Source organism: Hyperolius riggenbachi, chromosome 1 (genome assembly GCF_040937935.1).
Source record: "Hyperolius riggenbachi isolate aHypRig1 chromosome 1, aHypRig1.pri, whole genome shotgun sequence".
Lineage (NCBI taxonomy): Eukaryota > Metazoa > Chordata > Amphibia > Anura > Hyperoliidae > Hyperolius > Hyperolius riggenbachi.
This window is the reverse complement of record NC_090646.1, coordinates 222,266,336-222,843,051: the sequence shown is the minus strand read 5'-3', so window position 1 is coordinate 222,843,051 and position 576,716 is coordinate 222,266,336. Positions and strand designations below refer to the sequence as shown.

The window sequence follows — 576,716 nt, the reverse complement described above, 5'->3', positions numbered from 1 at the left end:
TCATGGATCCTCCCCTTCCTTCCTTACTTGGGTAGTTCACCTCCATTGGCCATGCAGTTGATGCTCTTCTACCTTTCTCTCTTTTAGTTTTTATATATTTTATAAGTTGATATAGTGGTGACACCTTTCCTCATCACTTTACACATAATAATGGTCAAAGGTCAATAACAGAGGAAAGCCAGCTTGTCAATAGTGATGGTCATGTCTAGGAGAACTCATGGAGAAGCATGTGATTTGTTTAATCACCTGATGTATTTGCAAACTCTGATTACCTGATAGATTTGATGTGATCACATCCTGATTTAGCACATAGTCATGACTAGCAAGTCAGAGACTTACATACCTATCACCTGACCAAACCGATCATTTGCTTTTCTATGAGTTCTCTAAGACATGGCCATCACTACTTATCAACCAGTCCATTTAAAACTCACAAACATATGGAAAACCTTCAGAGTTGGAATGCAAACTTGGGCCTCAAATGCTGCCACCCTGCTACCTGCCTAGTTAGTTGTTAAGATCTCTTCCACTCCCCCAATCGGTGGTGATATATTTCCGCACTGCAATTAGGAAAATAACCATAGTAAGCAAGCACTGTTTTAGTATGTTTCTTCATGTACTGCTTTTGCTAGTGCTTTATCATAATGTCTATTATTTTTATATAACTTATTTAATCCTTATTGCTTTTCTATATTTCAGGGAACCCTAATTTCAGAGAAAAGTAAGTAATCTTTTATTATTGTCATATGTAAATTTGCTTTTGTTGATTATCTAATACTAAGCATGCAATATTAATGCAGGCTAATTCTCACTAAACTAATACTAATTCTGCTTAGATAAAGATATTAACAGCTTATATTAGCATTGCACTAGTAGCATTTTGCAGGGATGTATACTAAAATGTTACTGATTAAACTGCAATAAACCTCTTTCCTGTTACTGACCTTTCCTGTGACCTTCCCTGTTATTCCTGCTATATGCCCATTCCATTTTATGTTCTGCCGTGCATTTGTTGACATGACATTGTCATTTCATTAACCAGCTAATTGACTGTATCAGTTTTTCTGGCATCACCTGCTGTTCATATAACAAGCTTTCTGTAACATTAACACTAAATCTGGCTCAACTCTCCAGCTGATTATAGTATGAACTCTGTGATGCTTGGCCAAAACAGATACTGTCTTCTTGCATTAAGATGGCAGTCAACATTACTGTGGTGAATGTAACTCTAGGCAACAGTTAACATCAAACACTTCAGATAATACCTGAGAAACATGCTAGCTAGTTTAAAGATAGTAAAATCAATGTCCTGTAAATTATGTTTGGTATGCTTTTGGCACTTCCTCTGGGTAAGTTTGCAGCCTCTAGAAACCACATTTTGAGATCTGCGGAGAGAAGTGCTTGAATCAGGGATCAAACTATTAGTATTCTTTACCTGTACAAAGTTAAGCACCTTCAGTCAATATGGAAGCCAGATTCAGCAGGTTTATGCAAGAATAATAAGAAAGCTACTTATTATGTAGTCTTTAACCAAGAATAGGCTAGGGTTAAAACCGCTTTTAGAGTTTTATGGCATATATCCTCTGTCTAAAGATGTGATTTAAGGTGCACATACACCTGTGGATGTGCACCAGATCTGGCCAAAAGATGGATCCCTCTCAGCAGGGGCGTTCCTAGGGTCCTTGAAGATTGGGGGCACCTGTGGGCACAAGGCGAGGGGGGTATGCGGCGCGCACAGCGCGCCGCGGAAAAAATGGGCGTGGTCATATCGTGAGTGGGCGTGGCCATGGGTGGGGCCAAATTTACATGAACTTAGCAGCGGTGTAAGCTACAGATAGCCGGCCTGCCCATCAAAATATTAGATGGAGCCCCATGTCCTTTATTTAAATAATTGACAATCAGTATAGGCATAAGATGTATACACACATACAATTTTGAATGGTCAATCACTGACCAATTTTACCAACCCCATGCAGTAAGTGGGTCAACAAACAATGAATTTGATGAACAGAACTAAAATTGGCTAATCAAAATTGTATGTGTGTACCAGGCTTTACAGCTAATACTGTACATAATGAAAGTAGCAGGGATAAGCACACACTGCAGCTAGTTTACTATCAGTACAGGCACAGAGTAACGGCTTATACTGTACATACTGGAGGTAGCAGAGATCAGCACACACTGCAGCTAGTTTACTTATCAGTACAGGCACAGAGTAACAGCTTATACAGTACATACTGGAGGTAGCAGAGATCAGCACACAATGCAGCTAGTTTACTATCAGTACAGGTACAGAGTAACGGCTTAAACTGTACATACTGGAGGCAGCAGAGATCAGCACACACTGCAGCTAGTTTACTATCAGTACAGGCACAGAGTAACGGCTTATACTGTACATACTGGAGGTAGCAGAGATCAGCACACACTGCAGCTAGTTAACGATCAGTACAGGTACAGAGTAACGGCTTAAACTGTACATACTGGAGGCAGCAGAGATCAGCACACACTGCAGCTAGTTTACTATCAGTACAGGCACAGAGTAACGGCTTATACTGTACATACTGGAGGCAGCAGAGATCAGCACACACTGCAGCTAGTTTACTATCAGTACAGGTACAGAGTAACAGCTTATACTGTACATACTGGGGGTAGCAGAGATCAGCACACAATGCAGCTAGTTTACTATCAGTACAGGTACAGAGTAACAGCTTATACTGTACATACTGGGGGTAGCAGAGATCAGCACACAATGCAGCTAGTTTACTATCAGTACAGGCACAGAGTAACGGCTTATACTGTACATACTGGAGGTAGCAGAGATCAGCACACACTGCAGCTAGTTTACTATCAGTACATGCACAGAGTAACAGCTTATACAGTACATACTGGAGGTAGCAGAGATCAGCACACAATGCAGCTAGTTTACTATCAGTACAGGTACAGAGTAACAGCTTAAACTGTACATACTGGAGGCAGCAGAGATCAGCACACACTGCAGCTAGTTTACTATCAGTACAGGCACAGAGTAAGGGCTTATACTGTACATACTGGAGGTAGCAGAGATCAGCACACACTGCAGCTAGTTTAGTATCAGTACAGGTACAGAGTAACGGCTTATACTGTACATACTGGAGGTAGCAGAGATCAGCACACACTGCAGCTAGTTTAGTATCAGTACAGGTACAAGAGTAACAGCTTATACTGTACATACTGGGGGTAGCAGAGATCAGCACACACTGCAGCTATCAGTACAGGCACAGAGTAACGGCTTACACTGTACATACTGGAGGCAGCAAAGATCAGCACACACTGCAGCTAGTTTAGTATCAGTACAGGTACAGAGTAACGGCTTATACTGTACATACTGGAGGTAGCAGAGATCAGCACACACTGCAGCTAGTTTAGTATCAGTACAGGCACAGAGTAACAGCTTATACTGTACATACTGGGGGTAGCAGAGATCAGCACACAATGCAGCTAGTTTAGTATCAGTACTACAGGTACAGAGTAACGGCTTATACTGTACATACTGGAGGCAGCAGAGATCAGCACACAATGCAGCTAGGTTACTATCAGTACAGGCACAGAGTAACGGCTTATACTGTACATACTGGAGGCAGCAGAGATCAGCACACACTGCAGCTATCAGTACAGGCACATAGTAACAGCCTAGACTGTAATGGGACATGGAGGATGGGGCTCAGGCACAGACACACACAATGGGGCACAGACATACACACATACATACATAAATAATGGGGCACAGAGGCTGGGGCGCGCACACACACACACACACACACACACACACACACACACACACACACACACACACACACACACACCAAGCCTGGCAGAGTAAACAGTACATTACTACCTCCTCCCTGGTCTGGAGTCTGCAGTCTGCCACGCACCGGGTTATCTAGCTGCCGCCTCCGCGTCTGCATCCTGCCTGTGTCCGGTGGCTCTGGCAGTTCTCCCCCTAACTCTCTGCAGCAGAGGCTTCTTCTTAGACTTAGTCCCTCTTGGTGGCATGGCATGCGGAGGATCAGCGAGGGTCAGCGGGCACCGGGTGGGCAATTCAAAACTGGCTCCTCCGAGATGGCTCCACTACACGTGCAGGGGGCGGAGCTACTCACGCTCTCTCCAGCCCCCTGCCTATTCATTCAATCTCGCGCCCCCTGCCTGGTGCTTCTGATTGAGCAGGGGGCGGATGGACATGGGGACCAGCAGTGCTTCTAAGCAGCGAGCACCGCCCACAACATGGCGGCCGCCGTATTGTGTAAACGGCGGCCGCGCAAAGTAAAAACATTCGTGGCACTCCCGTTGGGCACCCCAGAGCAGTCATTAGGGGCACCCCAAAGCCATATCCGTGGCACGTGCCACCGATATGTGACGCTAGCGACGCGCCTGCCTCTCAGACCAAATCTGATCAGAAAGGGATCAAATTCTTCCTCACACACTAGGCATAGATTTTGAATAGATTTCATAATGGACCATCGATCTGCTGCCACTACTGATCCACAACCAATTGATTGATATCTTCCATCTGGTGCAAGCAAACGATTTGATTGATTTTAGACTGAAATCAAGCAAATTATCCCTTCCACATTGAGGCATTGATTTCTAGCAGATTCGATCAGAGTGATAATAATTGATGGGAAAAATTGATAAATGTGGTCACCTTTAACATCTCCACTTCTATCATGACACTGGTGGCTGAACTTAAGGGAATCTCCTTATAGAACCACAGTCTCTTTTTTTTCCAGGGCTATGTAGAGGGAGGAAGCACATATTTAATTCCTAGTCTTTGTATTTTGGGTGGAGACCTTGGCCCATATGCAATTCACTTTTTCACCTGAGTTTTCTCCTAGGTGATATTTTTAAATTTGTCAATAAAATGCCTGTTAAGCCACCAGCAAGCAAGAACATACTCAAAATAATTTTGATAGCACTTCTGCACTTACTTCTCAGCACTTTTTCAGTTGAAAAGTGCTGGGAAGTTATTTTAAATAGAAGATGAAAATTATCTCCTAGGAGAAAACGCAGGAGAAAAGTAGAATTGCATATAGGCCATTGTGGGGGAATCTTCTCATGTCACCAGTGATATGACATTATGTTATCTCCTACTGGGTCATACAGTATCCTAGTGTATCCTGAACTAAATACATTTTTTTATTTGAGTTCCACATACCCAAATAACTTTAAAACATTGTCAAAGCAACCTGCCCAATCCTCAGTGCTGTTGCTTTTATGACTGAAGCAAAAAGCTAAATGCACAGATGGAATATAATATACTTGAAACATTAGTATTTCTGGCAAGCCAGTCTTGAGAATTTAAGAGCTCTAGACAGCACAGTCTGCATGCTGGTCTGACTTTTCTCCTCCGCTCTCAGTAAATTCCAATAGGTCAGGGCATTCTGTTCAGACTGTGTAGATCATCAGCCCATTGTCTGCTCATCGCTGTGGTCTCTCTTTCTGTCAGGACGATCACTTAAAAAGAAACTCTGTGCAAACACAGGGGTATTGTTGCTTGTACTGACCATTAGGAGTCTGATCATGTGGTTGTATGAGCCTTGCTCACCAGATGAGGAAGACCCCGCAGGAGGCTCATTCAATGATCATGTGGTTGTATGAGCCTTGCCCAACAGATGAGGAAGACCCTGCTGGGGGGAAAAGCAATCCACTGAGTTGGATTTATACATTAGATTTGGCTAATGTCTTTCCCTGCTGCTGGAGATCTCTTGCCTTTTTTTCCTGTGAAGAGGGGAGCTAAACACCTCTGGTGGTAAAGAAACTCATTAGTGCTTGGCTGGAAAACATGCATATTCCAGGCAATTTCTATTTCACCAAGTGTTTTCTTCCTCCAATGACAAGTGAATAAATGTCAACACTATAGAAAGTATTCCAAACAAAAGCGCTTAGAGAATATTGTTGCATTCTATGAAGAATTGTCAGTTTCAGATAGAAAGAACAGTTACTGTAATACTTTCAGCACAGTTCAGTCAGCTGCTGCCTTCCTAAAGAGCTCTGGTCTTGGTGTGTATTGATGGGCTAGACAAAGACATTTAATTTCCTTCAGCCTTTCATAAAAATTAGACATATAGTTATAAAAGAAGCTTTTTTATTTCTAAAACTTACTGTAAAAATACAGAAGTGGGTTACCTTATTCATCTTGTAATATAATAAGGAATCAAAGATGCCTGATTTGGGAAACAAGCTGGGCTCTGTACACTACAGCCCTGTCTAAAATGTCACATATGTCATATTGCAAAACAGGAGAATAGGAACCCTCAAACCTGCAGCAGCATATTGACATATGTATAGAGAATTCACTACAAACGTGCCAAAGAGGTCAGAAAACAAATAATTTCAATGCTCTGAATTTCAATACATTGCTGTGTATGAAACTAGGAAGGTGTAATTCCTAGATTTCATACAGCAGAGTTCACATTGGGCTGTGAAAATAATATGTGAAATTATTAATTTCATTATATCTATGTTATGTATGCCTTTGGGGCAATATTTTTAATATACTGCCATGATAGAATTGTGTACAGTATAGATTGCAATGAAGTCCATCACCTATAAAAACTGGGCAATTTTAGATTAAGCTGCCCACTGCATTTCATAGATCTATTCTTAGACTAACCAGCTCCACAGGTCAATGCCAGAGCTGCCAGACATTCATTCAGGAACTGGTGGTAACTGTGCGATGGCATTGCTGTCCTCTGAAACAAAGACTTGTGTGCAGTACTGTAGTTACAGAGCCATTGGCGCCAAGCATTGTATTCATAACAATAATACAGACCACCAAAACCTACTTTACAAGGACAGCTGTAGTATATGACAGGTATAAGCAAGGGGGAGGAAAAGTTTTTTTTAATGATTAACATGCAGAGGAGGTGATCATTATCTTTATAGCACAAATTAAGGGCTTATGCAACAACTAAAAGAGGTACCTATATGAGCCTTTGGCCCAGGGTCTCAATTGCTGTTGCTACTTTTCCATGCTCTGTTACTACATAACTGATCTTGTGTTATGTTGCTTCTGGGAGGTATAGACTAAAGTGCTGGCCTGACAATCACTTAACCACTTAAGGACCAGGGGAATTTCTAATGATCGGTGCTGCATGGGCTCTACAGCCCGCAGCACCAATCAGGATTGTGGCCGGGCGATCAGACTTCCCCCCTTTTCTCCCCACTAGGGGGATGTCCTGCTGGGGAGGTCTGATCGCCGCCGGCCAGTAGTGAGTAGCGGGGGGGGGGCGCCTCAAAGCCCCCTCGGCAGCGTTTTCCGTCCTCCCTCCGCTTACCTCCCTCCCCTCCTTTCCCTAGGTGGCGCAGGACAGATATCCGTCCTGCGCCGGATAGGATAGGCTTCAGCCTATCACATGCCGGCGATCCCCGGCCTATCAGAGGCCAGGGATCGCCGATCTGCGCAGCAGCGCCGTATGATGTAAACAGCAGGTATTTCTTCCCCGTGTGTTTACAATACGTGTGCGAGCCGCGATCGGCGCCTCGCACACTGTTCACGGAGGCACCCAATGTGAACTGGCATGGAAAGGTTTCCATGCTATACCACTAACGACCAGGCGCCGCCTATCGGCGTTAGCTGGTCGTTAAGTGGACCAGAGACGAAGCACCCTCATGTATTTTAATATATATATTAGTGGGAACATTAGAGAAAACACCTACCATGTTTTCTGTTTCATTCTGCACTGCACAGCTTTTTAGCAGCCCTGATAGAACACAAACTCAGCTATAAAGATTCCTGAGCAAAGCCAGACTGAATGCTCCTTTAGGGATTTTATCAGGGCTGATAAAAAACAAGATGTGCAGTGCAGAATAAGACAGGAAGCATGGTAGGTGTTTTCTCTAATGTTCCCACTGATATATATGCTAAAATACATGAGGGTGCTTTGTCTCTGGTTCCCTTTCAGCTCCATGAATTATAGGGGCAGCCTCAGGTAATTCTCCTCCCACACCCTTTCAGTGGCTTCATGAGTACCATAATATACCTCAGTTTTACTCTTCTAAATAGAACGTACTACACCAGATCAGGCTCCTTTTCTCCGAACCTCAATATACTTTTTAGAGTATAACGTAAAGAGCTTTCTGTTTCTATTTTAACTTAAAGTATGAAGCAGACCATCTGACCTGAAATGAAGTAGACCATATGACCTGAAATGAAGTAGACCAAATGACCTGAAATGAAGTAGATCATCTGACCTAAAATGAAGCAGACTATATGACCTGAAATGAAGTAGACCATATGACCTGAAATGAAGCAGACCATATGACCTGAAATGAAGTAGACCATATGACCTGAAATGAAGCAGACCATATGACCTGAAATGAAGTAGACCATATGACCTGAAATGAAGTAGATCATCTGACCTGAAATAAAGCAGACCATATGACCTGAAATGAAGTAGACCATCTGACCTGAAATGAAGCAGACCATTTGACCTGAAATGAAGCAGACCGTATGACCTGAAATGAATCAGATCATATGACCTGAAATCAAGCAGACCATATGACCTGAAAAACAACACTCACACTGTTAGGCACGCAGACCTTTAGAACAGTTGCCCTGTTGTCCACAGATATTGGCAAACTAGAATTTTCAATCTAGCTCAAAAGAAAAGAGGAATTAGTGCAAAAACATGGGAGTGTACTTCACCACAGTATGTTGCATATTTATTTTCATGTCATTATATTTGCAGGTTATGACTAGAATCATAACCTGAACATGTAGCCCCTTTGCTTTGCATGGAAATAACTTGACTTACATATACAGTGTGTGTGGGCGTGTGTGTTCTATGTGGGTGTTTCTGAATTTTTGTTTGCTGTGCATAACATCTTGTATTTCAAATCATTTTCTGTTGAGCCATAAATACTCCTTTTTTTACCTTTGATTTTCTATTCAAATCACACCTTATGTGTTCACAATACCTGAGGATTTTCCCGAAAGGATCATTCCTCTACCTTATTAACATAAAACTGCAAAATCAAACTATCATTCCTCCCAAGATTCCTTCCTAGATGAAATGCCGGTTTGCTGCTGGTTCTGATGATTTTGTCACTAGCTCTTTGCTGCAAGAGAGGATATCATATCTCTGTCTACATGCGTAACTAAGTCAATGTGTTGGACATGTTTTTTCGTATTATGAGAGACATACCACAGGTGACATCTTTTCAGCACTTCTAAGGTTACATGACTGCCAAGATGAGGTTGGATAATCGGAGAGAGCTAAATTAATATTTAATTATATAGTCATAAAATACAAGAAAAAAAAAAGTATCAGCACTGCAGTATATATCAATTACCAGTAATGCTTAAGCAGAATTCCTACCTGGTGAAGATAATACCTATCAGCCAAGATATCCTTAACTATAAGAATAAACTTCTCCATCTCCATGGTGCATATACTTGCGTGTATTTATCACTGAAAAGCTGTCATGTTTCAGTAAACACAGTTGTGTTTAATGCAGCATGGTGATGGCTGTCAATCTGAGGAACAGATAGTGTGTAGACATAACTGAAACCTGCACGTGACATGGATACTTCTGATTCCTTGAGCTTAGAAAAAGTGATGTAACCTCACTCTGCAAAGACTGATATTGGAATTGTATCAATACTATCTCACCAAATTGTACAAGAAAAAAAATCCCTAACATTGATGCCAATAGTTTGGTATAAACTGATATTCTTTGAGACCTCTCTGGCAGCAAGAGCTTAATGATCGTAGATTGGCACACTGAAATATTTATTTCCTATATGTTATGTCACTTTAATAAATACTATATTTTCTACCAGTCCTTTTAACCTGTTTTTCTGGCAGTTTGCTACCACTGGCTTTCTCTTAGAGGCAATCGACAATCAACAATTATAGCTCCTGTTTCTTTTCCTTTTCCTTTTTTTTTTTTTTTTTACTTTCTATTGATTGTATGGCATCTAAACAATCTTGAGATGCATTTTTGTTCAAGAATCACATTTTTGTTTGTTTATATATTACTTTATTTCATTTGTTGTACAGTCATAAAATTGTTATTGTTGTGTTTGTATGTGTGAATGTGGCATAGTGTGCATTCTAAGCAAGTTATTTCCTAGCCGTTTTCCTTCCCAGTTTCCTTTTCCTTTAGCATGATGCTCAAGACTGGATCCACCAACCACACCAGCCCATCGCATTCACTTTCCCCCCAACCTCAACCAAAGCTGATTTTTTTTCCTTCATGATTACATTATTCAGTTTCTATTTATTTATTGCCATTTTATGTTAATATTTCTCGTTCATCTCCAAGATGATGAAGAGACAGAATCTACCGAAACCTCCATTCTGAAAAGCCATTTGGTCAATGATGAACCAGTGTTAGCAAGTCCAGATTTGCTATCTGAAGTGTGCGAAATGAAGCAAGAACTAATTAAAATGAGTGCTATACTAACTACGGATTCCACTTCGAAGCCAGGCACTCTGAAAGCTAAAGACTATGGAAAGTCAGAAGAAGATCCAGGAGAACCTTTTGAAATTGTTGAAAAAGTCAAAGAAGATTTAGAAAAAGTGAATGCAATTCTTAGAACTGGCACTTATACCAGAGGTGAAGTAATGCATGATGGAGCCCAGTCATCAAAATCGTACAGGAAAGAGGAAGAGTGGGTTATTTTAGGGGATGATGAAATTGAAGAAGCCAAATTAAATACTCTTCTTGGACTTTCAGAGACACCATGCATAGAAATAATAATAGACAAAGGTCAAAAGCCAAAAGTAAAGTCTAATACGAATGAAATGGTAAACTACCTTTCTAATGACCTTAGCTCTTATTCAGATGATTCAGCATCTACTCATAGAACTGAGACAGAGAGAAAGGAACCCCGAAAACTAGAAATCAAAAAACCAATCCGCAGGAAACTGAGGGAGAGACAAAGAGAAAGTGAACTCCATGGAACAGGTGACCGTCCAGAGCTAACAAAGTTTAGTTCTGAAGAATCATTAGATGATGAAGTAGGCCTTACTCCACCTGCAGTTCCAAGTGCGAAAGAGGTATCACCTGTTATTGAAGAGACACCTATAGGATCAATAAAAGAAAAAGTAAAGGCTCTTCAAAAGCGAGTTGAGGAAGAGCAAAAGGGTTTGCCAAGCACATCAAGTAGGGCCCAACCAAAGGATGTTTTTAGTGAGTCGACAAAACAGCAAACTATAATGCATGTAATTCAACCACCTGTTTCTCCATCATCTAAAACAGAGAAGGTGGAAGAAACTATGTCAGTGCGTGAATTGATGAAAGCCTTCCAATCAGGCCATGACCCATCTAAGGAGAAGTCTGGACTGTTTGAACACAAAACTGTGAAGCCATCAGTACAGAAACAGACCTCAATAGAAAGAAAATTATCAGCTAAAAGTGTAATAGATGGCACAGATCGTGCCATGCAGCAGATTGAGTTCCCCAAAAAAGAACAAAGTTTAAGACATGGAGAAAGAGAGCAGCCAGCAGAACAAGATTCAGATACACTTAAATCTGTTTCTGAACACATTAAACATTATCAGGAACATAAAGTATCTCTTCCTATTGTTAGTACAGAGGAAGAGATGCAGAAACATTTAGCAGAAGAATCTGTTAGTAAGTCTATAGGTAGTGAATCTTTTAAAGAAAAATCCACTATAAGGCTAAAAGTGAGCATTGGTGACCAAGAGCTAGACCCACAAATAAGTCCTGATAGAAAAACATCCACAGACTTTTCTGATGTCATTAAAGAGGAGCTTGAGGATAACGACAAATATTTACAACTCAAGCATCTATCAGAAACTGAACATGCTCAGTTAAATTTAGATCAGGTTTTAATCAGTCCATTTAATGTAACATTTCCATCTGAGTATGAGTCAGGGGAATTCATACCTGCTTTACATATGCAAAGTGGTACATATGATGACAGCTCAGATAGCATTAAACATGAAGGAGTTGCAGATTCTCCAGGTGGTAGTTTATTAGAAGGTACACCGCAGATGAGTTCAGAAGATAGCTTTAAACATGAAGGTCTTGCAGAGACCCCAGGAACAAGCCCTGACAGCCTCTCATTTTCACCAAAGAAATCAGATCAGCAAGTGACTCATAACCTAAAGGTCTCAGAATCCACTACATATAAGGAAAAATATAATGAAAAAGTTACACAGTCTGCTACACAATCTGAATTAGACAGTAGAGAAAGTGTGCAGGAAAGCAGTCAGGCTTTAAATAGTGAGTCTATCAAAATGTCAGAAGTTACTGAAAAATCAATAGAATCTAAAGATAGTACACAGACAGCAACAAAGGACAATATTCATGTTACAATGAAAAGTCCTCAGACTCTAGAACTTAATCTGGGATCAACAATTATGCAAGATGATGACATGAGTAGTCCCATGGCTGATGAGTCAGTTGCTGTCAGTCACAAAGATTCATTAGAAGCAAGTCCTGTATTAGAGGACAACTCCTCACACAAAACACCTGACTCATTAGAACCAAGTCCATCAAGAGAATCACCATGCCGTGATTCCCTTGAAAGTAGCCCAGTAGAACAGAAAATTAAATCTAGTATTTTTATAGGTTCAGCCCTTCATTCAAATCTAAAAGCAGACCTGGCAGCAGAATTGGTTCACCGGTCCAGACTTCTGAGAGACCCAGATGGTAGTAATGAGGATGACAGTCTGGATCAGACATCACTTATGGAAAGCTCAGGGAAAAGTCCACTTTCTCCAGACACTCCTAGTTCAGAAGAGATAAGTTATGAGGTTACACCCAAAACTCAAGATTTACGAGAATTTTCAGCAATTCCAAAACCAGGCATGATCCCCGAGGTTTCAGAGGAACAAGAATCTGATAATGAAAATGAGCCAAAGAAAAGATTTACTCCAGAAGAGGAAATGTTCAAGATGGTGACAAAGATTAAAATGTTTGATGAACTTGAACAAGAAGCGAAGCAAAAAAGGGGATCCAAAAAGGACCCAAAACAAGAGCTGGAGTCAAACTTTTCACAGGAAGATGACACTGAAGAGCAAGGCATAAAGTTGGTGCAAGATGAAGATGTGCAAATTATAGTGATGTCTGTTGAAAGCAGAAAAAGCTCTTCCTCTTCAGAAAGCGAGCCTGAATTAACTCAACTGAAAAAAGAAGCAGATTCTGGTCTCTTGATGGATCCTGTTATCAGGGTTCAGCCCGCATCCCCACTTCCACCAAGCATAGATTCAAGCTCAAGCCCTGAAGAAACAGCTTTTCAGCCAATTAAACCTTCACAAGATGCATTCCCTATAGAAGAGCAATCTCCTATTGAAGCCGATGAGCAAAAGGACTGTAAAGAACATTGTAAGCGTGAAAGCACTACTTCTTCAGAAGTTGAAATAATTCAGTCTGAAAAGATAGGCATTAGTGATCACACTGTAATGACAAGCAGATATGCAACTGAACCAGTAGCTCAAAGCCATGAAGATGTTACCCATGCAACTGAGGATCTGAAAGACGATACAACAATTGAAACAGACTCCTGCCATAAAATTAGATTTGTTGAGCAAAAATATCCCAAATTTGTAGAGAATGATAATTCATCTTTTGCTGGAGAAACTACTCAGGAATTTCACACAATTCAGCACACGGACAAATCATCCTTTTTTGACAATGCTGCAAATCCTGAAAAGGATACTACGTTTGCTACAATGGATATTTTACTTCAGCATGATCATCATTCAACAAAAGTTTCTACCTACTCAAGTACAGAGACACCTGAACTCCAAAGTAGTGATTATGTGCCTGAAATAACCAGTCCATATGAGAATGTCCCAGTGGAACATTTCTTTACTGGTCATGAAATTGCTTCAGAACATCCAGATGAACAAACAATTTTATCTCCATTACATAGAGTTGAAACTGGATCAGAATGTATGAAATATGACGGTAACTTGCAGCAGGAAAAAGGGGTAGCAAGTTGCTCTTCTGCTATTGAGGATTGTTATAGAAGAGATGCTGTGTTGAGCGATATGCCAGAGAGCCATAGTGAAAAAATTATTATTACGAAATCTGATGCTGAGTCTGACTCATGGAGTTCCATCAGAGAGGATGATGATGCATTTGAAGCGAGAGTGAAAGAGGAGGAACAAAAAATATTTGGTTTAATGGTAGACAAACAATCACAGGGCACAACTCCTGATACGACTCCTGCACGGACACCCACTGAAGAAGGTACACCAACCAGTGAGCAAAATCCGTTTATGTTTCAGGAGGGGAAGCTCTTTGAAATGACCCGCAGTGGAGCCATTGATATGACAAAAAGAAACTATGCAGATGAAAGCTTCCACTTTTTCCAGATAGGGCAGCAATGTGGGGAGAGCTTGCCAGAAGAAATTAAAGAAGAAAGTGGAGAAGAAGAATCTCCAATTCCTGAAAATTTATCAGATCCCTTTTCCATTGAAGACACTGATACGGCAAGTGAACTGCCAGATTCTGCAGAGCTGTCATTCGATACACAATTAATTACTGACCCTGATTTTGATACTTCAGATGATTTTGCATCTGAATTCACAAAAGCAGAACAAAAATCAAGAATCCCAATAAAAATGGGTATTTCTGCAGCTTCAAAAACATCTAAAAAAGAAAGTTTTGAAGTAACTGCTGGTGAAGTGCAGTGTACGGATGTTTCAGAAACACAAGAAGGCTTTGAGAGTTCAGTAGCTTTTTCCTCATCCTCCCCAGATGAGACTGTGGTGGATATGAAAATAGATTTTTCTACCTGTCCAAAATTTGGGACATCTGAACGTGATTCTCCAGACTCTTCACCAGAAGAACAGAGCTCAGTAATTGAAATAACAACTTCAGCCAAAGAGTCTACTCACTCACATGTATCAAAGTCTAAAATACCTGTAAGATCTTCTTCTTCATTGTCTGATGAGCATTCACCACCAATACATACTGTGGCTGAAGACAAATTTACAGATAGCTCTACTGTAGAAGATCAAAAGCCAAAGTCCAAAATTCCTGTGAAATCAACAGTAGCAAAAACGGAGCACTGCTTTACTTTTACTGATGTGAAATCTGAATCTAGCTGCAAATCCTCTGTGAAACAAGACAGCCGAAGCAAATCTGAGTCAGATGCTAGGGGGTCCGATCCTAAAACTAGAGCTATGAAAACAAGAAGCTTTACAGATTCTCACTGTGAAGTTTCTGAAAAGACAAGTCAGATCATTGAAGAAGAAGGTGCAGCGGTAACTAAGCCAAAGTCATATCCTTCAAAACTACCAGTAAAATCAAAGAATTTATCGTCTTCTCAAACAGTGACAACGACCGAAGAAAGCTTCTTTGAGATGTACAAGAACTCTATAGATTTCTTTGAAGAAATTAGTGATGAAGCCTCAAAACTGGTAGACAGACTCACCCAGGCTGAAAGGGAACAAGAGTCAGTATCTGACGATGAGAGTAGTGCCTTTGATGTTTCAGTTATTGAAAATGTTCCAGTGACTGAAGCTCAACCTCCTGTTCACGAAGATATCTTTGATACAAGACCAATATGGGATGAGTCAATTGAAACTCAAATTGAACGTATTCCAGATGACCATAGCCATTACAGTGTACAAGGTATTTGCCACAAATAGTAGGATTCCCTCTACTATGCATGTAGTAGATTTTATTTTTATTCAATATTTGTGATACATTTCTTGTCATGATTGGTTCTGTTTGTGCATGTTGTCTCCGTTTTGTGTTCAGAACATCATAGTTGTTAAAAAAAATAAATCTCAAGATTGGAAATTTTGTAATTTTTTTTCTCTTTGTATAACTGGATATTTTGTTCATCAGCTGCAGTGTGAAGGCCTGCATAGAATGTCCTTTGTGCATCAGCTGCATATTTCCTTATAGTTAGTGGGCATGTTACGATTTGGAAAAGGGTGCAAAAGGTTTTATCTTTGGTTTGTAATATATTTCTCAGTGAGAGACTATTAATACTTTGTCTAAATGGGGAAGCCACATTTCATGATTTCAAACAGATGACCAATATACTGTACTTTTGTGTACAGAAAACATTGTATACTGCAAGGCCTAGGGTATGAATGGGTACTGCACTTATCCCAGGAGGCAACTTGCCAAAGTCAGTCCATTATAGTAAGTACGGTAAGTGTTGAGATGAGCAGGTAGATCATGTAAAAACAAGTCTAAATAACTATTTAATTAGCTAAAAGCATGAAGAAGGGTTTGAAAAGCATTAGTCCATTATGGAATACGATACATGTGTCAATGAATGCTTGAGATTATGTAACCCACAACGGGGGGTCTTGGCAAAGCCACTGGTTAATAAAGGGAAACATGCTGTAATAATGTTAGGAAACACTGATGTAGAGTGTCCCACATATTCTTGCTGTATATTAGGAGTCTAGATACCAGGTGCTTAAGTCATGCATGTGTGTATGTTCCTTACATGCTGATAGTTGTCCTTTGTATGAGTAAAAACAGCTTTATGTAATAACTTTATACTTTTATAATTGGCATTACAAACTAATTGCACTGTACGGTGGGTCCTTGGTTTGAAGCCCGGCCAGGATGGAGTTTATGTATTCTCCTCATATCAGGGTGGGTTTCTTCCCACATCCTAAAACATGTAGATAATTTCATTGGCTTCACCCTAAAATTGACTCTAGAAAATGATGGACATAAAGGTGGCCATTCATGGTACAATCCTGATCACTCATTTTCAAACACTGTGGTAACAGATAACACAAACAAGTCTCGTCTCTGTAAAACAGTTTGTTAAAATATTTTTAGTACAACATGAAGTTATACCCTAAAGTGACCCTTAACCACTTGAGGACCGCAGTCTTTTCGCCCCTTAAGGACCAGAGCCTTTTTTCCATTCAGACCACTGCAGCTTTCACGGTTTATTGCTCGCTCATACAACCTACCACCTAAATGAATTTTACCTCCTTTTCTTGTCACTAATACAGCTTTCTTTTGGTGCTATTTGATTGCTGCTGCGAGTTTTAGTTTTTATTATATTCATCAAAAAAGACATGAATTTTGTCAAAAAATGACTTTTTTAACTTTCTGTGCTGACATTTTTCAAATAAAGTAAAATTTCCTATACATTTGAGCGCGAAAGTTATTCTGCTACATGTCTTTGATAAAAAAAAAAACATTCAGTGTATATTTATTGGATTGGGTAAAAGTTATAGCGTTTACAAACTATGGTGCCAAAAGTGAATTTTCCCATTTTATAGCATCTCTGACTTTTCTGACCATCTGTCATGTTTCATGAGGGGCTAAAATTCCAGGATAGTATAAATACCCCCCAATTGACCCCATTTTGGAAAGAAGACATCCCAAAGTATTCAGTGAGAGGCATGGTGAGTTCATAGAAGATTTTATTTTCTGTCACAAGTTAGCGGAAAATGACACTTTGTGACAAAAAAAAAAAAAGTTTCAATTTCTTCTAACTTGCAACAAAAAAAAAAATTAAATCTGCCACGGACTTACTATGCTCCTCTCTGAATACCTTGAAGTGTCTACTTTCCAAAATGGGGTCATTTGTGGGGTGTGTTCACTGTCCTAGCATTTTGGGGGGTGCCTAATTGTAAGCACCCCTGTAAAGCCTAAAGATGCTCATTGGACTTTGGGCCCCTTAGCGCAGTTAGGCTGCAAAAAAGACATGTGGTATTGCCGTACTCAGGAGACGTAGTATAATGTGTTTTGGGGTGTATTTTTACACATACCCATGCTAGGTGGGAGAAATATCTCCGTAAATGACAATTTTTAGATTTTCTTTACACACAATTGTCTATTTACAGAGATATTTCTCCCACTCAGCATGGGTATGTGTATAAATACACCGCAAAACACATTATACTATAGTATAGGAACCCCACAAATGACCCCATTTTAGAAAGAAGACACCCCAAGGTATTCCGTTAGGAGTATGGTGAGTTCATAGAAGATTTTTTTTTTGTCACAAGTTAGCGGAAATTGATTTTAATTGTTTTTTTTCACAAAGTGCCATTTTCCGCTAACTTGTGATAAAAAATAAAATCTTCTATGAACTCACCATACTCCTAACGGAATACCTTTGGGTGTCTTCTTTCTAAAATGGGGTCATTTGTGGGGTTCCTGTACTGCCCTGGCATTTTAGGGGCCCTAAACCGTGAGGAGTAGTCTTGAAACCAAATGTCGCAAAATGACCTGTGAAATCCTAAAGCTACTTATTGGACTTTGGGCCCCTTAGCGCACTTAGGGTGCAAAAAAGTGCCACACATGTGGTACCGCCGTACTCAGGAGAAGTAGTATAATGTATTTTGGGGTGTATTTTTACACATACAGATGCTGGGTGGGAGAAATATCTCTGTAAATTGCAATTTTTTTTTTTTTTTTTTTTTTTACACACAATTGTCCATTTACAGAGAGATTTCTCCCACCCAACATGGGTGTGTATAAAAGTACACCCCAAAACACATTATACTACTTCTTCTGAGTACAGCGATACCACATGTGTGACACTTTTTTGCAACCTTGGTGCGCTAAGGGGCCTAACGTCCTATTCACAGGTCATTTTGAGGCATTTGGATTCTAGACTACTCATCACGGTTTAGGGCCCCTAAAATGCCAGGGCAGTATAGGAACCCTACAAGTGACCCCATTTTAGAAAGAAGACACCCCAAGGTATTCTGTTAAGAGTATGGTGAGTTCATAGAAGATTTTTTTTAGTCACAAGTTAGCTGAAAATGACACTTTGTGAAAAAAAAAAATACAAATCAATTTCCGCTAACTTGTGACAAAAAAAAAAAATCTTCTATGAACTCGTCATACACCTAACAGAATACCTTGGGGTGTCTTTTTTCTAAAATGGGGTCACTTGTGGGGTTCCTATACTGCCCTAGCATTTTACGGGCCCAAAACCGTGAGTAGTCTGGAAACCAAATGTCTCAAAATGACTGTTCAGGGGTATAAGCATCTGAAAATTTTGATGACAGGTGGTCTATGAGGGGGCAAATTTTGTGGAACCGGTCATAAGCAGGGTGGCCTCTTAGATGACCGGTTGTATTGGGCCTGATCTGATGGATAGGAGTGCTAGGGGTGATTGATGAGTGTCTCAGGGGGTGGTTAGAGGGGAAAATAGATGCAATCAATGCACTGGGGAGGTGATCGGAAGGGGGTCTGAGGGTTTGGCCGAGTGATCAAGAGCCCACACGGGGCAAATTAGGGCCTGATCTGATGGGTAGGTGTGCTAGGGGGTGACAGATGGTGACAGGAGGTGATTGATGGGTGTCTCAAGGTGTGATTAGAGGGGGGAAATAGATGCAAGCAATGCACTGGCGAGGTGATCAGGGCTGGGGTCTGAGGGCATTCTGAGGGTGTGGGCGGGTGATTGGGTGCCCTAGGGGCAGATAGGGGTCTAATCTGATGGGTATCAGTGACAGGGGCTGATTGATGGGTGATCAGTGGGTGATTAGATGGCAGAACAGATGTAAACAATGCACTTTGGAGTTGATCTGAGGGTAGGTCTGGGGCAATCTGATGGTGGGGGTGAATCATCAGATTGCTCGCAAGGGGCAGGTTAGGGGCTGATTGATGGGTGGCAGTGACAGGGGGTGATTGATGGGTGGCAGTGACAGAGGGTGATTGAAGGGTGATTGATAGGTGATTGACAGGTGATTGACAGGTGACCAGTGGGTTATTACAGGGAAGAACAGATGTAAATAATGCACTGGCGAATTGATAAGGGGGGGGGTCTGAGGGCAATCTGAGCGTGTGGGGCGGGTGATTGGGTGCCCGCAAGGGGCAGATTAGGTTCTATTCTGATGGGTAACAGTGACAGGTGGTGATAGGGGGTGATTGATGGGTAATTAGCGGGTGTTTAGAGGAGAGAACAGATGTAAACACTGCACTTGGGAGGTGATCTGATGTCGGATCTGCGGGCGATCTATTGGTGTGGGTGGGTGATCAGATTGCCCACAAGGGGCAGGTTAAGGGCTGATTGATGGGTGGCAGTGACAGGGGGTGATTGATGGGTGGCAGTGACAGGGGGTGATTGATGGGTGATTGATAGGTGATTGACAGGTGATTGACAGGTGATCAGTGAGTTATTACAGGGAAGAACAGATGTAAATAATGCACTGGCGAATTGATAAGGGGGGGGGGGGGGTTGAGGGCAATCTGAGCGTGTGGGCGGGTGATTGGGTGCCTGCAAGGGGCAGATTAGGGTCTAATCTGATGGGTAACAGTGACAGGTGGTGATAGGGGGTGATTGATGGGTAATTAGTGGGTGTTTAAGGTAGAGAACAGATGTAAACATATAATATATAATATGCTATAAATAATCTATTAGAGCAAGGAAGGAATGCTGGGTTTCATTCCATTTTAACACATCAGAAGGTCTAAAGATGTCTTGTTGAATTCAACGCACAATGTTTGTGTAGCAGAAAAGCTATATTGAGCAAATTTTAAAAACAGATAAATGTTTTTCTAGCACAAATTGCTCCACTTTATATAACCAAAAGGAAGAGGTATTAGCAACGGACAGCTGTAGTGTGACACCACTCCCCCCCCCCCCACCCCACATTGTGTCACAAAACACTTATTTTCATTTAGCCATATATGCTTTGATCACTATCTAGAAAAGAACTTACCCTACATTTGCTAATTACATATGTAAAATTATTCAGGATGAGTACACTCTAAAAATATACTCCTAAATCAAAAAGGCGTTCTTTGAAGCGTAACTTCTTTATTGACAATTCAGCTAACGCTTGGGCATCTGATATATTTCTATTGATTAGTGCATGAGAACTTTCCAGTAATAGCCTGTAGTTTATTATACAAGGCAAGTTATAATAAAAGGCAGTCTCTGCAGGCCTCACATTCATCTGATTCCTGTTTTCTACTTTTATTACTTTCCTTTCTACAAATGGTGGTAGCACTTGATTGAAATTATTTAAGGCCTTGTTGAAGACACCTTTTGTGCTGTGCAAAAATAAAGAAAATCAGCTGTATTAATCTTAGTCATAACTTTTGGCATTTCAAACAAAGCACTTTCCTCTTTCAGTGTTGATGCTATTGGTAAGTTACATGATAATGTCCATCTTCTACTTTTCTGTTTGTATTTCTAAGATTTTTCTTTTTCTGTTGTAATTCATTGGAATACTGATTTGTTTGTTTTAGATGCTGAGGAAGACCAAGAACGAACAGAGAGAAGATTAGCTTATGTTGCTGACCACCTGGGCTTTAGCTGGACCGGTAAATATTAAAGATGTTAAAAGCAAATTACTTTGGCCTCTATCCAATTAACTTTTCTCCTGAATTTTGTCACTGGAGATGTTTTCACACCTTATTAATTAGATGTTCTTTAACTACTTAAGGACCTGACTGAGTGAAATCTATGCCCTGTTTTGATGGCTACCTGGCTGCCAGGGCGTAGATTTCAATCCACCGACGCCGCGCGTTCTCGATGCTTTCGTCGCTCCTGACAATCTCGACACTGTCTCTCCGCCGCAGCTCACTCGCTCTGCCGTCTCTGTGACGGCAGAGCCCTGTGAGCAGGTCAGGAGCCGATTTCATTGGCTCCTGACCCTGTCTATTAACATATTATACTCATCAGATCATACGTATTATACTCATCAGATTATCAGTGAAAGTATTTAGAAAAAACTCTGGTATACAACAGTTAATGTAACAAAAACAGATGCAGTCCAACAATAAGGTTGGCAATGGTTCAGATGCGCAAGGTCCAGAGTAACTTCAGGACCTCAAATAGTCCCTCATTTCCACCTTCTTGGTTCTCCAGTAACTATAGGTTCTCTGGAAACAAATGCTTAGGCCTTAGATTTTCATCAGAGCTACTCCTCTGTATGCCTGGTTTCATTTAGCCAGGTTCTAGTATGTCACAAAGAAATAAATCAAATTCAACTGGACTTATACATCATTGTAGGATAGGTTTCACTAAGACACAATTTCAGATGGGGTGGGAAAATATTATCTGCATTTATATTCATGTAGCTAATTCATCACTTTAGATAGGTAGGTAGGTAAGTTGATATTTTCAAACCTTGTCAGTAAAATACCTTTAAAGCTTCCACCAAGCAAAAAATTACTAAAAGTAAGTTTGATATTAGTTTTTTGACCTACATTTTATTACTTTTTCAATCGCTAAGTGCTGAAACTTATTTTTTTTAGATAAGATGAAAATTATCTCCTGGGAAAAAGCTCAGTAGAAAAAGTCAATTGGAAATGACCCAATCCAATTTACTTGTACTCCCAAGTTTTCTAGAAGATAACGCTCATCTTCTCTTTAAAATAACTTTCCTGTACTCTGAAATTGAGTATTTTCTTGCTCACTGGTGGCTTAAAAGGCATTTTAATCGATGAGATGTGAAATATCACTTAGGAGAAAACTTAAGAGAAAACGTGAATGGGATCTGGCCCATAGTGTTTAGGCCTGAAATGAGGCAGATGAGATGCTGTCAAACTTTCAGTTATGTATTTGGACATCTCAGTTGCTCCAGATATGGTACCTGGAGTAACGTGATTGAATTATGCATATAAATATGAAAATAAAAGATATTTCTTTTACCTTGTTTGAACTGATGGAAGACTTGGATTATTAGCAAAGCGTGCTCCATGTAGAATTCATGCTTTTGGTGTATATGCAGAGCTTCTGTTTGGGTTCAAGGTGCGTTTGTAGTTCCTGGGGGGGCTCAGCGCATCTCTGATGGAGGCCATTCAGAGGCGGCCTGGTGTTGCGCTGATCCACCTTTTTGCGCAATTTTAAATTTTCGATTTTATTTGATTAGCCGCACCCAGGCTATGCATATACATAGGTTAGGATTTAGTTAGTGTTAGGCCCCTCCCATGGAGGATTGACTTCTTCGCAGTGGGAGGGACGAGTACTTAATAGGTTGCATGCAAGCTGTTAATGGAAACCAGCATCCTCCTCTAGTGGTAGACAGGTCATGTGTATGCTCGGTGTGTATTCGACCCCACAAGTGGGGCTTGCACTCTTTTGCAGGTAGGCACTAGTCTGTTTTTAAGTAGCGCTGCTCACTTCCTTGCTATGCTCCATGTAGAATGCAAAAAAAAAACAAAAAACAACTTTCTACAAAGCTCTGTGCAAGTGATTTTCATCAGAAGTGCATATAGCTGTGCCACTGCATCTTTTTAACACACTAGTATTTCCTTTTTGTAAATGTTTACTTTGCTCAAACGTTCATAAAGGGCTTGTCTATAATAGTCCAGTCTCTTTTTCCCATATTTTAAATGCTGATTTTTCACCATTTTACAAGTGAATTGATTTGTTGAGATCATTTGATGCTACGGTTCATTTCTAAGGATCAGTTCACACTGGGAAATTGTGTAAAAACAGGTTTGCAATGGAGGGGAAAAGTTGCATTGCACATTACGCACACAATGCGATGCATACAGTGAAGGCTCCAGGCAGTGAAATGCTTCACTGGAACCATAAATGCATAGGCTGTCCCATACCACACAGTGGCCTCACATTATGTTGTTAGTAATACTTTGCAGAAAAAGAGAGGATTTTTTTCCTCTTTCCTTTTCTAATTTCCTCTTTGAGAGAGGATTCCCATTGGTATAGTGCAATCCAATACAGAGTTCTTATCCTCTGCTGGGTCCCCGATATTTATAGCAGTGAATGTCCCCTGCAGTGGACCCGAGCAGCTGTGGCAGCGGTGGCGCCAGACCTAAAAGAAAAAAAGTGACATGAGACAAAGATAAAGTGCAGAGACGTATGTGGGAAAAAGCCTAGTGAGAAAGGATACTGTATGTTCTCATTGCTTCCATTGATTCCACAGCCGATCCATATATATAATTATTGTGTACCACACAAAGTGGCATAGCAATAGGGGTTGTGGAGGTCTAGACCGCACTGGGGCCCTTGGGTCAGTGGGGCCCCATATGGCCCTCCCTCAACCGCAGTATTAGCTCTTTATTGGTCCTGTGCTTCTTTAAAAAAAACTTCCCCATCCCCTTCTTGCACCTCTGACACTGTGGTTGTCCTTGGAAGGTTTTGGTGTGCTGTATCAGTTTATTATGTATAGAGTGCTTGGAGGGGCCCCATGTGAAACTCGCACCGGGGACCATAGCTCCTTAGCTATGCCACTGACCACAGAGTCTTCCATTCCACTTATTGGAACTGAACAAACTGATCTGTTAACTAGCACTCTGGAAGATGTCCTCATCTCTATACAATTTGTCCATAAGCCACTAGGTGGCATGATGGTGATATTCAGAAGCTCATCTAAACATTCTGTTTTCTTCATTTACAGAGCTAGCCAGGGAGCTGGATTTCTCAGAGGAGCAGATTCACCAAATACGAGTGGAAAATCCCAATTCTTTGCAGGATCAGAGCCATGCACTACTAAAATACTGGCTTGACAGGGATGGAAAGCATGCGACAGGTAAACTGTGAGGAAATATAGATAGAAAATGGTAATATTGTTTAATTCCCTTTAATATGCAATGAAAATGTCAGTGAAGAGTTACAAGCACTGCTGCTGCATACACAATAAAAATAAGTGCACTGCTTATCAATCCAATTGGACCTGCTTCATCAGGACAGTGAAATTAGATATTTCACGCACAAAAAAAATTGATAATAATAATAATAAAATAGTCAAGGCTCAGTTTGAATTGATACTATTTTGTACATATTGTTGTGGTGCTCCCACACTTTCAGTTGTGTCACCAGCAGCAGTGTAATATAATCACAGGTGCCCAAATAGCATTGGGCAGCAGAGCCATGACCTTAAATTGACATTATCGTGCTGTTTTAAAAGTGAGGTTTTAATAATTGTTATTACAATGACAATATTTAAAGAGACACTGAAGCGAAAAAAAATGATGATATTATGATTTGTATGTGTAGTACAGCTAAGAAAAAAAACATTAAGATCAGATACATCAGTCTAATTGTTTCCAGTACAGGAAGAGTTGAGAAACTCCAGTTGTTATCTCTATGCAAAAAAGCTATTAAGCTCTCCGACTAACTTAGTCGTGGAGAGGGCTGTTATCTGACTTTTATTATCTCAACTGTAATTAAACTGTTTACTTTTCCTCTGCTAGAGGAGAGTTCATTACTTCACAGACTGCTCTGAAAGACTCATTTTGAATGCTGAGTGTTGTGTAATCTGCACATATTATAGAATAATGCAATGTTAGAAAAAACACTATATACCTGAAAATAAAAATATGAGAATATTTTCTTTGCTGCTAATCTTCTAGTAATTATTCATAGTACACAACCAATTCATTATATCATATATTTTTTTTCGCTTCAGTGTCTCTTTAAGCTGAGCTGTGTGCTTTATATAATGTTAGTTATGCTTCATACAATCATGTATCCTTAGCATTATCAGACCACCAACACCCAAACAGCTCAGCTTTACTCCTTCGATGGTTTCTTTGTATTTTGGGTCTTTGTTCTGTGTAAAGCAAGCCTGTGAAACAGGGCTCCTTGTTCAGCAATCCCATAAAAGAAATCTATTTTGTATAATTTTTTTGTGTAAAAGAGCAGCTAGAATAGAAGAATAGTCTGCAGGGAAATGTTGCAGAAATGATGAAGGTATCTTTCTCTGTGTAGGTTTGGCTACTTTTATATCCAAACGTGTAAATGTTATTTCTCGTATCTAGCACTGAGATTAGCCATGGAAGACTTTCAGTTTTCATACAGAGCTTGCAGTGCTATGCAAGCTGAAGTGGATGATATCATGCAGATGGTTTATTTACCATTCAAAATACTTTTTGTGGCTTTTCAAAGAACTATACTTTTGTTGTTTGATATTCTGTTTAGTTTTGTTTTAAAGGACAACTGAAGTGAGAGGGATATGAAGGCTGCAATGTGTATTTCCTTTTAATTAATGCACATTACCTGGCTGTCCTGCTGATCATCTGCCTCTAATACTTTTACCCATAGACCCTGAACAAGCATGCAGATTAGAAGTTCGTGATTGAGGTCTACAAACAATGATTAACCCTCTGCACTCAGATACTCACAAGCTGAGACTCTATTCATGTTTAAAACAACTTGAATGCAAGTTGTATTTAATTGCACTAAATGGAGGGTATTGCCTTCTAAAAGACATTCCATACTAGACTCTTTCACCAGCATTGAGGTTTCTTCACGTTGAAAGGGTCCCTACTCTACCCATACTAGTCAGTAAGCAAGAAGGTAGACAATCGTGAGCCCCCAATCGTGTATTATTGACAATACAATGTATATATGCGCAAAAGGTGGATCAGCGCATCACCAGGTCGCCTCCAAATGGCCTACAATCAGAGGTGCGCTGAGCCCCCCCAGAAACTGCAAACGCACCTTGAACCCAAACAGAAGCTCTGCATATACACCAAAAGCAAGGCTGCTAAGTGGGAGCAGCTGACCAAAATGAATTAAATTAGTACATAGCAAAGAAATGAACAGTGTTACTTAAAGAGAATTTGTATTGTTAAAATCGCACAAAAGTAAACATACCAGTGTGTTAGGGGACATCTCCTATTACCCTCTGTCACAATTTCGCCGCTCCCCGCCGCATTAAAAGTAGTCAAAAACAGTTTTAAAAAGTTTGTTTATAAACAAACAAAATGTCCACACATAGAAAATACATCCATACACAAGCAGGCTGTATACAGCCTTTCTCCTTTTGAATCTCAAGAGATCATTTGTGTGTTTACCTTCTGTCCCCTGCAGCTCTCACCCACTGAATACTAGTGACAGGCTGTGAGGCTGGTCATTTCTTCCTGTCTGTAATTCCTCAGTATGTGTCAGCCCAGCTCCTTTCACAGCCTAACAGAGGAGGATTTTTATCCAGCTCTCTTCTATCACTGATAAGAGAGCAGAGACGCTGCTGGCTTATGTAAATAACACACACACTGGAGTGTGCATAGAGGGGCCTGGAAAGGGGTGTGCATAAACAAGCCAGCACGGAAGAGTTGGCAGCCTTCCAGACACAGGGTGTCAAGTCTGACAGGGGAAAGATACATTGATTTATTACATTGATAGTAGAAAGTGCTGCAGTAAGCCAGAGCACATTAGAACAGGTTCAGGAACTTGTAGGATGGTAGAAAAAAACGTAATATTTGTTACAGAGTCTCTTTTAAAACAGATAAGTGCCTACCTGCAAGAGAGTGCAAGTGTTAGGTCCCCTCCCAAAGGGGGATGACTTCTCCGCAGTGGGAGGGACGAGTACTTAACAAGTTGCATGCAAGCTGTTACAGGAAACCAACATCCTCCAGTGGTAGACAGGTTATGTGTATGCTAGGTGTGTATTTTATCCCACAAGTGGGGCTTGCACTCTCTTGCAGGTAGGCACTTATCTGTTTTTAAGTAGCGCTGTTCATTTCTTTGCTATGTACAATGTATATATGGTATGTAGTGAATAATACTCACAAGTATGTGTTGCCAAGACCAGGCAACCACTCAAAAAGCAAGAGGGGAGATTAGGCCTGTCCCCACTCAGGCTAAGAAGTCGCTCTCCATAGAACAAGAAAGAAGGGTGGTCACACCCATCCACCAGGTGGATAATTATCACTTAGACAATACAATACAGAGGCACCAACAGAGTAAAAGTATCAAGTTAAAAAGGTATAAAGTGAGGGGCAAGGGTGAGCTTACCTCCCCGACAAAAACACAACTATTGTATAAGATCAAGAAAAACAGTATTTATTCTTACACCAAAAACAGTTTGCAATGCGTTTCAGGGGTCTCAAGCCCGCTTCCTCAGGCAAAATGCGCAAGGAGCAACTTTCAAGTTGCAACGACAAAAACACTAGCGCTTCACTAGCGTGTACAACTTGAAAGTTGCTCCTTGTGTATTTTTGCCTGAGGAAGCTGGCTTGAGATCTGTGAAACACATTGCAAACTGTTTTTGGAGTAAGAATAAATACCGTTTTTCTTGATCTTATACAATAGTTGTGTTTTTGTTGGGGAGGTAAGTCCACCCTTGCCCCTCATTTTATACCTTTTTAACTTGACACTTTTACTCTGTTGGCGCCTCTGTATTGTGTTGTCTTAAAGCGGAATATAACCCTGCATTTCAACTGTGCTCTAAAACATTATTTACAGTATATTATATGCAACCAGCATTTTTTTTTTTTACTAGACCAGCATTGGAAGGGTTACACAGGGCTTTAAAGTCCCTGGAGATTTCTGCAACCGAATCCGAACTTGAGTTAGATACTTTTTGTTTACAAATATGTGTTTATTATGACTCATCTCTCTCACTGAGAAGGAGCTTGGAGGACAGCCAAAGAGATGTATCTATTGATAAACAGTTACACACTAACTAAATAGAATGTAACCATCTGAATGTCTGCACGAACTTAAAACCTCTGTGTTTAACCCTTCCAATGCTGGTCTAGTAAAAAAAAAATGCTTTTTGCATATAATATGCTGTAAATAATGTTTTAGAGCAAAGTTGAAATGCAGGGTTATATTCCGCTTTAAGTAGTCAGTAAGAAAGCAAACATTCATGCTCATGAACCTGGAATTCACACTAAGGCCTGTCTGGTTCTACCATTCTAGGAAACACATGCATGCACACAAATCAGTCCCAAGATCTCCAGTGAGTGACAAACTGTGCTACTTAAACAGCAGGAGAGCAACAGCCTACAGCCAGTCAAAAATGCTTGGGTGACTGAGGTCTGACTGGATTTGCCATATGCTTGTTTCAGGTGTGTTATTTAGACACTACTGATGCATAAAAGATCAGGATCAGCAGGATGCCAGGCAACTGGTATTGTTTAAAAGACCTTCATATTCCTCTCACTTCAGTTGTCCTTTAAATTGAATAGCTGCTTTAAAGTCTAGTTACAATCATCAGCCATTTTAGCTTTGTTGGGGAAGGCTCCTGTCAAGTAGTCCTCCATTTGGGAGAATTTGCTCACATCCTGTCTTGGAAATACTCAGGTCTCTAACATATACCCAAGGGATCACCTGGAAAAGTAGTGATTTAAAGGGATATTTAAGCCTTAAAAAAAAAAAACATTTTTACTCACCTGGGGCTTCTACCAGCCCCCTGCAGCCATCCCGTGCCTGTGCAGTCACTTGCAGATCCTCCTGTCCCACACCACCACCAGCTAGTTTTGTTTTCGGCCGATAGGCTCACTGCGCCCGCACAGGCCTGGCCGTGTGTGTCCTTCTTCGTGTTCCCATCTGCAATAGCATCCTGCGTGGACGGAAACGCGAAGAAGACTGTGCGTCGCCAGGCTTGTCAGCAAAACGAAACTAGCTGGTGGCATGGGACAGGAGGATCCGGAAGTGACTGCGAGGGCATGGGATGGCTGCAGGGGCTGGTAGAAACCCCAGGTGAGGAAAACTGTTGTTTTTTTTAAGGCTTAAGTATCTCTTTAAGGTGATTAAAAAAAGACAGCTTCTTACGTTTCCTTAGTTTCTAGAAATATTTTGTAATTGTTCCATAAGAAACATTTTATCCATTTCCTGGACTACAAACAGAGATTCAAACCCAAAAGAGGTCCTATCATTTTTTTTTACTACTATCAAAATATAGAACTAAGGTTGCAGGCTGAGTTGCACTTTAACCTATCTTGTATAAATCATGTTTGGTTGTTTTTACTAAAAACACAGATGCCAGTCTAAACCAGTGCCTCACTAAGATTAACAGAATGGACATAGTTCACCTTATGGAGACGTGTATGAATGAACCTATGCTACATCACGCCAATCGCACATATGCTGACATGGAGCAGACAATCATACTGGACCACAGTGAAGGCAAGTAGCAACTCCAGTTCATCATTTGTAAGCATTTTCTAATATATAAGCATCAAGAATGTGTAAGTTCTTCCTGTTTTTGCAATCATTTGTTTACCTCTTCTATAAAAATGACCCAGAGCTTTTGCTCATCTACACCGCTGCAGCCAAGTGAATTTCCACTACGCTGGCGCAGCCAAGCTGGCTATACACCATTGCCTGCTGAACTGTGAACTGCAGCACCCAAATGACCAGCTGAACGCCCAAATTCCTTGCTTCGGAGCTAAATGTATAAGAAAATCTAGTTTATTAAATTACTACTAGCTTGTAACATTAATGGGGTTATGAGATATTTACATATATAAGTACTTGCAATATGTAAAAGTATTGTATGCAACTTTTTCATCGATATCACCCATAGCAACCAATCAGAATGATCCTTCATTGATTTGGTTTCAGCATGTTGAATTGTGATTGGGGTTTTCTGAGCTTCATGTTTGTTAAACTTTACATTTAGTATCAGGCTATAATTTGTTCAATAAGCTTGTTTTCATTACACACCTTCTACTTTTTACTATATTGTGGAAATGCTGGATGGTATCTCCACAGCTTATTCCCAAATTTCTGCTGAAAGCTGCAGTCAGCTTTAAATTGGGGATGTTTTGGAGTAGTTATAATGAGTCACTGGAGGAGGGTTTCTCTGCAGCATATACAAACTGCCTGGGGCAGTATAGGCGTGCACGTATGAATTGCCCTCTGTTCAAGTGTGAACCCCTATAAAAAAAAACTATCACTACCTCTTAAATGTAATGAAGGCCTGGAAACTAAAGGTGTCTGCAAATATTCTGAGGGCGCTTCAGCTGCTATTTGTCAGTTACACATTAAAGAGGAACTATCAAAGAAACTGTAAGGGCTCTTTTCCACTATGAAATGCGATCGCGATTACGATCGCGATTACGATCGCGATCGCAATCGCGTTTCAATTTCCACCATGCGATTGCAATTGCGATTGAGCTACTATACTCATTATAGTACAGCTCAATCGCATACAAAACGCAGCAGAACGACGATTGCGATTTGACCAAAATCGCATCGCAATCGGATCGCACTAATGGAAATTGCTGCTGCAGTTTCCATTAGTTTAATGTACCTTGCGATTTGCGATCAGAATCAAATCACAAATCGCAGGCTAGTGGAAAAAGGCCCTAATTCTGTAAACCCCACGTACCTATAGAGCTTTTAGCCAGTAGCAATAGAAAGCTTTTCAGAAGTCTCTAATCACAGCCTGGGTGAAAGGAATACCTTGTGCATCATGTTTTTGTAACAAAACTCGGCATCGGGGCCCAAGTTGTACTATGTAGATAGGTCCCACTATCTGTCACTATTCACAGAGGAACGATGTACTGTTTGTTTCTGCCCTGTCCACACACTGCTTTCTCACAGATCATATGAGAACAGTTGAGAGATTTCTCAGCTACAGGACATTAAGAGCCCAATAGTGCAATATTGTCTGGTAAGCTCAATATATAATGTAATGTCAAAGGTTCTTATACTCACAAAGGTGGGTTACCATCAGGCAACCACTTGACAGGCAGGTGGGGAGTATTAGTACCTGACCCCACTCAGGTATAAAAGTCACTCTCTGTAGATAGGAAAATGGGGAAAGAACCCCTCCACCAGGGGTGGACTTAATTGTGCTGTAATATGTACGAACAGAGGCGCCAAGCAGAGTAAAACAATGTTCTAAAAATGATAAAAAGAGGGAAGTCGAGGTGGACTTACCTCCCTCTGGTAGTGGACATATTTTAAATGCAGAGTAAAAAATATACAATTGATTCACAGCTCCATAAAATCGCAACGCGTTTTGCGGTCAACAGTCCCGCTTCATCAGGCAGTACAGGAGCATATAAAACTGTTTCAAGTCCATAAAGCATGTGAGCGCCTCTGTGACAGAGGCGCACACATGCTTTATGGACCTGAACCAGTTTTATATGCTCCTGTACTGCCTGATGAAGCAGGACTGTTGACCGCGAAACACGTTGCGATTTTATGGAGCTGTGAATAAATTGTATATTTTTTACTCTGCATTTGAGTATATGTCCACTACCAGAGGGAGGTAAGTCCACCTCAACTTCCCTCTTTTTATCATTTTTAGAACATTGTTTTACTCTGCTTGGCGCCTCTGTTCGTACATATTACAGTATTATTCCTGTACTTGCATGCTTACACCCACCATTCAGAATTAGCTCTTCCTGGCTGCAGTTTCTGTTTACGTTATAACTGTGTGAGGCAGACAGAGACACAGGAACAGCTGATGGGTTATTTACACATTATTTGATGCTGTAGTTCTTCTTTCTATCATTCTGAAGACATTTTATTCACATGATTACAGCCAGTGAAGACTGTTTGTGGCATTTAGAATTGTATAGTTGTCCTTTAAGCTCATTGTTTGAATTCAGTAATCCACAGGATATGCAAGAGTAGTTTTCATTCATATGTACTGACTTCTCCAGATTCCCACAATTCACAAATTATTATGCATAAACAATTTATGCACAGAACCTCTGTTGTACTGATCCCCTCATTTCTTCCAGTGCCAATGTTAGCAGAAAGGGATTCCCAATAGTGATAACATATGCTGGGATGGGGCGGGGGTGTCAAGGGTTAAACCCCTTCTTAATGCTATCTAAAACTAAAAATACATATTTTAACTGCATTTCTACTTTAAAACCCCAAATGAGGTTGCTACATAGGCACCATGTAAATTTTTTTCCCAGAGCCCCATGTGGATAGAACTGGCCTGGCCTATCCTAGCCCTAAACTATCCAAATGGTCAGCCCTGACCTCCCATAACTTTCTTAATGTTGGATTCTTGTACCTAACTTTAACCCCTTCCCTTAGGAATGTTTAACTGTCATCTATGTCAAATCCTACCGAAAAACAGTTACTCAATGTTTCACTCTCTCCTCATCAGTGTCCCAACCCTCCACTATCCACTAACCAATAACACTATCCCAGCCATAAAGTGTGTGTATGTGCATGTGTGTGCGTGTGTGTGTTAGTGTGCGGGTGGGGGGAGGGGTGACACAGGCTGACCTGCCTGGGGCACCAAACATGCAAAAAGGCCCTGAGCACAGTTATTGTTTAGTGTAAATATTCTCTAAATGTTTAGAATTAGAATTCTGTTTTATAGCTATGCTTGCCTGCAGCTATACATCTAGCCGTATAGATGCAAGACCTGTATTAGCTGGCTTCCTTTTCAGAAAATGAGGCCTTGCAGTGCCACCTACTGTGACCTACAAGTTTGCAGCAGACTGTGCCAGCATAGTGGCTGACACAAGGTTCAGTCCATCTCCTATGAGAAGAACTGAATATGGATGAGGTGGATGGTGAACTGTGCGGCTAAAGAAGCAAGTATGGAAACCATTTCTATACCCTGAAACTTCTACTATCACCGCTCTTTTCCATCACTTTCACCTACATGTTTTCAGCTGTAATGCTGGGAAATAAAGTCTGGCCACTGAAGTTCCTCCTATATTGGGTGTCATGTGGTCATGCCCGATTCATGAAAAAGGAATTTTGTCCACTGCTTTGCTTCTATACCTTGTTTATTTTCACATATTAACCCGGTTGCTATTAGAACTTGCTTTGTTTAATTTGGGGTTTCATTGGGCTTTGATATATTTGGCTGGTTCAGATGAATGTATGTGGAGCCATGTTCTTTATTTTATTCTTGGTCAAGATCACTTTGGGAAAAAATGGCCTGTGTTTATGCTGATGTCCCCTCTTCTCCTTTCCCAGGACAGTTTGGTATCAAGGACAACCCATCAAGACTATTAACCATGTTATGGTAGATTGTATTTGGTAATTACTTATCTGTATGCTTAATTGTGTTTCTCTGAGTAAATCATTTCTTCTTTACCTTCCCAGGTTTTTCTGCTCTTCAGGATGAATTCTGTAGCCCACAGAAAAAGAATGTTATTGATGGCTCTGGAGGCAGAGAGAGAGGTGAACACCCTCCTCTTGTGTCTGAGGAGGATGTTTCAATCAGTTATTCACCCTTGCATGAAAGCTCAGCCAGGGCTGAAGACGACAAGTCTGTTGCAGAGATGATTCGACAGCTGCAGAAGGAGAAAGTGGAATCTGAATTCTCCAGGGAGTCTGAGAAATTATCAAGAGCCTTATCTTCTGAGCAGGAATACCTGTAAGATTTTGTTTGCAGGAACTGGCTTCTTTTTTTTTGTTCTGAACAATAAGTCAATATAATAAACTTTAAGTCATTAAAGGTTTTTCTAATTATAAGACAGGGAGTTGTTCTCATGACAAGAAAGTGTGCAGAGAGTAGTGTTGGTGTTAGAATTTGGCATAGTGAATTTGCAACTCCCAATTACCGCTGTTCAGCACTGAAGGGAGTTTGGCAGAGTCAGTTCACTAATGTGTGAGTTACGTTTTATGTGGCTCTGATGCTTCCTCATTCCAAATATATTGGTTACTGTGTATTGCCAGATGATGCAGTTCTTGTTCCATATTGGGAAGCCACTGGTTCATGGAAGATAAAGCATATTATACAGATACAGTATATGTGAAAAATAGAAAGTGGGGTATTAAGTCTTATGGCATAAAACTGAAATAGTCAGCTCTAGCTTAGTGCAGGCATTTTTAATGTTTGTGTTGATCTGTTCACATATCTGAAACGCTATATGGCTGAACTGCTAACTTTATTCTGTGCTAGACAGCATTGGGGAGCACATAGAGTGGATTTAAAAAAATGTCTGTCACCTGACTGAGCCATACCAGAATATAGTGGGGATTATAGGGTTAGTAAGCTAGGGACAATGCAAGTATTGTATTATTACTAAAAACGTTTATTTTTTTAATTCATCCAGTACAACCTGCTATTATTGCAAAAACTTAACATTGTAACTCTGTCTACACAATTGCAATCAAATTACTGCTATTTTTACTATCTTTCAGTGTTTCTCTCTGGACTCTTTTGCCACTACTAGAAGGCAATTTATATTAAGTCACTGGCTCACATTTTTCACTGTTCTGCACTGTACTCCAGCCATGGACAGCTTAAGTGAATCAAGGACTATAGTTCTGCTTTATAAGACTATATACTGTATAAGAAGTCACTGAATATTCCTTACTTTAAAGCAGAGGTGTCAAACTCAAATAATGAGTGGGTTGAAATTAAACACTGGGACAAGGTTGTGGGCCAACCTCAATGTCTAGTGGCCAACTCCCTCCCTTATAAAGATCCATGGTATTGAGTGGCCCTATCCCTCCCCTATACAATTCCCCAGTGTCAAGTGACCCTCCCTCCCTGCCTATGCAGTTTCCCTCCCCTATACAGTTCCTCGGTGTCTAGTGGCCCCCTCCCTCCTTTATATAGTTCCCTGGTGTCTAGTTCTTCTCCCTTCCCTACCCATATGGTGTCCCTGGTGATCTAGGGCATCACCTCTAATATACTATAGCTTCCCTGGTCTAGAGTAGGCCAATCATAATGCAAAGGGGGAAGGGGGAATCACTTGCGGGCTACAATTGATGGCTCTGCGGGCCAGAGTTTGACATGTATGTATTAGAGGCAGGGGATCAGCAGGGTAGCCAGGGAACTGATATTGCTTAAAAGGAAATACATATGGCAGCCTCCATAGCTCTCTTGCTACAGTTGTCCTTTAAAGGGAACCTGAGGTGAGTGTTATATGGAGGCTGCCATATTTATTTCCTTTAAACAATGCATGTTGCCTGGCTGTCCTCCTGATCTTCTGCCTCTAACACTTTTAGCCATTGACCTTAAAGGGAAGGTCCAAGCAAAAAAAAAAAATGAGTTTCACTTACCTGGGGCTTCTACCAGCCCCATGTAGCCATCCTGTGCTGTCGTAGTCACTCACTGCTGCTCCAGTCCCCCGCTGGCAGCTTTCTGACCTCGGAGGTCAGGGCCACATTGCATACATTTTTACGCATTCCAGCTAGTGCAGGAACAAAAATTTACGTGTTGCACCACTAACGCGTAAAAATGTATGTGTTAATGTTCCTGCACTAGCGGGAATGTGTAAAAATGTACGCAATCCGGCTCTGACCTCCGAGGTCAGAAAGCTGCCAGCGGGGGACTGGAGCAGCAGTGAGTGACTACGAGGGCACAGGATGGCTGCATGGGGCTGGTAGAAGCCCCAGGTAAGTGAAACTCATTTTTTTTTTTTGCTTGGACCTTCCCTTTAAACAAGCCAGATCAGGTGCTCTAAATCAAGTATGACTGGATTAGTCACATGCTTGTTTCAAGGTTGCCACTACTGCTGGCAGAAGATCAACAGGACTGCCAGGTAACTGGTATTGTTTAGAAGGAAGTAAATATGGCAGCCACCATTTTACTCTCACCCCTGTTTCATTTTAATGGTGTGTGCTTCTTTTCTTCATTTTTTTGACTCATTATTAAAATGCATAATGTAGTAAGTAGATTACGTGACATAATGATAAGAGAACCTGAAATTTGTATGTAATTGCCATACCTCTCTTTCCAGTGTTACCTCACCTGACGTAGATAAAAAATTAGCAGAAGCAAAAGAGGACTCACCGTATTGCAAAGAAGTGCCCCATTCCCCTAATGGCACATCAGAAGAGTTTGCTAAGCTCCGCTTGGATCAGGATTGTGATTCCCCCATTGTGCAAGAACCAGATGACATCCCTGGGCAGGAGGCCACAAATAGAAATGACCTATTCATAGCGGAATCATCAGATGAACAACCTCAGAAGCTGGAAAAAGTTTCAGAATACAAATCGTTAGATTCATTTGAAAAGGTAAAACTGTACTAAGAGTCAGCTTTGGGGATATTTAATAATAATGCTTAATTTGGGTAAACACAAAGCATTTCTTTTACCTGCACTTACAACATTTTGTGAGATATTGGTGGAGTTCACTAAGGCTCGTTACACACCAAAAGCGTGCAGGAGAACGGCTCCTGCACGCGTTGTGGCGTGTCGTCGGGAAACTCCGGTGCGACGCTGAGTAGCGGCGGTGGTAGTTAATTACCCTGAAGGGGAAACGGCGATTCCCGACGATAAAATGCGCCGGGACGCGTCGTACCGCAACGTATCGAAACGCAGCGTCGGGTGTGAAAGGTAAAAGGAAAGTCTATGGACTTTCCTTTTACCTTGGTTAACGCAAAGTATAGACTTTGCGTTAAAACGCCAGAGGTGGGCTCTGGTGTGAAAGAGCCCTAAAAGCCCCTTTGGTCTGGGTTGTCAAACTGGGTTGTCAAACTCAACTTCCTTTATAGATTATTCAGCTGAAACATTTCTTAAATGTAAAGTATGTTGATGTTCATCATACAAAAAAGTGAGAAATAAAAGCATATCTCCAGTGTAACATTTCTTTAAGTGTAGTGCCAGTTTTACAGGTCAGAACATTTTGCAATGTATCTGTTTAGACAGTCATTGCCATGTTACATGTGCTCAGGGCCGGCCCTAGACTTTTTGCCGCCTGAGGGGGGGGGGGGGGCGCTCTGGGGGGCCGCCGAGCTGGAGGGGTAGCTGGCAGGACGGGGGTATTGGGCCTAGCGGCGGGGAGGGGGTCGTACCCCCCCTCCCTCGCCTGGGTCCCCCGAACTGCGCTCCCCTCCAGCCTTACATAGAAGAAGCAGCCGCTATTTGTAAGACGCACGGGCGGGGAGGACTCACCTCTTCCCAGCGTGCCCCCCCCTCCCCGCCGCTAGGCCCAATACCCCTGTCCTGCCAGCTACCCCTCCAGCTCGGCGGCCGGCTCCCCGCACGGACGGGCGGATGCCGACCCTGGAAATTTGCCGCCTGAGGCAAAAGTTTCACCCCGCCTCATGTGCGGGCCGGCCCTGCATGTGCTAATAGCAAATGAATGGCACCCCTGAACTTCTCCATATTGAGAGTCCATTCATCTACATCTTGCCCCTTCCTTTATGCTTCATGATGGGCAGAGCTATGGTTGGAGAAACCTCACTCCACTCCTGCCCACCTAAGGCAAATAGTTTTTTGATTAACCTCTAAATAGCTCAAAAAGCCAACAAAGTTCATATAAAAATGCAGGATAGCATATCTCCCTGAAAGAGTTGGGTCCCAATCCCCCTGGCAGTGTCACAGTTTGGGGCCGAAGCCTCAAAGGACCGCTGTCATGAAAATCTTAACATTTAAAATATATGTAAACATATACAATTAAAAAGTACATTTCTTCCAGAGTAAAATGAGCCATAAATCACTTTTCTCCTATGTTGCTGTCACTTACAGTAGGTAGCGGATAGCCGGCGCACTGACGTCATTGGACGTCCTCCGGGCTGTACTGCGCAGGCTCAGTAGTTCAGAGCCTCCGCAGTACAGCCCGGAGGACGTCCGATGACGTCAGCTCGCCGGCGTGACACGCATAATGGAGCGCAGAAGAAGCCCGACCTGGCCGTCGGCCTGGCCAGGTCGGGTCGGCCACCGGAGACCACCGGGAGCCTGTGGAGCGGCGCCGAGGGCACCTCCTGCCTGCCACGGGCTGGAGGAAGCCCCAGGTAAGTGGATTTCGATTTTTTATTTTTTTATTTTAGTATCCCTGAACCTTCCCTTTAAGTGGTTATAGGTTATTCTCAGTGTTTTCTTTATTTTCAAAAGCGGTAAGTGAATGGCAGTTGCTCTGTCCACCTGTCAAAAAGTGTACGGTGATCAGGGAGGCTGGTCAGCATGTTTGTATAAATCTTTTTCAGGGAGTGTTTTTATCAAGTATAAAGATGAGATGCTGAGAATCCCCTATGGAGATATGGACTAGCCCAAAACCTGTCGGTAATGTCATATTTCTACTACTTACTGTAAATGCCAGCAACATAGGAGAGAAGTAATTTATGGCTCATCTTACTCAGGAAGAAATGTACTTCTTATTTGAATGTGTTTTAAATTTTAAGATTTTCGCGACGGTTCCTGTTTAAAGACATCTGGCTAACATTCTGTCACTATGCAGGGAGAGGTGGGCCAACATAACACAGCAGAGTAGGCACGAGCACAGTGCCCTTGGCCTGCACTCAGCTGAGTCAATCCACCAGGGGGCCACTGTACATGCCCTAAATTCTCAGCCTTCGATCAGCCGCTTTGGCTGAGAACTACCTAGCTTGTATAGAAGGTTTTAGCATTTGTCTAACATAACGGTATATAGTTCAGTGCTATCTCCTGAAGGATTTTACTTTTTACCTGGAGATACTTTTGCATGAGACATTAAAAGCCCAGCAAGACTGCAGATTCTGGTCTAACACAAGCGCTGCTGAATCTGTTTTACTCAACCACAGCAATTCAGTGATTAATATAGCTGTCATCCATGTTTGAAAAAAAGTAAAGGAAAATTTTGCCTGGAGTTAAAATACATGATTTATTTCAACTTTTTTATACCCTTTTATTGAAAGCCTGCAAATCTATCTTGCTTTTTTCCTTGGGAAACATCATTAGAAACTTCCACACATTTCACAATCAGACATTTCATAGTAACAATAATGATACATACAGGTACTTAACACAAGAAAAAAGAATATTTGGTGATTTTTCAAGAAGCTGATAAACTTTGCTAAATACTGTGCATTTCACACTAGACAAGACAAATAACATTTATATAGTGCTTTTCTCCTGGTGGACTCAAAGCACTTGAGTGTTAGGGAGTCTAGCCCAAGTACTCCTTACTGAATAGGTGTTGGCTTACTGAACAGGAAAGGCCGAGATTCGAACAAAGGTCTTCTGAGTCCTGTGTCAGAGGCAGAGTCCTTAACCTTTACACTTTCTGGCCATTGAAAAAGGTTTATATACAGCATGAATTGAACTGTTTTTGAACAGTCGTATACTTTGCAGAAAACGACATACTCTGCAAATATGCAGAATAAAATATGTTCCAGATAAGATAAATGTACTTTCATGAGACTGTACATTTTCATGAGACTGCAATAGTTCATAGAAGCCAAGGAGTTCTGTTCATGAACGGACTTCCTAATTTCCAGGAATAGATACAAGACAAGTAGAGTACTGAAGCAACATACAACTTAAGCAGTGTGATGGAGCTGTATTTGGACAGTTTTAGCATGGGCATCCATCCTCAATAAAAATAAAACCCACAATTGTATCTGAAATATCCTGAAAATGCCCAAAAAAATTGCCACGCATTGTTTGCTTATTCTGTGTTTTACAAGATTAGATTTTGCTTTAGATATTTGATTCAGAAGAACTTTCTGTAGCTCACAAAGTTTGCACCTGTCATCGGGTTGTTTGGCCCATACTTCGTGGGCAAACTGCTTTAGCTGTGTCAGGTTTGAAGGGCACCTTCAGGAAACCAGATTTTTCAGCTCCCTCAAAAATGTTCAGGCGGATTCAAATAAGACCTCATAGAAGTGGTCCAATCCAATAGCCCAGTGTTTCGTTCTTAGCTATTCTTTAAATGCTTTAAGTTGTGGGGTTTAGATCAGTATCCTGTAGGATCCATGACCTGTGATTGAGACAGAGCTTTCTGAAATTTGGGTAGTTTGATTTGTTCCTGAATGTCTTGAAATATCATTGTTCCATGCACGGAATTAAGACATACCCAAATCATAACCACACCTCATCCATGTCTCACAGCAGATATGTTCTTCTGTTCTCTGAAAGCTAAATTTGTCTTATCTGTGGATACAGAGCTGACTTGTCAAAAAGCTCCACTGCTGTCTCATATGTCCTCAACAGTCTCCCAGAAGCATTGTGTTTTGCCAACACACATTTTAGCAAAATCCATTTTGGCTTTTTAATGCTTTTCTTTCAGCAGTGGAGTCCTCCTGGGTCTTTTTCTATTGAGCCCACTGTCACTCAAAAAGCAACAGATGGTGCAGTCCGACACTAATAGACTTTGAAGTTCAGTTTGTATATCTTTGGAACTCGTACTTAGGTTTTTATTTACTATTCTCACTGCTATTCTACCCATTCTGGAGGCTGATTTTACTCTTGCGACTGTATCCAGGGAGGTTGGCTACAGTCCCATGGACCTTAAATTATTTAATAATATTTCAAACAACTGTCACAGAAATATCAAGCTACTTGAAGATGGTCTTACAGCTTTTTTCTTTAGCATACCCTCTGATTTCCTGTGGCAACTCTCTGCTTTGTTTTCGCTAAACTAGTTAAATAGGCTGACTGATCGCATGAATGGAGATATATATGATCCCATTTATAGAGGAACTGTAATAAAAAAGAGCTTTGCACATAATGCACCCACAGTATTATAAATAAAAAAATACAATACTACCTAGCAAAACTGTTGCTGAATCAAATTCAGGTTACCACCATCTTGAAAAATACAAACACAGTTTTTAGGTGATTTTTTTGGCAATTGCATTTGTGATTCTGGAAGCCTGTGTAGTCGTCTCAACATGCAACACAGTTCTTTTGCTTCCCTTACTTTGGCAGGATGTCTGGAATTGTGGAGGTTTCAACTTGCCAATTGTCAAATTATTGTTTGTCTGATATCTGAATTTCATTTTTAAAATGTAATGTTACTTATTGTGGAAAGCATGGTCAGTTTTTAATTGAGGTCAGCATTACAGTGTTAAAAAAACATCTAGTTTGAAACATCAGACTATTCTTAAACACCTTAACAGTTAGGCTGAAGTCTCTTTTTCAAAAGAGATACAACTTATCTGTCAACTAAGAATTTGGGTCCACTACTGACTTGTAGTTACTCTATGAAATATTATATGAATGACTTAAAGTGTACCCCAGGCGGCGCGGGGGGATGGAGGGGTAGATCGGACTCAGACGCATGTTCTCTGCTCTATGACATGCCTCTGGGTCCCCTCCGAGCTGCTCTCAGCCCCCCCGCTCCGCGCGGTGACCCCCAAAAAAGGCAACAAGCTACTTGTTGGCAATTTACAATGGGAAAAAGGGTCATTTTATGACAATTGCTGGATGTAGGAGCAGTGGGGAGTGGCGGTAATTGACGCTGCCTGATATGGGTAGCCCCCCCCCCCCCAAAACATGTAGTATGCGTGTTTGTTTGTTTTTAAACAAAACTTCCCACTCGGGTTCTCTTTTAAGCAAACCTGAAGTGAACATAAATCTATGATATAATGAATTGTATGTGTAGTACAGCTAAGAAATAGAACATTGGTAGCAAAGAAAAAAGTCTCATATTGTTTTCCAGTACAGGAAACGTTTAGAAACTTCAGTTGTTTTCTGTGCAAAAGATCTTCTCTGAGCTCTTCCACTCAACTAGGGTCTAAGACAGTCCTGGTTTCTGAAGCGCTTATATATCAAAGAAACAGTGAGAGACAGCTTCAGATAAGCTTTTACTGCAGGGTAGAGCTCTGCTCTGTTTTATAGTTTAAAATACAGAGCAGGGGCGGACTGACCATTAGGGCACTCGGGCACGGACCGAGGGCCCGTGGTCAGGGGGGGCCCGCCACCCGCCATAGAACCCTGAGCAGCCAGGAGGGGAGACAGCCAGTGAAGGAGGGCGATGGGCATAGCAGCGGAGAAGAGGGGAAGTTTCCCCCCCTCCTCTCACCTTGGGGCCCCCCTTCCTGGCTCTCCCCTCCGTAATCTGTAATGTGTCGGACAGCTGGAAGCGGCTGACAGCGGGCGGAGACGCTGTTCAGCCACCGGAGGGATCGCTGATCTGTGTGCAGCTAGTCTGGGTTTGAGAAGCCCAGACTAGCTGCACACAGATCAGCGATGCCTCCGGTGGCTGAACAGCGGTAAGTCTCCGCCTGCTGTCAGCCGCTTCCAGCTGTCCGACACATTACAGATTACGGAGGGGAGAGCCAGGAAGGGGGGCCCCAAGATGAGAGGAGGGGGGGGGGAACTTCCCCCCTTCTCCGCTGCTATGCCCATCGCCCTCCTTCACTGGCTGTCTCCCCTCCTGGAGACACCTACAAGCCTGGCTGCATATACTGGGGAGACCTATACACCTGGCTGCATATACTGGGGGCACCTATAGACCTGGCTATACTGGGGAGACCTATACATCTGGCTGCATATACTGGGGGCACCTATACACCTGACTACATATACTGGGGGCACTTATACACCTGACTACATATACTGGGGGCACTTATAGACCTAGCTACATATACTGGGGGCACTTACAGACCTGGCTATACTGGGGAGACCTATACACCTGGCTGCATATACTGGGGGCACCTATACACCTGGCTACATATACTGGGGGCACTTATAGACCTAGCTACATATACTGGGGGCACCTATAAACCTGGCTATACTGGGGACACCTATACATTTGGCTGCATATACTGGGGGCACCTATACACCTGACTACATATACTGGGGGCACTTATACACCTGACTACATATACTGGGGGCACTTATAGCCCTAGCTACATATACTGGGGGCACCTATAAACCTGGCTATACTGGGGACACCTATACACCTGGCTGCATATACTGGGGGCACTTATACACCTGGCTATACTGGGGAGACCTATACACCTGGCTATACTGGGGAGACCTATACATCTGACTGCATATACTGGGGGCACCTATACACCTGACTACATATACTGGGGGCACCTATAGACCTGGCTATACTGGGGACACCTATACACCTGGCTACATATACTGGGGACACCTAAAGACCTGGCTATCTATACAGGAAACACCTATAGACCTGGCTATCTGTACTGGGGACACCTATAGGCCTGGCTACCTATTCTGGAGACACCTGTAGACCTGGCTACCTATACTGGGGACAGGTATAGACCTGGCTATCTTAACTGGGGACATCTATAGACCTGGCTATCTTAAATGGGGACATCTATAGACCTGGTTATCTATTCTGGGGACACCTGTAGATTAGGCTACTTATACTGGGGACACCTATAGACCTGGATACCTGCACTGGGAAAACCTATAGACCTGTATACTTCCACTGGGGATACCCTTTGACCTGGTTACCTATACTGGGGACACCTATTTTGGGGGAACTGCTGCCAGATTAACTATTTTTGGGGAACTGCTGCTGCCAGATTAAGTGTATTTTGAGAAACAGCTGCCAGATTATGTGTATTTTTGGGGAACCGCTGCCAGATTGTGTATAATGGGGGGACTGCTGCTTCCAGATTCTGTGTATTTTGGGGGAACCACTGCTGCTACATGTATTTTTGGTGATCCGCTGCCAAATTATGTATATTTGGGGGAACCGCTGCTGCCAGATAACGTCTATTTTGGGGGAACGACTGCCATATTATCTGTATTTTGGAGGAACCTCTGCCAAATTGCATGGATTTTTGGTGAAATGCTGTCAGATTACATGTATTTTGGGGGGAAGCACTATGGCAGAGTTCAAACTTCCCCAGCAGACCTTTTACACCACTGCTAAGGTCATGTATATTTTGCCCCACCCATGACCACGCCCACATTCTGTTGCGTGACCACACCCATTTTTTGGCGCGCCGCGGTTTTTGTCACTGTGTAATATCTCAATATAACATATTTACTGTTGTGAATAAATGATTATATCTTAGTCTGTAAAAATATAACGTGAAAGGTGGGAAACACTGGTATGGGGGCCCCATAATGTCCTATTGCCTGGGGGCCCCATGAGTTGTCAGTCCGCCCCTGATACAGAGTGTGTTTTGTAAACTGCAAATATGACAGTATGATGCAATGTTATAAAAAAAAAAAAGCTATATAACTGAAAATAAAAATGAGACTTTTCTTTGCTACTAATGTTCTATTAACTATCCATACTACTCCCGGGTGATTTTATTCACATGGTCTGGTCTTGCTCTCATATCCAGAGGTACTGGGATCAAGTGAATAAGATACTTATAAAAATCTTTGAGAAACCTGTTATGTTTGACCCTAAACTGCATTTACTGGGAATCGTTGGGGACACAGTGTCTTCTCAGAGGTTAGAGCTATTATGGAGCATGCTGTGTTTTTATGCTAGGAAAACCATTATTGTGCATTGCATTAAGCAACAGGCCCCATCGGCAGGACACTGGATCAAAATGGTGAATGCTGTGCTCCCTATGTATAAATCAACCTACTTACAGAGGAATTGCCCTCTCAAGTTAGACAGAATATGGACTCCTTGGGTAGAGTATGTAAAGGATCAGGGTATTGATTATGAACAATCTGACACGTAATTATATTCATTGCTGTTGGGTCTTGTTGCTGGTGGACGGGACTGTGAAGGGACAAGTGGTCGGGGGAGGGAGGGGGCTGTACTTTGTTATACCTTTTTGTACTGATTCTGAAATCTAATAAAACTTATCTGTTAAAAAAATGATCCGTACTACTCATACAATTCATTATATCATACCTTTTGTTTCACTTTAGTGAGGTTGTATTTATTTTGTCACTTTAGTATAGTTATTTCTTTTGGGTATATGCTATTGTGGAGCACTTGCATTATATTTTGAAGAATTTTGATTATGGTTGGTGTCTCTCTGTTTTTCTTGTGTGTAACAAAACTGGCACTTGGCTTCAGAAATACAGTCTTGAAATATATAAATAGAGGAAAACAACAGAAGTGCAGATGCTCAGAACTACTCACTCAAAATACAAAGGAATAAAAACAGCAACAAAAATAAGACCTTTATAAAGTATTCCAATTGAAATCTTTCTTTGATGAACACACCCTGTTCCCATAATGATAACAGCCAGCTTATATTATAGTTCTGCTATATACAGCAAAATAACTTATGTCCTTGTGTATAAAGGTAGATAAAGAAATGCAGAGATGTTGTTCGTAGTCAGTCAGCTAATTGTGTTCATTTTCTAATGTCGCCAATAGAAGTTTACAGCTACATTATGATTGCTGGGTGCTGTTATTTCCTTTGCTAGGCAAAGCACTTCCATTTTACCTTTCAGGTTTTTTTTTACATAAATACGATTTCAAAAAGTTAAAAGTTTAGAATGGTAAAAAAAAGTATACCACTTCCATACCTCCACCAGGATCTAGCAGAGGAGTTAGGTGAGCTAGAGACCAACTCAGATGAGGACGAGATGGTAACTACCAGAGTCGTTCGCCGACGTGTCATTATTCAGGTACTAAGTGTTTAACTCCTGCACGTCCCTGTGCCAGGCACTTCAGAGTCCTGGCTACACTTGCAGGGAGCTTTGTAAAGCAGTTATCTACTAAGTAACATGGCTGTTTGCATGTTTTCCTGACTAATGCATGTCCAATCTGTTTGAGTACTCAGCACCAACCTTCAGCACAAATAGAAAAATTAGATTATCAGCTTCTGCACCTCACCATACAAAGTGCACGTGGTAGACCAACATATAAGTAGCTTATTCTGCCCTGCGGGGCTCACTGCGGCACTTTGTTCCAAGGCCCCATGCATGCACCTAACACTTTTTTTGCAGACTTCTCAAAGATTTTTGTTGTTAGTATGTGTTCTATTTCATTTTGATGCCACACCCTCTACTAAATCTGAAGTGATTTACCTGCAAGAGATTTCGATGAAGTCTTTGTTTTCTGTATTAGGCGGATAATATGCCTGACATCCTCCCAGAGACAGTGACTGAAGAGCAGTACACAGATGAGCATGGACACATCATAGTAAAAAAGGTAGCGTATTAACTGATATTTGTATGCACATGAAACACTGTAGCCCTGATTTATTAATCGTACCTAGAAATGATTGGGAAACCTTACTGGTTCTGCATCCTGCACTGGTCACATTTAAACTTCTTTGTTATTAGTGGATAAGGCTTGCAGCTCTCAAATAGGGGATATTATCTAGTGCAACGGCAACCTAGATTTACTGAAAAATATTGCTGTGGGTGCAGAGCCATAACTACATGTTATGGGCCCCCCTGCAAAAACGTTCATTGGGCCCCTTTCTATGCTATCCCCCGCCGCCCCCCAACCTACAAGAATTGATCATCTGATTCCCTACAGGTCAGTGGTCTGGACATTACTCCAACAGGACCCCAATCTCCTCCCCCCCTGGCTGTCGCTTCCCTTTAATAGACCCACAGATAAGTGCAGCTGTATAGTATGAGTCCCTGATTCACTCCCACTGCACCTACTAGTGGGTGATAGTGGTGCAAATAGTGGATGATGGCAGTGCAGAAAGTGGGTAACAGCAATACAGAAAGTGGGTGATGGTAGTGCAGAAAGTGGTTGACGGTGGTTCAAATAGTGGGTGACTGTAGTGCATATAGAGGGTAACTGAGTGCATATAATGGATAAGATGATCACTTACATATTCCCTGGTGACAATGAATGCCTGGATCCTCTTTATACAATACAATAACATTTCTATAGCGCTTTTCTCTCATAGGACTCAAAGCGCTTAGGCTCTCTCAGATTCAGTAGTTGGTAATAGGATGAAGTCTTCACACAGCAAAAGTTATCTTTCTGCAAATGCCAAACTGAACAGGTGGGGTTTCAGTCTGGATTTAAACACGTCCAGAGATGGAGCTGTCCTGATCTGTTGAGGTAAGGAGTTCCAAAACATAGGAGCAACATGACAGAAAGCTCTGGGACCAAAAGTTTCCAAGTGGACTCTGGGTATGACTAGATTATTAGAACCTGTGGATCTGAGATTGCGGGGATTGCTACACAGCTGCAACATTTCTTTCATGTATCCAGGGCCCAGATTATTTAGTGATTTAAATGTCAGTAGGCCAATCTTGAATAGGAACCTCCATTCTATAGGTATCCACTGAGGGGAGTGCAGGACTGGTGTTATGTAGCAGTGACGGGGTTGGTTGGTTAATAGTCTGGCAGCAGTATTCTGTATCAGCTATAGGTGGTACAAGTCCTTTTTTGGAAGGCCAGTGTAAAGAGCATTGCAGTAGTCCAGTCGGGAGGTAATGAAGGAATGAACTAAGGTTGGTAGATCTTCTGGGGGGATGAGGTGCTTGATTTTTGCGATGTTCTTCAGGTGGGGATAGGATGATTTCACCACAGCAGAGATGTGAGTTCTGAAGTTTAAATCCCCATCAATTAGAACTCCCAGGCTACGCACATGATCAGAGCTGCGTAGATCCGTGCCTCCTATTCCCAGGGGTGAAGACTGCAGGTTAAGTTGTTTTGTTATCATGCTCTGCCCTCCGATCAGAAGGACTTCAGTTTTGTCTGCATTTAGTTTCAACCAGTTGTCACTCATCCATTGCTGTAGTTCGCGTAAGCAGGCGCCGCGTTTATAGTTGGAGTTGGGTCTGTCACACCAGGCTTGAAGGAAATATATAGTTGGGTGTCGTCCGCATAGCAGTGGTATGTCAGGCCATGTTTTTGGATTACTTTTCCAAGCGGTAAAATGTAAATTGTGAAAAGCAGGGGAGAAAGGATTGAGCCCTGGGGCAGACCCATACTAAAGTGGTACAGAGGTGGACAGGAAGGGCCCCATAGACCCTTTTTGGGTTCTGCCACTCAAGAAGGATTGGAACCACTGAAGAACTATGCCATCAATGCCGCAGCATTCCTGTAGCCTGTTTATCAAGATGTCATGGTTAACTGTATCAAAGGCTGCAGAAAGGTCTAGAAGTATTCTGTCTCTTGCCTTGAGCAGGTGGTTGCATATTTGGATGAGGGCAGTTTCAGTGCTGTGATGTTTCCTAAAGCCAGACTGGAATGGGTCATAACTGTTATTTTGTAGGATTAGGGCTTCTAGCTGGGGATAAACGGCTTTTTCAATTAGCTTACCCAGAAAGGGAAGGTTTGAGACAGGTCTGTAGCTGGTCATTGCATCTGGGTCCCGGGAGGGTTTTTTTGAGGAGAGGCCTGATGATTGCTTCCTTCAGTTAAGCAGGAAATATCCCTGATTGTAAGGAACAATTTACAAGTTTGAGCAATACCAGTACAAACAGGTCAGGGCAGTTCAACATGAACTGTGTTTGGCCAGGATCCAGGTCGCAGGTAGTTTGGCGGAGGTGAAGGGGGATGCTTGATCTTTGATGTTTAACTCCCTGAAGATCAATGGGCTGGCTATTGGATCAGGAGGCTACAGTTTGGGAGACAGAACAGAAGCAGCAAACGCTCTGAGCATATGCTGTGCCTCCCTCTGCCCTTATTATATCTTGGCTGCTTAACATCGCTACTAGGGGACCCTGTCCAGGATTATGTATGTATCACCATATATACCAGTATTGCCTAGTTCACACTAGTTTTCCCTTTTTTATGCACTTTACAATTTACTCATATGTTCATGAGCATATGTTTCTTTATATTGGGCACCTATTTCTATATTTCTGACACAAGCTTGATCTAATAAGCACTTTATTGCATGGCAGCTTCTTCATTTTTATTCACATTAGGACGCGGGTCCCGCCATCCATTCTGGGTTCACAAGAACCGAGATAGCTGTTTATAGCAGAATTTAGGGCTTATCTATGAACTTTGGAGGTGAGGCATTTGAGAAGTGTTGTTTTCCACAATTGTGTTGTGGACTTTTTGGGTTTTAAATGATTTTATATATGTGTTAAGCATTCAATAAAATCTTTTTGTACGATTAAAGGTGGTGCAATTGATTTATACCAGGGTTCCTTTCCCTCTTTGTGCAATCAATTAGCCAACTACTGGTGATGTTGGCAAAGGAAGACCCGTGGCTCCAGTGCCAAGTAACACAATATATATTACAGGCACAGGCAGAGGGGATCTTCATAATCTCCCACTATCCTCTGCATGCTCAGAAATGAGAGAAAGTGAGGCCCTTTACTTCAGGAAGTGAGACAATGACCAGGCAGAATTAACAACTTAACCCTCCTGGCGGTCTATTAAAAACCGCCAGGGGGCAGTGCTGCCGGTTTTTTGATTTTTTTTTAAATCATGTAGCCAGCCTAGGGCTCGCTACATGATAGCCGCTGCTCAGCGGCATCCCCCCAGCCCCTCCGATCGCCTCCAGCGATAGGCGATCAGGAAATCCCGTTCAAAGCACGGGATTTACTGGAGGACTTCCACCGTCGCCATGGTGATGGGGCGGGATGACGTCTAAGGGAGACCCAATCCACCCCTTAGCGCTGCCTGGCGCTAATAGGCCAGGCAGCGCAGGGGTCTGGGGGGGGGGGGGCCTCTGCGGCGGTGCGGATAGCTGCGAATCGGCGCGGGGCGGCGGCGATCGGTGTGCTGACGCAGCTAGCAAAGTGCTAGCTGCGTTTCAGCAAAAAAAATTACGCAGATCGGCCCAGCAGGGCCTGAGAAAACCTCCTGCTCGGCTTACCCCGAACTATGTTTGGGGTTACCGCCAGGAAGGTTAAGGACCACGGGCTTAAACCCCCCCTAAACACCAGGCCATTTTTTACAAAATAGGCCACTGTAGCTTTAAGGCCTCACTGCAGGGCCACACAACTCAGCACACAAGTGATTCCTACCTTTTTCTGCCCACCAACAGAGCTCTCTGTTGGTGGGCTGTGATCAGTCCCCCAATGTTTGTTTATTTTTCCACAAATATTTTTCTGTTTACTTTTCTAATACATTTTTTTCTATTTCCCAATCCCTCCCTCCCCTAGCCAGCCTATGACAGTGATCAGATGTCATAGTTTTCAGCCAATGAGAGCTGATTGCTCTCCTGCCTCCCAGGGGAATAGCCGTGTTATACGGCTGTCCCCAGTACAGTGCTGCCATAGATCGCATCGCTTTACAGACTAAATAAACAGCGGTTTCGCCGTCTAACAATCTCCTAGTGACGATCGCTGCTGGGAGACTAATGACCCCATAATCCAAGCAGCGCACGCAGACTTGGTTTATTTGTATGGATCGGATTTCAGCTGAGTTCCTTTCTCAGCTTCTCAGCACAAGAAATATTGGCCAATCAAAGAGGAAAAGGTTAGGGGGGGGGAAAATGGGAGTGAAAGAAACTTCAGCCAATTAGGCTGCATTGGTTATGCACTGCAACTTTTCTTTTGCGGCAGATGTACCAACTAAGAGTCAGGGGACCTGGTAAATTATAGTCTATTGAGAAGAAAAGTTAGAGTGATTTTTAACTTTTGGATTGCCCGGTTAGCATCCTTATTACTTGTTTATCAGATACAAATAGAGAATTGATTTCTGATTTTATGCCGAACAGTTACTCTTTAAAATCAAGAAAGAAGTATGTAAAAAAAAAATAAAAAAAAAAAAATGCTGCAACATCAGTATAACTTTTCTTTCCCTCCGGGACTATAATTTGTTTTGGTACACCACAGATTCGCTTTAAGAGCATGACCCGGATAAGCCCCATAGGTTCCCCTTCCCCTGTAAACACCAGGCTGTGACAATTATCTGGAATACCAAGGCCACAGCTTTTATTAAACCTTGTTGTGATTATGCCTCCAAGTCGGCCTTACAGAGGACCCGCCCTGCTGTGACAGAATAGCTACCTCCCCTGCCCCATTCCCCCTACCCCTGCTGTTTCTGACGGGTGGGAGGGTGGGTGCTGCTCTGCTGATCCCTTGGATTGAAAGGAAGTCCCTTTGTCTGCCCTGACCATATCAAAGGCTAGCAGATTCCTGCCCGCCTTTGTTTGACACCTTTGACCTAAGTTGACCTATCGGGATGTCTGGGGTCACCTTTCGCCCATCCAGGTCATGTGCTCTGGTCGCTTAGCCCTGCCCAGCTCTGCAGCTCTCTTGACCCGGATAAGCCCTATAGGTTCCCCTTCCCCTGTAAACACCAGGCTGTGACAATTATCTGGAATACCAAGGCCACAGCTTTTATTAACATTATTTGCTGGTTACATTCCAATCCTAAAAAAGTCTTAGTATACAATAATCAATTTCTCTACAAACAATCACTATTTCACATAACCAGCTTTCCTTTTCTTCTTATTTCGGCAACATCAATCATCTCGTTGCAGAGTCCCCTGACAAGGCCGCCATCACCAAAGTAGCCGCAAGTCATGTTCCATCTCAGCTCTGCGGGTAACTGTATTCCGTCCTTGTTGTGATTATGCCTCCAAGTCGGCCTTACAGAGGACCCGCCACCGCATTCTGGGAGTTGAGCCTCAACCCCGAATGCCCCGCCACACGCTGAGGGCAGCTTCCGCAGCCTCCCTCAGCCCAAACAGGAACGCCTCGTTCCCGACATCGTTAAGATGGACGCCATTGTGCCTGAAGAAAGAAGAGTCCTTTTCCAGTAGCTTGTGTCGAACTGACAATCCCCCTCTTTTGCATACAAATTTGGCAATGGCTTTGTTTACCTTCCAACGGGCTCGGTTGATTTTTGCGTATGGGACCGGGGGGGCGCCACCGCATTCTGGGTATCATTTCTGACCAGACCACCACCACCCCGGGGCAGAGATCCCAAACTCTCACCATGAAGTATTTTAGATCCGTCATTAGGTCGTAAGTTGAAAACCAGCCCAGGTCATTCCCTCCTATATGCAGCATTAGCACATCAGGAGGTCCCCAAAGCCGTGTCAGCCGGCCAAATTTCAATTTAAGTCTTTCTAGCGTAAGGCCCGGGTACCCAAACCAGTGCACCTCTGCGTCTTCTGTACTCATGCTCAAATTCCTTCCCCCGTTGCGCTGAGTTGCCCGCCGTTCCGCCCATACCATGTAGGAGTGCCCCACTATCTATACCTTGCATCTGGGCTTGGGTGTATCTGTGAAGGCAACAATTGGATACATTTAGATTTTTTTTTTTTTTTAGTATCAATATATCTTGTATGTCGACCTTCCTTCCCTTAAGCCCCCCCCCCCCCCTATTACCCTAGTATTGTTCTACTAAGTGCGGGCGGATGTATAACTTGAACCTCCCTGATTTCCATCTGCCCAATTTGCAAAGCCTCTGATCACTCAGGCCCCTTGCCACCCCTCTGTGGCGGCCCCAATGCGGAACGAATGAGATCCGTAGTCCTCTGATCTGCAACCAACATAAGTCAAGCAGCGCTTAAGTACTGCAACAAATTGATAGCGGGAAAGGGCTGACCCATCTTTGTGCTGTAGCAGTGGTCCTCCCCCTGTTGGGTGTTCCCCCCTAAATTGCGTAAAGAGACCGAGAGGGCACGTGGGGCATCCAGGCCTTACCCTCAACGTCAATGTCGCCCCTTTTCCCCTCTGATCTGTCTTGGATTTTGGTATGTGGATGAACAGGGCCTCTCTTCCCATGGAAACGTCCGTGACCTGTAACCCCCCCCCCCCCGGTCCTTTGTACGCTGGCTAACCAACTCCCCCAGGCGTAGGGCCCCGTGGAAGGCTATTGAGAAGGCTAGGCTGAACAACTTCTTTTCGTGTTCATCCCGACACACATTACCCATGCAGACCATGATATCCCTGAGTAGCGGGAGAGTAATGGGACGTCTTTTGTCCGCGGCTTTTGGGCCCCTGCGAAAACCTTTTGTTGCATGTCGCAAAAGGAAGTCTTTTGTTATATCACCACCCCCTTTGAGCTTGAACATGAAGGCTAGCGCCGCCATGCTCATGTCTACCGTTGCCGGCGAACAGCCTCTCTGGAACATTTCACCTAAAAATGCGAGGAGGAGCCCCCTGTCTGTTCCCCAGCCTGCGTGAGTTGGTCCTGACCTAGCCTGAAACTCCGCCCACTGTATCCATACCCGGGAATACACCCTCCATGTACTCTCTGCTAGTGATTGCCTAACCCAGCCCGCCATTATGGCGAAATGATGTCCCAGAGGTGTTGTGGTACCTGTACCGGTAGGGCATGCGATTGAGGAGCCAGTTCCCGGAAACGTTCCAGCTGAAAACGAGATAAGGCATCTGCTATACCGTTAGATATTCCCGGTAGATGGACGGCTCTGAATTTGATGTTGTGCCTTAGGCATTGCAATACAAAGTGCCTGACTAGGTTGACCACCGGCCCCGAGCTGGATGTCAGTTTGTTCACCACCGATACCACCGCCATATTGTCGGTATTAAAAACCACGTCTTTATTTGCCAGCGCTGGGCCCCATACTTCTGCCGCGACTACCAGCGGAAAGAATTCTAGTAGGGCCAAGTTCCTTATCAGTGGGGACCTGCGCCAAGCCGGTGGCCACCGGCCGTGGCTCCATTGTCCCTGAAAATATGCCCCAAACCCGATACTACCGGACGCATCAGTGAACAGCTCCAACTGCTCGCTGCCCATCTGCTTCTCCAACCACAGCGTTCTCCCATTGTAATCATCTAGGAAGTGTTTCCACACCCTCAGATCCTCCTTACCCTCCGCCTTTATCCTAACACGGTGCTGCGGGTTTGTGACCCCCGCTGTCATAAAGGCCAGTCTCCTACAGAAAATCCTGCCCATCGGCATAACGTTGCATGCAAAGTTCAGCTTCCCCAACAACGACTGCAGTGCCCTTAGTGTTATTTTCTTAGCTGTTATTGCCCTTGTTACCTCTCCTCGTAAGTCTGCCAATTTGTCCTGTGGGAGTCTGTATTCCATTGCCCTTGAGTCGATCTCGATTCCCAGGAACCTGATCACCTCAGTGGGGCCCTCAGTCTTTTCTGGCGCTAGGGGCACCCCAAACTCCTGAAAGGAATCCTCTAATGTTGCCAACATTATTGCACAGTCCTCTGACTTAGCTGGGCCCACACACAGGAAATCATCCAGGTAGTGCCCCTTAGGCTGGATCTTTTCCGCACTACCCACTCCAAAAACGAGCTAAAAGCCTCAAAATAAGCGCAAGATATAGCGCACCCCATAGGGAGGCAGCAGTCTATGTAGTACCCCCCGCCCCATTGGCAGCCCAACAAGTGAAGACTATCTTGGTGAACCGTCAGTAACCGGAAGGCCAATTCGATATCTACCTTTGCCATGAGTGCCCCTCTTCCCATGTCCTTGACTAAGGCTGTAGCCTGGTCGAATCTCGTGTATGTCACTGCCGACAGTTCAGCGCTTATCCCATCATTCACCGACTCCCCCTTTGGGTGGGAGAGGTGGTGGATCATGCGAAATTTGCCCGGTTCCCTCTTTGGCATGACCCCTAGGGGAGAAATGTGAAGGTTGGGGATGGGGGGAGTTTTGAAAGGTCCAACCATTCTTCCCAATTCTACCTCCTTGTCTATTTTCTGCTGTACTATGTGCGGAAACTGGAGGGCTGATTTTAGGTTTTTGCAATGCGTTGTTGGTGAAGTGGTCCGTGAAGGTATTCGAAAGCCGTTAGTGAAACCGTGTTTCAGCAGGTCTGCATTCTCTCTATTGGGGTATTTATCTAGCCATGGCTGCATCTCTGCGATGCTCACCGGTGACCTCCCCTTTTCCACCCTGTTCGTGAGGTTTTTGCCCTGTTCGGAACCTTTCGTAGCACTTCTCCCAAGTATGGTTGAGCCCGCCGCAGGCGGAGCATTCGTGCTTGTAGCGGCAGCTAGTGCCCCATTTGCATGCGCCATTGTTGTAAAGCCAGCAAGCCCCGCTCTTACGCAATGCCGACGACCCTGACTGGGGACCGCCGGCTGCCCCTGAAAAGGGGGGTTGGTTACCTCGCAGTACACTGTACCCGCATCCCCCCTGTGCTCCAGTCGATCCCGACGAGGTTGCTTTAGGATCTGTGAAAAGACGAGTCCATAGGGGAAGGTCTTTTTGGTCCCACCCCAATGAGGGCCAGACAGCCATACGCTGGCGATATTGTTCATCGTACTTCAGCCACGCTGTCCCCCCATAAGCGCGATATGCATCTATTATGCTGTCTAAGTAGCAGAAGAGGGAGGAGCATAATTCCGGTGTCTTTTCCCCGATTATGCTCCCCATTGTGACAAATGCCTGTAACCAGTTCATAAAGGTTCTAGGGATTAGTCTGACCCTCCTCCTAAACTCGTCCTTGCTCCTACGATGCTCCTTGCCCCTTTCCCATTTCTCTAGTGGGAAACGGTCCAGGGAAAGGAGTGAGAATATGTCAAAGTATTCCCGTTTCCACACTTTCTTCTTTTGTTTCTTTTTTAAATGAGTACCTAGGGGGCCTTCGTATACCACATAGGTGTTTCTTTTTGCTGCGTCTGACACCTTACCTCTACGTGGCCGTTTTCTGTCGCTTGCGCGCGAGGTCCTGTCTGCGCTGGTGCTGCTGGCGCTTGAGCAACTGCGGCTCCTGTCCGAGAGCTTCTGCTCCCGCGAGCGTTTTTTACCGCTTGTGCATGAGGCCGCGTCGGCGCTTGTGCTAGCGGGGCTTGAGCCGCTGCGGCTCCTGAGATTCCTGTCCGATACCCCGCTAGTGGCTTCCCCCTGCGACCTGTTCTGCATCCCTGCTATCATTTCCCTCATGTTTTGCAACAGACTCATCTGAGCTGACCATAGTGGGTTGGATAGTGTATCATTAGTCGGAAAGGCCGGTTAGGGATTATTTGGTAAATACCCCTGCTGGCCCCCCTCATGCAATACTCATCGAATAAACATTCTTCCTCAGTCTCGACTCCTGTGGTGATCTCCTCACCTGAGTCTGTCGCCATAGGCGCCACTGATCCTGTTCCCGGTGACCCTCTACCCCGAGCATCTTGCTCCAGGGGGTGTCCGATGCCTTGCTCCATAGCCTGGTGCACCTGCGGTAGTAGGAGTGCCGCTACCCCTTCCACACATCCGAGAGCCTGCGGTCTCCCCTGTGCGTTGCTCCTGCGATGCGCCCGGAGCCTCCACCGCGTCATCTTGACCTCGCTGTTTTCGAGCACCGCTCCCCCGGGAGCCTGCCATCTGCGACCTGCTTGTAGTTCTGTTACTCGTGCGTGTCTCCTTGTGAGCACGGCCCCGGCCGGAGCCTGCCTTAGCTGTTCTGTCTCCTCTGCCACTCCGGGAACGTTCTGCCCCTCCCCTTTGGGTTTTTTCCATCCGACTTCTCCTTGTCTGTCGGCCCGTGTCCCCCTTGCCTCTCCCCTTGGAGTGGTATTTTGTGGGCCGGCTGTGGGCTGGGATACTGCCGGGGACAGGGGCCCCGGCATGAGTGGGCCGGGGGGGGAGGGGCAGGAGGGGGACCAGGGGGGGCTGGGGGCATCCAGCCGCTGCTTGGCATTGTTGTGGGGGTGGATGCAGGGGGCCGGCTGCTTGGCGTTGTTGTGGGGGCGGGAGCCGCGCTGGGGAGGCGCGGGCATCCACTGGCATGACCCCCCGGGGGCCTCCCGGGTGATCGCTGGCTTGCTCATGCAGTGTAGAGGAGGGGAGAGGCGGTTCTGGGGTGTCCCCAGCAGGGGGCGCGCTGGCGGAGGGTGGATGCGGACGGAAATCCGCGTCCCCGGGGCAATTAACGCATGCGCTGATGGAGGGTGGACGCGGATGAATCTCCGCATCCACCGGGTAATGTACGAGTGTGCAGTTGGGTGATGGCTGCGGGAAAAAGGTCGCGTCCGCAGGGAGGTGCGGTGGCGTGGGGCAGGTAACTTCTGGGTCGACCCCGTGGACTTCCGGGTCGACGCCATTTTGCTGAAGCCCGCTTTGGAGATGGGCGGAAGGCGCGGATGCGCCATGCTTCTTAGCCCTGCCCGCTCTGGTGTTTTTCGGCGGGGAAAGCCGGCTGTCGGCGCCGGAGGCTTCCGGGGCACCTGCACTGCGCCCCGACTTGCCCCGGGGCCTGGAGGAAGTGTTGGCGGCGGCCTTTTTCTGAGGCTTGGCTTTTCTTTTCTGGCCTCTTGTGGTAGGGCCAGGGGGGTTGGACCTGGAGGAGGACTTGCCTCGGGCCTGGCCAGGGATGGAGCAGTTAGGCTCCGGGCTGCTGCGGGAGGGGGGTTTTGAGGGGGGGTGGCTGTGTGGGCCCTCGTGAATGCCTGGACTGTGCGTTATTCCGGACCCTGGAGCACCCTGCCTGGCTGGGGACCCTGACGGGCTGAATCTGGAGGGGGCCCTGCGCCTTCTAGACTGAGGTAAGACGGGGGCACGGCCCTCCTGCACATCCAAGTACCCCATCTGTCCCTCAATCCACCCCATGCCTCCTGCTGCGGCCTGCCTCTTGATTCTGTCCAAAAGTTCTGCCAATGCTGCTGCCTCCATGGCTGCCCACGTCCAGGCCCCCCAATCTATAGAAAAAGTCCTTACTGTGTCCTTAGTAGGGGGGAAGCGTGTGTGTCTGCCTGTCCGAGAACCTTGCAGTTGCTGCTGTGTGAGGGTGGGTGCTGCTCTGCTGATCCCTTGGATTGAAAGGAAGTCCCTTTGTCTGCCCTGACCATATCAAAGGCTAGCAGATTCCAGCCCGCCTTTTTTTGACACCTTTGACCTAAGTTGACCTATCGGGATGTCTGGGGTCACCTTTCGCCCATCCAGGTCATGTGCTCTGGTCGCTTAGCCCTGCCTAGCTCTGGAGCTCTCTTTTCTAGCTGTTGAAACTGTATAATTGCCAATGATTGCAGACTATCTTTTTTTATGGTAGCAAGATGAAGAGATAAGAAAACATGCATGTCTTTTTTCTCTCCTTCTTGAAAAAAAGGGCAATCTGTAAAGTGCAACTTACTGTAAACTGAAAACTTTGAACCTTAAAAGGGTTTTCTGTACTCTCTCTAGAGGTTGGGTAAGTGCCTCTGAGTGAGGTTTCTGGGCTGATTGAGCTGCGTTTCACAACCAATGTCTAAAAGAAGCCTTCTGTCACTTTGTGGTAGAGGCTTTGAACAGAATTCAACTTCAAAGATAAGTCTGTATTATACATGCAATATACATAAGTGGGTGGATTGTAAAACCCATAAGGGTCTTAAAGACCCCTCAAGAGAGTGACATAATTTGCCTTTTTACAAAAGTATTTTTTTCTGTGATGTGTAAAAGAAGACTTAAAGAGAACCAGAGACCAAGATAAAAAGATGTTATACATACCTGGGGCTTCCTCCAGCCCCATAAGCCTGGATCGCTCCCACACCGCCTTTCTCCGCTGCCTCTGTCTGCCAGTACCGGGTCCCATCATTTCGGCCAGTCAAGCCAGTCGACGCAAGCGCAGTGCGCTCCCTCGGTACTGCGCAGGTGCATGCGTACAGAGCTGGAGGGAGCCCCTGGGCATGCGGAAGACTGTCAGCATCTGGCGGAATTGACGGGACCCGGTACCAGCGATAGAAGCAGTGGAGGATGGTGGCGTGGGAGCAATCCAGGCTTATGAGGCTGGAGGAAGCCCCAGGTATGTATGACATCTCTTTTCATTTTTTAGAGAACGTTCTCGCTGGTTCCCTTTAAGTTCTATATTTCACACTGGTTTCCAACCCAAGGGCAGTATATACAAATGTTCTGCTTTACATACACAGGTGACCAGGAAAATTATTAGAAGATTTGTTTTACCTGATGGGACAGAGAAGGAAGAAGTTGTGGCACAGGGAGCAGCACAGGAGCCTCTGACCATAGAAGAGGGAGACTCTGTTTCAAAGGTGGTTAAACGTACCATTCTCAAGAGTGACAGTGAGCAATCTGAGGTAACTCCAAATATATCAAGATTCTACAAGATTCATGTATGGAATTCAGAGCTGTCTGACATTCATGACTGACTGATAGTGGGAGATCGTATGACCGCTTTATTATGAGTGGGTGTGGATTAAAAATCACATGATCCTGGCGGTTCCTTAGTCTTCTGTCTATTAAATATGATCAGCTGACAGGGAAAGTACATAGACCCAACAACAGTGCCATTTCTTAGCACTACCTTGTGATCCTTACATTCTCTGACACACTCCTAAATCTGTACATGTAAATAACAGGCATATGCATTAGATCTCACAATATTCAGTACACCACAAAAATGAATCCTACATGTAAATAATTTCAAACTTTTTTTTATTAAACAATCATACTTACAGGTAGGAAGCATCATGATAAATTATACAGGAGACAGGGGCATCTAAAATGCCAACCAGATTCCATTATGAATTAAAATGGTCATACATAATAGATGCTTATTAATCTGGTTAAAACATAATCCTTCCTTGGGCGTTTAATAAAAACACAATTATTAATCATTATCTTATAATGAATGCATAATTGAATGAAACATTGTGAATGTATTCATGTGGCAGAGGTCCTAATTATTGGAGACTGTGTCATTTAAATAAATATGACCTGAAATATTGTGGAGGCATTTCACATTCTCTGTGTTTTAATTTAGCACACAATCTCCTACTGTATCATGCAGCATTGGTTTCATTAAGCAGGTTAATTTCTGCATTTTGATAATGGATTACATAAACCATTTACTAAGCCATTTGCTGTATATAACCTGTTAGTGTGAATTCCACACTAAAAGCTGGTCAGTTTCTATTCAAGTATACAATCAGAGAATTAAAATACTGCTGAAACATAATGACAAATTGGTTTATTCAGACTGCACATTTATTTTTGAAATGTAGATTTAGTGATATGCACACCTTGGTTGGATTTGCTTAAAGGACAACTGACGTGAGAAGAATATGGAGGTTGCCATATGTATTTCCTTTAAAAATTGCCAGTTGCCTGGCCACTCTGCTTATCTATTTGGCTGCAATAGTGTCTGAATCACCCCAGAAACAAGCTACTCTTGTCTGTAAAAAAATGTCAGACACACCTCATTTGCTGCATGCTTGTTCAGGGTCTATTACTAAAAGTATTAGAGGTAGAGGATCAGCAGGACAGCCGGGCAACAGGTATTGCTTAAAAGGAAATAAATATGGCAATTGCTTAAAAGGAAATACATATGGCAGTCTCCATACCCCTCTCAGTTCAGGTGTCCTTTAAAGCAGGGCTTTTCAACCCTGTCCTCAAGTACCACCAACAGTGCATGTTTAGTGGAAATCCACAGAGGCAGTTAATCAGCTCTGCTGAGACACTAATTACCTCACCTGTGCATGTTTGTGGTTTTCTGCAAAACATGCACTGTTGGTGGTACTTGAGGACAGAGTTGAAAAGCCCTGAGTATACAACACTTTCAAGCAATTCCAACCAAGGTTTCCACATCCCTCATTCTACATTCCATGTCTCTTCATAGATATAGCACCAAGTCCTCTTGTTGATAGTTTTTCTTTAATTTATAGCAGGTGTGCAATACCAACATTTATTCTTTGCACATTTATTTTTAGTCATAGTTTTGTATTATAAGTTTGGATTGGTGCTTATGCATTGTTTTATGTGTATTTGTCAGTTATTTTTTGATAGTTATGTCAAATTATGTCATGAGACAGAAGAGACTCATGGGACTGAACTGTCTGCAACACAATATCACAGCTTTTAACATTCTCAACTTGTACTGCACTTCCTTACTGAAGTGTATTAACCTTATGGAGGGCAGGGTGGGCCTATTCACAGGAGACAAATCCTTGGTTGCAGTGTAGCTCCAGACCACTTCTCTGTTGAAAGTGTACACCTCATTGTTCCCAAATGCTCATACTGGTAAATCATTGGCTACTGTCTACACGAAGGTAAAGCATAGCCTACTTGTATCCAAGTTTTTATTTCTGTTTTGATCATTCAGGGACTAAAGAATTGAATAGGCCCATGTTCACAACTATCTACATTTCTGTTGTCCTCTGTAAATATCAGTGTAAAGAGCAGTTTGTGATGGAATGTGTTATTGAGCTATAGCGCATTTATGTAGCACGTATCTGTAAATACAAAGTGCTGCAAGGTTTGGGCCCATCGGTAGAAATAATGTTATCCCTGTGAGCATGTACAGGCAGCTAATGTCCATTGTTGCTGTGTCTGCCAACTTCAGTAACTCAAGTCCCACCTTAGGAGGAGGTCTAGAGACATGGAAACTGATGCTTCTACTTTTAACACGGTAGATTTAACGGCTGAAGCACAATTCAGTGCTGTGGCAAATAAAAAGAGTTAAAAAGTAAAATTGTGTCACCAGATTTCATTTTCTGAGCCCCGAGTTTCGTCATCAGTATTCGAAGTTGAACCTGTGGAAGGACGTAAGGTCAGCAAAGTTGTGAAGACCACCATGGTTCATGGAGAAAGGACAGAAAAGTGTCTTGGAGACCCTAGTTTAGCATCTGATCTGCCTTCAGCCAAGGATGATTTTGAACAGGTAACATGGTAGCAACCTCTAGTTTATTGGTAGAAAAAGGCTTATAAATAGAGCATAGTCTTCTTTTTCACTTTCCAGCAATCTTATTGCTCACCTTATCTCTAATAAGATAGGCATATCTAAATTCTTGTTATGTTCTTTCCAGCAGAAAATAGATTACCAGTAGTTTTCTTTTCTAGCTGTCATAATGCATTTCTTCTCTTAGTATGGAAAACAAAAGTTTGCTTTCTTAAAACAGAAAGAATTTGCGATAATTCAGGTTGGAGTGAGCTTGAGATGTCTCCCAGTGCATCACTGCTGAATATATGCAAATTAACCATTGTTGCCCTTATAAGCTAAACACACCTCCAGAACCGCTGGAATGCAATGATGTGTCAGCTTGTTAATTTGTACAGAGCCATAATAATCCAACATGCATACAGACTGTTTCGGATTGGTTGATCCTCATCAGTGCATGGCATGGATTAATTTGGCTCTATGAAGTATAGTAGCAATTTGTGCTCCACTGGTATAAAATGTCCTCTTAGTAGAGCCATAACTTCCTTTTGACCTATTTTAGCTACTAAATTGCTTCATAAACAATGTGAGGCTATTATGGATAATAAAGTTAGACATAACTAATATGGAACAGTACTCTGGAGTATTTAATTCACAAGTTTTCCCCAGATAAGAATTGATATTTACATAATAAATTCCATCTAAATTAAACATAAAGAAGACCAGTCTAAGACAATTGCAATATTTGAAAACCATTACAAAGCCGTATGTGCAATCTGTTATTTAATCTGACAACATCCAGGGGGATAAACTATTTGTAAATATATTGCTATATGCAAATATCCTTCAATCTGAATACACAGGTAAAATGTAATATGAAAGAACAGTGCAAGACTAATATAAAAGATAGGTGTGAGGAAACTGCCACAAATGAGATATTCAAAATATACTACATAACATCAGGGGAAGTCAGTGAGAACCTGTGGAGAACAGCTGATTTTTAACTGGCCAGGATACAAACCTTAGACTGTTACTCTGCAAGGCCAAAGAACTAGCCAACTACCCATTGTGCTGGCAGCATAGTCACCATGTTGCAGATGTATATGAAACATTGAACTGGTCTCAGGCTTGTATATTCATTTTTTAAATTATTAGAACAGAGCTGGATTGCTTATAAACATATTTGCTGTTGATTTAGTGTTCCCTGTTTTTCATGAGGATATCTCTGAAACTCAATTCTGATCTAGCTAGGCCAGTACCACTCCATCAAATGCTGGTATTCATGCTCTTAAAGAGGAACTCCAGTGAGAATAATGTAATAAAAAAAGTGCTTCATGTTTACAATAATTATGTATAAATGATATAGTCAGTGTTGTAAAATCTTTGAAATCTCTGATTTACATTCTGACATTTATTACATGGTGACATTTTTACTGTTAGCAGGTGATGTAGCTGGTGCATGCTTTTTTGGCAGTTGGAAACAGCTGTAAACAGCTATTTCCCACAATGCAGTAAGGTTCAAAGACAGGAAACTGCCAGGAGTACCACGGTCCTCAGAGTTTCTTGTGGGAGGGGTTTCACCACAATATCAGTCATACAAGCGCCCCTTGATGGTCTGTTTGTGAAAAGGAATAGGTTTCTCATGTAAAAGGGGGTATCAGTTACTGATTGAGATAAAGTTCAATTCTTAGTCGGAGTCTCTTTTTAAGTAACTGTCTTTAGCCTCTTGAGAGTCAATCTATAACACAACCTCTGTTTACAAGAGATTACATTTTTTTTGGAGGAAGGAAAAAAGATTCTACAAAGGGAATCGAGGCATGAGCAAAATAAACAAAAAATGGGCAAACAGCCCATAAATCAATAAAATGATAATGTATAAACAATCTTCACATGCACCATGTCAGCATAGATAATGAATGAAGTATAAAAAAGTACTTTACTTTTTTATATTACATTTTTTTTTATTGCCGTATGTGTATGTTTTTGATATGTGCCTTCAAGAGTTGGGTAACCGTACCAGCATGATCTCAATCACTTAGCAGGATGACTTTTTTTAGACCTCCAAGAGCCTTTTAGCTTTGGCTTTCAGATTTAAAGTCATTCTCACAGTAACATTGACGAATAGTTAACTTAGAATCTTTCATAAGTAAAGGTATCACCCTCAATTTGACTATTCCATGTAGGGAAATGTAAAGTTATAGTTTAAAAGTTTTAAAATCAAATTATAAAATACAGTATTTTATATGCCTACTCAGTTGTTGTGCTTTAATTACATAACCACTGCAGGCAGTAGAAAGGCTGCAATGGCAGTGGAATTGCCATGCAGTTGTATCACAGTTAAAAAAAACAAATAACTGGTAAAAATATTCCAACATGATTTAAAGTAAAGTATAGCACTGTCTTATAAAGCCAGAAAACATTCATGTTATCACTTTCTCAACCATTAAAACAAATAAACATAAAAGGCTTAAATCCATGACTTCTACTTTGTAAATTGAATCTGCAAAGCCTGAAGCTTTATTGGTCTGAATGAAAAAAGCTGCAGCCTGGCAGAATAGGTCACTGTTGCCTAATTCCATTTGATTCCGGCAGTAACTTAAAGAGAACCCGAGGCGGTTCTTGGGAGGGGCGGGGGGAGATGGGTCACAGAGGCATGTTCTCTTCCTCGTGACATGCCCCTGTGTCCCCACACCACCGCTCTCTGCTCCCCCACCACCCCGCTATGGCCCCCTGGAATTTGCCACGTTATTTGTCGCTATCTCGGAGGTAGACATGTGGGAGAGGGATTACCTGTCCAAAACATCCACTAAAGGGGTTCCTGCAGGGGTTCCAGAGCTGCCATTGGGCAGCTCTTTCTCCCTGTCCGTGCCCCCTGCCCCTCCCCCACCTCCCTGCAAGCTGTGAATGAGAGACACAATCTCTCCTTACAGCGTGGTGGCCCAGAGGTCACGAAAGTGAAAGTGGGCCAGTGCGGACCACAGGAGCAATGGAGAGCGGCTGTTTTGGCAGCTACCTAAACCGCCCAGCCCCCCAGATCAACTAGCATAGTTTTCTTTTTAATTTTATGTGCCCACTTAAATGGAAGCTTTTGCAGCAGGATGCTATTTGAGCAGTCAGCCACCCATCTTTCCTCTCCATGATGCAAAGTATGCTGCTTGTCCAGGAGCTAAACAGTGTGTTTCTACAAGGCTCATGCAAAAACTGCCATAGAAAAAAATACTTCTTAAGTATTTCAGTAGATTAATACTTGCACAAATGTTTAAGCAGAAATGATAAAAAAAATAAAGCAGTTTGCGAGAATATAGCAAACTGTATTATTCATAGTCTGAGAGATACAAATAGATACAAAAGACACAAAATGAGTGATGAAATCCCTTCCTGTCTTCTTATGGTGCTGTTCATTTTTTCCAGGCTCTAAACTATGCAGGTGGAGATTTAAGAGTTCACCTGCCCAATTTAGTGGAAACACAGATTACCAAAGAGGATGGATCTGTTATTAAAAGGTTTGGACTGGCATGACACCAATATTAATAGATGATGGAGTGAAACTAACAAAGCTGGCCAGTTCCCGCATATAGCAAGAAGTGTTGCAAACCTTTAAGAGCAGCCATTGTAACCAAGGCCTTATTCAATTAACTTTTTAGCCTACGTTATTTTATAAGTAGCAAAAAGTATATGAAAAAGTGCTGTCAAAAATATGTTCTTGCTTGCTGGTGGCTTAAAAGGCATTTTATTGACAAGGTGTGATAATATCACCTAGGAGAAAACTCAAGAGAAAAAGTGAATTGCATATGGGCCTGAAGATCCAATAACAATCACTGACCCTACAGATCTGACAGATATGAGTCCCATTAATGTGTGTTGAGGTGTCAGAATGTCTCCACTTTTTGCAGCAAGATAATGACATCTTTTTTCCAGACATAATCTACATAATTGTATGTACTAACCTATACATTACCTTGAAAAATGCCAGTAGAAATGTGTAGTGGTTCTAATACCATACTAAAATGAATAACATAATGAAGCCTGCTTTCAACAGATTTTTTGCCAATTCTTCCATATTCAAATAAATATTAGAGTGTTAGCCTTGGGCCTTAAAGATGAACTCTAGGTAACCGCAAGGTTACATTCAGTACATAACATACCGTATATATTATGTTAACCTTTATTGAAACTACCCTAAATATTCATTAAATCCATTGAATAACTTTATTTAAAGAGGTTTACTAAAAATAAAACTTTAAAAAGATTATTTAAGCTACGAGAAGGATGGTATATTGCACTTAAGGGTGCAGGTGTGTGTGTGTGTGTGTGTGTGTGTGTGTGTGTGTGTGTGTGTGTGTGTGTGTGTGTGTGTGTGTGTGTGTGTGTGTGTGTGTGTGTGTCTGTGTGTGTGTGTGTGTGTGTCCGTGTGTCCGTGTGTCCGTGTGTGTGTGTGTGTGTGTGTGTGTGTGTGTGTGTGTGTGTGTGTGTGTGTGTGTGTGTGTGTGTGTGTGTAAATGTTAGCCCATTCCTTCACACAAAGCAGCCTCAGCTCTTGGAAGTTGTGGATGTTGATGGGCTTCCTCACATGAACCACTCACTTTTCAGTTTTTCACAACATTTCAATTTGATTAAGGTCAGGACTTTGACTTGGCTATTCAAGAACATTTACAAGTCATTCAACAAAAGAATGAATAAAGAAGAAAATGTTTAAACATTTTCTGGCAGAGGGACTTGTGTATTTAGGTTTGTTATCTTGCTGCATGACCCACTGTCTCTTGAGATTTCTGTGTCTAATGTCTAAGGTTAAGCACAAGGGGCTCATTCACAGCTCTTGCTTGTGTAGGTGGGGTAACCAGGGCCGGATCTACACTTTTTGCCACCTAAAGCAATACATTGTGAGGAAGGCCCCCATTTGTGTGCAAAGCTGGCCCTCAGCACCCCAGTATGCCGGGTTTGTACTGCACTGACGCCGCATTACTCACCCACTCTCAGCAGATTAGCGATGGGATCACCAGCCACATGTGAAGTCCTGCTTCCTCTCTAACTACAGCGGTGCCTTATGTGACCCGACAACATGTAACAGGTCACATGAGGCACCACTGTAGCAATGGATACAGGATGCTGGATGGGCGGATGGAGATCCCATCACTGGAATGCCTAGAGCAGGTGATTGAAGCATCTATTGATGGGGAGATGGGGAGGGGGCGAGGAGAAAAACATTTAAGGAGGGGAGCTGTCTCTTGCCTCCCTCTTATTGTTGCTGCCCTGAACAACGTGATTCACTTTGCTTCATGGAAGAACTGCCCCTGGGGGTAACTAATACACATAAAAAAGAAGGTATCACATCACATGATATAAGTATACAGAAGAAGAAGGAAGGATACAGCACAGAAGAAATAGGTATATTGAAGCAGTTGAAAGGATGTACATGAAAACAAAGTATGAGCTGGGGATGACCCCTCTGTCCTTGGACGAGGGCAACCTGCAAGAGGAGGCAGTCACTTTTGGTGTTATGGACTATATGGGTTGTTATTGCTCAATTGCTCGTACCAGTCTGTATGAGGGACAAGGGGTTAAAGGGGCTGGGTGAGGGATTCTGGTGTGAAATTACAAATGTCATTTTGTGAAACAGATATTATCCACTCATGCCATAGCTTAACATGTGAACAGATTTATAACCTCATTATAATGTGTAAATCATGTCAGTAAAAGCCTGCCCTGGATGTAATGGAACATGTCTTGTTTTGTAGCATTAGTAAATCTTATTTCATTTGTTGATATGAAATCTTCAGAGACAGCAGGGAGCAGTAATCTCAACCGCGATCAGTATTGTAAAGCAGAGCAACCGTAAACCCATCATAAAGCAGATGAGTCTCTGTTGTCTATGCAAAGTAATGATACAGACACTTATGCAATCCCTAAAGCAATAAGTCTTTCCAAAGGGTGTAATTGTCAATAACTGCCATGTAATGCAACCTGGTTGGAAAGATTTATATGAAAGCAAATAGCTAAAATGAAAATCCTACTTAAAATCCATCTCCAACCTCTACTTAATAGGAGCCATCTGGAACGCCACTCAAGCCTGCACAGTAAACACTAGAAATGACAAGCCATTGGATGATTAATTAACCAGCCGGGCGGTATGGACGAGCTCAGCTCGTCCATCACCGCCGGAGGCTGCCGCTCAGGCCCTGCTGGGCCGATTTACATCAAATAAAAAGCAGCACACGCAGCCGGCACTTTGCCAGCCGCGTGTGCTGCCTGATCGCCGCCGCTCTGCGGCGATCCGCCGCGTGCAGCGGCGATCCACCGCGCGCAGCGGCGAAAGAGGGTCCCCCCAGCCGCCTGAGCCCAGCGTAGCCGGAACAAAAAGTTCCGGCCAGCGCTAAGGGCTGGATCGGAGGCGGCTGACGTCAGGACGTCGGCTGACGTCCATGATGTCACTCCGCTCGTCGCCATGGCGACGAGGTAAGCGAAACACGGAAGGCCGCTCATTGCGGCCTTCCGTGTTACTTCTGGCCGCCGGAGGCGATCAGAAGAACGCCTCCGGAGCGCCCTCTAGTGGGCTTTCATGCAGCCAACTTTCAGTTGGCTGCATGAAATAGTTTTTTTTTTATTAAAAAAAAACCCTCCCGCAGCCGCCCTGGCGATCTTAATAGAACGCCAGGGTGGTTAACAGAGTAGATAGGCATTTATTAGTTATGCTTCTAAGGTTCCCAAACTAGTGATTGGGAAATTCTGGAGATAATGGAAATGATAAATGCTTCATTGGCAAGGTACATGTGCAGTAGTACATTGCAGGGCTATTCGCTTTCACTACCACAATGTAAACATTGTCTCTTATATAATTCAGTAAATAACAAATAATGAAGTTGATACTGTAAAATTTCAAAAAGATTCAACACCAAGTTAATTAGAGCCTAATATTGTTCCTTACTTTCAGTATTTGAATGCAAGACCTTTCTCACTTGCACACACTTACTTATCCTTGTCTGACGCAACAGCCAAATGCTAGGTACACACGTTACAATTTTCTGGCAGATTTACCTGCCAGATTGATTATTTCCAACTGGTCCGATCAATTTTCTGATCGAATTTCCATAGAAGTGAACGGAAAATCGATGGGAAATCGGATCAGACCTGTTGGAGATAGTCGATCTGGCAAGTAAATCTGCCAGAAAATTGTATTGTGTGTACCTAGCATAAGATAATAAGCTTAACAAACACTAGAGAAGGACTCCACCTGTTGTGCTGAAAAAACTAGTCTGGCTTCCGGAGTCTGTGATCAGTAGAAATAAAGCATGAGGCCCTTCCACTGCTGCTCCACCAGTCCACATGCTCTTCAACATTGGAAAAGTATCTCCTAAAAAGGGGTGAGGAGAGGGTACCATATCCCAATATTGATGGAGCAGTAGGCTTTTTGGACATCTCTCTTTTCCAGTGGGCATGTAGAAGGGTTTATAGTCTACCTGCTGCTCATGTGACCGATCAAGCAAATAGATTCTACCTAAATAAGGAATGAGTATTGGGTCTCTTTCTAAACCTCAAACTCAGTCACTGTGAATGGAAATGTTAAAAAAGTAATACATACACCACCATTGATTGTTAGTAATTCAAATGTTTTAATCAGGAAAACTTACAAAATGTATTTCCGATAAATACTGATTAGGCTCAGCAGTGTCTTCCTCTTTTGAGTTAATGCCTTGCTTGATGATATCAGAGGGCTTGAAGCGAAAACACTCTGGCCCATATTCAATTAACCCTTTTCTCCTGAGTTTTCTCCTAAGAGTTTTCATCTTCCGTTTATAATAACTTTTTTAGCAATTGAAGAAGTACCAAAAAATAGGTGTAAAAGTAGGTGTCAAAATTATTTTCAGTATTTTCTAGCTTATTGGTGTCTTAAAAGTCATTTTATTGATAAGGTATGAAAAATCACCTAGGAGACAATTCAGGAGAAAAAGTGAATTGAATAAGGCCCTTTAACTTAATTTCTTTCTTGCTGTATCTTCAGTGCTTGATTGATATCTTCTTTTGGCAGTTGCTGGTCCATCGGTCTTCTTTCTTCAAATGCCTAGACCTACTGTTATGCCTAGAATTTGTCTTTAAGTTTATAGAAATAATGTCATGGATGGCAAGAGTATGACAACTTTTTTGCATGACAGTAGCATGTTTAAAAGAGGGTAGTTAAGTCAAATAAGCCTAATGAAGGTTTGCCCTACTACCCTGCACCCATAGTAAACAAATGCACAACATTCTGTTTACCATTTTGTTTACCTGCTCTTGAAAACAGAATTCTGTTGAAGAGTATTATTATATATAAATACTATATTATAATAAAGATTTTCTGTTGTGCTCTTGCGAACAGTGCTTATACCTGTTAGCATGGGTGAGAACATTCTGTATGTCACATTTGTCAGTAAGCTGCTTATCAATTACTGGGTATCTTTGAATGGTGGATATATTAGCATTAACAATCTATCAGATTCTTGCCAATTTTTTTCTAAAAAAAAACACGTTACATACAGCAGCTTAACTTTTCTTTTTATTCCATGTTTATATACTTTTTTTTTCTTTTACAAAGTCTTCCTCTCTTAGAATAATACAATATGAGAATATCTGGATAATGTGCTATTTGTTTCTCTTTTCAGAACAACGATGAATAAAACCAGCACACAGAAGAGGACTGTGGTAAAGGACCAGCATGGGAAACATGTTTTCGTTGAGCATTTGGAGGATGTTCCTGAAGTATTCCACAAGGATTCCCTCCAGACTGACCTTCAGCAACTTCTCAACCGCTTCTGTGGAGAGGACTGTGAGAAAGAGGCCAAATGAGAGGCTGCTGCACCACACTAACAACACATATCTATTGTCAGTATGCAAACGATACATTCTCCTCACGCACAAGGGCCACGAGTGATGTCCACTTGGTGACACTGGCACTCCTGTTCTGCAAATGTCGTAAACACAATGATCAGTTTTCTGTGTCTGTTAGTAAATGCAAAGATAATTTGTGACCAAAGATAGCATCCTATTGGATGGTATACACATTCTATTCTTTTCCTTTCCATTTTAAATGAGTTCAGGTTGTTCCTTCTTTCCTACATGTTAGCTTCGTCCACAGGCCTCTTCGTAGTGTCTGCCAAGGCAACCTTAAAAAGGATGGACCCGACTATTTCACTGATATGAAATGAATGTGCTTGGATTGAAGATTTTAGACTCTCCTGCAAGCCTTGACTAAACTTTGCTTAGCAGAAAGCAAAGTATTGAATGAAAGTGACTGTTCAGAGACCTGATAATGCCTAGGGCATCTAGAACAAGTTTTAAATCTTCATCTGGCAAACTATACAGCTCCGGGTTACTCTAATGTCTATCAGTGGTACCCGATGGCTTCCTGAAAGTGGAAAAAAAATCAAAGAAGTCACGAACCTGCTAGCTGCTTCTATAAAAGCATCCATAACATATTCAAGCTGTTCCAAACTGGACTTCTAGTAGAGTCACAGCTATTCTACAACAAGTATACTTGCTCCAGTCAATGCTTTAGCAGACCATATTGTCTTATAACTAGTGGAAAATGTCTGCTGGTCATAGCACTGTAAATAATGTAATGGGAAAGATGTTTCCCCAGTTAAGTAAAATAATAATAAATTAAGAAGTCACCGTGTTTATCAGGATTTCCTATGGCACATGCATGTGGCATTAAACAAAATGAAATAAACCTCCTGTAATCATGTGTGGACCTTGTTATCCCTCCTAGCACTGAGCAAGCAGTTTTCACAAAACGTGTCCTCTTCTATTTCTCTATTTTATTTTTATGTCAAAAAGTTGAAGACACAAAGCAGGTTTCCGTTCTATTTTTTATGTTTTTACATCAGAACTAATCCTTGCAAATGATTATAGCATTTATGCACTTTTTTTTTCTAAGAAGGGATTATAAAAAAAAGGAAATATTTTTTGTCTTATGTACCTTATTCTTGTGGTTTAAACTCTGTAGCCTTTTAACGTACAAATATATATATATATATAAATAAAGAAAGACATATAAGCACTATACATTTTAAACCCGTTTATTTAATGTAAGTAGAAATTGGGGATCAAACAAAAGAACAAAACGCAGCATTAAACCTGCAACTTGCTAATTTATAAAGAATTGAACATTAAAAAAAAAAAATTGATAGCAAATCTGGCCTTTGCGCTAAGGAATTAGGGGGAAAACTACCTACTGAGATAGATGAATGTTGATTGTAAATTAATAGGATTTCTTTAAGTCCCTAGTAAACGTAACAGTACTAAAGAATGGTTTGCTTTATATAATCAAGATGGCCTACTGTGTAGCTTTATTTTATTTGTGGCACAAAAACATTGCTAAATTACTTTCTCAGTAGCCAAAGTGAGGTCATATACCATGAATAATGACGGCTGGAGTCGTGCGGGTGTTCTGTTGTAAGGCGTGGAAATTAAAAAAAAAATCCTTTTGTGCTACTTGCAGTGCAGATAATGTCTGTGTAATGGCATAAATTGTTCATCACTTTTATGGGTTCTGATTTCTTTTTTTTATTTCTGCTCAGTTATATAAAAAACAAACTTTACTACTGTGAGAAGTGGCATTTAAGTTGATGACTCAGCATCTTGTTCCCATGGTGATAACACTAGATTACTATATCTATGAGGGCATGTCTTAGTTAAAATGGCAAAAATGAAACACACTAACAATACATAGCTGCAATGTGTACAATGGCTGATTTAATTAAATAAAGTGTTCAATGTAAAAAAAATAATTACTGGTGTCTTTGTCTGGTACGTGGTCATAATAAGTATTTTCTTGCTTCCTGTTGGCTTAACCACTTTACCTCCCTTGATACTCTTATCTACTCCCCACAAAACTTTACTTGAAGCTCAGGGGAGTAGATAGGCGTACTTGTGGTAAACAGTGTGCTGTATGCCCAATAAGCTATCTGATTATGTATATAGGGTATCATTTTAACCGTGACAAGTGAGAGAATAGATTTTGTGTTGTTTGACAACTGAGGGCTAAGTCATGTAATTTTTTTTTACCGGAAAAAAAGTTTGGGCTCACAAAACGCGTTGCCTTGTGCTTAATAAATTCCTTTGTCCTGCACCGTAAGTGGTGTCATCTGTGAGGTAAACTACCTCAATCATTGATTTTAGATTTTAATTATATTATCTTCTTGGGCGCTTCCCCTCCTGTGAGTTTTACACACACACCCCTTCCGAGGGGTGACCTCCTCGAGTCTCCTGGCCCCTTTTCGCAGAGTTATTCTCCACAAGCGTAACTTGGATGGTTGCCCAGACTTCTAACCCACCTGTGTGAGTACGACAGTCTTCAATTATATTTTTCCACTATACTTCGAAACATACTACACTATCTGGGCTCCCGTTGTCTCTGTGTGCTTTTTCCATAAGGTTATCCATATAGTTTCAATTTTATTGACAAGGTGTTAACCACTTAAGGACCAGGGCTTTTTTCAGTGATCGGTGCTGCGTGGGCTCTCCTTTTTTCCCCACTAGGGGGATGTCCTGCTGGGGGGGGTCTGATCGCCGCCGGCTACCCGCGCTTTCCGGGGGGGGCTCTTCAAAGCCCCCTCCGCAGCGCTTTCCGCCCTCCCCGGCTTTCCCTACCTCTCCCTTAGAATCTGAGCGGCGCAGGACGGATATCCATCCTGCGCCTGATAGGATAGGCTTCAGCCTAGCATATGCTGGCGATCCCCGGCCAATCAGAGGCCGGGGATCGCCGATCTACGTCACGGCGCAGCTGCGCAGCAGCGCCGTGTGATGTAAACAGCAGGGATTTCTTCCCCGCGTGTTTACATTTCGCTGGCTGTTCACGGAGACACACTCCGTGAACTGGCATGGCCGTTTCCATGCTATACCACTAACGACCCGCCGACGCCTATCGGCGTTAGGCGGTCGTTAAGTGGTTAAATATAACCTAGGAGAAAAAGTGAATGGAATAAGGGCCAGAATATCTTTGAAAATGCTTTGTGTATTATCAGGGGGAAGATACCAGCCTTGTACCTAAGCAAATAGCATTTCTGCTCTAGCAAAGCCATACAATAATGTTCTTGTATTGCCAACTTTGTTGTAAGGTTAGTTTAATTCATTTTCAAGGGTACTACTGCCAAGTACAGAGAAAACAAAAAGGATATTTGGTGAATACAAAACTTGACTGATTATTGTAGTGTTTTCTGTCAGGAATTTATGATTTTAAATTCCAAGTTTTAGAAGTAAATATGTTGACGTGGACATGTAACACTATGCACTCTAGCTTTCTTCTTTTTTTTTTCTTTCTGCCACGGTTACCCCACCTTATTGTCTGAAGATGTCGCACTTACTGACTCTGTCAGTCTAGCCCTGACGGCTCAGTCTTGTCATGTCAGCCCTACTAGTCAAGTCCTGTCACATCAGTCTTGTCACGTCAGCACTGTCACACCAGTCCTGTCGAATTCGTTCTGTAAGTCAAGTCCTGTCACACCAGTCTTGTCACGTTAGTCCTGTCACATCAGCCTTGTAAGTTCAGTCCTGTCACGTAAGCCCTCTCACTTCAGTCCTGTCCCTTCAGCCCTGTCATTCAGGTCCTGTTATGGCAGTCCTCTCACGCCAGTTCTGTATCACCAGTCCTGTAACATCAGCCCTGTCAGTTCAGTCCAGTCATGCCAGTCATGTCACAATCCTGTGTCCCAGCCTTCTAAAGTAGCTTAGAAAAGGGCAAAGAAAGAAACTAAAAGGATACACACACACAGAGACAGAGGGAGAGAGACGAGTGGTGCAGAATGATAACTCAGTGGTACAAAGATACAGAAGAATAGTGCAGAGAGATAGACTATATAGTTGCACAAAGCAGAGAGCAAAAGACTCAAGACAGAAAAAAATTGAAACAAAGAAAAAAAGGTTCCCAATTTTGCTCATTTCACTCCTCAGTTATTGTGCCTCTCTTGTATTCTTCTTCTGCAATGTAATTCCTTTCCTGTTCCATACTGTTTTCTGCACCACCTTCCCTTCAAAAACATTGTGCCTTACATCCTGCCTGCACTATACCCAGTACCTTCCATACTGCTCTTACACTTCCCACCCCTCTGATAGCTCTTAGTATGCCCTTCCTCTCAATTTATTATTGGCTCTGTGCTCTTATTTCTTTAGTACTAATGTTGCTGATATTGGTCAGCACAGCTGTACAGAGTGCCATCTGGTGCTGTCTGAAGTGGCACTGGAAGCATATCTGACAAGGTTCTAAAAGAGAACCTCCAGAATGATTAACAAAAGCCTACAGTCTTGTAAAAAAAAAAAGGTTATATTTATCTGCGGTGTGATGTCCCACGAAGCTACCTCGAAGACCCCGCATCACTCCACTTCCGGCGCGGGGTCTTCAAGACGGCTTTGTGGGACATCACACCACAGGTAAATATAACTTTTTTTACTGCAAGACTACAGGGTTTTATTAATCAGTCTAGAGGTCCTCTTTAAGCACTTCAGCAGTGCCTGAATTGAATGTATGTGGCTCACTGTGTCCTTGTCAGCAATTAGAAGCAGCTCAGAGTCTTGTATGAGCCAGAATCACCAATCACTTAAGAAGTGGAGAATGAAGGCAAACATTGAGAAACTAATACTAAATTAAGCAGTAGTACTAACTCGCTGCTGTGCTGATAGCTCAAAAACAAAGTAAGTCCCTGACCCCTAACTGCAGCTAAATGTAGGAAAACACTCTGCAAAGTTAATCACGAAGTGCTACGCTAGCCACTTGTACACTAAGCTAACTCTCTAACTGATTCAGAAAAAAATGAATATATCTATAGAAACTGTAATAGTCATACAAGTAGCTCAGAAATTACTATGCTGAATGACACACACTAGTGAGTAGTAAGTGACTGTGACTACTGCTGCAACTACTAGTACTAACTGTGTAAAGCAATAGTAAAACAATAGCACATCTATTGTAGCTGTAATTACAGCCGTAATTACGACCTGTCATCTTAATCGTAACATAATTTGAATTTCTATTTGTAATTCCATTTAGTATCGTAATCATAATTATGGAAATTACGACCTAGTGACCGATAATCGTAAATGCAGAGTACGTCATCACTAAAGTGGTAAAGGTTTGGTAAGACCTGCAATAGTGATAATCACAAAGGTATTAATACATTTTTGGGGGCTTTACTAGGTAAACAAATACTTGCTAATTAGTAGAGAATACCTCAAAACAAATTCACTATGTTAGCAGCCTAAAACTGACTAAGCATGAAATACAAAATGTGCAAGGTAATTGATTCAAATGGGTACTGCATAAGAATATGTAATTTTCTGGTATCAGGTGGCAATTTGAAATGGTTGTCATGGTGAAAAGCTATGCTCATGCCAGGAGATGCAATCTGGGTCATGTATATCTTGCCATTCTTGCAGAAAAGATATTTCATATACTTATTTTATATGTTTGATGCTACTTACATTGTGGGGTTGATTAGCAGTTGCCAAGAGCGACCAAGATGCTCACTGAATCAAAAATACAATTTGTTAATAAATGCTGCAATTTTACACCAGTTTTTTTAGCCTTGATAAATTAGTTACTGTAGGGACAAGTGGGCAAGCTTTACACTTACAATACATACACAAGATATGCATGTCGTCAAAAATATTTTTTCATGATCACTTTGGGTGAAAGTTTTCTAGTGACTGGGGTGCAGATGTACTGCTGATATCTCTGCAGACCAACCCATTCTATTCTACAGTGAGGAGAAATCCTGCCACGTGCAGTTAGCGGGAGTGGGATCTCATCAAGCTGGAGTCCCGACAGTTAGGAACAGAAACGGCAAAATTGGACTGCTGAAGAGGAGGCCGCTGACATCAGACTACCTGTACTCATGCTCGCAAAGAAACACCTCAGGTGGTAAATACATAGTGGATGTATACAGCTTTATCTTTACAAACGTCCAAAGATGCAGCCTGCATTACAACCCAGCAATACAATGTTTTGCTAGTCGTGTGGGTCTTATCAGTACAGTTTAGCCTGTGTCCAAGCTGGCTGAGGTCAAATAAATTACTTTTAATAAGACTGGCCTGGAGCCACTTCACCAGTCTCTTCTTGCAACACAGACATCTACAGCTACTGATTGGACATTCTATTTACTAATCTGTAATGACAGTATGGATTAAATTCAGGTGTTGAACTCCAGAGACTGGGAAGAAAAAAGCAACAGAGAACACCAGGAGCATCAATATAGACTGGTATTCGGAGGCAATTGGAGAACAGATTTGAGATCAATATTACTTGTAAAGCTGGGTTGCTATTAGGCAACCACAATATCAAGCATGTGGAGAATTACATCTCCACGTGGGTAAGATGTCTTCATCTTTTTCTTCTTATATACAAAAGATTGGAAATATGTAATAAAACAGTCTTACCTCAGTACGGAGATTAAGGACATTTATTGGACACATTTTGTCCAATAAATGATGAATGATGCATTTTGCGGGACCTGGCCATTTCCTCGGGTCAATAGTACAGTATCTTTTTTAGTTGCACGCGCACCTAGTCGAGTACATTTAAAATCGGCGCCGGAAGACTTGGGCGCAGGATACAGCGGTATATGGCTGATCCTGCTTCTGCACAAGTCCGGGCCGATTTAATTACTATTCCCCCTCCAGGCCGCCATGGATAGTGGGGGAATGAAATAATTCGGCTTCCAGTGATTGCTGGAGGCCGAATTATTATGTTTTTAAGCAACCTCGGCTCCGTCTTCTGACGGAGCCGATGTTACTCACTGAGCGCTGCAATAGGAATGATTCCTATTGTAGTCTATGGAGGCGCCGGCTGCACCCAAATCTGGCAGCACTGAAAAGCACTGCTCCGACCTAGTCTGTGTGTGCAACTACAAAAGACACTGTTCTATTGACCAGATGAAGCAGGTTTTGTGAAACACATCTTTTTTGGTGTCTGTCCAATATAATATCTTAACCCCATTTCTTAGTTAAGTCTGTTTCATTATATACTTCCTATCTGACCTTTGTATATATATATATATATATATATATATATATATATATATATATATATATATATATATATATATATATATATACTAGCTGGTCGCCCGGCGTTGCCCGGGTATGTCATTGGCTAGTGTTAGCTCTGTCCACTTTTTCTAATCCTAACACACAATTACTCAATGATGACCTAGTTTGTGAGCTTTGCGGTCTTTGGCATCAATAATTGGCTGTGGCTCCACTCCTTTGAAAATCAATAGGTGAACTTTGATTAGCTTTTGTAGGCTCCACCTACTTTTCTGAATATTAATCCCAGTCACCCACTGTGCAAAGTTTAAGAACCCTGCCATTGACAGACAGTGTAAGAATGGCTGCAGTTTACATTCTGGCAGTTAAATTTGTATTTTTCTCCACCCACTGATGTCCTGATGTTTCCCGGGTATGTATTTGGCTGCTGTTGGCTGTGGCCACTTTTTCTAACCCTAACACACAATTGTCAATAGTCAATGACCAAGTTTGTGGTCTTTGGCATGAATAATTTTAATTGAAATGAAACACATCTGATTCGCTGTTTGTGGCCCCACCCCTTTTCTAAATATTTAACCCCAGTCACCCAATAATCAACTGTACCAAGTTTGAGGCGTGTGCCATTAACAGTGCAAAAATGGCAGCAATTAAATATTTGCCTTGAAAATCAATAGGTGAATTGTGATTGGTTTTTGTAGGCTCCACCCACTTTTCTGAATATTAATCCCAGTCACCCAGTGACCAACTGTGCAAAGTTTTAGAACCCTACAATTAGTAGTGTAAGAATGGCTGCAGTTTACATTTTCCCAGTGAAACTTGTGTTTGTCTCCGCCCACTGAAGACTCGGCATTGCCCAGGTATGTATTTGGCTGGTGCTAGCTCCGCCCACTTTTTCTAACCCAAACACAAAATTACTTAATGACCAAGTTTGTGAGCTTTGCGGTCTTTGGCATCAATAATTTGCATTGAAATAAAATAAATCTGATTGGCTGTGGCTCCACCCCTTTTCTGAATTTGAACCCCAATCACCCAATGGCCAACTGTACCAGGTACAGGTGATTAACAGTGCAAGAATGGCATCAATTAAATATTCCCCTTAAAGATTAATAGGTGGATTTTGATTGGCTTTTGTAGGCTCCACCCACTTTTCTGAATATTAATCTCAGTCACCCAGTGACCAACTGTGCAAAGTTTAAGAATCCTACCATTAATAGTGTAAGAATTGCTGCAGTTTACATTTTCTCAGTGAAATTTGCATTTGTCTCTGCCTGCTGATGACCCAGCATTGCCCGATTATGTATTTGGCTGGTGTTGGCTGCGCCCACTTTTCCTAACCCTAACACACAATTACTCAATGACCAAGTTTGCGAGCTTTGCAGTCTTTGGCATCTGCATTAAAATGAAACAAATCAGATTGGCTGTTTGGGGCTCCACCCCCTTATATAAATTTAAACCCCAGTCACGCAATGATCAACTGTACCAGGTTTGAGGCTTGTGCCATTAACAGTGCAAGAATGGCAGCAATGAAATATTCCCCTGAAAAATCAATAGGTAATTTTTGATTATTTTTTGTAGGCTCCACCCACTTTTCTGAATATTAACCCCAGTCACCCAGTAACCAACTTTGCAAAGTTTGAGAACCCTACCATTAACAGTGTAAGAATGGCTGCTGTTTACATTTTCCCAGTAAAATTTGTATTTGTCTCCGCCCACTTATGACCCTGCGTTGCCCGCTTATGTATTTGGCTGGTGTTGGCTGTGCCCACTTTCCTAACCCTAACACACAATTTATCAATTACTCAATTACCAAGTGTGTGAGCTTTGCGGTGTTTGGCAACAATAATTTGCATTGGAATGAAACAAATCTGATTGGCTATTTGTGGCTCCACCCCCTTTCTGAAATTGAACCCCAGTCACCCAGTGATCAACTATACCAGTTTGAGGCTTGTGCCATTAACAGTGCAAGAATGGCAGAAATGTAAATATTTCCCTTGAAAATCATTAGGTGAATTGTGATTGGCTTTTATAGGCTCCAACCACTTTTCTGAATAATAATCCTAGTCACCCAACGACCAACTGTGCAAAGTTTGAGAACCCTGCCATTAACAGTGTAAGGAAACAAAAGTTTGCTTTCTTAAAACAGAAAGAATTTGCAATAATTCAGGTTGGAGTGAGCTTGAGATGTCTCCCAGTGCACCACTGCTGAAAATATGCTTATTAACTATTGTTACCCTTAGAAGCGAAACACACCTCCAGAACCGCTGGAATGCAATGATGTGTCAGCTTGTTAAATTGTACAGAGCCAATATAATCCAACATGCATACAGCCTGTTTTGGATTGTTCAATTCTTATCAGTGCATGGCATAGATTAATTTGGCTCTATGCAGTAGGGCTTGTAACACCGAGAGGTACAGACTAACCAGCAAGCTCATGGTGACCCAGAACTCATTGGAGTGTGTAAGTGACTACAATGGTCCTAAAAGCCCTCTTACTAAGATGTTAAGAAAAACAAACGTTTGCTTTCTTAAAACAGAAAGAATTTGCGATAATTCAGGTTGGAGTGAGCTTGAGATGTCTCCCAGTGCATCACTGCTGAATATATGCAAATTAACCATTCTACCCTTAGAAGCTAAACACACCTCCAGTGTAACAGTGTATGGCTGCAGTTTACATTTTCCAGTGAAATTTGTATTTGTCTCTTTTTGGTTATAGGAATAAAAAGTATCCTATACTTTATTCCAGGTAATGTACTATGTGTGTGCCAAATTTCATTCAAATCCGTTCAGCCGTTTTTGCGTGATCGAGTAACAAACATCCAAACATCCGAACTTTCCCATTTATTATATTAGTAGGATGTATGTATGTATGAATGGCCTCGATTCATAAAAGTTCTGTCGGTAAGGTAAAGTCGAGCGGGGAAACACCGCTGCCGGTATTTCAGCCTTCAGGGTGGTGATTCATAAAAATGTTGCCAGTTGTGATAGGCGTGCGGAGATATTCCGCTGTAGGCAGGCGTTAGGCTGTTGTACGCATGCGGAAACAGGAGAAGCAGGCGGAGTCTCTCCGTGCGGTGTTCTCTGTTGCAGCTGCTTGGGAGGTCTGTCCCATTCACTGCAATGTATTCCGCACGCTTCTCGCCACATCAGAGGTAGCGGTAATCCCCGTCTGCATACCGCTACCTCTAACTTTTATGAATTGACATTTGTTACTTTTGTTATGATAATCACAGCGCAAGGCGGTGATTTATCACTCTGCTCGCAAATGTCGGCTTTTCATGCGGAAAAAGCCTTTATGAATACACATTTTGGCTGTGTGGTCAGTAAAGTGAGGCGTTTTCAGCATTTCCGCATGCGGGAATGCTTTATGAATCGAGGTGTATGTGTGTGTGTTTTGGGGGCGCCTCTTCCCACCTCCTCATGACAGTGTTAGTATGCCTGAAGTTAATGCTTAAATGTTCATGTGTAAATATTTTTTTTTTTTTTTTACAGAAAACATGTTTCAAGGGCAACAAAGCTGATAATATGAATCTGGCACAGTCTAGTGATGCCTGCGAGTATTTAATGCATTTTAGCTACAAAACCCACTGTGAATATCTCTACTTTTCTTGGGAAAGCAGAGTAAGTGCCTATCAGTGATACAAATCTCTGTAGTTGAAGGGTAAACCTAGGGCTGGTTTCCACTAGGGCTGATGCACAGCAACTCCCTGAGGAATTTGGATATGGAAACTACTACTCCAAATATGTGTGGCGAAAAAAAAAAAAGCTGCAGCCTGCAGCAGATTCTCAGACAACGCATCCGAGCCCCCATAGCTGTGTGTGCGGATGCGTAATTGCATCATCTGAGACAGATGCTGGCACAAGTGGAAACCTGCCCTAAGTGATTATACTTTGAATGGATACTTTAGGTAGTCCCTAATATAATGCCTGGTAGACACCATGCAATTTCCCATCAGAAAAACAAATCAAAACGATTATTTCCTTCAGGTCCGATTGTTTTTCTGATTGAATCTCTGATCACTTCCTTACAAAGTCGATCAAGGATTGGAAATCAGGTCGGACCTGTCAGAAATAATTGATTCGACTCATCTATCTGATGGGTATGTACCATGCATTACACAGAATTGGTAAGATTGTACAAACAATCAAGATCGTATCACTAATGGACACCTTAAAGGAAATGTCAATCAAAATAACCTCCCCTCTCCGCTCTACATACCCAGGGCTTCTTCCAGCCCCTTGCAGCCGACATGTCCCACGCTGCAGCTGCAGAGGCCGACCTCGAGGTCGTCTTCTACTGCACCTACGCCGCTGTCAATCAAGTCCACGTTGTCCGGAGTGTACTGCGCAGAGGATCGGAACTTGAACCTCTTGGCCCATCAGAGTGATGACCATTGACTTATCATGAAGAACTTATTTCATTCTTATTACATTGTTCCTGGACTCATAGGTTCTAGGACAATCTGTGAGAACAACTGCATACAAGCACTTGTATGCCTCTGCTAATGTCACATTAGCAGTTTACAAAGGTTAACATAAAGAAAACGGGTATTTCAGTGACTGACTGCAGGGTATTTCACTGCAGTTGCATTAAAGTGAACCTAAAGTGAACAAAAAAAATGAGATTAACTCACCTGGGGCTTCCCTCAGCCCCCTGCAGACGATCGGTGCCCTCGCAGCCCCGCTCAGATGCTTCTGCACCTGCCGGCGAACACTTACGGTTTTAATAGCAGCATAGGGGCGATATACAGGCTGGGAACGCGAAGAATCACTCGCGTTCCCATGCCTATCGGACCGGTGACGGCCAAACCGGAAGTGTTCGCCGGCGGGTGCAGAAGCATCTGAGCGGGGCTGCGAGGGCACCGATCGTCTGCAGGGGGCTGAGGGAAGCCCCAGGTGAGTTAATCTCATTTTTTTTGTTCACTTTAGGTTCACTTTAAGTATGATATTCACTGATCTTGGCTGACCTCCATCCTCTCAGGACATGACTTAGTGCTGGCAAGCTCCTGTCATGCTCCATTGTATAAATTAGTTTCTAGAAGGCAGCATGGGTTTCATAGAACACAAAGTCAATCTGTTTAGTGGAGCTTCATTCAGAGCACTCCAGTACAATGAGCATTGATTATCACGGAGTTCACACAGGCCATCTTTATTCCATGGGTGACAGTTTGCCGTAACCTAAACTCCAGCCTTGCTACATGCATTCCAAGTCACAAATCCCTGCTACTGTTTCTTCTATGGCTCTAATGTTTATATGTGTCTTTAGTATGACGCATGAAGCAACTCAAAACATCAGTGATATCAAGAGTATGAGAACAAAAATGTTCTTTTCCCAAGATAATTATATATTTTTTTAATTAATATTTGTACTTCTAGAAGTTTTGAATCCGAATGATACCATGTGTTTGCTAACTTAAAAGAATAAGAGTAAGCAGTGGCGTAGGAATCACCATAGCAGATACAGTGGCTGCTTTGAGACCTGTAGCCACGGGGGGCCCAGTGGCACTGGCCGGCAGTGATAATGGAGTCCTTAGTAGGCCTACTTAGATGCAGAATAATGCAAGCAGAGCAAAGGAAAAAGGTTATCTATACTGGGGCTACCTAATACTGGGGCCCCTCTGGCTACCTATACCGGGGGATTATTACTGGAAGACCCTCTGACTATCCTCACTGTGAAGCTACCTAATACTGGGTGTATCTCTGGCTACCTAAAACTGGTATGTGTGGGAGGGCGCAAAGGTGTCTTATCATTTTGTGTGGGAGGCCCCAACCAATCCAATATTTTGCTATGGGGCCCCATGGTTTCTAGCCACGCCCATGAGAGCAAGTAAGCTTTCAGTTGTGCAGCCTTCATCAGACTTCAGTCCTGCTTGCTCTCTACTGCTATTTGTATTGCTGTGTCAACGAAGCCATCCTTATGCTCTGTTTAAATATATTTCTGTTACCTGTTAGCAAAGCCCTGTAGAATATTACACACATCCGATCCCTTTGCCACTTGGACGACATTTTACATTCTGGTGAGGTATTTTCTTCCACATAGATGTCATTAGAGATGAGAGCATGACTGGTAATACCATCTCTATTTACTCCCACACATAATAGTGTCACAGCTTGCCTGAGCAGCAGTAAGATCACTGGAGATAAATCTCTGATGCCTGCCAGCAAAAAATAACTTTATTATACAGCAAACAATGCTGAGTCTTACAACTTACTTGTTTTTAAAGGGAGTTTGGGTCTCCCCGAGCTGCTTGGTTACTCTGTTGTTTTTAAAGGGAAACCTCAACCTTGTTCACATGGAGTCAGTGCACAGCTTGTCAATGTAGCAAAATACAAATTTTGTTATTTAAGTGCTGAAAAAAGGTATGTTTTTTTTCCCTAAATATTGAAAGTATATTTGAACCCCTAGAGGACCATGCCAATGGGCGTGGCCGCGGTGACAGCCCCAGGACTGCCTAACGCCGAACGGCGTAAAGTCCTGGGGCTGGCTGTTGCAGTAGATCGTGCGCACGCTGGGCGCGCATCTCATGCTTGATGGGCGGAGCTCTGCTACGCCTTCAGTCTCCCAGCGGCGATCGCCACTAGGAGACTGTTAGACGGCGAAAGTGCCGTCTATTTAGTGCATACAGCGCTGCAATCTAAGGCAGCACTGTACAGGGGACAGCCGTGTCACTCGGCTGTCCCCTCCAGAGGGACAATAGCGATCCGCTGTGATAGGCTGAATTCTATCACAGCCGATTGCGTTAATCGGCTGGCGGGGGGAGGGAGGGGAAATAGGAAATATAAAATTTTTTTTTACAAATATTTAAAAAATAATGTAATAAATATATTCAAACAAAACAAACACCTGGGGTACAATCAGACAGAGAGTTCTGTTGGTGGGGAGAAAAGAGGGGGGGGGGGGAATCACTTGTGTGCTGAGCCCTTAAAGCTACTGCAGCTACCAGGACATTTTTTGTGAAAAATAGCTTGGTCTTTAGGGGGGTAAAGCCTGAAGAGGTTAATTTGTTACTAAAGAAATCTGTGATGCATCAGATAAAACTGTCCAACTAATTATCATATTTTTTTACAAATAAAATATTTTAACCACTTAAAGCGGACCCAAACCAAACATTTTTTTAAATCAAAAATATTTAGCTGCACCACTCTGACACATGCAAAGATAAATAAACACTCCTTCAAGCCTATAAGCATTTCTGTGCCTGCTTTTCACCCTTCTCTTTTCATAGCGAGGGTTATACTGGGGGCAGCCATTAGCAATCCCTCCTTTGCCGGACACCTCCTACTCCACCAGTCTGCTGGATTCTGTCCCAGCAATATGAAAGGAAGGGAGAGGTTCCTCCAATAAACGTAAAATATTTTATATTTGTCATCATGCAGCTGAAAAAGGGCTGCTATTTATTATTATAATTTAGAAAATAGATTTTATTTCTGAAATCTTGTATTTTTAATTTGGGTCCACTTTAAGGACCACTGACTTAAACACCCCAGTGACAGGCCATTTTTTTACTAATTAGGCCACTGCAGCTTTAAGGCTTCACTGCAGGGCCGTACAACTCAGCACACAAGTGATTCCCCCCCCCCCATTTTCTGCCCACCAACAGAGCTCTCTGTTGTATATTTTGACCCCTACAGGACCACGCCAATGGGTGTGGCTGCGGTGACAGCCCCAGGACCGCCTAACGTGCTGTATACAGTAAATAGACGGCGTTTTTGCCGTCTAACAGTCCCCTAGCAGTGATCATTGACGGGAAACTGATGACGGAGCCCCTGCAAAACCCCTCCCCGGTACTTCACGCCAATTGGCGTGGAGTGGTCCTGGGGTTGACGCCAATCAGGGTGGAGCGGTCGGCAAGGGGTTAAATAAATTTTCCTTGCTTGAAGTCTCAACACAAATAGTGCTTTATGCCCTTGAAAAGTCTATAGGACTGTTTGAATAAGGCATCTCTTACTAGGCCTGAATATCACTAGAGGGAACATACAGATCCTGAACACCATGCTTGGCTTTAGTATAATGTTTGTTAGGAGTAAATCTCACCTGGCTCCACCAGACCTCAGCATTTGCAGTAATGAGCACACTCATGTGCTTGCATATGATGTCAGAGGTTCACTATCTATCATTCTGACAATCTGTTTTTCCCTATAACTCATTTTCAAGACATGAGTGTGTAAGCTAGCTAGAGAGATGACTGCATCATATACATGTAATATTAATACAGGGGGGTTCTTTGGTGATTCTTGTAGAGACCCAGAATACCTAGGCGAGAATATAATAATATTTTGAACATTTGTTGCCTTTCTCCTGTTATACTAAAAGTGCTTGAAAGCTGCATCCACTAAGGGCATGCTCTGTAGGCCACTCTGCAGTTGACTCCTTACTGAATAGGTACTGTCCCCAGCCAGGATTCAAACTCTGGTCTCCTATGTCAAAGGCAGTGTCCTTAACGAGTAGACTACCCAGCCACTTTTGCAGTTGAAGGTTGCAACTTTTAAAGGGAAATTTTTTAAAGGTGTAAATTAATAATGTTGAGCTTGTTTATACTAGAAGCGTTGCCCTACAGTTAGCTACAATTTCTATTGCAGATAGAATGCAGCAGCAGAATAAAAATCAATTTATTAGTATTCATTTACTCCAATGAGCTGCATTGCAGTGAAAAAGTCTTGCATGATGCATTTCAGGGAGCTGCCATGCCTTTTCATAAAATTGGGAGAAAAGGTCCCTGCGTCTTATACGGCAAACGCGGGGAATCCCCGACTTCTGAATGGCAGCCGATATGAACCAACGACCCGCCACCACATTGGGAATTCCCTGCATAGTACCCTCATTCTATCCTCAGTGTGTGTCCGCATGCCTCCACCCCCTCCCCGTATCTCCTGCTCCCCCTGTGTATGTAGTGGAATGTAGCTGCATGTCTTACCTAATCCATGGTGTCTGTGGGGATCACAGATCTCTTCCGCACTTCTCCCCCTAGTGACCGACTTGTGCTGATCGCGTCATCAGAAGAAGTCTGCTATCCCCGCGGGCGCCATGGATTAGGTAAGACATCATGGAATAGGTAAGACATCCCTCTACACTGCACTACATATACAGGGGGTGGGAGCAGGGGCACGCAGACACACAGGGGACAGAAGGGGGACACATGGAGACAGAAGGGGACAGCTGGGAACAAAAAGGGGCACCTGAGGATGCGCAGGGGACAGAAGGGGGACAGAAGGGGACACCTTGGGACACAGAGGATGGAAGGGAGGACAAAAGGGGACACCTTACGACACACAGAGGATGGAATGGAGGACAGAAGGGAGGACACCTGGGGACACACATGAGACAGAAGGGGACACACGGGACAGAAGGTGACACAGGAGGACACCATTTGGGGGACAACATTATAAGACGCTCCTGGAATATGGGCGCACCAGGAGTAGTATATATTTTCCCCCCTGGTTTTTGCCCTCTAAACCCAGGTGCGTCTTGTATTCCAGAGCGTCTTATGCGGCGGACTATACGGTATCCGGGAATATTTACAACCATGCGTTGTAAGGAACCACATTGTCCTAACACGCTTCTAACATGTGGTAGAATGCACACAATACAGAGCAATTCTTCATGCTAAGAAAATAACATGCACGTTTAACACGCAGAGTTATCTTCATTATGCCCATGTTGTAGCACGCGTGTTATGCAATGCAACGCACGCAATGTGAACTTAACTGACACATACCAAATGATCATCAGCTGGTAAATACAATAGTTTTCCCTAAGAGCCCTTATTTTCACGGAAAATCGCAATCCTAATTGAGATTTACAGCTGTTTGAAAGTACGATTTTCTGTGCATGCCATAGTAGGATATGATCATCATTATCGGTACTTATCCGTTAGCCGGGCGCATCCGGCAGGTGGCGCTAATTACTATTCCCCCTCCAGGCCAACATGGATAGTAGGGAAAGATGTAACTCTGGTGGAGTTTTGTCGCCACCTAGAGGATGCGCCCGGCTAACGGATAAGTACCTCATTATCTGCAGTATGATTGCAATTATTGAGAGATGAGGAACATTCTCTTAGAGAATGAAGTTCGGCACAAAAATCTGTAGCAGGCAGTGCAATGCAGTGCTTTGGTAAAATCCCAAAATGATTACTATGCATACCATTCAATGGTACATTAGTAAAAAACTTACCATTGGGAAGCTATATCATTTGCAAATTGGTATACCTGTTTAATGAACATTTCTGGTTTAAATGCCAAGGTCAGACAGAAATAAGACTGAAAATATGAAATAGGACTGTCAACATTGTCCAGGCATTGTTTTGACCCACAATGCCTCCAGACGCCTGACACTAGTAATTAACGTGTGCTGAATTTACTACAGGTGTGTTTGTTAGAATTGCTGCTGTTACATTGCAAAGTATGATGGGAGATGAGCAGAATTATAGTTTTTTTTTACGATTCAGAGATCAGTGATTTCGCTCAGATACCAGTGTTGTGTGTGACAGTATGCAGCACCCCTTCCCAGTCTGAAACCCATCTCATGATACAATCACTCTTGACTCAGAACTGTGATATTGAATGTTCAAGAATATCCTCTTAATATTTAGTTATGCTGGGCAGACCATCCTGGCATGACGCTCATTTCATCCGGGTGTATATGAAAATAAATATATTTATTTAGCCACTTTCAAAATACCTAAGAAACAGGTTTATAAGCCTTGTAGGCCTCACAGAGGTTCAGGTTTTTAAGTTTGGATAGGAGAATTAGTAGTGTTTCATACATTATTGATTGAGGTATTTTTGAGTGGATGTATAACTGTAAAGTTTGGCAAGTCCAGGGGTCTACTTTTTAAGTACTACTGTACTCCATCTGAGCCTGGGGCTTTAACTTTTATAAATACATTTAAAATGAACCTTAGTTGAAAATAAACTGCTGAGTTAAACAATCGTACAGTATGTACCCCGGCGAATCACCGCGCATACCCGCCGCAACCACTGTCACCGCCGCACGCCGGGATCCTCCTGACATAGACTCTGCCGTCTCTATGATGGCAGAGTCATGTGAGCCAGTCAGGAGCCGCTTTTATTGGCTTCTGACCGTGTCTATCAATTTAAGCCAATGGAAGCGGTTTACATTGATAGACACGGCTGAGAGCCAATGAAATCGGCTCTAGACCGGCTCACATGGCTCTACCGTCATAGAGACAGGCAGAGCCAGTGAGCTGCAGCGAGAGACGTCGGATTTGAGCGGCGCAATCAGCGGGGAGCGACGGAAACGGCGGATGCGCGCTCCGGCAGTGATTGAAATCTATGTCCTGACAGCCAGGAGCCCACCAAAAAAGGGCGTAGATTTCAATCACCTCAGTCCTAAAGTAGTTAAAGGAGACTAAATAAAATAACATTTTATACATACCTGGGGCTTCCTCCAGCCCCATGCGCATGGATCGCTCCCATGCCGCCGTCCTCAGCCTTCCCAATCACCGGTACCGGGTCCAGTAACTTCTGCCAGTTGCGGCCAGTCTTTGTGCAAACTGGCTGTGACTGGTGGAAGTTACTGGACCCAGTACCGGCAATACAGACGACTGAGGATGGCGGCATGTGAGCGATCCATGCTCATGGGGCTGGAGGAAGCCCCAGGTATGTATAAAGCTGTTGTTTTATTTAGTCTCTGGTACACTTTCATGAAATCTACAAGGAATAATCTTTGTGGATATTGGACAGTTGTTTCAGTAAAGTGAAAGCATGTATTCTTTTCCAGCACTTTTCAAGGTATTGCTCAGTCCTGTTTTAACCACTTCACATTCAGACCTTGTTTCCCACTTATGGACCAGAGCAGTTTTGACAGTTAAGCTATGTCCCTATTTAATCAGAAATAACTGTATCCCTACTTATGACACAAAAATGAAATATATATTGTTTTTTTTCAAGACAAACTAGGCTTTCATTGTATGCCATTTTTTCCCTGAAACAATTTTGTTTTCTATGAATTTTAATGGGAACACAAAGAAAAAAATAGAAAAAACATGTATTTCTCAGTTTTACCAATTCCAGTTTCAAAATTAAAAGTGCTACTGTAGATAAAAAATACAAATTTTGTTTGGCTATCCTTACTGCTTATCACAAAACTTAGATTATGTTCCGGTCACAATTTATGGTGAAGATATTTGATTCTGCAATAATGCTACAGAGTGTGTTTTTCACTATGAAATGAGAACATAAAAGTATTTTTAATAGTAAAAATCAATCTCATTAGCTCAGGAAACTTATATTCCCATTCACCAATTAGTGCTGCATCAGATAGTGCCAGAAATGTGCACAGGAGCAAGCCCAATCCTGCACAGCACTGATTCTGGACAGGTCAGTAAATCTACTGACCTGTGGCTTAGGTGAAGTCCCAGAGGACGTATATCTACTGACCTGTGGACGAAGTGGTTAGGTGGACCTGAACTCTTGCACAAGACAGAAGAAAAACAGAGAGAAAAGCACTCTGTATCTATTTAAAGTGCTTAGCCTGTCTAATTCCTGCTCATCTGTGACTTATCACAACTGTAATTGGATCTCTCAGCTGTGTCAGCTGGCTGCCTCGGCAGAGCAGCTAATTTGTAAACACAGGATGTTAACTCTATGTCAGCTTCCATGAAATCAGGAAGTAGACACACTGCAGATTTATTGTAGGACTTGTATCAGCTGTAACAAAGAAATGTTTTTCTTTAAAGGTTATTATGCTGTTGTATATCTTAGAGCGTAGAGGAAGTTCTGAGTTCAGGTCTACTTTCAAGCAAAACCTGAACTAAAAATCAACTGATGAGATAAACTATTGTACTTATAATCCTACTTCTAAACAAGACTACCCTGGAACATCAAGTAACACGCGCGTTGTTAGGGTGACGCACGCTACCGCAGTTTAGTGCATCACACCCTTCAACTCTTTTTCTCATGATTTATGTCTCCTTAGGCCCGGTTCACATTAGCGTTCCCTGTCCGGATTCACCGGGCCGGATCCAGACCGTATACTGTATAAACGGAATGTACGTTCCACATAGCAATGCAAAGGCTATGCGGACATTCACACGCGTCCGTTCCGTACAGTACGGAGCCGGACCGGAGCCGGACTCCGGACGCTTTTCCAACATGCGCTATTTTTCGGTCCGGATCATCCGGCCCACGCACCCGGACCGGATCCTGACTGCACCATCCGGAAATATGAAAGCAATGGGAAACGGAAGCACAGAACACACTGGAGACTAACACCGGACGTTCTACACCACTTCCTATGCGTATTTATAGCGGCCATTTCGGATGGGAACACATGGGCCAAGCATGTCTGGAGTGGAGCAGCAGTAACACACGTGCTGGAGCTGTTTTGGCAGTATGTTGGGGGTGGAGGTGAGGCCTACAGCGGAGGACCTGATTCTACAGGTGCACCAGGTGCACCCTCTGCAGACCCCAACAAATGTTAAGGTATTTTGTAATTTTTTTTCCCCACGGATCCGGATGGCAGCCTGAAGCAGTCCTGATGCAAACGGACCGGTTTGGAACTGTACGGTTCCAATCCGGATCAAGTCCTGATACGATCCGGATCCGGTCCGTTTGCATGCCAAAACGCAAGTGTGAACGGGGCCTTACAGCTGAGGTTAAAAACAAGTAATGTGACATTCAGTAATTCAAGAGGTAAGCTTTGTGAATTACACCCAAAATCTTAATGACATGTTTATAGTTGTATTCCCTGTGGTTATGGCTGATATTGGTTTGCATTGCTTTGCCTTCAATGTGCACGATTTATCATTCTAAAAATAAGAACAATTCAATCATTTTGTTATGCTGTCAGTTTACGTAAAACTCTGATCTATGACTTTCTGCAGGTATTTTGTTACAGCGCAACAATAATTATTTTATTGAGCCTCTCGTGGTACTAATCAGGAGGCATCCATACTTATCTCTGGGTGCCGTGCTCATTGTACTTCTGTTTTCCAAAGTTTAAGGCCACCATTAATACAGCAAATTGAAATACAACAGCTCTCATATATGAAAGGCGGAATCAAATCTAAAGGTCATTCATGACAGTGACATAAATGCCAAAAGGCAAAGACTAATAATCTCAGTGTAAATTATTTAGCCCCATGCTCCTCTGACTGCTTCATTTAATGAAAATATAAATATAAACGTCACTGATGATGGCTGGCGTTGCTATACTGCAGACCAATAATATCTAAGGAAACAGAATGATACATGTCTGGCTGAAACATAACATAAACACATGTTTAGTAATATCCACATCCAGCTTGGTCTCAGACTTATGAAATCCTGAGGGAAACACCTGCTATGCCAGTGCATAAATCCTTTACAGCAGTGGTCCTCAAATTAAGGCCCGCGTGCCGAATGTGGCCCCCTGAGGCTTTTTTACCGGCCCCACCACATACAAAATGTATTAGAGATGTGATCAGCTACATCTTTAAATATTAGTGGTCTCTATATAGAATGAAGCCAGAAAGCAGTAATTCGTTGATTTCCAATCAAATTCCACATCACGTGACACTGTCATCCAATTACGTAGTTATTTGGGTTGAAATTGGACTATTAAAATGTCACCTAGGTATGCTTCACTGTCTGGTGCACAAAGACTTCTACATCATTTTATGTATACTCCGGCCCCCAGCAGTCTGAAGTATGTTGACCCAGCCCTCGACCCAAAACGTATGGGGACCCCTGCTTTACAGCAACTCACAAATGCTAGTGTAGCACACAGTCAGCCTACAACACCCCCCTGTTCCTCTTGTGGGCAAACTGGGGGGAAACTGGATTGTATTTAACCCTGGCCACATGGAAAACAATACTGTCCTATTTCTGTAAAATATTTTACATTGAGGCTGTGATCAACAATGCAACACATCTGTACTATTGATTAGTTCTGATATAAAAAATACTGATAATGTACTGGCAATGACTCACACTGTTCACATTAACAAATGACTCATCAGTGGTCTTTACCACATATTCATTGCTGCTCACAAACTTTTCATAGAGAATATGTGCAGTAAAGTAAATAGAAATAGAAATAAATAAATACATAATTAAAAAAAAAAGATGTAGAAAGGAAAACTTTATATGCAGTTGTGTAGAGGTGCTTATAATGTTTTTCAAGAGCAGAGCAATTTACAACTTTAGCATTCAGAGCAATTTAAAACTAATTTATCAAGACTAGTACAATTAAAACTGGCCAAAGCAGAGTTACTTCCCAGAGCAGGGGCACAGCTAAGGTTTTTGTGGCCCACAATTTGTGTCTCCTGAGCGGCGAAAAATGGGCATGGCCATGATATGATGTAGGTGGAGTCAACTGCATGATGCCATCATGTCATGTAATTCACATACAGTGGACATCAACAGCACTATATAGCTAGATTTAGACTACCCTGCTCCAGTATAGGTAGCCTGGTATAGGTGCCCCCAGTATAGGTAGCCTGGTATAGGTGCCCACAGTATAGGTAGCTAGGTATAGGTGCCTCCAGTATAGGTAGCCTGGTGTAGGTGCCCCAGTATAGGAAGCCAGGTATAGGGTCCCCCAGTATAGGTAGCCTGGTATAGGGTCCCCCAGTATAGGTAGCCTGGTATAGGTGCCGCCAGTATAGGTAGACTGATATAGGTGCCCACAGAATAGGTAGCCAGGTATAGCTGCCCCCAGTATAAGTAGCCAGCAATAGGTAGCCTGATATAAGTGGCACCCAGTATAGGTAGCCTGGTATAGGTGCCCCCAGTATAGGTAGCCAGGAATAGCCCTCCCCCCCAATATAGGAAACCAGGTATAGGTACCCCCAGAATAGGTAGCCAGATATAGGTGCGCCTGGTTTAGGTAGTTTGGTATAAGTGCCCCCACTATAGGTACCAAGTATAGGTGCCCCCAGCATAGGTAGCTAGGTATAGGTGCCTCCAGTATAGGTAGCCTGGTATAGGTGCCCCAGTATAGGAAGCCAGGTATAGGGTCCCCCAGTATAGGTAGCCTGGTATAGGTGCCCCCAGTATAGGTAGACTGATATAGGTGCCCACAGAATAGGTAGCCAGGTATAGCTGCCCCCAGTATAAGTAGCCAGCAATAGGTAGCCTGGTATAAGTGGCACCCAGTATAGGTAGCCTGGTATAGGTGCCCCCAGTATAGGTAGCCTGGTATAGGTGTCCGCAGTATAGGTAGCCAGGAATAGCCCTCCCCCCCAGTATAGGAAGCCAGGTATAGGTGCCCCAGAATAGGTAGCCAGATATAGGTGCTCCTGGTTTAGGTAGTTTGGTAAAAGTGCCCCCAGTATAGGTACCAAGTATAGGTGCCCACAGTATAGGTAGCCTGGTATAGGTGGTTTAAAGTGGGACAAGGATCAGGTTGTGAAGATAATTGCTTTGAGTTCAGTGGTAGTGCAAGATTTTGGTTTCAAGCTATGCACACACAGAGCAATAAACTTGGCCAATTAATATTAAGAATCACTGTTTCTAAATATTTAATTACTAGGCTTATTACATGAGCTGTGAAATTACCGTATATTTCCAACTAAATATATGTAGTCCTGCACCGCCCTCTTTGTTATGGAGTTCCGAGATTTCCAAACATCTTCCTGTCTGCTTAGAAGGCCTAAAGACTTTATGAAATGGCATAACTGGGAATAGCTTATTACAGGTAAGAAAACCTAATACTAAGCATTTATACAGTACACTAATAGAAGTAAATGGATGAATAAAACCATGATAAAGTTAAATGTAGAACCTATGTAGCAACTGGGCTTGTATACAGCTGACTTGAATAATTTAATTGCAGCAGCAGCAACACAGATCTTACTTTTAAAGCCTATTAAACCTAGTTAACCTCCTTGCCGGTTATCCCAAGCTCAGCTCGGGGTAACCTGCGCAAGAGGATTTCTCAGGCCCCGCTGGGCCGATTTGCATAATTTTTTTTTCCCACACGCAGCTAGCACTTTGCTAGCTGCGTGTAGTACGCGATCGCCGCTGCTCACCGCCGATTCGCCGCTACCCGCTGCACCGAGCCGAACCCCCCCCCCCGCCCCAGACCCCTGCGCAGCCTGGCCAATCAGTGCCAGGCAGCACTGAGGGGCGATTCGGTATTCCCTGTGACGTCCCGACGTCCATGACGTCGGTGACGTCATCCCGCCCAGTCGCAATGGCGACCGGGGAAGCCCTGCAGGAAATCCCGTTCTCAACAGGATTTCCTGCATACTCTGATCACCGAAGGCGATCGGAGTGGGTGGGGGGATGCCGCCGCTCAGCGGCTATCATGTAGCGAGCCCTGGGCTTAAAAAAAAAAAAAATAAATAAAAAGTGCGGCGCTGCCTCCTTGCCGGATTTTTTAGACCGGCAAGGAGGTTAAAGAGAACCCGAGGTGGCATATTATAATCCTAATAGGACCTAGAGGTATGTCGTTTGCACATCTCGTGGCATCTCCGCCTTGATTCCAGGCTCCCCCTCGCCGCTCCCCGCCTCTGTTAGCTGGCTTGGCTTCCTATTGGTGGAAGCTAACAGAGGCGGGGAGTGGCGCGGGGGAGCTTGGAATCAAAGCGGAGATGCTATGAGGCTGACTGACAGCCTCACATAAATAAAGCCAGCTAGCGACAAGCAGATTGTCACTAGCTTGGCGATCTTTTAAGGGGGTGCAGCGCGGGGCACACGGGGGGTGGGGGGGGCGTTGGGGACTGGCAGCATCGGTACAATGACCCACAGGCATGTCATTGTGCACACGGCATGCCTCTGGGTCCTATTAGGATTATAATATGCCACCTCGGGTTCTCTTTAAACCTATTGTCTATATATTACAGACTGTAAATTCTTATTGGAATTGCTATCTTTGTGCTGTATATGTTTAACTTCTAATTTATTTATGAGTCTCCCCAAAGACATTAGAGGGTGGTTGATAATACACATGCAAAAAGGTTTGGCTCAGTCCTCTTTTTGTAGTTAGGCTGTAAATCCATGAATCTGCAGATCATTGACTGGTATAAGCTCAGACAGCCAAGTTTCTGTGAAGCAAAGAGCAGCAGAGTCATGAAAGTCCTACTTTGTCCTGGTCAGTAGTTGAAGCTCATTTAGTTTGTTACATATCGTTTGTTAAATTTCTGTAAGCACTTGTTTTCACTTACACTTCAGTTAATATTATACTTTATATGCTAGTTTTTAATATTATACGTTTCTTTGATCACAATTCAACTGTTATTGCAACTTGACAAAGAAGGGTTACTTCCAAACAGCAGGGCGTGTGCCTACCTCTCACATGTGATTGTTATTGCATGTCATCACAATAAAAGAGCCATAATTTTATGCAGTGCTGCTGATTTTTTGTGACTTTAAAGACTAGACCCTGGAGGGCAACAGGTTCATATTCAGCATAGTACAAATCCACAGTGGTGTACCTAGGGAATGTGACACCCAGTGCTGATTATTTACAGACACCCCCTTCCTTTTCTCAAAAACTACCAATTTTTTTATGGAAGGGTTGACAGTTGGGGCGTTGAGCGTGTCGCTGCAAATTTTTGAGGAAAAGGAGATGTCAGAATGTGAACAGAGCTAACCATTATGAAGCTCTGTACTCTATACAGTGCTGCAGAAGATGTCAGTGCTATATAAATGCACAATAATAATATGGTAGGACAGTAGACTATGACTATGGTAGGATTAGATTGTGAGCTCCACTGAGGACAGTCAGAAAAGAGGGACATACGAAAGAGGGGGGTGCATGGGGGGGGGGGCATAAAGAGGTAGAGGCACAAGACAGAGAGCCTGGTGGGAGAGGGGAAATGGCAGGAAGACCTCTCACCAGGATTGCAGATATCACCAGTGCTGTTGGGCAGGGACATGCTGTTAAAAGAAGCCACTAAAATCTGAGAAGAAGAAAGGGTTATGGGGGAAGATAACAGGGTGGGAGGGGGAGCTGGGAAAAGAGATAAGATTACCTGCAATCAAGCTGAAATGCCCGGAGCTTGCTTCTCTGCTCAGAAGTCGGCTGTCAGCACCTGTATCACTGGCTACTGCAACAGCAGACTGCCCTGCATTATTGATTAATTACTCTGAACAGAATAAATAATCAATATTGTAGGGCACTTTGGTATTACAGCAGCCAGTGCACATGGCTACTAATGACAGGCAACTTCTGAAGCACCAGTCACATCCTGCCACCTCTCACTGCTAATGTCCCCGCTGCAACACAGTTATAATTCTCTCTACTCACCCTACTGCTCTGCACATTCACTCACTTCAGGCTGTGCATAGAGAGCGAGGATACACATTGCCCAGGGGACAGGAAGGGGGAGGGGTGCTACATTTAGTGCACTGCCTGCTGCTATTTTTCCAGAATGTTGCCCAAACTATGAAAAAAGGTCCCAGGTGGAAGAACACAGTGACTAAGCACCATAGTGGCACCCCACTGTGAGCCCCTGAAGCCTTGAACTCTTGAAATTCCGGAAGTCAGACTTGTGAGCGGAAAATTTATCAGGTACGGGCATACGTATGTCGTCACTAGGAGGGGATCGCACCAAATCAACTGACGTCTGAAGGGTTTGCACAGAGCCTGATAGGGCATCAATTAAGGCTTTGTGCTGGCCCAGTGCTTGATGGATGTTATCCACCGAAGTGGCAAGCACAGTCAGAGGGTCAGCGCGTGCGTCCATCTGTTTATTGGTCTGGCGTTCTGTAACGATCGGTGAAGCACAGAGAGAATCTGATTACCGGTGATCTGCAGTATCACTGGGAATACAGATGTATACCAGATTATAAGTGATCTGCAGTATCACCGATAATCCGATATACCAGCTAACCTCTGTTCACCTGAGTAGAGTGTAGTGTTTGGTGTAACAGTAACACTTAGAGGACTAGGACTCAGTGCAGCAAGGAGTACTGCACGGATTCCTTCCGCAGACCTGAACTCTCCAAGACGGGAGGAGTCAGGCTGACAGTAGGAAGGATTGTCTGAAAATGACACTCTGGAGGAAGTGTCACTGACAGGACAGGGAACCGCCTCCAATAGTAAGGTCGGTTCTCGAGGTCGGACAAGCCAGGTCGTACACACACGGACAGATAAGGTACAAGATCAGGAGGCAAAGGCGGAGTCTAAGTACAGGCGGGGTTCGGCAACAGAGTATCAGATATATCGAGGTACAAGATCAGGAGGCAGAGGTGGAGTCTAAGTACAGGCGGGGTTCGGCAACAGAGTATCAGATATATCGAGGTACAAGATCAGAATTCAGGAGGATAGTCAGGCAGGCAAAGAGTCATAACAGATAAACACGATCAAACTAGTACTTTAAGCTAAGTGTAGGATAACAGCTCCAGCTGGTCCCGGCACACTTGCGGATCTGACTACGGATCTGGGTGCTTCCACATATGTGATCGCAACGCCAGACACCAGAGAAATGACCAACTAGCAGTATATATACACAGGCACCTTCTCCAGCACCTCCCTAAGTGCTGGACCAATGAGGAGTGGAGCCAGAGTCAGCTGACCCGCCTGGTCAGCTGACTCCCTTCTGGCTGCTATATCCTCCCTGCCTGAGTGCGCGCGCGCGTCACTCTAAACCTTAAGGGACCTCTGCCCGGAGGACCTGCGCGCTAACCGACGCGTCCAACGCGGTGGTTTTTCCGCGCTCCGCCATGCCTCGCACGGGGACAGCCGCCTCAGACTGAGTGGAGGCGGCTGCCTTCCCGTGCCTTGACATACTGTGCGCGGAAAGAGCCGCCTCCGCCTGACACATGGCGGCGGCTCCTCCGCGCTTTCTCACAATACCCCCCCCCCCCCGAGGAGTGGACTCCGGACAGCTCCTTCCAGGTTTTTCTGGGTGCAAAGTGTGAAACTCTCTCTTTAACTCATCAGCATGCATGCGAGTCCCTGGTACCCATTGTCTCTCCTCAATGCCATACCCTTTTCAATGCACTAAATATTGTACCGAGTTCTGAACAATGCGTGAGTCTAATATTTTTTCCACCTCGTACTCAGGTTGGTCCTCCACCATCACCGGAGGAGGAGGAGTAGGACCCACATGAACCGCAGGTTTAAGTAGGGACACGTGAAACGACCTTACGCCCCGCATGCTGGCAGGAAGATCAATGGCGTAAGTGACGTTGTTAATTCTTCTGGTCACGGAAAATGGACCCACAAACCTGGGGCCCAGTTTGGCAGATGGCTGCTTCAAGGTCAAGTGACGTGTGGACACCCACACTAAATCCCCTGGCTGAAACTTCCATTCCACGGACCGTCTCTTGTCCGCTTGACCCTTCTGACTCTGAAACGCCTTCTGCAAGTTCCCCTTAACAATTCCCCAATTGTCCCTGAGTGATCTCTGCCAAATCTCCAGTGCTGGAAATGGAGAAGAGACAACTGGAAAAGGGGAGAATTTGGGTGACCTTCCTGTCATAATCTGGAATGGAGAGAAACCAGACGAAGAATTCTTCAAATTATTTTGTGCTAATTCCGCGAAGGGCAAACATTTTGCCCAATCACTCTGTGCCTCCGCAAAGTAACATCTTAGGAATTGCTCCAAAGACTGGTTAATTCGTTCAGTCTGCCCATTTGTCTGTGGGTGGTAGCCTGACGAGAAAGACAATTTCATGCCCATTTGGTGGCAAAATGCCCTCCAGAATCCAGACACAAATTGGACTCCCCTATCTGACACAATGTCTTCCGGAATGCCATGCAGCCGGAAGACGTGAACGATGAACAATTCAGCCAGTTCTTGAGCCGTGGGGAGTCCTTTCAGGGGCACAAAATGGGCCATTTTGCTAAAACGGTCGACTACCACCCAAATGACCGACATGCCTTCAGACTTGGGTAATTCCCCCACAAAATCCATGGACAAGTGGGTCCATGGCTCACTCGGGGTGGGCAAAGGCTGCAACTTTCCTACAGATGCCAGCCGGGAGGGTTTACTCTTGGCATATACCGCACACTCCCTGACATACTCCTTGCAATCTGTTGCCAAGGAAGGCCACCAAGCACACCTGGCAATCAGATCCTGCGTTCTGGCAGCTCCAGGGTGACCAGCATTCTTATGGGCCTGAAAGAGTTGCAGGACTTGTAAACGAAATGGCAGTGGGATAAACATGACCCCTTCAGGTTTTCCCTCAGAAACATCCTGCTGAAAGGGACCCAAAACCTCTGTCCAATCCTCCCAAGTCTCCGTGGCGGCTAACACTAGTCTCTGTGGGATAATGAACTCAGGAGCAGGGGGCCGTGCTGTCTCTGGTTCAAAACACCTAGAGAGGGCATCTGCCTTGACGTTTTTGCTGCCTGGAGTGTACGTGATTATGAACCTGAACCGCGTAAAAAATAAAGACCACCGGGCCTGACGGGGACTTAGTCTCTTAGCCCCCTCGATGTATTCCAAGTTCTTGTGGTCGGTGTAAACTGTGATCGTGTGTTCTGCCCCCTCTAACCAATGGTGCCATTCCTCAAACGCCAATTTAATGGCCAGAAGTTCCCGGTTGCCTATATCGTAATTTTTTTCTGCAGGTGAAAACCTACGGGAAAAATAAGCGCACGGGTGTAATCTGCCCTGCAACACAGATCGTTGAGACAGCACCGCCCCCACCCCAACCTCCGAGGCATCAACCTCCACGATAAAGGGAAAGGATGTGTCCACATGCCTCAAAATTGGTGCTGAGCAAAATAATTTCTTCAAATGAGAAAATGCTGCCACGGCCTTAGGGGACCAGTGGTTGGTATCTGCCCCCCTTTTCGTGAGACTGGTAAGGGGGGCAACTATCGTGGAGTACCCCTTAATGAACCTCCTGTAATAGTTCGCAAAACCTAAAAATCTCTGTAGGGCCTTCAACCCCACTGGCTGAGGCCACTCCAACATAGCTGTGACCTTGGCAGGATCCATTGACAGGCCCGAGGTGGAAATTACGTACCCTAGGAACGTGACAGTGGTCACCTCGAAAATACACTTCTCCACTTTGGCATAGAGCATATTTTGTCTTAATTTGTTCAAGACAAACTTCACATGGACCCTGTGCTCGGAGAGGTTATTGGAATAGATTAGTATATCATCAAGGTATACCAACACGAATCTACCCAATACCTCCCGAAATACCTCATTGATTAATTCTTGGAAGATGGCTGGCACATTGCACAACCCGAAGGGCATCACTAAGTACTCGTAATGCCCGTCGGGTGTGTTGAAGGCCGTCTTCCATTCATCGCCCTTTCTAATGCGGATTAGGTTGTATGCCCCCCTCAGATCCAACTTAGAGAAGATCTTTGCGGTAGTGACCTGCGCGAATAAATCGTCTATCAATGGTAACGGATAGCGATTTTTCACCGTGATTTTATTGAGGCCCCAGCAATCGATACAAGGTCGAAGACCTCCGTCTTTCTGCTTAACAACAAAGAAACCGGCCCCAGCAGGCGACCGGGAGGGCCGGATGAACCCCTTGGCCAAGTTGTCACGAATGTACTCTTGCATCGCCATCTTCTCTGGACCGGACAAGTTATACAGGTGACCCCTAGGGGGCATACAACCAGCACGGAGATCAATGGGGCAATCGAACGGGCGATGAGGAGGTAATTGATCAGCGGCCTTGGGACAAAATACATCTGAAAACTCAGAATATTCCTCGGGAACACCCTCCACGCAAATCTTGGTCTGACCTAATGTCACTTTCCCTAGACACTGCTGGGAACAAAAGTCCGACCAACTGGTTAATTGTCCTGTAGCCCAATTAATCTGTGGTGAATGGAGCTGCAGCCAGGGCATACCTAGGACAATGGTGGAGGTAGACATGTGCAACACAAAAAAACTTAAATCCTCCTTGTGCAGGACCCCAATAATGACTTCCACCTCTGGTGTATGAGACAGTGGACGGTCCCCTTGTAGTGGGGAGTCGTCCACAGCAGTAACTTGAATAGGTGGTTTTACTGGGGTAAGTGGAATGCCCAACTTCTCTGCAAACTCTGAACTCATAAAGTTAGCCACGGAGCCTGAGTCAACAAAGGCTTCCGTGGCTTCAAATTTGTCCTCCCACGTAATCATACAAGGAAGGAGAAAACGTTTTTCTTTTAGGGGTGTGAGTTGGGCGCCCAGGGTGTCACCCCTTACAACTCCTAGGCGGTAGCGTTTCCCGGTTTATTCTTATCCGGCTTAATGGGACAGTCTCGTACCCTATGCCCCCCTTCACCACAGTACAAACATAACTGTTCCGTCATTCTCCGTCTTCTCTCCACTTGGGTCAGCTTAGACCGACTGATCTGCATCGGTTCAGGTGGAGGCATGATTGGAGGTGATGAGACGGAGGGAGACGGAGATACCAGGGGTGCTGCATAAGATGTCACCCTGACCCGATGACTGCCCCTAGTCTGTTTCTGATGACGTAGCCTGTGGTCAATACGAATGGCTGATGAGATGGCCTCATCGACTGTTTTGGGCTCGGGTTGACTTAACATTAGGTCAGACATTTCATCCGACAGCCCAGACAGAAAATAATCCAACAAAGCATATGTATCAAACCTGGCCGTAACCGACCACCGACGGAATTCTGCCGTGTAATCTTCGACCGAGCCTCTGCCTTGCCGCAAAAGTTTGAGCTTCCGCTCAGAGGTTGCAGCAAGGTCAGGGTCGTCGTATATTACTGCCATGGCTTTAAAAAATTCCTCTACCGAGGTCAGAGCTGTATCTGTGGGGGGCAGGTTGTATGCCCAGGACTGGGAATCACCAGTTAACAGAGTTTTAATAAAAATGACCCGTTGGGTCTCATTTCCCGAGGATCGGGGTCTCAACTCGAAATATGACAACACTCTACTCTTGAAATTCCGGAAGTCAGACTTGTGGGTGGAAAATTTATCAGGTACGGGCATACGTATGTCGTCACTAGGTGGGGATCGCACCGAATCAACTGACGTCTGAAGGGTTTGCACAGAGCCTGATAGGGAATCAATTAAGGCTTTGTGCTGGCCCAGTGCTTGATGGATGTTATCCACCGAAGTGGCAAGCACAGTCAGAGGGTCAGCGCGTGCGTCCATCTGTTTATTGGTCTGGCGTTCTGTAACGATCGGTGAAGCACAGAGAGAATCTCATTACCGGTGATCTGCAGTATCACTGGGAATACAGATGTATACCAGATTATAAGTGATCTGCAGTATCACCGATAATCCGATATACCAGCTAACCTCTGTTCACCTGAGTAGAGTGTAGTGTTTAGTGTAACAGTAACACTTAGAGGACTAGGCCTCAGTGCAGCAAGGAGTACTGCACGGATTCCTTCCGCAGACCTGAACTCTCCAAGACGGGAGGAGTCAGGCTGACAGTAGGAAGGATTGTCTGAAAATGACACTCTGGAGGAAGTGTCACTGACAGGACAGGGAACCGCCTCCAATAGTAAGGTCGGTTCTCGAGGTCGGACAAGCCAGGTCGTACACACACGGACAGATAAAGTACAAGATCAGGAGGCAAAGGCGGAGTCTAAGTACAGGCGGGGTTCGGCAACAGAGTATCAGATATATCGAGGTACAAGATCAGGAGGCAGAGGCGGAGTCTAAGTACAGGCGGGGTTCGGCAACAGAGTATCAGATATATCGAGGTACAAGATCAGAATTCAGGAGGATAGTCAGGCAGGCAAAGAGTCATAACAGATAAACACGATCAAACTAGTACTTTAAGCTATCAACAGAATCTAGCTAAGTGTAGGATAACAGCTCCAGCTGGTCCCGGCACACTTGCGGATCTGACTACGGATCTGGGTGCTTCCACATATGTGATCGCAACGCCAGACACCAGAGAAATGACCAACTAGCAGTATATATACACAGGCACCTTCTCCAGCACCTCCCTAAGTGCTGGACCAATGAGGAGTGGAGCCAGAGTCAGCTGACCCGCCTGGTCAGCTGACTCCCTTTCTGGCTGCTATATCTTCCCTGCCTGAGTGCGCGCGCGCGCGTCACTCTAAACCTGAAGGGACTATGCGTCCCAGCCACCCCAGCACCGCTCTGCGGTACCTCTGCCCGGAGGACCTGCGCGCTAACCGTTTTTTCCGCGCTCCGCCATGCCTCGCACGGGGACAGCCGCCTCAGACTGAGTGGAGGCGGCTGCCTCCCCGTGTCTTGACATACTGTGCGCGGAAAGAGCCGCCTCCGCCTGACACATAGCGGCGGCTCCTCCGCGCTTTCTCACACATAGCTACTGTAGTGGCTTGGAGCTCACAAAGTCCCCATCATACTTCACCACAACAGGTGATTCCTTACTTAACGTTACCAAAGTTCCACCCCAAGGAGGTAGCGTATAGTACCAATTAACTATGTTCTTCTTTACAACTCACATACCAAATGTTATTCCTGCAATGCAAACACACTACAATCTACTGTACACTTTGTGTCAAAGTAATGAGCCAAAATGTCACTTTTTAGTATCTGAAAATTCCACATCTTTCTGGAGAGCTGCTAAGGACTGTGGTCCCCCTCTATACTTAGTCATTTCCACCCAACAAGACAGCAGCTATTACTTCGCTGCAATCACTAACACATCAGAAGGCATTTGCAGAAGAAATGGCAGGTATCTCGTCTTATGGAAAAGACCAAATGAAGAGGGAGGACACATGATGAGTTGACAGATATTGAAAAGTTAAAGTTTTTTATTTTTTATAACCCAAAATACATTGAGCATTTTATTCAACTGCCATTAAATGAATGACTTTAAGAGCTGAATGTCAACATATTTGGTATAGTGGTGCTGTAACCGATAAGAACATTAAGACGCTTTTACTATTGTTTCAGACTGGAACTAGCACGGGTTACTTTGACATTTAGGTTTTTCATGAAATCAGTTTCTATTAGCCAGGATTGTGACAGGTGTACTTTAACAAGCTAACAAATATTCTGTTATCTGATAGAAGAGAGGTGCTGTCAGATAAATGAGTGACATATAACTATAATGCCACATTTAACAAATAAATAACAATAGCGCACCTGGCGACAGTTTCAGCTTGACAAATATGACTGCAGAAGCTGTTCAATCAGCAGAAATTATGATCATTATGAGGAACGTGGGCAGCTCCAGAATTTCTTTAACCCCCTTAGCGGTATGCCCGGCACTGTGTCGGACATACCGCTTTCTGGCCTCAGGAGTCCCCCATGCATAATAAATATGATCCAATGGCTTTAAAACCTTTAGCTAGCACTAGGCTAGCTAGTACAAGTGTCCAGCTACCCCTAATTTCCTGCGATCCCCCCCAATCCCCCGTTAATACATTTCTCAGCCTGGACCAAGCGATCGCGCAGCCTCGCTGCCCAGCTTAGGTCTCTCTATGGGGAGGACCAGGTTTGCGCATGATGCCATGACGTCGGCGATGTCATGACATCATGTGCGATCCTACCCATAGTGAAGACCGGAGCTGTGCGGGGAACCCGCGCGATCGCTGGATCCAGGCTGGGTAATGTATAAATGGGGGAGCGGCATTGATCGGTGGGTGCCAGACACTCATACTATCTAGCTTAGTGCTAGCTAAAAGTTTTAAAGCCATTTGATCACAATAATTATGCATGGGGACAAACTGGCAAAACCTCCTGAACGGCATAACACTCAGGAGGTTAATAAGGGTGCTATGCAGGTGCTGGATCCACTGGTGTGTCAGCTGATGACAAAAAAGGGGCATGTCATGCTCCAGAAAGTGGGTGTGGTCATGATTGGTCATAAGCAGGGCCAAATGTACGTGAACCTAGCAATGGTGTATTTCAGACAGTGGATATCCCCAGCAAATTTGTGATTAAATCCCCCTCTCCTTAACCATGCATGGTTCCTGGAAAGGAGTCTCATGTCCAAACTATGTAAAAAGAAAGAACCGAGAGCCCAGTATAGTGTAGTATGTTAAGGTAATTGATATAATTGAAACGAGTAAATTAATACTCACAAACCAGGGTTACCTCCAGGCAACCACTGTATAGGTAGGTGAGGATATTATCCCGTCCTCTAGGCCCGGTTCACATTAGCGGTGGCTATCCGGAATAGCCGTGCCGCAGCCGCACCGGAGCCGCACCGCATGCTGGCCGGACGAAACGGACGCACGGCATAGCAATGTAAGGCTATGCCAGGGTTCACATGCGTCCGTTTCGTCCGGACCGGAGCCGGACCGGATCCGGACTCCGGTGTCCGTTCCAACATGCGCTATTTTTGGGTCCGGCTCCTCCGGCAGCCGTATCCGGGGCGGAGCCGGACTGCACCATCCGGCCAATGGAAACCAATGAGAACCGGAGAGCGCACAACACACTGGCAAAAAATCCGGATGTTCTACCCCACTTCCTATGAGGATTGTTGCGGCGATATTTGCTGGGGACACATGGGCAACCATTTTGGAGTGGAGCAGCACGAGCTGGAGATGTTGGCAGCATGTTGGAGGTGGAGGTGAGTGCTAAACAGCGGAGGGCCTGATTCCACAGGCCCCCCTTCTGCTGACCTCCCAGACCCCAACATTTTTTTTTGTTTCTAAACAGGTTGTTACTATCCGGATCCGGACCGCAACCGTGTTCATACCGCACGGAAACCGTATGCAACCGGACCGGATCCGGACAGGAACCGTACGGTTCAGGTCCGATCCGGCTCCGGTGCGGTCCGGACATCCGGTGCGGTTTTTGCAAAACCGCAAGTGTGAACCGGCCCTAAGAAGTCGCTCTCTGTAGACTCAAAGGAAAAAGGGGTATCCCCCTCCACCAAGGTTGGATATTAGACGTATTGTAAGAAGGAACAGAGGCGCCAAAAGGATAAAATAGTCATTAAAATGTTTAAAAGTGCTTGGGAGGCAGTGGTGGGCTTACCTCCTATAAGCAGACACAACAAACTGTGTATTCAAAACGAAGAAATATTTATTGGTACACTCCAAAGGGTATTGCAATGCGTTTCACGGGTTCATACCCGCTTCATCAGGCAAAATATGACAGGAGTACACAACAGCAGTACGTCCGGATTACACCTGGCGCCTCAGCAAGGATGTTAAACCGGTGCTTTGAGGGCAGAGGTCCTCACACAATTTTGACAGAGCTCAAATTAATTGATGGATCTGAATCAGGAAAGGTGTGGTCCATCAGGTAGAACACATTCCTCTCTTCCTCAGTCCATTATAAACATTGGCATGGATCTGGCCCTCTAGGCCTGGAGCTTGACACCTGTGCTCTAGAGGTTCGATTGTGTACTCCTTCAATAGTGAATGATGAAAAAAACAACACATGTATCACTCTGATGGTGTAGGTAATAAAAAGTTATTGCTGTATCAAATGCGATACAGCTGATATGCCAAAATTATTAGGAACCTTACAGGGCAAAAACCCTGAAACATGAAGTAGAAGTTTAATTTAAAAAAAAAGCCCTAATTATTATACATATGGCAGGGATTAGGTGCCCCTCTGAGGACAGTCTGTGACATGACTGTGTACTCTGAAAAGTACACAATAATAATAATATGGTAGGACATTAGACTATGACTATAATAGGGATTAGATTGTGAGCCTTTCTGAGGACACTCAGTGACATGACTATGTACTCTGTAAAGTGTTGAAGATGTCAGTGCCATATAAATATACAATATTTAATTCTCTGTGGAACCACTGCTCCCAACACCTCCAGTCTGCACCACAGACTTATGAATCACATCTTCACCACTTTCACTTAGACTTTAGCAGAGGCACTTGAGCCAAAGGGTGGGAGGGAGGAGGAAAGAGTATTGACTCACAGCTGTGCGAGAGTCATGGGGCCAGACATGTATTTTGTGGGGCTGCTTTGCTGGTGCTATGGAGTGGCGGGTGCACCAGCAAGCCCGTCTTATACCTCCCCAACGAGGAATGATAATGTTCAATGACAACCTAAACATTAAAAGTCAGCCTTTATGCAGTTCTCTATTCTTAAAGGATACATGAGCCCAAATAAATCCAGGAGCTTCCTCCAGGCCCTAGAAGCCACTGTGTCCCTTGCCACAGCTCCCCTGTCAGCCACTCTTCTGGGGTCCCTTTGTAGTGGCCAGGTCGGTGGCTTCTGTGCATGCATGAGGCATATGTGAGTGTGTGCTTGCGCTGCCCACGGTCACGTTCCTGTGGCCGGGAGTGGTATGTGCAGGCGCAATGCCACTCCAGTGATACTGCAGCTGCGCAGAACGCCCCGGCAATGGGAGCACAACCATTTCCGGGAGCGTCAATCTATTATCCTAGTTAAAATGATTACAAACATATTTTAGTACTATACTTTCTTTGAAAAGTCCCAGAAGTCTGGTCAGCGGAAAAAGGCCACAAATTATCCCCAATATGAAAAGGAAACATCCAGGGGTATTTAAATATGGGTAGTTTGAAAAGTTCTTATTCATGTAGTTTTACTGAAATATTTGTCCCTACTTATGTAACATGGGTGAAATACACATCAAAATTTACCCTACAACGCACTTCAATTAAAATGTGGTTACATATACCTCATTTGATAACAAAGTGGATGCGCAGCAATCCATTGTTCTCAAGGAGCGCCTATAGCTTTTTTTGGCAGTCCATTTTTTTGCACTAATTGCTACAGCGCCATTCTTTGTTTTCAGACCCAGAAGACACTGGGCACCAGAAAAAAATGCAACAAATGGCACTATAATGAAAATAATTGGCTTGGGGGCCCTGATGGGTGAATTTGCTGTGGGGGGAATCCCCCCCTTGGGGCCGTTTCCACTAGCATGGAAACCGGGCCGAATTCGCAGAGTTTCCCCGCAGGCAAACCACACGGGGAAACTCTGCCATAGGAAATAATGGTGCCACCGGCCGAATCGCTTGCCCTAGTGATTCGGCCGACATTGCCATCTGTTTCCATGCAAGAGGCAGCAAATCTCATAGCCGTGCATGGCACAGCTTCTGGGATTCATCTGCGCACCCACAGACCAGGAAGTGCCGCCGTGCGTCTTGCAGGCACATGCGGCGGCTAGTGGAAATGTAGCCTTACTTTTGCAGCCTGTCGAGGCATGAACCAACCCTGACTGTAGGAAAAAAGCACCCCATTTAAATACTTACCTCAGTTATTTAGAGGCTTCCCTTATCCATTTCCACCTCGCTGTTCCAGCACTGAGACCCCTCAAACCTCCTCCATAAGGCTTTCTCGAAGAATGCCTGCAGCCTCTCTCCCATCCTGCGCGGGCACAGAGCCACTCAGGCTTGACTTTTTGTGTCTACTGTGCAGGGTGTCTTGCACCTGCACAGTGTGGTTGAGCTTTTTCATGGACAGGAGTGTGACAGCAACCTTCCAGAAGGTTCCTGCATCCAGCAGTGGTTAGGAGGAAGACGTGGGAAGCCTCTGGAGACTGGAAGAGGTTAACTATGCTGCATGTAGACTGCTGAATGAATCTATAATTTGTATCTGTTATATTTAATATTTTCCTGGTAAATCAAGAAAAACAAAACAAAAAAATATAAAAATGAAAAAGTTTAATTTTTTAGTACTAAAGGTAACAATGATAGAACAAGAACAGTAAAAACAATACATTCCCTTCACAGGCCAGATGTAATGCTATGTTAGCAGCTGTCAGCCGGTATGAGAGGCTGCACTGCTGTGAGCCCGCTGTCAGGGATGAAGTTGCATCGTGAGGCTGCTGAGCCAGCTGGTTCTTGGTGGCATGATTACTGTGATTAGTAAGCACAGTAATCATTGGTTACAATGTCCCAAGGATCATACATGTGCTGTAGAGTGGGAATACTTTCAGAATGCCACAGATAGTTTATTAATTAAGAAACTTCTTAGCAAGTGTAGAAAGCAGGGGAAAAAAAAAAAACATAAACATATTTTGTGTCCTCACCCTTGCCTTTATAGGACAATTATCAAAGAACCTCTAGTTTTCAAACAAATGTTTTACAGCATTCATTACTACACAGCCACAATCACGCATGCAAACACATGTACTGATGCATACTACATATTCTTTACATGTGCTGAAACTATGGTCAGGGTTTTTGAAATTATTTTTTTTTTTTATAAAAGTGGTCCTTTAAGTGTGTGCTCACTATTACGTAGAGGGAGGTGCTAAATGGCACCCTTTGTGTACTCAAACTCACACGCATAGTTACTGTCACATACAGAAATATATGTACTGCTAGCATTGTTTAAAATTGAAAATATAAATTCACAAAGGACTGCGTAAAGTTATTTATGTTCATGATTCTTACCAAGTGTCTGCTATGAGTTGCGAACTAATACTTTTCCAACATAAGATGAGCTTTTTTTCTGTCTTTGAAAATTCTATGTGTATAAGAAGTAAAAATACAGTGGAAATTGTTCATAAACTTAAAAAAACAAACATGTAGTTTGTGCATCAGCCCCAATGGGCCATATGAGCATAAACCGAAGCTGTGTGGGGTGATATGCAAGAGCAACCAGAGCCTTATACAAACCCTAATGCATGAAAATTTTCCCTTGTACCCTAATGCATGAAAAAATTGTACCCTGGGGGTACATAGGCACCTGTTGGGGTTCCTCCAGGGGCCACAGATAAAATGGCATAGCTGCTGGAGTCTTGGGTGCAGTACAGCAGAAGGGCTATGGGAAAATGGCATCCGAAGCACAGCACTGGAGTCTATTTGTGTCTCCATATGCTGGGCTCTGGCCACCATTTTCCTGTAGCCCTAAACTGCCTGCCAGTATGGGAGATTTGCCGCTGGCGCTGCTGTAATGACAACCAGGGAGCAACACTGGAGCCCACATGCAATTAATTTTATCGTCTGAGTTTTCTCTTAGGTGATAATTATTCATATTAGGGTATATTTAAAATAATTTTCAGCTCTTTGCAATTGAAAAAGTACCAAAAAATAGGTGAAAAAGTACTAGCAAAATTATTTAGAGTATTTCTTGCTTGCTGCAAGTGTAAAAGACATTTTATTGACAAGTTGTAAAATATAACCTGGGAGAAAACATTAACTGCATATGGACCTGGAAGAGAATCATCTTTAAGGTAAGTAAACTGTTTTTATTTTCAGGTGCCATTGCCACCACTGACACCAGGGATATTAGGGGGCACTAACTGCCTCACTATGTGTATTTTGCGGGAACCAATGGCATATCATGCCTATTTTGGCGGAGCTGCCTCATTATGTGTATTCTGTGGGAAACATTTCCTAATTACATGTATTTTGGGGGAAACGCTGCCACGTTGTGCTTTTTTTTTTGGGGGGGGGGGGGGGGTTGCCATTATGTGTATTCTGGGAGAAAGGCTGACACATTATGTGTATTTTTGTGTATTTTGTGGGGAAACACTGCATATTATGTGTATTTTGTGGGAAAACACTGCACATTATGTGTATTTTTGGGGGGAATGTTGCCACATTATGTTTATTTTCTGGAATATGCTGCTGCATTATGTGAATTTTTGTGGGGGAAATTCTGCCACATTATTATATGTGTATTTTTAGTGCACTGCCAAATTACGTGTATTGTGAGAGAAACCACGGCCTAATTATGAGTATTTTTGGGGTGAAATGCTGACAATTATGTGTATTTCTGGGTTAACTGCTGTTTAATTATGTGTATTTTTGTAGTGTTTTTTTTTTTTTTTTTTTTTTTGCAAACATAAAGGGTAAATTGACTCTGGGATCACCCGCAAAGGAATATATTCCCTGAAAAGGTTGAGAACCACTGTCTTAAGGGATAAATATTAACCCTGGAAGGAGTGGATCTAGCAATGTTGTTACATCTGATGTCTATGCGGTAGGGTTACTTGCTGTTTTCTTGTTTTGTTTTCTATTTTTGCCTTGTTCTTAAAGTGAACCTTAACTCATGCCTCATGGCGTGGGCACAGGGCGGCTGCAGGGGGCTGGTAGAAGCACTAGGCAAATTATACTTTTTTTTTCTTGAGTTGAGGTTCCCTTTAAATTTTTTTATGAAAAAAAGCTGTTAATACACAATTTTGATACAATCTTAATAAAGTGAGTTATATGTTTGTTGCAAACCTTGTGCCATCTACTTTATGATTTGTGTACTTTAGCATTGGTGTTGGAATAAATTGGGTTTGTCCTTTTGTTCTATGTAATACTATTGGTCGAATAGCACATTGCTGGGTTGTACAGCATCTATATTATGTTGCAGTTGTGTGCACAGCCGCACACCTACGCTTCTACAAATCCTAGAGAGGGATAAAGAATACATTACCTTTAGTGATGCACTATTTTCTCATCTCTTACTCCTCTCTGATCCTCCCGTTGATGCATGTTGAAGCTAATTGGAATATAAAAGGACAACACGAGAAGCAATAACTAGGATGTTAATAAAAACCTGAAGCCCTAGAGAAATGCATTCCTATGTTGTTAATACTGTGTGGTTTAGTTCTGCATAATTACTATGGCATTTCAGCAAATACGCGATTGTTACTACTTTAATTTCATAATATTAAGAAGCAGTGATCATCTCTTTTGGGAGAAAACATGATTTATTTAGAGCTGTATGCAAACATCGTTATCAGTAAAGCATGTGTAGTAAGTCACTAGTCTGCAGTTGAAAAACAGCTTATAAACCTTTAGTTTCCGTGAACACTCTTGAGTTTTCTTAAGTCCATTTTTGTTCACAATTGTCCACCTGTTTTCTCCAGTACATCATATGTGATTTGAGTGTGCATTTTTGAAAACACAATGCAGGCATGCTCGTGTCTATTTTCTGCCCTGTAGTGAATGCACTCTGAAAATGGATATGAAAAAAAGACACAAAAATGGACACTGCTATACATTTTTCTATTTATTTTTTTTCAAATGTTTTTGAATGTGTCTAGTGAGCACAGTATTAGGGTACAAGCATAATCAAAACATAATAATGGTGCATCACGTCTTTCATAAAGCTAAGAGTATCCATTTATTCTATCAATTTGAATCAAAGGGAAACTGCAGCCACAACAGAGTAAACTCAAAGTGCAGGTGAAAACAAACAACAAAACACCAGGCAGGTCCAAGACAAGGGAGGTGTTGAGGAGATCGAGTGTCACCCTCCTCTGCACCTGTTTAAGTCTATGCTATAGCTTGTTGTCACCTGCACTGTTTGTTCTGTTGGGACTGCAGTTCTTCTTTTAAGTGGATTCAATAAATTGATATTTTAGCTTTATAAAACATGTGATGGGCCTGGATTATCTTTTGAATATGCTTATGCGACCTGTTTTCCAATATCATCCAGACACTGCTCCATCAGAAAGCAATACTTGAGTACTGTTGAGTATACTATACATAGAAAAGAGTGTGTGCTGTGATTATTTTTCTTTTGGTCTAATGAATGGTATTAGGCCTGAGACCCACTGGCGACACTTTGCGAAACATCACAAAGCACCTGCGACTTCCAAAATTGCGGAAGTCTGTGACTTTACCATGATTCCTAGAGCGATTGCTATTAGAGCCTACATACTGCCAATGAGATTGATCCAAAAATGCTGCAGCCCAATCGTAAAATGTAATTGCCGAGCCCAAGCGCTGCAGTGGGACCACCCACATAGTGTTCCACTGCCTTACTGATCGCTGCCAAACTGCAAACATTCCTAAATCAATGCTAGTGGGTCGCAGGCCTTAAACCAAAACAATAGTTTGTTTCCGTAAATAGTTGCACGTTCATAACAGAACCATAGTCAAAGACTAATAAAGTTGCAGCATCTTCAGCTAGATAATTCATGAACTTTTGCACCATGTGCATTACATAACAACTGCAACACACATTATTCATGGAAAAGTGCACACTTTTCATAGCACTGATGCATTCCAACACCTCGATCCCCATTTTCTGTATCGTCCACTCCAGCTGCGGCTCTGCAGTGTATGGAATGTAATATCTGTTGGGTATATTTTTTTCTACCATGTGCTCTAATGGGTCCCACCAGCTAGCCAATTGTGCCCTTTTCTATTGGCTGGATAGTGTACTAGTTTCAGGGCTCCACCTCTGGCACAGGAAACCAAGGTTTGAATCTTGGCTATTTCTGTTCAGTAAGCCAGATCTTATTCAGTAGGAGACCTTGGGCAAGACCCCCTACACACTGCTACTGCCTATAGAACTTGACCTAGGGATTGCAGCTCTGGTGCTTTGAGTCCACCGTGGGTTCTGTGTGTTGTCTTTGGGCCCTGCCACAAATCTGAAGCCACCACTAGTAAACTCCAATATATTAGTCTAGTAAAAAAAGTTTTGCTTACATCTTCACTTAAATAAATCTTCAATTCACTATGTGCAACCTCTTTACTTGCAGAATATGGCAAATGATTGCCCTGAATTACCTTTTTCATTAGCGCACACCTCACACAAACTTGCACATATGAAGGAAACTCATTAAGTTGGCTTTTATATTAGTGACCGAGTAATAATATAATCAGAGATCAGAATATTTGTTGTACTGGACTTCCATATCGCTCTTTAATCTGATTAGTCTTTTATCTTCATTTTTCTTTCATCTTGGGCAAAATTACAACTGTCCAGGACACAAAGTACAGCTTTCAGAGTGCATCTGCCAATTCATTTGAACTACAGTATTTCCTTATTATTCTGTATATCTTCAGTTGCCAGACACTGTTTGTGATATAATTGAAGGACTCATAAGACTATGCTCTGTGCTTCTATTGTGTGTCAGAGCATCCTACAGTTCCATTTATGTGTAATAGGATGGTAATAATAGCTACCTAAAATCACAAAAGTAAAAAAGGCTAAACACCATCTTACGAGCCTTAAGTGCATCATTAAATACATTTGCCATGTACTATGTACTTCTTATTGTTATTGTCTCCTCTTCAAACACACACTGTTCGCATAAAACACCATAATGCCGTTTTCTTCCTTACATGGAATATATGAGACCTAAACAAAATATGATGTTACCGGTGATCATCATCTTTGCTTCACTTATTCATTTATTAGCAGTCGTCACGGTAATTGCAATTACCGTATTTTTAAGACCATAAGATGCACTGGACCATAAGACACACCTAGATTTTGAGGCTAAAAATCAGGGGAAAAAATACACTAACCCCCCCCCCCCCCCAATTATTATGTACCCTTGTACTTCATGTCCCCCTAGTACCTCTTATGTTCCCCCTGTGTCCTCCTCTGTCCCCTTGTCCCCTCCTGTGTAGTCTTATTTCCCTGTTTCCTTCTCTGTCCCCGTTTGTTCTTCTCCGTCCCTCTGTGTCCCCTTCTGTCCGTGTCCCCTTCTGTACCTTGTCGGTCCCTCTGTGTCCCCTTCTTACCTTGTCTGTCCCTCTGTGTTCCCTTTTTTGGCTCTATGTGCCCTCAGACAGTACAAGCCACATACATGCAGTGGTCTTCTGCCACTTGTCACTGCTATTGTGACTGCTGAGCAGGCTGAGGGCAGCATTGGGCAGGTGATGGCTTGAACAAGAATGGATCCCACAGTAAGCCGGAGGAGAGAGGCTCCTGACATATGCAGCCCTGTCAGTCACGGCTTCTGCTAAGTAACTGGTGCCGACAGCCTATCGGACTGGACCACGGCGCCATCATTGGGCCAATAACTGAACTCACTTAATAACTAAATACGTCAATACACTCACAAGACTGCTCCCAATGACCTCTCCTTTTTTCTACCTACACAATAACCTCTAGTTGATTAAGTCTTACAAAAAGTCACAGGAGAGTGTGTGGACAATCTGCTCCCCAGCCCTCCTCTGGGTCTTATAGAAACCACTGGAGTCTCCTCTCACCTCACTACGGCTAAGGAGTCCTAACTCTTTCAAACTCCAAAAAGTCTATAGTTGTAGTTTGAACTGTTTTATCTGTGAATGGGCCACACTGTATAGTATTCTGATATTTTATAAATAATAATAACAACAGCAATAAATACCAACTGGGAAGGAATATGTAGCTAGTGCTATATTCCCCTTTTCTTTCCATTTATCAATACAAAGGTGTCAGGATCTGTTGGCTGCATGAGTATGTTGTAAATGCACATAGAGGTCTCTATGGAACACCAAGGATGCAGAGGAAAAAGCTTGTTGTGTGTCCTCATTATTTCAGAGTTATATAAAGATGCTGGTGACGTGAATTTGCTCTGTGAGTTCCTTGAGGATAAACAAAGGCACAGCAAGGAATGAAAACTGCCAGCCTGCATTCGTTCTTAATTATAATGAAATTCCACTTACATTAAAAAAATGTTATAGCATATTATCTCTGATATAGAAGTCAGTTTGTAATGTACTAAAATAGCTTTCCATTTAAGATTGCAGCCAAAAAGCCAGCTAATGTGTCACACTGCTGCAGAACCTGCATTTTTTGTAGTCATGAAATCAGTACCCTTTGGTGCACTCAATAAAGCAGTGTTCCCCAACCCTGTCCTCAAGGCCCACCAACAGTGCATGTTTTGAATATACAGTATCCACAGAGGTAGTTAATCAGCTCTGCTGAGACACTAATTACCCCACCTGTGATTGTGTGTAGTTTCCTGCTGTTGGTGGGCCTTGAATGATGACAGGGTTGGGGAGTTATGCAAGTACCAGTAATGCTCCAGTAACTACCATGCTTTCAGACTAGGATAAAGCATTCCAACTTTATCCAAACACCTGACATAGCCATCAGGCTTTTGACTATTAGGAAGCCTTTGTTGTTTCTGTGCTTGCCTCTGCACATAAAATTGAGGTGAAAAAAGATGTAATCTTATTTGCCTAAATCCTTGTAAGATATGGAGCTAAACTAAGTAGCCCATTTTTTTCTTTTTTTGTGAAATGTCATACTATGATGATCAGTAATTTTCACAGGGACTATAAATATAAGGCCCCTTTTACACATTTGCTTTGCAGTAAATTTGTGTTAAGCAATTTTACCACAACAGGCCGCTAAGTAAGCAAAAGTCTATGGAGACTTTCATATTTAATGTGAAGTGATGCGGTGCGATGGAAGTACTGACATTGCCACAATGCCGATGCAAACAGTGTGTTACCACATGATCTGTGCCTACTGCAAGGATTATGCAGTAATGCAAGTCTATGGTGACTCAGTGAGGGTAATAGACGAGCGTGGTGCAACATGGCGCGCATATGCAGAACAACAGTAATCCTGCCGATATATTTTCTGTCCAGCAGGGGGTACCTCACTGAGTGGGGGGCAGGCCTATGCACATTAGCATGTGGACGCTGTCTGCTGCAGGGTATTGTGAAGGGTATTGTGAAGTGTAAAACCAGCCTTAATTGCTTCTTCATTTACACTTGACATAATATTTCTCATGGCTTTACAGGATATAATAAACCATGAAACTATCCCCAATATGCTCTTCCCTCCCACCTAATAAACCTACTGTAAAGCGTGCCACACAAGGTTGTACATTGACACGCTCTGGTTATATCTCTTGGTGGAAGGCAGTTAGCCTTTTAGGATGCTTATGGACTGGAGATGGAACACCAGAGTGACCTTACACAATCCTGGGGAGATCATGCATGGGAACTCTAGCTTACTGCAATCTCCAGATGACCATATCTACATTACATTCTGGGATGCTTTATACACAATATATTGAAATCATCCTAAAACACCTTGTGAACTATAAGGGTATTTCTTCACCTCGGTAAAATAATTAATCAGAATCAGAGTCAGTTTTTGCCAAGCACGACTGGGTCATGCCCAGAATTTGTTTTGGCAACAGCAGGGCAGAGGGCACCAGTAGGAGGTAAGAGTATTCCTTAAAGAGTATTCCTTACATATATTTGCAATACCCTTTTCCACAAATATCACCCATGCCCCCCAAACATTGATACAGTCATAAGGATACTGTGTTATGGTGGAGCTGCTAAATTTCTCCCTATAAGGTGACGGATAGCCCATGTGCCTTTTGATGAAGATGGTAATACCAAATAGAGGAATGTACTGTATTTTTCTAGAATGTATTTTATGTAATGTGTACTTCTTTCATTTAGAGAATAACATTTCCTACAGGACAACAATATACAAAGCAAGACTTTTATATTATTAATTTGGATATATATAGTGCCATTATCTTATATGGCACTCTACAATAGAGAACACACAGTACAGTTACAAAGTAATGGGTTACAGATAAACGACAATTGGACAGGTCAGTGATGCATCAAACATGAAGGTGGAAATATATAACAGGTTACACAGCAGTAATAACACAAAAGGGGAAAGAGCCCTGCTCAAGTGGGCTTACAATCTAAGGGGAAGAATGTCAGGTAGGGGGAGTTGCATACATGGCAGTGGTTGGTGGCTAGGTAAGATTGTATACTTGCTTGACGAGGTGAGTTTTAACCACTTGCCGACCAGGGCTTTCTGCACTGATCAGTGCTGCGTGGGCTCTCCAGCCCGCAGCACCGATCAGGAGTGAGCCTTGGCGATCAGACTACCCCTCTTTTTTCCCCACTAGGGGGATGTCCTGCTGGGGGGGTCTGATCGCCGCCGGCTTGCTGCGTTTTGTGGGGGGGCTCTTCAAAGCCCCCCTCCGCAGCGTTTTCGGCGCTGTCCCTCCCACTCCCTCCCCCTGTGAGCTGCGCAGGACGGATTTCCGTCCTGCGCATTGAAGGATAGGCTTCAGCCTATCATATGCCAGCGATCCCCGGCCAATCAGAGGCCGGGGATCGCCGATCTGCCTTACGGCGCTGCTGCGCAGCAGCGCCGTATGATGTAAACAGCGGGGATTTTTTCCCCGCCTGTTTACATTTTGCCGGCGAGCCGCGATCGGCGGCTCTCCGGCTGTTCACGGAGACACCCTCCGTGAACTGACATGGAAAGGCCGCTCGATCAAGCGGCCGTTTCCATGGTAACCCGCAGACGACCAGTTTACGCCAATCGGCGTTAGCTGGTCGTCAAGAGGTTAAGGTTCTAAAGATAGTGTGTGAGAGTGGTGAACACATTTTGGAAGGGAGTTTCAAAGAAGAGGGAGGATTCAAGAGAAATATTTTATGCAACAATGAGAAGAGGTCACTAGAGAGGAGGAGAGGAGAATGTTTGTTAGTAGAGCGGACGTTTTTGTGCAGTGCGGTATCTGGAGACAAATGTAGTTCCAGATAGGGGGTTCTGTGGCTGTTTTAAAAAACAAAAAGTGTCATTTACCTGGGGCTTCTACCGGCCCCCTGCAGATATCAAGTCCCGCATCGTCACTGAAGAATCTTCTGTTCCTCGGGTCACCTGCCAACTATTCGTCTAACTAGACTAATGTCGCTGCGCGGCACTGGCCATGCACGTCCTTGTTCCCGCTCGCGTCTCCGGAAGCTTACTGCACAGGCGCAGTACAAGAACTTGTACTGCGCGTGGCAGGAACTGGGATACTAGTCAGGATAAAGGGAAAGATGACTGCAGCAATGTACAAAAACATCCTGGAAGAAAATGTGCTCCAGAGTGCTCTTGAACTCAGACAGGGGTGATGGTTCATCTTTCAACAGGACAAGGACCCTAAGTACACAGCCAAGATATCAAAGGAGTGGCTTCAGGAAACTGTGAATGTCCTCGAGTGGCCCAGCTAGAGCCGAGACTTGAATGCAATGGCTGTGTACCAATGCTTCCCATCCAGCCTAATGGTGCTCAAGAGGTGCTGCAAAAAGGAATGAGTGAAACTGGCCAAGGATAGGTGTGCTAAGCTTGTAGCATTATATTCAAAAAGACTTCAGGCTGGAATAGCTGTCAAAGGTGCACTGACAAGGTATGGAGCAAAGGCTGTGAATTCTTATGTGCATGTGATTTATCAGTGTTTTTTATTTTTAATAAATGTGCCAAAAACTCAAGTAAACTTTTTTCACGTTGTCATTAGGGGTTAATGTACGTAGAATTCTGAGGAGAAAAATGAATCTAATCCATTTTGGAATATGGCTGTCACAATAAAATGTGGAAAAAGTGATGCGCTGTTAATACTTTCCGGAATATATATATATATATATATATATATATATATATATATATATATATATATATATATATGTGTGTGTGTGTGTATATATATATACATTAGGCACCCTCATAATAAATGTGCTGTGCCTGTAACACTTTTTCTTGTGTCCAAAGCCATGGTAATTACTATTTTTTATTTGTTTTCGTCCTTGGTAAGCATCCATCTTGAGCTCCAAAATCGCATAAAAAATACAATCCTGGCAAAATCACAACCACATCAAAATTGCAATTCAGGAAAAACGCAGAAAATTGCAATAGCTGAAAAATCTGTTCCTCCTCCTCTGCTTTGGAAATAACAGAGCTGGCGGATAAACCAGGTGAGTTGTAAGTTTATGAAGACTTTTCAAAATGCTTGACATTTTGAATAATACATTTTTAGGTGTACATTATGTTTTCAATAGTTTATTAATTGAGTTTCACCCTGTTTTAATTATCTGTATAAGTATTTGACATGTTTGAGCCTTAAGTAACTAGGAATACAAAAATACTGCATGATTCTTGTGTTGCCTTTAGCCAAAACAATAAGAAAGTAATTAACTAATAAAAAAGTGAAATATTTTAAAGGGCAGTGGCAATGTAAAAAGAGTAATAGTGAAATTCTATCAACTGTAATATGATGGCTGTCAAAAGAAATTCTTTACAAGGCACAAACTCTCATTATTCACCACATTGTCAAACCGGGACAGGATCCAAATGACATTGCTTCTGTGTAGATCGCAGTTTGATGATGTGCCTTAGGAGAAGTAAAAGAATAGCTTACCAACTTTTCTTTTTTTTTTTGAAGTGCATGATGTTTTTTCACAATGCCTGATAGGTTATTGCTTCCAGCCATGTACACAAAATAAATGATAATGTGTTTACATCTGCATAATATATCAAGCCAGGATTGTTGAGAATGAGATATATACAGTTCAATAAAACAGCAAGCTGTGGAGCCTCGAGGAATATGGAGATTACATATTTAATCAAAACAGATCTTCCGTAACTCTTTGCATTGCATTTTCTATACTTATTTCCAAAGACTATTGCTCTAAAAATTGTGAATTGCAGCAGGTGTGTTTGATGACACATTGAGAGTTTTTGTTGTTGTTGTTACATGACTAAAAGCTTCTTTATATTGTTTTTAATTTTCCCTGTCCCTGTCTAATTTCAGATTAAAGATATTAAAGTAGAACTGTAGTGAGAGGTATATGGAGGTTGCCATATTGATTTCCATTTAAGTAATACCAGTTACCTGGCAGCCCCGCTGAGCTATCTGCCTGCAGAATCACACCAGAAACATGCATGCAGCTAACCTTGTCAGATCTGACAAAAATGTCAGAAACACCTGAGCTGCTGCATGCTTGTTCAGGGTCTATGGCAAAAAGTATTAGAGCCACCACACAAAGAATTGAATGTGTGCATTAAACACCAAGTGAACACCTGACATATCTGGCTAAGCAAATTTGGCCTAATTGGCTATTCATGAGGCAATGCTCATGCAAATATGCATTCGCTTTCGCATGCCAACGTATGCAGGGTCAAAAACCAATGCCGCAAAGCGGTCGCCCTGTGGGAATTAGTTCATGCTGCAATAGCACTATCCAAGAGAGCCACAGGGAGGCTTCCCAATGCCCCCATAAAACCAGGGGGACCGCGGGGTCCCAGGCGCTCTCACTGCCTGGGAACCACAGCGGCACCCCGGAGGGGGAGGCTAGGTGGCGCAAGCGGCCCACCCCCCCCAAGTGCTATTGCAGCATGAACTAATTCCCGCAGGGCGGCCGCTTTGCGGCATTGGTTTTTGACCCTGCATAAGTTGGCATGCGAAAGCGAATGCATATTTGCATGAGCATTGCCTCATGAATAGCCAATTAGGCCAAATTTGTTTAGCCAGATATGTCAGGTGTTCACTTGGTGTTTAACCACTTGAGGACCCAGCTTTTACCCCCCCTTAAGGACCAGCGCTGATTTCACTGATCTGTGCTGGGTGGGCTCTACAGCCCCCAGCACAGATCAAATAGCAGGCAGAGCGACCAGATCGCCCCCCTTTTTTCCCCACTAGGGGGATGATGTGCTGGGGGGGTCTGATATGCCTGCCTGCGTGTGGCTGGCGGGGGGAGGGCACCTCAAAGCCCCCTCCACCGCAGGATTCCCCCTCTCCCTCTCCTCCCTCCCTGCCCCGGAGATCGGAGGCTGCACAGGAACGGATCTGTCCTATGCAGCCTCTAACAGGCTCCTGCCTGTCATGTGACAGCGATCCCCGGCCGCTGATTGGCCGGGATCGCTGATCTAGTACAATGCTGCTGCTATAGCAGCGTTGTAAAAATGTAAACAAAGCGGATTATTTCCGCTTGTGTTTACATTTAGTCTGCGAGCCGCGATCGGCGGCCCGCAGGCTCTTCATGGAGCCCCCCGCCGTGAATTGACAGGAAGCAGCCGCTCGCGCGAGCGGCTGTTTCCTGATTAATTAGCCTGCAGCTGGGGACGCAGATATGCGTCGCTGGTCCTGCAGCTACCACTTTGCCGACACGCGTTATGAGTGCACGGTCGGCAAGTGGTTAATGCACACATTCAATTCTTTGTGTAGTGGTTCAAAAAGTATTAGAGGCAGAGGATCAGCAGGGCTGTCAGGCAACTGGTATTGCTTAACCACTTCCCGACCGCCGTATTGACAAATGGCGGCCGGGAAGTGGACCCCGGAAGGACCGCCGTATTGACAAATGGCGGCGGTCCTTGTAGGGGCATGGGCGGAGCGATCGCGTCATCTGTGACGCGATCCTCCGCCGGGGGTCGGAAGCCAGGCATTTTGCCTCTGCTCGCCGGCCACTTAGCAGCGCCGGCGAGCGGAGGAATCCGCGCATGGAGCCAATCAGAGAGTATAAGGCACTTTGTTAGGTAAACAAAGTGCCTTATACGTGCTTCCTCCTCGCCTCGTCGTCTCATTGTTGCAGAGACCACCAGCGAGGAGGAACCACTTGTGAGTATTCAATATACACTTCTTTTTTTGCCCTCAGCCTCCCTGATCACCCACCCCAGCCTTCTTACCCCCCCTGATCACCCCAGCAGACCCCTGCCCAGCACCCTTGCACCTCTGCAAAACCCCCACCCCCCCACCTGCCACTAACTAGCGACGCTGCCCCTTAGTTTAGGTCCCTAACTGCCTCCTAGTCACCCCTGATCCCCCCTCCTACCTTTAGATCACCCCCAGAAGCCATTCCAGACTACCCCCCTGTATACTGTATACATCTGTAATACAGCTACCTTACCCCCTGATCCCCTCTCTGATCACCTAGAAAAAAGGGGGGTTCCGAAGGGCACACCATCACTGTTGTAGTCGGGTGCTTGACACAAAGACATAGGCAAATGTCACAAGTAGAACTGTAGAAGAATGTGTCAGCACACCGCTTTTCTTATTAAATCAAGCTCTTTTTTAATGAGCCATGCATAATATAAAGTGCAAAACCGACAATTGTTTCGGGGGCCTCGCAGGGTCCCCCTTCTTCAAGGCGTAGTTACAACAACATGCATATACAAACCACCATAAATACTAATGTAATCCCCCAACACCCCACCCATAATGATGCTAAACAGTGATGTCATCTCCATTGTTTACAATATAATCTGACCACATAATCCATTATAACCTGTAATCAGAACGTTTCATTGAGAGATAATGTATATCAGTATGCGCTGCATTACTGTACGTTGTTATTCATACCTCTTGGGGATTCCTCCGATCACACCCTGTAAAAAAATAGTGGATAATTGCTGCAGCGTTTAAAAGTACAAGCAGATGCCAGCCGTTACTAACCAGACTGATAGGCTGGTAGTCTTCGTGCACGGCTGCTGGAAGCTCCACCCCTCGCCTGCAATAGGTAGAGGGATCCATGGTGAATGGTATGCGCCGCTCGCTCCGTCAATCTACTTCCGCCAGGCCGTGGCGGAGCTACATGCTCCGCCAATGGTGGGCATATGCGTCATGAGTACATGACGAGGCCAGTCGCGTCCCAATGACGTGCGGCCATCGTCATGCCAACACCGTTCGTGGCCGTCCGGCCCGCCTCCAACGGGTGTGCCATCCCCCGGGGCGTATACTGAGCGGCTTTCAACGCGCATCCTTGTGGCAGACCGCCGTTGCTATGCCAATCACAAGCATGGCCATCAGTGACGTCCCCGGTGGGTGTGTCATCCCACGGGACGTCTCCTGACTGGTCTATGGCATACGGGGGAGACAACAGCATATCGAGGTATGCCAAATGGTATACAGCCGTTGTCATACCCACTATGTAATGGCTATCGGCGACGCCCCCAGTGGGTCATGAATGGCATATGGAAAACGGGAGAGAATATCAATGGCACTCCGCAGTGGGGGTTGCATTGAACATCTCTAAGCGTGCGTGCATGCGTGCATTTGCATATGTCAATAAGAACAAAAACGAAAACAACCACGTCATACTGACATGGGCACATGCCCACATCCCTGGCCAGTGAAGAAAATGTAGTGCTTACCAGTTAACCGTTGTACAAACGCCGCAGCACACTTACCCACCAGGGCGTAATCATGAGAATGATGGACAGTGGAATTATCCCCATAGGCTGAAACAACAATAAAGAGAAAGTATATATTACTGTACATAATTATACAAACATCTCATAATATATTGTTATTAAACATATACGGCAAGACATCAAAGTCAGAGTGTTCACGTGATGAATAAAATCCTATGAATAAAAAAGGGGACAACCACTAAGACAATGGACTCCTAAGGATATGACAATTCGATAATCGTTATTGCTTTCTTACTATCTTTCCTGAATGAAACAAGTCAATGGATTATTCTTGTTGAGGCCTCCAGGCTGCACTGTACCCAATTCATAGATCCAAAAGGCTTCTCTTTGAAGTAATTTAATGTTCCTGTCACCCCCCCTCAATGGTGCCTTTACCTGTTCAATCACCTGTCCCCTGAGTTGGTATGCTCCATGTTTATGTTCAATAAAATGAACGGCCACTGGTTTAGTGTAATCAAGACTCTCTTTTCTCTCATACGCTCTCCATGTGACGTTTATGTCACTTCGGTGTTTTTGGAACCTCACCTTAAAAGGAGAGGTTGTTTTGCCCACATAGGCCAGTCCACATGGACACTTCAACATGTACACACAGAATTCTGTGTTACAGTTGTAATATTCCTTTATTTGGTATTTCTTGCCACTTCTGGGGTGGTAAAATGTGGATCCTGTTGTTATGGAATTGCACACATTGCAATTCGCACACCTATAACACCCTTTCTTGTTGGAAAAAATAAAGTCCTTGTTGTATTTGCTCACAGGATCAGCTTGTACAAGAGAGTTCCTCAAACTGGGGCTCGATCTATATGCAAACAGGGGTTTACTTTTAACTGAAGTCGCAAGGGTATTATCAGCTTGCAAAATATCCAGGTTTTTGATGACTGCTTGTTTAATGCACCCCGAGGCCGCATTATGGGTGTGGACAAAAGGGATGCCCATTTCGGATCTCCTAGTAATTGCTCCACTATGGAGATCTAGTGCTCTTTTCTTGGCTTTTGTCAAAACATGCTTGGGGTAACCCCTCTCTAGGAACCTTCTCTCCATTTCTTCTAGGTGGGTTTCTCTAATGGAGGTGTTACTGCATATTCTGAGTGCCCTCAGAAACTGTGATACAGGTAATCCTTCTTTAAGATGACATGGGTGCGAACTGCTGAAATGCAATATGGTATTCCTATCTGTGGGTTTTCTATATAACGAGGTTTCAAATCTCCCCTTGGTTGATATAACCATGACGTCCAGAAAAGGTATATGTGTAGTGGATATTTCTGGGTTGAAAACAATTCCAGGATGAATGCCATTAAGATATGTAATAAACTCCATGAGTTCATCTGTGGGGCCCTGCCACAGCAGGAAGATGTCATCAATGAATCTTGACCACCAGATGACGTACTTTTTATACAAATCAGAAGTATACACATATCTTTCTTCTATTAGTCCCATAAAGAGATTCGCCAGAGATGGCGCAGCTGAACTTCCCATGGCGGTCCCTTTATGCTGTTGGTACCATTGTCTTTCAAATTTAAAAAAATTTGATGTAAGAATGAGCTCTAGGCCATTCAAAACAAACTCTGACGGTACTTTTCCAATCTCCGATCTTTCAATGAAGAATCTAACGGCATTCAGACCTGCTTCGTTGGGTATTGACGTATAAAGAGCGCTGATGTCCATTGTGCATAATATTGTACTTTCCTTTACCGGGTTTACCACCTGTAGTTTTTTCAAAAAATCGGTGGTATCCTTTAGGTAAGCTGGTAATTGTTGTACCAAAGGCTGTAACAGGCAGTCGATATATTGTGCCAACGGTTGGGTCACTGATTCAGTTCCAGAGACTATGGGTCTAAACTTTAATGGAGAGGTACCCTTATGTATTTTCGGGAGTCCATACATCACGGGCCTTCTTGGATGTTGTATATCCATAAAATCGTACTCGTTCTCGTTGATCCATTCATTATCCAATGCGATCTTTAACAAGACGCTCAACTGGTTTTTTATTCTGGTCGTAGGATCATATGAGATCTTTTTGTATGTGGTCTCATCTTCAAGCATCATAAGCATCCCATCTCGGTATTTAGAGTAGTCCATGACCACAATTGCACCCCCCTTATCTGCGGGCTTAATTATAATGGTGTCGTCATCCTTCAGGGTGGTTATTGCCTCTCTTTCGGCTTTAGTCAAATTTATCGGATTCTTCTGCTTGATTGCCATTTTCTGGCTATCATGTTTCACCATCTTGGTAAAGCTTTCTATACTGTTATACTCACCCGGGGGTACAAATTAGCTTTTAAGTCTAAAGGGACTACTGACTGGTGGAGTTGGAATGATTTTGATTGGTTGTTTGTCAAAGAATTGTTTGATCTTCAACGATCTCTCATACATAAAGGTATCAACCTCTAATTGGAAGTCATTAAATTTTGCTGTGGGACAAAAAGAGAGTCCTTTGGATAATAGGCTTGTCTCATTCGGATGTAATATTCTTTGCGATAGGTTGATTATCGGGCACGGTGTCTCGTTTCCATTGGATGTTTCTTGTTGTCTTTTCCGCTGGCTTCTCCTGGGTCGTCGCTTCCTTCTACCTCGTGAAAAGGGCGGGACGGCCCTGCTCCTGAGTCACTGTCGGTACTCGGATTCTCTGTGAGTACATCACTGTCGGGATTCTTCGGTGTATATTTAGGTCTTGGTCTGGGGCCCCTAGGGCCTCTTGGTCTCGGTTGTTTCGGTCTTTGTGGTCTTGGATAATTGTAACCCCCTTGCTGCGGTGCACCATGCACCCACGGATACACTCTCCTCTCCTTATAGTCAAGACACACTTGTTTATACTTGTCCCTCTTCCTTTGTTGGATAAAGGATCTGTAGTCACAGACTTCCTTGTCCAATTTTGACAGTTCTTTATTAAATCCTTCATCGATTTCCGAAATGATTGTGACCTTAGTTTGTATAGTAGACAACTCCTTCTCAACATCAACGAGGAGTACTCGAATTTCTTGAATGATCATTATCATATAATTGAGGGAATGTTGGGTGGATAGTGCACACCATCTTTCACAAAACTCCGTCTTGTTTCTACTGATGGTAGGCTGAATCGGTATACGAAATCCCTTCGGTATCTTCTTCTCTCGATAGTACTCGGACAGAGTTTCTCCGTGTAACTCTAGATCCACCTTCCTTTTACGGAGCCTCTTAAGTTCCTTGGTTAAATCTTTATTATTTTCATTGCCAAAGCCACCTCCAGGTTGACTCGGAAACAGGATGTCCTGAATGTCATCTGTCGTGTAGTTACATGTTGAAGTGTACATGTTGAAGTGTCCATGTGGACTGGCCTATGTGGGCAAAACAACCTCTCCTTTTAAGGTGAGGTTCCAAAAACACCGAAGTGACATAAACGTCACATGGAGAGCGTATGAGAGAAAAGAGAGTCTTGATTACACTAAACCAGTGGCCGTTCATTTTATTGAACATAAACATGGAGCATACCAACTCAGGGGACAGGTGATTGAACAGGTAAAGGCACCATTGAGGGGGGGTGACAGGAACATTAAATTACTTCAAAGAGAAGCCTTTTGGATCTATGAATTGGGTACAGTGCAGCCTGGAGGCCTCAACAAGAATAATCCATTGACTTGTTTCATTCAGGAAAGATAGTAAGAAAGCAATAACGATTATCGAATTGTCATATCCTTAGGAGTCCATTGTCTTAGTGGTTGTCCCCTTTTTTATTCATAGGATTTTATTCATCACGTGAACACTCTGACTTTGATGTCTTGCCGTATATGTTTAATAACAATATATTATGAGATGTTTGTATAATTATGTACAGTAATATATACTTTCTCTTTATTGTTGTTTCAGCCTATGGGGATAATTCCACTGTCCATCATTCTCATGATTACGCCCTGGTGGGTAAGTGTGCTGCGGCGTTTGTACAACGGTTAACTGGTAAGCACTACATTTTCTTCACTGGCCAGGGATGTGGGCATGTGCCCATGTCAGTATGACGTGGTTGTTTTCGTTTTTGTTCTTATTGACATATGCAAATGCACGCATGCACGCACGCTTAGAGATGTTCAATGCAACCCCCACTGCGGAGTGCCATTGATATTCTCTCCCGTTTTCCATATGCCATTCATGACCCACTGGGGGCGTCGCCGATAGCCATTACATAGTGGGTATGACAACGGCTGTATACCATTTGGCATACCTCGATATGCTGTTGTCTCCCCCGTATGCCATAGACCAGTCAGGAGACGTCCCGTGGGATGACACACCCACCGGGGACGTCACTGATGGCCATGCTTGTGATTGGCATAGCAACGGCGGTCTGCCACAAGGATGCGCGTTGAAAGCCGCTCAGTATACGCCCCGGGGGATGGCACACCCGTTGGAGGCGGGCCGGACGGCCACGAACGGTGTTGGCATGACGATGGCCGCACGTCATTGGGACGCGACTGGCCTCGTCATGTACTCATGACGCATATGCCCACCATTGGCGGAGCATGTAGCTCCGCCACGGCCTGGCGGAAGTAGATTGACGGAGCGAGCGGCGCATACCATTCACCATGGATCCCTCTACCTATTGCAGGCGAGGGGTGGAGCTTCCAGCAGCCGTGCACGAAGACTACCAGCCTATCAGTCTGGTTAGTAACGGCTGGCATCTGCTTGTACTTTTAAACGCTGCAGCAATTATCCACTATTTTTTTACAGGGTGTGATCGGAGGAATCCCCAAGAGGTATGAATAACAACGTACAGTAATGCAGCGCATACTGATATACATTATCTCTCAATGAAACGTTCTGATTACAGGTTATAATGGATTATGTGGTCAGATTATATTGTAAACAATGGAGATGACATCACTGTTTAGCATCATTATGGGTGGGGTGTTGGGGGATTACATTAGTATTTATGGTGGTTTGTATATGCATGTTGTTGTAACTACGCCTTGAAGAAGGGGGACCCTGCGAGGCCCCCGAAACAATTGTCGGTTTTGCACTTTATATTATGCATGGCTCATTAAAAAAGAGCTTGATTTAATAAGAAAAGCGGTGTGCTGACACATTCTTCTACAGTTCTACTTGTGACATTTGCCTATGTCTTTGTGTCAAGCACCCGACTACAACAGTGATGGTGTGCCCTTCGGAACCCCCCTTTTTTCTACAAGATTTATAGGCAATCCTGAAGGAGCACCCTTATTTCAACCCGACAGCACCCTATGAATACGGTGAACCAGATTTCACCTAGCGGACTGCGACTGAGTCTGCTATTCCGGCGGAGTGTTTTTATCATCTAGTTGCTTCACCAAGTGAGGTCGAGCAAGAGGATTCCTGTGAATAAGGTGACAGCTGCCTGACAATGGAACCTGAGGAGTTACCGTGTAACTACACGACAGATGACATTCAGGACATCCTGTTTCCGAGTCAACCTGGAGGTGGCTTTGGCAATGAAAATAATAAAGATTTAACCAAGGAACTTAAGAGGCTCCGTAAAAGGAAGGTGGATCTAGAGTTACACGGAGAAACTCTGTCCGAGTACTATCGAGAGAAGAAGATACCGAAGGGATTTCGTATACCGATTCAGCCTACCATCAGTAGAAACAAGACGGAGTTTTGTGAAAGATGGTGTGCACTATCCACCCAACATTCCCTCAATTATATGATAATGATCATTCAAGAAATTCGAGTACTCCTCGTTGATGTTGAGAAGGAGTTGTCTACTATACAAACTAAGGTCACAATCATTTCGGAAATCGATGAAGGATTTAATAAAGAACTGTCAAAATTGGACAAGGAAGTCTGTGACTACAGATCCTTTATCCAACAAAGGAAGAGGGACAAGTATAAACAAGTGTGTCTTGACTATAAGGAGAGGAGAGTGTATCCGTGGGTGCATGGTGCACCGCAGCAAGGGGGTTACAATTATCCAAGACCACAAAGACCGAAACAACCGAGACCAAGAGGCCCTAGGGGCCCCAGACCAAGACCTAAATATACACCGAAGAATCCCGACAGTGATGTACTCACAGAGAATCCGAGTACCGACAGTGACTCAGGAGCAGGGCCGTCCCGCCCTTTTCACGAGGTAGAAGGAAGCGACGACCCAGGAGGAGCCAGCGGAAAAGACAACAAGAAACATCCAATGGAAACGAGACACCGTGCCCGATAATCAACCTATCGCAAAGAATATTACATCCGAATGAGACAAGCCTATTATCCAAAGGACTCTCTTTTTGTCCCACAGCAAAATTTAATGACTTCCAATTAGAGGTTGATACCTTTATGTATGAGAGATCGTTGAAGATCAAACAATTCTTTGACAAACAACCAATCAAAATCATTCCAACTCCACCAGTCAGTAGTCCCTTTAGACTTAAAAGCAAATTTGTACCCCCGGGTGAGTATAACAGTATAGAAAGCTTTACCAAGATGGTGAAACATGATAGCCAGAAAATGGCAATCAAGCAGAAGAATCCGATAAATTTGACTAAAGCCGAAAGAGAGGCAATAACCACCCTGAAGGATGACGACACCATTATAATTAAGCCCGCAGATAAGGGGGGTGCAATTGTGGTCATGGACTACTCTAAATACCGAGATGGGATGCTTATGATGCTTGAAGATGAGACCACATACAAAAAGATCTCATATGATCCTACGACCAGAATAAAAAACCAGTTGAGCGTCTTGTTAAAGATCGCATTGGATAATGAATGGATCAACGAGAACGAGTACGATTTTATGGATATACAACATCCAAGAAGGCCCGTGATGTATGGACTCCCGAAAATACATAAGGGTACCTCTCCATTAAAGTTTAGACCCATAGTCTCTGGAACTGAATCAGTGACCCAACCGTTGGCACAATATATCGACTGCCTGTTACAGCCTTTGGTACAACAATTACCAGCTTACCTAAAGGATACCACCGATTTTTTGAAAAAACTACAGGTGGTAAACCCGGTAAAGGAAAGTACAATATTATGCACAATGGACATCAGCGCTCTTTATACGTCAATACCCAACGAAGCAGGTCTGAATGCCGTTAGATTCTTCATTGAAAGATCGGAGATTGGAAAAGTACCGTCAGAGTTTGTTTTGAATGGCCTAGAGCTCATTCTTACATCAAATTTTTTTAAATTTGAAAGACAATGGTACCAACAGCATAAAGGGACCGCCATGGGAAGTTCAGCTGCGCCATCTCTGGCGAATCTCTTTATGGGACTAATAGAAGAAAGATATGTGTATACTTCTGATTTGTATAAAAAGTACGTCATCTGGTGGTCAAGATTCATTGATGACATCTTCCTGCTGTGGCAGGGCCCCACAGATGAACTCATGGAGTTTATTACATATCTTAATGGCATTCATCCTGGAATTGTTTTCAACCCAGAAATATCCACTACACATATACCTTTTCTGGACGTCATGGTTATATCAACCAAGGGGAGATTTGAAACCTCGTTATATAGAAAACCCACAGATAGGAATACCATATTGCATTTCAGCAGTTCGCACCCATGTCATCTTAAAGAAGGATTACCTGTATCACAGTTTCTGAGGGCACTCAGAATATGCAGTAACACCTCCATTAGAGAAACCCACCTAGAAGAAATGGAGAGAAGGTTCCTAGAGAGGGGTTACCCCAAGCATGTTTTGACAAAAGCCAAGAAAAGAGCACTAGATCTCCATAGTGGAGCAATTACTAGGAGATCCGAAATGGGCATCCCTTTTGTCCACACCCATAATGCGGCCTCGGGGTGCATTAAACAAGCAGTCATCAAAAACCTGGATATTTTGCAAGCTGATAATACCCTTGCGACTTCAGTTAAAAGTAAACCCCTGTTTGCATATAGATCGAGCCCCAGTTTGAGGAACTCTCTTGTACAAGCTGATCCTGTGAGCAAATACAACAAGGACTTTATTTTTTCCAACAAGAAAGGGTGTTATAGGTGTGCGAATTGCAATGTGTGCAATTCCATAACAACAGGATCCACATTTTACCACCCCAGAAGTGGCAAGAAATACCAAATAAAGGAATATTACAACTGTAACACAGAATTCTGTGTGTACATGTTGAAGTGTCCATGTGGACTGGCCTATGTGGGCAAAACAACCTCTCCTTTTAAGGTGAGGTTCCAAAAACACCGAAGTGACATAAACGTCACATGGAGAGCGTATGAGAGAAAAGAGAGTCTTGATTACACTAAACCAGTGGCCGTTCATTTTATTGAACATAAACATGGAGCATACCAACTCAGGGGACAGGTGATTGAACAGGTAAAGGCACCATTGAGGGGGGGTGACAGGAACATTAAATTACTTCAAAGAGAAGCCTTTTGGATCTATGAATTGGGTACAGTGCAGCCTGGAGGCCTCAACAAGAATAATCCATTGACTTGTTTCATTCAGGAAAGATAGTAAGAAAGCAATAACGATTATCGAATTGTCATATCCTTAGGAGTCCATTGTCTTAGTGGTTGTCCCCTTTTTTATTCATAGGATTTTATTCATCACGTGAACACTCTGACTTTGATGTCTTGCCGTATATGTTTAATAACAATATATTATGAGATGTTTGTATAATTATGTACAGTAATATATACTTTCTCTTTATTGTTGTTTCAGCCTATGGGGATAATTCCACTGTCCATCATTCTCATGATTACGCCCTGGTGGGTAAGTGTGCTGCGGCGTTTGTACAACGGTTAACTGGTAAGCACTACATTTTCTTCACTGGCCAGGGATGTGGGCATGTGCCCATGTCAGTATGACGTGGTTGTTTTCGTTTTTGTTCTTATTGACATATGCAAATGCACGCATGCACGCACGCTTAGAGATGTTCAATGCAACCCCCACTGCGGAGTGCCATTGATATTCTCTCCCGTTTTCCATATGCCATTCATGACCCACTGGGGGCGTCGCCGATAGCCATTACATAGTGGGTATGACAACGGCTGTATACCATTTGGCATACCTCGATATGCTGTTGTCTCCCCCGTATGCCATAGACCAGTCAGGAGACGTCCCGTGGGATGACACACCCACCGGGGACGTCACTGATGGCCATGCTTGTGATTGGCATAGCAACGGCGGTCTGCCACAAGGATGCGCGTTGAAAGCCGCTCAGTATACGCCCCGGGGGATGGCACACCCGTTGGAGGCGGGCCGGACGGCCACGAACGGTGTTGGCATGACGATGGCCGCACGTCATTGGGACGCGACTGGCCTCGTCATGTACTCATGACGCATATGCCCACCATTGGCGGAGCATGTAGCTCCGCCACGGCCTGGCGGAAGTAGATTGACGGAGCGAGCGGCGCATACCATTCACCATGGATCCCTCTACCTATTGCAGGCGAGGGGTGGAGCTTCCAGCAGCCGTGCACGAAGACTACCAGCCTATCAGTCTGGTTAGTAACGGCTGGCATCTGCTTGTACTTTTAAACGCTGCAGCAATTATCCACTATTTTTTTACAGGGTGTGATCGGAGGAATCCCCAAGAGGTATGAATAACAACGTACAGTAATGCAGCGCATACTGATATACATTATCTCTCAATGAAACGTTCTGATTACAGGTTATAATGGATTATGTGGTCAGATTATATTGTAAACAATGGAGATGACATCACTGTTTAGCATCATTATGGGTGGGGTGTTGGGGGATTACATTAGTATTTATGGTGGTTTGTATATGCATGTTGTTGTAACTACGCCTTGAAGAAGGGGGACCCTGCGAGGCCCCCGAAACAATTGTCGGTTTTGCACTTTATATTATGCATGGCTCATTAAAAAAGAGCTTGATTTAATAAGAAAAGCGGTGTGCTGACACATTCTTCTACAGTTCTCTCTGATCACCTGTCTATCACCTGTCCATCACCCCTCAGCACCCCCACCCATCAGAGCAGACCCTAACTGCCCCGCAGGGGCTAACCGATCACCTGCCCAGGCCCTCGATTGCCCTCATACCCCCCTCCTGATTACATCCCCTGCTCTTTGTTTACATCTGTCCTCCCCAGCAATCACTAACTGATCTGCGATCAGTAAACCCCCTGTGTCTGCCTCTCATCAGATCAGGACTCAGTCTGCCCCGTGCGGGCTCCTGATCAACCCCCCACCCCCTCAAATAGCCCTCAGCCCCCCCCCCCCCCCTAATCACCATCCAAGTGCATTGTATTTGTGCTGTGATTGTATCGATTGTGCTGCGATTGTATTTGATTGTCCCGTGATCTGCTTCAATTGTCCCGTGATTGTTTGATTGCCTCTGAGACCCCACTTCCCACCAACCCCCACCACCACCCCCATCACCTTCCGAGTGCATCAGATTTGATTGTGCTGCGCTTGTATTCGATTGTGCTGCGATTGTATTTGATTGTCCCGTGATCTGCTTCGATTGTCCCGTGATTGTTTGATTGCCTCTGAGACCCCACTTCCCACCAACCCCCACCCCACCACCACCCCCACCCCCCATCACCTTCCGAGTTCATCAGATTTGATTGTGCTGCGCTTGTATTCGATTGTGCTGCGATTGTATTTGATTGTCCCGTGATCGGCTTTGATTGTCCCGTGATTGTTTGATTGCCTCTGAGACCCCACTTCCCGCCAGACCCAACCCCACCCTCCCCCCCACCACACCCAACCCCCCCTCCCCCACCACCACACCCAACCCCACCCTCCCCCCCACCACCTCCAACCACCACCTCCAACCACCACCTTCCGAGTGCATCAGATTTGCTTGTGCTGTTATTGGAGTCGATTGTGCTGTAATTGTATTTGATTGTCCCATGATTGTTTGATTGCCTCTGAGACCCCACTTCCCACCAACCCCAATACCTCTCAAATACTCCCTTTTTGCTAGGTAGGTGCTCTTTTTTTCTGGGTAGTCTCGGAGGAAAACCCCATAAATTTAGCAATCCACAATGGCAAGAAGGGGGCTTTCCGATGAGGAGGTATACAGGTACATGGACCAGTCGAATGAGTTCTTTTGGGAAGAATCATCCGTCGAATCTTCCGGGTCCGAATTTGAACCTGTAGAAAGCAGTGGTTCCCTGACCGAAAGTGATGACGAGGCTTTGGTCCCGGCTAGAGCCAGGCGTACCAGACCCCATGTCGTTAGACCGCAGGTGGCGCAGGATCCGCCTCAAGGGCAGCAGGGTGGTGCTAGCGCTGATGATAGTTTTCTTGGTGAGGCAGGCACCAGCAGCGCAGCATCTCCTGGGCTTGGTACCAGTACTTCTGTAGACCCTGGCGAAGTGGTGAGCGTCAGCATGGAAGTTGAAACTGGTACAGTGGCAAGTGCAGTAGTACCCCCGTCGCAGCCACCAAGAAGAAGACGGGCCCGTAGTACCCATAGACTCCCAGAGGTGCTGGCACAACCAGATTGGCAATCCCCTGATTCCGCCGCAACCGTAGTGCCCCCTTTCACCGCCCAGTCTGGAGTCCAGGTGGCGACAGCTCATCTAGTAACGGCCCTAGACTTTTTGCAGCTGTTCATCACCCAGGTTCTCTTGGACTTAATTGTGGTTGAGAACAACCGTAAAGCCACACAATTCATCACCGAGCACCCGGAGAGCATGTATGCCCAGCCTTTCGGGTGGAAACCAGTCCAAGTCTCCGACATTAAAATCTTTTTGGCCCTTATCCTTCACTTGGGACTAATGAAACAGAATGTATTGCGGTCGTATTGGTCTACGAACCTAGTACATCATGTTCCCTTGTACCCTGCTGCCATGTCCAGGACACGATTTGAGTCCATCCTGCGCTTCCTGCACTTCAACGACGACGAAACCTGTCATGAAAAGGGCCACCCTGCTTATGACCGGCTCCACAAAATTCGGCCCCTCATAGACCACCTGTCATCAACGTTTGCAGATGCTTATATCCCTGAACAGAACATCTGCGTAGACGAGTCCCTCTTACGCTTTACCGGGCGCCTTGGCATCAAACAGTACATCCCAAGCAAGCGCGCCCGGTATGGGGTGAAACTGTATAAGCTCTGTGAAAGGGCCACAGGCTATACATGTCGTTTTAGGGTCTATGAGGGAAAAGACTCAAAATTGGAGCCGGTCGGATGCCCTGACTACCTGGGGAGCAGTGGAAAGTTTGTGTGGGACTTGGTGTCACCCTTGTTCCAGAAGGGGTACCATCTTTTTGTGGACAATTATTACACAAGTGTGGCCCTCTTTCAGCACTTAAAGTTAGAAGGAATCCGATGCTGTGGCACTGCGCGGCCTAGTCGCCAGGGCTTCCCCCAACGGCTTGTTACCACCAGACTTGAACGGGGGCAGAGGGCTGCCTTGCGTACTGAAGACCTGCTCGCGGTGAAATGGAGGGACAAGAGGGACGATTACTTTCTGTCCACCATTCACACAGACACGACAGTCCAAATTCAACGGGCAACTAAGGTCATTGAAAAGCCCCTTGTCGTCCACGAATATAATGTCAACATGGGAGGGGTGGACTTCAATGACCAGAGGTTAGCGCCCTATTTAATTACCCGGAAAACAAGACGCTGATATAAGAAAGTGTCTTTTTATCTGATTCAATTGGCAGTTTATAACAGCTTTGTTCTCTACAGTAAGGCTGGGAGAACTGGATCTTTCCTTCAATTTCAGGAACAGATCATTCTGGACATCCTGTATCCAGGAGGTGCCAGGGCCCCCTCCCCCCCAGATGCAACTAGCCGACTGCATGGTAGGCATTACGCCTATCAGATTCCGTGTGCCCCAGGTCAACGCATCCGAAGAAAACGTCGTGTCTGCAGCAGGACTGGAAGAAGGAATGACACCAGTTTTTATTGTCCCAAATGTCCTGACCAGCTTGGCCTATGCGTAGGGGAGTGCTTTGAGAGGTACCACGAGCTGGTACACTATTAGAACCTAGGGAACTCCAGACATAGGAGTAGGCACACACTCAGTGGTCTTTCGCACATTGTCCCAGGTGGAGGAGAGGTGAGCTTGAAAACCAAAAAAACGGGTAAGCATAAAAGTCGGAAGAAGGATCGGTTTCCATGCTTGATATTGCTGATCTGTCCTGGGTTGGCGATATAAGACGGCATGTTTGAATTTCCCTTGAGTGTGGACACCCCCGGTTTATATGTGATTTGGACCTATGATGATGCTTTAATGCCACACACAGTCATCTCTATTGGCAGGCATATTGCTGTATCCTACAGGCATATGGCTGTATACTAAAGTTCTGAGGCCCAGTCACATAAGTTGGTGGCTCACCCTGAGTGCAGGGTGGCACGGGGTGTCTCTCTCCTGAGGTTATCACTGCCATTGATGTGGAGGAAGATCTGCCATTGATGTGGAGCAAGGTATGTTTGCCGTTCATTTTTCCTTTCAGCCCAGAGTGCATTACTTGTATACCCAATATAAGGAGTATAGCAGAAACTCCTAATACTGGCCATACATGTAATGATTGCAGAGACCCTAAAATGCCAGGACAGACTCCACAAATGATCCCATTTTGGAAAGAGGACACCCTAAAGTATTATGTGAGGTGCACGGTGAGTTCATAAAATATTTTAGTTTTTGTCACAAGTTAGCAGAATTTTTTTTTTTTTTTTAACAAAGTGTCATTTTCCGTTAACTTGTGACAAAAAATAAATTTTTTAATGACCTCACCATTCCCCTCATGGAATAACTTGTTGTGTATTCTTTCCAAAATGGGGTCATTTGTGGGGGTTTTTAACTGTCCTGGCAAGTGGGCGGGGTGCTAAATTTTGAGCACCCCTGTAAAACCTAAAGGTACTCATTGGACTCTGGGCCCCTTAGCGCAGTTAGGGTGCAAAAAAGTGCCACACATGTGGTATCGCCGTACTCGGGAGAAGTAGTACAATGTGTTTTGGGGTGTATTTTTACACATACCCATGCTGGGTGGGAGAAATACCTCTGTAAATGACAATCTTTTGATTTTTTTACACACAATTGTCCATTTACAGAGTTATTTCTCCCACCCAGCATGGGTATGTGTACAAATACACCCCAAAACACATTGTACTACTTCTCCCGAGTACGGCGATTCCACATGTGTGGCACTTTTTTGCACCCTAACTGCGCTAAAGGGCCCAAAGTCCAAAGAGTACCTTTAGGATTTCACAGGTCATTTTGAGAAATTTTGTTTCAAGACTACTCCTCACGGTTTAGGGCCCCTAAAATGCCAGGACAGTATAGGAACCCCACAAATGACTCCATTTTACAAAGAAGACACCCCAAGGTATTCCGTTAGTAGTACGGGGAGTTCATAGAAGATTTTATTTTTTGTCACAAGTTAGCGGAAATATATTTTTATTGTTTTTTTTTCACAAAGTGTCATTTTCCGCTAACTTGTGACAAAAAATTAAATCTTCTATGAACTCACCATACTCCTAACGGAATACCTTTGGGAGTCTTCTTTCTAAAATGGGGTCATTTGTGGGGTTCCTATACTGCCCTGGCATTTTAGGGGCCCTAAACCGTGAGGAGTAGTCTTGAAACAAAATTTCTCAAAATGACCTGTGAAATCCTAAAGGTACTCATTGGACTTTGGGCCCCTTAGTGCAGTTAGGGTGCAAAAAAGTGCCACACATGTGGTATTGCCGTACTCGGGAGAAGTAGTATAATGTGTTTTGGGGTGTATTTGTACACATACCCATGCTGGGTGGGAGAAATACCTCTGTAAATGACAATCTTTTGATTTTTCTACACACAATTGTCCATTTACAGAGTTATTTCTCCCACCCAGCATGGGTATGTGTAAAAATACACCCCAAAACACATTGTACTACTTCTCCCGAGTACGGCGATACCACATGTGTGGCACTTTTTTGCACCCTAACTGCGCTAAAGGGCCCAAAGTCCAATGAGTACCTTTAGGATTTCACAGGTCATTTTGAGAAATTTTATTTCAAGACTACTCCTCGCGGTTTAGGGCCCCTAAAATGCCAGGACAGTATAGGAACCCCACAAATGACTCCATTTTAGAAAGAAGACACCCCAAGGTATTCTGTTAGTAGTATGGCGAGTTCATAGAAGATTTTATTTTTTGTCACAAGTTAGCGGAAATTGATTTTTATTGTTTTTTTTTCACAAAGTGTCATTTTCCACTAACTTGTGACAAAAAATAAAATCTTCTATGAACTCACCATACTCCTAACGGAATACCTTGGGGTGTCTTCTTTCTAAAATGGGGTCATTTGTGGGGTTCCTATACTGCCCTGGCATTTTAGGGGCCCTAAACCATGAGGAGTAGTCTTGAAACCAAATGTCGCAAAATGACCTGTGAAATCCTAAAGGTACTCATTGGACTTTGGGCCCCTTAGCGCAGTTAGGGTGCAAAAAAGTGCCACACATGTGGTATCGCCGTACTCAGGAGATGTAGTACAATGTGTTTTGGGGTGTATTTTTACATATACCCATGCTGAGTGGGAGAAATCTCTCTGTAAATGGACAATTGTGTGTAAAAAAAATTAAAAAATTGTCATTTACAGAGATATTTCTCCCACCCAGCATCGGTATGTGTAAAAATACACCCCAAAACACATTATACTACTTCTCCTGAGTACGGCAATACCACATGTGTGGCACTTTTTTTCAGCCTAACTGCGCTAGGGGGCCCAAAGTCCAATGAGCACCTTTAGGCTTTAGAGGGGTGCTTACAAATTAGCACCCCCCAAAATTCGAGGACAGTAAACACACCCCACAAATGACCCCATTTTGGAAAGTAGACACTTCAAGGTATTCAGAGAGGGGCATGGTGAGTCCGTGGCAGATTTCATTTTTTTTTGTCGCAAGTTAGAAGAAATGGAAACTTTTTTTTTTTGTCACAAAGTGTCATTTTCCGCTTACTGGTGACAAAAATTAATATCTTCTATGAACTCACTATGCCTCTCAGTGAATACTTTGGGATGTCTTCTTTCCAAAATGGGGTCATTTGGGCGGTATTTATACTATCCTGGAATTCTAGCCCCTCATGAAACATGTCAGGTGGTCAGAAAAGTCATAGATGCTTGAAAATGGGAAAATTCACTTTTTGCACCATAGTTTGTAAACGCTATAACTTTTACCCAAACCAATAAATATACACTGAATGGTTTTTTTTTTTATCAAAAACATGTTTGTCCACATTTTTCGCGCTGCATGTATACAGAAATTTTACTTTATTTGAAAAATGTCAGCACAGAAAGTTAAAAAAAATCATTTTTTTGCCAAAATTCATGTCTTTTTTGATGAATATAATAAAAAGTAAAAATCGCAGGAGCAATCAAATAGCACCAAAAGAAAGCTTTATTAGTGACAAGAAAAGGAGCCAAAATTCATTTAGGTGGTAGGTTGTATGAGCGAGCAATAAACCGTGAAAGCTGCAGTGGTCTGAATGGAAAAAAAGTGGCACGGTCCTCAAGTGGTTAAAAGGAAATCAATATGGCAGCCTCTAAATACCTTTCACTACAGTATTCCTATAAGTCCTTTATTACAGTACTTAACCTCTTGAGGACTGCAGGGCTAAACCCCCCAAGTGACCAGGCCATTTTTAGTAAAATTGGCCACTGCAGCTTTAAGGCCAAGCTGCAGGGCTGCACAACACAGCATACAAGTGACCCCCCCCCCCTCTTTTCTACCCACCAACAGAGCTCTCTGTTGGTGGGGTCTGATCGCCCCCCCCCATGTTTATTTTTTTTTAATATTATTGTTCGTGTTTTTTGGTTTTTTTTAATCTGTCCCTTTAGAACCCTTCCCTGCCTCCCTCCCTTCCCACAGCCGGCCAATTACGATGATCGGCTGTCATAGGCTTCTGCCTATGAGAGCCGATCGCTCTCTTGTCCTCCAGGGGGACAGCCGTGTCACACAGCTGTCCCCAGTGCAGCGCTGCTGCTGATCGCAGCGCTGCACAGTGTAAATAGACGGCGTGATCGTCTTCTAACAGTCTCCCGAGCGACAACAGCCGATCGGAGACTGAAGAGGGGGCGGAGCTCCACCCTCCGAGCATGAGATGCGCGCGCAGCGTGCGCGTGATCTCATGCAAATTACAGCCCCATGACTTCACGCCAATTGGCGTTAGACGGCGTGACGCGGTCGGAAACAGGTTAAAGTGAAGTTGCAATCTCATTATACGAGACACCCTAACTACTATATTACATTCATTTTAAAGGTAGCCATACACCTGACGATTATGGGCAGAATCGACAAAGAGATAGTTCCGGAAATCGCCGCTGTACCGCCGCGCACCCGACCAACCAAATTCAGCCCGACATCTTGCATCATGCGCGATAGACAAAGCGACCTATTTCTCCCCTGAATGAGGGCATGCACTTGGCGGCAACGATTTTCATCCAATTTGATAATACATCAATGGCTTAAGTACCGGTAAAACCTAGCTGCTCACAATTTTACCATCATTTCAATATGCCACATAGTGCCAAACTATGCTAATAAAGTGAAGATAGCATAAGCAAGGCAATCACAATTATTAATATTGATTTATATAGCGCCAGCATCTGGCACTGTACAACAGCACACAGGGTATAACAATACAAAATAAACAATACAACAGTTAACACAACAAGTTAATACAAGAAAATACAACAATACAACAGTTAATACAAGATAAGAATGTAGAATAACAACTAATGCAGTGAACTAATTAACTAAATATTTTGCCTCAGGGGTGGGAGGTATGTACACCCATTACACAGCATTGTGAGACAAAAGGAAAAGAGAGCCCTGGCCAAAAGGCCTTACAGTCTAAAGGTTTAAGGTATAGAACAATAGGTAAAGGGAAACTGTGTATGGGTGGTAGAAATGGTGGTCAGTGGGCAAAGTGTCCTAGGTAGGAGAGTATGCATACCTGAAGAAGTCAGTTTTCAGATTGCCCCTAAATAGAAAAAGGGTGGGTGAGTGGCGGAATTGTTGAGGGAGAGTGTTCCAGAGCAGGGTAGAGGATCAAGAGAAGTCTTGTAAGCGGGAGTGAAAAGAGGTGATCAGGGAAGAAGACAGGAGGATATTGTTAGTAGAACGGAGATTGCGTGTAGGATGGTATCTGGAAATAAGTTGATTTAGATAGGAAGTAGCTAGGTTGTGGAGAGCTTTGTAGGGGAGAGTAAGGATTTTAAATTGTATCCTTTAGCAGCCAGTGAAGGGACTGACAGAGGGGATTGGGCTGGAGAAGCGGGAGGAGAGGTGGATGAGTCTGCAGCAGAGTTCATGATGGATTGTATGTAACGGGGCTAAACAGTTGGAAGGGATGCCGCAGAGCAGAGAGTTACACCTAGGCAGTGAGCCTGAGGGGCAGGTGTTATGGAAGTCCTATCAAATAGTGATGTCAGACAGGGGCATTGAATTGTGAGGTGGGAATATTACCATTTCATTCTTGTCCATATTGAGTTTTAGAAAACTGGAGAACATGAAGGAGGCGATTGCATTTCGACAGCCAGGGTCACAAGTTGTTAAAGAGAACCCGAGGTGGGTTTGAAGAATATTATCTGCATACAGAGGCTGGATCTGCCTATACAGCCCAGCCTCTGTTGCTATCCCAAACCCCCCTAAGGTCCCCCTGCACTCTGCAATCCCTCATAAATCACAGCCACGCTGCTGACAAACAGCTTGTCAGAGCTGGCTGTGTTTATCTCTATAGTGTCAGTCTGCTGCTCTCCCCGCCTCCTGCAGAACTCCAGTCCCCGCCTGCATCCCTTCCCTCCCTGCTGATTGGAGGGAAGGGACGGGGGCAGGGACCGGAGCTATGCAGGAGGCGGGGGAGCAGCTGAGACTGACACTACAGATGTAAACACAGCCTCACAGCATGACTGTGATTTATGTGGGATTGCAGAGTGCAGGGGGACCTTAGTGGGGTTTGGGATAGCAACAGAGGCTGGGCTGTATAGGCAGATCCAGCCTCTGTATGCAGATAACATTCTTTAAACACACCTCGGGTTCTCTTTAAGGTATCCAAGTCAGGTGCTGAAATGTAGATCTAGGTATCGTCAGTGTATAGGTAATATTGGAAGCCAAAGGAACTGATGAGCTAACCAAGACCATGGCCCATATGCAATTAACTTTTTCTCCTGATTTTTCTCCTAGGTGATATTTTCAGACTTCTCAATAAAATGTCTTTTAAACCACCAATGAGCAAAAAAAAAAAAAAAAACTACTCAGAATAATTGTGATAGTACTTTTCACCTACTTTTGGTACTTTTTACATAGCAAAGTGCAGAAAAGTTATTCTAAATTGAAACTGAAAAATTATCTCCTAGGAGAAAACTCAGGTGAAAAAGTTAATTGCATATGGGCCCATATGTGCAGATAGAGAAAAGGAGAGGTCTAAGGACTGAGCCTTGGGGAACTCCAACAGTGAGGGGACTTGGAGAGGAGGTGATGCCGGAGTGGGCGACTCTGAAGGTCCTATCTGAGAGGTCGGAGGAAAGTCAGAAGGGAGCAAGACCCTGAATGCCCATGGATGAGTGGATTTGGAGAAGCAGAGGGTGGTCCACTGTGTTAAAAGCCTAGGAGGATAAGAATAGAGTGGAGGCCTTTATATTTAGCAGTTGCCATGTCATTGATTACTTTAAGTAGGGCAGTTTCGGTTGAGTGGCTGGGGCGGAATCCAGGTTGGAGGTCATCAAACGGAAAATTAGCAGTGAGGTGTTATACTAAGTCAGTATAGATGTGGCGCTGAAGTAATTTGGAAGGGGAGGAGAGAAATGGGTCGGTAGTTGGGTAGGGGAGAGGGTTCCATAAGGGTAGCTGAGAGTTAAAAGAGCCAACCAGTGTCAGACTGATAGAAGGAAAGGTTGGTGTGGATCAGGATAGTTTCAATTTTCAGGTTAGAATAGTGAGTATTAATGTTGACAGGGAAGACCAGGATAGGGGATGATTTATATGTCAGCCAAGGTATGAAGAGTAGATGGCTAACAGATACCTGGCAGGATACATCTAGTAGAGAGTTTATGTTGCAGCCACATGCTATACTTACAAAGAAGGAAGTAATTTTGATTGTAAGTTCCTTCCCACCCCCAAGAATCTCTCATAGCACCTCTGTAAAATGTGATATCTCTACTGTGCGCTTTGTATGAAATGGTACAGCTAAAATGGCATTGCATGTCTCAAACCCCCACCCTACCACTGCCACTGTAAGAATCTGTGAGGTTCTTGCAATGTAAAATCCTCATTCATTTAGAACCAATATTTCAGAGAGAAGGCTATACATATACTTACTGGTAGTTCTCCTTTAGAGATATTCCAGGGAAATTCAGTCTAACGATCAAGTGTTTTAAGAAGTGAGTTGAGCTCTCACTCAAGGTTATCGAACTGCAACCAATTCCAGTCTGGCTCCACCCAGTCAGATTAGAACCAACTTTCCACCGAAAATGAGTACAATTAATCTGATGCCACGGTAGTAAACGTCAAAATGACCAAAAGCCAATTAACTGGAGGTTGGAATGTTTCTGGTATGATTTAAAGATCTTGTGTCAATCGTATGATACAATGATCAGTGTGTCATTCTCCCGCAACCCACCTACAATGGAATGTGACTAATTATTGCTGTTTGTGAAAGATTGTTAGTCTATTAGAAAGCTTATGCCAGTATGTATTCTGAGCTTCGCTTCGCTTCATTTATGCAACCAAGATGTACTCCATGCTGAATTGATTTTGAACAACCACCACCACCTTTCCCAGACCCATCACTGGTTTCTTTACAAATATCTGCAAGCTGCAGGGAGAGAGTACGGGTGGAATTAAAAACATGCTTGCAACATAAGAAAATAACTGGTACCAATGGCAGGAAGACAGCACGAGTCAACTTATTAGAGCAACAGGCAGTGCTGAGGTTATGTGCGCTTTACTACGGTAATTTTACCTCAGTTCAGTGCATCGGGCCCTATGCATCGTTCTCCATGGCATAGTGGGGTTCAGTAAATGGCTGTCGACATGTGAAGAGGTTTTGAGATTGCATTTGAAGATGAGTGCAGAACAGATTGAGGAAGGGAGTTCACAATAAGGGAGAGGAAAGTGAGAAGTCCTATATACAGGAATAGGAAAAGGTGACTTGAGTGGATAAAAAAGAGCATTAGGAAGCACGTTATGATATGCATAGGATGGTACAGTGTCTGGATTATGTATGGAGGAGGAAGATTGATAGGCATCAATGCTGTTAAAGGGAAACTCCGACCAAGAATTGAACTTTTTCCCAATCAGTAGCTGATACCCCCTTTTACATGAGAAATCTATTCCTTTTCACAAACAGACCATCAGGGGGCGCTGTATGGCTGATATTGTGGTGAAACCCCTCCCACAAAGAAATTCTGAGTACGTACTCTTGGCAGTTTTCTGTCTGTGAACCTTGCTGCATTGTGGGAAATAGCTGTTTACAACTGCCAAAAAAAAACATGCAGCAGCTACATCACCTTCCAACAGTAAAACGACCCCATGTACTAAATGTCAGAATGTAAATCAGGGATTTAAAAGATTTTACAATAAACAAACACTGACTAAATCATTTATACATAATTATTTTAAAAATTAAGCACTTTTTTTATTTCATTATTTTCACTGGAGTTCCTCTTTAAGGTCACTACACTGGTTTTAGCAAAATCCATGTCAGAGAAAACCCCTCAGTGACCACAGCCTGAACGTAAGAAAGGCATAGCAGACTGTTCTCTGCTACACACAAAGGAAGCAACTGTAGCCTGCTCCTGATTGAAGCTGGCTAATACATAGGAATCCTTAATTACTTTTATTGGGCTAAAAATAGCATCTCCAGTCTAGTGGAGCTGCTCTTGTATGCTGTCACGGTGACATTCTCAGCATAGGCCCTATCTCTGCAGAACACTGCTATATATTAATATTTCATTATGTCACAAAAATGGTTTTCACCTAATAGATTTTAGCTTTAAAAGAAAAATCTTCTAATCCTTGGAAAATGACTCCATTATACCTAATTGTAATATTTGTAAGAAAACTGAAAAAAAAGAAAAAAAAAGGATTTTTATGGCAGCAAGTATCATCATCACAGAACATAAGATTATTATTCCTCCATCTTACAGGCGGGTTAAAGACATACTAACCTTACTGTACATCTGTAATGAGAGAAATGTGGAGGCTGCTATGGCTATTTTCTAACACACATGGAGCAAGTATGCAGCTGAGGTATTCTGAGGGTTTCTACTTACTCCTTATTACTTATTAGAGGAACTTCGAAGAAAAGGGGGACAAAATACATTAATATAATCAATACATTGCAAAATGAGAAGTTAAAAATAGAAAAGAGATCAAGAAATAATAGACAATCACCATTGAAATTGTTTATATTGTTTGAACCACAATCAGCCTGCACGTAATCATCTTTACTACCGGCAGACATGAGAAATTCCAGAGAGATATACATACATATGCACAGAGGGAGATACTGGTTGCTTGGCAGTTGGAAGCAGCTGTTATTTCCCACAATGCAACAATCCTCACAGGCAGAAAACTATCAGGGCCTAGGTTCTGACATCACTCTGTGGGAGGGGTTTCACCACAATATCAGCCATACCGGTCCTCCTGATGATTTATTCAAGAAAAGGTAAAGATTTCTCATGGGAAATGGGGTATCAGCTACTGATTGGGATGAAGTTCAATCATTGGATACAGTTTCTCTTTAATTTCATGTATATTCATTTAATGTGTAGCATTTTCTTGACATTTGACCCAAGCATTTCATGGCATTTTTTTAAATTTCTTACGACTGTCAAGCTCCAGGGGAATGAATGGTTTATTTTTATATTAATGCCTGACAAACGCTGAAAAAAATCTAACATGTTCTCACAAGCGTTTTGTCACACAGTCCCATAGACTTCCATTATTTTTTATCATTTTGTATGTAAAGAGCACTGCCATCTTCCAAAATGCTTCACAACATAGATAAAGTGTTGTCATTAACTGTGCCTCTGAGGGACTCACAATCTAGTCTTTACCATGCACATGAGAGAAAACCAGAAAGCCCAGAGGAAACCTACAGAGAAAACTCTTTAGTGTCTGACAGTGTTTTGATAGCACTGCATATTCTCTACATTACATTTTGAGATATTTTCATGTGTAACATCTCAGTCGGTAAACAGGACCCTCCCATATCCAAGGCATGAGCTTCACTGCAATGATTCAGTGTCTTGTTATTAGAGGCAACTCTGAAAGGTGCTGCAACTTTTTTGGCTCTAATATTAACCACTTGCCGACTGCGCACTCATACCGCGCGTCGGCAAAGTGGCAGCTGCAGGACCAGCGACGCAGTTCTGCGTCGCCGGCTGCAGGCTAATTAACCACTTCCCAACTGAGGGGTTTTACCCCCTGACCACCAGAGCAATTTTCACCTTTCAGCGCTCCTTCCATTCATTCGTCTATAATTTTATCATTACTTATCGCAATGAAATGAACTATATCTTGTTTTTTTCGCCACCAATTAGGCTTTCTTTAGGTGGGACATTATGCCAAGAATAATTTTATTCTAAATTTGTTTTAATGGGAAAATAGGAAAAAATGTGGGAAAAATTTATTATTTTTCAGTTTTCGGCCTTTATAGTTTTTAAATAATGCATGCTACTGTAATTAAAACCCATTAAATGTATATGCCTATTTATCCCCGTTATAAAACCGTTTAAATTATGTCCCTATCACAATGTTTGCCGCCAATATTTTAGTTGGAAATAAAGGTGCATTTTTTTCAGTTTTGCGTCCATCCCTAATTACAAGCCCATAGTTTATAAAGTAACAGTGTTATACCCTCTTGACATAAATATTTAAAAAGTTCAGTCCCTAAGGTAACTATATGTATTTTTTTTAAATTGTACATTTTTTATTTTTTTATTAATTACAAAAAAAAAAAAAATTGGGGAGTGTGGGAGGTAAGGAGTTAATTTTTTGTGTAAAACAAGTTTATTTGTGTGTAAAAAATGGTTAGGGTGTAGTTTTACTATTTGGCCACAAGATGGCAACATTACCAATTTGTTTCATGCGACCTGCAAGCCTCCTTCCGGACGCTTGCAGGAAGTAGAAAGAGGCTGGGACTTTGTTATTTTTTCACAATGATCGCGCTGCTCAGCCGAGCGGCAGCAGATCATTGCGGGGCTTAGATCAACGAACGGGAATGGATTTTCCCGTTCGTTGATCTCTGGGCGAGCGGGCGGCGGCGTGTTTACTAGCGGCGGGCGGCGTGTTTACGAGCCGGAGCGCGGACAGCGGCGGGAGTGCGCAAAGTACGGATTTCTCTGTCCCTGGGGGTGAAAGGATGGAAAAAGGGCCAGAGAAATCCGTCCGCGCGGGGGTAAAGTGGTTAATCAGGAAGCAGCCGCTCGCGCGAGCGGCTGCTTCCTGTCAATTCACGGCGGGGGGCTCCATGAATAGCCTGCGGGCCGCCGATCGCGGCTCGCAGGCTAAATGTAAACACAAGCGGAAATAACAGTAGCAGCGTTGTATTGGATCAGCGATCCCCGGCCAATCAGCGTCCGGGGATCGCTGTCACATGACAGGCAGGAGCCTGTTAGAGGCTGCACAGGACAGATCCGTTCCTGTGCAGCCTCGGACCTCCGGGGAAGGGAGGGAGGAGAGGGGGGAATCCTGCGGTGGAGGGGGCTTTGAGGTGCCCCCCCCCCCTGCACGCCGGCAGGAGCGATCAGACCCCCCAAGCACATCCCTAGTGGGGAAAAAAGGGGGGAGATCTAGTCGCTCTGCCTGGTGTTTGATCTGTGCTGGGGGCTGTAGAGCCCACCCGGCGCAGATCAGCAAATACAGCGCTGGTCCTTAAGGGGGAGGGGGGGTAAAGGCTGGGTCATCAAGTGGTTAAAAGATGGATTTGAAACTGTATTCAGCAATCCCTCTTTGGAGCCTCAGCTACACAGAGTGGATAAGCAGTGCAGCGCTTAAGTCCTGACAGACAGTGCTACATGTAAACAGCCAGAAGCAGTGTTTCTGCATTACAGCCGGCATCTGCTTCTCTGGGCACCATGGGAAATGGTATGTGAAAAGATCTAACCAGTCTATAAAAGGTGAGCTAATCATAGAGTGTTCTATGGGAATAGAGCCTTCCAGAGTGAGCACAGGATCTCAGCAAGCAATGAGTACAGTAATGTCAAAGCACACCTGAAATGAGAAGAAGATGGATGCTGACATATTTATTTCCTTTTAACCACTTGAGGACACACCCTTTACCCCCCCTTAAGGACCAGCGCTGTTTTAGCTGATCTGTGCTGGGTGGGCTGTGCAGCCCCCAGCACAGATCAGGGTGCAGGCAGAGTGACCAGATCGCCCCCCTTTTTTCCCCACTAGGGGGATGATGTGCTGGGGGGGTCTGATCGCTCCTGCCTGTCTGGGTGTTGCGGGGGGGGGGGGGGGGGGGCACCTCAAAGCCCCCCTCCGCGGCAAAATTCCCCCCCTCCCTCTCATCCCTGTCCCCCCTGTCAATCTGGGCTGCACAGGACGCTATCCGTCCTGTGCAGCCAGTGACAGGCTGTCCCCTGTAACATGGCGGCGATCCCCGCTGATTGGCCGGGGATCGCCGATCTGCCTTACGGCGCTGCTGCGCAGCAGCGGCGTACAATGTAAACAAAGCGGATTATTTCCGCTTGTGTTTACATTTAGCCTGCGAGCCGCGATCGGCGGCCCGCAGGCTATTCACGGAGCCCCCCGCCGTGAATTGACAGGAAGCAGCCGCTCACGCGAGCGGCTGCTTCCTGATTAATTAGCCTGCAGCCGGCGACGCAAAACTGCGTTGCTGGTTCTGCAGCTGCCACTTTGCCGACGCGCGGTATGAGTGAGCGGTCGGCAAGTGGTTAAACAGATTTAATGGCTCTCATGCCTGGCCTCTGTTCAGTGGCGGCGCTACACTGGGGCTTGCCCAGGCTTCAGCCCCAGCTGGCAACTTGTTAGCCCCTCTTAAAGCCCCCCCGTTGGCTGTGGCCACCGCAAGTCTGTACTTGCGTATTTTCAGAAGAAGAGAAGGAGGATTGGATGGGGGCTGGCCTGCTGGCTGTCAGATAAGACGTAACACCGCCCCAGATAATAAAGACGCACGCAGCCAGGCACAGTGTAGAGCGGCCCGCAAGGGAACGTTCCTAGCGGTTACATTTGTGTGTCACGTGACGGTGAAGACGTCCGTCACGTTACACGTACACAGTGTGCAATGCGCTTGCCTCGCCTCAGTCGCCTGCCTGACCCGCCCGCCTGCCCGCCCAGCTTCAGAGAGGCTTGCTGTCGCTTTTCGTATGACGGCTAGCAGTTAAACAGCAGCAGGCAGCACCGGGGGACTTTGCAGCCGCCAGCCACACCAGACCAGACTGCGTCACTCACTACTAGTGAGTGACTCACTCACGGACAGCACGCGGCACACTATGTCCGAGGACGAGGACAGCCAGCCATTGACAGCCGCTCAGCAGCAGCAGGAGGAGGACTCAAGGTGGGTGGGCAGCCAAGCCAGCCAACTTTAATGATGTTTTTTACATGTGATGTTGGCACCAGCCAGGCCTGAGCTGCCATGGGGCCCCCAGCCCACCACCACCAGCCAGGCCTAAGCTGCCCTGGGGGGGGCCCCAGCCTACCACCACCAGCCAGGCCTGAGCCCTTCCACCCAGCCCACCACCACCAGCCAGGCCTGAGCTGCCCTGGGGCCCCCAGCCCACCACCACCAGCCAGGCCTGAGCTGCCCTGGGGCCCCCAGCCCACCACCACCAGCCAGGCCTGAGCCCTTCCACCCATCCCACCACCACCAGCCAGGCCTGAGCTGCCCTGGAGCCCCCAGCCCACCACCACCAGCCAGGACTGAGCTGCCCTGGGGCCCCCAGTCCACCACCATTAGCCAGGCCTGAGCTGCCCTGGGACCCCAGCCCACCAGCCACGCAGGCATGAGGCCTCCAGCCCACCACCAGTCAGGCTTGAGGTGCCCTGGGGCCCCCAGCCCACCACTACTAGCCTGACTACATATACTGGGGACAGCTATACGCCTGGCTACATATACTGGGGACATCTATACACCTGGCTACCTATGCTGGGGACACTGTCTGTCTGTCATTATGTGCATTTACTAGTGAAAAGTTGTCTCTTATGTGCATTTACTGGGGAAATGCAGTCTGTCATTATGTGCATGAACTGGTGAAAAGTTGTCCCTTATGTGCATTTACTGCGGAAACGCAGGCTAGCATAATATTGCCCCTGTTTAACTCTCTAGTAAGGCCACATCTGGAATATGGAATTCAGTTCTGGGCACCACATTACAAAAAAGATATTGCAGTTTTAGAGCAGGTGCAGAGACGAGCTACAAAGTTGATACGTGGGATGGAAGGTCTCGCTTACCAAGAAAGGTTAGATAAACTGGGTTTATTTAGTCTAGAGAAAAGACGCCTTAGAGGGGATCTAATTAACATGTATAAATACATCAGAGGGCAATATAATAGCTTGGCGGATGAGCTTTTTGTCCCTAGGCCTTCTCAAAGGACTAGAGGACATGATCTGCGCATGGAGGAAAAACGTTTTAGCCATTTATTTAGGAAAGGGTTCTTTACAGTAAGAGTGATTAAGATGTGGAATGCATTGCCACAGGAAGTCATTATGGCAAACTCTATACCTGCATTTAAAGAGGGCTTAGATGCTTTCCTTGCGTTGAAAGACATCCATGGCTACAATTACTAGGTTATGCCTAATGATGTTGATCCAGGGATTTTATCTGATTGCCATCTGGAGTCAGGAAGGAATTTTTCCCTTTTGGGGCTAATTGGACCATGCCTTGTGGGGTTTTTTTTCGCCTTCCTCTGGATCAACAGGGGTCTGTGGGGGACGGGCTGGAGTTTTACTTTGTACTGGTTGAACTCGATGGACGTATGTCTTTTTTCAACCAAAATAACTATGTAACTATGTCATTATGTGCATTAACTGGTGAAAAGCTGTCCCTTATGTGCATTTACTGCGGAAACGCAGTCTGTCATTATGTGAATTAACTGGGGAAAAGCTGTCTCTTATGTGCATTTAATGGGGAAACTGTCTGTCATTACATGCATTAACTGGTGAAAAGCAGGCTCTTATGTGCATTTACTGCGGAAACGCAGTCTGTCATTACGTGCATTAACTGGTGAAAAGCTGTCCCTTTATGTGCATTTACTGCAGAAACGCAGTCTGTCATTATGTGCATTAACTGGTGAAAAGCTGTCTCTTATGTGCATTTAATGGGGAAACGCTGTCTGTCATTACGTGCATTAACTGCTGAAAAGCTTATTCTTATGTGCATTTACTGGTGAAAGGCTACCTGTCATTATGTGCGTTTACTTCATTTTTTTTTCATGTAACTACGTTAGCTGGTACAACTACATTACAGTTAGCCCCGCCCACATGACATAATGACCACGCCCAATTTTTCGCCGCGGCAAATTCCCCCCCCCAAGCCCGGCCTGCCAGCCCTCGTGCCCCCTTTGAGCCCCCCCAAAAATCTGAAGCTGGAGCCGCCACTGCCTCTGTTTCTAATACTCTTAGCCATAGACTCTGAACAAGCATGCAGATGAGATGTTTCTGACTGCAGTCTGACTTGCATGTGTGTTTAAAGTGTGTGATTCAGACAATTCTGAAGCCAGAAAAATCAGCAGGACTGCAAGGCAACTGGTATTGTTTAAAGGAAAAAATATGGCAGACACCATATGCCTATCACTTTAGAGGTGTTTTAATTCAGTGGCTGGATTTAGAGCAAATCACTGCATACACTGGATTTAAGAATACTTTGTTCAGTCTGCCGGCAGCCACATAAGATATGAAAAAATAATCTTCTATTGCCTGTATAACGCTCTGCTGATTGGACTATACCCACCATTTACCTGTGTAATATCAGAGTTCATTTTTCTACAAGGCCATATATTGTCACCATAAACATATATCTACTCCACTCTAATAGGAGATGGTCAGAGTGGGACCATATAAACTGTCTGAGTGAACATCCAGTTGTCATTTCTAGATCAATTAAATGATACTTTAGAAATGACCCTGGCTGCTTTTATTCAATGGTAATTGAATAAGAGTCCAAAATCTATCAGCTTCTGATACAAATAAGTTACATAGACACAAATATCCCTTCCCTGTTACCAAGCCCACATTACAGTATTGCCTGTCTCTGCCTGGGTGACAGTGAGAGCATGAGGTAAACCTGACTTCTTTCTCTCATTATAATATTGTATTCTGGTGATGTACACATAATAATGATAAGGAATTGTGGTTCAGTTGGAGTTTAGGATAAGGAAAAGCAAAATCATTAAGTAACCACAAGGTGTCAGCTCAAAGGATAAAAGTGTGTACTAAAATCTACGGCATAAGATGTATGCGGCAGCTCAGCAGTCATGGTGCTATATAAGGGCTGGTTCACACAGAAGATGGCCTCAGCACTCAGCATTGTTTAAATGCTGTCCATTCAGATGAATGGACAGCTGCCCGTATGAATGCTAACCGTCGTTTGTGCAAACGCAGTGTTTTGATCCCAATTTACACCATCGTTTGTCCAGAGTTTAACCTATCCTGAAAGCAATGTGTTACTTCCAGTATCGTTTACTGCCACACTTCTGTGTCTCCCTACGGGGATGAAAAAAAAAACGCACACCAGGAAGCACCACCGAAAGCTGACAAATGCTTTTCTGCAAGTTTGCAGAAAGGCATTAGGAACGAGATGCCGGATGTCCGTCTGAACCAGCCCGTAGTAGGTAAATCATTAATTGTTGCTGTACAGTTTTGAGGGAATTTAAGGTGATTAATGTTGGTTAGAGGGACTAGGGAGCCAAAACTGGAGTCATATTGTTTAGCAAGTAAATCTAATATTACGATGGAATATACAGTAACTCACAGGATTTGTAATTTGAATAGGCCGTATCTCTGGAGTACCTCTTTAAGACAGCCTTGATCATCAACAGGTTCACACGAGCTTCATAGTAATCATCAGAAATAAAAGGTGTACACATAGCAATCAACACCTGTGTTATATGATAATACGAGCTCACTTTGCTAATGCTTATTGTTGAATCTTGCACCATTCATAGTTTTCATACAGTTAATAGCTGTCATTGAAAGTTGAGATGTAAACAGCTGCCATAGTGGAAGTACACAGGCTACAGGGTCTCTTTTAGTCCCCGATACTTTCCTAGTGGCTCTGGTCAACATAAGCTACTTTGGTACTCTGTTGTACTGGCTTAAGCCATATCCTATAGAGCCATATCAATTCCTGCCATGCACTGATGAGACCCAAAAGTCAGAAACAGGCACGTCGGGTTGATGTGGCTCTACAGAATTTTATAAGCTATAGGCTTGCTATACACCAGCGGTTTTGGATGTGAGCCTGGCTTCAGGGGCAAAAAAAGATAATTTGCATGTTCAGGAGTGATGCCTCATGGGAAACCTCAGTTGCAGACTTAAAGCTGAGTCATATCAAATACCTTCGGTTTTAAAGAGAACTCGAGGCAGTGTGGCAGATGGGACACAGAGGCATGTTCCCTGCTTCGTGACATACCGCTGTGCCCCGCCCCCCATCTCTTCCTCCCACCGCCTCGCTATAACCCCCTGAAATTGGCAACAATAATTGTCTCTAATCTTAAGGGGAAAGGAGGCAAGATTTACACTGAGCTTTTGTATCCAGATGATTCTTCCTACGTGTGCCCTGCTGGCTTGACATGCTGCTGGCTTGTCTTGTACCAGGAGGTTTGATAAATAAATTCTGGAGACCATGCATGTCCGGATGTCTGAACTGTTCCAGATGAAGCAGAGAATTCAGCTAATATGCACACCTCCGCATTAATGTACTAATACTATAGAAGGGATGCTACAGTACAACCATTCAGTGCTGCTATCTGTGCTCTCACACATCTACTCTGTACTAAACTAAAATGGCCACACTGCAAACAGACAAAATAAAGAGAGAACAATTGCAACATAAAACACAAATTTATTTTTATTTTTTATGTATATATAGCAATTATTTTATGGCAAGAAATATGTACATGGTGTATATATTGATATATTGCGAGATCTCAAATGATGACAAAAATGAAACCACCATGGTGCAGTTGATGCTTTTATCTTCACATGGTTGCGTGGAAGACAGGTTTGGTCTACAGTACTATGTCAGCTTTCCATGCTATATTTAAATGAAAACAATAAAAATATGAAGCAAATCAAGACTTTACATTAATACATAATAACTAGATACTAAGGACGGAATCACTTCTAGAATAAAGATATATAGGAGACAAAAATAAATTCATTTTATTTTCACAGGATATAATTGGCAGGTTTAAATGGCTCAACACATTCCATTTGCTTATATATTGTAGAAAATGAACTTCTTATTCACATACTAGCATTACTCAGTTAACATCCACTACGCAATAACATTTAGTTGTAAAGAATTGTTTTGATATTTCACAAAAGTGGGGTAAGAGGAATTCTGAGAGACTTGTCAGGGCAATGGATTCATTCTGTCATGCACACTTAGTATTGAAGCCAACAGCCCACAGAGAAGGCAGACCGAACAATGAAAGCTACTGCATATGTGGCTCTATGAATATACTTATACTGCTATAGAATATACTCCATGGAAATAAAGATCACAATGATTTCATTCAAGACCTTTAAAGGACCAATATGCCTAAATACAGCTGATCTTACTTAAAGAACCATGAATGACATTTACAGAAAACATTTCCTGATGGCACTATATAACAAAATATAGTTATAAAATGGTGTATGGGGGCAGCTATTATGATACACAAAGCCTGAATAATCCAGAGTAAGGACATTGCAGCCCACCTGCCCCTAGCCCGAAAAAGAGAGCAACAGGAAATGGCTTCTGTCAGATGTACAAATTATAGTACAACGCAAGGTGTCCTTAGCACTGTTGAAGTAAGCACTTTCTGTTGAAGTAAGCACTCACTGGCCCATCCCACAGTAGCTAAGTTATGTACCGAGGTTGTGATGCTGCATCCAATATCTACAAATGCTATAGTTTTCTATATCCTTCACTGACAGTGAGAAGAAAAAAAATCAGAAACAGCTCTGTAGAAGGTGGTCTTATCTTTGCTATAATCTGGTAGTTGTGGTTGCATGGCCGACTGTGGTGAAAGAAGAGGGACAAAGGAGAAATGTGTCTGTCATCCACACTACTCTAAAAACAGAAATAAATTCCTTCTTTGAATTCATGTTGTAAGCACTACCTCATAAATATTGTATGTTTTAAAAGGGCTTTGCTGTATTTTCCAGTGTTTTATCACAGAGCTTTATGGTTCTTTGTGGTTTTACCTTAGGTTTCTTGGTTATCATGTTGTGGTGCTTCCTGGGCCCTGCACCACAGATGGCATAATCTGCATACATGGCTTCGACAGTGTGCAAAAAGCTTAAAACAACAGTATGCAGGAGTGGAATGAATGGCTATGTTTGGAAAAGTAACCCATTCCGTTTCTAGATCTGGCGGTGATACCATTGGTTTCATGAAAACGAAACTATAGAGATAACAACTTGTGAAAGTGATGACTGGTATCTTTGTGTTAAACAACTCAGGTTAAGCTTTGGTGGCCCTTTAATCAGGCAGGATGGTGTATACAAGCCTTTCTACTCATGCTAACGCTTCTTTCCTACAGGATGCCGCACAATGGAACTGGAAATGTCTTGTGATAAAAAAGTTACGTCAGTATAAAGACACTGTTTCTGTAGAGCTAAAGCAAGAAAGAGATTTCTTAGCATTCCAACACACCTTGGTATTCAAAATGTCACCGGACCGTTAAACGTTCATACACATACAATACACGATATCTAGATTTCAATTCAGGACTAAAACACAAAAATACAGAGTTTGTGAAAATAACTAAATTACCCTGATTTAAAACGTATCTGAGTTTTCTTTTTCTATTATCAAAACCACCTATCACCCATTCATAATGAACCATAATAATTAGATATTCTTTGCAAATATAAAATGCCTACAACCTAACATAATACAGCAGTTACACATTATTATCTATAGTCAGCATACTGCATATTGAAATGGAATTACTCATCTGCACTCCAAATACAGTGATGGTGAGGTAAAACCTCTGTAAAGTCTCTGTTGATGTCTGAGAGCCAGTGGGGAGGAGTTTCCCGCCTGAGTAATAACAAGACCTTCAGTGTGAGTTCCTGGTACCTCCCTATGGAGAATCCACAAGAGTGTTGTGCAACCATTACTGGCATCTTGGGAGTTTCTCATAAGAATATATAAAGGTCCTACTTTAGAGAACTGGACATCTGGCTAGCAGAAGAGGAGAAGAACATCTCCCTAATGGACACAGACAACAAGAAGAACCTGTCAAAGGCTTTAACTCTTCCAAACTCTATCCAAAACTGAAAAAGGGGTTAGATGCTTCAGTTGGGATAGGCCTAAGTTAGTAACCTATATTCTAAATATATCTCATCAATGAATCCTTTGTACCTGGGTAATCTATCACCAATAACAAACTCAACTAGTAAAACATAAAAATATAAAAGTTTACATCTGAATGAATATAGATTGAACTTGGCAAAATTAGACATATCAAAATAGTAGACTTAGAAAGGAAATGTCATATTGTCTTCTGTGTAATGGGAAATTGTCTTTTATCAGATCTTAACATGTGGCTGAGATGAGAGTATGAAATAAAGACTGCATAAAAGCATTACACATAAAGACATTCTGTGCTCGAATAAACATCTGTGAAGAGAACACAAAGGAAGGACGCAGCTTGTCTTAGAGATACCATCCAGTTGTCTTGAGTGTTCAGAGTAAAAGGCTTGCAAGGCTTATGGTCAGCTGTGAAGAAAAAAAAAAGAGATAATTGACAGACTAAATAACCAAGTTAATGCAGAACATTTGACATGAAGACATCAGATAAAGAATCGGTGCCTGCTGTTCCTGCATGCCCTGCAAGGGAATGAAATGGAATGCCAGATATCAAATGGATGGAATTTACAGCAGCTCCTGAAATAAAGGAATGCAGACAGGAGCTGGGATTGGTTTACACAGCTGTAAAAGTGCTCATACACTTGTCGATTTTCCTGGCAGATTAAATCATTATGATTAATCAATCAATTTGCCAGGTGGCTAGCCAGATCTGGTAGAGTCCTTTCCACCGCTCCGTCACTCCTATCTCTAGATATCCTCCACTTTCTGTTAGGAACTCACCTGGAGGTTCCTGCGATGTGGCCGTTCCAGGCGAAAATCGAGCCGCATCCTCCACTCCCAGGTGTCGGCAGCCATCGTCTGCTGGTGACGCCCACGTGGAGGATCAGCGTGCGCATAGTGGTGGGCGGGTGTTTTGCTCCTCTCGGCCGCAGTATGGTTTTAGGCGGCGACAGAGGTAGTGTCAGCTGATGGGGTAGTCAGCTGACACTTAGGCTGGATGTTTTTGATATGTCAGCTGATAGCGGACACGCAGCCAGGATGTTTTGTTCGTCAGCTGACAAGTAGTCTGGGCCCCCCTGCGGCTGCATCCCTTGCAGGGTCTATTGTTACGCCCCTGATTATCTATGCAATACTTTTGCTGTTACCTGATTGCCCATGCAGTATGTTTGCTGTGATCTGATTGTCCGTGCAGTATGTTTGCTGTAATTTGATTGTCCAGGCAATATTTTTGCTGTTACCTGATTGTCCATGCAATATGTTTGATGGGATCTGACTGTCCATGCAATAGGTTTGCTGTGATTTAGCTGTCCAAAATTGTTGCTGTTACCAGATTGTCCATGCAATTTGTAAGCTGTGATCTGATTGTCCATGTAGTATGTTTTCTGTGAACTAGTTGTTCATGCAGTATGATTGTTGTGATCTGATTGTCCATACAATATTTTCTAGAGAACAGAGAAAAATTGGCAGCACTCCCAATTAGGCAGCAACTGAAATGACTATCAACAGAGGTGTGCAGCGCCACCCCAGAGACTTAAATACACATCTTGAATTAAAAACAGATACAAACTATGCACTAAACCCTAAGGTAGATGAATTGAATGCAAACTGATACACGTGAATGCAGCTAGCCATGAGAAGACTTAAATTTTTGTACAACAGGAGGAGATGGCAGAGCTTCCAAGTGCAGGCTGCACCCGAATTGACCAACTGCAAAGATGTTCACAGCCTAACACAGGGCCAGAGTACACAACTTGCATTAAAACAGATGCAGTGAATGGAGGTCATTAGCTTCCAAAAACAGTTTGCACACAGATTGTTCAGTTTTAGACTCTTCCACCTCATTGAGGCACTACACACCTCTTTTGGTAGTCATTTCAGTTGCAACTTGATTAGGAGAACTGCCAATTTTTTGCTGTTCTTTAGAAAATATGCATTTTATGGCTAGCTGCCCCAGGTTTACTCTGTTTTAATGTTAGCGGTTAGGTCTCCCTCCCCCCCCCCCCATTTCCCATCACACCCCTTCCCATCCCCTTTTTTCTGGTTGGGGGTCTAAGAGATTGAGAAGCATTGACTGCCAGTGAGGTGGAGTGTATGGGTGGGCACAGTCCGATGAATGAGTACAGTTGCCTGCACCAAATTGTATTGGTAGCAGGGGTTCCTCCATCCGGCCGTGTCAGTCATGGATATAACATCCATGTCAGTTTATGCAAACAGTAATGATACAGGATCTCATTTTTCACAGCCAGGTTCCTTTAGGATAGATCTTTCTCTTTTCAGAATTAGAATCAATTTAAAAGTTACATAAAATGTTTGTAAATGGATCTCAGCCTCTTGGAGCATTCTCGGGTGTCAGTATGCATCAAGTAGAAGTAGCTGCTGATTTACAGAGAAAGGGTACAGCAAATCAACATGCGATTATATTGCTTAAAGAGAATCTGTACTCTAAAATTCTTACAATAAAAAGCATACCATTCTCTTCCTTATGTTATCCTGGACCCCTCTGTGCTGTTTCTGCCACTCCCTGCTGCAATCTTGGCTTGTAATTAACAGTTTTAGGCAGTGTTTACAAACAGAAGACTGGCTTCTAACCAGAGTATGATAGGCTGAGAACTAGCTTACTGTGTGACTCATGCAGAGCTTGGAGAGGGTGTGTAAGCTTCTGCCAATGACAAGCAGTGCTGCACATTCCACACATTCCAGCATCAGCCTGACAAACATGACAGAGGAAAGGAGATAAGATTTATTACAGAGACAGTGCAACTAGAAAATGCTGCAGTAAGACAGACCACATTAGAACAGGCATAGGAACTTATAGAAGAAATAAGGCTCACAATTTTGTTACAGAGTCTCTTTAAGTTATAAACTGAGTTATTGCTGTAAAGTTATAAGGGTTAAAATTGTGCCTTAAATCAGTCACATTGAATATTATATATGGTGTTGAGAAAGAGATACAAATGATGAATAGCAAAATTGCCAGTAAGCGAGATGACGCCGGTGCGCTTCCTTATACACTCTGCATGAATGACCATGTGACCAGCCCAGATCAGCATACATGAGAATTGCTTTAAACACTTGGCCACACCTTGATGAAGCCCTGATTGGGTGAAATGCGTAGGTGGGCAGAGCTTGAGCGTGATGGTGTGTCTGACCTCCATAGTCCAGTTGATACCCGCTGGGTGCCTATTGTGAGATGCGGGCTAATCACGGGTGTCTCTTAACAGCTCATTGCTAATGACTAACTTTGACAAAGGGCAGATTGTAGGCCCGATACGTGTCAGTTGATCCTGTGATTTTATTGCACTGTTTGTGGAATTTTTCAATAAATATACCAGCCTTTTTTCATCGATTTGGTCTGGCTTGCGGATCCTTTCCAGTTTACTAATCAATATGGCTTACTTGTTTTGAGGAGGTTAATACTCTGGACGAAGCTGGACAGAAACGTGTGTGATACCTGCAATACTGGAGCATCATCCGGGCAGTGGTGAGATAAAAGCCAATTACGGCTTACCCGCTGTGTTTAACTGGAATCCAGAGATTTGCTCAGTTCTGTTCACACTGAATGTTTGGAACTGCCTCATATTGAATGCCCCCCTTGATAGCTCCCACAACTTGCTATTCTAAGAATGTATGTGCTGTCATGCTAGCTGGAACTTTGAACTGATGCTATGCTTACGTGGGGAAGGGGGTAGGGGAAGGGGATAGCTTTAGGCATTGGGCAGGTAGTGTATGCAGTGGATTGGGGGGAGTTTAGGTATTGGGCAGGTCCGGGGGCGGGGGAGGGAATTTATGTTTAGGCATTAGGTAGGTAGTGTGCGTAGATGTGTGTGAGAGAGATGGGGGTTTAAGGGTTAGGCGATGGGGGGAGGGTTCTGTCTGAGAGTAGGGTTAGGTTTGGCCATAGTAAGATGTCAGTATTTAATACTGATGTTCTACTATCGGCCTTTAGTGGGCCACCCAAATTTTCAGGTGATTTCAATTGCCAAGCTGCTAACTGCTTACTATTACTTACTTGGGTATTGTTGGAGACCCAGAGCGATGAAAATGTACGTTCTGCCACTTTCCATCCCGGCGGTGCCACACCCGGGTCTCTTCTGACTGCATTGTCTTTGGCAATCCTATGGAATCCATATACTGTGTCAGGCGGATATAGGCTATGCAGGCAGCATCTTCCCCGATCAAGTGGACATGAGGATTCAGAAGAATAGTATGGATTGGCTTGTTGCTCTTGGATAAAGCTAAAAGAAGAAACAGAATATAGTAAAATGAAGAAAAAAAGACACTAATACAAGTATGCAGACTTTTTTTGTTGTCTGTAGTAAAAGATTTCAGTTACAAATGGCTTAACGTTTACTAGAGATGCCTGACCCAGTGTGCAGTGAAAGGAAGAATTTTGAAGGTTAGGTCATCCATGAATGCTGCGTATGATATATGAGCATCTAGACAGGTGTAACAAGGTCAAGTGTTTTTGTCCTTTGACAGCTGACAGCATGCATCTTAGAATGGTATAAAGCTGTATGGCGCTTAATGTTTTCTATATAAAATACACCGTTACAATTTCAAAGCTAGCACAGTGAAGGAAAAAGAAAGTTCCGTAGCAATCTCACTAATATTATAAATGCAAAAGTGTGGATGTTTGTTACTCAATCACGCAACAGAGGCTGAACAGATTTGAATTAAATTTGGCACACACGTAGTACATTACCTGGAATAACATACAGGATACTTTTTATCTCCATAACCAAAAAGGGGGTGGAGACAAATACAAATTTCACTGGGAAAATGTAAACTGCAGCCATTCTTACACTGTTTATGGAAGAGTTTTCAAATTTTGCTCAGTTGGTTACTGGGTGACTGGGATTAATATTCAGAAAAGTGGGTGGAGCCTACAAAAGCTAATCAAAAATAACCTATTGATTTTCAAGGGAAATATTTAATTGCTGCCATTCTTGCACTGTTAATGGCACAAGCCTCAAACCTGGTACAGTTGGTCATTGGGTGACTTGGGTTCAAATTCAGAAAAGGGGGTGGAGCCACAAACAGCAAATCAGATTTGTTTCATTTCAATGCAAATTATTGATTCCAAAGGCCACAAAGCTCACAAACTTGTTCATTGAGTAACTGTGTGCTAGAGTTAGAAAAAGTGGGTGCAGCCAACACCAACCAAATACATACCCGGGCAACGCCGGGTCATCAGGGTGTGGGGACAAATACAAATTTCACTGGGAAAATGTAAACTGCAGCCATTCTTACACTGTTTATGGCAGGGTTCTCAAACTTTGCAAAGTTGGTCACTGGGTGACTGGGATTAATATTCTGAAATGTGGGTGGAGAGTCGGAGACTACAAAAGCCAATCAAAATTCACCTATCGATTTTCAAGGGTAATATTTAATTGCGGTCATTCTTGCACTGTTAACGGCACAAGCCTCAACCCTGGTAAAGTTGGTCATAGCTTGACTGGGGTTCAAATTCAGAAAAGGGGGTTGAGCCACAGCCAATCAGATTTGTTTCATTTTAATGCAAATTATTAATGCCAAAGACCGCAAACTCACACACTAGGTCATTGAATAACTGAGTAATTGTGTGTTAGGGTCAGAAAAAGCGGGCGGATCCAACACCAGCCAAGTACATACCCGGGTAACGCTGGGTCATCAGCTAATTACATCAGTGGGTACCTGACAATATAGCCATTCTCCTTGTAAGCCCGCAAGGGCAAGGGCTCTCTCACCCTTTTGTGTCTTGGAATGTTACTCATCTTTTGCTTGCACTCTGTTATACATTTTATTCATTATGTTTCATTTGTCATTGTAATCCCCATTTCTGTATTTTGTACCAGGGTCCATATTTGATGTCTATCATTGTCTGTATCATTATGTACTCATGTTAGTTATCTTACTTTGTACAGCGCCACAGAATATGTTAGCACTTTATAAATCAATAATAATTCTGTCAGCTTGAACTGGTATGGCCATTCTTCTCACAACTTGATTATTATTAAGTCATTTCTTTCCTCAGAACTGCTGTTTACTGCATGTTTTTGTACCATTTTGAGTGAACTCTACAGACTGTGGTGTATGATAGATGATGAAGATTAACAGTTACAGAAGTACCTGGTGACTCTCAGCCACAATCATGACAGAGATAACACCTTTTTAATACTGTTGCTTGCGGTATTTACGCAAGTTATGTAGCATGCGCTGCACACAAGGCGCAACTCGCGTTATGTACACAACACTAGTTGCTAGTATAAAATGCATTATGCAAACAGTCTTAGTTTAGTTTCAGGGTTTAGTGAGTGAACTCCAACCTGTAATTAGGCATTGGTGACCAAGTCATAAAAAGCATATTTGCTGGACTTTTCTCCTCCACAGTGCAAGGCCGAGGGGCACCATTTTGCTCTGGATTTCTTTTCTTCTGCAATCTTTCACCAGTGTCTCTAAATGCTAACTGCCAGCATACTTTTACCCACATGGAAGTAACATACACACCGAGAAAGTATCCTCCCTCCAGACCATTATTTTCAAGCAGAATACTATCTTGACGATTTTTGAAGGACTACTTTAGTATCAGTTACATGAAAAAATGTTATTTGTGTGTTTCAGTCATAATCCAAGATGGGGCCAGAACAAGAGAGTGTATTGTACAACAGAATCTACTGACATTGTACTTTAAAGGATAACTGAGCTGTGAGGGATAGAGAGGCTGGCATATTTATTTCCTTTAAAACAATACAAGTTGCCTGGCATCCTGCTGATCTTTCACACATCTGTAGTGTCTGAATCACACACTTGAAACAAGTATGCAGCACATGTGATCAACCTTAAGTCAAACATCTGATCTGCATGCTTGTTCAGGGTCTATGAATAAAAGTATTAGCGATAGAGGATGAGCAGAACAGCCAGGCAATGTGCACAGTTTAAAAAATAATAAATATGGCAGCCTCCATATCTCTCTCAGGTAAGTTGACCTTTAAAGTGACACTGAAGCGAAAAAACAAATGATATAATGAATTCTATGTGTAGTACAGATAATTAATAGAACATTAGTAGCAAAGAAAATAGTCTCATATTTTTCATTTTCAGTTATATACCTTTTTTTTATAGCTTTGCATCATTCTCTAATATGGGCAGTTTACAAGTTACTGGCTGGTTCACATTTGGCGGTTCCCCGCCGATTCTGCAGGTTAAATCTTGCGATTTGCGCTTGTGATCTCAGTTCAATAAAACAAAAATCACAGCGCAATCGCCCCCCGAAGCTTTCAATGGATCGTTATGGCAAACGCTGCAGTGTGAATGTATCCATAGGGATACATTAGCAGCAGTGCTATTCTGATCGCCGGCAACCACCAAAGCGCTAAAAAAAGCCCAGCATTCTAAATTATTTTACAGAGCAAAGCTTATGAACTTTTCAACTTTACTCTGCAGGAAAACCATAAACAAACAAGAAACAATGAGAGACAGTTGAGATAAGAGCTTCAAAAGACAGTGCTGCCCATGGCTTGTTTGGTCGCAGAGCTCAGTAAAGCTCTTTTGCATAGATAACAACTGAAGTTTCTTAACTCTTCCTGCACTGGAAACAATATCAGACTCATATCTGTGCTTCTAATATTTTTTTTTCTTACCTGTACTACACATACAATTCATTATATCATACGTTTATTGTCCACACCATGCCTATATGCTTAAATTATTTGTCATAGATGGCTGAAAAAAATCTGCTTGTTACATTTTATTTCCAGTATTTATCTTATTTTAAATATACTTTTTAAACATGAGAAACATTTTAAATGAAGTGCCAATTAAAGAACACATCCGTTTCCAACCAGCATGCTGCCATTATGTAAAACGAGGGTTCCGTTTAGCAGCTTTTTGTTACACAAAGTACAGTATGTATAGAAAAGCAGTGATTATTAAATCCTACCATTCTCAAAATAAAACCGATGGAAATCCATGCCTTCCACAAGGTTTCCTAAAGCTTCTGGTTCAAATGATGTAAGGCCTGGATCACAGATCTTCCTGAAAATAAACCATTGATTGGACAAATTAAAAATCTCAAATTGAAGTCTTTAAATAGATTAAGTTTAATTCTTATGGTAAAGCTACATCTTTAACAAAATATAAGTTTTCACAACAGAAACTGTACTTACTGCATACTATAGATGAGATTCTTATAGTCATGCCAAAACAGAAGTTATGAATAAGTAATCAGTCAGTAATGTTTTTGAAAATGATTAACTATTAAGCTTCAGCTTTGCTTTTATGTAGGCTGGAGGGTTCCAGTGGCACTCAGATCAAAAATGAAAATAACACCTAAGAAGAGGAAAGCCTCTGGATCTTGTAGAGCCTTCCCAAGCTGTCCTCTGGTCTCCTTTTGGCACTTGTAGACCCCCCCAAAGATTTCCAACAAGGGCTTATTGGAAATCTGATTGGGGCTGCGCTCCAGAAGAGTGAGGGACGGATCTTCTAAAGGGTCTCGGCAAGTGGTGGCAGGAGTGAATAAAAAATCCCAGGAAGCCTCTACAGGATCAAAAAGCTTCCCTTTTCTCCTGCAAATATTTCCTCTTTGGTCCGAGCTTTGGCTCAGGTTCACTTTAAAATAGTACAGTGCAAGGATGATGGTTGTGGGTCTAAAACAAGTTAATAAAACATGAAAAAAATTGTACTGGTACAAGTATATGATAAAAGAATACTCAAAGGGATAAAAGCCAATAAAGACATACTGGTGCTATCAATGTATAGTAAGTAATATAGAAAAGGGAAGACTGATGTGTTTCATGGTTACAGACTTTCTTCATCAGATGTTGTCAGTAACTGTTCATAAACAACCATCTCAGACGGTACAGATTAGGCAGTGGAAACAGAAGGATAGAACTGAAAATACCAGCAAAGATAAAAACACTAAAAAGGATAAGGAATATTTCTATCTTTAGCAGTATAGTCTTAAAATTTGTTTGTTAGTTGGGCTTATGCTAATTTGCTTAATTACATCAACTATTCATTAGATAGTAGCATGTGCCCAAACCATTCACTTATTTTTTTCTGGTATGTTAATTATTTATATAATAATTCCCCCACTATTGAAATGACATCCAGAGTTAATACAGTGTATCAGGGAGATTTCATGCATTATATCACTTACGTATAGGCCTCAAAATCTCCATTATTAATAGCTTCAATGAGCTGCTCTGTAACTTTAATGATTTCCTGCTTCCGAGCTGAAAAATAACAAAGGTTATGTAACTGGATGGCAAAAATAAGTGATCTCAGCAAAGTGTACAATGCTTACCTCTACTGGATTAGTCATGCACTGTATACTGTATACTGCATGTACACAATGCACTGCACCACGACCACTGGGTATTTTCTATCTGATCTACCTTTGTAAACATGTTAATTAGCCTATCACAGTTATGCTCTAGCTGCCCTGCAATGGCTGCAAATGTAAAAAAGAATATCACCAATATAGAGATAGAATTGCTCAGGGAACATATCTATGTACTAATATCAGAGAGTGATATAGAGGCAGTGATAGCACTAGTCACCCAAGGAGTAGAGAATAATCAGATGCTGTTGTATTACATAGAAAGGATGACAAATGTGTTTATGTGTACAACGTCGTTTCATATGACTTATATGCAGTGGCGTAGCTAAGGAGCTGTGGGCCCCGATGCAAGTTTTACAATGGGGCCCCCCAAGCACTCTATACATAACAATTGATACGGCGTACCAAAACCTGCCAATGGCAACTACAGTGTCAGAGGAGCAAGAAGGGGATGGGGAGCTGTCTGTTAATGATTACAACTATTCAAAGTATCTATAGAAGTGATTATCATAAGCACAGGACCAATAGAGAGCTAATACTGTAGTTGAGGGAGGGCCCTTCTGGGCCCCTTTGGTCCAAGGGCCCCGATGCGGTGGCTACCTCTGCACCCCCTATTGCTACGCCCCTGCTTATATGCATATACTTAGGAAACACATACTTCTAGACTTCTAGGCTGCTAACACTATAGGTCTAGAAATAAACGTTTTAGGATTCCGCTGTATGCCCAAGAGAAGTGAATATTACATATTATGTGCTGCTTGCCATAGACATTATGTAGATATAGCAGGAATAGTGCAAATGCCCCATCTGGAAGCATATTTATGAAAGAGACACCAAAGGACAATGTATGCCGCTAGTGACAGTAGTTCAAATGGAAAAAGTAAGTAAAGAAATCAAAAAATAGTTTATAAAAGAAATAAAAGCCCCCATAATCAGAACATATATCACAAATACACCACATGTAAGCCCCTCACAGTGTGGCGCTGCAGTGTGATGTAACGGATGCACTAATGTGGAACCTCCCATTGTAATATAAAACATATGCAAGGTTCACCATATGTCCGGTGCTGAGCGATCTAATGGCATGCGGCATCCCAATGCACTGCATGCAACGGCCCATCTTAGCAGGAACAGTGAAGCATAATTTACACTGACTCTATGCTTCACTGTATGTGACACAACACACGCCAATACGCACAGTGTAATTTTTCCATTCCGTTGCCTTCCTGTTTTCACAGGGAAAGCAACGCCCACTGTGAACGTAGCCATCCACACATTATTCAGTAGAAAAAGTTCAAACTGCTGTCTAATCCCCTACGGGTCGTAAATATAGACTTCAGTTAGCAGTGAAGTTTATCAGTTGAGGAACTGAATATGAATATTAAAGAGAACCCGAGGTGGGTTTGAAGAATATTATCTGCATACAGAGGCTGGATCTGCCTATACAGCCCAGCCTCTGTTGCTATCCCAAACCCCACTAAGGTCCCCCTGCACTCTGCAATCCCTCCATAAATCACAGCCATGCTGCTGACAAACAGCTTGTCAGAGCTGGCTGTGTTTATCTCTATAGTGTCAGTCTGCTGCTCTCCCCGCCTCCTGCAGAACTCCAGTCCCCGCCTGCATCCCTTCCCTCCCTGCTGATTGTAGGGAAGGGACGGGGCAGGGACCGGAGCTATGCAGGAGGCGGGGGAGCAGCTGAGACTGACACTACAGATGTAAACACAGCCTCACAACACAGCTGTGATTTATGAGGGATTGTAGAGTGCAGGGGGACCTTAGGGGGGTTTGGGATAGCAACAGAGGCTGGGCTGTATAGGCAGATCCAGCCTCTGTATGCAGATAACATTCTTTAAACACACCTCGGGTTCTATTTAAGCTGTAATTATTTAAGTATTTATTTAATTAAGGGCTGGTTCAGACGGGCGTTTTTGTGGCGTTTAACGCGGCGTTTCAGACGCGTTTTTTTGGGATCTACTGCCATCCCATGCAAGTGAATGGGAGCATTTAGAGCTGGCTTTTGCAGGCTTTCATGAAAGCCTGGTGGTAGATCCTGAATAGCAGAGACCAGAACTGCTAGCCTTGAACACTTCCCAAAAGCCTTCAAAAGCTAGCTTTTAAACACTGGCGTTTAAACGCTGGCGTTTGAACGCAATGTCAAGCGAAAGCTCAGCAGACGCCCGTGTGAACCAGCCCTAAGTTCTGAACTATGTCATAAAAATATTGCCACATTCAAGGAGAAAACAAGTGTGCCTGTTGCATGGAAATATGCACCCCTAATAAATAGTTAAGTGTGATGTAGGATGATGAAAAACACTCTGCTGACAGGAAAAGATACATAAACTGTGCATAGCATAATGAATGCTGTGAGCATTGCAGAGCGATAAGTACAATCTATTACAGTTCTCTACTGCTGCTGTCTAAATTAATGTTTTTACTATTGATTACATATCCAAAGCATAATAGATCTTGCTGCTACTACCCTATTCTTTAACATGAATTATTATTTTATTTGAAAATGGCTTATTTACTAAGTGTCAGTGGAAAGAAAATGGATGCTAAAATCACAATCTGGCAAAAAGAATATTTATCTCATGCTCACGCATGGTAAAATAGAGGAAATGTCCAGTTAATGAAATAAAACCCAAAGTAAACAAGGTAAACTCTAATGATGCCCATACACGGTACAATAAAAAAAATCTGATCGGACATGCTGGAAAAAATTTGATGATTGTGTGTTTAATTGTATCGTGTATGTTAAATTGTCTGAAAAGATCTTTTAGATTTAAAGAGACTCTGTAACAAAAAAAAGTTCCCCTGGGAGGTACACACCTCAGGAGGGGGAAGCCTCAGGGTCCCAATGATGCTTCCCCCTCCCCTGCAGCTGCAGGCAGTCCAGCGCTGGCTCCCCCGAAGTGTCCTCCCTCGACAAGCCTGATAAGCGCTAATAAGCACTGATTTACCTTTCCTGGCTCTAGCGGGGATGCTCTTGCATCAATCCACAAAATAGCCGATCTCTGTCGGGTCCGCTCTACTGTGCAGGCGCAGGAGACTTGCACCTGTGCAGTAGTGAGGCCCTACAGCAATCGGCTATTTCCGCCTATCTCCGAGCGGAAAGCCGATACTGCGCCTGTGCTGGAGCCAGGAAGGTAAATATTTACATCCCCGCTGTTCGGGGAGCTTTATCGCCGCAGCCGTGGGACGAGGAGGACAGGGGAAGCCTCAGTAGTATCCGGAGGCTCCCCCCACCCCAGGTGAGTATTCCCCAGGGGAGGTTTTTCTCATTACAGGTTTTCTTTACATTGTTAAAAATGTTTCAAAGTTTTTTTTATCTTTATTTTTATTGTTAAAAATAACATGATTGAAGATTTAATGTTTATTTTTTTGTTCTAATCATTGTTGTGTTGTAAAAAGTTGCATTATCCATCGGTAGATAATTATGGAAATCCTCTGGATTATTCTCCCTTAATTCTCTTAACATTGTCACATTGGAATATTTCTCTTTATTTAATAGGCAATGTTTGCACCATTTCCTTTTCGGTTTGTCCTCATCAAGGAAAGTCCATAGATACAATGCAATTTTGGCCTTCTTCCTGATAGTTAATAGAGCCATTTGTAATTGCTCTGTGGTAAAAACTCCCTAAGCACAAAAACAAACAAAAAAAAACAAACAAAAAAAACACTGTGAGGTAAAACACACCTATATATTTATCTGAGGTAATATTAACTTCACAATGAATACATTGAACCACTCACAGGAAAAACACAGCTCAATAGATGCTTTGATCAACAACTGCCGTCTGTGTTAACTGAGGTAAAATAGAGCTCGAGCTGAAAAAAAGAGAATCCAGTTGAAAAAAGTCACTTCCTATCGAATAAACCATTGGATGGAATACTTTATTTTTTGTCTCAATCTCATTTCTCAATTTGATTTTTCGGCATATTTGATCTTTGTCCCTGGATTTTCAGCCTAATCGAACGTTCGTGTATGGAACCTCGAAAACAACTATGCAATTTTTTTGATCTAACAGGATAATCGATAATTTATCTAACAGGATAATTTAATCTAACAGGATAATCGATAATTTATCTAATAGGAAAAAAAATGAAAAAATTGTACTATGTATGGGCACCATAAAAGCAATCATGTTGGTTAGCGCAAATAATAAATGTTATTGAAACATAACTTTTATTTTAATAATGTTATGTTGCTTTGCTTACCTATGGTTCCCCTCCTACCCATACAGGCTTAAAGGACAACTGTAGTGAGAAGAATATGGAAGTTGTCATATTTAGTTCATTTTAAACAATACCAGTTGCCCTGCTGATCTATTTGGAGCAATATGCAGCTAATCTTGTCAGATCTGACAATTATCTCAGAAATGCCTGATCTGCATATGCTTGTTCAGGGTCTATGGCTAAAAGTATTAGAGGTAGGATTAGCAGGATAGCCAGGAAACTGGTATTGCTTAAGGCTTCTTGCACACCAAGACGTTGCATTAGGTGCCACGTTAAGGTCGCATAACGTGCACCTAACACAACGTATGGTGCTGCAAGAGCCGACGGTAGAGTGAGCCGCGTTAGGCGGCTCGAGTCCTATAATGTCTCCCAGAGTGGCGCTGATTGGCCAGCGGGACCACGTGATGCAGAGCGAGACACTCCGCATCACGTGGTCCCGCCGGCCAATCAGCGCCCGCCAGTGCAGTGAATATTAAGTAGCCATGTGCGCGGCTACTGTAGCTGGCTCTCCCCGCCTCCTCTCCGCCTCCCACTGCGCATGTGCAAACAGTCTAACGCGGCTATAGCCGCTCCAACGCCGTAGCATGCTGCACTTTGCACAGAACGTGCAGCGTTACATGTAACGCAACGTGGGCTGTGTGAACAGCCCACTTGTGTTACATTGCTGTGCGTTGGGGGAGCGTTACAGGCGCACTAACGTGCGCCTGTAACGTCTTGGTGTGTAAGCAGCCTAAAAGTAAATAAATATGGCAATATATGGCAGCCTCCATATCCCTCTTGCTCCAGTTGTCCTGTAGGAAATCTGAGTTGAGAATGATGGGTGTATTTATAAACACCTGGGGCTTCCTCCAGCACCATAAGGTGCGTATGCTCCCTCTTCATTCTTTTGCTATCCCCCAGTATCTGGGCGGCCGTGCTCTTCTGCACATGCGTGGCTCAGCCGAACCACCGTTGTGCCCTTGCGGCTGGGAGCATTCTGCACCTGTGCAACAAAACGCTCCCAAGAATGGCAAAGCAGCGGGGCAGGGCCACGCATGCGTAAAGGTGCACACGACTGGCTAGATAAATGGGGGATAACAAGTGAATGGAGAGGCCAGCTAGGGAGCCCTCACAGTTCATGGGGCTGGAGGAAGCCCCAGGTAAGTATAACACATCGCAGATACACTTTAAGGCCCCATTCAAACTCCGCAAGTGTAATGTTGACCAAAAGCCCTGTGCTGAAAAAGTACAGCTCCTGCCAGTGATAAATTCCTTATGAATATTATATTTTACTCTTCATAATTCTTCTCCATTAACCTTAAAATTGCCATATTGTCCAAATAGTGTTCCCGTTTTCTGCTGTGTAACCCTGATTTCTGCTTGCACAGCTTCTGAAAGGATAAAATCAAAGCAACAACCTCCAATATCCACATCTAAAGTACAGTGTTCTCAACTGAGACAGCCAGCCTGGGCTGTCTCACCTGAGGCTCTAGTATTAGTACAGGTATTTGGCAAAGTTGTTTTAATGAATTGGCATGCCAGATCTTTAACCACTTTACCCCTGCCCGTACGGATTTCTCCGTCCCTTTTTCCATCCTTTAACCCCCAGGGACGGAGAAATCCGTACTTTCCGCGTTCCCGACGCTGTCCGCGCCCCAGCTCGTAAACACGCCGCCCGCCGCTAGTAAACACGCCGCCGCCCGCTCGCCCGGAGATCAATGAACGGGAAAATCCATTCCCGTTCGTTGATCTAAGCCCCACAATGAACCGCTGCTCTCCTATGGGCAGCGCGATCATTGTGAGAAAAAACTCACGTGTCCAGCCTCCTTATACTTCCTCCAAGCTTCCGGAAGGACGCTTGGAGGTCGCATTAAAACAAAAAGTTACTGTGGCCATCTTGTGGCCAAATAGTAAACTACACCCTACACATTTTTCACATACAAATAAATGACTTTTACACAAAAAATTAACTCATTACCTCCCACACTCCCCATTTTTTTTTTTTTTGTAATTAAAAAAAAATTCAAAAATTTACAATTAAAAAAATACATAAATAGTTACCTTAGGGACTGAACTTTTTAAATATTTATGTCAAGAGGGTATAACACTGTTACTTTATAAACGATGGGCTTGTAATTAGGGATGGACGCAAAACTGAAAAAAATGCACCTTTATTTCCAAATAAAATATTGGCGCCAAACATTGTGATAGGGACATAATTTAAATGGTTTTATAACCGGGACAAAAGGGCAAATAAATTTCATGGGTTTTAATTACAGTAGCATGCATTATTTAAAAACTATAATGGCCGAAAACTGAAAAATAATTATTTTTTTCCCCACATTTTTCCTATTTTCCCATTAAAACACATTTAGAAAAAAATTATTCTTGGCATAATGTCCCACCTAAAGAAAGCCTAATTGGTGGCGGAAAAAACAAGATATAGTTCATTTCATTGCGATAAGTAATGATAAAGTTATAGACGAATGAATGGAAGGAGCGCTGAAAGGTGAAAATTGCTCTGGTGCTCAGGGGGTAAAACCCCTCAGTGGTGAAGTGGTTAAGCAACAGTGTGCGTCTGAGTCCATTGTTCCCATTTTTACCTCACAAGCAGAAGTCACTGCATTGCTCAGCTGCTGCTTATTAACGGGAACCCCACAGTGTCAGTCAAGTTTGATCCTGGCAAGTGACACAAGCTGAATCATAATTGGCTGTGTGTACACACATCAAGTGCACTTGTTTTTTAAGAGTGGGCTATCTCCTGATGGGTGTGTAATTAGGTAACTTATTATGTCCTGGGCTTGGTGGAACAGACAAAAGCAAATTGGAAGTTGTTTAAGGGGTCCAGACACACTATATATATCTGGGAAAGAACGTAGACAGAAGCATAGCAGTGGTCACATAACAGTGATTAGGGGACGCAGATAGCTTTTAGGAATGTTTGTTTTTTTCACCTTGAATATGCCATGTTTACCTTATGCCAACAAGTGTAAGAAAATGGAGAACACTTTGAAAAACCATACATATATTTTAAAGAGGAACTCCAGTGAAAATAATGTAATAAAAAAGTGCTTCATTTTTACAATAATTATGTATAAATGATTAAGTCAGTGTTTGCCCATTGTAAAATCCTTTAAATCCCTGATTTACATTCTGACATTTATCACATGCTGGAATTTTTACTGTTGGCAGGTGATGTAGCTGCTGCATGCTTTTTTGCCAGTTGGAAACAGCTGTAAACAGCTATTTCCCACAATGCAACAAGGTTCACAGACCGGAAATTGCCAGGAGTAGCATGGTCCTCAGAGTTTCTTGTGGGAGGGGTTACACCACAACATCAGTCATACAGCGCCCCCTGATGGTCTGTTTGTGAAAGGAATAGATTTCTCATGTAAAAGGGGGTGTCAGCTACTGATTGGGATAAAATGCAATTCTTGGTCGGAGTTTCTCTTTAAGTCAGAGGGACAGCAAGATACATTTTAGGAGAAGGTTAGCAATATCAATATAATTTCCCAAATAGATGTCTCCTTTGAAGTATTTACAGGCAAAAAACAGTAATGAACAGAACTCAAATGTGATTCACAAGAGAGGATTATATCTGTAAACCAAAATCACAGGCATTTTTATGATGCCTTAGGGACACAGGTGGAATATGAAAAGGATGATTCAGAGGTTTATGATGTGCAGCAAGAGAAGGAGGAAAGAAGACAACACAGTACAGACGGGAAGGGGAAGAGGAAGATGACAGAAAAATACGGGTGAAAATAAGACAATTACAGAGGTGGCTTGAAGAGAAAGAGAGAGGGAGAAGCTAGGGAGAATAGACAGATGAACTGAAGCAGGAGACAGAGACAAAGGTGGCAGAGAATGAAAAACAGAGGTAAGAGATGTGGGAGGAAGAGAGAGGCAGAGGAGAAAATAAAGCAGCGTGTCTAAAATGTTGCTAACTAATCTGTTTGAATAAGGCCTCTTTCACAGTAGGACATTGCGGTTTGATGCAACATTAAAGTCGCAATGCAAATTAATATGGAATGCCCCCAAAAAAGTCGCAACGCAACTTACTGCCCCATTACGGCCGCATACATTAGAGCATAAAGGCAATGAAAAGTATGTTTCCAAGTCATTACTGAGCATGTGCAAACAGTCCAACACAGCTAATAATGTGTATAACGCACAGCATGCAGCACTTTCACTTAACGTGCAACGTTAGTAACCAACGCAACGTGTGCACTGTGAATGGGGCATTGATTTTTCATTAACAGTGAGTTATTCTGCATTAAATGTTGTTGTAACGTGCGACTTTAACGTCACACTGTGAAAGAGGCCTAAAGCTTCAAATGTAAAAAAAAAAAACGAACAAAAAAGAAAGTGCGCGGTCCCCAGTCTGCTACACATACAGTAGGAGTTTGCTTTAGCACTGAACCCTGATCTGTGAGCAAATCTTTTAACAGTAGTCAGAAAGTCATGCTTTAGCACATATGTGTATAGCAGCAGGTTCAGCAATATTTTTCAAAGAAAAATATCTGAATATAAATGATTTGCAGACACATTTTCAATAACACAATTTACTGATTTTGAGCTTTTTCCCATCCAGGGAACCTACTTTACATTCAATGACTGCATGCATTTGCATCAAAGCTGCCTAGATGATTCAAACATGACTTTTCTATAACTGCTCTCCACGCACTGGAGCTATTGCTGGAGCTATAGTGTATGTGACATCAGAAAATAAGTGCCCATAATGAAACATTCCTGAAGATTAACCCTGCACAATGATTCTGAGCTGAATGGTGGCAGTTTTAACCTCCCTTGGAAAGCACATGTGGCACCAGCTCACTCTGCCATAGAGCGTGTGTTAGAAGCCTTTGTTGTTCTGCTCCAGTGGGACAAAATTATGACATCTACTCTGCACAGTAAAGCTGAAAATACAGGACATTCGGATATGCGTGTTGTCACAGAGCAAACACTGGACTGGCTCTTCGCCCCTTTATCCAGCAACACTGAAACACCTGAAGTGGAGTGTCTACTAAGCTTGACTACTTATTCAATTCTATTTGTACTTATTAGTGCATTAAATAATCTCCAAATTGCTCCCAGATCATTAACACAGCTATAATGCATTATTGATTTTGCCCATCTGAATAGGTTAAAAACAGATAACCACTAGAGTAGCATTGTTTATAAACTGTTGTGTGGACTTTGTCAGCCAGTTCTTCCCAGCAGCCAAGATCGACCCCCCACCCAATTGTCACAGACATCCATCTATATTGAAGGTAATATCATTCATGGTGAGTGAACAGGCTGTAACCTGGGATATGTCACCCACTGTGTGGGAATTATTTTCAACTGAGGAGATTATGCTCGGGTCTAATGACATAGCTGGTTTGATTATGGTGGTTAATATGTACTATTTTATTTTTCAGGTTATTTTAAAGTTACTTTATTGTTATTTAACCAAAACAATAAAATGTATCAGACTATTTTTACCACTCACCACTCTTATAAATAGATATAGTGTATATTACTTATTATTTGGTTTGTGGTGGGTGGCCATATGCAGTCCCATGTGACCATGACTTTTACTTTGCCAGACTACCCGCCTTTTTGTCATAGGGCTGCAGGATGGGCACTGCGCTGTACAGGATAGAGAGGCTGCTGTAAACAGGAAGTGTTTTTAAGCAAGAGACCGCCATTAGATATCCATATTGTATACTACCCCTCCTCTTGCCCTCCGTTCCTTTAGATTGTGAGCTCACAAGGGAAGGGTTCTCTCACACTTTTGTGTCTTTGAATTTGTTATCCATTTTGTGTCTTTCAATTTGTTATACATTATATTTATCATGTTATATTTGTCACTGTAATTACCAATTCTGTATTTTGTACCAGTATCTTTATTTGGTGTTATTATGTACCCCGTGTTTCATGCTTACTTTGTACAGCGCCACATAATAGGTTAGCGCTTTATAAATTAATAATAATAATAGTAATAATGATAATCTCAGAATTCCTCTGGGTAGAAAACCAGTAATGCATTATATTACCATTATTAAGAAGGAGGCAGTTTGTGTGTGATTTAAGGGGTACATGAATAAAATAAAAAAAATGAAATCTTCTTGACCTTGCAGTTTCAGTGCTGGGACCCTCTGATCATATTTGATAAGCTTTGTCGAATATGTTCTTGTATGAGCACGGTTGCACTGCACGGGCACAAGTAAGGTCCGTGCCTGCGCAGTTGCATGGAACTGCTTGTGCATGGCTTTTTCCTCCGTGCACAAGTGGCATTGTGCTGCTGTGCAGGCCATACTTGTGCCTGCCTGGGGCAGCTGTGCTCATATAGGGACAGGAGCGCAGCTGCGAAGAAGAGGAAGAAGAGGGGGGGCCCTCCCTTAGGTAAGTATCTAAGTTTTCTTTTGGGGGGGGGGGGGGGGTCACAGATTTGCTTTAAATCAAAAGTGCATTTACCTTTTGAATATTTTTTTTTAAGTTTTAGGCCTAAACTGATCTCCAGTGAAGTTACCACATGAGCCTGCATTATTACAATATGGGACATATGTCATCATACATCCCACAGTGCAACCTGGAAGCCTGTCTTCTTAACTTACACTGCACAGTTGAAAAGGTGGACTGAAAAGGCTCAGATTCATTCGAATGACTCTTTAAGTTTGAGTTTTCTGTGCACTTTGCTGCTGAATTGATGGAAAGAAATACAACATATGAACAAACAAAAATAAAGATGTACAGAGAAACCAGAATCTTCAGCAGGTACTGGCAGCAGGTGCGGCCACTGGGGCAGTCTAATGATGGCGACCAGCAAGATGATGAAGAGGAAGGAACAGAAGACAGAGAAGAGGAGGAGCAACAGTGGGAATGCTGATGAGCTGAATAGGAGCTCCTCCTGCTACCCTCCACTGTGTAGGCTGTACTTGGGGCATGCAAGAATGAGAAAGAAAATAAAGAACAAATGATATGAAATACAAAATAAAGACATGAAACAAAGCACAAGGTGCAAGATAATGCAAACAAGCAAGCTGAGTGAATGTTCTGTTCAGATGCCCTTGCTTTTCCCTTTAACACATTACACAATTGTATACAGTATATTACTGTACAGTATGTTAGTATGTATTATACAAAATATTTAGTGTTAAACCAGGGCCGGATTTATAGCTTAGGAGCCTATAAGCAAATAAGTTGCCCAGATGCCTACGCTGCACGCTACTGAAGTGCAGTCCTGCGTGCAGCATGAATGAGCACAGTGGCCTCCGTGGACACTCTGTGTGGCTGCTGACTGCAGGGGTGACCGGCATTGCGCTGAGAGCGAGGGTGAGAAATATTGCGTTCTGACTTCTGCACAGGGGACATTCAGCGAGCCGCCTCTCTCCCATAAAGCGCCTGTAAGAATGAGCCTACAGTGCCTTATGGAAATCTGGCCCTGTGTTAAACTAATTTCCAGGTGCAAAGGTTTGACAAAAAAAAAAGTTTAACTAGTTGAGTTATCCTCTCATAAGCATTTAAAGGGGAATGGAATATGTTCACAAAATATCGGTAAAATTAACATGCACAAAACTAAAAACAAACATTTTACTGGGCATTATGCAAACTATGGGCCTGATTCACAAAGCGGTGCTAACAGTTAGCACGCTGGTGAAAAGCCCTTTATCATGCCTAAACTCAGTTTAGGCATGATAAGTTTAGGTGTGATAAGTTTAGGCATGATAAGGTTAGGCGTGATAAGTTTAGGCGTGATAAGTTTAAGCGCCAACTGGGTTAGCACCGCAGTGCACAGCTGATCAAAAGTTTTGCGCTAGCAAACTCTGGTGTACTTTGCATAAAGTTTAATGGTGCTGCTTTGCGTGCGGGACTTTGCAAGCAATCTAAACTTATCTAAACTTATCATGCCTAAACTTATCACACCTAAACTTATCACACCTAAACTGGCTTTTCACCAGCGTGGTGCAATGGTTATCATGCCTAAAGTCTCTAACTGGGTTAGCACCGCTTTGTGAATCGAGCCCAATGTGTGTAAAATCTGGATTTTAGACACAATGCAAACACTGCTTGTGCAAGGCACTTAGGTCAAAACATTCCAAAATAACAGTAATGCCATATCTCATATAATTACTATAGAGCAATAGTAGGACCTGTAAAGCCAGGAAAGTTCAAATATTTCAGTAGTGCAGTCCACAAATGTTAAAGCTTCATTTATATTGATTCATATGTACATACCCTGTACCATTCTTTTGCAGTAGAAAGAAGCTCATTCTAGCTTAGCAGATGAGAATAAAACCATACAGCATAGTGGCAGCACAAAGCTGTGCTGTGATGAGAAGATAAATGAGGAATGATTTATCCCCATCACATTAATGGCCTCAATTCACTAAGTTTTATCAAACACTTTATCAAACGTTTGATAATTTACCTCATGGGTAAAATTTTATTTTGAATTCACTAAGGTGCTATAAATTTATCGAATGTTTTATCGATAAAACGTTCAATAAATCTATAACACCTTAGTGAATTCAAAATTAGATTTTACCCATGAAGTAAATTATCAAACATTTGATAAAGTGTTTGATGATGCTTAGTGAATTGAGGCCAATGGTGTCTGACAGCCAGTGAGAGAGGAGTGAGCCTTAATTTTCCCTCATTGGCTGCCTGGCCCCATGTGATGTCTGCTGTCGAGCAGTGTAATGTATCTGTAGATCTGTCCCCTGCATGCCTGTCTTATGCTCGCTTCCACCCCCTGCACGCCTGTCTTATGCACGCTCCCACCCCCTGCACGCTGGGTAATGATTACTGTGCACTATGCGCTACCAGCCAGGCCAGCAAGCCCAGCATGCCAGCCAGCCAAGCATGACCACTACCAGCCAGCCCAGCATCATCACCAGCAAGGCCAGCCACTATCACATCCGACCAGAACAGCATTACCCCCAACCAGTCAGGCCAGCATCAATATTAGCCAGCCCAGTATCACCACCAGCCAGCCCATTTATCAGCTATCATTGAACAAACACTTTAGTACAATATATGCCATCCAAAAAAAATCCCATTCTTGGATTTCTATTACTCTACAATGTATTTCTTATCTACTTGTTATTAAGGGGGTGGGGGTCCTCTATTTATTTCTGTATTTACCTTTTCTTTTACCACCAGCCAGCCCAGCCAAATCAACATCAACACCAACAAGCCCAGCATCCCCCAAAGCCTAGCTAGCCCAGCATCACCACCAACCAGGCTTGCCAGCCCATCATCACCACCAGCCAACAAGCCCAGCATCACCACACTACCAGGCCAGCATCACCATCAGCCAGCCCAGCATCAATACCAGCCAAACCAGCATCACCAAAAGCCAGGCCAGCCAGCTCAGCATTACCACCAGCCAGCCCAGAATCATCACCAGCCAGACTATCAACACCACCAGCCAGGCCATCATCACCACCAGCCAGCCCAGCATAACTGCCAGCCAGCCCGGCATCACAGCCAGCCAACATCACTGCTAGCCAGCCCAGCATCACTGTCTGCCAGCCCAGCATCACTGCCTGCCAGCCCATCATCACTGCCTGCCAGCCCAGCTTCAATGCCAGTCAGCCCAGCTTCACCACCAGTCAACTCAGCACACATGACTGCCAGACCAGACAGCACAGTATCACCACCAGGTCAGCCGAATACAGCATCCAGGCCAACACATAAGCCAGGTAAAATGCTGCTTATTTATAATATTTCTATGTGGGAACACACCTGCCACACTGAGAGTGTCGCTATACGTGGTCATTGCAAAACCAGCCGTTATGCCACAACGCACCTCTGTGAACGCAGACTAGGTTACATGGCTGCTAAGTTCATGAACATTTGGTCCCACCCGTGACCACAACCACTTTACTGCACACGGCACCCATTTTTTTACATGGCACGTGCCCAGGGGCAAATCCCCTGCTTTTAGGGTATGCTTTTACAACTTGATACCTACATAACAGTGATTTTGAAACCTGTTATTTTAAATATTTTATTTGCACTACATTGTTAACATTATTAAAACAGGAATGATGTTTCTTATTAGAATATTGGTACTTTTTTGTAATGTAGTTTATGTAAATTCCAGCCATCATTGTACAAACACTTGTAATACACTACAATACATTCCATCCAAAAAATCCCATTCTTAGTTTACTATAACTCTACAATTATTCATTTTTTTTCTTATGTATTTGTTATTTAGGGGGTGGGGTCCTCTATTTATTTTTGTATTTGACCTTTTTTTTGTTACCTTTTATCTTTTCGATTTTGATCTCTTATGGTACATAATTGTATTTTGTGAATTTTAATCCACTTTCATTTGATGCTGTTTCCCACTACTAATGGATTGAAAACAATAAATAATTGGTATTAATAAGCAGTTGAAGCGATCCTGCACTCATTCCCTCCAGAAATAATACAAATGTCACATTAAAAAGACAGTCCAATAATGAAACAGAGATAATGGTAAAATAATGGTGATAACATAGCAATGTCACATAATAATAATAATAATCCAAACATTTATATAGCGCTTTTCTCCTGGCGGACTCAAAGCGCTCAAGAGCTGCAGCCACTACTAATCACTCAAGAGGCCACCTTGCAGTGTTAAGAAGTCTTGCCTTAAAGTCCTTAATGAATAGGTACTGACCCTTAACCAGTACGCTATCCAGCCACGACATCTATAGTCACTCAAGACAAGCAAACTACACATACTAAATTAGACCATCAGTCAAAACCTTTTGTTTATTGTTCAACAAATTCGGGGAATGGTTAGAATTTTAAAATTAGTAGTGCTATTTATATGCTTTATTTTGGTGACAGCATTTGGCAATTACATAGCCACAATGCTGGGTATTAAATATGACAGAAGGTGAGTACCTGAACACTTAGTATTTCTTGGGTTACGCACAGATCAGGTGGATTAGGAATGAGAAAGGGGGTTAATGTTTGGGGGACTGGGGGCATAGTTTCTTCTATGCAGGATGTATTAGGAAGTCCTATCATAAGAAAGCCACAGCATTAATAAATAAAAAAATAATAAAAGTTACCCAACCCCTTATCTTTCTATTCCATTTTTAAACTTAGAGCTGGGAATTTGATCTAGCAGATTTATTTACAGTAAGTTTTCTATTTTGTACACAAGACGTATACAACAAAATAAACTACCGGTGCTTAGGGGTAATATTTGATTCTTCTCTCTCATTTATTTCTCACATTAACTCCCTAATCAGCTCCTGTCACCTCCAACTCAAAAACATAGCACGTATCCGTCCTTTTCTCTCTCATGACACAACCAAAATGTTAGTACATGCGCTTATTATATCTTGTTTGGACTATTGCAATATACTTTCATCCTACCTCTCCAAACGCTCCTTCACGACCTCCTTCAATGAGTCCTCGTCCACCCCCAACCGCCTCTCGGTGGGAGTCCCCCAAGGCTCGGTCCTTGGCCCCCTACTGTTCTCCCTATACAAATCCTCTATTGGCAAGGTTATCTCCTCCATGGGTTTTAACTATCATCTGTATGCAAATGACACCCAGATCTACCTCCACACCCCTGACATATCCACCACTACCATGGACAAGGTCTCCTCCTGCCTATCAGCCATCTCCTCCTGGATGTCTGCTAGGTTCCTGAAACTAAATCTAGACAAAACAGAATTTATGATCTTCCCACCCCGGCCATCCATGAACCTCTCAGATGTGCATGTCACTGTTAACCACACTACCATTCACCCTACCTCTCATGCCCGCTGTCTGGGTGTCACCCTGGACTCCGCACTCTCCTTCACTCCCCACATCCAAATGTCACAAAGTCCAGCAACTTCCACCTTCGTAACATCTGTAAGATTCGCCCTTTCCTGATCTCTGCCACCACCAAACTCCTCATCCATGCCCTCATAATTTCCTGCCTTGACTACTGCAATGCCCTTCTGTCTGGTCTTACTGTGTATGACCTACAAATCTGTCCACAAAACCTGTCCAACCTACATTTCTGATCTTACTCAGAGGTACACACCTAGCCTCTCGCTCCTCTCTTCCAATGAACTTCGCCTGACCGCCCCCTGCATCACCCAGTCCCATGCACGCCTCCAGGACTTCTCAAGAGCTGCTCCAACACTATGGAACTCCCTACCTCCACCCATTAGGGCAGCCCCCCCTTCAACAACTTCAAGAAGGCCCTCAAAACTCACCTTTTCACTCTGGCCTACTATCCCTCACAAGTGCTCTAAACCCACAGCTGAACTCTGGTCCCCTACCTTTCGTGTCCTTACCTCTCCCTCTAGATTGTAAGCATTTGGGCAGGGTCCTCCTCCTTTTGTGTCCTACCTGATCATGCACCTCCATTACTGTGAACCCATGCTATGTATTTTAGTGAACCTAACTTGTCTAATCTCCCATGCTCCATCCAGTGACTAAGCATTACCTTGTACTCATATTGTGCTGCGTGATCTGGTTTTCTTGAATTCCTGTATTGTCATTTTGCTGTATGTCACCCCTAAATATTGTCTGTAACAAACTAATGTCCAGCGCTGCATAATTTTGTTGGCTTCTATAAATACAATAAATAAATATCCTGCTTTGTGGACTTCCAACTAACCGAATAGCACCACTGTAATCTGTACTGAACTCTGCTGCTCGAATCATTCATCTCTGCTCTCACTCTTCCTTTGCTGCTCCTCTCTGTCGAGCTCTTCACTGGCTACCAATCAACCAAAGGATCCAGTTCAAACTCTTAACCCTAACCTACAAAGCTCTCCACAATCTCTCTCCCCTGTACATCTCCTCACTAGTTTCCAGATATCAACCCAACCGCAATCTCAGATCTGCTCACGAGCTTCTTTTATCCTCTTCTACAATTACCTCCTCACATTCACGTGTACAAGACTTCTGACGTGCCTCACCCCTCCTCTGGAATGCCCTTCCACAGCACATCTGCCACTCTGCCACCTTTGAAATCTTTAAACGCTCCTTCAAAACCCACCTTTTCCGACAAGCATATTCTCTAGCTTAGGCCATGCACCCTTCAACTTTGCATGTACTTTTACTCCTCACTAAATAACCTAATCACGCACTGCCTGTACATATACTGTATACTTCCCCCACCTCTCGTTTCCACCCCATTCCTTTAGATTGTAAGCTCGCAAGGGCAGGGCTCTCACCCTTTTGTGTCATGGAATGTTATTTTAATTGCTTGCACTCTGTTATACATTTATACATTTTAGTCATGTTAAATTTGCTACTGTAATCACCTGTGCTGTATTTTGTACCAGTGTTCATATTTGATGTATATCACTGTCTGTATCATTATGTATCCCTTGTTTGTTTTCTTATATTGTACAGCGCCATGGAATATGTTGGCGCTTTATAAATAAATAATAATATATACTGGCATATAAGTTGAGGTACCCACTTTTCCCTCAGAAACCAGGAAAAAAAATGATTGACTCACATAGAAGTCCCCTCCACAGTATAAATAGCCAGATGGGAGCTCAGTACTAGGCAGACCCCCTCCCCATAGCTAGCCAGATGTTCCCCAAGTTAAAGGCAGCCCTATCCCCATAGGCAGATGTGCCCCTAGTACAAGGGAACCCCCTTAACCATAACCAGATGTTCTCCCAATTCAAAGCAGCACTCCTCCCCATAGGTAAATGTGCCCCCAGTTAAAGGCAGCCCCCATCCCCATAGTTAGATGTGCCGTCAGTTCAAGGCAGCCCCCTCCCCATTGCAAGATGTGTGATCAGTTCAAGGAAGCCCCCCTCCCCCATAGCTAGATGTGCTCCCTGTAGGCAGCCTCCCCCCACATGATGGGCAGAACAATCATGGAGCCGAAAGTGGAGTGTATGGATAGTGCAGTAGTGATCCTAAACTTACCAGCTGCCTTCACGCTGTGTCTGTGCCCCTCACATGGTGAGCACTGTTCAAAACTACCTATGCACTCGCCGGCTTGTGAAGTGGGAGAGGTGTGTCAGCAGTGTTGGTACAATGTTTGGAGATGCTTCCAGTGTCAAGTGGTCCTTTACTTTACCGGTTACAGATTATTGAAGGCACAGGCTATTGAATTTGGGCATGTCGCTTTGATTACATTAACTTTACTGATAACTTTACTAATAGTGGCGGTATTGGTGTTAGGTGCACGCAACAGGTGGTTAGTGTTAGGTCTAGGTAGGAGGGAGGGTAGTGTTAAGAGTAGGTATGGGGAAGGTAAGTGTTAGTGTAAGCAGGGGGTAGGTTATGTCTTAGGAGTAGGTGGGGGGTAGGTTTGTGTTAGGCATAGATGCAGGGAAGGTTAGTGTGGGAAGGGGATATCAGAACGATAATAGAATATGAGTAACAATACTGATATTCTACTACACATAGTAGAAGATAATAGAATATTGTTAAAAAGACAGATGTTCTACTATCGTTAATGCCTTGCACCTATTTTTTTTTTATTGCAGTGGTTTTATAAGTATGCAGCTTACAGTTTTACTTTAAAAATATATAGTTTCAAAGTAATTGCCTCTGTAGCTTGGTAATTTCAACAGACTCTTTTCCACTTCACAGTAAGTATAATAAAATAATGTAGTGTACCTAAATGTTTTAAAATACATACAGGTCAAATGCTTTTAACATGTGTTTTTCTGTCTTAACACATTTCCACAAATAGCTTTAAATTGCATAGCTCTGTAGAGGAAAAAGCTGTTGGTTATAATGTCTTCAGAGGCGCAGAGAGAGAACAGCAGGCTTGCTATGTAAATTAAAACAATGTGAAAATGAACTCATTGGTCTGCACTACTTAGCTGTATTAAAAAATTGTCTCATAGAAGTCAAAAGGAAAACTCTATCAGCAAGCCATAATGTGCTCATAGCAGGAATGTTTCGATTTGTAAATGTCTTGGGAGCTTTCTAAAGCTGGCTGTGCTTAGCAGAGGGCAATAAGATCAGCAAGGCATAATCCGACAGTTCTTGGCCAGCTCCATAAACTGGAAAATTCAGCTTTGAGTTCCTGTTGTGAAAAGGACTAAGTATAGGCAGTAGGGCCCATTAGGGCTGGCTTATTAAAGCCCTAGATTGTAGTAAAGGTAAATAGTAGATTATGTCATCACTCAATATTTGACAAAGGCCATCTAAAAACATTCCCTTTGGAAAAGTTGGCCTTCTGATTACTTCTGCAACAGGAAACTGCCAGGAGAGTGGGCGTTACTTCCCCAGTGCACATCACTTGATTGTGCCCATTTCCTTCCTTTGCTGCCAAGAGTTTTTGTGGCCAGCCCTGCATCTCTATTTTTACCCTTTTATCACAGGTACTTTTTATTAGATAATGTCACAATAACTACAAGAGATTAACATCAACTCAACCTTTAAGCCCAAACCTTTCCTCGCACCTGGTGACCATATTCATCAACAAAACAGTTAACATTTTTCATAAAAAAAGCCAATCTGGCCACCATTTTGCTATCCGTTAAGGTAAATCTTAAAAAAAAGAAAGAAAATTAGATACTCACCACTATAGAGGGAAGTCTCTAGTTGATCCAGAGGCTGCCCAAATCCATCTCTACCACTCTTCTGCTCACTGGGACCCTGGTATTCTTCACGGTCTCTCTCCCCTCCATGTACATGTGGGGACGAACTACGCACTTGTCAGTATAGTCCACACCCGTGCAGCTGCACAAAGCTGCTCATGCACGGAGGAAAAAGCCACACACAAGCAGCTCCATGCTACTGCACAGGCCTGAGCCATTCTTTGCACCTGTGCAGTGCAGCCAAGCTCGTCCATGGGGGGAACAGAGGGGCCTAAGAAGATCGGGGAAGCCTCTGGAATATACATTGGCTTCCCTCTGATAGGTAAGCATCTAACTTTTTTTTTTCATTTCAGGTACGCTTTAAGCATCGAGAGCCTAAGTTATTTCTAAAGTTATTGCTTATAAAGTCTTGTGCTGCTCAAGGTATCATCCATCTGCCACATCTTACTAAAATGCAGTTTGTCCAGGACTGATGAGACTATTTAGCTGTCTTCCTAGTGACTAGTTAATCATGTATTACTAATTTGAAAGTGATCCAACCATGAAGACCAAAGTTTTAGGAATTTCTGCGAGCTATTTCTTTTCATAAAGGCAAGTATGAAATGGAAGAAAATTAGTCACACTGAGGTCCAGTTCAGCCTGGATGGTGTAAGATAATGTAGCAGGCTGCATCCATTTTAAAGCCATCTCTTTTGTGTGAAATGTGTCAATATTTGCAGTATTTACTGCATCCGAGAAGATATTCACCAAATCCCACAATCGATAACCAATAAAATAAAAGATTTGGGATTTAAGCAAACATCAATCCTGATGACTTTTGATGTGCTCTGTAATTCAGTCCAAAACAGCTGTAATTTTGAAAATAACCAAATCACTTCATGGGATCATACAATCAAAGGATCCCAACCCCATAGTTAAGGCAGTTATCTGGTTTATCCGATGACTTTTGATGTAAATGAAGGAAAGAAAAGTAGTAGATTTTATGAAGTTTAAAATTCAATGTGTTGGTCAATAGAAGAGATCAGGGCCTGGGTAAAATCACCAAAGCAAGTCTCCATTCTTTCTCCACAGGTCAGGTATGTCTAATGCCCATTTATGATATAAATTATTTAGGCCCAGGTGGAGGCAACATCAGAAACCAGATTAAATTAATCATTGAACTGGATCTGAAAGGCATGTCTCATCTGCAATTAACGAGAAAGCATAAGATTAGGAAATGTTCAGTGCTTCTTTAGTTCATTAAAGGGTAATATCTCACCTTCAAGTGCTATGTCTCTAAGTTGCTTGATAAAAAGTTGTGGCCAGCCTCCAGGGTCAGGTTAGCCAAAAAAAATCACATAAGTGAGGATTCCCCCAAAGAGATGTAAAGGGACAACCCATCTCTAGATTGCAGCCATTCAACACTGCACTGTAGTTCTCATTGGGCCTGTGATAAAGTGCATAGATGGGTAAGGTTACCCAGGAAGAAGCTAGAAGCTTACCAGGGTATCGTGGAGGAAGGCAAAGGATCGGTGTGCCCCACACTAGCCCAGGCACACCGATCCTTTGCCTTCCTCCTTCTAGCTTCTTCCTGGGTAACCTTACACATCTATGCACTTTATCTTGCTCCATGTAGTTCACTGCTTGTACTTCACATTGTGGATGGTCTTTATAATTTTCTGATCCATCCTCTATGCACTTATGTATGCACTTTTTACCTTTGTGCACATGTAGCTGGTTATCTACACAGGGGTTTCCAACTGTTATTTATTATTTTTTTATGTACAGTCTTCATATATTTTTGCATATGGTATCTACAGTGTATCCTGTTTTGTAGGCATTGTGTCAAGATTTATATATATTATATCAGCATTTTATCATAGAGTGCCTCCGCACTAATGGTTTTAAGTGTTTTTACTTCTAGTTGTGCTCAATAAAGATGATATATATTTGTGAATATGTACTGAGTGGTGCGTTTTTTTAGGGAACTTCTTGTTCTCTTTTGTGTTGTCTGTATAATAACTCCGGAGCCCAATATCAGCCAGGTTTTAGTGTGTAGCCCTCCACCTTGCAGAAAAAGGCCTCTACCTTTTCTATATCTGATACAGAGAAGGCCAGGGCCATTTTGTCAAGGGGGCAGACCTATGCACCAAAACACAGCTGATATGGGGTTCCAGTGTTGGGACATTATAACTTTTAAGCACTAGAGTACCTCTGTGTTTTTTACTTATACCAGTGTTGCAGTTTAACTAAACTTAGGATATGATGGTAGAGTAGCTGTTAACTAGAAATCAAAACTAGTAAGAGTACATGCAAAGGGTGCAGACAGGAACCAAGATTGGGCCCAGGGCAATCTAACTGTGGGTACATCTAAGAGTGATGTGTAATCTGCAGGAGAATGAGGGGATTCTTCCTCTATTACACATTTATAATGTACAATATAAACCAAGTTTACGAGTGAAAGACAACACTGCGTTCAATGTACACAACATTCTCAGTGGATTCACGACAGTTCTTTGGGGAGTGCATATGTAGAGTATTAGTCCTACTGTGTAACTTACCGTAATTTATGGTCACCAACCGCACATTTAACCACATATCAAATTAATTGATTTCATAAGCAAAGTGAATGAATATATTTTCATACACAATTTGCATAAACTTGCATCAATGCAGAATTATTTGCATCTCATTGACTATCCCTACTAGTGACACAACTGGCTTTATTCTTACAGCAGAGATGTTATTTATTATATATAAAAGAATCCCGTGTACAAATCAGATGTACAGTCACTATCAGTTCTGTATATCTGACTTAAAAAATACAGTGACTACTTTATTGCAGCAGCACAAATAACTTGTTTTTTGATTGGTTTAGTTCATGTTTGTGGACTAAGCACGGCTATTACTGTATATATGTTATTTATGATGACTATCATCTCATCATGACTCCACAGCCCTGTATGTTGTTATGCCATTCCCGGGTCCTAAAGCATGCACATACCCAATTACGCATAGACATGGCCCTAGGTGATACTGTGCAATAATGCCACAAAGCATGCCCTGGATAGACTCTGCCACTGAATCATGATGCAGACAAGTGCCTTTATCTAGGCACCTTAGATTACAGGGAAGGCAGCATGGATAGTTGTTTTCTTATGTAATATACATGGTGATATATCGGAGGGCAGGGGTGATTAGAAGGCGATACTTCCACTCATGAGTAGAATATCGTTTTGAGTATTAAAAAGTAAAAATGGACTCAGAAAAGCTGGAAAAAGACACAGACATCTGATCAGAACAGCAGACTATGAAATGAGCAATGAGATTACTCCACAGTATTTCTGTGCTCAGAAATACACATACTAGCAAAGGAACAGTGAGTTAATGTTAGTTTGCTGAGTCAAAGTGCTCTACTCACTAAAGAGCACCAACAATATCACAGAAACAAGACAAAAACTACCTTCATTTGCAAAATCATAGTTAAAAGATAAAGGCCATTTAAGAATATTAAATTATAATTAAACATTAAATTACATTAGTACAACAGAGCTGGTGTGTTATTAGAACTGCAATGCAAATATAACTTCGTAGAATTACAATCACTCACAGCAGGCCTGGAGTCATTTTGCTTATTTACATAAATAAGCAGATTAATCAATTCGAAATTGAATCAGAACTATAGATTATCCCTGATAAAGGGATTCATTCACACATGCTTTTTAGTAATTCTGAAGGTAATGCATTTAAGATCGTGAGAAAAGGTTTGCAAGACTTTTCTCCTTAATATTAACTTTAGCTGTAAGCTCCAAGAGCACAAGGGTGCTGCGGGCGGCAACCAGTCACATCCTTACTAATGCATTTCTGGCTTCAGATTACCTTTACCATAATACAAAAGCCACTCTTTTCTATGGTAGCTTTCATAACATCTATTTATAGCTTACCTTTTACATCTTCATCCTCAATGGTGGTATTTGAGCTCTCTGTTGACTCCTGCAGAGAAGCAAACAAGCGATGAAGTCAAGAAAGTTCACTGAACTGGAAACAGTGTTACCGCCAAGCCTAATACTAAAGACACACCATGGGAAGACAGAGTCTCTAGGAAGGGCCAGACTGTCAAGACTACAGCAAGATGCTAATGACCAGCCTCTAGTGTGTGCCTGCTGTCACTATGCCTGCACTGGAATACAGAAACCTAACAATGATACAGGAAACAACCAATCATAAGCTGAAACAGACAATCCAGACCTGGACATGTGACTGAAACAACATTTACCTGTAAAGCTGCAAAATGAAAATGTTTAAATAGATCATCGACATCAACTGACACAGCTTCACGAACACTGAAGTGTATGTGTTTGACTACAGACATGGAATAGTTTCAGAGATGCAGTATCCATCACAATTGGGCATGTAATAAAGGAGGGTAGAGGAAACGTCTCTCACAGATGATTTGCCATTTTCCAATCCACATTTGTCTGCTCTGATCTTTGTTAGAAGGGAAATGTGCAGTAACACTGCTTAAAGCAATCATGTTTGTAGTTTGAAACCTGAGCAATAATGCAATGAACCTCAAATTCACAGGATGCTGCCTTGGGTGTCAGCCAATGGACTAGCCAAGCCGATGCACATAACCTAAAACATCCACTTACAGATGTATAATTTACAGAAAGATGAGCAGACATTCTGTGTGGATATTTATTAACATTATTGTGCTGTAAACTTCACTGGAAATCATTTTGTTTAATGAACTAAACATACTCCTCATTGAGAACAGTTAATTCAGCAGAAATGCGGCAGACAATGACCAATCAATAGAAGACCTCTGCAACTTTTGGTCTCATTTAACTGTCTTTGCCATTGATACAGATCTGCTACAGCCAGGCATCATGCTGCTGCAGTGTCCTTTTCAGAGTTTCTTGTGACCCTGCATTACAATGCAACATTTCAAGCTGTTTTTAACTGCAGTCCCTTCTCCTATTTACATTACATACTATACACCAAGCTCATTTGCATAATGTATACAAGTTTCTGACATCACCGGTTCCAGACACACCCCTTCTTACAACATGGGGGGCCCAATTTAGACCTCTTTTCCTGCATGTTTGTTGGGAAGGTAAGCCTCCCAGCTGCCAGCCACAGGCGCATTCCGCTGAAATTGCATGCAGCCGAATGGTAGCCTTTGGTAATGCGGTGTGTGTCTTGTTTGACAGGTGGTGGCGTTACCCGGCAACCACCTGGCCGGTGAACATGAGCAGCTGACAGGCTGTGAATTCACTGTAGAATCTTCCAGCAAATCATGTTTTCTTAATCCACGATAAAATAATATTAGGAATTCATCCTGTCCCTCCTACTATCTATGAAAGATTATGCATGTTTGTCAAACCTTATGTGTACAAGAACACCAAAGAAGAGACTTGAAATATTGCTTGGAGAGATACAAAACCTCAACCCAACTTATCTTCCTGAGCTGTAAGCCAGCAATGATTACATACAGAGTAACAGGTTGATTGGTAGAGTATTTTGTTTTTTACTTTTCTAAAAAAAAGACACCGAAATAAAAGTGATATGTTCTCAGCTACACTGTTTCCATGAATATATTACACTTTATGTCCTTATGGGTTGGAATATGATTGGGCTGAACACTAATTGAGATGCCAGAGTTACATCATTGTCGTCCCCAAAGAGAGATGTACGCTACATAAAATAAACCTCAAGTATATGTTTCCTTAATGGTCTATTGGAAATAAAAGTGATGTGGCAAAGAAACTGCTCCTGCACACACTGTATAAAGGTAGTGAAGAGTACAGCCCAAATAAGAAACTAAGCTCAGTTTCAAGGGTGGGAAATGAGTTTATCTCAGGTTCACAGAGAGTAGTCGGTACCCAGCAGAGATCATGTTCCACACCGCTGGCCATTCACTGGCAGATGTCCTATATGTTTTCACAAAGAATCAGAGAGCTGCCCGTCATCCCTAACACAGTGTAATGTATCCTCATTGCATCAGACTGTATACACAGTGACAGGATTCCTCCATTCTTGCTGCTCATTTCTTAAATCCTACATAGCCTGAATATTGCTCAGACATGCCTCTTTCTATCAAATAGTGTTAGAACAGCATTCATTCTTCAATAGCTCTTGTTATACATATTCCTTTGTTTCATGTTTCTTTCATTTCTAAGACATTTCGGCAAAGCAGCCTTTCTTTACTGTAAACTAGACAAGACAAGACAAATAACATTTATATTGCGCTTTTCTCCTTGCGGACTCAAAGCGCCAGAGCAGAGCAGCAGCCACTAGGGTGCGCTCTATTGGCAGTAGCAGTGTAAGGGAGACTTGCCAAAGGTCTCCTACTGAATTAGTGCTGGCTTACTGAACAGGCAGAGCCGAGATTCGAACCCTGGTCTCCTGTGTCAGAGGCAGAGCCCTTAACCATTACACCATCAGCCAACTGCTGATGGTGTATGGCAAAAAGAAAGGACAATATAAATAAATACTACCCAAAACAGCAATTGTTGAACTCAATACAGCAACATGTTATACCTTCAATATTCGTTTTTTTTACAGTTAAAAATAATAATAATAATAAAAAAAAACACTTTATGGGCGGGGATGAAAGATGAAAAACAAATTGTAAGCTTTAGTTTAAAGCAATACAATACGATGAAAGAAAACAACAAGACCAAAAACTAAACAACTCTTTTCATTATTCACATGGCAACAAAAAGCACTCATGACATATACTGCATTATATCACGGTTTATCATATTATATCGCATGCAGTAAATGTATGATATACTGTACAGCCCCCATACACTGTAGTATCACATCACTGATACAGCCATGAAACAAACTTTACATGTTATGGAAATGTTGACAATATGATCATCAGGAATTTAGTAACATGCACGTGAATACTAATTGTGCACCAAAGCACAAATCATAAAAAATAGTACCCTTTTCAAAGCAGATCTTTAAAATACTTGTAGACAGACACAATGCTGACACCAAAAATCTAATTCAAGAAAGTGTGGTGAAACGTACGTGTGCTCTCAGCTCAGGTAAATTGTACCAGCGTTTATGCAAGTAACACAATGTGCGTTGGTCAAATAGCACAGCTTGTGTTACAGACACAACATGCATGTTGCTAGTATAAGGGGCATTACTTGCATAAATGGCAGAAAAATGTATGTGAACTGTCTGAGCAGTTAATGATAGCATTGTCAAAAATGGGCGCCCGCTAAATAGTGGGCACCGGTGCCGTCCACTATGGCAACTGCGGCCGCTACTTGTACCTGCAGTTCACAAAGGGGGCTGCCCCGGCACCCGCTATTTAGCAGGCGCCATTCTTGGCCACAGGGGGGTTATTAGTCATTGGGGATAGGGCGGATTATTTGTTGTGGGGGGAAGGAGTTACTAGTTACTGGGGGCAAGGGTTATTAGTTGCTTGGTGGGGAGGTTATTAGTTGATCAGGATGGAGAATTGTTAAAGGGGAACCTAAAGTGAAGGGAGTAGCGGGGCTGCCATTTTCATTCTGTAATAAACAATGCCAGATGCCAAACTTCTGTGCTGATGCTCTACTTCTAATTCACTAGCCCAGAATAATGAGCATGCAAATCAGATGATTTGAGTCTGGTCTGACTCCACTGGCTGCATGCTTGTTGCAGATATGTGACTCAAAAACATCTAAAGAGAAATACTCAGCATGACAGCCAAGCAAGTAGCATTGTTTATATTGGAATGAAAATGGCAGCCTCCATATTCCCTTCACTTCAGGTTCCATTTAAGAGAAAGGTGAAATTCTTTTAGAACTACAAATTTCACTAAAATAGGAAAAGTTAAAAAGACACTATTTACTACAAACCTAATGTTCTGCAACAATGTAGTTTATCTCTAGTGAAGAAGACCAAAGGAGCTAAAAAGCCTTATACTAAAGTTACTTTATAGCAGTTCCTTAGTTACATGACACCAATCCAGTCACAAATCCAAAACACAACAGTTAAAACCATATCAAGAGTGAACAGTATGCAAAACAACACACAAAAACACCGTACGTTACTGGACATAGTAATATAAGACAGATGTATGCAGCCCTCCTCCTCCACTGCCTCCATTTGTTAATAACAATAATACGGTAAACGGACTGCCCATTTTACAATGATACAAATACTGTTCTATTTCAATCCGTGGACTGCTATACCCAGAAAACAGACAAAAATATATAAAATATTCTGTCTTGCTAAGATCAGGTGGACAGGACTTTCCATAATCCTTATGAATCTATTGATGTCATTGGCTCAATGCTATCCCAGGAGACAGCTACACAAGCAGGAGGTACAATTTCAGACATACCTTCCTAGGTTTTTAATTTACAGCAAGGAGTATGCTCAATGAGATGCAAATAATTCAGTTCTATGGAAATGTATGCAAATCAAATCAAACTGCATAGATGTCCATACAAATTTGGCATAAACCAGCAGAAACATTATTAGCATTGCATTGACCACTATCCCCAGTGTATAATAGTGCAAAAGTCCATTTATTTCAGTAATTAAAATTAAAAGGTGAAACTAATACACAAAATAGGAACCCTTTGCAGGTGTTTTGGATTAATTAGCTGATTAGAGTCTGACACTTCGAGCCTAGAATATTGAACATTGATCACAATAGTCTAATGATCTGAGATTTTAGGGTTCTCATAGGCTGTAAGCCATAATCATCCAAATGATAACAAATAAAGGCTGGGCATATCTAACTTTGCATTTATTGAGAGTATTTCATATATTAGTTTCATCTTTTAAGCTGAATTAATGAAATAAATTGGCTTTTGCACAATATTCTAATGTTTGAGTTTGCATTTGTCAATGTGTTCTGAAGATGCATATCCAAGTCTGAGACTAATATATATTCAGTAAGCCAAAAATAAAACGTATCATACATTTCCTTTAATATTTACATTCAGTATCAGTAAGGGATGGAAGATTATTACACTAAAGCAGCATTATCACACAATTTTGCTTACTTCCGTGAGCAGTTAGCCATTTCTTATAACTGTTGGTAGAGGGTTTCCTCCCCATGCTGCTATAGATTCATTATCTGTCATTTGAATAGGATACATCCTATATAATAAAACCCCTGTATCTCTGTGTCCTCCTGTGTCCATGCTTCCAGACCTGACAGTTTGCTGTCTGTAAACCTCATTGCATTGTGGGAAATAACAGCTTTTCCAACTGCCAAGCAAGCAACATCTCCCTGTGTGCAAATACTTCGGACAGTGGTGGGGGACGGGCAAGCAGGACGAGTCTGTGCGCGCGTTACAGGGGGCTAGCGGCTGTGGCCTAGCGCTCGTTTTGGAGCTAGTCTACTTTAGGGGACCCACCGTAAATCACTATAGAGAATTGGAGCTGTGCTGAAAACGGAACAAATTTCCGCTTTCAGCTCTTTTAAACCCCCACAAGTTATACATGTATGGAAAGCTCAGAATCTGCTCTAACGAATGATGCCACTTTCGGTGAGAAGAAACTGAAACTCACCGTGAACGAGGCGCCGAAAGGCCGCAATCGCAGCTCCGTCGGCCATCTTACATCTGTGCTGGCTCATATTGTTCTCCCTCCTCATTGGAGGGATTGTTAGCTGGGGGCGTGCCAGAGAAAAAAACAAACAAAACAAAAACGTCAGTAGCTAGTTCTGCGTTGGTCTTGTCCGGGGAGAAGGGAGAGCAGTTTCTGGCACGCCCCCAGCTAACAATCCCTCCAATGAGGAGGGAGAAAAATATGAGCAGCACAGAAGTAAGATGGCCGACGGAGCCGCGATCGCGGCCGTTCCGGCGCTTCCTACATGGTGAGTTGCACCTTTTGCTCACCGAAAGTAGCATAATTCGTTAGAGCAGATTCTAACCTTTCCAAAGATATATAGCTTGTGGGGGTTTAAAAGAGCTGAAAGCGGAAATTTGTTCCGTTTTCAGCACAGCTCCAATTCTCTATGGGGATTTACGGTGGGTCCCCTAAAGTAGACTAGCTCCCCCGTTTTTTAATGGGCAGGCCTTTTTACTGGTATTTTATAATTATTTTCTTTACTGATACAGTTAGCAAAACCTGCTCTATATTTGATGATTAGAAAGCTGGCTTTGCTGAAGCAGCTCCAGACAACCAGTCCATCATGAGATTACACTGTGAGATATTTGTCAAGTGACGACTTGCACTTGCTTCATGCAGCAAATTAGTTATGATTAGAAAAAAATATCTGCCTACAGTAAAGCATTGATGAACAGTATGATTAAGTGCTGGCTTCTTTAGAGAGACGATATCATTGAGCACTGGTATTCTGACACATTAGTAGAAAGAACATGTGATTTGTTGTAATTGATATGATGTTTACTGCACCTCCCTACTATATCCGTACCTGCATTTCAGGTACTCGCACCATCTTTGATGCTGTTGATAATTGTCTTGCCAGAGACGTTGCAGTATTGCATTGCTAACTCACATTTGTCAGCAACTTCCTCACAAAATATTCATATAAGCTGTCAAAAAAACCTCCGCTCTGTTCACCACAGCAGTTCTGATGTTTGCTTCTATTCCCAGGGGGCAGCCTTATATTTTGTCTATTTAAAATTTCAGCCAGACTTCATCTGATCACTGTAACAGAAGGATTTTGTGATCTGCAGTTAAATCAGGAACACCGTGACATTTTTAACTTTATGTATAAGAATTCAGAAATACATGTTTAAAGGGAGTCCGAGATGAGAAGGGTAGTGGAGGCTTCCATATTTAATAATGCCATAATGCAGTGCAAATGCATAGCTGCACTGCACAGGTGAAAAGCCTCTATCGTCTATGTCCTGCTGGCTTCATTAGGCAAGAAGAACCCAGATGCCTGTATTTTAAATAGCTATAGTCATTTCCGACTTCCTACTTATTTTTTGTAGTCCGCTGCCGCCGGAAGAAATTGCAGCACGCTGCTCCTTCTTCTGCCACCTCTCCAGCTACACTGCAAAAGCGCCTCTGAAGCGCCTCCCTCCAGGGCTGCCCACTGGTCTTGAGTATTAGCCAATAGGAATCCTCCCTGAGGAGGACTTCCATTGGTCAGTTTAGAATCAGTTTAGAAAACCAATGAAAAACCTTCTCAGGTAGGATTCTCATTGGTGACATGTTAGCTTGTTTGCAGTCTTCTATGAAAGCTGAAGAGGCACTGCCATCCTCCTTGAAGTCTTGCACTTTAGGCCTTGTTCACATTAGGCAACGTGTATAGCCATGCGTTCGGGATGCAAGCGCACCTGATTGTATGCCATCCGCGCCATGCCATCCACTTTGCCGTGCGCTGCTGATCCCATTCATTACAGTAAATGGGATCAGCAATGCGCTTTTGCAGAAATGCGTGCAACAGTGAGATAGTGCATTGCACTGCTGCACAGCGTGCATAGTCTGAATGTCAGAAGTGCTCTCTATGCACTTCTGATGTTCTTGCTGATCGCACACAATATGCGCTGCCTAAATGCGCACAGCATATCTAATGTAATCCAGCTGGGTCCACCTATATTTATACACATGGATAAAATACATGGCAGGTTGATGCAGCTGACTTATGTCAGTGATTACATACATTTCAAATGAACCCAGTACATGTTTTTTACTACTTCTTGCCCATGACATAACCATTTATCATCCTACCATGTATGTAAATATACAGTAAACAGGGCAGGCAGCAGCATCAATTGAGGACTGGAGTTCAAAAAGATTGGATACTGCGAGTGGGATCTCTAGCATTACTCAAAATGATCTAAATTGTCCCAAAAAATTGCCACATGTGGGAACCATGGCCCATATTTAGAGAACTTTTGCTGAGTTTTCTCACATAGAAATTTGCACAGTTTATCAATAAATACATTTTCAACCCCCCAGCAAGCAAAACAATTCTCAAAATAAGTTTGACAGTACTTTTTATCTACTTATCTTAAAATGCTAAAGGCTGAAAAGTTATTTTTAGACAAGCTGAAAAAGTATCTGCTGGGTGAAAAAAAAACAGGAAAATAATTGCATAAGGGTCCATGGCCCATATGCAATTAACTTTTTCTCCTGAGTTTTCTCCTAGGAGATTATTAAAAAAATAATAAAATAACTTTTCAGCCCTTTATAATTGAAAAAGTACCAAAGAACTAGGTGAAAAAGTACTATAAATGAATTTTGATTGCTTTCTTGCTTGCTGGTGGTTTAAAAGACATTTTATTGATATGTTGTACAAATATCACCTAGGAGAAACCTCAGGTGAAAAAGTGACTTGCATATGGGCCCATGAGTCTAATCAGCTGACATTTATCCTATCATAACATTCTCTAGAGATAATCAAATCTACAATAATTCATGTTTGTTCGAACTTGTCCACTGAACCCCAAAGCTCAACAAAAATTTAAACGAGATTAAATATTGGCAGTCTTGTTTTCTGTACTGTGTCGAACACAGAGTCCCAGAACAATCTATAATCACCAAATTGCAATGAACTTTAGGGGTATCCGCAGGAGTATGTTGCAAGTGATTACCCTGAGAAGTGGTGGATATCTGGAGGTCCCTTTTTCATCCCTATTCTATTATTACCATCTCTTCTTATGGAAGAGTCTCATGTCTTTTATTATTTGGACAAAGGTGTTTCCAAGATAAAAAGGAAAGGGGTGGTGGTGGTGAGGTCTTACACCCTACTTTAGCAAAGTAACCCATAATGTTTTGAACCTTGTGGGACACTAATGCTCTTAAGACCAGTAGGGGTTCAGAATAGTCCTTTTGTGCTGTTGATATGTGAAAGACGAAGACTTTGCAAAGATCCTAGACAATTACAATGATTGGGAGCGGATTACAACAACTGGATTATAATGAGAGACCTTCATTGAAACGTTAGGTCTTTATTGTGTTTTTTTAGTTAAAATATTTTTTTAGCATTTTTTTTTTAAGCTTTTCACTGGTTGTGAATAGGTAAAAGGTCTGCATTGCCCCTGCCATACTATTACCCAAACTCCAAGCCTTATAGGTGGGGAAGATCCCCATGCCCTTAACATTAGCACATGATTGGGAGGATTTTCCACCATCCTTTTTGCAAAGCACCTCCTAATGACCATACGGACTGTAATTGTTCAGGGGCTAGAGGCCAACATTTGTGAACTCCTAATTCTCTGGGGAATACCAGAATAGAGGGCTAAAATGTGTGAGAGAATGTACCTCACTCACTTTTATTTTCTAAGATTCGCAACTAACTTGGAAACTATTGTAGACCGAAGCATGGAGAAGCGACCAGGAGTTAAGCCCTCAACCAGGATTTAAACAGCGGCATCACCCTGTGCCATAATGTTGCTGCGCTATATTTGAATGTACGTGCTTTGAGCTGAGGAGATTTTGGCTTTAACATGTAGACCTGTAACTGTAATCCTAGGAACAGGAAAAGAAGCACAACAGTACAAACGAGTAAGAGATACTAACTACTCTATAAACATTGTTTTAATTTGTTCTTGTCTATGTCACAGCTGTCTACACTGGATACAATGTAAATTATAGCAAATGGGGGCACATAAAGACAATAAAAATACAAAAAACAGATAATAGCTCCTTTACATACTATCCAAAACGACAAAAACATTTATTCTCTGGAATTCAATGTTAATTGTTTTTACCACTGGGAAGAAGTTCAACAAATAATTTCCCACTAGACAGCACGACAATGGGACATAAATGAGTAATAATGCTAAATTACGACATCGACAATTGGATCCGTACGTAGATTAATTGAGGCCGATTTTACACCTACATTAGCAGTGCAATGACCACATCTCACCCCAGAATTTCAGCCTTCATATTAGTAACAGGGTCATATGCATCGTGCCGTCCCCGGCTAGTGACGTACTCCCTGCAGAGCAGGAAGTATGTCATTGACATTCCCATCAGTCCCCATATGTACTCCACATCACACTGCACTTCCGTTTTCACACTTGCTGCGTCGCCCATTGATTGCATTGCTGCATGATCTGTGTGGTAGGCACAGATACTGCGGCAACGTAAAGCAGACTATGCTTCTGTAATGCGGCAGTTTTGATACTTTCAATGCACTGCGTCACATAACGGTACGTGTGCAAGCCTCTATAGTCTTGCACAACCTTTTCAGCAGGGATGTGGTGGGGAAGCGTAACATGGGGCAATGTAGTGGGCAAGTGTAAAAGGGGCCTAAAGACCCCACCTGACTCCACCTCCTGTAATACATTGGACAGCAGCTCTCAGGATAGACAGGAAAAGGAGCAACACTGTGTAGTCAGTCTAACATTGTGAGCTACCGTACAGTATAGGAGACCACAATTATGACTCACCATTATGCTGCTGATCTTCACAGCTCACTCAGCATGTCCTCTGACATGCCTGTGTTTGCTGGAATGCCCAAGGGAAGTCAAGTCATGCTGTTGGCTGGGTTCTCTAGAGCTGTTAGAATCACAATATTGGCTGGACACAACAACAAATCTCATGGCAAGTGAGATATTTCATGTGCTGTACTTCATTTGTTTATTCAGCTGTTTTTACTGAGTTTCGTTTTATCACCATTATCCTTATCCAAAGGTTTTGGTTTTTTTTCATATAAAAGAAAATATGCTTACTTTGTATGTAAAAGTAAAAATTGAACAAAACGATTGATGTTCATGCAAAATACACTGAACGAAGTTTAGAAAAGATACAATGTAGAAACAGGTGAAATGGCAGCTAAAACAATGTTTCTGAACTATGGGTAAAATTAGTTTCTCCAATGTGTAGTTCGTCTTATTTACAGGAGAAAGAGCACACTGAATGATCTGAGTGCATCCTTCTCCATGATGTTCAAGAGATACATAGGTATGTATGTATGGGAGGCATTCACTAAATATGCATCTAAGCAAAAGATCCATGTTTAGGGAATTTCTTTCGTGGACAATGAGTAAAAGACTTGTTCACAGTGTTTTCGGATGAAGAATGCAAGTTGGAAAGCAAGATGGAGTTGATTCTATCCGAATACCTTATTTCCATCCGCTGGATTGTGGATAACAGTAGATTGGGGCTCCTGAGTGAGAACAGAGAGAAAAACAGCACCTGTGGGTAAGTACAGTAGCACAGAAAGATAGAAATCCTATGCTGGAATGCTGATGGCAGCAATAGATAAAGGTGAAGTGCTGTCAATGAATGACCTGGTAAATTGTCCCTGGGTAGAAACAACATAAGCCCTGTTACCTACCAGAGCAGCATGCAAAGACCTTATTCAGGATTAGTGTAAGAAAGCAGAAAGGCCTACTCTAGATAGGCTTGATAGAAAGCTATCAAGTCAGTGCAAGGCGAATTGACCCAGAAGGTAACCACAGAAACAACAAGACCATCTAAATCAACTTCCTTCTGTACATCTAAAGTGAGCTTTACGGCTTATAGTAATGTGCAATAAAATTGTGGCAAGTAGACATGTGTACTTAATAAAATTGATAAAAAAAAATATTTGTGTAACCTGTACCACCATAAGGATAGGTTCACAGTGGGCATCTCCTGTAACAGTAGGAATGCAATGTAACAGGTAATTGGTGCTGCACGTTATCTGCATGTTGAGTCGCATACAGTCAATGAAAATTATGCTTCACTGTCACTGTTAACATGTACGTTTTGCAGTAAAGCCCTGAAAATCAGTGCATTGGGATTCCACACACCATTACACCGCAATGCACTTGCCGCACTGTGAACAACGCATAGGTGGTGCATTGCAGTGCAGCAAGCCTGTTAGAAACCAGCTGTTATGCTGCACCACAATGCACTACTGTAAACACAGCCTAAGACGTTACTTTTTCCATATTATAGGAGTTATTCATGTTCACGTCAATGTTGTAACATCCCATTGCATATCCGAAAGCAAAAATACAAAATCTGAATAAGGTCATTTTGTAGTTGCCTAGCAATACTTTTGTCAGCCCCACTTGATGCAAAAGTTTCTGTTATGTGCATCCTTAAAGAATAAATGTACTTGCAAATAAGCTAATTCAACTCCAAAACTGTCCCTGATCAATAATGCAGTTATAATGTGTTACTGATTTTTTTCACCGTGTAGAGATGTGAGAACCTCATGGTTGACTACCTCTTGCAAACCCAAATTAAATTAAAACAGATTAAAAAGTAAGTGTTGGCTTACTTTTAAAGATTGAAGGTTCAAAATGTTCATTCAAAAAGGCACTTAAGACTCAAAGTGTACCTGGGGCAAACCATGGGTACAAAAAGAAATACGTACCTAAGCCTCTAGATCTTTTAAAGGTTTCCCATGCTATCCTCTGGTCACCCATTGCACAGCGTGGACCCCCCCCCCGAAGATTACTGACAAGGGTAGGAACCTCGGGCAGCGGGAGTAGGGCTGCACCTCAGTAAACTGGAGCCACTTGTGCATGGGCAGCTCCATGCTACTGCGCAAGGATGGTCATGCTTTTGCCAGAAGAAGAGTACAGCCCTGATGTTAAGGAGAGTCCCGGACAGCAGCAGAGGACAGCGTGGGAAGCCTCTGGAGCATCTATGGAGGATACATACTTTTTATGTGCTTTTTTGAATAGACTTTTTGGCTCATATGCAATTACATTTTTCTCCTCAGTTTTCTCCTAGGACATCATTTTTCATCTTCTATTTAAAGTAAATTTTCAGCAATTTGCAATTGAAAAAAAAACTGCAAAAAGAAGGTGAAAAGGTACTGTCAAAATTATTTTGAGTATTTTCTTGCTTGCTGGTGGTTTAAAGAACATTTTATTGAACAGTGTGAAAATATCACCTAGCAGAAAACTCAGGAGAAGAAGTTAATTGCATATGGGCCTTTGTGTCTTTACTCATGTATCTTTGAAGGTAAGCCAACACTTTGTTTTTAAACAGCTTTTAATTGTATTATTTTCATTCAGTACCTCCTACCTTCCTACCTGCTCCAGTTATCAGCCCTATTGAGGGGGGGGGCTTGATTGGTAAGAGGGATTGGTTGAGGTCATTTGTGTTATGTTTTCTGCTTAGACATATTTTCAATGTCCTGGGGTGCAACCACAGGATCAAAAGCCAAGTGTGGACGGTATTTCCGAGCCCAATTGTTGGATGCACATCTGGACAACCTGTTGTGTGAGTACTCAATTTTCTGATGACAAATTGTACCAAATTACTTAAATACTACATTAAATTGGGCTCCTGGAGTCCCTGTACACCAGTAATTCCCACCAACCTCTCACAAGCAAATCAAAGCAGATCTACAAATGCCAGATCAATTAACTAGGAGCTGATCAGTGATCAATTTACACAGCAGCTGGTTGACTCAATGGCAGCTGATAGCTTTGATTAACTCATGCCCACTTTATTTAATTTTCTACTCAACACTACACACTCTAAATAACAGTATAGTGACCCTGCTACCTTCTTGTGTCAATAGATTCCTCTGCCTCTCCTTGTGCCTTTAAAGCACCCACCAGGGAACCGATTACAGAGAGCATTTATTAGGGTATTGTGAAGGTAACAGATGCATGTATGTGAGTACAACTGAGCAGAGCTGGGACAAGGTCCTCCAGCACCCAAGGCTGAGACACCAAAGTACTCCCCTCCATCCCTGCCACCCCAGCCATCACACACTGATTGCTATTAGACTAAGAAGCGCCACAGGGCCCACAACCTCCCCAACACCTTAATCTCTAGTTATATGGCTTGCAGTCACTGCCATGTATCCCCTTTTCTTATTTCTTTCTGCTTCAAACACAATTAGGAATGACAGGTGAATGAATTGTGTGTCCCCTCCTACACTGCGCCCTGAGGCTGGAGCCTCTCCAGCCTATGCCTCGGCCCGGCCCTGCAACTGAGAAACATGGTGGTGGACAACTTGGCAGGTAAAAGGAGCAGGGAAATTCACAAATACCGTTATTTATAGCAACTGCATTATTAATCATAGTACACATTGGGGATATAACATATTTATAAGTTTACATATTCTTTTAATACATCAAGATGTGTCCAGCAAAAGGAGAGCTAGTGGCAACACAAAAGCACAATCTAGTCACGCTGAAACCATGCATGCATGTATGTTTGCTTGACTAGTTCTAATGCTCATCAGAAGTTAGTTACTGGAAGAACAGACAGCTACACAAGGCACTTTCCCACAAAATCACAACAGAAATGCAACAGTTTAATGCTTCAAAAGCGAACCAAATGTAGAATTTACAAAAACAAAAAATGTAAAATATGTGGGGGGAGGGGGAAGGAAAAAAGCCAGCTGTACCAGAGGTGGATTGGGATCTTTAGGGCTTGTTATTACGTTGGTTTTGTTGTTTATCTGTGGATATTCAGAAAATAGAAATAAAAAACATCCTTAAGTATACACAAGAAAGACCAAGCAGTTGTAGGATCACACAAAAGCACTTATTTTCTAACATGGAAAAGTACCAAAGTCCAAAGCAAGAAAAAGAGGTGGTGTTGTCCAAAGCAACCAGTCATCTTCTAGATTCATCACGATTGTTAAAGCACCAGTGAAAGTGAAAGCAAACATTTCCTTTAGGGAGCAACACCCCCCCCCCCTTTTCCTCCCATCACCCTTAACAGGGGCATTTAAGTGAAAACAGCAATGTACACACTCTTTACTGCACAATATCAATATAAGAGATGCAAGGAACAGTCAGTATTATATTTAAGAGTAAAACATACAGCAAACTAACACTTTCCAAAAAGTGCCTAAACATTCCACTTCAAGTTAAATTGTGTTACTGTCAGAATTTGGTTGTAATACAAGAACATGGAGTTAGACTGTGGTAAGTTTTTGTATCAGTCTAAGAGGAACTGTGGTTATAACGTATGTATCGAGGAAATATTTTGCACATGTAGTGAGCATTCTGGTTTTGCATTTTTTCCTCATTTAATTGAATGATTAGAGACATATTTGCATGTACCACACAGACACAATAGTTGCAATAGTTCCCAGCATCTGAGATACTGGTAAAATAACTGAAAATGCCAGGAAGATGTCAGCAGCCACACAATAATTTAAAGTCCTACAAGAATGCGCTGTGAAAATTGACTGCAGATGTGCCAGTAACGCTCTGTTCCTTATCTTACATGTGTGCCAGTTCTACATTGCGGCAAATATGACGTTGTACTCAGGAGGATAAGTAAGTGAGAGAGGGGGATGAGGATAGAGGCAAGGGCTCTTGTGCTCATTATTTCTTCCTCCCCCCAAAAAATAACAAGATGCATGTTGTCTTTCATGGAAGGACAAAGGTTGCAATTTCACTTTAAAGTATTAATAAACTTATAGTTAAAGCAAACTTAAACTGAAAATAAACTTGTGAGATAATAATATACAGTATATATGCAGCACTACTGTTCAATAGAACATTTTAGGAGTCTCATATTTTTATTTTCAGTTAAAGGGTTGAATATGCTTCATCAAGCTGCAAAACAAAACAAAAAAAATGCAACTTTTCTGCCTTGTCCTATTATCTGCAGTATTTTCTCAGCCAAACAGAAGTGTCTGGGCTTCAGGGCTGAATTAGACACGTTTTCCAATTCCTGCTGCATAATTTTGTGTTTTTTGTATTTTATCCATAGGACCAGTTAGACCAGTAGAAGCTGTGGGGAGAATGTTCATAGCATACAGTGTAGCTAGTTTACAAATAGTATAGGAAAAGATTACAGTATCGATTTATTTTGAGTATACTGCAGGTAAGAGACCGATAGTAAAAACCAAGTAAGTACTGTATTTCACATTGCACAGCTACTATTTTACTTACATTTTCCAATCCTCAGTATTATTTAAAATGACACTGGCAGGGGTTGCAAATACTTGCAGCATACTTTTATTTTTTTTTACTATTATTTATAACTTGTTATTGGTAGAAATGTATAATAGCCACAGCTGCAATAGCAACTATGCAGCTAGCTACATTTCACTCATGAAAGAGAGCTGTAGCAAATTTCTTCTATATCTCCCATGTAGGTAGACTTTAGGACTATGGCCTCAATTCACTAAGCTTAACTTCTGTCTTTAATAACTCTTCTGGGCTGTTTTACAGTTATCACAATTATATCACCATGGTGATAACTGTAAAAAAGCTCAGAAGAGTTATTAAAGAAAGGAGTTAAGCTTAGTGAATTGAGGCCAAAGAGATTTGTAACTGTAACTATTCTCCAGCTGTAGTTACTTCCAGTCTTATTCAGTGCACTTGCTCACAACTATATCACACCTACTGCAATGTGTGCCTTTTTTGACTCACCGTGTATGAAAATCTCTCAGTGTGACATAACCTTTAGGCTGTGTAGACACACTATGAGCGCTGCCTGGGGGCTTTTCTGACCATCAGAGCTTTCTGAGCATTTTTAAAAAAACTCTCCCACTGACTTGCATTAAAATCACAATAAATTGCGATCGCTGCAATTTTACTGCAAGTAAAACTGCAAGACTGGAGCTTAATCCCACATGTATTTTGCTTACTGACAACGTCCCATTAACCATCCTAATGTTGGCCAAATTTGGAACATCATAATGAACAAAAAATTGAAGCAACACAAATTCAATAAACATCAGCCATGTCCATTGACTACACCAATTGCATTACACTTTTCTGGCAGATGATCAATAAAAAAAAAAAAAAAAAAAACGTAATATTTAAGAGCCATATTTTTAAGGGGAAATTCATTTTGCTCCTGTTCATTCTTTTTCATGTTTGTATTGATCATTAATGTTAAACACTTTGTGCATGTCCAGCTATAGATATAACATTGACCCTTTCTAAAACATTAAAGTTGTCTAGTGGTGTAGTGGCTCTTACTATTAGCAATCTTGGCAGTTGTATGACAAATGTATCAGGTCACACAGCAAATTAAGTTTCTACTACTACCAGAAATCTCTCAAGGAGGTAAAAAGCTCACAGATTGGTGTACCAAAGGGTCTTGTATACAGGCGAAACTCGAGAAATTAGAATATTGTGCAAAAGTCCATTTGTTTCAGTAATTCAATTTAAAATATGAAACAAATATATAGAATAGGAATCCTTTGCAGGTGTTTTGGATTAATTAGCTGATTAGAGTCTGACACTCTAAGCTTAGAATATTTAACATTTTTATAATATTCCAATGGTTCTGAGACTTTGATTTTGGGGTTTTCATAAGCTGTAAGCCATAATCATCAAAATAAAATAACTAATACAGGTTTAACCACTCAGAGTGGCTCTGTTGTTCCGTCTCACTGCCATATGGCCCCATCTCGCGAGAGGCGCGATTTGACGGGAGCTTGTGCTTGCACAAGCGCAAGCTCCCATCATAAAACATTGCGGGGCACAGCGCAAGCTCCCATCAGTAAACACTGTGGGGCACAGCGAGCAGCCTGCCAGTGGTTGACCAGGGCTGGCAGGCTGTTTTTTTTTCAAAAAAAATTGTATGTAAATGTTTATATACAAGCCTATACTCTGTATAGCGCTGCATAAGATGGCAGCGCTGTACAGAGTTTAGGCTTGTCGCTTAACTGTCCCTCAGAGGGGGCTTTAGGTGAAATGTGATCATATTAAGGTCTATGTACAGCACCATGCACGTTTTTTTAGTTCATCTTATCATTGCCTCTCACATTTTTGGAGTCGTGTGGGATCTCATTTCTTTCTGCAGTTAGAATTTGATATATGACTTTGGACAGTCACACTCTGGTCCCATACGTCCCTTTAAGTGAATTGAGCAACCTATCTATGGGATAGCTACACCCCACTTTGTTATCAGTTACAAGTGGAGGGGGATCAGCCAGGACCCCCATGGTTGATGGTTGCAGCTCCCTATATAGGGTATTCACTTAAGGCACACCAATACATTGCGGTGTCTACTCTTTTTTTTAACTAGAAACCTTTATAATAAAGTGTATACTACTTTTTTTGTACCTATAGGGCATGTCTTTGAGACAATAGTGTTTGGGTAAACCCTAACATAAGCATATGCCTATGTATGTATCATGTAGTGTATGCATCTTAGTATAGGGCCAATTAAGGGGGACGCCAATTAACTTATCTGTATGTATGTATTTTTTTATTTTATAAAAATTAGGTCTTTTTTGATTAATTTAATAAAAACTAAAAAAAAAAAAAAAAAGCTCTATTTGTGAGACGAAGAGGAGGTAAAATTCATTTGGGTGCTAAGTTGTATGACTGAGCAATAAACCATTAAAGTTGTGAAGAGGCGAATTGTAAAAAATGGCCTGGTTACTAGGGGGGGTATAAACCTCTGGTCCTCAAGTGGTTAAAATATCTTGCTTTGCATGTAATGAGTTTATTTCATATACAGTATTAGTTTCACCTTTTAAGTTGAATTATTGAATTAAATGGACTTATGCACGGTATTCTAATTTTTTGAGTTTCACTTGCATTTTTGTTTTGGTTTACTCCCATTCTGCAGAGTAACTTAGCATGCTCAGCTGGGTCTATCAAACTCCGGAGACATGCTCAATTTTAAAATAATTGCTTAAAATGAAAAAGGTTTAAGTAAACTAAAAGTTAATGAGAATAATTAATCTCTGAACCTGATTTATAAGCCTAGAATTTTGCCTTCTGGTAAAATCTATTAATGTTAAATACAGGAGGAAAATATTAATCTTTCATTATTACAGTCAGGGCTGTATTAAGAGGAAGGCCACAAAGGTCTGGGCTTCGGACAGCTGCTGCCTAAGGGAGTGGCTGGAAAATAAAGGGGGGTTGCTAGAAATGGAAGAGGACACTGCAAATGGAAAAGAAAAACTGCAAATGGGGAGCACCACTTAGAAGAGGACTTAGAGAGGGCTTGCTGTACATATTGCACATGGAAGATGTGGAATAGGAGGGGGCTGTTGCATCTAGAAGGTGAGCCACAGAAAAGGCAGACTAGAGATCAAAAAAGTTTAAATCCAACCTTGATAACAGTTAATTGATTGCTACTTGCATAAAATATGAAACTACTTAACAGATAACACTATATTATTCAGAAAAGTAGAGCTATACCAGATTAACAGCTCAAGCACAATAGTTCTACTTTAGAGTTCTAACAGTAAGCATTCAGCAAGTGTCCTCACCATCACCTGAACACTTGAGCTTGACGTCTTTCTCTACAGTCAACAGTCAAGAAAGGGGCAAAAAATATAAAAAATACAAAAGGAGAAAAAAAAGATTGGGATTTGGAATTTTAAGTAGAGCATATTACTGGCGAAAAGTCACATATGTAGGCACAATAACAGGCTTTGTAATAGTTGGGTACCTCAAACAAGGGCAGGAACCAAGTTAGCTGATGTTCCACAAATCCAGTCAAGTGTGAACATTCTCTGATATCCATGCACAAGCACACGGGTATGAATGTCCATCACATGCAGTCTCACAATTAAGCAAGGATAAAAATGGAGCAAAACATTGGATAGCATCTTTGCTTTAGCCTACTAAGGCTCAAATGCTGTCTTCAAACCACACAAGATTTATTTTGCATACTACCAATATTTTTAATCATTGGTAGGTAACAAAACAAAGAATGCAGAACTTCATCACATCAATATAATGTAAATCCTCTTTCACACTAGAAGCAGTGCTGAGCAATGTACTCATCTATCCTCTTGGTCAGGCTGTGATACTGTTTGCTGCAGCCTCATTGATTGTAAGGTTAAGTTTCCACTTGTGCGTTTTGTGTCAGATTCTTCTCTCAGAAAATTTGCATTGATTTGGCAATTAATGTTAGTGAATGGGGCTGTTTCCATTCAATGTGAATTTTTGTATGCATTCGTAGGCATGAAAAATCTGAGGTCCTGCATTTTTCGGAAATCGCGTACGATTCGCGTACAATGCTTTGGATAGGCAACGCATAGCAATATGAATTTTCGCATTAATTGCGTGGAAATTCGCATTAAATCCATAGTTACAGGATGTTGTCAGCAGTCATGACTAAGCTGTTACTAGTCAGATTATGTTTATTTAACTAATTTGAATAAAAACGCGTAAAGATTTCCATGCAAATTTTCACCAAGCAGAAAAATCTTACACGATTTTTTGCAGGCAAAAATGTCACGCTACAGTGGAAACGTAGCCTTACTGAACATGGCAATATCCATTGTGTCAAAATGCTGTCAGCTGGTCTTTGTGCACTGCATTGTGTTGGTGTGAACAGGCACTATTTAAACTGAGAACTCCACCCAGTGGTAGTTTGGGGCTGGTGCAGTGAATAATAGCTCGACAAAACTTCCAGTGTGAGCTGGTCCTACCTAAACAAGCCATTTAATTATAATCAGTTCATTTCAACTTTATACTGCATTGCTAGAGATTTTATTATGAGATTGCCATGTCTTTATTTAGCATAAGGAAATCGTATTCTCACCTGTGATCCTGTGCAGAAAACTGAAGCAAATGCACTGTTACTATGCTGTAAGGATCAATTAATCCACTACTTACCGATTATATTACAAATACCCAATAACCAGATGTATTAATATATATACTGTATATATATATATATATATATATATATATATATATATATATACACACTGTATATACACTGTATATGCCAAAGTCATAAATTCACATTCTTATTTGATGGCCAAACATTCTTGAAAGATACACCTCCTCACACTGCTCTTAACCATTTGATTTTATAACCAACATTAAGCATTGACGGTTTGTCAAAGTTAGCTGACAGTTGTGATTGGCTAGCAGTAGTTAGCTGCATAATTATACCTTCTAAACACAGGAAATCTTGAAAGCGAGGAAAATATATATTAAAAGAAAAGCTGCAGCATAAAAGTTACACCCCTTTCTTTCTTTAGTTTAACCTTTGTCTGGCTTATATTTCAGTATCCCACTGGGGAGATTTCTCCTCACTTATTGTTCCCTAGACAGTGAAATTGCTGAACCAAGACTAAGCATATTTCTGTGTGCAATGAGACTGCATGTGAACTCACTACCCATAGAACTGTATAGACAAATTCACATCTCTGTGTGGTAAAACAGTGTTCCCCAACCCTGTCCTCAAGGCCCACCAAGAGTGCATGTTTTGTATAAAGCCACAGAGGTAGTTAACCTCCCTGCCGGTGCATTTCTGACTGGAATTATGAGTCAAAAGTGGTACATTTTTTCAAGAATTTTGGGCCTCCAATTCTTAAGTCATAACTCACCAAAATATGCCAGAATATCGCCACTCCTCTGCCGGGGACATGGGGATCCAGGCGGCTGAAGAGGAGGCTGATAAACACGGGGCGGGGGGGGACCATTGGGGGGATATGGCGATCCCAGAAGGGGGATGATTTCTGCAGGGAGAAGCCTGGCTGCCGGGTCCTCAGAATCAGAGCGGGGACATTGGGACCCCGGCAGCCAAAGAGGAGGCGGATCACAGGTACAATCATAGGGGGGCATGGTGATCACCAAGATGGGGCTAATAGCCGCGAGGAGAAGCCTGGCCGCCAGGTCCCCAGAATCGGGAAAACGGGTAGAGCGTACTGTCTGAACCCAGCCTCTTTATTCATTATTCCTCCTACCTCCCATTTAGTGAATGGAAAGAGAAAAAAAAAACACCACTTATAAGAGCCAGTCACTTTATATCTCCCCATACTCTCCCTCCCAGGGACCTGAAATATCAAGATACAGACATGTCAGAAATCTCAGAAGGCATGCTGCATGAATGGCATACATGGCATACTGTGCCTGTACTGGAGTACTGGGAAACTTGAGGCCTTCACACTGCTGGAGGATGTGAGAGCTGTGCTGGAGATTGGAGAAATGCCTCACAAATCATTAGAGTATATTCAGCTTTCTAAACGTACCTTTACTCCATCAGGCTTCTTCAGTAAACTTCTTGCTGCTGTAAAGGGATTAATAAATTACATTAGTCATATCATTATGGATGGTCACCTGCGTGAAAAAAGACTTCTCTTTTAAGCAACTTTTTGAAGTTCTCATTAGCACATAACACTGTCAAACTGTACATAAATTGAGAAGATTATCATAATTACTGCTGGAAATTAATCAGCAAAATTGTGTATTTAAGAGACAGATAAAAATCATGCAGTAGTCCAAGCAGTGCCAAAAAGTGACCAACTTGCAAGTAATGTTTTCATTGTTGTGCAAGGTTCTCATTGGACTGGCATTACATCATTCTGCTACAGCAGTCTTCATAGGCAGCCTCAGTATCTTAATCCAAACTTCACTGTTGATTGGTGCTATTGACTGACGGTTGCTCTTCTTTCTGCACATAGGGCTGGTACTAAACTGACTTATTATTCAATGTTTCTAAACACTAAGAAGCTAATAGATTTATCCTAATATACCGTGTAGTTGAGGGAGGGTTAAGGGTTTAAGGACAAGACCAAAAGTACTACATAGTTTGAGCTTCTGAACACCTAAAAACTGATGACTGTAGGTATTTAAGCAGTGTTTAAGATGGGCTGGCCACCCCTATGTAGCTGCTTGCAATGATTTCCTACCTCCTAGCTTGTTATGCGTGATTAAAACAGTTGTGAAGTCTTGGAGATTGCAATAGAATGGAATGGGGCAATCTTTTTTTATGATGGCAAGAGATAGGTTGTAAATGGTACATCCATCAGAACAAAAAACACTCAGTTGCTTATGTGAAAGGGACCTGACACTGCATGCAGGTAGAAGAGTAGAGGGTAACCAAGTCCTGCTTGCGTCAGGTTTCTAAAGGAAAGCACAACGCTGCCTTCAGGGGCCCTGGAACCCCATGAAGAATTCCATTTGGTAGCTTTCGTAGAAACAAAGTTGGTAAAACAGATTAATTTCTGGTACTAGCACTGCACTGGGATTAGAAGAGAAATAACATATTGGAAGACTGATATCTTTACTTCACTTCTAAGCTCTTTAGCTTTCTAACTCTCTGTTTATCTGGACCATAAAGGTGACTCAAACTTTTGACTGGCAAAAAAACTGTCTTTGATTATCTCAGCCATCAGTTTAATGTCTGTACAGATATCACCTGTTTTCTACATCTGACTAATAGACATGCCAAGCAATCAGCATGACTAGCCATTTGCTTCGTTCTTGTGTACTGTGGGAAGCCTCCGTGTCTCCTTCCCCTTCTCTCTTCATAGGACACTGCATGCTGATCAGGCAAGCAAAAAGTATGCAAACTGTCATAAACTGCAGGCGGTGTGTCAGCCAAAATCATCACTGTCTGTTCATGGATTTGTTTTCTTTCTGTCACAGGTAAACACTTGAGCTGCTGGTGGTTTGTGTTGATGAAAACATGATTTTCAAAATGTGGTTGTATATTCAATTCTATTAACCTGGTTTGTTTATCATGTGTTTTTAAAACAGTATTATTTATAAATTAATGGGAAATGATTTTACTGTTTAAAACATGGATAAACATTTGGGAAGGAACATTTTCTCATTGGCTAAAGTTTTACGTTTATTAGTGTAAGAACTGAGATAACTATAGAGGTAAAATCTTCGGGACCTGTAGCACAAATCTTAATTAAATAAGTGTGAGAAAATGTGAGTGGACAAATTGAACATGTTGTTTGTAGGGTACTATGTGATCCTTATAAGGATGAAAACATCTTGAATCTTGGCGGGTGTAGCACTGAAAGGCTGCCATAACAATTTGTAATCAATCATTAAAGTCTTATGATTAGTTTGGATCTGTTCTTTCACTGGAATATTGGCAGTACTGATAACAAAGAAATAGCATGCAGAATGAAAAAGCTCTGGAATTTCAGCAAGAGTCCATATTTAGAAGTATAACTATCTTCATACAAAGGTGATACGCCATGCACACACGACCTGGCCTTTATTTCACACTCTCACAGGTCTTCTGCTGATTGCCAGACTTTTGGATATGTTTGTTGTTGTGATTGTGCATGCCTAATGCCACCAAAATATAAACCCATATGGCATCTGATCAATGTAACCATTTGTGTAATAAATCCTTTGTCTTAAATGGAGAATTGCTGTAAATAATTCAGCAGCTATGCGGAGAATACATAATTTCAATATTCTAATAAAATACATCTCACTTATGATAGCTGAAAATGTGCTTATTAAAACATAAGCATAAAATGACAACAAAAAGTGTATGAATTTAAGCCATCTAAACTCCCATCATTATCAGCAGGTCAGGGAGACTATCCGTGCCAGAATTTCAAGCCCCTGCATTAAGCAATTGTGTAGTATTCTACAGAGTAACTGCTGAAAAAGTATGAGCAACTAGAATTTTAATTAACTGCATTTTAAAATGACAATACTTGAAAGACAACCTAAACTCAGAGGAATATGGAAACTGCCATATTGTTGGCACCTTTTAAAAATGCTATTTTCCTGGCAGTTGGTCTTAACTGTTTTCATCAGAGTCACACAAACACAACCAGCACGCATCCACTCCATTCAATGTGAGTAAAAATGTGTGATTTGTGTATATATATTCTGGGTCAGCGATTTAGAAGTTATTAGAGACAGGTAGTCATTACAACAGCCAAGCAAAAAGCATTTTCAAAGCAAAATACCCTGAGCATCACAGTGGCTCAAGGTGTAATAATATATTACAGGAATGGGATGCCTGCTCGACAAAATGATGAGGGATGTGAGTGTATTCCCAATACTGTGCCTTGATTGACATGTTGGGCAGACTTGTAAGTGGATAAACCTCCCCCCCACTCCTGACAAAGTCAAGTTTACAGCTTTTTTAAATGACATCTATGAATAATTGTTTCAGGGGACTTATGTGGAAAGTATATATGCATGAGTCACTTTTAGTTATAAACTCCAGCACACCAATTGCTTTAGTCATAATTACTCTCTGCTGAAAGAGTTATGTTTTTGCCTGGACATCATGTTTAAAAAGAAGCAGGCAATGGCTTTTATTTAAATTTGCTATTAAAGAATATCATGTGGTGACTTAACTGTTTTTACTAAAAAGGGCAGAATTCTGCTGTTCAGGAAGTTTGTGGATATAACTTTACAGTGTCTCAGTTTCACTTATGTTTTATCTTCATTGTTCACTGGTATGTGAAAAGTGCTCAATGTCATTGCATTTTCTATGCTATGAGTAAAGTGCTAATCTGTGATTTATGAATGTGAACTTATTGCATGCATTAATTGTGAATAAAACCCATGTGGCCCTTTAGCTGACTCTTAGTAGGGATAAGCATGGTGTCCCTGTAAGTATCATGTCATAAATATTTTCTTAGTGCCTGTTCATTCTGGTTCTGATACCAGAAAGCTTTATAGAGTTGTGGGAAGCAACCTTCAAACATCAATCTCTACCATGCCCGGGTTTGTCTGTTGCGTTTCTGCAGCACAAAACCCCCACCTGCGTGGCTTTTTTCAGAGTTGCCACTCCTGCCACAGAATGGCACTAATCTAATCTTGAGTGGAGCGGACACTGCCATGGACCTCTGGAGAGGTACAACATACCTACCAGGGGCGTAGCAATAGGGGGTGCAGAGGTTGCGACCGCATCGGGGCCCTTGGGCCAGAGGGGCCCCAAAGGCCCTCCCTCAACTTCAGTATTAGCTCTCTATTGGTCCTGTGCTCATAATAATCACTTCTATAGATACTTTGAATAGTGGTAATCATTAACAAACTGCTCCCCATTCCCTTCTTGCACCTCTGACACTGTAGTTGCCACTGGCAGGTTTTAGAGCGCTGTATCAATTGTTACATATAGAGTGTTTGGGGGGCCCCATTGTCAAACTTGCATCGGGGCCCACAGCTCCTTAGCTACGCCACTGATACCTACACTCAGTCATGCATGCTTGGCTGAGCACCATGTATTTAGCCTGTGTAGACAGAAGGAAGGAGGAGGAGCAAGAGGCAACTGCTGTGGGTGTGATCAACACAATCATTTAAGAAAAATCTGACCTGGCAGACAGATATTCACTTGAGATATAACAAATGTAGAGTGCTTGAGATGCCTGTACAAAACATGTACAAACATTGTACAGTTGGTCCAATGAATTATGAACATTTGTTTGATATATCAAAAATCGAATCTCTGTATGATGCTTTACGGCCATGGAACATGAGATTAATTCTCTAGTGACAAGACCACCACCAGGAAATCACCTGCATGTATTTACATTGCAGTGAACTTCCCTGCCAGTGAATGGAATTATGTTGGAATTGGGAATAAGCTCGCATTATTATTGGCTGAAACGCAGCTGACAGTGAATCAGCTTTTGATGAAGAAATATTGACCCGTTTGCTGTTGAGATTCGCTGTAATCTAAGCACATTCGGGTGATTCTATTCCAGCAATTGTGTTGCTAGCAAGGCAATCACCTCTGTGCCTTTGCCTTTATTGTGCTGTAATAATAGATAGGATTTACTCTACATCATAGTGGGAACTTTATAACCTTTACATCTCTGAGGCCAGAATGGAAATACTATAAGAACACTTTGGCAATGTCCAGAATGTAATATAGAAAATAAGACTTTCTGCTCTATTCTGGTTCTCACAAGATACAGTTATATTTTCTGCATACATGTAAAAAAGTCACCCGGTAAAAACATCCGCTAGCAGAATATTGGTAAATATGTCGGTATGGATATTCTACTACTTAATTCCAATAGTAAAATATCAGTAATCTGTACTGATATTTTAATGTGACCTAACCTCTCCCTACTCTCACACAGAACTTTCCCTCTACCGATGGCTAACCCTAAGACCCCCCTGGTGGTGCCTAACAGCCCTCTTTCCCCCACAGTGTTGCCTAACCTTAACATCCCCAGTACCTAACCCTAACACCCCCCTGTTCCTAACCTAAAGCCCCCTGGTTCTTAACTATATGCCACCTGTGGTGCCTAACCTTAACCCCTACAGTTCCCACCTTACACACACACACACACACACACACACACACACACACACACACACACACACACACACACACACACACACACACACACACACACACACACACACACACACACACACACACACACACACACACCTAACACTAAGGACCCCCACCTCCTAACCCTAACCCCCAATGCTAAAAGCTGCAATTAGCAATTATAAATACTAAATAGCAGCTATAAATGGCTAAATAGCAGTTATAAGTGGCTATAAATGGTAAATAGTGGCTAATGCCTGCTACTACCATTTATAGCTGCTTAACGCAGCTTTTAACACTGCCACAATGTTTTTAACAGGGCACCTTAGGCCAGATTTATATCTTTGGTATCTTCCTATGCAGCTCCCTGGATCACACATTCCTGCTGCCAGTCCTTTCCACTAGATGTCTTCAGTTATCCCACTACACTATTCCAATCTGGCACCTATAGCAGCCTATGGTCCTTCAATTAAAACTAGATGAGTTATGTATTTTAAGGTCATCAGGGACACTATATGCATGGAATAAGTGTGTTCTCATGATTGTGTGCCCCCCCTCCCCAAATAAAAACCGAAGCCAAACCAAACTACACTAACTGTAAACTAATTTGGAGATAAGGATTGATAGAAAATGTGATGTGCATTTTCTGTAAAACATGATGTTTGTGTGCTGCATAATTATGCTTTAAAATGAAATATTTGTACACATAGCTTGCATTTTCACAATATATCTAAATTTGAAGGCCATATTTGTAACCTGTAATTATAATAATTCCTCAGGGCATCTCTGATAGATGAAGATACTCTTCCCTCTAGTTCTTACATTTAATTACAAATTATATTTAGGACACCAAGCTGACCCATTAGAAAGCATAAGTTGACAGGAGGTGAAGGCAGTAATTGCAGCAATAAAAATATATTAGTACTGGAGTAGAAGGCAAGGGAAAGCCACAGTGCTTATTAGGAGGAGAGGCTTGCAGAATAAACGGATTTATCAAGTGCAGAATAAAATGGAGAACGATGAGGAAAATCAGCATTTTCTTTGACTCTTACCTCACATGAAACACATTCCACATAAAAGGAAAATTTTCGAAAAAAAGGAAAATTAAAAAAAAAACACAATTATAACCACATAGTATGAGCTAATGTAAATGTCATGCATTGCAAACACGTCATATTGAATAGAAAGTCAGGTCTCACGAGAACAAATCCATATAGGCATTAACTCCCAAATAGAATTAGAAAAGTCAAAACTTTACTTATTTCTGCACATCTAGGCAGGAAGAATTGTTATCTGTGGCTCACACAGTGACCTCCCCTTTCTCTAATAAGCCAACCTACAAACTATATGTATAAGCATTAGTTATCTATAACCTGTCCTCAGCTACCTCTATGACAGCTGCACATTCTCACATACACATAGCACACTTTTTTCGTACATACCATTACTACTTACTATTTTTTCCCCCTTTATGACTGACAAAGTTGCCTAACGTTCACCTCTTACCATCCCCTGCCCAGTCGCCCTGCAGTGAATGCATGCTGTGTCTGAACAGCACTTAAAGGGAACCTTAACTGAGAGGGATATGGATGTTTCTTTTCAAACAATACCAGTTGCTTGGCAGTCTGCTGATCTCTTTGACTGCAGTAGTGGCTGAATCACACACCTGAAACAAGCATGCAGCTAATCCAGTCTGACTTCAGTCAGAGCACCTGATCTGCATGTTTGTTGAGGGACTGTGGCTAAATGTATTAGAGGCACTGGTTCAGCAGGAGGGTCAGGCAACTGGTATTATTTTAAAAGGAAAAATACACATCCTTTTCAGTTAAAGGTTCCTGTTAACTCATTCTCGGCCAGAACAGCAACTTAAGGGAACCCGAGGTGAGAGGGCTGTGGAGTCTGCCATTTTTATTTCCTTTTAAGCAATACCAGTTGCCTGGCAGCCCTCCTGATTCTGAGTCTCTAATGATTTTAGCCACAGACTCTGAACAAACATGCAACAGATCAGGTACTCTGACCCTGACCAGTTTTACTGGATTAAGGTGACCATACACTTATAGATTTGCAGCAGATTCGACTATAAGATAGGTTTCTGTCAGATGCCTGTCAAGTCAAATCTGACAGGATTCTATCTGATGTGTGCCACACACTTGGATTTTCATTCTGAAATCTATTGGAAATCGATCTAAATACATTATTGGACTATTAGATCCAATTCAACTCTATGGGCTATCGATCTGCTGCCAGCACCAGATGGACCTAGTTTTTAAATCCTGTCAGATAGATCAAATCGATTGAAATAGGCTGCAAATGGGTCGATCGATAGATTTGATAGAATTGATTTACGATCAATCAATTCCATAGAATCGATCAATGGCTGAAATCGACCAGGGTATGGGCCCCTTTAGCTATATGCTTGTTCCACAGTTTTGACTCACGACACTACTTATGCCAAAAGATCAATAGGGCTGCCAAGCAATTTGCATTGTTTACAAGGAAGAAATAGGACAGCCTCCATATCCTTTTCACCTCAGGTTCCCTTTAGCATGTTATTCATTCCCTCAAAGGAATACTGTAGGGGGGTCGGGGGAAAATGAGTTGAACTTACCCGGGGCTTCTATAGGTCCCCCGCAGACATCCTGTGCCCATGCAGCCACTCACCGATGCTCTGGCCCCGCCTTCAGTTCACTTCTGGAATTTCAGGCTTTAAAGTCTGAAAACCACTGCGCCGGCGTAGCCGTGTCCTCGCTCCCGCTGATGGCACCAGGAGCGTACTGCACAGGCACAGACCATACTGGGCCTGCGCAGTAGGCTCCTAGTGACATCAGCGGGAGCAAGGACACGGGAACACAGGTGCAGTGGTTTTCAGACTTTAAAGCCTGAAATTCCAGAAGTGAACCGGAGGCGGGGCCGGAGCATTAGGGAGTGGCTGTGCGGGCACAGGATGTCTGCGGGGGACCATTAGAAGCCCCGGGTAACTTCAACTCATTTTCCCCCGACCCCCCTGCAGTATCTCTTTTTCTTCTGTTTTAAGAAGGCAACTACACCAAGCTTTGCTTTTTTAGTAGGAGGGCTTTTTGGTCCCTTTTATCCCCCTATACATTCCTAGTAGTTTGGGTCACCCTGAGCTGCTTGGTTACTCTGTAGTATCCCTTTAATATCCCATGCCCAGCCACCCTGCATTTAATGCATGCTCTCTTATGCTAGGTACACAGCATACACTTTTCTGGCAGATTTACCTGCCAGATCAATTATTACCGACATGTCTGATCTGAATTGCTATAGATTTTTAGATTTTCTGATCGTCTTTTGATCATTTTTTCGAACGATTTTTGTTCAGTTCTATAAAAATTGATTAAAAAAATCTAAAAAAAGGATTGGAAAAATCGATTGAAATTCAGTTGGAACATGTTGGAAATAATCGATCTGGCAGGTAAATCTGCCAGAAAATTGTATGGTGTGTACCTAGCATAAGAACGGCACTTAACTCATTATCTGTGAGAGCAGAAACCTAGCATGTCAGCCATTCCCTTACTACTGCCTGCCCAGCTGCCCTGCAGTGAATCCATGCACTCTCTTTGCACAGCACTTAACTCATTTTCTGTGAGAATAGCAGCTTAGCATGTAACCCATTTCCCTTACTACCCCGCATGAATGCCCTGCCAGAGAATAAACCTACCATGTAACCCATTCCCTGCCTGCACATTGTACTTGTGCTTTACTCATTCTGTGTCTGTACAGCTATCAAGCACTTATCTCAGCTTGCATAAGGATGTATGCAATAAACTTCGTTAAGCAAAATTACACGTGTAAATTTTTATAGTATGACGAGTAAAGTAGAATTCAATACATTACATTGTTGTTTATTGGATTTACATGCAATGCATTAGTCTCTACTCATCCTGTGTTAAGACTTTACACAGGTAATTTTGCTTAAAGGGATACTTAAGTCTAGTAAAAAAAAAAAAGGCCAGTTTTACTTACCTTGGGCTTCTACCGGCCCCCTGCAGACATCCTATGCCCACACCGTTACTCTACGATCCACCGGCCCCACGCCACGGTTTCATTTTCGCTACTGCATCCTTGTTCGCACTCCTGTTGCTGGGAGTGTCCTGCGCAGGCGTGGTAGAGGTTTTCTCGTACTGCACCTGTGCAGGACGCTCCTGGCGACGGGAGCGCAAACGAGGACGTGTGCGGCCAGGGCTGGGAAGGCGCAGTGGATGGCGACAGGCTCAGTTGTTCAAAATGAAACTGAGCCGTGGCAGGTGACCGAAGGATCATAGATTACCAGCGCAGGCACAGGGCTTCTGCAGGGGGCTGGTAGAAGTGCCAGGTAAGTAAAACTGGCTTTTTTTATTTTTTACTATACTTAAGTATCCCTTTAACGCAGGTTATTGAATACTCCCCATAGTCACTTAGCTCCATTTCTGCCTGCACAGCAACTATACATTTATCCTTCACACTTTGACTCATAATTACTGCAATTGCATTGCAAAGTCTGTCTATTCTCTCTAATTTCAAAGAATGAAAGTTGCTAATGACCTAAAGGTACAGACTAACCAGCAAGCTCATGGTGACCCAGAACTCATTGGAGAGTGTAAGGGACTACAATGGTCCTAAAAGCCCCCATACTAAGATGTTAAGAAAAACAAAAGTTTGCAACCTTTTGTTTTTCTTAACATCTTATTATGGGTTTTTTTTTAGGACCATTGTAGTCCCTTACACACTCCAATGAGTTCTGGGTCACCATGAGCTTGCTGGTTAGTCTGTACCTCTCGGTGTTACAAGCCCTACTGCATAGAGCCAAATTAATCCATGCCATGCACTGATGAGAATCAAACAACCCAAAACAGTATGTATGCATGTTGGATTATTATGGCTCTGTACTTATTAACAAGATGACACATCATTGCATTCCAGCGGTTCTGGAGGTGTGTTTAGCTGCTAAGGGTACAATGGTTAATTTTCATATATTCTGCAGTGATGCCCTGGGAGACATCTCAAGCTCACTCCAACCTGAATTATCGCTAATGACCTAAGTTACAGCTCCAGACTAAAGGTCAAAGGAATGACCCTCAACTCTAGCCTTGACTTAGCAAAAACCATCTGCTTTTGGGTAGTAAAGTCTTGCCACCTATTGCCTTTTTATGTCAGACTACAATGAGGGTTACTTAGTAATTTTTTAGTAGTGCAAGTGCAAACACACAACCGCAACAAACTACAGCAGTGTTTTATCCAGACTGACAGGCATGTGACTGCAGTCACGCAACCGACACAAGCACTAATCTACTAACAACCTACACTACAGACATAACTCAGGAGAGCGTTGCAAGCTTTATTACTCGATCACAGATGGTTGTTACTAAATCTAGTCCTATTAGTTAGTCGTAATCGTATTCTCCACTAATCTCTAACCTGGAGAGGTCTTATAAACCATGCCCTAAGTATTTTATAATTCATATCCTTTTAAAGAAGCCCTACAAAATGTGGTGAGACCAGTGCGCTTTCCATTTAACATGCTCAAGAACAACATATACCACAAATAAAAATATATACTGAATATAAGCTACTTGTTGGCAACATATTCCATACTACAGTAGTCTTACATTGCTACTTATCCTTTATAATATTAATGAAAGCTGTTATAGTTGCATGAAATCTGATGATACCAAGAGGGCAGATTTACTAAAGGGCTCTTGCCATAGCTATAAAACTCATGTAAACGTTATAATTTCCCCCATTTCTTGAAAAGAGTCGGAAATTTAAAGCATATTTAATGCAATGTACTAATTACATTACCCCTAGTAATGTCTACATTTTATAAAGAAGTAGAATACTGCTCACTGTAAAGCACAGAAAGTATATTTGAAAATAATGGCAGTATACCCATTAGTAAATCTTTTTTAAACACAAGTTGATGTAAAGGTAATGATGCTTAAACGTGTGTAGACAGGGTTTATTATCAACCATTTTAACAGGTAACTAATAACGATAGTAGTTTACAAGGCTGTTTTAGTGTGTTGAAGTGCAGTTATAGAAAATGTTTAAAAATGCCATAAATTAAAAATGACACTTTAAAAAGGAACTGTAGTGAAAGTAACATAGTGAATAAAATTGCTTATTTTTACAATATTCATGTATAGATCATTTAGTCAGTGTTTGCCCATTGTAAAATATTTCCTCTCCCTGATTTGCATTCTGAAATGTATCACTGGTGGTGACATCTTTAGTTCTGCCAGATGATCTGTCCGGCATGTTCATTACTGAGCGTTTTATGCACAGAAGAAGATATAGCAGATGGAATAAGCTGTTATTTTCCACAATGCAATGAGGTTCACAGACAGCAAACTGTCAGGACCATGGTCATGACATCACACTGTGGAAGGGGTTTCACCACAATATTAGCCATACAGACTCCCCAATGATCTATTCGAGAAAAGGTAAAGATTTCTCGTGTGAAAGGGGGTATCAGCTACTGATTGGAATGAATTTTAAGCCTTGGTTAGATTTTCCATTTACATTAGATAACTATTTGCTGTGTATTCATATTTTGTCTATAAAGCTTGACTGATGGTCATTGGATATCATGCTTTCTAATTAAGAGGCCAAGTGGCATGTCCTAACTGCTGCATTTAAGAGGAAAAGAAGACCTACTACATACGTTAATAGGGAATATCATATATCTCTACAAATGTATCACTTTTGCCCCACCATAAATTGCTTTAGCCACTGAAAGTGGCTATATGTTAAGATAATTAAGCAATCAGTTGAAATTATTGTACAAATACACAATTCAATATAACCTTTAATACAATAAATGGTAATCTTTGAAATGCAAACAGGAAACACAACTTGCTAGCAAAGTTAGTGTTATGTTAACAATATTACTCTGTCCCTGATCCTATTAGATTTATATTTACCTCTAACACATTTAGACAAGTCATTTTCCAAGCCTCCTACCAACCTCAACCTCTGTATTCCCCTCAAAGCATTAACCATGAGCTAGATAGGCTAACGAGCCTTACACCAATTTCCCTTTTCCATTGTTCCTATGTACTGTATTGATTTAATATTAAGAACCTTGAGAATATCCCAAGCACATACATGCGGCTTTTGGGTTTTCATAGCCTTGTCATTCTTATTTTCTTTCCTAACCATACTAGAGACTTGTTTTATCTAGTTTCTACTGTCTCCACATGACTTTCTCAGTAGTGTGTAGTACTCAAATCTCTCATATCCATATTACGCTGGGAATTCACGATGAGTTTTTACGGTCGATTTTCTGTCCGATCGATTTTCGATTTGTTTTTCCATTCGATTTCCCACTCTATTCTCTTATCTTTTCTTATCAATTTTCATTCACTACTATGAGAAATCAAGCAGTAAAATGATTGAAAGTAAGATGGGACATGTCTGAAATTATTTAACGAACCATCTATCTGCCGAAAAAACGCACGGTGTATTCCCAGCATTATAATCAAATCTCCATCTATTGCTGCCAGCCTTGCTCCTCATGACCATTGTGGTGCAGAATCACTGCTTTAGAAGAGATAAACATCTAGGCTTTATAAAACAGAATAATCAATTATTCATAGTCCACACATCACAGGTAGAAGTAATTATGTGTCCACTATTTACCTTGGATGAGACAGAATTGTTGGGTTGCACAGTTTTTGAATTTCTCTATAGCTCTAGTAGGATTTCATTTTGGAACACCTCAATATCATTTTCACTTCACATCACAAAATGCATTACAAATTGTTCTAGCTTTTATTTATACTTCAACTGAAGAACCACAATCCCATAATCCACAGATTTAGGCATCTCAGCTAATATTTATGAAAAGACATATCCACATCTAATAGATGTCAACCTAATGTGCAGTTACAGTGAAGTGGACTGAAGGAGAGAAGATATTATTTGCCATTCAAGTAAACAGAACAAGTCAATATAATAAAGCATTGGCAAATTACATCTTTTTAATAGAAGCACATAAACGGATTTACTGTGTAATAAATGATCAAAGCAATGGTGTTAAGGGAATAGTTACTAAACACAGGTTCTCCAGATTCAGGAACGCCATAAATGAGAACAAATTGATCTGTGCTAAGCTTATTGCAGAGCCTTCAAGATGTAAAACCCCTAAAGACTAGTTGGAATGCTAATCATTTAAATACCCACCCAGTTAGCCAAGATTATTCTCACAATTTCATTACATCTTAACTCAGTTCTATGTAATTAGGCAGAATTTCCCTTCCAGGACATAACCCCCCTGCTTAGTGGCCACAACACAAGTGATATTATGGCCTCAATTCACTAACCTTAACTCCGTCTTTAATAACTCTTCTGAGCTGTTTTACAGTTATCACAATTATATCACCATGGTGATAACTGTAAAACAGCTCGAGTTATTAAAGACAGGAGTTAAGGTTAGTGAATTGAGGCCATTTTTTGTCAGTTACCAACCCAGGCTATCAGTTTAACATCTTCACTTGACACTTTACTTACTATGAAGGAAAAAGTAAGAAAACGAAAATAAAAAGGATTCCAGGCATCAATAGAGTAATAAAACCCAGCTAATGTGATGTTGCTTGCTAATTAATTGTTTTGTATGTACATATTTATGTTAAATATTAAGTATACATTTTTAGAAAAACAATTCTTTAATGAAATACAGCCACATAATATTTCAGCTGTGCTGTGAAATATTTATCTGGATAATAATGATCTATATTTGAACACATTTAAACAACATACCTGAAAAGTTTCTGGTGGCCAGCATAGTGGTCAAAATAGCTCCCTTAAAAAGAATTACACTTAGCATTAATACAGTACAAATAAACATGTTTTATTACTAGCAAGAGTATAATCTAACATAGCAGTGCCATTGTATAAAAATGCAGTGTGGTTAGTTGAGTGAAGCAGAAATCCTCTTAAAGGAGTCATACGAGCTGATTAAAAAAAAAAGATTTACTTACCCGTGCCTTGCTCCAGCCCCTAGCAGCCACTATGTCCCTCGTCATAGCTCTGCTCCCAACTGGTGGCCCGGGGTCCCCTCCGGTGTAGATGCTGATGTGCATCTACTGCGCCTGTGCAACAGCCGCTCTTGGTCTCGATGATGTAGTCTGGAGTGTTCTGCGCTGGTGCACAACTACTGCGCCTGCCCAGTACACTCCAGAAGACAGCAGAGCGACTCAGAGGTGCTCTCATGAAGGGGCAGTAGATACCGACCTGGCAAAGTCGGCATCTGCACCGGAGGGGACCACGAGCCACCAGAGCTGCAGCGAGGGCACAGGACGGCTGCTAGGGGCTGGAGGAAAACTTGGGTAAGTAAATCTTTGGGGATGCAGATTAGCTGCTGCAGCATGACACATGGATACTGTTGCCCTGCTCTAGACATAGCGATAGTGAGCGTCAGTGTACAGAGCTGGAAGTTTGATTTCTCATGGGGGTAATGTCACAGGGTGCTGTCTGTTACTTGGGTCTGTTTTGGGAGTTGTCTGTTGCTGGGGTCTGCAATGTTATGCTTCATTCCAAAGATTTGATTTCTGTTTCCAGTTATGAAATCAAGTCTGAAAGTCCACAGTACAAACTCAGTACAAAATGTTCCTACACTGAAAGTATCATTGGCCCATATGCAATTCACTTTTTCTCCTGTGTTCTCTCCTAGGAGATAATTTTTTTAACTTCTTTTTAAAAGAACTTTTCAGCACTTTGAAAATTAAAAAAAAGTATGAAAAAGTAGGTGAAAAGGACAACCACATTTATTTAGAATATTTTCTCACTAACTGGGGTGGGGGTTTAAAGGGCATTTTATTGACAAGGTGTGAAAATATCCACTAGGAAAAAACTCGGGAGAAAAAGTTTATTCATATGGACCCTTGTGTTTCTTACTAAATATTGCTAAAAAAATACTGTTTATTAGTGATAAGTAAGTCATTTTATAATTTGATGTTATTAACCACCCTGGCGTTCTATTAAGATCGCCAGGGCGGCTGCGGGAGGGTTTTTTTTAAATAAAAAAAAAACTATTTCATGCAGCCAACTAAAAGTTGGCTGCATGAAAGCCCACTAGAGGGCGCTCCAGAGGCGTTCTTCTGATCGCCTCCGGCGGCCAAAAGTAACACGGAAGGCCGCAATGAGCAGCCTTCCGTGTTTTGCTTACTTCGTCGCCATGGCGACGAGCGGAGTGACGTCATGGACGTCAGCCGACGTCCTGACGTCAGCCGCCTCCGATCCAGCCCTTAGCCCTGGCCGGAACTATTTGTTCCGGCTGCGCAGGGCTCAGGCGGCTGGGGGGACCCTCACTCTCAGGCAGCACACGCGGCTGGCAAAGTGCCGGCTGCGTGTGCTGTACTTTATTTCATCAAAATCGGCCCAGCAGGGCCTGAGCGGCACCCTCTGGCGGTAATGGACGAGCTGAGCTCGTCCATACCGCTAAGGTGGTTAAAGTGATTTTTTTTTATTTTACAGCTAACTATGAAACTCAAAAATTTCCAGTCAGTTCAAATTTGACATCTTTGCAACAATGACAACAGTACAGTGTTTTGCGCATTCGGCTACAAACTGTACACAAACTCTCATCTTCCATAATGAGCTGCAAAGAGCAGAACTCGTTACTTTATTTGCACTAAAAAAATAATTGCTACAGGTTAACACAAACAGATTTTTCTGTTAAGGTGCCCAATAACAGTACAATTATAATTGTAATGGTGATCAGTCAACAACAAGTTAGATGATCGAAAAAAAAAACATTTTATTAGATTAGGTTGTGATGGATAGGAAGTACAGATTGGTCCATTGATGGTGAAATAATCAATGTATTATGAAATATTATTTCTAATCACAGTTATCTGATCATGGGCACCTATAGTAAATCTTTTTTAAGAATACGTTTGTATACACAGATATAAAACAAAAACAAAGCTGAAATAATATTCTCCAAAATCATTACATTCAGGGGTGTAACTACAGGGGAGCAGTCCTCATGGCTGGAGGGGGGAGGGGGAGCTAGAGCTGTAAGGGGGCCCCAACTACTACTCCCTCCACGCCCTCCAATAAAGGGATCCATCCTTTAGATCAGGTGTTTTTGTGGCTATACTTGTTATGGGTGAGAGAAGAATATGTAAGTGGAGAATACTCTTCAAGATTGGACTTTTGACATTCAAATCCCTGAACAATTTAGGCCCTGGATACATGAAGGACTTGCTGAAAACGCACCACACCTCTCACAACCTCAGATCAGCAGGTTTCATAAACTTGGTCACTCCCAGAGTGCACCTCAAAAACTTTGGAGCCAGAGCTTTCTGTCATGCTGCCTTTACCCTTTGGAACTCCCTACCACACACAGTAAAGACATATCCTTCCCTGGAGTTATTCAAATCCAGATTGAAAAGCCACCTGTTTAGCCTGGCATTTCTGGACTTATAGAGTTCTTCTTCTGTACCACAATGTACCAATCAACCAAGTATTGGTCTGAGCCTTGCTAATGCACTTTGAGTCCTACGGGAGAAAGGCGCTTTACAAATGTTATTTGTTGTTTGTTGATGATGTACACACTTATTTTAGGTTTTGCTGGGGGGGAGGGGGGACCATGATTTGTAGTTACACCCCCGATTACAATGTACACAGATAACTTAGAGAAGTCTCACCAAGATTAACTAGTTTAAAACTATTCTAATTACCTTCAATTTCCTTCGGGCGTTAAACTTCTTCAAACAATCTACAGTTTCTTGTCTGTGCATCATGGAGGCAACAGTGGAACGTTGCTAGAAAACAAAATAGAGATCACGTGACCACCACAAAGCAGCGAGTAATAATATCATAACATGCATATAACAAACATAAATTAAGACAGCCCAGACCTATGGAGATGATTTAATCCTCCACCTCTAAACAGGAACTTAGTACATAGTTTCTCACTGTGACGACCTGATTAACAAAAAGTGAAGATGAATGGAGAGCCTAAATGATCCAGCACACAGGGGCTGTTGCCTAACAAGTTTAGCTGTGTGCACTTCACTTTTCTTTACGGTCCTGTTTTGCAGCAAACCTTGTACATATTTTTTAAAGTCTGTTATTAGGGCGCAAACTGAGTCACATTAGATCACTCTAAACTTTGCCTAAGTGTAAATGAAATTGTGGATGTGCAACTGTAGTAGCGTATATGCACCAGCAGTGAAAAGGGGTTGTAATAAATCCAGGATTACCTGTATATTGTACGTAATTTTCCACAAAAGGAGCATGCACATTGCTGCAGCACTATTATTTTACTAATCTTTCAGCAATCCTCACTACAATCTGATATGACACAAATGAGGGTTGCAAACATTTGCCGTCTAAAAGAAACACAATTTTTTAAAGATTTGCATGCAGGTTTGCTGAATCACACAGAATCTCCATTGCACTGTCACTAGTCTCTTTCAGTAAATCTGGGCCTAAGTATTAATCATCCATAGCTATTTAACTAATACATTTCTTCTCCATTTTCCTCAAAAATAGTCTGTCAAGATGTAAGATTAAAAAGCAAAAAATATATACAAAATTCATGTTTTACCTATGCGAGTTAGCAACGCAAATACATTATCTACACTTTCAAATTGATCCAAAAATAGCTGTCCTTGCTGCCTATCAGCTGGATATCTTTTCATTGCTGAAGATAAACATAATAATAATATTGTATCATCATTATTTTTGTTTATCTTACACAGATCCATGGATGTTTGAGGGCTTCTGATGCAGTGATTCGTTTGGCTGGATTGATGGTAAGCATTTTATTTATCAGGTCTTTGGCTTCAGGAGTCACCGTATCCCACTCTGGTGAAGGAAACTGGAACACACATTAAAAAAAGAATGAAAATTATAAACACAATGTATGTCATCTTTTTGTTTATTAAAAAAAAATGTTTTTTTTAGTGTTATTTATCTTATTGCACTTTGGATAAAGGAAAATTATCCAACTTATAGGATACAAACAGGAAAATAGCTGGAAAAACTATAGTAAAAATTGATAATTATACCATAATAAATTATAGAAAAAAAACTATTTTGCAAGATGATCTCATTTGCCAGGACCAAACCAGACTTTATTAAGCTCCTTACACACAACAGCATATGTACAGCAGCCCCTGACCTCTCTTGGTCAGAGATCCATCCTGGTGGATCACTTCGGCCATCAGCATTGTTCTCCCTGCTTAGCCGGCTCCCATGCTACATCACTCCTGTGCCACTCCATCATCCCTTTCCCCCTCCCTCAAAACAACAGAATGAGTTGCTAGCCTGCAGGCTAGTGATGCACCTGTCAGCCTTGGCTCTGCAAGGTTGCCAGCTCGAGGGTTTGGGTACTTATCCCCGCTGGGTGACATTGATATTGCATGTGTACAGGACATCTGCCATCTGGAACATCACTGATTGGAGATGTACAATAGCATATAAAAACATAGATCCTGTCCTACCAGCTATATGTAGAGGACACTTTGAATCAGGATTATCTGCAATTTCAGTCACAGTTCCGTGAGTAAATTATTACTCTACTAGGTGACCTAAGCCCGTTTAAAAACGGGCTCTAGGTCTGTGTGGAATCCCCATCTCCTCTCCTCCATTCCCCTCCCACTCTCCACCGCAGTGTCACCGCGCATGCGCGCACCCGTTGCACGCGCACTCTGCACGCAAACCTGGCCGTCCGCTGACACGCCGCCCGCTCGGCTCCCTGGTCCCAAACTATCCCTGTGTAGCGTTGTCCGTGCTGCGCACATGCTCACAATGGTTCAGCATGGACAACGCTACACAGGGACAGCGCACGGACACAGGGGTTTTATTATAGAGGATTTTCCTTGTTTTTCTCAAGGATAAAGACCTGGTGGCAGTAAATATCTACTCAGCATTGATTTCTTTTCTTTCCAGACAGTTTATTGTTTCTACAGCGCCATAACCTTATTTACACTAATTCTGAAAGCCTGATAGTATGCCATGATGATCTTTATTACTAACCACCGGTACTAACATGGATCCAATAAAATCCTATTTTCTTTCTCATGGCGTGCATGGAAAGGCAACACATTTGTATGTCTTACAGCTATATCCCACTTTCTTTCATCCATATGGCATTAGTCCATAGGTTTTTTTATGAGAATTGCATGGCGTGTTTATGGTATTGATGTGAATTTTAACTATTTTATGATTTCTGGCACTTTGATGAACATCTGGTATTGCTGATCAGGAGCATGTGAAAACTTTTTGAACTTTCATTGTGTCACAGCAGAAATGTGATCTGCCAATCTCTTGTATCAGAAATGTCATGAAATAGTGATGTGTACTATGGACCGATATGTGAAAGCAGTTGGGCCTGTCCCTTGCTGTACTCACAGGACTGCTTAATCTCAATCTTTCACATGGCCCTTAGAGCGTCTCTTCAGGTCCTTCTCTGTGTCCTAAGGTGGCAAACTGGGTATGGTACCTAAATCAGTAATAATGTCTGACCCCTTGGATGGTCAAAAGGGCTATGGGTAATGGATCCATAGGCTTTTAAGTCTTGCTATCCTAAGCGTCATACCGTATTGAGTGCTGTGAGAGGCTAGTTAGTTGTTTTTTCATCAACCCTTAGCCTGTCAATGTTTTTCTTCTACAACTTTACAGGAGTTAGCAATCTAATCCTAACCATAGTCATAGTATAATATCCCTATCATAGTCTAAGGACAGTTTTTTAAAGAGTCAGGGGTGGGGGGGAAATCATTAACTTAGCAGTATGTTTTTGGAGGAAACCAGAGAGCCAGGATGATAACCACGCAGACATAGTAGAACATATGAACTATATGCAAACAGTGGGACAAGGGAAGCCTCCCCGAAAAGCTTAGTGGAGATGAAGATTTCATTTTTCAGCATGACCTGGCACCTGCTCATAGTGCCAAAACCACTGGTAAATGGTTTACTGACCATTGTATTACTGTGCTCAATTGGCCTGCCAACTCTCCTGACCTGAACCCCATAGAGAATCTGTGGGATATTGTGAAGAGAAAGTTGAGAGACGCAAGACCCAACACTCTGGATGAGCTTAAGGCCGCTATCGAAGCATCCTGGGCCTCTATAACACCTGAGCAGTGCCACAGGCTGATTGCCTCCATGCCACGCCGCATTGAAGCAGTCATTTCTGCAAAAGGATTCCCGACCAAGTATTGAGTGCATAACTGAACATAATTATTTGAAGGTTGACTTTTTTTGTTTTAAAAACACTTTTCTTTTATTGGTCGGATGAAATATGCTAATTTTTTGAGATAGGAATTTTGGGTTTTCATGAGCTGTATGCCAAAATCATCAATATTAAAACAATAAAAGGCTTGAACTACTTCAGTTGTGTGTATTTGAATCTAAAATATATGAAAGTCTAATGTTTATCAGTACATTACAGAAAATAATGAACTTTATCACAATATGCAAATTTTTTGAGAAGATCCTGTATATAGGCTTTTCCCTGTGCCCACATTTCCCGGGGGCTATGTAATAAGTACGCTGCACATCTGTCCAGTGCTAGTTCCTGTAATGTCACCCTACGATCTGGCAATGATCCTTTAGGGGGACAGTCTAATGTTTATCAGTACATTACAGAAAATAATGAACTTTATCACAATATGCTAATTTTTTTGAAGGTCCTGTATATATATATATATATATATATATATATATATATATATATATATATATATATATATATATATATATAATTATAATGTATACCAGACCTCTGATTAACACATTTTGGTAAGTTGCAGGAAAATATTTCAATAAAATTAATGGTACCACTTGTTGCACAGAAATCCCTGGGAAATTGAACGCCAGGGAGGTAAATAACCAAAAGCCAGTGGTGTCCTGCCTCTTCACTTGTTCTGAAGTTCCTTAAAGAGACTCTGTAACAAATTGTTTATCTTTATTTCTTCTATGCTATAAATTCCTATGCCTTTTCTAATGTGGTCTGGCTTACTGCAGCTTTTCCTAATTGCACAGTAGCTGTGTTATCTCTGTTATATGATCTAATCTTCTCTCTATAGTCGGCACAGTCAGGCTGAGGCAGTCAGACTGGAATGTGCAGGGCTGCTTGTGATTAGCTAGAAGCTGTACACACCCCCTGCAGGCTCTGTGTGACTAACACACTCTGCTTAGCTGAGCCTATTAGAAGCTGGTTAGTTTGTTTGTAAACACTGCCTAAAACTGGCAATTACAAGCCAGGTTTGCAGCAGAGAATGGCAGAAACAGCACAGAGGGGACCAGGAGCACATAATGAATAGAATGGTATGCTTTTTATTGTAAGAATTTCAGAGTACAGATTCTCTTTAAACTCAGGGGGATGACCTGAGCAAGGTTTGGCACCGGCAATCCAGGGATATCTATTCCTGTGGAGGTTCCAGCACTGTGGTTTCTTCACAGTGGATTAGATGCAAACAGTGTCCTGGTTCAGATCTGACCCAGGGAATCTCACCCTGCAAAGCAAGAGTGCCATCCACTACGCCAACATGCCACCAGGAGAAGGAGTTCAAAAGGAAGCTGTCTGTGTAATCTTTTCAGTGCAAATTAAGTATATGCAAAAACATCAGAAAAATACAATAAACCGTATGGCACTCTAAACTACTACCTGGATCATATAACTATCAATACCATATAAATATGGTAACTAAAATAGATACACATCACTTTTCACTCTTGGTACACAGTTTAATGGTGCTGAAGTTACAACAGCTTGGTACATTTAGATTTGATTTAACATATACTTACATCATAAGCACCCGCTTTAATTTGCTGGTACAGTCTGTGCTGGTCCTCATCCCAAAAAGGAGGATAACCCACCAGAAGAATGTAAAGGATCACACCTGATTAAGAATAAATACATTTGTAAGAAAAGAAAATTATATAAAATGTATATTGTGGTCCTTTTTTAAACAGGTATGTGCAGTTTAGAATTTTTATGCAGTTTTATTTTTGTGCTTTAAACAGAATTATTCACATCACAACTGTCATTCTAAAGGACATAAGAAGTCCCCACCATAGACTACTGCAAATTGTTTGATGAAGCCAGTTAACCTACCACTATAGTTTTAAGCTGTGGGATGAAGCTGAAGTAAACATCGAGAGAACATACAAATTATATGCAGAAGGTGTCCTGGTTGGGACTTCAACCAGTGTTGTTGGACATCAATGCTATCATGCCAGCTCTTGAGCAGACAGTCATTTTTCAAGTACTGATTTTGGATTGGTGAAACGAGGAAAGGAACAGACTACAGATCCAGCATGGACATACGTCTGTGCTTATAGAAAAACTAATAGATTTTGAGTTGCACTACTCTTGAACTATACAGTGAACAAAAAAGAATGCATGCCTTTGCAAGTACATTTGGTGCATGTGTTTTGAATGCAAGAGGTGTATTTTTCTATAATTAACTCTGCACACCTATGCTGTTCAGTCATTCAGATGCAGCCTGTCTTAGGAAGCGCTGCCATCTCTCCCTGCTGTCCAAAAAAAGTTTACTTTATGGCTAGCTGCTCTCATTTGATACGTTTACATATTTTATGTTTGCATTCAGTTTTTATTCAGAGATTATGGCTCTAGTGCATAGTTAAGCATCTGTTTTGAATACAAGGTGTGTATTTGCCTCTAGGGGGCTCTGCACTCCTCTGTTGGTAGTCATTTCAGATGTGGCCTGGTTGTAGGATGTTCTGCCAATTCTTCCCTGTTATGAAAGTAATTTGACTTCCTTTTCTGCTGTTGACCCTAGGCATGATGGATTTCACTATATATATGCAAAATAATAATAATAATTTCTACTGAGATTCACAAGTACCTGCTCAGGGAATACCAAAGTGTACAATTAGTTGCTCATGCCAACTGCAAAGATCATGAAGAGTCATTATACAGATGTAATACTGCTTTGACTATCACATGCTTGGGTTTCAAAGAAAGAAATCTTGCAACATGCAATGAAAGATGGCTTACCACATGCCCACATATCCACAGGCTTGCCATAAGGATCCTTTCGTAAGACTTCTGGAGAGAGGTACCCAGGTGTTCCAGCAAAGCCTGTTACAAATAACAGAAACAGAGAAAACAGGAATTTGTATTAAACATACCTCAAAATCTGTCATAAACCATCTGGAATAAACATTCTAGAGATAATAAAGAAGGTCTGGTCTCAGGTGTTTATGTGTACACATGAATTTTGAGAAATTGGGAACCTTCTTCAATTCCCTATCAAGTAGAAAAAAAGTATAACCTTCCCATTTGCAGAGCTTCCTCCAATGTTATGAAATTTGTGGAACGGTATTGCTCATGGTTAGGCTTGAAAATCCTTGGATCATACCAACCTGTATAAGGGACTTGGGGTTAAAACTTGGGAAAGGGCATGCTCTTTTTAAAAAAATAATTTATTTATTTTTTTGTAACATACATCTCTGCCTTGTGTAAATGCATCAGTGCAACAGTTGAGTACTGCATCATTCCTAATGGCCAGGGTTCAGTAAATTAGTACCTCTTACAGCTAACATGGACTGTTTTGCTTTGTAAAGTTGTAAAATACTCTATTTAACATTCACACTCTCTTTTTTAGAGAATCATCTTCCTATTCTGTAAACAGCTGTGCCATAGAACTCATGAGATAAATAAACAACCACTGTCCATGTGAAAGTTTAACAGGTGCACTTTAAGTAAGGATGCCATGGCATGTGCTACACCAGTGGCTTGATTTTCCAAGTTATCATCAGGCAGGCAATCAACAACAAACCTAAGTGATTCTGCAAAACTGGACTAAATTTACTAAAGTTGGTCACCCCTTAATAGTGAAGGCTTTGCATGCTTCGCCTGAGTCATTTCAGACTGCAGCAAGTGTTTTTGTAAATTTAGTTACTAAACAGTTGCACTACAACAGTCATTAGCACTAACTCTGCTTTTAAAAGTAAAACATTTTCTTGCAAGTGAACAACCATTTATTCACTAAACTTTTAGAAAAAGCTTACATAATCAAATTTAAACCAGGCAAGGATTGCAAATTCTTGGCACTTAAAGGGATACTGTAGGGAGGTCGGGGGAAATGAGTTGAACTTACCCGGGGCTTCTAATGGTCCCCCGCAGACATCCTGTGTTGGCGCAGCCACTCACCGATGCTCCGGCCCCACCTCCAGTTCACTTCTGGAATTTCTGACTTTAAAGTCAGAAAACCACTGCGCCTGCGTTGCCATGTCCTCACTCCCGCTGGTGATGTCACCAGGAGTGTACTGCGCAGACACAGACCATACTGGGCTTGCGCTTTCCGCTCTTGGTGACATCAGCGGGATCGAGGACACAGCAACGCAGGCGAAGTGGTTTTCAGACTTTAAAGTCTGAAATTCCAGAAGTGAACCGGAGATGGGGCCGGAGCATCGGTGAGTGGCTGCGCCAACACAGGATGTCTGCGGGGGACCGTTAGAAGCCCCGGGTAAGTTCAACTCATTTTCCCCTGACCCCCCCTACAGCATCCCTTTAAGAACAGACATTTCTTAGGTAAAGTACCAATGTGTGTGCATGTGTGTGAGTAGAATGAAGTCTGAGTATTGGAAGAATACTTCTACTATGGACATTAAATAAATGCTACCTTTAATGTTTGGCATGGCCAACACACTTGGGTACTATATGACAGGGCTTCCCAACCCTGTCCTCAAGTACTACCAACAGTGCATGTTTTGTGGAAATCCACAGAGGTAGCTAGTCAGCTTTGCTAAGCCGAGCTCACCATTAAAAAAATCAAAGTTAAGATAAGGCTGTCTTCTAGGCAATCTTACTTATGAGTCTTAAAACAAACCCATTTAAGCTCCAGTAGATTCCATTTTTGTAACACAGTTGAAAGTTTATCCCTGCCCCCTCCCGCCATAATACTATGGTTCTGCTTCTGCATTGAGAGTCTCTGGACATCAGTTATCTAGGAGTACAAAACTGACCCGCCCAAACTGAACAGCAGTTCATTTTCAAAAACTGTCAGCAGGAAAAGGAAATTGAAACCTAGAAAACAGCTTTTCTTTACTTTGATTTTTTATTTGTTAGTTCAGGTTACACTGCATGAAAATAGCAAAAATGCACACAACATCTTTCTTCTGCTCTGTCCTACTAGCCATTTATGCTTATTGAAACAGCAAATCAAAACTAATAGGTCTATAATAGTTTTTTTGCCGTTTTAAATCATACTATTCATCATTAAAGAGTACAGGGAATGGTGATAAATTGATATAACTATTCCAAATAAAAATGTAACTCCGAAAGTAATGCGGGGATTAGTCAGTACAAATTCCAACCAAATGTAAAGTGCTGGCCTTCACTGCCTGCCAAATGAGCCTGCCTATTTGTAAATATGCACACAAAATGACTAATATGCTTCTGGCTTATTACCAGTGTGCGAGGAACAGAGCATAGGGAGTTTGTGAGGACTGCCTATCTCAGCTAGCAAGGAATATTCAGCTATGTTATTATCACACAGCTGCATAAATCACTAGCTAGCATAAATGAATATGTGAAAGGCACTGTAATGCCATTATAAAGAATTCAATTATTCAAACAGAATAAAAAAACTCTCAAGTGACACCCACCCACAAATTTAGACCCGTAAAGTAGGACAGTTACTTTGTAAATAGCATTAAATATCTTCCTACTCTCCAGCTATGTGTCTCATGAACTGTCCATCTTAAAACTTAGGCCTTCACCTCATAGGGCCCTGAGGGTCTTTTGACTATACTTTATTGGATTTGAATCTGCTAGAAGTCCTCATTGCAGCATAATACACCAGATTAGGACAGCTAACAGTTATTATTATTTAGTATTTATAAAGTACTGACATTTTCCACAGCACTTTACACAGTAACTAGTATTTAACTGCTTCCAGACTAAAGCAGTATGAATCTACGTCCTGCAGATGGCGCTGCTGCTCTGACTGGACATAGATTCTACTGCTTCGGTATTAAGCATCCTTGCCACTACGCCTATCTCGCTGCTCTTTCCACCTCGCAATTCGCTCGCTCTGCTGTCTATAAGATGGCAGAGCTCTGTAAGCAGGTCAAGAGCCGCTTTCATTGGCATCCTGACCGTGTGATCACGGAGAGACAATCACATTGGCTCACATCAATACACGCCGTCAGGAGCCAATGAAAGGGGCTCCTGGCTGGCTGACAACACTCTGCCATTATAGAGATGGCAGAGAGAAGGGCTTACGGCGATGGGACAGCGGTTATGTGTGGCCATTCGTTGGTATGCTGCGGTTTTTGGTACCAGCAGTCTCTGGTCCTTAAGGGGCCAAAGACTGCTGGTACAAAAGTGATTTAATACTTTTGGGGATTTTCACTCTCACCAAATGCCCTTCTTGAGTAAATGCAATATCTGCAGTGACTTCTGGGTACTATCACTCTAAAGGTCCACATATCCTCTGAGGATTTACATGTAAAAAGGGCTTGGAAAATTTGAGTGCAGAGTAAAGCTGCTAGTAGAATACCGGCGGTATTGCTTCTACTGCCTCCAAACACCAATTCTGTCCCTTGGTACTACTACAACTAGCCCTCTTGTGAGCCCTACACCTAACCCTACCTGTCCCATCTTTAAGGTAGTTTGGGCTTATGCTATGTCGATTTCAAAATTATACTCCAGGCACAGTGAAGCTGCAATTAATTTTGCAGTCTATGGCGGTGCCCAAGTTACCTTCCTCCATTTGAGGAACTAGGTCATGAAATGCATGAGGATAATGTTTCTATAACATAACATCCTTTTTACATCTGTGTACGAGTATACCAGCTCTAGGAGATAACTTTTATTTGTTGTATGAGATTAAATGGTGGGGAATCTATATTCATCATATACTGTATTTTAGATCGTACTGCTCTCAGGCCCTTTTTAAGTCCTGCTTAAAAAATTTCCAACAAATATAGTGCTTTTAATCTAATTCCACTGCTGTTTTTATTTGATGATTTACGTGTGATAAGTGTTTATATGTTACCATTTACTAATGATCACTATGTTCGCTTTACATTTGCTTTGTAGTACTTTACATTTCACTGGTTATAAAAAAATAAATTAATCAATAAATAAAATTGACACATTGTTAAAAATAATAGCAGATTGGCATATTATTTATATATGAACTCAGTCCGTCAGGTAAGGTGTCAGTAGTGATTTTACAGCAGAGTCCATATTACAGCAAGAATGCTCATCTGTGTAAAGTGAATAATCGATTGGCTGAACAAGCAGTTCTTTAGTAAAAGAATGTGGTCACAATCTATATACCGCTTTCCCTTTCAAAATATCATATGTCGCTGTGGGCAGGGTGAGTCATGTTACAACGCATGAATGTTTCATAAGAATGACCACATAAGCATGCCTTCTTCTCATACCCAAATTTGTGGTATCATTACCCTGCAGTTTAGCTGTGAGAAACTCAGCAGACAAAAATATTGACGGTAATCATATGAGTAAGGCTTCAGTCTAATTTCTTACCGAACCATGCTTGCTGGTCTCCTTGAACTTCTATAGCTAGGCCAAAATCTGCAAGTTTCACCGCTGCACCTTTTGATTTGCTAGCTAAGAGCAAATTTTCTGGCTTTATTTTATGGAGAGAAGAAGAGAAACATATTCTAATTAGAAACAAAGCATCCTTGCATGTTGATAAATCTGAAACTGTAAATTCCTGCAAAGGTTTGGAGTTTGAGAAGAATAGGATGACCTCTACAGGATCATTAAACGGTACCTTGATTTACCAAATTCATTATCTTCACCATGTGATTTACTAGATATAAACTACTCCACTACTTAAGGAATAAAGCAGTTTGAAAAAAACACACCCTTATACATCCCTAGAGAGCACCAAAATCTTTAAGTTTATATTCCCACCTTGCATCTTAACCACTTGAGGACCTAGGGCTTTCTACCCCTTAAGGACCGGCCACTTTTTTTCCATTCAGACCACTGCAGCTTTCACGGTTTATTGCTCGCTCATACAACCTACCACCTAAATGAATTTTGGCTCCTTTTCTTGTCACTAATAAAGCTTTCTTTTGGTGCTATTTGATTGCTCCTGCGATTTTTACTTTTTATTATATTCATCAAAAAAGACATGAATTTTGGCAAAAAAATGATTTTTTTTAACTTTCTGTGCTGACATTTTTCAAATAAAGTAAAATTTCTGTATACATGCAGCGCGAAAAATGTGGACAAACATGTTTTTGATAAAAAAAAAACCCATTCAGTGTATATTTATTGGTTTGGGTAAAAGTTATAGCGTTTACAAACTATGGTGCAAAAAGTGAATTTTCCCATTTTCAAGCATCTCTGACTTTTCTGACCCCCTGTCATGTTTCATGAGGGGCTAGAATTCCAGGATAGTATAAATACCCCCCAAATGACCCCATTTTGGAAAGAAGACATCCCAAAGTATTCACTGAGAGGCATAGTGAGTTCATAGAAGATATTATTTTTTGTCACAAGTAAGCGGAAAATGACACTTTGTGAGAAAAAAAAAAAAAAAAAAGTTTCCATTTCTTCTAACTTGCGACAAAAAAAAAAATGAAATCTGCCACGGACTCACCATGCCCCTCTCTGAATACCTTGAAGGGTCTACTTTCCAAAATGGGGTCATTTGTGGGGTGTGTTTACTGTCCTGACATTTTGGGGGGTGCTAAATTGTAAGCACCCCTGTAAAGCCTAAAGGTGCTCATTGGACTTTGGACCCCTTAACGCAGTTAGGCTGCAAAAAAGTGCCACACATGTGGTATTGCCGTACTCAGGAGAAGTAGTATAATGTGTTTTGGGGTGTATTTTTACACATACCCATGCTGGGTGGGAGAAATATCTCTGTAAATGACAATTTGTTAATTTTTTTTACACACAATTGTCCATTTACAGAGATCTTTCTCCCACTCAGCATGGGTATGTGTAAAAATACACCACAAAACACATTATACTACTTCTCCTGAGTACGGCGATACCACATGTGTGGCACTTTTTTGCACCTAACTGCGCTAAAGGGCCCAAAGTCCAATGAGTACCTTTAGGATTTCACAGGTCATTTTGAGAAATTTCGTTTCAAGACTACTCCTCACGGTTTAGGGCCCCTAAAATGCCAGGGCAGTATAGGAACCCCACAAATGACCCCATTTTAGAAAGAAGACACCCCAAGGTATTCCGTTAGGAGTATGGTGAGTTCATAGAAGATTTTATTTTTTGTCAAAAGTTAGCGGAAAATGACACTTTGTGAAAAAACACAATTAAAATCAATTTCCGCTAACTTGTGACAAAAAATAAAATCTTGTATGAACTCGCCATACTACTAACGGAATACCTTGGGGTGTCTTCTTTCTAAAATGGGGTCATTTGTGGGGTTCCTATACTGCCCTGGCATTTTAGGGCCCCTAAACCGTGAGGAGTAGTCTTGAAACGAAATTTCTCAAAATGACCTGTGAAATCCTAAAGGTACTCATTGGACTTTGGGCCCTTTAGCGCAGTTAGGGTGCAAAAAAGTGCCACATGTGGTATCGCCATACTCGGGAGAAGTAGTACAATGTGTTTTGGGGTGTATTTTTACACATACCCATGCTGGGTGGGAGAAATACCTCTGTAAATGGACAATTGTGTGTAAAAAAATCAAAAGATTGTCATTTACAGAGGTATTTCTCCCACCCAGCATGGGTATGTGTAAAAATACACCCCAAAACACATTATACTACTTCTCCCGAGTACGGCGATACCACATGTGTGGCACTTTTTTGCACCCTAACTGCACTAAGGGGCCCAAAGTCCAATGAGTACCTTTAGGATTTCACAGGTCATTTTTGTTTCAAGACTACTCCTCGCGGTTTAGGGCCCCTAAAATGCCAGGGCAGTATAGGAACCCCACTAATGACCCCATTTTAGAAAGAAGACACCCCAAGGTATTCCGTTAGGAGTATGGTGAGTTCATAGAAGTTTTTATTTTTTTGTCACAAGTTAGCGGAAATTGATTTTAATAGTTTTTTTTCACAGTGTGAAAGTGTCATTTTCCGCTAACTTGTGACAAAAAATAAAATCTTCTATGAACTCACCATACTCCGTACGGAATACCTTTGGGTGTCTTCTTTCTAGAATGGGGTCATTTGTGGGGTTCCTATACTGCCCTGGCATTTTAGGGGCCCTAAACCGTGAGGAGTAGTCTTGAAACCAAATGTCGCAAAATGACCTGTGAAATCCTAAAGGTACTCATTGGACTTTGGGCCCCTTAGCGTACTTAGGGTGTAAAAAAGTGCCACACATGTGGTACCGCCGTACTCAGGAGAAGTAGTATAATGCGTTTTGGGGTGTATTTTTACACAAACCCATGCTGGGTGGGAGAAATACCTCTGTAAATGACAATCTTTTGATTTTTTTACACACAATTGTCCATTTACAGAGGTATTTCTCCCACCCAGCATGGGTATGTGTAAAAATACACCCCAAAACACATTATACTACTTTTCCTGAGTACGGCGGTACCACATGTGTGACACTTTTTTGCAGCCTAGGTGCGCTAAGGGGCCCAACGTCCTATTCACAGATCATTTTGAAGCATTTGTTTTCTAGACTACTCCTCGCGGTTTAGGGCCCCTAAAATGCCAGGGCAGTATAGGAACCCCACAAGTGACCCCATTTTAGAAAGAAGACACCCCAAGGTATTCCGTTAGGTGTATGGCGAGTTCATAGAAGATTTTATTTTTTGTCACAAGTTAGTGAAAAATGACACTTTGTGAAAAAAAACCAATAAAAATTAATTTCCGCTAACTTTTGACAAAAAATAAAATCTTCTATGAACTCGTCATACACTTAACAGAATACCTTGGGGTGTCTTTTTTTTCTAAAATGGGGTCACTTGTGGGGTTCCTATACCGCCCTGGCATTTTACAGGCCCAAAACCGTGAGTAGTCTGGAAACCAAATGTCTCAAAATGACTGTTCAGGGGTATAAGCATCTGCAAATTTTGACTGTTCAGGGGTATAAGCATCTGCAAATTTTGATGACAGGTGGTCTATGAGGGGGCGAATTTTGTGGAACCGGTCATAAGCAGGGTGGCCTTTTAGATGACAGGTTGTATTGGGCCTGATCTGATGGATAGGAGTGCTAGGGGGGTGACAGGAGGTTATTGATGGGTGTCTCAGGGGGTGGTTAGAGGGGAAAATAGATGCAATCAATGCACTGGGGAGGTGATCGGAAGGGGGTCTGAGGGGGATCTGAGGGTTTGGCCGAGTGATCAGGAGCCCACACGGGGCAAATTGGGGCCTGATCTGATGGGTAGGTGTGCTAGGGGGTGACAGGAGGTGATTGATGGGTGTCTCAAGGTGTGATTAGAGGGGGGAATAGATGAAAGCAATGCACTGGCGAGGTGATCAGGGCTGGGGTCTGAGGGCATTCTGAGGGTGTGGGCGGGTGATTGAGTGCCCTAGGGGCAGATAAAAGTCTAATCTGATAGGTAGCAGTGACAGGGGGTGATTGATGGGTAATTAGTGGGTGTTTAGGGTAGAGAATAGATGGAAACACTGCGCTTGGGTGGTGATCTGATGTCGGATCTGCGGGCGATCTATTGGTGTGGGTGGGTGATCAGTTTGCCCGCAAGGGGCAGGTTAGGGGCTGATTGATGGGTGGCAGTGACAGCGGGTGATTGATGTGTGGCAGTGACAGGGGGTGATTGATGGGTGGCAGTGACAGGGGGTGATTGATGGGTGATAGGTGATTGGCAGGTGATTGACAGGTGATCAGTGGGTTATTACAGGGAAGGACAGATGTAAATATTGCACTGGCGAATTGATAAGGGGGGGGTCTGAGGGCAATCTGAGCGTGTAGGCGGGTGATTGGGTGCCGGCAAGGGGCAGATTAGGGTCTGATCTGTTGGGTAACAGTGACAGGTGGTGATAGGGGGTGATTGATGGGTAATTAGTGGGTGTTTAGAGGAGAGAATAGATGTAAACGCTGCGCTTGGGTGGTGATCTGATGTCGGATCTGCGGGCGATCTATTGGTGTGGGTGGGTGATCAGATTGCCCGCAAGGGGCAGGTTAGGGGCTGATTGTTGGGTGGCAGTGACAGGGGGTGACAGGGGGTGATTGATGGGTGATAAGTGATTGGCAGGTGATTGACAGGTGATCAGTGGGTTATTACAGGGAAGAACAGATGTAATTAATGCACTGGTGAATTGATAAGGGGGGGTCAGAGGGCAATCTGAGCGTGTGGGCGGGTGATTGGGTGCCCGCAAGGGGCAGATTAGGGTCTGATCTGATAGGTAAAAGTGACAGGTGGTGATAGGGGGTGATTGATGGGTAATTAGTGGGTGTTTAGAGAAGATAACAGATGTAAACGATACATTTGGGAGGTAATCTGACGGCGGGTTTGCGGGCGATCTAATGGTGTGGGTGGGTGATCAGATTGCCCGCAAGGGGCAGGTTAGGGGCTGATTGATGGGTGGCAGTGACAGGGGGTGACAGGGGGTGATTGATGGGTGATAGGTGATTGGCAGGTGATTGACAGGTGATCAGTGGGTTATTACAGGGAAGAACAGATGTAATTAATGCACTGGTGAATTGATAAGGGGGGGTCAGAGGGCAATCTGAGCGTGTGGGCGGGTGATTGGGTGCCCGCAAGGGGCAGATTAGGGTCTGATCTGATAGGTAAAAGTGACAGGTGGTGATAGGGGGTGATTGATGGGTGATTGATGGGTAATTAGTGGGTGTTTAGAGGAGAGAATAGATGTAAACAATGGATTTGGGAGGTGATCTGATGTCGGATCTGTGGGCGATCTATTGGTGTGGGTGGGTGATCAGATTGCCCGCAAGGGGCAGGTTAGGGGCTGATTGATGGGTGGCAGTGACAGGGGGTGATTGACGGGTGATTGACGGGTGATTGACAGGTGATCAGGGGGATAGATGCATACAGTAAACAGGGGGGGTGGTCTGGGGGGGGGGGGTCTGGGGAGAATCTGAGGGGTGGGAGGTGATCAGGAGGGGGCAGGGAGCAGGGGGGGGGATAAAAAAAAATAGCGTTGACAGATAGTGACAGGGAGTGATTGATGGGTGATTAGGGGGGTGATTGGGTGCAAACAGGGGTCTGGGGGGTGGGCAGGGGGGGGTCTGATGGGTGCTGTGGGCGATCTGGGGTAGGGGGGGGGAGAAATCAGTGTGCTTGGGTGCAGACTAGGGTGGCTGCAGCCTGCCCTGGTGGTCCCTCGGACACTGGGACCACCAGGGCAGGAGGCAGCCTGTATAATACACTTTGTAAACATTACAAAGTGTATTATACACTTTGTATGCGGCGATCGCGGGGTTAACATCCCGCCGGCGCTTCCGTATAGCCGGCGGGATGTTGCGGCGGGCGAGCGGTGACAGGCGCCAGCGGAGGATCGCGTCACGGATGACGCGATCGCTCCGCACATGCCCTTAGAAGGTCCGCCGCCTCTGTGGGTGAGCCGGTCCTTCAGGGCTCCACTTCCCGGCCGCCGCTGTGCGTTAGGCGGTCGGGAAGTGGTTAACAACTGCACTATCCTCTTGTGTAGTGTTCCACCAGGGCCGGCCTTAGGTTTCACAGCGCCCTGAGCGAAACCTTATTTTGGTGCCCCCCCCCCCATTCATCCTCTTCACGCGCGCACACATACGTAGGCAGATCCCCCCTTTATTATATAAAGGCAGATTCCCCCCTTTAGTGTATGTATAGGCTAGGCTTGCAGATCCTCTTTTAGTGTATATAGGCAGATCCAAGACTATGACTATGGTAGGATTAGCTTGTGAGTTTCACTGAGGACAGCCAGTGACATGACTATGTACTATGTAAAGTGCTGCAGGAGAGGTCAGTGCTATAGAAATAAATAATAATAATATGGTAGGACATTAGGCTATGACTATGGTAGGATTAGATTGTGAGCTCCTCTGAGGACAGTGACATGACTATGTACTCTGTAAAGTGCTGCAGAAGATGCCAGTGCTGTGTAAATAAATGATAAATGGTAGCACAATGGGCTATGACTATGTTAGAACAGCACAGCCGCGTAGTGGTTAGCACTCTCGGCTTGCAGCGCTGAGTCCCTGATTTAAATACCAGTCAGGCCAACATATGCATGGAGTTTGTATGCCCCCCCCCTGTCTGCGTGGGTTTCCTCTGGGCACTCTGGATTCCTCCTGCATCCCAAAAACATACAGATAATTTAATTAGCTTTCCCCTAAATTGGCCCTAGACAGGAATACATCTACTACACTGATACATACATAGACATAGTAGGAGTATGGTAGGGATTAGATTGTGAGCTCCTCTGAGGGAGTTAGTGACAAGACTATGTACTCTGTACAGTGCTGCCGAAGATATCAGCACTAAATAAAATTTATAATAAAAAAAATGGTAGGATTAGACTGTGGGCTCCTCTGAAGACAGTCCGTGACATGACTATGTACTCTGTAAAGTGCTGCAGAAGATGTCAGTGCTATATAAATACATCATAATAATATGGGAGGACATTAGACTATGACTATGGTAGGATTAGACTGTGAGCTCCTCAGAGGAAAGTCAGTGACATGACTATGTACTCTGTAAAGTGCTGCAGAAGATCATGTCAGTGTTATATAAATGAATGATAATAATAATAATATGGTAGGACATTATAGGGATGCACATAGACTTAGGCAAAGAAGGTGGACGGGGGGGGGGGGGGGAGCATGGAAGGTGGGCGGGGGCGGGGGGGAAGCATGGAAGGTGGGCACAGGGGGACGCATGGAAGGTGGGCACAGGGGGGACGCATGGAAGGTGGGCACAGGGGGGACGCATGGAAGGTGGGCACAGGGGGAATACATGGAAGGTGGGCACAGGGGGAATACATGGAAGGTGGGCACAGGGGATGCATGGAGAAGGTGGGCACAGGGGACGCATGGAGAAGGTGGGCACAGGGGACGCATGGAGAAGGTGGGCACAGGGGACGCATGGAAGGTGGGCACAGGGGGCTGCATGGAAGGTGGGCACAGGGGGGATGCATGGAAGGTGGGCACAGGGGGGCTGCATGGAAGGTGGGCACAGGGGGGCTGCATGGAAGGTGGGCACAGGGGACGCATGGAGAAGGTGGGCACAGGGGGGCTGCATGAGAAGGTGGGCACAGCACAGCATGCAAGGAAGGTGGGCACAGTAGGAAGCCAGGAGAGTAGTCACACAGAGAGATGCACAGGGAGAGAGGGTGAACACAGGATAGAGACAGAGATGGACACAAGACTAGAGATCAAATGACAGAAATAGGAAGCCAGAATATATCACCTTCTCCCTCTCTGGCCCTCAGTTTGGCTGTGTCTCTGCTCCCACCTCCATGTACGGCTTGCAGGCTAGTATCTAGTTGTTATCTGTCTCCGATCTCCCCCTCCGTGTACAGCTGCTGGCTGGGTCTGCCTGCGTCTCTGATCTTCCTCTCTCCTCCTGGTACACCTCCCAGTCCTCGTCTCCCTCCACTGCTCCTCACTCCTCTTAGTACAAATTTTGCGCCACAGTAGCTGCTGAACGCTGACACGCATCACGCAGCTGAAGAGACATCAAGAAGGGAGGAAGCAGGAGGAGGGGTAGGCGGGGCACTGGTCCTTCTACTGCTAATCAGCAGCTCAGTATTGACGAACACTGAGTACGAACTTGGGCGGAGCTACCATGAAAGATGGACCTGCCAGAGCCCGCAGCCAATATTCGCCAGAACGGCAGGAGCGCCCCTGGAAGCTGGCGCCCTGAGCGACCGCTCTGGTCGCTCAGGTCAAAGGCCGGCCGTGTGTTCCATTAACAAGGCTCTCACCTCTGCAGTTCCCCATAAATGCCATAGGTAGACTCGCCTATCCTTCTCTCTATTTATCATTTGTTGCTCTCCTCAGCAAATCTCTACATTGGATTTCAGTTCACCCGAGAATCAAATTCAAGCTGATTTGCCTTCAAATAACTTCACTGCTCCTGTTTCACTTACATTTAACCCTCTGGGCGATACAATTAGATCGCCCAGGAGGGGGCGCAGCACTTTTTTTCTTAAAATTTTTTAATTTTTTAAATCATGTAGCGAGCCCTGGGCTCGCTACATGATAGCTGCTTCGCAGCGGCATCCCCCCACCCACTCCGATCGCCTTCGGCGATCAGAGTAAGCAGGAAATCCCGTTCAGAACGGGATTTCCTGCTGGGCTTCCCCGGTCGCCATGGCGACCGGGCAGGATGACGTCACCGACGTCATGGACGTCGTGACATCAGAGGGAGTCCCGATCCACCCCTCAGCACTGCCTGGCACTGATTGGCCAGGCTGCGCAAGGGGTCGGGGAGGGGGGGGGCTGCGCGGCACGGCGGCGGATCGGCGGCGATCGGAAGTTATACGCAGCTAGCAAAGTGCTAGCTGCGTGTAACATAAAAAAAAAATATGCAAATCGACCCACCAGGGCCTGAGAACTCCTCCTGCGCGACATACCCCGAGCTCAGCTCGGGATTATCGCCCAGGAGGTTAAAGAACAATTGTAACAAGGACAACGGAAGCAGCCATATTTATTTTAAGCAATACCAGTTGCCTGGCTGTCTTGCTGATCCACTGCCTCTAATATATTTAGCCATAGACCCTGAACAAGCATGCAGCAGATCAGGTGTTTCTGACATTATTGTCAGATCTGACTAGATTAGCTGCATGCTTGTTTCTAGTACTATTTAGACACTACTGAAGCCAAACAGACCAGCAGGGCTGCCAGGCAACTGGTATTGTTTAAAAGAAAATAAATATGGCAGCCTCCATATACCTCTCGCTACAGTTATCCTTTAAGCATGAATACATCCTTATCTGCCCATTCTGCTCTTCCAATAACCAACTAATGACTTTCTCTTTCACATTTTTCCCCCAACTTTGAATAGCTCCCATCTATAACACATTAAGCTCCCCTCTTCAAATGTGGTTATTCACCTTTGCTTACACTTCTGTTCATACCCTTCATTACTTTGATTACTTACCACAGTATTATTTCCTTAACTTTCTATTTTAGTGTTTTTAAAGGCTTTGCTAATTTTTCAGGATGTTTAAAAAAAAATGGACATAGAACTGACTGATATTTAGCCAGCCCTGTAAAGTTTGCTGTTGATCATTGTCATGTTATGCAAATCTTTACGCTTTAAAACAAAAAGACAACCTACTGTACTGTAAAAGTAAAGCAACAAAATAACACACTTCAGACAGTAATAGGGAATAGTAGATCAATTTCTGCAACTTTATTTCTGTGGGCAAAATCAGGAAGTATAAAACAGGAGGGAAAAGTGACACATGATCACAACCAGTCAACTAGAGACAATGCAACTAATCATATGCAATGCTCTGCAGTCAAGTGTCCCTTCTGTTTCCTGTTTTACATGTCACAATTTTGCCTGTACTACAAATTGATTATCATTTAGGTCTGGTCCACACTAGCATAGAGTTCCTGAATAGCAGTGGCGTACCTAGGGCATTTGGCACCCGGTGCTGGGTATTAAAAGACACCCCCCCTAAAAAAATGGGCATGGCCACAACCTGCGGCGTGCTTTGCGGCAAAAATGGGCGTGGTCGTGACCGGATGAGGGCGGAGCTAACTGTAATTTAAAGTATTAGCTAGTATAGTTGCTCCAGTATAGCTAGTAGTTTCCCCCAGTATAGCTGCCCCCAGTGAAGCTAGTTGCCCCAAATGAAGTTAGTATAGTTGCCCCCAGTATAGTTGCCCCAGTATAGTTGCCCCCAGTATAGCTAGTATAGTTGCCTCCAGTATAGCTGGTATAGTTGCCCCCAGTATAGCTGCCCCCCAGTATAGCAAGTTTAGTTGCCCCAGTATAGCTAGTTTAGTTGCCCCCAGTATAGCTAGTATAGCTGCCCCCAGTATAGCTAGTTCAGTTGCCCCCAGCGTAGGTAGTTTAGTTGCCCCCAGTGTAGGTAGTTTAGTTGCCGCCAGTATAGCTAGTATAGTTGCCCCCAGTATAGCTAGTATAGTTGCCCCCAGTATAGTTGCCCCAGTATAGCTAGTTTAGTTGCTCCCAGTATAGCTAGTACAGTTGCCCCCAGTATAGATGTCCCAGGAGGGGGGAAGCAGCGCTAGAAGGAGGGGCAATGGGGGCAGCAGTGGGGAGGGGGGAAATATCCCCCCCCCTCCCTCACCTGGGACCCCTCCTTCTGCCTCTCTCCCCCTCCATTTAGCGGTGGCAAGTGTGGGCTCGGCGGCGGGGAGACATGCGGAGAATTACTCACCACTTCCGCGTTCCAAGCGATGGCAGCGTCATGTCATCACAGATCTCCGCCTTCAATGCCGCCGACTGTGCTTCCGCTTATCAGGAAGCACAGTGGCCGGCTTTGAAGGCGGAGATCTGTGACGACATGACGCTGCCAGCGCTTGGAACGCAGAAGTAGTGAGTAATTCTCCGCATGTCTCCCTGCTGCCGAGCCCACACTTGCCACCGCTAAATGGAGGGGAGAGAGGCAGAAGGAGGGGTCCCAGGTGATGGGGGGGGGATATTTCCCCCCTCCCCACTGCTCCTCCTTCTAGCGCTGCTTCCCCTCCTGCTCTGCTGCTGTGGGGGGTCGTGGCGACACCCCCTGGCTGTCTGTTACCCGGTGCGCCACGCCCCCCTGCGCACTACAGTAGGAACGCCACTGCTGAATAGCATACACATTACACTATTGTTTTAGATAGCATGATTGTGGTTTTGCTCCTACTTTATTTGGATGAATAATAAGGGCTCTTTCACATTACAGAACGCGTGCAGGAGCCGATTTCCTGCACGCGCTGATGTCCTGTGGCGTGACGTCGGGAAATTGCAGTGGAGTGGCGGTAGCTCTAATTTACTTGATGGGAAAGCGCCGCTGGCTGGACGTTACAAAGCTCCTAGATGCGTTGTAACATAACGCTCTGGAACGCTTCGTCTAATGTGAACGTTAACATGAAAGTCAAATAGACTTTCAGGTTTCCTTTCTAAACGCAAACTAGGACCGATCCGTCAAAACGCTCGGATCAGTTCCTAGTGTGAAAGAGCGCTAACTACTTAAAGGTCAACTGAAGTGAGAGAGATATAGAGGCTGCCATATTGATGTCATTTTAAGCAATACCAGTTGCCCGGCCATCCTGCTGATCCTTTGCCTCTTATACTTGTAGTCATCGACCTTAAATAAGAATTTAGCAGATATTTCTGACATTGTCAAATCTGACAAGTTGCTGTATGATGGTTACTGGTGTTCAGACATTACTGTAGCCAAATAGATCAGTAGGGCTGCCAGAGATCTGGTATTATTTAAAAGGAAATAAATATGGCAAATTCTTCTCCCTACAGTTGTCCAGAAGTTTTGAATCAGGGTGATATCATTTATTGGCTAACCTAAAATAAAAACAGTAAGCATTAAGCCTCCTTCAGACTTTATTCCTGTATGTTCATGATAACTTACGTATGAAGCCTTATTGTGAACTGAGTTTCTACACTGAATATCCTCCATTCACTATACGCTGGCATCATTCATTTCACTAGAAGGTCTTTCATTACAATGACAAACACAGCGATGTCAACAGCAAACAAGGCAACTGACATAAGGAATCTGTGAAGCACCACGCGTAAACCTAGTAGACATTCGAAGGCACTTTTTTGTATTGAATTAACGTTTTATTTTAAATATGGGTCTTTAGAAAAAAGCTGAAATAGACTATTCCTCAGCACCACTATTGTATGAGGGCAGGAACAATGTTTTTCTGTCTAAAGGTGCACACTAACGGTACCATTCTTTCATCAGATGCGATCTTTCTCGACGCACTTTTTATGATCAAATTGTACTGACAACTGAGCAGATTGTGGCGAAGTTAAATGATGCTATGGTCGTTTAGAACACAAAATGTAATCGATCAGAAGGTTGGATTTTACGATCGTATCTGAAGAGAGATAAGACCCTAACTGAGCCTATTATAGGAACAATCGAAAATTACCTTCTGATTACTTATGATTGTAAAAAGTGCATCGAAAAATTACATCTGATGAAAAAAATGTACTATTAATGGGCACCTTAAGATGTAGTGTTCTTCTATAGGCTTTTATCTGTGTAAAAATAAAATCTGCTGCGGATAATACATACGCTGCACTTGAAAATGTAAGTATAACTCAACTTTTGAAAAACTGCTATAAATATTAGTGGTACAAAAGCCATTTTATAATTTGATATTATTAACTAAAATTATGAGGAGGTATGTGTGAGACTTTATGCAACCATGGCAACAGCACACTATTTGCTGCATGTTATGGTGGAAGACTTCGAATGAATTCCCATCCCATCTCCCTGCATGAATAATCACTGGTAGGAAGGCTTGTTTCACTTTTCACAAACCTGAGCTTGATTAAGTGATTACAGCAGGCTCAGACTCACATTGATATCTTACTCTAGAAACCCGCTTTAATAGCAAATGTTTGCATCTGCACATAAAAGCAAGTTAAGAACTGGAAATAATGTTCACTAAAATCCTTTCAATGTGTAGAACAGGCATTGAGGGATTTTTGGTTTCTGAGGAAAAACTAAAATTACCTCTATGGTGCCTTAGTGGCTATCCCTCCCCGCCTACACTTCTGGGTTGTGAGGCTGCAGAAACGCCTCTCTCTGATGTCAGCTATACAAGCAGGGGTTCAGGAATGCTGAAATCCCCTGCTTAGCTGGTACGGCAACGTTCACATCATGATGCGCAGATGGCTGTGCGATCGGAACGCAATGCGTACAATCGCACGCCATCTGCGCCACTACACACTGGGCATTCCATTCCAGTGAATGGGTCAGTGCTGCGCTTGCAGGCAGAACGCATGCAGCAGTATGCAAGCGCATCATATCGCATCGTACTGCTGCTCAGCGCGTATGATGTGAACGGCAGAAAGGCTGTCTATACCCTTCTGACGTTCTTGCGTGTCGCACATCATACACGCTTCCAAATATGCACGGAAGCATGTCATGATGTGAATGAGGCCTACCTGAAAGGGCTGAACTGGTGATCATTTTGGCAAACTATCCCAATGGATAAAAGTAAGATGCATGTAGTCTGTGTCTATTTCATCCAATATAGCTGGCCATACACTGGCCCGATTTGCCGCCGTTTCGACAGCAGATTCGATCACTGGGATCGAATCTGCTGCCAATCGTTCCCGCTACACGGTGAATTTCGATCCATTTCGTCTGATCCCGTCGATCGCTCCGTGCGGAAAATTACAGTCGATCACCCGCTAGCGGCGTTCGAGTGCCCGACGACCAACGCAATAGAGAGGCAATACATTACCTGCTCCGCCGGCGCGACTGCCCCCGCTGTCAATGCTGCTTCTTTTCCGCTCTGGTCTCCGGCATGCTTCAGTTTCTCCTGCCCGGCAGGAAGTTAAAACAGTAGAGGGCGCTCTACTATTTAAACTTCCTGCCGGGCAGGAAGAAGTAAAGCATGCCGGACCTGGAGACCAGAGCGGAGAAGACAGCGGAGACCTGGGGACTGGAGTCGCGCCGGCGGAGCAGGTAATGTATGCGGGCATGCGGGCGGGGGGAGCGGCAGCAGCACCACCACCACAACAGATTGTGAACGGTTTCAGGCTGAAATCGGTTCACAATCTGTTTGCAGTAAAGGTAGCCATACGATCCCTCTCTGATCAGATTCGATCAGAGAGTGATCTATCTGTTGGTCGAATCTGATGGCAAATCGACCAGTGTATGGCTACCTTAAGTTCAGACTTGCTTTAGCAAACTACAGCAAAGAAAACAGTACATCTTATTTTGAAAGCCATAGGGAAGCAAGACGCACAATCTGGGTTTTCTGCAGCCTGTGTCCCTGACAGGGGAAGTTTTCTCCGCCTTTAAATATAGTAATAAGTGACCACAGGGACTTAAAGTAGGATAAATGTCTGAGACAAGCAAACAATGATAACAAAGAACTGCAGAGGGAGGAATATTTAGAATCAGCTGGGATTTTATTGCGGTTATTTGCTTTTTGTCAAAGTAGTAGCCAGCCCAGTCAGCGCTCACAGAGCCAGTAAATAAGGAGAATTAGTAACAATGGAACACAGACAGCAACAAAAACCTACCTATCCAGTCCATAATTAAAAAATGTTTTGTTAGGTTTTTGCTTTCAAACAACACTGTTTATTGGTGGTACAGTGCCTGCACTGTGAACATAAGATAATCTGCAGTTGCATGCCAAAACGTGGCATTCAGTTGTGCTAAATAGTTGTCGATTATCCTATCAATATTTCCACATCTGCGAAAGTCAGAAATGCATTAACTCGGTACTGTGTTTACTGCATTTAACCTCTGATGGAGATAATTAGAACTGAATGGAAATGAGCAATTTGCTGTCTTACTAATTGACCGGGGGCTTTGAGTAGATGGATTTAGAGACTAATACAAACTGCATTTTTTAAAACAAGGTATGTGAATTCTCGCAACAGAAGAGTGAGTCAATTAATTCAAGCAGTATCTAAAATGAGGCATAAATCCAGGGGCCATCTAAGCTCAATGAGCAGAGAAAATGTTCTCTCTCCTTTTTTTCCTCTCCACACGGCTATTTTAGTATGAGTTGGTATTCTATTTTTACTCTCAGGAAACGTATTTGCTGTATGAGGAACACTTCTGTGAAACAAATACTCGTTATCTCTCCATAATAGAACAAACTACACATTTTTAATCTCTTTCACGCTACATTATACTTCACTAAAACTTTAAACATCTTTTAAAATCTATTAGCTTAATGGATGGGGCAAATAAAAGACTACAGGGGAGTTGTACATATAATAATATTATGTTATGACTGTGTTTAGAGAACTGGAGACTCAGGGCCCTTTTCCACCAGCGCGTTTGCGCTGGCTGAATCGCAAAGTCGCAAACCGCTAGCAATTTTACAATCGCTACGGTTTGCTTTTTAACATAGGAATCGCGGTAGGTCATTTCCACTACCGCGATTCGTTTTTTACCCGAATGCGAGGCGGAGCGATATTTGCCGCGATTTTGCTATGCAGTGCATAGCATAGCAAAATCGTGGCCGCAAAACGTCGGGGAATCGCCGGTTTTGCGATTCAGCAATCGCTAGCGTTCAGCGTGAACGCTAGCGACTGCAGGTGGAAAAGGGCCCTGAGGGATACAGCAGATACGTACTACATTCTTTTATATATTGGCTGCTATGAGAAGACAAATGTTAGCAACTCTTGCCTGTGTCATATCAGATCAGAGGATTGCTAAATGGTTGGTGAAATAACTGCCATTCAGTTGTAGTAGGGTGCCGCAGCTGCAGCGAATACTTTTAGGAAAAAGTCAGGACTACTTGGAGAAAAAAATCCAGACTACGGCCTGGTGCACACCAAAACCCGCTAGCAGATCCGCAAAATGCTAGCAGATTTTGAAACGCTTTTTCTTCTTTTTCTGCAGCGTTTCAGCTAGCGTTTTGCGGTTTTGTCTAGCGGTTTTGGTGTAGTAGATTTCATGTATTGTTACAGTAAAGCTGTTACTGAACAGCTACTGTAACAAAAAACGCCTGGCAAACCGCTCTGAAGTGCCGTTTTTCAGAGCGGTTTGCGGTTTTCCTATACTTAACATTGAGGCAGAAACGCATCCGCAATCCAAAATCTGCAGCAGCCCGGGAGTATGCGTTTCTGCAAAACGCCTCCCGCTCTGGTGTGCACCAGCCCATTGAAATACATTACCCAAGCAGATCCGCACCCGCAAGCAGATCGCAAACCGCAGCGGAAACGCTCCGGTGTGCACTAGGCCTACAAGTACAAAACAGCAATCTGGAGACCTCACAGAGGAGGAAAAACAGCATTCACATGCTACTGATACAGCTCCTACTATACCTGATGAAGATAGTCAAGGCTTTGAAATGCATTATTTTATGCAACCAAGAAATATCTACTAATTACTGGTAGTGCTGTCTCTAAGTTTTATAATATATTATTATATAGCACTGCCATATTTTGCATCACTTTCCAGCGTACACAGTTAGGCCACTAATTATTTCTTAAATAAGTTTACTATCTAATCCTTACCACAGTGCATGGGAGACTTTAGATTCAGAGCAGGTCTGCAGCTATAGCTAGTGAGTGAAATTTGTGAAGAAACAGGAACAAGGGTTGCTGGGCGTCCATACCAGGAAGCCACTCTGACTTCAGAAATCATATTGGGGCTCAGGAGAGAGCAAGAATGTAGAATAGCATGCACATTACCTCCAGTTTGTACTGCAGCAATCCGCTACAATGGTTAAATGCAGTGGTGCTCAGCAAGATTTCGGATATCCAAACTACCCAGATAATCCAAATTTTTTCCACTATCCGAACTTTGAATAACAATCCGGATATTTTTTAAAATCCGAATAGACTATTCGAGCAAACTAATAATAATGATCATTTGCCTGGATTAGTACTATGTAGTACCAGTTATTCAATGAAATTTGAGGAGAAATCTGCCTGAAAATCACTACGATCACTGCTGAGGTGCCTCCTAAAGTGTTAAGAAGATGACTTACCCAGTTATATATTGTACATCAGGCATATCTCACACCCTCCTGCATCTCTACATTTGATCCAAATGCCTCTGTAGATTATCCTAAATGCTCAGCTCACACCCCATCCTTTTACCCCCTACACTGAGAGTGACCCCCAGTCGCAGCGTTTTGGAAGCAGATAGTGCAATTTCTTTCTTTGTGATAACATGGGATGTCCTGTAACACTAGACCAAGTATTTTGTATTCTAGGATTAATAACTGATGAAAAACACCAAGACTTTTACATATCAAGCTTTATTTCATGTCAAACAGGAAATTGCACTAAAGTGGTCATCTGCAGAAACTCCTACATGCCAGGGATGGATGGCAAGAGTTGACCATATGCTTTCCTATAGAAATCTGATCTAGTATAAATTGGCCACTAATGATCCAATCTTTTTCATCCAAACTTACCTAATCTATGTAATAGAAGAGTAAACTGGGTGAATATATTGAATGGATACTATAGGCGGTCCCTTATATTACATAGAAATAGTAAGACTGGATGAAAAAGATTGAATCATTAGCGGCCACCTATATGCGGATTAAAAGATAGACACTCAGTATAATGACCCAAACAGTGGTAATACCTTTCATTATATATAAGACATCTGATTGCTCTTATCGCCCTTTTATTCCCTGCTCATTGTATATGGTCCTGCATCCTTTTAACTAAATGGATGACTGTTGGATGTTCTCCCTTCTTTTTTATTATTTACATAATAATCACAACATTTGTATAGCGCTTTTCTCCTATTGGATTCAAAGCGCTCAAGAGGCCACCCTGCAGTGTTAGGAAGTCTTGCCTTGGACTTCTTACTGAATAGGTACTGAACCTAGCCAGGATTGGAACCCCGGTCTCCCATGTCAAAGGCGGTGCCCTTAACCAGTACACTATCCAGCCACTACTACTTCTTGACGAATGTGTCCTGCCACATCAGTTTCCGCAATGTGCCCTCAATGTTCCTACTCCATGCTTTTATGGATTTTACGGTATATACTGTGCATCTTGTCTCTGAGATATTTTTTTTATATGATTTGGTAATATCAGCAGTATTTTCCTTTTCTCAAATAAACATTTTCTTGGTTAAAAAAAAAAAAAATTTGTATTAACTATTACAATAAATTTATGAGGCTTAAAGATCGTTAATATCCAGAAATGTACAAGGACTCCTGAATGATCACATGATGATTTATCTGGGATATTCTCCTAAATTGGACATAATGCACCAGGTATAGGGCTAGGTAATAGTGCCCAACAGGCTAGGATGGGAGATGGGTAAACATTAGGATCACTGACATACAAAATGAAATGTATTTCACTAATTATAATCATAGCTGTAATACAAGCTAAGCATTTATATATAAGTCTGCATGTCAAGCCAAAGCATTCACAACACTCTTTAAAGCACTTTATCACTCTCTTCCAGCTGCTTTATCAGTGCTGCATTATGTTACTAAGCAAAACATTCTGCAAACATTACCAGTCACACATCATAAGTCTGAGGATTAAGTGTGCAGCACTACGCTGGGCATCATCCTCATTACATTCCAAATTAGGGTAAAGGAAGCATCTGTAATTTTGTTTAATGTAGTTTATTCAGTTTTCGTGCCTGTAAGAAGCAATATTTATTTTTGACAATTAAATTGCACTGTAAGCCCCCCTCTGAATCACAAGAGTATCAGGAACACAGTTTTTTTCATATATGAATTATTTAATCAGCATCAGAAAATGTCACAAAGCAGCTGATGTTTGCTTGTAATTAGCAGAGATGAAAAAGCCAGCATTATGGTACAGACTAAACTAGCAATACAGAACTGAACAGCACACAAGCATTGCCATTCCATCATAAGAAATTGTTGTAAAGGCATCACTTACCTTGAGGTCTCGATGGACTACGCCCATCTGATGGCAGTGTAGCACAGCTTCCAAGATCTGCTGAATGCAATGACTGCATGCAAACACCAGGGGGTGTGTGTTAGTTCCAAGCTTACACCCACTGTCTGTACACCGACAGGAAGACTGGGTTTAAAAGTACAACAATAAAACAACTGGCAGTGTTGCCAGCTGTGTCATGCTTAAATTATATATCATTTTCCGGCAAAATATATTTACAGTCTGCAAAGTATTAGACTCAAGCAGGCCATGGCTACAAAAGGAATAGTATTTATCGCAGGTGGAATTGAAGTTTGTTATTCACTTCAGAATGACAATTTTATATAGAGAAATTAACCAGCAGAAAAGCAAATGACCAGTTCTGGTTAAACTCGATGGACGAATGTCTTTTTTCAACCCAAATAACTATGTAACTAAGTTGTTGTACAAATATAACCCAAGGTCTGAGGGCAGAAGTGGGAGGTGAAGTCTGCAGGCTGCATAAGGAATCATGGCCACACCCTTTTATGTCATGCAGAGTAAACACATACTATACATTCACAGTACCGCCTGGCTTATTAACCTACAGGCCATGATAAATATGGAGCCTGCAGACATCATGCACATAACTTTATTCAACTTTTCAATAAAGGGCACGTGAGAACAGGCAAAAAACAAAAAGATACGCTTCAGCCATTTCAATCCTAGGTGCAGCATTAAGCAACTTACTAGTACCAGATACTGACCTTAAGGTCTCTGTGAACTATGCCATTAAGATGACAATGATTTACACTTTCTAGAATCTGCTGTATACAATGACTGTGAAGACACAAGGGCAGAACGAAAGGGGAAACATTTTAAAGGCAAATCATTAACAATACACAATAAACAAACATACACAAAATACACAAAGACCTTTGCACAAACGTCAGACATGTAACGTTGCTGTCATTTATGACATAACACATAAAAGGGCATGAAAATGTACTTATTTGCACATGGAATTGCATGAGGGAAAAGATCACACTTCGATTCCATGTTTAGCAAGAGGTGGCCCATGAAGAATACTGTACATTTTCAACACAGTAGTGCTTTTCCATTTAAAATAGAATTTCCACAGTCAATAAAGAGTTGAACACAGCAGGATCACGGAAATATGAAAAAGTGGGAAACATAAGACAAAAAGGGGTGGATCTATATAAATAAATACAAAAAAAGAAGGAAATAAAAAAAAAAAAACTGAAGAAACTGTGTTATGGCAAAGCTTAAAAGGTCACTATGGCGAAAAATGGTAAAAATTTAAATATATGCAAACACAAACAAATAAGAAGTACTGTATGTTTTTTCCAGAGTAATATAGGCCATAAATTACTTTTCTCCTATGTTGCTGTCACTTTCAGTAGGTAGTAGAAATCTGACAGGTTTTGGACTAGTCCCTCTCTTAATGGGGGATTCTCAGGGATTTATTTATTTTTAAAAAACACTTAGTGAATGGCAGTTGCTCTGTCCAACTGCCAAAAGACTGTGTAGTGAGCAGGGAAGCTGGCCACCATCATTGTTTAAATCCTTTTTAGGGAATAGCTTTATAACGAATAAAAGCCTTGCTTAGAATCCCCTATGAAGAGATGGACTAGTCCAAAACCTGTCGCTTCTGTCACATTGTTACTACCTGCTGTAAGTGACAGCAACATGGGAGAAAAGTAATTCATGGCTTATTTTATTCTGGAAGAAACATACTTCTTATTCTGGAAGAAACTCCTTTTGTGTCACCAGCCCCTCCCTCTAGATTGTAAGCCTTTGGCAGGGCCCTCTCCCCTTGTGTATCATACTTGACTGTGTGCACTTTACCAAGAATTTGGAACTAGTAATTTTTTACCACTACCATTCCAGTTTATGATCTGGCATTGTACTATTATCTGCATTGTGTTATGTATCTTATTGCTATTACCTGTATTGTTGTATCTATGGTCTGTTACCTGTATTGTTCTGTCAACCCTGTTATCATTGTCTGTAATCCTATTTATTGTACAGCGCTGCGTAATATGTTGGCGCTATATAAATCTAATAAATAATAATAATAATAATTTGTCTCTATTTGCACTTACTGTATTTTAAATTTTGCATTTTTTCGCCATAGCGCCCCTTTAATGAGCAGGTTTTAATCGACAGAGACTTTTCTTCATGGCAGATATTAAATACTCTAGTTCACACGTGTAGTTATTAAACTTTCTTGTGCAGTCAAGATGGACAGTTTAAGTAAACATATAGAATGCTGAGAGCTATATTATGAACAAATGCTACATGCTTAACCTAGTAGTTACCACTTGAAGCCTCCCACATAAAAATCGATTTTATTTCAGCTCATCCATTTAAATGTAATGGTGTTCTCTGGTGCCCTGAAGGGATCCTAATTCATTCTGCTTAGCGGTGTAACATGCTGTTTATGAACAAGTCAGAAGCACATGAAAAACTGTGAAGAACCCATGTAATCACTGCCATGTCATAAAGGACAGCATAATGTTATTCCATTATTTCTACTACTGGTAGACATACCAGTCTGTCAGCAATCAGTACAGCCAGAGCCAGAATACAACCCCCAACTTACAGTATTATGTTCAGGCAATAACTAACTAAAGTTACTATACAATAGTGTAACTTTTAAACCAGTGTTACCAGCCCTGGAAAACCTGCCTATTACTGCAGTCTTCTATTTGTGTTCCTAAGTGTACTAGGCTGACTATAGCTATGAAACTAGGTGGCTCGGATAAGTGAGTTCTTAAAGGAATACTATCGATTCACATATTTTTTTCAATTGACACAGGAATTGTTTGGGAAGTGCTGGTAAGTACTGGTGTATACATTTTAGTAGCAACTTCTTTGTTTACTGTTAGCAAAATACATTCAAAGTTTACTGACGCCAAAACTGACGGCTGACTGAGCCATGAGGAGAGGGGAAATTCCCCTCACACTTGATCAGTTAACTCTATGTGCCGCTCTATGTGTGACAGAGAGAGACAGGACACAGGAGCTGCAGCTGTTGGGAGCTCTGTTTTTGACTGAAGTGTCTGAAGAGAGCAGCGGAAATGTAACGAATTGTCACAGCTTTTTCATATTGTTTTTGCTTTCAGAGTTTGATATGTTTGATATTTTCTTTCTGTAGTCTGATATGCAACACTGGCTGTGCATTGAAGCAGACACCCCTTCTGCAATTGATTTGTCCCAATATAGCTAAATCCTACCCTCAATAAATTACAGCTTTTTCCTCTGATATTTAACATGAAAAGTAGGAAAATGTTTACACAGCTACTTAGACATTATTTGTACATTGTCATTTTAGAACACTTGGGTATCGATAGTATTCCTTTAACAAAACACATGAACAAACAGTAGAAGTAATAGAATAGGTGTAATTGGTAAAAATAAATGAACCTAACAAAATATATATTATTAGTAAAGCAATGTAACCATTTAACTGTTGTTCATTTTATTAGTTAAATACAATTGAAGCCTATATTATAGTTCTTGTTCAACTGGAGGAGGACAACACTAACACTGATGGATTTGTTAATAAATAGCATTGCTTTATTTGTTGGAAAAAAAAAACTAAAGATCTAATAGTCAATATATGTAATGAAGTATCCATGCTCGGGTTACCTCAGAATGTTGGGTCAGCCTCTAGTTTCCCAGAACCATATTAAAATCTGTATTGTATCAAAATGTACTAAGTCAATAATACTAATGAAAACCTTTTCTTTCAGGCTTTTCCTCTCAAGGCTGTAATTAGAGGTGCCGCTTGGGTGAGCAATCCAAATGCTACAATACTAAAGGAAATCTTGGGAAATCCAATACACAATAGGCTGAAGGGCCATCAAATTCACCGAGCACTTTTTCTGACATTACACCTTAATGATTTTTTGAGCCTATTAAACTGCTCGTGTTATATTTGTAGTATGCAGCTGGCTAGAGAGTTTTTGCTTATCTCCTATTGTAAAATGCTTCATTAGGAAAGGGTTGTACGTGTATTGCTAAAACACTTTTTTTTGCATTTTACTGGATATTAAAATCACAGCTTTTTCTACATAGTGATAGCAAAAGCAATTGGTTGTAGAAAATGGAACAGCCCCTAGGAGCAAGGCACCACGCAAAAAGAAATATGGATGATAGAACATAGGTGACTAATATGTTGGATTGTATACATTTAGGCTACATCACTTTCTAAATGTAGCATCTATTTTTATTGGAGTCCAGATTGGTAAGCTTTAGACTGTCAGAAAATGTAAACAGTCATGTTAATTGGAGTACCCATGGCCAGATGGATCAGGGATCTCCACCGAAAAGCGATCGTTCCCCGATCCATCTGGCCGAATCTGCATGGGTCGTTGGCGACGTCAGAAACGCACAATCATTCAAAGGATCATTTGCACAATAGCAGCAAAACCCACAAAATGATCAGAACGATACTCCACGATTTAATCCAACATGACAGTTGTTTAAAAACAAAAGATCGCTGTGGGTGGCGTGCATCGTAAAATATTGTTTCACAAATTATCTTCTGTGCTGAAAAATCATTCACAAAAATCGTGTTGTGGGTATGGGCCTTAAGAGAAAGCCAATACAGTTAAAAACACACTATATGTAGCTTTTGTGTAGCAAATATTGTACAAAAAAAAAGAGCCAACCCACCAATGAATGCATGATAAACTCCTCACATTCATAAAAAATGTAAGCCAGCATAGGTACCTTAATAAACAGAGCTATATTGAGGAAGGGTGCACTGTCAATGGAGAGGGGAGGAGAAAAGACTGGTTTGCAGCAGTGGGTTAGTGTGAGCAGTGAGCTCTGTCCTGTTGGATTACTAAATGAGGATGGGAGCAGCTGATTCTTGGCCGAAGATTATCTAGTGTGTGGCTCGACTCTGCAAACCAAGTATCTCTGGTATAGCTACATCTCCAGAGGAAACCTCACCATTTTGAGAATGACGAGGGGCAAATATTAAACAAAGAGAACATTGGTTTGCAAAATGGGTGAATGAGGTCATCATTGTCACAAGTGGATGCAAAAAAATAAAAGCAGTGGGCACTGCTGCTTGACTAACTGTCAAAAATGGAACAAACAGTGGCAGAGGTATTTTCAACACCACTTGTCACTAACATATAACTGTGAATGCCTAAGAATTTCCTCAGTTCTGTTAGAACTGTAGAAGTTTCTCTGTTGTAGTGATGAAGCATCAACCAAAGCCACAAAATATTGACAATTTTCAACCGTCTTATTTTTCTTTAGCTATGACCTTGATGAATGAGAACTTTCACAAAAATACCTGTGGGACATCATCACTCCCCAGCAAGCCTCTGTTGAGCACTGAAATGTCATAGTTCTCAAGAACTTCAGAGCCATTCGAGTATGAGAAAGCATTAATCAGTGCCACGGAATATGTTGGTTGCTTTATAAATCAATAATAAATATCATAATAAGAATTACATTTTTAGGCTTATATGCAATTCACTTTTCTCATAACTTTCTTCCCAGGTGATTTTTTGACACCTCATAAATATAATGCCTTTTTGACCACAAGCAAGCGAGAAAATACTGAAAATAATTTAGGTAGTATTTTTTCACCTACTTTTTAATACTTTTTCAGTTGTAAAATGCTGAAAATGTATTTTAAAGAGAAGATAAAAAATCATCTCTAAGTAGAAAACTCAAGAGAAAAAGTTATTTGCCTAAGAACCATAGGCCCTAAATCATTTACTTTACTTATCCTAAGTTTTCTTCCAGGAGATAATTTTTCATCTTCTGTTTAAAGCGGAATATAACCCTGCATTTCAACTTTGCTCTAAAACATTATTTACAGCATATTATATGCAACCAGCATTTTTTTTACTAGACCAGCATTGGAAGGGTTAAACACAGAGGTTTAAAGTTCCGTGGAGAGATATGCAGAAGTTCAGATAAATACATTTAACTACATAGAATGTAACAAGTGATAAATGTTACACACTCTTTGGCTGTCCTCCAGCTCCTTCTCAGTCAGAGAGAGTGAGTCACATGCCACACTTAGATACATTTATGTAAACAAAATGTATCTATGTCAGCTTCGGATGCGTCTGCAGTTCTGTCCAGGAACTTTAAAGTTCTGTGTAACCCTTCCAATGCTGGTCTAGTAAAAAAAAATGCTGGTTGCATATAATATACTGTAAATAATGTTTTAGAGCAAAGTTGAAATGCAGGGTTATATTCCGCTTTAAAATGACTTTTCAGCAGTCTGGTATTTAAAAATTACCAAAAAGTAGATGAAAAAGTACTGTCAAAATGATGCTGGGTCCTTGCTTGCTGGTGGTTTAATCGGCATTCTATTGATGAGGTGTGAAAATATCACCAAGGAGAAAACTTAGGAGAGAAAAAGAATTAAAAAAAGGACCACAATATTCTTATTAATCACAAGATATGATGGGCTGGAGTTTTTAAACAGATAGTTTTACAACTACTCTCAACTGTTCCACCTCTTTCATCTGTTCTGTATGCATTCCTTAAATCAATCGTATTAATCCTAACATCTTCATGTTAAGAAGTAAAATGTATTCTTACAACTTTTTACATTGCTGAAATGCAATTCAATTAGGTTGTGGATCTAATATAGGAAGAGTACACTTCTAAAAGCTAAAAATTGCTGTTGCTGCAAATATCTCATATTCCTACATTACGCAAGTGTCAATATATATATATATAAAATTCAGGGCTGGAAAAATCCCAGTTGCCAGCTGGTGACTGAAATTAGGCTGTTCATGGAATTGTTGTTTGTTAATCTCCCCATTTGCTGCCAGAGATGCTGTGGCCAACGTGAAACCTAGCAGCTACTGTGAAGTCTCTAGATACTGTTATGTTTACTTGCTCCTACCTGCTACTTGCAGCTCCAAATCACTCATGTGCAGTGTTCTGGGCAACTTATGTGCAGTGTTCTTGGCAACTCATGTGCAGTGTACTAGTCAGTGGTGCTGCCCGGACTACATGGCATAGTTAGAGCTAAGGTGGGAAGAGGGGCACCAAAATTATAAAACAATAAAGAACAGTTAAAAAGGTAAGAAATATTTACCTCAACAGTAAAACAAAATAACAGGAAAATGATTTTACTGGAAAAAAAACAACACACTGCACAACGTGTTTCACAGGTTACAACTAACTCCTCAGGTCAATATCAGTGTCTTGAGGGAAGTGCAATTTGGCTCAAACTGTTCTTGTTTTATAAATTTTAGGGCACCTCCTCCCACCTTAGAGAAGTCCAGAAGGTCCGCACACTGAAATGTAACCAAATCCTTGTTTATTAAAAAATCATGGCACAGATCCATTCCATGACCAACAAATTGAATAGTGCATTCTGTGCTTTTACCTTGACAAAGGGGACCCTACGGGGCGATTTGTTGGTTATGGAATGGATCTGTGTCAAGATTTTTGAATAAATTAGGATTTGGTTACTTTTGAGTATGACCTTCTGAATTTCTCTGATTGCATTTCTGGTCACCGCAGGAGCAATGTGCAACTCTTCTTCTGCTGCTTGTTCCTCCCACCTTAGTTCTGCCTTGACCTTCCTTGGGTGTCAGGAGTCAGGCCAGTTGCTCTTTTACCCAAGAGATTCTCCTGGTCCTCACTATATTCTTTTTTCAGGGTGACCCACAATTTTCAGAGGGTGGTTGGACCCACCGCACTCAAAGATATGAGCATAGAAAGGGCAGCCTGTGTGTGAATGAGGACAGCACAGAAGTCCTCGCAAGTAAGGTGAAGCTTGCAGTGTTGTGCTGTGTATGTGTAATTGTGTGTGTGTGAATGTGCATCTACTGGTATTGAGTATGTGTGCATTGGTCTTGGTATATGTGTGTTCTGATCCTGTGTGTTTGTGTGTGTGTGTATATGTATGTATGGAAATTAGGATAATACCCATGGCATGTGTGCTCACATAACTGGTACCACATATGGACTAAAGAATCATCGTCACATCAATGACTGTTACATTTTAATGTACTTGGCATATAGTAATTGAAGTTACATGTAGGAAACTCAGTGGCTGAGAGAAGAAATTGCATGGTCACACTTAGCTAATGTCATAGACATAAAAGTGCATATAAACTCAATAAACTCTAATAGAAAATAAGTCAACTATGAAAAAAACTTTAATATAAAGCCTCCTTCTTAACTGCACATATCTTCCTATATTAAGATGATCATCACCCAACTTACTGCTTTGTGACAGAAAGCAGTAGAGGTTTAGCGACTGTAATACTATTGCCTGGGCCTCAGTAGAGACAACTACATTGAACACCAGCATGGACACATTACAAGCTGGAATTATTCAGCCAAGCATCCTTTTCTGTGTACAATCCTTTTTTGATGTATATTGCTAAGGCATTTGCTCTATTCTGCGTAGAAATATCGGCAGAACATCTGTGGGATGATTATGATACCATAGTGCAATCTATCACTGTTGTGCTGTGGGAGGTGGAGGAGAAGATCGCATCACTTTGAAGATCAAGACCTCTTCCACTTCAATATTCTCCAAATACTGATAAGCAGAAAATGATCAGCTACTTAGGATTATTTCTAACATTTTATTAATGGCTTATAAAACTAGTCTGAAGAGGAAAGCAGCTGACTGTAAAATGAGAAAAAATACATAAACCTTGCCTAAAGAGGGGCTTAACAAAAGAAACAAAAACAGTCTGGATGGAGAGCGTATATAGAGCAGTTACAGTTGCCAGTGAAGTGTTCCTCAATTATGATCCAGTTTAAGTGTTATTATGTTTTTGTGCATATAACTGAAAACACTGCTCAGTGCCAAAATGTCTACTTTGCCAATAATTAGTTAGCGTATTATAATAGAAAAACGAGGTATAAACTACACAGTGTGCCTGAGAAATTGTCACTGGTTGTGTTTCCAAATTGTTGACATGCTGTGTGTGTTTACATATGTATTTACATGAGTGTTTTTTAACTGTTAATGAATGGAAGATAAAAATCTTCGAGACAGGTGACAATTAAAAGGTCATGTTCACAGGTAGAGGCCATTCTCTTTCATGTGGGGCAATGCCATTAATGAGGATAAGATCATACCAATAAAATGCTCAGAAAAAACATATTTTTAATATGCACTTATTGGGGGTTCTGTCAACAGTAAGATTTCTGAAGGTACACATACGATAACCATCGGCAGAAGCGACCAATTATGGCCACTTCAACCGAAGATCACTATGTTTGTACGGTGGCCACTAATGAACCATACTGTCGAATCCTTAGTGAACCCCTAATGCCCATACAAGACTCGTCACAATGCTATAGAATCTACTCTGCATTGTGACAAACATCGTCCCTCCGCCCCTCTCCATAGCAACAGAACACAGATGTGTGTGTACAACATTGTTTCCTGACTTGTAGCCCGAGGGATTGTTACCTGATCACCGATGGATTGGATGTGTGTACCTAGCTTTAGAACACATCTGCATGTAAAAGGAGGCAATGTATGAATGTAGAGCTATGCATTGTGAATAAAATACAGTGCATATTTTGTTTATGCTTCTGCAGCAGTTCTGGCCATTTCTTTTACAGTCTTGAGTCGAATATACTTTAATGGCTGAGGAGATAAAATGCCCTTTATCTTACCTGGCATCTGCTTCACTATAGTATTCTCTTGCCACTATATCTTCAAATAATTCTCCCCCAGTAACTCTGCAAAGACAAAAAACAGAGGCTGGTAAATAAGTGTACTTTTCCCATGCAAGTAATACAGTAAAGCAGAATATAAAGAAGAAAGGAGTAATGCTATTATAAGGAACCATCTACTTATCTGCAACATTCCCAGAAATTCTTGAAAATTAATTACATTTACAGCAGCAGCAATTTAAGTTACTCAATACTGTAAATCTATTATGTTTAAACTAGCCAGGATGACATCACAGCTTGTAATCCCCTCTCCCCCTCCCCCCATACTGTAGGAAAACTCACAGTGAGGCTCTAGCTGAGTTGCTACTCTCCCCTTAAAGGTGAGAGCACAAGATAAATGTTCTGTGTCTTGTCTAAAATAAATCCAATATTACCTACAGTGCAATAGTTAGACAACCTGTAGTAGCAGGAGAAGTGGGACATTTGTGGGCTGCCACACTGGACTATATAGTCATCGAATGACCCAATCCAGCCTGGCGGAGCACGGACCCAAACTAGCTTTCAATTATGCACAAACTAGCATTCCTATAGGGTCAAGCTAAACAATCATAACCACTATTATAGGAGATATATTTAAGGCCTAATTATGTTAGAAAGCATATAGTAGCATGAGAAATGGGACATTTGTGGGCTGCCTCCCCATAACCCTGCCCAGCCTGGAGGATCACGGACCCAGGAAAGTAGATCATAGAATATAAACTAGTTGGTAAAATATCAAGGCAGCACAGTTTGATAATACTTTCTGTGTTTAATACATATAGAGGTCCATAATGTAATCATCAGCTATAGCAGGCAGACAGGGACCTAGTGGGCCATCACTCTGAAGTGCGCATCTATCAAATAGCTGACCACAGTGTGATGGAGCACATACCCATAAACTTGCTATATTCAAAGGTTATGCCAGTGATCTGACCTCGAAGAGGAGCACATTGTATTATGAACCCAGTGGTAGAATGTATGAATCAGAGTGATGGGGAAGCACAGACCCAACCATATCATTATAGAGCATGTTATTCTGTAGCCATGTAATTTACATGTAATATAGAAAACAGGAACACAACTTGGGCTGAAAAAATCAGCATACTTTTTGCAGCGGTTGATTGAGCAGGACATTATGGCCGCCACACTGGATTGCACAGCATTTCTCGACTTGCTGAGCATCTCCCACAGATGTCCCTGGTAGGTAATCTGTGAAGGCAGCCCTAATTATAGCTGGTAATCGCCCGAATGTACTGCACGGGAGCAGAGCTCACGGGAGAGACATTCTTTCTCTAGCATGCTGCACATGCTCCCCTACAGTAAAATAGTTCATCAAAACAATTTCTAGTTTCTAAGCTATAGCCAGGAGGATAACATTTGAATACTGCTATCCTACACCCCTTAGAAGGAGCAGTAAACAAACTTAAAGAGGAACTCCAGCGTAAATAATGTAATAAAAAAAAGTGCTTCATTTTTACAATAATTATGTATAAAGGATTTAGTCAGTGTTTGCCCAATGTAAAATATTTACTCTCCCCGATTTACATTCTGACATTTATCACATAGTGACATTTTTACTGCTGGCAGGTGTAAACAGCTATTTCCCACAGCGCAACAAGGTTCACAGACAGCAAACTGCCAGGACCATGGTCCTCACAGTTTCCTGTGGGAGGGGCTTCACCACAATATCAGCCATACAGAGCCCCCTGATGATCGGTTTGTGAAAAGGAATAGATTTCCCATGGGAAAGGGGGTATCAGCTACTGATTGGGATGAAGTTCAATTTTTGGTGATGGTTTCTCTTTAAGGAATGGATCATGTCACTTTTAAACATACAGTACATACATTAATCACCAGGGCACATTCTCACATTGCTCTGCAAGACAGGTGTAAAAGTGTTTTACACAAACACAGAACACCTGCATTGCACTACGTTGCAGAGCTGACCCTATTTAACTATCTCAAAACAAACAGCATTTAAGTTGCGAGGCTCGTTAAACCATATGCAAGCAATTGATCAAATTGTTGATGATTTACCAATTAAATGTTAGGCCTTGCTATAAGGTCTGTACACTGCCAATTTCAAGGATCAATGAACTAAATAAATGCTGGTATAAAGTGTATCAAATACACTGGACCTTATTCGATTCCCTTTTTCTCCTGTTTTCTCCTAGGTGATGTTTTCACAACTGATCAATAAAATGCCTTTTAAATCACCAGCAAGCAAGAAAATACTCAGAATAAATTTGGCAAAACTTTTTCCCCTACTTTTTGGAGGAAGATGAAAAATTATCTCCTTGGAGAAAACTTAGGAGAAAAAGTGAATTGAATAAGGGCCTACATTTTTATTAAGAGGTAATTTAAAGTGAACTTAAACTGATAACAAACATCAGACTAATTTATTTGGGGCTTCTATCGGCCGCCTCCCTCCAGCTGCCTGTGTCCGACTCACTCTGCGCAGTAACAAATCTGGTCCCCCGCAGCGCCCCACTTTCGGTTCCAACTAGTCAATAGCCACTGTGCTTGTCCAGCCAGGCAGGGCATACAGAGCTGGATCATCCACAAGGCAAACCTAGGGCCTGGAGAGAGTCTAGAGGCATGGTGGATGGCTGGATGCAAGCCCCCACTAGATTTAACTCAGTAAGCCAGGTGACCATCAGTGAAGGGCAAAAAGTGTTATCTTGCCTAGGGCCCAATTTCATAGTAATCCTTTTCTGATGGCTTATGGTAGCACTGACATCTTCGGCAGCACTTTACAGAGTACATAGTCATGTCATTGACTGTTCTCAGAGGAGCTTACAATCTAATCCTACCATAGTTATAGAATTTTGAAAGGAGAGAAACATAATAATATGGTAAGACAATACTCTTACCATATTATTGTTTCTCTCCTCCCAAAATTCACAAGTTCCCTAAAAAAACCTGCTACTGATTCCACCCCTGTGGTCTGCCCAAAACTTGAGGTGTCCAGATTTTTTGACCATTTTATACAGTAAAAATAAGAAATTGGGTTGGCAACCCTGCCTCTGACCACGGAACAACCTGGAGACCTGGGGTGCAGCTAAGGTTTTTGTGGCCCCCTATGGCATATTATTGTGGCAGTCAGAGGCCCCTTCTCCTGTAATAATAGATATCCAATTTACCTCCTAAAATAGGTAGCCTTCCAGTATAGGTAGATAGCCAAAGATGCACTGCCCAGTGGCGTCCCTACCATTGGGTGCAGGGGGGCGTGGCGCCCCGGGTGACTGACACTCAAGGGGGTGTCGCCATGACCCCCAATGGTAGGGGAAGAGCAGCGCTAGAAGGAGGGGTAGGAGACAGCGGCGGGGAGGGGGGACAGATCCCCCTCCCTCACCTGGGTCCCCTCCTTCTGCCTCTCTTCCCCGCTGCCCGCCCCGGGACCCCCCAGCTGTTGAACTCCCCGCAGCCCACTGCGGGGACTGCCTCCCGTAGGCAGAGCAGGGCTACAGGAAGATGGCTGCCGAAGCCCTGCACTGGAGACTATTTGTGTCTCCAGTACAGGGCTTTGGGCGCCATCTTCCCGTAGCCCTGCTCTTTGCCTGTCAGCGTGGGAGATTTACACTGGCTGCAGGAGGATCGTCGCTGGAGGATCGTCGGGGAGCTGCGCGTCAGAGGCTGGCCAGGTGAGTGAATTTTTTTTTACAGGTTTATTTTCTGGTGAATGCTGCCCACACAACAATTATTTTCTGGTGAATGCTGCCCACATTGCGATTATTTTCTGGTGAATGCTCCCCACATTGCGAATATTTTCTGGTGACTGTTGCCCACATTGCGATTATTTTCTGGTGACTGCTCCCCACATTGCGATTATTTTCTTGTGAATGCTCCCCACATTGCGATTATTTTCTGGTGAATGCTCCCCACATAAGGATTATTTTCTGGTGAATGCGCCCCACATTGTGATAATTTTCTGGTGAATGCTGCCCACATAGCGATTTTTTTCTGGTGAATGCTCCCCACATAACGATTATTTTCTGGTAAATGCTCCCCACATAGCGATTATTTTCTGGTGAATGCTGCCCACATAACGATTATTTTCTGGTGAATGCTGCCTGCATAACGATTATTTTCTGGTCAATGCTGCCCGCATAACGATTATTTTCTGATGAATGCTCCCCACATAACGATTATTTTCTGGTGAATGCTCCCCACATAACGATTATTTTCTGGTGAATGCTGCCCACATAACGATTATTTTCTGGTGAATGCTCCCCACATTGCGATTATTTTCTGGTGACTGTTGCCCACATTGCGATTATTTTCTGGTGAATGCTCCCCACATTGTGATTATTTTCTGGTGAATGCTCCCCACATTGCGATTATTTTCTGGTGAATGCTCCCCACATAAGGATTATTTTCTGGTGAATGCTCCCCACATAAGGATTATTTTCTGGTGAATGCTCCCCACATAACGATTATTTTCTGGTGAATGCTCCCCACGTAGCGATTATTTTCTGATGAATGCTGCCCACATAACGATTATTTTCTGGTGAATGCCCCCCACATAGCGATTATTTTTTGGTGAATGCTGCCCACATAACGATTATTTTCTGGTGAATGCTGCCCGCATAACGATTATTTTCTGGTGAATGCTCCCCACATAACGATTATTTTCTGGTAAATGCTACCCACATAGCGATTATTTTCTGATGAATGCTGCCCACATAACGATTATTTTCTGATGACTGTTGCCCACATAATGATTATTTTTTGGTGAATGCTGCCCGCATAATGATTATTTTCTGGTGAATGCTGCCCACTTTACGATTTCTGGTGAAATGCTGTTCTCTTTATGATTTTTTTTCTGGTGAAATGCTGCTCTCTTTACGATTATTTTAGGGTGAAATGCTGCCCACTTTACGATTATTTTCTGGCGAAATGCTGCCCACATTAAGATTATTTTATGGTAAAATGCTGCCCACTTTACGATTATTTTCTGGTGAAATGCTGCCCACTTTACAATTTCTGGTGATATGCTGCTCTCTTTACGATTATTTTTTGGTGAAATGCTGCCCACTTTATGATTTCTGGTGAAATGCTGCTCTCTTTACGATTATTTTATGGTGAAATGCTGCTCTCTTAACGATTATTTTATGGTGAAATGCTGCCCACTTTATGATTTCTGGTGAAATGCTGCCCACTTTACTATACAGGGAGCACTTATACCTGGCATTACCCACCGTGGCGCTCTTATGCCACACTCGCTCCTTTTTTTGGGGGGGGAGGACGTTGGGAGCGGGGGTGGTGGTGGTGGGGAGTGTCTTATAATAACCAGCACCGGGTGTCAAATGCCCTAGGTACGCCACTTGCACTGCCCCTAGTATAGGTAGCCACCCTCAGCATAGGTAGCCAAGATGTCTCCCCAGTACAGGTAGCCACTCCCAGTATAGATAGTCAAAGGTGTCCTGTTCCATAGGGTAGTGATATCAGTTGGGGTATGTATCCTCCAGCTAATTTCCCGTCCCCAACACTCACAGACCTGCAGATCAGCTGCGACCTGAAGAAAGGAGAGCAGCACACAGTAACAGTGCGGCACACTTCACATGTAGGACATAAGCAATTACCTCACTTTGGGATCTGAAGTGTACTCCATGGTCACTCTACCACTCTCTTCTCTGTTCATGTTGCTGCTGATCTGCAGGTCTGTGATTATTGGGGATGGGGAGGCAGCAGGAAGCTACATACTCCCACCAATACCAATACTTTATGGGGAAGCAGTGGATGCCATACAAGTTACAGACAGGGTGACCCTGCCAGAATAGGATGCCTCTGCTGTGGGTTAGACCCCAAGTTTTGCACTGCTCATATGATGGTCTGTCTTGTACTGCTCTTGTGATAGTCTCGACTGCACTGCTCATGTATATGAACTCTACTGCACTGCTCAGGGAAATGGACTGTATTGCACTGCTCATGTGAATGAACTATCTCTGCACTGCTCATGTGATGGACTGGTCCACATCGCACTGTCACTGTTGCAAAGTCAGGTGATAGTTTGCTTCCTGTTCTGTTTTTCACGCTACCTGCAGCGACATCACAGCTCTATGCCCTCGGAGCCGGCGAGCCGGCACTTACATCCATGCCTCCAACACCACCCCTCGCAGACGGTGAGCCGGCACTTACATCCATGCCTCCAACACCACCCCTCCCGCACCTACTTCACCAGGTCGCAGATCCTCAAATGGGAACAAAGCGCAGACCTGCTCCCAGAGAGCAGGCTCCTATATGACTGTCTGGAGCCACGCCCAGGAAATCACTGTCCCCGCGCGGGAGCCCGGCAGAGGCCAGCGAAGAAGAGGATGTCAGGCTGGAGCCAGGATGAGGCTAAGGAGGAAAGGTCTGCGGTCAGCCATCCCCGCAGTCCTCCTAGCCAACGTCCGCTCCCTCCCCAACAAGATGGACGAACTACAGCTCCTAAGCAATAAGAGAGAACTTGGCAACAACACACCAGTCTTTTGCTTTACAGAAACATGGCTCCACGAGGACATTTCTGATAGCGCCCTGAATCTGCCAGGTTTTGGCCTCATCTGTCTGGAGCCACGCCCAGGAAATCACTGCCCCCGCGCGGGAGCCCGGCAGAGGCCAGCGAAGAAGAGGATGTCAGGCTGGAGCCAGGATGAGGCTAAGGAGGAAAGGTCTGCGGTCAGCCATCCCCGCAGTCCTCCTAGCAAACGTCCGCTCCCTCCCCAACAAGATGGACGAACTACAGCTCCTAAGCAATAAGAGAGAACTTGGCAACAACACACCAGTCTTTTGCTTTACAGAAACATGGCTCCACGAGGACATTCCTGATAGCGCCCTGAATCTGCCAGGTTTTGGCCTCATCCGAGCAGACCGCGACAGCACCCTCTCTGGGAAAAGGAAAGGGGGCGGGATCTGTTTTTACATCAGCTCCAACTGGTGCTCAAATACCTCCATACTTGCCAAAATATGCTCCCTGGAGCTCGAGCTTCTTCTCGTAAACTGCAGGCCACAATACTCACCCAGGGAGTTCTGTTCATATGTTCTTGCTGGTGTGTATATTCCCCCAGATGCCGAGGTCAAAACTGCCCTGCGCGTTCTCAGCGACACGGTCTCGCAGTGGGAGACGTCCCTCCCAGACTCACTGTTCATTATAATGGGAGACTTCAACAGGGCCAACCTCCACCAAAAGCTACCACGCCTCCACCAGCATATAACCTGCCCCACTAGGAACTCCAACACCCTTGATCATTGCTACACGGTCCTGAAAGATGCATACAAGGCCGTTCCGTGGGCAGCACTAGGCTCATCTGATCACTGCCTCATCCACCTGATTCCGACCTACAAGAGGCGCCTGAAAACAGGCCAAGTGAGGCTAATGGTCAAGTGAGGCTAAGCTACAACTTCAAGCCTGCTTCAACTGTACAGACTGGGAGGCCCTGAAGGTACCAAACCTGGATGAGTGGGCAGACAACGTATCATCATACATTAGCTTCTGCAAGGACCAGTGTATACCAATGAAATCCCTTAAACTTTATCCAAACGACAAACCATGGTTCTCCCAAAAACTACGACACCTGCGGAGTCACAAAGAAGCTGCGCACAGGGCTGGGAACCAAGAGGACTATAGAAGGGCAAAAAACAACCTAAACAGGGAACTGAGAGCTGCCAAAAAGAACTACGCGGATAAGCTGGAACAGAACCTCTCCTCAAATGACTCACAAGCTGTCTGGAAAGGGCTTAAGGCCATCACCAAATATAAGCCCCCCCCCCTCAACATGCAACTCCTAGCACTGAGCTTGCCGAGAACCTCAGTGACTTCTACTGCAGATTTGAGAACCAAGCAGCACCTGCAGGTCTTCCGAAGCCACCTGCTCCATCCTCCACCATATCTGCTCCATGTCCAATCTCACCCTCTTTGGCTGTGAACAAGGATGATGTCCTGCGCCACCTATCAAGGCTAAATGCTAGGAAAGCCTCAGGCCCAGACGGAGTGTCACCAGCATGCCTAAAAACATGTGCTCAACAGCTAGCTCCTATTCTCTCCTCCAGCTTCACCAGATCCCTCCAGGAAGGTAAAGTCCCAGCATGCTTCAAGAGGTCGACCATCATCCCCGTCCCCAAAAAACAGGGTGTCACCGACCTCAACAACTACAGACCTGTGGCTCTCACATCCGTCATTATGAAAGCCTTTGAAAGCATGGTTATGCCTCTTCTAAAAGTCTCCACAGAGCCCCTGCTGGACCCACACCAGTTCGTGTACAGAGCAAACAGGTCCACTGATGACGCCATTAACATCTGCCTGGAGACAGTCAACGAGCACCTGGATAGACCAAACACATTTGCCAGGATCCTCCTCCTTGACTTTTGCTCAGCGTTTAACACTATCAGCCCTCAAATACTTCAGGAGAACCTTGCTGAGCTCAAAGTCCACCCCACCCTGCGCCTGTGGATAACTGACTTCCTCACAAACAGATCTCAGGTCGTCAAGCTGGGCACTACCCTCTCCCAAACAAGGACCACCAACACAGGGGCCCCACAAGGCTGCGTCCTGTCACCAGTCATGTTCTCCCTGTACACAAACAACTGCAGATCCACTGAAAACTCTGTCAAAGTTATCAAATTTGCAGATGATACCACCATTGTGGGCCTCATCACCAATAACGATGAGCAGGCATACCGTCAACAGGTTGAAAAAAATCTGCAACTGGTGCAAGGAGAACGGGCTGGTTCTCAACACCGCAAAAACCGTTGAGATGATCATCGACTTTAGGAAGCGTGCACCCACACCACCCCCAATCTACATCCACGGCACGGAAGTCACACAAGTCCCCTGCGCCCGTCTCCTAGGCACAACCATCTTCAACGATCTGAGGTGGAAGGCCAACACCACCTGCATCCAGAGGAAAGCCCAGCAGAGACTATTCTTCCTCCGCCAACTGAGGAAGTTCGGCATGGACCAGAAACTGCTGACGAGCTTCTACTCAGCCACCATCGAATCCATCATCTGTTCCTCTATCCTTGTCTGGTACGCTGGCTCCTCTGCCAGCGACAGACACAAGCTACAGAGAGTCATCAGATCAGCGGAAAAGATCATCGGAAAACCACTTCCCCCACTGGACCTACTCTTCTTCAACACCAGACTGCGCTCCAGAGCCTTGTGGATCACAAATGATCCTTCGCACCCAGGCTCCCGCTTTTTCTGTCGTCTCTGTTCAGGCCAGAGGTATCGGGCCATCTACACCAGGACCTCAGGGCACAGGAACAGCTTCTTCCCCTCAGCTGTCAAATCACTGAACTCTCGGGACTCACTCCCATCCCCCACCACCAAAAGAAGAGCAGCCCCTCCTTAGGCCGCTTGCTTCACTAGCTAGAATAGTCTTTTAGGCATGCCTGCACTGCAGAACTCTTTTTTGGAAATGGCTGTTATGTAATTACTGTACCGTACCGTATTGTATTTGATTTGTTTTGATGTATTGCTATCTCTGGTGTGTGTTTACTGTTTCTATGCCCTGCTCGTGCCAAGCCCAGTCGTACTTGGCGGAAAATAAAATTCTGATTCTGATTCTGAAGTGACTGATTGATTTGCCTTGGCCAAGCTGAACCCCTGCTGGAGGCCATATAAGCTCCTAGATCAATGATGTAACGGGGGCAGCAGATCAAAGTCCACTTAAGTAAGTAAGTAAGTAAGTAAGTAAGTAAAGCTAGCAGTATGGAAAGATATGCCAGATCCTTTTTGTATGCAAACATGCAAATCAAGCAGGAGGGAAGTTGCAATGCAAAGTCCATGTCCTCTGAAGCAAGTAAAGCTAGCACTATGGAAAGATATGCCTTATCTTTTTTGTATGCAATCATGCAAATGAAGCAGGAAAGGAGAATTGCATCAATGGAGTCCAAAGATCCTAATCAGCTATACTGAATGGGACACTTCAAAGTGTCAGTTTCATCATTGCCATATCCCACACTTCATGAAGATAAGTTTTACAAAATCATACCCCGCCTCCCCCCATTTAACTCTTGTCATATATTTATTATTTGACGCATTAAGACAGCATTACAAGATAAGTTCAAGTCTCTGAGCTTAGTTTATCACACTAGATGCTGAGCCGTTCATAATGGGACTGGAAAGAAATTGGTCAGAAAGATCTGAAGATGTCTTATCATGACTTTGTGGTGAAGCATATTCATTCTTATTTTATTGTATTATGCATGTTATACAATGTATATGGGTGTGTAAATATTGAAAAACTGTATTAAAAACAATGAAATGCAAATGTCTGTTAGCCATGTTAGAAAATCTTAATTATGCCTGCAACATGGATAAATTCCCCTTTCCTGATCTCCATTGTAATCTCTGTGTTCATCATATTTTTTTTTCTAAATACGTATCAAAATCTAAGGGCAATGAGATCTCAGAATTGCCTCAGCTATTTGGTACTGTTGGCTTACAGAAGGATTAGCAGAACTTTTAGGTATATGCCATTCCTGTTTACATGGCATATACAGTGACACATAGGGATTCTCATGGTGGCCTTCTCTGTTACCTATGGGCAATCTCAAAGGAATATTGTGAATGTGATGTGCTCATTGCTAGTATTGTTAGTATATGATTGTCACATTCACACTCTTACAGTGCAAAAGGTTACAGTAAAACTAGGAGCCAAAAAAGGCTGCACTGTAAGCAGCTGAAAAAAGTTCACACAGGTTTGTTTTGATGTGTGTGAAAGTACATATGCATGCATATAACACTGCCTAGACAGGAAATATAACTTATTTGCTGTCTGCAGAATTGTAAAAGCGCTCATGAAAATAGTGTTAAGGGTTGGTACTCCACAGAACTGCTGGTTACTGTACTTGGCTATGTGTTTGCTCCTGGGTACACTATGAAACTGTGTATTATCTGTATTAGCCTCGTCATTGTACCCATGCTATTGTCTTTACACTTTGTCTTTGCTACTGTAATTATAGTGAACCACTATGGAATAGGCTGGTCCTAAATGAATCTACAATGATAATATTTTTTACATTTAGGGCCATATGCAATTCACTTTTTCACCTGACTTTTCTCCCAGGAAATAATTTTTCATCTTCGATTAAAATAACTTTTCAGCATTTTTCAATTAAAAAAGTACCAAAAAGTAGGTGAAAAGGTACTATCAAAATTATTTTGAGTATTTTCTTGTTTTCTGGTGGCTTAAAAGGCATTTTATTAACAAGTTTAAAAATATCACCTAGGAGAAAACTCAGGTGAAAAAGTGACTTGCATATGGCCCTTAGTGCTTGTTTATCAGTCTTAAAGAGAATCTGTATTGTTAAAATCGCTCAAAAGTAAACATACCAGTGCGTTAGGGGACATCTCCTATTACCCTCTGTCACAATTTCGCCGCTCCTCGTCGCATTAAAAGTGGTTAAAAACAGTTTTAAAAAGTTTGTTTGTAAACAAACAAAATGGCCACCAAAACAGGAAGTAGGTTGATGTACAGCATGTCCACACATAGAAAATACATCCATACACAAGCAGGCTGTATACAGCATTCCTTTTGAATCTCAAGAGATCATTGTGTGTTTCTTTCCACCTGCATCTCTCATGCACTGAAGTTTCAGGCTGCTCTTTTCTTCCTGCAAACAGCTTTGGCCTTGTTTGTAATTCCTCAGTATGTGAAAGCCCAGCCAGCTCAGAGGACGATTTATCCAGCTTGTAAAAGATAAGATAGAAGAGAGAAGCTGCTCTAATCTAAATAATACACAGGCAGTGTGCAGAACGGGGCCTAGAAGGGGGAGTTCATAGCAGAACCACAACACTGAAGAACTTGGCAGCCTTCCAGATACAGGCCTGACAAGTCTGACAAGAGAGAGATACATTGATTTATTACAGAGACAGTGATAGTATAAAGTGCTGCAGTTAGCCAGAACACATTAGAATAGCTTTTGGAACTTGTAGGATGATAAAAAACAGGATGCAATTTTTGTTACGGAGTCTCTTTAAGGCTGATACACACAATGCTATTTCCCAACAGATCAACAGGTCAAATCAACCATTTCTTGCATGTCCGATCTGCTCCAGATCAAGCAGTGAATCAATTCTCAGATCACTACTGTACAAAATCAATCCCGCTCTCGGGAGCAGATTGGACATGCCGGAAATTATTGATTTGGCTCATTGATATGACTTAAATAGCATAGTGTAAAGTAGGCATTACAGAGGAGCCTCATCCGTTTCCAAACATATTTGTAAGCTATTTTGCCCCATCACTAGAGTAACACAAAGGCTCTAATTTCCACCACTAATAAGTTCTCATTAGGAAAGATTGGCCTCAAAGTTTCAATGTATCTCATTTTATCATCCCACAGTTCTCTTTTCAAGCATTACTTTGGTCAGTGTAAGATGTCTAGTTATCTGACAAGGGTGTCAGAGCAGCGAACAGCATACAAGCTATTAATGGACACTATAAAACGCTGATCTTCTTTTTACCTTTCAACACATGTAGCCACTATTTCAAAACACCAGTGTGCATGCGGCACAAAGATAGATAATGAGACAAAGTCGCTTCCTGAAACAAGACATGATGATGATAAAAGATATATCTTGCTTGACAAGGGAAGATGCAAAGCTTTAGATTTTCACAATGGAAAGGACAAAGCTGTAATATATGCAGCTCGGTGGAATTCAGTCAGATATTGGTGTGCACATGCAAAGCTTATGTTTTATAAGTCTTTGTAGTCAAGGCAAACTTGTCACCGGCCTAAGAAATAATAAAAAAGCTGGGTATGATGAAAAAAAGGCACAATGCAGTAAGCTAAACTGACACAGATGGGATTATCTCTTTTTTTTTTATTTTATGGTTTGCAAAGATCACAGAAAATTCTGGAGTGTAGAGGAAGCTATGACATTGATTTATGATAAGACGGAACATCAGATCTTATATTCTGTGCATGCAACTTCAAAGGCAGAAATTACATTTTAAGCAAATACAGGACAAGAGGAGAAATAACAAAATTTCTTCAGAACGGGAAAATTACCGTATATCAAAAGAACAATAATAATACCCAGAGCCACTGGTGAACGACCATTACATAACCAGTCAGAAGATCAGGTAGAAACACTGAATATCTCAGCATTTAACATTATAAACGCAGAGTATCCGAGTATGGAGGATCTGTCAAGATACCACCTATTCCATATTTTCTTAAAGCAATCCTGAATGTCAATTAATATTAAAGTTAGATATATCTTTAGTGGGAAGCCTCTGTGTAGACCAAAGCCTTACGGTATGCATTTCTAGCCCATTGATCCAGCCCTGAGTACCTCTTTATCTTCTGACGGAGAGTGAACAAGAGCAAGCAATTGACAGCACTCCTAGAAAATTAAATGAAACCAACAGAGGTGTGCAGATCCCCCCAGGGACTAAAATACTCATACTCTGAATACAAATCATATGCAAATTATGCACTAATGCCTAATCTAATTTGAATGCAAACTGAAGCACAAGGATGCAGCTAGCCATAAGTATACTTAAGTTTGCTTTTTACAGCAGGAGACATTGGCAGTGCTTCCAGAAGCTGCACCCGAATTAACTACCTACATAAATGTGCAGAGTTCGAAAAACGGGAAAATTGCATAACTTGAATTCAAAACAGGTACAGCAAAGGAAGGTGTTTGCTTCAGAAAAAATAATAAATAATATGTGCACAAATTATTCCCTTCTAGACCCTTCCACGGCGATGACGTACCCTAAGGCCTTGTTTCCATCTGTCCGCTTCTATCTGCTTTTTATCAGCACATCAATGTTACAGATTGATGCATGTTGCTGAAAAGCGGACAGAAGCGGACAGAAGCGCATAGATGGAAACGAGGCCTAAGGCGATGATGCATCCACACTCGGCAAGCACGAATACAGCACAGGTCTGGTAGAACGAAGCCGCTTGGAGGTATAGAGGTCCCTCGATGTTTTTGGACACCAGATTAGCAAAGGAACTGACCCAACTGCTATTGTTTCAGAATAGTAATAGTCATACACTTACCTTTTGCTTACCCATAGAACAAAGCCTGCTGCTTGGCCTGAAGCAGTGGCATAGCTAAGCCATGGGTGCCAATGTGAGCTTGTACAGTACAGTGAAGCCCCTCAACCACTCCATAAATAGAAGATGATATAGACACCAAAACCTGCCAAGCACAGCCACCATGTTTGGGAGGCTTCAGCAGGGGAGGGGAACAGTTTGTTAATGATAACCACTATTCAGCACATATAGAGGTGATCATTTATTTATTAATTGTGTCAAAAACCTGAGCGGTTCTTGCCTTTTTCATGATTGCTAACTCAGTAAAGGACCAGCCCTTAAAGCTTTGCTATCATATAAATCCGGCATAGCGGGGTCTGAACCCTCTATAACAGTAATTATAGATTGACGGTGTACCTTGAAATGAATCAGAGCACTCAGTATATGATTTTACAGTCTTTACACAGAAGCATCTTTCAAATGTCAAGGCCACAGACAAACGCACTAACATAAACTACTTTTTGTAACTAGAATAATCCAATTATGAGTTTCACTGCCTGGAATATGCTGAGATGTCACAGAGCAATATTTTAAAAAAGTACTTTAACTTTACAGTTTACAATGAAATTTTGCATAGAACATTAAAACTTAAAACATACACATATGACAGCTTTTCCTGCATAAATAAAACTGCTCGAACTTTGATAATTGCATTTAAAAAAAGGTCAACATTTTACCCCGCGCTGATTACTCATGTAACATCAATTAGGGGTTACACAGTGCTTGAAGTCCAGCTCATTTGGGCCAGGAGCCCCATTGCAGTCCCAGCCTCTACATCCCCTATTGCCATGCAATTGGCCAGAAGCACTAATGAGAGAAATGTGGAGGCTGCCACAGGTGACCTCCTTCTGTAACCAAAACTCACTAAATAGAATGCAGGTCCCCTAGCTATAACACTTGCAAAGCACATGAATTGGGAATTTCAGAAAAATATTTGGACTCCTGATCAGTATATTTTTTACGTTAAAGATTTAGAAAGTTTAGCCACGTGAAAATCAGCACTACAGCCAGGAAACCAGCCAAATCAGAAAACGGTAACCTCTGGTTGATTGTGCGAAATATGAAAGGAGTGCAGTGATTTCATTGTACACTGTATTCATCAGTAGGTATAAGCAGGAATAATTTTGTGAAAAACAAAATCATCTATAGTGTGGGGGGTTCAGGCTGTGTATGCAAGGGTTACCTCACCATGCCCGCCGCTTCCCTTCCAATGTGTTCAATACTGCTCTCCAGCTTCTTACACCTCGGTCTTTTAAACTGGAACTTCTGCTGTGAAGGTGGAAGTGTAAGAAGCTAGAGAGCAGCATGGAAGGGAGGTGAGTTGATCCTTGATCATAGCTCAAACCCCCTGCACCCTTCGGGACAGTTTTGTTTTTTGCTAAATTGTTTTCACTCATTCTTATTTATTAGACCAGTGGAATTGTTCAGGATATGATATTCTCTCCCCCCCCACCCCAGTCTCCTTAAAAAAACCTGACCTTTGGCTAAAGTAGAATTTTCAGACAGGAAGAAGAAGGCTTGCAGCAAAGTTCCCTCTTTTCACCCTCCTTCCCCATGTCTTCCCCGTCCCATTCACTCCCCTTAAGACACAGGTGTCAAGCTCCAGTCCTCCAGGGCCAAATTCATGCCAGTGTTTAGGAGGAACTGAGAACTTGAAGAAATATGTGGTAGATGAATCACACCTTTCCTGATTCAGTCCCATCAATTAATTTAAGCTGTGCCAAGTAATATGTGAGGACCTCGGCCCTTGAGGACTGGAGTCCATCATACCTGCTTTAAGAGGAGGGAATGGAAGGGTCATAGGAGGCAAGCCTGCTTCTTCCCTTGTGAAAATCTAAATTTAGCTAATAATTATGGTTACTAGAGGGAAAGAAGAGAGGAACGGTCAATGGAAAGAGATATGTGGATACAGAGGGAAAGAAGAGAGGAACAGTCAATGGGCAGAGATATGGGGATACAGAGGGAAAGAAGAGAGGAACAGTCAATGGACCATGGTTTGTGGATACAGCATTAACATACTTCTGTGCTTAATTTAGGCAGCTTTGTGCTGGGTCAGTTGTTCTTTGGGGAACACAAGTATGTAAATAGGTTCCATAAAAGGTGTATAACAATCACTAAAATATATATGGAATTGTGTGTGTTTGTATCATAAACCACCTCTCCCCCCAAAAAGTATAGTGATTACAGTACTCAGCCAAACATGTTGGGTCGGGTGACATACTCTTTAAGACAGGACAGCAATTTTATATACAATGCTCATAATGTAGCGGTTTCTACATATAAAACACCTATAGAATTTTCATTATTATAAATAACACATGGATGTTATGTCAGTCAAGTGTAATATAATGTAAACACCACTAAGGGCCACTATATGACTTAGTGACATGGATTACTATATGTACTATAATGTACTCTGTTAAGCACTGTGTTTAAATGTGTAATTGGTATAAAACACATATTTATTATAATATTAATGTAATAATAGTAATAATAATAAGAAAATATGAACATGATTTTAAATGATTAAAATATGGGTGGGTAGGGTGAACAGAAAACACAGACACAACGGGAGCCCCGATGCTGCAGTAAGTCACAACAATGTACAACTGAAGTAGAGTAGGTAGAGGTAGTCACAAAGGGAGGTTACAGACAGCAACCAACCACTGTAGGCAGGTGGAGATGCACAAACCCAACTCCACTCGGGTGTCTAGTCGAACTGGATGCCCTCGCTCTCTTGGCGCAAAAGGTTTTAGATGGTTGTAGGGGTGGTATCAGTCACCTGACCAAATAGAATACCCCTCCCGAGGGAGGGTAGGTAACACAAAGAGGGGAAAAGAGGTGCCCAAGGTATGACAAAACTGTGAAAAAAGGTGCCTTTGCTCTAGCTTTGATCTCTCTGGCACTTTATTTGGCTTCAGGAAGTGGGCTGAAATGCATGAAACGTGTTGCCAAGTGCATATTAAAGTTCATTATTTACCATTCGAATTTGTCATTCTTGAGGTAAGCCACCTAATTTCTTTCATTTTAGCTGTTTTTAAAACAGTTTTATCATACCCTGGGTGCCTCTTTTCCCCTTTTGTGAACTGATTAAGATGTTTTTCCGGGATTGTTCATGATGCATGCACTTTCTGGGAGCAAACTTTAGAGCAGGAAGGAAGTGGATCTTTCTCTTCCACTGTGTGGAAAATAAGAGTTTGCTTCCACACTAATCAGCAGCCATTTTATAAGTTCCAAAATTATATTAAATAAGATCCGCTTAAGTAGCCTTAGGGGAAGTCTCATGTTTTTTTTTCTTCCCTATTTTGCATATTCCGCTAATAACAGGCCTACGGTAGTTAGTACATTAGTATGCTGAGACAGTGAACATTTTCAGAACATTATTGAAAATTACCATTGCCTCACAGACAGCACACAGCAGTGTCCATGACAAATCCTATCTCTGCTTCACCCATCTATCGACAAGCATGTCATTTTCTGATTAGAGCTAATTCTGAAACAAGCTGCTAATAACAACACATTTTAGGATATACTAATTCATTATCTACTTTGATGAGAACAAGTCCAGCATTAATCCACCAGACCCCAGGAAGACACTTCTCATATAACAGAGACTATAATTAATATTTACTTTTGAAAAAATAAGAAAAGCTTTTATCATCTAAGGTTCTCATGCACAGCCCAATCCTTGCAAACGGCGCCTCTGTCTCTAGCGCCACTCATGGGAGGTGGTTGTGTAAGGATTATAGAAAAAAGGGAAAATGCACTTTTATATTGGGCTGAGTCAGAGAAAAGATTGCATTTGGCCCTAACAGTCACTTGTCATTTGTTGAGATAAGAGTAAGTCTACGGACAACCTTTTTCAAAGCAAAGTAATGTGAAATATGTGAAAAGCTTTGAAAGTCTATATAGATTATATACAGTACATACAGAACTAAAAACAGTTATGTTACTGATATAAATAACACACTGGTATACAAGCAACTGCATGTATCCAATTATCAGTATATAAAATAATAGAGCAATAATATTTACCATATATATGAGTAATATGCTGCTTATATGCCAAGGTACTCACTTTTCCTGAAGAAATTAGGAAAATGTGATTGACTCGTGTATAAGCCCCCCTCTCCATAATAGTACCCTCCCCCTCCTCAGCCCTCCTGACCTTTCAGTACATGTTTTGTGATGAAAAATTTGGCTTATACATAAGTATATTAAAAAAAATAATTCAACACATTCCTCTGTTTGTATTCCAACTTGTATGGTAAAATTAAAAAAAAGTTACCAGAATAAAAAAAAAATGCATGTCCCCTCCGTTGCAGATGTCAACCGCGCCAGGTGGTCTGGAGTGTTCTGCGCAGGTGCAAGTACCTCTGTGACTGTGCAGAACACTCCAGGCTATGTGAGCGTGCTCGCGCAGACACAGAAGATGTCGACCTGTTAAACGGAGGGGATACCGGGACACCGGAGCTGCGGCGAGGGACAGATAGGCTGCCAGGGGCTGGAGGAAGCTCCAGGTAAGTAGATATGTGTTTTTTTTTTTGGGGGGGGGGGGAGCTTGCACCTGTCCTTTAATTTTAACTCTGTATCTCGTTTGGCTCATGTTCAAGACCATTGTCTGTGGATTTTTACCCAGATTCTATTTACGGCACCCCCCTCCCAACTTAAAACTTTGCAGGTATCTATGTCAGCCTGGGTGAAGGCTGTATGAGTGCGCAGGCATGATTGTGCAATTATGTTTTCTTGATTTGGCCTGAAGTGTTATTTAACTACTGTGTAGTCCCTATTTTTGTCCAACTACTTTGCAGTTATTAGGCAACGGCTCAGCCAGTTCTTAGTCAGTATCTACAGTGGCTTAGTTTCAAACTGTGTCATGGGGCTGATCTTGTCCTGAATATGTAATCTGCTGGCTGTTGCATTAAGTATTTTGTCATTTTATTCCTTTAATGCATTTGTATTTTTTGGTAACACATTGACCTTTCAATTTCTACAATTATTTACAGTATATGTCATTGCCTTTGGTTGTGTTATGCCTTAAACTTTGCAGGGGCTTTGATTACAAGTTTATATGCATCTTTGCATTAGGTTGAAACGGAAATTAACTCCGTAGGGACTACTCCGTATATCCATAAATGCTTTATTCATGGTGCTAACAAAAACTGTGGCATTGGTGGCACAATCTCATCCATGGATGGTCAGGACAGACGTTTTACATTCCTTCCTCCTTTGCAGGCTGAAATGTGTTAAGGAGGAGCTCTGAGCCTGTAGCTATAAGATGGAGCAGCAGAAGACATGCTCACTGATGCCATCCTATCCTCGACCTTATACTCACTCACTCACTCACTCACTCACTCACTCACTCACTCACTCACTCACAGCATTATGAGTGATAATAATAATAATAATAATGACAAAACAGGACATGAGATGTGCCCTTAAGCCAATTATCAGAGCAGAAAAAAATTATAGTTTGCTAATGAACAAAAAACGAGCAAGGGGTGGTGACAGGTATGTTACAGTTCTTGCATACACCATCCGCTTTCCTAAAATAACAAGGAAAAAATGAAATAGAAAAAACACCAAAATAAGACAGAAATAAGAAGAAGAAAGAGGGAAAAAAAGGGTTAATGAAGAAAACATAAATACTGATTAACATCTCTACAGCCGAAGTTTTCAAGAAATCATTTGTTCTGTGGAAGAGAGAAAAAATAGGGAATAATAAAATATGGTTCTTTGGAAAGAACTGTTTTCCTGACCGGTCAAGATAAAAAGCATTGTTAGTTTACACTTTCATGTATGAGTCACAAAATTGCCAAGCCTTGCCAAAGTTAGAAAGGTCTTGTATAATCAGTTCCTTCAATTAACTTAGTCTTGATTGTCACGTCCTTTCCTATGTAATGTGTTTTTGTATTGTGTACAAAAAAAAGCAATGACGGAATGATGTGCTACATTAGGCCTGTGGCAAAGCCAACTCTAGACATCATGATTGCTTGTTTGTTTGTTTTTTAGTATGTGTGTGCTCTGTCTGCACACCATGTCATGCAGATTGTAGATACATTCATCTATTATACCAATATTGTTCATTTAATACATTTTATGTTTTAACACTGTGTGTTGACTGTATGAAGAGTTCATAAAATTTGCTCCACTGTTCATTCGTTACTACAAATATTTGTGTGTGTAACTCTGATTATCTTTTATAATAAATAAATGTTTCGACTATTCAGGCTTTTCAGTCCCTAGACAGAGCTGGGTATTGCTTGGAGTCAACCAGGAGGGTGAAACTGGGAAGCTGTTGCCGGAGCTGTCTGGGGAGTGACTTTGAGGCTCGGAGACCTGCACAGGGGTGCTCCAGCGCATTCAGCTGTCTGTGAGAGAGATTAGCTAAATCTAAGGGTGAGCAAGTTGGGCACTTGTGGTGTAGCTTGTGCTTCACGAATGAAGTAGAACTCCTGCCACAAATTGCCAGTTGATGTTTGGACATTGTGCAATAAATTATCTTTAAATCTTCCGACAGGACCATCAGTGGACATGGAGGAAATAGTGGTGCCTCGGTGAGTGTCCCGGTTTGTGTATCTGAGCGTGCTTGCTGTCTGTGGGTCTGGGCAGTTCCTGCAAAGGGTAAGCGTGCCGTTTTCGGACAGAGTGTGTGGAGTGACACGGTGTGAAGGTGGTGACCCTGTAATTACCACAAAGGATATTTTTAAGAGGGGAGTAAACCCCATGATGTTATAAGCAGCCTGCACTATAATCTATGTTTCTATTTGAATCTGAGGAAAGCTGAGGTTCTGAAGACAACGGGAGGAGGACAGTACAGATAACGCAAAGATGTATTTGATAAGTAATGCTGTGGACACTATAATGAAGCACACTCTGTAAAAATCTCTGTTGCAACCAATCATTTGTCTGGTCTGTGGTGCAAGGCTTTTTGCAGCACGTCCCCCTTACTGTAGATGTTTCATGCTAGGCCTCAAGCTTCCATTTATTTTGTTTTAGTTACTCCATATATAAATTATTTCTTTGTGACATTTAAAATGGTATTTGAGACTAGAATCTTATTGACATTAGAATAATTGTACAGATATGCTTTGAATTCATCACCACAATGTTTCTATATGGCTAATTTTGGATATAACTATTTCGTCTAGCACAATAAAACATATGAGATCTCAACCAGCTGAATAGTGCACTTATCAGTAAAGTTGTAATTATTAGTACTGGCTTTCACTGATGCTGCAACTTTACAGCTGTGTTGTCTGCTGTGGTATTTATGGAGCCGCAACACAACACTGCAGCTGAAATAACACATTTCCACCACATTTTAACTGTGCCACCTTAACGGCTGTGATATTCATTCTCAGGGCATGTACACGGGAAATTCAAAGTGGTGAACTTTTGTTTATCACACTAATAATGTGACGTCTGTATATTTTACCACACATCACATTCAGCAACATAAATATCCATGCTTAAAAAAAATTACACAGTATATAAGATGAAAAGTGCAGTAAGGTGCATTGCAGTGCAACCCCCCCCCCCCCCCTCTGTAAATTGCACCTTGCTCCAGAGAAAATAGAACACAGAAAACTTCACATATACAATAGTACAGATCCTGTACAGAAATGTATTATTTATGATCATCTCCTGTTTACACAAAGTCTGTCAGAAAGGATTTAAGCTGACAAAAAAAACAACATAAAAAACATGATAAGAAACTGAATCTGACATTTTTGGGCTGGCCATTCCCTATTATGCCCATTGATGGCAGAATTACATGTGCAGCACTTGGTAGAAAAAAATGAAATGAATTTCTAATAAACCATTCACTTTTCCAGCTTGACATTTGATCAGCATTGTGTCAGCAGGCGCAACATGCAATGCAACTACTTTTGGCTGTATTTTTCTGGTTGTTATAGACTTACCAGGAAATGGCACCGATTGCACTTTGAAAGTTCAGGGACCATCTTTTTGTGACCACAGTGAAGATGTGAGAAGAGAGAATATGGCAAGCAAGACTGAGACATCCAACCAAACTAGAGGTAAAAGCTAGAAAACTGCTGTATGACACTGTATTGCAGCACTTGCACAACTTTATATGGCTTTCCATCCATCTTCTATGCTGCCTCCTTCCCTACCCCCCCCCCCCCCCGTCCATCTGAACAATGTGGTGACTCCTTTCAGGGGCGATCAATTCCAAGGCCTTATGCCATATTAGCAACATGCTGTCGGGGACACCCATGGAGCAGGGAACATGAACTTGGTGACAGAGGATGCTCAGGACTGACTAACCTCTCTTAAAGGTGCGTACACGCACCTGTCAGGCCCTCCCGCTGGGCGGACTTTAAGCCGACAGTAGCGCGTGTGTACGCGCTGTCGGCGGACTGATAAGGCTGTTTCTGAACGATCCGCTAAGCGGATTGTTCAGGAACAGCCTTATCAGTCCGTCGACAGCGCATACACACGCACTACTGTCAGCTGAACGTCCACCCAGTGGGGGTTCCGTTGGACCCGTCGTTGCCACTGGTAATGCGTGTGTACGCACCTTAAGGCTCATTCATGCTATGTGAGTTGCAGTGAGTTTTGACACACTGCACATAGAGTGCATTTTATATAGTAACATGAAAGTCTATAGACTTTTATTTTATCATTCACACTACAACAGTGAGTTGCTGTGCTGTGCATTTCAACTTGTTGGGAGTGATTACAACTCATAAAAATGTGTGGAAATGCACAACAACTCCCAAACAAATTCATGAGTTTTTATTCATGCATGTTAATGCATTTCAACTCATTAACTAGTGTGAATGAGCCCTAAGGACCAAGCTGCTTTCTCTTCCATCCCATACCAACCATCCTCCACTCGTGGCTAAAAACAATTACCTTTAACTCCTGGCCACTTCTAAGCACCTGTTTCTCCAGCGACATTAGCAGCCTGGCCAGTAACTAAGTACCCTTCACTCCACCTATCTACAGAACCCTTTCTCCCAGTACCAACTTACTGACAGTGGAAGCCAACAAAACGGCCAACCTCTGTTGTACTCTGAACGTCCTTTAACGCAGACCATGTAACAAAGTACTAAGCACTGTTATACATTAAAAAGCCATAGCAGCTCTCATATATATAAAAAAAAATCTATGGTCGAAGTCACAATTATTATTATTATTATTATTATTATTGATTTATAAAGCGCCAACATATTCCATGGCGCTGTACAAAGTAAGAAACAAACATGGGGTACATAATATTACAGACAATGGTGTACACCAATATACAAGATACATAATTAGTGACAAAATACAAAGAATGATACATAATACAAATTATAGAATTGGTAATGACAGTGATAAAATTAACATGATGAATAAAATGTATAATGGTTACCAAGACACAAAAGGGGGAGAGAGCCCTGCCCTTGCGAGCTTACAATCTAAAGATCTAAAATAATCATTGTACCGTTTAGATTTAGCCCCCATTCTTGAAATAGAAACAAAATGCCCTCATCAATATCACGGATCCAGTATTTCTTCAAAATAGATTCTACCTGAGATATCCAATATTTACTTATTTTTCTGAAGGACATGTAGAGAGCAGTTTTTACAAAAACCACAACACAGAAATCTGTAACTCGGTAGTGGTAAAAAAAAGAGGGAAAATAATCACTTTTGTCTGACAGCTGTATTAAGCTGTCACCAGTCTGTTCTGCTGGCAACAACCACCTACATCCACTGTATGTAGCTGAGATATTTCTAAAGCACACAAAATGTTGTTTGCTGCTTTACTTGTACCATGTTGATTTCAGCACCTTCGCAGTCAATGCAAGGCAGGGGAAGATATTTCTGCTCGAGGATAGCTTCACTCACAATATCTCTTTTTTCCTCCTTTTTGTTCATTAGCTTTCTGTTTTTGTTACTTCATTGTCGTTCTACTGCTGTGTGTTTAGCAGCCATACATATCTTACCCAGTCCTGAATGGCATTAACTATTTCCCACCACTTTAGTCCCTGGATCAGCCGGTTGTTACTGCCAGAATTGTATCTGGATTTACATTTTTTTTTTCAGATACATTTAGCACATTGCATTTTACATGTTTTTTGCATCTTTATGTATTCATTGTGTTTTACATAGAATTCTCATTTGTTTTTACGGCAGCTAGTTTATGGACTATTTTCATATGTTAGCTTCTTTACTTGCACGTACTTGATTTGATACTTGTAGGTATGCTTAGTCTCTGTTACTTCCCCCTAGTTTTTTTTTCATGTTTTAAATTGGTTATCTTTATTTTGTTATAACTATCTATCTTTGATTGTGAATAATTATAATAATAATTATAATAAGTATATTTTTACTGCACACATGGTTATGGCTGTTGCGGAAAAGGAGGGTGGCTATTTTATTCACTGAAACTTTTAGAAAAAGATTATATTCGTTAATTGTTATATTTTTTCTGCTACGTATTTATTATGCTTGCTTGACAATAAATGAGAAGGTGAAAAAAATGATCTGTAATTCGAGTAATTCTGCACACTTTTCATTAGTTGCATATGTTTTTCTGCATATATGTTAGATAATTCCGCACACCTGTGTCTTTGCGCTTCTTGCATGCGTTTTATTGCATGCATGATAGATAGAATTATTTATTTAATCAGAAACTGAATAGTGGAAAAAGGAGTTTACATGGACAGCAGTGTTTTATTACTGTATTTGAAACTGACATTAATGTTTTCTTCTCACTTACTTTGACCACAAACATTTGATTGTTAAAATAGAACTCCATGAAGTGTCATTGGACTCAGCATGGGGGGGGGGGGGGGGGGATTAATGAGTACTTTATACAGTTTAAAGTTTTTTTTATCCTTCAAAAGTCATCAAGTACAGATTTGTTTGGGAATGAGCATGGAGATAACAGAGGAAGCACATCTTTTGCATTACAGCTGCAAATTGATGTATTTAAACACCAAAGAATGCCCAAGGGTAGCAGCTTATATGTGATTGTTTAAGATATTCTAGAGTTCTCTTTTAAACAACCTCTGTCCAAATGGATAGGTTTTATCTCTTTCTTTTCTCTATCTTTATCTCTTTCTCAGACCTCAACATCTCTTCTACACAGGTTCAAATTTGACACGGACATGCTAGAGATTTGCACCAACTAAATTCAGTACTTTACATATGTTCAGTATTACATGGCCAGCTTTACAGACTACCCAGCAAGCTCATGGTGAACCAGAACACAGTGTGTAAGTAAGGGGCTACCATGGGGCTAGTATGGACCAAAAAGCCCTCCTACTAAAATGCTATGAAAACAAAAGTATTTGCAATAATTCAGGTTGGAGTGAGCTCCGAGATGTCTCCCAGTGCATAACTGCTTTACTATATATGCAAATTATCCATTGTTGTCCCTATGAGATAGCCACACCCCCAGATCCATTGGAATGCAATGATGTGTCATCTTTTTAATATTTCATGGCAAGCTTTGCAATTGCTCCAAAAAGCTGCTGGCACAGTCATATTATCCATTCAGCTAAATCGGTCAAGATTCCCCCTTTTTTTGTAGACACATCACCCAACATTGAAGAACAAGTCATTTAAAAATGCAAAAGAATAACATAATAGCAACTGAGCATGCTCCTAAGCTCATTGTACCTGCACATGTGATGCGGTTATATTTAGGCAGTGGAGAGATGAACTTAAAGGATACCCGAGGTGATTTGTGACATGATGAGATAGACATGTGTATGTACAGTGCCTAGCACACAAATAACTATGCTGTGTTCCTTTTTTTTTCTGCCGGAAAGAGTTAAATATCAGGTATGTAAGTGGCTGACTCAGTCCTGATTCAGACAGGAAGCAGGGCCGGTTTAAGAGGCCCTGTGGCCAACTATAGCGTTAGGGCCACCAGCGCAACGCTTTCCCCCTCCCCTCCCCCCATTACCACCCTGCTCCCCAGGGCCCTGCAAGCAGCCATAAATACCTATTAGTCCCGGCGGGTGAGCGGACGGGCAGGACGGATGGGACCCGACGCGTCATTTGTAAACACGCGCAGGGTCATAGAGACAGAGGGAGACAGCGTGTCTCAGAGTACAGCCACTGCCCGCCCACTCACCCTCCGGTACTTATAGTTAACTATGGCTGCATTATAGCTACAGGGCCCCAGGGAGCAGAGGGAGCAGGCAGAATGGAGCAGGGTCGGTGCTGCGGGGGCATCAGTAGAGGTCGGGGCCCCGGGGCAAATGCCCCCTTTTCCTCTATGGTAGCGCCGGCCCTCACAGGAAGTGACTACAGTGTGACCTCACTGATAAGAAATTCCAACTATAAAACACTTTACGAACAGAGAATGGCTTCTGAGAGCAGGAAATAGATAAAAACGGTCAATAGTTCATTGATTTTGGCTCTGGCATACTGTAATGAATGCTTCATCGAGCAAAAACAATGAAACAGTAAAAACTTAAAAAGTAAATTTCAATATAAAATAAAATTGTAGGATATCTTAAAAAGTCATTTGTAGAAGGAAGATAGATACAATCGTTTATTTCGTTTGGTTATTTTCGCCTCGGGTGTCCTTTAAACTTTCAAACTTTCATGTACTCTTTTGAAAATCTTCACTTTCCTGGAAGCATGTGGCGTCTTGCGGTGAGGAATCAGACATCCCATTGCATACATTTTTTCATATCATAATAGAATTTTATTTTGCATTGCAGTTAGTTCAATGCGGTGCGATAATTCAAAGAAATGCCTTTTGTCTGCTTGTCAAAGGTTAAAAGGGTCTTTGAACAAAGCTTTTATCTCCTATTTAGTCATTGATTTTTCTCTTAAAATAGGCACACTTAATACGAGTTATTTAATCTTGCATTGCATTGTGGTGAGATTCAGGGAGTACTCTAACAGCAGCATGCACTATCTACATCACAGAACGCAGTGCACTATTTCATGTTCCACTAATTAAGACAAAGGCTGTGGGGGAAAAAAGCACATTACAAATCATTATTTATACAGGACTTCAAAGTCAGTTAAACAGTAAATTTAAAGAGTAAATCCATTTTAGTACAAAAATCTGTTTAACATCTATCATTTGCCATTGAAGGCTATTACGCTTTCAACTACAGACTGCAGCTGCTATCGATTCTACTGCTTTCCTAAGTCCATACCACCCATAGAGATGATTTTACGAGAAAACGTTGTTTCCGCACGACCTGTGGCAATCATTTGTTTTTAAATGACCGACATTGAATGATTAAGCCATTTACACGATCGTTTACACGACCATTCATTTCCACCACTGCAAACGCCGCTTCCTGATTCGGCCAGATGGATCGGGGGAACAATGGTTCATCAGCGGAGATCTCCGATCCGTCTAGCCATGATCTGTTGGTGGGTATGTGGCTTTAGTGACAGCTTATAGCAAGGACACAGCAGGTAAGTTAGCACAGTAATCATAAATTTGTCTGTTTAATACAGCTTGATTTTTGTAATCTACAGACATAACTTCACGAGGGCTGTTTTGTAAAAGAAGAATCAAACTGATCTAGAAAGAATTATTATTAGACTCGCTGGATCAAGGGAAGTGGCATTTTAATAGCTGTCCAATTAGGTGGGAAGATTAAAAGGCCACAGATAATTTGTGATTCTTAAAGGACAACTGAAGTGAGAGGGATATGGAAGCTGCCATATTTATTTTCACCTAAGCAATGCCAGTTGCCAGGCCTTCTTGCTGAGCCTCTACCTCTAATACTATTAGCCATATCCCCTGAACAAGCATGCAGCAGATCAGGTGTTTCTGACATTAATGTCAGATCTGACAAGATTAGCTGCATGCTTGTTTCTGGTGTTATTCAGATACTACTGCAGAGAAATAGACCAGCAGGGCTGCCAGGCAACTGGTACTGATTAAAAGGAAATAAATATGGCAGCCTCCGTATACTTCTTACGTCAGTTCCCCTTTAAGCTGGCCATACACATACAGTATCAATTTTCCATTTTATTTCTGACTAATTCATTCCCTTTGATTAAATCTACCAGTTAGCTGTTGTCCCAGCATATTCAAATAACTCCCTTTCAATTGATTCTAAGCATTCTCTCAATTGAAAGTCTGATTGAACATGCTGGAAAATCCCTGTGTAAAGGGGAAGGGTAGGAGTGGGGATCGATGGTTCATAGTGTTGCATACTGTATCTAGTAGTACAATGCTTGAGGTTTGACTGATGCACAATAAAACTCTAGTGAAATCTATTGAGATATGAGTGTTCCATTTAGGGAAGGATTAGATCAATATCTGATAAAAAGTTTATTGGACAGAGACTGACCGACTTGGCATATGAGATCATAACTGAATCATGAATGGCCAGCTTTACTTGTGAACCTCAGTTAAATAATATTAAACCAGCCAAGTGAACTCAGAACACAATCACATCTACAAGGCCTTATGGTTGGAGACTTGACATATACTGAGCTCTACATGGATGACCTATTGCTCCTGCTGGGTGACAGTCATGCATTGCTACATTAAGCTTTGGAAACTACATCAGAATTTGGTTATTACTGAGGCCTTTACATTAACTGGAGCAAGTCTAGTATAATGGCAACAGATTAACCTAATTACATTAATAAATCTTTCTCTGTCACATTCAACTAACCAGATAATACTCTAGCAACACTATTTATTAAGAGCAGTTGTACAGTTTTAATGACACCAACACTTCTTAAAGTGACACTGAACTGAAAAAAAAACCCTCAAATGTATGACATAATGAATTGGTTGTGTAGTACGGATAATTAATAGAACATTAGTAGCAAAGAAAATAGTGTCATATTTTTATTTTCAGGTATATAGCTTTTTTTTTTTTTTTTTTTAAACATTGCATCATTCTCTAATAATTGCAGTTTCCACAATACACTCAGCATTCTAAATGATTTAACAGAGCAGGCTCATGGCCCTTTGAACTTTTCTCAGCAGAAAAAGCATAAACAAAGAAGAAACAATGAGAGACAGTTGAGATACGATAAGTGCTGCAAAAAACAGTGCTGTCCCCGACTTTATAAAGTCGCAAAGTTAGAGAAGCGCTTTTGCATAGATAACAACTGACATTTCTTAACTCTTCCTGTACTTTAAAACAATATGAGACTCATATCTGTGCTAATAATGATTTATTTCTTAGAAGCACTACACATACACATCATTATATCGTAAGTTTATTTTCACTTCAGATTCCCTTTAAAGAACAAGCGACACCCATGCTAACCTACAAATAAAAAACACATATATAAGTAGATAAATACTACTTCTACTTACATACCAGATGTATTGTGCTATCCACGTAACGATTCCTGTGAATTATATAAAGGAAAAGCAGAAAATCCTGTTCTGGGCAGGGGCCATCTTGCCAAGCTAATGCAGACATCATATCCTCCCTGACTCTTGTTTTCCCCCCTCCTTCTCTTGCTCATTATGTATTCATTAGTTGCCCTCCTCCCAGAGTCTTCAGACACTCCCACTGAGGTGTATACGAACAACTGCACTGTCTATTTTTTATTTACACATCCAATCACTGAGTCACCTCAGCCTTGCTTGTAAACACAAGTAATCAGAGGGTGTTTCTGATAAGCAGCTAGATAGGGAAATAAATGGAAGAGGAGGAATATATTATAGATAAAAAGAACTCCCAGCATTCAACTCTTTGGCACTGTTTGGCACTAGGGCCAGTGCTCCAAAAAGTATGTAATAACTACAAACCATAACAGCAGAAAAAGTTTTGCAAGTTTTGAATGCAGGATTAGCATCTTTATCACTTAATACTCTCAGACCAGTTGCTGTTGAAATATGATTTTTATGGTGACAATACCGCTTTAACCACTGTCATATGAACTTCTTTAGACACTGAAGCGAAAAAAAAAATGATGATATTATGATTTGTATGTGTAGCACAGCTAAGAAATAAAACATTAAGATCAGATACATCAGTCTAATTGTTTCCAGTACAGGAAGAGTTGAGAAACTCCAGTTGTTATCTCTATGCAAAAAAGCTATTAAGTTCTCCGACTAACTTAGTTGTGGAGAGGTCTGTTATCTGACTTTTATTATCTCCGCTGTAATTGAACTGTTTACTTTTCCTCTGCTAGAGGAGAGTTCATTACTTCACAGACTGCTCTGAAAGACTCATTTTGAATGCTGAGTGTTGTGTAATCTGCACATATTATAGAATGATGCAATGTTAGAAAAAACACTATATACCTGAAAATAAAAATATGAGAATATTTTATTTGCTGCTAATCTTCTAGTAATTATTCATAGTACACAAATATTTTTTTTTCGCTTCAGTGTCTCTTTAAAGCACACCTGAACTGAAAGGGAGATAAAGACTGACATATATGTTCTTTTAACACAATGCACACTGCCTGGCACTCCTGCCTCCAATAGTTTTAACCATAGACCCTAAACAAGCCTGCAGATAAGACTTTTGTCTGAAGTTTGACTGGTAGAGCTGTATGCTTGTTTCAGGTGTGGGATTTACACACTACTGCAACCAAATAGATCAGCAGAACTGACGGCAACTGGTATTGTTTAAAAGGTAATACATATGACTGCCTCCATATACCTCTTACTTTAAAGTTGCATTACGGTGAAGCTGGTAGAATACACATTTATTTCACAATATTTTTAACATATTTACCTCATTTATTTGGGAGAAAGCCCTCAAAATCTTCTCAAATGAACTCCCAGTTTCTCCTAGCTACCTAATGATGTGGGTGGTGAGGGATAAGGAGGAGACTGGACAGCTGTCCAATAAAACGTCAGTCATCTCAATTGGAAATGGAGCTACATGACCCAGCCTGTCATGCATTGTCTATACAAACAACTGCAGATCCACTGTGGACTCGGTAAAAGTCATAAAATTCGCTGATGATACCACCATTGTTGGCCTTATAACAAACAATGACGAGCAGAACTATCGTCGCGAGGTTGACAGAATTTGCCAGTGGTGTAAGGAGAACAGGCTGGTCCTCAACACAGCCAAGACCGTGGAGCTGATAGTGGACTTCAGGAAGAAGGCGCCCACTCCACCACGAATCTACATTGATGGCACAGAGGTGGCAAGAGTGGCTAGTGTCCGCCTTCTGGGCACTACCATCTCTAAAGACCTGAACTGGAAGGCAAACACCGCCTTGACCCAGAGGAAAGCACAACAGAGGCTGTTTTTCCTCCGCCAACTGAAGAAGTTTGGCATGGCTCAGGAGCTGCTGACGAACTTCTACACAGCTACCATTGAGTCCGTCCTCTGCTCATCCATCCTAGTCTGGTACACTGGCTCCACCAACAGCGACAGATACAAGCTCCAGAGGGTCATTAGATCGGCGGAGAGAATCATCGGTAGACCTCTCCCCTCACTCGACCTCCTCCACATCTCCAGATTACGATCTAGAGCACTGAGAATTGCCAGTGACCCCTCACACCCGGGCCACCGCTTTTTCAGCCGGCTCCATTCAGGCCGCAGGTTTCGAGCCATTTACACCAGAACTTCGAGGCATAGAGACTCTTTTTTCCCCTCTGCTGTCAACCTTCTAAACTCCCTTCATCTCTAACGCTTCCCCCCCCCCCTCCCAAATGCTGCAGTTGCCGACCTGATGGACTGTCTAGTATAAAACTGTTTAAACTGCACCCTGCGAACTACCGCTATACCGCTGCTCGTCAAACTATTAATATGTACTACTGATTATACTGTATGTTTTGATATGTCTATGCCTTATACTGTACCATTGTATGACTATGCTTCTTTTCTTATGTTGATACTACTCTCACTCTCTCTCTGAGCAATTGTATGTGCCAAACCCAATTCCGGGCACGACCCAGTCGTGCTTGGCGATTAAAAAGATTTCTGATTCTGATTCTGAATATATTTGTTTTTTAAAGCACAGATATGCAATTCACAAAATGTTGTCCATAGCTAAATAATTCAAATATATTATCATATGCATAAAAGAATGGGAGGCTACAAACAGACAAATGTATAATCTTTTTTTCCTGAATTGCTAACTTCACAAGGCATTGTACCGATTTCTCTGGTACTTTGATAGCTTTGATCAAATCTGATGAAGATCTTTCACCCCGAACATGCCCAATCAATGATCAATTTTCAATATGTTTTGGGGAGTCTGTGGATCAAGTGTGAAAGGCATATTGGAAAATTTGTGCTAAATGAGCAGGGGGAGGAGTAGATGTAGATCAATGACTGAATAGCATCATACTGCACTGAGTAGAACTTTGCTAGTGGCTCAATCTACTGTATTTTGCAACAGATTTCTGCTAAATTCTAATTCAGAAGAGTGGACAAGGTGGTAGTATTGTTAAAGGGGAGCTTGTTGGATCGTATGTATCCATTCATTCAGATTCCATGCAAAGGTACAGGAGATTTACATTTTTCTGTTTTGTTACTGTTTGTTTCTGGGGTTTTTTCACTACAATTTCCTTTACAGAAGAAAAACACAATAGCAAATAAAAGTCTACTGCTTTACAAGTCATGGGCCTTTTATGTTCTGTGTATATAGTTCAAAGGCTACATTATTTTTGTGATGCAAAATTTAATTACAAGCACAAAAAGCTTTTTTCGTATGCCAGCTTTCAGCATCAGGAGCTTTTGAGAAATCAAAGCATATATCAAACACTGTCATTATGTGTATTGCACAGTTGAGAACTATACATTCAATAGTCTAACATCAATATGCATATCATACTGTATTATCTCACAACACCACTCCACTGTATTAGAAAGAAGGGGCTTTGTAACAGACAGAAAATAATTGTACGGGAAAAACATGGTGTAAACATCTAAAAGGCACATGCTAATAAGGTTACAGTAGCTAAATTGACTAATAATAGATTTTATTATTCTTTATATATAACTCAACAACTTATAACCGACACTATAGCATAGCGAGACTTGCTAAAAGCTTCAAAATATTCTAATATATTGTAGTTTGTAATATAGTTTGCAAGATATATGAACGTATAAGTAATTTATACTTGTTCTTATTTACACCTTGCTGTACAATTAATACCAGTAGTCACTTTGTTTGCTGCCATTTTAATCTATATTTTGACAATAAATGTACATGGGGCAAAAGAGAGTCTTATGCTAGTTGCACAAATTAGGGCCATTTCAAACACACGGCAAAACAACATGTTTCCCATACCATTCCTCAGCTGAAATGTCAGGAGTGAACATGTTCTGGTTGCTCTACAAAGCAACTGAATGGGAACATTTGTAACCACACGCATCAGCAGCTGACACGCAACATGGTTTCTGCCCAATGGTAAAAACACGTTTAGTGGGTGGATGCTACCCCTGCAGATAGGTGTATATGCATGGGACAGGTGATACCCCACTGTCAGTAGTGCATATTTGTAACTTTCTGCAACCGCCTGGAACAAAAGTAGGAGCAGCTGGCAGACAGTGAACGACTTGCTATCAGCTATCCTGTGTAATGCTTTGTATATAGGGACCAATCTGCAGCCTGATTATCATCTGACTCTAGTCTGTTGGACGATAATCAGGCATGTGTACGTGAACAAACGACAAGATGAGCGATTAACAACAGGCGGTTTGCCCGATCCAACAATCAGATCTACTCACACAACTGTTGGGCTGTGTGTGAACAAGTCGTTTAACGACTTGTACTTGTTTTGAATGTGGCCGTATTGTGCAGTCTGTCATTCCGCTTGCGTGGGCATTATGTAAATGAGTTGGTCATTTAGTTGTGTAGACATGCAGGTTGTGTGGTTGGTCAGGTCATGCGGTTAGTCATGCACTTGTGCGCTCAATCAAACATGACAATTTTATCAAATGGAAGGGACAAAACATTTTGAAGGGATTACATTGAACATATAATTTTTAAACCAAATGATTTGTGATATAAAAAAATCAACTGATTACGATATCAACATTAAAATCTATCTGGTTGTGGCCTGTATGACACCTTTACTGTTTGTAAGTAGAAGACAGCTGGTTCTGTTCTGGGAGATTGTTTGTAAGCTGAATTTGCTTTGAGTTAAGTCATGTGTTAAACGTGGATGAATGATTAAATTTCTAACAACTCAGGAATTGGACATATAGTATAACTATGTTTTAAATTACTTATACAAGTGTATACAAAACTGTAACAAGTAACAACAAAAATATGTAATAAAAACAGTATTGTATATTTTGTACATAAAACAACTTTGTTTGTATGTCTTAAACATTGTAACTCGGCTTGTTTGTAAGTAGGGGGATATCTGTACTGGAAATACTACATTAGTAGTAAAAGTTTCATCTACTTGTAAGACTGGCTCCTATTGGTTAAGCAACTACAGCTACAGTCCCTTAAAGTGGAATTAAACTCAAAATTTCATTTCGGCTCTAAAAGACTAAACACAGCACAATAACTACAAGGGGAAATAATACTGAAAGGTCCTGGTACAATATTATCCTATTCATTTGTAATACTATTTGGAGATCAAACAAAGCAGAGAAGCTTCTGCTGTTAACAGGGGGAAGGCAGAAAACCTTCTTGTATGCATGTCACATCAGAGCCTGGTCTGCCAGGCTGTTCCAGTACTTCTGCTCCACCTTTGGCACCAATATGATAAACAGAAGTAATTGGGTGGAAAAAGGGGACAATCCTAATGTGTCAAGAAGAAGGAGAGAAGGCTTAGGAAAAGGTCTGCAGGGACCTACAGCCATTCCCATGGTGCAAGTGTAGAAGAAGAGAAGACTGTGCATTGTAAACAGTAATTCAAAGGTTAGGAACACTTTAACTCAACATTAGGTGATTCTATGACTGAACCCCAAGTCCCAGTATACGGATGCCAAGAAGTCAGTGTTCCGACATCAATCTAGTGGCAGAAAGGGATTCCTTGCCAGCCTGTGAATCATCTTGTTTACTTCGGTGCTAAAGAGAGAGCTTTGCAAGCTAAGTATCTTGGATAAACTTCCTATTAACCATCTCCTGTAACTGCATACTACATAGGGATAAATAAGACAGCATGCAAAGTGCATAAATAATTTGTTTTACAAGTGTAATGTTTAAGATGAGCCTCTGCATGAATTAATAAGAATTCCACAAAGTTTCAATGGACTGGAAATTAATGAAGAATAGCATTTTTATCTGAAAAGTTATCAAAAACAAATCATTCTTTATTGTTAAAAAAAAAATTATTGTTAAAAAAACAAATCGTTCCATCTTTAGTCACAAATCTGACTGTAAGCTAGTCTGAGAAATAAGAGAGACAGATATCTTGACAAGCGAACTAAGTTCAGGGGCAAAAAATACATGTTTCAACCATCTTTAAAAGTGGATAATAAGTTAGGGGAAATTTTTAAAAAAAAAAAATAGCACGTCACAACTACGTAGTGCGCCTGCGCAGAGTGCTCCCAGCTGTGACCAAGCAAACAAGGATGAGCATCGCGGGAAAGTGCCTGCGCACTCAGCCGCAACCACCACGACCAGGAAGTAAGTTCCAGGGGTCGCTAGGCTGTACCGGAGGGGGGCGGAGGAAAAATGGTGGAGCGGTGGACATTAGCAGAGCCCACTAAAAATGCCTGCTTCCCCCAATTTTTTATTTTCAATTTGCACTAAGGTATCTTTTAAGGAATATGATGGGCCCGTCTGTCAGAAAACTAAAGCTCAACCAGAAGTAATGCTTTCAATATAATACAACAACAAACAACATTTGTAAATTGCTCTCAAATCACATAACCATGGCTCAGACCAGTAATTGGCTGATTGGTAAATTGTCGTACAGGGAAAAAATTCTGTAAAAAAAAAGTCTGCAAATGCCAGGCTAAACAGGTGGCTTTTCAGTCTGGATTTGAATACCGTCAGGGATCGGGCTGTCTTTACTTGTTGTGGTAGGGAGTTTCAAAGGGTAGGGGCAACATGACAGAAAGCTCTGGCTCCAAAGGTTTTTAGGTGCACTCTAGGAGTTACTAAGTCTATGGATCCTGCTGATCTGAGGTTGTGGGAAGTGTAATGCAGTTTAAGCAAGTCTTTCATGTATCCAGGGCCCAAATTGTGTAGGGATTTGATGGTCAACAGTCCAATTTTGAAGAGTATAATAATGACTCCAGATATTCCAGCAAGTCCACCAAGGAAAAAAAGAAAAGAAAGAGATGTCGGAATCGGCAATGGTCAAGTCAAAGTCCAGATCTAAATCCCAAAATGCTTGAAGGCAATTTGAATTGGGCTGTAAATGCATCCAAACATCTCCAGTGGGGATAAGTGATACAGAAAACTAGAATTTGATTAAATAGCAGTTGTCTGAGTAGTTGACATTTGTCAAATTCCCCTGGGTTACATCATAATTAGCATTCTCAATATGGGCACCTGGAGGAGACTGGATTCACATAAGAGCCAATTTACTAACCTTTCAGCAACTGCTCTGTGCTCCAGGATGACCTGAGCAAGTACTGAATTATTTTAACACTTACAGATAATTTTTGAAAACTCCACTCCATATTTACTGCATCACTCATGGAATCCCCAATAGAGATGCTCGGAGATATCTGAAGATGCCTTAGAAAATTGGGCATTTACATTCTACAGTATTTCCATAATAGTAGAATGCTGTTGCTAGTTAATAAATTCAAGTATTTAAAATGATTTACAAAGGTTTCTTCCCTATGCAGCTAATCACACATGCAGAAAGGTGGGAGTTTCTGGCTAGTCTGTACCCCAAATGCAGCATTATTGCTAAAGTTACAAAGTAGAGTAATTTCAGCTAATATATATACCAATTTATAACAAAAGTGGACTATCCGTTAAGTGACAAGTCAGAAGGTTGGAAAGCATGAAAGAGGAGGTAGCATTGAATATGCGACGTGTAGATGCACCAAAAAGCACAGAGATTGTAATTTTAGTGGCAACAGTGAAGCCATGTACAAGATTATAATCTTAATACATTAAACATAAAGCATTTTTATAAGATAAAATACAGTGTGAAATTTCTGTTAGTAAAGTTGTGTAGGGACTATGCCATTGTGCATAATTTTGGAGCAGGTAGGAGACTGGGTGTTCCGTGCCAGAGGGCAGCAATAACTCTCATGCTCCTCCTAATGCTGCTAAAGGACTGCCACTTTGTGGTCTGCACTGCAGCTTAAAAGATTAAATATAATTATGAGACTGAGCAGGAACTGCACTGCTTGCATCTCAGCAGAAGGACGAGTTGGGAGTTGTTTGCAGGGCCAGACTGGCTGCTGCCTCCTCTCAGCTCCTTTGTGACAACTTCATGTGTGGATGATGATGGGGCATGGTTAGGAGTAGGTGTATACAGGAGACCAGAGTACAGGATTTGAAGAATATTTATTGCAAAAATACACAAATACAAAGCAAAAAAACATTATATATTGCTAATTAAAGAGAATATAAAGTCTAAAATACTTATGGCATTCATAGCGTTCTTATAAAAGGGTATACTGACTTACACTGTGTTTTCAGTATATCTTTCTCTTCGAGACCCCCTGTGCTGCAAGTTCTGGTGGTTTCCCTGCCCCCTTGCAGCCGAGTGTTCTCTGTATGGGAGATACAGAGAGCGCCAATGCACCTGGCTGCAAGGATGCAGGGCTACCGAGAGAATCTCGCAGCATGGGGGGTCTCTAAGAGTGAGTTATATTGAAAGCACTGAGGAGGTCAGTATAACTTTTTACAAGAATGCTATGCACATCATAATTATGTTAAAGAGAAACTCCGACCAAGAATTGAACTTTATCCCAATCAGTAGCTGATACCCCCTTTTACATGAGAAATCTATTCCTTTTCACAAACAGACCATCAGGGGGCGCTATTTGACTGATATTGTAGTGAAACCCTTCCCACAAGAAACTCTCAGGACCGTCGTACTCCTGGCAGTTTCCTGTCTGTGAACCTTGTTGCATTGTGGGAAATAGCTGTTTACAGCTGTTTCCAACTGACAAAAAAGCATGCAGCAGCTACATCACCTGCCAGCAGTAAAAATGTCACCATGTAATAAATGTCAGAATGTAAATCAGGGATTTAAAAGATTTCACAATGGGCAAACACTGACTAAATCATTTATACATAATTATTGTAAAAATGAAACACTTTTTTTTATTACATTATTTTCACTGGAGTTCCTCTTTAAACTTTATAGGTTTCCTAATGAAAATGTACTACTACAGTAGAGTCCCAGTTATCCAGAACTCATCTAACCAGCAGTCTCAACCAACCAGCACAAATCACCAGCAGTACTCAGTGGTAAAGGCGGCAACTTCTTAGGCAGTTTGTGAGCTCTGCTGTTCTTAACAGCTCCCCCAAGGTTAATATACTTTCAGTTACTGGATTTAAAGGACCATTCCAGTGAAAAAATAGGCAGTTAAAATCTTACAGAACTGACAGGTTTTGGACTAGTCTGTCTTCTCATGTAACTGATAAAATAGTGTGCAAGTGAGTAGGGAGGCTGGATGGTATCTTACTATTTTGACAGTTAAACTACCATTCAGGAAAGCCCTGAGAATCCCCCATGAGGAGATGGACTAGTCCAAAACCTGTTGGTTCTGTTAGATTTTAACTGCTTACTTTTTTTCACTGGAGTGGTCCTTTAAACATTAAATACAGATTTCATGGCATGTATCTACAATGGTGTATACAGTAGTACTGTTGTGAGGTCTGGCAGAGTATCCACCTACAGTTCAGCTCTGATGCCCAAATCTAGCACCGCAGTCCCTGTGTGGCGCGTCCCACTTGAACTGGAGGTGAGGCGACAACACCTACCCAACTTCGGTTACACCCAGGCCTTGTGTGTGCAGAGTATCAGAGCTGTAGAACGGTAGGCAACTAAACCACCAAACCACACTAGAGATAAGGCAAGGTCTAAACAGTCAAAGTCAGCATCGGGTATTCGAAGTTCACGGTATCAGTACACTAGGCAGAGGCAGGTCCAGAGACAATCAAAGGCCCATACAGAGAGAATCCGAGGTTTGCAATACCAAGGGGCTAGGCAAGACGTAATCCGGTAATCAGGCAAAAGTCAGTCCGAACAGCGATCAAAATGTAGTCCAAAACACAGGCAAGATTGATAACAGTATATCCAAACGAAGCAATAGCACCCACCGCTTCACTAAGGCAGCTTAACTCTACAATGGGCAAGGGAACACTGCGAGAGCAAGGCTTAAAGAGAAACTCCGACCAAAAATTTAACTTTATCCCAATAAATAGCTGATACCCCCTTTTACATGAGAAATCTATTCCTTTTCACAAACAGACCATCAGGGGGCACTGTATGACTGATAGTGTGGTGAAACCCCTCCCACAAGAAACCCCTCCCACAAGAAAAGTGCATACTTTTTTTTGGCAGTTTCCTGTCTGAGAACATTGTTGCATTGTGGAAAATAGCTGTTACAACTGTTTCCAACTGCCAAAAACCATGCAGCAGCTACATCACCTGCCAACACTAACATGTTCACTGGAGTTCCTCTTTAAGTACTGCTAGGGTAGAGGTGTGGCTACAGGTTTGCTGGAGCGCCTGAGCTCTGATTGGCTGCAACATTCAGTCAGAACTTTCCCCAACATGCTGGATAGCTGAGCCCTGATTAGCTGGAGCAGCCAGGTAGACTCTTCTCCATAATGCTGGCTAGCTGCCCAGATTGGCTGCAGCATCCAGCTAGATTCTTCTCCTAAGTGCATAGAACGAAAGGTTCCTGCACAATGCGTAAATGTGATAAGAAAAAGACACCGAGAGCCCAATATAGTGTAGTATGCTCAGGACAATAGTGGATAATGTAATGTGAGAAGGTTATACTCACAAACAAGGGTTACCGCTGAGGCAACCACTGTGAATGCAGGTGAGGAGATTAGACCTGTCCTCACTCAGGGTTAAGAAGTCGCTCTCCGTAGATAGAAGAAAGGTAGGGGTGGGTCCCCCTTTCACCAAGGGTGGACACTATAATGACTTTGATGAACAGAGGCGCCAGCAGAATAAAAACAACAATTAAAAGTTTTAAAATATGCTGGGGAGGCAGTGGTGGACTTACCTCCGAAAGCAGACTAGACTACTTGTCTGACATAAATAAACACTTTATTAGTACCCCAATAGATGCAACGCGTTTCGCAGGACCAAGCCCGCTTCATCAGGCAATAAAACAGGGGACAAAACAGTAGCTCTCAGGTAGCACTCTAGCGCCTTTGTGAGTGTAAATGTAAATGTGTACGCATGCTCCTGGCCGCAGGGATGCCGGGGATGCCAATGGCTGCGTGCGCCGCACAGGAAGAGGAGATGCGACGAGAGAACCTGACGTGATCCCAGATGACTCTCGGAGGGACCTGGAGCAGTGCGGAACCTCTCAGGTAAGTTCCTGACAACTGTATTAGCTTTTTTATGTTTAACATTGAGTCTCAGGCAACCAAATAGCACACTTCTCCGGCATCAGCCAATCCCCGTAAGTGGCGGATAACCGAGACACAACTGTGCAAGTATTAAAGAAAAATAGAGCCTTAAAGGGAACCTGTACTGAGTAAAATTATTTAAAATAAACACAGAAGGTAACTTCAAATAAACATTACATAGTTACCTTGCCATAAGTTCATCTCAGAAGCTCACCATTTTCTTCTGACAATGATCCCTTCCAGTTCTGACAACATTTTGTCAGAACTGAACTATATCAGTTGCTGTCAGTTATATATCAGTTGCTGTCAGTTACAGCTGAGAGGAGAACTGATGTGTCCATGTTTCCCTATGGCTCAAGTGGGCGATGTTACAGTTTAACTGTGTGCTGACCAGAAAGCTGTTATGGTGTAATGGCCATTTTCAAAATGGAGGACGGAGAATTCCTTTGATCACAGTGGACAAACAGGATGCAGGAGAGGAAAAAGAGATTCAGGAGTAGACTACACAGGAGGTAAGTATGACTTGCATATGTTTATTTTGACTTTTAATTTTCAGGTTTTCTTTAAGGCTTCTAAATAGCACAACTGTCATCTATCATTGTAATTAGTGATGCTCATCTATAAAGACTTGCAAGACTTTGATTTGCTGTGATCACTTTTTCACTTTTGCACATGATCATGACCTGCGAATCAGAGTCCTACACATCTGTCACTGTCCCAACTAATTACATACTTCTCCATGAGTTCTTATACACAGGAGCATCACTAATTGCAACTATGAGATTGCAAAAATGAATTCTGAGGAGATATTTTTAGTGTTCCTTTAGTTTGTATCTGTCCATTTATGAATGCTTCCAAGGAGACGCAATATAAGTTTATACTAATGATTACACACACAGCATACCTTCATGACCTATTGTGCCAGTGTGACCCAAAAGAAAGGCATGCTGCTGCTATAAGTGTTGATAGACAATAGAGTCAGCCTGTTTCTGCCAATTTAGATATTCTTTGTCAGTAACAGGGTGTACCGTGATTAGGCACACAGATGAAAAGGAAGTTTCTCAGAACAATTGTAGACGTCTAGAAAAAAGCTTTAATGGGAAAGCAAGCTGTTCTCATCAGTGAGGAGGAACAAACTTACTAACTACATATCAGACTTGTTAAGGATAGGCACATGCTAGTCGCAAAAAAAGTGTTTCCACACCATTAAAGCACAAGAATAAACTGGGACACGGATCAAGGCAACCCTAAGATCTAAAAAAAATACTGCCAGTGCTCAGTGGTTACTGCAACTTTCTATTGTTGTGTGGGGTGGATTCTGTATATGAAGAATAAAAACAGCCAACCTTATAGATTGTTGGGCAGCACGGTGGCGTAGTGGTTAGCTCTCTCGCCTTGCAGCGCTGGGTCCCTGGTTTGAATCCCAGCCAGGGCACTATCTGTAAAGAGTTTGTATGTTCTCTCCGTGTCTGCGTGGGTTTCCTCCGGGCACTCCGGTTTCCTCCCACATTCCAAAAACATACAGAAGTTAATTGCCTCCCCCTAAAAAAAGAAATTGGCCCTAGACTACAGTACTTACACTACATAATATAGATATATGGCAATGGTAGGGATTATATTGTGAGCTCCTTTGAGGGACAGTTAGTGACAAGACAATATATATATATATATATATATATATATATATATACACTGTAAAGCGCTGCGTAATATGTCGGCGCTATATAAATACTAAATAATAATAATAATAATAAATTGTTTACATGCAAGAACTGCATTGCTAATTACAACCCCAGGGACCATAGAGAAGGTCCATACCCAAACATAGCTGAAGGTCCATACCCACAAAAACATAGCCTCTGTCATTGTGACAGATAAGCATTAGTTTCTGCGCAATATCGTGTAACTGTCATTTAACGAAAATGTATTAAACAGCGGTTAAAGATGGCCGACAAACCATGACGATCATTCGTTTTGAAAGACCGTCATGACGGATAACATCGCTAGCGGTCCTTCAAATTACACAAAAATTGACATTAGCAAAAACATAATTTAATTTGAACTAACATTTAAATGATCGTCCGCGTCCAGTTGCTCATGCCGTGCCTGCAACAATTTTAGTTGTTTCAAAGTTAGATTGGCGGAGTTCCTCCGATCTCCTCTTTCCGTGGGTACTTAGCTCCAGTTATTAAGTGGGAGATGCACCTTTCCACTCAATGTGATCATATTAATGTCAGCATTTATTTGCTGACTTATGAGCTGTTATCATGTGACCAATGGCACACATGAGATATTGGGACTGAATCAATTCACTTGTTTTCTCCTAAAATGTCTCCTCAGGCCTCAATTCACGGAGCATTATCAAACGTTTATCAAACACTTTATCAAACGTTTGATAATTTACCTCATGGGTAAAATCTCACTAAGGTGTTATATATTTGTTGAACGTTTTATTGGTAAAACATTCGATAAATATATAACACCTTAGTGAATTCAAAATTAGATTTTACCGATGAAGTAATTTATCAAACGTTTATCAAATGTTTGATAAAGTGTTTGATAAAACTCCGTGAATTGAGGCCTGTGAGATCATTTTCATCTTTAGTTTTGAAAAACTTTTTAGCTCAAATTTTCTTGCTAGCTGGTGGCTTAAAAGGCATTTTTATTGATTGATAATATGCAAAAATATCACCTAGGAGAAAACTTGGAGAAAAAGTGAATTGGATCAGGCCCATTGTGCCCGAATGACAACACTAAAAAACAGCTTTTTATATTTTTTAGTGACATCAGAATTAAGTATTACAATCTTTCACTGCAAGCAAAGGAACTGTGGCCAGCTGTGGCTTGTGTGACCTAGCCTTTAAGACATCTCGGTAGTACTCTTCTTTCTGGTAAAGCTGGGTCAGCTTTACACAGGCTCACTAATGTTAGTAGACTCAGGTGCGGGACACCTTAGCCCCTAGACTGTCTCACCTCCTCCTCCTCCCCCCGGTTGGCAGGGGTTTAGGGCGCTACAGTTCTGGCCAGGTCATGAGGCTGTTTTGCATTAAATCATTGCGCATATTTTCTTAACTCCCTTTGAAAATTGTACCTTTTCTGATAAAATAAAGTTTATGTACTCTGCTGTGATTAACATATGTTGGCTTTATACAGATGAAGTTCGGAAAATCTGAATATCTTGCAAAAGGTCATTTATTTCAGTAATTCAACTTAAAAGGTAAAACTAATATATGAAATAGACTCATTACATGCAAAGAGAGATATTACAAGCCTTTGTTATAATGTTGATGATTATGGCTTACAGCTTATGAAAAACGCAACATTTAAGCCTCAAAAAATTAGAATATTGTGAAAAGGTTCAATATTCTAGACATAAAGTGTCAAATTCTAATTAGCTAATTAATCCAAAACACATGCAAAGGGTTCCTGGGCCTTTAAATGGTTTCTCAGTCTGGTTCAGTAGGAATCACAATTATGGGAAAGACAGCTGACCTGACAGTTGTGTAGAAAACCATGATTGACACCCTCTATAAGGAGGAAAAGCCTCAAAAGGTAATTGTAAAAGAAGTTGGATGTTCCCATTAATAGAGAGTTATGTGGAAGGGAAAAGCGTGGAAGAAAAAGGTGCACAAGCAGCAGGGATGACCTCAGCCTGGAGAGGATTGTCAGGAAAAAGCCATTGAAAGTGTTGTAGACTTTCTCAAGAGTGGAATGGTGTAAGGGCATGTTGACACTTGTAAAAACGTATCCAGAGCCAAGAATACCAATGTTAAATATAACAGCCATCTTCACTCACCGATTTGCAGGATTTTCACGGACCCCAGATACACGGAAGGGTAGTGAAAACCTATGCAAAAAGAGGACCTGCCTCTACACAGGCAGCTTTGGACACAGAAATGGGCCTCTTTCGATTGTCCCTGCCCTGTCTGTGGGTGGTAAGGGGGCCGCCATGCTGGAGGGGTAGCAGCCAGGAAGGGGGGCAGCGTGCACAGTGGCGGGGAGGTGGGTCCCCCCCTCCATCACCTGGGTCCCCCACTCCCCCTCCATCTAGTTTCATTCATGATCAATCATTTAAGTACAGAGGGCGGCATTGCAGGAAGTGACGCAGCGAGTGGTGGAAGTAAGTTCCCTGCTCGTTGCTAAAGTGATTTTAAATAATTGATGATGAATGAAACTAGCTGGAAGGTAAGTGAAGAAGGGGGGACCCAGGTGAGGGAGGGGGGTGACCCCCCTCCCCACTGCTGTGCACGCTGCCCCACTTCCTGGCTGCTACCCCTTCCAGCATGGCGGCACCTTCTCCACCCACACAGGGGTGGGGATACTTTTTCACGGACTGGAAATGTATGCTGCAAAAATCACATTTTGTCAAAAAATGGGGAGAGAATTTTTTCTTTTTTAGAAAAACGATCTGCAACTGGACAAGTGTGGACCGTTAGTGTGGACTGAAGTGTGGAGCATTAGTGCATCAAGAACCACTACACACAGTTGGATCCTGGATATGGGCTTTAAAATGTCATATTCCTCTTGTCAAGACACTCATGAATCAGCAAAAAAAGTGAGATGCACTTTTCTTTAACTGCGCTAAAGAAAAAAAGAATTGGTCTGTTGCTCTGTGGTCCAAAGTCCTCTTTTCTGATGAGAGCATATTTTGCATCTCATTTGGAAGTCTGGAGGAAGAATGGAGAAGCACACAATCCAAGATGCTTGAAGTCCAGTGTGAAGTTTCCACAGTCTGTGTTGATTTGGGGAGCCATGACATCTGCTGGTGTTGGACCACTGTGCTTAATTAAGTCCAGAGTCAACACAACTTTATGGAGATGCTGACTTCATTTTCCAGCAGGCCTTGACACCTGCCAACACTGTCAAAAGTACCAAAACATGTTTAAATGACCATGTGATTACTGTGCTTGATTGGCCAGCAAACTCACCTGACCTGAACCCCATAGAGAATCTTCCTGGTCTTCCATAACACCCCAGCAGTGTTACAGGTAGCATCCATGTTACGCTGCATTGAGGCGGTCACTGATGCAAAAGGGGCCCAAACCAAGTACTCAGTACATATTATACATACATACATATATTTCTCAAAGGTCCGACATTTTTCAATTTAAAATATTTATTTTATTGATTTCATATAATATTCTAATTTTCTGAGATTTTGATTTTGGGGTTTTCATAAGCTATAAGCCATAATCGAAATATGTATGCGATTCATCCAACACCAATCCACTCTTAATTGTATGTAGTACACATATAATATTATGGCTCAGAGTGACTTGGGTCAAAGTGAAAATCGAGAGGAAAAAGCAAAAACTATCTGCACCCAAATCTGAACTCAATGAGTCATAACCACAAAAATTGTATGAATAAAAAATGTATCTTATTTATTAGTACATATTAAAAATTGTCATTGGTCATACAGTTTGGAGATCTGAGTACTGGGCAGCTATAGGGAAAGATGTTATATCACGGCAGCAAATACATTTCATCATATATAATACCAGCATAACATAGCCTGTAGGAAATCATGCAAAATACATAGCACAAATGATTCAAAGAAGCAACCCATGGGGGTGCTAAACGGAAAAGGACTGGTTCAATAAGTGCAAAGGCCAGAGTCCTTGATGCAGGGATGCAGAGTTGTGTAGTGTCAGCGAAAGGCTGATTCAAAGTTCCTGTCCAAAAGCAGGCAACTAGTAATGCACACAGTTCCACGATCATTCACAAGGAGGTGCACAGCAGTGGATGAACAGTGATAAAGCACAAAATCCTGGCAAAGTAACACAGCGTCAGCGAAAGGCTGATCCAGAGTTCCTGTCCAGAAGCAGGCAACTATTATAGGTGTTGTGTTCAAATGGTGCAGCAAAAACAGTGCTTGACACTATCCACAGTCAATTTCAAACAGCACATGTCATATAAGATGTTCCTTGCGCCACATCAGAGATATACAGTAGCATCCAAAGGATCAATAGGACTCAATATGAGTAAAGGCATATAGTCCCAATGTGAGGCATAAGGATAGGCCTCAACATTATGATGAAAGGGTATATGTTTACAGGCTTACGTTTCCCTGTGTGTATGGCGGATATCAGCCTCCATGAGTTTCCTCCATAAGCGGCTGTTGGGGATGCTGCAGTGATTGGGGTCAATTCCTAGGAGAGGAAGACATCCCAAAAGCTGCCCAGACCTTGTCTAACGGTTTCGCCGAATGGTTCGGCTCATCAGGACACAGACTAATTTTGTTCCATCAGTCCACAGAACACTATCCCAAAACTTTTGTAGTAGTGTTCTGCGGACTTATGAAACAAAATTAGAACTGTTTGGGCCCATGGATCAACGCTATGTTTGGAGGAGGAAGAACAAGGCCTATGAAGAAAAGAACACCTTGCCTACTGTGAAGCATCGCGGGGGGTCAATCATGCTTTGGAGCTGTTTTGCTTCTGCAGGTACAGGGAAGCTTCAGGATGTGCAAGGTACCATGAATTATCTTCAGTACCAGGAGATATTGGAAGAAAATGTGATGCAGTCCGTCACAAACCTGAGGCTTGGGAGACGTTTGACCTTTCAACAGGACAATGATCCCAAGCATACCTCCAAGTCCACTAGAGCATGGCTACAGATTAAAGGCTGGAACATTTTGGAGTGGCCATCGCAGTCACCAGACTTAAATCTGATTGAGAACCTCTGGTGGGACTTAAAGAAAGCAGTTGCAGCGCGCAAGCCTAAGAATGTGACTGAACTGGAGGCTTTTGCCCATGAAGAATGTGCTAAGATACTCGTAGATTGCTGCAAGACACTTGTGTCAAGCTATGCTTCACGTTTAAAAGCGGTTATAACTGGAAAAGGATGTTGTACTAAGTACTAAGAATGAATGTCACTTGGGGGTTAAATAAAACTGATAATGATGTGAGCACAGAAAAGACATTTGTGGTTATTTCATTATAAATGTTATGTTATATTTGTCTGACTTACAAGTGCCTCTTTGATTTTATCGTAAACAAGATGACTGAAATGATCAAACTCAATGTCAAACTGGCCAAAACACTCAATTTCAGTGGGGGTTGAATAATTTTGAACACAACTGTATATACTAAATAACATCTATGCTGTAAGAATAAAGCCTGATGTGTAGCCGTGTCCCTAATAGAGATGGTCAACGAGATGGAAATAATTCTGCATTGATGCTGATTTATTCAAATGTATGCACTCTCTTTGCTCATGAAATCAAATAATTTGATATGTTGTTAAAATTTGCTTTGGTAATTCAGAAAGAACAGCCCCATTAATAACTCAAAGAATAGAGGAATATTTTAAGCTAAATAATAACAATAAAACATCTAAGGCTAATATGTGGAACGCGCATAAAGCCTTCATAAGAGGGGTGTTCATACAACAGGGTTCCATAGAGAAAAAGAAACGGAAGGAAAAGTATGAAAATATTCTGAAGGATATTAAAACTATGGAAAAAGCGATATATGATAAAAAAGAAATATCCCTAATACCCAAAGTAGAGGAAAAAAGGAAAGAACTCAGTGACATGCTATACTGTCAGTATGATAAATGGCAGTGTATCATGAAGGAAAATTGGTACTCAGACAGAGATAAGGCAGGCAAGTTAATGGCTAGAAAAATTAAAGGAAGAAGGATAGCACATAGAATTTTAAGGATAAAACACCCAAAGAACAATGTAATGGTACACCACCCAAAAGAAATTGTAGACGCCTTAGCAACTTACTACGAATCCCTGTATAACCTAAAAACAGACTTAGGAACACACCAACCTACCCAAACAGAAATTGAGAATTATTTAAGTAGTGTAGACCTTCCCTCATTGGACGAATTTGAGAAAAAACAAATTAATATTCCTTTCCATATCAATGAGGTTGAAAGGGCAATAAAATCCCTCAAAAGAAACAAGTCCCCAGGCATAGATGGATTTTTAGGAGAATATTATATAAAACACATACATTTATTAAAAGCCCCCTTAGCAGAACTATATAATGAGGTTGCTAAATCAGGTAGTTTCCCCAGAGAGTCACTAGAAGCCATAATCTCACTAATCCCCAAAGAAGACAAAGATCTAAGTGACCCAAGTAGTTACAGGCCCATTTCTCTTTTAAATGTAGACTTAAAAATATACGCCAAAATGATAGCTAATAGGATAGATCCCTTAATCCCAAAATTAATACACCTAGATCAGGTAGGCTTTGTTAGAAACAGAATGACTAGTGATGCCACCAGAAAACTTTTAGCAGTACTACATGAGCTGGAAAGTAGCAAAGGGCCTTCTCTGTTAGTCTCTTTAGACGCAGAGAAGGCCTTTGATAGAGTTAATTGGTCCTACTTATCAAAGGTACTGCATAAATTCGGTTGTGAAGGCTTTCTACACAAAGCCATAATGGCTCTATATACTATACCATCAGCCAGGGTACTTTCTTCAGGTTCCCTCTCTGACCCATTCAATATAACGAACGGTACTCGACAGGGATGCCCTCTCTCTCCATCAATTTTCATCTTGACATTGGAGCCATTAGCTCAAAAAATTAGGAACAACAAGTTCATACAAGGAGTCAAATTTGGAGATCAGGAAACAAAAATAGGTCTATACGCAGACGATATATTATTATATTTACAAGATCCTAAAACATCACTTACTTATCTAGACTCAGAATTGAGCCTTTTCTCAAAAATTTCCTATTACAAATTAAATAAAAACAAAACTGTGATTCTCCCCTGTAATATGGACCCCAACACAATATTATCCCTTAAAAAAACAACCCAATATACGTGGAATGATAAATCCTTTAAATACTTAGGTATATATATTACCCCCACTATATCACAAATTTATAAAACAAACTATGAACCATGGATATACGGCCTTAAGACCCAATTGGATTTACTATCAAAACTAGAGTTCTCATGGTTGGGAAGAGTGGCAGCGATAAAGATGATGATCCTCCCCAAGCTCCTATACCTATTTAGAAACCTCCCTATTAAAGTCCCTCAAAAGTTTTTTACCCCAATCCAAAAACTAATTAATAAATTTGTTTTATGTAACAAGTCACCTAGATTCTCATATGATATACTTACACTACATTCTACAGATTTGGGTCTTGGAGTACCTGATATAGGTTTATATTATAGAGCTACTATCCTGGAACAATCCAGGGAAATATGGGTCGAATCCAACAAACAATGGATAGCATTGGAACAAACACATAATCCCAATAGTTCTTAGGGCTCTTTCACATTAGGGCAGATTTTCTGCGTTTCAACGCAAAGGATAAAGTTTGCGTTACCCAAGGTGAAATGAAAGTCCATAGACTTTCATTTTAGCTTTCACATATAACGCAGCCTTTTTGTGCGTTGCGTTACACTGCACCCAGGCGCAGTTTTTCGGCCAACGCTAGCTTTATGCGTTACAATGTTAGTCAATGTAAAACGCACACTATGCGCGTTTTTAATCCGTTAACGCAGGCAATCAGTCCCAGAATGCAACAGAGGAACAATGTAGAAAGTTGAAAACTAAAAGAAAAAAAAATTACCTGCGTTTTCCTATGTCCTGTAACGCATTGAAAACGGATTAAAAACGCACACTCACTGCAGTGCACTGCAGTGCAAAACGCATTAAAACGCATACAACAAAACGTATGCTTTGAGCGTTCAACGCAAGCTCTGATGTGAAAGAGCCCTTACAAAGGTTTGCTAGAAACCAAACTGTTATGGAAATCCACATCAAAAATTGCCAACCCAATAACAGCTAACACAATAAAGGTATGGAAAGATTTCGTCAAACGTTGCTCCAAACATCCTTTATCCACTAAACAACTTTCTATTCCATTTCATAATATCCATAATGTGATCAAAAAAATTTCTATTGATAATTGGATAGACAAAGGAATTACATCAGTGGATAGGCTACTCCAAGACTCAAAAATGAAAAGTTTCAGTGATATTATGATAGAATTTGATATACCCCAATCTGATGAACCCAAATATATAAAGATTAAAAAATTTTTCAAAACACATTTTCCTACATCTATACAGCTCCCTCCCCTAATAGTAAAACTGTTAAACCCAGATCAATATCACATGAAAGGCACGGCCTTACTTTATAGAACCCTTTTAACATCCAAAGGAGACTCCCCGCAATGGCAACTTAAAAAATGGCAAGAATACCTCAAAGAAGATATAGAGCAGGAGGATTGGGAGAGAAGTATGAGATCACTTAAAAAATCCTCCCATTGTATCTCACACCATGAGAATCTTCTAAAAATAATATGAAGATGGTATATGACTCCTAGCAAGATTTCCAAGTTTGACTCCGGTGCTTCCCCTCTATGTTGGAGAGAATGTGGGAGAGAGGGCACTCTTGAGTATATTTTCTGGGAATGTCCCAAACTACAAGAAATGTGGGAAGATATAGATAGGCTATTGAAAAAACTACCTGTGAAACTATCCCACATTCCATCAAAAATGGCTTTACTGCATTTAAATATTGCTGATCTTCCACCAAGAGAGCGTATATTGTACGATCATATTTTTGTGACCACTAGAGCGTTATTAGCAGATAATTGGAAAACCAAATATGTGCCTACTATTGTAGAGATCAAAAACAGGGTTAACCTCAATTTATCGGCAGAAAAGAGATGGGCCATGAATACAGGGACTCTGGAAACTTTTACAAATAAAATACAAGCATGGCCTATACTCTACCCAGAGACTGAAATTTTTGATGTTTGATTCTGAATAATATTATATTATATTGTATGTATGTACGCTGATAAGATTACTACTTGATATATAACTTTGCTTCTATCTCTTTTTTCTTCTCCTTTTCTTTCTCTCTTCTATTTCGTCCTCTCATATTTTACAAGAGATAATAATCTGGTTCTTTCTAGTTCTGGTTTCTATATAAACACAATAAAAGTTTTTAAGACTTAGTGCTTTATTTAGACATATATAGGATAAAAATAAGATAAAAATATAAAAATACCTCATGCAGATGGCTAACCAACTGACACACACTAGATTTCTATATAGAAATAGAATATGGGTAGCCTAGTTCACCTGTCCTCCCTAAATAGATAACATTTAGGATGAAGCCCTATCTAGGTGATTGCCGGTCGGTTGCCTAGTGGGGACAACTTAAACTTAATCAGGACAATAAGTTGATAAGAAAATGGTTTCGGTTCCCTGGGATCTCTGTAGGGTGGTCCTATTCCCCCATTTCCCAGGTCGAGCTGAACCCATCGTGGTATAAGTATATACTTAACATATCGGTGTTCTGGACTACATACAAACATGGTTATAGGATTATAAACCAACACAGACATATGTATGTATATTGACTTTGTTATCTTGAAGACAAGAAATACTGTTTGTACCTTGTATGTACCGAAAGTATGTAATTGTATCATTCTTTCAAAGTTATCGGACTTAATGTTATAAGTCTGCTGTTGTAAAATTCAAAAACTGTTCAATAAAAATTATTGAAACATAAAATTTGCTTTGGTAACTACAAATTAAAGGGTACCTGAGACAGATGAAAAGAAAAGTGGTATACATACCTGGGGCTTCCTCCAGCCCCCTTCAGGACAATCAGTCCCTCGCTGTCCTCCTCCACCACCTGGATCCTTCTGCTATGAGTCCCGGTAATTCAGCCAGTCAGCGCAGTCCGGCCACGTGCCGCTTCCACAGCCAGGAGCATTCTGCACCTGCGCAATAGTGCTGCGCAGGTGTAGCATGCTCCCGGCGGCGGAGTGTGTGCATGCGCACTACACCAGACTGGCTCAAGTACCTGGACTCATAGCAGAAGAACCAAGTGGTGCAGGAGGACAGCGAGGGACTGATTAGCCTGAAGGGGGCTGGAGGAAGCCCCAGGTATGTATAAAACTTTAATTTCATCTGTCTCAAGTTTACTTTGTTACACAGTAGTGCTATACTCTACATATGCACTCCCCACAGAGCTTCAGGGAATCCACTGAGAATGTGGTGCACATTGAACACAGAGGTGTTGTCTATCACCCATAAACCTGGTTCAGATTGTGCATGAAGAATGTGTAATAGAGGAAAAATCGCCTCATTCTCCTGCATAGTACCTGCACATCACTCTTACATGTACCCACAGTCACATTGCCTAGGGCCTGATCCATGTTCAGATTGTGCATGAAGAATGTGTAATAGAGGAAGAATCTCCTCATTCCCCTGCAGAGTACCTGCACATCATTCTTACATGTACCCACAGTTACATTGCCTAGGGCCTGATACTGTAGATGTTCTTTGCTCTGCTCTGTACCTTTTACAATTCCGGTCTGTACCTTTTACAAGTACTCTTACCAAGGACTAGTTTTAGTCTATGACTAAAGGGAATAAATATGGCAGTCTACATATCCTTCTCACTTCAGTTGTATTTTAAAATTCCTAAGCATTGGCAGTTAAGAGACAAATTTCATGTTCCATACTTTCAATCAACAAGATTGTAATATGTAAATTAGAGGAGTCGGAGTCGAGGAGTCGGTGGAATCCTAAACTGAGGAGTCGGTGGATTTTTGTAACGACTCCACAGCCCTGATTAAAAACATAGGATTCCTGAGGCTGTCAGTTTTTGCGTTCTGCCAAAATAGACAAAGAAATTTGCGTTGTAAAGTGCACTTCGCATAAAAACACTGAGGTACACTAATGCTGGCACACAGGGCCGGGCCGAGGCAGAGGCAAGAGAGGCTCCAGCCTCATGGCGCAGTGTAGGAGGGGGCGCACAACTCACTCAGCTATAATTCCCTTATTGTGTTTGAAGCAGAGAGAAATAAGAGAAGGGGATACATGGCAGTGACTGCAAGGCAGGTAACTAGAGATTAAGGTGTTGGGGGCCCTGGGGCACCTCTTAGTCTAATAACAATCAATGTGTGATGGCTGGAGTGGGAGCGATGGGGGCAGGGGCACTTTAGTGTCTCAGCCTTAGATGCCAGAGGATCTTGTCCCGGCTCTGCTGGCACATCATCCAATAACTGTCCTTGCCTGTCCTCTGCCTCCTTGCCCAGAAATGCCTAAGTATTCCTATATGTCACATACTGAAAGGCTGCTGCCGCAGGGGGCAGAACCCGGCTGGTTGCGGAGTGTTGGGAAGATTATCACATGGATAACGTCAGGTAATTATAACTTTCGTTTTTTTTATATACACCAGAGATGGTGGCACTTTGCACTTTTCACAATAGAACTGTGGCCAAATAGCTGGAATATAATGTGTAATTAGTTTACCTACAAAGAAACAGCTAAGTACACAGTTGATGTGTGTACTGTTTTATCTGCCATAGTGTTTGTAACTTTTCCAGTAGACCTGCAATACAGTATAGCCAGACAGACAAAACTCCTATTGTCTTTCTGAGTATTGCAGCTTACAGTGTCACCTACCTATTCCCCAGACAATGGATGGACAGTACAAAGACACTCATTCATAGTTGGATACGATGCCATGAGAATAAAGAAAGGCTGAACAGAATTATAACTAGTGTGACAGGCAAGGTTGACATAATAAAATGAAACGTATTTCCCCACTCCCTTCCCAATCAATTTTAACTAGCAAGGAAGGGACATGTATAAAGCATAACATAAAAAAGCTTTTTTCACTCATTCCTAGCTAGCAGATGTAGGTAGTCACAGAAATGTCTCTATCTGTAATTTAAGAGCAACCTAATTGACATGTAGAAAAACGTAATAATTTATTCAGGGTACTCATTTTTACCTAAATTACCTTGGTTTCAGTTATACTGTATATATTTAAATATATAAAACCAACTGAATAAAACACCTATATACTTATTTCTTCCTTCAAGGATCAGAAGATTTTTGACTTGAGTAGAAACACAGGTAGCTACTTTTAACATCCCTATATCACTTCTCTAGTGGTCTACTGGCCCCTCCCTCCCCATATAACATTTCCTGGTGTTTAGTGGTCCTCCCTCTCCCATAAAGTATTTCTTGGTGTCTAGTTGTCACCCATTCCTTCCCTATACAATGTACCTGGTGTGTAGTGGTGCCCCCTCCCAATGGTAAACAAAAGTGTTCAGAGGAGCCTGGCATATAGCAGATGTTAGTTACGTGTCAGGAAGTTTTGTGTTTTTAGCAGCAGATAGGGATGAATAGTGGGTGACAGCGATGGAAGTGGCAGATATCCCAGGGAAGTCAGTTAATACAGGTCCTTCTAAAAAAATTAGCATATTGTGATAAAGTTCATTATTTTCTGTAATGTACTGATAAACATAAGACTTTCATATATTTTAGATTCATTACACACAACTGAAGTAGTTCAAGCCTTTTATTGTATTAGTATTGATGATTTTGGCATACAGCTCATGAAAACCCAAAATTCCTATCTCAAAAAATTAGCATATCATGAAAAGGTTCTCTAAACGAGCTATTAACCTAATCATCTAAATCAACGAATTAACTCTAAACACCTGCAAAAGATTCCTAAGGCTTTTAAAGACTCCCAGGCTGGTTCATTACTAAAAACCGCAATCATGGGTAAAACTGCCGACCTGACTGCTGTCCTGAAGGCCATCATTGACACCCTCAAGCAAGAGGGTAAGACACAGAAAGAAATTTCTGAACGAATAGGCTATTCCCAGAGTGCTGTATCAAGGAAAAAGTGTGGCAGAAAACGCTGCACAATGAGAAGAGGTGACCGGACCCTGACGAAGATTGTGGAGAAGGACCGATTCCAGACCTTGGGGGACCTGCGGAAGCAGTGGACTGATTCTGGAGTAGAAACATCCAGAGCCACCGTGTACAGGCGTGTGCAGAAAATGGACTACAGGTGCCGCATTCCCCAGGACAAGCCACTTTTGAACCAGAAACAGCGGCAGAAGCGCCTGACCTGGGCTACAGAGAAGCAGCACTGGACTGTTGCTCAGTGGTCCAAAGTACTTTTTTCGGATGAAAGCAACTTTTGCATGTCATTCGGAAATCAAGGTGCCAGAGTCTGGAGGAAGACTGGGGAGAGGGAAATGCCAAAAATGCCTGAAGTCCAGTGTCAAGTACCCACAGTCAGTGATGGTCTGGGGTGCCATGTCAGCTGCTGGTGTTGGTCCACTGTGTTTTATCACGGGCAAAATCAATGCAGCCTATCAGGAGATTTTGGAGCACTTCATGCTTCCATCTGCTGGAAAGCTTTATGGAGATGAAGATTTCATTTTTCAGCACGACCTGGCACCAGCTCACAGAGCCAAAACCACTGGTAAATGGTTTATTGACCATGGTATTACTGTGCTCAATTGGCCTGCCAACTCTCCTGACCTGAACCCCATAGAGAATCTGTGGGATATTGTGAAGAGGAAGTTGAGAGACGCAAGACCCAAAACTCTGGATGAGCTTAAGGCTGCTATCGAAGCATCCTGGTCCTCCATAACACCTGAGCAGTGCTACAGGCTGATTGCCTCCATGCCACGCCGCATTGAAGCAGTCATTTCTGCAAAAGGATTCCCGACCAAGTATTGAGTGCATAACTGAACATAATTATTTGAAGGTTGACTTTTTTTTGTTTTAAAAACACTTTTCTTTTATTGGTCGGATGAAATATGCTAATTTTTTGAGATAGGAATTGTGGGTTTTCATGAGCTGCATGCCAAAATCATCAATATTAAAACAATAAAGGGCTTGAACTACTTCAGTTGTGTGTAATGAATCTAAAATATATGAAAGTCTAATGTTTATCAGTACATTACAGAAAATAATGAACTTTATCACAATATGCTAATTTTTTGAGAAGGACCTGTAGTGCCATGGTGCTGAAGGACAGTTTCCATGGCACAAAACTGTGCTCCCCATCACACTGCACATAGTAGCAATGCTCAGGCATATAGCTACTATGTTCAGTGGCCACATTTAAAGATGGTTTGCAGGGGCATGCTATGCTTAGGTATAGCCCTCCTCCCGGGCACCGCAGATAGGGATGAGCCCCTTGTCCATGGATTGGAAAAGGGCTTTGGGGGAGAGGGGGAGGCTTTGTTGCCCCTCTCTTCCAGAGCCCCCACCCTCCCATATCATGGACCATGAAGGCTGGTATAGCTCAACTAAACCTTGCTGCGGTGGAGGACCAGAGGATCATTCAGATGGCACAGGGAGGCTGCAAGGGGCTGGCAGAAGCCCCAGGTAAGTGAAACTCTTTTTTTTTTTTTTTTTTTTAGTCATTACAGGTTTCCTTTAAAAACATTTTTCCTACTGTAGCTTTAAAGAGAATCTGTAACATCAAAATGTCCCCTGGGGGGGTACTCACCTCGGGAGGGGGAAGCCTCAGGATCCTAATGAGGCTTCCCATGCCGTCCTCCGTCCCTCGGGGGTCTCGCTACAGCCCTCTGTACAGCGGCAACGTAAATATTTACCTTCCTGTCTCCTGCGCAGGCGCTCTGGCGGCTGTCGGCTCTGAATTAGGTGGAAATACCCGATCGCCGTCGGGTCCGCACTACTGCGCAGGCGTAAGTCTCCTGCGCCTGCGCAGTAGAGCGGACCCGACTGAGATGAGATCGGGTATTTCCGTCTACTTCGGAGCCGAAAGCAGCCACAGACCCCCCCCCCCCCCCCTGGAGCCTAGAAAGGTAAATATTGAATCAACAGTCGGGTCTGTCGGCGGCTGTTCGGAGGGCTGCAGCGAGACCCCCGTGGGACAGAGGACAGCGTGGGAAGCCTCATTAGAATCCTGAGGCTTCCCCCACCCGAGGTGAGTACCCCCCAGGGAATCTTTTTGATGTTACAGTGTCTTTTTAACATTTTCTAAAAAAATTCACAAGGTCTTTTTGAATTTTTCCACTGTTTTCCTTAACATACCTAGCAAATGTGGTGTTTATAGAATGCATGGTTTATTAACCACTAAAGTTGGTGCCATTGACTTCAATGAATTGGAAAAAGTGTTGAATTGAAAATTCTCAGTTCCTGAAGTTTAAGGAAATTCTTGCAAGATTGCCAGAAGCATTCTCGCGTATTCCCGCATAAAGATGTAAAAACATCTCTTGAAACAGAACTCAGGAAAAACTTTTTCTTTTTTTAATTTAGAGTCAAAGCTTGGATGATTTGACTGGTAAAACTGGTTATAAGGCTGAAGTCACCGGGGCAAGAAACAGGACTCTTCAGTGCTTATATCTCACAGTTTTTTAAAATACTCAATTTCAATGGACCAGTGAGTAAAAAAAAATATATAAAATATTATTTTTACAGGTAAAAGGGCAAATAATAACAGAATTAAAAACTACAGCCAAATGTACTCCTGTTCCCCGTACTAGTGAAATATTAACAATCTGTGGATTCTTTAGTAGAATCTCATAATGATAAGAATGCTGAGTTACAGTGCTGAAGACAAAGAGTTCATCTCTAACCAGCACAGGGAGGAGCTGGAGAGGCGTGAGAGCTGTTCACCAGCTCAGGAGCACTCACTCTATTGCCAGCTCTATGCTTTCTAGAGGATTTTTTTGGGTCACATGAACTTCTCTGCAATAATTGCAATACATACGAAATCTGTGTGTCTAGTGACACAAACAATGGTGGTCGTACCACATGGCTTGTGACATCTTCAAAGTGAGCACTGCAGGAAGTTTTAAACTGCTTCACTTTAAGCTACTACTATAATAGTTTTAAAAACAAAATATTTTAGTTACATAATACTCATCCAAGACAGTGACATTGTAGGATGAAAAAAAGGTACGTGTTTAGAAAGGGAATGTATAATATTTTAATAAATGGTTAGGTACTAAATATTCATGGATATGTACATGGAAGTTAAGCAGCAGCAGTTGGGGAACACTTAACTAAAGCAAATGTCTTCATTTGCAGCACAAAACAATTATCGCTGACACTAATTCCATAGCAGTCAGAGGCTATTGGTAGAGTTTATTTATTCATAATTAAAGGTCCCCTTATCTCAGTGTAGGAAGCTTTCAGAAGATACCTCACTATGACATAGTTAATTCCCACAGCTACTAAAAGCAACGATTAAGTCAGAAACAGTTGTGTGGGGGTGGAATGGCAGCAATACGGCACTGTCATGCATTATTAGAATAAGCACTGCGGGCGGCTTGTTCATAAGCAATGAATTAATGAGATGAACAATGCTTAAGACTATGATGGGGCTCTCGTCACATTTAGGCCTCATTTGCACACTGTTGCCACTGACTTTGATGAGGCACAAAAGTACCAGCGCTGAAGCCACAGATATGTTTTACAACTTATAGCATACCAAAAAGACAAATAAAAATGATTATGCCCGACTTGCACAATAAATTAAATAAACAGGTTTTCATTACCTAAAGAAGTTCACAATGTAATTTTTTGATTCAGAAGTAAAATTAAGGATGCATTAAATATTTTCTGCGCTGTAGGAATTAGATGGTAAGCTGAAATATAACATTTGAATATGTTGATTTATTGCCCAGGATTCTCTAGTGTTAGTTTCTTGGTACATGATGAACCTATTGCAGTGAAAAAAGGGGCTGCTATCAAATGTTGTAAAGGGCTTTCTCAAAATATCACGCAGATACGCTGTTCCTAAGAAAGCTGAGATGTGGACTGCATGCCCATTTATGTTGATAGTTGTCAGGGCTGGTTCTGGACTTCTTGCTGCCTGAGGCAAACTTAAGAGGATGCGCCCCCCCCTCTCCCGATTTGGAATGATCGCACAACACCCGACAATTTACTCTGATTCATTTAATGTTCTCAGTCAACAAGGGTGCATATGCAACAACTTGAGACATTACATGCTGCAGCTCAACACAATAACACACTGGCTGGCTACAAGTCTGTGGCATACAAACTGCTCACACTCAGCCAGTTGGCCATCCTCCATTCCTCCTCAGTCAAGGCAGCAGTGGCAACTCCTCCCTTCTGCTGTGCAAGTCAAATGAAACACTGCTGCTCTCCTGCCTCCTCGCTCACTGTCAGACTCCTCACACAGCACAACAATCTGCTTTTCCCCAATGATGACCTCTTCACCTCGCTCTCCTCTCGCTTATCCTCCTTCTCTTGACTGCATGCTGTAAGTGTAAACACACAGTACAAACATGTTGCCCCTGTAATCTCTGCGCATGAGAGAACTGGCTCTGATAGCTGTCTGTTATCAGTTAATAAGAAGCAACAGTAGACAGTAAAGGTGGCCAAACATCATACAATTAAAAGATCAAATTTTTTTACCAATTCGATAATTTCGATCAGTTGTCCCAAAAAATCGAGAGCTTTTCTATGTTTTCGATCGATAAATTGAGCTTTCAATTATTTTATTCCTGATTGGGAAAAAATTTAACATATGTATGTGGTACATTGATCAGATTTTTGAATTGTTACAATCCGTCATTGACATTGATTGCTATTCTTGAATTAAAAAGACATTTATATAAAATTGTATCGTGTGTGTCCACCTTTAGGCTCTGTACATAATGGTCAGTTGCGTTGTAGAAAAATTCTGCATGTCAACTCACTGCCCATACAATTATGTCTCCATTGCAGTTTACAGTGTTATGCAACTGACCACTGTGAACCCAGCCTAAAAAGAGGAACAAAATAATTACTGCTAAAGATCCACCATTTACTTGCTTAAATGCACATCTTAAAAGTACTGATAGATGTCTTTATAATCATAAGTACAAGTGCTGGCTAAGAAGAAGTGAGAGAAGAGCTCCAAAGATATAATATTATGGATTATGTTAACAGGTCACTGTGCAAACCTGACTTACTAATAAGCATCTTTATAATGCTGACACATTATATAGACCAATCACTATCTCTCTAATGCTGGATACACACGGTTCGTTCCTGCACTCGATTCCCGTCGATTTGCTTATTTCCGACATGTCCGATTCGCGTTTCGATGGATCGTTTGGTCGATTTGCCATACTTTACATGGCCATCGACCTAAAAATCATCGAAATGCGCTCGTAAATGTTCGGTAATAATCGATTCGTCGGGAATCGAGCAGCGCATTCGATGCCGGAACGAACCGTGTGTATTCAGCATGATAGGGGCTCACACCTTTACGACCCTACCACACTCAAGTTTGTTTATGTGGGAATGCAAACAACATTCTGATGTAATGGCAATAGGAGCACCACATGCAAACACAGAGAGAACATACAAGCTCCATGCAGTGGTTTGAACTTAAGATTTTAGTGCACAAAAGGCCGGAACACTAACATGCCATTTGACACTATGACATAATCCCAGGAACACCTGTGCTACATATATATATATATATATATATATATATATATATATATATATGTAGTACCTGTAAGTGGGATCCATTCAATATCTTGTACCACACAATATGATTTGCCAAGTCAGGGGTAGGCAACTTTCTACTGTGATAAACATTGCTGTTTTTCTTTTCTGAACAGATTGCAGCCACAGGTATCAATATGGTAGTGGGTATATTAAATACACTGAGTAGGTCTGAGTCAGTTATCAGCAACAATGAGAGCATAACAACCATAAAATCGAGCATTAACCTCCCTAGCGTTCTGGACGAGCTGTGCTCATTCAGAGACGCTAGAGGTTACCGCTCAGGCCCCGCTGGGCTGATTTGAATATTTTTTTTTTAAAACACGCAGCAAGCACTTTGCTTGCTGCATGTCCTACCCGCTCGCCGCCGCTCGACGCTGATCCGCCGCGAAAGAGGGCCCCACCCGCAGACCCCGTGCGCAGCCTGGCCAATCGCCGCCAGGCTGCACTTTGGGGTGGATCGAGAGTCCCTGTGACGTCACTCCGTTCGTCGCCATGGCGACGGGGCAAGCCCTCAAGGAAATCCCGTTCAGAATGGGATTTCCTTATGGGCGTGATCGCCGGCGGCGATCAGAAGGGTGGGAGGGAAGGAGCTGAACGGGGAGACTCATGTGGCTAGCGCTAGGCTAGCTACATGATATTAAAAACAAATTGGGCGAAAAAAAAAACATGCGGCCGTGGGAATCAGAACTCCCAGCAGGTTAAAACATAAAAGTTAGGAGGTATAGAGCAGCCACTGGAAAGGTTTGGTGTCAGTAGAGTTGCAACAGACAATAAAAAGCCAATGCTGGTGTCAGCCGAGCAGGCAGTAGTAAAAATGTAGCAGGCAGGGTAAAGAAACAATTAACAAAAGTAAAATGAAGACATTTGTGGAAAAAGGAGCACATGGGGGCAATATTGGGTAGAACTCATGTATTTTATTTAATCTTAGTCCAGGGGCTCCTCTCGATCGAGCTGAATCCAGCATGTATACTTAGTTTTAGATAGCACATATTGGAATATTTTTTTTTTAAGCAGCAGTAGATGTAGAGATGCACCAACCCCTACATGATCAATTGATGTACCACGGCTAGCCCAGCACCACCTGAGCGAAAATCTTCAAAACGGATGAAGCCGGCACCATCTAGTTGCTCTTTAGTAGTTTATTAAAAGACTGTCATCAAGTACAAATAGGTACAATATGTGACGTTTCGGAGCGTTGGAACATGCCCCTTTATCAAGCCATGACAGTCTCAATATGTCATGGAAGCATTGAGTTTAAATAGTACATATGTATGATGTACGTATATATAGTACGTATATATGATGCACTATGTAAACTCAATGCTTCCATGACATATTGAGACTGTCATGGCTTGATAAAGGGGCATGTTCCAACGCTCCGAAACGTCACATATTGTACCTATTTGTACTTGATGACAGTCTTTTAATAAACTACTAAAGAGCAACTAGATGGTGCCGGCTTCATCCGTTTTGAATATTTTTTTTAATGCATTTATTAACAACACATGACCACCACTACGGTACCAAATTCCTGGACAACTGTAAATTTACATGCGGGGAGCAATTAGTAAAATTGTCTGAAAGTTCCTTGAAGAAAGCGGGACCAGCATCCTGTTCTCACATTCCAGGCATACTTTCTACTATCTTTTTCACTCTGCATAACTCCCTTTCTTGTGCATTCTTTCCCTAGTTAGCGATGCAACATAGAAAAACATAGAAGCTGATGATATAGCAATTTGCAGACAGTGAAAGGAATTCTACCTTTATATAAGGCAGAGTTTTTCAGAAAATGTTTCCATGCCAACCAGAACAGCCTGTTACCATACTTCAAATAGTAACTTTTGGAGAAAAGATCTATATCTGAATTAAACAAGTGTGCTAAGGTTCACCTCTTGGAGCCTTTGTTAATTTATATTCTATAAGGAAAAATAAATTACTGTAACCGGTGCATAAAACATATTACAATTAATAAAAACATTGGTCGTTTGCAAGACAGTTAAAGAAATCTTAGGTTGTGTTCATTTATATGTATATTGTAACAGTGACCTTTAGGGAAAGTCAGAAATAGTCATATTCTATGTAAGGCAAAGCTGAAGGTCTGAATCAAAAGTAGGCTTCTCCAAGAAGAACAGCCCTGTGATAATAATGCCAAAGCTATGATTGGTCCTTAATAAAAAAATTAAACTTCAAGAGTACGTAAAGTCTAGCTGCCACCTGTCAACATGTCCTCTATGGCATGTTGGCAAGATCTATGGCAAGTGCTGACATAGATCTGCCATTTCCTAAAGCTCATAGACGTCTTTCTACAAAGATACTTAAAGTGAGGCTTCAATACAAGTGTCTACCTGTCCAACCAAGGTTCTGACAAGAAGAAGTTGAAGCAAGTAACATTGTGGAAATGTGAGTAGACTCAACCTTGGCACAAATAACTTCATGTTTCTGTTTGTTCTTTATCTCTGAGGTCAATCAATGGAGCTGCAAAACCATAACCTAAATAAAATTATTCTTTATAAAAGGGCATATCCAGATACAGTACTTACAAGTCAAAGACTAAGTAATGGAACCCTTCTTCTGATATGCTATCGTGAAGTCGAACTGTGAAAAGAAAGCAAAACAAAAAAAACAATTAAATTAGACATGTTGATGAAACTATAACAACTGCATTTGTACTTTTGTGTTTGCTCAAGACACAATACCCTTATACAATAGTTACCAATTATCTTGTCTCAAATGTCTGGGTTCTTTATTAAGTCGGTTATCTTTAGGGATTACTACCAGATTTCAGCCAAAACCTTATGTTTAGCTTTCAATGGAACAAAGAAGGAATAGAATATCTGAATTACATCACTGGGAAGACTACCTAATTTCCTGTAGTGTAACTAAAGACAGTAAGAAGAACCTTTTCAAGAAGGAAGGATTCTGGCAGCAATAAAATTCTTTCAGGTTCGTATCCATCCTCAAACTTCAAAAATAGATGAGTTATCCTTTAACCCATTTGCAGTTTCAATAGAGTTATTTCATTTGAGATAAGTGCAGTGCTCTTGAGCTCAATTGGCAGAACTCCCCCTAATGACAAGTGGCCATAAATACACATTACAGTAGTACTATTTAGTAGCAAGCAAATGTAACAAATAAAAAAAAATAATAAATTGGCCTGGAACAATTACAAGCCTCTAAATCAGTGGTCCTCAAACTAAGGCCCACAGGCCGAATGCGGCCCCCTGAGGCTTTTTTACCGGCCCACACACAGAAAATGTATTACTTATAGATGCAGTCAGATAAATCTTTAAATATTCATGGTCCACATATAGAATAGCAGTGCTGGCACCACCCATCCACATGGAACCTAGAAAGCAGTAATTTGGTTGTCCATAATCAAATTCCACATCAGGAGACACTGCTATCCAATTGGACTGCAGGGTGTCACCTGGGTATGCTTCACTGTCTGGCCCACAAAGACTTCTACATCATTTTATGTATATTCCGGCCCCCCAGCAGTCTGAAGTATGTTGACCCAGCCCTTGACCCAACACGTTTGGGGACCCCTGCGCTAAATAAATTGGCTGCTAAAGGGTTAAATTATGCTAAAATGCTGTCCCAACAAAGTGGAATCAATACATCTAAGAAAACAATGTAGCCATGTGATGTGCTTTAACTGACTGGTGAAAATTATGCTGAATTCACAACTGAACACTTGAATGAACTCTCCACGGCCCTTAATTTTAATTTAAGTTTTCTCCTAAACTTTCTGCTAGGTGATGTTTTCACACCTTATCAATAAAATGCCTTTTAAACCACAGCAAGTAAGAGGATGATAAAAGGGCATTCAGGCTGGCCATCCACCAAGTCATCATTTATGTCAAAATTGCAATATATAAACTGTTCTATAAGGATAACTGGTAAAATCTGTGAAAATGTTTTCACAGCAAAAATGAGGAGAAATGTTCACTAAAATACACTGAGTTTTCACACAACAAGAATTATCATATAATTGGCTCTATTTGCAGGAAAATAGTTTTTCTCTTGCCATACTTGCTTTAGGCACCAGGCAACATGCGCATGTACAGCCTTTTATAATTTTGTGTTTGCCGCCCATCTTATGCAAGTTAACGGTTTTGCGTGAGATTTTTCTGCAGAAGAAAAAAAATACCTGCATACATATGTTTTTTCTTTAATGGAAATGTGTTTTGCGCATAACTGAAAATCAAAAAAATGCATTTGTTATGCCAAAATTGCATCTGAATTTGAACTTAATTGATATGCACTGAAAAATCACATTCTGAAAATCACACGAAATCACACGAAAATGCTATCAAACAAAAGAAGACTCGCATCTAAAAAAAATAACATAAAAAAGTGACGAAACAAAAGAAGAATTGCATCTGAAAAATCCCAAAATGCACAACTGCAAATATTAAAAATGCAGGAAAAGTCATCTGAAAATCACAGGTGTGAAGACAGCCTTAATGTATGTTACAAAAAATATTTTTCAACAAAATAGTCCTGTGCTCACTGACCCCAATTCAGCCTGGCTGAGGCTCATGCACAAATGGCCTGTGTAACCACCCTTTTTCTTCACGTGAAGGAAATATTCAACTTCCTGCTGCATTGAGGTGGGCGGTGAATGATGTCTGGCATCTAAAACACCCACATGATTGTTTAATGGAAGGACACCATACAGGTCAGTGCTACTCTGTATAACAAAAGTAAGCCTGAAGAACAGTTATAAAGAGAACTGTCATTTTTCATGTTGGTCTTTATGATATTATAGCCACCCTTTTATCATACTTATTACACTGATGCAGCTGCACAGCATCAGGGAGACTTTATTGTATAACGTGACCTGCTAATGGCAAATCTACTTACAGTGGGCAATGCAGCGATGTCTTTACTTTTAATCCTTTAATTCCACTTTAATATAGAATGATGGCAATGTACAGAGCCACGCAAGGGTCACTTTGAGCAGAAAATATGATTTCTCATATATCTAGTTAATCATGTAGTATTTCAAATGGAACAATTCTTCCTGATCATTTCCTAGGTATAACTTAGTACTTAAGGAGACACTACCACAAATAAAACCATTTCCCACAAAGGCACCATTATACAGGCTTTTCCATTTTCCATTGTCGGATTTAATAGGAGCTTGTGTCCAGTGATTCATGAACTGCACAGATCTTAAAATGTGATAGTTCCTTAGCCCTCTCCCTACATTTTCATTCTGTTTCACTCAGCCACACTGTCACTTTCCATTGCTGTAAACCCATTGTAGTAAGACAGTTCGACCAGCTGGTGTTTACTTATTTAAATCAGGTGTTGCTTACTTTAGAATTAAATGTGGAGAGGGAAATTTACTAAAAGGAGTGTGCATGGATATGGATCTGTGTTCTTTAAAAAAATTCAACTGGATACAGGGGATTCTCCTGACATTGAAGTCTTCATGGATCCAGAGAGGAATTTAAAGTAGATTCAGCCATTGTAAACCTCTAGCTGTTGTTTAATTAACCAGATGTCAGCTGCATGATCAGTAGCTAGTGACGTTTACTCATTACTACAAGGCATTCAATAAAAACAGAAACTATGTTTCTGCTTGTTTGAGGTAAACACATATTCATCTACTACACCTTGCTGAAAATCAACTTCAGTCGATCATCCCATAGACTACTCACTTATAGAAAGGAAGTAAACAATTATATAAACAATAAAATACCATTTATTATTAATCACAAAATATAAAATTCAGTAATATTCACTTAAAAATCCAGAGCCCTGATTCCAGGGGCGTTTCTAGGGTCCTTGGAGATCGGGGGCACCTGTGGGCAAAAATGGGCGTGGCCATGAGGTGAGTGGGCGTGGCCATGGGTGGGGCCAAATGTACATGAACTTAGCAGTGGTGTAAGCTACAGATAAAGGGCCTGCCCATCGAAATATTGGATGGAGCCCCCTGTCCTTTATTTAGATAATTTACAATCAGTATAGGCATAGATCAAAGATGTATACGCACATACAATTTTGATTGGTCAATCACTGACCAATTTTACCACCCCCGTGCAGTAAGTGGGCCAACAGACAATGAATTTGATGAACAGAGCTAATATTGGCTAATCAAAATTGTATGTGTGCACCAGGCTTTACAGCTAATAATGTACATACTGAAAGTAGCAGGGATCAGCATACAATACAGCTGGTTTACAATCAGTAAAGGCACAGGGTAACACCTTATACTGTACACACTGGAGGTAGATCACACAGTGCCTGCACTAGAGAACAGCGTATACTGTACATACTGTAGGCAGCAGAATTCAGCACACTGCAGCTAGTGCGCCAAAAAATATGAGGGTCACGTTGTGCGGCGTGCGCGGCGTGCTTGGCGTGCCGCGCCGAAAAATGGGTGGGCCATGGACCAGAATGTGGGTGTGGTAACGGGTGGAGACAAATTTACATGAACCTAGCAATGGTGGGACATTAGATTAGGACAGTGGTGGCAAATCTTTTGGAGGCCGAGTGCCCAAACTGCAACCCAAAAGTCACTTATCTATCGCAAAGTGGCAACAGCAATTTAAACGAAATACTGTACAAACGTTTTAACTCATACATGAACATTATGGAAAATTCAAGTTGAAAATAAACTGTGAAGATAAACAATTTCATCCATCCTACTCCTGAAAAATGTATTAAATTTTTTAGAACCTCCCAGTTTTATTTTCTGTTTTAAAAAGCTAAAAAAGTAGGTTTAATGCCATTGTCTCATATGATGAGGATTCCGCTTTTCCCATTGTCTCGCAGTTAGCAATCATGTGACCCCCAACAAGACAAATTCAGCAATCATGAGGCCCCCAACAAGACAAATTCAGCAATCATGAGGCCTCCAACATGACAAATTCAGCAATCGTGAGGCCCCCGACATGACAAATTCAGCAATCGTGAGGCCCCCGACATGACAAATTCAGCAATCATGAGGCTCCCAACAAGACAAATTCAGCAATCATGAGGCACATAAATAGACAGCATTTCACATAAATAGGCAGAATATGGTAGACACGTCTCACCTGGTTTCTGAATTCTCCTCTACTGGCTGCTGTGCCTGGCAATACTGTTTTTGGTTGGATTGCGGATGATGTGTGGGCTGAAAGGCCTGGCAGTGATGCTGTGGCCAATGCTGTGGCTGGGTCGGCTGGCGGTGATGCTGTGACCTGGCTGGCGGGAATGCTGGGCTGTTGAAGTAAATGCTGACCCGACTGGTGGTGATGCTGTGGCCTTTTTGACACGGATTCTGGGCTGGTTGGCTGGTGGTTATGCTGGGCTGGCTGGCCTGGATAGTTTAGGTAGTGACAGGTGCCCCCTAGTTAAGGTAGCGCCAGGAGTCCCCCAGTTTAGGTAGCAACAGAAGCCCCCCAGTTTAGGTAGTGACAGGCGCCCCCCAGATTAGGTAGTGAGTGACAGGGACCCCCAGGTTAGGTAGTGAGTGACAGGGACCCCCAGGTTAGGAAGTGAGTTTCAGGGACCTTCACGTTAGGTAGTGAGTGACAAGGACCCCGTTTAGGTAGTGAGTGACAGGGACCCCGTTTAGGTAGTGAGTGAAAGGGACCCCCGTTTAGGTAGTGAGTGACCGGGACCCCCGTTTAGGTAGTGAGTGACAGGGATCCCCGTTTAGGTAGTGAGTGACAGGGACCCCTGTTTAGGTAGTGAGTGACAGGGACCCCTGTTTAGGTAGTGAGTGACAAGGACCACCATTAAGGTAGTGAGTGACAGGGACCAACATTTAGGTAGTGAGTGACAGGGACCATCATTTAGGTAGTGAGTGACAGGTGCCCCCAAGTTAGGAAGTGACAGGGACCCCCATTTAGGTAGTGAGTGACAGGGACCCCCATTTAAGTAGTGAGTGACAGGGACCACCATTTAGGTAGAGAGTGACAGGGACCCCCTTTTAGGTAGTGAGTGACAGGGATCACCATTTAAGTTGTGAGTGACAGGTGCCCCCAGGTTAGGAAGTGACAGGGACCCCCAGTTAGATAGTGACAGGAGCCCTCCTGGCTGCCGCTTCCCCCCTCACCTCTCGCAGCCAGCAGCATCAGACCTCGATCAGCAGGCAACCCGACCAGATAGAGCGGGCGCCGGGCGCACCACGCTGTATATGCGGAAGTGATGTCACTTCCGCATATCAGCGGTGTCCGCTAGGTCCTAGCGCCCGCTCTATCTGGTTGCCCGCTGATCGAGGTCTGATGCTCTGGCAGCGGGGACAGCCAGGGGGGGTAGCGGCGGCCAGGAGGGGGCAGCGGGCACCCCTGGGGAACAGATCGGGGGCACCCAAGGACAGATTGGGGGCACGTGCCCCCCAAAATAGGGCTAGCGATGCCCCTGCCTGATTCCACACTGCAAAGGGACAAAACCTTGGCCAATTGGCATATACACAGTCTGTCACATATACTGATTGAAAAAATTGCTGGAGCTCACAGCAAAAAATGTGGACCACAAGCAGTTTAGAGTTCCCATAGAGAACAGTTCACAGGTAATTAAGGGTCCTAGAGAGCAATACGATGTATCAACAAGTAAGAAATCACTGTTCTTGCATAGCAGAGAAAACAGTTGTAGGTGCATACACAGTTCCACCATATGTTGGGAAATCCTGGTAGATAACGTAATTACTAAGTCATAAGCCGATCATTTCACCTTAAATCACAGTTCATGAATAGTGTTCAAGAGAGATCCATCAAACATACTGTTTATGTGACTTAATCATCCATGATGAGTTCATTGGAGCATCGACCAGAGAAGTCACTGTGCTTTCAATTATCAACCTTCAAAGAGGATTGTACCCAGGTAGGTAGTTGTACAGTAACAAGTCCGCCAGGGATAACTCCCTTAGGCAGGCCTCCGATCTATTAGTAGTCACGTGATGGTAGACAAAAGGTGATGTGGACCTTGTGGTGGGTTATCACTTTGCAATATGTACTGCACTCAGCTGAAATTTGTATATATATATATATATATATATATATATATATATATATATATATATATATATATATATATATATATATATATATATATATATATATATATATATATATATATATATATATATATATATATATATATATATATATATATATATATATACACATATATATATACACATATATATATTTCTATATATATATATATATATATATATATATATATATATATATATATATATATATATATATATATTTATAGTGATGAGTCCGTTTACAGTCATATCATGATGTATAAAGTGCATAGGGGTACTCATCCGTCCTGTGTAGCTTCCTATGGCCAATGGTTGTCCCCTGGGTGGAGCAGGGCGTCTAGCAGGCAATGAGCCCTGGATTGCCGACCGGTTTCCCTGGCAAAGTCGCCAGCATCATCAGGGCAGGCTCATCGGAGGTCCCTCTGCGTGTAAACACTGACCTAAAATGGCGTCCGGTGGCCCCGGGACCCCGCGCCGCTCCCAGACCCGCCCCACGTAGCCGCATCACGCTGGTGCACACACAGACGCCAGGAGCGAGTCCGAGACGGCATCAGAACAAGTCCGGCCTGTCCCCAGCCAAATCACCCGCCATCTTGTGGCAGAGATGTAAATTGCCACATAGGAGCTGTTTCAAGCTTCCAGGCGTACGGTGGCAAGGGACAAAGCGCGGACCAAGGCGGCCAAGCAAGGCCACCCTATTTGACGCCCCGGGGCCACCTTGACACCATACCTCCGAGGTCTGATCCCACCCCACCCCCCGAGCGGAGAGCAATCCAGTGTGAGGGCCCCACGCTGCAGGGAACATGCATTAATAATAAATACAAATAGATCCACTGGAGCAAATCATCCCCATATAAGGGATATGTAAACAATACCCATAAGCGTGGTGTCACTCAACACCCCCACAACCAGACAGCAACCACCCCAAAGGGGGGGGAAGGGGAAGACCCAGGGGGCCATAGCGATCACACCAAAGGGAGCTCTCCCCTATATCAACTTATTTCCACTGAGATACAAAATATATAAAAAAAATACAAAATAGATAGTAAAACCATAAGCACTAATATTTACAAAGAAAGTCACAATTTAGGTTTGATTAAGGACAATGGCCTAACTAACAGTGAGGACAATTGTAATCAAGGTCAAACACATATAGCAATTTGAGTCTCGTTCAGGCTAGTCAAGGTGGGCCAGCAGCCAGGCCCCCCCCCCCCAGTGGTAAGACACCACAGACAGAACCCCCCCCCCCCCCCCCCAAGACAGAGACAATACAGCAAAGTGAACCACAGGCAGAAATCCAAAATTAGGGCAAGTGGGCCAAGTCTGTTAGAGGGGATATTGCTAAGGGCAATAGGTAAAAACTCCACTGAGAGTGCATCAGGTATCCCAAGAGGAGGGTAGAAGAAGACAGGGAGTCACTCCAGGGTGAGGAGAAAGGAGGGGGGGGGGGGTGTTAGAATATCTCCCACTAAATATCCTTATAGAAATGGAGCAAAATCAATGCCTTCATTGAGGCCTGGTGCCCGAAAAGCTTTCAGTTTATATATCCAGAAAGCCTCACACTGGAGGAGCCTGCCATCCCAGTCCCATATATATATATATATATATATATATATATATATATATATATATATATATATATATATATATATATATATATATATATATATATATATATATATATATATATATATATATATATATATATATATATATATATATATATATATATATATATGATCTTCTAAAAAAATTAGCATATTGTGATAAAGTTCATTATTTTCTGTAATGTACTGATAAACATTAGACTTTCATATATTTTAGCTTCAAATACATACAACTGAAGTAGTTCAAGCCTTTTATTGTTTTAACCACTTGAGGACCCACCCTTTACCCCCCCTTAAGGACCAGCGCTGTTTTAGCTGATCTGTGCTGGGTGGGCTCTGCAGCCCCCAGCACAGATCAGGGTGCAGGCAGAGCGACCAGATGGCCCCCCTTTTTTCCCCACTAGGGGGATGATGTGCTGGGGGGGTCTGATCGCTCCTGCCTGCCGGGTGTTGCGGGGGGGGGGGGGCACCTCAAAGCCCCCCTCCGCGGCGAAATCCTCCCCCTCCCTCTCCTACCTGGCCCCCCCTGGTGAACCGGGCTGCACAGGACGCTATCTGTCCTGTGCAGCCAGTGACAGGCTGTCCCCTGTCACATGGCGGTGATCCCCGGCCGCTGAAGGGCCGGGGATCGCCGGCCCTTCAACAAAGCGGATTATTTAAACAGAGCGGATTATTTCCGCTTGTGTTTACATTTAGCCTGCGAGCCGCCATCGGCGGCCCGCAGGCTATTCACGGAGCCCCCCGCCGTGAATTGACAGGAAGCAGCCGCTCGCGCGAGCGGCTGCTTCCTGATTAATCAGCCTGCAGCTGTAATACTGCGTCGCTGGTCCTGCAGCTGCCACTTTGCCGACGTACGGTATAAGCGTGCGGTCGGCAAGTGGTTAATATTGATGATTTTGGCATACAGCTCATGAAAACCCAAATTTCCTATCTTAAAAAATTAGCATATTTCACCCGACCAATAAAAGAAAAGTGTTTTTAAAACAAAAAAAGTCAACCTTCAAATAATTATGTTCAGCTATGCACTCAATACTTGGTCGGGAATCCCTTTGCAGAAATGACTGCTTCAATGCGGCGTGGCATGGAGGCAATCAGCCTGTGGCACTGCTCAAGTGTTTTGGAGGCCCAGGATGCTTCGATAGCGATCTTAAGCTCATCCAGAGCGTTGGGTCTTGCGTCTCTCAACTTTCTCTTCGCAATATCCCACAGATTCTCTATGGGGTTCAGATCAGGATAGTTGGCAGGCCAATTGAGCACAGTAATACCATGGTCAGTAAACCATTTACCAGTGGTTTTGGCACTTTGAGCAGGTGCCAGGTCATGCTGGAAAATGAAATCATCTCCACAATCGAATCTCTGATCGAATCTCCACTGAACTCATCATGGATGATTAAGTCACGTAAACAGTATGTTTGATGGATCTCTCTTGAACACTATTCATGAACTGTGATTTAAGGTGAAATGATGGGCTTATGACTTGGTAATTACGTTATCTACCAGGATTTCCAACATATGGTGGCACTGTAAATATGGAGAGGAAAAAGCACTTGCACAAAATGCAGCAGGGGTAGATACTGCCACACTGGGTTTACCTTCAGTGTGCTTCAATGGTAGTCCACGGTTTCAATCAGAAGAGAAGAAGGTGATGGGCACAGCTGCTAAAATACCCTTTATTGTGGCTGGGTTGACACAAAAAAAGCTTACAGCAGTGGGCGGAAGGACAAGTCTGACAGCTGTTTTGCAGGGACTAGCCCTGCTTCCTCAGACACGGTATGGTGGAATTGTGTAGGCACCTACAACTGCTTTCTCTGCTATGCAAGAACAGTGATTTCTTACTTGTTGATACATCGGATTGCTCTCTAGGAACCTCAATTACATGTGAACTGTTCTCTATGGGAACTCTAAACTGCTTGTGGTCCACATTTTTTGCTGTGAGCTCCAGCAATTTTTTCAATCAGTATATGTGACAGACTGTGTATATGCCAATTGGCCAAGGTTTTGTCCCTTTGCAGTGTGGAATCAGGGCTCTGGATTTTTAAGTGAATATTACTGAATTTTATATTTCGTGATTAATAATACATGGTATTTTATTGTTTATATAATTGTTTACTTCCTTTCTATAAGTGAGTAGTCTACAATTTCCGAGTCTCAGACTCAAAGGAAGCACCTTGGTATAGAAATTTGGGACCCATAGTGTGAAGATCATCCCATAGACATACAGCCATGAATTCTGCTGCATCTTCTACCAAAGGAAAACAGCATAGAAATAAGAATGTCTAAGTGCCCAAAATTGTGGGTATTTTGCATTTTTGCTCACTTAATGTTCATTCTCCACTGTGTGTATACAGTATTAACCCTTATAGGCATTTCTGCATCCATAAACCTTATAGGTGTTTCGGCATCCATAGGCCACGGATATCTAAAGGCATTTTTGTAAAAAAACTACTATTGCCTGTAGAAGCAGAGAGACTGAGGGAGTCCTGCCCCTGTCGTATCTAATAATCACTTTCCATTATGCCTCCTTTTTTCAGCAAATTACCCCTCATGGCTGACCATTGGTCCATTTTCTTGGCTAGGCAAGATCAACTCCATCAAGATGTTGTATCTGACTAAGCTTTTATGTTACATTCATACTAATAATTAGCATACCTATCCACTATATTCGCCTGTTTTAAAGAAAATTCTATAATTTTTCTGGCAATGCAAAAAGCCCAGAGTTAAAAAAGGCATATAAATTTGATGTTGGTTCGGGAGCTTGCTAAATCAGCTCATACTATAAAGCAGCTGCATTATTTCAACTACCTTGGCTTTTTCAAACAGAAGACACTGCTCTGAGTTTTTAGAGATCTCAGAGATTGGTCACCTTATGCCCCCAGCACTTTCCTACTGTTATGGAATAAGGTCAGACCAACTACGACTAGTCCTCCCCTACAACACTGTTTCCAAGTTTGGGAAAAAACAGTTTCCAAGTATGGGACACAGTAAGATACTCATCAAACTTACAAACCACCCACCTTCACCTTCTTCCAATTTAAAAAAAAAATCTGCTTTTCACTCTAGTATACAACAACCTAGAAGTGTTTAAATGGTGGACTAATAATAGACTATCTAGGGTACTACTCTTCATTAACTCTACAGTACAGGCATTTACGCATAGTCAGATCTACAAGAGAAGTTCTATCCTCCCACTGAGAATTTTTTCACGATTTGAAAATCAGGCATTGGGTCAATTTCCTCCTTAGTGGTACGGTATCCTGGCTTATTCCCTGATGCAAACTCCTTTTGCTTTAGGAATTGCAGGATCAATGGAGACAGGCTGTACCTCAGGTGGTCCTGCCCTTGCCTCTCTAGATTCTAGGGTCAGGTCTATAGGCTTTTGTCCTCCTTATTTCATGTTACAATATCAAAGGATCCCTGGTATGCATTACTACATGAAAAGGTCGAGGGGCTCACTGAAACCTGGAATAAGCTATCTGCTTTGGGTTTTTTGACTGCAACCATGACCATCGCTAAAAACTGGAAGAAAACTTTGGTCGGCTTCAAAGTGAAGGCTAGAATACATTGTTAATGATTACTGAAGGACTGCCATAGTCAATTTCTGAAAATATGGGACCCCTGGATCAGGCTAGAACATCCGTGTATAGAGGATCCTTTGTTAACCGATTTTAAGGCTTAACTCCCCTTTCCTCCCTATTCGGTCACACACTCCACCTTCTCACTACTTTCCTTTTCCCTTCCCTCACTTTTTCATGCTCATTCTTGACCCAAGCCCTTGGCTCACTTGGCGATTCAGGTGACCATATTTTACTTATTTCCTGGTCCTAATCTGGATGGCCAGGACTCTTCAGTTGCACAAAGCCTGTTCCAGACAGATGGATGTAGTCTTCTGGAGCATAAGCCGAGCTAATAATTGCAGACATTTTCTTATTTGCTACAATTAGTCATGTTTGCTTTCTACAACCTGTTACAATTTTATTGGCCACTTTTGTATATGGCTAACTCCAACTTGTTACTTTAAAAACAAAATCTTTAAATAAAAAACTTTGAAACACAAAACTACTTCCACCTGCTGCCAACAGCTATTGGAATTTTTGTTTCCCTGTATTCATATTTAAACCCCTTAAAACCCACATGTAGTATAAGAAAATAAATTAAAAAAATGACCACCAAACAATACTTTGTATGAGATTTTGTTGTAATAACTGCACAAAAAGCAAACAAAAGTAATTCTGCCTCTTTAGGAACTTGTTTTCTATCAGTAACTCTGCATCAAGCCCTTATCATCTGATCAGGCTAAGCCAAATTCAGCTGATATAGTAACTTGCAGAGGTGAGAAAGAGAGTATAGTATAGAATTCCAAACCAGATCATTCACTTCAAAGTAAATGCCTATTCCTTACACACAAAAAATTACACTTCCGCAGTTCCTCCCTCATTGATGAATGGTCTCCTGAAGGACTGCTGACAGGCCAGGTTATTCTAATGAAATGGAGCCAGTCAATCCAGTTACAAGGAAGCAAGAGGAACAAAGTCTCAGTTCTACAAGTAGCAACAGGAAACTAAAGATTTCAGAACAGATGATTATTTTATGTCTCATTCCAGTACACTCTGCAAAATAAACTGTAGAGAAAAAAAAAGAAAGAAAGAAAAAGAAAAGAAAAAAAAGAAAGAAGGAAAGATAGAAGAAGACATATAAAGAAAGGGGAAAGGATTTCATAATATTCAGTGAGTGACACTCCCAGTCTGCCCTTCAGAATGATTATTCTTGTCTACTTTCATTGAAAAGGGAATGCAAACGTGGCCTATAAATTGCAGCAGACTGTGACATAAGTCAGGAATGTGACACTCTGATCAATTGCTTTGGTGCTTTAATATACAAGACCATCAACAACAGGAACTCATTTTGCATGCTATTCTGGAACTATGATGCATAAATATTTAAGTATTTCAGCCATAAATTTTAAGTTTTTGCATATCATGCTGTATTTGAGTGGACTTCAAGAATTAAAAAAATGTAATGGATGCTAAAAGATTCCTGAAAAAAAACAACTGCAAAAAATATACTTATTACTAATCGACTTGCCACCAGTAAAGCAATGCCAAAAAAAGCAGCGGTAAACACCTTAAAGTGAACCCGAGGTGAAAATAAACTGATGAGATAAACACTTGTATTCAACCAACTACTACTCCTAAAAATGACTTTTTAAGATATCCCATGGTTTTATTTTATATTTAAACATTTACAAAGTTGATTGAATGTTTTGTTGCCTCTGCTCAGTGGCAGCCTATTAAGTGTTGAGAACTAACCGAATGTGTACCAGGGAAATACAATTTGCACACTGAAGGTCCAAATGGACCAGCCCTATGGGTACGTATAAAGAGACTGGTATGTTTATTTGTGAAATACACTTCTGTAAGACCAAGATTGTCCATGTAGGGACACCTCAGTAAACACACTGTCTTATTTCATATGCAAGCAGATGTGAGCAGGTACATATGTACCTGCACATTTTTTTTTTTACTTTTGTGCTATATACGTGATTGCAGCATGGATATTGTAGATGTGTGAGGGACAGCTAACCCCACTCCACACCCCTAAATTCATTGAAGCAACTGCCATGTGATTGGTAGATTAGATAATTGCATTAATGAGAAATTGAACAGCGGTTCCTAATAATCCTTTAGGTGAGTGTATGTGATCGCAGCATGGATATTGTAGATGTGTGGGGGATAGCTACACCCCACTCCAGCACAATACAGGATAGGTGGTGGATCAGCAAAGACCCCTTCATACTTTATACATACACCTGCTCGCATCTGCTTGCATGTGAAATAAGACAGTGGCATACCCATAGGGCTGGTCCATTTGGACCTTAAGTGTGCAAAACGTCTATTAAGTGTCCCAGAGTTAAAATACATGCGCTATTGACCTATTTTTATCTCCTCCTGCCCTCATAAATTTTATTCTGCCAGGAAAAATGTTATGGCTGCTTAAAGAGGAACTCCAGTGAAACTAATGTAATAAAAAAGTGCTTTATTTTTACAATAATTATGTATAAATGATTTAGTCAGTGTTTGCCCATTGTGTTTCCAAATCTTTTAAATCCCTGATTTACATTCTGACATTTATTACATGGTGACATTTTTACTATTGGCAGGTGATGTAGCTGCTGCAATTGTATGAAAAGGGCAGTAAGGCAGAGAAACTGTAAAGAACCACTGCTACGCTACAGCTTTATAGCTGTGCTACAAGAGTAAGGCCCCTCTTACACATTGCAGAATTCATATGCAAATATGTTTTTGTGAATTCATGTTTGCCACACATCTAATGCAAGTCAATGGCATTGCATTTGTTGTGCATTTTAACGAAAATTTTTGCAATCAATTTTTTTGCAGAAAAAAACAGCTTACGTGTGTGCTTTTTCCGCAATGAACAAGCGAAACACATACACTGCAAGTCAAAGGAAATGCGAATACCAAAATGTATATAAATAAGGAGGTCAGTAGTAGCACCTGCCCCCCCCCCCCCAAAAAAAAAAAGGTAGTTATAGCTTTTCTTTTTAGTTTGCATTGTGATAGCCAAAATTACATTCAGGTTCCCATTTACCAAAAACACATCCTTGAAAATCGCTAAAAAAACAGCTTGTCAATGTCTAACTGGGGAAAGGTACATATGAGTTGCCTAAAAAATATCCATTGTTACACGGACAACACCTGCAGGACTTCAAGAATACCTGACTTGTTTATGTGTCACAAAAAAGTACTCATTGCTTTTATTTCGATGCAGATAGTGCAACCAATCAGATTATTGGGATTATCCTTTGACATTTTAAGACCGCGTTTGATTTTTTTTCTGGAAATGCGCAGAGCTGTTCCCACTACACATGCAAAAAAAGTAAGGTAATATAAGCATTACAAAAAAAAATCCCAATGTAAATAACAGGGAAAAAGACCAAACACACTAGCATATAGGAATACAAACATGTATTTATTCAAAAGAAAGGATTAAAGGATAAGTGCAGCTAGGCACAAGTAATCCCCGGTAAATGAATCAGTATCTGGCAAAACAAAATGCAATTGACACATATTACCATTTTTGTGCCGTTTTGGATCCCACAGGCTGCAAAACATCCTCATGTCATTTCAGCAGAATTGAAATTTTACTCACTATGTTAAATCTCATCCGATCTCTAACCTCTCTCTGGAGCGCAGGGAGGGGAAGATGGATTACAGGGCGAAATTTAGACCTTCGAAACCAAATGATGTTAATTCTAGCTCCTGTGATATCATTATTGAATGATGAATTCATTAAGTCTCGGTGTCAGGTGACAAGGTCATACATGCATTAGGTGCTTTAGCCTGAGTATAAGTAGAACTGAGGAGTAGTAACCTCAGTTCTTCATTTCTTATTGTTGGAATTGTGTGCTATTTAAAGTAAATATGTATACTTTCATGAGTGTGAATGTGGAGTATGCAAAGAATGACATGTATGTTTATTAGGGACACAAGGCAGTGTTCACACTTATTCATGCAAATTCCATATGCAATTTCTCACATATGATTTTTCTGCATTTCCATTGACTTGCATTACATTCAATGCACACAGAGTAAACAAAAAAAGCAACATTATCATTTGATTTAAAGTGTACCTGTACTGTAGAGAAAAAAGTGCCTTAGGAGGGTACTTACCTCTTCCTCCTAATTAGAGGCCCTGCCCTGGCACCCCCTGAAAATCACGCAGGCGCAAATGCAGCTGCGACAATATTTACATCTGCTTCCCCTCAGGCCCCAGCGAAAATAGCCAAGCCTGATCATGTCTGCGCTACTGCGCAGGCGCAAGCCGTCTGCGCATTAGAGCGGACCCGATCAGGTTCGGCTATTTCCCCGGAGCCGAGAGGAAGCTGATACTGCACCTGCACAGGAGCACAGATGTAAATATTACTGCAGTGTGCTATTCAGGGAAGACAGCGCAGGAGCTAGAAGGCACAGAAGGACGGGGGAAACCTCATTGGAATCCAGAGGCTTCCGTCCTCTCAAGGTAAGAACTCCCCAGAGGCACTTATTTCCCTTACAGGATTTCTTTAAAAACACAGAAAAAAATAATGCAAAATACACAAAACAAAAATAATAATACAGGTCAAATGCAACGCCATTGAAAAACATTAGAGTTGCAACAAACAAGAAATCGCAATAACCAACAACTGCAATAAACACAACAATTGCAGATGCAAATTATGGTAAATTGTAATGGGTATAAGAGAAAATAGCATAAGCCAATGAATGTAAAAGGTAGAAAAAGTAGTTATGCAAACAAAATATGCCAACCAGTCGGTGGGCAACCAACAGTTAGTACGAACAATTTTTTAAACTCAACACATGTAATTGGTGATTTAGTTCTAACTGATGACGCCTTCACTACTGAGAAATAGGCCAGAGGCATATGTTCAGTCAAAATAGAGAAATCCCAACACTACTACCTAAACCTTGATGCACCAGGGAGTCGACCAGCTTATCCTCTCATCCACCACAGGGTAACTTCAACAAAAGTAAAAGATGCTGGGTCTCCACCTGGATTTAAGGCCTGTCGGCCTATTTATTGCAAGTGTCACAGTGCAAAGCACAACGTTTCTACTGCAATGGTCTTTCTCAAGTGCTTACAGAACAGAAGTGCAAAAACCTATTTAAAGGACATACAAATTACATAAAACACACCCAGAAATGGGTGGGCCCATAACTTAGAGAGACAGGACAATAAATGCAAAAACTGAATGGATCATAGGAAACTTCTCAAGCTATATGCTTCGTTCATACCACTAAGGGTCATGGTTCCTAAGTCACTAATCCATCTGCTTTCTCTGCGCAGTAGTAAGGTCTGTGGATCCACCCCTTCAATGTTAAACACTTTATCCAATACACACCATCTGAAATCCCCCATTTTATGTCTGCATTGATGAAAATGTCTGCCTACAGGGGAATCAAACTGATCTTTGGTATTTTCCAATTTCTCCGCCTTATATGTTCGGATGTTACTTTTATGTTCATGTAACCTGGTGTGAATGGCACGTGAAGTCTGTCCGACATAACCCATACTGCAAGGGCACTTCAGAAAATAAACGACATTGACTTTTAAGCACGAGAAATTGCCATGAATTTTTAACTTCGTGCCTTTTGTGGTGTACCTTACGAAATCGCCTCTGAAAATTGAGGAGCAATTCTGGCACCCTAAACATGGGAATGTACCCTTACGGCGAGGAATAAACGTCTCAACAGTATTTCTTGGTTACAACAGTCCACTCTCACCAAATAGTCCCGCACGCTTTTACCCTTCCTGTACACAGTACTAGGTGGGGAAGAAAAAACTTTGGCCAGTAACGGGTCAGATTGTACGATTTATTAATGTGTACCCCTTTTAAAACCCTGTACTCATCGAGTACCCCCTAGCATAGTAAATATGATCACAAGTACCCCTTGACAAATATATATTTAATCGTAGTACATGATAATTGGTTCTAAACAATGTGCAAGCATTTATTATTGCTTTTAATTAGCTAAAATACTAATTTGGTGTTGTTTAAATAAGAATTATAATTTTCTAAATCTCTAAATTTGTTATTCTTGGTTAAGTATATCAAGCCCGAGTACCCCCTGGACCCATCAGAAGTACCCCCTGGGGTACGCGTACCGCATGTTGAGAACCTAGGCGATAGACCATGCACTCGTCAGGCATTTCCTGATCTCATTGGCATGGTTATTGTATGTCAAAATAAACTGCACTCCATTGCCATTCTCCTTCCTATGCTTCTTCTGTCTCAATTCAGCTCTGTCCATTCTCAGTACATCCAATGCAATTTTTTCTACTTCCTCCCTAGAATAACCTCTCTCTACATATTCTTCTATCATTCATTTTGAATGCCTCAGGAAATTATCATCATTGGACGTAATCCTGCGAGCCCTAATCAATTGACTTTTAGGTAAGCCCCTTTTCAGGGCAGGAGGATGGCAACTAGAGGCTAGTAGCACACTATTTCTGTCAGTGCCCTTGCAGTACAGATCAGTCACAAACTCCCCGTCCCTAATCTTGACATCCACATCCAGAAAATGCAAATCAGTGGCCTTGTGCTCTAGCGTAAATTTAAGTGAATCATGGCAGAGGCATTAAAAAGTCAATCAACAAACTCTCAGGACCTGTACAACAAAAAAACAGGTCATCAATATATCTGCAAAAACCTTTGCTGTACTTTAAACTCAACACATGTAATTGGTGATTTAGTTCTAACTGATGACGCCCTGACTACTGAGAAACAGGCCAGAGGCATATGTTCAGTCAACACAAATATTGCATATAAACCAGGTTACTGATCCCGAAGTCCAAGCTGGGATTTAAGGTTATCTGGTAATGCCATGCTCATATTAGGCATATTTTTATTGCAATACCATCAGCGAGGCATCTGCTCATTCCCAACTGTATTTACTAGAGGAAACAATATTAAGGAATTCTGCAATACAAACATTGTGTAATCGATAGTATAGTCCCCACAGGAACTTCAAAAAACATCTTCAAACCATTCTGGGTTTTTCTGCAGACAGAAGAAAGCAAAATGTTTTAGTTACCCTTGGAACTATACTGAGCTATCCAGGATGCTTGGTAAAGCCTACTAAACATACACCATCAGATACTGCATGCAAATGCACCTAAGATAATTGCTGATCAAAGCAAAAAGGTTGTCTCAGCAACTGCTGATTTCTAGGTTTACTACAAACTCTCTCTTTTGATAGAGTAACTGAAACTAACACATAGTGCAGCCAGGACTGAATAATCTACAAAAACACTGTTACACTTTGTAATTTGTGATTTAGATTTTTTTTATCATGCCCTAATTTATTTTGTGAGGTTTGCTTGTATGTTACTAAATGTATATTTTATAGCACTCACAGTGACAAAACTCAGAGCAGGGTGAAGGCCCATTCCTGTAAAGACGAGTCAGCACAACTAAGGACCCAGTTAGCATTACATATCATGGACATACTTTTTTAAAAATTTTTTACCAGCCAATTTATTTAGAGGCTTGCAAGTGCTTCAGGCCAATTTATTTTAGTACATTTCTTTTAAATTTCTTCTTTGTTAGATTCACTACCTTCTAATTAGTACTGATGTAATGTGAATGTATGGCCACTTGTTACTAGAGGGCAGTGTGAGGCAGTAAAAGTGGACTTCTGCTTTCAGTTTCTATGTTTTCTGCTTGGAGAGAGGGATCAAAGCAAGCGAAGAATTTACAGCACCACGAGTTGTCGGCTGAAAACAAAAGCAGTGCATTATCTTAAAGTGAGATAACTCAATTGTGGCTGTTAACAGGTTAAATGTAGATCACTTTTCTCTTTACAGTCATTGTAGAAAAACGTATTTTGTATTTGCTATTGTGAGCGCTTCTAAATGTTATAAATGTTTGTGCATTATTTTCTCATTCAATTCTTCCTATATATACTAACCTAAAAAATCATAACTTTGGATATATGCTTAGTTGAACTTGAGAAGGTTTTCTTTGAATCTGTATGGAACCACCTTTTTACAGAAGTGTAATAAAAAGCCACCACTTTTACATTGTGTGATAGCTGCAAGGACATGTGTAACCCTCATTTGGAAGCAGACTAATGCCGGGCATACACTGTTTGTATTATGTGCCGGATCGAGCCAGCGGCTCGATACCGGCGCATCCCCGCTCGTCCGCGCGTGCGCGCAGATCGATTGCCGCTCGTCCCAGCATTATGCTGGGGATACACGGTACGTTTCTGTACCGTGTATCGACCAGCTGATCCGGCCAGCTGCTAATATTCAGCTGGCCCGATCATGCCGGTCGACCCGCACCCGCTCGATTCCCGCCGGTGGACAATGGCAGGGAATCGAGAGGTGATAAGGAAGCGCCGGCGGGGACGAGCGGCAATCGATCCATGCGCACGCGCGGACGAGCGGGGATGCGCCGGCATCGATCGATCCGGCGCATAAAATGGACAGTGTATGCCCGGCATAACGGTTGCCATACATGGTACATTTTTTTTATCCAATCTTACCATTTCTATGTAGTATAAGAGTAAATGAAGTTAATATACTGAAAGGATAATTTAGGCAGTTCCCTTATGTCACGGACGGTTGCGGGGCCGCAGGCGCGTCCTGGAACCACCCGTGAAGAAAAAGCGATCGCACTCGATTCCCTGCATCGATTACGCTTCAAATCGATACAATCTGGGTTGAGTGTGTAGGGGCAGCTGAAGTCCTTTTCTTAGCAGAGAGAGCACCATCCTAAAGGCTGGATGGCTCTTTTGATATGCTAATGAGCCTGAGCCTAATCTGCCCCGGAGAGTCCCTGGCTTCAAGCTGTGCTGATGGCCCATCCATCAGGTATAAGGTGACAAGCACCATGGCAGAAGCAATCTAGTTGGGGGGAAGCCAGACCCACTGGCTCCCTCCCAGCAGGGGAGGTGACACCTAGCTGGCTGCTCCAAACTTCAAAGAGCCTTTGCCTGGGAATAACCTGAGTCTCATAGCATATCCATAACTTCCCAGATCTGTCATATTTCTGGGGTTCCTGAGATGGCAGCTTCGCCAAACGTGGGGGAAGTGTAGCATGAGCCCCGGTGCTGGTTCTGAGGAAGTTTCAGAACATTCTGAGGTAAGGACTGCCAGTTAGGCAGTTTGAAAATGCCCTGATGATACCACAGGGGTCCCACCCCTCATGTCTGGTATCAGGGCGCTGGGTAAATCGAGACAGACCTGAAAATGTTAATAAATCCGCCCTGACCTGTACGGTTCTGTGAGATAGAGCCCATATATGGGTAGATATGATTTCTAGCCCCCAGGACAAGGGGAGGGCTCATCTCATCTTCTAAGGGGGTGTATGGCTCCCCACCCTCACTCCCTCCTACTGAAGCAGGGGCATAATGGCAGAGGACCCAAACTCAGTGTCCTCCACCCTGAAAACACCTTGAACTCATCAGGTGCCAGCTTGAGGATATGCTGGCATCCACCTGGTCTGAACTCTGAACTCTGATTGAAACCCAGAACTCTGTTTTTCCCACAAAAAGGACATCTTTCCAGGAACTAAGTATTTTTCTCCCTTCTTTTATTTTTTTATACTGGCTATTACTGTCTTAATAATTGTGATTTTAATAATTGTCTGTATATGTTAATTATTTATATTGCGTGAATAAACGACTTTCTCCAAGTTATTCACTGTCCGCTACCCTGCTTATCAGCACACACAGAACTGATCCCAGGTCTCTGAAGATACACTACTGTTTGTTTATTGTTGGCTAGACAGAATATCGTGTGTTTAACCGTTTTATTCGCAGGATTAGTCAGTCAGTTAGTGGGCTCCACGGTCCCATGGTAACCGCGGTGGTGGCAGTTTACTCTGAACCAGTGGGTGAAGTTGTAATCACCCGTGTCTCACAGGCTCCCTTCTGAGTTGTCTGCGGCTAATTCTTAACGGTTCCTGCGCATTGACTGCGACCAGAGTTCGCACGATCTGTGCGCTGGCACCGTTTAGAGGGCTAAGTGCGGTCAGCCACTAGGGCTCCTGTGACAGTGTTAGGCAGCGGTTGGGATCTGTGTTGTGCTGAAAGTATCTAAGATAGCTCTAGCGCTATCAAGAAACGAACTAATTCGTTGGTGTAGCTGGAAGGCAATATATTTTTTATATATACAGAGAGACTGTGTAGCCAGTACCCCTCCCCAAAAGTTTTATTTTATTTGGCATGGAAATGTCCGGGAATTACCAGAACATGTGCCTGTCGGACCTGCAAAATCTTTGCCAAGCGAGAGGCATTGACGTCGGCCGCAGGAAACAACAGGACCTGATAGCAGACTTGTCCAGATGGGATACCCAGCAACTGCAGGAGCAGGGAGTGTCCGCTGAGGTGGATACCAGCCCATCTGACAATCGAGGGGAACCAGAGGCTGAAGATCCTAGGCGTACAGAGGTTGAGCATCCTGCGGGCCCTGTTGCAACAGTTACGCCAGAGACTGTCAGTATGGACCCCAATCCCAGAGTTTCTGAAAGTACTCGCCTGGAACCGGCCAGTACTGGACTGTCCATGGGTGCTGACCCGGTAATGCAGCAGGCATTACAAAAGCTGATGGAGACTGACCTGGACAAGTACCTGCAGTACATGCGTGAGGAGCGCCAATCTGCAGAACGCAAAGCTGCTGCTGCTGAACGCCACGCGGAGAGGGATGCCGCAGAGGCGCGGGAGAGACGACAGCATGAGCTCAACATGGCAAAGGTTCAACAGGCCAGCCGGAGTTCACCGCCCAGCCTCCCTGCTGAAGGAGCTGCACCACCCGTAAGTGCAAAATTTAAATTTGCTAATATTGAAAAAGACACAGACATTGACTTGTTTTTGCGGTCTTTTGAAAAAGCATGCCGTCAGTATCGTCTGTCCCAAGACCAGTGGGCCAGACATCTGACACCTTTGCTGCGCTACAAAGCGCTTGATGCCTTCGCAGAATTGCCTGCGGAGAAGGATAATGATTATGCTGCTATAAAAGACGCTATCATTACTAAGTACCAGCTGACGCCAGAAGCCTATCGGAAAAAGTTCAGGGCCTGGCAGAAAAAGTCTTCTGATTCGTACCGAGATGTGGTCAGCAGCTTGCTCACCACACTCCGCCAGTGGACACTAGGCCTCACCAAAGGGTCTTATGATGTCCTGGAGGACTTGATAGTCCTCGAACAATTTCTGAACATTTGCCCTGCTGATGTACGACAGTTTGTGTTAGAACGCAGGCCGGCTTCAGCCACTGTCGCTGCAGACCTTGCTGAGACTTTTGCAACTACCCGGGTGGCTGATACCCGCAGAACTGTCCCATCCAGCTGGAGAGGAGGTCAGTCCAATACCTCGGCAGACTCTCCTGCCCCTGTGAGCCGTCCGCCACAGAGGCCACCCAGCGCAGCTGCTGCACCCAGGCCTGCAGCGCCTGGAGAGGTCACCTGTCACTACTGCCGCCAGCCCAGACACATGAAATTCGACTGTCCGGAGCGGAGACAGACACCACCCGCACCTGGATCATCTGCATCACCTGTACCTGACCCACAGCAGAGGCAACCCGCCAGCGAACCACAGCCTGGATCATCAGATTTTGTCCTGTTTGCCCGCGGAAAGGAAATCCGCGACCGAACCGACCAGCAGCAACTTGTTAGAGTGAACGGCAAAGTTGTCACCGGATTTCGAGACACCGGAGCTGACATCACGTTAGTTCACTCACACCTTGTGCCAAAGGAGAGCATCAGCTCCAGCCGATCCCTTGCCCTTACTGGAGTAGAGGGCACCCTTTTTCACATAGCCCACGCGACAGTGAAGCTGGATTGGGGATTAGGGATCCACGAAAGGGTTGTTGGGGTTATGAAGGATCTCCCAGTCCCTGTGTTGCTGGGGACTGATTTGGGCAAGCTTGTGTCCTACTATGAACCTGCCACGACCGCCTTGTCGCTCACGGAAGGAGACGGACTCTCCACCCACCACCAGGTACTTTATACACTTGGGGAAGCACCAGGGGGAGGCGGGTTGAATGTGCCCAGTTCAAGGGTACCAGGTTCAATAGTGCCTGCTTCAAAGGCACCTGAGTTTGATGTACAGACTGTCTGTTGTGATGATGCTGTAACTGTACCTGAGTTTACTGTACTACCTGTCTGTAATGAAAAAATGTCTATACCTGTCAATGTCATTACTGCATGCAATGATGACTTGAGTAATGTCCGTCTGTGCCATTCTGACAGTGTACCTGTGCTAGCAGTACCGCGCAGCTGCACTGCTCAGAACCCGAGCTCAGAACAGGTGGAGGGGGTTCCGGCCTCCTCCCCCTCCTCTGACCGCAGGGATGAGACCTTTCAGCCGCTGGCCTCGTGTGACATGAGCCAGTTGGCTGAAACTGACAGCGCCGTATTCTCAGCCGCACTACAACGTGACCCAAGCCTGGAGGTGCTCAGGCAGCAAGCCGCTGAGCCCCTCGCAGACGGGGCCGCTTTCAAGGTGTACTGGGAAGGTGGGAGACTGTACAGTGAGTCTGTACAGCCCCCTACAGGTAGATCCCACGCGAATACCAAATGGCTTGTGGTCCCGAGTGCGTTCAGGGGACATGTGCTGAAATCCGCACATGGTAATCCTCTGACAGGGCACTCGGGTGTCCGCAAGACACTTGCCGGTATTCGGAACCAGTTTTATTGGCCCCGGATGAACAGGGATGTAGCAAACTACTGCAGGGCATGTGCCGTCTGTCAGGAGCTGGGAAGGTCCAGGGATTCCCGTGGGGTTCCCTTAGGTCCACAGCCACTTAGCAGGGGAACCCTGCGTGGGCTGGCTGTTGACCTAACCAACCCACTGCCCGTTGTCAGCAGTCCCGGCAGACACCACGTCCGACTGCAGTGGCGCAAACGCCCTGTCCAGAACGGTCCATGTCGGGTCAACCCTGAGGGTAGCAGACCGCGACCGGTCCAGGGGAACCGAGCCACAGGCTCCAATAGGTTTTCCCCCCGTACCGGCAACTCGAGGCCCGTCAGCCAGGTTAGCGGCGCCGCCACACATCTTGCTGATGCATGTCTATCTGCCTTCTCCCCAGGGAGGGCTGTCACGGACGGTTGCGGGGCCGCAGGCGCGTCCTGGAACCGCCCGTGAAGAAAAAGCGATCGCACTCGATTCCCTGCATCGATTACGCTTCAAATCGATACAATCTGGGTTGAGTGTGTAGGGGCAGCTGAAGTCCTTTTCTTAGCAGAGAGAGCACCATCCTAAAGGCTGGATGGCTCTTTTGATATGCTAATGAGCCTGAGCCTAATCTGCCCCGGAGAGTCCCTGGCTTCAAGCTGTGCTGATGGCCCATCCATCAGGTATAAGGTGACAAGCACCATGGCAGAAGCAATCTAGTTGGGGGGAAGCCAGACCCACTGGCTCCCTCCCAGCAGGGGAGGTGACACCTAGCTGGCTGCTCCAAACTTCAAAGAGCCTTTGCCTGGGAATAACCTGAGTCTCATAGCATATCCATAACTTCCCAGATCTGTCATATTTCTGGGGTTCCTGAGATGGCAGCTTCGCCAAACGTGGGGGAAGTGTAGCATGAGCCCCGGTGCTGGTTCTGAGGACGTTTCAGAACATTCTGAGGTAAGGACTGCCAGTTAGGCAGTTTGAAAATGCCCTGATGATACCACAGGGGTCCCACCCCTCATGTCTGGTATCAGGGCGCTGGGTAAATCGAGACAGACCTGAAAATGTTAATAAATCCGCCCTGACCTGTACGGTTCTGTGAGATAGAGCCCATATATGGGTAGATATGATTTCTAGCCCCCAGGACAAGGGGAGGGCTCATCTCATCTTCTAAGGGGGTGTATGGCTCCCCGCCCTCACTCCCTCCTACTGAAGCAGGGGCATAAGAATGGCAGAGGACCCAAACTCAGTGTCCTCCACCCTGAAAACACCTTGAACTCATCAGGTGCCAGCTTGAGGATATGCTGGCATCCACCTGGTCTAAACTCTGAACTCTGATTGAAACCCAGAACTCTGTATTTCCCACAAAAAGGACATCTTTCCAGGAACTAAGTATTTTTCTCCCTTCTTTTATTTTTTTATACTGGCTATTACTGTCTTAATAATTGTGATTTTAATAATTGTCTGTATATGTTAATTATTTATATTGCGTGAATAAACGACTTTCTCCAAGTCATTCACTGTCCGCTACCCTGCTTATCAGCACACACAGAACTGATCCCAGGTCTCTGAAGATACGCTACTGTTTGTTTATTGTTGGCTAGACAGAATATCGTGTGTTTAACCGTTTTATTTGCAGGATTAGTCAGTCAGTTAGTGGGCTCCACGGTCCCATGGTAACCGCGGTGGTGGCAGTTTACTCTGAACCAGTGGGTGAAGTTGTAATCACCCGTGTCTCACAGGCTCCCTTCTGAGTTGTCTGCGGCTAATTCTTAACGGTTCCTGCGCATTGACTGCGACCAGAGTTCGCACGATCTGTGCGCTGGCACCGTTTAGAGGGCTAAGTGCGGTCAGCCACTAGGGCTCCTGTGACACCTTATATTACATAGAAATGGTAAGATTGGATTAAAACAATTGCATCATGTATAGGCAAGTTGTTACAAAATCCAACATAGTCTAGTTTTGCTAGGTCACCTTAACTCTGCAGTGATCTCCACAATTCTCTCCTCTCACACATGAGATCTTTAGTAAACCAACCCCTACAGAGCTTCATTGTTGTGGGAAGCAGAAAGATCTCAAAAAATATAGTCTCAGTGCCCAAAATGAGTTATATTGGCCGTAGGTAAATATTTATAATATTTATATTTGAGAAGGTCAGAAAGTTAAGGTAAAAGTGCCCATTAATGATACAATTTTGGTGGTATAATTTTACCAAATGTATGTAGTAGAAGGGTAAACTGAGGGAATATACTTTGAATGGATACTTAGACAGTGCCTCAGACCGGTAATCCTGGTAATTGTAAATTGGGTGAGTGTGCCATGCTTAGCCTGTGCAGCTGGCACAAGCTGAGTGAGACAAGCTGAGTGAGACAACATCATCATGTAGAGAGTGTGAAAATAGTTATGCATTGACCCTTATATGTGCTCCCCTTCCTCGTTCTGTTTTTACTGAGTTAGGCACTGGACAGTGTAAAGCAGGGGTCCCCAAACGTTTTGGGTCGAGGGGCGGGTCAACATACTTCAGACTGCTGGGAGGCCGGAGTATACATAGAAGTCTTTGCGGGACAGACAGTGATGCATACTAAGGTGACAACCTTCAGTCCAATTGGGCAACAGTGTCACCTGATGTGGAATTTGATTGGAAACCAGTGAATTACTGCTTCCTGGCTTAATTCTATATGCGGACCACCAATATTTAGAGATGTAGCTGACCGCATCTATAATACATTTTGTGTGTGGGGGGCCGGTAAAAAAGCCTCGGGGGGCACAATCGGCCCGTGGGCCTTAGTTTGAGGACCACTGGTGTAGAGGATAAGGTTAGATGTAAGGTTAAGATTATCCGTGGGTGAAGGGGCATAGTTGAAAGCAAACAGGACAAGGTGCAGAGGTAGAGTCAGGTTAGGCTGGTTCAATAAATTGTAAAAGTTATAAGCCTGTAGGGTAAATTAAATGCTAATGGTATATTCCCATAAAACGGGTCGATTAGGGCACTTTCTTCAGATACGACTGCAGAATCCAAAATTCCGATCAACAAAGCTCTATAATCCAATCAACCTTGCGATCATTTCACAGTGATTTTCTTCTCTTACAGCAGGCTTTTCTGCCCAATTCAGTCATAAAAATCTGATTGAATGATGGCATCTGAGGAAAATATTGTGCTGTTACTGGGCACCTTTAACCTTGTTCAGACAAAGCTCATTGATATTTACACCCTGTTTGGGACCTGTTATCCCTGTCAGGGCATAGATTTCAATGACAGCGTTGCAGACTCCCGCTGCTACTGCCATGCTCCGGTCCCTACAGCCCACTTGCTCTGTATGATAGCAGAGCTCTGTGAGCTGGTCAGGAGACAAGCCAATCACATTGGCTCACAGTGATCAGAGGGTCAGGAGCCAATGAAATCGGCACCCAACCAGCTCATGGAGCACTGCTGTCAAAGGGACAGCAGAGCAAGTGGGCTTCAGCGATGGAAGAGTGGCGTGAACTGCGAGAGTGACGGGTTCGTGTGGCGTGATGTCAGTGAGCCACATTTTTGTACCAGCAGTCTCTGGTCCTTTAGAGGTAAGCAAGATACAAAATACATGCTTCCCCCCCCCCCCCCCAAAAAAAAATTCTGATAATAAAGCGGAACTGAAGAACGTAATAAAACAAAGTTTTTCACTTACCTGGGGCTGCTGCCAGCCACGTCCAGCCTTCTTGTCCCATGCCTGTCCTACACGATCCTCCGTTCTTCTGCCGCCAGCTAGTTTGGTTACCGTCGACTTGTAAGACACTATAGCGCGTTCCTGCCCGCTATAGTGTCCTGCGCAATTAGCGCAGGACGCTATTGCGGGCTGGAATGTGGAAAAAGCTAAGTCGACAGTAATGAAACTAGCTAGCGGCGGGAGAGTGGAGGATCGTGGAGGACCGGCGTGGGACAGTAAGGCTGCACATGGCTGTCAGAAGCCACAGGTAAGTGAAACATTTTATCTTATTACGTTCTTCAGTACACCAAATATTGCATTTAAATGTAAACAACCTGCTGTTTGCGTTTCATTTTATTCAGCACCAAGCTATTGAGCTAAAAACTTTCATATATACATAACCAAAGTCAATTCAAATAGCTGGCAACACTCATCATGCAGCTTGTTGTAAAAACTAACACATCAGTGTGACATAAGTGCTGAAAAGCAGTAACAGTGAAGTTGTCCATTAGCCACAGCAGCCTCTGGGCACAGGTACCTTCTTGCATGGTAAATCTTACTGTGCATTTATATACCGTATTTGTCCATGCTTAGGTCAGAGAATGAAAGCACCTCAAATATGGGGTCCTTGCCAACTGATACAATTTCACCTATCACTCTCTAACCCCCTTCAAGAGAATTTAATACAGGGATACTAATTCCTATCGGTAAAGAACTAGTTTATTTCTGCTTTTAACATCAGCTACAATTTTTGTTTATTGCAAAGTCTGGCTCATACTATTTGCTTTTTAAATACAGTATCAATTTTATCTACTTCTGCTTGACATTAAGAGACTGTCAGTTTTTATTTAGCCAGGCATATCTGAAATGTTGCGAAACTGCATTTCTTGACACTGTCAGTTTTTTCTTCACCTATCACTCTCTAACCCCCTTCAAGAGAATTTAATACAGGGATACTAATTCCTATCGGTAAAGAACTAGTTTATTTCTGCTTTTAACATCAGCTACAATTTTTGTTTATTGCAAAGTCTGGCTCATACTATTTGCTTTTTAAATACAGTATCAATTTTATCTACTTCTGCTTGACATTAAGAGACTGTCAGTTTTTATTTAGCCAGGCATATCTGAAATGTTGCGAAACTGCATTTCTTGACACTGTCAGTTTTTTCTTCACGCCACGTTATTTAGAGTCTGCAGTTTCAAGGAAATGTGTTCATGTACCAGACATCTGACTGAATTTAATACTCTGTCCATATGTCCTTGGTTTATAAATGAAAGGAGGGAAGAATACAAAAAGACTAAAGCTGAATACTCACCACCCGATGGGTCCAGTGACGTCCCCTTGACGAGGGACGCGAAGGGGAAGTCAAGCAATCGCGGTACTTCTCACAGTCTTTGGGGATCTTATGTAAAGACTGTCTCCCGTAGCGTGGATTGGGGCTAGGCCCTAGATCTGCGCAGCCACACTCGCGGCTATGGGGAGTACGCACCCGCGACCAGCTCATGCGGCCATGTTAGTGGAGGCAGGAGAGCCCGACCCGGGCTATGTGGTCCGGGGGGCTATTGAGCGGCGGGGACCAGGCGGAACAGCACGGAGGGTGCAGACGGCGTCCTCCGTGCCTTCAAATGTGATGCAGGTATTTAACTTTTTTTTGAGTTGGCCTCGGAAGTCCTTTAAATACAAATTACAAATATTCTCAGCAGTGTATTATCTCTATGCTAATTTATGAGCTAAACAGCAACGTTTAGCCACATTCAGATAAACTGCCTCTTATCAGCTATGTGCATGTGCAGTAGTAAATGAAATGCTCTGTTACTGTAATGGAGCCTTTTCTTTATTACTGCACAGGGGTGATAAGTGGCAGTTTATCTGTATGTGGCTGAGTTTTGCTGTTTTACTAATAAATCTGCATGGAGTGAAAACACTGCTGAGAATCTTATTACTTAAAGGATGTAACAATATGGTGTGGTGATCACTGCTGAAGACTCATATTATTCTCCTTATCCTGTGTCGCAGCTTTCCAGGGCTCCTGTACATAGTACTAGCTTTCTAGGTCCCTCTACAGTGAACATCCAGCTTTGTAATGCGTGGTACACACCATGCAATTTCCTGTCAGATAGACGGGTCAAATCTATCTGATTTCCAATAGTTTTTCTGATCATTTTTCTAATCCGTTCTGTACAAAATTAATCGGAAAAACAATTGGAAATCAGATCGGACCTGTTGGAAATAATCAATTCGACCCATCTATCTGATGGGAAATTGCATGGAGTGTACCAGGCATAAGCCTTCTGGAAATGTATGCTTAGTGTGCTGGTCCCCTAACATGTCCTCAGTATTGAGGTACAATGTATACAAAGGTATAATATATATATTTTTTTAATGTTTGTTTTTGGATAGCCTGGGACCTTTTGGTGTTCATTTTGCTGTCTGTTTTCCTCTTTTTGTGTCCTTGGAACTTTCATAAAACTACAGTGTGAAAAGAAGACATATGTAACCGCAACAGAAACTTGTGAGGAGTTCCAACTCTCAACTTGGCCAACTCCCCCCCCCCCCCCTCCCAAAAAAAGTTTAGCTTGCCCCTGACTCTGGCATTGTTGGATAGATTTCTCAACATTTATTTCTCTCAAAGGGGCCAAAGGACAGCAGCAACAAAAACCTAAAAGAGGTACCAGCCCCTTACCCCACTATGTAAAACTATTTGTGGAATTTCACTCTAAGTACACTAATAAAATATAGGATGCTATGGAGAATATATATATCTGATGAGTGTACAAGTAAAGGTGGTCATACACGACATGATCAAATTGATTGTTTTTCCCAGTTTTCCAATAAAAACAATCATTGTGTAAGTAATAGAAAAGAAACATTTTTCGAACGAGAAAATATTATTGATTTTCCTATTTTTTTTCCAATAAATATCTGATCGGATGTGTTGGAAAAATCAGATAGAATATAAAAACTGAAAGTTTTATTCGATCATTTGTTTGATATTTTCAGAAAAATCAATCATAAGTGTAAGGTATATTGGTTTGATGTTTCTGATTATTGGATCAAGTGAAAAAATCGATCTGGTTGAAAAAAACAAACAAACCTGAAAAAGTGAATTGTTTATGGCCACCATAATTAAAAAATAAAATAAAAAAATAGATGACATCTAGGACATAATTCTACTATTTGTTCTCTCCTATATCTAAAGCTGAATACTCATCTAAAGATGGATCTGGGAACCTCATAGCGACGCCTCTCGACAAACAAAGTTCCCCGATCCAGCTTCCTACCCATGGGAGGACACGGCGTCACGTGGCGGGCGTGAATGGGAGGTCAAACGATCGTGGTACTTTGCGCGGTAGTCGTCTTGGATCTTAAAAATCCGATTTGTCATGACGGTCGTTATCACCATACGTCGTCAAATGTCATTCGTGTAATTGCACGCCAGTACCCACGTCGCGAGATTGCAGAAATTATCGCCCATCGCTTACAAAAAAAATCACTGGTCATCAGAAAATTTGCTGTGAGAATCAGATTCTGGGCCTTTATGTGTTCTGTTTATCAGCCCAAAATTGCTGTAATGAAATAACTGCAAAGTTAGGAACAGATCTCAGCATGTCTACTTATCAATGAGTTATCTTTGTCTCCCATGGAATGTCTGGTAGGTAAACATTCCTCACATTAGTATTTTGCAGGTTCTTACACTGCAAGCAAAGGTGGATAGGTTCACATGTGAAGAATAACCATAGTATTACTGAACATCTCACCAGAAAAAAAGCACCAGCTAAACTTAGACAATAAAAGCCTCAGAAATCAATCAAACAGACGTTCCAGGGGCAGCAGGCTTCAATAATGCAATAAAACAATTCTCCAGAATTCCTCAGTGCTTTGCTGGCACATATCCAAACAGATTCTATTATAGTACAGTTTTCTGACATGAGATTTACCGGTATTCCCAGCCTTTCCTTATTTTTTATTTAGGCTGTCAGGCCTACAGCAATGTCAGGAGGCTTATTCATTTTATAGTGAAGAGATAGGACTGTTCCCATGCTCAGCAAAAGACACATGAATTAATAGTCAATGCATGTTTAATATGAGTTTTAAATGAGAATTTAAAATTTATGGACTTTTTAGAATGAAGTAAAATATTTATTGTAAACAACTGGCCTGACGAGAGTCTGAACATTGCTAGACATAATATAGAGGATGTACCTTGATACATCTGCACATAATCTAGTTTCCTTCTCAGAACAATTGGAAACCGGGAGACTTTATTAGCTATTAGGGCTCTTTCACACTAGAGCGTTTCCTGCGTTTTGACGCACTAGAGCCCATTTCCTGCGTTTTGACACAAATGCAAAACTTTGCTTTAGCCAAGGTAAAATGAAAGTCCATAGACTTTCATTTTACCTTTCACACCCGACGCTGCGTTTCAGTATGTTGCGGTTCGACGCACCCGGGAGCTTATTATCGTCGGGAGACGGCGTTTTCCCGTCGGGTGAATTAATAGCTACCGCCGCTGATTGCGTCGCACCGCAACATCCCGACGACACGCCGCGGGCTATTCAACGCGTGCAGGAGAACGGCTCCTGCACACGTTGTCTGATGTGAAAGAGCCCTTATGCCTACTCTAAATGAAAACTAGAGCTCTATAGTGCGGATGAACTGCATGGATTTTTTTTCAAGCTATGTAACTGTGTATTCTGATCTCTCCATGCAACATAAGCAGACATACTGAATAATACCTGATGCAAGAGACAGGAGGAACGGAGCTCAGACTCTGCAGTCACATGTATGTGAAGACCTGAACATTATATTGCTTGGAATAGGGCCGCCTGGGTGCCTCAGGGAAAGAACAGTAGTGAAAATAAGTAGTGCAAAAAATTGCTTTTACAATATTTATTTATAAATGATTTAGTCAGGGTTTACCCATCGTAAGATTTTTCCTTTCCCTTAGATACGTTCTGCAATTCATCACAGATGGCAACATCTTCAGGTCTGTCAGGTGCAGCTCTGCTGAATGTTCCTGAGAATTGTGAAGCTAGTGGAAACAATGCTTGGTCTCCCAGTGCAATATGTGGCTGTTCAGCGCTGTGTAATACGCTGGTGCTTTATAAATACAATAAATAAATGGCAGCATCGTGCGCATCGAGAATTAGTGTGAGGTTTAGGTTACAGAAGCTGATAGGAGAATATTGGCAACATCTCAAACCCATTTTGACAGATGACCCTTGTAGATGTATGCCTGCCAGAGAAATGCCGTTGATGCCACCCTATGAACAGAAGCTTTTTGTCACTGCAAATCTACTATCCTACATTGGCCTCAATTCACTAAGCTTTATCGAACACTATCGATAATCAGGTATTATTCAGTATGTCTGCTTATGTTCCATGGAGAGATCAGAATACAACAGCAGGGAAACTAACAATGGAAGCTAAACTGAAAGGAACTACAGTCACCCAGCATGCTCCATCATGGGAGTGGGGACAGCTACAATGTCCCCAGGTGATGCCCAATACCTTCCTCCCACCAGTGCACAGCAGTGGCAGCATGTTAATGTCACCCAGCATGCTCCATCGCAGGAGCGGTGACAGCTGCAGTGTCTCCAGGCGATGCCCAAAACTTTTATCCCTCTCTCCCTCCACTGCGCAGCGGCTCCAACTAAATGTCACTCACCCTGCTCCATTGGGAGTGCAGTGACCGCAGCAATGTCCCCGGTGATCCTCTGATCCCTCCCTCCCAAGCATGGCGGCTGCAGCATTTTGTCACTCACCCTGCTCCATCACGGTGCAGTGACAGTAGCAATGTCCCTGGTTCCTCCCATCCCTCCTTCCCGTGCGCGTCAGCTGCATCGTTTTGTCACTTACCCTTCTCCATCGCGGGTGAAGTGACCATAGCAATATCCCCGATGATCCTCTGATCCCTCCTGTGCGCGGCGAGTGTAGTGTTTTGTCACTCACCCTGCTCCATCACAGGTGCAGTGACAGCGGCAATGTCCCGGGTACCTCTGATCCCTCCCTCCTGTGCGCGGCGGCTGCAGCCCGTTATCATTTCTCAGTCTGGCGTGTTCTGACAGCCGCAGCTCTTCTCTCCATACTTCGGCAGGCATTGTACTACACTGTAGCAAAGGGGCCTTGCTTGACGAGGTCATCACACGAGGGACCCTTAAAGCTACAGTATGGAACCATGCCTACCGAAGTATGGAGAGAAGCGCAGCACAGGAGGTAAGGATCAGTGGAACCCGGGACATTGCCGCTGTCACTGCACCCGCAATAGAGCTGGGTGAGTGGCAAAAACGCTATAACCGATGTGCACAGGAGGGATCGGAGGATCATTGGGGACATTGCTGCGGTCACTGCACCCGTGATGGAGCAGGGTGAGTGACACATCAGGCTGCAGCCGCTGTGCACGGGGAGGGAGGAGGGGACCACTAGACTGCCAGGGATTCATTTTTGGGGAGGCTGTGAGGCCACATTCGGACCACTAGACGCACCAACATTTTCCCACTCTTTTGGGGGGTAAAAAAGTGCGTCTTACTGTCCAAAAAATAAGGTAATTACACACACACACACCATCTGAGCGCGGCTTGTAGCAAATGAAATTGTTTTATAATTAAAACCAACAGTTATCTGGTCACAGCAGGAAATTTTGGCACACAGAGATTTCAGAGGTGAAAATAAACTGGTGAGATAGTTAACTGTATTTATCCTCCTACTCCTAAAAATGATTTGTTTAGATCCCTCATGGTTTATATTTAAACATTTACAAAGTAGGTTGATTGTTTTATTGTCTCTGCTCAATGGCAGCCTATTAACCCTTTAGCAGCCAATGTATTTAGAGGCTTGCAAGTGCTCCTGGCCAATTTATTTTAGCACTTTTTTTTATTTCCTATTTGTTACGTTTTCCTGTTTCTAGTTAGTCCTGCTGTAATGTGTATTTATGGCCACTTGTCACTAGGGGGCAGTGTGAGACAATAACAGAGGACTTCTGCTTTCAGTTTCTATATTTTCTGCTATCTAGAGAGAGATCAAAGCATTCCAAGAATTTACAGAACACGTTCTGCAGTGCACTTATCTCAAACGAGATAACTCTATTGAATTTGCTAATGTGTTAAGTGTCCCTGAGTTAAATACATTAACTACTAACTCTTTTCTATTTTTCCCTGCCCTCAGAAGTTGTATTCTGCCAGGAAAACTGTTATGGTTGTAATTTGCTTATCACTGAGGTGTACTATATTCCTGACAAGACAAACTGCCACTTGCATGCTTGAAAATTAACTCTTTCAGGCAGCAAAAACACAATAAGAAAATCAGTATGGTTACTAATATGTTTTGCACTGTACATCTACATGTTTATCTCATCATGTCACATGTTGCCTTGGGTACACTCAAATGCTTCTAACACCCACCAGCAAGAGTTTACAGCAATTTTCTATAAGACATATATATGCAGAGAGCTCCAGACATTTAAGGGCACCTTACTGTGCTGAAAACTTCAGTTTTTTTTATTAGAGTTTTCATGCAGTGATAATGTACCTAGAGAGGATGCCTATCATAAGACTCTACACAAAGTGCATTCAGTGTGGAAATAGGAAACAAAACATATGAACACCACTGCCATTGTAAATGTTGATCTGCTGTTTCATTTGCACGATCTACAGAAGTACAGTAAACCATTTGTGGAGAATCGCAAAAGGTCCTTACACCCATGTTATAGCAAAATGCTAACTACATCAATTTAAATTATTTTTTTTCAGTGTCCTACAACCAACTGCCAGAAAAACTCAGTGTTGCTATGTCAAGTACATCTTCACACAACCTGCTCCATCCATGTTGTACAATCTCACTTGTGGCACGTGATGATATTACGCTTTAACATCATCTACTTTATTAGAAAAACATGGTAGGTTGTTTATGGCAATTATTAAACCATCAGCTACTTGGCAACTGCGATGACCACTCATATGTGTCCCACTGCAAAAGGCTGAGAATAAGGCACTTCATGAGTCTTGGACAGTAGTACTTGAATTTTAATACAATAAAGCTTTATATAATTTTTTTCTTTGGCAGGTGTTCTCTAAGTTATAGAAACTTTCTCAAGTGTCCTTTGCTTCTGAACACAAAATAATTTCTACTTTCCACAACAACAATGCTTGTGTCAACTGGGTTTAAAGGGAGTTATAGGCTCGAATGCCCTTAAAAGGTGCATGAAGTGACGTGTAACATGATGAATTAACATCTGTATGTACAGTCCCAGTTCTACATAGAACTTAGCTCTGTTCCTTTTTCTTCTTTCGCAGAAACAGCTAAGAACCCAGGGCTACAAATAAAACTAAATTTGGCCAGTTTAACTTACCTGGGCTTCTTCCAGCCCCCTTAAGTCCTTCTGGTGCTTCTAGATTTCAGCAAGGCTTGGTGTACAGAGGCGCCAGAGTAGAATAAAAACGTTTAAAAACCGTCTAAAAGAGGGGGATTTTCAGGTGGACTTACCTCCCTCAAAAATATAAAACTCAATTGAGTCACAATATATCAATACAAAAATATTTTATTGAACTCCACTTAGTGCAACGCGTTTCGCAGGTGTGGTCCTGCTTCATCAGGCAAACAGGAGTATAACTATAAAACAAACAGAAATATATACAAACATAATGACCCATAGAAATAGCTTAAAATAAAGGCGCAGTTTAAAAACATAAGAAGACATGATAAAATTGTAACATTTTTGGTCGCAGTGTAGTAAAAACTCGCTCTGTCTAAAAATTGCATCTAATTGATCATAAAATATGCAAAAGAATCCAAAGTGTACACAAAAGTTAATAAATATCCATAGTTGTCAATTGATATGCTAAAGTTCATCAGCTTACAGATTAAAGGATAGTCAGTTTAGTAAGTATAACATATAGTACTATTTTATGGCCCTAGAGCTTACTTGCAAGAAGAATTACTAACAGTCTAAACTGATATAATAAAATTCAGCACCTCAGCAAGAGTGACTTACCTCAATGGGTCTAGATGCAGAAGTGAGCGCCTCTGTGTAGATGTGCGAGGGGGCTCTGCTTATATAGGGAGTGTGGTTGCACTAATTGATCCTAATGCACCAATCAAAATCTGCCATGTCAGCAAGGCGTGCCAATTTGGGTACACCTGGAAGTGGTCATAAGGCTGGAACGCACACATGGACATCAAGGCAGCATGGTGGTATAGTGGTTAGCACTCTCGCCTTGCAAGTGCTGGGTACCTGGTTTGAATCCCAGCCAAGTCAACATCTGCAAGCTTTTTTTTTTTATATATATTATATTAAGTCTCATTAATTATAGTAGTATATGAACTCTGCGAGTGGGCAGTATCTATGTAAGGACTAGTCACTGGTATTCGTTGTTAAAAAATCATCATAAAAAAAAAAAAAAATTATATATATATATTGAATGAAAAAAGATGTCATATTGCATTATTTGTGAAACTGCTAGTAAACTAATAGATCAGAAGAGACTATATATTGTTAACACCAGTTTTTGGGGTGATCAGATAACAGTGTCACCATCTAGTGGTGAAAGTATATATGATAGCCCAGGTTATGTAAAATGCTGGATAAAAGTGATACTAAAAGCTCTGAATTTGATACAAGCAACATAAGAATCAAACACAAGTTAAAATGGCAATTATAAAATTATATAAAATATTATTAAACAGATTAAATGGGAGAAGATAAGATCATAAAGTAAAAGAGAGGACCATTAAAACAGTATAAAATTGTGAGTACTAAAAATCAGGTATTTTATAGAATTAGATGGGGGGTTGGATCAGAAGATTTTCTCAAGAACCTCATTTAACCCCATGGGTACTAAGGTCTTCAGAATTTGGATCCAGTACATCTCCCTATGCCGCAATATCTCAAAAGCATTGGTGGTATTAGTGGGTAGGGCTTCTATTAGGGTGATCGTGAACAAGTGGGGGTTTTTGAGGTGATGGGTACCAAAGTGGCGAGACACGCTGTGCAGTGCATAGTTGTTGATTATATTTCTCTTGTGTTGCCCAATGCGGCTCCTGGTGGTCTGGGTAGTACGTCCGATATATTGTAACTTACACGGGCATGAAATTAAATAAATTACATTCCTTGTTTCGCATGTTATAGTCTGTTTTATTGTGTACTGGGTATTGGTTGTGAATGATTGGAAAGTGTCTGTTTGTGTAATGAAGGTGCAAGCTTGGCAACGGGGCTTTTTGCAGGTATAAGATCCTGGGCGTGAGGGATTGGTAGATTGTCCTGGGGTGTTGGAAGGAGGGTTCTTTAACCACTTGAGGACCTAGGGCTTTCTACCCCTTAAGGACCGGCCACTTTTTTTCCATTCAGACCACTGCAGCTTTCACGGTTTATTGCTCGCTCATACAACCTACCACCTAAATGAATTTTGGCTCCTTTTCTTGTCACTAATACAGCTTTCTTTTGGGGCTATTTGATTGCTCCTGCGATTTTTACTTTTTATTATATTCATCAAAAAAGACATGAATTTTGGCAAAAAAATGATTTTTTTAACTTTCTGTGCTGACATTTTTCAAATAAAGTAAAATTTCTGTATACATGCAGCGCGAAAAATGTGGACAAACATGTTTTTGATAAAAAAAAACCCATTCAGTGTATATTTATTGGTTTGGGTAAAAGTTATAGCGTTTACAAACTATGGTGCAAAAAGTGAATTTTCCCATTTTCAAGCATCTCTGACTTTTCTGACCCCCTGTCATGTTTCATGAGGGGCTAGAATTCCAGGATAGTATAAATACCCCCCAAATGACCCCATTTTGGAAAGAAGACATCCCAAAGTATTCACTGAGAGGCATAGTGAGTTCATAGAAGATATTATTTTTTGTCACAAGTAAGCGGAAAATGACACTTTGTGAGGAAAAAAAAAAAAAAAAAGTTTCCATTTCTTCTAACTTGCGACAAAAAAAAATGAAATCTGCCACGGACTCACCATGCCCCTCTCTGAATACCTTGAAGGGTCTACTTTCCAAAATGGGATCATTTGTGGGGTGTGTTTACTGTCCTGACATTTTGGGGGGTGCTAAATTGTAAGCACCCCTGTAAAGCCTAAAGGTGCTCGTTGGACTTTGGACCCCTTAGCGCAGTTAGGCTGCAAAAAAGTGCCACACATGTGGTATTGCCGTACTCAGGAGAAGTAGTATAATGTGTTTTGGGGTGTATTTTTACACATACCCATTCTGGGTGGGAGAAATATCTCTGTAAATGACAATTTGTTAATTTTTTTTACACACAATTGTCCATTTACAGAGATATTTCTCCCACTCAGCATGGGTATGTGTAAAAATACACCACAAAACACATTATACTACTTCTCCTGAGTACGGTGATACCACATGTGTGGCACTTTTTTGCACCCTAACTGCGCTAAAGGGCCCAAAGTCCAATGAGTACCTTTAGGATTTCACAGGTCATTTTGAGAAATTTCGTTTCAAGACTACTCCTCACGGTTTAGGGCCCCTAAAATGCCAGGGCAGTATAGGAACCCCACAAATGACCCCATTTTAGAAAGAAGACACCCCAAGGTATTCCGTTAGTAGTATGGCGAGTTCATAGAAGATTTTATTTTTTGTCACAAGTTAGCGGAAAATGACACTTTGTGAAAAAACACAATTAAAATCAATTTCCGCTAACTTTTGACAAAAAATAAAATCTTCTATGAACTCACCATACTCCTAACGGAATACCTTGGGGTGTCTTCTTTCTAAAATGGGGTCATTTGTGGGGTTCCTATACTGCCCTGGCATTTTAGGGGCCCTAAACCGTGAGGAGTAGTCTTGAAACGAAATTTCTCAAAATGACCTGTGAAATCCTAAAGGTGCTCATTGGACTTTGGGCCCTTTAGCGCAGTTAGGGTGCAAAAAAGTGCCACACATGTGGTATCGCCATACTCGGGAGAAGTAGTACAATGTGTTTTGAGGTGTATTTTTACACATACCCATGCTGGGTGGGAGAAATACCTCTGTAAATGGACAATTGTGTGTAAAAAAATCAAAAGATTGTCATTTACAGAGGTATTTCTCCCACCCAGCATGGGTATGTGTAAAAATACACCCCAAAACACATTGTACTACTTCTCCCGAGTACGGCGATACCACATGTGTGGCACTTTTTTGCACCCTAACTGCACTAAGGGGCATAAAGTCCAATGAGTACCTTTAGGATTTCACAGGTCATTTTTGTTTCAAGACTACTCCTCACGGTTTAGGGCCCCTAAAATGCCAGGGCAGTATAGGAACCCCACTAATGACCCCATTTTAGAAAGAAGACACCCCAAGGTATTCCGTTAGGAGTATGGTGAGTTCATAGAAGTTTTTCTTTTTTTGTCACAAGTTAGCGGAAATTGATTTTAATAGTTTTTTTTCACAAAGTGTCATTTTCCGCTAACTTGTGACAAAAAATAAAAACTTCTATGAACTCACCATACTCCTAACGGAATACCTTGGGGTGTCTTCTTTCTAAAATGGGGTCATTTGTGGTGTTCCTATACTGCCCTGGCATTTTAGGGGCCCTAAACCGTGAGGAGTAGTCTTGAAACCAAATGTCGCAAAATGACCTGTGAAATCCTAAAGGTACTCATTGGACTTTGGGCCCCTTAGCGTACTTAGGGTGTAAAAAAGTGCCACACATGTGGTACCGCTGTACTCAGGAGAAGTAGTATAATGCGTTTTGGGGTGTATTTTTACACATACCCATGCTAAGTGGGAGAAATATCTCTGTAAATGACAATTGTTTGATTTTTTTACACACAATTGTCCATTTACATAGAAATTTCTCCCACCCAGCATGGGTATGTGTAAAAATACACCCCAAAACACATTATACTACTTTTCCTGAGTACGGCGGTACCACATGTGTGACACTTTTTTGCAGCCTAGGTGCGCTAAGGGGCTCAACGTCCTATTCACAGGTCATTTTGAAGCATTTGTTTTCTAGACTACTCCTCGCGGTTTAGGGCCCCTAAAATGCCAGGGCAGTATAGGAACCCCACAAGTGACCCCATTTTAGAAAGAAGACACCCCAAGGTATTCCGTTAGGTGTATAGCGAGTTCATAGAAGATTTTATTTTTTGTCACAAGTTAGTGAAAAATGACACTTTGTGAAAAAAAAACAATAAAAATTAATTTCCGCTAACTTTTGACAAAAAATAAAATCTTCTATGAACTCGTCATACACCTAACAGAATACCTTGGGGTGTCTTTTTTTTCTAAAATGGGGTCACTTGTGGGGTTCCTATACCGCCCTGGCATTTTACAGGCCCAAAACCGTGAGTAGTCTGGAAACCAAATGTCTCAAAATGACTGTTCAGGGGTATAAGCATCTGCAAATTTTGATGACAGGTGGTCTATGAGGGGGCGAATTTTGTGGAACCGGTCATAAGCAGGGTGGCCTTTTAGATGACAGGTTGTATTGGGCCTGATCTGATGGATAGGAGTGCTAGGGGGGTGACAGGAGGTGATTGATGGGTGTCTCAGGGGGTGGTTAGAGGGGAAAATAGATGCAATCAATGCACTGGGGAGGTGATCGGAAGGGGGTCTGAGGGTTTGGCCGAGTGATCAGGAGCCCACACGGGGCAAATTGGGGCCTGATCTGATGGGTAGGTGTGCTAGGGGGTGACAGGAGGTGATTGATGGGTGTCTCAAGGTGTGATTAGAGGGGGGAATAGATGCAAGCAATGCACTGGCGAGGTGATCAGGGCTGGGGTCTGAGGGCATTCTGAGGGTGTGGGCGGGTGATTGAGTGCCCTAGGGGCAGATAAGGGTCTAATCTGATAGGTAGCAGTGACAGGGGGTGATTGATGGGTAATTAGTGGGTGTTTAGGGTAGAGAATAGATGGAAACACTGCGCTTGGGTGGTGATCTGATGTTGGATCTGCGGGCGATCTATTGGTGTGGGTGGGTGATCAGTTTGCCCGCAAGGGGCAGGTTAGGGGCTGATTGATGGGTGGCAGTGACAGCGGGTGATTGATGGGTGGCAGTGACAGGGGGTGATTGATGGGTGGCAGTGACAGGGGGTGATTGATGGGTGATTGATAGGTGATTGACAGGTAATCAGTGGGTTATTACAGGGGAGAACAGATGTAAATATTGCACTGGCGAATTGATAAGGGGGGGTCTGAGGGCAATCTGAGCGTGTAGGCGGGCGATTGGGTGCCCGCAAGGGGCAGATTAGGGTCTGATCTGATGGGTAACAGTGACAGGTGGTGATAGGGGGTGATTGATGGGTGATTGATGGGTAATTAGTGGGTGTTTAGAGGAGAGAATAGATGGAAACACTGCGCTTGGGTGGTGATCTGATGTCGGATCTGCGGGCGATCTATTGGTGTGGGTGGGTGATCAGTTTGCCCGCAAGGGGCAGGTTAGGGGCTGATTGTTGGGTGGCAGTGACAGGGGGTGATTGATGGGTGATAGGTGATTGGCAGGTGATTGACAGGTGATCAGTGGGTTATTACAGGGAAGGACAGATGTAAATATTGCACTGGCGAATTGATAAGGGGGGGTCTGAGGGCAATCTGAGCGTGTAGGCGGGCGATTGGGTGCCCGCAAGGGGCAGATTAGGGTCTGATCTGATGGGTAACAGTGACAGGTGGTGATAGGGGGTGATTGATGCGTGATTGATGGGTAATTAGTGGGTGTTTAGAGAAGATAACAGATGTAAACGATACATTTGGGAGGTAATCTGACGGCGGGTTTGCGGGCGATCTAATGGTGTGGGTGGGTGATCAGATTGCCCGCAAGGGGCAGGTTAGGGGCTGATTGATGGGTGGCAGTGACGGGGGTGACAGGGGGAGATTGATGGGTGATAGGTGATTGGCAGGTGATTGACAGGTGATCAGTGGGTTATTACAGGGAAGAACAGATGTAATTAATGCACTGGCGAATTGATAAGGGGGGGTCTGAGGGCAATCTGAGCGTGTAGGCGGGTGATTGGGTGCCCGCAAGGGGCAGATTAGGGTCTGATCTGATAGGTAACAGTGACAGGTGGTGATAGGGGGTGATTGATGGGTGATTGATGGGTAATTAGTGGGTGTTTAGAGGAGAGAATAGATGTAAACAATGGATTTGGGAGGTGATCTGATGTCGGATCTGTGGGCGATCTATTGGTGTGGGGGGGTGATCAGATTGCCCGCAAGGGGCAGGTTAGGGGCTGATTGATGGGTGGCAGTGACAGGGGGTGATTGACGGGTGATTGACGGGTGATTGACAGGTGATCAGGGGGATAGATGCATACAGTAAACAGGGGGGGGTGGTCTGGGGGGGGGGGTCTGGGGAGAATCTGAGGGGTGGGGGGTGATCAGGAGGGGGCAGGGAGCAGGGGGGGGGGATAAAAAAAAAATAGCGTTGACAGATAGTGACAGGGAGTGATTGATGGGTGATTAGGGGGGTGATTGGGTGCAAACAGGGGTCTGGGGGGTGGGCAGGGGGGGGGTCTGATGGGTGCTGTGGGCGACCTGGGGCAGGGGGGGGAGAAATCAGTGTGCTTGGGTGCAGACTAGGGTGGCAGCAGCCTGCCCTGGTGGTCCCTCGGACACTGGGATCACCAGGGCAGGAGGCAGCCTGTATAATACACTTTGTAAACATTACAAAGTGTATTATACACTTTGTATGCGGCGATCGCGGGGTTAACATCCCGCCGGCGCTTCCGTATAGCCGGCGGGATGTTGCGGCGAGCGAGCGGTGACAGGCGCCGGCGGAGGATCGCGTCACGGATGACGCGATCGCTCCGCCCATGCCCTTAAATGGACCGCCGCCTCTGTGGGTGAGCCGGTCCTTAAGGGCTCCACTTCCCGGCCGCCTCTGTGCGTTAGGCGGTCGGGAAGTGGTTAATCTACTTGGGGCCAGTAGGTATCTACTGGCAATATGACATCTTGGGGCCAGTAGGTATCTACTGGCCCCAAGTAGATTAAAGAACCCTCCTTCCAACACCCCAGGACAATCTACCAATCCCTCACGCCCAGGATCTTATACCTGCAAAAAGCCCCGTTGCCAAGCTTGCACCTTCATTACACAAACAGACACTTTCCAATCATTCACAACCAATACCCAGTACACAATAAAACAGACTATAACATGCGAAACAAGGAATGTAATTTATTTAATTTCATGCCCGTGTAAGTTACAATATATCGGACGTACTACCCAGACCACCAGGAGCTGCATTGGGCAACACAAGAGAAATATAATCAACAACTATGCACTGCACAGCGTGTCTCGCCACTTTGGTACCCATCACCTCAAAAACCCCCACTTGTTCACGATCACCCTAATAGAAGCCCTACCCACTAATACCACCAATGCTTTTGAGATATTGCGGCATAGGGAGATGTACTGGATCCAAATTCTGAAGACCTTAGTACCCATGGGGTTAAATGAGGTTCTTGAGAAAATCTTCTGATCCAACCCCCCATCTAATTCTATAAAATACCTGATTTTTAGTACTCACAATTTTATACTGTTTTAATGGTCCTCTCTTTTACTTTATGATCTTATCTTCTCCCATTTAATCTGTTTAATAATATTTTATATAATTTTATAATTGCCATTTTAACTTGTGTTTGATTCTTATGTTGCTTGTATCAAATTCAGAGCTTTTAGTATCACTTTTATCCAGCATTTTACATAACCTGGGCTATCATATATACTTTCACCACTAGATGGTGACACTGTTATCTGATCACCCCAAAAACTGGTGTTAACAATATATAGTCTCTTCTGATCTATTAGTTTACTAGCAGTTTCACAAATAATGCAATATGACATCTTTTTTCATTCAATATATATATATAATTTTTTTTTTTTTTTATGATGATTTTTTAACAACGAATACCAGTGACTAGTCCTTACATAGATACTGCCCACTCGCAGAGTTCATATACTACTATAATTAATGAGACTTAATATAATATATATAAAAAAAAAAAGCTTGCAGATGTTGACTTGGCTGGGATTCAAACCAGGTACCCAGCACTTGCAAGGCGAGAGTGCTAACCACTATACCACCATGCTGCCTTGATGTCCATGTGTGCGTTCCAGCCTTATGACCACTTCCAGGTGTACCCAAATTGGCACGCCTTGCTGACATGGCAGATTTTGATTGGTGCATTAGGATCAATTAGTGCAACCACACTCCCTATATAAGCAGAGCCCCCTCGCACATCTACACAGAGGCGCTCACTTCTGCATCTAGACCCATTGAGGTAAGTCACTCTTGCTGAGGTGCTGAATTTTATTATATCAGTTTAGACTGTTAGTAATTCTTCTTGCAAGTAAGCTCTAGGGCCATAAAATAGTACTATATGTTATACTTACTAAACTGACTATCCTTTAATCTGTAAGCTGATGAACTTTAGCATATCAATTGACAACTATGGATATTTATTAACTTTTGTGTACACTTTGGATTCTTTTGCATATTTTATGATCAATTAGATGCAATTTTTAGACAGAGCGAGTTTTTACTACACTGCGACCAAAAATGTTACAATTTTATCATGTCTTCTTATGTTTTTAAACTGCGCCTTTATTTTAAGCTATTTCTATGGGTCATTATGTTTGTATATATTTCTGTTTGTTTTATAGTTATACTCCTGTTTGCCTGATGAAGCAGGACCACACCTGCGAAACGCGTTGCACTAAGTGGAGTTCAATAAAATATTTTTGTATTGATATATTGTGACTCAATTGAGTTTTATATTTTTGAGGGAGGTAAGTCCACCTGAAAATCCCCCTCTTTTAGACGGTTTTTAAACGTTTTTATTCTACTCTGGCGCCTCTGTACACCAAGCCTTGCTGAAATCTAGAAGCACCAGAAGGACTTAAGGGGGCTGGAAGAAGCCCAGGTAAGTTAAACTGGCCAAATTTAGTTTTATTTGTAGCCCTGGGTTCTTAGCTGTTTCTGCGAAAGAAGAAAAAGGAACAGAGCTAAGTTCTATGTAGAACTGGGACTGTACATACAGATGTTAATTCATCATGTTACACGTCACTTCATGCACCTTTTAAGGGCATTCGAGCCTATAACTCCCTTTAAACCCAGTTGACACAAGCATTGTTGTTGTGGAAAGTAGAAATTATTTTGTGTTCAGAAGCAAAGGACACTTGAGAAAGTTTCTATAACTTAGAGAACACCTGCCAAAGAAAAAAATTATATAAAGCTTTATTGTATTAAAATTCAAGTACTACTGTCCAAGACTCATGAAGTGCCTTATTCTCAGCCTTTTGCAGTGGGACACATATGAGTGGTCATCGCAGTTGCCAAGTAGCTGATGGTTTAATAATTGCCATAAACAACCTACCATGTTTTTCTAATAAAGTAGATGATGTTAAAGCGTAATATCATCACGTGCCACAAGTGAGATTGTACAACATGGATGGAGCAGGTTGTGTGAAGATGTACTTGACATAGCAACACTGAGTTTTTCTGGCAGTTGGTTGTAGGACACTGAAAAAAAATAATTTAAATTGATGTAGTTAGCATTTTGCTATAACATGGGTGTAAGGACCTTTTGCGATTCTCCACAAATGGTTTACTGTACTTCTGTAGATCGTGCAAATGAAACAGCAGATCAACATTTACAATGGCAGTGGTGTTCATATGTTTTGTTTCCTATTTCCACACTGAATGCACTTTGTGTAGAGTCTTATGATAGGCATCCTCTCTAGGTACATTATCACTGCATGAAAACTCTAATAAAAAAAAACGGTTTTTAAACGTTTTTATTCTACTCTGGCGCCTCTGTACACCAAGCCTTGCTGAAATCTTGAGCCCACCCTCGGTGGAGGGGTGCTACCCCGTTTCCTATCTACAGAGAGCGACATCTTAAAAACCTGAGTGGGGTCAGGTTCTAATACTCCCCACCTGCACTTGAAGTGGTTGCCTATGGGTAACCCATGTTTGTGAGTATATCTAAATATTTTGCTTTTAACCACAACCAACTTAACAATACTACACCATATCGGGCTCTCGATTTCTCTTTGTTCTTCCAAGCATATTCTGGTGCTTCTAAGTCATTCAGTGCTGCTCCGTTCAGTTGCTGTCCCCTTCTGAAAGCTGTTCAACTCAGCCAGTGGGTCAGTAGCAATTTTTAATTACTGCTCAAGTGCAGAATGCTTCTGACCCCAAGAGCGCGATGGAGGGGGCATGCGGCATGGGGCGGCCAATGCAGATTTCGTAGGGGCAAAGCAGCTAAATAGAGCAGTGCAGAATGACGGCGAGGGCCCAGAAGGACTACAGAGGACTGGAAGAAGCCCCAGGCAAATTAAACTGGCCAGATTTAATTCACTTTAGGTTCCCTTTAAATTGGACTGTAACCGGACTGCAGCATAACTCTCATTGATAACTAATTATAGACCATAAAACTTGAATAGCAGAGAAATAGTTCTAAGTGCAGAGAACAAATACAGTGCTTTAACATTGGTATTTATGAGAGCTGTAAAACATTAAAAAATGTGTGCTTTATTTGAGGCAATAAAAACTTTAAACTTAGATTGTCAGCTTTTAAACACAATGTAAGTGTGTGGTATTCCAGTAAAGACCAAGTTAGGACTAGGATCATAGACAAGTGGGCTTTTTTCCCCCTCATCAGTTTATTTGCACTTCAGATCTTTTTTAATAGACTTTCTCAAAATAAGCATAACCTTGTTAACTTCATTTGTCGTGTGTTGTCACTTATTTATACTAAATAATAGTATAAATACAAATATTTGGGAATAAAAAAAAAGTTACCCAAGAAACTGATTTTTAAATTCTAAGCTGGTGCAGAGGGCTAAATCACTAGGCAACTTTCTGGGGTTCTACACAGACAGGTTTCTTTTATTTCAGGCCCATTGCACACCTACGCGCTCTGTCAAACCTTGTTATGCTTCCCAGCCACTTCTCCGTCGCAAGGGCCATGCAAGTATTCAGAAACCTGCACCGTTCACATGATGCGACACACGGTACTAAAAGAAGCAAAACCAGCACAATACCACCGCAAAGTCTGCAGTGCATTACCTCATGATCCGTGCCTGCCACATGAATTATGCAGCAGCAATGCAAGTCAATGGGTGAGACAGCAAGTCTGCATGACGGGATCACGGTGCGATGCGGTGTGCATGCGGGGGCCAATGGGAATCCCAGTGACGTACTTCCTGCCCAGCAGGGGTTATGGCACTAGCCGGGAAGCAGGCCTATGCACTAGTGCCCCGGAGAGCAGCCATGCTGGGTATCTTTATCTACAAAGTCTTGTTGATGGATTTGTTGGAATAAAAGTCCTACTTGTGAAACCTGCCTACGTGTACTATACTGAGGCTGGATGACAGCCAAATCGCTAGACCCACCTCGTATCTGGTGAGCACCAGTCCTTTTCCTTGAGGATTCTTGGTGTATATGCTTATTGATTTTATGCAGCTTCTGATGAAAATTGGTTGAAGTGACAGTATTACGCTATGGAAGCTTTGTGTCTTCTGTCTAGATTCTGATGGATGTGGAGAGCTTAATATACTGCTTTCATAATCTGGAACTTTACTTGTATGCGCAACCACAGTGAGTTGCTGTTCATGTGCACCCTGTATGGTTGACGCAGTACTTTGTGATATCTTTAAAATTTTGAAAATCACTCCAAACATGCCTAGAATCGCTCTGAAAAACTGCTTTAAAAACCACTAGAGTTTGAGGATACGCTAGTGGTTTTTGGTGTGCTCTGGCCCTAACATCTATGAATACATCAGAGGGCAATACAAAGGCTTGTCAGATGAGCTTTTTTCCCTAGGGTTGTACGACGGACAAGGGGACAAGATTTGCATGTGGAGGAAAAAAAGTTTTTGCCATCTATTTAGAAAGGGGTCCTTCACAGTGAGAGTGGTTAAAATCTGGAACATCTTACCTTAGGAAGTAGTTATGGCAAACTCTATATCTGCATTTAAAGAGGGCTTGCATGCTTTCCTTGCATTGAAGGGCATCCACGGCTATAATTTTTAGGTAATTCCCGGAAGGGTTGATCCTGGGATTTATCTGACTGCCATCTGAAATTGGGAAGGATTTTATCCCTTTTGAGGCTAACTGTCCCAGGCCTTGTAAGGTTTTTTTGCCTTCCCCTGGATCAACTGGGAAATGTGCAGGTTCAGTATGGTGTTTTATTTTTTCTGGTTGGACTTGATGGACGAATGTCTTTTTTCAACCAAACTAACTATGTAAATATATAATCAAATTTTTCTAAGTTTTCTCCTGGGAGATAATTTTTTATCTTCTGGGCACCGCCTTTGACACGGGAGACCAGGGTTCGAATGCTGGGTAGGGTCAGTACCTATTCAGTAAGGGGTTCAAGGCAAGACCCCATAACAATGCAGGGTTGCCTCTTCAGCACGTCCTTAGTGGCTGCAGCTCTTGAGCGCTTTGAGTATGACTGGAGAAAAGCGCTATACAAATGTTCGGATTATTATTATCGGAATTTAAAATAACTTTTCAGTACCTGCAATTGAAAAAGTACCAAAAAGTAGGTCAAAAAGTACTATCAAAATTATGTATGTTCTTCCTTGCTGGTGGCTTAAAATGCATTTTATTGATAAGATGTGAAAATATCAACTAGGTGGAAAACTGAAGGAAAAGGCCATTGGATCGGCCTTAGTCTGTTGTGCGCAACTGAAATATAACGGTGCTTCCCACACTCTTGCGTTTGCGGTACAACGATTTCCATTGGGATAACGTGTAGCAAACAGTGCGTTACCGCAGGACGATACATGCGGTTATGGGTGCAGTGCACGCATTATTCTATGGACTGTATACTAAAATATAGGATGGCAACGGTGATAAAACGTCATATTGCATGTTATCTGTGTGATGTGACACACATGTCACATCACACAGATAACATGCGATGTGACGTTTTATCACCGTTGCCATCCTATATTTCTGGTTATGCAATGGTTATACAGTAGTGTAAAAGTACCTTTAAACAATAACTGATTATTGTAGGATTTATAGAAAAGAACATTTGCACTGCATGTTTTTTTATATTTGTTGTATATACTATATGCTGCTCTCTTGTGCTCAGTTGCTGCAACAGTTGCATACACTATAGCAAATACAGCCCACACTGCTTTACGCTGATAAATCAGCCACAAGCTCATTAATAAGAATTTGTTTTTGCCAGGGGCTGTAATCCAATCTCTTGTCAAGTCACTGAGGTGTACACCTTGGGGAATGGCTTTCTCCTGAGGTGCCATTATTTGTCTTGTTTTCAGCTTTGTGTAGTGTAGAAATGTACTTCTGATTTCATTTACAATTTTAAATCCTCTAAGCTTGGTTCAATTTTCAATGGTCTCTTTATGAACATTTTGTTTGTGTTATATTTCTCATCTCTTTAGGTATTTTCTGTAGGGTTACATTATTAAGAAGCTGTGCATGAAAGTTAAAACGTTCCCTGTTTCATAAGAAGAGAAAACACTACCATGTTCCAGAACGGCACAACAGAAAGGACAACACCAAAACCTAATACCCAGTTCTATGTCTCTGTGCTACATAAAGGGGTAATATCCCAAATAAGGGGTTAAGCACAAATAATTAAAGAGAATTATGGGATATCAACCACTCTTCACATTAGAAGCTCGTCTCACCTTAATAATAGAACCTCACATGCAAACAAAGCTAAGAGAGCACAAATATTTTAACATTGAAATGCACATGTATATTTTTAAAGTAAACCAGTGATGAAGACACCACAAGTATATATACTTACCTGGGGCTTCCTCTGGCTCCCTTTAGTCTGTGGGCTCTCTTGGTGTACGTCAAGTCCCCTCCGTTCTCCGCTATCAGCCTCGATAGTCGGGGACAACTGCACATGTGTGGCCCTGGCCGTGTGCCTCCTTCCGTGGCTTGGAGCATTCTGTGCCTGCACAGTAACCGGGGCTTACTATGGGAGAATGGACGTGATCGGACAGACACAGAGGTAGCCCACAGACTACAGGGGCCTGGAGGAAGCCCCAGGTAAGTACATAAGAAACGGTGGAATCCAGACGGAATACCGACGAATCACCACACATACCTGTCGCAACCGCCGTCACCACCGCAAGTTGGCATCCTGGGCCACCTACTCTGCTGTCTCTATGACGGCAGAGTTCCTGTGAGCCGATCAGGAGCCGCTCTCATTGGCTCTTGATCCTGTCTTTCAATGTAAGCCAATGGGAGCGGCTTACATTGAAAGACAGGGCCAGGAGCCAATGAAATCATCTCCTGACCCGCTCACAGGGCTCTGCCATCATAGAAACAGGCAGAGCCCTGTGATGTGTTGCAACAGACAGCAGGGATTAGGCGGCGAGATCGTCGGGAGCAACGGAAACAGCGGATGCTAATTGAAATCTACACCCTGCCATCCAGGTGACCACAAAAACAGGGCGTAGATTTCAAATAGCTCGGTCCTTAAGTAGTGTAGGCCCTGTTCACATTGGTCAGCTGCATTGCAGAGTAATTATGCATGTGAACTCACTGCCCATACAATTCTATGTGCCTGTTCACAGTACTGCATTGTAACTGATCGTGCTATTCTAACTCACTGCATGCAGGCTTTGTATTAAAGTCTATGTCGAGTCTCCATTGCAGGTCACAATGCATTATAACGCGTATGTTATACAACTGACCACTGTGAACCTAGCCTCAAGGATTTATAGTATGAATACTATTTTTAAAGGATTCTTAGTGTATTTGATTCCATTAATTCATGTTTTAAAGAGAATCTGTACTTTAAAATTCTTACAATAAAAAGCATACCATTCTATTCCTTATGTTCTCCTGGGCCCCTCTTTGCTGTTTCTGCCACTCCCTGCTGCAATCCTGGTTTGTAATTGACAGTTTTAGGCAGTGTTTACAAACAAGAAATATGGCTGCTAACCAGCATGTGATAGGCTGAGAGAAGCTCAGTCTGTGACTCATACAGAGCCTGGAGTGGGCGTAAAGAGGGTGTGTATAACTTCTACCTATCACAGCAGAGCAGCACATTCCTGCCTGAGCCAACAAAGCTGACAAAGGAAAGAAGATTAGATTAGATAACAGAGATAATACAGCCACTGTGCAACTAGGAAAGGCTGCAGTAATCCAGACCACATTAGAACAGGTATAGGAACTCATAGGATAGAAGAAAAAAGGCTGAAAATTTTGTTACAGAGTCTCTTTAAGTACATGAATTCAGTACAGCTCCATAACAGTTACTTATAAGGCATCTAATATAAACCATATCATTTTTAGCCACTAGAGAACATTGTGGTCTTAGCATTCGAGTTCTGGAGCACAGCATGAAAGAGTTAGTGTGTGGTACACAAGCACATCAGAAGTGCATAGAGTGCAATGCCTGACGTTCCAATGCACTGCACAGCAGTCCATTACTGCTATGCACTGCTCTATGCATTTGTCCATAACATAGTGCTGTCCCATTCACTGTCACTGCATGGGAACAGCACTGCAAAGGACAGCAACAAAGGAGGCATGCGTTTTATGTACACACACAACTGACCACTAGTGATGGGCATGTCTAGGAGAACTCTTGGGAAGCATGTGATTTGTTTGGTACATTTCTTTGATTTGCAAAGCTCTAATCTGATGTGATCACATCCTGCTTTAGCACTAGCTAAACTAGCAAATCAAAGACTTACATGTCTATCACCTGACCAAACTGATCACTTGCTTCTCCATGAATTTTCCTAGACATGACCATCACTACTGACCACCCACCCTGTAGTTTGCACTGCAATAAAAGGCTATAAACACCTGTACATCTACTACTCATGAATGCTATTTCATATACTTGAATCGCCCCTGCGTGTGTGTATCCTTTTACTTGTCTCAATTAAAAAAAAAAGCCTATCATTACAGTTTGGTGCCTTCCACTATTTCTATATTTGACAAAATTACATTTTCCTGAACCGAATACTGAGAAGTACACCTATGCAACTGCCAGTACTCGGGGACTCTCACCAACATCTGCATGATGCCCTCCAAAGACCCCCTTCCTCCCCCTCTCCACCAGTGGCTGTCTTAGGATGTGTTTTCCTGCCTCTTTCAACAAACCACAAACAATTATTTCACTTATGTTGAGAAAATCATAATTCATATAGGAGTTGCTAAGGCTATAATTTCAGCAAAAAGAAGATTTAGGCTATGACGTCTAGTATGTGGTGATACATGGTGGAGGGACCCAATGTATATGCTGTAAATATGACGTTCTAAGGCTGCACTCAGGCAGTAATGACAGACAACTCCAGATACCCTATCCTACTAATATAATAAATGGGAAAGTTCGGATGTTTGGATGTTTGGATGTTTGTTACTCGATCACGCAAAAGCGGCTGAACGGATTTGAATGAAATTTGGCACACACATAGTACATTACCTGGAATAAAGTATAGGATACTTTTTATTCCCATAACCAAAAAGAGACAAATACAAATTTCACTGGAAAACTGCAGACATTCTTACACTGTTACACTGGAGGTGTGTTTAGCTTCTAAGGGTAGAATGGTTAATTTGCATATATTCAGCAGTGTTGCACTGGGAGACATCTCAAGCTCACTCCAACCTGAATTATCGCAAATTCTTTCTGTTTTAAGAAAGCAAACTTTTGTTTTTCTTAACATCTTAGTAAGGGGGCTTTTAGGACTATTGTAGTCCCTTACACACTCCAATGCGTTCTGGGTCACCATGAGTTTGCTGGTTAGTCTGTACCTCTCGGTGTTAGAAGCCCTACTGCATAGAGCCAAATTAATCCATGCTATGCACTGATGAGGATTAAACAATCCAAAACAGTCTGTATGCATGTTGGATTATTATGGCTCTGTACAAATTAACAAGATGACACATCATTGCATTCCAGCGCTTCTGGAACTGTGTTTAGCTTCAAAGGGTAACAATGGTTAATTTGCATATATTCACCAGTGATGCACTAGGAAACATCTCAAGCTCTCTCCAACCTGAATTATCGCAAATTCTTTCTGTGTTAAGAAAGCAAACTTTTGTTTTTCTTACACTGTTAATGGTAGGGTTCTCAAACTTTGCACACTTGGTCGATTTTCAAGGGGAATATTTCTGCCATTCTTGCACTGTTAATGGCACAAGCCTCAAACCTGCCATTCTTGCACTGTTAATGGCACAAGCCTCAAACCTGGTATAGTTGATCATTGGGTGACTGGGGTTCCATTTCAGAAAGGGGGTGGAGCCACAAATAGACAATCAGATTTGTTTCATTCCAATGCACTTGGTAATTGAGTAATTGATTAATTGTGTGTTAGGGTTAGGAAAGTGGGCACAGTCAACACCAGCCAAATACATAAGCGGGCAACGCAGGGTCATAAGTGGGCGGAGACAAATACAAATTTTACTGGGAAAATGTAAACAGCAGCCATTCTTACACTGTTAATGGTAGGGTTCTGAAACTTTGCACAGTTGGTTACTGGGTGACTGGGATTAATATTCATAAAAGTGGGTGGAGCCTACAAAAAACAATCAAAAATTACCTATTGATTTTTCAGGGGAATATGTCATTGCTGCCATTCTTGCACTGTTAATGGCACAAGACTCAAACCTGGTACGGTTGATCATTGCGTGACTGGGGTTTACATTTATATAAGGGGGTGGAGCCCAAAACAGCTAATCTGAATTTGTTTCATTTTAATGCAGGTTACTGATGCCAAAGACCGCAAAGCTCACAAACTTAGTCATTGAGTAATTGAGTAATTGTGTGTTAGAGTTAGGGTTAGGAAAAGTGGGCGCAGCCAACATAAGCCAAATACATAATCGTGCTGGGTTGATAGGAGACAGAAAAAACACAGGGACACCGGGAGCCCGATATCGTGTGATAAAGTCTCAAAATGGGACTATAAGGTAAAGAAATATAATATACTCACAAAGGTAGGTTGCTTTTGAAGGCAACCACCGTCAACACATGTGGAGAAGTACCGTCTCCACTCGGCCTTTTTTGGTCGCTGCTCCTAAGAAAAAATGGTGCCCTATATCCGGATAGGGACACCCTTCCTAGCTGGTAGGGTATAGAAGTTCTGGAAAGACGACAGTAGGAGGCGCCCTCTAGTGGGCGCCCAGCATTCCGCAACAGCTAACGAGCACGTTTATTTGACCTGAAGAAGCGACTTAAGTCGCGAAACGCGTTGTCCAAGTGCTTTTGTCGAAGTATCAATAAAGAATTGTTGATTAATCTATCAGTCTAAGTATCTTCAACACAGGTAGGATCAATTACCCTTATCCTGTGAATTTATATATCGTACAAATAAGCTAAGTGCTATTATGCTATACTAGAGGGCGCCTCCTACTGTCGTCTTTCCAAATACATAATCGGGCAATGCCAAGTCATCAGTGGGCGGAGACAAACACAAATTTCACTGGGAAAATGTAAACTGCAGCCATTCTTACACTATTAATTGTAGGGTTCTAAAACTTTGCACAGTTGGTCACTGGGTGAATGGGAATAATATTCAGAAAAGTGGGTGGAGCCTACAAAAAACAATCACAATTCACCTATTGATTTTCAAGGCAAATATTTAATTGCTGCCATTTAATTGATCATTGGGTGACTGGGTTTAAATATTTAGAAAAGGGGTGGGGTCACAAACAGCGAATCAGATGTGTTTCATTTCAATTAAAATTATTCATGCCAAAGACCACAAATCTCACAAACTTGGTAATTGACTGTTGACAATTGTGTGTTAGGGTTAGAAAAAGTGGCCACAGCCAACAGCAGCTAAATACATACCCAGGAAACATTAGGACATCAGTGGGTGTAGAAAAATACAAATTGCACTGCTAGAATGTAAACTGAAATGTGGCACACACATAGCACATTACCTGGAATAAAGTATAGGATACTTTTTATTCCCATAACCAAAAAGGGGGCAGAGACAAATACAAGTTTCACTGGAAAATGTAAACTGCAGCCATTCTTACACTGTTACACTGGAGGTGTGTTTAGCTTCTAAGGGTAGAATGGTTAATTTGCATATATTCAGCAGTGATGCCCTGGGAGACATCTCAAGCTCACTCCAACCTGAATTATCGCAAATTTTTTCTGTTTTAAGAAAGCAAACTTTTGTTTTTCTTAACATCTTAGTAAGGGGGCTTTTAGGACCATTGTAGTCCCTTACACACTCCAATGAGTTCTGGGTCACCATGAGCTTGCTGGTTAGTCTGTACCTCTCGGTGTTACAAGCCCTACTGCATAGAGCCAAATTTATCCATGCCATGCACTGACCTCCTGGCCGCAATAGTAGCATAGGGGGCGATATACAGGCTGGGAACGCGAACAATCACTCGCGTTCCCATGCCTGTTGGCCGGTGATGGCCAAACCGGAAGTCATCACCGGCGGGTCCAGAGGCATCGGAGCGGAGCTGCGAGGGCACCGATCGGCTGCAGGGGGCTGAGGGAAGCCCCAGGTGAGTTAATCTCATTATTTTTAACCGGCTTTAGGCTCACTTTAAGGGTAACAATGGTTAATTTGCATATATTCAACAGTGATGCAGTGGGCGACATTTTAAGCTCACTCCAACCTGAATTATCGCAAATTCTTTCTGTTTTAAGAAAGCAAACTTTTGTTTTTCTTACACTGTCAATGGCAGGGTTCTTAAACTTTGCACAGTTGGTCACTGGGTGACTGGGATTAATATTCCGAAAAGTGGGTGGAGCCTACAGAAGCTAATCAAAATTCACCTATTGATTTTCAAAGGAGTGGAGCCACAGCCAATTAGATTTATTTCATTTCAATGCCAATTATTGATGCCAAAGACCGCAAAGCTCACAAACTAGGTCATCCTTGAGTAATTGTGTGTTAGGATTAGAAAAAGTGGGCAGAGCTAACACTAGCCAATTACATACCCGGGCAACGCCGGGCGACCAGCTAGTATGTATATATGTTACATTGTATCCTATATGATGTATATCATCACTGGCCACCACATCTTTTTCAGATGATTGTTGCTACGTCTGTGGGTATCATTTGTTAGTGTTCACATCAAAACTCACAATGTGCATCAATAAACACACATATCTCACCCTGATGTTAATCAATCAGAGATTATCCAGAGTGTCAACTGGCACCTATGGAGACAAGCATCAGCGGACAGGTAAGTACAAGCTCTACTGTCAACACTTTGCACGGCCGACAGAAGAAAGGGGAGTACATAGATGGGAGAGACCTGGGGGCCGGATGCACAGATATTCAATAGGTTTTGTGCTGAAATCTATTTTAAATCAGTGTACAGTGTGTGGAGGGATATGATTTCTCTCAGATCAAGTTTGATCTGAGAGGGATACATCTGATGGTGGAATCTGGACTGGTGGCCATCTATTAGTGTATGGCCACCTTAAGAGCAAATAAGAAAAGTAAGGATAAAGTGTCTGGCAGCTTTCCCATTTGTCCATTGTGACAGGACGTTTCACAGGAAACCCAAGATGGAATATTATGAGCAGCAGCGAATGACTCATCTGCTCCTTCAGAAAGCTGAATTGGTGTACTGAATTCAGTATGAATACATAACTAGCCTAGAAAACCTCTGTAACTGTGAACATGACATTTAATATCCCTTCCCCGTGGCCAGCTTACATTGTGTAATTAGGAAATCCACTACATACAAACGTTCACCTCAAGTAAAGTTCAAGTGTTCTCTGACAGAACTAAAATAGTTTACATTTTTCTTCAATTTCTTGAAGGCTAAAAACAAAACAAAAAATAAAAAAAATAAAAACATCAAGTTTTATAATAAGTATTCCAGATGGCATTCCCAGATATAGTTTACAGCATCAGTTCAACATAGTTTAATTTTATAAAGCAATCTGTTCAAATGCTGAAAACTGAATTGTGGTGTTCCAGTTACAAGTGTGTAATTGTGAAGGCATCTGAGATGCTTCTGAAGCCAAGTCTTGTACTCTTTCACTTTTATATCGGTATAATTAACTACAATTAGGAAACTATGCTGGGTATTAATTTTACTATTCCAAATCATAAGAAGTCCTGGCAAATAGCAACTGAACTACACTATATGTGAAACTGTCTCGCCTGCCAAAACATTTGTAATTTTGTTTGAATCACAAAAAATGGTGAGTACTGCAGTACAGTACAGTACAGTAGTTTCTTCAGGGATTAGCTGTACAAAGTGATTCCATTCACCAGATCCTGAGCACTTAGACTCACCTTCCAAACTTTCACAGCACCAGAAAACATTCCTAATGGACTCAAGGATGAAGAGACAAAAAAAGGATTCCAGATAAGAGCTTGCAGTAAGGAATTTAAAGGAGGAGGAAGGGGATGAAAAGTAGTGAATGTGGAGTCATAGAAATGTCAGACAGTGATTTAGGAAGCAAACATTACACAATGAGTTCTGTTTGTTTTTCTTGTAGTAATTACATAGTTCTGCCTGCCTGATTTTACATTTGATACAGTAAATAATTAGCAAATTTCAACAAAGAAAATTTGTTTTGCAACATTTTGCAACTATTTGAATGTTAATTACGTGCATTGCTGGGTGTTGTGTCCCCTCTTCCTGCAGAAAGAAATCTCAGCTTTACTGTCTAAACACCTCCCATTTGATCACCTCAAGCCCAGCATAACATTATCATGCAACTGACACAGTAATAGGAAAGGAGGCACTGTGTGCAATGCCACATGATCTCCCCCCCCCCCCAATGTAAACACTAAACACAGTAATAGGGAAGGAGGCACTGTGTGCAATGCAACATGATTGCCCTAGCGGGACCTGGTAGAAGGGCAAAAGTCTTTCTTGAGACTTTAGGATGTATGTTGTACATTGGAGAGGAACATTTTCACTTCAATCAGCTAAGCTTGCCCCTAATGAGCCCATGGTTGGAGGGCAAAACTAGCAGGGCAGAAGTGGCGGTCAGACTCTGGAGTGGTGCTCTGAGGAGCAGCTTGGTATATAAACTACAGACTGGGCTTTAACAGTGTGGTCCTCTTCACAAATGGAGACCAATCTGCAACATGCTGTCCAGAATTGCACCACAGAGATATTTAGACGGCAGCCCATTACATGCATTGCAGCATTTCCCAGCCAAAATCCCCTGCAGGGAAATGCTGCAGATTCACCCCAAATTCGGGCACAGTGGAAACAGAAACTAGCTGGTACCACAAAACGGTGCTAACCACCGAATTGCCACACATACCCACTTCTCTCACTGGTCACATCGTTCTCCCATCTCTGCAGGCCCTTCTCTCTGCAGTCGCTATGATGGCAGAGCTCTATGCGCCAGTCAGGAGCAGCTTTCAGTGGCTCCTGATCCTGTCTATCAATGTAAGCCAATGTAACTGGCTCACAGTGATCGTTGCAGTCAGGAACCAATGAAAGTGGCTCCAGACCGGCTCACAGAGCTCTGCCATTGTATAGACGGCAGGACGAGTGACTGCGGCCGGGAGAGAGCAATGCAATAGGTGGTAGCGCCGGGTGCGTGTGGCAGGCTAGTTGAAATCTATATCTTGTCAGAGTCGCGCAGCCACCTGTAGGATGAAGATTTCAACCAACATGGTACATAAGTAGTTAAAGAATAACCAATACTTTGTCTTGCTTCGCTTTAGTTGATGACATATTAATGGCATGCTGCTATACTTGGCACAATTGCTTTTTATAAAATCACCATCCAGGAGGTATAAAATAAGTTTTCAATAAGCTGGTAGGGTACCAATAAATCTGTCCTTGACTGTATGTGTTACAAATCACAAAACAAACAAACAAACAAAACAAAACAGCATTTTTTTCTTATTTATCTTCTCTTTTATGTTTGAACGTCTCTGTGTCTTGGGTTCACTGGATCATTGCTCGCTTTGTATGGCCACACAGTCTACTAAATAAGTCACACCAGCTGGTAAAAGCTACACCAGTATCTTAAGAAATGTGTTTAATGACTTCCAGATGGTTTAGTGCAAACTATTTCCTTTAACTGGCCAGACACATCTCTCATTTGGATTCAATTGTTTGGTGAGACTTGCTAAAAGCATTTAATGATATCATTCTTAAATACTGCATGCACTCAAAGTTAATAATTTATGAGAACGTTGCAAGTATAACAGTTTCCGAAAGCGCCCTCATTCGACCTCCTGTTGATCTGACCTACAGTTCAATGCTAAACAGTTCTTGTAACTTCAAATAAATGTATAATGCTGCTGCTAAAAATATTTTAGACTTAAAAAAAAATGTTTTTCTTTACAGACTAATCATCACATAAGTGACACTCAGCATGTCTAAGTTGAAGGTTTATTCAGCAAAGCAAACTGCCTTGTGCAAAAGGATGTCAATCAGAATTAATCATTTACTGTACTGACACTACAGTGAGGTCTGTTTGGTTGCCGTGGGTTACTTTGTATTGCACACTTTCTCTTTGTGTTATTTTACAAGATATGGATGATAAGCAGCCCTATTTCTAGTGAAATCATTCAGCCATGTCTTCTCTGGAACTCATAATGACATTTTATGCAAGTAGAAGTGCTTTTTATTGCTCCATAAGCAAGGCCTTGTATCTAAACTAAAGAACATGGGCCTAGTAAATTGAGGTAAAAATCTATTAACCCTTCGCACACTCATGTGTGCGAAGGGTTAATAGATTTTTGCTGTTTTCTAGCCACACCCCCTTCAGCACCTCCCTTTCCCTAATAATTTATTTAATGTCCTAACTAGAGGCGATGTGCCTGGATATATGTATGTTTATTCTTAGTAAATTGAGGTAGATCAGAGAAACATGCTAAAAAATAAGCCCATTGTTTTCACTGAGACATCTGCCCTAATTATGGCCGATATAAAAGCATGTTAATAAAATAATGGGAAACTGTACACCACTGATACTTTGCAGAATAATATTTGTTTATAAATTTCAAAAATCTTAAAACAAACAAACAAAAAACAAACAAACAAACATGCAGTTAGACACAAAGTTCAATATAGCACCATACGCAGCATGGTGGCGTAGTGGTTTGCGCTCTCGCCTTGCAGCGCTGGGTCCCGGTTCGAATCTCAGCCAGGCCAACATCTGCAAGGAGTTTGTATGTTCTCCATGTGTCTGCATGGGTTTCCTCCAGGCACTCTGGTTTCCTCCCAAATCCCCAAAACATACAGATAAGTTAATTGGCTTCCCCCTAAATTGGCCCTAGACTACAACACATACACTACACGATACATACACATAGGACATATGACTATGGTAGGGACTAGATTGTGAGCTCCTCTGAGGGACAGTTAGTGAGAAGACAATATATACTATATACAGCGCTGTGGCAGATGTTAGTGCTATATAAATACTAAATAATAATAATATATGCACATAGCAAGGACCCATGGTCATTTTAACATACATGTTAAAACTAGCACAGTGGCTGGATAGTGTAATGGTTAAGGGCACTGCCTCTGGCAGATGAAACCTGAGTTCAAGTTCAGTAAGCCAGTACCTATTCAGTAAGGAGTGCTTAGGCAAGATTCACTGCTACTGCCTACTGAGCGTGCCCTAGTGGCTGCCTCTCAGGCGCTTTGAGTCCAACAGGAGAGAAGTACTATACAAATGTTGGAGTTATTATTGCTCTTACTAAAATTCCTAAACAAGCACTAGGACACCTCAAAAGACTGAAACACATTCCGGTCCATCAGTGCAGGGGGAAGGGGGGAGAGGGGGGGGGGGGGGTCACACAGTCACCAAGCTCCAGCAGGGGTCTGGTGACACACAGAGTTCTGGGCTGATGGACGGTAAGCAGCATCCAGGATGGAAGTAGGAGCATAGATGAGACACACATACCCGACTATCAGTGCCTGGCCAGGCTGGCAGTAAAAGTGAAGAATTGGAACTACAAGCAGCGATCCTGATCCTGGAAAACGGTTATCTGGAGTCTTGAATAGTGTGAGTACAAGTGTGATGTTCGCTGATTTAAAGCTAATAATTAAGATGTGTATTTTGTTTGTAAAGCAAGTGTGGCAAGCATAAGAGTAAGAGTAAGTCTATATCTAAATATTTAAAAGAAAACAAGATTAGAGTTTTGAACTGGTTTAGTCAGAGGCCTGACTTAAAGCACACCTGCTATCTGCACACGGGGGTCACACAGCCATCCAAATGTAGATACGGCAGTGAGAGGAGGAAAGACAGGCACTAAATGCGGGTAGAGAGGTCCTGGGTTTCACCGGGTTATGTACTCCATATTGCAGCGTGCACTCAGAGACAAACAGTAACCATGTGAAGTGAAGAGAGTCGAGGCACTGCTGCAGTAAAAAAGAGGTACCTTTAATCCACGGTGTTCAGACACAGCGGGGTATACAGTGGGGGTGAGGGGATGCCTGACAGCTGTTTCGCTAAGAAAGCTTCTTCAGAGGCAAAGTGCCTCTGAAGAAGCTTTCTTAGCGAAACAGCTGTCAGGCATCCCCTCACCCCCACTGTATACCCCGCTGTGTCTGAACACCGTGGATTAAAGGTACCTCTTTTTTACTGCAGCAGTGCCTCGACTCTCTTCACTTCACAAGCCATCCAAATGTGCCAGCAGCATTTTGCACATGGGCAGGTGGGGTTTAGACGTCAATTACAGATTTCCACTACATGTGTCCCTTCTAACCCCTCCAAGTCAACTGTCTTCCCCCCAAAAAATGCTTTGTTCTGCAATGTAAAGTCATTATTGAAACACAACAGTAGGTGCTGTGCTTCCTACCCTCAGCTTATACTCGAGTCAGTCGAGTTTTTAGATGAAAGTTGGGGGGTCGGCCTATACTCAAGTATATGCGGTAATAATGCATTATAAAGTCAGCAGGGAGCCAATACCTTTTTCATGCCAATGTATTTCATACATGAACAGACACCTTCTGCACGTTGATGTGCCATTAGGTTTGGTGTTAAGAGATACCTTACATAATTCAATTCAATTCACTTTATTGTCATTGTGTAACACAACAAAATTACTTATACTGTAATAAGCTTTTTCACCATTTCCCTATTAAAATCTGGAGACGCTTGCATGATGAAAAAGCAAAATATCTATTATTAATGTGGAAAACCTAGTGTGCAGCAATTCTGCCCTACTTAGCCAACCAACGCATTTGCTTGGCACTATAATATATAGCTGGCACATTATAAGAGAGAGCTCGGAGTAGTAATGCCATTTATATATACACACACACACACACGCACACATACAAGCACATACACACACACGTCAAAATTGTGCCATTTTAAAATAAAGCCACAGCCATAAGAATTTGTGACATTCTTACTTAAAGTGCTCTGCACTTAATAGCAGAGCACCAATATAAACAGATATACAGAACGTTAAAGCAGAACTCCAGGCGACACATTAAATTTGACCTGCTAAGCAAATAGCTCTTCGGTACTGCTCAGACAGCCTTCAGAATTACTCTCATCTCCAAGTAGTTACAAAGACTAGATCAGCCATACTGTGCATGTGCGACTCCAAAATTAGCTGTGTTTTTGTTGGACTGCTAAGATGAACACATCTACTTTACACTGTACACCTAAATACTGTCTGATGATGGTCTTAACACACTATAAATGGACTAACATTAAAAGCCAAGCATTCAAGCATAATTTTTAATAATTATAGAATGTCCATCTTATAATCTGATAATTTAGTTAATCATCCATCATTAGGACTTGTATTTAAAGTGTACCTGAGGCTAACCTTGGGTACAAAAACACATAGCTGTCTAAGATGAGGGAATCCTCTGGATCCTATGGAGGCTTTCCATGTCGCCGTCTGGTCCCCCAATGCCGTGTGCAGATCTCCCCAGGCCCCCATTCCCCAGGATTTTAAACAAGGGCTTGTCAGTAATCCCACTGGGTCCACAATCCTCTTCAGGCACAAGCGTGACCGTACTTTGCCTAGTTCAGCAAGGCCACGCCTGCGCAGTAAGTCGTAGCCCCTCATGCTATTGCACAGGTGCGACTGTGTTGATGTGAGATCAGCACAACCATGCTCGTGCCAGAGGAGGAGCACGGGGCAGACAGTACGAAGGGTCCTAGGCAGCGGCGGAGGCCCAAAGGAAAACCTTGGTAGCATCGGTAGGATCCAAAGGCTTCCCTCTCCTTAGGTAAATATTTTAGTTCTCAGCCAAAATTTGCCTCAGGTTTGCTTTAAATGTTCATCCTGTGTATCGGGATTTCACCACAAATAAAGGCAAGGAAATCTTTGTTGTGTCTACAAAGCTATAGAGGTCTCCACCTGGCTGATTTTCCTGAGCACCTGGCTGTCACAGTATAGCCCTTTAATCTGTCCCCAGTTACTGCTGGTTTCTATGTGGTGTATTCACTAAACAGCGGTTATCAAAATACCGTGCATAAAGTCTTACCACATGATGAGTAGAGCAGAATGCCATACATTACATGAAATTCTTTACGCTCTAAGCACGTTATTCTGATTACAGCAGTTTAGTGACTGTACCCCAGTGTCAATGGCTTTTACGGTATACAGGGAGTGCAGAATTATTAGGCAAATTAGTATTTTGACCACATTATCCTCTTTATGCATGTTGTCTTACTCCAAGCTGTTTAGGCTCGAAAGCCTACTACCAATTAAGCATATTAGGTGATGTGCATCTCTGTAATGAGAAAGGGTGTGGTCTAATGACATCAACACCCTATATCAGGTGTGCATAATTATTAGGCAACTTCCTTTCCTTCGGCAAAATGGGTCAAAAGAAGGACTTGACAGGCTCAGAAAAGTCAAAAATAGTGAGATATCTTGCAAAGGAATGCAGCACTCTTAAAATTGCAAAGCTTCTGAAGCGTGATCATCGAACAATCAAGCGTTTCATTCAAAATAGTCAACAGGCGTGTGGAAAAACCAAGGCGCAAAATAACTGCCCATGAACTGAGAAAAGTCAAGCGTGCAGCTGCCAAGATGCCACCAGTTTGGCCATATTTCAGAGCTGCAACATCACTGGAGTGCCCAAAAGCGCAAGGTGTGCAATACTCAGAGACATGGCCAAGGTAAGAAAGGCTGAAAGATGACCACCACTGAACAAGACACACAAGCTGAAACGTCAAGACTGGGCCAAGAAATATCTCAAGACTGATTTTTCTAAGGTTTTATGGACTGATGAAATGAGAGTGAGTCTTGATGGGCCAGATGGATGGGCCCGTGGCTGGATTGGTAAAGGGCAGAGAGCTCCACTCCGACTCAGACGCCAGCAAGGTGGAGGTGGAGTACTGGTTTGGGCTGGTATAATCAAAGATGAGCTTGTGGGGCCTTTTCGGGTTGAGGATGGAGTCAAGCTCAACTCCCAGTCCTACTGCCAGTTTCTGGAAGACACCTTCTTCAAGCAGTGGTACAGGAGGAAGTCTGCATCCTTCAAGAAAAACTTGATTTTCATGCAGGACAATGCTCCATCACACGCGTCCAAGTACTCTCCAGCAAGGCTGGCAAGAAAGGGTATAAAAGAAGAAAAACTCATGACATGGCCTCCTTGTTCACCTGATCTGAACCCCATTGAGAACCTGTGGTCCATCATAAAATGTAAGATTTACAAGGAGGGAAAGCTGGGAGGCTGTGGTTGCTGCTGCACGCAATGTTGATGGTGAACAGATCAAAACACTGACAGAATCCATGGATGGCAGGCTTTTGAGTGTCCTTGCAAATAAAGGTGGCTATATTGGTCACTGATTTGTTTTTGTTTTGTTTTTGAATGTCAGAAATGTATATTTGTGAATGTTGAGATGTTATATTGGTTTCACTGGTAAAAATAAATAATTGAAATGGGTATATATTTGTTTTTTGTTAAGTTGCCTAATAATTAATCACAGTAATAGTCACCTGCACACACAGATATCCCCCTAAAATAGCTAAAACTAAAAACAAACTAAAAACTACTTTCAAAAATATTCAGCTTTGATATTAATGAGTTTTTAGGGTCCATTGAGAACATGGTGGTTGTTCAATAATAAAATGATTCCTCAAAAATACCACTTGCCTAATAATTCTGCACTCCCTGTATAGTAAAAAACTGGGGACACGCTAGATGAGGCCCAACAAAGCTGGGGAAGGACTAGAAATCTTGGAAATATTTGGGGGTGCTGGGGCTGAGATACAACAGTATAAATCAAGGTAGGGCACTACATCACTGTCCAGGGAGGTAGAAGAGCCACTACGGTATTTCAAGATGGATAGTGATGGTAATTATTTAAAACATTGTTTGTTTTTTTAATTTCGCCTTTTAAGATGGGGATAATGAGGAGCATGTTGGTTATGACAGTTCTTTTTTTCCGGAGATGTACTTTAACCACTTCGGGGCCAGACTGCCTTAGCTCCTTCAGGACCAGAGCTGTCCTTTCCCTTTATAGGAGCCAATGACATTGATTCCTGACCAAGTTATGGAAGCTCTGCAGTCAGCATGACAGCAGGGCGAGCAGTAGTGTCACAGTATCGATGTGAGCGATGCTAATGGCGGGCACACGGAATGTAGAAATTGAAATCTACGCTCTGACATGCTTAGGGGGAGGTAAACAGGGGGTAGATTTAAACAAGGCTGTCCCAGAACCAGTTAAAGGATACCTGAAGTGAAAGGAGTATGGAGGCAGATATTATGTATTTAATTCATTTTAAACAATGCAGATTACCTGGCTGTCCTGCTTAGTCTCTGTCCCTGATCTGCTTAGCCACAGACCCTGAACAAGCATGCAGATCAGGTGTTTCTGACTGAAGTCTGACTCAACTAGCTGCATGTTTCCAGTGTGTGATTCAGACACTACTTCAGCCAAAGAGATCTGCAGAACTACAATTGATAATGTTTAAAAGGAAACTAATATAGCAGCACTCTCAGTTCAGGTGTACTTTAATATAAACCTTTGGGGACAAGAAATAGCAAACAGTGATAAAAACCCAAAGATTCTATCTAAACCCTTTCCAAGCTAAATAAAGCTATATAAAGCGAAATAAAAATGGGATTTGAAAGTCATGCAAAGAAAGTGTACAGCAACAGCCAAGAAACATATTTTTAACATTTCCTTTGCATATGTAATTTTTCTTTTTTATTGCATTTGTGGATTGATTTAGGAAATCAGTAAACTTTTTATTTATTGCGCATTATTTAACATGTCCATATGACTTCCAAATAAAGTGTTGGCTCGTTGGTCCTGGAAATAAAAGATGCTATTTTTACTGTAAGCTTTCCCAAAATTGCTGGCAACAAAATAAGGAGTTCTCTCGGCACATGAAACATACACAGTGCAGAATGAAGCTGCTAAAGATGATAGGGCAGATGGCAGCTACACCCAGTGCTGTAGGCTAGTGTAAATTGGCGCTGCATCTGCTGAGTTGTGGCTTTGTAGCCAGCAATTTCTAATGACTTAGCCAACCACTCACAATGTCTGATTGTCTGATCTTGAGATATATTCCCCATTTAGAGGAAGGACAAAGTGAGACATAATAAGTATAGGATGACATAAAGAATTAACAAGAGAAAAGAAAGCTAGCCACATAAGTGCTAATAGACTAGGATGGAGTAGGAAGAGGGCAACTAAGGCTTAGTACATGCGTTAGATGGTTCTTAGACAGGACTGCCTCTAATAGGAATCTAGCGTGTGTACACTGGCACTGAGAGATCCGGAATGCTGGGCCATCTCAGCTGCGTGGAGCCCCGCACCCATTGTTTGCCTCTTTACCCCTTATGCTTTGTTGTGTACTACACCATCAACCCTCCTCCATAGCAATAGAACACATTACTAACCTGCAGACTACTAACATGTCTGTACAGCACAAAGCCCTAAACTGTCACCCAGGGAACTGACAACAAATCTCTGCAGGCGAAGGTTCTGGAACAGGTGTAAAGGTCTGAATATGAAGGCTGCCATATTTATTTCCTTTTCAACAATTCAAATTGCCTAGCTGTCCTTCTGATCCTCTGCTTCTAATACTGTCAGACCATGAACAGGCATGCAGACCAGATGTTTGACTGGATTGCCGCATGCTTGTTTCAGTTGGTTGATTCAGACACTACTGATGCCTAAAAGACCAGTGTTGTTTAAAAGGACATAATTTGGGCAGCCTCCATATTCCTCTCATGTCAACTGTTCTTTAAGCAAACTATTGTCTAAACTGTCTACGTTTAAAATGTGCAGTAGAAAGTTGCTATCTCGCTTCTCAGTATCACTTGTAAAACAAGTGTCTAGAGAATATTGTCCAGTTACTGGAGCAGATTGATCATTCAGGTATAACTTCTGTTTGAAAGCGCTGCCATGGCTCTCGCTGTACAAATTGAACGCAAGTATACTAGTGGCTAGCTGCATTAATTCCTTCAAGTCTACATCCAAATTTATGGATTAGAATTAGTACATAATTTGCATCTGTTTTGCATTCAAGGCATGTATTTAGCCCCAGTGGGGCTCTGCATTGCCTCTGTTGGTTTACATTTCAGGTGCAGCCTTGAGTGCTGTCATTTGTCTGTCTGTCTGCTTGATGTATAGTGTTAGTTGGGGGGGGGGGGGGGGGGGGTTGTTAGGTGAAGGTGGGGGGAGGTTAGTGTTAGGTTTCAGTAGGGGGAGGTTAGTGTTAGGTGTAGGAGTGGGGAGGTTAGTGTTGGGTGTAAATTGGAGAGAACTTAGTGTTAGGTGTAGGAGTGGGGAGGTTAGTGTTGGGTGTATATTGGAGATAACTTAGTGTTAGGGGTAGGAGTGGGAAGGTTAGTGTTGGGTGTATATTGGAGAGAACTTAGTGTTAGGTTTAGTTTGGGGGAGGTTAGTAATAGGTGTAGATACGAGTATAAAGGTGGCTCCTGGCTCATTTGTGCAATTTAAACATTGACCACAAATACAGTACTTCTCTGAGTATACTTATGTCCGCTGCTGAGGGTGTTGTCCAGAGAAGGTATTTTAGAGAATACTAATACATAAAATGAGGTAAGCCTTGGGTTATGCCCCAGACTGTCTTCAAAAATCCCTGTCTCTAAACAGTAATAAGCTGGCATTAGTTACAGGTATTTTCAAACACACAGTAAGCCATGAAAGCATGACAAGCTTCCTGTGTAGTTATGGGACCTTCTTTAGCATTCTGAAAGTAGCATATCTATTGTAATAGATAAACTTGCTACAGACTCCTCATGCAGGCTGCTACAACACCACCTTACACAGCTCATTGGCTAATGGTGGATTTGCAAAGGCTAATGGTGGATTTGTAAATACTATACATGTAATGAATGCCTGTTTATTATTGATAGAGATGTTTGAGATACAAATCATTTTGAGTTGATAAAGATTATGTAAATTTATGCTGCTTGAAAATGGACTAATCAAATTCCAGGTTGGTGGGATTTGACTGGTTCATTCTCAAGGTGCATACATATGCATATACAATTTGCATAATCCTACAGCAATTTGGAATTATTTGCATCTCATTGACCATCCCTACTAGAGACATGTCTGTACAGCATCAAGCCTCTGAACAGTCCTTGGAGGGATCGAGTCCCGATCCTTGCTGGGCAACAGGCCTGGTATGTGCAGGCTTAGCACTTCATAAGACTGCTTTAGACATGTTTTATTTTTAAAAACAGAAAATGATCACAGCAAATAGAGGACCTTAAAAATGTATTACCTGATCAAGCTAATCACATGCTTCCTCCTACGTTCTGCTGCACACGAACAACTATAGTGTTTGTTATAATTTAAGTATTATATGTAGGCCTCAGTTGCCTGAACTGAGGTTAGGTATAAGGCTTGGTTCGCAGAGTCTACCTTTAAGCAGAGTTTCTCGCAGAAGAGATGATGCAGTCAGTTACCAGGAATATGTTCCCCGTGGAAGGCCATAAGCCTAAACTGCCCCAGACCGTTAGACGACAGAAAGTTAAACATAGCCAATATTTACCAAACATTGCATTCCTTGTAACTAGGTTAGAGAGCACCCGGAATATTAATTAATTAGGTGTGTGTCATGACACCACGAGGGGTCTGAGCCAATTGCAGGCTTGTGGAGTATGGCTCAGATGATGTCACATTTAACTCTTTGATGACCGGTAATAAAGGGGGTGACAGGCTGAAGAGAGGCATTCTCTCTCTTTGCTTGCTGTCACGGCTGGTTTCAACCTTTTACTCTTATTTATGTCTTGTCATCTTATATAACTGTACGCTGTATATAGTAGATAGGCCTCCGGGCTATTTAGTACAGATGTAACGTAGTATAGACAGAAGATAAACTGATTACCATTCACCAGGAATGTAATCAAGAAGCTATAATGCAACGGACTTACAACAGAAGAATCTGCTTTGCTAGGATGTAAAGAACTGTATTGTCTTATCTGTTGACTGAATAAACTCCTAAACTCTAAGGATGCCTGAGAAGTTCTATCTCCAATGCTGTTACTGTGATGAGAGTCGTGTTTGCAGCTCTTGTTAATGAGTTGCTGGTGCCGAAATAAAGGTGTAGTGTTGTTGCCAATAGCAACCAACGTATAGTTTCTTACACTGTTTATTTACATTTTGGATTGTAAAAGTCTCAAATGGACAGCCACAATCCTTCCAAATGTGAACTGCAATAAAAACTCTTAAGGCCTTTTTTCACCCACATTTTATTTATCATTTTACCGCTATGTAGCAATGCATTAGAATTGACTGTCTGTGTTAATCAATGGGGAATTTCCATACCGAATTGGCTTTCGCATTTGGGGTAAACCAATTATAGCATGCTGCATTTTTCAGCTTGATTTCCGGTTTTTTTTTTTATTTAATGCATTTTAGGTAACTGCTTTTGCTACAAGGCATTGAAAACTCTGTGCATAAAAGCACGTGTACACCTATCCAAAAAGGGGACACACTATTTCTCAAAGATAAAATACTGTATATTACATTTAATAAAAATTCACATAAAGGTGCGCTCCTTTAATCAATAGCAGTCCGGACAGTCTAATTGCTTGGATCGCTCAGACTAACAGTTCTGATGTAAACTCTAAATATATATATACAAAAAAGTCTCGCGCTCAACAAGTCTCTTAATTTTTGTTCGCATGACCTAGTTACAAAGACCAGTGCAATCTTAACCCAAAATGTCCTTCAATGATGACACTCTCAGATTACGCTCACCAGATTGTGTTGCTAATCGTTTACAGATCAGCTCATGCGCCTTTGGCCCAGCCAGTATATTTCTTCTGGTCTTTTATCCAGTACGTTCACTCCCAAGGGTCTTTTCAGTCGCTCATGGTTATATAAGGAAATACAAACACAAATATATAGTGTAATATGTCCAAATAACCACCACCAGGGGTGCCCACACACATGCAATGCGCTCACAGAGTAATATTGCCAATCAATTACAGATCAGCTTTGATCGCTTGTGGCCCAGCCACTGTGTATTAACCTATGCCGCGCAGGAGGATTTCTCAGGCCCTACTGGGCCGATTTGCATAATTGTTTTGCAACACGCAGCTACCACTTTGCTAGCTGCGTGTGCACGCCGATCGCCGGCGCTCCGCGCCACTTCCCCCCCCCAGACCCCGTGAGCTGCCTGGCCAATCAGCGGCAGGCAGCGCTGAGGGGTGGATCGGGACTCCCTTTGATACAATAAAAACAGTTGCAACAACAAAGGCAGGAAGGGAGACGCTGATCATGTTGTTGCAACTGTTTTTATATTTGCGCAAAGAATACTACAATTGTAAGTGCACTACTTTTTTAAATGTGTTTGAATAAACAGTATTACGCTATGGAAGCCTGTTTTTAAGTTCAAGGTGTAATTGGCAAGAAGAAAAGCGGAGAGAGCTGTATAATAAGCATTTGTGGCTGGTTCCATGTGGGTCAGCATTGTAAAAAGGTGAGTCTCTAAGTGCTTTGGGGAAAGGGCACATTGAGGAGTTGTGGAGTAATACTGCATCAAAGGAGTGTTCCCATTTTTCTTTTGCATGGATTGTCTATATGGAGGAGATTACTGATTGGTAAAGGATTTCTGGCTGGTGATGATGCTGATCGTATAGATTGGCCATAACATCTGGTGAGGGCAATTGCATGGGATGTGTGCACTGGAGGGGTGATAACAGTAAACGTACTGCACCATAGATCTGTTTATGTGTATATTACAGCGGGAGAAGAGATCTTAATACACACTGGCTGGGCCACAAGCGAACAAAGCTGATCTGTAATTGATTGGCAATATTACTCTGTGGGCGCATTGCATGTGTGTGGGCACCCCTGGTGGTGGTTATTTGGACATATTACACTATATATTTGTGTTTGTATTTCCTTATATAACCATGAGCGACTGAAAAGACCCTTGGGAGTGAACGTACTGGATAAAAGACCAGAAGAAATATACTGGCTGGGCCAAAGGTGCATGAGCTGATCTGTAAACGATTAGCAACACAATCTGGTGAGCGTAATCTGAGAGTGTCATCATTGAAGGACATTTTGGGTTAAGATTGCACTGGTCTTTGTAACTAGGTCATGCGAACAAAAATTAAGAGACTTGTTGAGCACAAGACTTTTTTGTATATATATATATATATATTACATTTAATATCTATTAATAGGAGATAAAATGGCTTGAAGCAACATATGTTATTCTAAAAAAAAAATGTAAAGCACCACCCAGTCCTTTCTGTACCTTAATTAGGTGATGTCAAATAAATGAGTTGGTCCCTTGTCAGACACTCAGGACACTTTCTAGACAACAGAGTGCAATCTTCTCACAAAGTCTCAGTCTACGCCTTCCCTTTGCAAGTTGAGCAGCAGAATGATATAATCCAAGGAACAGCAGCAGCCCCACCCAAGGAGCCTGAAACAGACTCTACAAAGGAAGCAGCTTCTGCTCATGTCAGTCATTTTTAGTTACAGAAGTTTTATTTTACACAAAAAAACTGAAACATTTCAGTACTTTAATGTATCGTGCTGTTGATCTGTGCCTGCGGTCTAAATGCAAAATAAATAAACTGAATTTATTTACCAATATTAGGATGCTTCAGAAGACGACAGATTCTTGCTTCACGTTCCAGTTTCTGATGATCTGTTAATTAAAAAAAAATTGAATATATGTATTAGGAACATTGAAAAACATAGCCTTACACTCAGAATTATAGACTATGACGTTACAATCATTGATAAGGTAAAATTGTAAGAAGAAAAGCTGTGGACTTCAAACTCCAGACTGGCTGAGAAAGTGCATTTGAGAAAACACTTAGATGAATATCTTATCCCGTATTGTTTATGCAAAGAAAGGTAAGAGTCTCCAGTGTGTTCTTCCAACAAACACCCAAACATCCTTGCATGAATGATGAATTAGATAATAGCTGCAAAAAATCATCTGTAATTAAAGTTCAGTGCATGCCGAGGAGAACAAAGCTGATTGCGCACAGCTTTTTCCCTCTAGATCTGGATGTGCTTACCCCACAGCCGGGATTGTGCCCAAAAGAAAACGATTTGACAAGCTTTTATCAAATAGGTATAGAGGGACTCTGGAATGGTGTGCTGTAGGAGGGTCTAGCAAGCCTCTGGACTATCTAAAGGCTTCCCGCTACAGAGGTAAGTATCTCCCTTTTTCTCACTTCAGGATTCCTTTAAAAGCTGTTATACTGAGTACAGTATATACTCTGTGAGAGTAATACATAACCCTTATGCTTCAGTAGTACCATAAAAGATCCGTGCAACTGGTATTTTCATTTCCTCTTGTACAATAAGAAGACAGAGATGCTCTGAAGCAGATGCTCTCAAGAGATGTCATGAGGCATGTGCAAAGCGGCTGGCAATATTAAGTGTCAAAAAATTAATGCTACATACTCACCACAAGACCGCGGAAGATGGATCAGGGGGATATGCGGCAACGAACGATCTAACAAACGATCGTTCCCCGATCCATCTTTCACAATCGTGAACATGGGAACAAACCATGGCTGCAAACGCGTTGTTGAACAATCACGGTAATTAGCGCAGGGGCCAATGTCGATCAGAACGACCGTTCCACAATTGGATCCTTTACGGCGGTCATTCAAAGCAAACGATTATTGTTAAACATCGTTTAACAAACTTTTGTTAAATGATGTTTGTGATATCAAAAAAAATCATTTGTCCTAAAAAAATGTTTGTGGAAAAATCGTTTAGGTACAGGCCTTAAAGAGAAACTCAGACCAAAAATTGAACTTTATCCCAGTTAGTAGCTGATACCCCCTTTTACATGAGAAATCTATTCCTTTTCACAAACAGACCATCAGGGGGCGCTGTATGACTGATATTGTGGTGAAACCCCTCCCACAAGAAACCCCTCCCACAAGAAAAGTTTGAACTTTTGGCAGTTTCCTGTCTTTGAACCTTGTTGCATTGTGGAAAATAGCTGTTTACAGCTGTTTCCAACTGCCAAAAACCATGCAGCAGCGACATCACCTGCCAACAGTAAAATGGTCACTGGAGTTCCTCTTTAAGCTTTCCACTTAAAGAGAAACTCCGACCAAAAATTGAACTTTATCCCAATCAGTAGCTGATACCCCCTTTTACATGAGAAATATAATGCTTTTCACAAACAAACCATCAGGGGGCACTGTATGACTGATATTGTGGTGAAACCCCTCCCACAAGAAGCTCTGAGTACCGAGGTACTTCTGGCAGTTTCCTGTCTGTGAACCCTGTTACATTGTGGGAAATAGCTGTTTACAGCTGTTTCCAACTGCCAAAACAGCAAGCAGCAGCTACATCAATTGCCAGCATTTAAAATGTCACCATGTAATAAATGTCAGAATATAAATCAGGGATTTAAAATATTTTACAATGGGCAAACACTGGCTAAATCATTTATACATAATTATTGTAAAAATGAAGCACTTTTTAATTACATTATTTTCACTGGAGTTCCTCTTTAAGAAATTTTGATACAGAATGTACTGTATTTCCTTTATCTCCTTGCCAAGGCAGAGAACATTTGGTGAGACTATTTTTGCAATATCTAGCAGAATGACTTGTTTATATAAACAGCAAACTAAACCGATTGCTTTTGTAACCCTTCTATAATGGGGAGTCCATACAGTTTGTTCACCTAGGATTCATACCAGCAGCTTCCGCCTGGTAGCTTGGACCATACATCTCCTGCATGTCCTTATGCCCGTTGTCTCTTCCTGTATAATTTACAAGTTACAGATAACATCACTCATTAACAATGAGTGGACAGATCTTGAATCTTTGCCTAAAGGCCCATACACACGTCGGATTTGCGCGAACGACGGGTCGTTTGAACGTTCCGTCGTTCGCACGTTTCAGCATGAAATCCGGCGTGTGTACAGACGATCGTTCGGGAGATAAGACTGGTTACCAACGATCCGCCGGGCGGATCGCTGGTAACCAGTCTTATCTCCCGAACGATAGTCTGTACACACGCCGGATTTCATGCGGAAACGTGCGAACGACGGAATGTTCAAACGACCCGTCGTTCGCGCAAATCCGACGTGTGTATGGGCCTTAAGCTTCCCCTGATGTAATCGTCAAGAAATATTTCTATTAATGAAACATACCATTTATTGGTAAAATAATATTGTTTGTATATATTTTGTTACGAATGGTGTTCATCTGCAGGCTTCAAAGGTAGATACTGTAGGTCCTCTTTAACCAAATGTTGAGTGTGTCTGATTTTACAGACAAATTAGTTTTTGATAGAGCTGCACCTCTAGAGGATGTGTACAGTGGAACCTTGGTTTGTGAGCATATTTCCTTCTGTAAACATGCTTATAATCCAAAGCACTCTTATATCAAGGCAAATTTTCCCATAGGAATTAATGGAAACTCATGTGATTTGTTCCACAATCCAAAAACAGTTATGGTAAAATAGTATAAAATAAAAATGTAAACAAGACTTTCACTATAACTAACAGAATCATTGCTATCTATTAGCTCACCCCAACCTTTTTGGTTTTTTTTGTGTGGCTTTAACAAGGAACTTATCCAATGACAGTTGCTTTTGAGGATTTCATGAAAATGTGACTTTGCAGTCTCTACACTCAGATTAAGTACAATTAAGCACAATCCTACAGCGCCAAAGGGAAAAGAACCATCAGCTCAGTTGTGATGGCGTGATGCATGTATACTTTTATTTGCTTGTATATCAAGACGTTGCTCATATATCAAGTCAACATTTCACAAGTATTTCTGCTTGTATTGCAAAGCGCTCTTAAACCAAGTTACTCTCAATCCAAAGTCTTACTGTATTTGTGTTTATATTTAATAAGAACTTTCACATCCTAATGCTACAAAAAATAGCCCTGTATAATTCCACTGCATTCTATTAAAGTAAATGCTCTGTGAAAAGCAAGCTAAGAAATACATGTAATGGCACTTGACCAGAGTCATGCAACGTTATAAGCACAAGCCACTAGCTAAGCAAATTAGCACTATAATATTCTATCATTATCCGTAAACAAGGACAAAATCCCATGCTGTAAAAGACTTTTAAAAATCGAAGTACAAATAAGATCCCTTCTTTTCAGTATGAAACCAAGCTAACAATACTTGCGTCACATAAGGCTGCAAGTTATATTTTGTGCACTGCACTTCCCCAGCTTGTACCGTAGCTGTAATCTTAAAATTGCTACTCGTTTTCAACCATCCAACAATAACAGAAAAGCGCAATAGGATACACCTTCAAGTTCTATGCTATGGTTAGTATAAAGCCTTACATAACTATTCAAAATGTAATGATTCCACCCTACTGTGGTAATGCTGTGGTAATGAAAAGCTATAAGGGAATATACAGTGTTCGGGCACCATGTTAAAGCACACCTGAACTGAAAGGAAGGCTGACATACGTAATTCCTTTTAAACAAAGCAGATTTTCTGGCTGTCCTGCTGTGCCTCTGTCTCTAATATTCTCAATTATAGACCCTGAACAAGCATCCAGATCAAGTGTTTCTGACTAAAGTCTGAGTAGATAAGTCACATGCTGTGGTTTTTACTGGTAAAGATGTGTGACCAGCAGATATCGTCACTCAACAGTTCTACTAACGATATCTTGCCAGTCCCTACAGACAAATATACAGCAGCTCATAGAGGCATAGCTCCGTCATGTGGCGTGTAATATTCTATAAAGTAAAAGGGAGTACTCAATGCAAACATTTTGCCATGGATAATTCTGTGCTTTGATGGGCACAAAAGACCTGTGCAGAGATCACACAGTTGGCCATCAAATGTCTGCCTGAATAGACCTTAATCTGGAATTAAATATACATGTGTTTTGACCTGAGCATTTTTTTTTTTGGGGGGGGGGGGGGGCACAGAGGACAAGAATGACACCTAAATAGACAGAATGAAACCCTCTAATATTTGAAAAGCTACATATGTTTGTACTTTTTCAACAGAAACAGAAGACACATTTCATAATGAGGATCTATCTGTTCCACCCCCGGCTAAGATGTCACAATGTAAAAGAGACAGACAAGACCAGTCAGCATTTTGCAGCAACATTTTTGTATTTTCTTATGTTAATAAGTATATTATTATCAGGGCTGTAGAGTCGGAGTTGTGGAGTCAGAGCAATTTTGGGTGCCTGGAGTCGGACTCCTAATGAATTTGTAACTGTAATTAAAATAGAAAATATGATAAAATGTTCTATTTCTCAGATAATAGTCATTAAAAATAATGTATATATACAGTAATAGCTGTGCTTAGTATACAAAAATGAAATAAACCAATCAAAATTAGTTACTTGTGCTGCTTCAATAAAGCAGTCCCCGTATTTTTAAAGTCAGATATACATATCTGATTGTGACTGTACAGTATATATGATGTGTACACTGGAATCTCTTATATATACTAAATAACATCTATGCTGTAAGAATAAAGCCTGATGTGTAGCTGTGTCACTAATAGAGATGGTCAACGAGATGGAAATAATTCTGCATTGATGCTGGTTTATGCAAATGTATGCACTCTCTTTGCTCATGAAATGAAATAATTTGATATGTTGTTAAAATTTGGTTTGGTTAAAGGTAGACACTGTTTCTGCCCGGTTTCAAACCGGGGACCTTTGGCGTGTGAGGCGAACGTGATAACCACTACACTACAGAAACCAGACCAAGAATCAATCCCTGCCATGTACTGATGTGGACCAAAAGTCTGAAACAGGCTGTCTACACATCAATCCCTGCCATGTACTGATGTGGACCAAAAGTCTGAAACAGGCTGTCTACATGTGGGTTTGATATGACTGTGCAAAATTTGGTTTGGTGACTATGAATTAAAGGGTACCTGAGGCGAATTAAAAGAAAAGCTTTATACATACCTGGAGCTTCCTCCAGCCCCCTTCAGACCATTCGGTCCCTCGCTGTCCTCCTCCGCCACCTGCATCTTCTGCTATGAGTCCAGGTAATTCAGCCAGTCAGAGCAGTCTGGCTACGTGCTGCTTCCACAGCCAGGAGCAATAGTGCTGCGCAGGTGTAGTACGCTCCCGGCGGCGGAGTGTGTGCATGCGCACTACACCAGACTGGCTCAAGTACCTGGACTGGGCAGAAGATCCAGGTGGCGAAGGAGGACATTGAGGGACTGATTAGCCTGAAGGGGGCTGGAGGAAGCCTCAGGTATGTATAAAACTTTAATTTCATCTGTCTCAGGGTTACTTTGTTACACAGTAGTACTATACTCTACATATGCACTCCCCTCAGAGCTGCAGGGAATCCACTGAGAATGTTGTGCACATTGAACACAGAGGTGTTGTCTATCACCCATAAACCTGGTTCAGATTGTGCATGAAGAATGTGTAATAGAGGAAGAGTCTCCTCATTCCCCTGCAGAGTACCTGCACATCACTCTTACATGTACCCACAGTCACATTGCCTAGGGCCTGATAGATGTTCTTTGTTCCGGTCTGTACATTTTGCAAGTACTCTTACCAAGGACTAGTTTTAGTCTAAAGGAAATAAATATAGTAGTCTACATATCCTTCTCACTTCAGTTGTCTTGTAAAATTCCTAAGCGTTGGCAGTTAAGAGACGAATTTCACGTTACATACTGTTAATTAACAAAATTGTAATATGCAAATTAGAGGAGTCGGAGTCGAGGAGTCGGAGGAATCCTAAACTGAGGAGTCGGAGGATTTTTGGACCGACTCCACAGCCCTGATTATTATTATTATATTAAAAGAATGTCCATCAGACACTATCTTAATCTAACTTTAAAACATCTCAAACCCACAAAGAAAAAACTCCACAGCTATAAAGCCAAAAATAAAAATCTCTACTCCCACAGTATATAAATAAGGAAAAAGGATGTTGTCATCCGTTGTCCTGAGAACCATTATTTGCATTCCGTCTCCAAAAGACAGCAACCAATGCTAAACCGGATGATAACATATACAACAATGAAGAAAACTGGACAACAACAGATATATCAGAGTTGTACAACATGCAAAACAGATAAATTCAAACTGTACAGGGTTCCAATCTGGGCATAATACCAACCAAACCTGAGTTGCTAGCTGTGGAAGCTTTGACACTCCACCAGTGTTATTATCAATGTAGCGTTGATTAGCATTTGAATTCAAAAACACAATTTTAACATAACATCTGCCATTAGTGCTAACAATATGTAAAGCTTAACTGAAATGATTGCATATTGCTTAACAAGGGAGGAATTTCATATTCAATGTGTCAGCTAGGTTCCATCAGTGATAACATTGACTATAAAATGCTTTTCTCACTTTAAAGAGTACACGTCAATCAAATAACAGTTTCTGCCTTTGTAGCTTTTTTCTCTCCGGACTGAAGGACAGCAAGGCTTAAGAGGGTCAACTTTATGGACATATCCTTTATAACATAGATAGCTATGTAACTATGTATACAAAGCTAGGAAGGAATATCCAGGAGCAACACGACTTTTAATAGAGCATTAGTTTGGCAGTGCATTTGAAGAGAGAAGACTTGGAAGAAGAGTTTAATCAAAAACAAAAGACTCTTCAACTCAAAACAGGTGCCTTTGGAGCGAAGTTGGGTAAGAAGTCTTCAAGCAAGCACAGAAAATGCTGGAGGTAGAAAAATATACCTTCAGGGCCCTTTCCCAGAAGCTAATGTGTGCATTAAGCCGATTTTTGCCCACATTACGATGCATGGCAAGTTGCATTTTGGCGCAAATCAGTGGCACTAGTAACTTGACGTAATGCACAGGAACGCTTCATCTACTGTGAATGGTAACATGAAAGTAAATAGACTGTCATGTTACTTTGCGTATTGCACCCTATGTACAGTGTATCACAATGGACGGTACTGCAAATAAGTGTGAAAGGGCCCTTAGCAATGTCCGATGCCTGAGTGATCCCTCAACTCGCCTGCCAGATTTTATTGAAATCAAATAGATGACAAGAATACAATACACAATATGGTAAGGCAGAATTGAACAGTAACGCCACATGATTTAAAGTTAAACATGGCATTATACATCCAGGTACTGGTGTTATTTCAAAACCTTCTGGATTTTAGCTTAGTACTGAAAAAAAACATTTCTATCCCTCTTTACTTATTTTCCACCAAAAAGAGTTTGCCTCTTTATTTCTGGTTGAACATGTTGGATGGATGTCTTATTTCAGCCAAACTAACTATGTAACTATCAAATTGATGGCTAAGAAAGGCATGAACAATCAATTTGGTCATCAAAAGTGTGATGACTGTACATAGTTTTAGTGTCCCATCCTTCTGCTGTATCACGGGAAGAGTAAATTCTTTACTTTAACAAAAGTACAGAACCAAGCCAATATCAAATATTACATAACTAAAAGATTTTAAGCCATCAGTCTGTGTTTTGGTATGACCAATGCACTGTATGACCTTTTGCCAGCTAAGGGGTCATCTTATGAAGTTCCAGTCCAGGTTTGCTAGCTTGCTTGACTTCTGAAGTGGTCTTCACCGCAGAACTATAATGAGGGAATGCAATAATGGGAAACTCTGATATGCACAAATATTTCTTAAATGCTATCCTGGTTTAAGATTAGGCACCCTTTAAAATAAGATTCCCTTTATTTGCCCTTCAAGCATTTATGTTTATACATTTGGTGCTTAATGATCTCATTACCCCTTAACAAAAAGGCAACTAAAAAAGCCACCTCCAATAAGGTAAATAAATAGCCTGTTTACACAAAGGATTACATAAAAAACACCACTTTAAAAATTAATAAAATGAAAAACACATTTTAAAACTCTTTATTAAAACTCAGTATTGTAATACACATTCATTTTCCAATTAAGTTTTCTTATTGTCTTCTGTTCCTTTTTCATATTTTTTCTATCTTGATTGCAGAATGCTATCCGCCATCTTCTTCTGTTCCCTCCATGGCACCATTATTGGCATATGTGAATTCTCTGCCCAAGCTTTTCAGTGGCCCATTTATCCAGACCAATGAGAATCCTTGATGGGAAATTCAGAAAAAGTTTAGGCAGAAAATTCAGGCAACTTCTCAGTCTATGTTTACTTCCGGGTCACCTTAGGTATACTGTGAAAGTATCTCTGCTTTGAGCTTCGAGGCATACTCTATAACACAAATATAACAAAGTGACCATAGTGACAAAGGAGCAGAGTAAACAGCCATTTCCCTCCCCACAAGCAAACATGTTTTCCCAACAGGACTAATTTTATCTTCGATTTTTTTTAAATGTGAGACTTAAGGGATTTATTAAGGTCAACATGGAGAATGTTTCCGGTTTTCCAAAATAAAAAGAGTAGACGGATTTAGTTAAAGACTGCCGGAAAGCATTTGAAGAGCCAGTAATCCCTTTTGTGAATGAAATGTTATGAATGAATTGTTCTAATCGCCATCTGCTCTGTGACGTGATAAAAATAAAACTATGACAGATTGCCACATCTTCCACACAACTGCACTGAACTTCTGACCATAGGACATTATGAGTCACCTCAGAATCCCTCTATACTTTGAGGCATGACCATCTGTCAATTCATTTCTTGTAAATTCAATCCTGGATGAGAGGCAGACATACAAGCAGACTGGGGCTGGCATGCTTATGCAGTGCTTTTCAATCGCTAGATGTCTGACGTTTGATAAAGCAAAGAGTGAATCCCTTCACATAGCAGTCAGACTGGTGGTTTACAGCATACAGATTTTGTAGCCTATTAGGAGACTGGCCAACAGCTTTCCTGATTAATTTTGAAAAGTTATTATGCAACTCATATGCAATAGGGTTTACAGGTCTCTGAAACAGCTGAGACCGATGTTACAAGGAAAGACATGCATACAAGGAATGCAGTGACATGTTCTGTTGCTATGGAATGGAAAGGAGGGCTGAAGGAGTGGCACACTACAGAGCAGGTGGGGTGAGGGAGAGAACAATGCACTTCGCCAGCATTTAGCCAATTTGACGCATCAAGGGGGGTTGTGGGACGCCCCAACCAAGATCTGTCTAGCATGTGTAATGCTGGTTACAAAAACAATGCAATTTCCTGCCTGATCAATTGGTGATTGAACGGGAATTCGTGTGTACATGTCCAAAAGTGAACCCGATCGATTCAATTGCTTTATCGATTGAGAGCTGATCAGACATTTCGGAAATAATCGATTGCTTCCCGGCGATCGGGCGGGAAATTGCATTGTGTGTACCCAGCAGCATAATAAGCTTTAGAAAGAAACATCTCTGCCTGTTCAAAGCAAGTTACAGACAATACAATTAGTCAAACATTCCAGTGGCATTGTGTACAGTTGATTTCTGGAGAATCTGTGTTGTGCCAAAAACTACAACACAAGTCAAAAATGTGCTTGAAGCCAAAGAAGAGGGATTCTGCTCAATGTTTCAAAGGTATATAATCCTTTATGGAATCAGATAAAACCGACACAACATGTTTGACGGCATGTTTGCATAACATGCTATGATTAAGGACCACTGTGTGTCTGAAACATGTCGGCAAACATGCTTTGTCGGTTTTATCTGATTCAATAAAGGTGTATATACTTTTGGAACATTGTGTGGAACCCCACTTCTTCGACTTCTGCTCTGGGACTGTTACCTGCTTCCTGCACTGCTCCTGCCAAGTTTCACTTTAAAACTTCTCAAATATTTGTTTATTTGGACCATCTGGGTTAATTAAAAGCCTTTCTCAACCTTGTTGCCTGGTGGAACCCTTTGCAATTTTTTTTAGATCTCAAGGAACTGCATAAGAATGACATCTAAAACTTACATAGCACACACACCATTATGTTTATTATGAACCTACTGTTCAGCAATCAAAAGCTCTTAAATGACAACTACAGCAATCATGGGCCACAAATGACAAATACAGCCACCTCAAGCCCACCCCACCCACCACAAGCCCCCTAAACACAAATGCAGCAACCACAAGTCCCTCAAAACAGGTGCAGAAACCATAAGCCCCATAAACACAAATGGAGAAACCAGGAGCCCTCAGAACACTAATGAAGCAACTATATAGAAAGGGGCGTGTAAGTGCAATAAACGCGCAGGAATAGAGTCATCATATTTAATGTGTTACGCCATGAGGTTTAACTATTTTTATGTTTTATGAGATTAAAAGTCGGAAAGCTTATTGAGTAAGAAGTCTGATGATCCTTTGTCCTAAGCATTGATAAGGAATTAACAATTGAGAGCATGACCCACCTGAAACCAGAGGTGGTTGTAATCTGGTGAACCGCTGGGAATGAGTGGGTGTGCAGTGCGCCCACGGAGTGTGAACACTGTGTGATTCACAGGCGATCACAGGTGTTGTGTGGAGTGAACAAACTTAATCCTTAGTACTGTATTATGCTATATGGAGCTGTTTGATATATTGCAGGTTGGCCTGTTCATAAGAGAGCGCAGAAGGACTAAATTTGCATCTGAGTATCCAACTTGAACTTTTTGCAGCGAACTCATTGTAAAGAGATCATATTGTGTGCGGTCCGGGGTTGGCGCAGCTACTTAGCATATTCATCCTTATCTGTCCCCTGATGTATGAAATAGTTTGATGTCTACCTCTCACATCAGTAGGACACCTACCAGTAGAAAATGAATCTGGGTTACAGCTCCCAAATAGGACATCAGTCAGGGTTGAAATTCCCTCAGCCTTTTGGGAAAATTCCTGTTAAAGCGGACCTACACTCTTGCACAGCAGACAAGGAATACACATATTGTTGCTGAGAAATTCACCTGTCACAGGTGTTGAACTCCAGGCCTGGAGGGCCAGATCCATGCCAGAATTTAGGACGGACTGAGAAAGAGATGTGTTGGATGGACCACACCTTTCCTAATTCAGACCCATCAATTAATTTGAGCTGTGTCAAAAACGTGTGAGGATCTCGGCCCTCGAAGGACCGGTTTGACACCCCTGCTCTATGTGTATTTAGAGAGATCAGTCTGTGTTATTAGCTGATATCAGCAAGTAATCAGCAAATGTAAATCAGGCCTGTCAGCTGTGTCTGAACTGTGCCTAGGTTCTGTGCTCATATGTAAACACTGAAGGTTAACCCTTTGTGTACTCACAGAAATTCCAGGAAGTAAACACTGCAGGTTTATTGTAAGGCTTCTATAAGTTGTAATGAAAATGTGTTTCTTTAAACGTTATTATGCTGTAGCTTATCTTTTAGAGCAGAGCCAGAGAGGAAGTTCTGAGTTTAGGTCAGGTTTAACTTCCTGCTGCACATCTGCACAAAATACACTCACAGAGATTTTATCCATTCCCCGTTCCAACAAATGTAATAAAACAAGATCCACTTTAAACACAGAAAATTACCAGTGAATGATAAAAAGTATATCATACTTGAAATGATGTAGAAAGCATTTGCCCTGGCGGTAAAGTAATGAAATGCAGTGCTAAGAATAGACAGCATGAACAGTGCAGCAGATGAACAGCAATTTACACTGCACTTCAGACATATTGATCTCTGGGAGACTGTTATCTTCATAAGAGTGAATGATGCTTTGGATGCAGCTGAGAAGTGTGTATCATACATCTACCACATGGAGCTGAGCTACTCTGCAGTCTACATTATTTATAGCCACACTAGAGCTTTTTTAAGTGATGGCTGCCTCTAGTAGTCACTGTTACTGGTGTTAGTATAAAATGTAAAAAGTGAAGTGAAAGGTGACATGGAATGTTCCTGTGTTTCTGTCAGTCAGACACCTGGGCACTGAAGGACGCTGTCCACGATCTCACACAGTCAAGCAGCAAAATGAAAATCCATCTCATTCCACCCATCTCATTTCACATGGAAAATGCAGCAGTCCTGAAATGATGGCTTCCTGCCGCCCTGTGACAGAGAATGCTATTTGGGCCGTATATATCTATAACAGGGTGTCAAACAATAATGTGGATCTCCAACTGAAACTGGCTCTTTTAATTTGAAAAGCCTTTGATGCGCTCTGCAGCTGTCATTACTGTGTGTGTCTCTGTTGGAATTCATTTTGCCATACTTTCTATTGCATCGCTTGTATTAGGATGTGATATGAATGTCTCTAGCAAGCCAAATAAAAAGAGACAAAGACTAACCCTTCTCCGCTGTATTGAACACTAACAAGAAAGGCATACCTTTAGCATTGCTGTGCTCAGTCTGTGCCATAAAGTCCTGTAATGCATTTACTGGTTATTAAAGAGGCACTGTAGTGTCACAGAGTAGAAGGCAGTCGATTATTCAGGATACCCACTTTTATATCAGTATCAGAAACACTTCCTAGATCTATATATTGCAGTATGGTGGTATGTAACCCCACCCACCCCGTGATGCTTAGCCTAGGCTGATAAGTTATGTGGGGAATCCTTCTCGCCAGAGCATTCTGGGAGACCAGGTATATTTTCTACTGGCTTTAGAACCCTCAGTAATCAAACACTCCACAGAGATCACAGGACTAAAGATGTCGCCACCTGTGATAAAATGCAGAATGTAAAATGGGGTGAGAAAAGATTTCACAGTGAAAAAACACTGACTAAACAATATATAAATGAATATTGTAAAAAAAGAAGCAAAAAAGAGAGAGGAAGAGGAAATTGTCAGCCCAGCAGATATACCCACAGGAACGGGGTGTATGCAACAGAACACTATTAATGGAAGAGTTGGTAAACAATAATCCGCCAGGGTGTTTTCATTTTTCCGCAATGGTGAGTATTAATAATAGATTACAAGTGTAATATTGATCAGGGTACAATGTGGCGTTCATGTAGCATATGCCATAAACACACTTACAGCTTTAGGTCTGTATAAATCAGTTGCCCCCACTTACATGCCATGATAGGGGATGCAGGTGCATTGCAATGATATTGAATAGGAGTAGGACCACTACAAGCAGGGCAGAAACGGCAAGCATTTTAGTGACATTAGCGAAGGTCAGCACACCAAAGTTCTTTGAATTTGCAGTAAAGTTTATTTAATCCAAAAATACGCATGCACAGGATCTTCATCAATACAAAGGTTTCCTGGCTGATAACCTGGACAGCCGCTCTTCACTAAAACTATGCAGTTGAAAGCAAATGCATGGTGCCTTGTGGTCCGCTGATGAATTTTGAACTTTGGCTTTGATGAAGTGGTCTTGTGCGCATCTGAAAAAATCACCTTGCACGTTGACAGAAAACCTTTAGTGTTGAAAAAAAAAAGTCACTCAGTGGTGGGAAGCCTATGGATGGTCCAAAGGCTTCCTAGATCCTCCTGCAGCTCATGAATCCAGTGTAGGAACCCATTCGACTCACATTGAACAGGGTTCTTACAGCCATGGTCCCAGCCATGGACCAGCACATCTGTATTGGGCATGAGCAAGTAAGGTCCACACACACAAGTAAGGTCCACCCCAGTAGAATGAAGCTGCTAGTGCATGGCTTTTTTTCCTTTATGCAGGAGCACTTCGTTGTACTGTGCCCGGTACAGAAGTGCTCTTTTATGGCCCGGAAGTGCGTACAAAATAAGCTTATTGACTCACACTAAGTTGAATAGGTAATGAGGTAAGTATGCAATGCTTTTAAAATATTTTTACAAGTGAACTTTAAATAAACTTACAACAAATTTCACCAACTCTGATGAGTTGACTTACGCTGACATTTTTGGTCCAGAAGACATCACAAGCACCAGCGTTGGTCTTTTATTAACATGAACAGTGAACAAAATACAGCCAACATCCGTCTCAATGTATGGATGTAATTATAGCTCAGAATATTCAAGCTCATGCAATGGAACAACCATCTGATGGTGAAAGTGGAGTCATATTGCGGCAGAGTTTCAACGGACTGCTGCCGTTTCGGATGATATGACGTCCTTTGTCATGTGGTAATACATTACAACTTGTTGGCTGTATTTTGTTCACTGTTCAAGTGAATAAAAGACCAAAGTGAAAGTCTTTCAGTGCTGGTCCTTGTGGTGTCTTCTGGATCGATTGAATCTGTTAGTGTCTGACAGATTGGACCGTGCAGAGATTGAAGATTGAGCTAAGGTGTGCCCTCTAATACCAATGCAATGCTGACTTTTTTGAAACATGATTTTGGGTTGGTGCTACTGGATTCGATATTTACCATAGGAGTAGAGATAATACTTACATTTTATTTCTGATATTTACAGTGGGAGTGATGTCTGCTGTGCTGTGACACTGCAATGTCAATTATTAAAGGGAACCAAAACTCTTGCACAGGAGACAAGGAAAACACATATAAATCAACCCTGTGTGTATTTAGAGAAAACTAATTCTCCCTTATCTGCAAGTAATGACACATGTAGTTTGAGCTTTCAGCTCTGTCTAATGTGTAAACACAGAAGGTAAACTCTTTCTGCGCTTCCATTAAACCAGGAAGTAGACACTGCAGATTTATTGTAGGAGTTCTGTAAGCTGTAACAAATACATTTGTTTCTTTAAAGGTTATTATGCCATTGCTTATATTTTAGACGAGAACAGAAGTTATGGGTTTAAGTCCAATTAAAAGAAACACCCCATTCTTCAGATGTGTAGAGGGTAACCGCTAGTTATATCACTCCCATAACAGCCAACGGGAGGTGCATCACAGCCGGACCACGTGACATGCTGATGATGTGGCTGCGGTCATGTGGTTCGGCTATGATCATGTGGCTGTTGCCGCTGCTGCTCATGTCCCTGCCACTGTGCATTGCATTGCGGCTATGACTAGCGGTTACCCTCTACATCTATAGCCTGATAGCAGAGCAGCTAACTTGGAAAGTTTGAATTCTAGATTTGTGATTGGTGTCTTCTATAGTAGCAAAGTCTCCCATCAGGTCCACACATCCCTCCACCTTAGAGGTATATGGAGCAGCGACGCGCCCTTATGGGCGTGGTTTTGGGTATTTAAGATGTGTGTTCACGTATGTTTTGTGCATTTGACATTGTGGCAACTTGACATAGGCCACTGAGGCCAAAACAGCGGGCTGTCGTTGCTGTCATTTTATATGTTTTTTCAATAAAGTATAAGAGCTATTAATACTTGGTGTGGTGCCGATCCTTTGGAGATTCTGCTGTTCGTGACCCCTTGGTATGGGGGTGAGGATCTGGGCACACTTAAAACCTTGGACCGATTGTGGGTGCTCCTGGATACACGTTTACACCCTAAATATTGTCTGTAACCTTAACCAATGTCCAGTGCTGCGTAATATGTTGGCGCTTTATAAATACAACAAATAAATAAATTCTGTGATGTAGAAAACAGCTTATTTTACTACTCACCTTGCCAAATGCCAATTCACTAAGCCTATTACGGCACTCAAAAGTAAAATTACCGACTAGTGAGGTAAATTACTGACTTGTGCGGTAAATACCTCAAGAAATATCAAGAAATTGCAATTCACAAAGATTAAAGTATTTGGTACATCAAGTAAAAGTGTTCAATATTTATCTCCAGCTCTGACCAGCCGGTAACTCACACTCTCCATGCGGTAACATTGACAGATGTAGGAGACAGCCAATAGCGAGAGACAGACAGCCAGTGGGAAGAGCCACACAGCCCTGCTTCTCACCCCATTTTATCCGATACTGGCAGGCGGGACTTCAGAATGGCACAGCAGGAGACATTTAAAAAAGGCTTTTCTGTATCCATTGTGCACATCTGTATACTGACACACAAAAGAGCTCTCTCTAGTTAGCACATCTAAAGGCATGCCGGGGATGCACTGGACAGATAATTGAATGGCTCATGCACAGCATTGTAAGAGAAGACTGATAGCTTGCTGCCTGACCTGCTCCACAACTGGTGAGACTACAGAACAGGGCTTGGTAAATTGAGGTGTGTTTTCGGTATATTACCCAACTTCTAGCACATGTTGGAAATCTTAGTGAATTTAGAAAATAATTCTTAAATACCTAATGGGGTATTTTACTGACCTAAATTATTTACCGAACTGCCGTTAGGGACTTTAGACCATAATCTGGAAATCAGTCATCAATACAATAAGAAAATGAGCTAATCTATTAGCTGAGTAAATAGACTAATGCCAAATCATAAACATATAGATAGCAATGATATGGCCTATAGATGAGCCATCTAGCATATGCTATTCCTCTTGTCTGATCACATGTGCTTGGTACACCTGCCAAACAATAAAAATCTTTAGCAGATTCCAATCTTTACCTTCATCTGATGCTGCATCTTTGCATTTATGTTACAGTAACTGCATACATTTGCAGAAGTGAGCTAGAAATTTTAACCCTTAAATCCCACAAATGAGCAAATGTTTCTTATTTACTTTTCAGAGACATCCTGGAAATGTAACACAAAGATCTAAGCAACTTTGACATCTGTTTGCTACCTATCCACCTGCTTTAGTAAGGTTGCTGGCTGCGTGTCTCCTTCATACATGGCAATGTGCCTGGATAAATATTCTCATTACACCAGACTCTAAGCTGGCTGCTGCTTCAACACGCTGACCATGTGTCACCTGCTAGCAAACAGCCTCATCTTTATAAAGGCTCCATGCTAAAACAATGCACTGCATAGACTATCTCACAAAAAAAGGCCTCTAAAATTGACTTTACAGTATTCACTGGTGACACACAATAACAGCTGTTTGTGAGGCACAATAATCACAAAAAAAGCTGAATGCACATTAGGTTATGTTTACACTGGCATTTATTTTAGATGGCATAAAAACGTGACTAGCTATTCCTTGGCATTTGAACGAGGGTTTATATCGCATTGTGAGAAGAATTGGGTAAGCAAACCCCAAGACGCAAGATTAATGCCTATTTTTATATTTCACGCTGCAAATGTGAGCAGTGAGAATTGTTTCAGGATTACGCAGGACATTTTTCTCAAGGCAAAATAGCAACAGTCAGTGTTGACATAAGCAGCCCGAACAGTTCAAATACACATTAGCTTCATTGTGGATTGTCTGGTCTAAAGACGGTCACAGCTGTATGCAAATGTATGCAGCTTGAAAATGGAGGAATTAAATTCCTCCTTGGAATTTGATTGGTCCATTTTCAAGCTGCATACATTTGCATCCAATAGTTTCATAATCCTGCATCATCTCTGAATTATTTGTATGTCATTGACCATCCCTAGACCAAACACTTTCCTAGTGATTGGGCTTTATTAATGGTATCAGCCATAACAGACTAGAGCATCTTGTGGTTATTGGATTACTTTCCTAAGAGCGACCGTGCAGTCCTTGAAAAACTACTTACATTTTGCAATTGTATTGTTTTTTTCCCAGTGCTTGCTACAGCTTTTCAAATGCCGATCGTTGAGGGGTTTTCTGTTTTCACTGTGAAAGCCGGCCAAATGCTAATAAAATGCCTGCCAAACACTTCAGATGCATTTGGCAGGCAGTTTTACTCTAAAGAGTTTTTAGCTGGCGTTCCCCTAGAGTACAATTGTAACCTGGGCACTGGCGAAATGTGATAAAGAAACGGTATCAGTTGAAAAGGGCTCCTGAGCTATCTGTGTAAAAAGGGTTCCGGCATAGACTTCAATGTTATTTGCCATGAATCGCGGCTACAAAGTGGTGAAAAGGGCTCCCAAGTTTTGGAGTCTTTTGGATATAAAAGGGCGCTGAATATAGCCAATATTTTTTTATGGCTATATAATTTTGGCTACAAGGAGGACGTCTAAAGATCGGTTATATCAGCAGGTCACAAATTCGGTTATATTTTCAGTATAACATAAAATGGAGCTACAACGAGGGCATCTAAAGATATCGGTTATATCAGCAGGTCAAACATTCGGTTATATATTTAGAATAACATATGTTTTAAAATGCAGCTACAAAGATAATACATTTGGTTATACCAGTTAATTTGGTTAATTTGGCAAGCACACAGTTCAGTCGTCTATCTGAAAGAGGCCTTACATGGGTTCAGTGAGTCTGAGCCAACAAGATGTATATGGCCTGGTAATAGTTGCTATATCCTTTACAAACTTATTTGAGAAACAGCATTATTTCTATGTAAACTCTCACTGATCTTACTGTTGCACACAAAACGTATTGATGTAGGTTATGATCTTCCTGCTCACTAGATTAGGGTAGGTCAACAAAAGATGTCTTTCCTGGGGTGCCAAAATGGCCAAAAGCAGCCCTGCTTAGTTTTGAGCAGATGTGGCTGTCCAGGCTATCACTCTCTGATTTAATTTCACACACAGCACAGTAATTTTCAATAGATTCCAGAAGGAAATGTATTGAAAAAATTGATTAAACCACAGCATTGCACTGTTTGATGCAGAAATAGAAGAAACACATATCACAGTGATAGACTGCCATTCCTGGCTCACATCTGATCCACAGAAATGTTCAATCCTGTCTAATCAATACTTTCAATCAGACATTTGGGGCAATCAATTCCACACTGATCAAATCTACCCTAAGTCGAAAAGAAAAATTGATGCATGGATGTGGACCTTAACGGGAATCTGAAGAGAAAATAAACTTATGAAATAATGCATTGCATGTGTAGTACAGCTAAGAAAAAGAACATTAGTAGCACAGGAACTAGTCTCATATTGTTTCAAGTAAAGGTAGAGTTCATAAACTTGTTATCTATGCAAAAGAACTTGTTTGAGCAACTTGGGTCACTGTTTTATGAGGCACTTCCACTTCAAAGAAACAGTGACAGGCAGCTTCAGATAAGATTTTTACTGAATGGAAGTTGAAAGGGTCATTAGTCCTGCTCGGTTACATAGTTTAAAATACAGTGTGGTTTGTAAATTGCAAATATGATAGAATGATGCAATGCTATAAAAAAAAAGCTATATACCTGAAAATAAAAACATGAGACTCTTTTCTTTCCTACTAATGTTCTATTAATTATCCGTACTACACATACAATTCATTATATCATATTAGTGTCACTTTAAAGGACATCTTACAGAATTGTGGGCTGGAAAGAGAGCATGGTGGGCACCAATAATCATTTTATAAAACTCAACACAATAAATTTATGTCGGCAGCCTCAAAGAAATACAAGCCTAAATATGAGATATAGAGATATTTTCTCCTCCAAGGCCCACAAGAACTCTGTAATCTCGGATGCTCAAAAATTTTAAATTTGGTTTTCCTTAACAAAGTTATGTGCAGGTTTGCTCCCACACGTGCATCATTAGTCATCATAGTTTTGGTCCAATACTGAGTCATTGAAGATGGTAGGCGGTCTACCCAAACATGACTTTGCTAAGAAAAGTTCTACATTTGCATACGGAATTCTTCATATTTTGTTCCAATTAAAACACTTGGAGATGAAAGTAAAGGGGTCAACATAACATGGAGATCAAACACTTTCCTTTTAACATTAGTCTCGCCTGACACTAAGGCCTCTTTCAACCGGGAGGCAGAAGGCAGTGAATTTACCGTCTGTCAGCTGCTCCCTTGCCCCTGGCAGGTGCTTGCTACTGCTCGGTACACTACTCGGTAGTGAAGAGGTACCCCCTCCTATAGAGTCAGAACTGAGTGTGACCGCATCTGTATTCAGATGTGAGATGTTACGCTTCTCTGTCACTTCATGTGAAGCAGTGAGACGGGTGGTGTTACAAATGCTGCCATTCAGCTGCATTTGAATTGCACCCAAATTGCCCTTGTGGCAGCTAGGAAGCTGAACTGCCCAAATAGAGTGCATTGCAGGGGGGCAAAATTAAAGGAATTAACGAGCCAAGCAGTATGAGAGGCTCCACATGGGTTTCTGGGAGCCTTAGGCCTCAATTCACTAAGCTTATCTCCTGTCTTTAATAACGTTTCTATAGTTATCACCATGGTGATGAGGCATGTAGTATTCAGGAAACATTTTACCTCAGGCAAACCTAAAGTTAACTCTTCTGTCTTTAAGTTAACTCTTCAATCCTTAAAATAACTCCAGAATTCTAGACAGGCTGTTAATTAACTGACTGTGAAAATAAATACAGAAGAGGTAATATAACTACAGAGGAGGTAACTTAAGGAATGAAGAGATAAGACAACTCTCTCACTGCGTGGTGGCAAGTTTTCTCTTGCCTTATTATCTCCAGCATGATCTTAGTGAATTGAGGCCATTGGCAGTTAAATTTCCCTCTTCGTGCGTTGCGTGGAATTTAACTGCTTTGGTGTATGATCACAGCTGAATGGTCGGCTCTTATGTTGACCAGTTGTTTCTTGGCAATATTGGTGCTGTGCCAACTAATCACCTATTAGTAGGGGGTATATAAGTGTGCCCTGTAACCCTAGTCAGCTGGCAGTCCTGTGCTGCAGTTAACAAGCTCCCGCCCATCCCATCCCTGTTGTTCGATTTCATCACTGTGGCGTTTTTTATGTGGTACGTCACACTTTGGTGCAGACTAGTTTTTATAACAGCTAAGGGATTTTATGGTTTGTTATAATTAAAGATAGGATTGCCTGGTGGTCAGGCAAGTATATGACTATTCTAATAATATAGTCTATTAATGGGTATGTGTTTTAATAAAGCTGAAGCTTGAATTAATTTTATACTAAGCTGTTAATTTGAGAAAACCAATAATAAAGGCCACGGGCAATTTGTTCCAATTCTGGAGTTCTGTGTGTCTTTTTAAGTATTGATTTTATTAGGTTAAGGTCTTGTGGGTTTTATGGGGTGCTGCTTACAATCCCATCTATAGCTAAAAATGACTGAATTATATATATCTACAGCTTATCAATCGTAGTATTGTGAATTGTAGATTCAATTGTTGTGCAAGCAATCCCTGAGATATGAACATTCTTAGAAGGCTTATGCCAAGCAAACGTAAAGTGGAGAAAGGCTGCTTTATATAAACCTGAATAGGAGCAACTTGATATCTCCTCAAGCATGTGTAGCTGGTTTGCTGCTATTTTACGTACATAATAAAAGTCTGTATTGTAAGGAAGCCGATGATCAATGAGTTGAAAATAATTTCTCCTTGCATTCAAATTTCATGTAAATTATATGCAGCCTGACACTGGATCAACCAGAATAACTTCCTTTCAATTTGTATTGGTCCACCAAGTTATATCTGCATAACATTTACATGAATTTAAATGCAAGGAGAAATAATTTACATCTCATTGATCATCCCTAGTTGCCACTGTATGTGTATAGAAAATACTGCCATACATACATACATACATACCGTACTTTATTTATTTTATACCCCGAAATCAGAATAGAGGAGAACGGAAGTAGGTAATGGATAACTTTAGCAAGCCCGGCGGAATAAAAACAAAACAAAAAGTGCTCAGTTGGATGATCGCTCTCTAAGGAATGCCACACTTTTCACTACAGTTAATTTCTACAATTGCTTAGCCCCAAAACACTGGAGTACAATATTCAGTGTAATATAATATGCTGTACTGAAATTGCCGGTGCTATAGCTTCAGCTATTCTGGTATCTTTCTGCAAGACCTGAGAGTGCACTCAACCCTGGCCTAAGGAGTAATGAGCACCAACTAATTTACACCATATACTGGTAAGCATGGGATCATTCATATTCCACACCGCCATTTGATTTGCAAACAAGTGAGAATTATAAGTGTTTGAGCTGATATGATGGTTCATACAGTTTAGTTTCCAGGACATTTTTACCTTCACTAGTACGCAGATGGCAGCTACAACGATGGGCTTGATGAAGTCACATGAGAGATGCTTTATTACATCTCATGAGGAAACACTGTTGTCTGAAATTGCTGAAGTCCATGTAGGTTTCTGCTAATTAGCTGCAGGGAACCCCTGGTGTGGAATGTTACGACTCAATACTGAAGCGCCCCAGGCAACACATATCTTCTTACTAAACTGCCTCTACCATGTCATAATGTACACAAAACTTCACATTAAAATACATTTAGATTGTGAGGTGCCTTCAGCATGCCTATTTTGCTGGACATTTCTTGAATTAATAACCACAAATAGCAAAGCGCAGTTAGCAAATAGAGATTTGTACATAACTTTACAAACTGCTTATGTGATTAGCACTTGGTTCTCAAAAGTCCTTGTAAGCCTCTTACACAATTTCTCTTCATTCAGTGAGTTTGCTTGGCCATTTAAGTTTGCAAATAATAAAGTCCATTTTAAAGCCTGCAAAGGCTGGGGCAAAGGGCGAAATTATCTGAGGCCTTGTAACTTAGACGTCTGATCTTTAAAGAAGATAAACAACCACAAAGTCCACACAGTAGGCTAACATGACTCTTATCTTCTTTTAAAAGGATTGGTTCATTTTAGAAAACATTTCTATTAAGCTGCCTTGTGCCTACTTTTCATCTTTTTACTTTCATTTGTCTATTTTTTAAATCTGCTTTTACTGCTTATCAAATTCATATGCCTGTGCTTCATACAGAGAGAAGATAAGTTTTTTTTCCTTTTTTGCCATTTCTGTAATCATACTTGCAAAATGTCAAATATATGTGTGTGCATACATATAAAATGTACATTTGCCCCAGAGTAAAATAAACTATAAATTACTTATTTCTATGTTGCTCTCATTTACAGTAAGTAGAAATCTGACAGCTCTGACAGATTTTGGACTAGTCCATCTCCTCATGAGGGATTCTCAGGATTTCCTTTATTTACAAAAGCATTCCCTGAGCGGGATTGGCACAATCCAACTGCCAGAATAGTGGCATATGAGGAAATCCAAAATTTCTAGAGATGAGCGCTACAGCTAAATGGTAACACACTAATGCTAAAACATTAACCTTAGAATATGCATATACTTATGCGTTAGCACAAACAAGGCCCTGACCACATATATAAAGTTGCTGGGTCAATTGCCACCTCTTTCTACAGATAACAGTCCAATGTTCAACTTATTAACAATCTATTTGTTTGTATGCGCTCTAGAAACGGTGTCAGCTCCACCTTGTTCAGACTCTTTGGTATAATAGACAGCGCTCCACCATACATATAAATCCAGTAACAGACTTCGTATAAGTGATTGCACTCACCCTATCCAATTGACCACTGCTAGATTGGTCAAAAGATCGCTCGTGTGTTGTCCTCCACGATCAGCTCCTCCTCATCGTTGCTCCTTCTTCTCACAGGCGCTGGATCAAGCTTTCATATGTACTTCATTGAATGAGAAAGGTTCACATAGTACAGCTCCCGCCACTCGTCCACAGATAGAATCCCTGCGCGTGCGCTCCAACGCATTTCGTCACTGCGCATGACTGATCAGGGGCGTCACCGGGAGCGGGATTGATCCAACGAGCCTGACCAGGAGGCACGGGGGAGAGCCCATTCTAAATTACTCTAGACGCTGTCTCAAACCTACTAAAACTTGTGAGTGAAACCTTTAATAAAAAGGTTTTTTTTATCAAATGGAACTGTACTATGTGAGCCTTTCTCATTCAATGAGGTACATATGAAAGCTTGATCCAGCGCCTGCGAGAAGAAGGAGCAATGGTGAGGAGGAGCTGATCATGGAGGACAACGCACGAGCGATATTTTGACCAATCTAGCAGTGGTCAATTGGATAGGGTGAGTGCAATCACATATACAAAGTCTGTTGCTGGATTTACATGTATGGTGGAGCACTGTCTATTATACCAAAGAATATGAGGAAACCCGGCATCTTTGTATAGGTCCAGTCCATGGGGAGCTTTTGTAAACAATAAAGCGCATATTGAGATTCCCCCATTCTCAGTGTCCTTTTTATTCTTTTCTACTCTTACCTACTGTATGTGACAATGACATTGGGAAAATGTAATTTATAGTGCATTCTTGGTATATTTCTTGTGTATGCATAAATATGTATTTTACATTTTACAATTTTTTGTGATAGCTGTCTTTTAACTGACCGGCTAAAATGCCTGCCTACAACTTGGTTGTATCCCTCACACTTGTTTTTTTTTTTTATGACTTTGGATAAAGGCCCACTTTACCTTGAACCTATTATAAGGGTTCTTACACAGTGCATCCATTGTGTTCCTTCGCAGCTTACAATATAATCGTAACACAATTATATTTACATGGTACGTTCACATCTATTATTCAGGGGTGCAGCAGATTCTGCCAGAATATTGAGCAGCAGGCTGTGAATTTAATGGACAAGGCACGTGTTTACATTTGCAGTGAAGCATTCATCTATGTACTGTAAGCTTTACTGTATGCGTTGCATCCCACTCATACTGTGCAATGTGACTTTTCCAAACCTTTTGAATCTTATTTTAGGTTAGGTACAGTGTGCCTTGTACAGATGTGGCCTTCATTTGAGCATATAAGAAACAGATTGGGTTCAGTTAAAGGGTAAGTGGACTAATATTAAAGCACAATCCTTTTTGCTTAGCATGTGAAGAAGAAAACTGAATGATAGTCAATGCACAGGAGTATTGCCTATTCTATTTCTCCCTTCACCATAGCAGTTCAGCTGCTTCAGAGGGAACTACTGTTCTGTACACACTATGAGTAGATAGAGGTGAAGCTTCTAATTTGCACCATATACAGTAGAATAACGAGAAACACCACAACCCTCCCCGCACACACACACAACCCTACACCTTGTTACATCACACAATGGAGAAGAGTCCATTCCTAAAGCTACACACAGTCTGACTGATGACTTGTTATGGTGTGGAGGCAGTGCAGCCATTATTCAACTTAGCTCCTAATTTTGTACGGAAAAAATAAGTCAACTTTGGGTTATGAGTTCATTTTTCCTTGAAGACAAGAGCAAGGAGGAAGGTTTCAGCTGGTTTCACAGTTCAAGTTAGGGTAAGTAGCTCCAGGATAAATATTTCAGAGCAAAGAGAAGAAAAAATGACTTTACAAACCCTGATGTTATGTTTAATTAAAACAGAATCAAAACACATTAATACAGAGAAGCAACAGACAGCACCAGTGCTAAAATAAACATGTGCATACCAAACATATTTAAAGATCCATACATTGGTGTTTGTATATGATAGAAAATACACTGTCTATCATCTGTAGTAATCTGCCAGTGCTTAAAAGGTTTATATTTGTGTTACATTACATGGTTTCTTAGCCTCCGAGAGCGCGCGCACACGCACACACACACACACACACACACACACACACACACACACACACACACACACACACACACGCAGAAACATACCCACATGTACACAAAATACAAGAGTGCATTTGGTAATTACTTTTTCAAAGCATTCTGTACAAATCAGCTTCTATGATACAAGCTCTGAGTCATGCATGCCTGGGCGGCCTACATCTGGCCAAACATCTGGACTACCTTGGGCTATACCATATATAGCCTTACAAACAACTATGGAATGTGATTGATTAGTTAACTGCAGAGAACTTACCAAACACACATTCTGGGCCGCTCTGGCTATATATTAGTGTCTGTTCAATTTACAGCAATAATTCTGTTAATAAAAAACAGTTCCAGGCCAAAATGTTGTACTTGTTTTAGTTCTACATACATTCGGAAAGGTTGAATCCACTGTTAAGCGGTTTCAGCCTTGTGTGACCCTTTTATTAATAATTATACTACCTTTGCATTCATCATATGTATCAATAAAATGCATTTGGTAGAATTAAAACATCTGAAGTCCTCGTACAAGTTAAAAAGAAAAGTGGAAGTGGCTGTTGTGATATAGGATATGTGATATGACTGTATTTTTACTAATTGTATGTTATTCCTGCATTGTTTGTTTGCTGTGATTAGGCTGTGGGTGCGTGCACGCGCCGGACTGGAAGCAACGACGGGTCCGTCGTTACCTCCCGCTGGGTGGGCGTGCCAACGACAGTCCGGCGTGTGTACGCACTGTCGGCGGACTGATACGGCTGTTTCTGAGCGATCCGCCGGGCCGCCGTCGTTGCCTCCGGTCCGGCGTGTGTACGCACCTTTAGTCTCTGCATTGATTGTAAGTTACTGGAGTCAGGCGGGGCATTTGCCATTGTACTATTGTCTGTTAGCAGACTGGCCTTGCTCTTATCATCTGCTAACATTTGATGTCTGTTTGCTAAGTTTGAGATACTGTCTGGTAGAGAGAGAGAGGGAGTCATTCTGGTGTGGGACAGCTAGGTGAAAGCTGTATGCTCCTGTATTGATGGAAGTTCTCTGATGTATGGATCAGAATAAAGTGTTCGTCATTGGATTCCATGTCTGCTCACTGTTTATGGACAATCCTCATGTCATATCATGACAGCTGTGGTTTTTATAAGCTAATAGTGGCAGCAGATCTCTGATGGTTTCTTCCTCAGTTCTTGAAATCTTGCAGGCTGCAGACACTCCTTCCCCTGATGGTACCGCAGTGATATGGGCCCACTGCATTCCAGCAGGTAAGGGCACGTGACACTATACAGGCTCTATTCACAAAACTTCTCATACATGACTTATTTATCACCTAAGTGATAAAAATAACTTTTCAGCACATTTACAAGCAAAATAATCTCTCAAAGTAAGTTGTTCCTGATTAACTTCATTTCAATGTTACTTTTCTTACCTTCATTATATTATATTTTTGCTCTTTGGGAGCTCAAAAATGTAACATAGATATGGTGAAAACAGTGGAAAACAGGTGAAAAAGCTTTGTGAATCCCTATAAAGGCGTTATGCATGCAGATCGTTCAATTGAAAAAAAATGCTTTCCTTAAAGGAATACTTAAGGCAAAAAAAAAAAAATGACATTTACTCACCTGGGGCATCCCTCAGCCCCCCGAAGCTGGATGGTGCCCTCGCAGCCCCGCTCCGATCGTCCTGTCCCCGCCGGCGGCTACTTCCGGTTCGGCGACAGCCGCCGACAGGCTGGGAACGCGGCTGATTTTCCGCGTTCCCAGCTGCTGCTATCACCCTCTATGCTGCTATAGCGTCTATATATACGCTATAGCAGCATAGAGGGTGATAGCAGCAGCTGGGAACGCGGAAAATCAGCCGTGTTCCCAGCCTGTCGGCGGCTGTCGCCGAACCGGAAGTAGCCGCCGGCGGGGACAGGACGATCGGAGCGGGGCTGCGAGGGCACCATCCAGCTTCGGGGGGCTGAGGGATGCCCCAGGTGAGTAAATGTCATTTTTTTTTTGCCTTAAAGAGACTCTGTAACAACAAAAAGATCCCCTGGGGGGTACTCACCTCGGGTGGGGGAAGCCTCAGGATCCTAATGAGGCTTCCCACGCCGTCCTCTGTCCCACGGAGGTCTCGCTGCAGCCCTCCGAACAGCCGGCGACTGTGCCGACTGTTCAATTCAATATTTACCTTTGCAGGCTCCAGCGGGGGCGCTGTGGCTGCTTTCGCTCCGAAGGAGGCGGGAATACCCGATCTCAGTCGGGTCCGCTCTACTGCGCAGGCGCCGGAGACTTGCGCCTGCGCAGTAGAGCGGACCCGACGGCGATCGGGTATTTCCGCCTCCTTCGGAGCGAAAGCAGCCAGAGCGCCTGCGCAGGAGCCTGCAAAGGTAAATATTACGTCACCGCTGTACGGAGGGCTACAGCGAGACCCCCGAGGGACGCAGGACGGCGTGGGAAGCCTCATTAGGATCCTGAGGCTTCCCCCACCCGAGGTGAGTACCCCCCAGGGGCCGTCTTTTCGTTACAGTTCCTCTTTAAGTATTCCTTTAAATACACTAAAATACTGCTCAACATAGTGTGATCTTCAGAAAGGATGAAATTCTAGTGAGTATATTAATATTAAATGTGTGCAGACTTATTTGACTATATAATTTTCATTGGGTCTGAGGTGGTAAAAACCTGCCACATTCCACTTATTCACTATTGTACCAAAAGCTCTGCTTAATGCCATACAGTGGTGAGGGTAGAGGTACATGTGGATATGACAGAAACAGGAAATGCTAGACATAATACTATTATGTCACCTACTAAATTTGACTCAATTCTTAAACCTGGGGTATCCTTCCGGTCACTGGCTGAATTTTATTCGGCGATAAGAGAAATAGATGGCCAAGGGACAGCAATGAATGCCATGAGGAAGTGGGAAGCAATATTTCAGGAAGAAGACTTAGGAAAATGTATCTTGGAGGGCAATATAACAGTAAGACAAGTCATCAAGGACGAGAAATGGCGTTCATCGCATTTACTACTTATCCACTGAGGTAAATACGCCTTCAATATTAAATACAAAGTAACACCTTCGGGGTATAATCCATGGTGTCCAAAATGTAAGTTGAGGGATGCAGATCTTGTTCATTGTATGTGGTCCTGTCCTGTAATTCAGACCTTCTGGAATAAAGTGATAAGATACAGGAATAAACTATGTAGGAAAAAATTGGTAAAATCTAGAATGTTGTCTCTCTACTTTGACTATTTTGACACATCAGCAAACACCAACAAGGGTGCCCCTCTACGCTATATCATATTGTTTTGATAGCAGCACGGAGAGCCATTTTGTCTAAATGGCTGGACCAAACTCCTCCAGACATCTCACTAGTCCAGAAAGAGCTCCTTTATGTCTTTAATATGGAAAGACTAAATACTCTGCAAACAAAGGAACTGAGAACCAAGTCTTTTTTCAACACCTGGAGAAATTTCATCAGTTTTCTTCTCAACAAATCACAGCCTTAATGAGAGACTTCACACTTACTTCATGGTATTGTCTTGAGGACATCGGGGGCACCCTAGGGAGACTAAAGGTTGCAAGACCTTCCTACGATCCCTCTTCATCAATCTGATGAGGGTCTTTGCCTGCACTCTGACTTTTTGATCTTTGGTGAGATGCCAACCCGGATTGACAGTATCAATCAATAGCACGGTGTATCCAGGGGGGAGGGGGGTGTATCTAGGGGTAAGGCAAGGGGTAGAGGGAAGGCTTTTAGGGAGGGTTCTTTCTCATGAAACCTAAATGCTTGTACACTTTCTACTTTTGCCGAGGTTTTGTGTGTTTGAAAACCAAATAAAAATTCTTTAAAAAAAAAAAAAAAAAAAAGACACAGGAAATGCTGTTGGTGGTCATCTACACTGAAACGTCACACTAGCCCAGCTACTCCTGTGCAGTGGGAGTATATAAGTATTCAGACCCACAGTAACTTCACCGGGATTATGCTTGTCACCCACAAAAACATAAGGTAAGCCAAACAATCATATTTTTACATCTGAAATGATCTTATCAGCAGGATGAAAAGGGCATGATTCACAAAGCTTTTTCACCTGTTTTCCTCTGTTTTTACCATATCTATGTTGCATTTTTCAGCTCCCCAAAAAGAAACAATACAGTGGGTTGCAAAAGTATTTGGCCCACATGAAAGACCAACACAAAGTGGTGTACACATGAGAAGTGGAATGAAAATCATACATGAGTCCAAACATTTTTTACAAATAAATAACTGCAAAGTGGTGTGTGCATAATTATTCGGCCCACTTTGATCTGAGTGCAGTCAGTTGCCTATAGACATTGCCTGATGAGTGCTAATGACTAAATAGAGTGCACCTGTGTGTAATTTAATGTCAGTACAAATACAGCTGCTCTGTGACGGCCTCAGAGGTTGTCTAAGAGAATATTGGGAGCAACAACACCATGAAGTCCAAAGAACACACAAGACAGGTCAGGGATCAAGTTATTGAGAAATTTAAAGCAGGCTTAGGCTACAAAAAGATTTTCAAAGCCTTGAACATCCCACGGAGCACTGTTAAAGCAATCATTCAGAAATGGAAGGAGTATGGCACAACTGTAAACCTACCAAGACAAGGCTGTCCACCTAAACTCACAGGCCGAACAAGGAGAGCGCTGATCAGAAATGCAGTCAAGAGACCCATGGTGACTCTAGACGAGCTGAAGAGATCTACAGCTCAGGTGGGAGACTCTGTCTATAGGACAACTATTAGTTATGCACTGTACAAAGTTGTCCTTTATGGAAGAGTGGGAAGAAGAAACCCATTGTTAACAGAAAGCATAAGAAGTCCCGTTTGCAGTTTGCCACAAGCCATGTGGGGGACACAGCAACCATGTGGAAGAAGGTGCTCTGGTCAGATGAGACCAAAATGGAACTTTTTGGCCAAGATGGAATTTTTTGGCCAAAATGCAAAACGCTATGTGTGGCGGAAAACTAACACTGCACATCACTCTGAACACACCATCCCCACTGTCAAATATGGTGGTGGCAGCATCATGCTCGGGGGGTGCATCTCTTCAGCAGGGACAGGGAAGCTGGTCAGAGTTGATGGGAAGATGGATGGAGCCAAATACAGAGCAAACTTGGAAGAAAACCTATTGGAGACTGCAAAAGACTTGAGACTGGGGCGGAGGTTCATCTTCCAGCAGGACAACAACCCTAAACATAAAGCCAGGGCAACAACGGAATGGTTTAAAACAAAACATATCCATGTGTTAAAATGGCCCAGTCAAAGTTCAAATCTAAATCCAATCGAGAATCTGTGGCAAGATCTGAAAACTGCTGTTCACAAACGCTGTCCATCTAATCTGACTGAGCTGGAGCAGTTTTGCAAAGAAGAATGGGCAAGGATTTCAGTCTCTAGATGTGCAAAGCTGGTAGAGACATACCCTAAAAGACTGGCAGCTGTAATTGCAGCAAAAGGTGGTTCTCCAAAGTATTGACTCAGGGGGCCTAATAATTACGCACACCCCACTTTGCAGTTATATATTTGTAAAAAATGTTTGGAATGATAGGATTGGAGAGAGAGGAGGTCAATCGGCACTGCAGGTGCTTTATTCCAAAAGCAGGCACAGGTACAGTACAGAAAATCACACGGATAAAAAATTTGTTCACATACCATGAGGTGGAGTGGGGTGATGCGGTGGGTGCTGGGGGATGGTGCCTGACGGCCGTTTCGCGCTACAATGCGCTTCAACGGAGGCTAATTTGTATGATTTTCGTTCCACTTCTCACATGTACACCACTTTGTATTGGTCTTTCACGTGGAATTCCAATAAAATTGATGCATGTTTGTGGCAGTAATGTGACTAAATGTGGAAAACTTCAAGGGGGCCGAATACTTTTGCAACCCACTGTATAATATAATTAAGGTAAGAAAAGTAATATTGAAATAAAGTTAATCCGGAAAAACTTACTTTGAGTGATTATTTTGCTTGTAAATGTGCTGAAAGGTTATTTTTTATCACTTACCGTATTTTTCGGACTATAAGACGCACTTTTTTTCCCCCAATAAGAGGGGGAAAATGTGGGTGCGTCTTATGATACAAAAGGTGACGCTACAGCCCCCCCTAAAATTAATCCCTGGCAGTCTAGTGGCTCCCCTCTTCCCTCCTTCACGCGGCTGCAGCCCCTACATGCTGCTACCCCTCTCCCTCCATGCAGTGTGCCTCCAGCCTGTACTCACGCTGGAATGTCCTGGAAGTAGTGACAGCGATGTTTCCGATAACCCTCTATTTCCTTCCATGCAGCGCGGCTCCATCCCGTTCATGCCGCTCACTCTGGGATGTCCTGGGAGAGGTGGTGACAGCGGTGCCTGGCTGCCCGCAGGTTTCCGATACCCCACTATCCCCCTCGGTGCAGCGCGGCTCCAGCCTTTCCATGCCGCTCACTCTGGGATGTCCTGGGAGAGGTGGTGACAGCGGTGCCTGGCTGCTCGCAGGTTTCCGATACCCCACTATCCCCCTCGGTGCAGCGCGGCTCCAGCCTTTCCATGCCGCTCACTCTGGGATGTCCTGGGAGAGGTGGTGACAGCGGTGCCCGGCTGCCCGCAGGTTTCCAATACCCCCCCATCCCCATTATCCTCACTTGATGACCTCATCAAGCAAGGACCCAAACCTACTAGACACCACGTGCCAAAGAATGGAGGGAAGAGTCTCCGCTCCCGGGACACACCAGTTTGAACGGACTGGAGCCGTGCTGCACAGAGGGTGATAGGAGAGTATCGGAAGTCAGCCTGCGGGCACGCTGTCACCACCTCTCCCAGGACATCCCAGCATGAGCGGCATGGAAAGGCTGGAGCCGCGCTGCACAGAGGGGGATAGGGGGGTTTCGGAAACCTGCGGGCACCGCTGTCACCACCTCTCCCAGGACATCCCAGAGTGAGTACAGGCTGGAGTCACGGTAAAGAAGGGAGAGAGGAAGGAATCGGAAGCCAGACTGTGCACATCGCTGTAACTGCTCTCAGGGCATCCCAGCTTGAGGGACATGCACAGGCTGCAGCTGCGGTGAAGCAGGGAGGGAGAGATGTATTGGAGGTCAGGCTGCAGACACAATTGTCACGCTCCCAGGACAGAGCAGGGTGAGTGTGTGACAGTGACACTGATGATCTTCCCTAGACAAGCTGATTTCTATACTCTCTTTCATCTTTACACAGCTTATGTATTGTTCTTGTTAGCAGGCAGCATTCCCCAGCACGTGGTAATATGTTTTCATGGTGGTCTCCAGTGGTCTTACTGTTAAGCTGTTTCAGCTTTGTTATATGCAATGACTGCTCTAAGCACTTTTATTATTTCAGCTGCACTAATGTATTATTGCTTGAAATGTATTAATTGATTAATTTAGCTGGTACATATTGATTATTGATTTTAGTTTACCTGTGGATATTTGTTGTGCAATTTATTGTAGCAGACTATACCAATTTAGCTCACAGTCTAATTCTAACTCACAACACTGGCCTCGGGAGCTTTGGGGGAAGACGCTCCTGCACTATAGATGCATCAGGTTTAGTATATTTTTTTCCCCTGGTTTCTCTCCTCTAAAACCTAGGTGCGTCTTATGGTCCGAAGCGTCTTATGGTCCGAAAAATACGGTAAGTGATAAGTAATTCATGAGAAGTTTTGTGAATAGATTTCTAAGTGCATTGTATTTTTCACCTGCAGCTGAGAAACAGGTGTGATCTCCATAAAAGCAGCTATTTCAAAGATTGTATATCCTGGAAGAATCATTGACAAAACTTTGTAAATAAAAGATTTGTTAGATTTTTCTAAAATTGGCCGGTGTGTGGCCAGCATCAGGCAGTGCTGTACTGGAAGTGGATAGGAAGGCAATGCAGCAGTCCACATACAGTGAGGTGTAAATGGGAACAATTACTGATAACCTGAAAAAGCATACAAGGATTACTGTAATTTTTCTGAGAATTTGGCAAAGTCAAGCAACGACTAAGTATAGCTAAGCACATAGCGGACACGCATCATTTTACATGATAGCTTATCTTTGTGCAGGACTGGCATGTGGACAGGTTTATACCTGCCTTATAGCTAACAGACATGTTGCCCGGAGTGGTCTCATGGACCAAAGCAGTATACATTGATAGGAATGCAATGTGTCAATAATACAAAAAAACTATTAAAACAAACTTTTTCTGCCAGAAAGGACCTATACTTAGACTGAAAGGCAAACCTGCCTGTACCACATTTAAAGGAAACCAGAGCTGAGCAACTCTAACAGTTTTATACATACCTAGGGCTTCCTCCAGCCCCATGCACACAGATCACTGCCACGCCGCCGTCCTCAGTCTTCTCCTGCTCTGGTATCGGGTCCCGTCACTTCAGCCAGTTGTAGCCTGTGTGACGTAAGAGAAGTGCGCTCTCCACGTATCTCTCCAGCAGCTGCTGAAGAGATACGTAGAGAGTGCACTTCTTTTTCGCAGGATGGCCGTGGCTAGCTGAAGTGATGGGACTCGGTACCGGAGCAGGAGAAGACTAAGGACGGCGGCATGGGAGCGATCCGTATGCATAGGGTTGGAGGAAGCCTCAGGTATGTATAAAACTGTTAGAGTTGCTCAGCTCTGGTACACTTTAATCATTTATTACAGGTGTAATGCCTTGCAGATGACATGAAGATGCACACATATCTTATGCAAATATCCGCTGACCAAGGAGGCAGAAACTCACCTTTACTTTTTTTTTTTCATCTTAGCTACAAAGAAACTATCTAGTTCATGAGATAGACAAGGAGAGGTATTGCATAAGGCAAGTTTTCTGAATCAACCACATGGTAAGATAAGGGTCATTATTTTCATCATAATTTATGAATGCTTTCCAAGTAAAGCTCGCAACAAATGTCATATTACGCCTTTTGTACAGTACAGATCCAGCTAAAACATGCTTCATATACACACATTGGCCCTTATTCAATTAACATTATCTCCTAAGTTTTCTCCTCACAACCTGCTTACAGGGATGGAGCTAGCACCCTTTTGTACTGACTGCATAGACAAACGAAGGGGGGGGGGGGATTACAGCTGTCCAGAATCCCCCCTCAGACTAGGGTCTGCGCAGTGTCTGGGGACAGGCACAAGCTGAGACACCAGAATATCTGCAGGCATCCTGCAGCTCACAATACTACCCCCTTTCTTTCCCTGCTACAGTTGACTTGGGATGTAGCAGCAGTGTGTGTACAGAGCATGGAGCAGCAGAGTGTGTACAGAGCATGGAACAGCTCTGGGGAATTTAACAGTCAGGTATGAGCACAGCCTTGTGCCCTGCTGTGTGAATGCTTTACTTTTCCCTTTATTAGCAATGTCAGTTGTCCTCATTATTATCTGTATTCAAACTGCTCCTGATCGATCCCGTTGTCAATCAGGAGCAGATCAGACATTTAGGAAATAACTGTCAGATCCTGTCAGCCAGATGGGAAATTGGACTGCGTGTACCCAGCATGATGTCCTACCACATTATTTTACTGTATTGTGTGTGGCTCAGGGAGACGTCTCAGGAATCCCCCCCTTGAAAATCCTGGATTTGCCCCTGCACTGCATTGTGATATGATTTGCCAGAGGTCCAACGATCGAAGGGCACCTTGATTATCATCGTAATTGCGGTGTTCCGTTCCTACTATTGTTATTCAATTTTTACCCAAAAGCACATGTAGCACATGCTGCCTTTTTCCTGTGTTTGCATTTTGGTTAAAATCTTTAAAATCAATAATAATAATAAAGTCAAAGGGACTGCAAGAAAATCGTAAAGTACATACGCTACTATGCAATTAGTTGAGCTCTCTATTATTCAGAGGATTGTTACAGCTCCTAGTATGGTAGATCGGTACTCATGCATTCTTCTCCAGTGGTTTATCAACCGGTAGTTCTATAGAGATTTTGAGAAAAGTCTCAGGACATATAATTGGCTGCACTGTTTCCCATTACTAAACCCAGACTACATACTTTGTATGAAAAGATCTGGGGACTCTATTGCCAAAGTAAATAAACACGGTAAGGTCGACAAAAGTCCACTGCCCACACTGTACAGAGAAAGTCATCACGCTGGCTCGCAATGGGCTTTATCTGCAGTTTTCCTCACCTTCCACATGACAAGTGGCAGTACTATTTTAATAATACAAATGAGCCCAGGGAGAAAAACACAGGTCATGTTTGCTTTGCGGTTGTCAGGCAACGGAAAAGCTTGACTCCCTTCTGGCAAACCTTCCTTCTTTTACTGAAGTGGATACAAATATCAAAGCATAGAAATCTAATTTTTGAAAAACCTTTGAAAGAGCTCTAGAAAGCAATAAAATAACATAAACTCTCAGTTCACAATTATGTGACATATTACTAATCAAGACAGTCATTGTATCCATCTACTGTATATCATAAATATCATGTCAATAAAGGGTAAAAGTCCTGATTTGAATCGCTCTGCCTATAGACATGGCAAATTATACAACCGCCTCATTAACAGAGTATCACCTTCCAAGAAAAATGTACTATTTAGTGTCCATGTATTAGATGGGACGTGGCATGCAGCAGCTGTAATCCAGGAGGAATGTTGCAGGTAAAAGCATTTAATTTCTAATGCAGCTAAAATCTATTATTGTTGACACAATAAAGAAATGGTGAGAAAGCTGCCAGAAATGTTTATATTTAAAAAAAACTTTTTGAAGTAGAATGAGAAGGTTGGGAACTTGGGAATGTCTGTCAGGTTTTATTGCTGTCTGTGATCCTACTGAGATTTCCCCACTTCCTTTACAGGTGGATACCAGCACCTGGTATTTTTGATGGCAAAACCAGTTAACTCATGCAAAAGCGGGGTATAGACTAGAGCCCCTTCCCACTATGTGTGTTTTTAAATACATAGTATCACACTACTTATAGCTTTGAATGTTGTTGTTCACACCATGAGCGTGCAGTGTAATGTAAATACACTGATGGGCACATTTTAATTTATACAACGGGCGCAAAAGTGACTATAGTTGCACTCATTGTAAAATGCACATTACACGTTGTGAATAATGTGAATAGGCCTTTTAGCTGTGTAATCTCAGCCTCACAATCTCAGCACTGATCTTTGCAGTGCAGAGCGCTAGTCCACAATGGATTTGATGACTTCTGGAGGTGAGACAGGGGTTACTAATAGTTGTTTAAAGCGTACCCGAGCCAAAGCTTGGACACAAAATCAAATACTTACCTAAGACGAGAAAAGCCTCTGGGTCCTAATAAGACTTCTCACTGCGTCCTCTGGCCCCCTGTTTCCGCTCATGGACTCTCCAAAGATTACTGACATGGGCTTGTTGGTCATCTGATTGGGGCCGCGCTCCTCTTCAAGCACGAAATCGGCCATACTGTGCCTGAGGGCCAAATATTCATGGCTTTAGAAGTGGTATAAAAGGTCTGCCAGGGGAAGTTTGAGCTCTGTTGTAGAGTATCCCCAAAAAGTAGATGTAATCTGACAGCATTTCACCAAAAATACACAATCTGGCAGAGGTTCCTCCAAAAATGGTCTCACTAGACCAGAGCAGCGGCACGCACAGCGTCCACCCGGAACACTGGAGGAGGTAAGTCCCGCCCACCGATGACGCTGCCAGTCACCGCCGCCAGCCACCGCCGCCGCATCTTTATGGAGGGGAGAGCCAGGGAGAGGAGCCCCAAGGTAAGGGATGGGGGGGGGGAAAACGTCCGCCCTTCCCCACGCTGCGCACAATGCTCCTCTCTGCTGCGCTGCTCCCCTCCAGGGTGCTAGGGGGAACGGCGTTCACTTTCCAAAAAAAGTAAGTGGACGCCGTCCCCCCGCGTTCACGCAGGACTCGACCCCTGGTTCAGACTAATCCAATCTGCCGGGTATGGATGGGAAAGATCGATGTGTGGCCATCTTAAGACAGTGAGTAAGGCTAGGCATGAGGGACTATGCTAGGTTTGAATTGGGTGATTTTATTTGGCATGTTTGCTAGTTTGTTTAGGGAGAGAGGGATTCCTATGAAACAGTATTAAAGTGGATCCGAGATGAACTTTTAGTCATTGCATAATTGTGCTCCTATCCTATTGTTTATAGGGCATTCCTCAAGCAAAATACTTTTTTGTTTTTGTTTTAATACTCTAATTCCCTATAAACTAAACAAGCTACGCCCACAGGTTTTTAGAGAGCCAAGGCACTCTAAGACAGTAGCAAGGGCTCATGGGAACTCAGTCTGGGCAGGAGGAGGGGGAGGTATTACTAGCCAGAGATTTCAGAGGCAGAGGGGAGGAGGGAGGAGGAGAGGGATTAAGTTTTTTTTGCTCAAGATGCAGATAAGCTTGCCTCTGTGCAATGTTTACAAACAACATGGCTGCTGTCATTGTATCACAGGAAGAAAGAATCATATTCTATTAAAGCTGTTTGCAGCTAGATTTGCTGTGTAAACTATCTAAACTTTAGATAAGATATATAGACAAGTTACTTGTTATACTTAGTTTTTCATCTCGGATCCGCTTTAAGCACAATAGGGGTTATGTTAAACTATAGAGAGAGGGAGGAGAAATAGTTAGGATTTAGGGGGTGGGGGATTAGTTATTTTACACACGGGATCGTCATGTTAAGGTTTGGGGAGATGGCTGAAGAATTGTTTTTAGCATTACAAAAAACTCCTCTAGGTTTAGTGGATGCAAAAACAATTGAGCTGCAGGAGAACACACTAACGGTTCATGCCAAGAATACATACCGAGCTGTCAGAGCTATATTTACCAGGGAAGAATTTATATGGATGCAAGCGGCTGGCATTACATCAGCAATAAATAAGGGAAATGTTTTCAGCAAAGGCAAAGAAAGACATAAAAACCTAATGCTGGCCAAAGAATGGCAGATTGATCTGGCAGATCATCAGAATATACACACTGGCTTAAAGTGCATGCTACTGAAATTGCTGCAACACATAGCTAATCTCTAGATATGCAGCTTCTATGCTAATCTATTCAAAATAATATATGGATAATGGTGGAGCACTTGATGCTCATGAGCTGTACAACATTTACAGCACTATGGCTATTTAAAGCAAAAGCTGGCTATACACGATACAACCTAATCGTATAATCTCACCTGTCTATGTAGCACTAATAATTGTTACTAATGCTAGACTAGGCTGCTCTCGGCTGAGGTGGCCATTGTCAGTCCAGAATCTAGCATTAGTGCAGGTGTCCCCTAAGGTCTGTTTAGGGCATATTTCCACTTGGTGATTTGCCAGTGTATGAATCAAATATAGTGCCTGTTCTGCTAAGAAGCCAAATCCCTATGGCTGTGCCATGCACGGGTATAGCTGTGCCATGCAGGGGCATAGCGATCTAGATGCATTTTACCGAAAACTGCAGCATGCCATCCAGAATCACACCAGCATGCGATTCAGACGGCAAGCCAATTGTTTGAGTAGGCAGCGGGGAAACACTGCATATTCAGAGGTGGTGGAAATGGGACACTTAATAATCTGGCAAGCCAAGTAACAATCGGCAGCGGAGTCCTTTGTTCCCCTCCATACCACGCTTATGGTGCTCTGTCATTCCCAGTGCCGTCATCCCTTTGTCCATGTTCAGACACAGAACGCATTGTTTGGCTGTACAGGATTGTGGTACCTAACAGTGTCACCTCACAGGACTGACTTTGATCCTGGCAGGCAACCCATATTATGGGCAATTTGTGCGTGAGTGTACACAATATATCCCATTCAAATAATATATCCAAATTACTTCCAATCTGTTGAACCTCATGTTACACAGATAACATTGTACAAGGATCCTGCAAACAGATTGTATTGTGTACGGTAAGATTTACTGCTAAACAACCATGAAGTGTTATCCACAAGGGCAATAAAGAAAGTAAGCAATGATCTGCTACAACACTGAACACAGGAGAATTGTGAAATATATGTAACGCCTGGTAAACACCATGCAATTTCTCATCAGATAGACTGGTCGAATCGATCATCAGATAGACTGGTCAAACTGATTTCCGATTGTTTTTCTGATCGATTTTCTGATCACTTCTATACAAAATGAATCAGAAAAGTGAATGAATATCAGATTGGACTTGTAGAAAATAATCAATTCAGCCTGTCTGAGGGAATATTGCATGGTGTGCACCAAGCTTAATGGAAAACATACAAGTTTAGATTATCACCCAATGTGACAAACAGATCTGTCCCTCTCTAATCTGAATCTAATCAGAGAGTGATCGAATCCTCCCACACACAGTACACTGATTTACCACATTAAATCTATTGAAAAGTTATCGAACTACAGAGTTGCACTGTTCAATACAGCGTAACGATGTGGGCCTTCAATCTACAGCACCTCCCTCACCGCATTCGGGTTAAATTTACCATCAGGTCTGATTGTACTTTTGATCGATTTTTGCAGCAAATCGATTGAAATCATGATCAATACAGCTTGTTGCGTCATATTTAACCAGCAGATTCAAAGTGATCAGTATGTATGTATGGTCAGCTTTAGAGTAGTGTCATTGGGGTATATTCACTAAACTGCGGTAAGCAGAATAACGTGCATAAAGTCATACTGCAATGCATTGCATGTCATCGTGTGGCAAGACATTACGCATGTTATTCTGCTTACCGCACTTTAGTGAATATACCCTATTGTAACTATAAGTCCCCATTCACACTTAAAAGCGCAAAATGCCGGCAATTACCACCGGTGTTTTGTTGGAGTGATTTTTCCATGATTAACATGGAAAAATCACTGGACACTGCAGCGATTTTTCCACGACCACGTTTAGCGCTTCTATTTATTTATTTATTGTATGTATAAAGCGCCAACATATTACACAGCGCTGGACATTAATTTAGGTTACAGACAATATTTAGGGGTGACATACAGCAATACGACAATACAGGAATACAAGAAAGACCAGATCACGCAGCACAGTATGAGTACAAGGTAATGCTTAGTCAGTCACTGGATGGAGCATGGAGATTAGGCAAGTTAGGTTCACTCAGATGCCTAGAATGGGTTCACAGTAATGGAGGTGCATGATCAGGTTGGACACAAAAGGAGGAGGACCCTGCCCAAAGGCTTACAATCTAAAGGCACTGAAACGCGATCGCTGGGAAATCGCATGAAAATGGTGCAGGCTACACGTTTGCGTTTGGCGATTTGCGTTAATCGCCGGCGATTAACGCAAATCACCTAAGTGAGAACGGGCCCACAGGGTATTATTGCACTAGCGCTTTAAAAAGCACTAGCGCTTGATCGTTTTGCCGAAATTGCAGGCAAAACGCTCTAGTGTGAATAGGCCCTAAATGTTTATTTTGCTGGCACACAGACACACATAAATCAGAGTTCAGTAAACCTCAATAAAATTTACAGGATGTTGCTGCAGAAATGTACTATTTCTTAGGCACGAGGGCTGACGCAGCTAGTTTTACATTCTCAGCGCCCAGGAGGCTAGAATTTTATAGCAGAAATGTTTGACATTCCTGAATTGTGATGAGCACATTGTGTAATGCGATGCAATGTGCTGTATGTCTGCATCCTCCTCTATGAAGAGCCAGGATTACCATTCATCGGTGCACTTATCTGCCCCTGAACTTGACAGCTCATGTTAGCAACGTCGCTGCTGAAGTGATATCTCCACCTGAAGGTGTGTGTCCTCTGCACAAACATTTATCTTCCTTTTTTTAGTACGAAGAGCTATGACCTGGCAATTGATTTGAGCTACAACGCAAAACTGCTATACGTGACACATTCTAAATATATCCAGTACTGTTGCAAGCAATCAGCTTACAGAAATGAGGTAGCTCGTACCTTTCAGCTTCCTGAGGGAATCTCTACATACAAAAATTTTCAATTGGATGCTTTACAAAGTAGGTCAAAAGCTGACGCAGGATGGAACTGTAGTTACCCCATGAAGCAAGTGCAATGGAAAAGCAATAGGTGCTCTCAGACAAAATCATTCAATACAACCACATAAAACTTAATTGTTAAACAGTGAGTCTTGTGTAATTAAAAGGAGAAAAATGAGGAGCTATGGGAGCACCAAAATCCTGGATGTTCAGCTGAGAAAATCTGTTTCAGAATAAAGCTGAAGTTGTTACACATCCCCTCACTGCTGTAATAGAGGCACTCCTAACCAATGTTGATGGAAGAGGCATGAGCAGGGGTGCCACAGCTAGGCTTTCCTTCTATAATTCAGCATGACAGGGCCTGTTTACTAGCGAGCAAGTATATGTGAGAAAAGGCTTGCAGGTGTTACCTGACCACCTGTATGAATTTTGTATGCTGAATAGAGTTCAGTGAGAACACCTCTAGCAGTCTTGCAAGAATTTCATTGATCTGCAGGTGGCTCCACAAATTTTTGCATCAACAGTTTTGCGAACTGCATTGAAGTCAATGGCCCCGACTTTAGCGGTTAATAGCAAAACCCCATTCATGCTGTAATAACCAAAATTGCTAGGTATGTTAAGGAACATTTTTCAAAAAAACCCTGTAGTTTTTGAGAAAATCAATTTTAAAGTTACGTAAGGAATTAAAAAAAAAAAAAAAACGGTTAAATGACAGATAATGTATCAACCCTACAGCATTGAAAATGAAATATATCGCCAGAAACAGAAGTGAATTTCCTGCCGGTGTTTCGGGGCAAGTTGCAACGCTTTTGCCGTGGATTGTTCTACAGCCGTATTATAGCACATGGTGGTTTGGAATTACTATCTGATCATGTACCATTCAGGAAACCGAGTAGAAAGACTGAAATAAACAACAAGTGTCAGCGCCAAGGCAGAAGGCGACCGCAGCCGAGAAGGACAAGTGAAAACTGTTGAGGCACTGTTTGCACGCAGTGGTTTAGAGTGGTTTACAGTCACCCAGTGGCACATGCAAGGATTATATTGAAGGGCTTTAAAATGGTTGTAAAATGGTTTGCGTTGTAGAGGGTGTTAACCACTTGCAGTTTATGGGCCTCTAAAATGTCCACTAAACCAAGCCTGAGGCTTTGTTCACACTGGCAATGACCAATGACATTTTCCAACACTAGTAGAATGCCATAGGAACAACAGGTAAAAAGAAAGCAATGAATGTCAATAATTGATTCACACACACTGATATTCATGCTCAGTCAGCATTGTATCTGGCAGGCACTGTATACAGCAGTTTTCAGCCTTTTCTTGGGCGTTCTGTTTGGGGGCCTGTTCTGAGACATTAGCATGCAATAGTAGTTGAACCTGTGGTAATTACTTTTTACTGTTTTCCCTGTTGCTGGTGTTAATCTAATGTAAACAAGTTCAGAATATCTTGATATAGCATCAACACAAAATAAATGCCTGATAACTTCAACATGTATTGCACAGCACACAATTATTATACATGAATAATTAAAACCCTTACAATATAATTATATCCCCTAGAGTCTTTGGACAGTAAAAACAGGAAAAGTCTCTTGAATGCAGAGCTGCAGTAACTGCATAGCTGGTAGTTGGCATGACTTCTGGATGGGCTGTAGGGTACACCAGAGGTTACATGAAGGGCAAGACCCAATCATTTTCAGAGAGCTATGAATTCCTTTCTATTCTAATCGAATATCCACCATTGACAAAGTGAAGCAGTTGCCATGCATAACATAAGTGTATATAAGGGTATGAATACACTAGAGACTTATTATTTACAAATACAAACTGTATGTATAAACTGATAAAGTAATATATCTTTCCTTTGATAATCTTTGCCAGCATGTTTATTACCTGTGTATTACCTTTTACAGCTATTGCCGGTTACAGACATTGGTAGGCACACACTGTAATGGTGCTCATGCACACATCAATTTTTCGTTCACCCTGATCAAATTAGTTGAGAATCAATTCCCTTCAATGTTCACTAAATCAAATTTCGATGGATTTTGACCAAAAGTCAACTGAAAGTATTGATCGGACAGGACGGAAAATATAGGCCGATCAAGTGCAGGAGCGGTGGTGGATTGACGGCCCATAACATTGCACTGCATCCAGAAAAGTATTAAGATGAAATGGGGCTCTAGGCAAGATATCAGGTTTTGCCCACTCCTGATGATCATCTGGCTTTTTTAGGAAGATTTGGTGGAGGCTAGCATCTACTAGGCCCAAAGACTTTCTCCAGGCCCTAGCCGATTGCCTACGTTTGCACTATGGATGATCCGGCTCTGACTGCATCGCACAGAGCAATGCTGCAGTTCGATTGATTTTAAATTGATTCTCTGCTGGAATCTCTTAAAAATGGATGTGCTGTGTATGGTAGTAATCAATTCCTTCTAAATGGACTCCTTTGATGCCTGGAACCCAATAGAGCAGTTTTTTGAGTGTTTAGGGAGCACTTAACGCTCTGCCAATGTAAATGGATGGGACATATTCCACTAGAGCTATTGCGATTAAGCAAATCACAATCGCAGAACATGCAGCATTTTCGGAGTGTTTCCATTCTAATGAATTGTATAGGAGCAGGGAAATCGCTCCCAAAATCGCTTGCAAAACGCTATCACAAATTGCTAGCGATTGTGATAGCAGTTTGCGCTTTCTAGTGGGTTCCAGGCTTCAGAAAGGAATCAAAAGTTTTAGAACATTGAGCGGAAATCTATATGTGCATGACCAGCTTTAGAAATGTTTAACAGTTAGGTTAAATTCAATAAAACATTGAATCTGATGAAAATTATTATTATATATTTTCTAATATCTACTGCTGCACATTGGTGGTCAGATAAATGACCAGCATCAGTAAAATATTGATTGTATCCCTGATCCCCTTTTTGCACTAGTTATTTATTTGCCCTTTTTGCACTTGCAGTCTAATGTCTCTACCTAAGCTCAGTGTTTGTTGGACCAGTACCAGCATGTGAACATTAACGATTGAATCCTTAAATTGACAACTGAATCCTAGACTTAAAGAGACTCTGTAACAACAAAAACCTCCCCTGGGGGGTACTCACCTCGGGTGGGGGAAGCCTCCGGATCCTAATGAGGCTTCCCACGCCGTCCTCTGTCCCACGGGGGTCTCGCCGCAGCCCTCCGAACAGCCGGCGACTGTGCCGACTGTCAGTTCAATATTTACCTTTGCTGGCTCCAGCGGGGGCGCTGTGGCGACTTTCGGCACGGAAATAGACGGAAATACCCGATCTCCGTCGGGTCCGCTCTACTGCGCAGGCGCCGGAAACTTGCGCCTGCGCAGTAGAGCAGACCCGACGGCGATCGGGTATTTCCGGCTACTTCGGCGCCGAGAGGCATCAGAGCGCCTGCGCAGGAGCCAGGAAGGCAAATATTGCGTCACGGCTGTACGGAGGGCTACAGCGAGACCCCCGAGGGACGCAGGACGGCGTGGGAAGCCTCATTAGGATCCTGAGGCTTCCCCCACCCGAGGTGAGTACCCCCCAGGGGCCGTTTTGTCGTTACAGTTCCTCTTTAAAGACAGGATATTAATCTAAAGAGAGGAATGCAAGTGGTAACTCTAAAGTGTGTGAGGAATTATCACCTGGCCTGAGCTGTGATTAAGCGGAGTGTTACTAGAGACTGCAGTGCAAAATGTAGGAATTTGAGCTGTGTGCTATAGCCAAGCTGCAAATCGGAGCGCTGTAAAAACAGCACAGGAGATTTGGGTGCAGCCGGTACAACCATAGGCCATTATAGGAATTACGGCTATAGCAGCGCTCATTGACTGATTTGGGTGCTGTCGGAAGACAGAGCACTAATCACTGCAAAAACACTGTAATTTGGCCGCCAGCAATAGCTGGAAGCCGAATTACGTCTTTCCCCACTATCCATGGCGGCCAAGAGGGGGAATAGTAATGAACGCCGCCAGGACTTGTGCAAAAGCAGGGTAAGCTATATATAGGCTTTTCCCTGTGCCCACATTTCCCGGGGGCTATGTAATAAGTACGCTGCACATCTGTCCAGTGCTAGTTCCTGTAATGTCACCCTACGATCTGGCAATGATCCTTTAGGGGGACATTGATAGTGTGTGTATAATGCTTAATACTTGTCGAGTAATCAGTGAGATAATTAGAGAGACTATCTTGCCTGTAAACTCCAAAAAGAATAGTTACCCCGAAAAGAAAACGACTACACCTAGTAGAAGGGTTTATGTATGCTAGCAAAGCAGGAGCTGTAGAAATGTCTTCTGGAAATGCATTTATATGGAGGCCAAGACAAGGGTGTAGAAAAAGCAGTTTTATGTGATCTTTCAAAGCAGATTATGAACAAAGTGAAAAAATACAAACTGAGAGGGCGATTAGCCCGTCTAATTCCCTCTCATCTGTGACTAAGCACAAGTTGTAATTTGATCCCTCAGCTGTGTCAGCTCAGGAATCTTCTTTGCCACAGTGTTGGTAAAAAAAAGGATGTTAACAATGTCTGCTTCCATGAAAGCAGGAAGTAGACAAACTGCAGATTTATTGCAGGATTTGTATCAGCTGTAAATAAGAAATGATTTTCTATAAAGGCTATTATGTTGTTGTATATCTTTTAGAGCAGAGAGGATGTTCTGAGTTCAGGTCCCCTTTAAATGAGGATGCTGGTTTACCTGAGTGAGTGCATAATCAGAATGTGGCTATAAGATACAGCAGGAAAAGAATGAAAGGAAATGGGCAAGCATAAAGGTAGAAGCTCAGCAGGCAGGCTCATGCTCAATGTGCACAGTTTCTAAATATAACACAGAGCAGCAGCAGCAGTAGGAGAAATAGGCAAAATGCAGTCAGAGTAAGGAGCTTATCAATCAGAGATAATCCCTTACGACATGCAGAGGTGAATGCAGACCATGGAAATATGCACCTAGCATAGCTTGAGCAAGGCAAAAATATCACACTTCATTGATAGGACCTCACTCCTTAGTTTCCACTCCAGTGATATGTTTCAGATTACATCACATTTTTTGACAACGCTGCAAGTCATTTCAGCATCCAGAGCAATACACCCCACCTCCCCCACCCTCCCCCACAGTTATGGCTGATTTCATGAGCCAAGGAATAAAGTAGCATGTTCAGTGCCATTTTTAGCAAGCAGTTATGTGCTACACAAAAAGCTACCATTTTGCCTACCCACTCAGGAACAACGTAGGCTGTCTATATATACACACTTTTCAAAAGCATGCATCATACATGGCGTACTATTTCCATTTTTATTTTGTTTTTCTAGGCTCAGGTTCTTGACTGGCTGGGCAAGATTTGGCAGTTATTATCCTATTAAGGCCCATTTATATCATTTAGGTCTAACACAAAAGGCACGCAGAACAGAAATTATTTTAAGCACTGCATGGCAAAATCTTCATTGAGCTGGGAATTCTACAACACAGCATGTTCTATTATGCAGTGTGTCAGCACACGTTAATACCAAAGAAAAATATATAACACATTCAAAGAGCCAGCATAAAAATATGACTTCTATGAAAGGCTTTCATAGCAGGAGACGTAAAAAGCAGGTTTAAAAATACACTACAAAAAAAAATGCATCCAAAGCCACAGAAGGCACCAATATATACAGCTTGGCTGATTATCCACTGATAAAGTGTTTCTCTCATCATGAATGATTTTTGCTGTGTTTCTTAAATCTACTTCCATATTTTGTTGATTTGTTAATGCCCACTTCCTGGCACAACCGTCCTGTGCTGGCAGTAAGTGGCAGAGCTTGTTTTCATCTTCAGGCATTTCAGACATGTACTCTGCAGTGAACTTCTGTGCGGTCTGCGGACTCTTCAGTCAATGTTAAGTGCACTTTGGAGTGTGCCAAGGGTGTGTTACAGCTACCTGTTCTGCTTGCTCTTCATCCCTTATACTGCCTTCTCCTCTCTATAATGGCACTATGGAGTCTCAAAGTGAAAAGCAGGTGACTATAATACACAGCCCCCGACACACTCCGATGTACAGTCTGCACAAAGGTTAGCTTAATAATGCATTATGGAGACACTATGGGTGCAGGGGTACCATACAATAATATGAGCTCTATAAAGAACTATACAGAAGAAGAGCATGGCATGTGCTCATGACCAAGCAGCACCGGACTTATAATGGCTGCACTATAAAGGACCACAGGGATTCTATTTATAAGAGGGAATAGTTCAAACTAGCTCATGCTCATCCTTAACCCACTCATATACAAATAATTGGAAACTTATTGTATTCTCCAAGTCCACAGGCTTCCCCATGCAGCAGGTGCTTTTGGCACCTGGCAAGTAGCGCCTGCCTTGGGCACAGCTATAGCACTAGTGCTAACTTGCGCGCCCAGTGCACAGGTATTTCGGAGTTCTGGCGATAGTGGGCCTCCGAATTACATCTCCCTCCGAGTTGCGATGACTTGGAGGTGGAATAGTATGTTACCCTGCTGGGAATTTGAGAGGCAGCTCACCCTGCGCCCATCTCACCAGCGGCGTACATATAGGTACGCGCTTCCCCAATCCTCTTACACCTCACCGTTCTAGCGCTGGGTCCCGCTAACCATATTTGACAAGGGTTTGTGGAATGTGCATCTTGCGGCTGCGTTCCTGCCATGTATGAGCACATCAATGCTGGATATGCACAAGTAAGGTCAGCACATGCCTATTAGAATGAAGCCTGCTTTTTTCCTCCATACATGGGCGCTTTGTTCTGTTGGACATGCTTGGAGTTTACTGGTGCATGCCCAGTATGGAGAAGCTTGTACACAGATGGGAGTACAGTCACAAGGAGAACAAGTGCAGCAGTGCAGGAAGATCTGGGAAGCCACTGTACCATCCAGAAACTTTTCACAAACTTATCCACAAAGATAAATAAGCAGGATGAATACAGGTACACTTTGTTATTAAAAAAATATATTCAAAAAAAAAGATCAAATTACTTTAGTGCTCTTTGCTGACTGCTTAGTAACAAACCAATAACTATCTTTTTTCTTTATGCATAATTAGCTGCTCCTAGTGGAAAGTATTACAGTTATGCAAGAATATTACCGGCAATGATCAGAAACCTGGCACACACAATGCTAACTGTGCTTGGCTGTGGTATGCAGGTGCCTAGATTTATAGATAAAGCTAAGGTAACTCATTTAAGTTTGTGTTAGCAAATTTCTTTGTGATGTGTACATTTCAACTGAGAAATTTCCAATTTATCAAAAAAGGGTGGAATATCACTTTAAACTTTTGACCTCCTCTACACATATCACATTGGAAGGTATTCTGAAATCTGCTTTTCAACAGCATCTTGTACCATCTATCTAGGGTAATTCTGTGCAATGGAAGCTTGTAGCACAACTGAACACTTATCTGCCTAATCTCCTCTTCTCCTGTCATATCTCCCACACAGTCACTGTACTGAAACTGAAAGGGTCTTGAAAGGGACTAGGATCTTGCCCCATGTGGATAGCATGCCACAGTCCCATTAGCTTTTATATGTTGCTTAATATAGAAGTACGGATCACTGTTTAGTAAAACAAGAGGTTGGCAGACATAATTTCCACTGATTTAATCAATGCAATGGTATACAATAGACATTCTTTTTGGAATTATTATGCTTCAGGGCCTGTTTCCACTATAGAAGTGATGCGAATGCGGCTACCTGGCCACATCGCATCACTTCCGCTTGCCTTCGCATCATGTCTCAATACGGAAGTGAATAGAGGAGATGGGACGCCAATGTGGGCGGATGCGGCCGTGCGAAAATATGCAGCATGCTACAGATTCTCGGATCACTCCGCATAACCTGCATGCAATGGAAACTGTTCAATTGCCGTGCGTTGGTTTCAAGACACCACGGTGCGATGCGGCTCTGTAGCTGTAATGAAAACGGGCCCTAAGGGACTGTTTCCACTACACGCAGATTGGATGCAGAAAAACTGACTCCAATGAAGGTATATGGGCCTGTTTCCACTAACAGCGATATTTCTGATGCAGATTAACCCATAGGCATTCATTGGAGTCAGTTTTTCTGCATCTAATTGGCGTGTAGTAGAAACAGGCCCTTAGTTATACTGTACACTAAGCAAAAGTCAGGGGTCAGAATGGCGCCTTCTATTTGTAGCCACATTTTGCATTGCATTTGCATAGTTGCTATTTATCGGGGGCCAACATTTCCATCAACAGCCACTATTTGTATAGGCACCTATAGCTGTCCAAGCCGCCCCAACTTACAGGCACCAAAATTTCCTGGCACCATCAGGATATCCTATTTGATATGATAAAGATGCAGTATGATTACTACCAGTAAGAAACACAAGTAGAACACATCATCTACTGTGAATATGGATACAAAACCTTTGCTTATGTATTTATCGTACTAATACTACAACAATAAGAAGAAGGCTGCACATATTAGCACTATGCGATAACGCATTTGTCAAAAGATTATATAGATTATTAATCTCAATAAAGTAAACAAAAAAAGTGTAATGCAAGAGACATAAAAATTTCATAATATGTGGAATCAATAAATTCATAGTAAAACACAATTCATATAATAGAAATAATAGGATCCGTATAGTATATTAAATAAGGTGCTAGCATGTTTAAAGGTGCAAGTGCTTCAAAAAGTGCAACAAGGCAAGTACAATGTACACGCGCGACAAATAGAAACAAACAGAAAGAAGTGTGCTGCATTCTTACCGCAGCAGAACCACAACCCTTGCTTCTACTGTAGAGAGGACTAAGCAGATTAGTGTCGGGTTTGTGGGTCACAAATTGTTTATGCAGGAACAGCATTTGTGGGCTGGGTAGAAGGTGTCAGGAAGTAGTAGAGTTTAAGGAGGAACTCCAGTGAAAATAATGTAGTAAAAAAAGTGCTTAATTTTTTACCATAATTATGTATAAATGATTTAGTCAGTGTTTGCTCATTGTAAAATCTTTCCTCTCCCCGATTTACATTCTGACATTTATTACATGGTGACATTTTTACTGTGGGCAGGTTATGTAGCTGCTCCTAGCTGTTTTGGCTGTTACAGACAGCTGTAGATCCTGTCTGTGAACATTGTTACATTGTGGCAGTTTGCCCAGAGTACCGCGGTACTCAGAGCTTCTTGTGGGAGGGGTTTCAGCACAAAATCAGTCATACAGCGCCCCCTGATGGTCTGTTTGTGAAAAGCATTATATTTCTCATGTAAAAGGGGGTATCAGCTACTGATTGGGATAAACTTCAATTCTAGGTTGGAGTTTCTCTTTAACTTACCCTTTCCTCTGTGAAGTAACTGTTAGTTACTTGTAGCAGCCAGAGTGAACATACCATCTGCCCACCCTTTACTTAGGAGTTAGAGCCCCCTTGTTTGCAGTTAGATGCAGCAAGCCATGATGTCTTTTGGGCTGGGTGCAGCTAATGGATTCTTATTAAAGAAGGCCTAAAGTTAAAGTCAGATATGACCTATGTTGATAGTGTAACGATTGTGGAATTATCTCCGTGGTCAGCACACAAGATGTGCGCTGACACTGCGGAAGTCCTCCACAAGCGTATAAAACGGCAGAACCCAGCTTTGGTGTAATGCACTTGTAGAGGGAAATTCCCACCGGCAGATGGAGCTGTGGAGTGCAGAGGAACAACCCCTCTGCACTGCCACAGATGCCAGATGGGAATTGTTCGAATTGCAACAATGCAGGGCAAGATAGCCCTCAGAGAGAGAAAGTGAGCACAGCGACAGAATGTATGTGTGTCCACCAATCTAGTCGCCACCCGGCGACGGTGAACACACAACAGCGGAAACCAAGTGGGAACGCAATCGCAAGAGTGGTGATTGCCAACAGTGACACAAGACCGAATAAAGACAGAGCACAAGTGTAGCAAGAAGGACAAAACAAATGACAATGATCAGAACGTCCAGGAAAATAACAAACACACTCGCTAAGCGCGGTTGCCGCACAAAAAGAGCAACAACGACAAAGCACGCTAATGGCGCGGTCTCAGCACGAAAAGCGCAACAGAGACAAAACACGCCACCCCTAACTAACCAATGTAACACAAAAATTAATAGAGAACGCGAACGCTTGCTAAACGGTTACCTCTCCGAGCCTACAGCAAGCGTTCGACAGACAGAAGGAGTAACCAGTAGCAACAGCAGCTCTGGCCTACACCCCCAGACAGAGTACAGAAGGAACCACCACCACTACCGCTAGTGCGAATGCGATCCAGACAGACAGAAAGATGGGGCTACCAGTAGCAACCGCTGCTCTGGCTTGCACCCCTAAGACAGAGTACAGAAGGAACCACCGCCACTACCGCTAGGGCGAATGCGATCCAGACAGACAGACAGATGGAGCAACCAGTAGTAACCGCTGCTCTGGCTTGCACCCCTAAGACAGAATACAGAAGGAAACACCGCCACTACCGCTAGGGCGAATGCGATCCAGACAGACAGACAGATGGTACAAGGCAAAACAGATAATACAACCTGACTACGCTAGAAGGAATGCTAGTGCACTCCCAAGGAATTACGCTAAGATAATCTTAGCAAACAATTAGCAAAGGCTGAGACTCCAGGTAAGTTAGCAGGAACAAACCAATATGACCAGCAAAGGATTCTGGGAGGAAATTATATTTATACTGCAAACCATCAAAGGAAGCAGCTAAGCAATTTGCATGCCAAGTGGATGCAAATTCCTCACCAGAGCAGCAGCTCAGCAAGTTGCAGAGTGAAGACAGGTCTCCTTTCCAGGGACCTGCAGCACTCAGACCTACAAAATGGTCAAAAAGCTGTCTGCCTGTGCAGACAGCAGAGCATATCATTACAGATAGATTGTTAATTTAAATATATGATAATTGTGTTGTTCTTTTCTTTCTTTACAGCCAGGAATGTCACTGGACACTGGTAGAGGCAAGGCGTTTTGGCAGCTTTCTGGTTACCAGGTATGGTTTCTGGAGTTGGTGGTTATAGTAAACCTGTAAGAAAATAAAGGGTGGGGGGGTACTTACCTTGGGAGGGGGAAGCCTCTGGATCTTAATGAGCCGTCTTCCACGGACAGCCGATCCTGCACTGAGACCCCCGCACACACATCAAAACAAAAACATCAGCAAATGCCACTGACTGTGCAGGTGCAGTCCCGGCTTTCGCTCCGGCGTAAATAGCCAAGCTCGATCGAGTCCGCTCTACTGCACAGCCGTCTACGTTTACACAGTAGTGTGGACCCAATTCAGCTTGGCTATTTCCACCAGAGCCCATCAAAAAGCTGCTACTGTCCTACACAAACCGCTGACAGACCTTGTTGGCGGAGGAGTGCTATCACTGCATCAGGGGTGCTGAGGAGAATGGGGGAAGCCTCTTTAGGATCCAGAGGCTTCCTCCTCCTGAGGTAAGATTTTTTACAGGTTTACTTTAAAGGTGGAGTCATGCAAATTCCTCGTTTATGTCTGCTAGATTACATTGAAGTGTCACTTCTAACCTACAAACACTGTAAAGTATAGTCACTTTGGAGTCTGAAGAATTCCTATCATAGACTTAATAACAAAGCAAGTCATCTGCAAAACAGGAGCCTTCCAGAACTCCCTGATGTATTGGAATTACAGTGTAAAATGAGCCCCAATCGGCTAAATCCCTTCAGATTTCAAACATGGATATCATGAAGGAAACCCATCTGTTCCCCTGGCTGCATGATGCACACTCAGTAACAGCACCTACATATGCAGTCACAGAGCAACATAAACATTACATGAGTAAACAAAAGAAATATGTATCCAAAGAGGGCAACAGATAACACAAACAAAGCCTGCAGATGTTTTCAGACATTTCATCGTTTCCTCATTTTCTCCCCCAATTTGTGTGGTAAAATCATCTGACTTACAGAGGCAAAAACTGGAGCTAAAAAATCTGGAGCTGTCAATACTTTAAGAGAAACTCCAACCTAGAATTGAACTTTATCCCAATCAGTAGCTAATACCCCCTTTTACATGAGAAATATAATGCTTTTCACAAACAGACCATCAGGGGGCGCTGTATGACTGATTTTGTGCAGAAACCCCTCCCACAAGAAGCTCTGAGTACCACGGTACTCTGGGCAAACTGCCACAATGTAACAATGTTCACAGACAGGAATTAGCTGTTTACAGCTGTCTCTAACAGCCAAAACAGCTAGGAGCAGCTACATAACCTGCCCACAGTAACAATGTCACCATGTAATAAATGTCAGAATGTAAATCAGGGAGAGGAAAGATTTTACAATGAGCAAACACTGACTAAATCATTTATACATAATTATGGTAAAAAATGAAGCACTTTTTTTACTACATTATTTTCACTGGAGTTCCTCTTTAACCGTTTTTCAAAATCCACATTTTAGAGCTTTAGCTTTACCTTTTTATTGAGTCATTGAGTTTTATTGAAAAAGCGTGTAGCCGGTGACAACTTCTAAACTCCTGTCCAACTTGGTGTGATTTACAGCACATTAATTAGTGGAGCCCAGATAGCAACCCCTAGCCTAGTGAAATCTGTTTGTCAGCAGCAGCATGTATGGGCAGATCAACCATAAGACAGATCTCTTCCTGGTCAGAGAGAGATCTGTTTCAGACCGATTCCCGATAGATTTCAGCCTAACTACAGCACCTCTACTGCCTGCCTGGCCACTCGCAAGTGTAAAATGTCCCCCCCCCCCCCCCGTGCCATGTAAATTTCCGCAACTCTCAGCATCCTCCGCTGTCACCCCAGTTTCCACGACTGATGTACCACATGACACTTGGACCACGTGTTGTACACACACACGCGCCTGGTGCCACATGGTACAGGCACTCAGTAATGGGGGTGACAGCGGATGACACTGGGAGTTGTGCCAGTGGGACAGGTGAGAATTTACACAGTGTGTGTGTGTTTGTGGGGGGCAGTTTACACTTGGGGGGACAGTGGCCAGGGGGCTGGTGCATATGTCATTCATCGCAATATCAAATGCTGTTCATTCAATCAAGCAGGTTCGACCAAGATTTTCCAGCATGCTAAATCAATGCCTTTGACCAATTTCAGTCTAAAATTGATCAAATCATCGACGGGGCAGACATGTTACAGCACCGATTTTTATCCGATTCGATAGAATTATCGAATCGGATCATTGAATGGGACGCAAAATCCGTAGATGTATGGCCACTTTTAGTTTACGGTTTTCAATCGATGCTGTTAGGATCTCAGTCTGTACAGCAACAGTGATTTATCTATATCACTCCCAAGATCATACAGCAATCTGAAAAAGTGTGCAGATACTACTCAAGTAATGATTATCTTAGGTTTATGGCCACCTCAGTTCAGAGATGAAACACGTACAAAAGTCTTCCTTTTTTAGAAAAAAACATGTATTGCAAAATAATTGGCTGCAGAGTGCTCTTACCTTGGTAGAATTTTGTGAAGCTCTAATGTTAAATACAGCATGCCTTAATGGAGCAAGTTCATTTGTAAATAATGAAGAGGAATGTGATTCAATTAAGCTCTGACCTATTTTTTCATAACATACTGCAGAAGCATCTTACTCCCATGTTGCAGGATGCCTTTCAGGCAAATGACTGCCCACTAACAAGCCCTCAGCTACAGCAGTAGCTCTGGCTTCATTCTGTGCAAGATTCTTCTAATACAAATACAGAAAAATGTCTTAGAATCTTCTATTCAGAGAAAATGAAAGTCCCTCCCACAAACCGTCAGTCTTGTTTGTCACCCTTAACATATGATTAATTGTCTCGGCTGACACACAGTTACCATGGAACAAGACAGTGAATCAGAGGTTAATTTCCAGCACTCTGGATTCTGTCCACACCACAAGGCTCAAGAGAACCTCTCTGCTCCAACTGCTAAGAGTATGTGCTGCAAAACAGTCACACCATTTTGCTTTACAGTCCGTGTTGAAACGCTGACTCCTCTTTGGATATGTAAAGCTCTATATCACATCCTAGCCGCCTCTTCCATCTGTGTCGCTTGAAAATGGTAACAACCTTTCTCCTTACAGTACTAAAAGCAGTGAGGAAAAGTACAAAGAATGCATGAAATGTCTCTCAGCTGCTTCAACTATGAGAGCTGAATATTTTTTCCTGTGTTCTAACAAAAGACTAACAATATGGCCTGGTAAAGGGAGATGTCATTTTCTTTAGCAGTCTTTTTTTCACCACTTCCTGCACAAGACACTACTAGAACATGTGAAGGAATACACAAACATTCCTGTTCTGAAACCCATGCAGACTATGTACTACATGATGATGGCAGAGCTGTAAGGTAGAGGGCTGAAAACATTACTGGCCTTGATCTAAGGATGCACTTTGCTTCCTACTGTGAGCAGAGAGGTGATGAGAGAAGGTGAGGAGAGAAGATGAGGAGAGAAAGAAAGAGGAATAGAAGACTTCTCACAGCACCTTATTTTGAGGAAATACAACACCACCAGCTGGCTTTAGAACATATAAACAAGCAAATCACATTAAAATATAAATTAAACTCTGGCCTGCAGGCATCATATTTGACCCCCAAGTGGTTTCGCCACTCGGCATTACGTTTGGCCCACTTTAGACCACCAGGGAAACTATATTGGGGGTGAAGCCCTAGATCAATAGGGACGCCATATTTTGGAGATAAGGGCAGGGAAGGGGGGACTTGACACCAGGGAACTGTAGAGGGAAGTGAGGGGGGGCCTCTAGACACCAGGGAACTGTATAGGGGAGCGAGGGAGCATTAGATATCAGGGGACTGTATAGGGCAGGAGTGAGGTTACTAGACAGCAGAAAAATGCATAGGGGGGGGGGGGGGCGGACTAGATACTAGGGAACTTTATAAGGGAGGGAGTTGCCCAATAGACATTTAGGCTGGCCTGCGACTTGATCCCAGTGTTCAATTTTGGCCCTCTATTTGAGTTTGACACCCCTGCCTTGAAACCTGAGTATAAATATACATGGATGTTTGCTGAGAGCTCACATACAAAAATTATTAATATGCTTCCATGTAGCACTAACTCATTCTTTACAGAGCTTTTAGATAGTTCATCAGCACTGTTACCAGCAGAATTCAAATTAAATGTCTACAGCATTCAGGAGCCCATTTTAGTGGAAGGCAGGTCGCATGCCAGTATATTTTGGTTAGTGGAAGGAAACTGAAGAATCCACAGGAAAAAATGGGAAAACACAGCTCTATAAATCAACTGCCCAATCCCAAAAGGTACAAAAAAATTATAATAATCTGTAGGTAGCTTTAGGTAAGATCATTCTTAGCTGTTTATATAAACATTTAAGTTTACACGAAAGGTGGCATCACCATCTTTTTGTATCACAGACAGAAATTTTATCAGATACTGTATGTGGCATTACTTAAAAAAGTACCATAGCTAAAAAAACAAGAAACACATTTGAGCAGTACAAAAGTACATAACAGGGTCAGTTAGGACCTGAGCCCACTGACGCAGTTGTGTCCACTTTTCAGTTAAACATCAATGTTACAGATGCTGAAGAGGGGACAGAAGTGGACCCAACTGCGTTAGTGGGCTCAGGCCCTCCGTTGGCATTTGATAAGTCAGTAGAGGCTTTGATGAATTAATTTAAATTTTATGTTAACATGTACATGTTATAAGATAATAGTTTACCCATCACCACATCACAGGTACTGTATATGTAAAGCACCCACCTTCTCTCCCATGTATGGTCCACTTGAAACAATTAACCAATACACAAGTGTAACAATATGTGACCGACACAATTGGCACAATAAAGCTACATTTGATGGTGGATGGTGCCTGTCTTCTGTTTCTCCTGACTGATGTACTTTAAATGTAACATTGACAAAGCTGAGGGTCCCACTGCTGATTTGTATGCATTTCTAACAAAAAAAAAACCTGCGTGGCTTACAAACATGTTATAGAGATCCACCTCTCTCAAGCTGGCCCATTTCAACATGACTTTCACTTTTCACCACAATTGTAATTTTGAGAAAAGTGCCCCCCCCCCCCCCCCCCTTACCTCAAGAAATGAGTGAAAGGAATTTCTTCTTTCAATCTGTCTCTAGTGAAAGGTTGAAGAATTTGTAATACTTTGTTAGTCATTTAACTTCCCTTCCAGTTGATCCTCTCTAACTTCTATACTTTTTGACTAGCTGCCCCAGAATAAAGGTTACAGTACATCAGGCGACTTGGCGGCAGATCGACCATCCAATTCGATTATTATAATCGAATTGGATGAAAATCGGTGCCGTCAAGTGCATGCCCGACCGACAATGTGACTAATTTTGGGACGGAACGCACATACACAAGATGTCGGGCCGAAGTTGGTTGGACGGGTGTGCCTGTCCTGTAGCACCTTCCGCACAGTGTCCGTTCATCTATGCGCATACATACTAGCGTTGCATAGCATCTGACGTCAGACGATAGGCACAGCCAGTGTGGACGCGTGTATGCGGCTATTAGAAACCAGCAAGATGGACGGACACCACGCGAAGGCTGCGACAGGACAGGTAACGTATAAATATACACATGGGGGGGGGGGGCAATTTATATATTAGGGGGGCAGTGGTGGTGCAGAGGCAGCAGGCTCAGCAGATTCCCTGAAGATGTCATGCTGAAATCAGATGGGAATCAACCTGTAGTATATGGGCAGCTTCGACTAAGAGACTAATTTATCTCTGATCAGATTCGATTAGAGATAAATTTGTCTTTTTGTCGAATCTGCCCATAATCGTCAGGTCTATGGCTACCTTTAATATACATATCATGAGTTATGCCTTTATTGAAAGCATGTTTGTTGCAGCTGTGTGACTCCAACTACTAAAACCAAAATGAGGAGCATTAGGTGGACACAGCTGCCATATTTACAAGGGTTCAGTAGCAGTGGCCTTGTGGCCTCTTTATTCCTATGCCTGATGTCTAAATCAAGCATATGAGATAGGAAGCAAAAAAGTCAATAGCTTTCTGTGCCCAACATAAGATGTGGCCTGAAGAGAGACATTAATCTCACAATATGAGCTCACCTGCTGGAGCTCAGCACACTGGAGAAACAAATGACTGCAGTTCTTTATTTCTGCTAACATTTAGTTGCAAATACGGTGTGCACTGGCATGGCTATCAAAAGGGTTTATAATTCGTTTTTTTTAATATGCAATAGATACCTCTTGCTGACAGCTTTTTGGTGTTGATGATTTTGGCTGCATACTCTTGCCCATTGTTAATCTTCAAGCATCTTCTCACCACAGAGAATGCTCCCCTGAAAGGCAAAGACATTTATTTAATGATATTAATGTTTTCGTCACTAGAACATATTTCAAATATGACACCTCATAAAAGCTGCCTATAGTGAACTGCATTTTGGAGGTTTCAAAAAGGCATTTAGGATTTGCGGTAATGTTACAGAATTACTTTTATTTAGATGAAAGAAAAAAGACCCGAGGTGAGTACCCCCCAGGGGAACTTTTTGATGTTACAGTCTAGTGTGTATAAGAACCTTAATGGACCACTATCATGAAAAATTCAAAATTGTAAATACATACAAACATATACAAATGCAAAGTACATTTCTTCCAGAGTAAAATGAGCCATAATGTTGCCATCACTTACAATAGGTAGTAGAAATCCGACAGAACCAATAGGTTTTGGCCTTGCCCATCTCCTAATGGGGGATTCTGAGGGTTTGGGTTATTTGCAAAACCACTTAGTGAATGGCAGTTGCTCAGTCCAACTGCCAAAAAAGTGTGCAGCGAGCAGGCTGGCTGGCCACCATCTTTGTATAAATCCTTTTCAGGGGGTGTCTTTATAAAGAATAAAGGTCATGCTGAGAATCCCCCATGAAGAGATGGACTAGCCCAAAACTTGTCAGTTCTGTCAGATTTCTACTACCTACTGTAAGTGACAGCAACATAGGAGAAAAGTAATCTATGGCTTATTTTACTCTGGAAGAAACCTACTTCTTATTTGTATGCGTTTACATGTATTTTAAAGTTTACATGTTTTCGTGATAGTGGTTCTTTAAGTCAAAATCTATGAATTATTGACCTTTAACCACTATGTCCACCTTGACGTATAAAAACGTCAAGGAGGACAGGCGCGCTCCCGCGCGCTCCCGCGGCCGATCGCGTGCGTGCACGCGCACTCCCGGCCGCGGAGTCGGTAGCCACGGAATCAATTTATCGGGCTATGGAGCCCGATCATTGATTCCTCTCCCCCGCTGAAAAAGCGACAGCTTCTCTCGGAAGCTTCGCTCTTTCTGAAGCTGTGTCTCTCTAAGCGTACATTGTACGCTTAGAGTGACGTCATGTAAAAAAAATCGAGATTGCCATCTTGCGGCCAAAAAGTAAAACTATAAGTAAATTCCCAAAAACATTACAATACACCAATATTTCCCCAAATAAAACACTTTTATATCCCACCCTCCCAAAAATGCCCACATAAAATGTTTAATAAAAAAAAAACAAAAAAAACATTACTATAAAAAAAAAAAAAACATAAATATTTACCTAAGGGTCTAAACTTTTTAAATATCTATGTAAAGATGAAATATTTCTCTCTATTTTTTTTTATAAGCTTGTAAATAGTGATGTATGCAAAACGGAAAAAAATGCTCTTTTATTTCCAAATAAAATATTGTCGCGATACATTGTGATAGGGACATAATTTAAATGGTGAAATAACCGTGACAAATGGGCAATAACAATACGTGGGTTTTAATTATGGAGGCATGTATTATTTTAAAACTATAATGGCCGAACACTGACAAATAATGAATTTTTTCATTTTTTTTTCTTATTCTTCCTGTTAAAATGCATTTACAGTAAAGTGGCTCTTAGCAAAATGTACCCCCCAAAGAAAGCCGAATTGGTGGCGGAAAAAACAAGATATAGATCAGTTCATTGTGATAAGTAGTGATAAAGTTATAGGCTAATGAATGGGAGGTGAACATTGCTCGGATGCATAAGCTGAAAAAGACTGAGATGTTAAGTGGTTAAACACTTCAGGACCTCAGGCTTACACTCCCCTCCCTTCCCCCCCTAGTGACCAGGCCATTTTTCGCAATACAGGGCTGTGCAACTTGGTCAGGTTGCTGCACAGCCCTACAACTTAGCACATAACTGAATTTTCCCTCCTTTTCGTGTCCTTAATAGGACACTGTACCGGAGGTTTTTAATCACTGTTGCGGCCTTTTTTTTTTTTTATTGAGAAAGGGGAGACTTTTCCCTCTCTCCTTCCTCTCTCTCCCTCCCTCCCCCCTGTGCCAGCCAAATCGCCATAGGACGGCGATCGGCACTTATCCCTGCCTCTCATAGGCATCAGCCTATGAGAGGACTTCATTCCCTACCCAACCCGGGGGACAGCTGAGTGTCTGCTGTACAGCGATGCAGGAGATCGCAGCGCTGTACAAACGTAAACAAGGGGGAACTTTGCTCTGCACGCACGCGTTCCCTGCTAAACTGCAGCTCCAGGACTTGACACCAATTGGCGTTAGGCGGTCCTGGGGCTGCCGCCGCAGTCCTGCCCATCAGCGTGATATGGTCGTTAGGCAGTTAACGGCCTATTTCCACTACTTCTGCATCACTTTTTCTGCATCCAGATTTCTGTATGTGGCTGTTAAGCGCCAGTTTCCACTACACGCGGATTCTGGATGCAGAAAAACTGACTCCAATTACTGCCTATGGGCCTGTTTCCACTAAATGGAATGCACTGTTTCCCACACAATGAAAATGTTAGTGGAAATAGGCCTATAGACATTCATTGGAGTCAGTTTTTCTGCATTCAGAATCTGATGCAGCAATCTGCAACAGTAATTTTTCAGAATCATCAGAAAAATTGCAATTAGTGGAAACAGGCCCATAGGCATTCATTGGAGTCAGTTTTTCTGCATCCAATCTGCGTGTAGTGTAAACAGGCCCATTCCATTCTTTATCAGTGAGGGATAAACTATGGTCCAACTGACTAAAGAGAAACTGTTACTTGCATCCCTGAATGTTTAACTCTTTCAGGCGGAAAAATAAAAAAAGCAGCAACGCCTAGTTTTTTGCATGCTTGGCACTGTACATACACATTTCTGTCTTATCATGTCGCTTGTCAGGTATGAAAGTATAGGAACTACCCCAAGGTTTACTTTAAGCTTCTGATGCTGGCTGGTTTCTCTTCTATGTGCCTCCTCTTCTAATTTTCAGTTTCTTTTCTTCTTTTTTTCTATACCTTTTGTCACTATTTCATCTATTATTATTATCATTAAATTATCATTATATTTATCAAACTATGATGCGAACTCAAAGCCCGGCCTAATGAGCCAGTTATCTTAGATGGGCAGCATCAGTTGCTTTGATTTATCTGAGGAAAAGAAAACCATTTCAAATTGCCACATGTTCACCGTAACAGTATGCAGGAAGATACTGCTCCAGCCTTCAGTCCACCAATGTGGGCATGACTGGGCAGACCAAGAAAAGTGAAAGTGAAGGCATGCCTAATCTTCCTCAAAGAGATATTATGTAAACACAATCACATAAGGACAACTAGAATTGTGTTCCTCTGACTCACTCATTCAAAAGATATGGGGAGTGTATTTAAGGTTGCACAACATAACATAGCCTTATTTATGGCAGTTTTGGACAATTAATCACAATAATATCACAACAGCAACAAGTAATGACAAGCTAATGGGCTTGATTCACAAAGCGGTGATAACTCAGTTATCACGCCTAAAAGACTTTAGGCGTGATAACCTGTGCACCACTGAGTTATCACCGATTTGTGCTGCTCTTCGCGCGAAGCTCCCGCACGCAAACGCGCACGCAAAGTCCCATAGGGCTCAATGGGTGCTGCGCGCGAAGCACGGTACACTGCGCACGGAGCGCTACGCGCGCAAAAAGATCGCGCGAGTTTCTTCTTATCACGCCTAAACCGAGTTTAGGCGTGATAAAGGGCTTTTCACAGGCGTGCAAACACTTTGCACCGCTTTGTGAATCAAGCCCATTGTCTTTCAGTCTAGCTACATGGTAAAATGAACAGTCTCATTTTTGTGACTGGAGGGAAAAAAATATAACATATATTGAAGGTTGCTAAAGTGACATAATCCACAGCAACCTATTAACTGCAAATGTGACAATGACTGATTATATAGTCTGCTAGCCTTTGCTTTACACTTTTACTAAATAGCTACATAAACTCAACGCAGCAAGTATTTGTGTTGGCCAAACATCATTCTAGCTACTTTACTGAACAAGCGACACATTATAATGTAAACCAATATCCAATTAACCCAACCCCCCTGTCTTCTCTTCCCTACAAAATGTCTTCTGCTCAATTACCTGACTGCTTTACGGCCATGAGATCTTTCACATTGTTACCATCCACTTTAGCAATTAGGCAGGCACTTTGTGTATAGCAGTCATGCAACATGGAAAAACCAACAAATAACACTGCAGCTTGGATTGGCAGAGGTCTTGTGTTAGCACCATACATACCATTATTGATATAACCTAAACAACAATAAAGAGGTGCCACTCCTAAATATTTAGAATTTTCTTGTCTGAGAGACTAACATCTATGTTGTTATTCAGGGCAGGTGAACCGACAGAAGGCAGAGTGAAGATGCGGGCAGCACTAGCTTCTCACAGGCTCCTATAGGCATAACTCAGGGAATGCTAAAGGTTAAAAAAGGGTACCATTAATACAACTCATATAGAATGGTGTCTTTCTGCTGCTATATTTACCTTAATTACTGAAATGTCACTGAGTTTTGAAATGGGTTAATGAGCAGTGTGTATCATTTGGGTGTTTACAACTTGGGCACCAGATATTAGCAGTGAAAAATTCTGCCAACACCTGCTTTTAGATGTTCCTGAACTCACCCAAAGTACCATATCAAGCAGTGCACTATGTAAATAGTGTAAGCAATGGTAAATTGTTGTGCGCTGCGAGCGCATGGCATTTCCATTGTAGATTCCTGAACATGCCCCCATGTCACAGGCCAGTTAAGGTACACTTAAATGGTGTTCCAGAGAGAATGGAGTATCTGTGAAAATGATGTAACATTGTAAACATGTGCTTAAATAGGAACTCCAGTGAAAATAATGCAATAAAAAAGTGCTTCATTTTTACAATAATTATGTATAAATGATTTAGTCAGTGTTTGCTCATTGTAAAATCTGTCCTCTCCCCGATTTACATTCTGACATTTATTACATGGTGACATTTTTACTGTGGGAAGGTTATGTAGCTGCTGCTAGCTGTTTTGGCTGTTAGAGACAGCTATAAACAGCTAATTCCTGTCTGTGAACCTTGTTACATTGTAACAAACTGCCAAAAGTACCGCTGTCCCAGTGCTTCTTGTGGGAGGGGTTTCAGCACAAAATCAGTCATACAGCGCCCCGATGGTCTGTTTGTGAAAAGCAATATATTTCTCATGTAAAAGGGGGTATCAGCTACTGATTGGGATAACGTTCAATTCTTGGTTGGAGTTTCTCTTTAAGGTGGGGGATAGAAAAAGGTCATAAGCAGACTAAGGACCATGGTTGAAATGGCATCTGGAAACCGGTGAGTTTATGTACCTGAACTTACAGGGTAACTGACAGTCAGTGGGTAGACTGGCAGCTAGAGGCAGACAGCTTCTGAAGAGTGAGAGAAGAGGTAGAACAGATGAGTGGCAGACATTTTAATAATTAAAATAGGGAAACACAATCAAGAGCCCCCAATAGTGTATTATTGATTGACATATGGCATAAGTTGTAAATAAATACGTTATACTCACAAGTCTGGGTTGCCGAAATTCAGGCAACCACTCTAGTTGCTTATGTGGAAATTAGACCTGTCCCCACTCAGGTTAAAGAGTCGCTCTCCGTAGAAAAGAAAGGGTGTTCACACCCATCCACTAGGTGGATAACAATGTATGAAAAAATACAGAGGCGCCAGCAGAATAAAAAAATAGTATCACAATAAAAAATAGTAGAAATTTTAATAAGACTGGAATAGAGAAGTACCATCCATTTTTGTCACAGAGCTGATTTTGTTTAACCTCTTGCAGAGTGCGGACCTTGATGGCACCCTGTTTATGTCCTATTATTCCTGCCAGGGCGTAGATTTCAATCATCCATGCCGGGCACGCCGCTTACTCTCGCCGCTCCTGCCGCTGCCCATGTTGTTGCACCCAGGGCCGGCCCTAGACTTTTTGCCGCCTGAGGCAAATTTCGAAAAAATTATTGCTGCCGCCCCCCCCCCCCCCTCGCCGCCGCCGAGCTGGAGGGGTAGCGGGCAGGACGGGGGTATTGGGCCTAGCGGCGGGGAGGGGGGTCGGACCCCCCCCCTCCCTCGCCTGGGTCCCCCAATCTGCGCTCCCCTACAGCCTTAAATAGTTCAGAAGCAGCCGCTACTCGTAAGAGGCACGGGCGGGGAGGACTCATCTCTTCCTCGTTCCAGGCCAGCGTGCGCTCCACTGACGTCACTTCCTTCAACGCCGCCCACTGTATTGTAAATGGACGGCGTTGCAGGAAATGACGTCAGTGGAGCGCACGCTGGAACGAGGAAGAGGTGAGTCCTCCCCGCCCGTGCCTCTTACGAGTAGCGGCTGCTTCTGAACTATTTAAGGCTGTAGGGGAGCGCAGATCGGGGGACCCAGGCGAGGGAGGGGGGGGGGGGGTCCGACCCCCCTCCCCGCCGCTAAGCCGCTAGGCCCAATACCCCCGTCCTGCCCACTACCCCTCCAGCTCAGCTGCCGGCTCCCCGCACCTACCGACGGGCGGATGCCGCCCCTAGAAATGTGCCGCCTGAGGCAAAAGTTTCACCCCGCCTCATGAGCGGGCCGGCCCTGGTTGCACCCTCTCGCTCTACTGTTACATTGACAGCAGACCTTCCATGTATCAATCAGGAGCCAATCACAGCAATCACTGCTCTTAAAAGTGCACTGAGGGCTCTGGTCTTAAAGCGACCAGAGTCATCGGTTCTGCAAGATGATAACACAGGATATGAGGAGTGTGTAGGAGTGTGGAGGTGGTGCTTAAGCTTACCTGTCCACTGACGCACCTCTTCCAGTGTCCCGTGTCTTCCCTCCATCGCCACTGGGGATATTACGTACCCCATGATGCGACAGCATATACGTGACCATGTGCATGCTGTCTGGTCACAGGACACACGCATCCCGGTGTGATGGACAGAAGAGGAGGCGAGCCAGCGGATAGGAGAGTCTAAACACTGCCTCCTCCACACTCACCACAGGCTCATACACATTACACGTGAGGGGAGCCCACCTGCTCCACCGTGAAGCTGTTGTGGCCTTTCGTGTGAGATGTTTCCAGTATGTTGAATAAATCGTTTAGACTGACTTTGGCCTGAAATCAATCAAGATTATGATCAGATGGCCATGTTGCAGCATCAATCTCGGCAGATGTTGATCATTATCATCAAATCTGCCAGATACTGATCATGCAAATCGAGCAAGGTATGGGCACCTTTAGCATGGGGTAAAAGTAAGGCCGGTTCTATACCTATTTTTCATATTGCGGTGGGGATGTGATGTTCCTGCTGCATCCCAAAAAATTAGGAACATATGACTCTGCGGCAAAGTCTGTCGCTGCGGAAGTCATATGATAACATGTGGCAGATGGCTCAGCGGCAATTCTAAAGCTTCTAATGCAATGCAATGCGATAAGTGTAATAGGACCTATACACTTGCATTGCCGTTGCGTTACCCAGCGGTAAAACGGTAACGCGATGCATTACTTGCAAGGTAAGTGTAAAAGGGGACTGAAGGAAAGCTGTGAAATGTGATAAGAAGAATTGTGGTCCAGGCACAAGCACAACTCATAAGGTAAAACAGAACAGTTGAGTCAAAGGAGTGAAAAGTGCTACAGAACTTAATGATGGAGACAACCTCTGGAAGAAAGTGTCAGCAGACCAATGAGAAACAATAAAAATCAAGGCTTGGTTTCCTGCACGATTTGTACAAGCATCATTCTTAATGGCTTGCGCTTGTACTAACTCCCATGAAGACGCCTTGGGTTCTGGGAAGTTTTAATATACAAGTTCTTGCATGTTGTTGCAACTGAACACAAGCCAAGTCAATTAACATTAATGTAAACGTATTAGGAAAAATCAAGATGCAGTCATAACAAAGATTTATACCAGACAAGTAATTTGGGAACAAAGCACTCAAAACTGCAAATTAGTCTGAGAGCTTCTGTTAATGGAGGTCCCATGCACTTGGGAGAAACATAAAACCCCAGTGATAAAAGCCTGGATATGCCAGTTTTCATTATATAACGTTGCACAACCTTTCCAAGTTTCTTGCCTGTCATGTACCATTACAAGCTGCAGATACCACCTGTGGTTGCCCAATGAATAAATCACCCATCTGTACTTTTATAAAGCTGCTCTATAGCATTGGTGCCTCTTTCAGATGTTCTTCTATAATCTCAATCCTCAAGTGTGTGATTACTTTTAGTCAAAAAACACACTGCTCCACTGCGCTACTCTACAGCACGGAGAGGTGCTGGGGAAGGTAAGGTGTGTGTGTGTGTCTTTGTGTGTGCATGTGTGTGTCTCTGTATGTGCGTGTGTCTCTGTGTGCGTGTGTCTCTGTGTGCGCGTGTGTGTGTCTCTGTGTGCGCGCGTGTGTGTCTCTGTGTGTGCGTGTGTGTCTCTGTGTGTGCATGTGTGTGTGTCTCTGTGTGTGTGTCTCTGTGTGTGCGCGTGTGTGGGTTACAGGGAAGGAAAGGTGTTTGTGTGTGCCTGTGTGTTTTACCAGCCACACAGGGAAGAGGGAAAAGTTTGGACCCCAGAAGGGGGCCCCATTTCAATTTTGCTGTGCCTTTTTTTCTGCGCTCCTGCTCAAGCTGACAATTTTGCATCCAGAAACGCTGTCACCAATGTGCTCCTTTGGATAGGAAGGCAGCGTGTTGTCTCTCTTATGCTGCTTACAATCATTATTATTATTATTTAGTATTTATATAGCGCCGACATATTCCGCAGCGCTCTACAGAGTATATATTCTCTTGTCACTTAACTGTCCCTCTGAGGGGCTCACAATCTAATCCCTACTATAGTACTATGTCTATGTATGTATTGTGTAGTGCCTGTATCGTAGTCTAGGGCCAATTTTAGGGGGAAGCTGATTAACTTATCTGTATGTTTTTGGGATGTGGGAGGAAACCGGAGTACCCGGAGGAAACCCACACAGACATGGGGAGAACATACAAACTCCTTGCAGATGTTGACCTGGCTGGGATTCGAACCGGGGACCCAGCGTTTCAAGGCAAGAGCGCTAACCACTACGCCACCATGCATGCACCTTTGAAGCTCTTGGGGGGGCCACATAAAATTGCAAGACAGGCTGGATTCAGCCCCGGACCTTGAGTTTAACACCTGTGCTCAAGTGTATGTACTGTACAAGGCTTTAGATAGAGGGTCTCAGGGACTTCAGCTAGGGATGGGTTGGGGTTAGCCTAGGTTTATACGTTAGTACTGGCCACCAGGGACAGGCTTTCCAGTAGTAAATTACTTGAATTAGAAATTCAAATGAAGTCTATTGACTTCACGTGTGACCGCGGGATGGAGGGTTAACTTACCCAGAAATCTACAGGCCGTCTGCGTTCCATTACGCGCCATAGGCATAAAAAAAGGCTTGAAAGAGGAAGTGCGGTAGTGAGTCATGCAACGTGGCTTTCATTACGCCTATGACACGTAATGGAACGCAGACTTCCCAAAGACTTCTGGGTAAGTTAACCCCCCATCCCGCAGTCACACGTGAAGTCTTTAGGCTTCATTTGAATTTCGAATTCGAGTAGTTCACTACTCGAAAGCCCAGCCCTGCTGCCTACTACTGCACTGGAGGAGCCTCTTGCAATGGCCATGCGTGTCACTTCCTCTTCCTGCTTCATTCAATGATGCACTTCTCTAAAAGAGAAGGCAAGGGTGACCCGGAAGTAATAAATAAAGTGTAAATTGAACGAAAGCTATTTGGTGTAGAACGGTGATTCATGCATCATATGAAAGAGGAGAGCACAAGCTACAGAAAGGTATGCATCTTTAAGTACTTTGCAGTACTGGTCGGAGTCTTAAAGAGACTCTGTAACAAAATTTTGTGCCTTATTTCTTCTGTCCTATAAGTTCCTATTACTGTTCTAATGTGGCCTGTCTTACTGCAGCCTTTCCTACTTGCACTGTCTCTGTAATAAATCTTATCTCCTTTCCTCTGTCGTGTCTGTCAGGCAGAGGCTGGAATGTGTGGAATGTGCAGCACTGCTTGTCATTGGCAGAAGCTTTACACACCCCCTCCAAGCTCTGCATGAGTCACACCAGATAGCTGTTCACAGCCTATGATACTCTGGTTAGAAGCCATGTCATTTGTTTGTAAACACTGCCTAAAACTGTTCATTACAAGCCAGGATTGCAGCAGGGAGTGGCAGAAACAGCACAGAGGGGCACAGGGGAACATAAGGAATAGAATGGTATGCTTTTTATCGTAAGAATATTAGAGTACAGATTCTCTTTAAAAGCATGCCCATGAGAGCTATTCGGAGTCCCTTTAAATGAGAAGTGGATGAACATAAAATTTGGGTAAAGTGTAGGTATTCTGAAAAGGGTTACATCTACAGTTACATCTCACATACACCAGGTAGAAGAGGATGTAGGGTTGGACAGATCTCAGGAGACATGTAGCCACAGTTCTTTAAAAAAATTAGCAGAATCCTAACACTTAAGTTTTTTTTTAAGTTGTTGTCAGTGGACTTAAAATTCCTGCTGGCACCTGGATAAACTAGACTGACTCCTAGATTCTATATTTATTTGTTCACCCCTGGGTTAAAGCGGACCTTAACTCAGAACTTCCTCTCTGCTCTAAAACATGCGCATGGCATGATAACCTTTAAAGAACAACATTTCTTTGTTACAGCTGATACAATTCCTGCAATAAATCTGCACTGTCCACCTCCTGCTTTCATGGAAGCAGACATATTCTTAGCATCCTTTGCTTATCAATTAGCTATCTGCCGTGGCAGGAGGTGACACAGCTGAAGAGATCAAATAACAACTTGTGAGTAGACAGTGATGAGGGGGGAATTAGGCTAAACTCTATAAATACAAACAGGGTGCTTTTTTCTCTGTTGTCTTCTGTCATGTGGAAGAGTTCAGTTCCACTTTAAGGTTAGGTGTGTTGGGAAAGAGGCATCAGCTAGTAAAGGGATTTGCTAAGGGTTAGAACATAAGAGGGGAGTGCAGGTTTAGGTAGACACCAGCCAGGGGTTGAGGTTAGGCTACTTATGCAGGCTGTTTAAAGATTTGGGTGTCAGAGGACTCCTCAATGCAGTCAACAGCTAAACTGTTCATTGCCTCAACTTGGTGCCCAAATGACTGGATGCCCAGTTATGTTCCCAAATAAAATGTGTGCAAAAGAGATGACTGCAAAAAACAACAATTGCAGTCATTGGAAAAAAAACCAGAAGAACACAGTTTCTTCAGCAAATCATCTCAGATTACATAAGAGCTGTTCATTCTAAATATAAACCCCGATCAGCTCACTGCAGTCAGTGCAGTACATATTTATGAGATAATCTAATATAAAAAATCCTTTTAGCTAAGGCCACACAGGTTCACTCTTGGAACCATCCTGTTGTCAGAAAAAAAAGGCTAAGATATAATTGGGTATTTAGCTGTTCTCAAAACTTAAAGCATAATACAAAAAAATAGATCCACTTTATCATTCTCTGATTTCCATGCTTCAGAGAACACTTTATAATCAATGTGGCATCTCTGTCCACACACAAACAACCAAGGAGAACAAAGAACAATTAAAGTGAAAATACATTTTTCATTTTAAACACGAGGAAGGATTTGGACACATTTTTGTTGTTGTTTGGGTATCTGTTGGGAAGCCAGGAATAGAAAGTGTGCTGTGGATCTAAAAATGCATAGGCAAACGCAGGTGGGGATTACAGCTGCCCATAATCCCCCCTCAGACCAGGGCCGGTGCTGTGTCTGGGGACAGGCACAAGTTGAGACATCAGAATATCTGCAGGTATCCTGCAGCTCATACCACCGCCCCCTCTCTTTCCCTGCTACAGTTGACTTTGGATGAAGCAGCACCGTGTGTACAGAGCAGGGAGCAGCTCTGGGGAACTTAACAGAGCCAGGTAGGAGCTCAGCCCTGTGCTCTGCTGTGTGAGTGCTTCACTTTCCCCTTCATTAGCAATGTCAGCTGTCCTCATTATCATCTGTATCCAAACTGCTCCTGATCGATCCCGTTGATGATCGGGAGCAGATCGGACATTTAGGAACTAATTGTCAGATCTTGTCAGTAGGATAGGAAATTGCATTATGTGTACCCAGCATGATGTCTTACGATACCATTATACTCTATTGTGTGTGGCTGAGGACGACCTTTCAGAAATGCTCCCCTTGAAAATCCTGTGTATGCCCCAGAAATGTTATAGTAGTCTCCAGAACAGGAGTATGGGATAAATCCAGGGCCGGATTTACCATAAAGCACTGTAGGCACGTGCCTACAGGCGCATGATGCTAGAAAGGCGGCTCACTCTGCTCCTTGAGTGTTTCTCTTCTTTCTTCCCTATGCTCCTGAGCGGAGTGTAAATGAGAGGTTACTCACCTGCATCTTGGCATTCCACTGACCAGATAGTGCAAGCCAAGGAGATAAGTACATACCAATAATAATTCCACTGACCAGATCTCCCTACAGTCAGGGGCAACTTAATACTGAGGATACCGCTGGCTACCTAATACTAAGGGGCATCTGTGGCTACCTATGACAGGCAAGGGAAGTGTGGGAGAAGTGACAGCTGGGCCAGCCAGCACATTTGCAGTGCGGATCGGTGGGGTTTGTAGGTTTATGGAGAGCAAAGTCTAGGGTGCCAGCACATCTGTGCCTATAGGCTCCTGTGATGTAAATCCAGGTCTGGATAAATCTCACTTGACCCAAGGCTGTCTCATCTGGGATTCTCTTTACCTTCAGGTAAATATCTTCCAGCATCATGTCTCTGGGAACAGGAAATGAGGGACAAAAACAGAAACCTGACAGATGAAGTAACCATTCTCAGAGTCTCCATCCAAAATAAACAATATGACTCAAGTTCAACCTAAACGCTGAGGATACAGCTCTGAGAAGACATTACTACCAGCTTGTGCTGGTTTAAAGTTTACAGGGTTTGCCTGCAAGGTTAATAGGTGTGTACTTACAATGTGCTGATAACATTTGCACTGATATGCCCAACGTAGTTGATTAAAAAGTTATCTGACAAATTTGCAAATATGATTACAAACGTTTAAAAACATGATCCAGCTGACTGCAGAGTTGTATGTGCACTCTGCCTGTGTATGGGTTCACTATTAAAGGAAACCATTAATGTTGCACTGTGCAGGCGCTAGCTGCAGCCCGCAGATGTAAAGTAGCACAGAGTCTCTCCATGCTACTGCACAAGCGCGAACCTTGGAAGGGTCTAAAAGGATCAGGTAAGCTTCTACAGCATCCAGAGGCTTTCCTCTACAGTGGTGAGTATCTATCCTCATACACACATAGAGGAAATTTGACCAAGGCTGTTTAGATTGCAAATGTCTGCGTTGATTTCAGTACACACATCCTGTATCCGATTTAAATGGACTATGTGCACCGGCCCACAGGACAGCATTGGTCTGGCAACAGCAATAACAGTGTTATCACACTGCAGGATGCACCCTTCTCTTTTTCAGATTTCAGTTGTGTGGTTTTAATTCCCCCTCCCCAAACCAGTGTCAGTTCACCTGTGTGGATGTTGATGGGTAAATCAAGAAAGGACAAAAGAAGATGTTTTTTTTTTCTTACAGGGCTTAGTCACAGTGGGATGTTGTGTTGTAGTGTGATGTTGAAGTCGCAACACAGCATTACAACACAAAACAAAGGGTGGAAACGCACATTAATGCTGCGTTACCGTCGTATACAATAGGTAGAGTAAAGCATACAGGCAATGAAAAGCAGGGCTGTGGAGTCGGAGTCGTGGAGTCGGAGTCGTGGAGTCGGGCAATTTTGGGTGCCTGGAGTCGGAGTCGGGAAAAAATGCACCGACTCCGACTCCTAATGAATTTGTAACTGTAATTAAAATAGAAAATATGATAAAATGTTCTATTTCTCAGATAATAGTCATTAAAAATAATGTATATATACAGTATATATACAGTAATAGCTGTGCTTAGTCCACAAAAATGAAATAAACCAGTCAAAATTAGTTACTTGTGCTGCTTCAATAAAGCAGTCCCCGTATTTTTAAGGTCAGATATACATATCTGATTGTGACTGTATATATGATGTGTACACAGGAATCTCTTATATATACTAAATAACATCTATGCTGTAAGAATAAAGCCTGATGTGTAGCTGTGTCACTAATAGAGATGGTCAACGAGATGGAAATAATTCTGCATTGATGCTGATTTATGCAAATGTATGCACTCCCTTTGCTGATGAAATCAAATAATGTGATATGTTATTAAAATTTGGTTTGGTGACTACAAATTAAAGGGTAACTGAAACGGATGAAAAGTAAAGTTTTATACATACCTGGGGCTTCCTCCAGCCCCCTTCAGGCTAATCAGTCCCTCGCTGTCCTCCACCACCCGGATCTTCTGCTATGAGTCCTGGTAATTCAGCCAGTCAGCGCTGTCCGGCCGCATGCCGCTCCCACAGCCAGGAACATTCTGCACCTGCGCAATAGTGCTGCACAGGTGTAGTATGCTCCTGGCGGCGGAGTGTGTGCATGCGCACTACGCCTGACTGGCTCAAGTACCTGGACTCATAGCAGAAGATCCAGGTGGTGGAGGAGGACATACAGGGACTGATTATCCTGAAGGCGGCTGGAGGAAGCCCCAGGTATGTATAAAACTTTAATTTCATCTGTCTCAGGTTTACTTTGTTACACAGTAGTACTATACTCTACATATGCACTCCCCACAGAGCTGCAGGAATCCACTGAGAATGCTGTCCACATTGAACACAGAGGTGTTGTCTGTTTACAATCTCCTCATTCTCCTGCAGAGTACCTGCACATCATTCTTACATGTACCCACAGTCACATTGCCTAGGGCCTGATAGATGTTCTTTGTTCCGGTTTGTACCTTTTACAAGTACTCTTACCAAGGACTAGTTTTAGTCTAAAGGGAATAAATATAGTAGTCTACATATCCTTCTCACTTCAGTTGTCTTGTAAAATTCCTAAGCGTTGGCAGTTAAGAGACGAATTTCATGTTACATACTTTTAATCAACAAAATTGTAATATGCAAATTAGAGGAGTCGGAGTCGTGGAGTCGGAGTCAGAGTCGGTGGAATCCTAAACTGAGGAGTCGGAGTCGGTGGATTTTTGGACCGACTCCACAGCCCTGATGAAAAGTATGCTTCCCTGTACCTAATAACGTGTGCGTTTAGAGGTTACGCACTGCAGCAGTGAGTTACCATAACGCTACATATTACAATGCGACGCTAACGTCACACTGTGAATTTCCCATACGTTTATTATTGCAGTGTGGTAAGCTGCATTTTAAGAGTTTATAACGCAATTCTGTAAAGTCCCTCTGTGAATGTAGCCACAATGTTCCACCATTCCTGCTCAGTCAGAAGCCATGAGAGAATAATGAACATCAGAGCCCATAACACATGAATCATGAAGAACGGAATCCAAAGTTAACTATTTCATTTTTGAATAAGCTATTAATTTTTTTCCCGGCCACACTGAAAGCTGCATAGTCATTTCACAGTGACTGGAGTTATACTTAGGCTCAGTCTGTGGACACTAGCATGTATTCAAATTCATGCCAAACAATGCAAACACATTGTGTTTGGGATACATCTTGTCAGGCCCTAGGATATAAAGATTTCTAATAGATGTCTATGACCCTCAGTAAAGTGGCAGATCAAGGCATCACTCTGCAAGTGTGAGAGAAACCAGTAATATAAATGCTGTTGCAACTTACATCCTTCCCCTTTAATGTTCATTAGCTTAGAGTCACAGTTTCGTGTGGATATGAAGAGAAACACTCCTATCACTTTGTATCTTCAGATCTACACGTTGTGATGTAAGCAGGAAATGGAAGGCAAAGATTCACCGAGCCCTATGTAAGCAAGTAGTGTACTTGAGGTGCAAACGAGATTTCACACTAAGGCAAGTAGGCAACATGAACTTGAGCTGCAAAGGGAACATGTGATTTTGTATATTAATACTCTGTGATATGAATATGATGTATGTTTGTAGTGAAGCGTGTGCATTTGCAGCAATAATTTGGGGCCTAGATTGGTTTCTGATTTTTTTTTCAGGGAGAGGGCTTTGTTAAAGAAGATCTAAAGTGAGAGGGATGTGGAGGCTGACATATGCATTTCCTTATAAACAATGCAAATTGCCTGATTGTCATGCTGATCCTCTGTCTCTAAAACGTTTAGCTACTGTATACACCCTGAACAAGCATGCTGATCAGGAATTTATGACTGAAGTCTGACTGGATTTGACACATGCTTGTTTCAGGTGTGTGACTCAGACACTACTGATGCCTAAGAGATCAGGAGGGCTGCCAGGCAACTGGTATTGTTTAAAAGGAAATAAATATGACAGCCTCCACATCCCTCTCAGTTCATGTGTACTTTAAGTAGACCTATTAACATTGAGACTCTTTTCTATGTTATTAAAGTTCTATTTACCATTAGCACTGCACAATTAATTATCTCCTCCTTTCAGTTCAGATTTGCTTTAATTTAGGAGACAATACTGCAAAGGAGGACTGCACAGCCCACTTCAGGAGAGGCTCAGTTCCTTGGAAGGAGATCCAATGGCAAAGGCACATCTCTGATATTCTATATTGGGGGCTGAGTGTTCAGGTGAAGGGTACTTAAAGTGAACACGAGGGGAACCTCGGGCCAAAATCAAGTACTTACCTAAGAAGAGGGACGCCTCTGGATCCTCCAGAGGCATCCTATACTGTTCTCTGGACCTCGCTGCTGCCCAGGACCCCCCTGCCCATCGCAACTGTGCTCCTCTTCATGCACGAGCGCAGCCATGCCTACGCAGTAGCACAGAGCCACTAGTGCACAAGCAGCTCCAGCTTGCTGCACAGCCGAGGCCATATTTGTGCTAGTGCTTAAAGAGACACTTAAGTCTATGACAAAAAAAGTTTTACTCGCCTGGGGCTTCTACCAGCCCCCTGCAGCTGTCCCGCGCCCTCGTAGTCTCGATCAGATCTTCCTGTCCCCTGCCGTCAGGTACTTTCACTTCGCCGGCAGGCCTGACCACGCGAAGCCTTCTATGCGTTCCCGTCCGCAATAGCGTCCTGCGCCTGTGAGGCTTGGAGTGCATTATGCTGGACCAGACTTCATCTGGTGTGTTTGCATACTTGCCATATCATTTGGCCACTTCTCATTTTGCCAGATCCCATAAAGGAACAAGTTTAACCATGTCATGCATTCAATTTTGACTATGCCTTCCTTAGCTGTTCCCTCTCTACCTGTGACAGTGTCAGTGGAATAGAATACTAGGTGAATTCTAGACTCTTGTCACCAGAACATGAGTTGAAGATAAACCTCCCAATGGGGTGACTGCTTCTGTGTCTAATCTCAAAGTTCAACGGCAGAAAAAAGTAAGGCCTTGTGTCATGATCGCTGCTGCAGCAGGTATTGCTGGAAGTAGTAGTGCTGCAGCTCAGGCAGTTCTGATCTTTTTCCATGCAAGCTGCATAGCTTTGTCTGCCTTTCCCTGCTGTCAGCTTGTGACTGATTATCATTCACCTGTGTGGGAATCTGCATGTCTGCTCCCATTGGATGACCTCAGTATAAAGATCTGCTTCCTGCAGGACTCCTCGGGTTATCAAAGCTTCAGTTTAAGCTTGTCTTGCTGTTGCTTCAGCCCCAGAGCGTGTTTCTTGTTCTAAAGATACTTTGCTGGTCTTGCATCATATATTGGTTCATTGCCAATATATATGCATACCAGCACGTTTATTATTTTCCTTGTATTCGTGTTACGTTGATACATCCGTGTCGCTGATGTATACGTACACGAACTGTTTATATCCTGTGTTCAGTTAGTCAGCTTTCCAGCACGTTTTGGTAGGTTGCGCGTATCGTGATCACCCGTGCTGAGTTAGGTTTCCTGCTCCTGGTTCTGTTTGTGGATTGCGTTCATCTCTGCGAAGAGATAACGAATCCTTCTGAATCCTGTTCTGTTACCGTTTGTGGATTGCGTTCATCTCTGCGAAGAGATAGCGAATGCATCTGAGTCCTGTTCCCTGTATTGCTCCAGTCCTAGTCAGTGTTCCTGCTTATGTCATATATCGGTTCATTGCCGATATATACATATGTTAGTCAGACGTTACAAATAGTTTCATTGATAGCTGTAATTGTAATACGCTAGGAAAACATACTTGTTGTATATTTGTCTGTGTTACGTTCATCTATCTCGATCCTGCTATTTCCTGACTATCCTGTCCTGTCTTTGTGAGGCACGCCATCGCTGCAAACGCATTGGCTGCCTCATTCCAGTCTGTCTTGTTGTGGACGCTTGCTGTCACTTAGTAGCGGCTAGCTAGCAAGCGTTCATTCTGTCTACCTGTCCTGATCTCCTCAGTTCTGGTTTATGCGCTCAGCGCTACTTTGCGATGAGACGTTATAGCGAAAGTATTGTTTGTGGCTGTCGGATCTGCACCGGCTCTGTGCGCCACAATCTCCTATTGGAGTCAGTCCTCCCCTCCACTATACTAGGGATAGCCTGTTTCCTTGTGCTAGTGTGTGTACCTCCTTCACGTCAGCTCATGCGTTGCATGCTGACTGTGGAGAATACACCACCAAGCCTTACACCTTGCTCTAACTCTTCCTCACTATTTTTCCTTGCGTTCTACCCATAACCTGAAAAACAAATGTACCGGTATTTACATTTAGAATTTAGAAATGTAACTGCTGTCTCTGTTCCCACTTCACTAGGAAGTGCCAAATCTCTCCAACAGGAACCCAGATGGCAATAAATAACACCCTTTTTGGAGAGTGGGGAAAGGTTACATCCCATGCTTTGAGTTGTTTTTTTTTTCATTCTTAACTCTCATTGGCTGTTCTTTGGAACTACCCGAGTTCATATTAAATCAATGGATGTTGAAAGGACAGGAAGCGAGGACAAAGCTGAACAAAGTTCTAAACTTTGTTCAGAAGATCTGACACAACAAAACTATTTCTTCCTGAAAATGGGCTTTATTTTCTCTTCTGGTCAAGCTACACACATGCATTAACATCATGTTTTACCAACACATGGGATAAAATATAATGCTAATACAATGAAAATCCAGAATTGCCTGATAACAATAACAATAACGATGGTGATGAAACTGGGATGTGGCCTGACTACACGTGTGTCATATCCAACCAGGACTCTTACAAATATTCTATTTAACAAAGGTGCCACTGATTCGGCCCTGATAAGGGGTGTGTCCAAATGGCAACAAGCACAATGTTGACAAAAGGGGTATGAGCTTGGCTGGCATCACTATAATAGATTTTCAGGACACCAGAATCCCTCATCACATAACTATAAGCAATGACTAAAGCCATCCCAAAGAATAGTATGTAGCCTGTTATTTACCGCCATTTTCCTAAAGGTTCCCAGTAAATTCAGTTATTCGTCAGCTCTTAGTACCCAGGTAACCTTGTGAAAGAACGCAGGCTATTGCCCTTTACATTCATTAGCTTTCATGAGAGAAAATTCTGTAATATTCCAGAGAACACTGAAATCCTGTGCTTCCCTCTCCTGCCAGTACAGTCATGCTAAGTATCTCCCAGCAATCCACTCATGGTAATTATCAGGAAGTCCCCTGCTGCGATAGTCTTCAGGAGACCATGTTATTCATATTTCTCTAATCATCGGCACTCTCTTAGAAGCCTTTTACCTACCTACCTTTATATAATGCTGGGAGATACTTGACAATAACAGAGAGAAAGGGAACATTGCTGGATGTCACAGAAAATAGTCCTGCACACCTTCACATTCCAATGACTGAATCATTAGCTCAGATAGCACAATATTTGTTTTATACCCAGCGATAAACTATAGCATACAACCCTTAATCCAACCTCCCCTTTCACTGGAATGTGATCCAGGAGCAAGCTGTCATTCACATTGCTTAGCACTGGGTATAATAGACAGTGCAAATAAAGCCCAGCTACAATGACATTTACTTGTGCCTTTGCTGCTCACATTGCAAAAGGACCTTGAGGCTAGGGATTCCCTTTGCAGGAAGCCTTTGCTTTTGTCCTTTTAGCTGAAACCCAGAAAATGACTCTTCATCCATCTTTGGCTATTCCTGTTACATACACAGCCTGTCTGTGCTGATAACAGCGGGAATATCAGAAACTATTTCCTGCTTTTATTCTGCACATAAGCCTGCGTATAATAATAGCTGTACCAATATATAAGCAGATATCCTGAAGGTGCTACATAAAAATGTCATTGCAAATCAACCAGACTACAGAAAAAAATATTTCCACTGTTGAAGAAATGCAGAGAGGAATGCATCACCTGATGCGGGTCTGCTGTATGTGGATACCGCCTGGGACCCCCCTCTGATGACACATGTATGCAGTACGTATGCTATTTGACAAGTCAAGGCATGTAACCATATGTCCTAATTGTGTCATGCAAACAGGCTAGATAAGGCCAGGACACTATCTGTATGGGGTTTGCATGTTCTCCCTGTGTTTGTGTGGGTTTACCCCAGCCACTCAAGTTTCCACCCATATACCAATAAGTAAACTGGCCCATAAATTGCCATAAATTGCCACCCTATGACTTATCACACATTTTGATTTTTTTCTGGCTGATTCAATGACTTTGATCAAAACAGCGGTTTAGTACCCCAAATATGTCCATTCAAATTTTGCTGGATTTAAGGTACCCACTAATGGTACAATTTTTAGTGAGGCATCGCCCAAGTGATCAGATAAATGCGATCTGAAATAAAATGATGTAATACATCAATTTTTTCGCCATCAATGAACCAATCTGTACTTCCTATCCATCTCAAGGGATTATAAAAACAGTTTACCCGATCGACTGAATTGTTGTCGAACGATCACCTTTAGAATCATTTGCAGTGGATTTGGGACATCAACAAGGTTGACCGCTTTGTTTGACTAAAATTTTACCATTTGTGGGCACCTTCAAATCAGTTTCGATTGATTGGGGTGTGATGGAAAACCGCTGTCAATCAGATGAGAGACGGGCAAAGGGGACCAACTACATTCATCAGTTCAACACTATCGATTGGATTGATTCTCGATTATTTTTCTGCTGATAATAATAATTGCTTCTACCTAATTATCAATTTTAATCCAAAAAGTGATTGATCATGTGCCATGTATGGCTACCATAAAACAACATACAGCTGTTAGATAGTGAGCTCCTGTGATTAGCATGTGTGAAAGGAGTTAACACTCAATAAATGCATCATCATCATAATTATAATAAACACTTCACTCTCTTACATAATATGTACTGCACTCAGGTATGGCAGAACATTGGCAGTTAGTGTGCCCATATATCTAGCAATTTGGCTGTACAATCAACCATTCGATTCGATAAAATGAACATGTGAGTTCCAGTATGCCCAATTGATGCAAATCGGCCAACATCATGCAGAATCGACCAACTTAGTGGATCGAGCAGGATGGAAGATATTGGTCGATTGCACATGAATTGGCTATTGTTCACATATCATTTGATTGATACTAAATCGATTTTTGTGGCACAACATTGGTCAGATCAATTAGTTAGGGTGAATTGCATACGATATCGCTTGTAGTCTGTGGGCCACTAGTCGATTGACTTCCCATCAACCACCCTAAAGTTGAAAGGTGTCCAAAAAAGTCGACTGAATCACAATCGCTAGATGTATGTCTGGCTTTAGAGTCTTAAGATGGCCACTTATGATACTAGTTGCCAAACGTTTACAAATGATTCTTCATATGAATGATTGGAAATGATCGCTTGGGACCGCTAATGGACAAAAAAATCTCCTAACCAATCTGATCATACTAAGGAAATCTGATACAGATTAATGAAATTGGATACAATGTAATGAATCAATCATTAACCTGATTGGATTGGTTGGAGATTTTGCGTCCATAAAGACTCATGTACACGGTACAATTTTCTGTCAGATCAGATCTATTAGATGGATTTATTAAATAATTTCCAGCCGGTCCAATCGGATTGCACTAGATTTTGCAATAGATTTTGGGTACTTATCAAAGCAAAATCTATCGCAAAATTGATCTGAAACAAAGAAGACGTCTACACACGATGCAATTTCTTATTAGATCTATCTCATGGATCCGTCTAGCTGATGGAAAATTGTACCGTGTACATAACATTAAAGGTCTTTAGAGGCTTTAGAGGTCCCAAATGATAATTTCTGATCGTTCCAATTGTATCGTTAGTGGTCACTTTAACTTAATCTTAGTTTTCTGATTCTCTATGGCTGTACATGTAGATAAGCATATAAGTATCACTGGCATTTTCCCCCGTGGATCTGACGCACCAGGTGAGGAATGCCCCCCACAATACAGCACTAGGTAGTAGTAGTAGGATAGGCTTACTTTCCGAGCTCCTCGAATAGCTGGTACTCATCCGTGAACCTGGTGCAGGTAGTAGTAGAAGCCATGCCGCCGCCTCCTCCCCCCGCTTTCCTCCTCGGGTGGTGCAGGGTCGGGGTGCTGGGGGATGCGCAGCAGCGCAGCAACAGACAGGAGAAGCGGCAGCGGTGGCGGCTGAAGCCCAAGCTCCGAGGTCGCAGGGCAGTTCCTAACCTGAGCCTGCTGCTGGTGGAGGAGAGGATGCCTGGCTTGCCCTCCTCCCTTCTCCTCCTCCTCTCCACCTCTTCGTACGCAGCAGGGTCGCCTCCCACGGTCACTGGCCGCCCTCTCTTATCACTTTTACAATGTAGCTCTTTCCTTGTGCTACTTTCACTTCTGTGCTGTGACTCCGGGGGAAGCCTCCGCAGAGATGCTGGACGGCTGACACATAACAGAGCCGCTGGAGCAGGTTACAAAGTAGACGAGGCGACAAACTTGGACTGCAGATATAAGAAAAGGCCACGGACTTAGCAGATTCCACAACAGGTCCTGTTTGTATTGGGAAGCTGTCCTCCTCCTCGCTAATAGAAAACGCAGTTCACTCTGCTGGAAATAATCCCACTGCAACCTGTACCGTCAGCTGGTAATGACAAGCCAGGGAAAGGAGCTCAGGGTTATATTATATGGGTTAGATGTTGCTCGGTGTGCAGGAGAGTGTGCTATCTCTCGCCCTCCCTCCTCTGCTTTGCGGATCACACCTCCCTCTAGCGACGCAGCAGCTGCATATCCCTCCATAGAGGGGATGGCAAGCATAACAATAACTGTGCTCTGGGTTTTCCTTTACCCCACTGCTTGCATGCAAACTGCCCAGACACCTGCTGTCACTGTCACATGCTTACAGGAAACCTGCTTATGCTCTACTTTCGCTACTGTTCTGATTACACAGCGTGCAGCTAACAATTAGGAAACCAGATGTGCAGTCACTTTCAATTTAGGTTACACTACATTACATAAAATCGTGCTCTCTGCTTTTTTGCACTCTATTACAGTATGTGGAAGAGGTGTGAAAAAGCAAGCTGCGTGTGACACTGTTGCTAGTGTTGCTAGTTGAAGATACTATTATATATATATATACACACACAGTGGGATTCGAAAGTTTAGGCAACCTTGTTAATCGTCATGATTTTCCTGTATAAATCGAATCGTTGGCTGTTACGATTAAAAATGTCAGTTAAATATATCATGTAGGAGACCCACACAGTGGTATTTAATAAGTGACATTAGGTTTATTGGATTTACAGAAAGTGCGCAATAACTGTTTTAATAAAATTAGGCAGGTGCATAAATTTGGGCACTGTTGTCATTTTATTGATTCCAAAACCTTTAGAACTAATTATTGGAACTCCAATTGGCTTGGTAAGCTCAGTGACCCCTGACCTACACACACAGGCGAATCTAATTATGAGAAAGAGTATTTAAGGGGGTCAATTGTAAGTTTCCCTCCTTTTTAATTTTCTCTGAAGAGTAGCAACATGGTGGTCTCAAAAGAACTCTCAAATGACCTGAAGACAAAGATTGTTCACCATCATGGTTTAGGGGAAGGATACAGAAAGCTGTTTCAGAGATTTCAGTTGTCTGTTTCCACAGTTAGGAACATATTGAGGAAATGGAAGACCACAGGCTCAGTTCAAGTTAAGGCTCGAAGTGGCAGGCCAAGAAAAATGTCGTATAGACAGAAACGATGAATGGTGAGAACAGTCAGAGTCATCTCACAGACCAGCTGTAATAGATTGCGGAAAAGCCGCCGCGCGGACTGGCAGCGAGGTGGCTGGTTCCGCATTCGGCTCAGCGGTTTGTACGCGGCGGCATGCGTCTGATGTGGCTGGGCCTTCTAGTGCACACAGATTGAGGAATGCGCGCGGAGAGGCGAAACCTTTATGACAAACGGAGAGGAATCAGCTGACCAGGTCGGTCAGCTGATCTCAGAGCGGGCGGCTATTGGTTGATCAGCGCTGGGTGGCGGCAGGGAGCGCTGCTCTATATATAGTTATTGCTGGTCAGTCTCAAGTTGTCTGCCGTTGCGAACACTTACGTGAAAGCACTCAGACCATAGTCAGATCCCACAGTGTGTTAGAACCAGGAGGACCTGGGAATTCACACTGAGCCAGATTACTACTGTGTTATACTTCAGACTAGTTCCAGGGTGTTGAGACCACGGACCTCACACCCAAGACTAGGGACACTGTGTTACTATTGTGTTATACTTCAGACTAGTTCCAGGGTGTTGAGACCACGGACCTCACACCCAAGACTAGGGACACTGTGTTACTACTGTGTTATACTTCAGACTAGTTCCAGGGTGTTGAGACCACGGACCTCACACCCAAGACTAGGGACACTGTGTTACTATTGTGTTATACTTCAGACTAGTTCCAGGGTGTCGAGACCACGGACCTCACACCCAAGACTAGGCCTTATTTGTTACCTGTTATGACCATTTGCTCTGTTGACCTCGCTCTTGCTTTCTGATTCGGTACCTCAGCACATCTGCCTTCCTGTTGCCAAACTCTGCCTGTCCCCAGTTACTGAATCAGTCTACTGTCTCTGTACTTTATCTGCCCGAGTGTTGCCGACCTAGCCTGCCCGACCTTGCGAGCCATCACTCTCTCTAGAGAGATAGGCCTTTCTGCTATTCAGCCTGGGGCTCCATCCCCTTGGAAGTCTCAGGCTGCTGGAAGGTCTTCATACTTCCCAGAGGGAGGTATTCCTCATACTGCCAAGGGCCGCCTGCTCCTCGGGTGGTCCTACTCAAAGTCATTACTGTTGCACCAAACACTCACACTATATAGGTGTCCAGAGGTTAGTCCTATCTGTATTATTGGTGATTCTGCAGGTCATCAATAATCAGGTATACATCTGTATTCTTGGTGATTCTGCAGATCACCAATAATCAGATTCTCTCTGTGTGCTGATACAGATCGTTACACCAGCACCAAAGACCTACAACATCATCTTGCTGCAGATGGAGTCACTGTGCATCGTTCAACCATTCGGCGCACTTTACACAAGGAGATGCTGTATGGGAGAGTGATGCAAAAGCCTTTTCTCCGCACACAGCACAAACAGAGCTGCTTGAGGTATGGACAAGCCAGCTTCATTTTGAAATAAGGTACTGTGAGCTGATGTAACTAAAATTGAGTTATTTGGCCAAAACGAGGGGGGTTATGCATGGAGGAAAAAGAACACAGAATTCCAAGAAAAACACCTGCTACCTACAGTAAAATATGGTGGTGGTTCCATCATGCTGTGGGGCTGTGTGGCCAGTGCAGGGACTGGGAATCTTGTCAAAGTTGACGGACGCATGGATTCCACTCAGTATCAGCAGATTCTGGAGACCAATGTCCAGGAATCAGTGAGAAAGCTGAAGCTGCGCCAGGGCTGGATCTTTCAACAAGACAGAGACTCTAAACACTGCTCAAAATCCACTAAGGCATTCATGCAAAGGAACAAGCACAATGTTCTGGAATGGCCATCTCAGTCCCCAGACCTGAATATAATTGAAAATCTGTGGTGTGAGTTAAAGAGAGCTGCCCATGCTCGGAAGCCATCAAACCTGAATGAACTAGATGTTTTGTAAAGAGGAATGGTCCAAAATACCTTCAAGCAGAATCCACACTCTCATTGGAACCTACAGGAAGCATGTAGAGGCTGTAATTTCTGCAAAAGGAGGATCTACTAAATATTGATTTCATTTCTTTTTTGTGGTGCCCAAATTTATGCACTTGTCTAATTTTGTTTAAACAATTATTGCACACTTTCTGTAAATCCAATAAACCTCAGTTCACTTCTCAAATATCACTGTGTGTGTCTCCTATATGATATATTTAACTGATATTTTTTGTCTTAAAGAGGAGCTGTTAGGTATAAGGTTTAAGAGACAAAAAACACATATATCAGTAGCTAAATACTGGCTGTACTTACATTACATATGCATTTCACTGTCCACGTTTGGATTTCACAGAATTTTTATATAGTATATGCAGAGATTGATGCTCCTGACATTTCATGGTAGCTTCCATCTTTGACTGTCTTGTCTGAAGCCAATTGTGATGTCATATCCTCCCTTACCCTGCTTCCTGATTAATTATTCATTAGCCCTCCCAAGTCCCAGCCCTCAGACACTCCTACCAGTCTCTGGTCTTATGCTCGGTACACAAGATGCGTTTTCCTGCTCGATCCGCGGGTCGATCGGGATCGATTCGATTATTTCCAACATGCCCAATTCGGATTTCGAACGTTCCTGCTGTCGATTTGCATGTTAATTATGCCAAATCGACGGCAGGAACGATCGAAATCCGAATCGAGCATGTTGGAAATAATCAAATCGATCCTGATCCGAGGATCGTGGGGGAAAACGCATCGTGTGTATCAGACATAATGGGGGCATATTGTCTGTCACTCAGCGGAGAGCGGTCATGTCAGTGGGGGGGGATTGCGTGCTGTCAGTTGGGGTGCCAGGAGCCGTGCGAGCGATTGCATTGTCATTCGCGGGGGGGGGGGGGGTGCGGGTGTCATTCAATTTGCGGGCGTTTGCGATGTCGGTCGTTTTGCGGGCGATTGCGATGCCGGTCGTTTTGCTTGCGATTGTGATGATTGCAAAGTCAGTCATTTTGCGGCCAAGATTGCGAAGTCAGTCGTTTTGCTTGCGATTGCGGTGTCGGTCGTTTTGCTTATGATTGCGATGTCGGTTGTTTTGCATGCGATTGCAAAGTCAGTCGTTTTGCGGCCGATTGCGAAGTCAGTCATTTTGCTTGCGATTGCGATGTCGGTCGTTTTGCGGCCGATTGCGAAGTCAGTCATTTTGCTTGCGATTGCGATGTCGGTCGTTTTGCGGCCGATTGTGATGTCGGTCATTTTGCTTGCGATGTCGGTAGTTTTGCGGGCCATTGCGATGTCGGTCATTTTACTTGCGATTGCGATGTTGGTAATTTTGATTGCAATTGCAAAGTCAGTCCTTTTGCGGATGATTACGAAGTCAGTCGTTTTGCTTGCGATTGCGATGACGGTTGTTTTGCTTGCAATTGCGATGTCAGTCGTTTTGCTTGCGATTGCGATGTCGGTCGCTTTGCGGGTGATTGCGGGATGGGGGAGGGGTTTGCGTGGGGTGCCACCGATCGCGGCTGTCACTCGCGCGGGGGGGGGGGGTAAATGCCGCCGATCGCGGCTGTCACTCGTGGCGGTGGTGGTGGGAGGGTGCCGCCGATCGCGGCTGTCACTAGGGTCACTAGGGGGGCGGTGTGTGCCGCCGATCGCGGCTGTCACTCTCAGGGGGGGGGGAAGGGTTTGTTGCCGATCGCTGCTGTCACTCCCGGGGGGGGGGGGATTTGTGCCGCCGATCGCGGCTGTCACTCGTGGTGTCTGGATGGGGATGGAAGGAGAGAGGGAGCAGCCAATGAGGCTGCAGCAGGTGATTAGGGCGGGACAGGGAAATGAAGGGGTGATGCAGGGAGGGCAGTAAAGAGGAAAAAAACCTTCCCATCATGCTCTGCAGGCTGCCTGCGACCTTCTCAGTCTTATGCGGCTTCCTTAAACAGCCTGGAGGTAAGGAAGGCTGCTATTCAGCCAACAATAAAGTATGAGAGCTTTTTAACTTCAGTATTTCCATTTGGCTTCCTTCCACACTGTTTAACACTGGGGAACATAGATTAAAATTAGTTGTTTTTCCCTGACAGTTAAGGTGGCCATACACTGGTCGATTTGCCATCAGATTCGACCAACAGACAGATCCCTATCTGATCGAATCTGATCAGAGAGGGATCGTATGGCTACCTTTACTGCAAACAGATTGTGAACCGATTTCAGCCTGAAACCGTTCACAATCTGTTGTGGTGGTGCTGCTGCTGCTGCTGCCGCTCCCCCCCCCCCCCCCCCCCCCGCCGCATACATTACCTGCTCCGCCGGCGTGACTCCCGGGTCTCTCTCCGCTCTTCTCCGTCTCCGCTCTGGTCTCCGGCTCCAGCATGCTTCACTTCTTCCTGCCCGGCAGGAAGTTTAAACAGTAGAGCGCCCTCTACTGTTTAAACTTCCTGCCCGGCAGGAATAAGTGAAGGCATGCCGGACACCAGAGCGGAGAAGAGCGGAGACGAGCGGGGGCAGTCGCGCCGGCGGAGCAGGTAATGTATGCGGGCTCTATTGCATCGGTCGTCGGGCACTCGAACGCCGCTAGCGATGCACTCTTCACCCGCGGGCGATCGACTGTAATTTTCCGCACGGCGCGATCGACGGGATCGGACGACATGAATCGAAATTCGGCATGTAACGCGAACGATTGGCAGCAGATTCGATCCCAGTGATCGAATCTGCTGTCGAAACGGCGGTAAATCGGGCCAGTGTATGGCCAGCTTTACTCTTTAAAGAAAACCTGTAACATCAAAAAGTTCCCCTGGGGGTACTCACCTCGGGAGGGGGAAGCCTCAGGGTCCCAATGAGGCTTCCCACGCCATCCTCTGTCCCTCGGGGGTCTCGCTGCAGCCCTCCGAACAGCCGCGATGTGAATATTTACCTTCCCGGCTCCAGCGCAGGCGCTGTGGCGGCTCTCGGCTCCGAAATAGGCGGAAATACCCAATCGCCGTCAGGTCTGCTCTACTGTGCAGGCGCAAGTCTCCGGCGCTTGCGCAGTAGAGCGGACCCGACTGAGATCGGGTATTTCCATCTACTTCGGGGCTGAAAGCTGCAACAGCACCCCCGCTGGAGCCTGGAAAGGTAAATATTGAACAAGATGATGAATGTGTCGGGCCGCTGTTCGAAGGGCTGCAGCGAGACCCCCGTGGGACAGAGGATGGCGTGGGAAGCCTCATTGGGACCCTGAGGCTTCCACCTCCCGAAGTGAGTACCCCCAGGGGAACTTTTTGATGTTACAGTGTCTCTTTAACAACCAATGATTTATACAGGAAAATCATGACGATTAACAAGGTTGCCCAAACTTTTGCATCCCACTATATATATATACAGTGGTGTGAAAAACTATTTGCCCCCTTCCTAATTTCTTATTCTTTTGCATGTTTGTCACACTTAAATGTTTCTGCTCATCAAAAACCGTTAACTATTAGTCAAAGATAACATAATTGAACACAAAATGCAGTTTTAAATGATGGTTTTTATTATTTAGTAAGAAAAAAAAACACAAAACCTACATGGAGCTGTGTGAAAAAGAAATTGCCCCCTGAACCTAATAACTGGTTGGGCCACCCTTAGCAGCAATAACTGCAATCAAGCGTTTGCGATAACTTGCAACAAGTCTTTTACAGCGCTCTGGAGGAATTTTGGCCCACTCATCTTTGCAGAATTGTTGTAATTCAGCTTTATTTGAGGGTTTTCTAGCATGAACCACCTTTTTAAGGTCATGCCACAACATCTCAATAGGATTCAGGTCAGGACTTTGACTAGGCCACTCCAAAGTCTTCATTTTGTTTTTCTTCAGCCATTCGGAGGTGGATTTGCTGGTGTGTTTTGGGTCATTGTCCTGCTGCAGCACCCAAGATCGCTTCAGCTTGAGTTGACGAACAGATGGCCGGACATACTCCTTCAGTATTTTTTGGTAGACAGTAGAATTCATGGTTCCATCTATCACAGCAAGCCTTCCAGGTCCTGAAGCAGCAAAACAACCCCAGACCATCACACTACTGCCACCATATTTTACTGTTGGTATGATGTTCTTTTGCTGACATGCTGTGTTACTTCTACGCCAGATGTAACGGGACACGCACCTTCCAAAAAGTTCAACTTTTGTCTCGCCGGTCCATAAGGTATTTTCCCCAAAGTCTTGGCAATCATTGAGATGTTTTTTAGCAAAATTGAGACAAGCCTTAATGTTCTTTTTGCTTAAAAGTGGTTTGCGCCTTGGATATCTGCCATGCAGGCCATTTTTGCCCAGTCTCTTTCTTATGGTGGAGTCGTGAACACTGACCTTAATTGAGGCAAGTGAGGCCTGCAGTTCTTTAGATGTTGTCCTGGGGTCTTTTGTGGCCTCTCGGATGAGTTTTCTCTGCGCTCTTGGGGTAATATTGGTCGGCCGGCCACTCCTGGGAAGGTTCATCACTGCTCCATGTTTTTGCCATTTGTGGATAATGGCTCTCACTGTGGTTCGCTGGAGTCCCAGAGCTTTAGAAATGGCTTTATAACCTTTTCCAGACTGATAGATCTCAATTACAGTACTTTTGTTCTCATTCGTTCCTGAATTTCTTTGGATCTTGGCATGATTTCTAGCTTTTGAGGTGCTTTTGGTCTACTTCTCCGTGTCAGATAGCTCCTATTTAAGTGATTTCTTGATTAAAACAGGTGTGGCAGTAATCAGGCCTGGGGGTGACTACAGAAATTGAACTCGGGTGTGATAAACCACAGTTAAGTTACTTTTTAACAAGGGGGGCAATAACTTTTTCACACAGGGCCATGTAGATTTGGAGTTTTTTTTCTCACTAAATAATAAAAACCATCATTTAAAACTGCATTTTGTGTTCAGTTATGTCATCTTTGACTAATAGTTAACGGTTTTTGATTAGCAGAAACATTTAAGTGTGACAAACATGCAAAAGAATAAGAAATCAGGAAGGGGGCAAATATTTTTTCACACCACTGTATATATATATATATATATATATATATATATATATATATATATATATATATATATATATATATATATATATATATACATACACAGTGGGTTGCAAAAGTATTTGGCTCCCTTGAAGTTTTCCACATTTTGTTTACTGCCACAAACAGGAATTCATTTTATTGGAATTCCACATGAAAGACCAACACAAAGTGGTGTACACATGAGAAGTGGAACGAAAATCATACATGATTCCAAACATTTTTTACAAATAAATAACTGCAAAGTGGTGTGTGCATAATTATTCGGCCCCCTTTGATCTGAGTGCAGTCAGTTGCCTATTGACATTGCCTGATGAGTGCTAATGACTAAATAGAGTGCACCTGTGTGTAATCTAATGCCAGTACAAATACAGCTGCTCTGTGAGGGCCTCAGAGGTTGTCTAAGAGAATATTGGGAGCAACAACACCGTGAAGTCCAAAGAACACACAAGACAGGTCAGGGATCAAGTTATTGAGAAATGTAAAGCAGGCTTAGGCTACAAAAAGATTTCCAAAGCCTTAAACATCCCACGGAGCACTGTTCAAGCAATCATTCAGAAATGGAAGGAGTATGGCACAACTGTGAACCTACCAAGACAAGGCCATCCACCTAAACTCACAGGCCGAACAAGGAGAGCGCTGATCAGAAATGCAGTCAAGAGGCCCATGGTGACTCTGGACGAGCTGCAGAGATCTACAGCTCAGGTGGGAGACTCTGTCCATAGGACAACTATTAGTCATGCACTGTACAAAGTTGGCCTTTATGGAAGAGTGGCAAGAAGAAAGCCATTGTTAACAGAAAGCATAAGAAGTCCCATTTGCAGTTTGTCACAAGCCATGTGGGGGACACCGCAACCATGTGGAAGAAGGTGCTCTGGTCAGATGAGACCAAAATGGAACTTTTTGGCCAAAATGCAAAACGCTATGCGTGGCGGAAAACTAACACTGCACATCACTCTAAACACACCATCCCCACTGTCAAATATGGTGGTGGCAGCATCATGCTCCCCCCGAGCATCTCTTCAGCAGGGACAGGGAAGCTGGTCAGAGTTGATGGGAAGATTAATGGAGCCAAATACAGGGCAAACTTGGAAGAAAACCTCTTGGAGACTGCAAAAGACTTGAGACTGGGGCGGAGGTTCACCTTCCAGCAGGACAATGACCCTAAACATAAAGCCAGGGCAACAATGGAATGGTTTAAAACAAAACATATCTATGTGTTAGAATGGCCCAGTCAAAGTCCAGATCTAAATCCAATCGAGAATCTGTGGCAAGATCTGAAAACTTCTGTTCACAAACGCTGTCCATCTAATCTGACTGAGCTGGAGCTGTGTTGCAAAGAAAAATGGGCAAGGATTTCAGTCTCTAGATATGCAAAGCTGGTAGAGACATACCCTAACAGACTGGCAGCTGTAATTGCAGCAAAAGGTGGTTCTACAAAGTATTGACTCAGGGGGCCGAATAATTACGCACACCCCCACTTTGCAGTTATTAATTTTGTAAAAAAATGTTTGGAATGATGTATGATTTTCGATCCACTTCTCACGTGTACACCACTTTGTATTGGTCTTTCACGTGGAAGCGCAGAAATAGGACAGCGTGGTTTCTATGTGGTCTGGCTGAGGTACACTAGCAAACTGCCAAGTTAACCAGGCCCTGATGTGGTATGGTAGTCTGCTAACCACTTCTGATGTCAAACCTACTAGGCATTACACTATAGAACCTGAGGGAGGGAGCAAGTTCTAATTTACTTCCCGATCCAAAGTTTTCACCTATTCCGACTCTATTGTGCTGTAGTTCCCCTTTCAATGATCACCACCTGTAATGGGCTACTGTGCATGCGTGGCCTGGCTGTGTGCTTCCTCAATCACACTTCAGTACGCACAGAACGCTCCTGGCCACATGAGCGCAATCAAAGAGGTGTGGGGCTGTGCATGAGCAGTAGCCGGCGACTGTTCCAGTCAGCAACCTATCAAAGGGGCAAGGCAAGGGTGGACCGGAGTAAACCAAGGGACCTGTTAGTCTGTGGGGGCTGGAAGAAGCCCCAGGTAAGAATACCCTGTCCTAAGTACACTTTAATGGGAAAAACACAACACGCTTCTTACCTTGGTAATGAGCGTTGCACAATGCGTGCTATATAACTGGCATAAGTACCAGTAACATTGCCATGCACTGCCTGTGCATTGTAATCATGCTCCCTTAGGAGCATTTAGGCTAGGTTCACACTAGAAATAAAAAAGAACCATTTTCCACAACGGAGTCAAGTGGATAAACTTATATATCCACTGATTTTATGTGATCTATAGGAGCTATTCAGATATGTCCATTTTCAATGTATCTGTTGTCTCCGTTGCAGTACTGGAATGCAAAGTCCCATGTGTCAGGAACCGGCCCGCGGCACGCCTGCATATACAGTTCCCGACTGCGGGTTTGACCAGATCAAGCGGGGAACAGCCTTATTCAAGCTACAGACAAGGCTGGGACCCCTCAAACGCTCCTTACTGCCACCACTAGCTGTTGCTAGAAACGTCCACTCTGCGGTCGAGTGCTTATGCAATCCGTGTTTTCGTATTCGGGTCAGCTTTGCGCTTAGGCCGAATACGGGAACGCCACGCACAATTGCAATCTCACACTGTAGTGAAGCAAAACCACTAACAGTCGTTCCGAACGATACTGTTAGCCACTCTGCTGTCGAGCTACTCGCACTGGGGTTTTCGTACATTGGGTCAGCTGCGCGCTTTAGGCCAACGTATGACAAACGCCCCACACACCATGCAATTACAATCTTATACGGTAGTGTCGCTCAATCATACAATCAGGCATGAACTTAGTTACACTTCAGTCTCTTCTAGGCTATGAGTGTTAATTTAGTACAGCAGAAGTCAAGCTTATTAAATAACAATTTAATATTCCAGGAAAAAAGTGGAACAATACAGAAAACAATATATACAAAAGATTACAAAAAACAAAGTAAAAAGTTACAAAATTAAGAGTTTACAAAGGTACACACAAAGCTGTTTGCTTACCGAAATAAACGTTATCAGCGTTGTTTGAACGTCATTGGCGGGAGAACACCGCTTCGACCAGTAGTTGGGCAGCCCTTAGCGTCCTTGCTATCTCCAGAGAGCTACAATTTTTTAGGCATCTGGCCCTGCTTCTTATACTGGGAGATACGCCTGGAGGCTGCAACTTCATTGGGAAGGGGAGGAACTAGTTTTAAAAGTGTATTTCACAGATCAAAGGTGGGGACTTGACTGCTCTTGGCATAATAAGCCATTTCCTCGCCAGAAGCAGTTTCTTGCCCCAAGAATAACGCAATTTCCCCGTTTGTGACATAACGGTCTGCCGAGCCATTTGTCACATCTGGGTAGTTTGACATGCGAATTCCAAGGTTTTTCCTGTCTCAGTTTTCAGATCTTCCCCCACTCCAGGCGACAATTGATTAAGGCTTCCTCAACATTCCAGCATGCCTGTTATATGTAAATGTCAAACATTCCTGACCACTTTGAACTTGGCAGACTCACTTAGTCGGATATTGTTTTGACCAACAGGCAGCCGTCTACAGTTCAACAGGTCTAGTCCACACATCAAAAGATTGCATTTTGGTTACAGGTAGCAGTTTGCCTGTAATTGCCTGTAAACAGACACAGACAATCACACCTGGGACAGCAGATCAAAGGTGACTGCTAGTGGCCTAATGAGCCACTTCCTTGCCCCAGGCTAGTACCCAAGGTAACAGCTTCCTCCTAGCAGACATACATGTGACACAGGCAGAAAAATGAAACATATGCATGCTTCCGTATTATCCCACATCATAACTAGCTGCTATATCATGACACCATGCATTTTGTATGCCCATAGACACCATGAAATGGAGTACATCAGTTCTCACTGGTGCTTTCAGTAACATATAGACATGATTGAAATGTGAAAAATCCATCCCCAGACCTTTCATAGATCAAGTCTTCCTTGCTGTTTATTGTCAAAATCAATGCTACAGTGGACACCAACGGATACAAAAATGTATTAAAACAGACACAGGGGATCAGATCTGCTGTGACCATACACATTGCTAATCTGGCATAGTGTGGATCTAGTCGTACAGTTGCAATCTATTCAGTTAGCAAGTAAAGTATATCTTCGTATTTTCCTAGTATTTATGAAAATGTAAAGAAACTGTAATTGTGTTATTCCCTGCAAAAATGATTTTATAGGAAACTGATTCCATGGGTAATTACCACTTATCTGAACTGATGAGCGGTACCTGCCAATGGACAGCTTGGAAGACAAGAAAGTATGCTCAGTCAGGCAAAGATAAATGATATGACATTCCCAATGCTAGTGCACAGGAGGGGGTGGCACGTAACAGAGCTGGCACCTGCTGTAATTCATTGTACAATTAAAGGATTGTTTTAAATGCACATGATAATAACTACACGTGGATGCATGGAGAGAAACTTGTCAGTCTGGTTCTTATAAGCTTCTTAGGTAGAGTGAAGACAAGTAAGTGGGTAAAAGCCATATGGTTAAAAAGACCCACCTCCTGCAAGATAGTTAATACCTGCTCTCATCCAGCTGACCATTCAATTGTCCTTCCTATATGTCTACGTCAGGCCAAAATAGAACACTGCAAACAGGCAAGCTGCACTGCTTTCTTTAACCTCTTCACCTTGAAGGGTTTTTCCTCTTAAAAAACCAGAGCAATTTTCACCCATCAGCGCTCCTTCCATTCATTCACCTATAACTTTATTATTACTTATCACAAGGAAACTATCTATATCTTGTTTTTTCACCACTGATTAGGCTTTCTTTGGGGGGTACTTTTTGCTAAGAATTATTTTATTCTAACTCAGTTTTAATGGGGATAATAAGAAAAAAAGTTTCCGGCCATTATAGTTTCAAAATAAAACATGCTACTGTAATTAAAACCCACACATTTTATTTGCCCATTTGTATCGGTTATTGCAACATTTAAAATTTCTCCCTATTACAATGTATGGCGCCAATATTTTATTTGGAAATAAAGGTGCATTTTTTCAGTTTTGCGTCTATCCCTAATTACAAGCCCATCATTTTCAGAGCTGTTGAGTAGCAAACAGATTGTGGCAGCTCTGCTACGCTCACATAGCACTCAGACGGTCCTCCTCCACTATGTCCTATGCAATATCTACTGTATGCAATGTCCATGCAATGTATATACCGGTACCTATTCTGTGTATTTTATATTGCATATGTATCAATGTACTATCACCGACCCTGTATGTGCCAAAAATAATTCCGGGTACAACAACCGCTGTACTTGGCGGTAATAAATGATTCTGATTAAAATTTGCCTCTGATCGGTATCCCATCGCTGACAACACAAGTGACAGGATGCCCAATGAGGTGAGGTATGGGAAGGCTCTGAATATTTTTTTCCTTATCATAATACTTATTTCTATAAATTAAAAAAATGCTTATTTTGTTATATTGTTAGGTAGCTTTCATAATCACTTTTGGTCAGCCTAAAAGGGTGCTCCTCTTGATTATAAATTCTGAACAGCATCAGCATTACACATGTTTCTTTAGTACTTACTTTAAAGGGACCTTGAGCAGTAAATAAAAATTTATTTTGGACTTACCTGGGGCTTCTTTTAGGCCCCCCGTAGCCCGTGAGGTACTCCGGCATCCCTTTTCTTCCCTTCTGTGGTCCCGCTGGCAGCTCCGGTAATCGGTGACTTCGGGTGAAGTTGCACGTGCGCGCCTGTTGCTTCAGCACGCCTATCGCCGTAAGCATCCTGCGAATGCCTGGTTCAGTCTTTAGAGAACTGCACATGCGCAAGTGGATTCCGTTGACCTGCGTAATAACATGATGGGCACGTGGGGGGCGCACAATATCCAACTTCACCCGAAGTTGCCGATTGCCGGAGCAACCAGCGGGACCAGGAGAGGGAAAAAGAGGATCCTTGTAGGCTACGGGGAACTGGAGGAAGCCCTAGGTAAGTCCAAATATTGTTTTTATTTCCAGCTCAGGGTCCCTTTAACTAAATTGGTTTGCATTTCCATGCACTTTTTGTGCATTTGTGTCAGATAGTCCCCTACTTACAAACAAGAATTGAGCTGTCCACAGCAGAGCCTGCGAGGCTGTAGGGGGCCTCAGAGAACCTTGTACCTTGCAAAACAAACATTGCCAGTGGTGCAAGGGAGCTCAGAGATTTGGAGGAAACCACTGTTTGTACCTCAGTTGGGGGGGGGGAGGGGGAGGTGGCCAGAGCTGCAATTTCAACTGTTCTACCCAACCAATGAATGAGCTGCCCAAGAGCTGCGTACGTCCAGCACAAATCTGTCTGATGTAATGTGTTTCTCCTTATTACTTTATACAAGCCATTTAAATTTTTTCCGCAATCAGACCTCTGGCGGATAATTATTTAACTGAAAAGCTATCATTTTGCTATAGTGCCTCTTTAATTCCTCTGCCATTCATGATCCATTAGACGTTTTGTCTCATCAAAAGTCTTATTGGAAAAAAAAATATACATTGTATGGTTACCTTAAAGAGAAACCGACCTAAAACACAGCTGCTTATATTTTGCACCCACCGCATTGTAAATAGAAAGTACAATACTACAGTATAGTGGATAGCACTCTTGCCTTGCAGCGCTTAGTCCCCGACTCAAATCCTAGTTAGGGTTCTATCTGCAGGGAGTTTGTATGCTCTCCCCGTGTCTGTGTAGGTTTCCTCCAGACACACCGGTTTCCTCCTACATCCCAAAAACATACAGATAAGTTAAATGGCTTCCCCCCTAAATTGGCCTCAGATTATTGTGATTGACACATGACTATTGTAGGGATTACATTGGGAGCCTCTCTGAGGGTCAGTAAAGTGGCAGGACTGTATACTAGTCTGTACAGCACTGTAGAAGAAGTTGGTGCTATAGAAATAATAATAATGATACCTAGCTAAAACTCACCCTTCCTGTAACAAATAGGCTATCTACCCTCTAACCCCCCATGTCCCTCTCAACCCTTTCTTTCCTTCCAATTGGTAGGTCCCTATAACGCTACCTAACCATGTCAGTAATTTGAGAGGACATGGACTTGTGTAGTTTTTAAGTTCCTGGTTCTATTTAGTTGTTTTTTTTTTTTTTTTTGCTATCTCACTACTGTTATTGTTCTAATGAATGTAAACCTTTGAATATGCACCTTATCAGTTAGTTGCTGCCAGATTTATACCATCCTGAGGGTGTATCTCTTGTTTATGATTTACATGTAATGTTGTTAAGATGGTAATTACACTTCTCCTGATTTATAGGGAGCTTTATTTCTTCTGATCCTTCAATTTCCCTTAACTGTAAATTACACAAAGCGATTTTGTGAGCGTTTTGTGTTTCTCCTATACTTTCCATTGAGGCGGAATCACCTAACAAATGGTCCACACACCACTTTACTGAACGGACAGCACACGACCCACACTGATATGAACCTTCTCATAGACATTCATTGCACAAACGTTTGGTGGGTGATTTTAAAAATCGCCCGTGTGTAAAAAACAAACGAAAATGCCTGCAGTGTGAACAAACCTTAAAAGTGCTCTCATAGTCTCTTGCCCCATCTCTGTAGCTGCCTGGAATTCCATGGCAGCTACAGAGATGGGGCAAGAGACTGTATTACCTAATAAGCTAACAGGAGGGATAAATATGGTGGAAAATGGACTATATATAGTAATATATGTAAGGAGGCCAGTTGTGATGACCTTCGATTTTTTGCTTATAGTGGAAATAAGTCTAAATGAAACTTTCGGTTTCAGACAATTCTTTCAAAAATGAGGCAAAAAAGAGTTAATGATACCAAAAGCTTAAAAGGGTCTGGGAATTAAAATGCCAACGAAATAGAAAATTAGAAATGCAACATTTTACTGAACACAGAAGCGAAATAAAAATCATTATGAAATCAGTGACTTAAAATAAATATACTCATTACATTCAGTTTTGCAGAGGCATATTTAGCTGACCTTTCTATTATTACGTAAATAGCTGCAGTTTGTCAGACACATGATCACCTCTTATCAGTATTCAGAAAGACAAAACTAACCATTTTTTTTCTTCAGATTGCATACATTAGTTCACAATGCAAATTATAGGAAGCGTAGGCCATAAGATCTCTGTACTCCCCAATGACAGACAGGTCAGCGGCCCCAGTAAAATATTTAACTGGTTCTCTGTTTTCCACACAGTTTCATAGGCCTGTCTTGTGTGCGTCTTTTAGGCTATATTTCCACTGTAGCGCTGCATTTTCACATCAGGAAAATCACCTGATTTTTCTGGGAAAAAAAGGCATGGTATTTTACATTTTCGCAATGGCCCTAATTTCTAAGATCTTGCCGGACTCCTTGGATCGTTGTTTTCCAGGTTGTGGAGGGAATGATCCCTGGTTCATATGTAGTGGACTTGCCCACGTGTCTCATTTTTCTAGACGGAGGTGGCGGCGCTCATAGATTCAGCTCCCCATATCCCTATCATTCTAGACCCCGCTATTCTACTTATGGGTCATAAGGAGGACTCTGTTCAATACCCAGCTCATCGGCTGATACAATTCATTGCTATGGCATGGCAGCCACGCTCTACTTGGCTTCGCGATGGAAATCCTCCTCCTAAATGTTTCACCAGGTATCCAGAGAGCTCATCAAATGATGATCTTTGAACCCATGGATGTTATATCTCGTGATCGCGTTCTGCACTTCCAGAAGACTTTGGATCCCTGGATTACCTATGCAGATAATGTAAGCCTCTCCTACATAATCTATTTCACTTAGCATACTGTTTATTAGTCTAGCAATTAATCCTGTTCTGATAGAGATTCATCTGGTTCTCACCTTTTTTGGCTCAGGCCATGGTTTTTCCTGTTGGTCATTTTTCTTTGGTTTATGTTTGATTAGACAGTACACATGAGTCACTTTTATTACCCTGTTGGGGCTTTTTTTGCTCCTAGGACTTCTAAACCATTTGAGATGTGAGACCTTTGTTTTTCTTATTTGTACTGTTGGACTTATGTTTTGTTTTTGTGTTCTCTTTTTGTTTGTTACTTATCAAGAATGATATTTTTCTTATGCAGTAAAGTAAGTGTGCTTGCTTAATAAAACCCTGTGAAACTAATTTACATGTTCTGCCTAGTAACAGCATTGCAGGTTCCTTTTTCTGGCAAGAATACAGAACATTTGCATTTGAATGCGATTTTTCGCATTATATATACGAAAAATATGACATGCCAAAATATAGAACAGTCTGTCAGTTTTGTTCACGCATACGAGTTCATGCAAAAATTTGCATCAAATAGAATTAGCCCATTCACAATCATTGCGGAAATTCACTGAAAAATCACAAAGGGGATACCTAGCCCTACGGCTCTTTCACACTAGACCAGGGACCGATTATCCCACTAATCATTCCAATCACCTGATTGGGGCCACATCAGCATGTAATCTGGCCCTGGTATCCTAGCTGCTGGCTCGTAAAAACAGCAAGGCTCGTGTGGTCCTGCTGCAGAGGGGAGGGAGGACGCTGGAGAACAGAGCTGCTTACATTTTGTAACTGCTAAAGTTTTTCTCCCCCCCCCCCTTCAGTTAATAGTTTAGCCCACAGACACTGCTGAGCTGTGGCTGTGTGTTGCCAGGCAACAGCAGGAAGCCGGGTTCTGCTCTAACGGAAGCAGCCCATGCTTCCTGCAGCTTTGAATTGCCTGCGTCTGCTCTGGCTGTTTCCCCGCACTTTATGCCCTCTCCTCCCATCCCAGCAGGAATATAAGCTTCAGCATGAAGAATCAGGAGAGGAGAGCAGGAATTTGTCCTGATGTGACAGGCAGCGTCTGTGTGTTATGGTGCGACAGACAGTGTATTTGTGTGTTGTGGTGGGACAGACAGTGTGTGTGTGTGTGTTGTGGTGGGACAAGCAATGTGTGTGTGTATTGTGGTGGGACAGACAGTGTCTGTGTGTTGTGGTGGGACAGACAGTGTCTGTGTGTATTGTGGTGGGACAGACAGTGTCTGTGTGTTGTGGTGGGACAGACAGTGTCTGTGTGTATTGTGGTGGGACAGACAGTGTCTGTGTGTTGTGGTGGGACAGTCAGTGTCTGTGAGTATTGTGGGGGGACAGACAGTGTCTGTGTGTTGTGGTGGGACAGACAGTGTCTGTGTGTTGTGGTGGGACAGACAGTGTCTGTGTGTTGTGGTGGGACAGACAGTGTCTGTGTGCATTGTGGTGGGACAGACAGTGTCTGTGTGTTGTGGTGGGACAGACAGTGTCTGTGTGTATTGTAGTGGGACAGACAGTGTCTGTGTGTTGTGGTGGGACAGTCAGTGTCTGTGTGTATTGTGGTGGGACAGACAGTGTCTGTGTGTTGTGGTGGGACAGACAGTGTCTGTGTGTTGTGGTGGGACAGACAGTGTCTGTGTGTATTGTGGTGGGACAGACAGTGTCTGTGTGTGTTGTGGTGGAACAGGCAATGTCTAACTTGCAGTCACTATGTGTTTGTGTGTGTTGTGGTGTGACAGGCAGTGTCTATGTGTTTTGTGGTGTGAAAGGCAGTGTATATGTGTTGTGGTGTGACAGGCAGTGTCTGTGTGTGTTGTGGTGGGACAGACAGTGTCTGTGTGTGTTGTGGTGTGACAGGCAGTGTCTGTGCATGTTGTGGTGGAACAGACAGTGTCTGTGCGTGTTGTGGTGGAACAGGCAGTGTCTATGTGTTGTTGTGTGACAGGCAGTGTCTGTGTGTGTTGTGGTGGGACAGACAGTGTCTGTGTGTGTTGTGGTGGGACAGGCAGTGTCTGTGCCAGGGCTGTGGAGTCAGTACAAAAATCTTCCGACTCCAACTCCGACTCCTCAGTTTATGAAACCACAACTCCGACTCCGGGTACCCAAAATGGCCCCGACTTCTCGACTCCGACTCCTTGACTCTGACTCCTTAGTCTAATACTTAACAGTGCTGTGGATTTTGTACAAAAATCATCAGACTCCGACTCCCGACTTCGACTCCTCAGTTTATGAAATCTCCGACTCCAACTCCGACTCCGTGTGCCCAAAATTGCCCCGACTCCGATTCCTCGACTCCGACTCCACAGCCCTGGTCTGTGCGTGTGGTGGTGGGACAGGCAGTGTCTCTGTGTGTTGTGGTGGTGTGACACAGGGGCTACAAGGTGGTAGAGAGGGGACATGAGGGGAACAGAGTGGCACAAGTGGAACAGAGGGACACAAGAGGTGGCACAGAGGAAACAGAGAGGCACAAGAGGTAGCACAGGGAGAACAGAGGGGCACAAGGGGATGCACAGAGGGGACATGGGGACAATAGATGGCATGGGGGAACATGAGGTGTCTTGAGGGAGAGGGGCCCAGATCTGCTAATTTGCTTAGGGCCCCATCTGGCCTTAATCCGGCTCCGCACTAGACAACTTATGCATGAACATGATTTTGTGCATGCATTCCTGACATAGATGTACTGCATGCGTGTGTGGGGGGGGGGGCATTTTAGTGCCAGCTTCAGCGACTCCAACACAATGAACCCGTCAGATAGTAACATGAAAGTCAATGTAGTTCACCACAACTAACAGCACCACACGTAGTGTAAAGGGAACCTTAATTGAAAAAAAAAGTTTATACTTACCTGGAGCTTCTTTCAGCCCCTCCCCACAGTCTAGCTCAGGCATGAGCAAACTTGGCCCTCCAGCTGTTAAGGAACTACAAGTCCTACAATGCATTTGCCTTTATGAGTCATGACTGTGGCTGTAAGACTCCTGCAATGCATTGTGGGACTTGTAGTTCCTTAACAGCTGGAGGGCCAAGTTTGCCCATGCCTGGTGTAGCTGGTGCCTCACTGTACTCCTAGTCCACACCAGTGTGTCACTGTCATTCCATGAGCTGTCTGTGAGAAAACGCGGAAGCACCGCCGCATGCACTTCTGGCAAGGCGGCGGATTCCGCGTCCAGCGCGACAACTGATGCATGTGCTCACTCGTCTTTGTGTCTGCCTGAACGCGGAGGAACCGCCGCATGCGCTGGTGGCATGGCGGCGGATTCCGCGTGCAGCGCAGCGGGCATTTCACAGCAAAGTTCTGGTGTGGCTGGGAGCTGTAGTCCACATAGGTTTAGGTGGATGCGCGCACGCGCTGAGAGGAGGAGCTTTACGCCAGTCAGTGGGGGATCAGCTGACCAGGCTGGTCAGCTGACGCCAGAAAGGGTTTCCATTGGTCCAGCACTTGGGGAAGGCGCTGGAGAGCGCTGAACTATATATACTGGTGGCTGGGCATTTGCTGGTTGTCTGCCGTTGCGATCACTACGTGGTAGCACTCAGACCTTGTCTGTATCTGTGTTTATTAGACCAGTTTCCAAAGGTGTTGATGGCCAAGGATCTCACACCTTAGTCTAGGAATTCTGTTATTATCTGTATAATATTCTAGATCAGTTTCCAAGGTGTTGCCGGCCAAGGAACTCACACCTTAGCTTAGACATTGTTGATTATTTGTTATGACTTTCTGCTTCCCTGACCATTCTTCTGATCTCTGATTTTTTACCTTTGTCTCTCTGATACTCTGTTGCCAAAACTCGGCTAGTCTCTGGATTCTGCATCTGCTTCCTGTCTCTGTACTTTATCTGTCCGTGTGTTTACGACCTGGCTTGTCCAACCTCGAGAACTATCTCTCCTGATAGGAGATAGTTCACAGATCTGTCAGTGACACTTCTCCATTAGTGTCACTCACGTTCTGTCCTTCCCACTCGCTGTCTGACTCCTCCCCGGGGAGAGTCCAGACTACGGAAGGAACCAGTTGCCAAGCAGTATTCCTATCTGCTCTTGCACCTGCCTTCCAGGTGCGCTCCTCAAAGTATTACTGTTGCACCAAAACACTCTTATCACTCAGGTAATCGTGGTTGGGGTGTCTTGCCACCCTATGGGAAAAAAAAGATACAGGAGACAAAAAAGGGAGCCCGATAGTGCAGTATGTCAATAGTAGGTGTGTGGAGAAATCAATTGATTGAAAGGGCTACTCACAAAGGAGGGTTGCAAGGGGCAACCGACCACAGGAAGCAGGTGGAGACCATAAACCCGACTCCACTCGGGGTGGTCCTGGACGGACCTGGTTGCGGTCGCTCTCTTAGATGAAAAAGGATGCACAAAACATTAACCGTGGTAAAACAACGGGTGTTCTGTCACCACCCCTCGGACAAACATGTACGGGGGTATAACTATGCACAATAAGGGAAAGAGGCGCCCTGATTTGAATAAAAGCTTTTAAAACCAGTTTAAAAACGAAAAAGAAAAATGAGGTATCTTACCTCAATGACGAAATCTCTGTAAACTTACAAAAGATTTTTATTTGAGCACAGGCAACGCGTTTCGCGGGTCTGAGCCCGCTTCCTCAGGCCAATACAGTGCCAAATGACAGAAATCATGTAGCATAGGGAGCCTCTCCCTATGCTACATGATTTCTGTCATTTGGCACTGTATTGGCCTGAGGAAGCGGGCTCAGACCCGCGAAACGCGTTGCCTGTGCTCAAATAAAAATCTTTTGTAAGTTTACAGAGATTTCGTCATTGAGGTAAGATACCTCATTTTTCTTTTTCGTTTTTAAACTGGTTTTAAAAGCTTTTATTCAAATCAGGGCGCCTCTTTCCCTTATTGTGCATTATCACTCAGGTGTCCAGAGGTTAGAAATATATCTGATTATCGGTGATACTGCAGATCATCAATAATCTGGTATATATCTGCATTCTCGGTGATACTGCAGATCACCGGTAATCAGATGCTCTCTGTGTTACACCGATCGTTACAGAACGGCAGACCAAACTCAAAGGGATGCACTCACGGTCCGTCTGGGCACCCTCACCACTGCGGTGGAAGATATCAACCGAGTACTGGGCAGTCACCAGACGCAACTTAATGCATTGTCTGGGTCTGTTCATGCCGTACAGACGGCTGTGAATGATGTGCGATCTCCTCTTAGCACGGACATACGTATGCCCATACCGGAAAGATTTTCTGGTCGCAGATCTGATTTCCGAAATTTTAGGAGTCGAGTGTTGTCATACTTTGAGTTAAGACCCAATACTTCAGGAACCATTACTCAAAGAATCACGTTTATTAAGACCTTGTTATCAGGCGATTCCCAGACCTGGGCATATAGTCTCCCCGACGATCACAAAGCCATGACCTCTGTGGAGGAGATTTTTAATGCTATGGCCATAATTTACGACGATCCGGACATTGCCTCGACTTCTGAGCGGAAGCTCAAATTATTGCGTCAAGGCAAGGGTTCGGTGGAGGATTATGCAGCCGAATTTAGGAGGTGGTCAGTGTCTGTCAGGTGGGACACATATGCATTACTCGATTGTTTTTTGTCAGGGCTTTCAGATGAGGTTTCAGAGCTCATGTTAGGACAACCTGAACTTAGGTCCATTGATGAAGCCATTGCATCTGCCATCCGAATAGATCGGATACATAGGCAGACCCGTGGAAGAAGTAGTGTAAAAATTGTGTCTCATGCTGCACCTCCAGTGATTCCACCTCCAGTAATTCCACCTTCACCCGCTTCGCCTCCACCTGAGCCAATGCAGATTGGTCGGTCTCGTTTGTCTCAGGTGGAGCGGAAGCGCAGGTTGTCTGAACAGTTGTGTCTCTGCTGTGCAGAGGGGGGTCATAGGGTGCAAAATTGTTCCAAGAGGTCGGGAAACGCTACTGCCTAGGTGTACTCAGGGGTTCATTCGGCCTTCTCGGTCACCTGCTGGAGCAGGGTTCTTTTTTGTTAAGAAGAAAGATGGAGGTCTTAGGCCGTGCATTGATTATAGAGGCCTGAATAAAATTACTGTAAAAAATCGCTATCCGTTGCCTCTGATTGACGATTTATTTACTCAGGTCACTAACGCCAAGATTTTTTCTAAACTAGATTTACGAGGGGCATACAACCTGGTACGGATCAAAGAGGGCGATGAATGGAAGACGGCCTTCAACACACCCGACGGGCATTACGAGTACCTGGTGATGCCCTTCGGGTTGTGTAACGCCCCGGCCGTCTTTCAGGAGCTTATTAACGAGGTGTTTAGAGAGATCTTGGGGAAGTTTGTCTTGGTATATCTTGATAATATACTAATTTTCTCGTCCAACCTTTCGGAACATAGAGTTCACGTCCGGCTGGTTTTGCAGAAACTGAGACAAAACAGGTTATATGCCAAACTGGAGAAGTGCATTTTCGAGGTGACATCAGTCGCTTTTCTGGGGTACATAATTTCTACCTCGTGACTTTCTATGGACCCTGCCAAGGTCTCGGCTGTTCTGGAGTGGCCCCAGCCAGTGGGGTTGAAGGCTCTCCAGAGGTTTTTAGGGTTTGCGAATTACTATAGAAGGTTCATAAAGGGGTACTCCACGGTCATCTCGCCCCTAACCTTTCTCACTAAGAAGGGGGCAGATACTAACCACTGGTCCCTGGAAGCACAGACTGCATTCTCCACTCTGAAAAAGTTGTTTTGTACCGCACCCATTTTGAGACACGTGGACATCTCCTATTCCTTTGTGGTGGAGGTAGATGCCTCAGAGGTTGGGGTAGGGGCTGTGCTGTCTCAATGCTCGGGGTTACAGGGCAGATTACACCCGTGTGCCTATTTTTCACGTAGGTTTTCACCCGCAGAGAAAAACTACGATATAGGCAATAGAGAGCTCCTTGCCATCAAGTTAGCCTTTGAGGAGTGGCGTCATTGGTTGGAAGGAGCAGAACATACTCTTACAGTCTACACTGATCACAAAAACCTGGAGTATATCGAGGGAGCTAAGAGATTGAGCCCCCGACAGGCTCGGTGGTCACTTTTTTTTTTCAAGATTTAGATTTGTAATTACGTATACTCCGGGTAGTTAAAACATCAAGGCGGATGCCTTGTCACGATGTTTTGAGCCAGAGACAGCACAGCCCTCTGACCCAGAGACCATCCTCCCACAAAGAGTGGTTTTGGCAGCCACAGAGACTTGGGGGGATTGGACAGAGACCTTGAGCCCCTTCCAGCAGGACGTTCCTGAAGGGAAGCCTGAGGGAGTTATGTTTGTGCCACTGCCATACCGTCTGCAGATTTTGCAAATGTTCCACTCTCACAAGAATTCTGGTCATCCCGGCGCCACCAGAACACAGGATCTTGTCGCTAGATGTGCATGGTGGCCTTCCTTGGCATCTGACTGTAAGGAGTATGTGAGAGAGTGTGTAGTGTGTGCTAGGAGTAAGCCCTCCCGTCTGGCACCTGTGGGAACATTGCAGCCTTTGCCCACCCCGAGTGAACCATGGGCCCATTTGTCCATGGATTTTGTGGGGGAACTCCCGAGATCTGAGGGCATGTCGGTCATTTGGGTGGTAGTCGATAGATTTAGCAAGATGGCCCATTTCGTGCCCCTGTGTCCCCTCGGCTCAGGAGTTGGCCGATCTTTTTATCAAGCACATCTTTCGGCTGCATGGCATTCCGGAAGATATAGTGTCTGATCGGGGAGTCCAGTTCGTTTCTAAGTTTTGGAGGGCATTTTGTCAACATCTGGGCATGAAGCTGTCATTTTCGTCAGGCTACCACCCACAGACCAATGGGCAAACTGAGAGAGTCAATCAGTCCCTGGAGCAGTTTCTCAGGTGCTATGTGGCAGAGGCTTAGACTGACTGGGTCAAGTTCTTGCCCTTTGCCGAATTTGCGCACAATAACCTGAAAAGCTCTTCCTCTGGGTTTTCGCCATTCCAGGTGGTGACAGGGAAATTGCCCAAGTTCTCTCCTTTGCCAGTGGCTTCAACTCCGTTTCCGGCCCTGGAGGCCTGGCAAGAGTCCTTTAGGGACATATGGGGAATGGTGAAAAGGAATTTGGAGGAGGCTTTTTGTAACCAGAAGGTGCAAGCTGATAAGAGACGCTCCATTGAGTGGAGGGTGTCCACACGTCATTTGGCTCTGAAGCAACTCTCGCCCAAGTTGGGACCGAGATATGTGGGTCCTTTTCCGGTCATCAGGAAGATCAACAACGTCACTTATGCTCTTGATCTTCCTGCCAGCATGCGTGGCGTAAGATCGTTCCATGTGTCCCTCCTCAAACCGGCCGTGCACACTGATTCCACTCCTCCTCCACCGGTGATGGTGGACAATCAACCTGAGTATGAAGTGGAAAAAATATTAGACTCCCGTATTGTACAGAACTCAGTGCAGTACTTGGTGCACTGGAAGGGTTATGGCATTGAGGAAAGATCATGGGTACCTGACGGTCGCATGCATGCAAACGAGTTGAAAAGGGAACTTCATGCCCTGCACCTTGAGAAGCCAGGTAGGAGATGTCCGGAGTCCACTCCTCGCGCGGGGGGGGTAGGTACTGTGAGAAAATACGGAAGCACCGCCGCATGCACTTCTGGCAAGGCGGCGGATTCCACGTCCAGCGCGACAACTGATGCATGTGCTCACTCGTCTTTGTGTCTGCCTGAACGCGGAGGAACCGCCGCATGCGCTGGTGGCATGGCGGCGGATTCCGCGTGCAGCGCAGCGGGCATTTCACAGCAAAGTTCTGGTGTGGCTGGGAGCTGTAGTCCACATAGGTTTAGGTGGACGCGCGCGCGCGCTGAGAGGAGGAGCTTTATGCCAGTCAGTGGGGGATCAGCTGACCAGACCACGCCAGAAACGGTTTCCATTGGTCCAGCACTTGGGGGAGGCGCTGGAGAGCACTGAACTATATATACTGGTGGCTGGGCATTTGCTGGTTGTCTGCCGTTGCGATCACTACATGGTAGCACTCAGACCTTGTCTGTATCTGTGTTTATTAGACCAGTTTCCAAAGGTGTTGATGGCCAAGGATCTCACACCTTAGTCTAGGAATTCTGTTATTATCTGTATTATATTCTAGATCAGTTTCCAAGGTGTTGCCAGCCAAGGAACTCACACCTTAGCTTAGACATTGTTGATTATTTGTTATGACTTTCTGCTTCCCTGACCATTCTTCTGATCTCTGATTTTTTACCTTTGTCTCTCTGATACTCTGTTGCCAAAACTCAGCTAGTCTCTGGATTCTGCATCTGCTTCCTGTCTCTGTACTTTATCTGTCCGTGTGTTTACGACCTGGCTTGTCCGACCTCGAGAACTATCTCTCCTGATAGGAGATAGTTCACAGATCTGTCAGTGACACTTCTCCATTAGTGTCACTCACGTTCTGTCCTTCCCACTCGCTGTCTGACTCCTCCCCGGGGAGAGTCCAGACTACGGAAGGAACCAGTTGCCAAGCAGTATTCCTATCTGCTCTTGCACCTGCCTTCCAGGTGCGCTCCTCAAAGTATTACTGTTGCACCAAAACACTCTTATCACTCAGGTGTCCAGAGGTTAGAAATATATCTGTTTATCGGTGATACTGCAGATCATCAATAATCTGGTATATATCTGCATTCTCGGTGATACTGCAGATCACCGGTAATCAGATCCTCTCTGTGTTACACCGATCGTTACACTGTCCCAGCCATGCATGCCTCCTCAATGGCACGCCTGTGGCTGTGAGAGTTATGTGCCTGCGCAGTTCAGAAAACTTCCACTACTTTGTGCAAACTCAGAACCAAAACCAATTGTAAAACAAGTGTCCAATAGATAAATTCCTACTGTGTGAGATTGAAAATTTCTGTGTTTATTCCATAATAAAATGTACATAAAAACCTGCTGGCATTCATAACATCCACAACACCACACCGACACACTGTTAGCATTCACTGTTACTGCACCAACATTCATGGGTGTCCTGGTTCCCTTAAAAAATATATCTACAAGGTGTCTTCCACTATAAAAATATAAAATATGAATTGTGCACATATGTACAAGCCAACGATAGAGATAAAAAATGGAATCCAGGGAATGTGATAGTTGTGTGCGGAGATAATATCAGTCTATCCTCAGATTTCCAATATAATCACAAACAAGTCCCCGACGTTGTTGCAACCATTCAATTCGTTCTAGTATATATTATCTCACCCTGTGTTCCAATAGCGTTTTGCTGTTCCAAGATAAACACTCCTCTAGGTACTCCACCCGCGGCTAGGAACACTTGTGTATCTATCTCACCTCATATAGTGTGTCTCCCGTAGGGGGTAGTAGTGTCCTAGTCCCGCATCAGCTCGGAGTGGCTAGTGTTCTTCGGGTGGCTGGTCCTAACGAACCTCCTCAAAGAATCAGCAATGGGGAGCCGGCTCACAGTGTCGTAGCTCACCCCACAAACGGCTTTCGGTTCTCTGTTCCTCCGTGATGACGTCACTTCCTCCAGTGCGTCTCACACGCTGCACAGGTCACTTCCTTGCGTTCCACCCAGCTGGGGTTGTATTGTGCACTCTCCTCGGGCGATTCAGGCAATTGAAGTGCGCTGACTAGTAGGTAGAATGGGGCGCCCCTTCACCACTACTGCAGTGTAAAGATGATTGACATGTTTCGACGGTAACGACCGTCTTCATCAGAATCTAAGGAACCATTGAACCAGTTGCCTATTTATACCAGCTGACATTCAGATCATAATCCCTCCCTTTCTTCTCCATTAAAGGGGACAGTCCTACATATATCTTCACATAGTCTGGCCGATATGCACATATTAAATTGGAATCCACTTCAGCACCTCTTAGTGCGTAGATCATTTCAGATGTTCCTCAACCCTCATAAATTAAGAAAAATAAAAAAATAATAATAATGAAAATAAAAATAAAAATAAAAATAAAAATAATAAAAATATGCATACATATACAAAAATCCTCAAGGAAACCAGTCCACCCATAGAGAACCAGAACACCCATATATAACACTCACACCTACTTCATAAATCCAAATAGTTCCATTTCCTCATTCAATCCTTTAGGGGCAAGGCTATCTAAGTTGAAGATCCATCTGCTCTCCTGTCTTGACATTTTGGCAAGATAGTAACCCCCCCTTATATCCCTGTGTACCACTTCCAGCCCAAGGTAGATTACATCCCTTACACAACAGTTGTGGTAGCTTGCAAAATGTTTGGAGAGTGGGTGTCCATGCCACCCCTTCCCAATATTATTTAAATGCTCTCCAATCCTGCTGGATAGAGATCTTTTAGTGCGTCCCACATATATTTTCTTACAAGGGCAGATTAGACAATAGATAACACCCTTTGTGTCGCATGTGATCAAATCCCTGATCATGTATTTATCATGGCCCCCTCTAACTTCAGTTATTTTCTTATAGCCTAAAGTCTTCCTACAATTAACACATCTCCCGCATCTCACAAATCCCCCCCCATTCCCCCCCTTGGATCTCGAGATGTAGTCACCAGCCGCCAAGGCCACCCTCAGACCCACATTCTGGGATTTCCTATAAATGATGGCTGGATTAGTGGGTAGAATTCCATTTAACACCTTATCTTCTCTTAGAGTGGGCCAATGTTTGGCAATGATATTACGTACTACTCGACTCCGTGGGCCATACCTCAGGCTCATCTTCAGGGAATGGTCCTGTATATCTCCAACTCCCTTCTTACATAATAGGTCTTTCCTGTCCATCATCTGATGGACAGGAAAGACCTTTTATGTAAGAAGGGAGTTGGAGATATACAGGACCATTCCCTGAAGATGAGCCTGAGGTATGGCCCACGGAGTCGAGTAGTACGTAATATCATTGCCAAACATTGGCCCACTCTAAGAGAAGATAAGGTGTTAAATGGAATTCTACCCACTAATCCAGCCATCATTTATAGGAAATCCCAGAATGTGGGTCTGAGGGTGGCCTTGGCGGCTGGTGACTACATCTCGAGATCCAAGGGGGGGAATGGGGGGGATTTGTGAGATGCGGGAGATGTGTTAATTGTAGGAAGACTTTAGGCTATAAGAAAATAACTGAAGTTAGAGGGGGCCATGATAAATACATGATCAGGGATTTGATCACATGCGACACAAAGGGTGTTATCTATTGTCTAATCTGCCCTTGTAAGAAAATATATGTGGGACGCACTAAAAGATCTCTATCCAGCAGGATTGGAGAGCATTTAAATAATATTGGGAAGGGGTGGCATGGACACCCACTCTCCAAACATTTTGCAAGCTACCACAACTGTTGTGTAAGGGATGTAATCTACCTTGGGCTGGAAGTGGTACACAGGGATATAAGGGGGGGTGACTATCTTGCCAAAATGTCAAGACAGGAGAGCAGATGGATCTTCAACTTAGATAGCCTTGCCCCTAAAGGATTGAATGAGGAAATGGAACTATTTGGATTTATGAAGTAGGTGTGAGTGTTATATATGGGTGTTCTGGTTCTCTATGGGTGGACTGGTTTCCTTGAGGATTTTTGTATATGTATGCATATTTTTATTATTTTTATTTTTATTTTTATTTTCATTATTATTATGTTTTATTTTTCTTAATTTATGAGGGTTGAGGAACATCTGAAATGATCTACGCACTAAGAGGTGCTGAAGTGGATTCCAATTTAATATGTGCATATCGGCCAGACTATGTGAAGATATATGTAGGACTGTCCCCTTTAATGGAGAAGAAAGGGAGGGATTATGATCTGAATGTCAGCTGGTATAAATAGGCAACTGGTTCAATGGTTCCTTAGATTCTGATGAAGACGGTCGTTACCGTCGAAACATGTCAATCATCTTTACACTGCAGTAGTGGTGAAGGGGCGCCCCATTCTACCTACTAGTCAGCGCACTTCAATTGCCTGAATCGCCCGAGGAGAGTGCACAATACAACCCCAGCTGGGTGGAACGCAAGGAAGTGACCTGTGCAGCGTGTGAGATGCACTGGAGGAAGTGACGTCATCACGGAGGAACAGAGAACCGAAAGCCGTTTGTGGGGTGAGCTACGACGCTGTGAGCCGGCTCCCCGTTGCTGATTCTTTGAGGAGGTTCGTTAGGACCAGCCACCCGAAGAACACTAGCCACTCCGAGCTGATGCGGGACTAGGACACTAATACCCCCTACGGGAGACACACTATATGAGGTGAGATAGATACACAAGTGTTCCTAGCCGCGGGTGGAGTACCTAGAGGAGTGTTTATCTTGGAACAGCAAAACGCTATTGGAACACAGGGTGAGATAATATATACTAGAACGAATTGAATGGTTGCAACAACGTCGGGGACTTGTTTGTGATTATATTGGAAATCTGAGGATAGACTGATATTATCTCCGCACACAACTATCACATTCCCTGGATTCCATTTTTTATCTCTATCGTTGGCTTGTACATATGTGCACAATTCATATTTTATATTTTTATAGTGGAAGACACCTTGTAGATATATTTTTTAAGGGAACCAGGACACCCATGAATGTTGGTGCAGTAACAGTGAATGCTAACAGTGTGTCGGTGTGGTGTTGTGGATGTTATGAATGCCAGCAGGTTTTTATGTACATTTTATTATGGAATAAATACAGAAATTTTCAATCTCACACAGTAGGAATTTATTTGTTCAGCGCATATCTCAATATATTGTTTGTATCTCCTTTTTGAACGGTGGGGAACGGGGGTTCACCCCACCTGAGAAGGTTGCAGCAAGAAATAGTGTATACAGTATTAGTCCTGTATTCCAACACATTTGTCTGAGCAGCGCCCTCCATTTATTGTAAAGTGTCCAATAGATGTAAAGCAGTTGTACAATATTACAAACTATTCTTCCACTAATACAGTGGCACATGATGTCAGGCTCTTAATTAACCAGAGAGTAATTGCATATGGTGTAATTATAATTACTTTAGTGTAATCACATTATCCTTGCCTGAGCCTTCATCATTCAGCAAGCTAGGACAAAAGTCTCTTATATATATGCTTAGTTTTTTTTCCAGTCGCCTTTAGTGATCGAAGGTGTTAGTTTTAGAAATGAGCACTGTACAGGCATGCTGCTCAGATAAAGCAGAAAGATATATGCTGTTCTGTGAGGATGAGAAAGAGACAATGGGCGACAATTAAACAAAGAGGCATCCTGTGCATTGGCAAGGGGAATGAAAAAAGACTTGGTGCTGGTTCATCGCCAGTTGTGGGACAGCTCTATATACATATTCTTGGCGGAGGTGGTATGAAAAACGAATGTCTCAGCCAAGATTTATCCAACGTGTGGTGTATGTTGTAAAGAGAGACATGTTGAAAAGGCCGTCCTGATCTTCATTTATATATATATAAAAAATTAGTTGCATGGTTGTCATACTAATCCTATGTGAGCTTACAATCTACGTTTCAATTGTTTTTATTGAAGGATTTTTTTCAAATTATACAGTCAAACAGTTAATTTGACAGAAAAGGGGAATAAGTAGCAAATAACATTGTTTTGCATATATAAAATTACACCAACAGTAAAATTAAAATGTCCACAAGGATCAATGTATATGACATAAAACATAAAAACAAGCAATCCTCCATATATAGTTGTTGTTATAATAATCTCAATAAACAATAGATGGCAAATATATTTGTCTAAAATCTGTACAGACAATATTTTTTCTTATCCATCTACCGAATGCAAAAACTAACATTAATCTTCAACTTTATAATATGATTTAAATAGATAAATAATAGGAGCTAATGGCTATTTCTCCTGTCTATAAATCTAGTTCTACTCAATATTGGGTATGTTAGGTTTTTTGGAAAATGGGGGATTGACACCTCCCTACTGAGATTCCAAACTTCCAACCCCTTGATTTAATGAAATAGACAAGGAAGATCAAATAGTATCGTAATTTTTAGTATATGACCAAAATGTTTGATCCATGTGTGATGCGACTAATAACAGCCGAGTCTGAAGTAGGTCCACTCAACCTGGGTAATGGTGGAATAATACCTCCCTACTGAGATCCCAGGGAATAGATCCAATATTGCAAATATTCTGCATCACCATGGAAACGAGTAACTACTATACAGTATACGTCAATCCTTATATAATAAAATATAAAATAAAAAGTCTTCCTAATCAATTTAAAATAGATTCAGAAATTAACTGTAAGATAATATAGTATCATTCCTTGTCTGAGTCTTAAACTAAACTAAACTATCAACCTAACTATAAATCTAACTACTCTATGCTACATGCGTTCCAGAAGTCTTAAAGAGACACTGAAGCGAAAAAAAATATATGATATAATGAATTGGTTGTGTACTATAAATAATAACTAGAAGATTAGCACCAAAGAAAATATTCTCATATTTTTATTTTCAGGTATATAGTGTTTTTTCTAACATTGCATCATCCTATAATATGTGCAGATTATACAACACTCAGCATTCAAAATGAGTCTTTCAGAGCAGTCTGTGAAGTAATGAACTCTCCTCTAGCAGAGGAAAAGTAATCAGTTCAATTACAGTTGAGATAATAAAAGTCAGATAACAGCCCTCTCCACGACTAAAGGCCCATACACACATCGGATTTTTCTGAACGACCCGTCGTTTGAACGTTCCGTCGTTCAGTCGTTCGCACGTCAAATCCGACGTGTGTACAGACTATCGTTCAGGTGATAAGACTGGTTTCCAGGAAACCAGTCTTATCACGCGAACGATAGTCCGTACACACGTCTGATTCCGCGTGCGAACGACTGAACGACGGGACGTTCAAACGACCCGTCGTTCAGAAAAATCCGACGTGTGTATGGGCCTTAAGTTAGTCGGAGAGCTTAATAGCTTTTTTGCATAGAGATAACAACTGGAGTTTCTCAACTCTTCTTGTACTGGAAACAATTAGACTGATGTATCTAATGATTTTTTTCTTAGCTGTGCTACACATACAAATCATAATATCATCATTTTTTTTTTCGCTTCAGTGTCTCTTTAAGGAGAACATGTTTGGAGAGTTCCAATTCCATTTGAGCTGACACCCAATGAGGTCACATTTTCATCTAGGTGAGAGAGCTTGTATTTACTAATGTACCAAGAGTTTGGATTCTTTATATACAGTCGGCCATAAACCAGCCTTTCCCAAGAAAGACCTCAAACTGCCACATCTAATAGACCACGATTTTTCTGCTAATAAATTTGATTCAACTTTCCTTAGAACCTCTTTAAGAGTTGGAATAATTGGAGATTTTCAATTTACTGTAATTAAATTTCTAATGGCAATAATTATATGGTTTATTATCAGCCCTTCTCGGGGAGGCAGGTCTTTTGTTCCTAAATGAAACAGATGTCAGGAGGAATAGTTTGAAGAGACATCGGTAGTAGTTTCAAAAACTTGTTAACATCATCCCAAAGTTTGTGAGCTTACAATCTAGAGGGTAGAGATGCGAAGTTCGGATCTTTTCAATGATCCGGATGATTCGAATCGGATCATTGAAAAGATCCGGATCTTTGATCCAAATCTCGGATCATTTTACTACAGAAGCATTGGGGGGTGAAATGAATAGCAGGACAGGTTTTTCCCTGCGGTGGACAGAGAAGGGGAGGGGGGTGGACACACAGAGAAGGGGAGAAGATGGACAGAGGGCAGGGAGTGGACAGAGAAGGGAGGAGGGACGAGCAGAGAGCAGAAATGTTTGTTTGCACACAATACCCACATGCTGCAATCATATGCTTTACATATATTTCACCTATATGTTCATCTGTATACTTTGAATGCAAACGTCGCACAGTGAAAGAAAGCATTCCCCAAAGCATTCCCAGAAGTGATGTGCAGGTGCCCTGTCCTAGCCCAGCACGCTGCCTGCAAAGTTACTGAGCTGAGCCAAAAGTTTCCAATTTGTTCACTGCACAACTACGGAACAGACAGCCTTTAATGAGCAGCACATTATAGCCAGTATGTGTGCTCTACACATATCTGGCAGTGGCACCCATGACCCCTCTCTCTCTTCTACCTGTCCCTGCAAGGCTGGCTTCCCTCCAACAGAGCGATCCATCTCTGCTCTGCTTCCAGGACCCCGCTGCCCGCTGAGAGGGGGCGTGTCGCTCCTGGCCCGCCCCCTTTGCGATCCGAATCACTCATTTTGATGATTCGGATGATTCGACTCACAAAAGAGATTCGGATCAAAGATCCGAATCGTTCATGATCCGGACAACACTACTAGAGGGTAGTGGAATGGAGATACTAGGGGAAGAGACAAAGGTGTTAGCTGATGAGACAATAAGCCTCCGATTCAAGCTATTCAATTATAAGCTTATCTAAAAATGTGTCTTTTAAGGGTATGTTTTGAGGTTTGAGTATGATGGACTTACTGTGGGAGATAATCACCCATAATAAAGTGTGATTTTCTCACCCCCAGGGTCCATATTCCACATATGGTCTTGAAAAGCCTGCCCCCAGATTGAAATTGGGCCAGGGTAATTTTTTTCTTTCTAAACCATAGTTGCAAAGGATGCTGGGGGAGTGATGTCATAACTCCACCCCCCATGTCCTTGTGATCTAATCGAGGCAGGCAGAGAGACATCTGAAATAAGAATTATAGCAAACAGACATGAAATGACAGGCTGGAGCAGTTTTCCTGTCCCTCCTCTCCTTACACACTGAAAAGAGAAGTAATTTGATCCAGGCAGGCAGAAAGCAGGGGAGGGAGGGGCAGGGGAAGAAACCAGACTGGAGGGGAGGTACCCAATGCTTTAGCAAGGCTTCAGCATTAAGAGAAAGAAGGAAGTGCTTCTACAGATATAAATGTGAATCTGTTCTATCCACTACGATGGACCAGATGTAAACTTTGCATGTTTATCTAACTACACAGTGCAAATTATACTACATATATGTATCTTTAAGGTTTGGAGATTGGAGATTAGTGAAGAAATGCATGGATGGGACAACTTATGTAGAGCTTAGGGCTTTGAATGCTGACTCACTCACTGGTCAGGACTAGAGTGCAGGTCAGGTCATCAAATCGACCATCTTCGGCTGCATGCATTTTTTTTAGGTGTGTGACACTATTGAAACCAACAGACCAGCATGGAAAACTGGTAACTGAAATATTAAAAATTGAATAATGAAATATTCTATAAGCTGCTCACTACTGCTTACCTTAATTAAAGGAAACCTAAACTGAGAAGGATGTGGATTTTTCCTTTTAAAATTATACCAGTTGCCTGACTCTCCTGCTGATCCTGTGTCTCTCATACTTTTAGCCACAGCTCCTCAACAAGCATGCAGGTCAGGTGCTCTGACTGAAGGCAGACTGGATTAGCTGCATGCTTGTTTCAGGTGTGTGATTCAGCCACTACTGCAATCAAAGAGATCAGCTAGACTGACAAGCAACTGGTATTGTTTAAAAGGAAACATCCATATCCCTCTCAGTTAAGGTTCCCTTTAAGAGGACACCAGAAGTGTAAGGGATATGGAGGCTGCCATATTTATTTCCTTTTTCTAACTGCTGCAGTACTGTCTGAATCACAGACTCGAAACAAGCATGTGACTAATCTAGTTAGACCAGTCAGAAGCATGTGATCTGCATGCTTGCTCAGGGCCTGCAGCTACAAGTATTTTAGGTGCACTGGATTAGCAGATGAATCAAGCAATCTGCATTGTTTAACTGGCTCAGGGCCGCGGCAGTTGAGTCTACACTGCATCTAACTCTGATGCGGCATAGATTTTACCCCGGGGCTCTCCATGGTCCCGAGCCGATCGCTGCTCGCTGCAGAAGTAAACTAGGCTGCCATGTGACAGCCGAGCTTCCTCCTATCGGTAAGGAGCCAGTTTCATTGGCGCCTTACCAGGCTATCAGGGCAGTTTCTAGTCTAAATTGCACCCAGGGCGAGGGTGTAAAAATTGCGCCCCCTTCTCTCCCACTACTGTGGACTTACGAACCCTTACTCTTAGGGACAGTCACACAGCCACAGGTCACAAGTAGATCTGCCTACTTACTAGTGACCAGCCGCTCATCCAGGAGGAAGCAGGGAACAGGAAAACCCACTGGCGAAGAGAGCCCGGAAAGCTGACTTCTCCATGGGCACCGCGCACTGACAGCCTGCAGTACCCCTACACGACATGAGGTGTCATCACGCCATGGTGACGTGATGATGACTTGACATCTGACGCAAGCAGCCTAGGAGGAGTCAAGGAAGGCGATCGCGCTGGTAATCTTCTTTCTTCTTCCATTTAGCTGCACCGCACGTCACCAGCTCCCTAGCCTTTATTTCCTACTGCTTGCGCCCCCCTTCTTCTACTTGCCGGTCTGCGCCCAGAGTGGGCCCTGCCCGCACTGCCCGAGAAACGGCCCTGCAGGTTATCACTGTGAGCCAATAACAGTGATCACAGAATGGCTACATTAAAACAAGCGTCTGGTCCTTAAAGCAAACCTGCACTGAAAATCAAAAGTCAAAAAAGTCTAAATAAACATATACACGTCATACTTACCTCCCATGCAGTCTCATCATTTTGAAAATGGCCATTACCCCATAACAGCTTCCTGGTCAGCACACTCTTAAACTGTAATATCACACACTTGAGCCATAGGGAAACCTGGACATCACCTTGCTTATCAGTTGTCCTTTCAGTTATAACTGACAGCAACTGATATATAACAGGCAGCAACTGATATATTTCAGATCTGACAAAATCGTTGTATGAAGAAAATGGTGAGATTCTGAGAGGAACCGACAGTGAGGTAAGTATGTAATTTTAATTTGCAGGTACATCATGTGTTTATTGTAAATAATTTTACTTGGTTCAGGTTTACTTTAAGTGCCAGAGCGGCACGGTCTGTAATAGGGTAAAAGAAAATAAATATGTCAGCTTCCATATCCCTCTCACTTCAGGTGTGCTGTAAACAAAGCTCAGGAACAGGAATCAAGCACACAACCCAGAGATACTTAAATTAGCATGCTGCTTTTTAGTGCCAATATTTGGTTATATTTACATTTTGGTACCAGATATCCACCCTGGAAGTGAATTGATTCCTAAACAATTGCCGGTGGAATTCCCAAAAGCATTTTCACACTGGAATCGCTGTTTTCTCTTGCTAATGTGTTTTCATGAAAGTGCTGTTCAATTTACTTCTCACCTTATCTATAAAATTACTTTTCAGCACTTTCGCAGAAAAAAATATCTCTCAAAATAACATGTTTCTATTAACTTTGATATTACCTTATTTTCAGTACTTTGATGCTCGTTGCATGCCGAAGGTTTTATATAGAGAAGATGAAAAAAGATAAGGGGCCTGCTTCACTAAGCTTCACATTGCACAGGCAGCACCCATTCAATTTAGTGAGTGTTATGCAAACTGTTTAATGTGCGTTGTGCAAATAGCGTAACTTGCATTTTACGCACAATGTATACAGTATGTTGCTTGTATAACTGGCATTACTGGCTGATCCAGTCAATGTAATGCTGACCAAGTCAGCCAGTAATGCACAACCCATACATTGTCTGCATAGTATGAGTGACGGACATTACCTTTGCGTAAGGCCTTGCTCACATCATAAATTGCCAGCGCTCGATTTTGCGTTTTTGTGCGCATTTTTTTAGTGCCTCCCAGTGTTTACCTGCGCCTTAGCGATTTTAGGCTGGCGCTTTTCTAAGTGCTTTTGATGAGCGACATCAGTCAGGAAGTGAACTCTTTGACCCGCTATACAAACTACCCTTATACCTTTATCATTTCAACTGGGTGGGGGCAGGAAGTCCCAGTGGGGCCTCCCAGAAGCCCCAGACACACCAAACAAGCATAAATAACAGACAGCAGGAAACAAAGCAAGCGCTCACCAATATGGGCCGCATCTGAATGACTCACCACCTCATATGCACCGCTTAAATAGCTCAAATACACACTCAGCAATCAGACAGATGCAAAACATATGCAAAACTAAACTAAATACTTACCATGCAAAACAGGATAGCACAATGGGTGCTGCTAGCCTGGTAGTTACAGAACTGTGGATACAAAATATAGGTAAAAGGCTGCGCATCCCTGACCCAATACTGTACAATTGAATGGTTAATCGCTGTGGCGCACACTATGATAGCTAAAATTTCTCCATAGACCAGTATTGCATTGTTTGGATGCGGGCGTACATTTTAGTCCAGGGGGGGCGGTGTGCGCCACAGCGATTAACCATTCAATTGTACAGTATTGGGTCAGGGATGCGCAGCCTTTTACCTATATTTTGTATCCACAGTTCTGTAACTACCAGGCTAGCAGCACCCATTGTGCTATCCTGTTTTGCATGGTAAGTATTTAGTTTAGTTTTGCATATGTTTTGCATCTGTCTGATTGCTGAGTGTGTATTTGAGCTATTTAAGCGGTGCATATGAGGTGGTGAGTCATTCAGATGCGGCCCATATTGGTGAGCGCTTGCTTTGTTTCCTGCTGTCTGTATTGAATGTAAGTTACACATTTTAGCATAGCAGCTGCCAGGGTAAAGACATTTGCTTTTAACTTAGGTCAGTTTAGTGTTAGGACATCTGCTCTGGAGATTTACCTCAACGTTGGTGCAGATGTCCAGTATATCTATATTTTTGCATGCAAAACTATGATGGAAGCTAAAATTTCTCCATAGACCAGTATTGCATTGTTTGGATGCGGGCGTACATTTTAGTCCAGGGGGGGCGGTGTGCGCCACAGCGATTAACCATTCAATTGTACAGTATTGGGTCAGGGATGCGCAGCCTTTTACCTATATTTTGTAAGCATAAATAACAACATATGACCCTTGAGGTAGCTACAACTTGGCAACTCTGAACCGCATTACAATAATATATACAACAGGAAATATTTTTTCTATTTTTTTTCTACAGCCATTATACTGTATGCAAATTTAGTAAAGATTCATAAGCAATACCAGAATGCACTGCAGTTCCAGTGGTAAAACTTCTCATGGCATTTCTTGCTTGTCTTGTGGAATTGTCACAAGACAATAAAGCTGCACAGATGTACAATGTAAATACCAAATTCCTACAGCTCTGAATAAACATTTCAGTTTTTTGTTGACAATATTTGCGCTTGCTGCTATAGGGTAATGGTCTGAAAAAGTCATTATTAAAGTGAGGTATTGAATCACTGCAATAATCTCTTCTTAAACAGATTCCAATCCAACTGCGCTATTGTGACTCTTTGCAATAGAATGAGGAAGAACTTAAGCAGTAGTTTAAGCAGCTTTCAGGCATTAGTTAGATAGTTGGACAGATGGCAACACAGAGTACAACCTAATTGTGACACTTTGAGGTACCTAGTTTTACCGCTATCAAGCAATTCTCAGAGAAACATCTCCACACTAGAAAGAAACTGGGATAATACCATTTGCAGTACTTTTCATTCCCCTGCACCAGATTAGTGGCAGCACACAAATGAAAAAAAAAGCTGCATCATTTCCTCTGAATGATAATATCAATGCCTTCCTGACTGTGTATCCCAAATGAAAACAAACCTAAACTGAAGATTAAAAGTAAAAATAAACATACACACGTCATACTTACCTCCCATGTAGTCTACTCATCAATCTCTTTTCTCCTCTCCTGTTTGTCCACTGTGATCAATGGAATTCTCCATCCTCCATTTTGAAAATGGCAATGACCCTGTAACATCTTTCAGCTCAGCACACTGTTAAACTGTAATATCGCCTATGTGGCGATATAGGGAAACATGGACATTACCTTGTTCATCTTTTGTCCTTTCAGTTACAACTGACAGCAACTGATATATAGCTGACATCGAATGATATATTTTAGTTCTGACAAAATCTTGTCAGAAATGGAAGAAATCATTGTAAGCGGAAAACGGAGAGCTTCTGAGAGGAACTGACGGTGAGGTAAGTATGTATTATTCATTTGCAGTTACATCATTTGTTTATTTAGGTTCACTTTAAGTGTCAAAGCAAACAAAGCAAAGGTTTGTTGTCTCTCAAATCAGGGTTCTATTTATTGTCATTAGAAACTTGCTGCATTTATAGTCGTTAGAAACTACAGTGTCCGTTAGTTGGGGACAGTTAGACTCATTTTTTTTGTTTGTTCCCCTCCCTCAAGCTGCCGAAAACGTGCACCTAAGATGAGAAACTTAGAGAAGGAATGCAGGATGTATGATGGATATAAATAGGTTTGCTTGGAGAGCAGTACCTTCAGGAAACTGTGATGAGAATTAAAGCGTGTGTCCAAAATACACTGATGATGCAGAGTGGGGTAACTGTACCTCTCCTAGACTCCTACTACACAAAGTGATGATACCTATAGACTACCAAACAGGTTCTACACCTCTTTTTCAGAACATGGAAGGTTTGTTTGTATGTGGCCATGTGTCTATGTGTCCAGGCATAGTAAGGATCCATACATTACCATAGCCACTAATCATACAGTACATCCAGAGAGGCTGTCATCCATCAAAAGTGCCTATGGTTGAGTACCCACGTAAAGTGTTACTGAGGTTTACCGTATATGCCTCTGCCAAAGTTATACCTGTCATTATATCCAACAAATTATCCAATGAGTGTGTAATGAATATTATCACTTCTAAGTATGCTAAATAAAGAACTCTGTAACATTTCATTGGGTTGGGTATTGAATAACTCTGCCACATAGGCTTCTGCTGCTTCAAAATACATGGTGTGTGTGTTTCGTATCTCAGGCTTGAAAACCACAATACATCTGGTCCTGACTCCTGAGAATGGAAAAGTGGAATAAGCCTCAGCTGAACTGTGAGCTCTTAAAGTGGAACTGTCCTTAAAATTTTACACTGTAAAAATATCTGATGTGTTGCTTAATACTGGTTTAACCACTTCCACACCATGAAATTGTGTGCTGATCTGTGCTGCGTGGGCTCTCCAGCCCACAGCACAGATCAGATAGCAGCCAGGCCGATCAGACTTCCCCCCTTTTTTCCCCACTAGGGGGATGTCCTGCTGGGGGGGTCTGATCGCCGCCGGCTGCTTGCGCTTGCGGGGGGGGGGCTCTTCAAAGCCCCCCTCCGCAGCGCTTCCTGGCCTCCTTCCCCTTCCCTCCCTCTCCCTCCCCCTGTGAGCGGCGCAGGACGGATTTCCGTCCTGCGCCTGATGGGATAGGCTTTAGCCTATCAGATGCCGGCGATCCCCAGCCAATCAGAGGCCGGGGATCACCGATCTCCTCTACGGCGCTGCTGCGCAGCAGCGCCGTATACATGTAAACACCGGGGAAGACACCGATCGGCTCGCAGGGTGTTCACGGAGACACCCTCCGTGAACTGACATGGAACGGCCGCTCGTACACTTCAGGATTCAGGGGCGTATATATACGCACCGAGAATCCGGAAGTGGTTAATTAATAAAAATGTATGTATGCTGTAATATACCTAGCAGATGTCCTTATTTCTGTTACTGCTTTCTAGTGCAGTGTGTGCAGCCATATGTTGGTTGGCAAGTTTACAGTGCCATCCAGTTGATTTCTACTTCCTCCAGCCCCTCCTTCCTCAAGCAGCTCCTTTCTCCAATCACATGCAAATTAGCCTGTGATAGCGTACAGTTGCAGTGATATGTGGGTGTGCCTGTGTATGTAATGTCTGCTGTGTTTTCCAGCCTGTCATTTTTCTGCTCTGTATTATTGTCTATCCTCTGTCAGCTTTATACTCTGCTTTTGTGTGTGCTCTGCTGCCAGTGTGATTTTTTACACTGTAATCTGCCCTTGGCAGTGCTAGGTTTCATTGTCCATTGAGATCTGTTACCTGCCCATACACCACAGGCCAATTCCCGATACAAAATCTCTTAGGAAAACACATTCAATCATGTCGGCAGATTTGACCAGCAAAGACGTTCAATCATGTCGGCAGATTTGACCAGCAAAGACGTTCAAACGTGTCGGCAGATTTGACCAGCAAAGACGTTCAATCGTGTCGGCAGATTTGACCAGCAAAGACAATCAATCGTGTCGGCAGATTTGACCAGCAAAGACGTTCAATCGTGTCGGCAGATTTGACCAGCAAAGACGTTCAATCGTGTCGGCAGATTTGACCAGCAAATGTGTTCAATCGTGTCGGCAGATTTGACCAGCAAATGTGTTCAATCGTGTCGGCAGATTTGACCAGCAAATGTATTAAATCGTGTCAGCAGATTTGACCAGCAAAGACGTTCAATTGTGTCAACAGATTTGACCAGAATGGCAGCCAGTCCCGTGTGCTGTTCTGTGTCACCCCCCCAGCAGAGCAGGAGCCAGTGTGGATGTCCTCCAACAAATACCCCCCCCCCCCCACAGCAGGAGCAGATTTACTCACCTTTGTACACAAACATACACACATGCTCTGTACGTGCACACACACACGCCCTGTACACATACATACATACATGCTCTATGTATACATACACACATGCTCTGTACACATACATCATACATACATACACACATGCTCTGTACACACACACACATGCCCTGTACACATACATACCACACATGCTCTGTACGCGCACATACACACACACACACACACACACGCCCTGTACACAGACACACACACACACACACACATACATACATATATACGCACATGGTCTGTACACATACATACACATCATACATACACACATGCTCTGTACACACACACACACTTGCTCTTTACACATACATAAATACATACATACATGCATGCATGCTCTATGTACATACATAAACACACACATGCTCTGTACACATACATACACATCATACATACATACATACACACACACACACACGCCCTATGTACATACATACACACATGCTCTGTACACATACATACACACATGCTCTGTACACATACATACACATCATACATACATACATACACACACACACACACACACACACACACACACACACACGCCCTATGTACATACATACACACATGCTCTGTACACATACATACACACATGCCCTGTACACATACACACACGCTCTCTATCACACACATACATATACACACTGCATCCACACACAAATGCAGCACCTCTCTCTCCTATAGCAGCCAGCAGTCAGCAGCATTTCCTGTCATCCACCTCTCTCCTTTTCTCTCCAGCGTCTTCAGTCAGTCTCCCGGAGGAAGGGGGCGGAGACTGACATTCCTCTTCACACTGAGTGTATCAGCGTGTAATCAGCTCCGGGGAAGCAGAGAGCTCACACAGAAGGGAGGGGAGACCAGGCTGAAAACAGCCCAAAACGAAGTATCCCAGTGTACTGTGCGCCTGCCGGAACGTCATAGAGGGGAGGGGGAATTTATGTATCTTATATTATAGAGTTTATTGAAATATTTGTTGCCATATATATTAATGTTTTTACCTACAGTTTTAAACAAGGTTTGCAATGGTTTATTTTGATATTCAGAGGTCAGGTCCACTTTAATGAAAGTAAACCTCCCAACAAAGTATAAACAGATTGCCCAGCAAGCTCACAGTGAACCAGAACTCCTAGGAGTGTGTAAGGGGCTCAAAAGGACCAAAAGCCCTCTTACTAAAAATGCTATGTTAAACAGAATTTTGCCTTCTTAAAACATAAGGTATTTGCAATTATTCAGGTTGAAGTGAGCATATGAGGTGTCCCACAGTGCATCACTGCTGAATATGAAAACCATATCTTTGTTTTCGCTAAAAGCAGTGGCTTAGATAGACATAATGGGGCCCCATAGCAAATGTTTGGTGGGGTCATCATATCTAGGCACTCTTGAGAAATGCTATCTGCCCCTGCCCTATGAATATGAGTTGATTGGTCAAATTACATTCTCATGCAATGCACACTGTGTATAGCCCATGAGCACTGAGACAAAGTCAGAGGGTGGAGCAACAAATCAAAGTTAGTAGTGAACACACCAAGTACCATCTGGGCCCCCTCTCTTCTCCAGGGCCCCATAGTAGTTCCTATGGCTATTGCTATGCCCCTGGCTGAAAGCCAAACACACCTCCAGAACTGCAGGAATGCAATAATGTGACAACAGAAGGCTCAAACTGAAAATGCAGGTTGCAGATGCCAGAATCAGGTTGCATGTGGCTAAGGCATGTCATGCCAACTGAGCTTGGGACTAGGCTCTATGATGTGATGATAGGAGCAACTATTCTAATTACGTAAAATTAGATTATGCTCTCTACTAAACAGTTTACACACAAAGCTGAATTTTAGCCTTCGATACTGTGGTTTCATGATAGCACAATGTTACCAATAAACTTGTTTCTCCTTGCACTATCCAGAAGCCAGCATAATTGCATGCCCCTTCTGATGATTGCATCCCCCTCCCAACTGTTGATTGTAATGGCATGAAGGACAAAATAGGAAAAAAAAAGGGCATAGGAGTCCTCACAGAGAAAATGGTGCTGCCAAAGGCGCCTATTATAAAAGCCACGATTTGCAGCAAATGATGGAAGTTTTGGGCAGATGGGCGACTACACGTGCTGAAATTTACCTTCTTTGCCACAAATCGCAGCTTTTACAATGGCCGTGATATGCGGCAAAGAAGGTAAATCACAGTGCACAGAGGCACCTGATTTGAGGCAATGTAAGTACATTTTGGTGCCCAATAGCATCGCAGGCGGCAGGAGTTTGCAGAAATGCTAATTGTGGCATTGGCCTGCTATACAATGCTGCAATTAGCATTTCCGCGAAACCCCCAGCTTTACTTTCACTGCTGCTATTCAGGCACCTCTGGGCACCAAACTTTCTTTGCTGCTTATTGTGGCTTTGTGGCACAGGGAGGTTAAGGTTAAGGAAGAGGGAGTAGGTTTAGGCACCCCTGGGGGGGGTTAGGGATAGGCACCAGGGGTGGGGTCTTAGGGTCAGGCACCACTGGGGGGGTCTTAGGGTTAGGCACCACCAGGGGGGCCCTAGAGTTACACACCACCATGGAGGGTTAGGGTTAGGCATTGGTGGTGCCGGCGGGAGGGACCTATGCGAGAGTAGTGTTAGATTTAGCCATAGTAAAATATTGGCAAACATTATCCATATTTTACTATCGGAATCCAGTGGTAGAATATTGCTAATTGTAGCGATATTCTACCAGTGGCAATCCTCTGCACCTTTTTTCCAGGCGCCATTTTTTCATGTATGTGAAGGGTGAGAGTCATATAAACATGCATACAAAACTTATTTTTGTTGACTATGAAGGCATTATGAAGACACAGTCAGAGTGAAAAACATATATCTAAAGAGGGTACGTGGCTCTAGGAAATAGAGTCACATAATGAATGCACTAGGATGACAGTCTGTCCTTTCCTATGCAACATATACTTGGCACTGTGTCCTCCTGGAGTGCCACATCCACATGCATGATGTATGTATGTATATGCAATGTGACATTGCTGCCCTGCCATGGAAAAATCCATTATATTAATAATAATATCTTGATGAATTCTTCATGAGGGCCATAAAGAATTCATTAGCAAAGGTCAGTTTTTTTATACCTTCACAGATGCCTCAATGGTCACAAAAGAACGCTGGAAAAAATAAACTGCATTTTTAACAAGCAACATAGTTATTTAAGTTGTTTGTAATATATAAAGACAGTAGTTAAATACCACAATTATTTTTATAGTCCTATCAATAAGAAATGAATGAGTGACAACAGAGGCGCAAAAAGGAACCAAGGGATTTGTTTTAAAAATAGCAAGCATCACACTAAAAATAGGACAGTTCAGACATATTCTAGCAATATTGTAAAAGGTTGGACAGCATGAGCCAATAACGTATGGATATAAAAAAGTAGAGACTTTTATTCACGGTGATAGGCTGTAGTCTCTCTAGAAGCAAAAGTCCTGATTCATGCAAAGATGTCATATATTCTGGTGATTGAAGTTGTAAAATGTATAACTTATTTACTGATGTGTCAAAGCTTTTATGTTTCTTAGCTTGTTAGGTACCCACTTAGCAGAAATCGGATAAAACTTGCCTCTGTCCACGTTTTGGCATCCCTTGATGTGGTACTTGACCACAGCTTTAATAACTGATCCAATATCATTGCCTTCCTTTAGTTATCATATTAATAGATTGAAATATTAAAATAGTTTCAAATTTAAAAAGGAATGTAAGACAGTGACCTACCCACTGACACACTTCTTGTTACAATGTACTTCTTTCTCACCACTTATCCAAGAGAATATTCTCTTTCTGCTTGCTGGATGGTTGCTGTTAAGTTCCACCCGATGGAGGAAGATGGATTCAGCGACGACCCCTTACGACGAGCGTTTTCTCCTGGCAGACTCAAAGTGTCAGAGCTGCAGCCACTAGGACACGCTCTATAAGCAGTAGCAGAAAGTCTTACCCAAGGTCTCCTACTGAATAGGTGTTGGCTTACCGAACAGGAAGAGCTGAGATCCGAACCCAAGTCTCTCGTGTCAGATGCAGAGCCCTTAACCAGTACACTATACAGCCACACAAGTCAAGCGATTGCGGTACTTTGTGTGGAGTCGTTGGGGATCTTAAAGATCCAATCCATTGTGGTGGGTGTAATTGCCGCGTGACGCTAAAAGGCGTTTGTGTGATCGTGCGCCTGTACCCACTTTGCATGATCACGGAAACGATTGAAGTATTGCTGGTCATCAGAAAAATTGTTGAGAAAATCGCATCATGGGTATGGGTCTTTACACACATCATTCACAATGCATTTACACTTCATTACAGACGATCCCGCCCCCTTTTTGTACTTATTCAGGATTCAGCCCTCATAGGACTCTATGGCCTCGATTCATAAAGCATTCCCGCATTCGGAAATGCTGAAAACTGCTCACTTTACCGACCACACAGCAAAATCTGTATTCATAAAGGCTTTTTCTGCATGAAAAGCCGACATTCGCGAGCAGAGTGATCAATCACCGCCTTGCGCGGTGATTATCATAGCAAAAGTAACAAATGTCAATTCATAAAGATTAGAGGTAGCGGTATGCGGACGGGTATTACCGCTACCTCTGATGTGGCGAGAAGCGTGCGGAATACATTGCAGTGAATGGGACAGACCTCCCAAGCAGCTGCAGAGAGAACACCGCACGGAGGGATTCCGCCTGCTTCTCCTGTTTCCGCATGTCTCCCGACAGCCTAACGCCTGCCTACAGCGGAATATCTCCGCACGCCTGTCACATCTAGCAAAATTTTTATGAATTACCACCCTGAAGGCGGAAATACCGACAGCGGTGTTTCCCCGCTCAACGTTACCTTCCCGACAGCACTTTTATGAATCGAGGCCTATGTGGTGTATTCACTAAACTGCAATAAGCAGATTAACACGTGTAAAGTCTTAACGCTCGATGGGTAGAGCACAATCTTAAGACTGTTCATATATCTGACTCACAGCAAAATGTTAAAAAGAGTGCCACTCATTTCTTGTTGAGCTCAAACTTGGACAGTTTTCCACTCACAGATATAAAAGAGTAGAACATGCATCATGTGGGATTTCCACCCAGCCTGGATCTCTGCCTGTTTTGGCCCTTGCATATGTAGTAAAAATTAAGCACTAATAGAACAAGGTGTATTTATAATAATAATACAATACAATCATATCTGTACCCAGGGGATGATGGGGTAATAGTATGGGGGTACTTTTGTGGTACCTGAATGTCCCCTTTAATGTGGGGACCTCCAGATATCTTCCACATATTTTTTCCTTTTTCTGTTCTTTGTGCTATTTTGCCTTTCTTCATTTGTGTATTTCTTCCTTCTCCTGCAAAGGTGGCCCCACATGATTCAACCACAACATTGGATTGCCCCATTTGTTTCGATAAAAATTATTGATTGCATGGAAAAAAAAATGATTTGTCTGTTTGATAATTTCTAGTTTTTCTTTTTATATTTCTCGATCAGCTACATTTTTCTTAAAATGCAATCATTTATGATATGTAGAAATTGTCTATGCATTGAATTTTTGGGGATTTTTATCTCTATGGAAAAATTGTTCACAAGTATGTAGTACATTAGTCAGATCTCTCAAACGTTTCAATCAACCAGAAAATTGATTTTGAAACTTGAGCTGTATGTGGCCACTGTAGGGTTCCATCTTGTATCTTAATCTGTGCGCTTCTTTTCCCCATGCTACACTAAACAATCTGTGGCCACATACAATTTATGATATATATACAGTATACATTTTTACATTCTATCCTACACTATTCAAATTTCTGAAACAAATGTGTCATAGTTTCCACTACTGCCAATCAAGAAAAATATATATAAAAATGAAAATTTGATCACATTTGTTGATTAGGATAACATTAAAACATTAAATGTTCCCAAAACTTTAACATTTTATGTTTTATTGTATTGCTCGTAACCTCCTTTACTTTGAGAGGGTGCTTTTATGCATAATTGTGGGCGGTATACAGAATAGATAGTAAAAGGAGAAGAGCTTGCCAATAAGTTCACCACACATTTTACAAAGCAGGAACACTAAAGATTCGACAGTGTGAAATGTACTTTCACCAATGTACATGTGGTCTGCAATGTAATGGGTGGATAAGTATTATGCTATGAGTCACAATAGCTGAGTTTATCTATAACATTAACAATGGCATTAAGACACCCAGTATCCCATACCACATTTGAGCAGTTCACAGCTCAAACTCTGAAGTTTTATGATTTATGCATTTAAGTAGGATTAAGTTGTAAAGTCACAAGGCAGAAAGTGGTGATGCGATCTTGAACTCACACATAAATAAATACACTGAATTTATTTATATGATAATACTATGGGTTGTTTAGGCCCAAATAGAGAAACAAATCTAGGATAGTGTGGAATAAAGGCATTTTATTTTATTTTTATTTTTTATGTGGGCTAGAACTTCTTTTTGGTTTTTACAGTCCATATGTTGCAGATTATAGTGAACCGAGGTGAGCGTTATATAGAGGCTGCCATATTTATTTCCTTTTAAGCAATACCAGCTGCCTGGCTGCCTTGTTGATCTTCTAAGTCGCTTATACTTTCAGCCATAGACCCTGAACAAGCATATGCAGATCATGTGTTTCTGACAATATTGTCAGAACTGACAATATTAGCTGCATGCTTGTTTCTGTCTACTTCAGACACTGCTGCAGCCAAATAGATCAGCAGGACTGCCAGGCAACTGGTATTGTTTAAAAGGAAACAAATATGGTAGCCTCCATATCACTCTTACCTCAGGTTCACTTTAAGGAGAACTACAAAGAACTTTTGCAATTCCCCTTTACTACTAGGTTATGCCAGACTTACAATCAAAAGTTTGTTTGATCACAGCAATAAAGCCAGTGCATAAAAAAGTTTCACTTAATTTTTATTCTTCATGACAGGGACATTTATTGTATTTTTGCTGAATAATATATGCCTCAATGTGCACATGGCCCTACCTCCATACGCATGACTTTGAGCACTTTTGCATTATATTGTTTGAGATTGTTGATTGCTGTTGTTTTTCCATAGCCTGTGCCTTAGGATACACCCTCTTGAACATTTGACATTTGATGAATTGACGGCAGCCACTTGTTTGTTGTTTTGTTCTATAAACAGTAGCTGAATTGATTGTGCTTCATTTCTTTTAATGGAATAGATACATTTACACTTGATACAAAACCAGTCTTACAAAACTAGAAGTTATGTTTACTTGATGCATTTTATGAACTAATAAGTGTTTATGAAAAATGACATTTTTCTTTTAATTGTTCCTGGAAGTGAATCTCACTTCCAAACAAGCTACTCTAAAGGTTTCTGGATGTGAGACTCACGTCCAGCACAGCCGCTGTAATCGCACATGTGGCACCCTCTACCCCCGTCGCTTGTGCATGAGCTTGTGCGCTCTTCCAATAGTGAATGATTGCCGCTGCCAGCAATCATTCACATAAAGTTTTTTTTCAAAAAGTGTTTTTTTTTAACCATTTCAGCCTTCAGTCATTTTTCACCTTATGCATCCGAGCAATTTTCACCTCCCATTCATTCGCCCATAACTTTATCACTAATTATCACAATTAAGTGACCTATAGCTTGTTTTTTTCACCACCCATTAGGCTTTCTTTGGGTGGTACATTTTGCTAAGAATTATTTTATTCTAAATGCATTTTAACAGGAATATTAAGAAAAAATGGAAAAAAAAACATTATTTCTCAGTTTTTGGCCATTATAGTTTTAAAATAATACATGCTACCATAATTAAAACCTGCATATTTTATTTGCCCATTTGTCTCGGTTATTACACTATTTAAATTATGTCCCTATCACAATGTATGACACCAATATTTTATTTGGAAATGAAGGCGCATTTTTTTAGTTTTGCGTCAATCACTATTTATAAGCTTATAATTTAAAAAATATTAGTTGTATACCCTCTTCACATGCATATTAAAATAGTTCAGACTGTTAGGTAACTATTTTTTTTTTTAAATTGTAATTTTTTTTTCATTTAAACATTTTATTTGGATATTTTTTGGGTGCGGGAGGTAAACAGTTAATTTTAAATGTAATTTATTGTGTCTTTTTGTACTAAAAATGTATGTGCATGTAGTTTTTCTATCCTGTGAGCGCGAAAATGTTGTTGCTTGGCAATGCGTCTATACAGCACTAGGGTACCAAAACTGTGTGCCTAGTGATCACATACAATTGCTACAGACACACAGGCTTACGATAATGGTAGGCTACATGCCCAACTAGTGATTAAATATGCCATGTATGGTATCATTTTATCTGGGATGAGCCAAGTAATGCATTTTAAGGTGTTTTGGTGTTTTACAACTGTGGCACTTGTCATGTAAAACTTAAGAAAGGGGTTTACATCTAATTTTCCTTGATAAAGACCCTGTAAAATTAAAAAAAAATCTTAAAATATTACCCAAAGAAAGCCTAGTTTGTCCTGAAAAAAAAGTATCACTTTGATGGTATAGGTAATAAAAAGTTATTGCTGTTACAGCTGCTATGCCTAAATTGTCAGGAACCTTAAGTAGTTAATAATATGGAACAACAAAGAATACCGTATTTCGTGCTGTATAAGACGCTCCGGAATATAAGACGCACCCAGGTTTAGAGGGCAAGAAACAGGGAAAAAAATATAAACTAAACCTGGTGCGTCCATATTTCAGGAGCATCTTGTACATGTCCTCCCCCAAATGGTGTCCTCCTGTGTACCTCATGTGTCCTTATCTCCCCCTGTCTACCTCAAGTGTCCTCTGGTCTCCTACCCTGTGTCCTGTGCCCTCTGGTGTGCCCCCCTGTGCCCTCTGGTCTGCCCCCTGTGTCCTCTGGTCTCCCCCCTTTGTCCTGTGATGTTCCCCCTGTGTCCTCTGGTCTGCCCCCCTGTGCCCTCTGGTCTGCCCCTGTGTCCTCTGGTCCCCTCTGTGCCTTGTGGTCTGCCCCCCTGTGCCCTCTGGTCTCCCCCCTCTGAGTCCTCTGGTCCCCTCTGTGCCTTGTGGTCTGCCCCCCTGAGCCCTCTGGTCTGCCCCCTCTGTGTCCTCTGGTCTCCCCCCTTTGTCCTGTGATGTTCCCCCTGTGTCCTCTGGTCTGCCCCCCTGTGCCCTCTGGTCTGCCCCTCTGTGTCCTCTGGTCCGCCCCCCCTGTGTCCTCTGGTCTGCCCCCCTGTGCCCTCTGGTCTGTCCCTCTGTGTCCTCTGGTCCCCTCTGGTCTACCCCCTCTGTGTCCTCTGGTCCCCCTGTGCCCTCTGGTCTGCCCCCGTGTCCTCTGGTCTGCCCCCTCTGGTGTCCTCTGTGCCTTGTCGCCCCCCATGTTTCCCCCCTGTGCCTGGCTCCCCGCTGTGTTTATCCTACCCCCCCCCCCCCCCCCCCGCTTACATGTCTAAGCCCCCCCGCTTATGTCGTTGGGTCCCCCGCCTATGTCGCCGGGTGCCCCCTGTGTATGCAGCGGCAAAGATTTCCAAAGCATTGAACATCCCACGGAGCACTGTTCAAGAGATCATTCAGAAATGGAAGGAGTATGGCACAACTGTAAACCTACCAAGACAAGGCCATCCACCTAAACTCACAGGCCGAACAAGGAGAGCGCTGATCAGAAATGCAGTCAAGAGGCCCATGGTGACTCTGGACAAGCTGCAGAGATCTACAGCTCAGGTGGGACACTCTGTCCACAGGACAACTATTAGTCATGCACTGTACAAAGTTGGCCTTTATGGAAGAGTGACAAGAAAAAAGTCATTGTTAACAGAAAGCATAAGAAGTCCCGTTTGCAGATTGCCACAAGCCATGTGGGGGACACAGCAACCATGTGGAAGAAGGTGCTCTGGTCAGATGAGACCAAAATGGAACTTTTTGGCCAAAATGCAAAACGCTATGTGTGGCAGAAAACGAACACTGCACATCTCTCTGAACACACCATCCCCACTGTCAAATATGGTGGTGGCAGCATCATGCTCGGGGGGTGCATCTCTTCAGCAGGGACAGGGAAGCTGATCAGAGTTGATGGGAAGATGGATGGAGCCAAATACAGGGCAAACTTGGAAGAAAACCTCTTGGCGACTGCAAAAGACTTTGAGACTGGGGCGGAGGTTCACCTTCCAGCAGGACAAGGACCCTAAACATAAAGCCAGGGCAACAATGGAATGGTTTAAAACAAAACATATCTATGTGTTAGAATGGCCCAGTCAAAGTTCAGATCTAAATCCAATCAAGAATCTGTGGCAAGATCTGAAAACTGCTGTTCACAAATGCTGTCCATCTAATCTGACTGAACTGGAGTTGTTTTGCAAAGAAGAATTGGCAAGGATTTCAGTCTCTGGATGTGCAAAGCTGGTAGAGACATACCCTAAAAGACTGGCAGCTGTAATTGCAGCAAAAGGTGGCTGTACAAAGTATTGACTCAGGGGGCCGAATAATTACGCACACCCCACTTCGCAGTTATTTATTTGTAAAAAATGTTTGAAATGATGTATGATTTTCGATCCACTTCTCACATGTACACCACTTTGTATTGGTCTTTCACGTGGAATTCCAATACAATTGATGCATGTTTGTGGCAGTAATGTGACAAAATGTGGAAAACTTCAAGGGGGCCGAATACTTTTGCAACCCACTGTATATATATATAATTCCTCATAGAGCTCAGACCACTTAACACTTTTCCCGAAAGGTACCGTACTTTTCGCCGTATAAGACGCACTTTTTCTCCCCAAAAAATGGGGTGAAAAAGTCCCTGCATCTTATTCGGCAAAGGCAGGGAATCCCCCGCCGCTACGAACCGCCGCTATGTCGGGGATTCCCTGCCTGTTTCCCCCTGTGCCTGGCTCCCCACTATGTATTTATCCTGTTTCCCTCCCCCCCCCCCCCCCGCTTACATGTCTAAGCCCCCCGCTTATGTCGCTGGGTCCCCCCTTTGTATGCAGCGGCACCGGGCAGCAGCTTACCTCCTCCATCTTGCCCGCGCTGATTGAAGACATCCAGCTCCTGTGGGCGGCTTCCTCTAGTGCCGGCTTCTAATGACGCGTTATTGATGACGCGTCATTTGAAGCCGGCACTAGAGGAAGCCGCCCACAGGAGACGGATGTCTTCAATCTCTGCGTGCAAGATGGAGGAGGTAAGCTGCTGCCCGGTGCCGCTGCATACACAGGGGGGACCCGGCAACATAAGCGGGGGGCTTAGACATGTAAGCGGCGGGGGGGGGGGAACAGGATAAATACATAGCAGGGAGCCAGGCACAGGGGGAAACAGGCAGGGAATCCCCGACATAGCGGCGGTTCGTAGCGGTGGGGGATTCCCTGCCTTTGCCGAATAAGACGCAGGGACTTTTTCACCCCATTTTTGGGGGAGAAAAAGTGCGTCTTATACGGCGAAAAGTACGGTACCTTTCGGGAAAAGTGTTAAGTGGTCTGAGCTCTATAAGGAATTATATATATACAGTATATATATATATATATATATATATATATATATATATATATATAAGCCAATATTATGCAAAGCATGCACGCAGCACTGGAGAACCCCAATCTCCATAAGAAATATATAAATACAGAGGGTGCTGCAGCACACAACAGGAAAACAGTGACAGGGGCTCTTGGTTACGCTTTAACGCGTTTAAGCTCACCAACTGTGCCAAAGTGTCCCCGATCTGGTGAGTCCTACTCTAACCAGGCAAAAATGCTAGTTTTTATCAGCGTTCTAGTGGGAACCATGCCAAAAGCCCAGGGGTCAGCTAAATGGGAGAAATGAAATTAAAAACACCTCACCTTCTACTAGCTACTAACTGAACTATGAGCACCGCTCATTTATATACTTAACTGTGCTAGAGATGGGTGTGGTTATGCACGCTCACAGGGGAAAATAACATAAGCCAAGGGATGAGCAGCACAAACCGAATTTTATGCAATACTATGCAAAGCATGCACGCAGCACTGAAGAACCCCAATCTCCATAAGAAATATATAAATACAGAGGGTGCTGCAGCACACAACAGGAAAACAGTGATATATATACTAAATAATGATAATTTATATAGGTGTTTTGATCAGCAGGTCTAGTTAAACAGACACAGCTTGGATTTCGTTGACAATAGTTTGACTGCAGGGTAATGACTATGTAGAACAGAATCCCTCATCAGATGTCAGATCCTGATGATCTATTACTGCTGCAGATTTAAAATAGCCTCCAGAGACATCAGGAGCAAAAATAATGAGTTTCTGTCCATACAAAACAGTCATTTTAAGCAGATAGCATAGGTGCATGCTTTCGGATGGTTGAGCGCTGACTGGTAGTCGTGTATTGGCAGCAATGCCAACCTGATCTGTGCCTCAGTGTACCACTGCTGCTTTGTTCTATGCAGTGATCCTGGGTAGCGCTGTCACTACTGCTCCAGTTTATAGTTTTTCAGTTATAGAGGCTTCTAGTTATCTTTACCCCTCTATCCCTGAGCATGCTCCTGCAAGCTATATTCAGGGTCCTGCTATTAGCCTCCAGATAGAAATTGTACATCTGAGAAACAGCCTATGTTACATGGGGGCAGAATTTACATTCCCATTATGCTTGCAATGAGGACTACTGCATGAAAGATTGGCTTTCTGTGCTGTCTTGCAATTTAGTGTAGAGCATTTTGGTAGAGGAATGCTTCACATGGTGACCTGTTTTGATGCAAAACATTGTTTTTTTGTAAACTAAGATCCTCCATGTTAACTTTAAGCATGGTTTCATTTTTTTTTCTGTTTTGTTTTAAGACCATTGGATAAGAATTATCTTGTCCTATGAAGGTTGAGGTAGACAAGATGACATGCCACAAAGAGATCCTGTGGACAAAACCATGCTGTGGATTGAAACAGTTCCTGGAAATAATGCTTGATGCACATGTTTTGGCAGAAGTGTCTGAAAGGATGAAGAGCAATAGAAAGAAAACAGTTTATAGTTCCTGTAACCCATCAGGTGATGGTTACTAAATGCAAAAGAATTGGGCATAGACAGCCTAAAATAAGCTTGGATATCATTGTCACATTCCCAGTTGATGTAGTGGAATTGCAAAGCGATGAGGAGGCCATGCTGGTGAAGAGGTGAATAGGGGAATCTAGTCACCAAAGCACATAAGGGGCGGTGCTACCTTGCAAGATTGCAGGAAGTTATGCTACCTTATTCCTTTCAAATGGCACCCTACCCTTAGTGTTAATAGCAATCCTAATGGAATTACATGGTAGACTTCTAACTTGGTCTCACCTTACTAATGATCAGCCAATCATCTTGTTTGTTTTTTTAATTTATAGTTACCAAGAAAATGAAACAAACCGGGGCTCCATAGGCATATGCGAAATAAAGGTGCAAGGAAATTTTGGCGCCTGGAAAGACCAGATAGTAACTTTTACCGATATTCTACAACTTTACAGTGGTCATTTTGATATTATAGTAAAATATTGTTAAATGCCACAGATATTTACTACATCTAAACCTAACCCATACTCTTACACATAGCCCTCCGATGCCTATACCTAACCACCCCCCTGCTGATGCCTTAACATACCCCCCATGATGACCAACCCTAGCTCCCCCCTCCCAAAACCTAACCTTCTACCACTCCCACGCCTAACCTTAAACCCCCCCTCCCTATCCGGATGCCTAACCGTAACCGCCCCCTGCTGACAATCTGTAGCAAAAAAACCCCCAAAATATTAGGCGTTGCCAAAATTTCCCACATTTGCTGATATTTCTATAGGCACCAAAACTTCCGTGCTGCTGCACTGTACCATAGCATAATTTAAGGTCTACAGTAGTGTTGGGCGAACATCTAGATGTTCGGGTTCGGGCCGAACAGGCCGAACATGGCCGCGATGTTCGGGTGTTCGACCCGAACTCCGAACATAATGGAAGTCAATGGGGACCCGAACTTTTGTGCTTTGTAAAGCCTCCTTACATGCTACATACCCCAAATTTACAGGGTATGTGCACCTTGGGAGTGGGTACAAGAGGAAAATTTTTTTTAGCAAAAAGAGCTTATAGTTTTTGAGAAAATCGATTTTAAAGTTTCAAAGGGAAAACTGTCTTTTAAATGCGGGAAATGTCTGTTTTCTTTGCACAGGTAACATGCTTTTTGTCGGCATGCAGTCATAAATGTAATACATATAAGAGGTTCCAGGAAAAGGGACCGGTAACGCTAACCCAGCAGCAGCACACGTGATGGAACAAGAGGAGGGTGGCGCAGGAGGAGAAGGCCACGCTTTGAGACACAACAACCCAGGCCTTGCATGAGGACAAGAAGCGTGCGGATAGCAATTTGCATTTTGTCGCCATGCAGTCATAAATGTAATACAGATGAGAGGTTCAATAAACAGGGACCGGAAACGCTAACCCATCACAGATGTTCATTGTTCATGTTACTTGGTTGGGGTCCGGGAGTGTTGCGTAGTCGTTTCCAATCCAGGATTGATTCATTTTAATTTGAGTCAGACGGTCTGCATTTTCTGTGGAGAGGCGGATACGCCGCCGATCTGTGACGATGCCTCCGGCAGCACTGAAACAGCGTTCCGACATAACGCTGGCTGCCGGGCAAGCCAGCACCTCTATTGCGTACATTGCCAGTTTGTGCCAGGTGTCTAGCTTCGATACCCAATAGTTGAAGGGTGCAGATGGATTGTTCAACACAGCTACGCCATCTGACATGTAGTCCTTGACCATCTTCTCCAGGCGATCGGTGTTGGAGGTGGATCTGCACGCTTGCTGTTCTGTGTGCTGCTGCATGGGTGTCAGGAAATTTTCCCACTCCAAGGACACTGCCGATACCATTCCCTTTTGGGCACTAGCTGCGGCTTGTGTTGTTTGCTGCCCTCCTGGTCGTCCTGGGTTTGCGGAAGTCAGTCTGTCAGCGTACAACTGGCTAGAGGAGGGGGAGGATGTCAATCTCCTCTCTAAAGTCTCCACAAGGGCCTGCTGGTATTCTTCCATTTTGACCTGTCTGGCTCTTTCTTCAAGCAGTTTTGGAACAATGTGTTTGTACCGTGGATCCAGAAGGGTATAAACCCAGTAATTGGTGTTGTCCAGAATGCGCACAATGCGTGGGTCGCGTTCAATGCAGTCCTAGGCCGAAGAGGTCATAGCCTAGGGTCACAAAACCTGTTTATTGGGCAATTTCAATGGTGGCGAGTCTGACGTACATAAATCGCAGCAATGGCCGTTAGCAACGTCTCAATCTCACGAAATGTCTCATGCAGGTAGAAGACATATTGTTAGACTTGGGCTCCAAAGATGGGTTCCCTACATCTCTGCAAACCAGAGTTACAGGGCTCCAAATTTGGTAAAATCCCCCATAGGCTTTCATTGGGCCTCCTATTTACAGTTCCAAAATCTCACATCTTTTCAAAGGGCAATGGCTCAGCAGTACCAAATTTTCTAGCATTGTAGGGACCCTTAGGGGGAACATGACTGGTGAGTTTCGGGCCCCTAGGCCGAAGAGGTCATAGCCTAGGGTCACAAAAACCTGTTTATTGGGGCTATTTCAATGGTAGTGATGGTGACGTACATAAATCGCAGCAATGGCCGTTAGCAAAGTCTGAATCTCACGAAATGTCTCATGCAGGTAGAAGACATATTGTTAGACTTGGATTCCAAAGATGGGGTCCCTACATCTCTGCAAACCAGAGTTACAGGGGTCCAAAATTGGTAAAATCCCCCATAGGATTTCATTGGCTCCCTATTTCACTTTCCAAAATCTCACATCTTTTCAAAGGGCAATGGCTCAGCAGTACCAAATTTTCTAGCATTGTAGGGACCCTTAGGGGGAACATGACTGGTGAGTTTCGGGCCCCTAGGCCGAAGAGGTCATAGCCTAGGGTCACAAAAACCTGTTTATTGGGGCTATTTCAATGGTAGTGATGGTGACGTACATAAATCGCAGCAATGGCCGTTAGCAACGTCTGAATCTCACGAAATGTCTCATGCAGGTAGAAGACATATTGTTAGACTTGGATTCCAAAGATGGGGTCCCTACATCTCTGCAAACCAGAGTTACAGGGGTCCAAAATTGGTAAAATCCCCCATAGGATTTCATTGGCTCCCTATTTCACTTTCCAAAATCTCACATCTTTTCAAAGGGCAATGGCTCAGCAGTACCAAATTTTCTAGCATTGTAGGGACCCTTAGGGGGAACATGACTGGTGAGTTTCGGGCCCCTAGGCCGAAGAGGTCATAGCCTAGGGTCACAAAAACCTGTTTATTGGGGCTATTTCAATGGTAGTGATGGTGACGTACATAAATCGAAGCAATGGCCGTTAGCAAAGTCTGAATCTCACGAAATGTCTCATGCAGGTAGAAGACATATTGTTAGACTTGGATTCCAAAGATGGGGTCCCTACATCTCTGCAAACCAGAGTTACAGGGGTCCAAAATTGGTAAAATCCCCCATAGGATTTCATTGGCTCCCTATTTCACTTTCCAAAATCTCACATCTTTTCAAAGGGCAATGGCTCAGCAGTACCAAATTTTCTAGCATTGTAGGGACCCTTAGGGGGATCATGACTGGTGAGTTTTGCCACTGCTGAGCCATTGCCCTTTGAAATGGTGTGAGATTTTGGAACGGTAAATAGGAGGCCCAATGAAAGCCTATGGGGGATTTTTACCAATTTTGGACCCCTGTAACTCTGGTTTGCAGAGATGTAGGGACCCCATCTTTGGAATCTAAGTCTAACAATATGTCTTCTACCTGCATGAGACATTTCGTGAGATTCAGACGTTGCTAACGGCCATGGCTGAGATTTATGTACGCCACCATCACTACCATTGAAATAGCCCAAATAAACAGGTTTTTGTGACCCTAGGCTATGACCTCTTCGGCCTAGGGGCCCGAAACTCACCAGTCATGTTCCCCCTAAGGGTCCCTACAATGCTAGAAAATTTGGTACTGCTGAGCCATTGCCCTTTGAAAAGATGTGAGATTTTGGAAAGTGAAATAGGGAGGCAATGAAATCCTATGGGGGATTTTACCAATTTTGGACCCCTGTAACTCTGGTTTGCAGAGATGTAGGGACCCCATCTTTGGAATCCAAGTCTAACAATATGTCTTCTACCTGCATGAGACATTTCGTGAGATTCAGACTTTGCTAACGGCCATTGCTGCGATTTATGTACGTCACCATCACTACCATTGAAATAGCCCCAATAAACAGGTTTTTGTGACCCTAGGCTATGACCTCTTCGGCCTAGGGGCCCGAAACTCACCAGTCATGTTCCCCCTAAGGGTCCCTACAATGCTAGAAAATTTGGTACTGCTGAGCCATTGCCCTTTGAAAAGATGTGAGATTTTGGAAAGTGAAATAGGGAGCCAATGAAATCCTATGGGGGATTTTACCAATTTTGGACCCCTGTAACTCTGGTTTGCAGAGATGTAGGGACCCCATCTTTGGAATCCAAGTCTAACAATATGTCTTCTACCTGCATGACACATTTCGTGAGATTCAGACTTTGCTAACGGCCATTGCTGCGATTTATGTACGTCACCATCACTACCATTGAAATAGCCCCAATAAACAGGTTTTTGTGACCCTAGGCTATGACCTCTTTGGCCTAGGGGCCCGAAACTCACCAGTCATGTTCCCCCTAAGGGTCCCTACAATGCTAGAAAATTTGGTACTGCTGAGCCATTGCCCTTTGAAAAGATGTGAGATTTTGGAAAGTGAAATAGGGAGCCAATGAAATCCTATGGGGGATTTTACCAATTTTGGACCCCTGTAACTCTGGTTTGCAGAGATGTAGGGACCCCATCTTTGGAATCCAAGTCTAACAATATGTCTTCTACCTGCATGAGACATTTCGTGAGATTCAGACTTTGCTAACGGCCATTGCTGCGATTTATGTACGTCACCATCACTACCATTGAAATAGCCCCAATAAACAGGTTTTTGTGACCCTAGGCTATGACCTCTTCGGCCTAGGGGCCCGAAACTCACCAGTCATGTTCCCCCTAAGGGTCCCTACAATGCTAGAAAATTTGGTACTGCTGAGCCATTGCCCTTTGAAAAGATGTGAGATTTTGGAAAGTGAAATAGGGAGCCAATGAAATCCTATGGGGGATTTTACCAATTTTGGACCCCTGTAACTCTGGTTTGCAGAGATGTAGGGACCCCATCTTTGGAATCCAAGTCTAACAATATGTCTTCTACCTGCATGAGACATTTCGTGAGATTCAGACTTTGCTAACGGCCATTGCTGCGATTTATGTACGTCACCATCACTACCATTGAAATAGCCCCAATAAACAGGTTTTTGTGACCCTAGGCTATGACCTCTTCGGCCTAGGGGCCCGAAACTCACCAGTCATGTTCCCCCTAAGGGTCCCTACAATGCTAGAAAATTTGCCACTGCTGAGTAATTGCCCTTTGAAAAGATGTGAGATTTTGGAACTGTAAATAGGAGGCCCAATGAAAGCCTATGGGGGATTTTACCAAATTTGGAGCCCTGTAACTCTGGTTTGCAGAGATGTAGGGAACCCATCTTTGGAGCCCAAGTCTAACAATATGTCTTCTACCTGCATGAGACATTTCGTGAGATTCAGACGTTGCTAACGGCCATTGCTGCGATTTATGTACGTCAGACTCGCCACCATTGAAATTGCCCAATAAACAGGTTTTGTGACCCTAGGCTATGACCTCTTCGGCCTAGGACTGCATTGAACGCGACCCACGCATTGTGCGCATTCTGGACAACACCAATTACTGGGTTTATACCCTTCTGGATCCACGGTACAAACACAATGTTCCAAAACTGCTTGAAGAAAGAGCCAGACAGGTCAAAATGGAAGAATACCAGCAGGCCCTTGTGGAGACTTTAGAGAGGAGATTGACATCCTCCCCCTCCTCTAGCCAGTTGTACGCCGACAGACTGACTTCCGCAAACCCAGGACGACCAGGAGGGCAGCAAACAACACAAGCCGCAGCTAGTGCCCAAAAGGGAATGGTATCGGCAGTGTCCTTGGAGTGGGAAAATTTTCTGACACCCATGCAGCAGCACACAGAACAGCAAGCGTGCAGATCCACCTCCAACACCGATCGCCTGGAGAAGATGGTCAAGGACTACATGTCAGATGGCGTAGCTGTGTTGAACAATCCATCTGCACCCTTCAACTATTGGGTATCGAAGCTAGACACCTGGCACAAACTGGCAATGTACGCAATAGAGGTGCTGGCTTGCCCGGCAGCCAGCGTTATGTCGGAACGCTGTTTCAGTGCTGCCGGAGGCATCGTCACAGATCGGCGGCGTATCCGCCTCTCCACAGAAAATGCAGACCGTCTGACTCAAATTAAAATGAATCAATCCTGGATTGGAAACGACTACGCAACACTCCCGGACCCCAACCAAGTAACATGAACAATGAACATCTGTGATGGGTTAGCGTTTCCGGTCCCTGTTTATTGAACCTCTCATCTGTATTACATTTATGACTGCATGGCGACAAAATGCAAATTGCTATCCGCACGCTTCTTGTCCTCATGCAAGGCCTGGGTTGTTGTGTCTCAAAGCGTGGCCTTCTCCTCCTGCGCCACCCTCCTCTTGTTCCATCACGTGTGCTGCTGCTGGGTTAGCGTTACCGGTCCCTTTTCCTGGAACCTCTTATATGTATTACATTTATGACTGCATGCCGACAAAAAGCATGTTACCTGTGCAAAGAAAACAGACATTTCCCGCATTTAAAAGACAGTTTTCCCTTTGAAACTTTAAAATCGATTTTCTCAAAAACTATAAGCTCTTTTTGCTAAAAAAATTTTTCCTCTTGTACCCACTCCCAAGGTGCACATACCCTGTAAATTTGGGGTATGTAGCATGTAAGGAGGCTTTACAAAAAGCACGAAAGTTCGGGTCCCCATTGACTTCCATTATGTTTGGAGTTCGGCCATGTTCGGCCCGAACCCGAACATCTAGATGTTCGCCCAACACTACACGTGACCCGTTCGGCCAATCACAGCGCTAGCCGAACGTTCGGGTAACGTTCGGCCATGCGCACTTAGTTCGGCCATATGGCCGAACAGTTTGGCCGAACACCATCAGGTGTTCGGCCGAACCCGAACATCACCCGAACAGGGTGATGTTCTGCAGAACCCGAACAGTGGCGAACACTGTTCGCCCAACACTAGTCTACAGTTATTCCTCTCTTACAGGACGAACACTATGCCATATGAGATAAAACACGGCATCAAACTCTATGAAGAAAAAAGTAGTCTGAAGAGATGACCTTGACATAATATTATGAGATGAAGTATTGATCCATTGATTGACAATTCCCATGTATGTAATGACCCCTTATTATTAAAAGAGCAGATTTAAATCAATAGTATGATTCATAGCAACACATACATTATAGCAGAGGAACCTGTTTAATACACTCTCTACACATGGGTGCTAAGAGGAGGTTAATATGGAGGGACAATTATGGAAAAGATAGGGAAATATTTACCATGGTTCTAAATGTATCAAATTTCTGCTTGTCTTGTGTGTTCCAGCAATAAGCACAACATGCAAAACAGCCAGTTCTTTTCATCTCCCATCTACACCCAAATAAACAAATTTCATTGTGCGTGTGATGGATGTTCTAACAAATAGCATGCTTCATTTTATATGCTGCGAACATGTAAAACAGCTACAGGTCATTCATTCTTTACAGTATGGCTTAACCACTTGAGGACCGCCCCCAGCCGATGGGCGGCGGCAAAGTCCGGGCCCAAACGACCGCAATACGCCCATCGGCGGGGGCGGCTGCGGGAGTGGCTATGCGGCGATCGCGTCATTCGTGACGCGATCAGCCGCCGGGGACTGGCTCCGCCCACCGCTCGTAGTAACCCGCCGGCCGTTCGGAAGCGCCGGCGGGTTACTAGCACCCGGATCGCCGCTGCACATATGTATAATAGGCTTTGTAATGTATACAAAGCCTATTATACTGGCTGCCTCCTGCCCTGGTGGTCCCAGTGTCCGAGGGACCACCAGGGCAGGCTGCAGCCACCCTAGTCTGCACCCAAGCACACTGATTTCCCCCCCCTGCCCCCTGATCGCCCACAGCACCCCTCAGACCCCCCCCTGCCCACCCCCCAGACCACTGTTTGCACCCAGTCACCCCCCTAATCACCCATCAATCACTCCCTGTCACTATCTGTCAACGCTATTTTTTTTTTATCCCCCCCCCTGCCCACTGCCCCCTCCTGATCACCCCCCACCCCTCAGATTCTCCCCAGACCCCCCCCAGACCCCCCCCGTGTACTATATGCATCTATCCCCCCTGATCACCTGTCAATCACCTGTCAATCACCTGTCAATCACCCGTCAATCACCCGTCAATCACCCCCTGTCACTGCCACCCATCAATCAGCCCCTAACCTGCCCCTTGCGGGCAATCTGATCACCCCCCCACACCAATAGATCGCCCGCAGATCCGACATCAGATCACCTCCCAAATCCATTGTTTACATCTATTCTCTCCTCTAAACACCCACTAATTACCCATCAATCACCCATCAATCACCCCCTATCACCACCTGTCACTGTTACCCATCAGATTAGACCCTAATCTACCCCTTGCGGGCACCCAATCACCCGCCCACACGCTCAGATTGCCCTCAGACCCCCCCTTATCAATTCGCCAGTGCAATATTTACATCTGTTATTCCCTGTAATAACCCACTGATCACCTGTCAATCACCTATCAATCACCCCCTGTCACTGCCACCCATCAATCACCCCCTGTCACTGCCACCCATCAATCAGCCCCTAACCTGCCCCTTGCGGGCAATCTGATCACCCACCCACACCAATAGATCGCCCGCAGATCCGACATCAGATCACCTCCCAAGTGCAGTGTATACATCTCTTCTCTCCTCTAAACACCCACTAATTACCCATCAATCACCCCCTATCACCACCTGTCACTGTTACCCATCAGATTAGACCCTAATCTGCCCCTTGCGGGCACCCAATCACCCGCCCACACACTCAGATTGCCCTCAGACCCCCCCCCCCTTATCAATTCGCCAGTGCAATATTTACATCTGTTATTCCCTGTAATAACCCACTGATCACCTGTCAATCACCTATCAATCACCCCCTGTCACTGCCACCCATCAATCACCCCCTGTCACTGCCACCCATCAATCACCCCCTGTCACTGCCACCCATCAATCAGCCCCTAACCTGCCCCTTGCGGGCAATCTGATCACCCACCCACACCAATAGATCGCCCGCAGATCCGACATCAGATCACCTCCCAAGTGCAGTGTTTACATCTCTTCTCTCCTCTAAACACCCACTAATTACCCATCAATCACCCCCTATCACCACCTGTCACGGTTACCCATCAGATTAGACCCTAATCTGCCCCTTGCGGGCACCCAATCACCCACCCACACCTCAGAACGTCCTCAGACCCCAGCCCTGATCACCTCGCTAGTGCATTGCTTGCATCTATTTCCCCCCTCTAATCACACCTTGAGACACCCATCAATCACCTCCTGTCACCCCCTAGCACACCTACCCATCAGATCAGGCCCTAATTTGCCCTGTGTGGGCTCCTGATCACTCGCCAAACCCTCAGATCCCCCTCAGACCCCCTTCCGATCACCTCCCCAGTGCATTGATTGCATCTATTTTCCCCTCTAACCGCCCCCTGAGACACCCATCAATCACCTCCTGTCACCCCCCTAGCACTCCTATCCATCAGATCAGGCCCAAAACATCCTGTCATCTAAGAGGCCACCCTGCTTATGACCGGTTCCACAAAATTTGCCCCCTCATAGACCACCTGTCATCAAAATTTGCAGATGCTTATACCCCTGAACAGTCATTTTGAGAAATTTGGTTTCCAGACTACTCACAGTTTTGGGCCCGTAAAATGCCAGGGCAGTATAGGAACCCCACAAGTGACCCCATTTTAGAAAGAAGACACCCCAAGGTATTCTGTTAGGTGTATGATGAGTTCATAGAAGATTTTATTTTTTGTCAAAAGTTAGCGGAAATTGGATTTTTATTGTTTTTTTCACAAAGTGTCATTTTTCACTAACTTGTGACAAAAAATTAAATCTTCTATGAACTCACCATACCCCTAACGGAATACCTTGGGGTGTCTTCTTTCTAAAATGGGGTCACTTGTGGGGTTCCTATACTGCCCTGGCATTTTAGGGGCCCTAAACCGTGAGGAGTAGTCTAGAAAACAAATGCCTCAAAATGACCTGTGAATAGGACGTTGGGCCCCTTAGCGCACCTAGGCTGCAAAAAAGTGTCACACATGTGGTATCGCCATACTCAGGAGAAGTAGTATAATGTGTTTTGTGGTGTATTTTTATACATACCCATGCTGGGTGGGAGAAATCTCTCTGTAAATGGACAATTGTGTGTAAAAAAAATCAAAAATGTGTCATTTACAGAGATATTTCTCCCACCCAGCATGGTTATATGTAAAAATACACCACAAAACACATTATACTACTTCTTCTGAGTACGGCGATACCACATGTGTGACACTTTTTTGCAGCCTAACTGTGCTAAGGGGCCCAAAGTCCAATGAGTACCTTTAGGATTTCACAGGTCATTTTGAGACATTTGGGTTCAAGACTACTCCTCACGGTTTAGGGCCCCTAAAATGCCAGGGCAGTATAGGAACCCCACAAGTGACCCCATTTTAGAAAGAAGACATCCAAGGTATTCTGTTAGGTGTATGATGAGTTCATAGAAGATTTTATTTTTTGTCACAAGTTAGCGGAAATTGATATGTATTGTTTTTTTTTTCACAAAGTGTCATTTTCCGCTAACTTGTGACAAAAAAAAAAATCTTCTATGAACTCACCATACTCCTAACAGAATACCTTGGGGTGTCTTCTTTCTAAAATGGGGTCACTTGTGGGGTTCCTATACTGCCCTGGCATTTTAGGGGCCCTAAACCGTGAGCAGTAGTCTAGAATCCAAATGCCTCAAAATGACCTGTGAATAGGACGTTAGGCCCCTTAGCGCACCTAGGTTGCAAAAAAGTGTCACACATGTGGTATCGCCGTACTCAGAAGAAGTAGTATATTGTGTTTTGGGGTGTATTTTTACACATACCCATGCTGGGTGGGAGAAATCTCTCTGTAAATGGACAATTGTGTGTAAAAAAAATCAAACAATTGTCATTTACAGAGATATTTCTCCCACCCAGCATGGGTATGTGTAAAAATACACCCCAAAACACATTATACTACTTCTCCTGAGTACGGCGGTACCACATGTGTGGCACTTTTTTGCACCCTAAGTGCGCTAAGAGGCCCAAAGTCCAATGAGTACCTTTAGGATTTCACAGGTCATTTTGCGACATTTGGTTTCAAGACTACTCCTCACGGTTTAGGGCCCCTAAAATGCCAGGGCAGTATAGGAACCCCACAAATGACCCCATTTTAGAAAGAAGACACCCCAAGGTATTCCGTTAGGAGTATGGTGAGTTCATAGAAGATTTTATTTTTTGTCACAAGTTAGCGGAAAATGACACTTTGTGAAAAAAAACAATTAAAATCAATTTCCGCTAACTTGTGACAAAAAAAAAAAATCTTCTATGAACTCACCATCCTCCTAACGGAATACCTTGGGGTGTCTTCTTTCTAAAATGGGGTAATTTGTGGGGTTCCTATACTGTCCTGGCATTTTAGGGGCCCTAAACCGTGAGGAGTAGTCTTGAAACGAAATTTCTCAAAATGACCTGTGAAATCCTAAAGGTACTCATTGAACTTTGGGCCCCTTAGCGCAGTTAGGGTGCAAAAAAGTGCCACACATGTGGTATCGCCGTACTCAGGAGAAGTAGTATAATGTGTTTTGGGGTGTATTTTTACACATACCCATGTTGAGTGGGAGAAATATCTCTATAAATAGACAATTGTGTGTAAAAAAATTAAACAATTGTCATTTACGGAGATATTTCTCCCACCCAGCATGGGTATGTGTAAAAATACACCCCAAAACACATTATACTACTTCTCCTGAGAACGGCAATACCACATGTGTGGCACTTTTTTGCAGCCTAACTGCGCTAAGGGGCCAAAAGTCCAATGAGCATCTTTAGGCTTTACAGGGGTGCTTACAATTAGGCACCCCCAAAAATGCCAGGACAGTGAACACACCCCACAAATGACCCCATTTTGGAAAGTAGACACTTCAAGGTATTCAGAGAGGAGCATAGTGAGTCTGTGGCAGATTTCATTTTTTTTTGTCGCAAGTTAGAAGAAATGGAAACTTTTTTTTTTTTCTTTTTTTTGTCAGAAAGTGTCATTTTCCGCTAACTTGTGACAAAAAATAAAATCTTCTATGAACTCACCATGCCTCTCACTGAATACTTTGGGATGTCTTCTTTCCAAAATGGGGTCATTTGGGGGGTATTTGTACTATCCTGGAATTTTAGCCCCTCATGAAACCTGACAGGTGCGCAGAAAAGTCAGAGATGCTTGAAAATGGGAAAATTCACTTTTGGCACCATAGTTTGTAAACGCTATAACTTTTACCCAATCCAATAAATATACACTGAATGGTTTTTTTTTATCAAAGACATGTAGCAGAATAACTTTCGCGCTCAAATGTATAGGAAATTTTACTTTATTTAAAAAATGTCAGCACAGCGAGTTAAAAAAGTCATTTTTTTGCCAAAATTCATGTCTTTTTTGATGAATATAATAAAAACTAAAACTCGCAGCAGCAATCAAATAGCAGCAAAAGAAAGCTGTATTAGTGACAAGAAAAGGAGGTAAAATTCATTTAGGTGGTAGGTTGTATGACCGAGCAATAAACCGTGAAATTTGCAGTGGTCTGAATGGAGAAAAAGGCTCTGGTCCTTAAGGGGCGAAAAGACTGTGGTCCTGAAGTGGTTAAAGCGAAACTCTTTATTTTTTTATTTTATTGCCAAAAACCTAATCCTCTTGATGTGAGCTCTGTATATTACAAGAGCTTTGACAACAAATAATATTCCTGATCATTGTATAAAGCCTGAAAGAAGAAGAAGAGGAAATATTGTTTCCAAGCCCCACATATACTATAAAACCAGATTTTTAGATTCAACAAAAAGTTCAGCACTTTTTTTTTCTATAGTTTGTCAAGGGCACATCTCTCCTTACATTCTGGACACCGTGTGGATTTCCACAGCAGCACTTTGTCATTAAACTGAGCATGGTGTCTGGAGTGGAGCAACTGGCTGTGAGATTTTTTTTTTCTATGCATTATAAAATGCAAGATGCAGTGACATTTCTATGGTATGTTCACATAGGGTGCAATGCAGCGGGTCTCATGCTGTGTATTACCAAACAACATGTTTTTACAGTGGTAGGGAAGTTATTTTCACTACTGTATGCTTCTCTGTAGAGTCACGTCTAACACACAGTGCAACTTTTCAGAACTAACTGGGGCCCCCTGTCCCCACCTGTCCCCAACAGCAAATTCACCTCCAAGGGCCCACAAGCCAGCTTTCCCCAGATCTTCACGCATATTATTATGTAATGAAAAGCACCACGTCACAGAGAACGTGTTGCTAGGTGCGGATGAAAATGGGGAGTAAGCACTCATAAAGCAGCATACCGACCAGGACAAGTTAGTCTGTCTCTATACTTCCAAAAACGTTGTAGGGGCCCCTGGGAGCACAAGTCAGGAGGAGCTCACGGGCCCAGGGCCAATTGCCCAAGTTGCCTTATGGTAGCACCAACCCTTTCTTTGATATGTGGCAAATGGAAGCAGCAGATCCTTCCAGTTCTCAGCCCTTAGGGAACATTTTTTTGCCATGAAATGGTGTAGGTGATCTACAAAAGTGTCAAATTGACATCTACATAGTCTAAAATAAGCGTACATATGCTGTGGCTGCCGGTGAGTTGGGTGAAGGGTGAGCTAAATGATGACTCTCCCTGCTCCCACTACACTCCCCGGATACTTTTACCCATTTGGGTTTTGACAAAAGGTGTAATTTGGGGTCCAGCGATCCCCGGGGCCCCCAATTATGCTTATGTGCCTCAACATGCCGAAACAACCTGCTTCGTAAAAGAAAGTGTGATTCATTTTATTAGGCCACCTTTACCAGGCTACCTTCTACCACCTACTTCCATTCTTCCACTGCCTAAGGCTCAGTTCACATTAGCTTTTGCCAACTGAAGCGGCCATACGGTTCCATTGTCCGTTCCGCTGAAGGGACAAAAAAATGCAGCAGGACCCAATTTTCTAGACCGTTTCGCTCAGCGGAACGGAAACGGAAAGTTTTGCAGCTACATAGGAACAAATAGAAAACTGGCTGTAAAAACTGTCACTTTTTACCTGATCCTGATGGCTGGATCCATATGGCCGGCTCCGCAAAAAAACGCAGATGTGAACTGGGCCTTACTGTAAAGTGTATCTGAAGTAAAATGTGACATGATGAGCTAAACATAGGTACATAAAGTACTAGATCTGCTAAGAAATTGTCTGAAGTCCCTTTCTGTTTTCCTGTACAGCAAGTGTTGAAGTGGTGGAGGCAGAAGAGGTGGAGATGCAAACTACTGAGCTTCTCAGAAGTATACACAGTTGAATTTTGATTTAACCCTTTAATATCCATCTAAACGTAAGCTATTCTGGAGGGGGACATAATGGTGATATGATATTAGTACTAACTAAAAAGCTCCTATTATTCTAAACAGAAAAGCCAACTGCCAAGCTGCAGATGTTCAAAGGAACAATATTTTTTTTTCAGCAGTGAATTTGTGCTCGATAGCTTGTAGAAAAGCCACTCGACTTTCCATGCTTTTAGACTTAAGAGATATATTTTTTTTTAATAATATAGGAATGTTGCCAGTCCCATGCTAGAGGTGTCTGCCATCAGCTACAGACCTTCTGACACATGTCATCATGATGTAATTGTCATTGGCATGTGCTTGGATGATGTAATTGCCTATGTGTCGCAAAGCCATTGATACAAATGGAGATTGTTGGTTCCATTATGTGTGTTGAATATAAAAATCCCAGTGTTTCTGAAGAACCAGTGGGAGTCATTTATTTGTTGGAAGCAACTAATTGAAATGGTGCCAGCGACTGCTTTTCTCTGCAATGTATCTTACCTAGTGTGAAACATTTACTATATAGCCATGAAAATCAACTGTTTCTCTCTTAAAAAGTAATTTGGATACCCTGCTCATTACACTTGTTAATTTATTTAAAGTAAACTTGCCACTTCCTTTACCAACAATAACTAATGCATTACATAGAGGATAGTTACCACACATGATTAAAGTCTTGCACAGGGTAAGTCTTTAAAAGTAGGCATACCACCAAATAGCTTTGCAAATGTACTAAACTGCCATAGCTTTCGTTCATGAACCCCTAGCATTCTCCTTTCATTACATCTCAAATATTTGCCATCCTATCCTAAACACTGCATTGCCTCTGAAGCTAGTCTGCTCTGATCCTTGCTCCACCCATCCCTGCTCAGTCTGTGATTAGCCCACCTCTTCTTTTCATCCTGTAAGTAAGGAGAGGTTATATTGATGATTGTGGTTGTTGTTCTGCTATTGGCTGAGGGATGGGTGCAGATAAGAGGGGGTGGATCAGCTTTAGGGTAATGCAGAAACTTCTTCTATTGAGGACATAGGGGAATCCTAGAAATTGTATTACAGTAGAACAGTTGGGATTTATGACAAATGGTTAAAAATATGGTCACTTACATTCATGACAGAGTAGGAGGTGATAGGCTTGCCCCTTTGTAGAGCCTAAGCAATTAATTTAAAGACAAAAAAAGACAAACACTTATATTGCGCTTTTCTCCTGGCGGACTCAAAGCACCAGAACTGCAGCCACTAGGATGCACTCTATAGGCAGAATCAGTGTTAGGGACACTTGCCTAAGGTCTCCTACTGAATAGGTGCTGGCTTACTGAACAGGCAGAGCCGAGATTCGAACCATGGTCTCCCATGTCGGAGGCAGAGCCCTTAACCATTACACTATCCAGCCACATCTCTAGCATGGGACTGGCAACATTCCTATATTATTAAAAAATAATATCTCTTAAGTCTATAAGCATGGAAAGTCGAGTGGCTTTTCTACAAGCTATCCAAGCACAAATTCACTGCTGAAAAAATAATACTGTTCCTTTGACACACTGACACACTTTGTAAAAATAAGAATGTTTATCTGCTTATTCAGCTCAACCACCTCCAAGGTATTTCTTCTTCTTCTTCCTATTATGACAAATTGATTAGTTTTACTTTAAAAGAGGATGGACCTAAACTTTTTATTTTTGGAAATCAATTAGCCTTACTGTTTGTGTCCTAATGCTTTTGTCAATTTTAAATCCAACCTGTGGCCCAGTGCTTTCTTGTCTGTACAGCACATGGATTTGTGCGATGATGTCATCACACACACTTGTATTGGGAAAGCTGGGACTGGCCAGAATCTGGCAACCATTCCTGCTTGTCCTCTGTTGTGATGGCTGAGGGAGTTATAATATGTTGCCAAAACAAGGGAACAGAAGCAGTGGTAGGGAAGTGGTAGGGCAGGTGGGTGGGCACTGAGGAGGAGGCATGGACCAAACACTTCCTCATCCACTGAAGAAACAATATGTGCAGGAAGTGGCCAGAAGTAAGTATGAGTTTTCTTTTAATCATTAGCCCCTTCTTGTATTAGCGATTCAGAGAGTATGATGTAAGGGATAGCGGAGACAACCGTCGCTCATGCGGAGCGGCCGGCACAGGCTGGCAGGGACACCGCCGCTGCGACTGGCGACACGGCGGTGGGTATCACATGGCGGCAAGCGGACTTCAGTCCACGGGCGGACACGGACCCGGGGCCTGGCCTCTCCATTACTCAGAGGCAGAGGGTCACACGCGCGCGCGCAAGGAGGCAGGACTTTTACCTCCTACGTAGGAGGCTCAGCTGACTCCCCAGTCAGCTGACCTCAAGAGGTGTCCTGATTGGTTGGGACTCTGGGGCGGCGCTGGGCAGCTCTCTGGCTACATATGGGGCTTGTGTGTCAGTAGCAGGTTGTCTGCTGTCGTGAATACATTGCTGTGTTAGCGCTCAGACCTTAGCTCAGTGCCCTGGTGTTGATACTAAGGATTTCACACCTTAGTTAGGATTGTACTTTGATATTGATCTGTGTTTTGACTTCGGCTATCCTTGACTACTCTCTCTCTCTACGCTATTGTACTTTTGCCTATCTGATTCTTGTTGCCGACCTCTGCCTGATTACCGATTACTCTTCTGCCTTCCGCTCCTGTACCGCTGCCGTCATCTCTGTTGCTGAACCCTTGCCTGTCTGACCTTTCTCCCTTCAGTGGAACGTCTCCCACTGGAGGGTTATCTCTGAGGCTTGCCTCTCCGAGACGCCTGCCCCAAGCAGAGGATTACTGCTAGGGGTCGAGATCCCTCACTCTGCCTGGTTAGAGGATCTCACTCACGGGGTTCCCATTCAGAGGTAACCACACCTCTGAGGAATTGCCGTGTGGTGGATATTTCCACACTTCCGTGATATATTACTGTCTTTATTGTGTTCTTTTGCTGGGTGTCCAGAGGTTAGCAATATATCTGATTATCGGTGATACTGCAGATCATCAATAATCCGGTATATATCTGCATTCTTGGTGATACTGCAGATCGCCAATAATCAAATTCTCTCTGCGTGCTGACACCGATCGTTACAGAACAGCAGACCACTAGTATGGAAGCACTACGCAGTCAGATCGAGACTCTAACCACCTCACTTAATAACCTCATTGAGGTGGTTAATTCGCAACAGACTCAGATCAACCAATTGGCTGGGTCTGTACGGGTCTTGCAGACGACTGTGGCCACTGTGCAATCCCCTCCGGTCACGGATCTCCGTATATCAGTGCCCGAAAAGTTTTCAGGGCAAAGATCCGACTTCCAGAACTTTTGCAACCGGGTTTTGTCTTATTTTGAGCTACGACCAACTTTGTCAGGTACTGAGCAGCAAAGGGTGACCTTTATTAAGACCTTATTGCCCGGGGACTCACAGACCTGGGCATATGGTCTTTCGCCCGAGGATACAGCACTGACGTCAGTTGAGGAGTTCTTTAAAGCAATGGCTATAATTTATGATGATACGGATGCTTCGATCACTGCTGAGAGGAAGCTCAAAACTCTCAAGCAGGGTCGAGATTCGGTGGAAGTTTATGCGGCCGAATTCAGAAGGTGGGCTGTGTCATCTAGGTGGGGGTCCTACGCCTTATTAGACTGCTTCCTCTCAGGCCTATCAGACGCAGTCTCTGAATTGATGTTAGGACACCCAGAACCCAAGTCCGTCAATGACGCCATTTCCTTGGCGATACGCGCGGATCGCAGATTGCACTATCAGCACCAATCGAGAGGCAGGAATGCAGTAAGAGCTCTCTCTTATACATCCTCATCGCCTACCCCCCCTACTGACCAACCAATGCAAATCGGACATTCTCGGTTGACTCGAGCCGAGAAAGAGCGCAGAAGGGTGGAAAATCTTTGTCTATATTGCGCAGAGCAGGGTCATATTGCTCAAAATTGCCCCAGGAAATTGGGAAACGCTGCCGTCTAGGTGTAGTTAGAGGTAATACCTTAGACGCACAGAGCTTACCTCTAAGTCAGAATAATCGGTTACTCCTCCCGTGTTCCATTTCCTGGGATAATTTTACTGTTTGTACTGAAGCTTTCATGGACTCTGGGTCCGCGGCCAATTTTATAGATTACGAGTTTGTGAAAGGGCTGGGTGTGCCCTTACAGCCCTTAGACCGACAAATAGTCGTCACAGCAGTTTATGATTCTCCTCTACAGTGTAGACAACCTCTCTCTCAGACCCCGAGGTTGTCATGCACAATAGGGGTTCTACATAAGGAGACTTTACAGTTTCTTGTTTTGCGCATGACAACCTCCACCGTAATTCTCGGGATGCCCTGGTTACAGCTCCATTCCCCACAGATAGATTGACCTTCAGGTCAGCTACTCAGCTGGTCACCTTTTTGCCACACTCATTGTTTGGGGAGGATTGCCATTTGCACTGCCAAGGTAGAGGTTACCAAGGGGTACCAGCTCAATACGCTGAATTTGCGGATGTGTTCTGTCCTAGGTCCGCTGATAAACTCCCACCACATCAGAGTTTCGATTGCCCTATCGACCTAAGATCTGGTTGTATGCCCCCTAGGGGTCATCTCTATAATCTTTCTGGACCAGAGAAACTGGCGATGCGGGAGTACATTACTGAGAACCTGGCAAAGGGATTCATCCGCCCTTCTCGGTCACCGGCCGGGGCAGGGTTTTTCTTCGTTCAAAAGAAAGATGGTGGTCTTAGACCTTGTATTGACTACCGAGGTCTGAACAAGATCACTATAAAGAATCGCTATCCGTGCCTCTGATAGACGATCTCTTTGCCCAGATTACCAATGCCAGTATTTTCTCAAAATTGGACCTACGTGGGGCATACAACCTGGTACGCATTAGGGCTGGTGACGAGTGGAAGACGGCTTTCAATACACCCAACGGGCATTACGAGTATCTAGTTATGCCCTTCGGGTTGTGTAACGCCCCGACCGTCTTCCAGGAGTTGATTAACGAGGTCTTCAGGGAGGTGTTAGGGAAGTTTGTCTTGGTATACCTTGATGACATACTGATTTTCTCTCCAAACCTCGTAGAGCATCGCAAGCATGTCAAATATGTGTTGAAGAAGTTGAGACAAAATTTGTTGTATGCAAAACTAGAGAAGTGCCTCTTTGAGGTCACTCAAATTCCTTTTCTGGGATACATTATTTCAACGTCAGGTCTCTCTATGGACCCAGAAAAGGTTTAGGCTGTCTTAGAGTGGCCGCAACCGGTAGGCTTAAAGGCACTTCAGAGGTTCCTTGGTTTTGCTAACTACTACCGGAGATTTATCAAGGGATTCTCTTCGGTAGTAGCCCCTCTGACTAGTCTAACCAAGAAAGGGGCGGACCCTTACCATTGGTCATCTGAGGCCCAGTCAGCCTTCAACACTCTTAAAAAATTATTTTGCTCTGCACAAATATTGAGACACGTCGATGTCACCCTTCCCTTCATGGTGGAGGTAGATGCCTCGGAGATTGGGGTGGGGGCAGTCCTGTCTCAACGTTCAGGTGGGCAGGGCAAGACACATCCCTGTGCCTACTTTTCAAGTAGATTCTCTCCTGCTGAAAGAAACTATGATGTAGGCAACAGGGAACTCCTTGCCATCAAGCTGGCCTTTCAGGAATGGCGTCACTGGCTTGAGGGTGCAGAACATACCATTGTTGTATATACTGACCATAAGAACTTGGAGTACATTGAGGGCGCCAAAAGACTTACTCCCAGACAGGCCCGCTGGTCTTTGTTCTTTTCTCGCTTCAGATTTGTCATCACTTACACCCCAGGTTCTAAAAACATAAAGGCAGATGCTCTCTCCAGATGTTTCGAATCTGAGACAGCTCAGCCTACACTTCTAGAGGGCATTATACCCCGTAAGGTAGTGTTAGCTGCCACTGAAACTTGGGAGAATTGGGCTGCTACATTAGCCTCCTACCAACTGGATAATCCGGAGGGGAAACTAGATGGGGCTCTTTTTGTACCACTTCAGTTCCGGTTGCAGATCATGCAGCTGTTCCACGCCCATAAGAATGCGGGTCACCGTGGGACCACTCGCACTCTGGATTTACTCACTAGGTGTGTGTGGTGGCCCTCCTTGGCCTCGGATTGTAAGGAGTTTGTCCGAAAGTGTGTTGTGTGTGCCAGGAGCAAGCCTTCCCGCCTGGCTCCAGTGGGTACCCTACAATCCTTGCCGGTACCAAGTGAACCATGGACCCATCTGTCCATGGATTTTATTGGTGAGCTACCCAGATCGGAAAGCATGACAGTCATATGGGTAATCGTAGATAGGTTCAGCAAAATGGCCCATTTTGTTCCCCTTAAAGAGAGCCTGAAGTGAGAATAAATCTCGCTTCAGACCTCATAGTTAGCAGGGGCATGTGTGCCCCTGCTAAACCGCCGCTATCGCGCCGCTAAACGGGGGTCCCTTCACCCCCAAATCCCCTCAGTGCAGCGGGGGAGCGCTTCCTGGTTGGGGCAGGGCTAACCGCCGCAGCCCTGCCCCACGCGCGTCTGTCAGCGCGTATCTCCGCCTCTTCCCCGCCCCTCTCAGTCTTCCTTCACTGAGAGGGGCGGGGGAGAGGCGGCGATGCGCCGCTGATAGACGCGACTGGAGGCAGGGCTGCAGCCGTTAGCCCTGCCTCCAGGAACAACCAAGTCTGCGACCAAGTCTTGCAGGGGTGGGTTTGGGGGTGACGGGACCCCCGTTTAGTGGCGCAATAGCGGCGGTTTAGCAGGGGAAAAAAAAGGGGTGTCCGCACGATATCCCTTGCATCAAGTTCCTTTATTATGGACGTATCCACTAGTGTTGGGCGAACACCTGGATGTTCGGGTTCGCGAACGTTCGCCGAACATGGCCGCGATGTTCGGGTGTTCGCGCCGAACTCCGAACATAATGGAAGTCAAAGGGGACCCGAACTTTCGTGCTTTGTAATGCCTCCTTACATGCTACATACCCCAAATTTACAGGGTATGTGCAACTTGGGAGTGGGTACAAGAGGAAAAAAAATTAGCAAAAAGAGCTTATAGTTTTTGAGAAAATCGATTTTAAAGTTTCAAAGGGAAAACTGTCTTTTAAATGCGGGAAATGTCTGTTTTCTTTGCACAGGTAGCATGCATTTTGCCGCCATGCAGTCATAAATGTAATAAAGATAAGAGGTTCCATAAACAGGGACCAGCAACGCTACACCAGCAGCAGCACACGTGATGGAACAGGAGGAGGCGCAGGAGGAGAAGGCCACGCTTTGAGACACAACAACCCAGGCCTTGCATGAGGACAAGAAGAAGCGTGCGGATAGCATGCTTTTTGCCGCCATGCAGTCATAAATGTAATAAAGATAAGAGGTTCCATAAACAGGGACCGGCAACGCTAACCCAGCAGCAGCACACGTGATGGAACAGGAGGAGGCGCAGGAGGAGAAGGCCACGCTTTGAGACACAACAACCCAGGCCTTGCATGAGGACAAGAAGCGTGCGGATAGCATGCTTTTTGCCGCCATGCAGTCATAAATGTAATAAAGATAAGAGGTTCCATAAACAGGGACCGGCAACGCTAACCCAGCAGCAGCACACGTGATGGAACAGGAGGAGGCGCAGGAGGAGAAGGCCTTGCTTTCAGACACAACAACCCAGGCCTTGCATGAGGACAAGAAGCGTGCGGATAGCATGCTTTTTGCCGCCATGCAGTCATAAATGTAATAAAGATAAGAGGTTCAATAAACAGGGACCGGAAACGCTAACCCATCACAGATGGTCATTGTTCAATGCTATACAGGGTGAGCGGTGTACTACTGTTCCCAGCAGACACACAGAGTGGCAGTAAACATAATGCTATATAGTGTGGCTGAGCGGTGTACTACTGTTCCCAGCAGACACACAGAGTGGCAGTAAACACAATGCTATATAGTGTGGGTGAGCGGTGTACTACTATTCCCAGCAGCGACACAGAGCACAATGCTATACAGGGTGAGCGGTGTACTACTGTTCCCAGCAGACACACAGAGTGGCAGTAAACACAATGCTATATAGTGTGGCTGAGCGGTGTACTACTATTCCCAGCAGACACACAGAGTGGCAGTAAACACAATGCTATATAGTGTTGGTGAGCGGTGTACTACTATTCCCAGCAGTGACACAGAGCACAATGCTATACAGGGTGAGCGGTGTACTACTGTTTCCAGCAGACACACAGAGTGTCAGTAAACACAATGCTATATAGTGTGGCTGAGCGGTGTACTACTATTCCCAGCAGACACACAGAGTGGCAGTAAACACAATGCTATATAGTGTGGGTGAGCGGTGTACTACTATTCCAAGCAGCGACACAGAGCACACTGCTATACAGGGTGAGTGGTGTACTACTGTTCCCGGCAGAGAGACACAGAGTGGCAGTAAACAGAATGCTATATAGTGTGGGTGAGCGGTGTACTACTATTCCTAGCAGCGACACAATGACCGGGGGACCCTGGCTAGCCTGGCTGGAGAGAGAACTACCCTGCCTGCCTACCCAAAGCTAAACCCACAGACAAATGGCGGAGAAATGACGTGGATCGGGTATTTATTCACCCGAACCACGTGACCCGTTCGGCCAATCAGAGCGCGTTCGGGTCCGAACCACGTGACCCGTTCGGCCAATCACAGCGCTAGCCGAACGTTCGGGGAACAATCGGCCATGTGCTCTTAGTTCGGCCATATGGCCGAACAGTTTGGCCGAACACCATTAGGTGTTCGGCCGAACTCGAACATCACCCGAACAGGGTGATGTTCTGCAGAACCCGAACAGTGGCGAACACTGTTCACCCAACACTAGTATCCACACCAAATCACACATCATGTAGCTGACATGTTTCGAACCAGACGGTTCTTACTCATAGCTAAAAGTTTGTGACACCAGACACTATATATGCCAGCCTCCTGTGGAGGGGGAGGTCCCATAATTAGAGACACTCCCCTAAGCACCACATCCAGGAAGGGATATTCTCATTCCAAAGGGAAACATCCCTCATGATATATCTCATGCGAAATGTCTGTATTCTGTCAAATTTTATTTAAAATATATAGAAAAGGTTCCTAGAATAAAATAAATAAAATCAGATAGTGAGGGAGCAAGACAAACAAATACACCTGAGCACCTCCTCACTAAGTTATTAATGCTAAGTCCCAATGGGAATTCAAACCCATTGGAAGTCTCGTTCCCAACCTAAAGATCCATAAAGCCTCTCGGCACACATGCCCCTGCTAACTATGAGCTCTGAAGCGAGATTTATTCTCGCTTCAGAGTCTCTTTAAAGGATTACCCTCGGCCCAGGAGTTGGCCGATCTCTTCGTGCAGCACGTCTTTCGCTTGCACGGGATCCCGGATGATGTAGTTTCTGACAGGGGAGTCCAGTTTGTGTCAAAGTTTTGGAGGGCTTTTTGCCACACATTGGATATGAACCTGTCGTTTTCATCAGGGTATCACCCACAGTCCAACGGGCAGACCGAAAGGGTTAATCAGGCTCTGGAGCAGTTCCTTAGATGTTATGTCGCGGATGCACAGACCGAATGGGTCAAGTTTTTGCCTTTTGCGGAATTCGCGCAAAACAACCTGAAGAGCTCATCAACTGGGTTGTCTCCTTTTCAGGTTGTGTCTGGAAAGTCCCCTAAGTTTTCTCCATTGCCTGTGTGTTCTTCCTCGCTCCCAGCTCTGGAAAATTGGCAGAAAACTTTAAGGGAACTATGGGGACAGGTAAAGAAAAATCTGGGAGTAGCTTTTCAAAAGCAAAAGAAACAGGCCGACAAGAGACGGTCTGTTGAGTGGCACTTTGCCCCAGGAGACAAGGTGTGGGTGTCGACCAGACATTTGGCTCTTAGACAACTGTCTACCAAGGTAGGTCCCAGGTTCATAGGGCCTTATCCTGTGGTCAGGAAGATCAATGATGTTTCTTACGTGATTGATCTCCCAGCCAGTATGAGATGTTGGAGATCATTCCACGTTTCCTTACTGAAACCGGCAGTTTATGTAGATTCCTCTCCCCCCCCCCCCCCCAGTGGTAGTAGAGGGTCAGAAGGAATACGAAGTTGAAAGGATTCTGGATTCTCGGCTGGTGCAGAATTCGGTGCAGTATTTGGTCCATTGAAAAGGGTATGGTGTAGAGGACAGGTCCTGGGTACCAGAGGATTGCATGCATGCTGAGAGATTGAGGAAGAAGTTTCATCAGTTGCATCCTGAGAAACCGTGTAGGAGGTGTCCGGAGTCCACTCCTCAAGGGGGGGGGGGGTACTGTAAGGGATAGCGGAGACAACGCCGCCATGCGGGGCAGCATGGCGGCGGTCTCCGGTTCCCAGCCGGCGGACTCCGTCGCTCATGTGGTGCGGCCGGCACAGGCTGGCAGGGACACTGCCGCCGCGACTGGCGACACGGCGGCGGGTATCACATGGCGGCAAGCGGACTTAAGTCTGCGGGCGGACACGGACCTGGGGCCTGGCCTCTCCATTACTCAGAGGCAGAGGGTCACACGCGCGCGCGCAAGGAGGCAGGACTTTTACCTCCTACGTAGGAGGCTCAGCTGACTCCCCAGTCAGCTGACCTCAGGAGGTTTCCTGATTGGTTGGGACTCTGGGGCGGCGCTGGGCAGCTCTCTGGCTACATATGGGGCTTGTGTGTCAGTAGCAGGTTGTCTGCTGTCGTGAATACATTGCTGTGTTAGCGCTCAGACCTTAGCTCAGTACCCTGGTGTTGATACTAAGGATTTCACACCTTAGTTAGGATTGTACTTTGATATTGTATCTGTGTTTTGACTTCAGCTATCCTTGACTACTCTCCCTCTCTACGCTATTGTACTTTTGCCTATCTGATTCTTGTTGCCGACCTCTGCCTGATTACCGATTACTCTTCTGCCTTCCGCTCCTGTACCGCTGCCATCATCTCTGTTGCTGAACCCTTGCCTGTCTGACCTTTCTCCCTTCAGTGGAACGTCTCCCACTGGAGGGTTATCTCTGAGGCTTGCCTCTCCGAAACGCCTGCCCCAAGCAGACAATTACTGCTAGGGGTCGAGATTCCTCACTCTGCCTGGTTAGAGGATCTCACTCACGGGGTTCCCATTCAGAGGTAACCACACCTCTAAGGAATTGCCGTGTGGTGGATATTTCCACACTTCCGTGATATATTACTGTCTTTATTGTGTTCTTTTGCTGGGTGTCCAGAGGTTAGCAATATATCTGATTATCGGTGATACTGCAGATCATCAATAATCGGGTATATATCTGCATTCTTGGTGATACTGCAGATCGCCAATAATCAGATTCTCTCTGCGTGCTGACACCGATCGTTACATATGAAAGCTCTGATTTGTAAACAATGAGAGTTCAGTACTACTTTAAGTAAAAGTTCTCTAAAATATGTTTTAGTTAGTCAGCAAAGACATTTCCTACTACAATAATCCTTTTCCTCATTTCCACATGTGGTAGCTTGCAAGTCCATTTATCAGCAAGGCTTGGGGTGAGGAGCTGCTGTGCTTATTCTGATTTCAGTGGCCCCTTTCTAAACACTGTTGGTGTTTGGATTCAGGGATAGGTCAGATTTGAGCTAAATATAAGCAACTTGATATGTGGATCTCTGAGTTCTGGTGGCAGGTGTGGGCTCTACAGTGATGTTCTTTCACAATGCTTCTGAGCCCAGGTGAATTTTTTGTTAGGGAGATCCCTCCAATGGTCTTTTTGCAATAACTAAGGAAAAAATCCTTATGCCCACTACCAAATTATGGACACTAAAGTAAAAGTCTCTTTAGGGAGTAGACCAATGCATGCCTGATATCTGTTGATGATACTCCTATAACAGAACATCTCTTAATATGACTGATACTTCTTTAAAGTGGTATGAAACTCTGCATTTCCTCTTTGCTCTAGAAGATTATTTACAGCATAAAATCTACTACCACCAAAACAAAATTGTAGCAGAACAGCATTCAGTAAAGGAACCTTCCACTAAAGAAGAAAGTGCTGTGTTAGTACTTTTCGGACTATAAGACCATAAGACACATATAGGTTTAGAGGACAAAATCAAGGTAAAAAAATATATACTAAATATATACTAAACCTGGTGCATCCATGGTGAAGCAGCATCTTGTGGATTATGCCCCCTTGTACTTCTTGTGTCTCCAAGTGTTCTCCTCGATCCCCCTTGTGTCCTTCTCTATGCCTCTTGTGTCCTCCTCTATGCCCCTTTGTGTCCCCGTGCCTTCTGTTTGTCCCCCTGTGTCCTCCTCGGCATGGGTACAGTACAGGGAGTCCCCGACATTTTTGCGGGTTTGGAGGTTCATATTGGCAGCCGTTCACAAGTCAGGAGCTCCCTGCATTTGGACTATAAGATGCAGTGACTTTTATTCCCCATTTTTGGATAGAAAAGGGGAGTCTTATGGTCCAAAAAATACAGTATTTATTTTAAAGGTTGACATATGAAGCAACATATGCACTGCCAGGGTTCAGTGTTGCTGTTGGGAGCCCTTGAAATGGCCCCTAGAATTATTCCTGCTCTACAGAATGGACAGGTGTAATGGATTGCGGAGACACCGCCACACGGCCTGGCAGCAGGGCGGCTGTCTCCGCGTTCAGGCCAGCGGTTTCCACACAGCAGCGTGCGTCTCGTGTGTCTGAGCCTAGTAGTGCACACAGATGGAGAGCCAGAATACATTTGTGTTATATGTTAGACCAGTTCCAGGGTGTTGAGACCACGGACCTCACATCCAAGCTTAGGGAAACTGTGTCATTACTGTGTTATACTTTAGACCAGTTCCAGGGTGTTGAGACCACGGACCTCACACCCAAGCTTAGGGATACTGTGTCATTGCTGTGTTATACTTTAGACCCATTCCAGGGTGTTGAGACCACTGACCTCACACCCAAGCTTAGGGAAACTGTGTCATTGCTGTGTTATACTTTAGACCCATTCCAGGGTGTTGAGACCACGGACGTCACACCCAAGCTTAGGGAAACTGTGTCATTGCTGTGTTATACTTTAGACCAGTTCCAGGGTGTTGTGACCAAGGACCTCACACCCAAGCTTAGGGACTCTGTGTCATTACTGTGTTACTCTAGACTAGTTCCCGGGTGTCGAGATCAAGGAGCTCACACCCCAGTCTAGGACTCTGTTATATTTATATGGTTTGACTATTTGCTCTGTTGACCTTTCTCTCACTTTCTGATTCGGTACCTCTGCATATCTGTCTACCTGTTGCCAGACCCTGCCTGTACCGGTTACCGAATCAGTCTTCTGTCTCTGTACCTCATCTGCTCGTGTGTTGCCAACCTGGCCTGCCCGACTATCCTAGCTATCACTCTCCCTGAGTGCTCAGTCTATCAGTATTAGCAGTGACACCATTCCATCAGGTGTCAGCTGCAACCAGGACTCCCGCTCCTCAGAGAGTTCGGCCTGTTAGCAGCCAGTGGTCCCTCCCTCTGGCTGCAGTACAGTTCACCATCTAATACTGTTATCCCTGGTTACCAGGTCCTCACTATCAAGAGATAATTTCTGCACTGCTCCGGGGTCAACTGCCCCTCAGGTGGCTCTTGGCCAAGTCTCTTATATCTCCTGCTCCTCGGGAGATAGCCTCCAGTTCATCTTATACATTTACTCATTAGGTGTCCAGAGGTTAGTCATACTTGTATTATTGGTGATTCTGCAGATCATCCATAATCGAGTATACATCTGTATTGTTGATGATTCTGCAGATCATCAACAATCACATTCTCTCTGTGTGCTGACACCGATCGTTACAACAGGATTAAGGAACTCCATGAAGCTGTAAATTGAAGGATTTGTGTCTTTCCCATTTTGCCCTCAAAGCTCTATAAAATGACCCCTCTGCACTGCTGTAACCATTTTGCCTGTTTTGTGGTGAGAGGGATATGGAGGGTGACATATGTATTTCCTTTTAAACAGTGCACATTGTCTGGCTGTCTTGCTGATCCTCTTCTCCCAATACTTTTAGCTATAGACCCTTAACAGGCATGCAGATCAGGTGTTTGATGCATTTGACGTATGCTTATTTCAGGTGTGTGATTTAGACACTGCTGATGCATGAAAGCTATCAGGACGCTAGGGGATTGGCAAGGAAATGCATATGGCAACCTCCATATTCCTCTCACTTCAGTTGTCATTTATTTATTTATTGTCCAGCGCTGCGTAATATGTTGGCGCATTATAAATACAATAAATAAATAAATAAATAAATAAATATCACAAAGTTCCTCTGGTTTTCCCATGCCTTTTTGCTACATTTGGCAGAAAATGATGAAAATTCAGATTTAGGAACTCCAAACTTTAATTTTAGGACTTATTTTGGTGAACAGTATCTGAACTGAACTGAGACCAGCTTGAACAATTGTTCCCATAAATCTCCGTAAAGGTCGATGCCCACAACATGATTTTCCTGTCAATTTTTTGACGACTAGTGATACTTTGAGCGCCGAGTGATCATTAACGTACGTGGCTACAGGCGCGCTATCACGCTAACATCGTTTAGCGCCACGCCGCGATAATGACCGTCATGGTGGATCTTATCTTTAAAGAGATTCTTTAACCACTTCGGGACCACAGTCTTTTCGCCCCTTAAGGACCAGAGCCTTTTTCTCCATTCAGACCACTGCAGCTTTCACGGTTTATTGCTCGGTCATACAACCTACCACCTAAATGAATTTTACCTCCTTTTCTTGTCACTAATACAGCTTTCTTTTGATGCTATTTGATTGCTGCTGCGAGTTTTACTTTTTATTATATTCATCAAAAAAGACATGAATTTTGTCAAAAAAATGACTTTTTTAACTTTCTGTGCTGACATTTTTCAAATAAAGTAAAATTTCCTATACATTTGAGCGCGAAAGTTATTCTGCTACATGTCTTTGATAAAAAAAAAACCATTCAGTGTATATTTATTGGATTGGGTAAAAGTTATAGCGTTTACAAACTATGGTGCCAAAAGTGAATTTTCCCATTTTCAAGCATCTCTGACTTTTCTGCGCACCTGTCATGTTTCATGAGGGGCTAAAATTCCAGGATAGTACAAATACCCCCCAAATGACCCCATTTTGGAAAGAAGACATCCCAAAGTATTCAGTGAGAGGCATGGTGAGTTCATAGAAGATTTTATTTTTTGTCACAAGTTAGCGGAAAATGACAGTTTGTGACAAAAAAAAAAAAAAAAAAAAAGTTTCCATTTCTTCTAACTTGCGACAAAAAAAAATGAAATCTGCCACGGACTCACTATGCTCCTCTCTGAATACCTTGAAGTGTCTACTTTCCAGAATGGGGTCATTTGTGGGGTGTGTTTACTGTCCTGGCATTTGGGGGGTGCCTAATTGTAAGCACCCCTGTAAAGCCTAAAGATGCTCATTGGACTTTGGGCCCCTTAGCGCAGTTAGGCCGCAAAAAAGTGCCACACATGTGGTATTGCCGTACTCAGGAAAAGTAGTATAATGTGTTTTGGGGTGTATTTTTACACATACACATGCTGGGTGGGAGAAATATCTCCGTAAATGACAATTTTTTTATTTTTTTTACACACAATTGTCTATTTATAGAGATATTTCTCCCACTCAGCATGGGTATGTGGAAAAATACACCCCAAAACACATTATACTACTTCTCCTGAGTACGGCGATACCACATGTGTGGCACTTTTTTGCACCCTAACTGCGCTAAGGGGCCCAAAGTCCAATGAGTACCTTTAGGATTTCACAGGTCATTTTGAGAAATTTCGTTTCAAGACTACTCCTCACGGTTTAGGGCCCCTAAAATGCCAGGACAGTATAGGAACCCCACAAATTACCCCATTTTAGAAAGAAGACACCCCAAGGTATTCCGTTAGATGTATGGTGAGTTCATAGAAGATTTTTTTTTTTTGTCACAAGTTAGCGGAAATTGATTTTAATTGTTTTTTTTCACAAAGTGTCATTTTCCGCTAACTTGTGACAAAAAATAAAATCTTCTATGAACTCGCCATTCTCCTAACGGAATACCTTGGGGTGTCTTCTTTCTAAAATGGAGTCATTTGTGGGGTTCCTATACTGCCCTGGCATTTTAGGGGCCCTAAACCGTGAGGAGTAGTCTTGAAACCAAATGTGGCAAAATGACCTGTGAAATCCTAAAGGTACTCATTGGACTTTGGGCCCCTTAGCGCACTTAGGGTGCAAAAAAGTGCCACACATGTGGTACCGCCGTACTCAGGAGAAGTAGTATAATGTGTTTTGGGGTGTATTTTTACACATACCCATGCTGGGTGGGAGAAATATCTCTGTAAATGACAATTATTTGATTTTTTTTACACACAATTGTCCATTTACAGAGAGATTTCTCCCACCCAGCATGGGTATGTATAAAAATACACCCCAAAACACATTATACTACTTCTTCTGAGTACGGCGATACCACATGTGTGACACTTTTTTGCAACCTAGGTGCGCTAAGGGGCCTAACGTCCTATTCACAGGTCATTTTGAGGCATTTGGATTCTAGACTACTCCTCACGGTTTAGGGCCCCTAAAATGCCAGGGCAGTATAGGAACCCCACAAGTGACCCCATTTTAGAAAGAAGACACCCCAAGGTATTCTGTTAGGAGTATGGTGAGTTCATAGAAGATTTTTTTTTTGTCACAAGTTAGCGGAAAATGACACTTTGTGAAAAAAAAAACAATACATATCAATTTCCGCTAACTTGTGACAAAAAATAAAATCTTCTATGAACTCATCATACACCTAAAAGAATACCTTGGGGTGTCTTCTTTCTAAAATGGGGTCACTTGTGGGGTTCCTATACTGCCCTGGCATTTTAGGGGCCCTAAACCGTGAGGAGTAGTCTTGAACCCAAATGTCTCAAAATGACCTGTGAAATCCTAAAGGTACTCATTGGACTTTGGGCCCCTTAGCACAGTTAGGCTGCAAAAAAGTGTCACACATGTGGTATCGCCGTACTCAGAAGAAGTAGTATAATGTGTTTTGTGGTGTATTTTTACATATAACCATGCTGGGTGGGAGAAATATCTCTGTAAATGACACATTTTTTTATTTGTTTTACACACAATTGTCCATTTACAGAGAGATTTCTCCCACCCAGCATGGGTATGTGTAAAAATACACCACAAAACACATTATACTACTTCTCCTGAGTATGGCGATACCACATGTGTGACACTTTTTTGCAGCCTAGGTGCGCTAAGGGGCCCAACGTCCTATTCACAGGTCATTTTGAGGCATTTGTTTTCTAGACTACTCCTCACGGTTTAGGGCCCCTAAAATGCCAGGGCAGTATAGGAACCCCACAAGTGACCCCATTTTAGAAAGAAGACACCCCAAGGTATTCCGTTAGGGGTATGGTGAGTTCATAGAAGATTTTATTTTTTCTCACAAGTTAGTGAAAAATGACACTTTGTGAAAAAAACAATAACAATCCAATTTCCGCTAACTTTTGACAAAAAATAAAATATTCTATGAACTCATCATACACCTAACAGAATACCTTGGGGTGTCTTCTTTCTAAAATGGGGTCACTTGTGGGGTTCCTATACTGCCCTGGCATTTTACGGGCCCAAAACTGTGAGTAGTCTGGAAACCAAATTTCTCAAAATGACTGTTCAGGGGTATAAGCATCTGCAAATTTTGATGACAGGTGGTCTATGAGGGGGCAAATTTTGTGGAATCGGTCATAAGCAGGGTGGCCTCTTAGATGACAGGATGTATTGGGCCTGATCTGATGGATAGGAGTGCTAGGGGGGTGACAGGAGGTGATTGATGGGTGTCTCAGGGGGCGGTTAGAGGGGAAAATAGATGCAATCAATGCACTGGGGAGGTGATCGGAAGGGGGTCTGAGGGGGATCTGAGGGTTTGGCCGAGTGATCAGGAGCCCACACGGGGCAAATTAGGGCCTGATCTGATGGGTAGGTGTGCTAGGGGGTGACAGGAGGTGATTGATGGGTGTCTCAAGGTGTGATTAGAGGGGGGAAATAGATGCAAGCAATGCACTGGCGAGGTGATCAGGGCTGGGGTCTGAGGGCGTTCTGAGGTGTGGGCGGGTGATTGGGTGCCCGCAAGGGGCAGATTAGGGTCTAATCTGATGGGTAACAGTGACAGGTGGTGATGGGGGTGATTGATGGGTAATTAGTGGGTGTTTAGAGGAGAGAATAGATGTAAACAATGGATTTGGGAGGTGATCTGATGTCGGATCTGCGGGCGATCTATTGGTGTGGGTGGGTGATCAGATTGCCCGCAAGGGGCAGGTTAGGGGCTGATTGATGGGTGGCAGTGACAGGGGGTGATTGATGGGTGGCAGTGACAGGGGGTGATTGATGGGTGATTGACAGGTAATCAGTGGGTTATTACAGGGGAGAACAGATGTAAATATTGCACGGGCGAATTGATAAGGGGGGGGGGGTCTGAGGGCAATCTGAGCGTGTGGGCAGGTGATTGGGTGCCCGCAAGGGGCAGATTAGGGTCTAATCTGATGGGTAACAGTGACAGGTGGTGATAGGGGGTGATTGATGGGTAATTAGTGGGTGTTTAGAGGAGAGAATAGATGTAAACAATGGATTTGGGAGGTGATCTGATGTCGGATCTGCGGGCGATCTATTGGTGTGGGTGGGTGATCAGATTGCCCGCAAGGGGCAGGTTAGGGGCTGATTGATGGGTGGCAGTGACAGGGGGTGATTGATGGGTGGCAGTGACAGGGGGTGATTGATGGGTGATTGACAGGTAATCAGTGGGTTATTACAGGGGAGAACAGATGTAAATATTGCACGGGCGAATTGATAAGGGGGGGGGGTCTGAGGGCAATCTGAGCGTGTGGGCAGGTGATTGGGTGCCCGCAAGGGGCAGATTAGGGTCTAATCTGATGGGTAACAGTGACAGGTGGTGATGGGGGTTATTGATGGGTAATTAGTGGGTGTTTAGAGGAGAGAATAGATGTAAACAATGGATTTGGGAGGTGATCTGATGTCGGATCTGCGGGCGATCTATTGGTGTGGGGGGGTGATCAGATTGCCCGCAAGGGGCAGATCAGGGGCTGATTGATGGGTGGCAGTGACAGGGGGTGATTGACGGGTGATTGACAGGTGATTGACAGGTGATTGACAGGTGATTGACAGGTGATCAGGGGGGATAGATGCATACAGTACATGGGGGGGGGGGGTCTGGGGAGAATCTGAGGGGTGGGGGGGTGATCAGGAGGGAGTAGGGGGCAGATTAGGGACTTAAAAAAAAAATAGCGTTGACAGATAGTGACAGGGAGTGATTGATGGGTGATTAGGGGGGTGACTGGGTGCAAACAGTGGTCTGGGGGGTGGGCAGGGGGGGGTCTGAGGGGTGCTGTGGGCGATCAGGGGGCAGGGGGGGGGAAATCAGTGTGCTTGGGTGCAGACTAGGGTGGCTGCAGCCTGCCCTGGTGGTCCCTCGGACACTGGGACCACCAGGGCAGGAGGCAGCCAGTATAATAGGCTTTGTATACATTACAAAGCCTATTATACACTGTTGCAGCGGCGATCCGGATGCCAGTAACCCGCCGGCGCTTCCGAACGGCCGGCGGGTTACGGCGAACGGGGGGCGGAGCCAGTCCCCGGCGGCTGATCGCGTCACGAATGACGCGATCGCCGCATAGCCACTCCCGCAGCCGCCCCCGCCGATGGGCGTATTGCGGTCGTTTGGGACCGGTCTTTGCCGCCGCCCATCGGCTGGGGGCGGTCGTTAAGTGGTTAAATAAAAAAAAAACCCTCTGGGGGATACTTACTTCGGGAGGGGGAAGCCCAATGAGGCTTCCCCCTCCCCTGTAGCTTCAGGGAATTCAGTGCTGGCTCCCCCGAATCCTTCCCCAACAAGCTTGACAAGGCTTGATTTATTTACCTTTACGGGATCCAGCGTAGGCGCTCTTCGTTCAGGCTAGGGGGAAATAGCCAAGCCCGATCGTATCTACTCTACTGTGCAGGCGCAAAAGGACTCACGTCTGCGCAGTAGCGCAGATCGACCGGATTAGGGGAATCCTCTCTAGGATCCAGAAGCTTCCCCCTCCCGAGGTGAGTATCCCCCAGAGGTTTTTTTTTGTATTTCAGATTCTCTTTAACATCCCCAACAACGCCACACAAAGCACCGCAATCACTTGACTTTCCATTCGCACCCGCTGTGTAACGTTGCGTAATACCGTGGATACCCATGCCAGGAAATTGCATCGTGGAATGCTTGTTGTGAAGGGGAGGGCATCGCTGGATCCCTTTTTCTGGATCACGAGGTGAGTATGTAGCTTAACTCCATACAGCGTATACCGTGTAAGTAAATTCTGCAAAAGCGAACCTGCATTTTTCACTGCAAAATCAATTACACACACTATTGCTACTCATGTCTGTCTGTAAAAGGCTCCTTATGCCTTCTATTTCAGTAATTCAATATGGAAAGATTCCATATGTAATTTACATTTATATTGTCTATATTATATGAGAGAGATGTTTAATGAATTATTCCATCAGGAAAACACTTCATTATATCCTGCGCTTAGTGAAAGATGCTGGAAGTGTTTTTGCCTGTGTCACTGAATAACAATGAAACCATTTCGCCTCTTACGCTCATGTTTGTTGTGAGCACGGAAGAATTAATTGAATATTAAGGAAACACTGTGCAGGTAATAATTCTCCATTTCCTCAAATGGAGTCTGAAATTGCAAGCACTGAATAATTTAGGGCATAATCATAATGAGGATGCCAAAAAGACAGAAAATATTTTTTTAGGTCGCATTCACAAATGAGTTGGAGATTCCCCACTTTTTTATGGCAGAAAGACTGTTTGCTTTTTTCATGTAGCAGAGCAATGTACAAAAGTCATACACCATAGCTCAGTCTGCTTTTTATTTCCATTAGCACCTGCAAATGCGGCAGCAGTTTCAGTGGGCATGTACAGACTTAAAGAAGAACTTTATTTCCTCAGCCTGATTTACATTTTGAAATTTGTCACAGATGGCAACATCTTAAGTTCTGTCAGGTGATCTCTGCCCTAAAATGCCAGGGCAGTATAGGAACTCCACAAGTGACCCCATTTTAGAAAAAAGACACCCCAAGGTATTCCGTTAGGTGTATGGTGAGTTCATAGAAGATTTTATTTTTTATCACAAGTTAGTGGAAAATGACACTTTGTGAAAAGAAAAAAGAAAAATCAATTTCCGCTAACTTGTGACAACAAATAAAATCTTCTATGAACTCACCATACACCTGACGGAATACCTTGGGGTGTCTTCTTTCTAAAATGGGGTCACTTGTGGGATTCCTATTCTGCCCTGGCATTTTAGGGGTCCTAAAGTGTGAGGAGTAGTCTAGAAACCAAATGCCTCAAAATGACCTGTAAAATCCTAAAGGTACTCATAGGACTTTGGTCACCTTAGCGCACCTAGGCTGCAAAAAAGTGTCACACATGTGGTATCGCCGTACTC

General features: G+C 42.7%; 2 protein-coding genes and 1 non-coding gene across 50 annotated transcripts in view; 1 reads left to right on the top strand and 2 right to left on the bottom strand.

The window, feature by feature from the left end:
* Positions 1 to 72,248, top strand: part of ANK2 (ankyrin 2) — a 700,071-nt gene extending 627,823 nt beyond the window's left edge. For 30 of the 34 annotated variants that reach the window (XM_068281027.1, XM_068281066.1, XM_068280997.1 and 27 more), the window contains 13 exons: positions 700 to 721; positions 10,306 to 15,597; positions 21,160 to 21,234; positions 24,279 to 24,410; positions 29,591 to 29,737; positions 33,647 to 33,920; positions 36,238 to 36,514; positions 45,638 to 45,730; positions 46,173 to 46,256; positions 58,748 to 58,912; positions 61,318 to 61,494; positions 64,903 to 64,994; positions 70,125 to 72,248. In XM_068281027.1, the coding sequence (XP_068137128.1) occupies positions 700 to 721; positions 10,306 to 15,597; positions 21,160 to 21,234; positions 24,279 to 24,410; positions 29,591 to 29,737; positions 33,647 to 33,920; positions 36,238 to 36,514; positions 45,638 to 45,730; positions 46,173 to 46,256; positions 58,748 to 58,912; positions 61,318 to 61,494; positions 64,903 to 64,994; positions 70,125 to 70,308 (7,014 nt within the window). In that variant the 3' untranslated portion in view covers positions 70,309 to 72,248. The remainder of the gene's footprint in view (positions 1 to 699; positions 722 to 10,305; positions 15,598 to 21,159; positions 21,235 to 24,278; positions 24,411 to 29,590; positions 29,738 to 33,646; positions 33,921 to 36,237; positions 36,515 to 45,637; positions 45,731 to 46,172; positions 46,257 to 58,747; positions 58,913 to 61,317; positions 61,495 to 64,902; positions 64,995 to 70,124) is intronic. The other 4 variants (XM_068281035.1, XM_068281112.1, XM_068281105.1 and 1 more) reach the window with 4 other exon arrangements.
* An 82,472-nt stretch (positions 72,249 to 154,720) lies between these two features.
* Positions 154,721 to 485,643, bottom strand: CAMK2D (calcium/calmodulin dependent protein kinase II delta). Of its 15 annotated transcripts, none has more exons than XM_068280781.1 (21): positions 484,938 to 485,643; positions 462,504 to 462,598; positions 404,118 to 404,177; positions 331,293 to 331,347; positions 268,048 to 268,113; positions 259,149 to 259,221; positions 239,517 to 239,619; positions 235,011 to 235,094; positions 233,795 to 233,889; positions 229,740 to 229,862; positions 228,718 to 228,801; positions 225,791 to 225,833; positions 212,007 to 212,044; positions 204,489 to 204,542; positions 201,246 to 201,290; positions 190,174 to 190,222; positions 177,335 to 177,649; positions 166,335 to 166,410; positions 165,117 to 165,211; positions 161,208 to 161,433; positions 154,721 to 157,606 (listed from the first exon to the last, which is right to left on the bottom strand). In XM_068280781.1, the coding sequence occupies exons 1-21, from the start codon at positions 485,000 to 485,002 to the stop codon at positions 157,603 to 157,605; spliced, it is 1,848 nt and encodes a 615-aa protein (XP_068136882.1). In that variant the 5' UTR covers positions 485,003 to 485,643; the 3' UTR covers positions 154,721 to 157,602. The 15 variants fall into 15 exon arrangements, with proteins under 15 accessions (XP_068136882.1, XP_068136900.1, XP_068136892.1 ...); XM_068280799.1 differs by having other exon boundaries at positions 212,007 to 212,041; XM_068280791.1 differs by lacking the exon at positions 259,149 to 259,221 and adding an exon at positions 258,406 to 258,478.
* On the bottom strand, positions 409,140 to 409,212 carry TRNAV-CAC (transfer RNA valine (anticodon CAC)). The gene has a single exon. It is a non-coding gene; the product is annotated as a tRNA-Val (tRNA).
* Positions 485,644 to 576,716: the final 91,073 nt, after the last annotated feature.

What these genes read in the sequence shown, in the direction of transcription:
- CAMK2D (XM_068280781.1), bottom strand. Translation starts at nt 485,002, where the DNA reads ATGGCTTCTACTACTACCTGCACCAGGTTCACGGATGAGTACCAGCTA. An exon ending in TATAGTGAAGCAGATGCCAG is followed by an intron (nt 259,222 to 268,047) that starts GTAAGATAAAGG and finishes GTGTCTTCACAG; the next exon opens with TCATTGTATACAGCAGATTC. An exon ending in TGAGGATGAAGATGTAAAAG is followed by an intron (nt 177,650 to 190,173) that starts GTAAGCTATAAA and finishes CCCCAAGTACAG; the next exon opens with CCTACACAGTGGAGGGTAGC.